This window comes from Pseudophryne corroboree, assembly GCF_028390025.1.
Source record: "Pseudophryne corroboree isolate aPseCor3 chromosome 3 unlocalized genomic scaffold, aPseCor3.hap2 SUPER_3_unloc_33, whole genome shotgun sequence".
NCBI classification, from domain to species: Eukaryota; Metazoa; Chordata; class Amphibia; order Anura; family Myobatrachidae; genus Pseudophryne; species Pseudophryne corroboree.
Window position 1 is genome coordinate 174786 of NW_026967523.1, and position 576716 is coordinate 751501.

The 576716-nt window shown below is 47.3% G+C and overlaps 7 protein-coding genes, 1 non-coding gene and 1 pseudogene across 11 annotated transcripts in view; 4 read left to right on the forward strand and 5 right to left on the reverse strand.

Annotated features, from left to right (window-relative positions):
• Positions 1–451: 451 nt before the first annotated feature.
• On the reverse strand, positions 452–42709 carry LOC134984063 (oocyte zinc finger protein XlCOF6-like). The gene is made up of 4 exons (XM_063949703.1): positions 42670–42709; positions 42416–42450; positions 17065–17503; positions 452–3628 (listed from the first exon to the last, which is right to left on the reverse strand). The coding sequence occupies exons 1-4, from the start codon at positions 42707–42709 to the stop codon at positions 1968–1970; spliced, it is 2175 nt and encodes a 724-aa protein (XP_063805773.1). The 3' UTR covers positions 452–1967.
• Positions 42710–43499: 790 nt separating this feature from the next.
• Positions 43500–163486, forward strand: LOC134984065 (zinc finger protein 850-like). Its single transcript, XM_063949704.1, has 7 exons — positions 43500–43695; positions 51610–51801; positions 52902–52980; positions 53099–53196; positions 53294–54224; positions 75741–77569; positions 160027–163486. The coding sequence occupies exons 1-7, from the start codon at positions 43693–43695 to the stop codon at positions 161848–161850; spliced, it is 4956 nt and encodes a 1651-aa protein (XP_063805774.1). The 5' UTR covers positions 43500–43692; the 3' UTR covers positions 161851–163486.
• On the reverse strand, positions 119260–129097 carry LOC134984057 (oocyte zinc finger protein XlCOF7.1-like). 3 transcript variants are annotated; one of them, XM_063949698.1, is made up of 4 exons: positions 128952–129097; positions 127443–127634; positions 126673–127171; positions 119260–120390 (listed from the first exon to the last, which is right to left on the reverse strand). In XM_063949698.1, the coding sequence occupies exons 1-4, from the start codon at positions 129027–129029 to the stop codon at positions 119312–119314; spliced, it is 1848 nt and encodes a 615-aa protein (XP_063805768.1). In that variant the 5' UTR covers positions 129030–129097; the 3' UTR covers positions 119260–119311. The 3 variants fall into 3 exon arrangements, with proteins under 3 accessions (XP_063805768.1, XP_063805767.1, XP_063805769.1); XM_063949697.1 differs by having other exon boundaries at positions 119260–120393; XM_063949699.1 differs by lacking the exon at positions 127443–127634 and having other exon boundaries at positions 119260–120393.
• Positions 163487–213350: 49864 nt separating the features above from the next.
• LOC134984066 (gastrula zinc finger protein XlCGF17.1-like) lies at positions 213351–224570 on the reverse strand. Its single transcript, XM_063949705.1, has 2 exons — positions 224420–224570; positions 213351–214073 (listed from the first exon to the last, which is right to left on the reverse strand). The coding sequence occupies exons 1-2, from the start codon at positions 224568–224570 to the stop codon at positions 213361–213363; spliced, it is 864 nt and encodes a 287-aa protein (XP_063805775.1). The 3' UTR covers positions 213351–213360.
• A 3022-nt stretch (positions 224571–227592) lies between these two features.
• On the reverse strand, positions 227593–339780 carry LOC134984055 (zinc finger protein 260-like). 2 transcript variants are annotated; one of them, XM_063949694.1, is made up of 4 exons: positions 254023–254098; positions 253804–253901; positions 247178–247481; positions 227593–230289 (listed from the first exon to the last, which is right to left on the reverse strand). In XM_063949694.1, exons 1-4 carry the CDS (start codon positions 254054–254056, stop codon positions 228551–228553), a joined length of 2175 nt encoding a protein of 724 aa, XP_063805764.1. In that variant the 5' UTR covers positions 254057–254098; the 3' UTR covers positions 227593–228550. The 2 variants fall into 2 exon arrangements, with proteins under 2 accessions (XP_063805764.1, XP_063805765.1); XM_063949695.1 differs by lacking the exons at positions 247178–247481; positions 253804–253901; positions 254023–254098 and adding an exon at positions 338230–339780 and having other exon boundaries at positions 227593–229830.
• On the forward strand, positions 267390–443488 carry LOC134984061 (zinc finger protein 585A-like). Its single transcript, XM_063949702.1, has 8 exons — positions 267390–267495; positions 275638–275826; positions 276414–276492; positions 276612–276709; positions 276850–277726; positions 305845–307899; positions 307984–308067; positions 439372–443488. The coding sequence occupies exons 3-8, from the start codon at positions 276459–276461 to the stop codon at positions 440226–440228; spliced, it is 4005 nt and encodes a 1334-aa protein (XP_063805772.1). The 5' UTR covers positions 267390–267495; positions 275638–275826; positions 276414–276458; the 3' UTR covers positions 440229–443488.
• Positions 443489–446958: 3470 nt separating this feature from the next.
• Positions 446959–447077, forward strand: LOC134984072 (5S ribosomal RNA; annotated as a pseudogene).
• Positions 447078–463834: 16757 nt separating this feature from the next.
• LOC134984067 (zinc finger protein 271-like) overlaps positions 463835–576716 on the reverse strand; it is a 113114-nt gene continuing 232 nt past the window's right edge. The window contains exons 2-5 of the mRNA XM_063949706.1: positions 557747–558963; positions 483309–483513; positions 481715–481770; positions 463835–465920 (exon numbers count right to left, since the gene is read on the reverse strand). Of these exons, the coding sequence (XP_063805776.1) occupies positions 464409–465920; positions 481715–481770; positions 483309–483513; positions 557747–558922 (2949 nt within the window). The 5' untranslated portion in view covers positions 558923–558963 and the 3' untranslated portion in view covers positions 463835–464408. The remainder of the gene's footprint in view (positions 465921–481714; positions 481771–483308; positions 483514–557746; positions 558964–576716) is intronic.
• LOC134984071 (5S ribosomal RNA) lies at positions 575207–575325 on the forward strand. Its single transcript, XR_010191708.1, has one exon. It is a non-coding gene; the product is annotated as a 5S ribosomal RNA (ribosomal RNA).

Consider the following 576716-nt stretch of genomic DNA (forward strand, 5'->3'; position numbering starts at 1 on the left):
CTACTGTCACTTTCCCTGTCTACCCCTCTACTGCCACCACCCTGTCTCCTTCCACTACTGCCACCCGCTGTTTCCCTGACACCGTAGCACTTTTTTGGGACATGATTACCCACATAGACACTGCCTCCAGTAGCCCCTGGTACAGCACTGCAGCCATCCGCCCTGTTTCCCCTGACACCTCAGTGCTGCTTGGAGACAATATTACCTATGTACACACTGCACTACACAAAATGGAAAGCTGCTCAATCAGATTGTAATATCACTCAGGTGCTAAAAGGGAGGGGTAATTCTGTGTAGGAAAAAACTGTTCCCTAATGCACACCGAGTGAAAGATATTACTACATAATATTCAGATAATACGGAGATCTTAGTTGCGTATATCTGCAACCCTACGCAACTAAGATCTCCGTATTATCTGTCTATTATATAGTAATATTTTTCACTCGGTGTGCATTAGGGAACAGTTTTTTCCTACACAGAATTACCCCTCCCTTTTAGCACCTGAGTGATATTACAATCTGATTGAGCAGCTTTCCATTTTGTGTATTGTATTTAGAGAGGCATAGATGGGTCAGCATTAGGAGGGATTGCTGACTCCATAGTGCCATAGGGGAAGCCAGGGGTATCCCCAGGTAAGCTGGCTCTCAGATGCTGTAGGAGCCATTACCATGTGGCCTTACACTGGGAATTTAACCCAGACATATTTGTAATTATTTATGGGGTGGGTGTGGGGTGTGGTGGCCCCTGTGTCGGTATGGCTGGGCTGCTTCAGGTCGGCACACCCTAACACTTTATTAACACTTATTATTTTCCCTATCACTTTGTATATATTATTTTAATCACACCACTTACATAGCACTTATGTGCTTCTTATTAATTCTCACCTGTGTGCTGACCTGGGGTGGCCGACCTGTGCCGACATTGTGGGGTCCTGCACCCCGGACCCATACCTAGTATTAGGGACCCCCAGTGATGGAGAAGCCTTGTCGATCGGCCTGGGGGCTTAACCCTATATCTGCAGATATACGCAACTAAGATCTCCGTATTATCTGACTATTATGTAGTAATATTTTTCACTCAGTGTGCATTAGAGAACACAGTTTTTCCAACACAGAATTACCCCTCCCTTTTAGCACCTGAGCAGCTTTCCATTATGTACACACTGCTCTGGCAGCCCCCGCTACTGCAAAGGTACCGCCTACCCTGTGTCACCCGACATCTTAGCACTGCTTGGGGAATTATGATACTGCTGGTTACAGTCCTTTATCTGCAGATGGAACCAAACAGAGCGCTGCTTCTGGTACCTTGGACCCGGATCATGTAGGGCTGGGAGAATCAGTAAGCAGATTATGTAGTCACCATCTTACAAGCAGCTGGTGAAGGGAGCAGAGAATGGGTGTTATGTGGCAGGAACGGGCTGGTTAGGTAACAGCCTGGCTGCTGCAGTCTGTACAAGCTACAACCGGGGCAATTCTTTTGCTGGGAGACCAAGGTAGAGGACATTGCAGTAGTCTATTTGTGATGATACAAATACATGTATGACTGTAGGTAGATCTTCTGAGGGAAATAAGTGCTGGTATCTGGCTGTCTTGCTATTGGCAACATCCCATCTTAAATAGAACTCACATCTTAGTAAATTTACCCCCAAGATTCCGCACATGATCAGCATTTTGTTACTCTGAACCTCCAAGCTTAAGTCTGGTTGGTTTGCAAAGCTGAGCTGTAGCCCTGCCCTTTGTTGGTGAGCTTCTATCAGAAGGACCTGTTGCATGTATATTACAAAAAGCCTAAGAGATAGGACAGAATCTTGAGGAACATTACATGGCAATGATAAGTATACTCCAGAAGATTAAAATGGTTTCTCACCTGCGTGGTCTATTGTGTGCAACAAAAGCTTATTTCTCAGAGTATGGAAATGCCTGTGTGACTTAACAAGATGTGATTTCTGTGTAAAACATTTCCCGCACTCAGAGCAAGAAAATGGATTCACACCTGTGTGACTTGTTATGTCTAACCAGATCTGATTTGTGTGCAAAACATTTCCCACACTCAAAACATGGAAATGGCTTCTCACCTTTGTGACTTCTCTGATGTATAACAAGAACTGATTTCCGTGCAAAACATTTGCCACACTCAAAACATGGAAATGGCTTCTCACCTTTGTGACTTCTCTGATGTATAAAGAGAACTGATTTCCGTGCAAAACATTTGCCACACTCAAAACATGGAAATGGCTTCTCACCTGTGTGACTTTGCTGATGTCTAACAAGATGTGATTTCTGTGTAAAAAATTTCCCGCACTCAGAGCAAGAAAATGGCTTCTCACCTGTGTGAATTCTCTGATGATTAACAAGATATGATTTCCGTGTAAAACATTTCCCACACTCACAGCAAGAAAATGGCTTCACACCTGTGTGACTTCGCTGATGTGTAAAAAGTTGTGATTTCTGTGTAAAACATTTCCCACACTCAGAGCAAGAAAATAGCTTCTCACCTGTGTGACTTCTCTGATGTGTAACAAGATGTGATTTCTGTGTAAAACATTTCCCACACTCAGAGCAAGAAAATAGCTTCTCACCTGTGTGATTTCTCTGATGTGTAACAAGATCTGGTTTGTGTGCAAAACATTTCCCACACTCAGAACATGGAAATGGCTTCTCACCTGTGTGACTTCTTTCATGTTTAGTAAGATTTGATTTGTGTGCAAAACATTTCCCACACTCAGAACATGGATACGGTTTCTCACCTGTATGACTTCTCTGATGTTTAACAAGATCTGATTTCCGTGTAAAACATTTCCCACACTCGGAGCATGAAAATGTCTTCTCATCTGTGTGACTTCTTTCATGTTTAGTAAGATTTGATTTGTGTGCAAAACATTTCCCACACTCAGAACATGGAAATGGCTTCTCACCAGTGTGACTTCGCTGATGTGTAATAAGATCTGATTTCCGTGTAAAACATTTCGTACACTCAGAGCAAGAAAATGGCTTCTCACCTGTGTGAATTTGCTGATGTGTAACAAGTTGTGATTTCTGTGTAAAACATTTCCCACACTCAGAGCAAGAAAATGGCTTCACACATGTGTGTCTCTTCTGATGTCTAACAAGATACAGTTTGTGTGCAAAACATTTCCCACACTCAGAACATGGAAACGGCTTCTCACCTGTGTGACTTCGCTGATGTGTAATAATATATGATTTCCGTGTAAAATATTTAGAACACTCAGAGCAAGAAAATGGCTTCTCACCTGTGTGACTCCTCTGATGTACAACAAGATGTGATTTGTATGTAAAACATTTCCCACACTCAGAACATGGAAATGGCCTCTCACCTGCCTTACCTGTCTGTGGGTTAATAGGCTTTGTGTTCTGTGTAAAACATTTGGCATCTATAGAACAGGGAAACACTGTATCTACGGTCAGAGCTGTAACAGATGCACCAATATCAGAGTGATCAGGAGAACATTTTCCAGGATCACAGGGATCAGCTGATAGAGCTGGATGTATCATTGGGGTAATGGGGTTATCTCCTGGAGAATCCTGTCTACTGTCATTATCTTTTATGTCACAATCCGGGGATAACATTAGATGTCCTTCTGTGATATTCCTGCTTGTGTGTCCATCTGCTGGAAATAAAATACATTATGGAAATGTGACATTTTTTGTAACAATATTAATCTTGTAAACAATAGGATAAGACGACTCTCTGGGACACTTAATTGTAAATGTGTGGGTATAATAAAACATAACTTTTAATGAAGGCTTTATAATATTGTGTCTCAGACTATCATTGTGTCCACCCTCCTGAGAACACTCACAATAACAAATGTAATATTATAATAAGACTTAGATATATCTCTCTCATGTACTGGTAACTAACCATGAAGTATAAATGGAGATGTAGTCACTTGCCAAGTCCTATGTCAGCACCAATGTAAAACAATAGATGGGGAACATACCGTAAGACTCTAGATGAACAATAACATCAGTCATATGAGCTGATAGATCAGAGAAATGTATCCTAACGTTACTCCTGGAAGCATTGGTAAGGTAACATTCCTTTATGTGTGTGCTCATATGCTGGTAAGCCTGTACATGTGTTACTCACCCTTATATAAGGTATATTGCTACAGCAGAGTAGGTGTGTGGAACAAGGTATTTTACATGCAATATACCATATAATACACTGTAATCATCATCATCTGATAGGTTATAATACACTGTTACACCCCATCATCAGTGTCTTAACTCTATACTCTCAATAGTAATAAGGATGATGTGTGTACGGTAAGTATGATACAGAGAATTACATATCAGGATCTATACAGCTGACGCCATACTTCTGCTTCTCATACGTGTGCTACTGGCAGCAGTGAACATCTGAGTGAGAGTGCAGGGAAGACAGCAGAGTCTGATGAGAAAGATATTGGATCTGCCTTTGCAGGGATGTACCACACCTGTCACCCCTGTTAGTATATAAAATAATAAAAAAGAGGGGTGTGGTCCATCCAGACGTGCTTTCTGGAGCTCTCCTCACTAAGTGGCTTCTTATCTACCCTACCTGATAGCTCTCAGCCGCCGCTGCGACCAAGACCCAATCTATTAAGTCCACCACTCCTACTGCCCTAAAGCCGCTCCCTCCAGGCACCGTTCACTGCCGCAGCCTAGTGATGCCGCTGATGCCACAGGCTGTATTCTGGGGCTAAGTGTGCCCAAGTTTTCCTGCACGCTCCTGACACCTGACTTGGAGGCGCTTTTCGCTCAGTCGGGATCACTTGCTCTCCCACTCACATGGGTGCACAGTTTCCGCTACTGATGGGGACAGAATGGGCTGCCCACAGTCACCGGAGCCCGGCGTTGGTATTGGGAAGTAAGATGGCTGCCATTTTGGATCCTGGTACCCGGCCATCGCATGCTTTGCCTTCTGCCTTCAATAAGGTGTAAAATTGATATAAGCTGCTAAATAAGTGTCCTGACGGCTGGACCGGGGTCACTACACTAAATTGAGGCATTTGCCTGGAGGTGAAACTACCTTTTATTTATATGGTACCACTATAATCTACTTCCTCTCAGTCTACATGCAGAGCCCAGTATCAAGTATCGTCTGAGTACAGCTCATTACACTCTGATTACAACCTCGCAGTATATTATTTTGTGGATTTACTGACTGAATATATATCGTCATTTGTGTCTCTCTGTGCTGAGTACTTCACGTCTGTGATCACGCTGACCTCTAGTGGAATTTCTCGGTCATTACTGTGTTATTTGAGTTGCATTACCTCATGTTTACTTGAAATTTTGGCTCGGCTACCCCGTCATCCCGACTAAATGTCATTTTGAATGGAGTCATCTTGATGTAACCTCCTAACAGCGTACTCCTTTTATTTATAGATCGTTTGTATTTTCCTATCTCTGAGAGGTCCGTCTCTTTGTAGCCGGCTTAACATGCCTCCAAAAAAGGTTTCTCTGAATTTCTATTACCAGATAGGTTCAGGTATGGTTACAGGTAATTTTTTAGTTTGCTGAAGGAAAATGTAGGGGTGGGATTTGCAATCCCCCCTCTCTGTCTGTTTGTCTGTGACCCCTGCCCCTTTCCAGTACCTGATACATAATTATCTCCAGGTTACAAGATAGTTTCTAATATATGTGTATATCTTGTAACCAAAACACGACAATGTCATTATGATGTTGATTCCTGTGTAGTGTGATGGTACTTCCTGGTTTCGAGCCGGCATGGAACGCAAATACAGAGCCTGTGGAACGCAGCGCCATTGTTAATGTCAAACCAGCGTGACACGATAGGTCCGCTCTGGACCTGTTGACGTGCAGATACCCGACGGGGAGTTCTGTGATGCGGCTGGGAGGAACGAGATGATGCAGATCACGTGGTCGGAACAAACAAGGAACTTAGAGTACTATCTAAAGAATGATAGACCATCTGAATCATGTGGTTCGGTGCGGTCACGTGACCAGGAAGTGCCAGCATGTATTGCACAGTAAACGTATATCAAACAGGTATTTAAAATACTCGTTTTTGGGTATAAATTCTTCACTATGTATATTATTTAATAGGATTGCCTTCTGGATAAAATTTGTATGATTTTAATGGGACGTTGTATAGATTGTATTATGAGATGAATCAGGTGGCCCTATTTTCAATTAATGAAGATAGTATATAAACCCCAAAGGGCAACCTGGGTGATACATGCTCCTGAGGAAGCTGGCAGACGCTAGACCAGCGAAACGCGTTGAGCTAAGGATACGGACCACCAACACTGGATCCATTTGATTCTTCCAGTACTGATTGGACTCTCTGCCTCTATTTGGACACTCTTTAACCCATTGGAACCTGGAATCACCCCTGCTGCTATTTGGATCTTCATCAGCGATACTGAGATCCATGGGGACATTTCCTTAAGGACTGGGTAAATACATACATCCAAAGTGAACCAAAAGTTATTGAGGTGCGAGCCCTAACTGGAAAAAGTTTATACCAGCTATCTTTACTGCGATCCAAGTGGCCCTAATCAAAATCACCCACCTTTTCCTGATTTAGGATTTATTAAGAAAGTGTGAATATGTGATGATTTTTTTAATATTTCTTTTTAATGTATATTAAAATCATGTGATTATTCTTTTTATAAATCTATCGTCCCTTATTGGTCTTACAGCCGGCGCCAGTTCACACCCCTTTTTTTAGTGTTTTAGTAATAGCCTTTATCATGAGGCCTACTGTAACAAATTATATGGCCCTATGTGGGCACTGCCATTATGTAGTGTTAGGACTGCTGACATCGAAGAAGCCGTGAAGTGACGCAGCAGCTTAAAACATGTGTAAACTTATTCTCTGAATTTCTATTACCAGATAGGTTCAGGTATGGTTACAGGTCATTTTTTTGTGTGCTGAAGGGAAATGTAGGGGTGGGATTTGCAACCCCCCCCCCCCCCCTCTCTGTCTGTCAGACGCACAGCCCAGCTGTAATGGCTGAAAACATCTTAAGACACACTAGATGGTCCTGTTACTCTATGCTCTATACATTCTGTGTTATCTACATTTAAGGACTGAAATAACCTCAGAACTTAACTCTAATATTCAAGCTTTGAGGTCCGGTATCAGTGAGATTGGCACTCGTACAGACTAAGATGAAAGAGATTGTTGCGTCTCACAAAGATCTGATTTCAGCACATGGCACCCTTCAGGAAGACCTGGCCTCTATTCGTGATAAAGTCATTGATTTAGAAGACAGGTCTCGGAGAAATAATATCAGAATAATGGGCATGACGGATTCTGTTACAAATTCTGAGCTTTATGATCATGCCACGGTCCTCTATTCAGAAGCTTCCACTGAAGACTCCCAAAGCCCAAACAGACCCCTATCCAAGCACCGAGGGACACTCTGCTCAGGGTCCACTTTCTTCATATAAAAGAACACATTCTAGTCTGCTTTGTCTTCCTCATCCACAGCCGAGTATCTGGATAATCTGCAGATATTTCCAGATATTTCTTCTGTGACGCTGGCCAAAAGACGTCTATTCCACCAAAGGAAATGTGCAATACAAATGGGGCTTTCCTACTAAGATTATTGTGATGCGAAATGGCACCTTCACAGTGATACCTTCACCCGAGGATGGCCCTGCTATTCTGAAAATGTGGGATTTTTCTGTTGACAGTCCTTCATGACACTTTACCTAAACCAATCCCGGATGAGTTGTCTTCCGTCTTGAAGCAATATGCTAAGTTGTAAGACTGCAAGAGACACTCAGAGTTTGTTTCCTACTGTAACATGTGCCAACTGGGACTAAGTTACTGGGCATAGATCTATTTTTGGGCCAGATTTATTTATTCTTATTATGGGTTAAAAACGTGTCTGTTTCTCTTTATTTCCTGTGCTATTTAATTGCTATATAGTATATGATCTGATATTCTTTCCACTCTTACGTTTCATAATACCTTTCTAGAATGTTTGGGTGTTCAGGCAAAGCATGACTGATTCGTCTAACATCCTGTTGCCCTTATAAAGGTGTTGGTAGAACCTAAATTGGATATCAGGCCATGTTCCTGGCCTTTACCTCCTTAGGATACATTGGTTACATTGAGATATGATATTTCTTTGTACAATTGTTACTATGATGACTAGATTTTGCCCTCTCGTATGGCTACTTGAGGTAGTCGGTGGATTTCCCTTTTAGGCCCGACCGCCACCTTTTTCTACCTTTCTGGCATGGTACCCTAGTGACGGAATCTCTAGCTCCTTTATGGACGCTATTTCTGTTTGTCTCCCATTTTTGTTCCCTATTTTATTTTTTCTGTTATGATAGTTTGAAATATGCACACACCCTACAGACTCTATTGGACTTTACACAGATGATCCTAGATGTTTCATACCATGATCTGATCTCTATCATGGTGACGTTTTTAAGTCTTAATGTAAAAGGTCTTAATTCTCCTCATAAGAGATGTCTTGCAATAAAATATTTTGCTGACCAGAAGGCGGCGGTGGTAGCCATTCAGGAATCACATGTTCCATTGCACTCTGCCCCTCAGTTTACCAATAACTTGCTATATCTCCTGTGGTGTAGCCATCCTTTCTCATAGATCCTGCCCATTTCACCTGGACAGCAAGTGGGTGGATTGCAATGGTAGATATTGAATTCTAGTTGGGAAAATCCATATAAATATGTCACCCTCACTTCTCTCTATGCCGCTAATGCCAGACAGCCCCGATTTCTTATATATTGTTTTTCAAAAGCTACAAGAAATTGCACTTCTCCTTATGGGAGATGTTACTCTTGCTCCAGACCCTCATCTTGATAGATCCTCCACTACTGATGAACAGACCAATAATGCCGCCCATTCCTCAGCTTCCTCATGCTCCCTTTATTAGCTGAATCTGACCTCTATAATACTCGGAGAATTAGACATCCAGGTGTGTGTGATTACATTTATTACTCTGCTGTACACAGGTCATATTAGAGAATAGACCTTCTTCTAGGTCATTACAATTGATCCCTTGCATTAATATATTTCATTATGGGGTGATAGTGTGACGACACAGCCGGCGCATTGTGTCGCACAGTGGTGAAATACACGCGGTTACTTTCCTAGCCCTGGTCCTAACCATGGACTCCACTAATCGCCATTATGTTATTAGTCATATGCTAGGCAATATTGTATTGTATTGTGTTATTATATTGTACAGTTATGTTTTATCTGTTATATTAGGAATATGCAGGTTATTTGGTTATACTGTGTGCAATGTGTGTGATTGTATGCCAGAGTGTTAGTAACATAGTATCAGATCATTGTAATGTAAGTCCCCTAGCTATACAATCAGATGTGATTAGGAGTAGGTTCAGTAGTAAACAGTTTCTGTATGGAGCTGCAGGTAATCTGATCCTATACACCCCATTGTGTACAGGAGCCCAGACACCTCGTCTCCAGTCCTCTGTGACCTCCTGACTGACCAGCTTGTGTGATGAAAAGACAGGGGAGGCAAGAGGAGTAGGCTCTTCTGAGGTGAGATCTGGCCAGAAGGTCAGAGAGTGTGGAGTTCTTGACCTGAGAGGAATGAGGTGTATTGCTTCTGATAGCTACTGGTAGGATAGCGCTTCCAGTGTGCTGAGGCCTAGAAGCATGGTTGTTATCCTCTCGTTTCAAAAAGGCTACTGGACGTGCACTGAGGACGAGGCTGCTAGTGTGCTGAGTGAGGATTGTCTGGACGCATTGTGGACACTGGATGACAAGCTTTTCCTGGGAGTGCAGACTTGGTGGCTCTGCTATATAGATACTCCCGCATACATCTGTAATCCTATACTATTGTGGGGATCTAGTGAGATACCATCCTGGCATGTGATAGTTACTGTTTTAGTGTACTGTGTGTGTATATTTACAATAAAGGGCATTTGCCACTTTACTAAACTGTTTACCTGAGTGATCTGAGAATCCATATCCTCACAATTACTTACTACTTTTTAGATGCCATTTTGTCCATGTGTAACTCCATTTTGTTTATGTATGTCCTCACTGCTCTATATATGTTCATTTTATTAGGATTAGTGGGAAGAATATACACAGCTTTTAGGCTGGCTGATTATAATAAATATATCTTCCTATCAGTATCTCAGATGGAAACTGTCTAGTAAGATGTTTGGAATATTGTATACATAAGTAGGTGAAGGGACAGTTGTCCAGGATAAGATAAATTATGTTATTAAAGGGGGACCCTGGGGGCGACTGAACTATATTGTTTAAACTACGTAATTGATGACCATCATCTGGGACAGATCATGAAACATCTGAGATAAGAGCTGAGTACTCTAATTTGTTCTTCCTATTATTGTAACTGAGTATAACTTGTTATTTCCAGGTTCTCATTGTTGTAACTTAGAGAAATAAATGCTTATCCTTTATGAAATGTCCTGTGTCAGTCTCCATATTTATCACATTGTATCCCAGAACCTGGTCACTTGAATTTTTCTACCACCAGTAATTTCATGGTCTGATCACACCCCTCTGATATAGTCCTGGTCGCCTTTTCCCGCTATTCCTCCTTTACCACCTTGGAGATTGCAGGATTATATATTAATGGATGCTGAAGGCACTAGAATTTTTGCAAGAGGCCCTGTCCTCCTACTTAGACGTGAACGCTCCTGAAGATACTTCCATTAGGAACCATTGGTGTGTCCTTAAGGCCATGGATCAGAAGGCCGTCATCCAAGTGCCAGGGGGCAGGTAATCAGCAGGGAATGTGCAGGACTCTGAATGCTGGTTCCCATACACAAGCTCAATAAATGTATTATATACCTAAGGCGGTGGTAGCAAGACTCAGATGCTGCCAACTCAGTAATAGGAGCCGTTCACTAGCCAATTCCCTGAGGCCGGCTGTTACAGGAGCATGTGGATACATGACAGGGGCTGCGCCAGATATTTCCTAACCATTGTGTCACGTGGCATGAGGAACCCTGAGCCTGTGCCCCAGCAAGCAGCCGCACCATGCCAGAAATATATGTAGTTATGGTAGACCTACTGTCGATAACGCTATTTCTTCTAATTCCACAGTATCCACATGATATACATTGGGATATGAGGTCAGCGGATTGGAACCAATGATCAAAAGCTTTTGGCCTCCCAGAATGCAACGGGCCAGTCCTCTATATCCCCGCCTCCTGGCTCAGGAAATTCAGTTGTTTTCCAAAGCTCAAGGCAGGAGCATCATAGAGAGCCCTAATCAGGCGAGAAGAAGACACATGCACACACTTCCGTACAAGAAGGAAGAGGTTAGTAAGTGTAAGGATCCTCAAATCAGGTGTGTCAGGGTGGGATCCCTGTGGATACAGTGGACCAAGGAGAAATAGAGTTATCGACAGTAAGTCTACCATAACTACATAATTCTCCTGTAGGGTCCACAGTAATATCCACAGAATATACATTGGGTGTCCCAAATCAATTTCATGGAGGGGGCGCTCCAGATTGGAAAGGAGAATCCTTTGCCCAAATGCAGCATCCTGAGAGGCAAAGGTATCAAAGGCATAATGTCTAATGAATGTGTTAATGGAAGACCATGTGGCTGCCTTACATATCTGTTCTGCTGAAGCACCACGTTGTGCTGCCCATGACAGACCTACCTTACGAGTAGAGTGAGCAGAGACACTAGCTGGATTAGGGATATCAGCTTGAGAATATGCTTCTGAATCGTCATCCGAAGCCACCTCGCCAGTGTTTGCTTGTCAGCAGCCAATCCTCTCGTGAAATCCGTAGAAAATGAAGAGTGTCTGTCTTTCTGATGGCACTGGTACGATCCACGTAGACCCTTAAAGCCCGGACTACGTCCAAAGATGCATCTCCCGCAGAAAGATCTGGCCCTTGGAAGGCTGGGACTACAATTTCTTCGTTAAGGTGGAATTTAGACACCAATTTAGGAAGATAACCAGATTTGGTTCTGAGAACCGCTCTGTCTGGGTGAAATATCAGAAAAAGAGGGCGACACAACAATGTCGCGAAATCTAAAACTCTTCTAGCTGAGGCAATAGCAGAGTAGAAAGAGAATCTTAGCTGTCAACCATTTAAGATCCACTTACGTCAGTGGTTCAAATGGAACAATTTGAAGCACCTTTAGAACTATACCTAGATCCCAAGGCGCTGTAGGAGGAACAAATGGAGGTTGGATGTGAAGCATTCCTTGGAAAAAAGTGCAAACATCCTGCAGGTTAGCATTTTTCTTTTGAAACCACACAGTCAATGCTGACTCCTGAACTCTCAAGGAAGCCACCTGTAGACCTTTATCTATTGCTGCCTGAAGGAATGCTAGGACTCTGGGAACTCTGAAAGACCTAGGGTCAAATTTCCTGGCACTGCACCATTGAATATAAGCATGCCATATTCGTTTGCATGAATGGCATGTCGACTGAGAAATTCCGCTTCCTAGTGCCACCGTAACGTGTGGCTCACCTCCTTCATTGCCTTTTGGCTGCGAGTTTCTGATGATTGAGGTACGCTACTGCCATTGCATTATCCGAGCGAATTTGAACTGGTTTCCCCCACAGAAAGTCCTTTGCCTGAATGAGTGCCATATATATGGCCCGAAGTTCCAATATATTTATTAGCAGGCAACTTTCTTCCTTGGTCCACTGCCCCTGGAAGCAACATTTTTCTGACACTGCTCCCCAGCCCTGAAGACTGGCATTCGTTGTCAGAACCTCCCAATCTGAGATCCGAAAGGGTCTTCCTTTGTCCAGATGGGATGTCTGTAGCCACCAGGCTAATGACCTCCGTACTTACAGAGGAAGGACCATAGTCTGAGTTTTTATTGTCTGATATAACCCATTCCACTTGGCATTTAGCATACTCCACCATGTCGAATGTCGACACCATTGATCCCATCACACGCATAGCTGCGTGAATGGATACCCTTTGACTCTGTAGCAGCTCCTGAATCCATGACTGTATTGTGGTAATTTTGTTCAGAGGTAAAAACACTCTCTGAAGACCAGAATTCAATACAGCCCCCAAGTGAGTCATACGTTGGAACCAGGGACAACTTTGCCCAATTTATGAGTCAACTGTGACACTGAAGCAATTCCTGAGACTGCACCAGGATTAATAGGTCGTAGAGGTATGGAAAACTCCTTATCCCTTGTCGACGGAGATAAGCCGCCATTACCATCATAATTTTGGTGAACACTCTGGGAGCTGTAGCCAGTCCAAATGGTAGGGCCTGAAACTGAAAGTGTTGCTGGAGGATAGCAAACAGTGCTATAGGAACATGCAGGTAATCATCCTGGATATCAAGGGATACCATAAAATCCTCCAGCTCCATGGCCAAAATAATGGAAGGTAAAGTCTCCATATGAAACAAAGGCACCCAAATGTACTTGTTCAGCACCTTGAGATTGAGTATGGGCCGGAATGACCAATTTGGCTTCTGAACTAGAAACATGTTGGAATAGAAACCTTGTCCTTGTTGCGCGCGCACAGGGAATTGGAATTATCCTCCCAGATTGAAGCAACTTCTGACCTGCCTGTTGTAAGGCCCTGGCCTTCGTTTCTACAGAAGATGGTCTGGTACAAAAGAACCTTTGTGGAGGGTGTTTCTTGTAGGCAAACGCATAACCATAAGAAACCGCTTCTTGCTCCCAGGCATCTGTGGTGGACTGCTGCCAGATCTGTGCAAAATGATGAAGTCTGCCTCCCACCCTCCTGGAGTCCCCCAGGTGAAGGACCACACCATCAAGCTGACGGTTTATCTTCTGGCTTGGAAGCAGGCCCTCTGCTAATTGCTTTTTAGTCTTACCAGACTTGTCAGATTGGGACTGTTTGCCATAACCCTTCCCTTTTGCTTTTCCCTGGGTCCGAAAGGGCCGAAAAGCTGGAAACCTAGGTTTGGATTTGTGGGTTGAAGGAAACTTCACATTCTTGGAGTCTGCCTCTGACTACAAAATACTGTTTAATTCTTTACCAAAAAGAATATCTCCAATAAAAGGTAAAGACTCTAGAACCTCCTTGGACTCGGAGTCAGCTCTCCATGTACGTAGCCAGACCGCTCTGTGAGCTGCTACTGCTGAGGCTGATGCTTGAGAGACAATAGTACTCATGTCCAAGGCTGCTTCTTCCATAAACATGTGCAATATGGGAGTTTTGCTCTCTAGATGCCAATGAGACATCATCCTCCAATGCATCAGCCGAGGCCGCCACTGCTTTTGCCATCCAGGCTGAAGCTATGGCTGGTCTTACAATTACCCCAGACAATGAGAAGATTGTTTTTAAAAAAACATCTATTTTTCTATCCGTAACAATCATATAATGATGTTGAAGGCAGAGGTAATCTAGATTTTCGAACCAATCGAATGACATGTGTATCTACTTTGGGAGCCACTCCCTTTTTAAACAGTCCCCAGCTGGAAGAGGATAATGGGAATTCCATTTCCATGAAATTCTAAACTTCTTACTGGGTGTGACCAAAGCCTCTTGCATAATCTCCGTCAGCTGTTCTAACCCCGGAAATTCAGTTCTGACTGTTTTGGGATGTTTAAACACAGGAGCATTGGATTTTAACAAAGGGCTCTGCTGCCTCCTATAAGGATAGAAAGGCTTTCACAGCACTAATTAGCTCAGGTATATCCACTGAGCTGGGACCTTCATCCTCGTCTCTGTATGCAGACCCAGAATGCGAGGAATCCTCATCCTCCGAAGTGTCCCCATCTGAAACATGTGTAGACTGTGAAGATGTAGTTTCATGTTACCTTCCACAGGCCTTTCAGTCCGTTTTAGTTGAAAGGCTGCAGATTCCTGGACTGGATGTGATAAAACCCAGGGGGAATGTTGCATGTAAGGGTTAACAGGGTAACCTATCATTGGTATAGGAGCTGGCATTATGCGCTCAGCTACACCAAATAATGTCTGTGCAAACGTAGCCCATGGGGGTTCCATCTGAACGTGTGCCTGCCTAGGATTATTCAGGAGGCTTTGGTGAAAGCTAAAACAATTTGCACATAATCCATTCTGCACCAGATCCTGAGAGGTTAACCCAGCTTTGCAGGACAAACATGAAATCAGTGTTGGTGCTGCTGTGGAGAGTGTATCCTCCTCACCCTTGCTGCTCTTAGACATGATAAACAAATCACACATTTGTATGGTGTTAACTACACAATTTGTGACTGAAATCAATTAATAGCTTGCTAAAGTGACATGCAATCCGATTCCTCCCTGCCTTGCACCAGCACTGAGGATCTGTATACATGACAGAAATAGTAAAGTCAGCAATCACACTAGCAATCAGTCACAAGTTATACATTAGTATAATAAGCAACATGAGCACATCACCAACTACAGATACATTTCAAGTATGTAGGAGAACCATATTACTGCATTACCTTATATAGGAAACTTAACGTATTCAGTCACACAGCGAAAGAAACGGCAATAGTTTACAGACTCATATGCATCAGGCACTTATCCAACTCCTCGTACCCAATACATTAGTGAATGCTGAGTGGATCCAGACGCAAATAGTGTACACAAACTCCAAGTGCACACAACAGTGAACATAGACGCCCAAGTGAAGACCAATGCACCAGTCACACAGGCGCCTATGCTGCGATTGGGTCCTTTAGAAACACAGCATCTCAGACGGAAGCAGCAAATCAGTTCATGGCAGGAAACTCGGAGGAAACTGGTCATGAACCGGGGGAGGGGTGACCAGGGGAGCGTCTTACTCCCCACTGCTGACTTAAACCCCAGGGACCCAGGCCTCACACTAATCCCTGGAACCTAGCACTGGTGTACCGAGGTGGCAGCCGCATCAGCAACTGTTCGGTAGTCTCCCCCCCCCCACGCTATGCGGAACTGACGCCTTACCTTCTTCCCGTGCTCCGGCCACAGCCTGTTAACGTCAGCTGGACTTGCTAGTACATCCAACACAGACTTCCGCTGAAACAGCACTGTACACGTGGGTTAGTGTTGTTGCGACCTGGCGGAGAGTTGTTGGAGTAACTCTTTCTGAGGTACGTGTAAGATGCTTTTCAGAAAACTCGCTTAAGAAATGTAAGACTATAAAAATAAATGAAATAAGCTTAGGGCTGCCAAAATCAGCAACCCAAAGATCGTTGTCCGGCTCCTGCCACACCAACAAAAAAACTGAATTGCCTAAGCCAGAAAGCAGGGATATAGGGGACTGGCCCGTTGCATTCTGGGAGGCGGAAAGCTTTTGATCATTGGTGCCAATATGCTGACGTTACCTCATATCCCAATGTATATCCTGTGGATACTGCTGTGAACCCTGCAGGAGAAAAGGAGTTTATATATAGACCGGCGTGTGCTAATAGTGATACTCTCAGGAAATACCTTGCATGTAATACCATAGGCATAGGTACTGCTAGCAAACAGTATGGCTGCTGGTGACACACAGTGACATGATGTGAAGGGCGAGCAGGAGTATAATAGGGGCTCATGGCTCCTGATGTATGAGACACACCAGAGAGAGTGTGGGGAGGAGACTGGTCAGATCTCTGGGCTGGTAACACACAGTGACATGATGTGAGGGGGAGAGCAGAAATATAATAGGGGCTGATGGCTCCTGATGTATAAGATACACCAGAGAGTGTGGGGAGGAGACTGGTCAGATCTCTGGGCTGGTAACACACAGTGACATGATGTGAGGGGAGAGCAGGAGGATAATAGAGGCTGATGGCTCCTGATGTATGAGATACACCAGAGTGTGGGGGGAGGAGACTGGTCAGATCTCTGGGCTGGTAACACACAGTGACATGATGTGAGGGGGAGAGCAGGAGTATAATAGGGGCTGATGCCTCCTGATGTATGAGATATACCAGAGAGTGTGGGGAGGAGACTTGTCAGATCTCTGGGCTGGTAACACACAGTGACATGATGTGAGGGGAGGAGAGCAGGAGTATAATAGGGGCTGATGGCTCCTGACTCCCCCACTGGGCAGATACATTTCCCTCATTAGTTTGTACTGACAGAGGAGGGTGTAGGATAAGAGATTGCTGTAGTGACTGAGAAAGGAGAATATGTGACTCTTTTCTGTAATAAGTGTTTATTACTCACCTGTGCTGATATCTGTAGGGATTTCCTCCTCCTTACACTGCTGATCACCCTTCAGATACGTCTGTTCTTCTCCCTCTATATCTTCTGCCTTTATATCAGTCACATACGTCTCTTCTTCTCCCTCTGTATCTTCTGCCTTTATATCAGTCACATACGTCTCGTCTTCTTCCTCTATATCTTCTGCCTTTATAACAGTCACATACGTCTCTTCTTCTCCCTCTATGTCTTCTGCCTTAATAACAGTCACATACGTCTCTTCTTCTCCCTCTATATCTTCTGCCTTCATATCAGTCACATACGTCTCTTCTTTTCCCTCTGTATCTTCTGCCTTTATATCAGTCACATACGTCTCTTCATCTCCCTCTATATCTTCTACCTTTATATCAGTCACTTCTTCTTCTTCTATGTCTTCTGTTTTAATATCAGACAGACGTTCTACCTAAAACACAAAAAAAAACCCCACTATAATGATATTTGCATACAGTCAGTTTAAACTGAGGTGAAAAAATAAGAATTTACTCACCGGTAATTCTGTTTCTCGTAGTCCGTAGTGGATGCTGGGTACTCCGTAAGGACCATGGGGTATAGACGGGCTCCGCAGGAGACTGGGCACTCTTAAAAGAAAGATTAGGTACTATATCTGGTGAGCACTGGCTCCTCCCTCTATGCCCCTCCTCCAGACCTCAGTTAGGGAAACTGTGCCCGGAAGAGCTAACATAATAAGGAAAGGATTTGGAATCCAGGGTAAGACTCATACCAGCCACACCAATCACACCGTACAACTTGTGATAACTATACCCAGTTAACAGTATGAAACAATAATGAGCCTCATTAACAGATGGCTCATAACAATAACCCTTTAGTTACGCAATAACTATATACATGTATTGCAGAGAGTCCGCACTTGGGACGGGCTCCCAGCATCCACTACGGACTACGAGAAATAGAATTACCGGTGAGTAAATTCTCATTTTCTCTGACGTCCTAGTGTATGCTGGGTACTCCGTAAGGACCATGGGGATTATACCAAAGCTCCCAAACGGGCGGGAGAGTGCGGATGACTCTGCAGCACCGAATGAGCAATTCAAGGTCCTCCTCAGCCAGGGTATCAAACTTGTAGAATTTTGCCAACGTGTTTGAACCCAACCAAGTAGCAGCTCGCAAAGTTGTAAAGCCGAGATCCCTCGGGCAGCCGCCCAAGAAGAGCCCCCTTCCTTGTGGAATGGGCTTTTACAGATTTAGGATGTGGCAGTCCAGCCACGGTATGTGCAAGTTGAATCGTGCTACAGATTCAACGAGCAATAGTCTGCTTCGAAGCAGGAGCACCCAGCTTGTTGGGTGCATGCAGGATAAATAGCGAGTCAGACTTTCCGACTCCAGCTATCCTGGAAACATAGATTTTCAGGGCCCTGACTACGTCCAGCAACTTGGAATCCTCCAAGTCCCTAGTAGCCGCAGGCACCACAATAGGGTGGTTCAAATGAAACGCTGATACCACCTTAGGGAGAAACTGGGGACGAGTCCCCAGATCTGCCCTGTCCATAGGGAAAATCAGATATGGGCTTTTAAACGACAAAGCCGCCAATTCTGACACCCGCCTGGCCAAAGCCAGGGCCAACAGCATGACCACCCTCCACGTGAGATATTTTAACTCCACGGTCTGAAGTGGCTCAAACCAATGTGATTTCAGGAAATCCAACACCACGTTGAGATCCCAAGGTGCCACACTGGAGGCACAAAAGGTGGCTGAATATGCAGCAAACCCTTAACAAACGTCTGAACTTCAGGCAGTGAAGCCAGTTCTTTCTGAAAGAAAATAGACAGGGCCGAAATCTGGACTTTTATGGACCCCAATTTTAGGCCCATAGTCACCCCTGCCTATAGAAAGTTCAGGAATCGACCCAGCTGGAATTCTTCCTCTCTTTTTTACTATCCTCAGTACCCTGGGTATGCGAGGAAGAGGAGGGAACACATAAACCGTCTGGTACACCCACGGTGTCGCCAGAGCGTCCCAGCTATCGCCTGAGGGTCCTTGACCTGGCGCAATATCTTTTTAGCCTTTTATTGAGGCGGGACGCCATCATGTCCACCTGTGGTTGTTCCCACCGGTGTACAATCAGCTTTAAGACTTCTGGATGAAGTCCCCACTCTTCCGGGTGGAGGTCGTGTCTGCTGAGAAAGTCTGCTTCCCAGTTTTCCACTCCCGGAATGAACACTGCTGACAACCGATGCATCTGAAGATGCGATCCGGACCACTTGTCCAATAGATCCCACTGGAAGATCCTCGCATGGAACCTGCCGAAGGGAATCGCTTCGTAAGAAGCTACCATCTTTCCCAGGATTCGCGTGCAGTGACGCACCGACACCTGTTTTGGTTTCAGGAGGTCCCTGACCAGAGATGATCATTCCTGGGCCTTCTCCTCCGGGACAAACACCTTCTTCTGTTCTGTGTCTAGAATCACACCCAGGAACAGCAGACGCGTCGCAGGAATCAGCTGCGACTTTGTGATATTCAGAATCCAGCCGTGCTTATGCAGCACTTCCTGAGATAGTGCTACGCTGACTAGCAACTGCTCCTTGGACCTCGCCTTTATCAGGAGATCGTCCAAGTACGGGATAATTATAACTCCCTTCTTTCGAAGGAGTATCATCATTTCAGCCATTACCTTGGTAAATACCCTCGGTGCCGTGGACAGACCAAACGGCAACGTCTGGAATTGGTAATGACAGTCCTGTACCACAAATCTGAGGTACTCCTGGTGAGGTGGGTAAATGGGGACATGCAGGTATGCATCCTTGATGTCCAATGACACCATAAAATCCCCCTCTTCCAGGCTTGCAATAACTGCCCTGAGCGATTCCATCTTGAACTTCCTTATATAAGTGTTCAAGGATTTTAAATTTAGGATGGGTCTCACCGAACCGTCTGGTTTCGGTAACACAAACATTGTGGAATAGTAACCCCGCCCCTGTTGAAGGGGGGGGGGGGGGGGTACCTTGATTATCACCTGCTGGAGGTACAGCTTGTGAATAGCGTCCAGTACTACCTCCCTTTCTTTGGGAGCAGCCGGGAAGGCAGATTTGAGGTAACGGCGAGGGGGAGTGAACTCGAACTCCAGCTTGTATCCCTGAGATACCACTTGCAGAACCCAGGGATCCACCTGTGAGCGAACCCACTGGTCTCTGAAGTTCCGGAGACGCGCCCTCACCGCACCTGGCTCCGCCTGTGGAGCCCCAGCGTCATGCGGTGGACTTAGAGGAAGCGGGGGAGGATTTTTGTTCCTGGGAACTGGCTGTCTGGTGCAGCTTTTTCCCTCTTCCCCTGCCTCTGGGCAAAAAGGAAGCGCCTCTGACAAGCTTGCCTTTTTGTGTCCGAAAGGACTGTACCTGATAATACGGTGCTTTCGTAGGCTGTGAGGAAACCTGAGGTAAAAATATCGACTTCCCAGCTGTCGCTGTGGATACTAGGTCCGAGAGACCATCCCCAAACAATTCCTCACGCCTTTTAGAATCAGCATCACCTGTCCACTGCCGAGTCCATAATACTCTTCTGGCAGAAATGGACATTGCATTAACTCTAGATGCCAGCCGGCAAATATCCCTCTGTGCATCTCTCATATATAAGACTACGTCTTTAATATGCTCTATGGTTAGCAAAATAGTATCCCTGTCTAGGGTATCAATATTATCTGACAGGGTATCGGACCAAGCTGCTGCAGCACTACACATCCATGCTGAAGCAATTGTAGGTCTCAGTATAGTACCTGAGTGTGTATATACAGACTTCAGGATAGCCTCCTGCTTTCTATCAGCAGGCTCCTTTAAGGCGGCCGTATCCTGAGACGGCAGTGCCACCTTTTTTGACAAGCGTGTGAGCACCTAATCCACCCTAGGGGATGTCTCCCAACGTAGCCTGTCCTCTGGCGGGAAAGGGTACGCCATCAGTAACTTTTTAGAAATCACTAGTTTCTTATCGGGGGAACCCCACGCTTCTTCACACACTTCATTCAACTCATCTGATGGGGGAAAAACCACTGGTTGCTTTTTCTCCCCAAACATAATACCCTTTTTAGTGGTACCTGGGTTAATGTCAGAAATGTGCAACACATTTTTCATTGCCGTAATCATGCAACGGATGGCCCTTGTGGATTGTACATTAGTCTCGTCCTCGTCGACACTGGAGTCAGACTCCGTGTCGACATCTGTGTCTGCCATCTGAGGTAGCGGGCGTTTTTGAGCCCCTGATGGCCTTTGAGACGCCTGGGCAGGCACGGGCTGAGAAGCTGTATTGTCATCGAACCTTTTATGCAAGGAGTTGACACTGTCGGTTAATACCTTCCACATATCCACCCACTCTGGTGTCGACCCCGCAGGGGGTGACATCACACTTATCGGCACCTGTTCCACCTCCACATAAGTTTCCTCATCAAACATGTCGACACAGCCGTAGAAAATGGCGCCGGTGTGCGGAGAAGCCCCGCCCCTTCATCGGCTGGCTTCTCCCGCGTTTTTTATGTATAATGGCGGGGGTTAATGCACATATACAGCTTATTAAAACTGTATTATGTGCGGTTTGCCATGTAAGGTACTCTAATTGCTGCCCAGGGCGCGCCCCCCCCCCAGCGCCCTGCACCCATCAGTGACCGGAGTGTGTGGTGTGCAGAGGTAGCAATGGCGCACAGCTGCAGTGCTGTGCGCTACCTTAATGAAGACCGGAGTCTTCAGCCGCCGATTTTCAACTTCGCATTCTGTCTTCTGGCTCTGCAAGGGGGACGGCGGCGCGGCTCCGGGACCGGACGACCGAGGCTGGGCCTGTGTTTGATCCCTCTGGAGCGAATGGTGTCCAGTAGCCTAAGAAGCCCAAGCTAGCTGCAAGCAGGTAGGTTCGCTTCTCTCCCCTCAGTCCCTCGTAGCAGTGAGTCTGTTGCCAGCAGATCTCACTGAAAATAAAAAACCTAACAAATACTTTATTTTCTAGGAAGCTCAGGAGAGCCCCTAGTGTGCATCCAACTCTGGCCGGGCACAGATACTAACTGAGGTCTGGAGGAGGGGCATAGAGGGAGGAGCAAGAGCACACCAGATAGTACCTAATCTTTCTTTTAAGAGTGCCCAGTCTCCTGCGGAGCCCGTCTATACCCCATGGTCATTACGGAGTACCCAGCATACACTAGGACGTCAGAGAAAACACTATAATGACATTTGCATACAGTCAGATTAAACGGAGGTGAAACAGTATAATATCAGTGTATAAGACACATAGCTCCTCTACAGATCATATAGTGACAGTCACTTTGGTATATTGGGGAGACCCTAAATCTCACCTACCTGTTCCTCCTGTGGGATCCTGTGATTCTCCTCTGTACAATCCTGGGAATACAGAGGACGGGGACATCTCTCTGGGGTATCTCTGTTACTGGGCCCATCTGTAGGAGACACACAGTGACTGAGTACAGTGTATATATGTGATTATCAGATGATGTGTGTATATAGGGGCCCCCATACCTGCTCTCCCCTGTACAATACATGACAGTCTCCTCTTACCCAGTGATGTGAGGGGCCGGTGATTCTCCATCATCACGTCCTTGTACAGACCCCTGTGTTCCTCTATATACTCCCCCTCCTGCATGGAGACATAGACAGTGACATCCTGACACCTTATAGGCACCTGACACACACAGTGATACAGTCATCACCCAGACACATCCCCTGGTGTTACTGTATAATGTCCCATTCCCAGCAGTCACCTCTCCAGTCATCACCCAGACACGTCCTCTGGTGTTACTGTATAATGTCCCATTCCCAGCAGTCACCTCTCCAGTCATCACCCAGACACGTCCCCTCGTGTTACTGTATAATGTCCCATTCCCAGCAGTCACCTCTCCATTCATCACCCAGACACATCCCCCGGTGTTACTGTATAATGTCCCATTCCCAGCAGTCACCTCTCCAGTCATCACCCAGACACGTTCCCTGGTGTTACTGTATAATGTACCATTCCCAGCAGTCACCTCTCCAGTCATAACCCAAACACGTCCCATGGTGTTACTGTATAATGTACCATTCCCAGCAGTCACCTCTCCCATCACCCAGACACATCCCCTGGTGTTACTGTATAATGTCCCATTCCCAGCAGTCACCTCTCCAGTCATCACCCAGACACATCCCCTGGTGTTACTGTATAATGCCCTATTCCCGACAGTCACCTCTCCAGTCATCACCCAGACACGTCCCCTGGTGTTACTGTATAATGCCCCATTCCCAGCAGTCACCTCTCCATTCATCACCCAGACACATCCCCTGGTGTTACTGTATAATATCCCATTCCCAGCAGTCACATCTCCAGTCATCACCCAGACACATTCCCTGGTGTTACTGTATAATGTCCCATTCCCAGCAGTCACATCTCCAGTCATCACCCAGACACATTCCCTGGTGTTACTGTATAATGCCCCATTCCCAGCAGTCACCTCTCCAGTCATCACCCAGACACATCCCCTGGTGTTACTGTATAATGTCCCATTCCCGACAGTCACCTCTCCAGTCATCACCCAGACACGTCCAACAGTGTTACTGTATAATGTCTCATTCCCGGCAGTCACCTCTCCAGTCATCACTCAGACACATCCCTTAGTGTTACTGTATAATGTCCCATTACCAGCAGTCACCTCTCCAGTCATCACCTAGACACGTCCCCTGGTGTCACTGTATAATGTCCCATTCCCAGCAGTCACCTCTCCAGTCAGCACCCAGACACATACACTGGTGTTACTGTATAATGTCCCAATCCCAGCAGTCACCTCTCCAGTGATCACCCAGACACATACCCTGGTGTTACTGTATAATGTCCCATTCCCAGCAGTCAACTCTCCAGCCATCACCCAGACACATCCCCTGGAGTTACTGTATAATGCCCCATTCCCAGAAGTCACTTCTCCAGTCATCACCCAGACACTTTCCCTAGTGTTACTGTATAATGTCCCATTCCCAGCAGTCCCCTCTCCAGTCATCACCCAGACACATCCCCTGGTGTTATTGTATAATGTCCCATTCCCAGCAGTCACCTCTCCAGTCATCACCCAGACACATCCCCTGGTGTTACTGTATAATGTCCCATTCCCAGCAGTCACCTCTCCAGTCATAACCCAAACACGTCCCATGGTGTTACTGTATATTGTACCATTCCCAGCAGTCACCTCTCCAGTCATCACCCAGACACATCCCCTGGTGTTACTGTATAATGCCCCATTCCCAGCAGTCACCTCTCCAGTCATCACCCAGACACATTCCCTGGTGTTACTGTATAATGCCCCATTCCCAGCAGTCACCTCTCCAGTCATCACCCAGACACGCCCCCTGGTGTTACTGTATAATGTCCTATTCCCAGCAGTCACCTCTCCAGTCATCACCAAGACACGTCCCACAGTGTTACTGTATAATGTCCCATTCCCAGCAGTCACCTCTCCAGTCATCACCCAGACACATCCCCTGGTGTTACTGTATAATGCCCCATTCCGAGCAGTCACCTCTCCAGTCATCACCCAGACACATCCCCTGGTGTTACTGTATAATGCCCCATTCCGAGCAGTCACCTCTCCAGTCATCACCCAGACACATCCCCTGGTGTTACTGTATAATACCCCATTCCCAGCAGTCACCTCTCCAGTCATCACCCAGACACGTCCCCCGGTGTTACTGTATAATGCCCCATTCCCAGCAGTCACCTCTCCAGTCATCACCCAGACACATCCCCAGGTGTTACTGTATAACGTCCCATTCCCAGCAGTCACCTCTCCAGTCATCACCAAGACACGTCCCACAGTGTTACTGTATAATGCCTCATTCCCGGCAGTCACCTCTCCAGTCATCACCCAGACACATCCCTTGGTATTACTGTACAATGTTCCATTTCCAGCAGTCACCTCTCCAGTCAGCAGTGGAATGATCTTGTTGGTGAGTTCCTGGATCTTCTGGTCACTGTGTCTCTCATGTATCAGTGAGTGAGGTGGAGGCACCATGATGGTGCTCTGGGACCTGCTCAGTCCTCCTGACACATGAGCATGGCTGCTGGGTGTCTCACGCTCACCAGATGTCTTCTTCACACCTCTGTGAAATGGGGGAGACATAAATATCACTGTAAATATCCCCTCACCTCCACAGTCATGTCCCTGTACTATTACCATAGATAATAAGAATTTACTTACCGATAATTCTATTTCTCGTAGTCCGTAGTGGATGCTGGGAACTCCGTAAGGACCATGGGGATTAGCGGCTCCGCAGGAGACTGGGCACAAAAGTAAAGCTTTAGGACTACCTGGTGTGCACTGGCTCCTCCCCCTATGACCCTCCTCCAAGCCTCAGTTAGGATACTGTGCCCGGACGAGCGTACACAATAAGGAAGGATTTATGAATCCCGGGTAAGACTCATACCAGCCACACCAATCACACCGTACAACTTGTGATCTGAACCCAGTTAACAGCATGATAACAGAGGAGCCTCTGGATAGATGGCTCACAACAACAATAACCCGATTTAGTTAACAATAACTATGTACAAGTATTGCAGACAATCCGCACTTGGGATGGGCGCCCAGCATCCACTACGGACTACGAGAAATAGAATTATCGGTAAGTAAATTCTTATTTTCTCTGACGTCCTAGTGGATGCTGGGAACTCCGTAAGGACCGTGGGGATTATACCAAAGCTCCCAAACGGGCGGGAGAGTTCGGATGACTCTGCAGCACCGAATGAGAGAACTCCAGGTTCTCCTCAGCCAGGGTATCAAATTTGTAGAATTTTGCAAACGTGTTTGCCCCTGACCAAGTAGCTGCTAGGCAAAGTTGCAAAGCCGAGACCCCTCGGGCAGCCGCCCAAGATGAGCCCACCTTCCTTGTGAAGTGGGCATTTACAGATTTTGGCTGTGGCAGGCCTGCCACAGAATGTGCAAGCTGAATTTTACTACAAATCCAACGAGCAATAGTCTGCTTAGAAGCAGGAGCACCCAGCTTGTTGGGTGCATACAGGATAAACAGCGAGTCAGATTTTCTGACTCCAGCCGTCCTGGAAACATATATTTTCAGGGCCCTGACAACGTCCAGCAACTTGGAGTCCTCCAAGTCCCTAGTAGCCGCAGGTACCACAATAGGCTGGTCCAGGTGAAACGCTGAAACCACCTTAGGGAGAAAGTGAGGAAGAGTCCTCAATTCTGCCCTGTCCGTATGAAAAATCAGGTAAGGGCTTTTATAAGATAAAGCCGCCAATTCTGACACGCGCCTGGCCGAAGCCAGGGCCAACAGCATGACCACTTTCCATGTGAGATATTTCAAATCCACAGATTTAAGCGGTGCAAACCAATGTGATTTCAGGAACCCCAAAACTACATTGAGATCCCAAGGTGCCACTGGAGGCACAAAAGGAGGCTGTATATGCAGCACTCCCTTGACAAACGTCTGAACTTCAGGAACTGAAGCCAGTTCTTTCTGGAAGAAAATCGACAGGGCCGAAATCTGAACCTTAATGGATCCTAATTTTAGGCCCATAGACACTCCTGTTTGCAGGAAATGCAGGAATCGACCCAGTTGAAATTCCTCCATTGGGGCCTTCCTGGCCTCGCACCACGCAACATATTTTCGCCAAATGCGGTGATAATGCTTTGCGGTCACATCCTTCCTGGCTTTGATCAGGGTAGGAATGACTTTTTCCGGAATGCCTTTTTCCTTCAGGATCCGGCGTTCAACCGCCATGCCGTCAAACGCAGCCGCGGTAAGTCTTGGAACAGACAGGGTCCTTGCTGGAGCAGGTCCCTTCTTAGAGGTAGAGGCCACGGGTCCTATGTGAGCATCTCTTGAAGTTCCGGGTACCAAATCCTTCTTGGCCAATCCGGAGCCACGAGTATAGTTCTTACTCCTCTCCGTCTTATAATTCTCAGTACCTTGGGTATGAGAGGCAGAGGAGGGAACACATACACTGACTGGCACACCCACGGTGTTACCAGAACGTCCACAGCTATTGCCTGAGGGTCCCTTGACCTGGCGCAATACCTGTCGAGTTTCTTGTTGAGGCGGGACGCCATCATGTCCACCTTTGGTTTTTCCCAACGGTTTACAATCATGTGGAAGACTTCTGGGTGAAGTCCCCACTCTCCCGGGTGGAGGTCGTGCCTGCTGAGGAAGTCTGCTTTCCAGTTGTCCACTCCCGGAATGAACACTGCTGACAGTGCTATCACATGATTTTCCGCCCAGCGAAGAATCCTTGCAGCTTCTGCCATTGCCCTCCTTCTTGTGCCGCCCTGTCTGTTCAAGTGGGCGACTGCCGTGATGTTGTCCGACTGGATCAGCACCGGCTGACCTTGAAGCAGAGGTCTTGCTTGGCTTAGGGCATTGTAAATGGCCCTTAGCTCCAGGATATTTATGTGAAGTGATGTCTCCAGGCTTGATCACAAGCCCTGGAAATTTCTTCCCTGTGTGACTGCTCCCCAGCCTCGCAGGCTGGCATCCGTGGTCACCAGGACCCAGTCCTGAATGCCGAATCTGCGGCCCTCTAGAAGATGAGCACTCTGCAACCACCACAGGAGAGACACCCTTGTCTTTGGTGACAGGGTTATCCGCTGATGCATCTGAAGATACGATCCGGACCATTTGTCCAGCAGGTCCCACTGGAAAGTTCTTGCGTGGAATCTGCCGAATGGGATTGCTTCGTAGGAAGCCACCATTTTTCCCAGGACCCTTGTGCATTGATGCACTGACACATGGCCTGGTTTTAGGAGGTTTCTGACTAGTTCGGATAACTCCCTGGCTTTCTCCTCTGGGAGAAACACCTTTTTCTGGACTGTGTCCAGGATCATCCCTAGGAATAGAAGACGTGTCGTCGGGATCAGCTGCGATTTTGGAATATTGAGAATCCAACCGTGCTGCCGCAACACTGCTTGAGATAGTGCTACCCCGACTACCAACTGTTCCCTGGATCTTGCCCTTATCAGGAGATCGTCCAAGTAAGGGATAACTAAAACTCCCTTCCTTCGAAGGAGTATCATCATTTCGGCCATTACTATGGTAAAGACCCGGGGTGCCGTGGACAAACCAAACGGTAGCGTCTGAAACTGATAGTGACAGTTCTGTACCACAAACCTGAGGTACCCTTGGTGAGAAGGGTAAATTGGGACATGGAGGTAAGCATCCTTGATGTCCAAAGACACCATATAATCCCCTTCTTCCAGGTTCGCAATCACCGCTCTGAGTGACTCCATCTTGAATTTGAACCTTTTGTATGTAAGTGTTCAAGGATTTCAGATTTAAAATAGGTCTCACCGAGCCGTCCGGCTTCGGTACCACAAACAGCGTGGAATAATACCCCTTTCCCTGTTGCAGGAGGGGTACCTTGATTATCACCTGCTGGGAATACAGCTTGTGAATGGCTTCCAATACCGCCTCCCTGTCGGAGGGAGACGTCGGTAAAGCAGACTTTAGGAAACAGCGAGGGGGAGACGTCTCGAATTCCAATTTGTACCCCTGAGATACCATTTGAAGGATCCAGGGGTCCACCTGTGAGTGAGCCCACTGCACGCTGAAATTCTTGAGACGGGCCCCCACCGTGCCTGAGTCCGCTAGTAAAGCCCCAGCGTCATGCTGAGGACTTGGCAGAAACGGGAGAGGGCTTCTGTTCCTGGGAACTGGCTGTTTGCTGCAGCCTTTTTCCTCTCCCTCTGCCACGGGGCAGAAATGAGGAGCCTTTTGCCCGCTTGCCCTTATGGGGCCGAAAGGACTGCGCCTGATAATACGGCGTCTTCTTATGTTGAGAGGCTACCTGGGGTAAAAATGTGGATTTCCCAGCAGTTGCTGTGGCCACCAGATCTGATAGACCTACCCCAAATAACTCCTCCCCTTTATAAGGCAATACTTCCATATGCCTTTTGGAATCAGCATCACCTGACCACTGCCTCGTCCATAACCCTCTTCTGGCAGAAATGGACAGCGCACTTACTCTTGATGCCAGTTGGCAAATATCCCTCTGTGCATCACGCATATATAGAAATGCATCTTTCAAATGCTCTATAGTCAGTAATATACTGTCCCTATCTAGGGTATCAATATTGTCAGTCAGGGAATCCGACCAAGCCACCCCAGCACTGCACATCCAGGCTGAGGCGATTGCTGGTCGCAGTATAACACCCGTGTGAGTGTATATACATTTTAGGATATTCTCCTGCTTTCTGTCAGCAGGTTCCTTAAGGGCGGCCGTATCAGGAGACGGTAGTGCCACCTGTTTAGACAAACGTGTGAGCGCTTTATCCACCCTAGGGGGTGTTTCCCAACGTGCCCTATCCTCTGGCGGGAAGGGGTATGATGCTAATAACCTTTTAGGAATTATCAGTTTTTCATCGGGGGAAACCCACGCTTCATCACACACTTCATTTAATTCCTCAGATGCAGAAAAAACTACAGGCAGTTTTTTCTCACCAAACATAATACCCTTTTTAGTGGTACTTGTATTATCAGAAATATGTAAAAAAAATTTCATAGCCTCAATAATGTAACGTGTGGCCCTACTGGAAGTCACATTCGTCTCTTCATCGTCGACACTGGAGTCAGTATCTGTGTCGGCGTCTGTATCTGCCATCTGAGGTAACGGGCGTTTTAGAGCCCCTGATGGCTTTTGAGACGCCTGGACAGGCACAAGCTGAGTAGCCGGCTGTCTCATGTAATCAACCGTCTTTTGTAAAGAGCTGACACTGTCGCGTAATTCCTTCCATAAGCTCAGCCACTCAGGTGTCGACTCCCTAGGGGGTGACATCTCCATTACAGGCAATTGCTCCGCCTCCACACCATTTTCCTCCTCATACATGTCGACACAATCGTACCGACACACAGCACACACACAGGGAATGCTCTGATAGAGGACAGGACCCCACTAGCCCTTTGGGGAGACAGAGGGAGAGTATGCCAGCACACACCAGAGCGCTATATATACAGGGAGAACCTTATAGAAGTGTTTTTCCCCTTATAGCTGCTGTTTATGAATACTGCGCCTAATTAGTGCCCCCCTCTCTTGTTTTACCCTTTTCTGTAGTGCAGGACTGCAGGGGAGAGTCAGGGAGACGTCCTTCCAGCGGAGCTGTGAGGGAAAATGGCGCCCGTGTGCTGAGGAGATAGGCTCCGCCCCCTTCTCGACGGACTTTTCTCCCGCTTTTTGCTGTATTCTGGCAGGGGTTAAAATACATCCATATAGCCCTGGGGGTTATATGTGATGTATTTTCGCCAGCCAAGGTGTTTTTATTGCTGCTCAGGGCGCCCCCCCCCCCCAGCGCCCTGCACCCTCAGTGACCGGAGTGTGAAGTGTGCCTGAGGAGCAATGGCGCACAGCTGCAGTGCTGTGCGCTACCTTGGTGAAGACTGATGTCTTCTGCCGCCGATTTTCCGGACCTCTTCTTGCTTCTGGCTCTGTAAGGGGGCCGGCGGCGCGGCTCTGGGACCGGACTCCGAGGCTGGGCCTGTCTTCGGTCCCTCTGGAGCTAATGGTGTCCAGTAGCCAAGAAGCCCAAGCTGGCTGCACGCAGGTGAGTTCGCTTCTTCTCCCCTTAGTCCCTCGATGCAGTGAGCCTGTTGCCAGCAGGTCTCACTGAAAATAAAAAACCTAAAACTAAACTTTTTCTAAGAAACTCAGGAGAGCTCCTAGAATGCACCCTTCTCGGCCGGGCACAAAAATCTAACTGAGGCTTGGAGGAGGGTCATAGGGGGAGGAGCCAGTGCACACCAGGTAGTCCTAAAGCTTTACTTTTGTGCCCAGTCTCCTGCGGAGCCGCTAATCCCCATGGTCCTTACGGAGTTCCCAGCATCCACTAGGACGTCAGAGAAAATAGGATTTTGGTACTTACCAGATAAATTATTTTCTTTGAATCCACAGGGGGCACTGGAGTTCTCTTGGGATATGGACGGTGCAATAGCAGGGATAGGCACATTTAAACATTTAAATGTGTAACCCTCCTTCCCCTTCCATACTCCCAAGATGCCTTATTGTTTTTTTGCTGAGCCAAATAGGAGCGACAGAGAGGATGAACAACGGAGAATTACATATAACATTATAACATAACGGACAACTATAAAGTTGACACAACATAACAGACAATTAGAAAGTTGACATGACAATAGATAACAATCACCTTAACATTTGAACAAGTCTGTGAAAATGTGTTACCATAAGAACTATTGAACTTACCACCAGCCAGGTGAAACTGCTCTGGGTGGGTGTCCAGTGCCCCTGTGGGTGCAACGAAAAGTATTTATCTGGTATCAAAATCCTGTTTTCTTTCTAAGCCACTAGGGGTCACTGGAGTACTCTTGGGACGTACCAAAGTTTCCCCCTTGGGTTGTCTGATGTTAAAGAAGATACTACTTGTGGTAGAAAAGCAGGATTTGTCCAAAGTTCCGCTCTGTCAGTATGACAACAAGAGTAGTGACACTCTGGCCCCTGGAGACAAGCGCACCATCTGATGAATTTGTAGATGAGAGCCAGATCACTGTGCGAGAAGATCCAGTTGAAAAGGACCTGAGTGAAATCTTCCGAACTGGAGTGTTTTGAAAGATGCTCCCATCTGTCTTACCAGTCGAATGCACAAATGCACCGAGACTGTCCGTGGTTTGAGCACTAGCAGTACTGGATGACGAATAGCATGTACTTTCTGTTATGGCAGGTAAATGCGTTGATCCACCGTAATCAGAATCATTCCTAAAACTGAATTCTTTGACAATCCAACCGTACTGAACTAGTACACTGTACAACAGTAACGCATGTTAAAGAATTTGTTGAGACGAAGCCTTGATGAGAAGGTCATCTAAGTACAGAACGATTATCACTCCCAGGGATCTGAGATGAACTATCATCACAGACATCACCTTTGTGAATACCCGAGGCGCTTGTCGTACTGCAAACTTAAGTACGCCTGATGCGGATGCGGTGGCCAAATTGGAATGTGTAAGTACGTATCCTTGAGATCCCGCAAAATCATGAATTGCTGTGGTTCTAAACCTGCAATCACTGACCGTAGGGATTCCATATTGACTGTGTAGTAAGTGACGTACCGATTGAACCCCTTTAGGTTCCATATTGGTTTGACTGAGCCATCCGGCTTTGATACTACAAAAAGATTGGAATAAAACCCTTGACCTTGTTGGTGTACTGGAACCTGAACCAAAACTGCTGAATGTACGAGAGACTGAACAGCGGTCTGCAGACCTGCTCACTTGTCTGCTGACACAGGCAGACCTGTCTTGAAAAACCGCATCGGTGATAGACAGTCAAACTCATTGAAACCTCTTAAAACAAAACTGCGGATCCCCCCATCTGTGATGTCTGAAACTACGCGAAGGGAAACTTCTGAAGGTGTGCTCCCACAACTGAAGAGCAGAGATGGGCTGGAAGCGCGTCATGCCACTGGCTTGAGTCCTGACGATGGTTAGTGGTTTGTTGAAAATCACGTCCCTCTGCATGGCGGCCTGTCAAGAACGCAACCACAGCAGCTGTTGGGCTGCAAGCCGAGAACAAACTTGTCCGACATCCAACGAAGCCGTACCTAAATACTCAACCAATTCACAAATGTGATCGGTAAGAAATATAAGCTGGTCTGAGGAAAAACCCCGTTGTAGGCCTAACCTGAGCTGTTTCACCCATGCAACTACAGCCTTGTTAACCCAAACTCCAAATTAAACAGGTGTAAGCATCACCCCTGTTGCTGTATACATGGACTTTAGCATGGCCTACAGCTTACTCTCCGAGGGGTCTTTAAGCGTAGCTGCACCTGGGACTGGAATAGTTAATTTTAGTGAAAGTTTAGAAACTGAAGACTCCACCGATGGCGATTTAGTTGTCATAGCCGGTGGGAAAAGATATTTAGACAGAAATCGCTTTGTCCCAGAAAAGTGTTTAACTGGATTTAGCCATGCTTCTATTAAATGCTTATTAAGAGATATGAATAAGAAAAACACACAGTCGCCAATAGTCTGCCAGCAATAAAACCTCATATGTTTCAGTGCAACCTAGCAGCTGGCGTACCGATCTAATGAGATCATCATAGCTCGGGCTATTAGTGACCTCACTATCTGACTCCTGACCCAATGCTGAGATATCAGATGTGGCATTGAATCGCCAGAATGTAATTATGAGACAAACGATGACCATTCTTAGAAACTGAACTATACATGGACTTTGTAACCCAGCAAAGTTCTAGAAACATCCTGAGCCCACACTGGCTGCTCACACGGTATTAATCATGAATCAGACTTAGCCGCCTCACGGTCTTTTTGTACAGCGGACAACTCTGACTGCAAATCACGCATTCTCTCAGTTATCACAGACAAGCTGCTGTTTCTCATATTGTCATGCAGACAGACAATAATACAGTGAGACAACGTCCGCACAACTCAGTGAAAATAACTGTAGTGTATATAATACCGCGTGCACCGCACTGTGTTATAGAGTAAATCTATGATGGTCACTGTGCCACCTACTAAACACCCCTGCCCCCTCCAGTAGCATTGTGTTGTAGGACTGACATATTGCTGTAGGAAGAAGCAGGAAGTAGGTGTGTAACCTTTGTGTGAAAACGGCGTCCCAGCATGTGCATCTGACTATAACCTATGTACCCCCAAAAGCACTCATAACCTAGGCTTAATAGCATGTTATGTCCCTTATAGCCCTGGCCACCATCCCTTATATTTAGGGGAACGGCTGAAGTACGGACCTCCATGATCTCCCACACCGCATAAAGCAGTGAGTTGCGGCTAGCTTGCAATGTATACCAAGCGCCGGCTCTGAGTGACGGCGCCTAGCAGCAGCTACCCACGTGGTCTTTGCACTAGTGGAAGCTGGAGAGCAGGGAGATGTGTGATGTGACGGGCGCCCAGCAGCGGCAGTGTGATCTGTCCGCTGCTGTGAGCAGCGCTGCCGGGAGCCGCTTCCCAGTTGTTTAGAGGGGCAGATTGTAGAGGTCAGCGGCAGCACTGTTTGGAGCTGCGCTGCCAAGTGCCGGGATGTCTCTTAGCTCCGTCCAACTCCTGCAGCCATGGCTGAATCAGCTAACGCTGATGAAGGTCTATGGGGGGGCATCTCTGTCTAAGCACAAACAAGCCTTCGCTGCACAACAGCAGCACACACTCCCGGACCCACGCTTCTTAATAAGCTGGGAAGGGAGTGTGACTGATAAAAGAAAAAAATCTTTTGAAAAATTAAAAGTAAACCCTGGAATAACTCCATGATGTGACCTTCCCTGGTGAAGGCACATAAAACACTGAGGCATCTTGGGAGTATGGAGGGGGGAGGAGGGTTACTCATTAAAATATTTAAATGTGCCTATCCCTGCTATCGCACCGCCCATATCCCAAGAGTACTCCAGTGCCCACTAGTGGATGAAAAATAAATAAGTGATGTCACTGTGACACTCCCAGATCCCCTAACCTCCCCAGTCATGTCCCTGTATTATTACTATAGATATAAGTGATGTCACTGTGACGCTCCCAGATCCTCTCACCTCCTACTCACGTCCCTGTATTATTACTATAGATATAAGTGACGTCACTGTGACACCCCAGATACCCTTACCTCCCCAGTCATGTCCCTGTATTATTACTATAAATATAAGTAATGTAAATGTGACGCTCCCCCATCCCCCTGACTTTCCCTAGTCATGTCCCTGTATTATTTCTAGAGATATAAGTGATAACACTGTGACATTCCCACATCCCTTCACCTCCCCAGTCATGTCCCTGTATTATTACTGTAGATATAAGTAAAATAACTGTTATGCCAACATCCCCTCACCAGTCATGTCTCTGTATTATTACTATAGATAAAAGTGATGTCACTGTGACTACACCACCACTCCCAATGTATTATAGTAATAATAATAATAATAATAACAACACCAGGACACTACAAGCTGCTGTCCATGTATAATAATAACCATGCACAAAAACCTGCTACCCCAGTATTATATTAAAAACAACAGGACACCCCATTCTGCTCTCCCTTTATAGTAATAATAAAATGACACCACAAGCTGCTCCCTCTGCAAAAAAATAATAATAATAGGACACAACAAGTTGTTCCCAATGTATTATAGTAGTAATAATAATAATAATAATAACAATAATAATAACCCCAGGACTCGACAAGCTGCTGTCCATGCATAATAATAACCATACACAAAAATCTGCTACCCCTGTATTATACTAATAACAACAGGACACCCCATTCAGCTCTCACTTTATAGTAATAATAAAATTACACCACAGGCTGCCCCCTCTACAAAAAAATAATAATAGGATACAACAAGCTGTTCCCAATGTATAATAATAATAATAATAATAACAACAGGACACCACAGGCTGCTTCCCCTGAATAATAATAATGACAGGACGCCACAGTCTGCTCCCCCTGTATATTAATAATAAGCGGACACCACTAGCTACTCCTTCTTTATAATATTAATATTAAGACAACAAAGGCTGCTCCTCCTGTATAATAACAACAACAACAACAGGACACCACAGGCTTCTCAACCTGTATAATAATAATAACTGGATGCCACAGGCTGCTCCTCCTGTATAATTAAAGGACACCACACGCTGCTCCTACTGTATAATAATAATAATAACAACAACAACAGTACAACATAGGCTGCTCCCCCTGTACAATAATAATAACAGGACACCACAGGCCACTCCCCTGTATAATAATAATAACAGGACACCACAGGCTGCTCCCCCTGTATAATAATAATAGGATACCACAGGCTGCTCACCTGTATAATAATAATAACAACGGGACACCACAGGCTGATCCTCCTGTATAATAACAACAACAGGACACCACAGGCTGATCCTCTGTATAATAATAATAACAACAGGACACCAGAGGCTGCTCCCCCTGTAGAGTACGATGCCACAGGCTGCTCTTCCTGTCTATTATGACAACACAGGATGCTACCCCTGTATATTATTGCAACACAGGCCACTTCCCCTGTATATTATGACAGCACAGGTTGCTCCTCCTGTAAACTACACAACACAGGCCGCTCCCCCTGTACAGCACAATGCCACAAGATACAACACCTGTAATGGCGGGGTCTGCATTGAATTACTGTAACGGCGGGGTCTGCGCCACCTGTATTACGGTAAGGGCGGGGTATGTGCCACCTGTATTATGGTAACGGCGGGGTCTTGCGCCACTTGTATTACGGAAAACGTCGGGGTCTTGCGCCCCCTGTATTACTGTAACGGCGGGGTCTGCGGCACCTGTATTATGGTAACGGCGGGGTTCGCACCACCTGCATTACGGTAACGGCAGTGTGTGCACCATCTGTATTACGGTAACGGCGGAGTGTGCGCCACCTGTATTACGGTAACGACGGGTTCTACGCCCCCTGTATTACGTAATGCAAAAGAAAAAATAAGATTTTACTTACCGATAAATCTATTTCTCGTAGTCCGTAGTGGATGCTGGGACTCCGTAAGGACCATGGGGAATAGCGGCTCCGCAGGAGACAGGGCACAATACTAAAAGCTTTAGGATCAGGTGGTGTGTACTGGCTCCTCCCCCTATGACCCTCCTCCAAGCCTCAGTTAGGATACTGTGCCCGGACGAGCGTGCATAATAAGGAAGGATATTGAATCCCGGGTAAGACTCATACCAGCCACACCAATCACACCGTACAACCTGTGATCTGAACCCAGTTAACAGTATGATAACAACGAAGGAGCCTCTGAAAGGATGGCTCACAACAAGAATAACCCAATTTTTGTAACAATAACTATGTACAAGTATTGCAGACAATCCGCACTTGGGATGGGCGCCCAGCATCCACTACGGACTACGAGAAATAGATTTATCGGTAAGTAAAATCTTATTTTCTCTGACGTCCTAGTGGATGCTGGGACTCCGTAAGGACCATGGGGATTATACCAAAGCTCCCAAACGGGCGGGAGAATGCGGATGACTCTGCAGCACCGAATGAGAGAATTCCAGGTCCTCCTCAGCCAGGGTATCAAATTTGTAGAATTTAGCAAACGTGTTTGCCCCTGACCAAGTAACTGCTCGGCAAAGTTGCAAAGCCGAGACCCCTCGGGCAGCCGCCCAAGATGAGCCCACTTCCTTGTGGAATGGGCTCTAACAGATTTTGGCTGTGGCAGGCCTGCCACAGAATGTGTAAGCTGAATTGTATTACAAATCCAGCGAGTAATCGTCTGCTTAGAAGCAGGAGCACCCCTCTTGTTGGGTGCATACAGGCTAAACAGCGAGTCAGATTTTTTGACTCCCGTCGTCCTGGAAACATATATTTTCAGGGCCCTGACAACGTCAAGTAACTTGGAGTCCTCCAAGTCCCTAGTAGCCGCAGGTACCACAATAGGTTGGTTCATGTGAAAAACAGAAAACACCTTAAGGAGAAATTGAGGACGAGTCCTCAATTCTGCCCTGTCAGAATGAAAAAATTAAGTAAGGGCTTTTATATGATAAAGCCGCCAATTCTGACACACGCCTGGCTGAAGCCAGGGCTAACAACATCGTCACCTTCCATGTGAGATATTTTAAGTCCACAGTGGTGAGTGGTTCAAACCACTGTGACTTTAGGAAACTCAAAACAACATTGAGATCCCAAGGTGCCACTGGAGGCACAAAAGGAGGCTGTATATGCAGTACCCCTTTTACAAACGTCTGAACTTCAGGCACTAAAGCCAGTTCTTTCTGGAAGAAATTCGACAGGGCCGAATTTTGAACCTTAATGGACCCTAATTTTAGGCCCATAGACAGTCCTGTTTGCAGGAAATGTAGGAAACGACCCAGTTGGAATTCCTCTGTAGGGGCCTTCTTGGCCTCGCACCACGCAACATATTTTCGCCAAATGCGGTGAAAATGTTTTGCGGTTACATCCTTCCTGGCTTCGACCAGGGTAGGGATGACTTCATCTGGAATTCCTTTTTCCTTCAGGATCCGGCGTTCAACCGCCATGCCGTCAAACGCAGCCGCGGTAAGTCTTGGAACAGACAAGGCCCCTGCTGGAGCAGGTCCTTTCTTAGAGGTAGAGGCCACGGGTCTTCCGTGAGCATCTCTTGAAGTTCCGGGCACCAAGTCCCTCTTGGCCAATCCGGAACCACGAGTATCGTTCTTACTCCTCTCCTTCTTATGATTCTCAGTACTTTTGGTATGAGAGGCATAGGAGGGAACACATACACTGACTGGTACACCCACGGTGTTACCAGAGCGTCCACCGCTATTGCCTGAGGGTCCCTTGACCTGGCGCAATATCTGTCTAATTTTGTTCAGGCGGGACGCCATCATGTCCACCTTGGATTGTCCACGGCACCCCGGGTCTTTACCAAGGTAATGGCCGAAATGATGATTCTTCTTAAAAGAAATATGGACGATTTCCTGATAATGCTCTATAGTCAATAAAATACTGTCCCTGTCAAGGGTATCAATATTTTCAGTCAGGGAATCCGACCAAGCCCCCCCAGCGCTGCACATCCAGGCTGAGGCGATTGCTGGTCGCAGTATAACACCAGTATGTGTGTATATACGTTTAAGGATATTTTTCAGCCTTCTATCAGCTGGCTCCTTGAGGGCGGCCGTATCTGGAGACGGTAACGCCACTTGTTTTGATAAGCGTGTGAGCGCCTTATCCACCCTAAGGTGTGTTTCCCAACTCGCCCTAACTTCTGGCGGGAAAAGGTATACCGCCAATAATTTTCTATCGGAGGAAACCCACGTATCATCACACACTTCATTTAATTTATCTGATTCAGGAAAAACTACAGGTAGTTTCTTCACACAATACCCTTATTTGTGGTACTTGTAGTATCAGAAATATGTAACACCTCCTTCATTGCCCTTAACATGTAACGTGTGGCCCCAAAGGAAAATAAGTTTGTTTCTTCACCGTCGACACTGGAGTCAGTGTCCGTGTCTGTGTCGACCGACTGAGGTAAATGGGCGTTTTAAAGCCCCTGACGGTGTCTGAGACGCCTGGACAGGTACTAATTTGTTTGCCGGCCGTCTCATGTCGTCAACCGACCTTGCAGCGTGTTGACATTATCACGTAATTCCTAAATAAGCCATCCATTCCGGTGTCGACTCCCTAGAGAGTGACATCCCCAATACAGGCAATTGCTCCGCCTCCTCACCAACATCGTCCTCCTACATGTCGACACACACGTACCGACACACAGCACACACACAGGGAATGCTCTGATAGAGGACAGGACCCCACTAGCCCTTTGGGGAGACAGAGGGAGAGTTTGCCAGCACACACCAAAAACGCTATAATTATACAGGGACAACCCCTTATACAAGTGTTTTCCCTTATAGCATTTTCACATATGTAATTATATCGCCAAAAAAGTGCCCCCCCTCTCTGTTTTAACCCTGTTTCTGTAGTGCAGTGCAGGGGAGAGCCTGGGAGCCTTCCCACCAGCATTTCTGTGAGGGAAAATGGCGCTGTGTGCTGAGGAGAATAGGCCCCGCCCCTTTTTCGGCTGGCTTCTTCTCCCGTTTTTCTGACATCCTGGCAGGGGTTAAATACATCCATATAGCCCCAGAGGCTATATGTGATGTATTTTAGCCAGTAAAGGTATTTTCATTGCTGCCCAGGGCGCCCCCCCAGCGCCCTGCACCCTCAGTGACCGCTGGTGTGAAGTGTGCTGACAACAATGGCGCACAGCTGCAGTGCTGTGCGCTACCTCATGAAGACTGAAAAGTCTTCTGCCGCCGATTTCTGGACCTCTGGACCTTCTTTCTTCAGCATCTGCAAGGGGGCCGGCGGCGCGGCTCCGGGACCGGACTCCATGGCTGGGCCTGTGTTCGATCCCTCTGGAGCTAATGGTGTCCAGTAGCCTAAGAAGCAAATCCATCCTGCACGCAGGTGAGTTCACTTCTTCTCCCCTAAGTCCCTCGTAGCAGTGAGCCTGTTGCCAGCAGGACTCACTGAAAATAAAAAACCTAAATTAAACTTTTATTCTAAGCAGCTCAGGAGAGCCACCTAGATTGCATCCTTCCCGGCCGGGCACAAAAATCTAACTGAGGCTTGGAGGAGGGTCATAGGGGGAGGAGCCAGTACACACCACCTGATCCTAAAGCTTTTAGTATTGTGCCCTGTCTCCTGCGGAGCCGCTATTCCCCATGGTCCTTACGGAGTCCCAGCATCCACTAGGACGTCAGAGAAAGAGGGGTGTTCCCCCCTGTATTACGGTAACAGGGTCTGTGTCACCTGTATCACAGTAATGCCAGGTGCTGCGCCATCTGTATCACGGTAACAGCGGGGTCTGCGCCCCCTGTATTACGGTAACGGTGGGGTCTGCGCCACATGTATTACGGTAACGGCGGGGGCTGATCCTCCTGTATAATAATAATAACAACAGGACACCAGAGGTTGCTCCTCCTGTAAACTACGACAACACAGGCCGCTCCCCCTGTACAGCACAATGCCACAGGACACAACACCTGTAATGGCGGGGTCTGCATTGAATTACTGTAACGGCGGGGTCTGCGCCACCTGTATTACGGTAAGGGCGGGGTATGTGCCACCTGTATTATGGTAACGGCGGGGTCTTGCGCCACTTGTATTACGGAAAACGTTGGGGTCTTGCGCCCCCTGTATTACTGTAACGGCGGGGTCTGCGGCACCTGTATTATGGTAACGGCGGGGTTCGCACCACCTGCATTACGGTAACGGCAGTGTGTGCACCATCTGTATTACGGTAACGGCGGAGTGTGCGCCACCTGTATTACGGTAACGACGGGTTCTGCGCCCCCTGTATTACGTAATGCAAAAGAAAAAGAGGGGTGTTCCCCCCTGTATTACGGTAACAACTGGGTCTGCGCCACCTGTATTACGGTAACTGCGGGGTCTACGCCACCTGTAATACGGTAACGGCGGGGTCTGCGCCCCCTGTATTACGGTAATGGAGAGGACTGTGCCCCCTGTATTACGGTAACGGCAGGGTCTGTGCCTCCTGTATTACGGTAACGGCGGGGTCTGCCTGCGCAACCAGTATCACGGTAACGACGGGGTCTGCGCCACCTGTATCACGGTAACGGCGGGGTCTGCGCCACCTGTATCACAGTAACGGCGGGGTCTGCGCCACCTGTATTACAGTAACGGCGAGGCCTGCGCCACATGTATTACGGTAAATGCGGGATCTACGCCACCTGTATTACGGTAACTGCGGGGTCTGCGCCACCTGTATCACGGTAACGGCGGGTTCTGCACCCCCTGTATTACGGTAACGGCGGGTCCTGCGCCACCTGTATTACGGTAACGGCGCTGTCTACGCCACCTGTAATACGGTATCGGCGGGGTATGCGCCACCTGTAATACGGTAACGGCGGGGTCTGCGCCCCCTGTATTACGGTAATGGAGGGGACTGCGCCCCCTGTATTACGGTAACGGCAGGGTCTGTGCCTCCTGTATTACGGTAACGGCGGGGTCTGCGCAACCTGTATCACGGTAACGACGGGGTCTGCGCCACCTGTATCACGGTAACGGCGGGGTCTGCGCCACCTGTATCACAGTAACGGCGGGGTCTGCGCCACCTGTATTACGGTAATGGCGGGGCCTGCGCCACCTGTATTACAGTAACGGCGAGGCCTGCGCCACATGTATTACGGTAAATGCGGGGTCTACGCCACCTGTATTAGGGTAACTGCGGGGTCTGCGCCACCTGTATCACGGTAACGGCGGGGTCTGCACCCCCTGTATTACGGTAACGGCGGGTCCTGCGCCACCTGTATTACGGTAACGGCGCTGTCTACGCCACCTGTAATACGGTATCGGCGGGGTAAGCGCCACCTGTAATACGGTAACGGCGGGGTCTGCGCCCCCTGTATTACGGTAATGGAGGGGACTGCGCCCCCTGTATTACGGTAACGGCAGGGTCTGCGCCACCTGTATTACGGTAACGGCGGGTTCTGCGCCACCTGTATTACGGTAACAGCAAGTCCTGCGCCACCTGTAATACGGTAACGGCAGGGTCTGCGCCCCCTGTATTACGGTAACGGAGGGATCTGAGCCACCTGTATTACGGTAACGGCGGGGTCTGCGCCACCTGCATTACGGTAACGGCGGGGTCTGCTCCACCTGTATTACGGTAACGGCGGGGTGTGCGCCACCTGTATTACGGTAACGGCGGGGTCTGCGCCACCTGTATTACAGTAATAGGACACTAGAGTGTCAGCCACCTGTACAGGGATAATGCAGCACCAGAGGCTGCTCCAGCTGCACTATAACAAGGCACCAGAGGCTACTCCCCCTGTAGTACAGAACCTGACACCAGAGCTGCTCAGCCTATAGAATAATAATAATAATATCATTACCTGCTGCCAGACACAGCAATGGCTGCTCTCTGCTCCTGCTGCCTTGTGGGAATGATAGAAGGAAGGCGGAGCTCAGACCAGGGGAAAATGGCCGCCGCTCCTGACGTCATTACACGGCCAGGGAACCTATTGCTGCTGCCGGACTGGTCTACAGGAAAATGGCCGCCGGCCTCCTGCACTAAGGACATGTATGGTATTAATCTTTACAGAGGGCAGGGCTGTGGGTTGGGTGTAGGAGGGGAGGGGCCAGTAACCAGGTAGCAGTCGTTGCCAATCAAACCCTACTTCCGGCATGTGCGTTCCACCTTACTTCCGGACCGTGCGTTTCACATACAGGAAGTGAGTTTAAATTGACTGCTGCAGCCTCCCAGTGTCCGTGGAGATCAGGTAATGGCGTCTTACTATACAGGGGGAGCAGCCTGTGGTGTCCAGATATTATTATACAGGGGGAGTAGGCTGTTGTGTACTGTTATTATTATTATTATACAGGGGGAGCAGCCTGTGGTGTCCTGATATTATTATTATACAGGAGGAGCAGCCTGTGGTGTCCTGTCATTATTATTATTATTATTATTATTATTATTATTATTATTATGTCAGCTGCAGAGCATTACTACACCACTGGCAGTGTGACAGCTGCAGGCTGAGCCGCCCCATCCCCCCCCCCCCCCCCCCCCCCCCCCCTCCCCCCAGCAGTCACGTCACTATAATGGTGTAACATGTGACATTCCCGCTAGGAGGGCGCCACACGTATAACGACGGCCATCTGCTGTAGAGACACCGGGCTGTATTATATAATGCCAGTATCAGAAGAGACTGACGTCACGTATGTAACAAGAGTTTCTGCAGCAGCTGTGCCTGGCGTTTACTATTATTCTATAGGGAACCTATTATTTTGTATACGTGCCGGCAGCCGGCCTGTTACTGAGCCCCGTGCTGTGTGCAAATGTGGGAATACCAGGTAGCGCTCTATCCAAATGATGCAACCAAAACATAAAAACAATATAAACAGTAATATAGACCAAAACATATACTAATGGGTGTTACCCTGAGGTATATGATATCTCTGGTATACATGATATACACAATGAGTATACACAAAGGTATCACTGATAAAATCAATGTAAAAGGAAAACGCTGATCCTTCTACATAGGAGACTCTCAGAGGATTTGTCGGTCTCTTATAGTAAATGAGCAGCGCACAGTGTGAGTGAGAAGAAATCCTCCAGCTGATATGGTTCATACAGGAATGTGCCCTGAACCAGAATGACCTTTATATGGTAATTGTCCATCCGCTTAGTTCCGGTGTAACAACAAAGTGAGTTACATGTGTATAGATGTGATGGTGGTTAGTAGTCACTGCACCAGTGTTGGTAGTCCTTGCGGCACAAAGTTGATAATGCAGACCGGCTCTTGTGTGTAATAAACAGTGTTTCTCTGACGTCCTTGTGGATGCTGGGACTCCGTCAGGACCATGGGGAATAGCAGCTCCGCAGGAGACTGGGCACAAAAGTAAAAGCTTTAGGACTAGGTGGTGTGCACTGGCTCCTCCCCCTATGACCCTACTCCAAGCCTCAGTTAGATTTTTGTGCCCGAACGAGAAGGATGCACACTAGGGGCTCTCCTGAGCTGCTTAGTGAAAAGTTTAGTGTTAGGTTTTTTATTTTCAGTGAGACCTGCTGGCAACAGGCTCACTGTATCGAGGGACTAAGGGGAGAAGAAGCGAACTCACCTGCGTGCAGAGTGGATTGGGCTTCTTAGGCTACTGGACGTTAGCTCCAGAGGGATCGATCACAGGCCCAGCCATGGATGGGTCCCAGAGCCGCGCCGCCGGCCCCCTTACAGAGCCAGAAGACAGAAGAGGTCCGGAAAATCGGCGGCAGAAGACGTCCTGTCTTCAACAAGGTAGCGCACAGCACTGCAGCTGTGCGCCATTGCTCTAAGCACACTTCACACTCCGGTCACTGAGGGTGCAGGGCGCTGGGGGGGCGCCCTGAGATGCAATAAAAACACCTTGGATGGCGAAAAATGCATCACATATAGCTCCTGGGCTATATGGATGAATTTAACCCCTGCCAGAATACACAGAAAAACGGGAGATAAGGCCGCCGAGAAGGGGGCGGAGCCTATCTCCTCAGAACACTGGCGCCATTTTCCCTCACAGCTCCGTTGGAGGGAAGCTCCCTGGCTCTCCCCTGCAGTCACTACACTACAGAAAGGGTTAAAAAAAGAGTGGGGGGGGCACTAATTAGGCGCAGTATTAACAATATAGCAGCTATAAGGGGAAAAACACTTATATAAGGTTATCCCTGTATATAAATAGCGCTCTGGTGTGTGCTGGCAATCTCTCCCTCTGTCTCCCCAAAGGGCTAGTGGGGTCCTGTCCTCTATCAGAGCATTCCCTGTGTGTGTGCTGTGTGTCGGTACGTTTGTGTCGACATGTATGAGGAGAAAAATGATGTGGAGACGGAGCAGATTGCCTGTAATAGTGATGTCACCCCCTAGGGGGTCGACACCTGAGTGGATGAACTGTTGGAAGGAATTGCGTGACAGTGTCAGCTCTGTATAAAAGACAGTGGTTGACATGAGACAGCCGGCTACTCAGGTTGTGCCTGTCCAGACGTCTCATAGGCCGTCAGGGGCTCTAAAGCGGCCGTTACCTCAGATGGCAGATACACACGCCGACACGGATACTGACTCCAGTGTCGACAGTGAAGAGACAAATGTGACTTCCAGTAGGGCCACACGATACATGATTGAGGCAATGAAAAATGTTTTACACATTTCTGATAATACGAGTACCACCAAAAAGGGGTATTATGTTCGGTGAGGAAAAACTATCTGTAGTTTTCCTGAATCTGAGAAATTAAATGAGGTGTGTGATGTAGCGTGGGTTTCCCCCGATAAAAAGTTATTGGCATTATATCCTTTCCCGCCAGAGGTTAGGGTGCGTTGGGAAACACCCCCTAGGGTGGATAAAGCGCTCACACGCTTGTCAAAACAAGGGCTCTACCCTCTCCTGAGATGGCCGCCCTTAAGGATCCTGCTGATAGAAAAGCAGGAGGGTATCCTAAAATGTATTTACACACATACTGGTGTTATACTGCGACCAGCAATCGCCTCAGCCTGGATGTGCAGTGCTGGGTTAGCGTGGTCGGATTCCCTGACTGAAAAGATGGATACCCTAGATAGGGACAGTATATTATTGCCTATAGAGCATTTAAAAGATGCATTTCTATATATGCGTGATGCACAGCGGAATATTTGCCGACTGGCATTAAGAGTAAGTGCGTTGTCCATTTCTGCCAGAAGAGGGTTATGGACACGACAGTGGTCAGGTGATGCGGATTCCAAACGGCATATGGAAGTATTGCCTTATTAAGGGAAGGAGTTATTTGGGGTCGGTCTTTCAGACCTGGTGGCCACGGCAACAGCTGGGAATTCCACGTTTTTACCCCAGGTCGCCGCTCAACATAAGTTCAGGCGCAGTCCTTTCGTTCCCATAAGGGCAAGCGGGCAAAAGGTTCCTCACTTCTGCCCCGTGACAGAGGGAGAGGAAAAAGGCTGCAGAAATCAGCCAGTTCCCAGGAACAGAAGCCCTCTCCCGCTTTTGCTAAGCCCTCAGGACGCCGGGGCTTTACAAGCGGACTCAGGCACGGTGGGGGCCCGTCTCAAGAATTTCAGCGCGCAGTGGGCTCACTCGCAAGTAGACCCCTGGATCCTTCAGGTGGTATCTCAGGGGTACAAATTGGAATTTGAGACGTCTCCCCCTCGCCGTTTCCTAAAGTCGGCTTTACCGACGTCTCCCTCCGACAGGGAGGCAGTTTTGGAAGCCATTCACAAGCTGTATTCCCAGCAGGTGATAATCAAGGTACCCCTCCTGCAACAGGGAAAGGGGTATTATTATTCCACACTGTTGTGGTACCGAAGCCGGACGGCTCGATGAGACCGATTTTAAATCTAAAATCTTTGAACACTTACATACAGAAGTTCAAATTCAAGATGGAGTCACTCAGAGCAGTGACTGCGAACCTGGAAGAAGGGGACTACATGGTCTCTGGACATCAAGGATGCTTACCTTCATGTCCCATTTTACCCTTCTCACCAAGGGTACCTCAGGTTTGTGGTACAGAACTGTCACTATCAGTTTCAGATGCTGCCGTTTGGATGGTCCACGGCACCCCGGGTCTTTACCAAGGTAATGGCCGAAATGATAATACTCCTTTGAAGGAAGGGAGTTTTAGTTATCCCTTACTTGGACGATCTCCTGATAAGGGTAAGATCCAGAGAACAGTTGGAGGTCGAAGTAGCACTATCTCAGGTAGTGTTGCGACAGCACGGTTGGATTCTCAATATTCCAAAATCGCAGCTGGTTCCGACGACTCGTCTTCTGTTCCTAGGGATGATCCTGGACACAGTCCAGAAAAAGGTGTTTCTTCCGGAGGAGAAAGCCAGGGAGTTATCCGAGCTAGTCAGGAACCTCCTAAAACCGAGCCAAGAGTGTATCAATGCACAAGGGTTCTGGGAAAAATGGTGGCTTCCTACGAAGCAATCCCATTCGGCAGTTTCCACGCAAGAACTTTCCAGTGGGACCTGCTGGACAATTGGTCCGGGTTGCATCTTCAGATGCATCAGCGGATAACCCTGTCACCAAGGACAAGGGTGTCCCTCCTGTGGTGGTTGCAGAGTGCTCATCTTCTAGAGGGCCGCAGATTCGGCATTCAGGACTGGGTCCTGGTGACCACGGATGCCAGCCTGCGAGGCTGGGGAGCAGTCACACAGGGAAGAAATTTCCAGGGCTTATGGTCAAGCCTGGAGACAGCACTTCACATAAATATCCTGAAGCTAAGGGCCATTTACAATGCTCTAAGCTTAGCAAGACCTCTGCTTCAAGGTCAGCGGTGTTGATCCAGTCGGACAACATCACGGCAGTCACCCACGTAAACAAGGGTGGCACAAGAAGCAGGAGGGCAATGGCAGTGATAGCACTGTCAGCAGTATTCATTCCGGGAGTGGACAACTGTGAAGCAGATTTCCTCAGCAGACACGACCTCCACCCAGGAGAGTGGGGACTTTACCCAGAAGTCTTCCACATGATTATAAACCGTTGGGAAAAACTCGACAGGTATTGCGCCAGGTCAAGGGACCCTCAGGCAATAGCTGTAGACGCTCTGGTAACACTGTGGGTGTACCAGTCAGTGTATGTGTTCCCTCCTCTGCCTCTCATACCCAAGGTACTGAGAATTATAAGACGGAGAGGAGTAAGCACTATATTCGTGGCTCCGGATTGGCCAAGGAGGACTTGGTAACCGGAACTTCAAGAGATGCTCACGGAGGATCCGTGGCCTCTACCTCTAAGAAGGGACCTGCTTCAGCAAGGACCCTGTCTGTTCTAAGACTTACCGCGGCTGCGTTTGATGGCATGGCGGTTGAACGCCGGATCCTAGCAGAAAAAGGCATTCCGGATAAGTCATCCCTATCCTGATCAAAGCCAGGAAGGATGTAACCGCAAAACATTATCTCAGCATTTGGCGAAAATATGTTGCGTGGTGCGGGGCCAGTAAGGCCCGACGGAGGAATTTCGACTGGGTCGATTCCTACATTTCCTGCAAACAGGACTGTCTATGGGCCTGAAATTGGGGTCCATTAAGGTTCAAATTTCGGTCCTGTCAATTTTCTTCCAAAAAGAACTAGCTTCAGTCCCTGAAGTTCAGACGTTGTAAAAGGGGTACTGTATATACAGCCTCCTTTTGTGCTTCTAGTGGCACCTTGGGATCTCAATGTAGTTTGGGTTCCAAAAGTCACATTGGTTTGAACCACTTAAATCTGTGGAGTTAAAATATCTCACATGGAAAGTGGTCATGCTGTTGGCCCTGGCCTGGGCCAGGTGCGTGTCAGAATTGGCGGCTTTATCCTGTAAAAGCCTTATTTGATTTTCCATTCGGACAGGGCGGAATTGAGGACTCGTCCTCAGTTTCTCCTTAAGGTGGTTTTCAGCGTTTCACCTGAACCAACCTATTGTGGTGCCTGCGGCTACTAGGGACTTGGAGGACTCCAAGTTGCTAGACGTTGTCAGGGCCCTGAATATATATATTCCAGGACGGCTGGAGTCAGAAAATCTGACTCGCTGTTTATCCTGTATGCACCCAACAAGCTGGGTGCCCCTGCTTCTAAGCAGACTATTGCTCGTTGGATTTGTAGTACAATTCAGCTTGCACATTCTGTGGCAGGCCTGCCACAGCCAAAAATCTGTCAATGCCCACTCCACGAGGAAGGTGGGCTCATCTTGGGCGGCTGCCCGAGGGGTCTCGGCTTTACAACTTTGCCGAGCAGCTACTTGGTCAGGAGCAAATAAGTTTGTAAAATTCTACAAATTTGATACCCTGGCTGAGGAGGACCTGGAGTACTCTCATTGGTGCTGCAGAGTCATCCGCACTCTCCCGCCCATTTGGGAGCTTTGGTATAATCCCCTTGGTCCTTACGGAGTCCCCAGCATCCACTAGGACGTCAGAGAAAATAAGAATTTACTTAACGATAATTCTATTTCTCGTAGTCCGTAGTGGATGCTGGGCGCCCATCCCAAGTGCGGATTGTCTGCAATACTGGTACATAGTTATTGTTACCAAAAATCGGGTTATTGCTGTAGTGAGCCATCTTTTCTAGAGGCTCCTCTGTTATCATGCTGTTAACTGGGTTTAGATCACAAGTTATACGGTGTGATTGGTGTGGCTGGTATGAGTCTTACCCGGGATTCAAAATCCTTCCTTATTGTGTACGCTCGTCCGGGCACAGTATCCTAACTGAGGCTTGGAGGAGGGTCATAGGGGGAGGAGCCAGTGCACACCAGGTTGTCCTAAAGCTTTACTTTTGTGCCCAGTCTCCTGCGGAGCCGCTGATCCCCATGGTCCTTACGGAGTCCCCAGCATCCACTACGGACTACGAGAAATGGAATTATCGGTAAGTAAATTCTTATTATCTATAGTAATAAAACAGGGACATGACTGTAGACGTGAGGGGTACTGGGTGTGTCAAAGGGACATCACTTAAATCTATAGTAATAAAACAGGGACATGACTGGGGAGATGAGGAGATCTGGGAGTGTCACAGTAACATCACTTATATCTATAGTAATAATACAGGGACATGACTGGGGATGTTAGGGGATCTGGAAGTGTCACAGTGAGATCATATATCTCTAGTAATAATACAGGGACATGACTGGATCTGGAAGTGTCACAGTGACATCACATTTATCTCTAGTAATAATACAGGGACATGGCTGTGGACGTGAGGGGTACTGGGAGTGTCACAGTGACATCACTTAAATCTATAGTAATAAAACAGAGACATGACTGTGGAGGTGAGGGGGATCTGGGAGCGTCACAGTGATGTCACTGTTATCTATAGTAATAATACAGGTATATGACTGGGGAGGTGAGGGGATCTGGGAATGTCACAGTGACATCACTTATATCTATTGTAATAATAAAGGGACATGACTGTGGAGGTGAGTGAATCTGGGAGCGCCACTGTGACCTTATATCTATATTAATAATACGTATATGACTTGAGAGGTGAGGGGATCTGGGAGTGTCACAGTGACATCACTAATATCTATAGCAATACAGGGACATGACTGGGGAGGTGAGGGGATCTAGGAGAGGCACAGTGACGTCGCTTATATATAGTAATAATACAGGGACATGACTGGGGAGGTGAGGGGATCTGGGAGCATCACAGAGACATCACTTATATCTATAGTAATAATACAGGGACATGACTGGGGAGGTGAGGTGATCTGGGAGCGTCACAGTGACATCACATATCTATCGTACTAATACAGAGACATGACTGGGGGAGGGGATCTGGGACTGTCACAGTAACATCACTTATATGTATAGTAATATAGGTATATGACGGGGAGGTGAGGGAATCTGGGAGTGTCACAGTAACATCACTTACATCTATAGTAATAATACTGGGAATGTTAGGGAATCTGGAAGTGTCACAGTGACATCACATATATCTCCTGTAATAATACAGGGACATGCCTGGGGAGTTGAGGGGATCTGTAAGTGTCACAGTGACATCATATATCTCTAGTAATAATACAGGGACATGACTGGATCTGGAAGTGTCACAGTGACATCACATATATCTCTAGTAATAATACAGGGACATGACTGGGGAGGTGAGGGGATCTGGGAGCGTCACAGTGACATCACTAATATCTATAGTCATAATAGAGGGACATGACTGGGGAGGTAAGGGGATCTGGGAGCGTCACAGTGACATCACTAATATCTATAGTCATAATAGAGGGACATGACTGGGGAGGTGAGAGGATATGGGAGCATCATTATGATCTGATATCTATAGTAATAATACAGGGACATGACTGGGGAGGTGAGGGGATCTGGGAGCATCACTGTGACATCACTTTTATCTTTAGTAATAAAACAGGGACATGACTGGGGAGATGAGGAGATCTGGGAACGTCACAGTGACATCACTTATATCTATAGTAATAATAAAGGGACATAACTGGAGGCGAGTGAATCTGGGAGTGTCACAGAGACATCACATATATCTAGTAATAATACAGGGACATGACTGGGGAGGTGAGGTGATCTGGGAGCGTCACAGTGACATCACATATCTATCGTACTAATACAGGGACATGACTGGGGGTGGTGAGGGGATCTGGGACTGGCACAGTAACATCACTTATATCTATAGTAATAATACAGGTATATGACTGGGGAGGTGAGGGGATCTGGGAGTGTCACATTAACAACACTTATATCTATAGTAATAATTCAGGGACCTGAATTGGGAGGTGAGGGGATCTGGCAGCCTCACTGTGACATCGCTTATATCTATAGTACTAATACAGGTATATTACTGGGGAGGTGAGGGAATCTCGGAGCATCACAGTGACATCACTTATCTATAGTAATAATACAGGGACATGACTGGGGAGGTGAGGGGATCTGGGAGTGTCACAGTGACAACACATATATCTATAGTAATAATACAGGGAGGTGAGGGGATATGGAAGTCACTGTGATGTAACTTATGTCTATAGTAATAATACTATAATAATAATAATAATACAGGGACAGGACTGGGGAGGTGATGGGGGGGGTCTGGGAGTGTATATATTGATATTTGATGTCTCCTCCATTACACAGGATTACACAGTAGTGAAGAAGACATCCAGTGAGTGTGAGATACTCAACAGCCATCCCCGTGTGTCAGGAGGACTGAGTAGAACCCAAAGCCCAATCACGGTGCCTACACCTCACTCACTGATACATGAGAGACACAATGACCAGAAGATCCTGGAACTCACCAACAAGATCATTCAGTTGCTGACTGGAGAGGTGGCTGCTGGGAATGGGACATTATACAGTAACACCAGGGGATGTGTCTGGGTGATGACTGGAGAAGTGACTGCTGGGAATGGGACATTATACAGTAACACCAGGGGACGTGTCTGGGTGATGACTGGAGAGGTGGCTGCTGGGAATGGGACATTATACAGTAACACCAGGGGATGTGTCTGGGTGATGACTGGAGAGGTGACTGCTGGGAATGGGGCATTATACAGTAACACCAGGGTATGTGTCTGGGTGGTGACTGGAGAGGTGACTGCTGGGAATGGGACATTATACAGTAACACCAGGGGATGTGTCTGGGTGATGACTGGAGAGGTGACGGCTGGGAATGGGGCATTATACAGTAACACAGGGGGATGTGTCTGGGTGATGACTGGAGAGGTGACTGCTGGGAATGGGACATTATACAGTAACACCAGGGGATGTGTCTGGGTGATGACTGGAGAGGTGACTGCTGGGAATGGGACATTATACAGTAACACCAGGGGATGTGTCTGGATGGTGACTGCTGGGAATGGGGCATTATACAGTAACACCAGGGGGCGTGTCTGGGTGATGACTGGAGAGGTGACTGTTGGGAATGGGGCATTATACAGTAACACCAGAGGAAGTTTCTGGGTGACGACTGGAGAGGTGACCGCTGGGAATGGGACATTATACAGTAACACCAGGGGATGTGTCTGAGCGATGACTGGAGAGGCGACTGCTGGGAATGGGACATTATACAGTAACACCAGGGCATCTGTCTGGGTGATGACTAGAGAGGTGACTGCTGGGAATGGGACATTATACAGTAACACCGGGGGATGTGTCTGGGTGATGACTGGAGAGGTGACTGCTGGGAATGGGACATTATACAGTAACACCAGGGGACGTGTCTGGGTGATGACTGGAGAGATGACTGCAGAGAATGGGACATTATACAGTAACATCAGGGGACGTGTCTGGTTGATGACTGGAGAGGTGACGGCTGGGAATGGGGCATTATACAGTAACACCAGGGGATGTGTCTGGGTGATGACTGTATCACTCTGTGTCAGGTTCCTATAAGGTGTCATGATATCACTGTCTATGTCTCCATGCAGGAGGGGGAGTATATAGAGGAACACAGGGGTCTGTACAAGGACTTGATGATGGAGAATCACCGGCCCCTCACATCACTGGGTAAGAGGAGACTGTCATGTTTTGTACAAGGGAGAGCAGGTATGGGGGCCCCTATATACACACATCATCTGATAATCACATATATACACTGTACTCAGTCACTATGTGTCTCCTACAGAAGGACCCAGTAACAGAGATACCCCAGAGAGATGTCCCCGTCCTCTGTATTCCCAGGATTGTACAGAGGAGAATCACAGGATCCCACAGGAGGATCAGGTAGGTGGGATTTAGGGTCTCCCCAATAAATCAAAGTGACTGTCACTATATTTGTGTAGAGGAGCTGTGTGTCATTATATTTGTCTTGTTTACATAGGATGAAGCCCAATTAAATAATATTAATATCAAAGATACAGAGGGAGAAAAAGAGACATATGTGACTGATACAAAGGCAGAAGATATAGAGGGAGAAGAAGAGACATATGTGACTGATATGAAGGCAGAAGATACAGAGGGAGAAGAAGAGACGTATGTGACTGATATAAAGGCAGAAGATATAGATGGAGAAGAAGAGACGTATGTGACTGATATGAAGGCAGAAGATACAGAGGGAGAAGAAGAGACGTATGTGACTGATATAAAGGCAGAAGATATAGATGGAGAAGAAGAGACGTATGTGACTGATATAAAGGCAGAAGATATAGAGGGAGAAGAAGAGACGTATGTGACTGATATAAAGGCAGAAGATATAGATGGAGAAGAAGAGACGTATGTGACTGATATAAAGGCAGAAGATATAGAGGGAGAAGAAGAGACGTATGTGACTGATATAAAGGCAGAAGATATAGATGGAGAAGAAGAGAGGTATGTGACTGATATGAAGGCAGAAGATACAGAGGGAGAAGAAGAGACGTATGTGACTGATATAAAGGCAGAAGATATAGAAGGAGAAGAAGAGACGTATGTGACTGATATAAAGGCAGAAGATATAGAAGGAGAAGAAGAGACGTATGTGACTGATATAAAGGCAGAAGATACAGAGGGAGAAGAAGAGACGTATGTGACTGATATAAAGGCAGAAGATACAGAGGGAGAAGAAGAGACGTATGTGACTGATATAAAGGCAGAAGATACAGAGGGAGAAGAAGAGACGTATGTGACTGATATAACGGCAGAAGATACAGAGGGAGAAGAGGAGACGTATGTTACTGATATAAAGGTAGAAGATACAGAGGGAGAAGAAGAGACGTATGTGAGGGGTGATCAGCAGTCTAAGGAGGAGGAAATCCCTACAGATATCAGCACAGGTGAGTAATAAACACTTATTACAGGAAAGTGTCACATATTCTCCTTCCTCAGTCACTACAGCAATCTCTTATCCTACACCCTCCTCTGTCAGTAAAAACTAATGAGGAATTTGTTTTTTCCCAGTGTGGAGTCAGGAGCCATCACCTCTATTAAACTCCTGCTCTCCCCTCACATCATGTCACTGTGTGTTACCAGCCCAGAGATCTGACCAGTCTCCTCCCCACACTCTCTGGTGTATCTCATACATCAGGAGCCATCAGCCTCTATTATACTCCTGCTCTCCCCCTCACATCATGTCACTGTGTGTTACGAGCCCAGAGATCTGACCAGTCTCCTCCCCACACTCTCTGGTGTATCTCATACATCAGGAGATATCAGCCTCTATTATACTCCTGCTCTCCTCCTCACATCATGTCACTGTGTGTTACCAGCCCAGAGATGTGACCAGTCTCCTTCCCACACTCTCTGGTGTATCTTATACATCAGGAGACATCAGCCCCTATTATACTCCTGCTCTCACCCTCACATGATGTCACCTTGTGTTACCAGCCCAGAGATCTGACCAGTCTCCTCCCCACACTCTCTGGTGTATCTCATACATCAGGAACCATCAGCCCCTATTATACTCCTGCTCTCCTCCTCACATCATGTCACTGTGTGTTACCAGCCCAGATATCTGACCAGTCTCCTCCCCACACTCTCTGGGGTGTATTGTACATCAGTGGCCATCAGCCCCTATTATACTCCTGCTCTCCTCCTCACATCATGTCACTGTGTGTTACCAGCCCAGAGATCTGACCAGTCTCCTCCCCACACTCTCTGGTGTATCTCATACATCAGAAGACTTAAGCCCCTATTATACTCCTGCTCTCCCCTTCACATCATGTCACTGTGTTACCAGCCCAGAGATCTGAACAGTCTCCTCCCCACACTCTTTGGTGTATCTCATACATCAGGAGCCTTCAACCCCTATTATACTCCTGCTCTCCCCCTCACATCATGTCACTGTATGTTACCAGCCCAGAGATCTGACCAGTCTCCTCCCCACACTCTCTGGTGTATCTCATACATCAGGAGCCATCAGCCCCTATTATACTCCTGCTCCTCCCTCACATCATGTCACTGTGTGTTACCAGCCCAGAGATCTGACCAGTCTCCTCCTCACACTCTCTGGTGTATCTCATACATCAGCCATCAGCCCCTATTATACTCCTGCTCTCCCCCTCACATCATGTCACTGTGTGTTACCAGACCAGAGATCTGACCAGTCTCCTCCCCACACTCTCTGGTGTATCTCATACATCAGGAGACATCAGCCCCTATTATACTCCTGCTCTCCCCCCTCACATCATGTCACTGTGTGTTACCAGCCCAGAGATCTGACCAGTCTCCTCCCCACACTCTCTGGTGTATCTCATACATCAGGAGCCATCAGCCCCTATTATACTCCTACTCTCCCCTTCACATAATGTCACTGTGTTACCAGCCCAGAGATCTGACCAATCTCCTCCCCACACTCTCTGGCATATCTCATACATCAGGAGCCATCAGCCCCTATTATACTCCTGCTCTCTCCCTCACATCATGTCACTGTGTTACCAGCCCAGAGATCTGACCAGTCTCCTCCCCACACTCTCTCATACATCAGGAGCCATCAGCCCCTATTATACTCCTGCTCTCCCCCTTCACATCATGTCACTGTGTGTTACCAGCCCAGAGATCTGACCAGTCTCCTCCCCACACTCTCTGGTATATCTCATACATCAGGAGCCATCAGCCCCTATTATACTCCTGCTCTCCTCCTCACATCATGTCACTGTGTGTTACTAGCCCAGAGATCTGACCAGTCTCCTCCCCACACTCTCTGGTATATCTCATACATCAGGAGCCATCAGCACATATTAATCCCATAGTCTTCGTATCATGTCACTGAGGTCAGGTAGGATTTGTTTTCTGTAACTAACATGGTGTTGAGTCTCGGCAATAAGAAGGCAAGCTGAGAACTGAGCTCTCTGCCCTAGAACGCCAGTCTCCTTTTTCGAGTAGGCCGTGACATTGGTCTTCAGCACACGGATGAGTAATGCATAATAGGAGGTCACTGGATTCAGTGGACCATGCTTTAATTAAGAATTGGAACCTCTTAATAGTTCTTATTTTCTAAAGCAGAGTAATGGGAAGTGTATGTGACAGGATGGTCTTCATTCCTTAATATAGGTACTTCATTGCTAGTATGTCTGCAAGTAGAGACCTCATAGATAGAAAAGTTCATCCTTCATGAGCAAACAGATTGATTATGGGGAGTGATATTCTGTACAGATGTCCTGGAGAAGGTATCTAGACAATCCCTGTTATACAGAGTTGAGATCATGTAGAGAGGGATAGACACCTTGATAGAAGAATGGTCTGGTTACGCCCCTTGGCTAGAGGATCGGTCCTGTTACGTCCCTTGGCTAGAGGATCAGTCCTGTTACGTCCCTTGGCTAGAGGATCGGTCCGGTTTTGCCCCTGGGCTAGAGGATCGTTCCGGTTTTGCCCCTGGGCTAGAGCATCGGTCCGGTTTTGCCCCTGGCTAGAGGAACGGTCCTGTTTTGCCCCTGGCTAGAGGAACGGTCCTGTTTTGCCCCTGGCTAGAGGATCGTTCCGGTTTTGCCTCTGGGCTAGAGCATGGGGTCCGGTTTTGCCCCTGGCAGGAGGAACGATCCGGTCAGGCCCCTGGGCAGCAGGTGATCACTAAAAAAGCCTAGTTAATCTCCCATTTATAGCGGATCTTTCGTCTGGAGAAAAATTAAATGATACTAAAATTCTCTGGTGAAAATGTCTGTGTATTTTCATTCTCTATAACGTCCGCAATTTAAAGATCTAAGAAACTGTAGGTTAGTATGACTGTACAATAGGAGATTACGTAGAAAGCCCTTTCGAAACAAGTGTGTCGATCCATCAGTACATTCGGTTGTTGGGGAAAATGGTGGCGGCCTACGAGGCCATACAGTTTGGCAGGTTCCATGTCAGAGTTTTCCAGTAGGACCTGTTGGACAAATGGTCGGGTTCCCACCTACACATGAACCGAAAGATAATCCTGTCGTCAAAAGCTAGGATTTCACTCCTGTGGTGATTACACAGCTCTCACCTACTGGAGGTACGCAGATTCGGGATTCAGGACTGGCTCCTGGTGACCACGGATGCAAGTCTCCGAGGCTGGGGAGCTGTCGCTCAGGGAGGAAGCTTCCAAGGGAAATGGTCTAGTCAGGAAGCCTGCCTTCACATAAACGTGCTGGAATTGAGAGCCATTTACAACGGCTTTCAACAAGCGGTACATCTTCAAGATCATCCCATGCAGATCCAGTCGGACAATGTAACAGCAGTCGCGTACATAAACAGGCAGGGTGTAACGAAAAGCAGAGCGGCAATGGCAGAGGTGACGAAGATTCTCCTCTGGGCATCTAAAAGCTCTGTCAGCAATTTTCATTCCGGGAGTAGACAACTGGGAAGCAGACTTCCTCAGCAGACATGATCTCCATCCAGGAGAGTGGGGCCTCCACCAAGAAGTCTTCGCAGAGGTGACAAGTCTTTGGGGAGTTTCTCAAGTAGACATGATGGCATCTCGTCTCAACAAGAAGCTTCAGAGATATTGTTCCAGGTCGAGAGAACCTCAAGCATTAGCGGTGGATGCGCTAGTGGCCCAGTGGGTTTTCCGGTCAGTGTATGTCTTTCCTCCACTTCCGCTGATCCCAAAAGGGCTCAGGATCATTAGAAGAACAGGAGTTCGAGCAATCTTCATTGCCCCAGACTGGCCAAGGAGGGCTTGGTGCCCAGATCTTCAGGAGTAGCTCATAGAAGATCCTCTTCCTCTTCGCGAGGACCTGTTACAGCAGGGGCCGTGTGTGTATAAAGACTTACCGCAGCTACGTTTGACGGCATGGTTGTTGAGCGGCGAATCCTAGCCCGAAAGGGTATTCCCAAGGAAGTCGTCCCCACTCTTATTCAGGCCAGGAAAGGAGTAACGTTGAAACATTACCACCGTATTTGCAGAAAATATGTATCTTGGTGTGAATCCAAGAAGGCTCCTACGGAAGAGTTTCAGTTGGGACGTTTTCTCCATTTTCTGCAGGCTGATGTGGAGGCGGGCCTCCGAATGCGATCAATCGAGGTCCAGATTTTGGTCTTGTCAGTGTTCTTCCAAAAACAATTGGCCTCTCTTCCAGAGGTTCAGACCTTCGTGAAAGGGGTTCTGCACATCCAGCCTCCATTTGTGCCTCCAGTGGCACCATGGGACCTTACTCTGGTATTGCAGTTCCTTCAATCGGATTGGTTTGAGCCTCTACAAGAGATAGAGTAGAAGTTTCTCATTTGGAAAGTGGTGATGCTTTTGGCATTGGCATCCGCACGGCGGGTGTCTGAATTGGGGGCCTTATCTCACAAGAGCCCTTACCTGATCTTCCATGAAGATAGGGCAGAGTTGAGAACTCGTCAACATTTTCTTCCAAAGGGGGTTTCATCTTTCCACATAAACCAACCTATTGTGGTGCCAGTAATTCCTGACACATTCACTGAGTCAAAGTATCTAGATGTGGTTAGGGCTTTGAAGATTTATGTCGCTAGAACAGCTAGAATACGGAAAACAGAGTCTTTGTTTGTCCTGTATGCTCCCAACAAAATTGGGTGTCCTGCTTCCAAGCAGACTATTGCACGCTGGATCAGAGGTACGATTCAGCAAGCTCATTCTATGGCTGGATTGCCGTTACCGAAGTCAGTGAAGGCCCATTCTACTAGGAAGGTGGGCTCCTCCTTGGCGGCTGCCCGGGGGGTCTCGGCATTGCAACTTTGTCGAGCAGCTACTTGGTCAGGGTGAAACACATTTGCTAAATTCTACAAGTTTGACACCTTGGCCGATGAAGACCTCAAGTTTGGACAATCGGTGCTGCAGGGTCATCCGCACTCTCCCTCCCGCCCGTACTGGAGCTTTGGTATAAACCCCATGGTCATGAAGTGGACCCCAGCATCCTCTAGGATGTATGAGAAAACAGGATTTCAGCTGCGGGGTACACTGGGCTCCACAAGGATTGGACAATGGGGTGTAGAGTAGGCTCTTGATCCGAGGCACCAACAGGCTCAAAGCTTTGACTGTTCCCAGAATGCACAGCCCCGCCTCCTCTATAACCCCGCCCCTCCGCACAGGAGCTCAGTTTTGTAAGTTGGTGCTGCAGTAAGCAGGCAGTTAACAGAGGGGCTGCTCCAAGCAGCCCTGAGAAAAGCTTTTTATGAAGTAAAAAGTGAAGACTTCAATGGCAGCAGCGGTGGTAAATGTAATTCTCTGCTGCAGCTCCTGCTCTCCCCAGCGCTGCTGTACACTCCCGAGCCCTGGTTGCCGGGTACCTACAGCGGAGGCTCCAGGTTTCTTCACGTTAGACACACACGGCTGGGGCTCTCCAGGATCGCGTGGCCGCGCTTCGGGAGGTGGTATGTGGGTCCCGCTTGCGGGACCCTGTCTTTATCGCGATCCGTCGTGGTCAGTGGGAGGCGGGCCGTGCACGCTGGCGGTGGACACTTCGGCAGTACAGGCAATCCCACTAGATCACCAGGGCATGGGCGCAGGTCAGGTTTTCTCTCTAAACCAGTTTTTATATCGCCCACACTACCCGGTGGTTTTGCCAGCAGAGGGGATAAGGCTTAGACCTGAAGCCCCTCCCCCAGCCCCAGGGCGCCATTTCCAGCAAGTATTCCCACCCTGGAGCTGCATCTCTGTCTTTCCCTCACTCCCTGTCAGTGTCTGCGGGGCCATTATCCCTCAGCTCACTGTTCCTGGGACTGCTTGGGCAAATCCTCCTATGTAAAGCCGCCTGGTTGTCAGCGCTGTGACTTTACATGACACTTAAGTATTCTACCTGCCTATTAGTCAGTGTTAGTAAGAAAGAGTGCATTTAGTCAGGGTTTTATAGTACAATTACCCTGTGATATACATCCAGTTCTTACTGTGTAGTGTTATATCTATTGACTATTTAGCAATATAAACTAGTCCAGTGCAGTATTATTGTCAGTAATAACCTCTGCATTGTACAAACTGTGACTTTCTCTGGCTGGGTCCACAGGATAACATTGGGATATGGTTGAGGGACAGCGGAAATGGCACCAACATGGTCACAATCTTTCTGGCCTCCCAGGATGCATCAGGGCCTTCACCATATAGTCCCACCCACTGACTCAGTCAGATCAGTTTTTTGCTTGGTGCGGCAGGAAGCCGCATGGTCTCAGAGCTGCTGTGAGAATAGCCTCAAGCTTTTATTATTTCATTTTTATAGACTTACTATGTTTTTTTGAGCGACTTTTGTTAATAGCGTCTTAAACGCATGCTAGAAAGAGTCGCTCCAACAACTCCTCACCGGGTCGCAACAACGCTTACCTTCGGGTATTAGTGCTGTCTCGACGGGCGTCTGTGTCGGATGTTCTAGCAGGTCCAGCAGACGTAATCAGGCTGTGGCCGGAGCATGGGGAGATGGTGAGTCTATGGACTTTCTCTTACTAGCGGGGTCAGGACACAGCTACGCTGTCTTTGGTGGAGACTACAAACAGTGTGTTGATGCGCCGAACACTCTCTGGGGCAACAGCGCTACGCTCCGGGGATCATAGGCGCCAGGACTAGGTAGAGGCCACGATCCTTAGGGTTTAAGTCAGCAGGGGGATTCAGACGCTCTCCTGGCCGCCCCTCCTCCGAGTTCATGACCAGTTTCCACGTGTGTCTCTCGTTTCATGAACTGAATGACCTCACTTCCGGCTCAGATGCTACCACGAGGGTACTCGGTCGCAACTTATACGCTGCGGTTGTGTACACTAGAGATCCCGCCCAGACCTAGTCGCAGGCCTTAGCGTCTGCATACACGTGGAAGTCGCTGAGCGTCCGTGTCCGCAGGAGCAACTGTGTCAGTTATCATGAGCGGTAGTGTACATCAGTAGCGTCTGAATCCACTCAGCGTCTTACGAGAGTATGTGCTTGGATATGGAAGTGTGGTGAGTCTCCTTGTATCCCGCTCTCTGAAGGCAGGGTATACAGTACTAAAAATTCCTTCTACTTCTTAGTTTGAATTGTTAATTTTTAGTACCTATTGCATATGAGACCTGTATATTACTGTGTTTTCTGCATGTTATGTTGGAAAAGAACCAGTTAGAAACAGAAGTACAATTTTCCTACTAATGTATAAGTTGTTATGATGGTGATTGTAGTCTCATATGACAATGTCTAATGCTTTAACATGTGACTGACTGCTAGTATGTGTGCTGACTTTTCTGTGTAATGTCAGTCCTGTTCTGACCCTCTGTAGTCATTAACAGATTATTACCATGTCTGTGAGCGGCAAAAGTGATGAGGAGAATTTATCAGGCACTCCTACATCCCTAACATGCTTATCTTATAAGACAGGGTTAATTGATGTGGATCAATTGGTCACTTATGAGGGGTTGTGTGCAAACTGTTTCGCTTTTCAGCGAAGTAAAAAACAGGAGTTAGTTCAACCACCAACAGAGCCACCATGGAATATGGTCGCAAAGACTCTATCTTCAATAGCGGACAGGTTAGCTCCGGTAGCACCACCTCAAGGGTTAGGTTACACTATGAACCCATACATGCAGCTCCCTTCCTACGGCTTGGTTCCAGTAGCCTCTACAAGCAACCAAGGGACAGGTAAGACTAAGACAGATGCGTCTATGTGGCAGACTACATAAGATGATACAACAGATGATGATACAGTATATTCAAATACACCGTATGATGATCAGTCGCAGAGCTTTAGTTCAGAGGATGTAGCTGAACTTACTGATGCTGTGAAGGCTGTTCTCTCTTTGGAAGAGCCAGCTAAAACAGTGATAAAATCTAAAGCACCTGTGTTTAAACGAACAAAATCAGTGAAAACTGAATTCCCAGCGTCAAACGAACTGACAGAAATGATGGATGAGTCTTGGGCGACGCCCAGTAAGAAATATAAGATTCCGAAAAGATGGAATTCTTATTATCCATTTCCAGCTGCGGATTGTTCGTAAAGAGAAGTTCCTCCAAAAGTAGATGCACATGTTCTGCGATTGTGCATAAATCTGCTTTACCACTGTCATCTACCTCGCTAAATGATGTCACAGACAGAAGGGTAGATAGTTTTTGGAAACATTTATTTTCTCTAGTAGGAGCAGTGGTAAGACCTGCTATGGCTTCGGCCTGGGTAGCAAAGGCAATGGGCGAATGGATAGAGGAACTAGAAATGACATCTCTTCTCCTACTTCGGAGCAAGAGTACCTTTTAAGCTGTTTGAGACAATCTGCCCAATACTTAGAACAAGCAGCAATTGATATGGGTACAGTTGCTTCTAAAGCTTCAACCTTGACAGTAGCCGCTCGCAGAACAGTTTGGCTACGTACCTGGAAAGCAGATGCGGAATCCAAGAAAGAATTGGAAGCATTGCCTTTCGTTGGTAATATATTGTTTGGGAAACCATTTTCTGATATCCTAAAATCAGAGGCTGAATCAAAGAAGGTCAGATTTCCGGCTATTTATAACCCTAAGTCCAAGGGTTTAAAGTTTTGCTCATTTCGTTGGCAAAGTAAAGCGAAAGCTAAAGAGGAGTCTAAGCAACCCCAGTTCAAAACCAGGGGTAGGAAACAGTGGGCTAGCAAAAAGCCAGCTTCCAAGCCTGAACAGAAACCATCAGCCTGAAGAGACAGGCCTCCGCCTAGAGGATTCCAGGGTTGGGGGCCGACTCCTTCATTTTGCACACATATGGCAACAGTCAACAACAGATGCTTGGGTGCAGAAGGTGGTATCTCAGGGGAATGGGTTCCCATTCAGGAGGCAGCCTCCTCAAATATTTTTTTGCACCAGCCCGTCTCGTATAGAGTCGAAGGCCAATGCCCTGCAAGAAGCAGTCCAAAAATTACTGCAGTCTGGTGTGATTGTCCCTGTACCTCCATCACAAAGGGGACAGGGGTTTTACTCCAATCTATTTCTGATCCAGAAGCCAAGTGGGTCATATCGACCAATTCTCAATCTAAAAATGTTAAACAAATACATTTGGATCCCGAAGTTCCACATGGAGACGTTGCGCTCCATAATGTTGGCCATGGAACCGGGAGATTACATGGTATCTCTGGGTGTACGGGATGCTTACCTACATGTGCCTATAGCACTGTCTCATCAGTGTTACCTCAGGTTTGCCATCCTCCAGGAACATTTTCAGTTCCAAGCTCTGCCCTTCAGGCTAGCAACAGCACCCAGGGTGTTTACCAAGATCATGGTGGTTATGGCAGCTTGTCTGCGCAAACAGGGGATAAGAATATTCCCATACCTCAACGACCTGTTAATCTTAGCACATTTGCAAAATTTACTTTTGAGCCATCTTCAACAGACAATAGTTTGTCTACAGAGACTTGGGTGGCTCATAAATTGGGAAAAGTAGTCTCTGAATCCATTACAGCGGATGGTTCATTTGGGGGCCATATTGGATTCAGACCTACAGAGAGTTTTCTTACCAGAGAAAAAGATGGTCAAGGTGCAGGTCATGACTCAGGAAGCGTTGCACACCCAGACAATATCAGTCCATGCATCAATGCGACTGTTGGGTCTGATGGTATCAACCTTCGACATGGTGGAATATGTGCAATTCCACTCCAGACCATTACAGCACCTTATTCTGACCAAATGGAACGGAAATCATCAGACGATAAAAAAGCAGATGATAAAGTTTCCAGTAAATGTAAAAAGGTCTCTAGCGTGGTGGCTACAGACAGACCATTTAAACAAGGGGAGACCCTTTTTAGATAAAAGAGTGGCAAGTCCTGACAACAGATGCCAGACAATGCGACAGCAGTTGCGTACCTCAATCATCAAGGAGGAACTCACAGCAAAAGATTGATGGAGGAAGTAACTCCCATTCTAAGATGAGCAGAACTCAATCTCCCAGCATTGTCAGCGGTGTTTTGTCCCAGGTGTTCTGAACTGGGAAGCGGATTTTCTCAGTCGACACATCATTCAGGAAACCGAATGGGCATTACACCCAGAAGTGTTTCAGACAATAGCGAACAGATGGGGTCTACCAGAGATAGACCTCATGGCGTCTCGTCTAAACAACAAAGTTCTGAAGTACGGATCAAGAACCAAGGATCCCGGAGCGGTCCTTGTAGATGCACTGTCAGTAGAATGGAAATTTAATCTGGCATATCTGTTCCCTCCAATATCTCTGTTACCCAGAGTAGTGAGAAAAATAAAGCAAGCAAAGGGAGCAATAAATTCTAATAGCTCCAGCTTGGCTAAGAAGTAATTGGTACACAGATCTACTGAGAATGTCCGTGGAAGCACCAATACTGCTCCCTCAACGTCCAGATCTGCTAATGCAGGGTCCTTGTTGTCACATTCATCTGGATCGTCTATCTTTGACGGCGTGGCTGTTGAAACCTCTATCCTAAAAGCTAGAGGATTTTTTAAACAAGTAATCCAAACTATGCTCCGAGCAAGAAAGCCTTCTTCAGCTCGTGTATATTAGAATATGGCAAGCCTATATTCATTGGTGTACTGAAAAAAGTTTGAATCCGAGATCTTTTAAAGTATCCAGGATTTTGGATTTCCTTCAAGCAGGATTGGAAAAAGGTTTGAAAGTAGCTTCCTTGAGAGTTCAAGTATCAGCATTAACTGTATGGTTTCAGCGAAAGATTGATGATTTACAGGATGTACATACTTTCTTTCAGGGAGTGGTACATATTCAACCTTCATTTGTTCCTCCTGCAGCTCCCTGGGATTTGAATTTAGTTCTTGAATTCCTCCAGGGACCTCCGTTTGAACCACTTAAGAGAGCAGATCTTAAATGGTTAACAGCTAAAGTACTTTTTCTACTGGCAATGGCGTCAGCCAGAAGAGAGTCAGATTTAGAAGCATTATCATGTAAGTCTCCTTTCCTAAGTTTTTTTACAGACAGAGCAGTTCTCAGAACTAGATCTGGTTATCTTCCGAAGGTGGTGTCAAAGTTTCACCTTAATAAAGAGATTGTAGTCCCAGCTTTTCAGGTATCGGGACTTTCTGCGGGAGAAGCGTCGCTGGATGTAGTCCGAGCTTTAAGAATCTACATAGATCGTACTAGTGCCATCAGAAAAACAGATTCTCTCTTCATCCTCTACGGATTTCATAGAAGAGGATGGCCTGCTAGTAAACCGTAGTGATGAGCGGGTTCGGTTTTACTCGGTTTTACTCGGTTCTTAAAACGGCATCTTATTGGCTATCCAAAACACGTGACATCGGTGAGCCAATAAGATGCCGTTTTGAGAACCGAGTAAAACCGAACCCGCTCATCACTAGTAAACAGACGCTCGCAAGATGGGTCCGAATGGTAATATCAGAAGCTTATTCTCATGCAGATCTCCCTACTCCGGTTAATGTCTCTGCTCACTCTACACGTAAGGTAGGTCCTTCATGGGCAGCACAACAGGGTGCTTCAGCAGAACAGATTTGTAAGGCAGCCACATGGTCTTCCATAAACACATTCATCAGACATTATGCCTTGGATACTTTTGACTCTCATGATGCAGACTTCGGGCGAAAGGTCCTCCTGTGTAATCAGGAGTGTCCCAACCACTAAAACTGGCTTTGGGAATACCAATGTTATCCTGTGGATAACCTGTGGACCCAGCCTGAGTAATAGACATTATGGTAAGAACTTACCGTGGATAACGTAATTTCTTTTATATCAACAGGTATCCACAGGGATCCCACCCTGACGCACCTGATTTGAGGATCTTAACAATCATTAAACCTCTTCCCTCTTGTATGGAAGGGTGTGCATGTGTGTTCTTATCGCCTAAATAGGTTTCTACCTGATGCTCCTGCCTAATCGCTGTGGAAAGAACTGATTTGACTGAGTGAGTGGGCGGGATTATACGGTGAAGCCCTGATGCATCCTGGGAGGCCAGAAAGCTTGTGACTGTTTGGTGCCATTTCCGCTGTCGCTCCGGCATATCCCAATGTTATCCTGTGGATACCTGTGGACATAAGAGAAATTACGTTATCAACGGTAAGTTCTTACCATAACGTCTATTTCTCATACGTCCTAGAGGATGCTGGGGTCATCATAGAAACATGGGGTTATACCAAAGCTCTAGAACGGGCGGGAGAGTGCGGATGACTCTGCAGCACCGATTGAACAACTGAAGGTCTTCATCGGCCAAGGTGTCAAACTTGTAGAACTTTGCAAATGTGTTTGACTCAGACCAAGTAGCTGCTCGGCAAAGTTGCAATGTCGAGACCCCCCGGGCAGCCACCCAGGACGAGCCCATCTTTCTAGTAGAATGGGCTTTCACCGATTCCGGTAACGGCAATCCAGCCGTGGAATGAGCATGCTGAATCGTGTTACAGATCCAGCGTGCAATGGTCTGCTTGGAAGCAGGACACCCAACCTTGTTGGGAGCATACAGGACAAACAGAGCCTCTGTTTTCCTAATCTGAGCCGTTCTGGCGAAATAAATCTTCAAAGCTCTGACCACATCCAGAGATTTTGACTCAGCGAAAGGCGTCCGTAGCCACAAGCACCACAATAGGTTAGTTCATGTGGAAAGAGGAAACCACTTTCGGTAGAAATTGTTGACGTGTCCTCAATTCAGCTCTATTTTCATGGAAGATCATATAAGGGCCCTTGTGAGACAAGGCCGCTAACTCAGACACCCGCCTTGCAGATGCCAAGGCCAACAGGATGACCACTTTCCAAGTGAGGAATTTCAACTCCACCTTCCGTAAAGGTTCAAATCAATGTGATTGAAGGACCTGCAACACCACATTAAGATCCCATGGTGCCACTGGAGGCACAAATGGAGGTTGGATGTGCAACATTCCTTTTACGAAAGTCTGAACTTCTGGAAGGGAGGCCAATTGTTTCTGAAATAAAACCGATAAGGCCGAAATCTGTTCCTTAATTGAGCCCTATTTTAGGCCCGCATCCACACCTGCTTGTAGAAAATGGGGAAAATGTCCTAGTCGAAACTCTTCCGTAGGAGCCCCCTTGGATTCACACCAAGAAACATATTTTCTCCAAATACGGTGGTAATGTTTAGACGTTACCTTTTCTGGCCTGAATAAGTGTGGGAATGACTTCACTGGGAATACCCTTACGGGCTAGGATTTTGCGCTCAACCGCCATGCCGTCAAACGTAGCCGCGGTAAGTCCTGATACACGCACGGCCCCTGTTGTAACAGGCCCTTAACTCCAGAATATTTATGTGGAAACAAGTTTCCTGACTTGACCATCTTCCTTGGAAGTTTTCTCCCATTGTGACTGCCCCCTAGCCTCGGAGGCTTGCAACCGTGGTCACTAGGATTCAGTCCTGTATCCCGAACCTGCGCCCCTCTAGGAGGTTAGAGCTGTGCAGCCACCACAGGAGTGATATCCTGGTCTTGGAAGACAGGATTATCCTCCGGTGTAGGTGGGACCTGGACCACTTGTCCAACAGGTCCCACTGGAACACTCTGCATGGAACCTGCCAAACTGAATGGCCTCTTAGGCTGCAACCATCTTCCCCAGCAACCGAATGCATTAATGGATTGACATTCTTGCTGGTTTCAGAATTAGTTTGACCAGACTCTGAAGTTCCAGAGCCTTGTCCACTGGAAGAAATACTCTCTGTAGTTCTGTGTCCAATATTCCCAAAAACGACAACTGCGTCATCGGAATCAACTGTGATTTTGGCAAATTTAGGAGCCAACCATGTTGCTGAAGAACTGTCAGGGAGAGTGCAACGTTTTGCACCAACTGGTCCCTGGATCTCGCCTTTATCAGGAGATCGTCTAAGTATGGGGTAATCGTGACTCCTTGCTTGCGAAGGAGAACCATCATCACCGCCATCACTTTCGTGAAAATCCTCGGAGCCGTGGACAGACCAAACGGCAACGTCTGAAATTGGTAATGACAATCCTGTATTGCAAACCTCAGGTAAGCCTGATGCGGAGGATAAATGGGAACATGTAAGTAGGCATGTTTTATGTCCACCGACACCATAAAATCCCCTTCCTCCAGACTGGAGATCACTGCTCGGAGAGACTCCATCTTCAATTTGAATTTCTTTAGGTAGAAATTTAGGGATTTCAGGTTTAGGATTGGTCTGACCAAACCGTCCGGCTTCGGGACCACAAACAGGCTCGAATAAAAGCCTTCTCCCTTTTGTGACAGGGGAACCCTGACGATAACTTGATTTTGACACAACTTTTGTATTGCGTCGCAAACTACCTCCCTGTCCGGAAGAGAAGCTGGTAAGGCCGATTTGAAAAAACGGCGAGGGGAAACGTCTTGAAACTCCAGCTTCTACCCTTGGGATACTATTTGTAAAACCCATGGGTCTAGGTCTGAACGAACCCAAAACTGACTGAAGAGTTTGAGACGTGCCCCCACCGGTGCGGACTCCCGCATATGAGCCCCAACGTCATGCGGTTGAATTAGCAGAAGCCTGGGAGGACTTCTGCTCCTGGGAGCCTGACAAGGCTGGTGATCATTTACCTCTTCCCCTTCCTCTAGTAGCAAGGAAGGAAGAACCTCGGCCCTTCCTGTATTTATTGGGCCGAAAGGACTGCATCTGATAGTGATGCTTTTTCTTTTGTTGTGGAGGAACATAAGGTAAAAAGCATGACTTACCCGCGGTAAATTATCAAGGCCGTCACCAAATAAAGCCTTACCTTTATATGGTAGAGATTCCATACTTTTCTTGGAATCGGCATCAGCATTCCATTGGTGTATCCACAACACTCGTCTAGCTAAGACTGCCGTGGCATTGGCCTTAGATCCCAAAAGACCAATATCTCTCGCAGCTTCCTTAAGGTAGGCTGCAGAGTCCTTGATATAACCCAGCATCATGAGTATCTACATCAGAAGACAAGTTGTCTGCCCACTTTTCGATAGCACTACTTACCCACGCAGACGCAATGACAGGTCTGAGTAGCGTACCTGTGGTCGCATAAATGGACTTTAACGTAGTTTCTTGTTTACGAACCGCAGGATCCTTAAGGGCCGCCGTGGCAGGTGACGGAAGAGCCACCTTTTTAGACAAATGTGACAGGGCCTTGTCCACGGTGGGGGGTGACTCCCACTTTTCCCTATCCGCCGAGGGAAACGGATAAGCTACCGTAATTCTTTTTGGAATCTCAAACTTTTTGTCAGGAGCTTCACAGAGGTTTTCAAATAGCGTGTTCAGTTCATGAGAGGGAGGAAACGTTACATCAGGTTTCCTTTCCTTATACATACAGACCCTTTTATCAGAGACAGCCGGTCCTCGGTGATATGTAATACCCCTTTAACAGCCACAATTATGTACTGAATGCTTTATGCCAATTTTGGGTCTAATCTGGAATCGCTATAGTCGACACTGGAATCAGTGTCTGTGTCGATATCAGTGTCTGCCAATTGGGCCAGTGTACGTTTCTGTGACCCTGAGGGGACCTGACTTTGCAGTAACATATCTTCTGCAGATTTCTTCCATGCCTGTGTCTGAGACTCAGACTTATCTAGCCTCTTGCTAATAAGAGCCACATTAGCATTCAAGGTGTTCAACACATTTATCCAATCCGACGTCGCCGGTGCCGACAGGGTCACCGCTGCAGCCGTTTGTGTCCCTAATACAGCCTCCTCCTGGGAAGAGCCTTCATCCTCAGACATGTCGACACACGTGCACCAAACACCCACAGACACACCGGGCATATAGGGGACAGACCCACAGTAAAGCCTGTCAGAGAGACACAGAGGGGATTTGCCAGTTCACACCCCAGCGTCCAATCAGCAGTTCTGAAGCGCCCAATAAACGCCAAATAAGCGCTTTTTATATAAAGTATATTGCTCCAAATTTAGCCAGTGACCCCCCCCCCCTGTTTTGCGCCCTGATACCTGTCAGTGTGAAGGAAGGACCAGCGTCTCTGCAGCCTGATGGAGAGAAAATGGCGCCGAGTGAGCTGTGAGGACGAAGCTTCGCCCCCTTAATGGGGCGCTTCAGTACCGCTTCTTGTATGATTATAATGGCGGGGGTTTTGGGACAGTACCTCTGCACTAATGTCCCCTCTTTCCAGATGTCCACTGAGGATTTATTAGCTGCCCAGGATGCCCCCCCCCCCCCCCGCACACCCTGCACCCTGTAGTGCTACATGTATGTGGGAGCTTGGCGCGCAGCGTCCGCACGCTGCAGTACCTCAGATAAATGCCGTCACTGAAGTCTTCTTTTCTTCATCTACTCACCTGTCTTCTGACTTCTGGCTCTGAAAGGGGGTGACGGCGGGCTGCGGGTGTGAGCATCTAGGCATACCCAGCGATCAGCACCCTCAGGAGCTAATGGTGTCCTGTAGCCAGAAGCAGAGCCCTTGAGCTCACTGGAAGTGGGTGATACTCCTCTCCCCTAAGTCCCACGAAGCAGGGAGTCTGTTGCCAGCAGCCTCCCTGAACATAAAAAACCTAACATAAGTCTTGTCAGAGAAACTCTGTAGAGCTCCCTGCAGTGCGTCCAGTCTCACTGGGCACAATTATAAAACGAGTCTGGAGGAGGGGCATAGAGGGAGGAGCCAGTTCACACCCTTTCAAAGTCTTAAAGTTCCCATGTCTCCTGCGGATCCCGTCTATACCCCATGGTTCTATGATGACCCTAGCATCCTCTAGGACGTATGAGAAAATATATTTTCCATACCTCGTTGATCTTTTAATCCTGACACAGATGCAGGAGTTGCTCTTATGTAATCTGCGACAGACAATAACATGTCTGCAGAACCATGGGTGGCTCATAAATTGGGAAAAATTGTTTCTGGTTCCGTCACAACAGATGACTCATTTGGGGCTGGTACTGGATTCAGGTCTTCAGAGAGTAAGTTTAAATCTGAACAAGATATCCAAGGTTCACTCAAGGATTCAGGACTTGTTACACAGTGAAATGGTATCCATTCACGCAGCAATGCGGGTGATGGGTTTGATGGTATCAACGTTCGACATGGTGGAGTATTCACAATTCCACTCAAGGCCTCTGCAGCTTCTGATTCTTGCCAAATGGCATGGGTTGCATCAGACAATAAAAACACAGACCCTGTCTCTTACAATAGAAGTAAGAAGGTCATTAGCCCGGTGGCTACAGACATCCCATCTGGACAAGGGTAGACCCCTTTGGATATCAGATTGGGAAATTCTGATGATAGATTCCAGTCTTCAGGGCTGGGGAGCAGTGTCAGAAATGTGTTTTCAGGGGCAATGGACCAGGGAAGAAAGTTGCCTGCCAATAAACATATTGGAACTTTGGGCCATATATATGGCACTGATTCAGGCAAAGGACATTTTTCGGAGAAAACTAGTCCAGATCTGCTCAGGCAATGCAACGGCAGTAGCGTACCTCAACCATCAGGGAGGAACTCGAAGCCGGAAAGCGATGGAGGAGGTAAGTCACATACTAAAGTGGGCAGAACTTCATCATCCAGCCTTGTCCACAGTGTTCGTACTGGGAGTCCTAAACTGGGAAGCGGACTTTCTCAGTCGACACGCCATTCAGGAAAATGAATGGTCTCTACACCCGGAGGTCTTCCAGACGCTAGTGGACAAGTGGGGGTTTCCAGAGATAGATCTCATTGCATCCCATCTGAACAACAAAGTTTTTGCTTATGGGGCAAGAACAAAGGATCCCAGAGCGATCTTTGTGGATGCCCTGTCGGTCCCATGGGACTTTCATCTGGTTTATGTGTTTCCTTCAATCACCCTATTACCCATGGTGGTGAGAAAGATAAAGCAAGGGAAAAGTGCCGTGATACTAATAGCTCCGGCTTGACCCAGAAGACATTGATACACAGATCTGCTGAGTATGTCGATGGGTGTTCCACTTCTGTTCCCTCAACATCCAGATCTACTGATGCAGGGTCCTTGTTATCACAGACATCTGGATCGACTGTCTTTGATGGCGTGGCTCTTGAAACATCTATCCAGAAGTCAAGAGGATTCTCACAACAGGTAATTCAGACTATGCTCAGAGCAAGGAAACCTTCCTCAGCTTGCATTTATCACCGAATATGGAAAACCTATATTCATTGGTGCAGTGAATTGAAAATGTACCCTAAGGCTTTCAGAGTTTCCAGGGTCTTAGCATTCCTTCAGGCTGTAATGGATAAAGGTTTGAAGGTGGCTTCCTTGAGAGTGCAAGTGTTGGCATTGACTGTATGGTTCCAAAAGAAAATTGCCAATTTACAGGATGTGCGTACTTTTTTCCAGGGAATGCTGCACATTCAACTTTTTTTGTTCCTCCTACAGTGCCTTGGGACTTAAGTCTAGTCCTGAAAGCCCTTCAAGTTGCCTCATTTGAACCACTTAATAAAGTGGATCTTAAATGGTTGACAGCTAACGTTCTCTTTCTACTTGCTATTGCCTCAGCTAGAAGAGATTCAGATTTAGGGGCATTGTTATGTCGCTCTCCTTTTCTGATATTTCATCCAGATAGAACGGTTCTCAGAACTAAATCTGGATATCTTGCTAAGGTGGTGACTAAATTCCGCCTTAAGGAAGAAATTGTTGTACCAACTTTTCAAAGGCCAGGTCTTTCTGTGGGAGATGCATCTTTGGATGTAGTCAGGGCTTTAAGGATCAACGTGGATCGTACCAGTGCCATCAGAAAGACAGATTTTCTCTTTGTTTTCTACGGATTTCACAAGAGAGGATGGCCTGCTGACAAGCAAACACTAGCGAGGTGGCTTAGAATGACGATTTCAGAAGCATATTCTCAAGCTGATCTCCCTAATCCAGCTAGTGTCTCTGCTCACTCTACTCGTAAGGTAGGTCCGTCGTGGGCAGCACAATGTGGTGCTTCAGCGGAACACATATGTAAGGCAGCCACACGGTCTTCCATTAACACATTCATTAGACATTATGCCTTTGATACCTTTGCCTCAGGATGCTGCATTCGGGCGAAGGATTCTCCTTTCCAGTCTGGAGCGTCCCCTTCACTAAATTGCTTTGGGAAATCCCATTGTTATCCTGTGGATAACTGTGGACCCTGCCAGAGAAATATACGTTATGGTAAGTCCACAGGATCCATAGGGATCCCACCCTGACTCACCTGATCTGAGGATCCTTTTACTCACTGGCCTCTTCCTTCTTGTACGGAAGGGTGTGCATGTGTGTTCTTATCGCCTGATTAAGGCTCTCTATGATGCTCCTGCCTTGAGCATTGGAATACAACTGATTTGCCTGAGCAAGGAGGCGGGGATATATGGACGGGACCCGTTGCAAGCTGGGAGGCTGTCGCTTCATCATATCCCATTGTTATTTTGTGGATCCTGTGGACTTAGGAAGAATACTGATATCAACGGTAAGTTCTTACCATAACGTATATTCCCTTGGGTGGAATAGACGCCTTTTGGCCAGCGTCACAGGAGAAATATCCGGAAATAGCTGCATATTATCCAGGCACTCAGCTGTGGATGAGGAAGACAAAGCAGCCTGTAGGATACGTTCTTTAATATGAAGAAAGTGGACCCTGAGCAGAGTGTCCCTCGGTGCTTGGATAGGGGCCTGTTTGGACTTTGGGAGCCTATGGATCTTATCAATAAGAAGGTCCGCAGCAGAAGCCTTCGGTGAAAGTTTCTGACAAGAGGACCGTGGCATAATCATAAAGCTCAGCATTTGTAGCAGAATCCGGAACGCCCATTATTCTGATATTATTTCTCCGAGACCTGTCTTCTAAATCAATGACTTTATCACAAATAGACCGGGTCTTCCTGAAGAGTGTCATGAGCTGAGATCAGATCTTTGTGAGACACAACAATCTCTTTCATCTTAGTCTGTACGAGTGCCAATCTCACTGATACCGGACCTCAAAGCTTAAACATGATGTAATGCAACGCAAATAACACAGTAATGACCGATAAATTCCACTAGAGGTCAGCGTGATACAGACGTGAAGCTCTCGACACAGAGAGACACAAATGGCAAAATATATTCAGTGGCTAAATCCACAAAATAATATACTGTGAGGTTGTAATCAGAGTGTAATGAGCTGTACTCAGACGATACGTGATACTGGGCTCTGCATGTAGACTGAGAGGAAGTAGATGATAGTGGTACCATATAAATAGAAGGTAGTTTCACCTCCAGGCAAATGCTTCAATTTAGTGTAGTGACCCCGGTCCAACCGTCAGGACACTTATTTAGCAGTTTATATCAATTTTACACATTATTGAAGGCAGAAGGCAAAGCATGCGATGGCTGGGTACCAGGATCCAAAATGGCAGCCACCTCACCTCCCAATATCACCGCAGGGCTCCGGTGACTGTGGGCAGACCCTTCTGTCCTCAGTAGTAACGGGAGCTGCGCACCTGTGTTAGCAGGAGAGTAAGTGCTCCCGCCTGAGCCAAAAGCGCCTCCAAGTCAGGTGGCCGGAGCGTGCAGGAAAGACTAGGCACACTTAGCCCCAGAATACAGCCCGTGGCTTCAGCGGCGTCACTAGGCTGCGGTAATGAACAGTGCGCGGAGCGAGCAGCTTTAGGGCAGTAGGAGTGGTGGAATTAATAGATTGGGTCTTGGTCCCAGCGGCGGCTGAGAGCTATCAGGTAGGGTAGATAAGAAGCCACTTAGTGAGGAGAGCTCCAGAAAGCACGTCTGGATGGACTCAGGCCACGCCCCTCTTATTTATTATTTTATATACTAACAGGGGTGACAGGTGTGGTACAGCCCTGCAAAGGCAGATCCAATCTCTTTCTCATAAGACTCTGCTGTCTTCCCTGCACTCTCACTCAGATGTTCACTGCTGCCAGTAGCACACGTATGAGAAGCAGAAGTATGGCGGCAGCTGTATAGATTCTGATATGTAATTCTCTGTATCATACTTACTGTGCACACCATCATCCTTATTACTATTGAGAGTATAGAGGTAAGACACTGATGATAGGGGTGTAACAGGGTATTATAACCTAGCAGATGATGATGATGATGATGATGATTGCAGTGTATTATATGGTGTATTGCATGTAAAATTCCTTGTTCCACACCTACTCTGCTATAGCAATATACCTTATATAAGGGTGAGTAACACATGTACAGGCTTACCAGTGTATGAGCACACACATAAAGGAATGCTACCTTACCAATGCTTCCAGGAGTAACGTTAGGAGACATTTCTCTGATCCATCAGCTCATATGACTGATGTTATTGTTCATCTAGAATCTCCAATTCATACGATATGTTTCCCATCCATTGTTTTACATTGGTGCTGACATAGGACTTGCCGAGGGACTACGTCTCCATTTATACTTCATGGTTCGTTACCAGTACAAGAGAGAGCTATATCTAAGTCTTATTATAATATTACATTTGTTATTGTGAGTGTTCTCACGAGGGTGGACACAATGATAATCTGAGACACAATATTATAAAGCCTTCATTAAAAGTTATGTTTTATTATACACACACATTTACAATTAAGTGTCCCAGAGAGTCGTCTTCTCCTATTGTTTACAAGATTAATATTGTTACAGAAAATGTCACATTTCCATAATGTATTTTATTTCCAGCAGGTGGACACACAAGCAGGAATATCTCAGAAGGACATCTAATGTTATCCCCGGATTGTGACATAAAAGATAATGACAGTAGACAGGATTCTCCAGGAGATAACCCCATTACCCCAATTATACATCCAGCTCTATCAGCTGATCCCTCTGATACTGGGAAATGTTCTCCTGATCACCCTGATATTGGTGCATCTGTTACAGCTCTGACAGTAGATACAGAGTTTCCGTGTTCTATAGATGCCAAATGTTTTACACAGAACACAAAGCCTATTAACCCACACACAGGTAAGGTAGGTGAAAGGCCACTGATATGTTCTGAGTGTGGGAAATGTTTTACATACAAATCACAGCTTGTTATACATCAGAAAAGTCACACAGGTGAGAGGCCATTTTCTTGCTCTGAGTGTGGGAAATGTTTTGCACGGAAATCACATCTTGTTATACATCAGAAAAGTCACACAGGCGAGAGGGCATTTTCTTGCTCTGAGCGTGGGAAATGTTTTGCACAGAAATCACATCTTATTAATCATGAGAGAAGTCACACAGGTGAGAAGCCATTTTCTTGCTCTGAGTGTGGGAAATGTTTTGCACAGAAATCACATCTTATTAATCATGAGAGAAGTCACACAGGTGAGAGGCCATTTTCTTGCTCTGAGTGTGGGAAATGTTTTGCATGGAAATCACATCTTGTTATACATCAGACAAGTCACACAGGCGAGAGGCCATTTTCTTGCTCTGAGTGTGGGAAATGTTTTGCACGGAAATCACATCTTGTTATACATCAGAAAAGTCACACAGGCGAGAGGGCATTTTCTTGCTCTGAGTGTGGGAAATGTTTTGCACAGAAATCACATCTTATTAATCATGAGAGAAGTCACACAGGTGAGAAGCCATTTTCTTGCTCTGAGTGTGGGAAATGTTTTGCACTCAAATCAGATCTTGTTAGACATCAGAGAAGTCACACAGGTGAGAAGCCGTTTTCTTGCTCTGAGTGTGGGAAATGTTTTGCACTCAAATCAGAACTTGTTAGACATCAGAGAAGTCACACAGGTGAGAAGCCATTTTCTTGCTCTGAGTGTGGGAAATGTTTTGCACAGAAATCACATCTTATTAATCATGAGAGAAGTCACACAGGTGAGAAGCCATTTTCTTGCTCTGAGTGTGGGAAATGTTTTGCACTCAAATCAGATCTTGTTAGACATCAGAGAAGTCACACAGGTGAGAAGCCATTTTCTTGCTCGGAGTGTGGGAAATGTTTTGCACAGAAATCACATCTTATTAATCATGAGAGAAGTCACACAGGTGAGAAGCCATTTTCTTGCTCGGAGTGTGGGAAATGTTTTGCACAGAAATCACATCTTATTAATCATGAGAGAAGTCACACAGGTGAGAGGCCATTTTCTTGCTCTGAGTGTGGGAAATGTTTTGCACTCAAATCAGATCTTGTTAGACATCAGAGAAGTCACACAGGTGAGAAGCCATTTTTTTGCTCTGAGTGTGGGAAATGTTTTGCACTCAAATCAGAACTTGTTAGACATCAGAGAAGTCACACAGGTGAGAAGCCATTTTCTTGCTCGGAGTGTGGGAAATGTTTTGCACAGAAATCACATCTTATTAATCATGAGAGAAGTCACACAGGTGAGAGGCCATTTTCTTGCTCTGAGTGTGGGAAATGTTTTGCACTCAAATCAAATCTTCTTATACATCTCAGAAGTCACACAGGTAAGAATCCATTTTCTTGCTCTGAGTGTGGGAAATGTTGTCTAACAAGATGTGATTTACTTACACATCACAGAAGTCACACAGGTGAGAAGCCATTTCTATACTCTGAGAAATAAATCATCTCTTGTTGCACACAATAGGCATCACTCAGGTGAGGAACCATTTTAATCTTCTGGAGTATACTTATCATTGCCATGCGTTGTTCTTCAAGGTTCTTTACCTATCCTATGCTTTTTGCAATATACATGCTACTGGTGGGTGAAATAATCTTCACACCACGTGCAGCAATATATGCTTTATGGCAGGCATGTCCAAACTGCGGCCCTCCAGCTGTTGAGAAACTACACATCCCAGCATGCCCTGACACAGCTGTAGCATTCTCTGACAGCAAATCTGTGTCAGGGCATGCTGGGATATGTAGTTTCACAACAGCTGGAGGGCCGCAGTTTGGATATGCCTGCTTTATGGGGTGCTAGGCTGTGTGCACATAGCATATGAGCAGCAACCACAATTTGGGACAGCACCTTTAAGCGTATTTTCTTCTAAAACACACTTATGAAAGATCTATTTCTGGAAATAGTTATCATGGTAACACATGCCAGGTGATTTTTAATGGTTGTTGAAATTAGGAAAAATGTTAGATGACATGTATACGTGAATTTTACATAGTGAAAGTAGTTTGTTGTTAAAAAATAATAATATTTTGTCTTGAATAAAACCAGATGGTTATTTATTATACAGGCGTCTTCATTCATATATGCGCCATCTAGTATTATAGCGCCAGTAGTCATCTTTTCTTTCTGAAATAACCAGATGTCATGCCCTCATCTACCACTGCTATGCAGATGACCTGTTCTTTGCTCCGGGTACTGAGTACCCAGTACCAATCCTAAATGGTTGTCTAGCTGAGCTCCAGGTGTGGGTGATGCCAGTTGGCTGTGACTCAGTCCTGGTGAAACAGGTCCATATGGTACAAGTTCACCAACAAAGGGCAGGCTACAGCTCAGCTTTACCTACCAACCAGACTTACCACATAACACCCATTCTCTGTTCCTTTCACCGGCTGCCTATAAGATGGTGACTATTACATAATCTTACTGACTCTCCCAGCCCTACATGACCAGGGTCCATGTACCAGAAGCAGCTTCTGCCTCCTTACTGACTTACTGTAGGGCCCTATTACATAATCTTACTGACTCTCCCAGCCCTACATGACCAGGGTCCATGTACCAGAAGCAGCTTCTGCCTCCTTACTGACTTACTGTAGTCCCCTATTACATAATCTTACTGACTCTCCCAGCCCTACATGACCAGGGTCCATGTACCAGAAGCAGCTTCTGCCTCCTTACTGACTTACTGTAGTCCCCTATTACATAATCTTACTGACTCTCCCAGCCCTACATGACCAGGGTCCATGTACCAGAAGCATCTTCTGCCTCCTTACTGACTTAATGTAGGCCCCTATTACACACTCTTACTGACTCTCCCAGCCCTACATGACCAGGGTCCATGTACCAGAAGCAGCTTCTGCCTCCTTACTGACTTACTGTAGGCACCTATTACATGATCTTACTGACTCTCCCAGCCCTACATGACCAGGGTCCATGTACCAGAAGCAGCTTCTGCCTCCTTACTGACTTACTGTAGTCCCCTATTACATAATCTTACTGACTCTCCCAGCCCTACATGACCAGGGTCCATGTACCAGAAGCATCTTCTGCCTCCTTACTGATTTAATGTAGGCCCCTATTACACACTCTTACTGACTCTCCCAGCCCTACATGACCAGGGTCCATGTACCAGAAGCAGCTTCTGCCTCCTTACTGACTTACTGTAGTCCCCTATTACATAATCTTACTGACTCTCCCAGCCCTACATGACCAAGGTCCATGTACCAGAAGCAGCTTCTGCCTCCTTACTGACTTACTGTAGTCCCCTATTACATAATCTTACTGACTCTCCCAGCCCTACATGACCAGGGTCCATGTACCAGAAGCATCTTCTGCCTCCTTACTGACATAATGTAGGCCCATATTACACACTCTTACTGACTCTCCCAGCCCTACATGACCAGGGTCCATGTACCAGAAGCAGCTTCTGCCTCCTTACTGACATACTGTAGGCCCCTATAATACAATCTTACTGACTCTCCCAGCCCTACATGACCAGGGTCCATGTACCAGAAGCATCTTCTGCCTCCTTACTGACTTAATGTAGGCCCCTATTACACAATCTTACTGACTCTCCCAGCCCTACATGACCAGGGTCCATGTACCAGAAGCAGCTTCTGCCTCCTTACTGACTTACTGTAGGCACCTATTACATAATCTTACTGACTCCCAGCCCTACATGACCAGGGTCCATGTACCAGAAGCAGTTTCTGCCTCCTTACTGACTTACTGTAGGCCCCTATTACATAATCTTACTGACTCTCCCAGCCCTACATGACCAGGGTCCATGTACCAGAAGCAGCTTCTGCCTCCTTACTGACTTACTGTAGGCCCCTATTACACACTCTTACTGACTCTCCCAGCCCTACATGACCAGGGTCCATGTACCAGAAGCAGCTTCTGCCTCCTTACTGACTTACTGTAGGCCCCTATTACATAATGTAACTGACTCTCCCAGCCCTACATGACCAGGGTCCATGTACCAGAAGCAGCTTCTGCCTCCTTACTGACTTACTGTAGGCCCCTATTACATAATCTTACTGACTCTCCCAGCCCTACATGACCAGGGTCCATGTACCAGAAGCAGCTTCTGCCTCTTTACTGACTTACTGTAGGCCCCTATTACATAATCTTACTGACTCTCCCAGCCCTACATGACCAGGGTCCATGTACCAGAAGCAGCTTCTGCCTCCTTACTGACTTACTGTAGGCCCCTATTACACAATCTTACTGACTCTCCCAGCCCTACATGACCAGGGTCCATGTACCAGAAGCAGCTTCTGCCTCCTTACTGACTTACTGTAGGCCCCTATTACATAATCTTACTGACTCTCTCAGCCCTACATGACCAGGGTCCATGTACCAGAAGCAGCTTCTGTCTCCTTACTGACTTACTGTAGACCCCTATTACACAATCTTACTGACTCTCCCAGCCCTACATGACCAGGGTCCATGTACCAGAAGCAGCTTCTGCCTCCTTACTGACTTACTGTAGTTCCCTATTACAGAATCTTACTGACTCTCCCAGCCCTACATGACCAGGGTCCATGTACCAGAAGCAGCTTCTTCCTCCTTACTGACTTACTGTAGGCCCCTATTACAGAATCTTACTGACTCTCCCAGCCCTACATGACCAGGGTCCATGTACCAGAAGCAGCTTCTGCCTCCTTACTGACTTACTGTAGGCCCCTATTACACAATCTTACTGACTCTCCCAGCCCTACATGACCAGGATCCATGTACCAGAAGCAGCTTCTGCCTCCTTACTGACTTACTGTAGACCCCTATTACATAATCTTACTGACTCTCCCAGCCCTACATGACCAGGGTCCATGTACCAGAAGCAGCTTCTGCCTCCTTACTGACTTACTGTAGTCACCTATTACATAATATTACTGACTCTCCCAGCCCTACATGACCAGGGTCCATGTACCAGAAGCAGCTTCTGCCTCCTTACTGACTTACTGTAGTCACCTATTACATAATATTACTGACTCTCCCAGCCCTACATGACCAGGGTCCATGTACCAGAAGCAGCTTCTGTCTCCTTACTGACTTACTGTAGGCCCCTATTACATAATCTTACTGACTCTCCCAGCCCTACATGACCAGGGTCCATGTACCAGAAGCAGCTTCTGTCTCCTTACTGACTTACTGTAGACCCCTATTACATAATCTTACTGACTCTCCCAGCCCTACATGACCAGGGTCCATGTACCAGAAGCAGCTTCTGCCTCCTTACTGACTTACTGTAGTCACCTATTACATAATATTACTGACTCTCCCAGCCCTACATGACCAGGGTCCATGTACCAGAAGCAGCTTCTGCCTCCTTACTGACTTACTGTAGGCCCCTATTACATAATCTTACTGACTCTCCCAGCCCTACATGACCAGGGTCCATGTACCAGAAGCAGTTTCTGCCTCCTTACTGACTTACTGTAGGCCCCTATTACATAATCTTACTGACTCTCCCAGCCCTACATGACCAGGGTCCATGTACCAGAAGCAGCTTCTGCCTCCTTACTGACTTACTGTAGGCCCCTATTACATAATCTTACTGACTCTCCCAGCCCTACATGACCAGGGTCCATGTACCAGAAGCAGCTTCTGCCTCCTTACTGACTTACTGTAGTCACCTATTACATAATATTACTGACTCTCCCAGCCCTACATGACCAGGGTCCATGTACCAGAAGCAGCTTCTGCCTCCTTACTGACTTACTGTAGGCCCCTATTACACAATCTTACTGACTCTCCCAGTCCTACATGACCAGGGTCCATGTACCAGAAGCAGCTTCTGTCTCCTTACTGACTTACTGTAGACCCCTATTACACAATCTTACTGACTCTCCCAGCCCTACATGACCAGGGTCCATGTACCAGAAGCAGCTTCTGCCTCCTTACTGACTTACTGTAGGCCCCTATTACATGATCTTACTGACTCTCCAAGCCCTACATGACCAGGGTCCATGTACCAGAAGCATCTTCTGCCTCCTTACTGATTTAATGTAGGCCCCTATTACACACTCTTACTGACTCTCCCAGCCCTACATGACCAGGGTCCATGTACCAGAAGCAGCTTCTGCCTCCTTACTGACTTACTGTAGTCCCCTATTACATAATCTTACTGACTCTCCCAGCCCTACATGACCAAGGTCCATGTACCAGAAGCAGCTTCTGCCTCCTTACTGACTTACTGTAGTCCCCTATTACATAATCTTACTGACTCTCCCAGCCCTACATGACCAGGGTCCATGTACCAGAAGCATCTTCTGCCTCCTTACTGACTTAATGTAGGCCCCTATTACACACTCTTACTGACTCTCCCAGCCCTACATGACCAGGGTCCATGTACCAGAAGCAGCTTCTGCCTCCTTACTGACATACTGTAGGCCCCTATAATACAATCTTACTGACTCTCCCAGCCCTACATGACCAGGGTCCATGTACCAGAAGCATCTTCTGCCTCCTTACTGACTTAATGTAGGCCCCTATTACACAATCTTACTGACTCTCCCAGCCCTACATGACCAGGGTCCATGTACCAGAAGCAGCTTCTGCCTCCTTACTGACTTACTGTAGGCACCTATTACATAATCTTACTGACTCCCAGCCCTACATGACCAGGGTCCATGTACCAGAAGCAGTTTCTGCCTCCTTACTGACTTACTGTAGGCCCCTATTACATAATCTTACTGACTCTCCCAGCCCTACATGACCAGGGTCCATGTACCAGAAGCAGCTTCTGCCTCCTTACTGACTTACTGTAGGCCCCTATTACACACTCTTACTGACTCTCCCAGCCCTACATGACCAGGGTCCATGTACCAGAAGCAGCTTCTGCCTCCTTACTGACTTACTGTAGGCCCCTATTACATAATGTAACTGACTCTCCCAGCCCTACATGACCAGGGTCCATGTACCAGAAGCAGCTTCTGCCTCCTTACTGACTTACTGTAGGCCCCTATTACATAATCTTACTGACTCTCCCAGCCCTACATGACCAGGGTCCATGTACCAGAAGCAGCTTCTGCCTCCTTACTGACTTACTGTAGGCCCCTATTACATAATCTTACTGACTCTCCCAGCCCTACATGACCAGGGTCCATGTACCAGAAGCAGCTTCTGCCTCCTTACTGACTTACTGTAGGCCCCTATTACACAATCTTACTGACTCTCCCAGCCCTACATGACCAGGGTCCATGTACCAGAAGCAGCTTCTGCCTCCTTACTGACTTACTGTAGGCCCCTATTACATAATCTTACTGACTCTCTCAGCCCTACATGACCAGGGTCTATGTACCAGAAGCAGCTTCTGTCTCCTTACTGACTTACTGTAGACCCCTATTACACAATCTTACTGACTCTCCCAGCCCTACATGACCAGGGTCCATGTACCAGAAGCAGCTTCTGCCTCCTTACTGACTTACTGTAGTTCCCTATTACAGAATCTTACTGACTCTCCCAGCCCTACATGACCAGGGTCCATGTACCAGAAGCAGCTTCTTCCTCCTTACTGACTTACTGTAGGCCCCTATTACAGAATCTTACTGACTCTCCCAGCCCTACATGACCAGGGTCCATGTACCAGAAGCAGCTTCTGCCTCCTTACTGACTTACTGTAGGCCCCTATTACACAATCTTACTGACTCTCCCAGCCCTACATGACCAGGATCCATGTACCAGAAGCAGCTTCTGCCTCCTTACTGACTTACTGTAGGCCCCTATTACATAATCTTACTGACTCTCCCAGCCCTACATGACCAGGGTCCATGTACCAGAAGCAGCTTCTGTCTCCTTACTGACTTACTGTAGGCCCCTATTACATAATCTTACTGACTCTCCCAGCCCTACATGACCAGGGTCCATGTACCAGAAGCAGCTTCTGTCTCCTTACTGACTTACTGTAGACCCCTATTACATAATCTTACTGACTCTCCCAGCCCTACATGACCAGGGTCCATGTACCAGAAGCAGCTTCTGCCTCCTTACTGACTTACTGTAGTCACCTATTACATAATATTACTGACTCTCCCAGCCCTACATGACCAGGGTCCATGTACCAGAAGCAGCTTCTGCCTCCTTACTGACTTACTGTAGTCACCTATTACATAATATTACTGACTCTCCCAGCCCTACATGACCAGGGTCCATGTACCAGAAGCAGCTTCTGCCTCCTTACTGACTTACTGTAGGCCCCTATTACACAATCTTACTGACTCTCCCAGTCCTACATGACCAGGGTCCATGTACCAGAAGCAGCTTCTGTCTCCTTACTGACTTACTGTAGACCCCTATTACACAATCTTACTGACTCTCCCAGCCCTACATGACCAGGGTCCATGTACCAGAAGCAGCTTCTGCCTCCTTACTGACTTACTGTAGGCCCCTATTACATGATCTTACTGACTCTCCAAGCCCTACATGACCAGGGCCCATGTACCAGAAGCAGCTTCTGCCTCCTTACTGACTTACTGTAGTTCCCTATTACATAATCTTACTGACTCTCCCAGCCCTACATGACCAGGGTCCATGTACCAGAAGCAGCTTCTGTCTCCTTACTGACTTACTGTAGACCCCTATTACATAATCTTACTGACTCTCCCAGCCCTACATGACCAGGGTCCATGTACCAGAAGCAGCTTCTGCCTCCTTACTGGCTTACTGTAGGCCCCTATTACATAATCTTACTGACTCTCCCAGCCCTACATGACCAGGGTCCATGTACCAGAAGCAGCTTCTGTCTCCTTACTGACTTACTGTAGTTCCCTATTACATAATCTTACTGACTCTCCCAGCCCTACATGACCAGGGTCCATGTACCAGAAGCAGCTTCTGCCTCCTTACTGACTTACTGTAGGCCCCTATTACACAATCTTACTGACTCTCCCAGCCCTACATGACCAGGGTCCATGTACCAGAAGCAGCTTCTGCCTCCTTACTGACTTACTGTAGTCCCCTATTACATAATCTTACTGACTCTCCCAGCCCTACATGACCAGGGTCCATGTACCAGAAGCAGCTTCTGCCTCCTTACTGACTTACTGTAGTCCCCTATTACATAATCTTACTGACTCTCCCAGCCCTACATGACCAGGGGCCATGTACCAGAAGCAGCTTCTGCCTCCTTACTGACTTACTGTAGTTCCCTATTACAGAATCTTACTGACTCTCCCAGCCCTACATGACCAGGGTCCATGTACCAGAAGCAGCTTCTGCCTCCTTACTGACTTACTGTAGGCCCCTATTACATAATCTTACTGACTCTCCCAGCCCTACATGACCAGGGTCCATGTACCAGAAGCAGCTTCTGCCTCCTTACTGACTTACTGTAGGCCCCTATTACATAATCTTACTGACTCTCCCAGCCCTACATGACCAGGGTCCATGTACCAGAAGCAGCTTCTATCTCCTTACTGACTTACTGTAGTTCCCTATTACATAATCTTACTGACTCTCCCAGCCCTACATGACCAGGGTCCACGTACCAGAAGCAGCTTCTGCCTCCGTACTGACTTACTGTAGGCCCCTATTACATGATCTTACTGACTCTCCCAGCCCTACATGACCAGGGTCCATGTACCAGAAGCAGCTTCTGCCTCCTTACTGACTTACTGTAGGGCCCTATTACAGAATCTTTCTGACTCACCCAGCCCTACATGACCAGGGTCCATGTACCAGAAGCAGCTTCTGCCTCCTTACTGACTTACTGTAGGCCCCTATTACATAATCTTACTGACTCTCCCAGCCCTACATGACCAGGGTCCATGTACCAGAAGCAGCTTCTGTCTCCTTACTGACTTACTGTAGGCCCCTATTACATAATCTTACTGACTCTCCCAGCCCTACATGACCAGGGTCCATGTACCAGAAGCAGCTTCTGCCTCCTTACTGACTTACTGTAGGCCCCTATTACATAATCTTACTGACTCTCCCAGCCCTACATGACCAGGGTCCATGTACCAGAAGCAGCTTCTGCCTCCTTACTGACTTACTGTAGTCACCTATTACATAATCTTACTGACTCTCCCAGCCCTACATGACCAGGGTCCATGTACCAGAAGCAGCTTCTGCCTCCTTACTGACTTACTGTAGGCCCCTATTACATAATCTTACTGACTCTCCCAGCCCTACATGACCAGGGTCCATGTACCAGAAGCAGCTTCTGCCTCCTTACTGACTTACTATAGGCCCCTATTACATAATCGTACTGACTCTCCCAGCCCTACATGACCAGGGTCCATGTACCAGAAGCAGCTTCTGCCTCCTTACTCACTTACTGTAGTCCCCTATTACATAATCTTACTGACTCTCCCAGCCCTACATGACCAGGGTCCATGTACCAGAAGCAGCTTCTGCCTCCTTACTGACTTAGAATTTGTCGGCAGATAAGAACCACTTGGCCCATCTAGTCTGCCCCTTTTTTTTTTTTTTATATATTATTTTTTTTTATCACTAACCTTATTTGATCCTTATTTCTTTGTAAGGATATCCTTATGTCTATCCCATGCATGTTTAAATTGCTCTACTGTCTTAGCCTCTACCACCTCTGATGGGAGGCTATTCCACTTGTCCACTACCCTTTCTGTGAAATAATTTTTCCGCAAATTTCCCCTGAACCTCCCCCCCTCCAGTCTCAGTGCATGTCCTCGTGTCCTATTGCTTCTCTTCATTTGGAGAATGTTTCCCTCCTGGACTTTGTTAAAACCCTTCATATATTTGAAAGTTTCTATCATGTCGCCCCTTTCTCTTCTCTGCTCCAAACTATACATATTGAGATTTCTTAGTCTTTCTGGGTATGTTTTGTGATGTAGGCCATGCACCATTTTAGTTGCCCTCCTTTGTACAGTTTCTAATGTATTAATATCCTTTTGAAGATATGGCCTCCAGAACTGAATACAGTATTCTAGATGAGGCCGTACCAATGACCTATACAGTGGCATTATTACTTCTTTCTTTCTGCTGCTGATTCCTCTCCCAATGCAGCCAAGCATCTGACTAGCCTTCCTCATTGCCTTGTTACATTGCTTACCTGCCTTTAAGTCATCTGAAATAGTGACTCCTAGATCCCTTTCCTCCTCAGTAGTTTCCAGTATAGTGCCATTAATACTGTATTTAGCTTTAGGATTTTTGAGACCCAAGTGCATGATTTTGCATTTTTTGGCATTAAACTGTAATTGCCAGACTCTTGACCATTCCTCTAGTCTACCTAGATCCTCAATCATTTGTTTTACCCCACCTGGTGTGTCTACCCTGTTGCATACCTTTGTGTCATCTGCAAAAAGGCATACTTTCCCTCTAATCCCATTTGCAATGTCACCAATAAAGATATTGAAAAGCACTGGTCCAAGTACAGATCCCTGGGGTACTCCACTGGTAACATTTCCCTCCTGTGAATGCACTCCATTTACCACAACTCTCTGTTTTCTATCCTTCAACCAAGATCTTATCCATTCAATAATCCTAATATCCAATCCCAAACTTTCAAGTTTATTTAGCAGTCTGCGATGTGGAACTGTGTCAAAAGCCTTACTAAAGTCAAGATAAGCTATATCCATGGCTCCACCTTTATCCATCACTTTAGTCACACAATCAAAAAAGTCAATAAGATTTGTTTGACATGATCTTCCCCCAGTGAATCCATGCTGTTTGGGATCCAGTAAATTGCCGGATTTGAGATGATCTACAACTCTTTCTTTTAAGAGTGTTTCCATCAATTTCCCTACTACTGATGTAAGACTCACTGGTCTGTAGTTGTTTGCCTCTTCCTTGCTTCCACTTTTGTGCAGTGGGACTACGTTTGCTCTTTTCCAGTCCCCTGGAATTTCTCCTGTAGCTAATGACTGGTTGAATAATTCTGTCAATGGTGCTACCAGCACCTCTTTAAGTTCTTTTAGTATCCTTGGATGTATCCCATCTGGCTCCATAGATTTGTCCACTTTCAGCTTTGAGAGTTCTGTTAGGACCTTCTCCTCTGTAAATGTACTTGTTTCATTTTCCTGAATATCCCTGCAACTTAACTGTGGCCCCTTCCCCTCTCTTTCAGTAGTAAATACTGAGCAAAAATAATCATTAAGATGATCTGCTATTAAATTGTCTCCCTCAACAAGATTCCCAGTGTCCGTCTTTAGTTTTATAATTCCGCCTTTTGTTTTTCTTTTTTCGCTTATATACCTAAAAAAAGTTTTGCCTCCTTTACCCACTGACTGGGCCATTTTCTCCTCAGCTTGTGCCTTTGCACATCTGATTACCTTCTTTGTCTCCTTCTGTCTAACAAGATATATCTTTTTGTCTTCATTATTTTGTGTCTGCTTATATTTCCTAAAAGCCATCTTTTTTGCTCTCACAATATTTGCTACTTCTTTTGCAAACCACACTGGCTTCCTTTTCCTTGTGTTTTTCCTAACAGTTTTGATACAAAGGTCTGTTGCCTTCAATATTGCACATTTGAATGTTTTCCACCTCTCCTGCACTGTTTCCAAGTTCCTCCACTCTGCCAAAGAATCGCTTACACATTTTCCCATCCCTACAAAATCAGCCTTCCTAAAATCCAACACCTTTGTTTTTGTATGGGACGAGTCAGTCTCTGTCTTAATGCTGAACCATACTGCTTGATGATCACTGGATCCGAGGTTTTCACCCACTTTTACGTCTGATAATCTGTCTCCATTTGTAAGTATTAAGTCTAATATTGCGTCTTTCCGAGTGGGCTCCCTCACCAATTGGTGGAGGGATGCTCCCTGAAGGGAATTTAAAATGTTCCTACTTCTAGTGGAACTAGCAACAGACACCTCCCAGTTTACATCAGGAAGATTAAAGTCTCCCATGATTATTACCTCTCCTTTTAATGCCATTTTAGTTATGTCCTGCAATAGGTTCTTGTCAAGTTCCTCTTCCTGACCTGGTGGCCTGTATATCACGCCAATACGAATAATCAACTTTTCCCCTGTTTCTATGGTCACCCAAAGGGCCTCAGTTTTTTCTTCAATACTTTGTATTAATGTAGTATTTATGGCATTTTTTACATACATTGCTACCCCTCCCCCGATTTTTCCAATTCTGTCCTTCCTAAACAAAGTATATCCCGGTATAGCTATGTCCCAGTCATGATTTTCATTGTACCATGACTCTGTAATTGCCACAATGTCTAGATCATCCCTTGTCATTATTGCAGTTAGTTCTGGGATTTTATTTCCTAAGCTCCTAGCATTTGCACACATAGCTTTTAGAGTTTTGTTTGTGCTTTTTCTGTTCCTAGCTATGTTCTTCTCTCTGCCTATTTTTATTTGGTTTTGTTCTGAATTATCTTCTGTTGCTGTGGATATGCTTCCTATTCCCTTTGCCTGCAGAAACAATACCTCTGTGTTGGGGGAGCAGATTTCTTTATTCCTATTTGGTTCACTGCCCCCCTTTGTTAGTTTAAATAGCTCTTGATGAAGCATCCAAACTTACTGTAGGCATCCTATTACACAATCTTACTGACTCTCCCAGCCCTACATGACCAGGGTCCATGTACCAGAAGCATCTTCTGCCTCCTTACTGACTTAATGTAGGCCCCTATTACATAATCTTACTGACTCTCCCAGCCCTACATGACCAGGGTCCATGTACCAGAAGCAGCTTCTGCCTCCTTACTGACTTACTGTAGGCCCCCTATTACATAATCTTACTGACTCTCCCAGCCCTACATGACCAGGGTCCATGTACCAGAAACAGCTTCTGCCTCCTTACTGACTTACTGTAGGCATCTATTACATAATCTTACTGACTCTCCCACCCCTACATGACCAGGGTCCATGTACCAGAAGCAGCTTCTGCCTCCTTACTGACTTACTGTAGGCCCCTATTGTCACAACTGAGGGCCTGAGCTGACGGGAGGCAGCCTCAGTTGTAGAGGCTGAGTTGTAGTGAAACCTGGAAGGTTGTATCAGACCCCTGGACATGTAAGTTACATGTAGGAAGATTGCCCGAAGGCGTGACCACGACAATTAAGATAAAAGTCAATGATGTTTATTAACAAACTCCATGCAACACAGCAGTAATAAAAGAAATACGTAAGATCAGCAATAACATATCACAGTTCCTGGGTACTACAGGGTGGCCACAGGGCTCTGGTAGTATGGGTACAGTTCTTATTGTCCTCTAGATGGAAAGTCCTTACCAGGCCCGACTGTAGTAGTGGGAATAACCCAGGATCGTACCAGCTGATGTTCTTCGGGAAGCTGGACTGCTGAAGATGAAGTGGCTGCTGTGGGTACTGGTTGGAACCAGTCAGATGTAGACACGGAGTGAGTGCTGGGTGGAACCAGCTAAATGATATATGAAGCTTGAGAGCGATGAAATACAAATGAAATATGAAGCTTGAGAGCGATAAAATAATAATACTGGTGCTTTAAGGGAAGCTGATCTCTGCTGGAAGCTGAGTGCTGGAAGCAGGTGAATCTGTAGCTGGAAATGAAGTAGTCACAGAGGACTGCAGAGTCAGGCTGCACCGCAGGTGGTAGGCTGGAGTGGGTCTCTTTAGTAGAAGCTTGGAGACAAGAGCTGGAAACCTGGAAAACAACCACAGGAGAGAGACTGGAGCTAGGTTTGACAACCAAAGCACTGACGCCTTCCTTGCTCAGGCACAGGATACTTATACCTGCAGCAAGGAAGGGATTGGCTAAGCAATTATGCAGATTCCAGGGGAACACCGGATTGGTAGAGATTGAACATGTGACAGAAACCAACATGGCTGCGCCCATGTTGGTACTTGGAGGGAAAGTTGGTTTGGAAATCCATGTGAAAACTTAGCAGCAATGGCGGCGCCGGCCGCAGAGGACAGGAGACGCCAGATTGACAACTGCATACTGGAACCACGCGGACAACAGCGGAGGCCGCGGCTGGCATGAGACGCCACTCTGACAACCTGTATACTGGAACACAGGAATGGCGGCGGAGGCCGCGGAGGATGGCAGACGCCATTCAGATGGTAACCATGGCGCCGCTGTGACAGCGTCTCAGAGTGACAGGATAGGGATGCAGAATGTGGACATCAGTATTACAGATGAAATCCGGCCCTGGAACGCTGAGCCAGCTTCAGGAGGCATCTAAACGGCAGGTAATGGCGCCCAGATACCCGGATCGTGACAGCACCCCCCCCTTTTAGGAGTGGCCCCAGGACACTTCTTAGGCTTCTGAGGAAACTTAGAGTGGAAATTCCGGACCAAAGCAGGAGCATGGACATCTGAAGCATTGGTCCAAGAGTGTTCTTCAGGACCATAGCCCTTCCAGTCAATAAGATACTGTAATTGACCGTAACGGAAACGTGAATCCAGAATCTTGGCAACTTCATACTCAACTCCCCGTTGAATCTGGACTTTCGGAGCCAGAGGAAGTGCAGAATGAAACGGATTCAGAATCAGCGGTTTCAAAAGGGAAACATGGAATGTCCTAGGTATTTTCAAGAAGGGAGGTAACTGGAGTCTGTAAGCAACAGGATTGATGACTTGTTCAATTTTAAAAGGACCAATGTAACGAGGTGCAAACTTCATGCTGGGAACTCTTAACCTCAAATTCTTTGTGGACAACTACACACGATCACCCACCTTGAGAGCAGGAACCGCTCTACGCTTCTTATCTGCAAACTTCCTGTACCTGAGCGATGCTTTGAGCAGAGCCGCTCGTACATTCTTCCAGTTGTTTGCAAACTGACGCAAGGTGACATCCACTGCTGGAACAGAAGTTGCTGGAAGCGGCTGGAATTCTGGAACTTTAGGGTGGAATCCATAGTTGATGAAGAATGGTGTAGAAGAAGATGAGGAATGGTATTGGTTGTTATGGCTGAACTCGGCCCAGGGAAGGAGTTGAACCCAGTCATCTTGAGAGGAAGACACATAAATGCGGAGGAAGGCCTCCAAGTCCTGATTCACCATCTCAGTTTGACCATTGGTCTGAGGATGGTAAGCTGTAGAAAACTTCAACTTGACTTGGAGGACTTGACACAAACTTCGCCAGAATTTGGCTACAAATTGTACTCCTCGATCTGAGATAATCTCTTCAGGAAGACCGTGGAGTCGGAAGATCTCTTGAATGAACACTTGAGCCAACTTGGAAGCTGACGGAAGACCGGTGAGAGGAATGAAATGTTCCATCTTGTTGAACCGGTCAACTACCACCCAGATGGTATTAAACTTGTTGCACGTAGGCAGGTCTGTAACAAAGTCCATCGACAAATGGGTCCACGGTCGACGGGGAACAGATAATGGAACCAGTTGCCCCGCAAGCGACTGGCGGGATACTTTGTGTTGGGCACACTTTGGGCAAGATGCAATAAACTCTATGACATCCTTCTTCAGAGTTGGCCACCAATAGGACCTAGAGATTAACTCAAGGGTTTTCTGAATGCCTGTAAGTCCGGCAAAACGGGAAGCATGGGCCCAATGCATGAGCTTCTTCCTTAACACCGGCTTCACAAAACTTTTACCTGGTGGGGGCATAGAGTCCATCCCTACTGTGGAGAATGCCAATGGATTAATAATAGGATGCTTGTCTGAAGACTCCGATTCATTTTCTTGCTCCCAAGAGCGGGAAAGGGCATCGGCCTTGCGATTCTGAGAGCCCGGACAGAACTGGAGTTTAAAGTCGAACCTGGAAAAGAAAAGTGCCCATCTGGCCTGACGAGGATTAAGACATTGTGCGCTTTTCAGATATAAAAGATTCTTGTGGTCGGTAAGTATAGTGAGTGAATGTGAAACTCCCTCCAACAGATCTCTCCACTCCTCTAGAGCGAGCTTGATGGCTAGCAACTCCTGGTCGCCAATGGCATAGTTGCGCTCAGCTGGGTAGAACTTCCAGGAGAAGAAACTGCAAGGATGTAGATGACCATCTTTAGCCCTCTGGGATAACACCGCTCCTACTCCAACGGAGGAGGCATCCACCTCAAGGATGAAAGGAGAGTCGATGTCGGGCTGTTTCAGAACCGGTGCAGAGATGAACCGTTGTTTTAATAGATGAAAAGCTTGCGTAGCGTCTTCAGACCACTTGGACGGATTAGCACCCTTCTTGGTCAACGCAGTGATAGGCGCCACAATGGTGGAAAAGTCTCGTATAAACTTTCTGTAGTAATTGGCGAACCCTAAGAACCTCTGGACCCCTTTGAGGGTTAAGGGTATCGGCCAATTCCGGATTGCTTGTAGTTTCTCAGGATCCATCTCTAGTCCGGAACCGGACACAATGTAACCTAGAAACGGAATGGATTTGACTTCAAAAACACATTTCTCTAATTTGCAGTAGAGATGATTGACACGGAGACGGGACAGAACCTCCTTTACCCAGTAACGATGTTCCTCTAGATTATTGGCAAAGATAAGGATATCATCTAGATAAACCACGACATGGCGGTATAAGATGTCTCTGAAGATCTCATTCACTAAATGCTGGAAGACAGCTGGAGCGTTTCTCAATCCGAAGGGCATGACGAGGTACTCATAATGTCCATCACGGGTGTTAAAGGCGGTCTTCCACTCGTCACCCTCACGGATCCGGATGAGATTGTAGGCACCCCTCAAATCCAACTTTGAAAAGATGGTTGCTCCGCTAACTCCTATCGAAGAGCTCTGTAATCAAGGGTAAAAGATATCGGTTCTTGACGGTAATGTCATTCAAACCTCTGTAGTTGATGCACGGCCGCAGGTCACCGTCTTTCTTCTTTACAAAAAAGAAGCCTGCGCCAGCTGGAGAAGAAGAAGGTCGAATAAAACCCTTCGCCAGATTCTCTTTGATGTACTCCTCCATGGAATGCGTCTCTGGTAAGGACAATGGATAAATTCGGCCTCGAGGTGGAACCTTCCCTGGGATGAGATCAATTGGACAGTCCCATTCCCTAGGAGGAGGAAGGATATCAGCAGAAGCTTTACTGAATACGTCCGTGTAGTCTTGATATGGAGGAGGTGGAACATCAGACGACCTGGAGGAGGAAGAACAAACAGGAAGTACTTTGGACAAACAGGTCTCAGCACAGGAGGGACCCCATGCCAGTATTTGCATAGTTGTCCAGTCAATCGATGGATTGTGGAGACGGAGCCATGGAAGGCCCAAAACCACTGGATGTGTGGCTCTTGGAATCACTAGAAAATAAATAAATTCTGAATGAAGAACTCCTACTCTCAGATGAACTGGTAGAGTCCTTAGAGAAATAACTGCGTCAAAAATATTGCTACCATCCACGGCAGTCAAGGAAATGGACGAGGAAAGTCTCTCGGTGGGTAGGGACCGCCGTTTAACATATGCTTCCGTTATGAAATTCCCAGCTGCTCCGGAATCTAGGAGGGTAATAACGTTCCTATAACTTTGAGCAATTTGAAGCGAGACTGGGAGATTACAATCATGAGGAGATGGAGAGGAGATCATTACTCCTAGCCGGCCCTCTCCTTGGCAAGCTAGGATTTGAAGTTTCCCGGACGTTTGGGACAGGTATTGATGGTGTGAGACGGAGCTGCACAGTAGAGACAGAGAGACTCAGAAAGACGTCTTCGGCGCTCAGCGGGAGATAGACGGGAACGACCAATTTGCATGGGCTCATCTTTGGATGGAGACGGTTGACGAGGAGGAGGAGCAGAAGATTTTGGAGCAGATAATCTTCCTCGCTCAGTTGCTCTTTCTCTGAACCGCAGATCAACTTTAGTGCATAGAAAAATTAGCTCATCCAACTTAGAGGGCAAGTCTCTGGTAGCTAATTCATCCTTGATGCATTCTGGTAAGCCATGCCAGAATGCAGCATACAGGGCCTCGTCGTTCCATGCCAGTTCGGATGCCAGGATCTTGAACTGTATAAGATACTGTCCCACAGTACGTGTTCCCTGGCGTAAACGGAGAATCTCAGAAGAAGCTGAAGTTACCCGGCCTGGCTCGTCGAAGATGCACCTGAATGTTGTTACAAAGTCAGTATAGGAGGACAGCAGGGTATCGGACTTCTCCCATAAAGGTGATGCCCAGTCAAGGGCTGAGCCACTGAGAAGGGAAATAATATAGACAATTTTAGTACGATCACTGGGGAAACTGCCGGGTTGTAGCTCAAAGTGAATTTCACACTGGTTGAGAAATCCCCTGCAGAATCTTGGAGATCCGTCAAATTTTGCTGGCGTTGGAAGATGAAGTTGTGGAGTAGAAATGGGTAAGGTGGGTGGGGTTACAACTGGTGTCGCTGTGGTGGACGCACCGGACGCGCCAGATCCACGAAGGGTCATTTGGATCCCATCCAGCCGAGTAGAGAGATCCTGGAGACAGTGGATAATATGGCCTTGTGCAGCCTCCTGATGTTCGGGTCTGGCTGCCAGTTCTTGCATCGGCCTGGTCGCTTGATCCTGATCTCCGGCTGGATTCATATGGTCAGCGCTTACTGTCACAACTGAGGGCCTGAGCTGACGGGAGGCAGCCTCAGTTGTAGGGGCTGAGATGTAACGGAACCTGGGAGGTTGTATCAGACCCCTAGACATGTAAGTAACATGTAGAATAACTGCCCGAAGGCGTGACCACGACAACCAGGATAAAAGTCAATGATGTTTATTAACAAACTCCATGCAACACAGCAGTAATAAAAGAAATACGTAAGATCAGCAATAACATATCACAGTTCCTGGGTACTACAGGGTGGCCACAGGGCTCTGGTTGTATGGGTACAGTTCTTATTGTCCTAGATGGAAAGTCCTTACCAGGCCCGACTGTAGTAGTGGGAATAACCCAGGATCGTACCAGCTGATGTTCTTCGGGAAGCTGGACTGCTGAAGATGAAGTGGCTGCTGTGGGTACTGGTTGGAACCAGTCAGATGTAGACACGGAGTGAGTGCTGGATGGAAGCAGCCAAATGATATATGAAGCTTGAGAGCGATGAAATACAAATGAAATATGAAGCTTGAGAGCGATGAAATAATAATACCGGTGCTTTAAGGGAAGCTGATCTCTGCTGGAAGCTTGAGTGCTGGAAGCAGGTGAATCTGTAACTGGAAATGGAGGAGTCACAGAGGACTGGAGAGTCAGGCTGCACCGCAGGTGATAGACTGGAGCGGGTCTCTTTAGTGGAAGCTTGGAGACAGGAACTGAAACCTGGAAAACAACCACAGGAGAGAGACTGGAACTAGGTTTGACAACCAAAGCACTGACGCCTTCCCTGCTCAGGCACAGGATACTTATACCTGCAGCAAGGAAGGAATTGGCTAGGCAATTATGCAGATTTCAGTGGAGCAGCGAATTGGTGGAAACTGAACATGTGAAGGAATCCAACATGGCTGCGTCCATGTTGGTACTTGGAGGGAAAGTTGGTTTGGTAATCCATGTGGAAACTTAGCAGCAATGGCGGCGCCGGCCGCAGAGGACAGGAGACGCCAGACTGATGACTGCCCACCAGAACCACGCGGACGACAGCGGAGGCTGCGGCAGGCATGAGGCGCCACTCTGATAACCTGTATACTGGAACACAGGAACGGCGGCGGAGGGCGCGGAGGACGGGAGACGCCATTCAGAAAGTAAACATGGCACCGCTGTGACAGCGTCTCAGGGTGACAAGAGAGGGATGCAGAATGTGGACCTCAGTATTACAGATGAAATCCGGCCCTGGAACGCTGAGCCAGCTTCAGGAGACATCTAAAAGGCAAGTAATGGCGTCCAGATACCCGGTTCGTGACAATTGCTTGCGAAGGAGAACCATCATTTTCACCATTACCTTGGTGAGAATTCTCGGAGCCGTGGATAGACCAAACGGCAACTTCTGAAATTGGTAATGACAATCCTGAATTGCAAATCTCAGGCAATCCTTAGAGGATAAATGTGAACATGTAAGTAGGCATCCATTATGTCTATCCAGACTAGAGATTACTGCCTACAGAGATTCCATCCTGAATTTGAATTACTTCAGGTAGAAAATGAAACATTTTCGATTTAGGATCGGTCTGACTGAGGCGTCCAGGTTTGGAGCCACAAAGAGGCTTGAATAAAAAAAACCACTCCCAGGGGTAAATTTACTAAGGTGGGAGTTTTTTTAGAACTGGTGATGTTGTCCATGGCAACCAATCAGATTCTACTTAACATTTGTCAAGCTGTTTCTAGAAGATAATAGATACAATCTGATTGGTTGCTATGGGCAACATCACCAGTTCTAAAAATCTCTCACCTTAGTAAATTTACCCCCCTGTTGGAACAAGGGAATCAGGGTAATGACCTGATCCTGACTCAATTTTGAATGGCTGCGCTTACTACCTCCCTGTCAGGGAGAGAAACTGGTAAGGCCGATTTAAAATCGGTGTGGAGAAACGCCTTGAACTCCAGTTCGCATCTGTGGGACACTATTTGTAAAACCCACGGGTCCAGGCCAGAATGAACCCAGAACTGACTGAAAAATGTCAGGCACTCCCCCACTGGGGCGGACCCTCGCAAAGGAGTCCCAGCGTCATGCAGTAGATTTGGCAGAAGCAGGAGATGATTTCTGCTCCTGTGATCCTGAAGAGGTGGACCTCTTCCTCTTCCCCTACCTCTATATGCAAAGAAAGGGAAACTTTTTACTTCTTTCGTACCACATGGGCTGATTTTGTATTTTTTTTATTTTGTGGAGGGACAAAGGGCAGAAAAAACAACTCCCCTGTGGCAGCTGCCCACCAAATCATCCAGGACGCTACCAAACAAGGTCTCCCCTCGAGTACGGGAGAGACTCCATAATCTATTTTGGAAGCAGGAAGCGCCTTCCACTGGGGAATTCTCTGTCATGGCTCCACGCATGGATGTCGTAGCATACTATATATGATCTAACGTTAGGAGAATCTCAACCATAGCTAGCGTCAATACTGGATGATAAAATTATCAGAGCACTTTGCAATAGCCCTACTCATTCACGCACATGCAATGTAGTCCTGAGTAAAGTCTCATGGGTTGTATAAGTAAATATTAATGTATACACCAACGTGCGGTCTGTCGGCTCGTTAAGGACAGATGTCCCAGTTACAGGCAGAGTCACTTTCTTATTAACCGTGAGAGGACCCTTCTTAAAATGGGGGGTGACTCCCCCTGTCTACCGCTGGGAATGGCTAACCTGAATTCCCTTGTGAAGCACGAGAGGAAGGAAAAGGTTTCCTTTTCTTTCTTTATATAGGTAAACCTTCTTCTGTTGGTACAGGAGGGTACTCCGTATTGTCTTATAGCTACAATCATGTACTGAATATTTCTAGTTAATGTCGGAATCATTCTGGAAAACGAGTGTCGACACAGGATTCAGAGTCTGTGTCGGTATCAGTGTGCATTACAGAGACAATGTTAGGAGACCCCGAGGGGTCTGGTGTGGATGAAAAAGAAAACTTTGGAAAAACACCTCTTCCACAGACTGTCTCCAGGATGTGCCTGAGACTCAGACATATTATCACTCAATGTTTTCACCCATACACGTTTTTAGTGGTGTCGGACGGTCCACCACATTATACATATACACACATTTACACACATATATATATATATATATATATATATCTATCTGTGTCCCTACTAAAATTTCCTCAGGGGAAGACCACCCTGTCAGACATGCTACATACATGTGCAAACACCCCACAGACACTCCGGGGCTTATACGGGACAGATCCATTAATCAGAGGAGTAATGTGCCGAGTGGTAACAGAGGGACTGCACATGTCGCACAGCCGTGTGAACTCTCATCATGTAAACTCTGTCAAGGGACACAGAGAGGATTTTGTCAGCTCACAACCCTGCGTTAGTAGCAGAGAACTGTACAACAAAGAGACCTGCAGCCAGCGGCGGATTGGCACGCCGAGACACTGGACCAGATTCCGTTTGGTTGGTCCGTATGTCCCCTCCGTGGCTGCCGTCATCCCCCATGCTGGCCGGCTGCCGTGATCGGAGCTTAGCTCCGCTCGCGGCAGCCAGGCCCGGCGCTACCTGCACACCAAGGGCCGCGGACTTGTGGATGACTGTCTGCTGCGGCTCAGGAGAGAGGGCAGTGGGTGGGAGAGTTAGCTGCTAAATCCCGCCCATTTGATTAGTGATGCCTTTCGGAGCTCCGCCCTTCACCGGCAGCTTTCTGTGCTCCCAGAGGAGGGGGGCGGGGCCAACCTGGGCGGTTCTGACAGTACTATAACAGCAAACCCGGGGCAGCCGTGGTGCTAGCGGAGCCCGCCTTCCAGCACTGGAATCGGCCCGTTCGGAGGCTACGAGACCCCAGGGACAATTCGGCTCTGGAGCCAGCAGCTGAATGTAGGTAATGAGCAGCAGATGGCAGTAGTGCGGGCGCTGTGGTGTAATCCTGCTATCCCTCTTGTGTGGTGTCACACCTCTCTGTAGTTACAGTGAGTCTCCTGTCTGGCTGTCAGCTTGTACAGTATGTCCCAGACTGCAGGACAGGTCCTACCTCACTCCTCTAGTCCCAGTCTTACACTCCCCTCTCCCTGCTCACTCTGCCCCTCCCTGCCTCCCTCTCTCCTCCTCATACCCCAGTCATTGCTGGCTGCTTAACCCCCCACTTCCCGACCACCTATAACCCATCTTCCGATTGCTCTGTGGCATCATGTTGTAGCAAATGTACATGATATGTCAGGCACCCTGCTGCTACAGCCAGTAGCGGATCTTGCCACGGGCAAGCAGGACTTTTGCCCGGGGCGCCGCCTTCCAGGGGGCGCCGGCACCATTTGGAGGGCGCCACACCATGGCAAGATCCGCTACTCTGTGCCCCCCGCTGCCCGATGTGTCCCCCGCTGGTCCCGCTGTCCCCCGCTGTGAAGGGAAACTAGATGCTACGCGTCTAGTCTCCCTTCATGTAGAGAACCTTTGCTGTGCAGTGCGCGATGACGTCATCACGCACCGCACAGCATTGTGGGAGTGACAGACGCTAGGGGTCATAATTGACCTCTAGTGTCTATCATCCGAGGAAAGGAGCGGCGCCGTCGGAGATCTGCAGCGGTCGGAAACGGGGATAGTAAGTATTTGGGTTTTTTTTTCAGCGGCGCTACTCCACTGTACAGGGGGCGTAACTGACCACGCCCCCTGTATGAAGCCACGCCCCCACTTTCCACCCGGGGCGCCGAACGGTCTAGAACCGGCCCTGGCTACAGCAATACTTCTGCGTCAAACCAACACACTGGAGCCAGCAACAGTGATTCCAGCACTTTATAAAGGTCAGGAGTGAAGTGAGTGTATCCAGCTCCATTCACAGTACAATTGTCAGTCACAGACATATTATATAACTATACTGTATACAGGATGGTGCCACTATGTGCTGTGTGGTGACATTGGGCACCGGTGCTGCCCGCCGGGGGATGCTAGTGCTGCCATGCTCATGTGTATGATATGGGCACGCTGCTGCTGCATGATAGTGACACACGCAGGCTGACAGGCTACATACATGCTGATGATGATGATGATGATACGAGCAGGGTCATGTGATACAGCATCACTGGCATGTCGTGCTGTAGAAGAGATGGGGATCATTAGGGATGAATGGAGGATCAGATTCTGGATTTGGTTGAAGCCTCAGGATTTTCAAGTGAGATTTGAGTTCAGTGAAATCATGAATTGGCACGATTATGTGGCCACGCCCCTTCCCCACGAAGCCACACCCGTAAAATTTTGCGCCGCGCACTTTCTGTCCCAGCGCTTTATCAGGCCCTTTGAGCAGTAATTCCGCCCACTTGACAGACTACATCCCCTCAACAGACACCACCCCTATTAGGGCTGCTTCCATAAATTTCCCAGGCTGGTTTCCGGTCCCAATCCGCCCCTGCCTGCAGCACCCTTTTATTCATATAACAGTATATACAGAAATATACACAGCACTAATTTAATGTTGCACCCTGATACAGTGGTGAAGGAAGGATCAGCGTCCTTGCATGGAAGGAGGGAAAAATGGCGCTGAGTAGTGTGCTGGCTGACTGAGGAAGAAGTCCCGTCCTCGCAATGGCGCGCTTCTCCTCAGTGTGGGTTACTACATTTTTATACTGGCGGGGGTTAGGACAGTGCCACCGCACTATTGCCCTCATTCCGAGTTGTTCGCTCGCAAGCTGCTTTTAGCAGCTTTGCACACGCTAAGCCGCCGCCTACTGGGAGTGAATCTTAGCTTATCAAAATTGCGACCGACGGATTCGCAATATTGCGATTAGACCTCTCTTAGCAGTTTCTGAGTAGCTCCAGACTTACTCGGCATCTGCGATCAGTTCAGTGCTTGTCGTCCCTGGTTTGACGTCACAAACACACCCAGCGTTCGCCCAGACACTCCCCCGTTTCTCCGGCCACTCCTGCGTTTTTCCCAGAAACTGTAGCGTTTTTTCCCACATGCCCATAAAACGGCCCGTTTCTGCCCAGTAACACCCACTTCCTGTCAATCACATTACGATCACCAGAACAAAGAAAAAACCTCGTAATGCCGTAAATAAAATACCTAACTGCATAGCAAATTTACTTGGTGCAGTCGCAGTGCGAACATTGCGCATGCGCAGTTAGCGGAAAATCGCTGCGATGCAAAGAAAAATACAGAGCGAACAACTCGGAATGACCACCTATATGCCCTTATGTGCCAGTGTTAAAGGAGGATTTTATGCCCTGCACCCTGCAGTGCCTGTTATGTGTGGGAGCATGGCGCGCAGCGTTCCGTTTGCTGCGTGGTACCTCAGAAAGCCATCACTGTAGAAGTCTTCTGATTTTCTGCTACTCACCTGTCTTCTGGCTCTGTAAGGGGGGTGACGGCCGGCTGAGGGAGTGAGCATCTAGGCGTACCCAGCTATCAGCACCCTCAGGAGCTAATGGTGTCCTGTAGCCAGAAGCAGAGCCCTGGAACTCACTAGAAGTGGTTCCTACTTTCCCCTAAGTCCCATGAAGCAGGGAGACTGTTACCAGCAGATCTCCCTGAAAATAAAAAACCTAACAAAAGTCTTTTCAGAGAAACTCAGTAGAGCTCCCCTGTAGTGCATCCAGTCTGCCTGGGCACAATTCTAAAACTGGAGTCTGCAGGAGGGGCATAGAGGGAGGAGCCAGTTCACACCCTTTGAAAGTCTTAAAGTGCACATGTCTCCTGCAGATCCCGTCTATACCCCATGGTTCTAATGGTGACCCCAGCATCCTCTAGGACGTATGAGAAAATTTATATACCAGCACTACCTATGTATGGGTATATGGGTAGAGTAATAACTGATATAAGCAAGTGAAATATAAAATGGATTTAAACACGTTTTATTTATCAAATTTATGAGATCCTTTCACAACGGGATTGTGATCTCAGAAAAAAAAAACGGTTTACAGCTGCTCCCTGCAGAGCGTTACTACTGCATACAACCTAAGTGCTCCCTGCAGAGCGTTACTACTGCATACAATCTAAGTGCTCCCTGCAGAGCGTTACTACTGCATACAACCTAAGTGCTCCCTGCAGAGCGTTACTACTGCATACAATCTAAGTGCTCCCTGCAGAGCGTTACTACTGCATACAACCTAAGTTCCAGACATATATATTGGTAGATGCTCAATTAGCTAAGTGATATCATTCAGGTGTTCGAAAGGGAGCACCTGAATGATATCACTAAGCTAATTGAGCATCTACCATTATATATGTCTGTTGTGAGAGGCAGAGAGGTTCCTGCATTAGGAGGAGGTGCAGGCCCTGACATGCCACATGGAGCATTATGGGGTTGCTCCAAGGTAGGTAGCTCTTAGCTTAGACATATTGTAGTAAGGAGCCATTATCATGTGGCTCCTTGCTGGTTAATATTAGACCCAGATTGGGGTAATGGAGGTGTGAGGTGTGGTGCCTCTGGACTGGCTGAGCTGGATGGCCTTAGTGTGGCATACCTTTACATTCTATTAACACTTTTCACTTATTAATTTTTTAACACTATTTCTCTATTACATTTCATGTTTGTATCACCCTCTCTATAGCTTCGGCTTCCTAAATACTAATTTATTAACACTATAATTTTTTCACTGGTATGCTACGCTGGGCTTTCTTGCTCATTCTGGTGTTTTGGGGTGCCACACCCTGCACCTAGATATAGCGCTAGGGACCCCAAATATACAGAGACGCCTTGATGCGGCTTTGGGGCTTAACCACACATTTGTGCAAATATGTGTAACGAAGATCTCTGAATTCTATTATGTGGGATTTATATCTGGTTACTGTTATCATTCAGGGTGCTGGGGGAAACCAAATGCCTTTTTTTCTTCCAACCTAAGTTCCCCCTGCAGAGCGTTACTACTGCATACAACCTAAGTGCTCCCTGCAGAGCGTTACTACTGCTTACAACCTACTGTAAGTGCTCCCTGCAGAGCGTTACTACTGCATACAACCTAAGTGGCCTTTTCTGGTAACCACTATGTCTTACAATGACCACTTTGTTACTACCCGTAGCGTATCACACGTTAGGACAGTATTACTACCTATAATGTATAACAGTGGGATTGTTCTCAAGGGCACAAAGAAACATATATGTTCAATTCAGCACATATTTTGCCATTTGTCTGTCTGTGCTGAGTACTTCACGTCTGTGATCACGCTGACCTCTATTGGAATTTCTCGGTCATTACTGTGTTATTTGAGTTGCATTACATCATGTTTACTTGAAATTTTGGCTCGGATTAGAATGTCATTTTGAACGGAGTCATCTTGATGTAACCTCCTGACAGCGTGCTACTGCTCCTTTTATTTATAGATTGTTTGTATTTTCCTATCTCTGAGAGGTGAGTCTCTTTGTAGCCGGCTTACCATGCCTCCAAAAAAGGTTAAAAGGTATCAAATCGGCCCCACCTGCCCATCTCTTTGGTACCTCGAATTCAGGTGGTCCTTCTGAGACCACTACATCATCTGCTTCTTGTCAGATGCACAGCCCAGCTGTAATGGCTGAAGACGTCTTAGGATACTCTAGATGGTCCTGTTACTCTACGCTCTATATATTCTATGTTATCTACATTTAAGGACTGAAATACCTCAGAACTTAACTTTAATATTCAAGCTTTGAGGGCTAATATCAGTGAGATTGGCACTCGTACAGACTAAGATGAAAGAGATTGTTGCATCTCACAAAGATCTGATTTCAGCACATGACACCCTTCAGGAAGACACGGTCTCTATTCGTGATAAAGTCATTGATTTAGAAAACAGGTCTCGGAGAAATAATATCAGAATAATGGACGTTCCGGATTCTTCTACAAATGCTGAGCTTTATGATTATGCCACGGTCTTCTTTTCAGAAACTTTCACTGAAGGCTTCTTCCGCGGACCTTCTTATTGATAGGATCCATAGACTCCCAAAGTCCAAACAGGCCCCTATCCAAGCACCGAGGGACACTCTGCTCAGGGTCCACTTTTTTCATATTAAAGAACGAATTCTATGGCCTGCTTTGTCTTTCTCATCCTCAACTGAGTGCCTGGATAATCTGCAGCTATTTCTGGATATTTCTCCTGTGATGCTGTCCAAAAGACGTCTATTCCACCCAAGGAAATGTGCAATACAAATGGGGCTTTCCTACTAAGCTTATTGTAATGCAAAACGGAGCCTTCACAGTGATATTCTGAAAAAGTGGGACACTCCTGTTGAAAGCCCTTCATGACACTTTACCTAAACCAATCCCGGAGGAGTTGTCTTCCGTCTCGAAGTAATATGCTAAAGGAGTAAGACTGCTGCAGACACTCAGAGTTTGTTTCCTACTTTAACATGTGCCAACTGGGACTAAGTTACTGGGCATGGATCTATTTTTGGGCCAGATTTATTTGCTCTTGTTATGGGTATAAAACGTAACTTTTTTTTCTGCTGCGGGGTACACTGGACTCCACAAGGATAGACATTGGGGTGTAGAGAAAGATCTTGATCCGAGGCACCAACAGGCTCAAAAGCTTTGACTGTTCCCAGAATGCATAGCGCCGCCTCCTCTATAACCCCGCCTCCCTGCACAGGAGCTCAGTTTTGTAGTCGGTGCTTGCAATAGCAGGCACGTTACAGGGGGGCTGCTCCAGCAGCCCTAAGAAAAAAGCTTTTTTGCTGAAAAAAGAAGTCTACAAGGGCTGCAGCAGAGGTTAGATGTCAGGAGACATTTCCTGCTGCAGCTTCATCTCTCCCCCAGTGGCGCTGTACACTCCCACGCCCTGGTTGCCGAGTACCTACAGCGGAGGATCCCGTTTTCTTCTGGTCAGTCACAAATGGACGAAACTCTCCTGGATCGTGTGGCCGCACTTTGGGAGGAGGTAAGTGGGTACTGCTCGCGGGACCCACACTTTATCATGATCCGGCGCTGCCAGTGGGAGGCGGGCCGCGCATGCTGGCATGGACACTGTGGCAGTACAGGGACCCCACTAGACCACCAGGGCAAGGGCACAGGTCAGTTTCTCTCAAAAAACATTTTTATGCAGCCCACAGTACCAGTGGTGAAGTCCAGCAGAGGGATAAGGCTTGGACCTGTAGCCCCTCCCCCAGGGCGCCACTTAGAGTAAATGTTCCCGCCCTGGAGCTGCATCTCTCTCTCTCTCTCTCTCACTCCCAGTCAGTATTTGGACGCCATTACACACAGCAACACTGTTCCTGGGACTGTTTGGGCAAATCCTCCTCTGTAAAGCCGCCTGCATGTCAGCGCTGTGTTTTTTACAGGACACTTAAGTATTCTACATGTCTGCTGACAGTGTTAGTTAAGAAAAAGTGCATTTAGTCAGGGTTATTTAGTACAAGTACCCTGTGATATACATCCAGTCTTTACTGTGCATTGATATATCTATTATCTGTATAGCTATATCTCATTGTATGGCTAGTCCAGTGCCGTATTATTGCCTGTCATAACTTCTTCATTGTACAACTGTGACTATATGTGTGTGCATCTGGCTGCTGTGTGACCTCCATTTTGTGTTTCTCACTCAGCTTGCTATCCCTATATTCTATAACCTGTGGGGGCTAGGTGCGTTAGGTTTATTATTAATATAGGTTGTTCACAAGATATACTTAGTGTGTATTTTTCTCTGTGATTTTAGTCACCATATCTCTCCTGAATTCCTGTTTGTGCTGAATACACTGCACGGTTCAGGTATTGTGCTGCTGATATTATACTGTGTTACCTTATATTGCGATTTATAACATGTCCGCTACTGAGGGTAACGGTTTGACAATGTCTATAATATTTGTCCTATTAAAAACACGTTAAAGGTTAAAGAACACAGTACGCCATTGGCGCAAAAAGTACCGCAAGGGTACTCCCTTAACTATACCTTAAGGAATGTACTTATACTGTAAACATTTGTGCAGTGACAATGTGTAGATGTAATGCAGTGTAACCTTGTTAGCTCAAAAGCTGTATGTGCGACTATGACGCTCTGAGAAACCTTTATGCATTTATAATAACCAATCAAATACCGGTCTAAGGTTCTAACGCCTTTAGTAAGAGAATGAACGTTCAAAAAGAATAATACAATACAAGCTATACACTACCAATATAACATAGACTAACTAACCAGATAACTACACATGAAATACAATAATGGTACAATAATACTTTAAGAGGAAAAGAGAGAGAAAAGGGGAGAAGAGAGAGAGAGAGAGAGAGAGATATGGCTCACAATAACAATAAAGACAATATGATTATATGGCTGCAGAGGAACTTACACATGTGAGGAACAATCGCTGCGCAGTTAGTCAATGCTGAGAATCTTTGTGGAGAAAATACTTGAGCTTACCCAGGCTGCCTGTCCCTATATACACAACACCCAGCAACACAATTGTCCCTACAATGCCACATGGGGCAGAAGCTAGACTCCATTTTGGGAATAACCTCCCATGATTCCAAAGACTGCACCACATGGTTGAAAGCCATTTTAGATTTGCAGGTCCAAACACATGGCACTCTCTGCTACACCACAATCACATAGCAGAAGACACAAGACTCAATTTTATTCCAAAATGTCCAAGCCTCAAAACAATGCATATGTTATGATTTTACAATTCCAAACCATCTAAATCACCTTTCACAATTTCAAGCAAACACAGTATCTCAATAACCAGAGCATATGAGCTATCACAAGACCAGACCACCAGGTACCCACAAGTATCAGCCTGCCATTGCTACAAGCACATATTCAAAAGTAACTGCATGGTGGTATTCATGATTAACAAGATATATTATAACAAACCAGCACAATCTATTTTAAATCACCATAGGCAAACAAATACCACAAATGCTATGCTACAGGTTGTCTAATGTCCCAGCTACCATCACAGATTCCCAGATCTATCACACAAACAAGTTACAATATCCTATTTAAACCAGCCCAATTGACCTTAAAGCAATCTGTCTATATTTCCTTATCTAGCCATGTGAATTCTATACTTAGCCTTCCGCTTGGAGGTCAGCCCTAGGGATGAAGCAGCCATGCTGCTGGGTGCCAGGTAGCTGTGTGAGTGAGTGAGCCCTGTGATTTCCAGTGGATAATATCATACCTGCATTCCAGCTGTGGGGGTGTGTCAACCACAGGAAGTGTGTCTTTCACAGTATGTGGGCTGTCTTGTATCAGTGGCCTTGGTTATGCAAAACAATGGGTGATGACTAACACATTCCTGTCTTGTGGGAAGCTATTGTTTGGCGAATACAAAACAAAACCCTGTCTTTGGGTTTTGTTCGATATTCATGATGTCCACTTTCAGTTGAGACAATGACATCTCAGCAATCATTCTTCTGGAGACAAATCCAGCCCCATTTTGTAAACACAGGTGTTGGCCCTCCTCATTGAGTCTCAAAGCTCAGTGTAATTAAAGGCTATTGTACTCCGTCTGCGGGAAAGACACTGATTCGGAATACAATTAATCTTCAATTACTATTCCTGTGCTTAACTATGCATATGAAGATGTGAAGCCCTCCCAACATGCAAACTATTGTTTGGGGAATCTCTAAGGTCAAAGAGCCATTTGAGACCCACTGATACCTGCTGGACTCAGGGGAATATTAACTTATAAAATACATTATATGGTTAAATTATGTAACGATTCAGTCGCACGCTGGGCACACAGAAACTCTACCGTAAATGCGCATACAGTGCGCCTGCGGGTGCACGTAACAGCAGGTATGCGCACGCACGGGAGAGCGCACGCATGCGCAGCGCAGACATGTATGAGGTGCAAATATGGCAGTGTGCATAGTGATATTTTTCTGACTTTGACAGGTTCTGTGGCTGATCCCACCGGGAGTGGTGATGAAGCTGCAGACACATTTGAGGAAAACGTAGTAGCTGAGGGTTCTGGGGGTTCCTTGCCCCCCAGTGGGACGGTAGCAACGGGGGTTCAGAATGACCCACTGTGGACTACCTTCTCCACGCTACTGACTATGCAAGTTACCAGACTAACGCCCCCTATGGGACCTCCTGTGTCGGAGCAACAGTTCATGGTCCCCGCAGTTAATCCGTCGTGGGCAGATCAATTGTCCACTCAGTTATAGCAATTGAGCCATTCCCTGACTACTAAGAAGTCTAACCCTCGGCCGCATAAGACCAAGAGGTCATCCAAGCGGGTCATTACTTCCTCACAATCCACTGCTGTCCCTGACAGCTCGTCTGATGAAGATAGCGTTTATACTGATCCCACAGATACCGATCTGGATGCTCCTGATGGGGATGGTGTTTCACAAGTGGATGTTCCTGATTTATTGGAGGCTATCAAGATCATTCTTCAAATTACGGATGACCCGGAGCCGTCCGTTCCTCCTAAGAAACCGGACAGGTTTAAGCGTCAGAAGGTGGCTAAACAAGTTTTACCTCCTTCTGATCATCTTGTTGATAAACATCAGGAATCCTGGGAAAATCCAGGAAAGACGTTCAAGCCTCACAAGAAGCTGCTTGCTCACTATCCCCTCACGCCGTAGCTGAGTAAAAATTGAGAAACGCCTCCGCCAGTGGATTCACATGCGGCAAGGATAGTGGTCTCATCAGCACTACCGTCACGTCTCTAAAAGAGCCTACGGATAAGTGTGTGGAGGGTAGTCATTGTCTAAAGGCGATTTACACTCTAGTGGGTGCTGCGCATAGGCCCACTATTGCAGCAACATGGGCTGCAGAAGCTATTGAAGCGTGGGCCCAGGAGTTGGAAGCTGAAATCTCTTCTGACCATGCTCGGCAATGCTTATAGTATATAGTCACAGCTTCTCACTATATTAAGGAGGCGGCTTCTGATACCGGTATCCTGGCAGCCAAGGCTTCTACTACGTCCGTTCTGTCCTGCCGGATTTTATGGCTGCGGTCCTGGTCTGTGGATCTGGTCTCTAAGAAAACCCTGGAGGTACTACCTTTTATGGGAGATATCCTTTTCGGAGAGGACCTTAATAAGAGAGTGGCTGATTTGGCATCTGCTAAAACAGCCTGTCTGCCAAGTACTCAAGCAGCATTCATGGATGCGCTGGTGGTTCCATGGACCTTTTGGCTGCCGTACGTGTTCCCTCCGGTGTTACTTCTGCCCAGGGTAATCCGGAAGTTCAAGCAGGAAGGAGGAAGCCTGCTTCTCATAGCTCCAGCGTGGCCCAGACGGCACTGGTTCTCAGACCTCCAGGGCCTCTCGCTAGAGCATCCCATTCTACTTCCACAACGACCAGATCTCCTTGTTTAGGGCCCCTGTGTCTACTAGGGCTTGGCGGCATGGCTCTTGAAGCTTCTGTCTTGAGGGCTAAAGGATTTTCTGAGGCGGTCATTCAGACTATGTTGTGGGCCCGGAAACCGGCTTCTGCTTGGATTTACCATAGGGTCTGACATTCTTACTTTGTTTGGTGCGCATCTAACAATCATGACGCTTCCAAGTTTAGTACAGCCAAGCTTTTGGCTTTCCTTCAGCAGGGCCTAGACTTAGGCCTGCATCTGGCTTCCATCAAGGTTCATATTTCTGCCTTGTTGGTTTGGTTCCAGAGAAAAATTGCAACCTTACCTGATGTACATACCTTCACTCAGGGTGTTTTGCGGATTCAACCTCCCTATGTCCCGCCTGTGGCTCCTTAGGATTTGTCGGTGGTTTTGGAGGCATTACAAGAGTCTCCCTTTGAACCACTTGAATTGGTGCACTTTAAGTGGCTTTCTCTTAAGGTCTTGTTTCTACTGGCTATTGCCTCTTCTAGACGAGTGTCGCATTTGGGTGCCTTGTCTTGTAGTTCCCCAATCTGATTTTTCACCATGACCGGGCGGTTCTTAGGACTTGTCCCGGGTATTTACATAAGGTGGTCTCATTGTTCCACCTTAATCAGGAGATCGTGGTTCCGGCCTTTGCCTATCCTGATTTGTCTTCCAAAGAGCGGTCTTTGGATGTGGTACAGGCTCTCCGTATCTATGTGAAGAGGACAGCTTCCATAAGGAAGTCTGATTCCCTCTTTGTTCCGTTTGGTTTTCACAAACATGGCTGGCCTGCTCACAAGCAGACCCTGGCCTGTTGGATTAGAATGGTGATTGCACATGCTTATGTTCGGGCTGGCATTCCGGCTCCTGCTAACATTAAGGCCCATTCTACTCGGCTTGTTGGACCTTATTGGGCGACCCGCCGTGGTGCGACCCTTGAACAGTTGAGCAAGGCGGCTACGTGGTCCTCAGTGAACATGTTCATAAGTTTCTATGCCTTCAATACTGCCGCTTCCCAGGATGCTTCCTTTGAAAGCCGGGTTCTACAGTGTGTCCCCTCCCATAAGGAACTGCTTTAGGACATCCCCAATGTCTATCCTTGTGGAGCCCAGTGTACCCCGCAGCAGAAAATGAGATTTATGGTAAGAACTTACCTTTATTAAATCTCTTTCTGCGAGGTACATTGGGCTCCACAAGGCGCCCACCCTGACGCACCTAGCTTTTTTTGGGTTGGTATGGCATTAGCCGCTGACACTTTCTCCTGTCGTGAGAGTGTGGTGTATGTGGCTACTAACTGTTGTCATCTCTTTTACCTGCTACTGCATTGGGCTGGTTAACTAAAAACTGAGCTCCTGTGCAGGGAGGTGGGGTTATAGAGGAGGCGGCGCTATGCATTCTGGAAACAATCAAAACTTTTGAGCCTGTTGGTGCCTTGGATCAAGATCCTACTCTACACCCCAATGTCTATCCTTGTGGAGCCCATTGTATCTCGCAGAAAGAGATTTAACAAAGGTAAGTTCTTACCATAAATCTCGTTATCTTAATTTCCTGTGCTATTTAATTGCTATATAGTATATGGTCTGATAATCTTTCCACTGTTACGTTTCATAATACCTTTTTAGAATGTTTGGGTGTTCAGGCAAAGCATGACTGATTCATCTAACATCCTGTTGCCCTTATAACGGTGTTGGTAGAACCTACATTGGATATCAGGCCATGTTCTTGGCCTTTACCTCCTTTGGATACATTGGTTACATTGAGATTTGGTATTTCTTTGTACAATTGTTACTATGATTACTAGATTTTGCCTCTCGTATGGCTACTTGGGGTAGTCTGTGGGTTTCCCTTTCAGGCCCGACCGCCACCTTTTTCTACTTTTCTGTCACGGTAGCCTGGTGACGGAATCTCTAGCTCCTTTATGAACGCTATTTCTTTTTGTCTCCCATTTTTGTTCCCTATTTTATATTTTCTGTCTGATAGATTTTAAGTATGCACACGCCCTACACTCTACTGGACTTTACACAGATGATCTTAGATGTTTCATTCCATGATCTGATCTCTCTCTATCATGGTGAAGTTTTTAAGTCTTAATGTAAGAGGTCTTAATTCACCTCATAAGAGACGTCTTTCACTAAAATATTTCGCTGACCAGAAGGCGGCGGTGGTAGCCATTCAGGACTCACATGTTCCATTGCACTCTCCCCCTCAGTTTACCAATAACTACCCAGCATGCTATATCTCCTGTGGTGTAGCCATCCTTTCCCATAGATCCTGCCCCTTTCACCTGGACAGCAAGTCGGTGGATTGCAATGGTAGATATTGGATTCTAGTTGGGAAAATCCATTATAAATATGTCACCCTCACTTCTCTCTATGCCCCTCATCCCAGACAGCCCCGATTTCTTACATATTTTTTTTTCAAAAGCTACAAGAAATTGCACTTCTCCTTATGGGAGATGTTACTCTTGCTCCTGTCCTCATCTTGATAGATCCTCCACTACTGATGAACAGACCATTAATGCCGCACGTTCCTCAGCTTCCTCATGCTCCCTTTATTAGCTGAATATGACCTCTATGATGAAGTCTTGGAGAATTAGACATCCAGGTGTGTGTGATAATTTGTTCTTGCTATTACTGTAACTGAGTATAACTTGTTATTTGCAGGTTCTCATTGTTGTAACTTAGAGAAATAAATGCTTAACCTTTATGAAATGTCCTGTGTCAGTCTCCATATTTATCACATTGTGTCCCAGAACCTGGTCGCTTGAATTATTCTACCGACAGTAATTTCATGGTCTGATCACACCCCTCTGATAGGGTCCTGGTCGCCTTTTCCCACTACTCCTCCTTTACCACCGTGGAGATTGCAGGATTATATATTAATGGATGCTGAAGGCACCAGAATTTTGCAAGAGGCCCTGTCCTCCTCCTTAAATGTGAACGCTCCTGAAGATACTTCCATTACGAATCATTGGTGTGCCCTTAAGGCCATGGATCAGAAGCCAGAGAAGGCCGTCATCCAAGTGCCAGGGGACAGGTAATCAGCAGGGAAGGTGCAGGATTCTGAATGCTGGTTCCCATACACAAGCTCAATAAATGTATTATATACCTAAGACGACGGTAGCAAGACTCAGATGCTGCCAACTCAGTAACAGGAGCCGGTCATTAGCCAATTCCCTGAGGCCAGCTGTACAAGGAGCATGTGGATACATGACAGGTTCTGCACCAGATATATCCTAAGCATTGTGTCACGTGGCATGAGGAGCCTCAAGCCTGTGCCCCAGCAAGCAGCCACACCATGCCAGAAATATATGTAGTTATGGCAGACTTACCGTCGACAATTCTAATTCTCCTAAGTCCACAGTATCCACAGGATATACATTTGGGATATGAGGTAGCATCAGTGCATTGGTACCAACGATCAAAGGCTTTCGTACTTCCAGAATGCAATGGGCCAGTCCCCTAAATCCCCGCCTCCTGGCTCAGGCAATTCAGTTCTTTTCCAAAGCTCAAGGCAGGAGCATCATAGAAAGCCCAAATCAGGTGAGAAGAACACACATGCACACCCTTCTGTACAAGAAGGAAGATGTTAGTAGGTGAAAGGATCCTCAAATCAGGTGCATCAGGGTGGGATCCCTGTGGATACTGTGGACTAAGGAGAAATAGAGTTATCAACGGTAAGTCTACCATAACTATTATTTCTCATGCAGTGTCCACAGGTTATCCACAGGATAACATTGGGATATCCTAAAGCAAATTTAGTGGTGGGGAGGCTCCTGATTGGACAGGAGAATCCTTCGCCTGAATTCAGCGTTCTGAGGTATCAAAGGCATAATGTATAATGAATGTGTTAATGGAAGACCATGTGGCTGCCTTACATATCTGTTTAGCTGAAGCACTACGTTGTGCTGCCCATGATGTACCTACCTTACGTGTAGGGTGAACAGAGATATTAGCCGGAATAGGGAGTTCAGCTTGAGAATATGCTTCTGAAATCGTCATCTGAAGCCACCTCGCCAGTGTCTGCTTGTAAGCAGTCCATCCTCTCTTGTAAAATCCATAGAGAACAGAGAGTGTCTGTCTTTCTGATGGCACTGATATGATCCACGTAAATCATATAGGCACGAACTATGTCCAATGATACATCTTCCACAGAAAGGTCCGGCCCTTGGAAGGCCGGGACAACAATTTCTTCGTTAAGGTGGAATTTAGACTCTACCTTAGGAAGATAACAAGATTTGGTTCTAAGAACCGCTTATCTGGATGAAAAATCAGAAAAGGAGCGTCATAATAATGCCCCTCAATCTGACACTCTTCTAGCTGAAGCAACAACCAGTAGAAAGAGAGCTTTAGCTGTCCACCATTTATGATCCACCTGCTTTAGTGGTTCAAATGGAGCAACTTGAAGTGCCTTTAGGACTAAACTTATATCCCAAGGCACTGCAGGGTGGTTGGATGTGAAGCGTTTCCTGGAAGAAAGTGCACACATCCTGTAGGTTAGCAATTTTCTTTTGGAACCATACAGACAATGCTGACACCTGAACTCTCAAGGAAGCCACCCGTAGACCTTTATCCATTCCTGCCTAAAGGAATGTTAGGACTCTGGAAACTCTGAAAGACCTAGGGTCAAATTTCCGGTCACTGCACCATTGAATATAGGCTTGCCATATTCGGTGATAAATGCGAGTGGAGGATGGTTTCCTTGCTTTAAGCATTGTTTGAATTAGCAGTTGTGAGAATCCTCTTGCTTTCAGAATGGAAGTCTCAAGAGCCACGCCGTCAAAGACAGTTGATCCAGGTGCTTGTAATAGCAAGGACCCTGAGACAGTAGATCTGGATGTTGAGGAAGTAGAAATGGAGCATCCATCGATATCCTCAGCAGATCTGTGTACCAATGTCTTCTGTGCCAAGCCGGAGCTATTAGTATCACGGCGCCCTTTCCCTGTTTTACATCACCCTGGGAAACAGGGCGATCAGTGGAAACACATAGGCCAGATGAAATTCCCATCTCACTGACAGGGCATCCACAAAGGTTGTCCTGGGATCCTTTGTTCTTGACCCGTACGCGTGAACTTTGTTGTTCTGACGGGACGGCATGGCATGAGATCTATCTTCAGTAACTCCCACTTGTCTACCAGAGTGTGGAAGAACTCGGGGTGTAAAGCCCATTCAAAAGAAGGGAATAGTTTACACCTGCGCTGGACAATGAAGGCAGCAATCAAGAATCTCTTCCAGTGTTATGAAGACTGGAAACAACAGGGAATACAATGCAAAAGAGGGGGATACTTTCATGCGCCAAACAAAGAAGGGTACCAGATACTTATAATACGAAATGTCCTTGTATGATGTTCACGGTTTCCGTTTCTTATTTCTTTATAATTCACGAATATACAGTCTCTTCCCAATGGATGACCATATGTGAATAGAAAACATAGAAAGAAAATCCAATGTGTCAAATTAATAATGGGGAATGGAGATAAATCCAGCAGAAATCTTTTACTTTGTGAACATGAAATGGATATTACGGGACCACCAGAAACGTGAGACGGTCAGAGAAGATTGATGCTCACTCATAAGCTTACATCAGACAGCAAATTCCATGCTTATAAAGGTATCGTTGCTTCATATATTCAAAATCTCTCACACTTAAAAGATCAGGAGAATATCACGCTTACACGTGTGCTTACTTGAGACAAGTTGTATATGGTCATGTAGCAGTTTCTTTATCTCCCCCACACGGTCAAGGATATTCCCACAGGTCAACGTCGATGAATTTAAAAAAATAAATAAAAAATACCAATGTGTAGTATTTCTTTATAAAATATAGTATAAGATGTGGGTGCAGGTGAGACAGAACCCCCACTCCGTGAGCAGTGTGTGTAACAGGACCTCCCGAGGTTGCAAAGGATATCATTCTATAAATGCCCACTCTCAAGTTTATACAGCCATATCTCTCAGGCTTTACAAAAGATTAGTTCTTTATAGGCTGATAAGGTAACTAGCCAGGCTTACACATAAGCTTACTTGAAACTGATGTTGTAAATTCCCGTAGCGGTTTCTTTTCCACAGAGGTAACGTAGCTCCCAAAAAAAACAACCATATAGTGATAAAAACGGTATTTAATGGGTATAAATATATAAAACACACAGGCACACCAAAATGGCCTGACTTGGGTCAATGGAAACAAAATCACAGCTGAGCGGATAAATAACAAAAAGGGCCCATCTATTCTCACCACTCTGCTGGATGCCACAAGTACAGGTCTGGGTGTCCAAACAACCACCCCACCAACGCGTTTCGACTGCTTTAGTCTTTCTCAGGGTGATGGTGTGTGTCAGATCCCAGAGCCATCTATTTAAACTCTTTATAGTCCCGCCCACTCCTAATTCAATTAGGCAGATACATATATTACTTTGGAAAATGAGGATAATCCATAAACTAAATGTACATTTTGACCATTGAAGCTTGGTACAGTCACCATTTGATATGTAATAAACAGTCACATTGTACAATTTCCATGGCATTAATGATGTTTACTTCTGTTTTTTCGGGTTGTCATGGCAACCATAACCACTGGCCAATGAATGTCAGAGGATTTAAGCCTATGACCAGGGCCAATGTGTCCGCTCCAAAGATATCTAAATGGGACGTGCTTTCAATTAAATAACTAAGCCAATGAGATTCGGCCCACCAGGTGACGCACTTCCCTTCCCATGCGTTCCACTATTGCCCGTATGTTACGTTTTTACGTTTCAAACATCAAAATGGGATCGCCTGTGATTCGCATCTCCTTAATATGCGTTCCACCGGCTCAAAGGAATACGGCTGTGCGTTCCAAAACGTTGGAATATTTTACAATAGTGAATAATAAGGATTACCCCTAATTGTTATAGACCATTTTTTCTTAGATGATTTTATATACCTACCGGTAAATACTTGTCTCGTAGTCCGTAGAGGATGCTGGGGTCCATATTAGTACCATGGGGTATAGACAGGTCCACCAGGAACCATTGGCACTTTAAGAGTTTAACACTGTGGGCTGGCTCCTCCCACTAGATTTTACTAAAAGAGCTCTGTAGAGCTCCCCTAGCTGTGACCGGCTCCTCTGGGCTCATTTTCTAAACGGATTATGGTAGGAGGGGCATACAGGCACGTGGAGGCCACACACACTACTGAGCCTCATTTTGACTTGTTTTAAGGACATTACATCAAAGTTGGATCAGCCTGTAGTGTGTTTTTCCACTTTAATTTTGAGTGTGACTCCAAATCCAGACCTCCATGGGTTAATTAATTTGATTTCCATTGATCATTTTTGTGTGATTTTGTTGTCAGCACATTCAACTATGTAAAGAACAAAGTATTTAATAAGAATATTTCATTCATTCAGAGCTAGGATGTTGTTGTTTTTTTAGTGTTCCCTTTATTTTTTTGGAGCAGTATACTTTACTCTGCACAACATGGATAAATATCCTTTAAAGCACAGAAACAATTCAAGTTACATTATAGTATTGCAGGTAAGTAAAACAGATACATATCAGGAGAGCCAAAACCCTATGGGGGCCATTCAGACCCAGCCGCAATAGCTGCCCGCAGCAGTTTGCTGATGGTGGCAATATGCACATGCGCAGCGGCTGCGCAGACACACTCATTGTGGCCGCATCCCTGCGACGTGAACGCGGGCGGGCCAGGACCATTTTCCAAGGGGTTGCGTGATGTCACATATGCATTCATCTCTGATTAACCCCCTATAAGCTTCCAGAGTGCACCTCATATCTCATCTTTTCCAAGTTACTACAAATGATACGAGATCGGTAGCAGCACTACTTTCAGGATTATTACACAGAACACACATAAAGGCTGACACAGCAAATAACAGTGACACATACAAGGGATTAATTAGAAATAAGGAAGCATAATAATCAAGTCTAATTATCAACTGGTTCTGTGCAGGACCCATACACCTCGTTACTGCCTCCAGCAGCCCCTGGTACTGTACTGCGGCCATCCGCCCAGTCTCCCCCCACTACTGCCTCCCACCCTGTCCCCCCAACTTCTTTCCCCCACTACTGCCACCGCCCTGTCTCCTTCCACTACTGCCACCCACCCTGTCTCCCCCCACTACTGCCACCCGCCCTGTCTCCCTCTACTACCTCCAACCCTGTCTCCCTCCACTACTGCCACCTGCCCTGTCTCCTTCCACTACTGCCACCACCCCATCTCCCCACATAACTGCCACCCGGCCCGTCTCCCCCACTACCACCGTCTCCTTCCACTACTGCCATCGCCCTGTCTCCCATCACTACTGCCACCCACCCTGACTCCTCCCCACTACTGCCATTGCCCTGTCTCCCTGACACCTTAGCGCTGCGTGGGGACAATATTACCCACAGACAGTGCCTCCGGCAGCCCCCGCTACAGCACTACTGCCACCGCCCTGTCTCCCCCCACTACTGCCACCCACCCTGACTCCTCCCCACTACTGCCACCACCCCATCTCCCCCCACTACTACCACCCTGTCTCCTATCACTGTCACCGCCTCATTTCCCCCTACTGCCACCGCCCTGTCTCCCCAAATGCCACCTTCCCCTCCAGCTACTGCCACCCACCCGCCTCCCCCCACTACTTCCATTGCCCTGTCTCCACTCTGACACCTTAGCGCTGCTTGGGGACAATATTACCTATAGACACTGCCTCCGGCAGCCCCCGCTACAGCACTAGTGCCACCACCCTGTCTTCCCCCTGACCTCTCAGCATTGCTTGGGGATTCTTTGTACTGCTGGTAACAGTCCTTCATCTGCAGGTGGAAGAAAGCAGGGCAGTAAGGAGGCAGAAGCTGCTTCTGGTACCACGGACCCTGGTCATGTAGGGCTGGGAGAGTCAGTAAGATTATGTAATAGTCACCATCTTACAGGCAGCCGGTGAATGGAGCAGAGAATGGGTGTTATGTGGCAGGAACGGGCTGGTTAGGTAACAGCCTGGCTGCTGCATTCTGTACAAGCCACAAGTGGTGCAATTCTTTTGCTGGGAGACCCAGGTAGAGGACATTGCTGTAGTCTATGTGTGATGATACAAGTACATGTATGACTGTAGGTAGATCTTCTGAGGGAAATAAAGTGCTGGAGTCTGGCTATGTTCTTCAGATGAGGATCTGATTGTGGCTGATACCTGATGTCTAAGTGTCACTCCACCATCCAGGACACCAAGATTCCGCACAGGATCTGAATTCTGTATCTCTGAACCCCCAAGCGGTTGGTTGGTTGGTTTGCAAAGCTGAGCTGTAGCCCTGTCCTTTGTTGGTGAGCTTCTATCATAAGGACCTGTTTCACCAGGATTGAGTCACAGCCAACTGGCAACACCCACACCTGGAGCTCAGCTAGACAACCATTCAGGATTGGTACTGGGTACTCAGTACCTGGAGCAAAGACAGGTCATCGGCGTAGCAGTTGTAGATGAGGACATGACATCTGATTATTTCACCCAGTGGTAACATGTATATTGCAAAAAGCATAGGAGACAGGATAAGAACAACACATGGCAATGATAAGTATACTCCAGAAGATTAAAATGGTTCCTCACCTGAGTGATGTTTATTGTGTGCAACAAGAGATGATTTATTTCTCAGAATATAGAAATGGCCTCTCACCTGTGTGAGTTCTCTGATGTCTAACAAGATGTGATTTCCGTGTAAAACATTTCTCACACTCAGAACACGGAAATGCCTTCTCACCTGTGTGACTTTGCTGATGTGTAACAAGTTGGGATTTCCGTGTAAAACATTTCCCGCACTCAGAGCAAGAAAATGGCTTCGCACCTGTGTGACTTCTCTGATGTGTAAGAAGATGTGATTTCTTTGTAAAACATTTCCAACACTCAGAGCAAGAAAATGGCTTCTCACCTGTGTGACTTCTGTGATGTATAACAAGATCTGATTTGTGTGCAAAACATTTCCCACACTCAGAACATGGAAATGGCTTCTCACCTGTGTGACTTCTGTGATGTTTAACAAGATCTAATTTCCGTGCAAAACATTTCCCACACTCAGAACATGGAAATGCCTTCTCACCTGTGTGACTTCTGTGATGTATAACAAGATCTGATTTCCGTGTAAAACATTTCCTACACTCAGAGCAAGAAAATGGTTTCTCACCTGTGTGACTTCTGTGATGTATAACAAGATCTGATTTCCGTGTAAAACATTTCCTACACTCAGAGCAAGAAAATGGTTTCTCACCTGTGTGACTTCTGCGATGTCTAACAAGATTTAATTTCCGTGCAAAACATTTCCCACACTCAGAACATGGAAATGGCTTCTCACCTGTGTGACTTTGCTGATGTGTAACAAGTTGTGATTTTTGTGTAAAACATTTCCCGCACTCTGAACATATCAGTGGCCTCTCACCTGCCTTACCTGTGTGTGCGTTAATAGGCTTTGTGTTCTGTGTAAAACATTTGGCATCTATAGAACAGGGAAACACTGTATCTACTGTCAGAGCTGTAACAGATGCACCAATATCAGAGTGATCAGGAGAACACTTCCCAGGATCAGAGGGATCAGCTGATAGAGCTGGATGTATAATAGGTGTAATGGGGTGATCTCCTGGAGAATCCTGTCTACTGTCATTATCTTTTATGTCACAATCCGGGGATAACATTAGATGTCCTTCTGAGATATTCCTGCTTGTGTGTCCATCTGCTGGAAATAAAACACATTATGAAATTAGACATTTTCTGTAACAATATTAATCTTGTAAACAATAGGAGAAGACGACTTTCTGGGACACTTAATTGTAAATGTGAAGCCTTTATAATATTGTGTCTCAGACTATCATTGTGTCCACCCTCCTGAGAACACTCACAATAACAAATGTAATATTATAATAAGACTTAGATATATCTCTCTCTTACCCTGGTAACTAACCATGAAGTATAAATGGAGATGTAGTCACTCGCCAAGTCCTATGTCAGCACCAATGTAAAACAATGGATGGGGAACATATCGTATGAATTGGAGATTCTAGATTAATAATAACATCAGTCATATGAGCTGATGGATCAGAGAAATGTCTCCTAACGTTACTCCTGGAAACATTGGTAAGGTAGCATTCCTTTATGTGTGTGCTCATACGCTGGTAAGCCTGTACAAGTGTTACTCACCCTTATATAACGTATATTGCTACAGCAGAGTAGGTGTGGAACAAGGTACTTTACATGCAATACACCATATAATACCCTGTAATCATCATCATATGCTAGGTTATAATCTACATTCTCTTACGTCCTAGAGGATGCTGGGGTCCATTTAGTACCATGGGGTATAGACAGGTCCTTTGGAAACCACTGGCACTTTAAGAGTTTAATAGTGTGGGCTGGCTTCTCCCTCTATGCCCCTCCTACCAGACTCAGTTTAGAAAATGTGCACGGAGGAGCCGGTCACAGCTAGGGGAGCTCCTAGGAGTTTTTTTAGTTGTTTTTATTTTATATAGAGTTAGGTTACAAGAAGCCTCCCTGCTTTGTGGGACTTGGGGGGGGGGGGGGAGGGGAGGGGAATCAGGAATATGAACCAACTTCCTGAAGAGTTAATGGTTCTCTACTCCGCTGACAGGACACTGAGCTCCTGAGGGTGCTGATCACAAGCCCACGAGGTGACTGCTCACTTCTGCAGCACAGCCGCCACCCCCTAACAAAGCCTGAAGAAAGAAAAGTGGTGAGTACAGCGCCAGCGTCTCGGTTAGCGGCAGGGTATGGCGGCACAAGGGTGGGAGCGCAGCTCTGACAGGCTACGCTACAGGAAGGCTCAGCAACACACAGTGTAGGCGCTTTGAGGGCGTCCTGAGCCAGCGCGGATAAACCTACACTGGTCACGCAGATAACAGGGGCTAATCCTCCTGTTATCACTAAAATCCTCAGGCCAGTATAAACAATTAGTGCGGGAAGCCGCGCGCCATTACAAGGGGCGGGGCTTCCTCTCAGAGCGGATTCAGCACTCACCAGCGCCATTTTCTCCCGGCAGATCATAGGAACTAGGACACTGACAGGGAGCGCTGCCCTCCCTATTAAAGTCAGTCAGCACCGGGCTTTTATCATAATAACTGCCTACAGGGGCGCTGTGTGGCTGGCTCCTTATACTCTGTGACTCTCTGAAGGTACTCTGGGGGAAACTGTGTCTGACATTTTCCTGTGTGTGTGTGTGTGTGTGTGTGTGTGTGTGTGTGTGTGTGTATATCCATATTACCAAGTCTAAGGACTCTGTGTCCTGTGCTGCAGAGTGTGTATCTTCTCCTGTGGAGTCTATTCCATGTACTCAGTACTGCAATGTGCTGTCTCAGCCTTCTGAATCCAAACCCCCATGGGTGGATTCTTTAAGAGGAATGATATCCCAGATTTCAACAAGGATGTCACATAATGAGAAAGAGACGCAGGTTTTGAGACAATCTGTGGTGGGTTTGAAGTATTCAGCTCCCACTACTTCATCTAAAACCCCACCTACATACCCAAAAAACATACACTTGCCCAGATAATGAAAGCTGACACTGATACCGACTCTGATACAGGGGACGGTGATGGGGATATGCAGGGGGGGGGGGGGGGGCTTCATCCCTTGCTAAAGGGGTGCAGCGAATGATAGAAGCCATTAGGGATGTTTTGCATATTTCTGTGAAGGTTCCAGAACAAGAAGAGGAATCTTATATTACAGTAAATAAGAAATCCTCCCTCACCTTCCCTGCTTCTAAGGAGTAAAACTCCTTGTTTGAAAAATCCTGGGAAACCCCAGAGAAAAAATTCCAGATCCCTAAAAGAAATCTCATTGCTTTCCCTTTCCCTGAAGAGGATAGGAAGAAGTGGGAAAACCCACCTATAGTAGACGCTTCTGTATCTAGGCTGTCTAAAAAGGTGGTTTTACCTGTCCCTGGTTCAACCGCCATAAAGGAGCTGGCTGACCGCAAGATTGAGACTATGGTGGTCATTTCGATTTGTTCGCTTGCAAGCTGCTTTTAGCAGCTTTGCACACGCTAAGCCGAAGCCTACTGGGAGTGAATCTTAGCTTATCAAAATTGCGAACGAAAGATTAGCAAAATTGCGAAGACAATTCTTAGCAGTTTCTGAGTAGCTCCACACTTACTCGGCATCTGCGATCAGTTCAGTGCTTGTCGTTCCTGGTTTGACGTTACAAACACACCCAGCGTTCGCCCAGACACTCCTCCATTTCTTCAGCCACTCCCGTGTTTTTTCCAGAAACCGTAGTGTTTTTTTGCACACACCCATAAAACGGCCAGTTTCCGCCCAGAAACACCCACTTCCTGTCAATCACATTACGATCACCAGAACGAAGAAAAAACCTTGTAATGCCATGAGTAAAATACCTAACTGCATAGCAAATTTACTTGGCGCAGTCGCACTGCGGACATTGCGCATGCGCATTAGCGACTAATCGCTCCGTTGCGAGAAGAAAATACTGAGCTAACAACTCGGAATGACCACCTATGCTCAAATCACTATACACTGCTACAGGCGTGGCTTTAAGGCCCACTATTGCTTGTGCGTGGATCTCTAAAGCCATAGAAAAGTGGTCAGGCACCTTACTAGAGGACTTATATATTATGGATAGGAGTAACATTGACTTGTTTTTGCGTCACATACAGGTTTCTTCAGGTTTCATGGTGGAGGCCATGAAGGACATTGGCCTGCTACTTCCATGGCTGTCTCAGCACGCAGAGGACTCTGGATACGCCAATGGACTGCGGATGCAAAGTCCAAGAAAAGTGTGGAGAACCTGCCATTCACAGGTCAGCCACTATTTGGGGACGCATTGGATGCGTGGATTTCCACGGCGACTGCGGGTAAGTCGACATTTCTTCCCTCTGCAGCAGCCCCAGCTAGGAAATCTTATCCTACACCTACACTGCATTCCTTTTGGACCGCAAAATAAAAAAAAATCCAAACCCCCTCCCATCTTCTTTAGAGGAGGTCGGGGAAGATCCAAAAAACCTGCACCAACAGGTTCCCAGGAACAGAAATCAGGTTCTGCTTCCTCTAAATATTCAGCATGATGGTGGACCTCTCAGCCTGGAGATCAGACAGGTGGAAGTGAGACTAAAAGCTTTCAGTCACGTCTGGGCGTCATCATGCCTAACCCCTGGGTGACGGATATTGATACCCAGGGGTACAGACTGGAGTTTCAGGAACTCCCACCTCACAGAGTCTTCAAATCAGGCTTACCAGCTTCTTTGACAGAAAGTGCTATCCTACAGGAAGCCGTTCAAAAATTGGTACGAACATATGTCATTGTTCCAGTTTCACCTCACCCAAAAACCAAGGGTTATTACTCAATCCTGTTTGTGGTACCAAAACCGGGCGGTTCGGTAAGGCCTATATTGAACCTGAAGGCGTTGAACCCCTACTTGAGGGTTTTCCAATTCAAGATGGAGTCTCTGAGAGCGGTAATCTCAGGTCTGGAGGAGGGGGAATTCCTAGTATCCCTGGATATCAAGGATGCGTACCTTCACATTCCGATCTGGCCGCCTCACCAGGCCTATCTACGGTTAACACTTATTTTCATATTTACTTTCATCCCTATCGTGTGTTTTGTTTCAATGTAATTCATTTCCTACCTTCACTTTTCACTACTTTACCTCTCACTACTTTATCTCCCCCTTCATTACCTCTCACTAATTTACCCCTGCTGTTTTCAGCAGCCTCTCTCACTAACCTATTTTCACTTTTTCACTATATATTTTTTTCACTTTTGTGTTGCCCTGGGGTCACTCAGCTGCTTCATTTTGGGGGGTCCCGCACCCTAGATTTGTACCCCCCAAAATGTTAGGGACTTGCCCGACTAATGAGGTCACCTGGATGCGGTGGGCAAGCCGTTACTTATGGCCATAACTATCCACGACCTCTTCATCTCCCACTCTTTTAACCTTCTCGCCATCACTGAAACCTGGCTCTCCTCCTTTGACACCCCCTCCCCTGCTGCACTCTCCTACGGAGGCCTCTCCTTCACCCACACGGTCAGACCTGATGGCCGCTAGGGTGGAGGCGTGGGCATCCTTCTCTCCCCAAACTGCACCTTTTGTGTCATCCCACCTGAGCCCTCCCTCACCTTCTCCACCTTTGAGGTCCACACTATCTGCCTCTTTTACCCCATTCACCTCCATGTGGCAGTGATCTACCGCCCCCCTGGCTGCTGTTCACCTTTCCTTGACAACTTTGCTGCCTGGCTTCCCCACTTTCTCTCCTCCGACCTCCCCTCTATCATCCTTGTTGACTTTAACATCCCTATCAACATCACTAATGCAGCTTCCACTAATCTTCTTGCACTTTCCACCACCTTTGGATTTTCTCAATGGTCCTCCACCCCTACTCACAATCTCGGCAACTCCCTTGACCATGTCTTCACCCACCGATCTGATCTCTGATTTCCCTAACTCTTCCTTCATTCTCTCTGACCACTATCTACTTTCACCCTCTCATCATCCCCTCTCCTCTCCACGCCCAGACCCAACATCACCAGACGCAATCTCGGGGCTTTCAACCCCGCTACCCTGTCCTCCCTCGAGACTTTCCTCTCTCCTCTTTCCACCATGACCTGTCCCAACCAGGTAGCCACCTTCTGTCCCAGCCCTGGCACACCAAACTAACATGATTCCTACAAAAATGTTCACGCTCCGCAGAACGCTCCTGGAGGAGATCTCACTCTTGGCGGACTTCCTCCATTTCAAGTTTATTCTCTCCTCCTGCCGCTCTGCTCTTTCTCTCGACAAGCAATCCTTTTTCCAAACACTCATCGCTTCTCAGTCCTCCAGTCCACACCGACTCTTTAAAACTTTAAAAATTCTCCTTCGACCCCCTCCTCCTGCCTCACTGTCACTGACTTTGCCTCCATCTTCATCTCCAAAATTGTGGCTATCCAAATTGACATCTACTCCCGTCAACCCTCTGCTGCCCCCATCATCCCTCCCCTCCATCTATCCCACCCTGTCCTGCTTCCGTCCCACCTCAGACAAGGAAGTCCACTCCCTCATCTTATCCCCCCTCAACTTGCCCCTTGGAACCCCTCCCCTCCCGTCTTCTCCGCTCCCTCTCCCCACTGCCTGCTCCCACATTGCTCACCTCTTTAACCTATCGCTCTCTACCGGCATCTTTCCCTCACCATTCAAACATGCTCTGGTGTCCTCTAGTCTCGAAAAAAACAACCTGAACCATTCATCACTCACTAGCTACCGCCCCATCTCTCTTCTCCCATTCGCCTCCAAACTACTTGAACGACTGGTCTACAGCCATCTCACAAGCTACCTCTCTGACAACTCCATCCTTGATCCACTACAATCTGGCTTTTGCCCACTCCACTCCACCGAGACTTTTTATTTTTATCTTTATTTCCTGTGATATGTATGAGATACACCAGAGAGTGTGGGGAGGTGACTGGTAAGATCTCTGGGCTGGTAACACACAGTGACATGATGTGAGGAGGAGAGCAGGATTATAATAGGGGCTGATGGCTCCTGATGTATGAGATACACCAGAGAGTGTGGGGAGGAGACTGGTCATATCTCTGGGCTGGTAACACAGAGTGACATGATGTGAGGGGAGAGCAGGAGTAGAATAGGGGCTGATGGCTCCTGATGTATGAGATACACCAGAGAGAGTGTGGGGAGGAGACTGGTCAGATCTCTGGGCTGGTAACACACAGTGACATGATGTGAGGGGAGAGCAGGAGTATAATAGGGACTGATGGCTCCTGATGTATGAAATACACCAGAGAGTGGTCAGATATCTGGGCTGGTAACACAGTGACATGATGTGAGGGGGAGAGCAGGAGTATAATAGGGGCTGATGGCTCCTGACTCCTCTACTGGGCAAATACAGTTCCCTAATTTGTACTGATAGAGGAGGGTGAAGGATAAGAGATTGCTGTAGTGACTGAGCAAGGAGAATATATGACTCTTTTCTGTAATAAGTGTTTATTACTCACCTGTGCTGGTATCTGTAGGGATTTCCTCCTCCTTACACTGCTGATAACCCCTCACATACGTCTCTTCTTCTCCCTCTATATCTTCTGCCTTTATATCAGTCACATACGTCTCTTCTTCTCCCTCTGTAGCTTCTGCCTTCATATCAGTCACATACGTCTCTTCTTCTTCCTCTATATCTTCTGCCTTCATATCAGTCACATAAGTCTCTTCTTCTCCCTCTATATCTTCTGCCTTCATATCAGTGACATACGTCTCTTCTTCTCCCTCTATATCTTCTGCCTTTATATCAGTCACATACATCTCTTCTTCTCCCTCTATATCTTCTGCCTTCATATCAGTCACATACGTCTCTTCTTCTCCCTCTATATCTTCTGCTTTCATATCAGTCACATAAGTCTCTTCTTCTCCCTCTATATCTTCTGCCTTCATATCAGTCACATACGTCTCTTCTTCTCCCTCTGTATCTTTGACTTTAATATTATTTAATTGGGCTTCAGCCTATATAAACCATCAATAAAAGAAGACTGTAATAATTGTTGATTTCAGTAATAGATTAAACAATACAAATATAATGACACACACAGCTGTAGACACGTTACCTGGTGTTACTATATAATGCCCCATTCCCAGCAGTCACCTCTCCAGTCATCACACAGACACGTTCCCCGGTGTTAGTGTATAATACCCCATTTCCAGAAGTCACCTCTCCAGTCATCACCCAGACACGTTCCCCGGTGTTACTGTATAATGCCCCATTCCCGGCAGTCACCTCTCCAGTCAGCAACTGAATAATCTTCTTGGTGAGTTCCAGGATCTTCTGATCATTGTGTCTCTCATGTGTCAGTGAGTGAGGTGGAGGCACCGTGATGGGGCTCTGGGTTCTACTCAATCCTCCTGATACAGGGGGATGGCTGCTGGGTGTCTCATACTCATTGGATGTCTTCTTCACTATTGTGTAAACCTGTATAATGGTGGAGACATCAAATATCAATATATACACTCCCAGATCCCCTCACCTCCCCAGTCATGTCCCTGCATTATTACTATAGATATGTGATGTCACTGTGACACTCCCAGATCCCCTCACCTCCTCAGTCATGTCCCTGTATTATTACTATAGATATAAGTAATTTTTCTGTGACGCTCCCAGATACCCCAAAATCCCCAGTCATGTCACTGTATTATTACTATAGATATAAGTGATGTCACTGTGACTCTCCCAGACCCCTTCAATTCCCCAGTCACGTCCCTGTATTATTGATATAGATATAAGTGACGTCACTGTGCCGCTTCCAGATTCCCTCACCTCCCCAGTCATGTCCCTGTATTATTACTATAGATATTAGTGAGGCCACTGTGACTCTCCCAGATCCCCTCCCCTCCCCAGTCATGTCCTTGTATTATTACTATAGATAAAAGTAATTTCACTGTATAGCTCCAAGAGCCACACACCTCATTAGTCATGTCCCTGTATTATTACCATAGATATAAGTGACATTACTGTGACGCTCCCAGATCTGCCCCACCTCCCCAGTCATGTCCTTGTCTTATTAATTTAGATAAAAGTGATGCCACAGTGATGCTTCCAGTTCACCTCGCCTCTCCAGTCATATCCCTGTTTTATTACTATAGATAAAAGTGAGGTCTACAGTGACACTCCCAGATTCCCTCACCTCCCCAGTCATGTCCCTGTATTATTAGTATAGATATATGGTCATTGTTACGCTCCCAGATCCACTCACCTCCCCAGTCATGTCCCTGTATTATTACTATAGATATATGGTCACAGTGATGCTCCCAGATCCTATCACCTCCCCAGTCATGTCCCTGTATTATTACTATAGATATAAGTGATGTCACTGTGACACTCCTGAATCTTCTCACATCCCCAGTCATGTCCCTGTATTATTACTATAGATATAAGGTCACTGTTACGCTCCCAGATCCCCTCACCTCCCCAGTCATGTCCGTTTTATTAGTATAGATATAAGGTCACTGTGATGCTCCCAGATCCTCTCATCTCCCCAGTTATGTCCCTGTATTATTACTATAGATATAAGGTCCCTGTGACACTCCCAGATCCCCTCACCTCCCCAGTCATATCCCTGTATTATTACTGTAGATATTAGTGAGGTCACTGTGACACTCCCAGATAAACTCTTGATTACTATAGATATAAGGTCACTGTGACGCTCCCAGATCCCCTCACCTCCCCAGTCATGTTCCTGTATTGTTACTATAGATATAAGGTCACTGTGACGCTCCCAGATCCACTCACCTCCCCAGTCAGCAGGTAGATGATTTCCAGGGCGATATTTATTATCCTCTCAGTCCTGTGACTCATGTCTTTGTCCATCCTCGGTGAATCAGAGAGAATACAGAACGTGTGATGTGTAATAAAGACTCCGTTCCCCACAGCTGGAGTTCCTGGAATAAATAGAATACATAAAACATACTGCACATGTAACATAGTAAATGTAGAATAGAGTGGTCATTAAGTCTCCTATTTCCCCACAGCCATAGAGTCCTGGTCATTGTCTCCGAGGTTCCCGTGACCCAGCACCATAAGGCTGTACTGCATAGTGGGCCTGATCTCGATAGTAGCGCTATTGTGGGTGGAGTCACAATGAGCTGATGTTCGGTACACCGCTCATGTGCACGACCCGTACGGAGCATGTGCTCTAGGTGTCCTGAGTTGTCAGACGAGTATGGCTGCAGCCATGAAGTGGTGTAAGGGTGAGAATTGGTTGTGAAGGGACAGGGTCTCCTGAGGGAAATTTCATGGACTCATTCATGGAGCTGCGGCGTACAGTCTCCGTGACCTCAGGTTTCACACATCCAGCCGATGGTGTAGCAAAGGTGGCAGGAGACAGGCAGTGGAAAGGCGGAAGGAGACAGGCAGGGGAAAGGCGGCAGGAGACAGGCAGGGGAAAGGCGGCAGGAGACAGGCAGGGGAAAGGCTGCAGGAGACAGGCAGGGGAAAGGCGGCAGGAGACAGGCAGGGGAAAGGCGGCAGGAGACAGGCAGGAGACAGGCTGGGGAAAGGTGGCTGGAGACAGGCTGGGGAAAGGTGGCTGGAGACAGGCAGGTGAAAGGTGGCCGGAGACAGGCAGGGGAAAGGCGGCAGGAGACAGGCGGCAGGAGACAGGCAGGGGAAAGGCGGCAGGAGACAGGCAGGGGAAAGGCAGCAGGAGACAGGCTGGGGAAAGGTGGCTGGAGACAGGCAGGTGAAAGGTGGCCGGAGACAGGCAGGGGAAAGGCGGCAGGAGACAGGCTGCAGGAGACAGGCAGGGTAAAGGCGGCAGGAGACAGGCTGGGGAAAGGTGGCTGGAGACAGGCTGGGGAAAGGTGGCAGGAGACAGGCAGGGGAAAGGCGGCAGGAGACAGGCATGGGAAAGGCTGCAGGAGACAGACAGGGTAAAGGTGGCAGGAGACAGGCAGGGGTAAGGCGGCAGGAGACAGGCAGGGTAAAGGCGGCAGGAGACAGGCTGGGGAAAGGTGGCTGGAGACAGGCTGGGGAAAGGTGGCAGGAGACAGGCAGGGGAAAGGCTGCGGCGTACAGTCTCCGTGACCTCAGGTTTCACACATCCAGCCGATGGTGTAGCAAAGGTGGCAGGAGACAGGCAGTGGAAAGGCGGAAGGAGACAGGCAGGGGAAAGGCGGCAGGAGACAGGCAGGGGAAAGGCTGCAGGAGACAGGCAGGGGAAAGGCTGCAGGAGACAGGCAGGGGAAAGGCTGCAGGAGACAGGCAGGGGAAAGGTGGCTGGAGACAGGCAGGGGGGAGGCAGCAGGAGACAGGCAGGGGAAAGGCTACAGGAGACAGACAGGGGGGAGGCGGCAAGAAACAATGTGGTTGAAGTGATAAACCAGTGATAAATGCAAGGTGATAAACACACCAACCAATCAGTTCCAATATGTAAATTAACAGTTAGGAGGTGATTGGCTTTGCGTGTATCACCTTTAATTTTTCACTGGTTTACCACTTCCTTATGCCATCTCCAGGTTAATACATCTGCCCCATTATTTGTTCTCAGGAGATTGAATAAATTCTTTTTTTTTTTTTAACTGAAGAAATTTTATTAGAGAAGATTTTCAATACAGATCATACACAACGCTTTGAATACAAATAAAGCCAAGAGCACAGTGGTAGTACGTCTGTAAACCATAATACAGGGAAGTAAAGTAATAATACTAAAAAACGTGAAAATCAGAAACAAAAAGAGAGTAAAGGAAAGGAGGAAATTCCAGGGAAAATGTAGAGAACCTGCTGTCAGGAATCGACTTACCAGGCTGACATCCGTCCGCCGCTGCGGACTCCGTCCTGGCTCCCTGCGGTCACCTGTCACCTATGCCCCTGCCATGGGACATCATCAAGGGCCTGGGAACACTCCTGAGACAGCGGGCGTGTAGCGCGCCGCGTCCCCGCTAGGCCGCGGCGTGGGCGCCGCCATGACAGTCTGCAAACAGCCAGTATACTGCGGCCAATCCGGTGCTTGGCCGCACCCACTTTTCCTTCACTCACCCAATCCCTGTGCACCATGGGGTACATAAGAGGCTGCAGGTTCAGTCTGCAGGCATCCTGGACTTTGTGTCTCTCCAGCGACCTATGTGAAAGGATCGGTTCCTGTTTCTCCTGAGTTCCTGGTTCTCTGCTAAGAACTTGTACTCCTGGTTACTCTGCACTCTTCCGTGGAACTTCAAGGCCCAGCAATACCTGCAACCTGCTATAAGGCTTCACACTCATCACCACCTTGTGTGCTTCAGCCTGCAGTTGAAGACTGACTCCAGGTGTGTTCATTCCTCCACCTGTGACACAGCTTGCTGCTGCCAGTGCCTCATCACCTGCACTGTGAAGTCAGACTCCTGCCTCTGCTCAGGTTTGCCATTTCCATCTACTGCCTAAGTTTCCTGTTTTAAAACCCTGCACTGGTTTCCAAACCAGAACCATTTCATAAACATTTGTCCTTCTGCTTATATATTACCGGATATTATTTTTCAAGTCATCTGTCATCCATTGCCATAGACTTTCAGTTATCATACTGAGTGATTGACTTTTCTCATCTGTTATTATTGTTTCTGCTTCAATACTGTTTAATATCATCTGCTTAATAAAATACCATTGCGCTCATGCGCAGGAACGTTATCCAACCTCCTCGTTTCCTTCCTTCTACCTCCACTGACCCACTAGCGCCCCCTCCGGGGACACAGACCAAACACAACCTGACAGTAAGTCCAGGATCGATGGACTCGGATGGTGGACGGAGTGTGGGGTCAGAGGCCTTGCAAGATCTGGTCTCCCGTCTGGATGGTCAAGAGGTTGCGCAGCAGCAGATGCTTCACTTCCTGCAAGGGATGTCCTCCCGATTGGATACACTGCAGCAATCCCTGCCTAGTGTACTCTCTCCTACTGTTCCTGTTATTCCAGCACCTGCCAGTGCTGTAAGTTCTTCTATGTCGGCTGCATCAGCTCCAGTGTCACGTCTGCACCTGCCCGTGCCGAGCAAATATGATGGCAGTCCTAAATTATGTCGCGGGTTTCTCAATCAGTGTGAAATACAGTTTGAGTTATTGCCACATAACTTTCCCACGCCAAGGTCCAAGGTTGCCTACATCATTTCCTTGCTCTCTGGATCTGCTCTGAGTTGGGTGTCTCCTCTGTGGGAACGTGCTGACCCTCTGATCAACAACTACTCAGACTTCGTGTCAACCTTTAGACGGATCTTTGACGAGCCTGGTCGTGCAACATCAGCTTCGGCAGACCTGATCCAACTTCGTCAAGGTACCCGAAGCATGGGACAATATGTCATCCAGTTCCAGACGTTGGCTGCAGAGATTCAGTGGAACAACCAAGCTCTGGTAGCAGCCTTCTGGCACGGACTTTCGGATCGGATCAAGGACGAACTGGCAACCCGTGACATTCCTGTTCAACTGTCTGATTTGATCTCCCTGTGCATTAAGTTGGACTCTCGCATCCGCGAACGCATTAATGAACGCGCTCGGAGTGAGCCTCGCAGATCAAGGTTCATACCTTCTGTACAGTTCCAGTCTCCCTCTTCTGACGAGCCTATGCAGATAAATAGGTCCCGCCTAACTCCTGAAGAGCGGGCAAGAAGAATACGTGAGAGACTCTGCCTATACTGTGCTGCTGCGGGCCATCAAATTAACTCCTGCACGATGCGTTCGGGAAACGCCAGATCCTGACTTGTAAGGGAGGAGTCAAGTTAGGATCTTTCAGTCAAGCTCCTTCTCAACAAGATCTCATTCTTCCAGTGACGCTAGAGACTTCCGTTGGGCTCCAGTCTGCGTCAGCATTAGTGGACTGCGGTGCTGCAGGAAACTTTATCACCCAAGCTGCGGTAAATAAATTTTGCCTATCTACCTGTGAACTTTCTTGTCCAGTGTACATTACTGCTGTGGATGGTAGTAGAATCTCCAAGGGGAACATTTCACATCAAACTGCCCCAGTGGTTCTGGGAGTTGGATTTCTCCATTCAGAACTGATCAAGTTCCTGGTCATCCCTCAAGCCACCCAGGAGATTGTCTTGGGCATGCCTTGGCTCCAGCTACATAACCCACAGATTGACTGGACAACGTTGCAGCTTACCTCATGGGGTTCACACTGTCATCAATCCTGCTTAGCCCAAGTGTGTCCCATTAAGTCTACCGAAGTTAAGACACAGTTAAGTCTCCCAGCAGCTTATCAAGACTTCGCAGACGTCTTCTGTGAAAAGGCTGCTGATATTCTGCCGCCCCATAGGGAATGGGATTGTCCCATCGATCTCCTTCCTGGCAAGAAGCCACCTAGGGGGCGCACCTACCCTTTGTCTGTTCCTGAAACTGAGGCGATGAGTAATTACATCAGAGAGAATCTTCAGAAAGGATTCATCCGTCCGTCATCATCACCCGCTGGTGCAGGTTTCTTCTTTGTCAAAAAGAAGGATGGAGGACTGCGTCCATGCATTGACTATCGGGGTCTCAATGACATTACCATCAAGAATAGTTATCCTTTACCACTCATTACCGAACTATTTGATAGAGTTAAGGGGGCCCGCATCTTCACCAAGTTAGATCTCCGCGGTGCCTATAATCTCATCAGAATCCGGAGTGGTGACGAGTGGAAGACAGCTTTCAACACTCGAGATGGCCATTATGAATATCTGGTAATGCCATTTGGGTTGAGTAATGCTCCAGCGGTATTCCAACATTTTGTGAACGAAATTTTTCGTGATGTCCTGTATAAGTACCTCGTTGTTTACTTAGATGATATTCTTATCTTTTCCCAAGACCTTCCATCTCATCGCCTACAAGTCTGTGAAGTTCTCCGACGTCTTCGTGAGAACCGTCTCTACGGGAAACTATCTAAATGCACCTTTGAAGTTCCCTCTATACCCTTCCTGGGTTATATAATTTCCGGATCGGATCTTCAGATGGACCCGACAAAATTGGAAGCTATTGCCAATTGGTCCATTCCAAATTCCCTCAAGTCTATCCAGCGGTTCCTGGGTTTCGCCAACTACTATAGAAAATTTATTCGAGGATTCTCCACTCTCATCGCTCCTATTACCAACCTGACTCGGAAAGGGGCAGATCATTCCAACTGGTCAGAAGAAGCCTTGGCAGCCTTCCGGAAGATCAAGTTAGCCTTTATGTCTGCTCCAGTGCTGTCGCAGCCAGATGTCAACAGACCGTTCGAGTTGGAGGTAGATGCCTCTACAGTTGGGGTTGGAGCTGTTCTCTCCCAGAAGGGATCTGATGGGAAAGTCCACCCTTGTGGATTCTATTCTCGCAAGTTTCTTCCTGCAGAAGCTAACTACTCCGTGGGAGATCAAGAGTTACTGGCGATCAAGCTGGCTCTCGAGGAATGGAGATATCTCCTAGAAGGGGCCAAACATCCGTTTAACATCTTCACGGATCATAAAAACCTGCTATATTTAAAAGCAGCTCAGTGCCTTAACCCTCGCCAGTCCAGGTGGGCTATGTTTTTCTCACGTTTTAATTTTAAGCTTCATTTCCGCCCAGGTTCACAGAATGTGAAAGCCGACGCATTATCCCGATCCATGGAATCTGAAGAGGGAACATCTGACTCTGTGCCACATTCCATCCTGAGTCCCGTGGTTTTCGCTGCCTCTCAAGTCTCCCCAGCTCCTCCTCCTGGTAAGACTTTTGTTTCCCCAGAACTCCGTCCCAAGTTGCTATCTTGGGCCCATCAATCCAAGTTCACTGGTCATCCTGGTGTCCTGAAGACATTCAAGTTCCTTTCTGCGTCATATTGGTGGCCAAAGATGAAAATGGACATCCAGGATTTCGTGGCATCCTGTCCTAAATGTGTGCAGCACAAGACTCCTCGTCAGTCTCCAGCAGGTCAGTTACAACCCTTGTCTGTCCCTAGTCGTCCTTGGTCTCACCTGTCCATGGATTTTATCACTGACCTTCCTCCTTCTCAGGGACATAATACCATTTGGGTTGTAGTGGACAGATTCACCAAGATGGCTCATTTTGTTCCTCTCCAGGGTCTCCCTTCTGCCCCGAAACTTGCCCAAATCTTCCTACGGGAGATTTTCCGCTTACATGGTTTACCCTCTGAAATAATATCTGATCGGGGGGTACAGTTTGTAGCGAGGTTTTGGAGGGCCCTCTGTTCTGCCATGCAGGTTAAATTGAAATTTTCGTCATCATACCATCCTCAGACGAATGGGCAGACAGAGAGAGTCAATCAAGAACTTGAGACTTTTTTAAGATTATATGTGTCATCTTCCCAGGATGATTGGTTCAATCTGCTTCCATGGGCCGAGTTTGCCCATAACTTTCGATACCATACTGCTACTGAAACGACACCATTCTTTGCAGTATATGGGCAACATCCCCGTGTACCTGAATTCCAAGAACTCCCTCATATGGATGTTCCTGCTGCCACTACTGCTCTGACTCAGTTTTCATCCATTTGGAAAAAAATTCATGTTTCCCTCAAAAAGGCCTCCAGTCGATACAAGGTCTTTGCCGACCGCAAGAGACGTGCGGTTCCCCATTTGAAACCTGGGGACAAGGTTTGGTTATCAACCCGCAACCTTCGTCTCAGGGTCCCATCCATGAAGTTTGCACCACGCTTCATTGGTCCTTACCCTATCGAGAGTGTCATCAACCCAGTGGCTTACAAGTTGAAATTACCATCTTCCCTTCGTATACCTAACGCTTTTCACATTTCTCTCCTCAGACCTCTAGTCCTAAACCGCTTTCAGAATACTCTTCCAGTAGGTCCCAAGGTTCGAACTCAGCGGGGCGTGGAATTCGAGATCAACAAGATTCTGGACTCCCGTTGCCGGTATGGACGTCTCCAGTACCTGGTCGATTGGTTCGGTTATGGCCCAGAGGAGAGAAGCTGGGTGAATTCATCTGATGTCCATGCTCCTAGGTTGGTCCGTGTCTTCCACAGCACTCATCCCTCCAAGCCACGTGGGTGTTCGGTGTCCACCCCTAAAGGAGGGGGTACTGTCAGGAATCGACTTACCAGGCTGACATCCGTCCGCCGCTGCGGACTCCGTCCTGGCTCCCTGCGGTCACCTGTCACCTATGCCCCTGCCATGGGACATCATCAAGGGCCTGGGAACACTCCTGAGACAGCGGGCGTGTAGCGCGCCGCGTCCCCGCTAGGCCGCGGCGTGGGCGCCGCCATGACAGTCTGCAAACAGCCAGTATACTGCGGCCAATCCGGTGCTTGGCCGCACCCACTTTTCCTTCACTCACCCAATCCCTGTGCACCATGGGGTACATAAGAGGCTGCAGGTTCAGTCTGCAGGCATCCTGGACTTTGTGTCTCTCCAGCGACCTATGTGAAAGGATCGGTTCCTGTTTCTCCTGAGTTCCTGGTTCTCTGCTAAGAACTTGTACTCCTGGTTACTCTGCACTCTTCCGTGGAACTTCAAGGCCCAGCAATACCTGCAACCTGCTATAAGGCTTCACACTCATCACCACCTTGTGTGCTTCAGCCTGCAGTTGAAGACTGACTCCAGGTGTGTTCATTCCTCCACCTGTGACACAGCTTGCTGCTGCCAGTGCCTCATCACCTGCACTGTGAAGTCAGACTCCTGCCTCTGCTCAGGTTTGCCATTTCCATCTACTGCCTAAGTTTCCTGTTTTAAAACCCTGCACTGGTTTCCAAACCAGAACCATTTCATAAACATTTGTCCTTCTGCTTATATATTACCGGATATTATTTTTCAAGTCATCTGTCATCCATTGCCATAGACTTTCAGTTATCATACTGAGTGATTGACTTTTCTCATCTGTTATTATTGTTTCTGCTTCAATACTGTTTAATATCATCTGCTTAATAAAATACCATTGCGCTCATGCGCAGGAACGTTATCCAACCTCCTCGTTTCCTTCCTTCTACCTCCACTGACCCACTAGCGCCCCCTCCGGGGACACAGACCAAACACAACCTGACACCTGCGCATAAACATATACATTCTGAACTAAATAGTAGGCAGATACTTAGGGAAAACGTACAAGGCTCATGTGTATAGTCTATCCTTCGACCGTTAGCCCTACTCGGGATATGTCAGGAGGGCTCGGTCTCAGCATTTCACTCGTTCTTAACAACAGAGAAGTTAAACAGTTACATATTACGGGACACGTCAATTCGGGGGGCAACACAGGAGGAATAATAATCAAACCAAGGCAACCATTTCAGTAAAGGGGATTGTGGAGCTAAGGAATATTTAACGCTCATAGTTTCCATTTCAAAATTGCGCTGTATGGACGCTATAATTTTGGACAAGCGCGGTGGATCTGTTCTTTTCCAATATTGTGCAATGGCGGCTCTAGTGGCTATGAAAATATGGCCTATAACATAAGAGTGTTCAGAAGGTACGTAGGGAGGGAAATAATGCAAAAGAACAATCTCAGGACGGTGGGGGAGGATTACCTTTGTGACCTTTTCAATTAGTCCAAAAACCTCCGTCCAAAGCGGCCTAGTAACCGGGCATGACCAGAATACATGTATTAAAGTACCCTCTATCCCACAATGTCTCCAACAGAATTTAGAGGAATCTGGCCAAATCCTATGGAGTTTATCTGGTGTGTGATAAAGGCCATGGATTAGTTTAAACATCATTTCAGTGTGGTTGATGCACCGAGACATTTTAAAAATATTCATGAAAATATTTTCCCATTCCTGTTCTGTCAGAGGGATATTAAATTCTGTCTCCCATCGCTCCTGAATATGTAATTTCATATCGTTGTACGGAGAGAGGAGAGTAACATACCACTGAGATATACTGCCTTTGTGATGTATGGAGGAGAGGTTACTCAAGATATGTGGAGGGGGAGTAGGGGAGGAGAGAGGATTAGATATATTCGCCATTATCCAATGTCGTATCCGTAGATACTTATAAAAGTCCTTTGACGGTATCGAATGTTGGGATTGTAACTGCTGGAAAGTTTTAAGCCCTGCGTCATCGTATAAATCCCTGACCAGCCGAATGCCAAGCTCCCGCCAGTTCCGCAAAGGAAGGTCTGGGAGCAGTTTAGAAATCGCTAAAATGGATAGGTGTGAGGAGGGCAGCGGGCAGTCACCCAGATTAGTAACTAGTCTGTCCCAAACTTTAAGAGAACTAGTTACACTTCTCATAAGTTTAGTAGAAGGGGGTCTATGCGAAGGTTTGACCCAGATTAGGTCTGAAATAGGAAAATCAGAGCACATATGTCTTTCAATATCTACCCAAGGTTTTTTACGGACTCTGTCCGGAGCCAGTTCCTCATCTGATCCAGGAGACATGCATGCTGGTAAAGTTCAAGGTTAGGGAAAGCAAGACCTCCGCTACCTTTGGATCTAAACAAACGGGTTCTAGCTATCCTAGGTTTTTTACCCTTCCAAATAAAAGTAGACATAACAGTATAGAATTTATTAAGGAGAGCAAGCAAGACTAAGTAAGGTATGGCTCTAAACAGGTAAAGAATTTTAGGGAGGAGCATCATTTTAATTGATAAAAGTCGTCCTAACCAAGAAATTTTGTAATTCGTCCACTGTTTAGTGAGGGTTTTGAAATGGTCTAAGAGAGGGAGGTAGTTACAGTCCACCGCGGAATGGGATCTGGAGGGGATCCTGATCCCAAGGTATTGAAGGGAAGAGTCTTGCCAGGTGTAGGAATATGTAGATTGTAGGGATTGGAGTGGGATCGGTTCGATGTCAAAAGCTAATGCCTCTGTTTTAGCTGTATTCAATTTATAGTAGGAGACGTTGGAGTAAGCCTGAAGTATATCTTGGATAGCTGGGAGAGAGGATTCAGGTTTAGTTACAAATAACAGGACGTCATCTGCAAACAGGCAGATCTTGTGTTCTGTGGGACCTATATGAACTCCGCTAACAAGGGTAGACAACCTAACTTTCTCTGCCAGAGGTTCTATTGCTAGGATGAAAATTAATGGTGACAGCGGGCATCCCTGGCGAGTGCCGTTGGTGATGGGGAAAGGATCGGATAAAAACCCGTTACTAAAAACGCGCGCTGACGGATGTGTGTATAGGCGTAGGACATTTTGTAAGAATTGTCCCCCAAACCCAAATCTGGCAAGAACTTCGGACATGTATAACCAATGAATCCTATGGAAAGCTTTCTCTGCGTCAAGAGAGAGCAGTAGTAAGGGCTCCCGAAGTGTGGAGTGAGCTTCTAGAAGGGAGAAGACTCTCCGGGTGTTATCAGGGGCTTGGCGACCGATAGTGAAACCCACTTGATCTTGATGTATCAAAGTGGGGATCAAAGGATTCAATCTATTTGCAAGCAGTTTGGCATACAACTTAATATCTGTATTCAAAAGTGCTATGGGTCTATAATTTGCGCAGAGAGAGACGGGTTCTTGCCAGGTTTGAGAATCGTTATCACCTGTGCCTCCAACATTTCTCCAGGGAAAGGGTTAGAGGAGGCGTCAATGTACAAATCGAGAAGAAGTGGGGAGAGTGAATCTTGAAAGGTAATGTAAAAGAGATTAATAAACCCATCTGGGCCGGGGGCCTTGTCCTTTTTGAGGGCTTTCAGAGCGGTCTGGATTTCTCTCAGTCCAGGGCGTGCAGAGTGTGGAAGCATCCTTGGGGGAAATGGAAGGCAGATTAATGGAATCTAGGAAAGACCGTATAAGCTGCAAGGAAGGTTGTGGGGTGAGGGAGTCATGTTTGAGGTTGTACAGTTTCCTATAGTAAGAAGCAAATTGGTTTGCAATATCTTTAGGGTTCAGGGACTGCGATCCGTCTGGGTTAGTCAAATATTTAATTCTATTGATAAGATTTTTCCCTCTGAGTTTCCGAGCCAATAGTTTACCAGCCCTATTGCCTAATGTATAATATTTTTGGTTTAGGTTGGAGACTGCTCTTAATATTTTTGGTTTAGGTTGGAGACTGCTCTTTGTACGTGCAAAAGGTACAGATTGTTCAGTTTTCTCTTCGCTTCAGTCAGAGACGCGAGAGTGAGATCGTCGGCAGGGGATTGTTTATGTTTAGTTTCTAACGTCGTCACCTCTAACTCATAGGCCAACTGAACTTCCCGGTCCCGGCGCGCTATATGAGCTGAAGCATGGATAGCTGCACCTCTCAGGACTGCCTTAAGGGCACACCAGTGATTAGAAATAGAGGTATCAGCGGGGTTATTAGTGGCCAGATAAGAAGACAAGGCCTCTCGTAATATAGAGACTCCGTCCTCATCTTTCAAGATGTAATCCCGCAACCTCCAAGAGCGTGGAGGGGGGGTAGACGGTTTGTATGACCAAGACCAAATTAGAGGTGCATGGTCTGACCATGAAATCGGCAAAATTTTAACGGTAGGGACCGATTGTAATGTCCATTTATCCGTCAGAAGCAAATCGATCCTAGAATAGGATCTGTGTACTGCCGAATAAAATGTATAGTCTCTGGCACCAATATTCCTGACCCTCCAAGCGTCATATAGATCGAATTCAGTTAGTAATTGTGAGAAGGAGGAGGCTAGGGATTTAGCCGCGTTGGAAGATTGTTTATCAAGTTCGAGGATTTGTCTAGATTAGGGTCCGGAGCCAAATTAAAGTCACCCATAAGAAAAGTCGCACCTTTCCTAACATTATACAACTTTTGAAAAAAGGATCTCAGAAACCGGGGTTGGTTGGAATTAGGGGCATAGAGGGAAACCAGAGTAACATATCTATTCCGCAGTTTCCCCACTAGAATCAGACAGAGTGATACATAGCACAGCGAAAAGCATCAGTAAGAATCGGGTCAAATTGTAATACATATCAGCATAGCCCTCTAAGAGAAAAGAAGCAAAGTCGGCATTCATAGAGAAAAGAAAATAGAAAGAGAAAACAAAACAAAAAATAAAACAGGGGAGTAAAACAGAAATAGCATCCATAAAGGATCTAGAGGTCCCGTCACATGGGTACCATGACGGGTAGATACGGGTGGGTGGCGTGTCGGCCAAATATACCCACCGTCGCTTCCAAACCAGAGCATAAGTAGCAGGTAATTATCAATTGCAGAAATAAAACAAGATAAGCAAGGTCATCCTAAAATAAGAATAAATGGACATTCGCTATCTAATCAAAACTAGAACAGTTCTACCTCAACCTAGGATTAACGAAGACACTGGAACATCAGGCGAATAACATAGCCTATAGTATAATAAACACAGATAAACCTGTAAAGAAAGAAGATTAAATACTAGTTATCTTATGGTTAAACCCAGGTAGGTCTCAGCCCGGAGCCAATGTCCAGTCTTGGGCAATTCGTTTTGGTGATGTAGCGGGGGGGACAGGTGGTATGTCGAGAAGGATGTCCCATTTTTTCAGGATTTTAGGCCCATCCTCGGGGGTGTTGATGACAGTGGTAATACCATTACGTAGCACCATTAGCTTAGTAGGAAATCCCCACTTATATTGGACAGTAGCTTTCCGTAAGGCTGACGTAATAGCGGAGAACGAACGCCTTTTAGCCATAGTCGCTGGGGACAGGTCCTAGAAAAGTTAAAGAGAATCCAGACAAGTCGCCGTAGGTGAAGAGGGCATTGCTGCACGCAAGATCTTTTCCTTAATGTGGAAGTAGTGAACCCTGAGAAGTGTGTCCCGGGAGGCCTGAGCAGGTGCTTGCCTAGATTTTGGGAGTCTATGGATCCTGTCGATCAAAAGATCAGGTAGCAGGGCATCAGGTATTAATTTATGGAAAAGATCGGTGGCGTAGCCATATAAATCTGCATTAGAAGCATCGTCTGGGATGCCTCTTATTTTGATATTATTCCTACTTGATCAGTCCTCCAAATCCGTAGTTTTGTTGCGGATGTAGGAGACTTCCTCTAGGAGAGAGTCGTGTGCGGTGATCAGATCATTGTGTGATGCGACCAGCTCCTCCATCTTATGCTCAATGTGGTCCGTCCTGTCACCAATTTCAGAGCTATCGGAGCGAAGAGCTTGTATGTTAGATCTAAGCTCGGTCGAAATGTCAGACTTGAAAGAGGCTAACAAGGAATGGATAGAACGTAGCGTGACCGGACCATCTAGAGAATCCATATCAGCTTGTGCTGCGTTAGCCGGGTTGCATAGCTTTAATAAGGTTGTTTGAGATGATTGAGCCAGAGTCGGCGAGGAAAGGGATGTGCGGGGCTTGTTACCGGAGGAGGAGGACCCGAAGAAATTCACTTGCGGAGCAGATTTAGACCCCTTCCACTTCTTTGGAGGCATGTCGAGATGTCCCAAAGGTGGATTAGTAGATTATACAGGTAAAGAGAGGATGACCGTAGCAAATGGTTATTCCGGCAGGAAGCGACAGTGAGGTAGACATGATGTTAGAAGGACATATCCTCACGGTGTAGTCGCACCATATGTACTGTAGTTGTTAGCAATTGGTGCAAGACTGCGTGATTTTGGAGAATCAGATTATATGTACGAGAGAACAAAGCTGGGGCACGGGTCATATGCTCCCTCCCCAGCTCCGCACCTGAAAAGTTCCCAGCCTGGACCAGCCAGCAGCCAGGGTCTGCAGTGTATGGGTTTTCAAACAGCTGGGGAGACACTGTGGAGTAACTCAGCTGGTGTACAAGAGGTGTAAGTAGCAGCAGCAGCAGCAGCTCTATGTAGCCAGCTCTCCTCTTCCACCTCCAATATCGCCGCCGCTATTGAGCTCCTGGTATATGTGGAGTTAACTCAGGGGTCCCCACCTCTGGGGGACGTTATTGACCCCCCAAGCCACACCACAGTCTTCTTAACGCCGTTTGTGGGCGAAGTGGCCTCCCGCAGCAGCGCTGCGTCTGTGCGCCCGTCGTTGCCCCTACCAAGATGGCCGCCGGCACCGGACACTCGCGGGTGCCTCCGCGGTCTTACTCGGCTCCCAGCGCCCGGTCTCAAGAACACGGCCACTGCCGTTCGGCTCCCGTCAGCGGCGTGCAGGGGATGTAAGTGGGAGCGGGGGCCGTTCGTGTCCACACGGCTCCCGGAGGCTCCGGATGTCCGGCCGGGGGGCGACCAAATCTAGGTCCCGGCTTCAGATTTAGAGGTAGGCTGCAACCTGCAAGAGCAGGTTAAACCTGCTCCCCGGCTCCGCAGCTTTTCCCCTACAATATAAAAGGCGCAGTGTAAGATTGATGAGCCTCTGGGTGGTTGGATACTTCGGGTGGGTTGCCAATAAAAGGATTATAATGGACACAGCAGCACGAGCTCCCCTGAGACACAACCAGTCAGCTCGACAGCTAGCCACCCCCCCCCCCCCCCTCTCTGCTGCTTTTGACACTGTTGACCACTCTCTTCTCATACAAACACTACAATCCCTAGGTCTTCAGGACACGGTTCTCTCCTGGTTCTCATCCTACCTATCTAATCACTCTTTCAGTGTTCACTTCTCTGATTCTACCTCTTCTTCTCTACCTCTATCAGTTGGAGTACCGCAAGGCTCAGTCTTGGGTCCTCTGCTGTTCTCAATCTATACCTCATCTCATCGCTGGGTGATCATATCATACAACCCATTAAGAACCTAGCAAGCTGGTGGACCATTATGCAACAGGTAGCATCTATCCTTGTGCATCAATGCCTATTCCCCCATAGATTGTAAGCTTGCGAGCAGGGCCTTCCTACCTCTATGTCTGTCTATTTTTACCCAGTTTTGTTCTATTACTGCTGTTCTAATTGTAAAGCGCAACAGAATATGCTGTGCTATATAAGAAACTGCTAATAAATACAACACAGGCCGCTCCCCCTGTATACTATGACAGCACATGAAGCTACCGCTGTATATTATGACAATACGGGCCGCTGCCCCTGTATACTATGACAGTACAGGAAGCTACTACCCCTGTATATTATGACAAGACAGGCCGCTGCCCCTGTATATTATGACAACACAGGAAGCTACCCCTGTATACTATGACAGCACAGGAAGCTACCCCTGTATATTATGACAACACAGGCCACTCCCCCTGTATACTATGACAGCACAGGATGCTACCCCTGTATATTATGACAACACAGCCCGCTCCCCCTGTATACTATGATAGCACAGGACGACAACACAGGCCACTCCCCCTGTATACTATGACAGCATAGGATGCTACCCCTGTATATTATTACAACACAGCGCGCTCCCCCTGTATACTATGACAGCACAGGATGCTACCCCTGTATATTATGACAACACAGCCCGCTCCCCCTGTATACCATGACAGCACAGGATGACAACACAGGCCACTCCTCCTGTATACTATGACAGCACAGGATGCTACCCTGTATATTATTACAACACAGCCCGCTCCCCCTGTATACTATGACAGCACAGGATGCTACCCCTGTATATTATGACAACACAGGCCACTCCTTCTGTATAGAAAGACAATACATGCCGCTCACCCTATATAATAATAGTAACAAGACACCACAGGCCCCTCCGCCTGTATATTATAACAACACATGCCACTCCCCTGTATACTATGACGGCACGGAATGCTACCCCTGTATATTATGACAACGCAGGCCACTCCTTCTGTATAGAAAGACTATACATGCCGCTTACCCTATATAATAGGTGGTCTTTTGTATGCCGAATGTCGGGATCCGGGCGCACAGTATACCAGCGCCGGAATCCCGACACCCGGCATAACGACAACTATTCTCCCTGGAGGGAGAATAAAATAGTGTGGGGCACGTAGCGAGCGCCGGCATACCATACTACACCCCTATATAATAATAGTAACAAGACATCACAGGCACCTCCACCTGTATAAAAGGGCAACACAGGTCGCTCCCCCTGTAGAGTAGGACAACACATAGCGCTCCTCTGTATAATACAATGCCATTATATGTATAGAATAACGGTAACGGCGGGGTCTGTGCCACCTGTATTACGGTAACGGCGGGGTCTGCACCATCTGTATTACGGTAACGGCGGGGTCTGCGCGACATGTATTACAGTAACGGTGGGGTCTGCGCCACCTGTATTACAGTAACGGCGGGGTCTGCGCCACCTGTATTACGGTAACGGCGGGGTCTGCGCCACCTTTATTACGGTAACGGCGGGGTCTGCGCCACCTGTATTACGGTAACGGCGGGGTCTGCGCCACCTGTATTACGGTAATGGCGGGATGTGCGCCCTCTGTATTACGGTAACGGCGGGGTCTGCTCCACCTGTATTACGGTAGCGGCGGGGTCTGCGCCACCTGTATTACGGTAATAGGACACTAGAGTGTCAGCCACCTGTACAGGGATAATGCAGCACCAGAGGCTGCTCCAGCTGCACTATAACAAGGCACCAGAGGCTGCTCCCCCTGTAGTACAGAACCTGACACCAGAGCTGCTCAGCCTATAGAATAATAATAATAATATCATTACCTGCTGCCAGACACAGCAATGGCTGCTCTCTGCTCCTGCTGCCTTGTGGGAATGATAGAAGGAAGGCGGAACTCAGACCAGGGGAAAATGGCCGCCGCTCCTGACGTCACTACACGGCCAGGGAACCTATTGCTGCTGCCGGACTGGTCTACAAGAAAATGGCCGCCGGCCTCCTGCACTGAGGACATGTATGGCAATCGTAATAAGAGAGGGCAGGATGACGGAGGGGAAGGGCCAGTAACCAGGAAGCAGCCTGTGCCAATCATGCCCTACTTCCTGCCTGTGCGTTCCACCTTACTTCCGGACTGTGCGTTCCACATACAGGAAGTGAGTTTTCATCGACTGCTGCAGCCTCGCAGTGTCCGTGGAGATCAGGTAATGGCGTCTTACTATACAGGGGGAGCAGCCTGTGGTGTCCTGTTATTATTATTATACAGGGGGAGCAGCCTGTGGTGTCCTGTTATTATTACTATACAGGGGGAGCAGCCTTTGGTGTCCTGATATTATTATTATACAGGGGGAGGAGCCTGTGGTGTCCTGTTATTATTACTATACAGGGGGAGGAGCCTGTGGTGTCCTGTTATTATTACTATACAGGGGGAGCAGCGTGTGGTGTCCTGCTATTATTATTAAAAATGGGGAGCATCATGTGGTGTCCTGTTTTTATTATTATGCAGGGGGAGCAGCCTGTGGTGTCCTGTTGTTATTATTATGCAGGGGGAGCAGCCTGTAGTGTCCTGTTGTTATTATTATGCAGGGGGAGCAGCCTGTGGTGTCCTGTTGTTATTATTATACAGGGGGAGCGGCCTGTGGTGTCCAATTATTATTATTATTATTATTATAATTATACAGAGGGAGCAGCCTGTGGTTTCCTGTTGTTGTTGTTGTTGTAATTATTATTATTATACAGGGGGAGCGGCCAGTGGTGTCCTGTTATTATTATTATTATTATTATTATTATACAGGTGAAGTGGCCTATGGTGTCTTATTGCTGTTGTTATACAGATGGAGAGGCCTGTGGAGTCCTGTTGTTATTAGTGTTATACAGGGGGAGCAGGTTATTGTGTACTGTTATTATTATACAGGGACAGCATCTTGTGGTGTCCTGGTATTATTACTATACATTGGGAGTGTTGGTGATGTCCTACAATACTGGAGGAATGGTCTGAGGTGTCCTGCTTTTAAAGACATCTGTTTTTATTTTTATACTGGGGTGCAGCCTTTAGTGTTGTTGTTGTTGTTGTTATTAATAATTGTATTATATGTAGTTGTGGGGATTGAAAATATTGCTCAGTATGAAGCAAATGTATATCACACATCTGGGAGTGTCACTGTGGCATCACATATCTATAGTAATACAGAGACATGACTGGGGAGGTGAGGGGATCTGGGAGTGTCACAGTGACATCACTTATATCTATAGTCATAGTACAGGGACATGACTGGGGAGGTGAGGGGATCTGGGAGTGTCACAGTGACATCACTTATATCTATAGTAATAATGCCGGGACATGACTGGGGAGGCGAGGAGATCTGGGAGCATCACAGTGACATCACTTATATCTATAGTAATAATACAGGGACATGACTGGGGAGGTGAGGGGATCTGGGAGTGTCACAGTGACATCACATATCTATAGTAATGTAACCCCTCTTTTACATGGGGGTACAGTGTATATGTGCAATATGCCTCCACCAAAACTATTTAGAGCCCAATATTCTAATCGCTTAAGAAATACCCTACCACTGTAGTAGTCGCCTATAACATTAGTATGTGATGTAACCAGATAGGACTATGCACATTTACCTATCGTACCTTTCCTTTGTGATTTTAGGCTCTTCTACAGATACGGAGATAGTTCCACCGGTAAGTATACTAGTTTTATATGTAAGAAGTTATAGGCCACCTTATACAGTTATATCATATAATACTCAAACCATGAACCGTTCTAATAATATACCCCACCTATACAAAATAATATACCCCACCTATACATAATAATATACCCCACCTATACATAATAATATACCCCACCTATACATAATAATATACCCCACCTATACATAATAATATACCCCACCTATACATAATAATATACCCCACCTATACATAATAATATACCCCACCTATACATAATAATATACCCCGCCTATACATAATAATATACCCCACCTATACATAATAATATACCCCACCTATACATAATAATATACTCCACCTATACATAAAAATATAACCCACCTATACATAATAATATACCCCACCTATACATAATAATATACCCCACCTATACATAATAATATATCCCGCCTATACATAAGGTAACGCATGCAATACAGAAAATGTGATTCCACAAGAAAGTTGTGGGGCTGCATTTGAAAAACCACCCGGGTTCTCTTACTATAATCGTGCATGGTTGGGGCCCTTTCGTGTCTGTGTATAAGAAGTACTCTGGGTTATATGGGTCTCCACTTGGAGCAATTGTCCTCACGATTGTTGAGCAATCCCTACTTCACGGCAATGAATAGCATGGTTTCCATGGAAGATCTAATTGTAGCGCTCCTAGACAACCTGAAACAGGAAGGTAGTACGTGGAGCTCTCCACCCTGGAATCCCTGACACCCGTGGTCTACTCGTTACATATAGTGGGGTGATGATCTGTGTTACCTGTCCCAGTATAAGCATAGCCCCACTGTAGATCCGTGCGGGTGGCTCCAGAACATACAGAAGTCCCGGTTATTGGCACCTGTCTCTGATAGGTGAGGGGTGCTTAGTCTCCCTAGTGTATCATTTCCAAGTTTAGGTGACCCTGCGCCCTCTCCGAGCTGCTTTCATCATTATACACCACCGCACTCTATGACTGCTACCCTGCTGGTCATTATCTAATGGATATGAAGTCTCTAGAGGTGATATTTATACTCCTCAGATCCACCGATGCTGCTGGTCCCTGTGCTACTGTGCTAGGTGTGGTACTTTAATAGTAAAGGATGATAGGGGAGTATGCAGATTAGCAGGATTTATATGGGGGCATCCTGCACTTACAATGATAGTGTGCCCGGTCTGGACCTCCCTCCGACTCCGCCTCCTCCAGCAACTGGGCTCTTCCTGCAGGTTGGATGGGATGAGGGGCACAGCTCTGCCTCGAGGGGTAAACTGTCTGCTACTGCTGGACTCCTGGTATCTGCTGCCTGCACTGCGGTCTCCTCCCATGTACTAGCCTGCCCCGCCAGCACTCTACCTCCCAGCACTCTCCATGACATCCAGCCACCGGGACGTCCCTGCTCGGCGTCCACCAGGGGAAATTAACACAGCGCTTCTCACCCGCAGCGGAAGACATCCAATTCCTTTCCCCCACAGGGGCTCTCTCACTCGCAGGGAACCGCCTTCCTGTAAGCTCCCTCGTCTCAGCCGCCAGCCTTTTTCTCTCCCCTTAGTCAGCCCACCAACAAAACCGCCACTACACGCGCCCAGCCACCTCTCTCAGCACACGGGACCTCTGGAAGCTTCTCCGTGATCTCCCCCCGCGCACTGCGCGCTTACCAGAGTCCCCTCACCTTCAGCAGGCACAGAATAATAACATGGATAAACACTATACATTATTGGATCACTAGAAAGATCCAAGTTATTATCACATATATGGTATACATCAGTTGGCAGCATCTCTATTACCTTATAGAGCTACACATTCATTCATTGATTTGCCCCGTCATAGTGTCCAAAGGCCTTCAGATCACTAGGGTACTACAGTAATAATACAGGGACATGACTGGGGAGGTGAGGGGATCTGGGAGCGTCACAATAACGTCACTTATATCTATAGTAATAATGCAGGGACATGACTGGGGTCTGAGGAGACTTGGGAGTACAGTAACACCGGGGGATGTGTCTGGGTGATGACTGGAGAGGTGACTGCTGGGAATGGGACATTATACAGTAACACCAGGGGACGTGTCTGGGTGATGACTGGAGAGGTGACTGCTGGGAATGGGACATTATACAGTAACACCAGGGAATGTGTCTGGGTGATGACTGGAGAGGTGACTGCTGGGAATGGGACATTATACAGTAACACCAGGGGACGTGTCTGGGTGATGACTGTATCACTGTGTGTCAGGTGTCTATAAGGTGTCAGGATGTCACTGTCTATGTCTCCATGCAGGAGGGGGAGTATATAGAAGAGCACAGGGGTCTGTACAAGGACGTGATGATGGAGAATCACCGCCCCCTCACATCACTGGGTAAGACTGTCATGTATTGTACAGGGGAGAGCAGGTATGGGGGCCCCTATATACACACATCATCTGATAATCACATATATACACTGTTCTCAGTCACTGTGTGTCTCCTACAGATGGGCCCAGCAACAGAGATACCCCAGAGAGATGTCCCCGTCCTCTGTATTCCCAGGATTGTACAGAGGAGAATCACAGGACCCCACAGGAGGATCAGGTAGGTGGGATTTAGGGTCTCATCCAATACACCAAAGTGACTGTCACTATATGATGTTCAGAGAAGCTGTGTGCGTATAGTACATTAATATTATACTGTTTCACCTCAATTTAATCAAACAATATGCAAATGCCATTGTATTTTTTGGGTTATTTAGGTAGAACATCTTTCTCGTATAAAGGCAGAAGCTATAAGGAGAGAAGAAGAGACGTATGTGACTGATATAAAGGCTGAAGATATAGAGGAAGAAGAGGAGACGTATGTGACTGATATAAAGGCAGAAGATGTAGATGGAGAAGAAGAGACGTATGTGACTGATATAAAGGCAGAATATATAGATGGAGAAGAAGAGACGTATGTGACTGATATAAAGGCAGAAGATCTAGAGGGAGAAGAAGAGACGTATGTGACTGATATAAAGGCAGAAGATACAGAGGGAGAAGAAGAGACGTATGTGACTGATATAAAGGCAGAAGATATAGAGAGAGAAGAAGAGACGTATGTGACTGATATGAAGGCAGAAGATATAGAGGGAGAAGAAGAGACGTATGTGTCTGATATAAAGGCAGAAGATATAGAGGGAGAAGAAGAGACGTATGTGACTGATATAAAGGCAGAAGATACAGAGGGAGGAGAAGAGACGTATGTGACTGATATGAAGGCAGAAGATACAGAGGGAGAAGAAGAGACGTATGTGACTGATATGAAGGCAGAAGATATAGAGGGAGAAGAAGAGACGTATGTGACTGATATAAAGGCAGAAGATATAGAGGGAGAAGATGAGACGTATGTGACTGATATAAAGGCAGAAGATATAGAGGGAGAAGAAGAGACGTATGTGAGGGGTGATCAGCAGTGTAAGGAGGAGGAGATCCCTACAGATATCAGCACAGGTGAGTAATAAACACTTAATACAGAAGTCACATATTCTTATTGCTCAGTCACTACAGCAATCTCTTATCCTACACCCTCCTCTGCCATCAGCCCTGTTCTCAGTGGGTGTTTCTAACACAAGGCTATCCATGACAAATATCACATGTAGAGAGTTATTACACACGACACTATAATGTTATTAAAAGTAACAATCTGAAGTTTATTATTAGTGATTATATATAAATGTGTATGTATGTATGTATATAATATAATTAGTAATGTTTTTTGTGGAGTGCCTAATATATATGCATTTTGTTAGATGATGCAGGTATGAAATATTTCCTGCTATACAGTAGACCTGAGCTCACCAAATACAATTCGTATAAGATTCAGAAATAAAATAAAATTTGAATCTAGAACTTCAAGTAAAACAGAGTAAAAGCTTATCACAAGTACATATCTGTATAATCATAAGACAAGCGTTTTGCACTTGTAGTCACCCTTGCATGGGCGGGCTTATTCTTATCCACTCCAATTCACTCTAAACCCAAATTGCGTGTCAACCAATGCATTTCGGCAATAGTGACTTCTTCAGGGGAGTTTTCTGTTAAAGGCTTTATCCTTAAATATCAGTTGTGTAGACCTGAAATAATTGTGTAACCTTCAGACAGTAATTGTGGACTTGTTCATGATGAACACATTCCTAATTACTTGTGAATAATAGTTCCTGCTCTGTGCAGTTCTGAGGTTATGACTTTTGGGAATGTAATGGCAAGATCCAATATTGCTCAATCTAAGGTCTCCCAGTAGCCTTACTACATACATAAATGTGTCTTGCACTCACTATATTAACTAACAATAATAAACAGTGGAGTTTTAGTTCATGTATTGCTCAGTGCATTTAAGCCTGCAGCCCCCGACAAGGGACCCCACTATACTGCAGGTCCTACTCTATTGCCCAAAATAATTACAGGTTGAGTATCCCTCATCCAAAATTCAAAATCCCACATTTTTGGTTCCCCTACTGAGATAATTACATATATATTATTATTTATATAGATATATAAAATAATATACATATATATGTGTCATTATCTCAGTAGGGGAACCAAAAATATGTGATTTTCAATTTTGGATAAGGGATACTCAACCTGTAACATACAAACAGCTATCACATTAGTGTTAAACTTTAGGTATGCTCCCAGCGGTGGAACAGTGGCTGAAAGGCTTGGATTGGTTTTCAGAGCACCAGTCTGACGTGCCACCACATCTCACGTGGCCCTCCAATTCACCAGATCTGGGACTGTGGGACTGTTTGGCTGGGTCCGGCATTGTACTGTTGGTGCAGTTCCTGATGCGTTTGGAACAATTGATGGTTGCTAGGCGCCCTAAATGCCTGTGGTCCCGATTTGTCATAATCTACTTTCACGACCACTGTTCCGCCGCTGAGATTCTTGGTGTCCATGCTTCTTTCACTGTAGATGGATACTACTCACTGTCTACAAGGCATCACCAACAAACAAATGCCGGTCTCGGCCAAAACCAATGGCTCCCTTTTGCCAGTCGCATCACGTGCACGACCCATGGTTCCATCTGAAAAAGAAACAATATCTCAACAAATTTGCATTGTATCAATACCTCAGACATTGACAATGATCATCCAGTAGTTTTAGTGTCGCCATCTACACGCATGTGCAAGTCCCGTGTCGTTGAACTTTTTATATATATATATATATATATATATATATATATAAAAAATATTTTATTTTATTTTTTTTGTGGGTAAAGCAGCACTCCTCAAGAAGACCTGAAGTAAATATTAAAGAATCAATAGTCGGTGCCCTCCAAACCAGGCTGCATCAGTTGGTGCAACGTAATGTAGAATCCATACAAGGCGGCAGTCAGAATAAATAGACCAGGCAGGTTTAGTGCACCAACGTTTCAATGCTCTGTTCGCTGCATTTTCATCAGGGTGCAGAACAAAAGAGACATACAGCCACTCACCTAATATACCCGGTGGAACCATCCATGTCGCCGTCCGTCGCGCGCTCCAGCGCATCAAAGTGACGTCATCTGACACGCTACTTCTGGGGACACGGAGAGAACCTCATCGACGTGACCTAACAACACCGATCAAATTCTATCCTCTTAGATATATATATCTTTCTCCGGCAGGGTCCACAGGTTATCCACAGGATAACATTGAGATATGATGACGTGACAGTGGATTTGCACCAAACGGTCAAAGCTTTCGGCCTCCCAGCATGCAACGTGCCTGTCCATATATCCCCGCCTCCTGGCTCAGGCAAATCAGTCTTTCGTTTGCAGCCGAACCATGGTCAGAGGGCTGTTGTTTTTTAGTAACCATAAGCTTTCTTATTTAATTTTTTTAGAATTACTGGGTTTTTTTGAGTGATCTTTCTAAAAAGCGTCTTATATGCACCTCAGAGTCACTCCAACAACTCCCTGCTGGGTCGCGACAACGCTTACTCACGTGTACAGTGTAGTTTCAGTGGGCGTCTGTGTAGGATGTACTAGCAAGCAGCGAGGCAGGCACAGGTTCTGGTGAACCTTCATGGGCTACTTTGCACAGACATTATCTAATGTAGCTCAGCAGTTTATACCAGCTCCTATACCAGTGATAGGTTTCCCTATTAACCCTTACATGCAACATTCCTTCTGAAGTTTATACACCTAGGGAATTGTCAGCCTCTCAAAAAAGCAGGCTGAAACGCTAGTGGTAAGTAAATCACATAGACATGATACAACATCTTCACAGTCTACACATGTTTTAGATGAGGATTCGTTGGAGGATGAGGACTCATTGCACTTCAGAAGGTCTCAGCTCAGTGGACATACCTGAGCTAGTTAGTGCTATGTAAGCCATTCTGTCCTTAGAAGAGGCAGCAGAGTAGGTGTTAAAAACTAAGGCAACTGTGTTTAAACATCCCAAAACAGCTGATGGAAATTTTGGGTTACGCCCAGTAGGAAGTTAGAATTCCAAGAAATGGAATTCCAATTATCCTCGTCCAGCTGGGGACTGTTTTAAAAAAAAAGGGAGGTGGCTCCCAAAGTAGATGAAAAAGGTCTTAGATTGGTACAAAAATCTACATTACTTTTGTTTTCAACATCAATAAATGATGTCATGGGGTGTGTGGCCTGACTGGAAAGGCAGCAGGAAGTAGGATAAAGGAGCTCCTGCTTATATAGGTCCTTTCTGCCTTTTACAGCTGTCCTATGGGCTCTTTCTGGTACCTCTGTTTGTTTTGACACTCCGGTGTGTAGGCTGCGGACACGGGGAGCCATTCATTTGGCTTTTGCAAGTTACGGCCTACACCCAGATCCGAATCTGCGTACTGAAGTTGTGCAGAGATACCACCGTGGACCAGATCTCAGCGAGGTAGCGCTGCTACTCACCGAGGGCTGTGCGCCCTGTCCACTCTTGTGCCTAGCCGTGCTGTTGGAGTCATGTGGAGTGGCTGACTGGGGATCAGCGGTGACCGCGGCGGGAGACACGGAGCGGAGCTGCTATCCCGGCATCTGATGCAGTGCATACTACGGGGATTGGTGGCCCCAGCAGGGATGCATTGGGTTAGTCAGCTCACTCGCCCGCAGCCTGCCTTCTACTGTCAGGCCGTTGGAACCCTGAGTCATGGCAGTGGGGAATACACGGAGCGCTTGCCTATCATCACTCCAGCACTGTCCCAGCATCTCCTCATCTCCTCCTAACACATGGTGCTATGGGGGAATCTGGCGGAGCTGTGAATTATAGAGGACATACATGTGGGTTTCCTATGCAGCCAGATACGCTACCCTGTGCCACTGCATCCTAATTCACCTGACCTGGTTCACCCGCCATAGCCGGCCAGTTTTTTCTGATCTGGGCTTCCCTGCCAGAAGTGCCTTCTTGAAAACTGGCAATATAGCCACATGCCCTCCTGAAACCAGCCGCTTCTCTGGGAGCTACAGACACTGCCAGCCCATGATCAGTGCCCTTCAGCCTCAGTGATTTCTGTCAGGGACTTCTGCTGCTGCGACCCTACTTGGGCAGTAAGTGGTCGCCTGAACTGCTATTATTATTATTATTGCCTGGCCTCCACTCCTGCTCTGTCGACTCCCTCTGATAGCTATTGTGCGACAATACCCCCAATTCTGACACACATCTGGCAGAAGCCAAGGCCAATAACGTGACCGCCTTTCAAGTAAGAAACTTTACGTCCACCTCCTGTAAAGGTTCGTACCAATCCGATTGCAGGAACTGCAGCACCACATTAAGATCCCATGGTGCCATAGGAGGCAAAAAGGGTGGTTGGATGTGCAGAACTTTCAAGAAAGTCTGAACCTCAGGGATAGCAGCCAATTGTTGCTGGAAGAAAATAGACAAGGCCGAAATCTGGACCTTGATGGAGCCCAAGCATAGGCCAACATTCACACCTGCTTGCATAAAGAGGAGAAAATGTCCCAGTTGAAACTCCACCGTAGGAAACTTCTTGGATTTACACCAAGACACATACTTTTTCCAAATCCGATGGTAATGCTTAGACATTACCCCCTTCCTAGCTTGGATCAGAGTAGGAATAACCTTATTCGGAATGCCCTTTCGAGCTAAGATCTGGCGTTCAACCTCCATGCCGTCAAATGTAGCCTTGGTAAGTCTTGATAGGCAAACGGCCCTTGCAGTAGAAGGTCCTCGCAAAGAGGAAGAGGCCTCTGATCCTCCAGCAGTAATGCCAGAAGATCTGCGTACCAAGGACGTCTTGGCCAGTCCAGAGCGATGAGGATCGCCGGAACTCTTGATCTTTTTATTAGTTTGAGAATCCTTGGGATGAGTGGAAGTGGAGGGAATACATACACTTACTGGAACACCCACGGAGTCACCAGGGCGTCCACCGCCACTGCCTGTGGGTCTCGTGACCTGGAACAGTACATCTGAAGCTTTTTGTTGAGGTGAGGCAGTCATGTCTATCTTATAGAACATCCCATCGGCGTGTTACCTCTGTGAATACCTCCGTGTGGAGGCCCCATTCTCCTGGATGGAGATCGTGTCTGCTGAGGAAGTACGCTTCCCAGTTGTTCACTCCCAGAATGAAAATCGCTGACAACACCAGCGCATGTCTTTCTGTCCAGAGGAGGATTCTTGTTACCTTTGATATTGCAGCCCTGCTCTTCGTTCCACCCTGCTTGTTTATGTAGGACACCGTTGTGACGTTGTCCGACTAAACCTGAATGGCTCGATCTTGCAGAAGATGAGCCGCTTGTAGAAGGCCATTGTATATGGCCCTTAGTTCCAGAATGTTTATTGGAAGGACCGATTCCTGGCTTGACCACTTTCCTTGGAAGGATTCCCCCTGGGTGACTACTCCCCAACCTTTGAGGCTTGCATCCGTGGTTAGAAGAATCCAATTCTGAATCCCGAACCTGTGGCCCTCGAGCAGGTGAGAAGTTTGCAGCCACCAGAGTAGTGAAATTCTGGCTTTCGGTGACAGGCATATCCGCCGGTGCAAGTGAAGATGCGATCCCGAACACTTGTCCAGGAGATCCAGCTGGAAGAACCGTGCATGGAATCTTCTGTATTGTAGAGCCTTGTAGGAGGCTACCATCTTCCCCAGAAGGCGAATGTACTGATGAACCGATACCCTGGGGGTGGTTCAAGACATCCCGGACCATTGATTGGATCACAATGCTTTTTCCTCTGGTAGAAACACCCTTTGCACTTCCGTGTCGAGTATCATCCCCAGGAGGGGCAGTCTCCTTGTTGGTTCCAAATGTGACTTTGGAAGGTTCAGAATCCACCCATGATCCCAGAGTACTTGAGTTGAAGTGCAATACTCTGCAACAGCTTCTCCTTGAAAGATGCCTCTATCAGCAGATCATCCAGATATGGAATTATGTTAACTCCTTGTTTGCGTAGGAGGAGCATCATATCCTCCTTGACCTTGGTGAACACCCTCGGTTCTGTGGAGAGGCCAAATGGCAACATCTGGAACTGATAGTGACAGTCCTGTAGTGCAAACCGTAGATAGGCCTGGTGAGGTGGCCAGATCGGAATGTGAAGGTACGCATCCTTGATATCCAGGGACACTAGGAATTTCCCCTCCTCTAGACCTGAGATCACCGCTCTCAGACACTCCATCTTGAATAGCAAAACCCTCAAGTAGGGGTTCAATGACTTCAGATTCAATATAGGCCTAACCGATCTGTCCGGTTTTTGGTACCAGAAACAGGTTTGAGTAATAACCCTTGGTTTTTGGGTGAGGTGGAACTGGAACAATGACATTTGTTCTTACCAATTTTTTAATGACTTCCTGTAGGATAGAACTTTGTCAGCGAGGCTGGTAAGCCTGATTTGAAGAATCTGTGAGGTGGGAGTTCCTGAAACTCCAGTCTGTACCCCTGGGTAACAATATCCGTCACCCAGGGGTCTAGGCATGATGATGCCCAGACGTAACTGAAATCTTTTAGTCTCGCTCCCACCTGCCTGATCTTCAGGCTGAGAGGTCCATATAATTATTTGGAGGAAGCAGAACCTGGTTTCTGTTCCTGGGAACCTGATGGTGCAGGTTTTTTAGATCTTCCCCGACCTCCTCTAAAGAAGGTGGGAGGGGGTTTGGATTTTTTCAATTTTGCGGTCCAAAAGGACTGTAGTGTAGGTGTAGGATAAGATTTCCTAGCTGGGGCTGCTGTGGAGGGAAGAAATGTTGACTTACCCGCAGTCGCCGTGGAAATCCACGCATCCAATGCGTCCCCAAATAGTGCCTGACCTGTGAATGGCAGGTTCTCCACACTTTTCTTGGATACTGCATCCGCAGTCCATTGGCGTATCCGGAGTCCTCTGCATGCCGAGACAGCCATGGAAGTAGCAGGCCAATGTCCTTCATGGCCTCCACCATGAAACCTGCAGAATCCTGTATGTGACGTAAAAACAAGTCAATGTCACTCCTATCCATAGTATCTAAGTCCTCTAGTAAGGTGCCTGACCACTTTACTATGGCTTTAGAAATCCACGCACAAGCAATAGTGGGCCTTAAAGCCACGCCTGTAGCTGTGTATAGTGATTTGAGCGTGGTCTCAATCTTGCGATCAGCCGGCTCCTTTAAGGCGGTTGAACCAGGGACAGGTAAAACCACCTTTTTAGACAGCCTAGATACAGAAGCATCTACTATGGGTGGGCTTTTCCATTTCTTCCTATCCTCTTCAGGGAAAGGGAAAGCAATGAGAATTCTTTTAGGGATCTGGAATTTTTTTTCTGGGTTTTCCCAGGATTTTTCAAACAAGGAGTTTAACTCCTTAGAAGCAGGGAAGGTAAGCGAGGATTTATTTACTGTAAAATAAGATTCCTCTACTTGTTCCGGAACCTTCTCAGAAATATGCAAAACATCGCTAATGGCTTCAATCATTAGCTGCACCCCTTTAGCAGGGGATGCATCCCCCCCCCCCCCCCCCCCGCATGTCCCCATCACCGTCCCCTGTATCAGTCTGTATCAGTGTCAGCTTGCATTATCTGGGCAAGTGTATGTTTTTTTGGGGTATGTAGGTGGGGTTTTAGATGAAGTAGTGGGAGCTGAATACTTCAAACCCACTACCGATTGTCTCTAAACTGCGTCTCTTTCTCAGTATGTGACATCCTTGTTGAAATCTGGGATATCATTCCCCTTAAAGAATCCACCCATGGGGGTTCGGATTCAGAAGGCTGAGACAGCACATTGCAGTCCTGAGTACATGGAATAGACTCCTCAGGAGAAGATACACACTCTGCAGCACAGGACACAGAGTCCTTAGACATGGCAACGTGGATATACACACACACACACACACACACACACAGGAAAATGTCAGACACAGTTTCCCACAGAGTACCTTCAGAGAGTCTCAGAGTATAAGGAGCCAGCCACACAGCGCCCCTGTAGGCAGTTATTATGATAAAAGCCCGGCGCTGACTAACTAACCTTAATAGGGAGGGCAGCGCTCCCTGTCAGTGTCCTAGTTCCTATGATCTGCAGGGAGAAAATGGCGCTGGTGAGTGCTGGATCCGCTCTGAGAGGAAGCCCCGCCCCTTCTAATGTCGGGCGGCTTCTGCACTAATTGTTTATACTGGCCTGAGGATTTTAGTGATAACCGGGGGATTAGCGCCTGTTAGCTGCGTGACTGCGTGTGTTGCTGAGCCTTCCTGGAGCGCAGCCTGTCACAGCTGTGCTCCCACCCTTGTGCCGCCATACCCGCCAGCGACCCGCTAACCGGGCCGCCGGCGCTGTACTCGCCACTTTTCTTGTGGCTTTGTTAGGGGGTTGCGGCCATGTTGCGGGAGTGAGCAGTCGCCTCATGGGCTTGCGATCAGCAGGGAGGCTGTTGCCAGCAGCCTTCCTGTAACCTAACTAACTCTAGAAAATAAAAAAATGAGGAAAAATCCTAGGAGCTCCCCTAGCTGTGACCGGCTCCTCCGGGCACATTTTCTAAACTAAGTCTGGTAGGAGCGGCATGGAGGGAGGGGCCAGCCCACACTATTAAACTCTTAAAGTGCCAGTGGCTCCCAAAGGACCCATCTATACCCCATGGTACTAAATGGACCCCAGCATCCTCTAGGACGTAATAAATAGTAGATTATAACTAAGCAGATGATGATGATGATGATGATTACAGGGTATCATATGGTGTATTGCATGTAAAGTACCTTGTTCCACACCTACTCTGCTGTAGGAATATACCTTATATAAGGGTGAGTAACACATGTACAGGCTTACCAGTGTATGAGCACACACATAAAGGAATGCTACCTTACCAATGCTTCCAGGAGTAACGTTAGGAGACATTTCTCTGATCCATCAGCTCATATGACTGATGTTATTGTTCATCTAGAATCTCCAATTCATACGATATGTTCCCCATCCATTGTTTTACATTGGTGCTGACATAGGACTTGGCGAGTGACTACATGTCCATTTATACTTCATGGTTAGTTACCAGTACAAGAGAGAGATACATCTAAGTCTTATTATAATATTACATTTGTTATTGTGAGTGTTCTCAGGAGGGTGGACACAATGATAGTCTGAGACACAATATTATAAAGCCTTCATTAAAAGTTATGTTTTATTATACACACACATTTACAATTAAGTGTCCCAGAGAGTCGTCTTCTCCTATTGTTTACAAGATTAATATTGTTACAGAAAATGTCACATTTCCATAATGTATTTTATTTCCAGCAGATGGACACACAAGCAGGAATATCTCAGAAGGACATCTAATGTTATCCCCGGATTGTGACATAACAGATAATGACAGTAGACAGGATTCTCCAGGAGATAACCCCATTACCCCAATTATACATCCAGCTCTATCAGCTGATCCCTCTGATCCTGGGAAATGTTCTCCTGATCACTCTGATATTGGTGCATCTGTTACAGCTCTGACAGTAGATACAGTGTTTCCGTGTTCTATAGATGCCAAATGTTTTACACAGAACACAAAGCCACAGACAGGTAAGGCAGGTGAAAGGCCACTGATATGTTCTGAGTGTGGGAAATGTTTTACATGCAAATCAGATCTTGTTATACATCAGCAAAGTCACACAGGTGAGAAGCCATTTTCTTGCTCTGAGTGTGGGAAATCTTATTATTCTAAATCACATCTTGTTAGACATAACAGAAGTCACACAGGTGAGAAGCCATTTTCTTGCTCTGAGTGTGGGAAATGTTTTACACAGAAATCAAGTCTTGTTGAACATCACGTAAGTCACACAGGTGAGAAGTCATTTCCATGTTCTGAGTGTGGAAAATGTTTTGCACTTAAATCACATCTTGTTAGACATCAGAGAAGTCACACAGGTGAGAAGCCATTTTCTTGCTCTGAGTGCGGGAAATGTTTTACACAAAAATCACATCTTGTTACCCATCAGCAAAGTCACACAGGTGAGAAGGCATTTCCATGTTCTGAGTGTGTGAAATGTTTTACCTGGAAATCACAACTTGTTATACATCAGAGAAGTCACACAGGTGAGAAGCCATTTTCTTGCTCTGAGTGCGGGAAATGTTTTACACAAAAATCACAACTTGTTACCCATCAGCAAAGTCACACAAGTGAGAAGGCATTCCCATGTTCTGAGTGTGTGAAATGTTTTACATGGAAATCACAACTTGTTACACATCAGCAAAGTCACACAGGTGAGAAGGCATTCCCATGTTCTGAGTGTGGGAAATGTTTTGCACACAAATCAAATCTTGTTATACATCACAGAAGTCACACAGGTGAGAAGCTGTTTTCTTGCTCTGAGTGTGGGAAATGTTGTGTAAGTAAATCACAACTTGTTGCACATCTGCGCAGTCACACAGGTGAAAAGCCTTTTCCATGTTCTGAGTGTAGGAAATGTTTTGCATGGAAATCAGATCTTGTTATACATCACAGAAGTCACACAGGTGAGAAGCCATTTTCTTGCTCTGAGTGCGGGAAATGTTTTACACAGAAATCACAACTTGTTATCCATCAGCAAAGTCACACAGGTGAGAAGGCATTTCCATGTTCTGAGTGTGGGAAATGTTTTGCACACAAATCAGTTCTTGTTACACATCAGAGAAGTCACACAGGTGAGAAGCCATTTCCATGTTCTGAGTGTGGGAAATGTTTTGCACACAAATCAGTTCTTGTTAGACATAACAGAAGTCACACAGGTGAGAAACCATTTTCTTGCTCTGAGTGTGGGAAATGTTTTACACAGAAATCAAGTCTTGTTGAACATCACGTAAGTCACACAGGTGAGAAGTCATTTCCATGTTCTGAGTGTGGAAAATGTTTTGCACTTAAATCACATCTTGTTAGACATCAGAGAAATCACACAGGTGAGAAGCCATTTTCTTGCTCTGAGTGCGGGAAATGTTTTACACAGAAATCACAACTTGTTATCCATCAGCAAAGTCACACAGGTGAGAAGCCATTTCCATGTTCTGAGTGTGGGAAATGTTTTGCACACAAATCAGTTCTTGTTAGACATCAGCGAAGTCACACAGGTGAGAAGCCATTTCTATACTCTGAGAAATAAATCATCAGAATCAGCTTTATTGGCCAGGTGTACTCACGTACACTAGGAATTGTTTGTGGTACAATGCATCACCAAGCAGCAACATGAAAGGGGAATGCATAGCATAAGAAGGGGGAAAAACATAGCATACATTACACATATGAGTTCATACTGCACATTGCAACTGTACAATAGACTCGACATATTATACATGTAAGACTAAAAACGAAGGCTGCTTGGCAGAGCAGCACTGAGGCGCCAACTAGAACTCAAACAATGCACATAATACAGAAGAATTAAGTATTACACATCAAAAGATAAACCACACAGACAAAAATAAAAAAATATACATTTTGGGTAATAACTACCATGGGCTGTGTATTCCACCCTCACAGGGTACCAGGTGCGGCGCACTGTGTAGGATTACCCTCGGTGGACTAGTCCATCCTTGAGGGGTAGGCCTGTAAGGTACTACTGATGTTCACTGCCAGAGGGTTAGTGGGCATAGTCCTGGTAATTTCGTTTTCGAGGTTTGATGAGTCCACATAATGTTTTGGATTTCTTTCTTGATGTTCATCAATGTTTGTTCAACTGTTTTTTTAACTGTTAATTTTCAAAACGCTTAGAGATAAGAACGCTTTAAGTATTTTAACGCACAGCTGTGCATGGCTGAAGCTACAGATATATTATGGTAAATTGACACAACTACAGCTGAGACAAATGTCTCACTAATCAAAGGAGCTAAATTACCCAGTGTTTGACTAAGCAGACACCAGCCCAGTCTGCCTTGATTAAATATGCGGCACTGACCAGACTTTGAAACACAGGTATTTTAAATTACAAAGAAAACCAGAAATCACAAAACTATCTAACATGAGATTTGAACATACATTTAGAATAGATGTTTTGCTGAGGTTTAGATTGAGAACCCAGTACCAATCCTAAATGGTTGTCTAGCTGAGCTCCAGGTGTGGGTGATGCCAGTTGGCTGTGACTCAGTCCTGGTGAAACAGGTCCTTATGATAGACGCTCACCAACAAAGGGCAGGGCTACAGCTCAGCTTTACTACCAACCAGACATACGCTTGGGGGTTCAGAGTTACAAAATGCTGATCATGTGCGGAATCTTGGTGTCCTGGATCGTGGATGGTGGAGTGACACTTAGACATCGGTATCTGCCATAATCAGATCCTCATCTGAGGAACATAACCAGACTCCAGCACTTATTTCCCTCAGAAGATCTTCCTACAGTCATACATGCACTTGTATCATCACACATAGATTACTGCAATGTCCTCTACCTGGGTCTCCCAGCAAAAGAATTGCACCACTTGTAGCTTGTACAGAATGCAGCAGCCAGGCTGTTACCTAACCAGCCCGTTCCTGCCACATAACACCCATTCTCTGCTCCCTGCACTGGCTGCCTGTAAGATGGTGACTCTATTACATAATCTTACTGACTCTCCCAGTCCTACATGACCAGGGTCCATGGTACCAGAACCAGCTTCTGCCTCCTTACTGCCCTGCTTTCTTACTTCCACCTGCACATGAAGGACTGTTACCACCAGCACCAAGAATCCCCAAGCAATGCTGAGAGGTCAGGGGGAAGACAGGGTGGTGGCACTAGTGCTGTAGCGGGGGCTGCCGGAGGCACTGTCAGTGGGTAATATTGTCCCCAAGCAGCACTGAGGTGTGGGGGGAGGCAGGGCGGGTGGCAGTTGGGGGAGATGGGGCAGTAGCGGGGGGAGATGGGGGGTGGCAATAGTGGGGGAGATAGCGGTGGTAGTAGTGGGGGGAGACGGTGACAGTAGTGGGGAGAGGCAGGGCGGGTTGCAGTAGTGGGAGGAGACAGGGCGGGTTGCAGTAGTGGGAGGAGACAGGGCAGGTGACATGAGTGGGGGTAGACAGGGCGGATGGCCGCAGTGCAGTACCAGGGGCTGCTGGAGGCAGTAAAGAGGTGTATGATTCCCGCACAGAACCAGTTGATAATTAGACTCAATGATTATTATGCTTATTTCTAATTAATCCCTTGTATGTGTTACTGTTATTTGCTGTGTCAGCCTTTGTGTGTTCTGTGTAATATTCCTGAAAGTAGTGCTGCTACCGATCTCATCATTTGTAGTGTAAAGAGACAGGGTGGGTGGCAGTACTGGAAGAAGACAGCTGGGGGCAGTAGGGGGAGACAGGGTGGTGGCAATAGTGGGGGAAAGAGGTTGGGGGAACAGGGTGGGAGGCAGTAGTGGGGGGAGGCAGGGTGGGTGGCAGTAGTGGGGGAGACAGGATGGGTGGCAGTAGTGGGGGGAGACAGGGTGGGTGGCAGTAGTGGGGGAGGCAGGGTGGGTGGCAGTAGTGGGGGGAGACAGGATGGGTGGCAGTAGTGGGGGGAGACAGGGTGGGTGGCAGTAGTGGAAGGAGACAGGGCGGTGGCAGTAGTGGGGGAAAGAGGTTGGGGGGACAGGGTGGGAGGCAGTAGTGGGGGGAGACTGGGCGGATGGCCACAGTACAGTACCAGGGGCTGCTGGAGGCAGTAAAGAGGTGTATGGGTCCCGCACAGAACCAGTTGATAATTAGACCTAATGATGATTCTGCTTCCTTTTCTCCTACGTCCTAGAGGATGCTGGGGACTCCAAAAGGACCATGGGGTATAGACGGATCCGCAGGAGCTTGGGCACACTATAAAGACTCAAAACTGGGTGTGAACTGGCTCCTCCCTCTATGCCCCTCCTCCAGACCTCAGTTAGACTTTGTGCCCAGAAGTGATGGGTCACACACTAGGGGAGCTCTACTGAGTTTCTCTGAAAGACTTTTGTTAGGTTTTTTATTTTCAGGCAGACCTGCTGGCTACAGGCTCCCTGCAGCGTGGGAGTGAGGGGAGAGAAGCAGGACCTACTTCTGTGAGTTTCAAGGCTCTGCTTCTCGGCTACTGCACACCATTAGCTGCAGAGGGTTCGATCACTTGGTGCGCCTAGCTGCTTGTTCCCGGAGCCACACCGTCATTCCCCTCACAGAAGCCAGAAGAAAGAAGTCGGGTGAGTATGAGAAGAAAAGAAGACATCAGGACGGCAGAAGACTTCAGTAACTGAGGTAACACGTCGTGCTACACTCCATGCTCCCACACACCAACGCACTCTCAGGGTGCAGGGCGCTGGGGGGGGAGCGCCCTGGGCAGCAGGTTACTGGGGTTTTCTGGGGTCTGACATTGAAAGTGGATCAGTGCCTGGGCATTGTAGTTCCTAACCCCCGTCAGCATGAAGCACCCCTCTCCCCCCTCCCTCAGTGGTCAGCCCCCCCCAGGGGGCCAGTGTATAATTATACATATTTGTTTATATATATTTATTTATATATATTTTTAATTTTTGTGCTTTATACCAGGTACGGCCGGGGCTCCGGATCCCCGTGCCCCGGCAACGTACTGTAGCGCTTTACGCGCCTTTTTATACCGCCGCTGATTCTTACTGATGCAGGGCGCTGGGGAGGGGAGCGCCCTCGGACATCTTATTTTACATAAAGTCCGGCGGGGCCGGGGCCCGGTGCCCAAGGACCCCGCCAGCGTGTAACTGCACTCTGCACACCAGTAGGGCAGAGCGCCGAGAGGGACAAACAGAGCGGCTCTCTGGCGGTGCCGGGGCTCCGTGTCCCGGACGCCCGCCAACAGAGAGCACTGTGCAGCATGATTATTTATGCTGGCGGGGCCGAGGCTCCGTGTCCCCGGACCCCCGCCAGTGTTTAATAGCGCACTGCGCGCCATTTTCTCCCCGCCGCCGGCTCCATGGGTGCAGGGCGCTGGGGGGGAGTGCCCTGGGCAGCGTTTGTTAAAAATCCCGGGCGGGGGAACATACCCGGTCACCGGGTGTTTTCACCCCGCCAGGGCACCATAACACAGCAGGACGCTGCGCTCTGTCGCTCCCACGCACCAACGCTTTCCGAGGTTCGGGGCACGGGGGGAGCTGTATTGTGGTGCATAAAAGGGTACATACAGGGGGTTTATCCCAGTATATAGCCCCCTGCTCAGTTTAAAGCCTTATATGTATGTATACATATATATTTCTCTGACGTCCTAAGTATATGCTGGGGACTCCGTCAGGACCATGGGGAATAGCGGGCTCCGCAGGAGACAGGGCACAAAAGTAAAAGCTTTAGGATCAGGTGGTGTGCACTGGCTCCTCCCCCTATGACCCTCCTCCAAGCCTCAGTTAGGTTTTTGTGCCCGGCCGAGAAGGGTGCAATCTAGGTGGCTCTCCTAAAGAGCTGCTTAGAGTAAAAGTTTTGTTAGGTTTTTTATTTTCAGTGAGTCCTGCTGGCAACAGGCTCACTGCTACGAGGGACTTAGGGGAGAAGAAGTGAACTCACCTGCGTGCAGGATGGATTGGCTTCTTAGGCTACTGGACACCATTAGCTCCAGAGGGATCGAACACAGGCCCAGCCATGGAGTCCGGTCCCAGAGCCGCGCCGCCGACCCCCTTGCAGATGCCGAAGAGTGAAGAGGTCCAGAAACCGGCGGCAGAAGACTTTTCAGTCTTCATGAGGTAGCGCACAGCACTGCAGCTGTGCGCCATTGTTGTCAGCACACTTCACACCAACGGTCACTGAGGGTGCAGGGCGCTGGGGGGGGGGGGCGCCCTGGGCAGCAATGAAAGTACCTATACTGGCTAAAAATACATCACATATATCCTCTGGGGCTATATGGATGTATTTAACCCCTGCCAGGTTGTCAGAAAAACGGGAGAAGCCCGTTGAAAAGGGGGCGGGGCCTATTCTCCTCAGCACACAGCGCCATTTTCCCTCACAGAAATGCTGGTGGGAAGGCTCCCAGGCTCTCCCCTGCACTGCACTACAGAAACAGGGTTAAAACAGAGAGGGGGGGGGCACTTATTTGGCGATATAATTATATATATTAAGATGCTATAAGGGAAAACACTTATATAAAGGTTGTCCCTGTATAATTATAGCGTTTTGGTGTGTGCTGGCAAACTCTCCCTCTGTCTCCCCAAAGGGCTAGTGGGGTCCTGTCCTCTATCAGAGCATTCCCTGTGTGTGTGCTGTGTGTCGGTACGTGTGTGTCGACATGTATGAGGACGATGTTGGTGAGGAGGCGGAGCAATTGCCTGTATTGGTGATGTCACTCTCTAGGGAGTCGACACCAGAATGGATGGCTTATTTAGGAATTACGTGATAATGTCAACACGCTGCAAGGTCGGTTGACGACATGAGACGGCCGGCAAACAAATTAGTACCTGTCCAGGCGTCTCAGACACCGTCAGGGGCTTTAAAACGCCCATTTACCTCAGTCGGTCGACACAGACACGGACACTGACTCCAGTGTCGACGGTGAAGAAACAAACGTATTTTCCTTTGGGGCCACACGTTACATGTTAAGGGCAATGAAGGAGGTGTTACATATTTCTGATACTACAAGTACCACAAAAAAGGGTATTATGTGGGGTGTGAAAAAACTACCTGTAGTTTTCCTGAATCAGAAAAATTAAATGAAGTGTGTAATGATGCGTGGGTTTCCTCCGATAGAAAATTATTGGCGGTATACCCTTTCCCGCCAGAAGTTAGGGCGAGTTGGGAAACACCCCTTAGGGTGGATAAGGCGCTCACACGCTTATCAAAACAAGTGGCGTTACCGTCTCCAGATACGGCCGCCCTTAAGGAGCCAGCTGATAGGAGGCTGGAAAATATCCTTAAACGTATATATACACATACTGGTGTTATACTGCGACCAGCAATCGCCTCAGCCTTGATGTGCAGCGCTGGGGGGGCTTGGTCGGATTCCCTGACTGAAAATATTGATACCCTTGACAGGGACACTATTTTATTGACTATAGAGCATTTAAAGGATGCATTTCTATATATGCGAGATGCACAGAGGGATATTTGCATTCTGGCATCAAGAGTAAGTGCGATGTCCATATCTGCCAGAAGATGTTTATGGACACAACAGTGGTCAGGTGATGCAGATTCCAGACGGCACATGGAAGTATTGCCGTATAAAGGGGCGGTCCATCGGACCTGGTGGCCATGGCAACAGCTGGAAAATCCACCTTTTTTACCCCAAGTCACATCTCAGCAGAAAAAGACACAGTCTTTTCAGCCTCAGTCCTTTCGTCCCCATAAGGGCAAGCGGGCAAAAGGCCAGTCATATCTGCCCAGGGATAGAGGAAAGGGAAGAAGACTGCAGCAGGCAGCCCATTCCCAGGAACAGAAGCCCTCCACCGCTTCTGCCAAGTCCGCAGCATGACGCTGGGGCCGTACAAGCGGACTCAGGTGCGGTGGGGGGTCGTCTCAAGAGTTTCAGCACGCAGTGGGCTCACTCGCAAGTGGACCCCTGGATCCTACAAGTAGTATCCCAGGGGTACAGATTGGAAATTCGAGACGTCTCCCCCTCGCAGGTTCCTGAAGTCTGCTTTACCAACGTCTCCCTCGGACAGGGAGGCAGTATTGGAAACAATTCACATGCTGCATACCCAGCAGGTGATAATCAAAGTACCCCTCCTACAACAAGGAAAGGGGTATTATTCCACACTATATTGTGGTACTGAAGCCAGACGGCTCGGTGAGACCTATTCTAAATCTGAAATATTTGAACACTTACATACAAAGGTTCAAATCAAGATGGAGTCACTCAGAGCAGTGATAGCGAACCAGGAAGAAGGGGATGATATGGTGTCACTGGACATCAGGGATGCTTACCTACATGTCCCAATTTGCACTTCTCACCAAGGGTACCTCAGGTTCGTGATACAGAACTGTCACTATCGGTTCAGACGCTGCCGTTTGGATTGTCCACGGCACCCCGGGTCTTTACCAAGGTAATGGCCGAAATGATGATTCTTCTTAAAAGAAAATGGACGCTTTCCTGATAAGGGCAAGGTCCAGAGAACAGTTGGAGGTCGGAGTAGCACTATCTAAAGTAGTTCTACGACAGCACGGGTGGATTCTAAATATTCCAAAATCGCAGCTTTTTCCGACGACACGTCTACTGTTCCTAGGGATGATTCTGGACACAGTCCAGAAAAGGGCGTTTCTCCCGGAGAAGAAAGCCAGGGAGTTATCTGAGCTAGTCAGGAACCTCCTAAAACCAGGAAAAGTGTCAGTGCATCATTGCACAAGGGTCCTGGGAAAAATGGTGGCTTCTTACGAAGCGATTCCATTCGGTAGATTTCACGCAAGAACCTTTCAGTGGGATCTGCTGGAAAAATGGTCCGGATCGCATCTTCAGATGCATCAGCGGATAACCCTGTCTCCAAGGACAAGGGTGTTTCTTCTGCGGTGGTTGCAGAGTGCTAATCTTCTAGAGGGCCGCAGATTCGGCATTCAGGACTGGGTCCTGGTGACCACGGATGCCAGCCTTCGAGGCTGGGGAGCAGTCACACAGGGAAGAAATTTCCAGGGAGTGTGGTCAAGCCTAGAGACTTCACTTCACATAAATATACTGGAGCTAAGGGCAATTTACAATGCTCTAAGCTTAGCAAGACCTCTGCTTCAAGGTCAGCCGGTATTGATCCAGTGGGACAACATCACGGCAGTCGCCCACGTAAACAGACAGGGCGGCACAAGAAGCAGGAGGGCAATGGCAGAAACTGCAAGGATTCTTCGCTGGGCGGAAAATCATGTGATAGCACTGTCAGCAGTGTTCATTCCGGGAGTGGAAAACTGTGAAGCAGACTTCCTCAGCAGGCACGACCTCCACCCGGGAGAGTGGGGACTTCATCGGGAAGTCTTCCACATGATTGTGAACCATTGGGAAAGACCAAAGGTGGACATGATGGCGTCCCGCCTGAACAAAAAACTGGACAGGTATTGCGCCAGGTCAAGAGACCCTCAGGCAATAGCTGTGGACGTTCTGGTAACACCGTGGGTGTACCAGTCGGTGTATGTGTTCCCTCCTCTGCTTCTCATACCCAAGGTACTGAGAATTATAAGACGTAGAGGAGTAAGAACTATACTCGTGGCTCTGGATTGGCCAAGAAGAACTTGGTAACCGGAACTTCAAGAAATGCTCACAGAGGACTCATGGCCTCTGCCGCTAAGAAGGGACTTGCTTCAGCAAGTACCATGTCTGTTTCATGACTTACCGCGGCTGCGTTTGACGGCATGGCGGTGGAACGCCGGATCCTAAGGGAAAAAGGCATTCCGGAAGAGGTCATTCCTACCCTGGTCAAAGCCAGGAAGGAGGTGACCGCACAACATTATCACCACATGTGGCGAAAATATGTTGCGTGGTGGGAGGCCAGGAAGGCCCCACGAAGAAATTTCAACTCGGTCGATTCCTGCATTTCCTGCAAACAGGAGTGTCTATGGGCCTCAAATTGGGGTCCATTAAGGTTCAAATTGCGGCCCTGTCAATTTTCTTCCAGAAAAAAGTTGGCTTCAGTTCCTGAAGTCCAGAAGTTTGTCAAGGGAGTACTACATATACAACCCCCTTTTGTGCCTCCAGTGGCACTGTGGGATCTCAACGTAGTTCTGGGATTCCTCAAATCACATTGGTTTAAACCGCTCAAATCTGTGGATTTGAAATATCTCACATGAAAAGTGACCATGCTGTTGGCCCTGGCCTCGGCCAGGCGAGTGTCAGAATTGGCGGCTTTGTCTCACAAAGCCCATATCTGATTGTCCATTCGGACAGGGCAGAGCTGCGGACTCGTCCCCAGTTTCTCCTTAAGGTGGTGTCAGCGTTTCACCTGCACCAGTTTATTGTGGTACCTGCGGCTGCTAGGGACTTGGGGGACTCCAAGTTGCTAGATGTTGTCAGGGCCCTGAAAATATAGGTTTCCAGGACGGTTGGAGTCAGGAAAACTGACTTGCTGTTATCCTGTAGGCACCCAAAGAACTGGGTGCTCTTGCTTCTAAGCAGACGATTGCTAGTTGGATGTGTAGTACAATTCAGCTTGCACATTCTGTGGCAGGCCTGCCACAGCCAAAAATATGTAAATGCCCACTCCACAAGGAAGGTGGGCTCATCTTGGGCGGCTGCCCGAGGGGTCTCGGCTTTACAACTTTGCCGAGCTGCTACTTGGTCAGGGGCACACCCTGGCTGAGGAGGACCTGGAGTTCTCTCTTTCGGTGCTGCAGAGTCATCCGCACTCTCCCGCCCGTTTGGGAGCTTTGGTATAATCCCCATGGTCCTGACGGAGTCCCCAGCATCCACTTAGGACGTCAGAGAAAATAAGAATTTACTTACCGATAATTCTATTTCTCGTAGTCCGTAGTGGATGCTGGGCGCCCATCCCAAGTGCGGATTGTCTGCAATACGTGTACATAGTTATTGTTACAAAAATCGGGTTATTATTGTTGTGAGCCATCTTTTCAGAGGCTCCGCTGTTATCATGCTGTTAACTGGGTTCAGATCACAGGTTGTACAGTGTGATTGGTGTGGCTGGTATGAGTCTTACCCGGGATTCAAAATCCTTCCTTATTGTGTACGCTCGTCCGGGCACAGTATCCTAACTGAGGCTTGGAGGAGGGTCATGGGGGGAGGAGCCAGTGCACACCACCTGATCCTAAAGCTTTTACTTTTGTGCCCTGTCTCCTGCGGAGCCCGCTATTCCCCATGGTCCTGACGGAGTCCCCAGCATCCACTACGGACTACGAGAAATAGAATTATCGGTAAGTAAATTCTTATTATTGTTCGGAGGCTAAACATGCCGGGAAGGGGCGGAGCTTAGCCCTCATAAAATCAGCGCCATTTCCCCGAGATCCCGCCAGGCGGGAGGAGGGGGGGGGACTGGGTTTTAATGCTATGTGATTCTCATATAGCATTAGGTTTTATAATGGACGCGTAGTCAAATTTTTATATTACATAAATTCCCTGTTCCCGTTTGTAACCCACTATCGATTAGTCGACATACGTCGGCAGGTGTGAGGCCTTTCTCATAGGCTGCTGTAGGGAAAAATGGCGGTACTTGATTCAAAAATAAATAAATAAATGGAAATTAAGTATTAGCAAGCGGGTGTTTGTGTATAAACACGATAGGGCAGATGCATTTGAGTATGGATGCCCAGTTCTGGCCTCGTACCGGTATATAAGTAGGTCTATATATACGTATATGTATATGAGGGGGGAGTGTCCTCAAATTTGGAATTGTAGGCTTCCCTCAGACCACTCGGTGTTCCGGATTAATTTTTACCCACTTACTATTCATCGATGTCGACATTTTACTAAGTCCTGTCGACCATAACGTTCCTGGTAGATTCATTTCGGGGACATATCAGCACAGATTATTATCACTAGGGACCTGACGGGTCTAGACTAACCACTTGCGTATGGGTTATATCTATATGTGTATATATGTAGATATAGGTTATATATGCATGGTTGGGATATACGTGTTTTATTGTGTATTACTTGATGTATATCCATGAATGCTGAATTAATGGTATTCTTAGTATGTGCTGGTCGCCCTGTTGGTTAAGCTCTAGATTGGCCGTGACGAGTTGGCTTCGTTTCTCTCAAGGAGTCCGAATACTATTCTCTGCACAACGCGGAGAGAAAATTATGACAGTCAACTCCTGGTCGACGCAGAGCCCGGTCGCAAAGGATCATACACAGGCAGCTAAGTGAAAATTTTATTTTTATACTTTGACCTTATTTGCAATGTATGCACTTGAGGGTGTGTTGTAGTCGGGTAAGCATCCGATAGAATATCCTACCCAGAGTGGGTAGGCTTGCCTATATATATATATATATATATATATATATATATATATATATTTATTTTGTTCTTATAACATTACAGCAGGCTGCCACGTGACAGCAGGTGGTGCGACCGGGGGGGGAAAGATATTGCGGAGGAGATCTCCGGGTGATCCTGGTGGGAGGTATACAACTGGTTGGGGTGACCTCTCTTCAGTCAATCTCGGCGGTATCCGCTGGTAAGTGTAAATTAGTGAGTTAATCCCCTTCACAACGGTTGGCGACGCATTCTTTTGTGGGATGCAGTCGGTTTCACCGGTTCGATACACAGTGGAAGGTGAAAAGGTAAGTGTTCTGCAGCTTTGTTAGGCTCGCAGACGTGGAAGTGGTTTTCTGTTTCCACTACATACACCACTTGTCGCTGAGTCTATATGACTGGTCCCCACTCCAGTGACCACTTGTCTACTAATTTTCAGTTAGTCCAGAAATAGACAAGGACCGGTGAGTTATTTATAGAAGCCAAAGGGGTAAATTCTGAGTTACGGTTGTTTCTCCTTGCTATTTTTTCTAATGGATCTGGCATACAGAGGTGCGCCACGTTCAGGAGATTGTCTGGTTACCCCTGTAAAAAGGTGCATATCGTTGCTTATCTCTGATTGTTCTTCGGCGCAGGGATTGGCCTGGTGTTCCCAACGACGCAGATGTCTGAATTGGTTTTCAGAGTTGATACTGACCGGTTAAGGTTCAGTGGTTTTCCTGTGGAAAGAGATCTGAGGATCCAGAGTGGGATCGGATTTGAGAGGACACCTCATCAATAGGTTCCATTAATAGGACAGATGGAGGCGGCATAAGAAACCTTTTGCGGTGAGCAGGTTTAATACCAGAGCGGTTTTCATGGGACCAGGTAGAAGTATGGTCCGGGTCTCACCTGCGCATCCACCGGAATATAATCAGAACGGCCAGGACTTCGCTCCTGTGCTGTCTGCTCGGTTCTTTCCCTCTAGAGGAATGACGGTTAGGGATCCAGGTTTAGATCTTGCTGTCCGTGCATACAGATCTCCGAAGCTGGAGAGCAGTCCTTTCCAGGGGACGTATTTTCAGAGGATGTGATCAAGTTGGGAAACTTGTCTGCTGTAACCTTTCTTGATTTTAGATGAACATACTCTTCGTGTTCTGCCGTGTTAATTTTGCCAGACGACTTGTCAGCAATGGCGTAAGTAAGCCGCTAGAGCGGAATAAGGAAAAAGCTGTAATGACAGAAGATGCACAGTTGCAGTTGAGTGGGTAGTCTGGTAAATGATATGTTAGCAGTCTTCTTTCCGGAGGCAAACGACGCGGAAATAGATTTCCTCTGCGGACACGATATCCAGCCGTGAAAGATTCTGTCATTATCGAGATGATTTCCCAGATGTGACAAGGTTTTGCGGAATGTCGCAATTGGACATGTTGGCGTCTCTCCTCAACGGGAGGCCTCGAGGAGATTGTTCCAGGTTAAAGGACACTCAATATATAGCAGTAGACATCCTCGTGACACCGTGGGTGTTTTTAGTCGGTCTAGGTGGCCTCTCCGTTTTCACCTTTCTGACAGTGGTAAGCGTAAGATGATCTGAGGCTCTGATGATCCACTTAAAATATGGTCTAGCCAGCGAGGGTTTGCTATCCACTTTTTCATAGTTTAATAATAGAAAATTACTACCTCTTCCTTTACGTGAAGTAAGGTTGCAACAAGATTAGGGCGTGTATTAGGACGTACCGCGGCTGCGTCTGATGACGGGACGGTAGAATGTCAGGTCCTAAGCCGAAAGGTGAAGTAGCCTCTTCAAATCTTTAGGCTACGAAAGACCTGATGGCACAACGTTTCCACCGTTGGGGGAGTAGTTATGTGTCTCGGTGTGTATCCAGGGTGGACTTTCAGCTAGCTCGTCCTTAGCTATACAAGCCGATGTGGAGACAAGCCTAATAAGTTCCTGTACGAAATTTCTCTCTTGAAGAGTGATCAGGCTATGGACTTCGCCGTCCGCAAGGCGGGTGTCGGAAGTGGTGGTTTTTGCTCACAAGAGCTTTGTTTGAGTTTTCAGGTGGATAGAGAGGAATTGAGTTCCCGGTTGATACTTCTACCAAGAGTGGTTTCTGGTTTTCACTGAAATCAGCCCACGCTGATGCCGGGGGTTACTTAGGCATTAGCTGGTTCAAATTCCCTTGGTCTAGTCTGGGATTTTAGTATGTAGGTCATCAATTTGGCTCAGTTTGGAAAAACAGAGGCCCTGTGGGTCTGGTATGTTCCCATCTTGATTGGGGAGACTTTTATACAGTCAGTTACATGCGGAATCTGTGTTGAAGTTTTGCATGTTCGTTCTACGGCTGTTTTGCCGTCACCGAAGTCGGTGGAGGTTTCTTCTTTTGGGAAGATGGGTTTCTTCTTGGGCGGATGGCCGAGGAGTCTCGGTGGTTCAGCTTTGCCGAGCGAATTCTTGTTCGGGGTCAGACGCTTCTACTATGCTTACAAGTTGATACCCTGATTTTGGGGACCTTATGTTGCTCACTCGGTGCTGCAGAGTCATCCGCACTCTCCCGCCCGTTTTGGAGCTTTGGTATAATCCCCATGGTCCTTTTGGAGTCCCCAGCATCCTCTAGGACGTAGGAGAAAATAGGATTTTGGTACCTACCGGTAAATCCTTTTCTCTTAGTCCGTAGAGGATGCTGGGCGCCCGGCCCAGTGCGTACTGTGTCTGCAGTGGTTGCTTTTGGCTACACCTGGGTGGTGTATATCCGTTACCAGGCGGTTGCTACCGTTGTTCATGCCATGGCATGAGGGTTTTTTTTAATTTCGCTTATGTGGACACACGATTTGTGTTACATTTTTTTTTTTTCCCAGCATGTGGCTGTGTTTTGTTCATGCCGTTGCCTGGCATTCTACTGAATGTCACGTTCTACGGTGTGTTGGAGGTGTGAGCTGGTATGACACTCACTGTGTTTGTAACAATAAAATTCTTTCCTCGAAATGTCCATCTCTTCTGGGCACAGTTTTCTAACTGAGGTCTGGAGGAGGGGCATAGAGGGAGGAGCCAGTTCACACCCAGTTTTGAGTCTTTATAGTGTGCCCAAGCTCCTGCGGATCCGTCTATACCCCATGGTCCTTTTGGAGTCCCCAGCATCCTCTACGGACTAAGAGAAAAGGATTTACCGGTAGGTACCAAAATCCTATTATTTCTAATTAATCCCTTGTATGTGTCACTGTTATTTGCTGTGTCAGCCTTTATGTGTGTTCTTTGTAATAATCCTGAAAGTAGTGCTGCTACCGATCTCATATCATTTGTAGTAACTTGGAAAAGATGAGATATGAGGTGCACTCTGGAAGCTTATTGGGGGTTAATCAGAGATGAACACAGATGTGACATCATGCAGCCCCTGGAAAATAGTCCCGGCCCGCCCGCATTCACCCCTCAGGGATGCGACCACAATGTGTGTGTCTGCGCGGCCGCTGTGCATGTGCATTTTGTTACCACCAGTAAACTGCTGTGGACCGCTATTGCGGCTGGGTCTGAATGACCCCCATAGGGTTTTGGCTCTCCTGATCTGTTTTACTTACCTGCAATACTATAATGTAACCTGAATTGTTTCTGTGCTTTAAGGATATTTTATCCATGTTGTGCAGAGTAAAGTATTTTTTAAGTTTAAAATATAGAGAAAAATCTGTGTATTAAAGATATCAAATAAAGTTGTTTAAAAACAAAAGATTTCCATTGAGTCTTTTTATGTGTCTGTGTATTATCTTATTTCCAGATAATTGTCGCTATGGTGACAGAAACAATTTCCTGTTAATGTGTCACTTGTATTGTTACTTTTGTGTCCAGCGGGTGGGCTCGGAAATGTTATCCTTTTCCTCGCAGTCCCAGTTGCTGGAGAAAATGAAGGAGGAGCTGTTGGCGGGTCACGTTCCGCTTGAGCTGACAATTTTCTCACCAGCAGGTCTTTCCACCTCTACAGACTTGTGTCCGGAAAAAGAGATACAACGTAGGCTTTAAACCTAGGATCGAGCACAGTGGCCAAAATGTAGTGCTCTGATTTCAACAGATAGACCACCCTTGAATCCTGGCAAAGCGAATGAAGGGCTCCATCCACAAGTATTTCCAGGGAAGACGTTAAGACCGAGGGACTATGCACAGGCCCAAATGATAATTGTTTTATGATCCTTCTATGTATGAACCAACCGATAGAGGGAATAATCCGAAAGTGTTAATACCAAAGATTAGCTAATCTGGTTGGAGGTGCGCCATTAAGCAAATTGCAATGACTGGTTAGGGGGTTTAGAAAAAAACGCTAGTGGGCTTATATCTAAAGAAGCCTTGATGTGTGGCGCACTCTTTTTTCTTTGTTTCATGAATAAATTAAAACATAACTTTTATTTTTATTTAAGATAGATTTTTCAATAGGCATGAAATAAGTACCAACCAAGTATATCATTGTAAAACCCTGTACCAGAGCAGAATCCTCAATCACATGTGTTACCCATTCGGTACATATATAAATTGATAATTGACCACATCACAAAGATCTGCACATTGAATAAAACAATATTGTTGGTAATAAAAGATGTTCTCCTGTGACTGAGCATATCATGTGTAACCCTGTAACAGAGCACAGTTCTCTAAGGCATGCATATCCAATTCTACACATTTGTATCACTTCTGTGACAATGGCCCTCATTCCGAGTTGTTCGCTCGGTATTTTTCATCGCATCGCAGTGAAAATCCGCTTAGTACGCATGCGCAATGTTCGCACTGCGACTGCGCCAAGTAACTTTACTATGAAGAAAGTAATTTTACTCACGGCTTTTTCTTCGCTCCGGCGATCGTAATGTGATTGACAGGAAATGGGTGTTACTGGGCGGAAACACGGCGTTTCAGGGGCGTGTGGCTGAAAACGCTACCGTTTCCGGAAAAAACGCAGGAGTGGCCGGGGAAACGGTGGGAGTGCCTGGGCGAACGCTGGGTGTGTTTGTGACGTCAACCAGGAACGACAAGCACTGAAATGATCGCACAGGCAGAGTAAGTCTGGAGCTACTCTGAAACTGCTAAGTAGTTAGTAATCGCAATATTGCGAATACATCGGTCGCAATTTTAAGAAGCTAAGATTCACTCCCAGTAGGCGGCGGCTTAGCGTGAGCAACTCTGCTAAATTCGCCTTGCGACCGATCAACTCGGAATGAGGGCCAATATTGTTATTGAGAAGGGATATTCCCTGTAACAAGGTATACAATATGAAACCCTGTCACAGAGTGAGGTATACATTATATTATTCCAAGGTTAGTACATAGATAATATCCAGCTTTCTGCCTGTTTCGTTCCAAAGGCCTGCTAAGTTGTCCCAACATGTATCTACACAATACTATTGCCAATCACTGAGTGACGCCTGATATAAATATAAATCAGTCAGATAACGAGTAGTAACCAGTGACTAGTAATGACGTCTGTATGTAATGAGTCCACAAATCAGGAGAACCACCTTTCTGTATCTCCAGCACCCGCTACAGAAATATAACATCTGAAGAATGAATGAGGTTGGGGAGAGAGTAGCAGCCTGTAATAATGATAATATATGCTGTTATATAAACAGTGCTATAACCATGCTTCTGGTAGAGATCCTTCCTCTGATAGATATAAAGAATCTCTGGTGTATATACGCTGAATCCCCCTTCTACTTATGTTCCATGTGCCGTGGGGCAGTGACTGGGAACAATGAGAGCAGGGAAAGCACCAGCACCAGCACCAGAAGGAAAGATAAAGTGCGAGCAGCTTCTGTCCCCGGGATCAGTCGCTCCTGATAATGTCTATTTATCATAAAAGAATTAGGGAGTCTCCGTTGTGATGATATTCGTCATATAGAATTTATTATCAAATAAGAGGTCACGCCCATTATTCTGCGCAGAGGAGCGTGACCCAAGACAGACTTCATCAATGATACCTGTGTCTTCAGGACATTTAGGCTTACATATATATATATATATATATATATATATAGTACATGATTATACAATAATTCATAACTGATCAATCAATGGGGTGTGCATCTAGATATCATGGGGAACATGGATTGGCTGATGGTGAATAACCGGAAGTGCCAAAGATGGTCAGTTGAGCTAATTGCACGGCCGATCTACTCCTGAAGATGGCAGACTGGCTCCATAAGTCTTGGATCTCCTAGTCACATCAGTTGGACTTCTCAGTAGGCCTTGTCAGCATAAAGGTCATTCTTGTTCATCATGGCATGTTGTTTGTCCAAAGCGAAGGTCCATCAGATATTCATTATCATGACCTCTTTCTCCTGACATAAAAACCTCATAAAATGTCATTAAGTTCTGGTTATCTAAATACAAGGGTCTCTATTGATAGATACGAAGTCTCTGTCAGGTGATAGAACACAAAGGTCGAGAAGAAAACATTACTGTCAGGAGAATTACCTCTATATGAGAATTGAGATATTTATTACCGATGCTAAAATGCTATATGTATAAAAGCACAATTTCTGAGGCAATACAGATGTATATTTGATTTTTCTTCATCATTCCTGCCTTTTGTTTAATCTCTAAACACAACATATAATGAATCAAATATTCATCGTATTCAACTTAATTTTCCCCAAATGAGTGTAGTAGTGTGAGATATGAGATAGGAAAAGGAAAACCCGTTCTCTGGATGCAATCGCCGGCACAAGTCCATTGAGTATCGATGTGAAAAGTCTCAACTCTCCAGAAAACTTGGACAGATAAGGGAAATGAAAGAGGTAGCGACAGAATGTGTTCTATTCTTCTACAACCTGGCTATAAGTTGTGGTTCCTTCTCACTACGTGTGTGTATATGGAGCATGTAAGCACCTATTAAGAGTATATTTCTGATAATTTACCTATGTGTGATAATACTACTATATTGCTATGTGTGATAATACTACTATATTGCTATGTGTGATAATACTACTATATTGCTATGTGTGATAATACTACTATATTACTATGTGTGATAATACTACTATATTGCTATGTGTGATAATACTACTATATTACTATGTGTGATAATACTACTATATTGCTATGTGTCATAATACTACTATATTACTATGTGTGATAATACTACTATATTGCTATGTGTGATAATACTACTATATTGCTATGTGTGATAATACTACTATATTGCTATGTGTGATAATACTACTATATTACTATGTGTGATAATACTACTATATTGCTATGTGTGATAATACTACTATATTGCTATGTGTGATAATACTACTATATTGCTATGTGTGATAATACTACTATATTACCTATGTGTGATAATACTACTATATTGCTATGTGTGATAATACTACTATATTGCTATGTGTGATAATACTACTATATTGCTATGTGTGATAATACTACTATATTGCTATCCTGTGTGATAATACTACTATATTACTATGTGTGATGATAATACTACTATATTACTATGTGTGATGATAATACTACTATATTGCTATGTGTGATAATACTACTATATTGCTATGTGTGATAATACTACTATATTGCTATGTGTGGGGTACTGCAGTGTAGGTAACTGGGGTCATTACCATAAGCTTGCTCCGTGGCTTCTTTTCAGGCCGTGAGTATTTTTTCACACGAGCGTCCAAGGACAGGCAAGCATTTGATTGTTATATAAATGATAAAGATTATAAGAATTATTATCATAACAGTGTAATATTTGGTAAAGTAAATTTTTGAAATTCTGGCTTCCATCCATTGGAAGGGGTCCCAACCAGCCGATTGGGTCATATGTTCTTGTATATCCTGCAACAACTTAACCTTTTGTTCAATGGGATTATAATTATCTGAGATGTTAAAACAACACATTCCTTTAAATTGTTCACAACCACTTCCTGCTTTAAGTAACAGGTAGTCAGTGGCTACTCTATTTGTATCATACCATCTCTTACTTCTCTGAGTTCTTCATTTATAAGAGCAATAGCCGTACTGGTGGCATTTATGGTTTTAGCCAATCCACAAGCTATGCTATTTATCACCCTTGTGTTATACAGGCTGAGTCCTGGGACTCCTATGAGTGAAAAGGCTAATGCTGAGTATTGTGCCTCGCTAAGTAATGGTAAGTCAGATCGGCAATCAGGATCTAAAGACCTTTTTTCTTTACTGTGAGAGTCCAAAGTAGTTATGTTTGCATGAGCTGCTACAAAAGTGAGTCTCCCTAAATAACAAATATCCATGTGATCTGCTGGGTAATAAGAATATGCAATATCCCCACATACTAATAATAAGCCCCTGGGCATGTATATATCAATTCTAGGGCTGCTTATTGTTACCAAGGAAGTACACTTTGGGGTAACCCCTAAAGACTCAAACTGTGGCTTACCAACAACAATATCCCAACAGTTCTTTTCAGATATACTAGGCTGGATCTCCAGCTTATAGCTAGAGGTGAGATACCGCCCGATTTTATCTTCCGGGTTGTTGGTCCCTAATGTTTCCATGTTAATGTCTATAAAGGTGATGTTTTTCCTGGTAGCAATTCTATCTTCTGCATTTCTTCTATTGTTATTGGAATACATATGAAGCAGGTCTTATAAGCTTCTCCCACATGTTTGGGTGGTACTACACAGAAAGCATTACTATGGGCGGCAGCTGGGGCCAGTTCTACAAAGGTGTTCCTCTCATATACTCTAGCTTTTCTCACTGGGCCATCATAGGGGCTTTCATCTGTCTTTGTGTTTTTATTCTTATTTTCCCTTTCCTCGGGGAGCCATTCCTGATCATTCCTGATTCCCCCATGGATTGTATGGTGTGTGTCTGAGTGTTGTGTCTGATTCCTCTCCTCACCTTCATAACACCATACTATGCAATCATTCTATGGGATCCTTCCACAGTGTACGCAGATACATCTATACACATTTACCATCTTGTGGCACTCGGTCTGTTCTATGGGGGCTCTGACTGTGCGTGCACCTCCAAAAAGCAATGGATCATCGTGGCACCAATCTATACATCTTTGCTCAGCGTTCCGTCTGCAATATTTACAAATACATCTGGCTATTGGGGGTAGCTGCTGACATCTATTTGGGTATACCTCTTTAGCCTCTTTTATCTTCCTCTCGTTTCTAGTGTCTAGAGGTGTGATGAGAGCTACATAACTAGGATAAGGATGTATTACCTCCTCAAAGGTCATCAGAGACTGACCCTTCCCTGGGCCCTCAGTCATCCTTGTCAATAAGTAGTAAGTCAATAATCCCCCCATCCATATAATTATTCCCAGATTTACAACCGATACTCCAATCTCGATGGCCCGTCTGGATCTTTTCTTCACCTGATTGGGGTTTAGCAACACTGACTGTCCCACATCATTCTCAACATACATCGTACCCAACTAGGCCATTTTTATTACCTCTTAGTCTCTGGTTACTGGGGTTCCAGCCTGCAAGTTCAGCGCTTCTGCAGCTTCTTCCTCTGGAGGGTTTTTCTGGGACTCTGCTCTTCCCGTCCTCAGTCACTTTCTTGCAATGCAATGCATGTATCCAAGCCGATTTCTCTGCCACCTTTACTGCCGTGGGCATGGTCAACAGTACTTGGTAGGGTCCCTCCCACCTGTCTACAAATGAACCAGAGCATAAGAAATTTCTAACCATCACAAATTCTCCTGGTTTCACATCATGGCATTTCAAGTCACTTTGATTAGCACCTTTAGAGAGAATGAGTTCTTTGTGTATTTGTTTGAATTGTTCATGCAAGTCTAGGACATATTTTGTGGTTAGATCATGTAGGGTGGAGTGGCTTTCTTCTGGGCCTATCATCCAGTTGGGATGTTTTCCGAATAACACTTCGTAATGGGACAGACTGAGAGGAGGTTTGGGAGTCACTCTAATACTGTGTAGTACGATGGGCAGTGCCTCTACCCAGTTTAGGCTTGTCTCTTCTATGACCTTGGAAAGTTTATTCTTTATGGTATAATTAGCTCTCTCCACGAGTCCAGCTGCCTGGGGTCCATAAGGACAATGGAGTTTGGACTCTATACCCATGATCCTACACATCACTTGGAAAACCTTACTTGTGAAGTGTGTGCCTTGATCTGACTCAATGATCTCTGGAATACCATATCTAGATACAAACTCCTGTACTAGTTTCTTAGCTGTGAAATGTGCTGTGCAGGCTACCGCTGGGTAGGCCTCAGGCCAACCACTGAAGACGTCAACACAAACAAGTACATATTTGACATTTCTACAGGGTGGTAATTGGATGAAGTCTATCTGTATTGCCTGGAAAGGTCCTCAGGTATTTGGGATATGGGCAATTGGTGCTGGGACAGTCTTACCTGGGTTCTTTCTTAGACAGATAAGGCATGATTGAGCTTTCTTACCTGCATAGGATGAGAAACCAGGGGCAGACCAGTAGGCCCTGAGGGTCTTTACCATACCTCCCTTTCCCAGATGAGTGAGCCCGTGGGCTGCCTCAGCCAGGCTTGGTAGAATGGCTTTTGGTGCTACCGGTCTTCCTGTTGTGTCCCTCCAGATACCAGCGGAGTCTGGATTACACCCTTTGAGCTTCCACGAGGATATTTCCTGCTTTGAACAAGATTGGTACAAATGCATTAATTTTCCAGTGTTACAGGTGAGAATATTTGTAACGAGATGAGACTCCGTATCTCTGGCACGGAGCCATGATTGTTTATTGCCACTGAGTCTGCTGCTTTCACTGTTTCATCAGCATAGGTATTTCCTTACTACACCGGGTCTGAGTGGCTTGTGTGAGCTTGACATCTGATGACTGCTACCTCTTTTGGTAGCAATACCACTTCCATGAGGTACTTAGCTATCTCTGCGTGAGAGATCGGTGTTACATTTGATGTAAAAAAATGGCTACGTTTCTAAATAGCGGAAAAATTGTGCAGAAAGGCAAATGCATATTGTGAGTCAGTATAAATGTTAACAATTCTGATTCGCGCCAAGTAACATGCCCTCCCCAATGCTATGAGTTCTGATTTTTGAGCAGAGTGTGGTGGTGGAAGCGGGAGTGCTTCAATGACGTGTATCGTCCACTATGGTGTATCCAGATGTCAGAATGCCCATTAAATTTTGGCGGAGGCAGCTACCATCAACATACAGATTTAGGTCTATCTGAGTGTCTCTAATGTCTGGTCTTGAAGTGCATAAAGTCTGGGTCACCTTTTCACAATCATGATCATCTACCTTCTCCCCACTTTGTGACTGTCCAGTCACACCTGGGAGGAAAGTTGCTGGATTCAAAGTTGTGCAGCGCTGCAATATTATGTTAGGAGGCTTAAGAAGCACAAGTTCCCATTTGGTTATCCTGGAAGCTGTGATGTGCTTTGTGGTGGAACCGTTTAGTAAAGCAGCAACTGCGTGCGGGACATTCAGGTAGAGTGTGTGCTAGAACTATGTCTGCTGTCTTGTCAACAAGTGTAGCTGCTGCAGCCACCGTGCACAAGCATTGCGGCAGCCCCCTAGCTACTGTATCCAGCTGTGTGCTGTAATATCCCACTGGGCAGTGCCAGTCCCCATTTTTCTGAGTTAGTACTCCAGCAGCACAGCCGTCGAGCTCTGTACAAAAGAGGAAAAATGGTTTAGTGTAACATGGGAAGCCTAGGGCTGGGGTGGCAGTGAGGGCTTCCTTCTACTGATGAAACGCTAGTAGTGTGGTGTCATCATGTATGACCTGATCAGGCTTTTTTATGGCTACCAGTTCCTGGAGAGGTAGTGCTATAGCAGCATATCCTGGTATCCAATGTCTACAGAAAGAGGTCATCCCTAGAAAGGTGCGTATTTGCTTTTGGGTGACTGGCAGAGACATATTCTGTATGGCCTGGATGCGTGATGGTAAGAGGTGACGCTGTCCTTGGGAGAGGCAGTGACCTAGGTACTGCACTTTCTGCTGGGACAGCTGTAGTTTGGCTTTGTTGGCCTTCAACCCAACTAAGGCGAGGAAAGTCAACAGGGACACTGAGTCTTCCCACGATTCCTCCTCTGTCTGTGAACACAATAACAAATCATCAAGATATTGAATAAGCACTGAGTTATGTGTTGGGGACCAATTCTGCAATATATCATGGAGCGCTTGGCTAAAATAAGTAGGAGCATTCCGTTGCCCCTGGGGCATACGAGTCCAGGTATGCTGTTGACCCTTAAATGTAAACGCAAACAGGTACTGACAGTCTGGATGTAATGGAATGGAGAAAAAAGCTGAGTATAGGTCAATAACTGTGAACAACAACGCATCCGACGGGACCTGCGTAAGGATCGTAGCGGGGTTGGGCACCACAGGGTGGCAAGCTTGTATGACTGCATTAAGCACACACAAGTCCTGCACAATACGGTAAGTTAGCACAGGGCCCGGTTTTTGAACTGGAAAGATCGGAGAATTTGCAACACTGACGCATTTGCGCAAGACCCCCTGGTGCAGAAGTGAGCGGATGGATGGTTATGCCACTTCCTCCACTCCCGGTTTCAGCGGGTACTGCGTGATGCATGGTGGGGACTTTCCTGGCTGCAGCTTTACCATAATAGGGTCCACATCTTGAAGTAAGCCTACCTCATCCTTATACTGTGCCCATAAGCAGCTGGGAACTGCTTGCAGTATGTCTTCACACATATGGGGGTTGGTTTGCTCAAGGTGCAATGACAGGAGTGGGACTGGTGTGTCTACCAGCACTTGTGCATTGCTTTCTAGTGATTTGGGAATGTCTAAGTAAATACCATCCGCTGTGCAGTAAATGGTGCCTTTGAGTTTACATAGTAGGTCACGGCTAAGCAAGTTTGCTGGTGCATTGGATGCTAGTAAGAAAGCGTGTGTATCATTCAATGGTCCCATCTGTATATTACTATCAGCTAGTATTGGTAAGTGCTGTAATTGTCCTGAGACTCCGACCGCTAGGACCGTGTGCCCTGAAAACGTCTGTGAAGGTAGTGCAGTGGTAAGTAGTGACTTAGCCGCTCCAGTGTCTAGTAAAAAAGAAATAGGTTCATTATTTCCATGCACAGTAACCGAGGGTTCCTCAATGTGTTGGCATTGCACGCTGCATAATGAAGACACTGGATGGATTAAACATCAGTATGATTGCTGCTGCCAGCGTGACAACTGATTGTGGGGACCATTGTGTGGGGCATGAGTGCCCATCTGGGGTCCTTGATTATAATGGTGGTAGGGGGTTGTGTAGGGCCGCTGGGTGTTCCTCATTTCCATGTGGGTACATCCTGTTCTGAGAAGATACTTGACTTCTGCAATATCTAGCTCTATGGCCATACTTACAACGTATGAAGCATGCCATTGGGTCTGGGTGTCTAGGACCTTGGTATGTTGGTCCTGTGTTTCTATTTGTGGTGTACTTACCTCCTTGTTGTCCCTGCCACGAATTTCTCTTTTGCTGGCTATGCCTTGGCTGTCTGGGGTCCCAAAGGTTTTGCACAAGTGGTCCCTGACTGTTTTGGACTCTCTGGGGATTTGTTATATTTGTCTGTTGCTGGGGTTGTGTAGGAGCAATCTGATCTACAACAAGAACTGGAGTGGGTTTGACAAGATTAAGTTCATGAGATCTTGCTTCTCCCACTAGTGTTTATTAGGGCATCTCTCCATGCTAGTTTAACTATCACTTCTCCAGCAGTAAATGTGGGCACCATTAACTTAAATCTACCAAAATAATTATCTACTGTTTCAGTGTCTGCCTGTTTGATTGTGAACAAATCGTCCCATTTGGGGACTGGTGGGCATAGGTCACGCAGGTTAGCATTAAGTGCATCTATTTTTCCTTTAGTTGGGTCACCATAATCAATTGCAGAGAGATCAATACTGGTTGTGAGGGATTCTGCTAAATCTTCAGGTAAACAAGTATCTCCTTCACCTTTCACTTCTGCCCTACCTGGTAATTTCATTGTGCGCATAGGGTTCAGTGCTAAGGTCTCACTGTCAGTATCTATGATGGCTTGGTCTGTAGGCACTTGTATGGTGTATGCTGCAAGCTTACCTTGACTGTCTGTCTCTTGTCCCTATGCGGTGGAATACACGCTGTCCTGTGTTATTTAGTATTCTGTAATTAAACCTGGGTCCATCTCTGAGTGACTTATGGACTGTGTAATATGTCCTGGTATACTGGTGACATTGAGACATGCTTGATTACCACTTATATATACAGGAGAGGTCACTGGTGGAGTAGCAAAGGAAAGCTTAGGTAGCAGAAGCTGATAGAAATCAGGGGAGTTAGCAGATGGATGGGAGACAGGAGAAGCAGAAGAGTCATCAGAGATTATAGAGACAAGGTGTAAGATTTTCCTGTAATATGTCAATGTCATGTTCTGTGTCACCATCTTGTTCTTGGTGTGGGCTTCTTTGGTCAGAGCCATGTGCCGTAGGTGGACTATGTGTTGTGTACTTGTGTATATTACAGGAGGGGCAGAGCCCTGGGCGTCCTGTGCTGGTGGAGGTATGTAAGAAGGCTGTACAGCAGGAGGAACTGCACTGTGATAAGCTGGAAACTGGATGAATGCTGCGTCATCCTCTAGGCTGGATATGTCATTAGGTGTATTCTGTAGTGACTGTAATTCTCTTACTGGATATAGAGATGCTGGTGATGCTGTGACATTGTTGTATGGTGGAGGATTACTGTGAGGGTTTGGTGTCAGTACATGTGTCAATACAGAGGTTAATCTTAACATTATCTGCAGTCCAGTTACACATTTCCTTTTTCCATAAATCTAAAACTTGCAAATGTTTAATGCGCTCATTAGGTTTTTGTTATGCACACCAGTGCCTGCAGGAAAGTACTGGTGTCAGAACTGTTATGCACTCCAGTGCCTGCAGGAATGTACTGGTGTTTGAACTGTTATGCAAAACAAATGGACTTACAGACAGACTGGGGAATATGACATAACGTACACAGAAGGTGATAGGGTAACAAAATACACACAAAGTGAACAGAGAAGCCCAGAGGCTAAGGAACTGGGTATCTCCCTTGTATTAGAACTGCTCAGATGGGAAAAGCAAGATGTTGTGTTTTAATACGTAGAGAACCCGAAATGCTGTTGCTAAGGGCAACAGCAAAACCCTAAAGGGTTACCAACGGGTGTGGCAGTAAACTCCTTGGTCAGAGATGGAATGATAGACACAAGGAGAATCTCCACAATCCTAATTCTCACTTGCAGTGCACAGGTTCAGCTTACTGCCACTAAACCGACCCCTGACACCTAGCACAGTGAGACAGGATTAGACAGGCAAGTCTTAGAATACAGCCGCAAACTTGCTAAGTTCACAGAGTAGTAACAGAACCCCAGCAAGCTAAACGACTGACTCCAGTCTTACTGCTAGGTCTGGATTGGCAGAGTGTAATACCAAATCCCCAGGCCTATTTGCAGTAAGCAACAAACAAATACAAAGCTACACAGTACTGGCTAACTTTCAGAAACTGACTAACCAACAAAGATTCAGCAGCATCTGCTTACCCTGAGAAGAGGCCTTATAAAGCAGGTGCTGTCCACGCCCCACTCAGACCTCACAGACTGTGAGCACAAAAACCAGCACCGGATCCCCTGCCATGCACAGAGCCTATAACCACTGCACAGCAAAAGACCCGAACCGGAGTATCAGCTGCGCTCAGGTCACTCCGCTAGCACTTGTCTCCCGGTTGCCATGACGACGTGGCAGCACAGGGCAGGAGACCCTAACAGTACCCACCCTCTGACGAGGGGTCAAAGAACCCCTACCACCGGGTTTATCGGGGAACTGCGAGAAGAAAGAGCGTATCAGTCTGGGGGCATGAAGATCACAACTGCGCACCCACGACCGCTCCTCCAGGCCATACCCCTTCCAGTGCACCAAAAATGACAGCCGACCCCGAACCATCTTGGAGTCAAGAATCCTTTCAACAACAAACTCCCTCTGACCCCGTATCAGAAGAGGGGAAGGTCTTCCACTGGAAGAAGGATTACTAATCGCCCGTTTTAAAAGGGAACAATGAAAGGTTTTATTGATACCCAAAGAACGGGGCAGATCTAACTGAAATGCCACCGGATTGATAACCCTGGTGATCTTATAAGGGCCGATGAACTGGGGGCCTAACTTATGAGATGGCTGTCTCAACTTCAAATTCTTGGTAGACAACCAGACGAAGTCTCCTAATTTGAAGCTGCAGGGTCTTTTCCGCTTATCAAAAACCCTTTTGGTCACTAATGACACAGACACAAGGGCTTTCTTCACTTTCCGCCAAATACCTCTAAGGACCGAAACCACAGAGGAACCACCAGGCGTGGAGTCCAGGGGGTCAAAAGAATTGGCCTTAGGATGATGCCCATACACACAAAGGAATGGAGAGATCCCTGTAGCAGAGTGAGCCGCGTTGTTATAGGCAAACTCCGCCATGGACAGATGAGCAACCCAGTCAGTCTGACACTTGGAGACATAACACCTGAGGAACTGCTCCAAGGACTGGTTCACCCTTTCATTCTGCCCATTAGACTGCGGATGGTAGCCCGACGACAAGCTGACAGAAATCTGGAGATCGGAACAAAATGCCCTCCAGAATTTGGCCACAAACTGGGATCCGCGGTCAGAGACCACATCAAGTGGCAACCCATGGAGAGGCACAACATGCAGCATAAATAATTCAGACAGGCGTCTGGCCGATGGCAGCCCAACCAGTGGAACGAAGTGCGCCATCTCCGAAAGCCTGTCAACGACAACCCAGATGGCTGTCATCCCCGAGGATTTGGGCAAGTCCACCACAAAATCCATTGAAATGTGGGTCCATGGCTTAGATGGGATAGAGAGTGGATGTAATGGGCCAACCGGAACCCCTCTAGGAGTCTTATTTCGGGCACAGATGTCACATGCCCGAACCCACTGATCCACATCCTTAGCCACCGAGGGCCACCACACCGCCCTAGATAGCAACTCCCGAGTTCTGGCAATACCCGGGTGACCTGCAGACTTCTTGGCATGGAATTCCAGGAACACTCGCTGTCTTAACCTAGGAGGCACAAACAAAAGACCTACCGGAAGGTCTGGAGGAGCCTGCTCCTGTGCTCTAAGGACTAATGATAAGAGGTCCTGGGTAATGCCCACTTTAATACATGATGGGGAAACAATGGGCAACGGCTCCTCGGTGGTCTCCTGGATTGGAGCAAAACTCTGCGAGAGCGCATCAGCCTTGATGTTTTTTTGACCCAGGGCGATATGTTATCAAAAAATTAAAGCGAGCAAAAAACAAAGCCCATCGTGCCTGCCTGGCATTGAGACGCTTCGCTGACTCTAAATATGCCAGATTCTTATGGTGAGTGAGAATTGAGACCACAAACTTAGCCCCCTCAAGCCAGTGTCTCCACTCCTCGAGTGCATCCTTAATAGCCAACAATTCCCGGTTACCCACGTCATAATTCATCTCGGCAGGCGAAAATTTACGGGAAAAGTAGGCACAGGGATGAAGGCGATTATCAAACACTCCCATCTGAGAAAGCACTGCCCCAATACCCATCTCAGAGGCATCCACCTCCACCACAAAAGGACGCTCTGGATCTGGGTGTCGCAGCACCTTGGCCGAAACAAATGCCCTTTTGAGACGGGCAAAAGCCGCTGTAGCCTCACAAGACCAGTGAGCAACATCTGCCCCTTTCTTAGTGAGTGCCACCAAGGGCGCCACTATAGACGAAAATCCAGCGATAAATCGTCTATAAAAATTTGCAAAGCCCAGGAAACGCTGAAGCGCCTTCAAACTAGTGGGCTGCACCCAATCCAGGACTGCCTGTACCTTGGAACCCTCCATTTGGAAACCTTCTGGGGAGATAATATATCCTAGAAATGCGATTTGCTGAACTACAAATTCGCACTTCTCCAGCTTCGCCCCAAGCCGGTGGTCGCTGAGTTTCTGGAGGACTAAGCGTACATGCTTCCGATGTTCCTCCAGGGAATGGGAGAAGATTAGGATGTCATCTAAGTATACAACTAAGAATCTATCCAAATATTCCCTGAGCACATCATTCATGAAATCCTGGAAGACTGCCGGGGCATTACAGAGGCCAAAAGGCATCACCAAATATTCATAATGCCCTGAGTGGGTATTAAAGGCAGTCTTCCATTCATCCCCTTCTCTTATTCGGATTAGATTGTACGCACCGCTTAGGTCAATCTTAGAAAAAATGGTGGCAGTACGAAGCTGGTCAAACAAGACCGAAATGAGAGGCAGTGGGTATGAGTTTTTAATCGTGATACGGTTCAATTCCCTGAAGTCGATGCAGGGTCGCAACGAACCGTCCTTTTTACCCACGAAGAAGAACCCCGAACCAACTGGAGACTGTGAAGGTCTGATAAATCCCTTAGCCAAGTTCTCCTGAATGTACTCTGCCGTAGCCTGAGTCTCAGGACGTGACAGGGAGTACAACCTGCTCTTGGGAAGCTTAGCATTTGGCAACAAATCAATGGCACAGTCATAGGGGCGATGGGGAGGTAGTACCTCTGCAACTTTTTTGGAGAACACGTCCGCAAAATCTGCATAACACCCTGGCAATCCTGGCAAACTTAGCTGCGAGAGCCTGACTGGAAGGCTCAAGCAACTCCTGAAACAATCAGTACCCCAACTAAGAATCTCCCCAGAGACCCAGTCAAATTGAGGATTGTGGGCCCTTAATCAGGGTAACCCCAACACCAATGGGGCAAAAGTACAGACAGTCACATAAAAGGACAATTTTTCAGAGTGTGTGGCTCCAATAAACAAAAATATCTGGCTAGTGCAAGAGGTAATTTTACCTTGGGATAATGGTTCCCCGTTTAACCCACAAATCTCAATTTCCGATGCCAAGGGTACTAAGGGAACAGAGTGTTTCAGGGCGAATTGGCGGTCCATAAAAACCCCGTCGGCCCCACTGTCCACAAAGGCCTCAGTCTTGACAGTTTGACCGAGGATCTTCAAGGTCACCGGAATGATAAAAGTCTTCTTAGGAAATTCTGACTTCTGGCCTGACAGGATATTTCCCATCACCCTCAGGCCCTGAAGTTTTCCGGCTTTTCTGGGCATGATACTACCACATGACCTTTATTCCCACAGTACAAACACAACCCCTGCTGTCTCCTCCGCGTCTTCTCACGCGAGGAGAGGCGGGTAGCCCCAATCTGCATAGGCTCCTCTGAAAATTCCTCAGAGTCTGAGGTTCCCTTGGGAAGGAAGGAAATCTCAGTCTCCCTTTCAAGCCTACGCTCTCTCAGCCGTCTATCCACCCGGATGGATAACTGCATGAGCTGATCCAAGCTATCAGGCAAGGGATATTGTACCAGTTGGTCCTTTATCTGGTTAGAAAGACCTCTTCGGTACTGGTGTCTCAGGGCTGGGTCATTCCACTGGGTATCATGGGCCAACCTCCGAAACTCCGTACAGTAAACCTCAACTGGCCTTCGCCCTTGCTTAAGGATCAAAATCTGAGCCTCGGCTGAGGCCGTCTTGTCAGGGTCATCATACAACATGCCCAGTGCCGTAAAAAAAGCATCAACACTTTTAAGCGACGGACAGTCAGGCTGCAACCCATATGCCCAGACCTGTGGGTCTCCTTGTAGCAAGGAAATCACTATGCCCACCCGCTGAATCTCCGACCCAGAAGACTGAGGCCTAAGCCGGAAGTATAGCTTGCAGCTCTCCTTGAAACAAAAGAACTGCGAGCGATCTCCAGAAAAACGATCCGGGAGATTTACTTTCGGCTCCTTAACCCCAGCAACCTGGGAGGTGTGCATTTTAATGGACAAATCATTAAATTGTCGAGTCAGGACCTGGACAAATCATTAAATTGTCGAGTCAGGACCTGCACCTGATCGACCACCTGTTGCAACGTATTTTGAGGGGTATGCTCCATATTCCCACAAAATTTCAACAGGAGTATTAGGCTGCTGAATATGTTATGCACACCAGTGCCTGCAGGAAAGTACTGGTGTCAGGACTGTTATGCAAAACAAATGGACTTACAGACAGACTGGGGAATATGACATAACGTACACAGAAGGTGATAGGGTAACAAAATACACACAAAGTGAACAGAGAAGCCCAGAGGCTAAGGAACTGGGTATCTCCCTTGTATTAGAACTGCTCAGATGGGAAAAGCAAGATGTTGTGTTTTAATACGTAGAGAACCCGAAATGCTGTTGCTAAGGGCAACAGCAACCCTAAAGGGTTACCAACGGGTGTGGCAGTAAACTCCTTGGTCAGAGATGGAATGATAGACACAAGGAGAGTCTCCACAATCCTAATTCTCACTTGCAGTGCACAGGTTCAGCTTACTGCCACTAAACTGACCCCTGACACCTAGCACAGTGAGACAGGATTAGACAGGCAAGTCTTAGAATACAGCCGCAAACTTGCTAAGTTCACAGAGTAGTAACAGAACCCCAGCAAGCTAAACGACTGACTCCAGTCTTACTGCTAGGTCTGGATTGGCAGAGTGTAATACCAAATCCCCAGGCCTATTTGCAGTAAGCAACAAACAAATACAAAGCTACACAGTACTGGCTAACTTTCAGAAACTGACTTACCAACAAAGATTCAGCAGCATCTGCTTACCCTGAGAAGAGGCCTTATAAAGCAGGTGCTGTCCACGCCCCTTAGACCTCACAGACTGTGAGCACAAAAACCAGCACCGGATCCCCTGCCATGCACAGAGCCTATAACCACTGCACAGCAAAAGACCCGAACCGGAGTATCAGCTGCGCTCAGGTCACTCCGCTAGCACTTGTCTCCCGGTTGCCATGACGACGTGGCAGCACAGGGCAGGAGACCCTAACAGTTTTATAACTGACTTTACCCGTTTCTCAAGGCATTGAAGTACTACAGGGTCAAAACTGCCCGGTTTAGGAAATGGTACAGTCTCATCCTGTGTGATGTCAGTAGATAAAGACAACCTTTCTGTCAAACTGACAGGTGGCAACACCCCCTTTCTCCTAGGCTCCACCCCCTTTAATATTAAATGATAGTATTTTGATATCGCTTTTATATAAAATTTTATATAAAATTTTCTATTAAATTTAGTGTTCGATATTAAACAGTATTAAAAGATAATGACTTTGAAAAGAGTGTCACGTAACACCAGTCGCAGAATGCACAATAAAGCTGTATCACAAACCAGCTTGTGATTAAAAAATTCACTATTTTGACTAGTCAGTGCACTTACATTACTTTGTTATAGTTCACACATTCCAACAATTTAAACATTACGCTTGGTACACATGGTACAGTTTTAAAAAGCATAATGACTAATGACCATGTCCATTTTCTTAGATGTACGGAAGCATCACACATGGCACTAATTTAAAAACATATTGATTTTAATGACCATGCGTGATAAATGATAACAGCACAATTTAAAAATCCACAGATCTACGGACTACCGTGACAAAACAAATTCAAAAGGCTTAGTACTACAGAATACAAAACTTGTAATGATGACACCGGGTTATTAAACCAGCTTATTATCTCTGTAGAAGAACATTAGCACCACCTACAGGGCTATGTGTTGACTCAAATGACAGTGCTTTTAAATAAATATATATATATATCCCTTATCCAAAATGTTTGGGACCAGAGGTATTTTGGATATCGGATTTTTCCGTATTTTGGATTAATTAGATACCATAATGAGATATCATGGTGATGGGGCCTAAATCTAAGCACAGAATGCATTTATGTTACATGTACACCTTATACACACAGCCTGAAAGTAATTTTAGCTACAAATCAGTAATCCAGATTTAAAAGATAATGACTTTGAAAAGAGTGTCACGTAACAACAGTCGCAGAATGTCACGCAACGCAGCGCGTCAAATCAGGCGGATGAAAGATGCATATTACACAGTGTTAAAACCAGGTAGTTTTAGCAGCATTGATAAATATTATGGGTCGGTTAAAAATAAATTTAAAAGATCCGACGTAAGAAAGTGGTTACAAGAACAAGATGCCTACACGCTGCACAAGCCAGCGAGAAAAAAACTATAAAAGGAACATGATTTGTGTATCGGGTATAAACCAACAGTGGCAATGCGATTTGGTCTCGCTGATAGATTTGTCAAAATACAACGATGGCGATAAATACATATTAACAATCATCAATATATTCAGTAAGAAGGTGTAGGGTGAAAGTCTGACCGCTAAGAATGCAGCAACGGTCGCTAATGCTTTTGAAAAAATATTCCAGCGCGGCGATGTGCCGATGAAGCTACAAACCGATAATGGTAAAGAGTTTCTAAACAGAAACCTAAAAAAGGTGTTAGAAAAATACGGTATAAATAATTTCACGACCAATAACGATGTGAAAGCGTCTGTTATAGAGCGCTTCAATAGGACTTTAAAAACACGCATGTGGCGCTATTTCACGGCAAAGAATACCTACAGATATATAAACATTTTACAAGACTTCATACGCAGCTATAATAACACATACCATAGAACGATTAAGTGCGCTCCAAATGATGTGAATGACTCTAACGCATTGAGTGTCTTCAAAACGACCTACGGTGATTACTTTAGAAGTAAGAAAGCCCCCGTTTGTTTAGGAATCGGTGACCACGTCCGTATTTCTAAATATAAGGACATATTTCAGAAAGGTTACGAACAGAGCTTTTCTGAGGAGATTTTTGTTGTACATAGTGTGAACACTAAAGGGCTTAAACCGCTTTATAAGTTGGCAGATCTGTACGGTGAAGTTATAAACAGGTAGTTTTTACCCAGAAGAGCTTCAAAGCATACCAAAAAACTATGACAGTTTACAAAGTGGAAAAGATTTTAAAAAATAAGACGGTCTGAGGCCGTAAATACGAGTTAGTCAAGTGGCGCGGGTACCCCGCAAAATTTAACAGTTGGGTCGCAGCATCGGTGATAAAAGACATATAAATCTCATCACTATCTAAACAAGACGAGCGATGGATGACAAGGCATTCTACATAACCTTACCCAGCAACACATCGGCTGTTACTTTCCCGCAAAATAAGATTTCTAACTATACGACAAAGTTGGCTAAACCGATAGACTTAAATCGCGAATAAAAAGTAGCACTTGCTGAGATACAATACCCGCATACGTGGAATATATTGGATTTACAAGATTGTAGACTGCAATTATCATGGGATGGAACGGCGGACCAGCCGGTGGCGAGAGTCGCGAGTTTGTGCATTAAACCCGGCTTTTATGAAACAATTGAATCGACTGAACGTAATCAACGCTGAAATTGTACAACTGAAACTGGACGTTGGACTAAGACTAACGTATGATCCATTTGCACGCGTCGTAACATGCGACAGTAAACTGTTGTATCAAATCCACGCCGGTTCTAAGCTGACATGGATACTGGGTTTACAACCTAAAACTAATATTTCTAAACCATGCGCCAACATCAAAGGCGGCCAATATACGATGTACGTGTACACAGACATTATCGAACACCAACGGGTCGGGGATAGTTATGTGCCGCTACTTTGCACTGTTGAAATGAAGGGTTATAACAATGAGGTTGTCACAATACAATATGAGAAGCCCGATTACGTACCATTGTGCAAAACACATTTTGACACGATAGCCATAGAGATAAAGAACGACCAAAACGAGAACATGGCATTTAAGTTTGGGAAAGCGATCGTGAAGCTACACTTCAGACGCCGCAAAACTGAATTTTATTAACTAAGCAGAATGGTCGCTGTTAAAAATTATGGCGATCCGGGCCTCTATGCGCAATATTATAAAACTCAAGCCGGTAATGGATTACCAGGTTTTTACGGCAGCGCATACATGTACGGCTGCGGTTTAGGCGGTATTTTTTTAAGTCTTTTCAGAAAAGTCGTTCCTCTTTTCCGGAGAGGTTTAGAGTTGGCTAAACCGCATATGAAGACAGCGGTACGTAATATAGCGAAAGATGTTATCGGGCAAGCCACAACGGCTGTGGTGAATAAGATACACAAGGCGAACCAAGCAAAGCAAGACGGTTCAGGACTAATATATACAAGAAAAGGCGTGTCTAAAAGAAAACGGAAGCGTATGATAGCGCTTCCGCCTTGGGACATAACCTTTTTAAATAAAAAACAGAGAGGACGCAACTCAAAAGAAGAAGTGAAAGCCGAAGAGCGCCGTTGGTGATATTTTTTAAACATGTCTTTCATACACCACGAATCCGTTGAATGTGCAAAAACAGAGCTGGATCTTTTTGACGTACCCCCGACACAAACTAGCATAGAGAAAAGTCTATACGTCGAAGCTCAACCTTTAGCGGCGTTATCCGACACAGCTCCGCTTGAATTTTATATAGCAGCCAGCGGTGAACACTACTACGATCTGAACAACACGCTGTTGTATGTGACATGCAAGATCGTACGAACCGATAACACACCGATACCGCAAGGTGCGCGGGTCGCACTTATTAATTACCCAATAGTGACTTTATTCAACCAAGTGGATGTAACTTTGGGCGACAGGCTCATATCACAATCCAACAATCTTTACGCATACCGTGCGTACATTGAGACTATATTGAATTACAGCTCGGATGCATTGTCAACAAAACACACAACAGGATTATTTTACAAAGATGCGGCTGGTGAATTTAACAACACGGCGCTGGACGGGCCGAATACGGGGTTCAAAAAACGAGCAGGAGCAACAGAGCAGAGTCGCACGGTTGAACTGCTAGGACCACTTCACTGCGACCTTTTCCATCAACATAAACTCATTTTAAACGCCGTTGATCTGAAGATTAAACTAACCAGAAACAAAGACGCATTCTGCTTAATGTCGTCTGAGGCGGATGCCTTTAAAATACAGATCACAGCGGTAACGCGAAATATGCGATTGACCGCGTTGGGATGAAAATCTACAGCGTACCAACAGGCAGTAGAGTTTTTAATCTAGAAAATCTATTTTTAGGACAAGTGCCAAAAACAGTTATAGCCGGTTTTGTGGATAACGAATCATTTTCAGGAATCCATAACCGGAACCCCCTTTGCTTTGAACATAAAAATGTAAGTTTTGCGTCCCTTTATCTGGATGGAACGCCGCACCCCGCCAAGCCATTTCAACCCGACTTTGAACGCGGTAATGCTGTAAGAGAGTATATGTCACTCATACAGATCACAAATAAGCAGAAATCTGACAATGGTATACTGATTGACCGCGAAGAGTACCTCAGGGGCTACACGCTATTTGCTTTTGACCTTTCACCAGAACAGGAGTGTGGAGAACACCTTTTCCTGATAAGTACAGGCAATCTACGTGCCGAATTCCGCTTTGCAGAAGCGTTGGACCGGATAGTCAATGTGATAATATACGCTCTATTTGATAACATCATCGAGATTAATCAAAGGCGCGATGTGCTGTACGATTATCTATAAATGAAATAAACTAACACTACGCTGCTGAAAAAATTAACACATTACAGATAAACTGTATTCTGAACACCGTGCAAAGCACAAGGCATATTTTTAAAGGAACGTATCCGTGCGATATGTTACCGATCAGTAAACTGTCGCAATACCCCTGCGCGTTTGTAATCAATACGCATAGCAGCGGGCAGCCGGGTGAGCACTGGTTGGCCGCTTATTTTAACGAACAGCGTGAATGTTACTTTTTTTATTCTTACGGGTTAGCCCCTGACAGCCCCCTATTCCCAAAAGCAATAATACATTTTTTAAACTTGAATTCAAAAAGTGTTTATCACCAAAATAAGCAGTTGCAAAATTTTAACAGCACCGTTTGCGGTCAATATTGCATATACTTTATATTTTACATGTGTAAAAAATACAAATATGTGGATGTACTGGCCTGTTTTAGTGATGACACAAAACGTAATAATTGTTTTGTTTCAAATTTTGTAAGACGACTCCCAAGAGTCATTATGCATATAGATATATACAGAATTGTGTAACTTGTAACCAACACTGTGTGTGAAGCGTTTTATGTACAACGCGTCATAACTATGGCACGTTGTACATAAAACGTTTCACACACAACGTTGTGTGTGAAGCGTGTTACGCTCAACGTTGTATTGTTTTTGTAACTTGTAATCAACATTCTGTTTGATACGTTTTATGTACAACGCATCACATCTATGATGTTTTTCTAATAAACAACATTGTTTATTAAACTTTATATTGCGTGCTTGAAATTTCTTCCGTTTACAGCAATAGAAACAAAGAACAAAAAGTTGTTTTATAAAGCATAAGCATATTTTATTGATATATATATATATATATATATATATATATATCACGGTAAAGAAGCATTTAAAACATTACATAAAATATTATTGACATAAGTTAAACATTGTGGCGCAAAATGCCAACACAAAATACAGTGTATAAAAATATTATAAATTAGTTATATGTTATAGTTTCAGCCACTGTGAATCCTGAAATAGATTTACGGATCTTTTCCTAGGCAGTAAGTAACCGTGCGGTGTTGTTAAACCTGGGGGACTTAAAACATTTATTCGACCCATGTTAAGGGTTTGTAACGACATGGGCGATGTCACAGCACTATCAGAGGCCACCTGCTTCTCAGCTTTTAAGCGTTCTAAGCACATTCTATTTGCAGCATTGGCTATGACGGTTGAGGGAATATTTAATTCAGACATTGCCCGCATAAATTCAGGCCACCCGTTCGGTATATTACGGATCGACACACCGTGGCTTTGCGTGATGCTTCTTATTAAATCTAACATGTTGGAACCAGGCACAGCGATGCCTTTGTACAGAAACTCCCCTTTACTGTTCCAGTCTGTGATGTGTTTAGAGCGTGTCATTTTACTCAATAGTATGTCACAGTTTTTCTTATACCGGGCATTAACACCGCTCAAAAGCTCATGATAAACAGCATCGGGCGCAACAGGTTGTGTCGTGTTATTTGATTCATCAACAGATTTTGCAACGGGGGATAAAAGAGCTAAAAGTTGACATTTCACTATCAGCCTGTTTACTCAACACCAGGTATCTCTGCAACAACATTGTATATCGCTTTGCTTTTTCATATTCTGATAAATCATTATTCTGTAGTATTTTCACGATCTCTACATCTAGACCATGCGTTGCTGTTTTACATATGTCATTGCTGTTCGGTTTGTTATGTAAACGGTCTATCTGATTCTGAGGCACCAGATACATTTTCTCAGCGTACTCCATCAGCGATTAGACAATAGTCCTGTAATTAGAGGTATAGCAAAACCAAGCAGCGAACCGATAAAACTACCCGACTGTTTAACCAACCTCTTCTTTTTTCCAATGGCACATTTCTTATTACAAAGTGATTTTATAAGCTCTCGCTTCTTTTTAAGGTAGTTCAACTGTCGTTGAGACAGCGGTTTTTTACCTTTAAGCGTGTTGAGCGCTATCTCACAAATAGCCGTGACTAAATCGTTTGAAGCGTTTGATAAAATAGCGTTTCTTTGGGTTGGTGTTGCTTTAATTAACGTTTTTAAAAGCACCCAAATACGTCTTATCCATCCCGTCATGTTCACCGTTGTTAGAATGACAACAAATGACTAAAGGTTCTACGGTTACAGCTTTATAGAACCGCGCTTCTTAATGACAAAAGCGACAGGTGTGTCTGGTGGGAATAAGCCGCTTCGTAAACGATAATCGTCAAGAGCGTTGTTTCTTATATCAACCAGTAAATACCCATAAGGGGCAGCCGTTGCGGATTCATAGGATTCGAGAAAAAAACAATGTTTCGATGGGTACATTTGTCTAGCCAGAATGCCCACCTGCATTTTATCCCTGGGTTTTTTGGACAGGACCATATATTTTGTGTTTAAATGTATAGTTCTGCTCTTTTTACCTTGACAAAATATGTTTTGGACAAGGTACAGGATACTGAGATTACGATGGTGTACATACTTTGTGAAAGCTTTCCCAACCTCAGAATTATTACTTGCTGCGTCCATCAGATCATCAATCACTGTTAAATTAATCTTATCAGGGGGAAAAAGTTGATCATCACTAAAAGACTCTGGTAAACCCTCTATAAACCGCGTACTGGGGTAATCACACAGAAGTTGGTCGTATATAGGCTGCCAACAGGTGTAAAACCAAACAACATTATCAGGTACATGAGTCATATGCGTTGCAGCGTGCTGCAACAGCGTTTTCACAAAATAACTTTTACTCGAATTGGACAGACCCGCTAAAATACATGAGAAAGGGTGCTGAAATCTGGTGTCCATCTTAATAGCCGAACGGCAGTGTTGTGAAGTTGTCCGTAAGAAACTGTTTAGTATAAACATACCTTTGCTTCTTCTGCAAAGTACGCGTCTCTATCTGCCAGCACTTTTTCACACGTACTATACCGGGTTGACTTATCACAACCTTTTTCTGGTCGTCGCCTTCGGGGTTTAAAGGATAATCTAAGACCAGTTCTTTCAGGCTGTCAAAGTTAACGTGCTGCGCATTATCAACATTGAGCGTTATACCTTTAACTTTTAAACAGGCCTTTCCGTTGTTTAGTCGATAGCCGTATGACTTGGGACCGGCTGAGACAAATTCTGTTATATGGGTGCCTGTGGGTAGTTCGCTGGTCAACTCGCCTAAATAATCACCCAATGGCGGGCTCCAGTCACCGGGTCTACTGACAAAAATTACAGAATCTGTGTCGTGATAAAGACATCTATCTTGTAATCTATACAGTAGTTTGTACAGTTCAACACGTGCATAAGCCGTTGTGAAGATGGCTATAGTTACATTTGAAATTGCGCCCCTGGTGTAATGGTCTTTGGCATACTTCCAATTTACCATAACTGTATCATCGTCAACAAAGTCCAAAGCGGACACATCATAGTACGGTAAGAACGCGTATTCAAAAAGTTTGTCGGGATTGGTCACTAGACACGTATTGGGCATGTTGCTACGTTGACCAAATTTACCCCATAAGGAATTTAAAAACAATTTTGTCTTTTAGCGGGGTTGATTTCTATGTGATCGGGTCGTAAAGACATGCCTTCATTTTTTTGATAGGCGTCTATATACTCTTGGCGTTTCCCGGCGTCTGTACACCATTCGGGATAAGCAGAGGCCTCTTGTTTATCCCTGAGGTGCATTTTAATGTAACCTGAAAACAATTTGTCAGATCTCTCATCAAAATGCCACACCTCATAGATTTTACAGGCTGGTAAAATCAAAATAGTGAATTTTTAAATCACAACCTGTTTTGTGATACAGCTTTATGGCGTTTGTACGCCCGCCATAAAGAGCATCACGTGGCTCCAAGGGTTCGGGTAATTCCTTACCCGTCAGAAAAGCCTGTAGATCCACATCAGACTTTAGCATAGACTTCCATTCACAACCCCAGATTTCACGTATCTGAAATCCACATCGTTTAAGGTAGTGCAACTTTACCAGTGTCTTGTGGTGTAATTGACCGTAGGTCGTTTTAGTCAGTTTGTTTTTATCATCGGCGTTGTAACAAGCACCACAGCCATGATAAAAACAACCTTGGAATTCAAAAGCAGTGGGTGTGCCGTTAATCACGGCGTAACCATCAAGGCTGTATTTACCAACTTTCTTCTCGCCCCCTTGTAAAGCGTGTCTTATACACACACCTTCTTTGTGCTTTATGTACATTAACCACTGTATGGCTGGCGTTGAGTAACGCTTCTGAGTCTTGTGATAGTTATCACCCGGTACAAGGGCCAGTGTCTTTTCCTGTAAAAATTGACTAATTGAAAAGCCTTGATGTGACGTTTAACCACAACCTTTTTTTTCCCTTTGTTATTAGAAACTCCTGTTCTGTCATAGCTATAACAGCCGATCTGAAAGCATCACAAGCTTTTTGTAATATTTTCACATCGTCTTTACAATATCGTATGAGCTCTTTTTGAAAGTTAAACGGTTTGTGTACACACTGTTTATACCAGGCTGTAAACTCAGATAATTCATCAGGCATCATGTATTGTGGACCAAAATACTCTTTTGACGGCATAGCCCCTATGTAATTTTGCAACTATGTTAAAAAAAATGTGGGAAATAACCTTTGGTACCGTCAAACCCCATCGCCTTTGGTAACTTGCTAAGCCGCATGGGTAAAAAATTTTTAAGAGTCAATAAATCTTATCTTCAAATCTTTTACCGTGATGCACATTATGTTGCCGCCTCTAGATAATAATTCCATCTTTAATTTCTCCTTAATCAGCTGACGCAGCACAAAATACGCATCATAGCGACTTGCATTATGGGCTATGAATGTGTAATGCACACATTTTGGTTTCATGAACGTCTTTACAAAGTCTTCGATACACGCAACACCCTTAAACTCCCAGTCTTTCTCCCCCGTTAATGTTAAAGCGTAACAGTACTTTAGTATGTGCACACCCATCTCCTGCATACACTCAAAATCATAAAAGATGTATTTCTTTGTGGGCTCTTCTGGCTTGATGGTTTGTATATAGCACAAATGGTTCGAAAACCCATCAACGAACACCTTACAAATGGGACACTTTAGGCCTCGGCAGTTATGATCTGTTCGCCGGTAGAGACAACACCCGTCACAATATACATGTTCAAGACAGGATATTTTGTGATCAAGAGCTAAAGCTTTGTGTAGCTCTAAACATTCGTTTGATCGACAAAATACCCTACATACCGAACACCTTAACGCCGTCACACCGTCATCAATACAATCCGTCCTGTGACAAGCCTTACGAAAGAAAAGACAATCGTGATTATTTCTATGATGATAAGCGCTATGACAATGGATGCAATAATATCGGGCTCCAAGAAACGCTTTGATATCGAGTATCCCATAAAAGTGACAATCGTGATATAGCACAAACAGCATGTCTTTGTAACGGCTGCCCGTACAGTAATATTTCCAATCGCCTTGATAGTAATAGAGGTGATTGGTCGAAACATTTAAATAGTTGTCAAAAAATGCAACATCGCTAAAGTTGACCGCTTTATCAAGCGGCAGATTCAAAGCTTTATGTAGTTGGATCGCTCTCTCCTGTATTACATGGTCATTGGCATTGTTACCTTTATCCAGAAGTTTACAGACGCTAGCGGCCAAACACAGGTTATCACCGATATTACTGAAATCAGAGATGTCTTTTGCGTTTATGAATTATTAAACTATAGGGTAAGCGGTGTAAACTTCTACCGGTCAACCCCCTTTGCGCCCTGTTTCTAAAAATACTGATCACAAACCTTAAACCTGTGGATAATAAGAATTCAGCGTTACTTTGAAGCGCATTTGTAATCTGGTTAAAAAAACTGGTAGCGTCTAATGTTTCTTGCAGCTTACGATGCGAATAGATGGCGTTGTGTAACCCACCCCTCCAATCTATGCTGAACGCGGTCGGCAGGATCCACGCTCGCAAGGACGCCATCGAGCATGGCCTGTATAGCAGTATGAATGGCTCAAACTCCCTCTACAAATGATGTAACCCTGTCCAAATTAACAAACCGATAGTGATTGTGGTACTCAACGGCTCTGAAATGCGGTCGTTGTCGTTCATAACTGTTAATTGCTTCTAAGTATACATGTTGCCGACCTTCGTCATTACCGGGTGACTCAACAACGCGTGCATCATCATATATGGGGCTTGCAATGCGCTCAATATTGTCAGGCTGTGATTCGTCAATCCGTAATGCTTGGGTGGCGATTGATCAAAATCTACATACCTCGCACTCTGCTTCCCGCCTACCACATGTTCCCTGTGCCGCTTGCGCTTTCTCAATCTGGTTAATGTTGTTACAGCCTGTTTCACCTTTACACATCGGAATAACTGTGAGATCTTGTATGTTAAACAAGGTTTAATTTGTGGATTTTTTTTACAGGCATTTCAGTTTAAAACACGTTTCAAACCATTGCCTAACATGCCTAGTAACGGCTCAGTTTTATTTATTTCTGCAAAATGATGTATGTTGGCTTTAATAAATTCAGTTGTCTTAACTGACCGATCTATGTATTTTGACATGACATTCATATACGTCTCAACAACTTCTTTAACAATGTCTTGTTTACATTTCCCACCGTGGCTCACACCTTTAATGTATTTTAACAAATATCCGGCTTTTACACCCATGTTCTCAACATCTTCCCGTATCTTACCCAACAACGCGTAAAATTGTATTTCAGCGTCTTGACCTAATTGTTCTGTATTTTGACATCCATCAACTATGTCGGGCGCTATCCCGTGCGCCGGTGCACAAGCATCAGCCGATGCGTGTACCACGGCTGCCGTTGTAAAAATATTGGGCATTGATGTTACACAATCAACCGTTGTAGTATTACCAGAAATTCCTGCAACGGCTGATAATTCTTCATCAGAACTATTCTGCCGTTCTTGTGTCGTTGACTCTCCACAGTGTGTAATAAGCTCTTGCCCATTTATGTCATCAATATCTGATATCACAGGATTACCAGCTATGGGGTAAATTTACTAAGGTCCCGATTTTGACCGAGATGCCGTTTTTTCTTCAAAGTCATCTCGGTCATTTACTAAACTCAAATCACGGTAGAGATGAGGGCATTCGTATTTTTTTGCAAGTAGTTGTAAAAAAATACGAATGAATACACCATCGGTCAAAATACGACAGCAAATTAGTAGAACTCGGTCATTTACTAAAAAGTGCAAATCTCCAAAGAGGAAAACACTGCCGTGAAAAATTACAAATCGCAAAAAAGTGCTAAAAAAAAGCAGACCTGCTTTTTTGAGCCGTGATTGCATAGGCATGCAGGGATCCATGAGATCCGTGCATGTGTATCAGTGGGAAGGGGTGGGAAAGTGCTTATTTTCTCAAAAAAAATAATGCATGGGGTCCCCCCTCCTAAGCATGACCAGCCTCGGGCTCTTTGAGCCGATCCTGGTTGCAAAAATATGGGGGGAAAAATGACAGGGGTTCCCCCATATTTAAGCAACCAGCATCGGGCTCTGCGCCTGGTCCTGGTTCCAAAAATACGGGGGACAAAAAGAGTAGGGGTCCCCCGTATTTTTAAAACCAGCACCGGGCTGCACTAGCTGGACAGATAATGCCACAGCCGGGGGTCACTTTTATATAGTGCCCTGCGGCCGTGGCATCAAAAATCCAACTAGTCACCCCTGGCCGGGGTACCCTGGGGGAGTGGGGACCCCTTCAATCAAGGGGTCCCCCCCCCAGCCACCCAGGGGCCAGGGGTGAAGCCCGAGGCTGTCCCCCCCCATCCAATGGGCTGCGGATGGGGGGGCTGATAGCCTTTTGTGTAAATGAAAATATATTGTTTTTAGTAGCAGTACTACAAGTCCCAGCAAGCCTCCCCCGCATGCTGGTACTTGGAGAACCACAAGTACCAGCATGCAGCGGAAAAACGGGCCCGCTGGTACCTGTAGTACTATTACTAAAAAAATACCCACAAAAAGACAAGACACACACACCTTGAAAGTATAATTTTATTACATACATACACACAAACATACATACATACTTACCTTATGTTCACACGCAGGTCGGTCCTCTTCTCCAGTAGAATCCATGGTGTACCTGTTGAAAAAATTCTACTCACCAGATCCAAGGTCCCAGGGTCCTCGGGGCATCCATGTTTAATCCACGTACTTGAAAAAAAAAAAAAAACGCATACACGAGCCACGAACAGAAAGGGGCCCCATGTTTTCACATGGGACTCCTTTCCCCGAATGCCAGAAACCCACTCTGACTTCTGTCTAAGTGGGTTTCTTCAGCCAATCAGGGAGCGCTACGTTGTAGCACTCTCCTGATCAGCTGTGTGCTCCTGTCCTCACTGACAGGCGGCACACGGCAGTGTTACAATGTAGCGCCTATGCGCTACATTGTAACCAATGCTGGGAACTTTCTGCTCAGCGGTGACGTCACTTTAGGTCAACCGCAGGGCAGAAAGTTCCCAGCATTGGTTACAATGTAGCGCATAGGCGCTACATTGTAACACTGCCGTGTGCCGCCTGTCAGTGAGGACAGGAGCACACAGCTGATCAGGAGAGTGCTACAACGTAGCGCTCCCTGATTGGCTGAAGAAACCCACTTAGACAGAAGTCAGAGTGGGTTTCTGGCATTCGGGGAAAGGAGTCCCATGTGAAAACATGGGGGCCCTTTCTGTTCGTGGCTCGTGTATGCGTTATTTTTTTTTTTCAAGTACGTGGATTAAACATGGATGCCCCGAGGACCCTGGGACCTTGGATCTGGTGAGTAGAATTTTTTCAACAGGTACACCATGGATTCTACTGGACAAGAGGACCGACCTGCGTGTGATTATAAGGTAAGTATGTATGTATGTTTGTGTGTATGTATGTAATAAAATTATACTTTCAAGGTGTGTGTGTCTTGTCTTTTTTTTGGGTATTTTTTTAGTAGTAGTACTACAGGTACCAGCGGGCCCATTTTTCCGCCGCATGCTGGTACTTGTGGTTCTCCAAGTACCAGCATGCGGGGGAGGCTTGCTGGGACTTGTAGTACTGCTACTAAAAACAATATCTTTTCATTTACACAAAAGGCTATCAGCCACCCCATCCGCAGCCCATTGGATGGGGGGGGGGGGCAGCCTCGGGCTTCACCCCTGGCCCTTGGGTGGCTGGGGGGGGGGACGACCCCTTGATTGAAGGGGTCCCCACTCCCCCAGGGTACCCCGGCCAGGGGTGACTAGTTGGATTTTTGATGCCACGGCCGCAGGGCACTATATAAAAGTGACCCCCGGCTGTGGCATTATCTGTCCAGCTAGTGGAGCCCGGTGCTGGTTTTAAAAATACGGGGGACCCCTACTCTTTTTGTCCCCCGTATTTTTGGGACCAGGACCAGGCGCAGAGCCCGATGCTGGTGGCTTAAATATGGGGGAACCCCTGTCATTTTTTCCCCCATATTTTTGCAACCAGGATCGGCTCAAAGAGCCCGAGGCTGGTCATGCTTAGGAGGGGGGACCCCACGCAATTTTTTAAAATTTTTTACAGTGTTTAATTAAAAAAACAAAAAAAATGAACCCCAACACGGATCACACAGATCCGGCCGAGATTAATTGTAAAAAAGTCGGCAGTGTTTTGCTAATCACTGCCGTAAAAAAACAAAAAACAAAACGAATGACATCGACATCGGAACAAAAGAAAAACCCGAATACGACAGCTTAGTAAATTAGTCGTAATCAATTCAAAAAGTTGCAGTTTTACACTTTCGATGTCATTCGTGATTGAACTTTGACTTTTTCCCGAAAATTACGAATGTTAGTAAATTTACCCCTATGTGTCTTGTTTCTGTTTCAGAGCAATCCTGTGTATCAGGAATAGTCATTACATCGGATTGCGACAATTGCTTAACATTAGTTCTTGAGTCAACATTTGATAACACACCAATGCCTGCTATGTGTCTTGTTTCTGTTCCAGAGCAACCCTGTGTATCTGGAATTGTGATTACAGCTGATTGCGGCAATTGCTTAACATTACTTCTTGAGAGACGCGATGCCCTCTTAACCTTTACAGTCTTTGTATTACCAGCGACATCCCGGTCTGCAGTGTTAAATGCTGTGTGTTTTGATGTTACAGCAACATCGTTACTTACGCTTGATACAGTTTGTAACGCGATCCTTCCCCGTTGCGGCTTATCATTTTCGGAATACGACAATTTTCTTTTAAGATCGGTAAATGCTGAATTATGACTTCTCTCATTCGTTCTTGTTCGAGCCGGCCTTCGTTTGTTCGGATTGATACAACCGTTATGCACCACCATAACCGATGACCCAGCATGCTCCTTTAGGCTGTTATGTACAATTGACGGCATTGCAAATTGATGGTTCTCCGTTTCAGCGGCGGTTGTGCGTTTTGATGTTTTCCCGCTTGTACTAGGCCTGTGTATATGCGCGACTGTATCACTACCTACTGGTATCGTAGGATCATATCATCTTGCTACAACATCATCTGTAATACATATATTATAAAATAAATATAAACATCGATGCACGTAAATCAGCATTTAAATCCCTGCATAACAATATACCATATAACAGTGTTTGATTACACACCGGCTTTATATTCTGATGCCCGTAAATTAATATTTAAATTACTGCATAACAATATACCATATAACAGTGTTTGAATCCACACCTGGTTTATATTCGAATGTTTGAGCCCGGCCCCCGGTCGAGTGGGGAAAAAACGGTCGCTCATCAACAGCATTGCCGGTCTGTATAGCTGTGTTGTGACAATATTCAGGTTTGTTCAATATGTCCCGTAGAATACTGTCAGCCGTCGCATCATCCATTTTTGTGGAATCTTTAGCCGGTGAAAAAATGAAAAGTAAATATTACATACTGTATAAAATTAGAATAACATGAAAAAGAGTTGTATTATTGAGAATATAGTGTGTACAGTTGACAACAAATCAGCACAACTGTACAAGGCTTATTTTTAATTCTTTAGCCGGTGGGAAAAAAATAAAAATAAAAAATAAATAAAAATATCATGTTACTCACAGGCTGGAGCCAATTCCAAAATATTAGTAAAATCTGGTATAATGCTGAAATCTAAACCAAACGGGCTTTCTCCAACATCATCGAAATTCTCTGTGTTTGTGGTATCTGTCATTTATTTGTGAGAAATAAAAATGAGAAATTAATTTTTTAATTACTTATCAACGTTGTATCCAGACTGTTGTACGTTCATACTATTTAAACTTTTAAAAAGTAAAAATGAACAATTTGTAGACCTTGACTATAATTTCGTACTATTGAAACTTTTCAAAATAAATAAAAACGTGTCAATGGTATTTATAGACCTAGCTTACCATGGCGCATTTGATAACTTGGCAAATCATCATCATCTTCGGATTCGGATGTACAAATGACATTATCTTTGTTGTTGATGTTCTGCATTCTCTGTCGCTGAACCAATAATGAAAATGAGATATGATTAATATCAGACAAATTATTTACATGAAATACAGTGTCGGTGCATTCCCAAAATGATCCGCTAGATAGCACTATTACCACATATTTAAACAACCTTTAGTGAGCCACATTAATTCACAGCCATATTTGTAAAATAAAAAATATAACATTTGTATAAATATGAGATAGCCTATTGCATCTGCATGACCCCCACCTGCAACACGATAATGCGCCACTAGATGGCACTATTACCACATATTTAAACAACCTTCAGTCAGCCACATTAATTCACAGCCATATTTGTAAAATAAAAAATATAACATTTGTTTAAATATGAGATATCCTATTGCATCTGCATGACACACACCTGCAACACGATAATGCGCAGCTAGATGACACTATTACCAAATATTTAATCTGCAACCCTGCAGAATAATAATAATAACACTTACCATGATGCCTTTACGTGTGTGTATAGCGATGTAACTTTAGTTGAAATTCCTTCTCAGAGTGTGTCCCACTTCAGAGCTGTGTCCTATTCTTATAGTCATGGATGTGAGCCAAATGGCCCCACCAACCTGTGGTATGCCGTCCCACATTTCCAAGATGCTGGGCGGGGTTTCTAAACATATAAACTTTGGTTTATAAATTAGTAAATGTGATAATTCTTTTCAGTTACAATGAAGATATAATCTGTTAGCGGTGCCTTACACGTCGTACTCAGCACTTCAAAAATATACCAAATACTTATATATATATATATATTTATTTAAAAGCACAATAGTTTAAAAATAAAATGTCATTTTGAGTCAATACATAGTCCTGTAGACGACTCTAATGTTCTTTTGCAGTGATTAGCACGTTGATTTAATAACCAGATGTTTTTGTTACAAGCATGGCTAGGATTTTTTAAACATATAAACTTTGGTTTATAAATTAGTAATTGGGATAATTCTTTTCAGTTACAATGAAAATATAAAATCAAATACTTAAATATATATATATATATATATTTAAAAGCACGATAGTTTAAAAATAAAATGTCATTTTGAGTCAACACATAGTCCTGTAGGTGGTGCTAATGTTCTTCTACAGAGATTAACATGTTGATTTAATAACCAGATGTTTTTGTTACAAGCATGGTATTCTGTAATTCTAAAACTTTTGAATTTTTGTTGTCACGGTAGTCCGTAGATCTGTGGATTTTGAAATTGTGCTGTCATCATTAATCATGCATGGTCATTAAAATCAGTGTTTCTTAAATCATTGCCATGTGTGATGCTTCCGTGCATCTAAGAAAATGGACACGGTCATTAGTCATTGTGCTTTTTAAAGCTGTACCATGTGTACCAAGCGTGATGTTTAAATTGTTGGAATGTGTGAACTATAACATGTGCACTATAACACTGTAATGTTTTGAAAGTGTACAGCCTGGTAAAGTCAATTTTTTCATCACAAGCTGGTTTGTGATACAGCTTTATTGCGTATTCTGCGACTGGTGTTACGTGACACTCTTTTCAAAGCCATTATCTTTTAATACGGTTTAATATCGAACTCTATACATTTTATATCAAATTTTATATAAAGCGATATCAAACACTATCATTTAATATTAAAGGGGGCTGTACCCAGTAGAAAGGGGGTGGGGGTGTCAACTGTCACTTTGACAGAAAGGTGGTCTTTCTCTACTCCTGTCCATAGTCCCTCAGACTTAACATCTTCCTGGAAATACTTGTGGATGGAGCCCTTCATTCGCTTTGCCAGGATTCAAGGGTGGTCAATCTGTTGAAATCAGAGCACTACATTTTGGCCACCGTGCTCGATTCTAGGTTTAAAGCCTATGTTGTATCTCTCTTTTTGGACACAAGTCTGCAGAGGAGGGAAGACCTGCTGGTGAGAAAATTGTCAGCTCAAGCGGAACGTCACCCATCAACAGCTCCTCCTTCATTTTCTCCAGCAACTGGGGCTGCGAGGAAAAGGATAATATTTCTGAGCCCACCTACTGGACACAAAAGCAACAATACAAGTGACACATTAACAGGAAATTGTTTCTGTCACAATAGCGACAATTATCTGGAAATAAGATAATACACAAACATATAAAAAGACTCAACGGAAATCTTTTGTTTTTAAACAACTTTATTTCATATCTTTAATACACTTATTTTTCTCTATATTTTAAACTTAAAAAATACTTTACTCTGCACAACATGGATAAAATATCCTTAAAGCACAGACACAATTCAAGTTACATTATAGTATTGCAGGTAAGTAAAACAGATACATATCAGAAGAGCCAAAACCCTATGAGGGTCATTCAGGCCCAACTGCAGTAGTGGCCCACAGCAGTTTACTGGTGGTGACAAAATGCACGTGCGCACCGGCCATGCAGACACACATTGTGGCCGCATCCCTGAAGGGTGAACGCGGGCGGGCCAGGACCATTTTCCGGGGGGCTGCGTGATGTCACATCTGCGTTCATCTCTGATTACCCCCTATAAGCTTCCAGATTGCACCTCATATCATCTTTTCCAAGTTACTACAAATGATATGAGATCGGTAGCAGCACTACTTTCAGGATTATTACACAGAACACACATAAAGGCTGACACAACAAATAACAGTAATACACACAAGGGATTAATTAGAAAAAAGGAAGAATAATCATTAAATCTAATTATCAACTGGTTCTGTGCGGAACCCATACACCTCTTTACTGCCTCCAGCAGCCCCTGGTACTGTACTGTGACCATCCGCCCTGTCTCCTCCCAGTACTGACGCCACCCTGTCTCCCCCACTACTGCCACCCACCCTGTCTCCCCCTACTACTGCCACTCGCCCTGTCTCCCCCCACTACAGCCACTGCCGTCTCCTGCACTACTGCCACTGCCCCATCTCCCTCCACAAATGCCACCCACCCTGTCCTCCCCCACTACTGCCACAGAACTGTCTCCCCCCACTACTGCCACCCTCCCTGTCTCCCCCCACAACTGCCACCCACCATCTCCCCCCACTACTGCCACCCGCCCTGTACTCCCCCACTACTGCCACTGCCCCGTTTCCCCTCTGACACCTTAGTGCTGCTTGGGGACAATATTACCCACAGACAGTGCCTCAGGCAGCCCCCGCTACAGAACTAGTGCCACCACCCTTTCTCACCTCTGACATCTCAGAACTTCTTGGGGATTCTTGGTACTGCTGGTAACAGTTCTTCATCTGCAGGTAGAAGTAAGCAAGCTGGGCAGTAATGAGGCAGAAGCTGCTTCTGGTACCACGGACCCTGGTCATGTAGGGCTGGGAGAGTCAGTAAGATTATGTAATAGTCACCATCTTACAGGCAGCCAGTGAAGGGAGCAGATAATGGGTATTATGTGGCAGGAACGGGCCGGTTAGGTAACAGCCTGGCTGCTGCATTCTGTACAAGCTACAACCGGTGCAAGTCTTTTGCTGGGAGACCCAGGTAGAGGACATTGCAATAGTCTATGTGTGATGATACAAGTGCATGTATGACTGTAGGTAGATCTTTTGAGGGAATTATGTGCTGGAGTCTGGCTATGTTTCTCAGATGAGGATCTGATTGTGGCAGATACCGATGTCTAAGTGTCACTCCACAATCCAGGACACCAAGATTCCGCAAATGATCAGCATTTTGTAGCTCTGAATACCCAAGCATATGTCTCGTTGGTTTGCAAAGCTGAGCTGTAGCCCTGCCCTTTGTTGGTGAGCTTCTATCATAAGGACCTGTTTCACCAGGACTGAGTCACAGCCAACTGGCATCACCCACACCTGGAGCTCAGCTAGACAAGCATTTAGGATTGGTACTAGATTCTCAGTACCCAGAGCAAAGACAGGTCATATGTATAGCAGTGGTAGATGAGGACATGACATCTGATTATTTAACCCAGTGGTAGCATGTATATTGCAAAAAGCATAGGAGATAGGATAAGTACCTTGAAGAACAACACAGGGCAATGAGAAGTATACTCCAGAAGAGTAAAATGGTTCCTCACCTGAGTGATGACTATTGTGAGCTACAAAAGCTGATTTATTTCTCAGGGTATAGAAATGGCCTCTCACCTGTGTGACTTCTGTGATGTCTAACAAGAACTGATTTGTGTGCAAAACATTTCCCACACTCAGAGCAAGAAAATGGCTTCTCACCTGTGTGACTTCTGTAATGTATAACAAGATGTGATTTGTGTGCAAAACATTTCCCACACTCAGAACATGGAAATTGCTTCTCACCTGTGTGACTTATGTTATGTCTAACAAGAGCTGATTTGTGTGCAAAACATTTCCCACACTCAGAACATGGAAATGGCCTCTCAGATGTGTGACTTCTCTGATGTATAACAAGATGTGATTTTTGTGTAAAACATTTCCCACACTCAGAACATGGAAATGGCTTCTCACCTGTGTGACTTCTGTGGTGTATAACAAGATGTGATTTGTGTGCAAAACATTTCCCACACTCAGAACATGGAAATGCCTGCTCACCTGTGCGACTTCGCTGATGTGTAACAAGTTGTGATTTTTGTGTAAAACATTTCCCACACTCAGAACATGGAAATGGCTTCTCACCTGTGTGACTTCTGTAATGTATAACAAGATATGATTTGTGTGCAAAACATTTCCCACACTCAGAACATGGAAATGGCTTCTCACCTATGTGAGTTCGCTGATTTGTAATAAGGTCTGATTTCTGTGTAAAATATTTCTCACACTCTGAACATATCAGTGGCCTTTCACCTGCCTTACCTGTGTGTGGGTTAATAGGCTTTGTGTTCTGTGTAAAACACTTGGCATCTATAGAACATGGAAACACTGTATCTACTCTCAGAGCTGATGCACCAATATCAGAGTGATCAGTAGAACATTTCCCACGATCAGAGGGATCAGCTGATAGAGCTGGATATATAATTGGGGTAATGGGATTAGCTCCTGGAGAATCCTGTCTACTGTCATTATCTTTTATGTCACAATCCGGGGATAACATTAGATGTCCTTCTGAGATATTCCTGCTTGTGTGTCCATCTGCTGGAAATAAAATACATTATGGAAATGTGACATTTTCTGTAACAATATTAATCTTGCAAACAATAGGAGAAGACGACTCTCTGAGACACTTAATTGTAAATGTGTTTGTATAATAAAACATAACTTTTAGTGAAGGCTTTATAATATTGTGTCTCGTACTATCATTGTGTCCACCCTCCTGAGAACACTCACAATAACAAATGTAATATTATAATAAAACTTAGATATATCTCTTTCTTGTACTGGTAACTAACCATGAAGTATAAATGGAGATATAGTCACTCGCCAAGTCCTATGTCAGCACCAATGTAAAACAATGGATGGGGAACATATCGTATGAATTGGAGATTCTAGATGAACAATAACATCAGTCATATGAGCTGATGGATCAGAGAAATGTCTCCTAACGTTACTCCTGGAAGCATTGGTAAGGTAGCATTCCTTTATGTGTGTGCTCATACGCTGGTAAGTCTGTACAAGTGTTACCATTATAGAAGGTATATTGCTACAGCAGAGTAGGTGTGAAACAAGGTACTTTACATGCAATACACCATATAATACCCTGTAATCATCACCATCTTCTAGGTTATAATCTACTTTCTCTTACGTCCTAGAGGATGCTGGGGTCCATTTAGTACCATGGGGTATAGACGGGTCCTTTGGAAACCACTGGCACTTTAAGAGTTTAATAGTGTGGACTGGTCCCTCCCTCTATGCCCCCCCTACCAGACTCAGTTTAGAAAATGTGCCCAGAGGAGCCGCTCACAGCTAGGGGAGCTCCTAGGAGTTTTCTTAGTTGTTTTTGTTTTATCGAGTTAGTTAGGTTACAAGAAGCCTCTCTGCTTTGTGGGACATGGGGGGGGGGAATCAGGAATATGAACTAACTTCCTGAAGAGTTAATGGTTCTCTACTCCACTGACAGGATACTGAGCTCTTGAGGGTGCTGATCGCAAGCCCCCGAGGCGACTGCTCACTACTGCAGCACAGGCACCACCCCCTAACAAAGCCAGAAGAAAGAAAAGTGGTGAGTACAGCGCCAGCATCCCGGTTAGCGGCAGGGTATGGCAGCACAAGGGTGGGAGCGTGTGCTCTGACAGGCTGCGTGTGCTCTGACAGGCGCTCGAGGAAGGCTCAGCAACACACAGTGCATTTGATGGCATGGCGGTTGAGCGCTGGATCCTAGCAGAAAAAGGCATTCCGGATGAGGTCATTCCTATGCTGATAAAGGCTAGGAAGGACGTGACAGGGAAACATTATCACCATATATGGCGAAAATATGTTGCTTGGTGTGAGGCTAGGAAGGCCTCCACGGAATTCCGTCTGGCCCGTTTCCTTCACTTCCTGCAGTCAGGAGTGTATTTGGCCTGAAATTTGGGTTCCATTAAAGTCCAGTTTTCGGACCCTGTCTATTTTTCTTTAAAAAAGAACTGGCTTCTCTGCGTAAAGTTCAGACATTTGTAAAGGGAGTCCTGCATATTCAGCCACCTTTTGTGCCACCAGGGGCACCTTGGGATCTTAACATGGTATTGAGTTTCCGAAAGTCACATTGGTTTGAACCACTGAAAACCGTGGAGTTAAAATTTCTCACGTGGAAAGTGGTCATGCTGTTAGCCTTGGTTTCGGCTAGGTGTGTCAGAATAAGCAGCTTTGTCACATACAAGCCCCTATCTGGGTTTCCATATGGACAGGGCAGAATTGCGAACCCGTCCACAATTCCTGCCAATAGTGGTGTCATCTTTTCATATGACCAACCTATTGTGGTGCCTGCGGCTACTCGTGACTTGGAGGACTCCAAGTTTATGGACATAGTCCGGGCTTTGAGGATTTATGTTTCCAGAATGGCTGGAGTCAGGAAGACTAACTCGCTCTTTATACTGTATGCAGCCAACAAGCTGGGTGCACCTGCTTCAAAGCAAACCATTGCTCACTGGGTCTGTAACACGATTCAGCAGGCTCATTCTGCGGCAGAATTGCAGCATCCAAAATCGGTAAAAGCCCATTCCACAAGGAAGGTGGGCTCTTCTTGGGCGGCTGCCCGAGGGGTCTCGGCGTTACAACTTTGCCGAGCTGCTACTTGGTCGGGTTCAAACACTTTTACAAAATTCTACAAGTTTCATACCCTGGCTAAGAAGGACCTTGAGTTTGCCCATTTGGTGCTGCAGAGTCATCCGCACTCTCCCGCCCGTTTGGGAGCTTTGGTATAATCCCCATGGTCCTTACGGAGTCCCCAGCATCCACTAGGACGTTAGAGAAAATAAGAATTTACTTACCGGTAATTCTATTTCTCGTAGTCCGTAGTGGATGCTGGGTGCCCGTCCCAAGTGCGGACTTTCTGCAATACGTTATATTGTTATTGCCTAATACAGGGTTTTTGCTATGAGCCATCCGTTGTGTGAGGCTCAGTTTATGTTCATACTGTTAACTGGGTAAGTTTATCACAAGTTATACAGTGTGATTGGTGTGGCTGATATGAGTCTTACCCTGGGGTTCAAATCCTTTCCTTGTAATGTGAGCTCTTCCGGGCACAGTTTCCTTAACTGAGGTCTGGAGGAGGGGCATAGACGGAGGAGCCAGTGCACACCAGATAGTACCTAATCTTTCTTTTAGAGTGCCCAGTCTCCTGCGGAGCCCCGTCTATTCACCGTCTGGTCCCACAGCTAACAGGCGCTAATCCCCCTGTTATAACTAAAATCCTCAGGCCGGTATAAACAATTAGTGCGGGAAGCCGCTCAACAGTACAAGGGGTGGGGCTTCCTCTCAGAGCGGATCCAGCACTCACCAGCGCCATTTTCTCCCTGCAGATCATAGGAACTAGGACACTGACAGGGAGCGCTGCCCTCCCTATTAAGGTTAGTCAGCACCGGGCTTTTATCATAATAACTGCCTACAGGGGTGCTGTGTGGCTGCTCCTTATACTCTGTGACTCTCTGAAGGTACTCTGGGGGGGAACTGTGTCTGACATTTTCCTGTGTGTGTGTGTAAGTGTGTATATCCACATTACCATGTCTAAGGACTCTGTGTCCTGTGCTGCAGGGTGTTTATCTTCTCCTGAGGAGTCTATTCCATGTACTCAGGACTGCAATGTGCTGTCTCACCCTTCTGACTCCGAACCCCCATGGGTGGATTCTTTAAGGGGAATGATATCCCAGATTTCAACAAGGATGTCACATACTGAGAAAGAGACGCAGTTTTTGAGACAATCTGTAGTGAGTTTGAACTATTCAGCTCCCACTACTTCATCTAAAACCCACCTACATACCCCAAAAAACATATACTTGCCCAGATAATGCAAGCCGACACTGATACTGACTCTGATACAGGGGGCGGTGATAGGGATATGCAGGGGGGATGCATCCCTTGCTAAAGGGGTGCAGCTAATGATTGAAGCCATTAGGGGATGTTTTGCATATTTCTGAGAAGGTTCCGGAACAAGTAGAGGAATCTTATTTTACAGTAAATAAGAAATCCTCGCTTACCTTCCCTGTTTCTAATGAGTTAAACTCCTTGTTTGAAAAATCCTGGGAAAACCCAGAGAAAAAATTCCAGATCTCTAAAAGAATTCTCATTGCTTTCCCTTTCCCTGAAGAGGATAGGAAGAAGTGGGAAAACCCAACTATAGTAGATGCTTCTCAATCTAGGCTGTCTAAAAAGGTGGTTTTACCTGTCCCTGGTTCAACCGCCTTAAAGGAGCCGGCTGACCGCAAGATTGAGAATACGCTCAAATCACTATAGACTGCTACAGGCGTGGCTTTAGGGCCCACTATTGCTTGTGCGTGGATTTCTAAAGCCATAGTAAAGTGGTCAGGCAACTTACTAGAGGACTTAGACACTATAGATAGGAGTGACATTGACTTGTTTTTACGTCACATACAGGATTCTGCAGGTTTCATGGTGGAGGCAATGAAGGACATTGGCCTGCTACTTCCATGGCTGTCTCGGCACGCCGAGGACTCTGGCTACGTCAATGGACTGCGGATGCAGAATCCAAGGAAAGTGTGGAGAACCTGCCATTCACAGGTCAGCCACTATTTGAGGACGCATTGGATGTGTGGATATCCACGGTGACTGCGGGTAAGCAGACATTTCTTCCCTCCACAGCAGCCCTGGTTAAGAAATCTTATCCTACACCTACACTGCAGTCCTTTTGGACCGCAAAATTTAAAAAATCCAAACCCCCCTTCCACCATCTTTAGAGGAGATCGGGAAAGATAAAAAAAACCCCTCACCAACAGGTTCCCAGGAACAGAAACCAGGTTTTGCTTCCTTCAAATCTTCAGCATGACGGTGGACCTCCCAGCGTGGAGATCAGGCAGGTGGGAGCAAGACTAAAAGATTTCAGTCACGTCTGGGCGTCATCATGCCTATACCCCTGGGTAAAAGATATTGTTGCCATGGGGTACAGACTGGAGTTTCAGGAACTCCTACCTCACAGATTCTTCAAATCAGGCTTACCAGCATCGTTGACAGAAAGTGCTATCCTACAGGAAGCCATTCAAAAATTGGTACGAACAAATGTCATTGTTCCAGTTCCACCTCACCCAAAAACCAAGGGTTATTACTCAAACCTGTTTGTGGTACTGAAACCGGACAGTTCGGTAAGGCCTATATTGAACCTGAAGTTGTTGAACCCCTACTTGAGGGTTTTCCAATTCAAGATGGAGTCTCTGAGAGCGGTGATCTCAGGTCTGGAGGATATCAAGGATGCGTACCTTCACATTCCGACCTGGCCACCTCACCAGGCCTATCTACGGTTTGCACTACAGGACTGTCACTATCAGTTCCAGACGTTGCCATACGGCCTCTCCACATCACTGAGGGTGTTCACCAAGGTCATGGCGGAGATGATGCTCCTCCTACGCAAACAGGGAGTGAACATAATTCTATATCTGGATGATCTGCTGATAGAGGCATCTTCCAAGGAGAAGCTGTTGCAGAGTATTGCACTCTCACCTCAACTACTCTGGGATCATAGTAACATTGTAACATAGTATCTGAGGTTGAAAAAAGACAATTGTCCATCGAGTTCAACCTATTTGTGGTGTCCTATGCATGATGATTTCACTAAAATTTCTGACTGATGCTGCTGTCAGCCATTGCATTTTATCCCTATTTATAGTAACTATAATGCATGACTATGCACCATACCCCTGGATATCCTTTTCCAATAGGAATTTATCTAACCCATTCTTAAAGGTGTTGACAGATTCCAACTCCCTCGGGCAGGGAATTCCATTACAACTCCCTCGGGCAGGGAATTCCAAACACGTATTGTCCTTACCGTGAAAAAGCCTTTACGCCGTATTGTGCGGAATCTCCTCTCCTCTAACCTGAGCGAGTGTCCACGAGTCCTCTGTGTTGATCTAACCAAAAACAGGTCCCGCGCAAGCTCTGTGTATTGTCCCCTTATATATTTGTAGATGTTGATCATATCCCCTCTTAGTCTCCGCTTTTCCAATGTAAACATGCCTAGTCTTTCAAGCCTTTCCTTGTATTCCATCGTCTCCATGCCCTTAATTAGTTTGGTTGCCCTCCTCTGTACCTTTTCAAGCTCCAGGATATCCTTTTTGTAGTACGGTGCCCAGAACTTTACACAGTATTCAAGGTGTGGCCTCACTAGTGATTTATATAACGGGAGTATAATACTCTCGTCCCTAGCATCAATACCCCGTTTTATGCATGCTAATATCTTATTAGCCTTCTTTGCTGCAGTCCTACTTTGGATACTACTTCTTAGCTTGCTATCTATGAGGACACCTAAGTCCTTTTCCAGTACAGAATCCCCTAATTTTACCCTATTTAGTAGGTAGGTGTAATTTTTGTTCTTGTTACCACAGTTCATTACCTTACACTTGTCTGTGTTGAAGCGCATTCTCCATTTGGCTGCCCATGCTTCTAATTTAACTAAGTCGTTCTGAAGAGACTCGGCATCCTCCTCTGTATTTATAGCCTTACACAATTTGGTATCATCTGCAAAAATTGACACCATGCTCTCTAGACCTTCTGTTAGGTCGTTAATGAAAATATTGAACAATAGCGGTCCTAATACTGAGCCTTGCGGCACACCACTTAGCACTTCAGTCCAAGTTGAAAAAGATCCATTAACCACAATGCGCTGCTTCCTATTATCTAACCAGTTTTTGACCCAAGTGCATATTGTGCTTCCTAGCCCTGATTCTTGTAGCTTGTATATAAGTCTCATGTGTGGTACAGTATCGAACGCTTTGGCAAAGTCTAAAAAGATTACATCCACGTCTTTACCCTGATCTAGGTTTGCGCTTACTGTTTCATAAAAGCCAAGCAAGTTGGTTTGACAGGATCTGTCCTTCATAAACCCATGTTGATTCCTTTTAATGACCTTATTGGTTTCAAGGAACTTCTGAATACTATCTCTTAGAATACCTTCCAATACTTTCCCCACTATAGATGTAAGACTAACTAGTCTATAATTACCTGGTTCAGCTTTACTTCCCTTTTTGAATATAGGCACTACTTCCGCTATACGCCAATCTTTGGGAACCATACCTGATATAACTGAATCCTTAAAGATCAAAAATAGCGGTTTTGCCAGTTCAGTGTGAAGCTCCATTAGAACCCTTGGGTGAATACCATCGGGTCCTGGTGATTTATTAATCTTTAAATGTTTTAATCGGTCACAGACTACTTCCTCGCTTAAATAAGGACCTATCAGGGGAATATTCTCATTATTGAGATTGTGTGTCAGTCCCTGAATTGGGTCCTCTCTAATGAATACTGTTGAAAAAAACTCATTTAGTGTGTCCGCTATGTCATTATCATTTTTGCTTAAGACTCCCAACTTGTCTATTAAAGGGTCTATACTCTCCTTCTTTAATCTCTTGCTATTAATGTATTTAAAGATTTTTTTGGGATTTGCTTTGCTTTCCTTTGCTACTAGTTTTTCAGTTTCTACTTTAGCTGCTCTTATTTCCTTTTTGCAAATTTTGTTACATTCCTTACAGTGCTGAAATGACTCTGCTTCCCCGTCAGATTTGTATTTTTTAAATAGTCGCCTTTTCTTGCCCATAAGTTCCTTAATCTTTTTGTTAAGCCACATCGGTTTATGATTTTTTTTTTTTGCTGCTCATAGGAATAAATTTGAGTGTATTTTTAGCTAGCAGGAATTTTAGTACCTCCCATTTCGCCATAGTATTTTTTCCTAAAAACAAACTTCCCATTCAATATCCCTGAAAAATACCCTCATCTTTTCAAAATTTGCTTTGCTAAAGTTTAGAGTAGTTGAATGGGGCTCTGGACGCTGCAGCCAAAGTGAAGTAAAATGAAAATAAAGTCATTAAACACCACACCAGGTGGTGGGACCTAGAAGGGATTAGTGAGGGTAGGGACTCTCAAGGAAAATTGGAGTGGGATCCCACAGGTACCAAACTGGGTAAAGAGCAGCTTTTAGGAAGGAAATAGGTAAGCCAGACCCTGTGGTTGACCCTTCTTTGCCTCATGTGGGGTGGATCCTTGGACTCTCCAGTTCCTGGCGAGTCTGTGGATTCTTCTTGTCCACTACCTGGTGGTTCTGTTGTCATCTCAGGCCATGAATCTCTCAGATGCCAGGCCTCCAGATAAACATGAAATGGTCATGCAGGTGGTCCTGGGCTCTGTGAAGGAGGAGGTGGAACAAGCAAAGGAAAGTTGTGTCCCTTCTGAAGGGGCAATGGTGGACATGGTGAAGGGAAGGTTTTGTGGGCGAAGAGGGAGTTATGCCATATATCTCAGAAGTATGGGTCCTCAGACTATATGATGTGCCACCATTAATGTGGCTTCTGTCTTGTCCGACCAAGCTTGATTTATGGGCTTTGTCATTTATTTTAAGCAGGATTAAGGCTGATTTTTTTATTTATTTCTGCAGTAGACTAGAATAAGTCCAGACAGTCCCACTTCCATTATACCACTGAAATGTGACAGTGACCACCGTGCCATCACTTACCTGTATGCTTACATGAAACAGAATGAATGAACACATACAAGGTTTCTTTACATCTTCTGGTGTCCACTCCGAGATGAAACATTATGGCGTAATTACTCAGACGGTAATATAAAACAGAATAAAAAAATAAGATTTTAAACCTACCGGTAAATCTTTTTCTTCTAGTCCGTAGAGGATGCTGGGGACTCCGTAAGGACCATGGGGTATAGACGGGCTCTGCAGCAGATATGGGCACTCTAAAGAACTTTTAGTATGGGTGTGCACTGGCTCCTTCCTCTATGCCACTCCTCCAGACCTCAGTTAGAGAAACTGTGCCCAGAGGAGATGGACAATACGAGAAAAGGATTTTGTAAATCTAAGGGCAAGATTCACACCAATCATACCATATAACTTAGAATATACGCAACCAGTTAACAGTATGAACGAAAAAAACAGTATGTCAAAGACCGATTCCAACTGTAACATAACCCTTATGTAAGCAACCACTATATACAAGTCTTGCAGATTCAGTCCGCACTGGGACGGGCGCCCAGCATCCTCTACGGACTAGGAGAAAATGATTTACCGGTAGGTTTAAAATCTTATTTTCTCTTACGTCCTAGAGGATGCTGGGGTCTCCGTAAGGACCATGGGGTTTATACCAAAGCTCCAAACCGGGCAGTAGCGTGCGGACGACTCTGCAGCACCGATTGAGCAAACACTAGGTCCTCATCAGCCAGGGTATCAAACTTGTAGAATTTAGCAAAAGTGTTTGAACCCGACCAAGTAGCAGCTCGGCACAACTGCAATGCCGAGACGCCTTGGGCAGCCGCCCAAGAAGAGCCCACCTTCGTAGTAGAATGGGCCTTTACCAAATTAGTTACCGGCAATCCAGCCGTAGAATGAGCCTGCTGAATCGTGTTATAGATCCTGCGAGCAATAGTCTGCTTAGAAGCAGGCACGCCAATCTTGTTGGCTGCATACAGGACAAACAGAGCCTCTGTTTTCCTAACCCTAGCCATCCTGGCTATATAAATTTTCAAGGCCCTGACCACATCCAGGGACTTGGAGTCCTCCAAGTCAGGCGTAGCCACAGGCACCACAATAGGTTGGTTCAAATGAAACGAAGACACCACCTTAGGCAGAAATTGAGGACGAGTCCTCAACTCTGCCCTATCCACATGAAAAATCAAGTAGGGGCTCTTGTGAGACAAGGCCGCCAACTCCGACACCCGCCTTGCAGATGCCAAGGCTAATAACATAACCACCTTCCAAGTGAGAAATTTTAATTCCACCATTTGAAGAGGTTCAAACCAGTGCGACTTAAGGAACTGTAACACCACGTTAAGGTCCCATGGCGCCACTGGTGGCACAAAAGGAGGCTGGATGTGCAGCACTCCCTCCACGAAAGTTTGGACTTCTGGGAGAGAAGCCAATTCTTTTTGAAAAAATACAGATAGGGCCGAAATCTGCACCTTAATGGAGCCTAATTTTAAGTCCAAATCCACTCCCGTCTGTAGGAAGTGGAGAAAACGGCCCAGATGGAAATCTTCCGTAGGAGCATTCTTTGTTTAACATCAAGATACATACTTTCTCCAGATACGGTGATAATGGTTTGCCGTTACCTCCTTCCTAGCCTTTATCAGAGTAGGGATAACTTCCATGCCGTCAAACGCAACCGCGGTAAGTCTTGGAACATGCAAGGCCCCTGTTGTAACAGGTCTTCCCTGAGAGGAAGAGGCCACGGATCTTCCGTGAGCATTTCCTGAAGATCCGAATACCAGGCCCTTCGAGGCCAATCTGGAACCACGAGTATTGCTTGCACTCTGATTCTCAACACTTTTGAGATAAGAGGAAGAGGAGAGAACACATAGACCGACTGAAACACCCATGGTGTCACTAGGGCTTCTACCGCTACTGCCTGAGGGTCCCTTGACCTGGTACAATACCTCCGAAGCTTTTTGTTGAGGCGTGACGCCATCATATCTGTTTGTGGAAGTCCCCAAAGACTTGCAATCTCTGCAAAGACCTCTTGATGAAGTCCCCACTCTCCCGGATGGAGATCGTGTCTGCTGAGGAAGTCTGCTTCCCAGTTGTCCACTTCCGGTATGAAGACTGCTGACAGAACACTTACATGGTTTTCTGCCCAGTGCAAAATTCTTGTGGCTTCCTCCATTGCCGCTCTGCTCCTTGTCCCGCCTTGGCGGTTTAGATGAGCCACTGCTGTGATGTTGTCTGATTGAATCAGAACCGGTAGGTCGAGAAGAAGACACTTTGCTTGTCATAGGCCATTGTATATGGTCCTTTATTCTGTAGATGGGACCCCGACCATTTGTCGAGATGGTCCCACTGAAACGTCCTCGTATGGAACCTGCTGAAGGGAATGGCCTTGTAGGCTGCCACCATCTTTCCCAGAACTCGAGTGCATTGAGGCACCGACACTCTTTTTGATCTTAGCAGGTCCCTGACCATGTTCTGGATGTACTGAGCTTTTTCTATTGGTAGAAAAACCCTTTTCTGTTCCGTGTCCAGAATCATGCCTAGGAAGGATAGTAGAGTTGTTGGAAGCAACTGTGACTTTGGCAGATTGAGAATCCAACTGTGTTGATGTAACACTCTCAGGGAGAGGGACACGTTTTTCAGCAATTGATCCCTTGATCTCACCTTTATCAGGAAATCGTCCAAGTACGGGATAATTGTGACACCCTGCTTGCGCAGGAGCACCATCATTTCTGCCATTACCTTGGTGAAAATCCTCGGGGCCGTGGAAAGCCCAAACGGCAACGTCTGAAACTGGTAATGACAGTCCTGTACTACGAAACGTAGGTATTCTTGATGAAGAGGAAATATGGGGACATGAAGGTAGGCATCCTTCACGTCCAGCGACACCATAAAATCCATTGCTTCCAGACTGGATATCACCGTCCGGAGTGATTCCATCTTGAATTTGAACTTTTTCAAGTATAGGTTTAGTGACTTTAGATTAAAAATTGGTCTCATCAAACTGTCCGGCTTCGGGACCACAAACATTGTTGATGTGTAGACAAGCCTCCTGGCTTGACCATATCCCCTGAAAATTTCTTCCTTTTATGACTGCTCCCCATCCTCGGAGGCTCGCGTCCGTGGTCACCAGAACCCAGTCTTGAACGCCGAATGTGCGACCCTCTAGAACAGGCATGTCCAAACTGCGGCCGAAAGGACTGCATCTGATATTGTGAAGTTTTCTTGTGCTGTGGGGGAACAAAAGGCAAAAATGTAGATTTACCCACGGTAGCTGTGGAAACCAGGTCCACTAGACCATTCCCAAACAAAACCTCACCCTTGCAAGGTAAAACCTCCATATGCTTTTTTGAGTCGGCATCACCCGACCATTGGCGGGTCCACAGAGCTCGCCTTGCCAAAATTGCCATGGCGTTGGCCCTGGAACCAAGCAGCCCCACGTCTCTTTGAGCATCTCTCATATACAAGACTGCATCCTTAATGTGGCCGAAAGTCAGGACAACAGTATCCTTGTACAGGGTATCCATGTCAGCCAACAAGATATCTGTCCATGCTGCAACAGCGCTACAGACCCATGCCGATGCTATTGCCAGCCTGAGTAAAGCCCCTGTATGTGCATAAATAGATTTTAAGGTAGTCTCCTGTCTACGATCAGCAGGATCCTAAAGGGCCGCGGTGTCTGGAGATGGTAGCGCCACTTTCCTAGACTTACGCGTTAATGCCTTGTCCACCCTGGGCGAGGATTCCCAACGTACCCTGTCCTTTGCAGGGAAAGGATACGCCATAAGGATCCTCTTGGGAATCTGCAGTTTCTTGTCTGGAGTTTCCCAAGCTTTTTCAAATAATTTGTTCAGTTCATGAGATGGAGGAAACGTTACCTCAGGTTTCTTCCCCTTAAACATGTGCACCCTTGTGTCAGGAACAGAGGGGTCATCTGTAATATGCAAAATATCTTTTATTGCCACAATCATATAATGAATACTCTTGGTCACCTTAGGGTGAAACCTTGCCTCATCATAGTAAACACTGGAATCAGAATCCATGTCGGTATCAGTGTCTACTATTTGTGATAAGGGACGCTTTTGAGACCCTGACGGGCCCTGTGACTCAGCCAAATCTGCGGATTGACTCCCTGCTGTTTCCTTGGACTTCTCTTATGTAATAAGGTCACATTAGCATTTAAAATATTCCACATATCATACCAATCATGTGTCGGCATTGCCGACGGAGACACCACAATCATCTGCTCCACCTCCTCCTTGGATGAGCCTTCCTCTTCAGACATGTCGACACACGTGTACCGACACTCACACACACAGGGATCTATCTATAAGAGGACAGGTCCCCAACAAGGCCCTTTGGAGAGACAGAGAGAGAGTATGCCAGCACACACCCAGCGCCAACTGACACTGGAAACAATTCCCAGATATAGCGCTTTTATATTATGTCAATCGTGTAATACACTCACTGCGCCAAAATGTGCCCCCCCCCCCCTTTTTCAGCCATGTATCACCGTTCTGCAGGGGAGACAGGTTCTCTTCAGCACACTGTGGAGAAAATGGCGCTGGTTAGTGCTGTGCGACCAAGCTCCACCCCCTCTAGTGGCAGGATCCGGTCCACTCAAATTTACAATTAATGGCGGGGGATAAACATATTCACCGACTCCGCAGCCTATATGTGACTAATATGCCAAAAAAAGAAGTATATATTGCTGCCCAGGGCGCCATGCACCCATCAGTGCCGGCCGTGTGTGTAACATGTGGGAGCAATGGCACGCAGCGCTACCGCTGCACGCTTACCTCAGTGAAGATCAGAAGGTCTTCTGCCGCCTGAGAAGTCTTCTTTTTTCTTATACTCACCCGGCTTCTATCTTCCGGCTCTGCGAGGACGGCGGTGCGGCTCTGAGATGAACGGCAGGGGGAGACCTGCGTTCCGATCCCTCTGGAGCTAATGGTGTCCAGTAGCCTAAGAAACAGAGCCTATCATTTAAGTAGGTCTGCTTCTCTCTCCTAAGTCCCACGATGCAGGGAGCCTGCTGCCAGCAGTGCTGCCTGAAAATAAAAAGTCTTTTATCAGAGAAACTCAGTGGAGCTCCTGTAATGCACCAATTCTCCCTGGGCACAGAATCTAACTGAGGTCTGGAGGAGGGGCATAGAGGGAGAAGCCAGTGCACACCCATACTAAAAGTTCTTTATAGTGCCCATATCTCCTGCGGAGCCCGTCTAAACCCCATGGTCCTTACGGAGTCCCCAGTATCCTCTAGGACGTAAGAGAAATAAAAGCTATACAGCAATAATTAGATGCAAACAAAAGCTTTTATTATGAAATCATACAGGGGAGTATCCGCACCATATAGATGTAACATACAACAAACCACCGCAGATGAAACCCGGGTGACTATAATGCACATGATAATGTACAGGGTATATATGGATAGGATCTTGTATCAGAAAACACTGGACACTCCTTATCAAGATGAGTGTCAGGAACAAGTTAGGCAAACTAGAATTGAAAACACGTTCCAATGGGCGCCATATTGTTGTGCAGCAATACAGATTGTGCAAACTGGTATTAGACATTCACATTTACACAAAGCACAAGATACAAAATAAAACAGCAGAAAAAAGACCTAAGCATTTGGGATGTATTATTTAGGAAGTAAATAGAGGTACATTAATGAAAAGCGTGAATAAGTCATCAGCCTGTTTGTGAAAGTCGTAGAGTGGAGGTCTCTTGGACTGTGCAAGGCAGTGAGTTCCATGGTCAGGCCTGCAAAGCTAAACGTTCAACCCTTAAATGAATGACAGAAGATTCTTGGTACTGCTGGTAACAGTCCTTCATCTGTAGAAGCCAGCAGGGCAGTAAGGAGGCAGAAGCTGCTTCTAGTACCTTGGACCATGTAATGCTGGGCTGGCATCATTCACCCGTGGTGCTCAGCTAGACAACCATTTATTGGTATTAGGTTCTCAGTACATGGAGCAAAAAGCAGGTCATCTGCATAGCAGTGGCAGACCAGGCCATGATGTCTGATTATATCACCTAGTGGTAGCATGTATATTTTATAAAGCATAGGAGATAGGATTGACCCTTGAGGAGCATTGCACGACAGTGATGATTATACTCCAGAAGATTTAAATGGTCCCGTACTTCGGTAATGTCTAATATGTTCAACAAGAGCGGATTTATTTATCTCTCAGCATGAAAATGGCTTCTCACCTGTGAAATCGCTGATGTTTAACAAGAACTGATTTCCATGCAAAACATTTCAGAAGTACGGCTTCTCACCTGTGTGACTTCTCTGATGTGTAACAAGATCTGATTTCTGTGTAAAACATTTCCTACACTCAGAACAGGAATATGGCTTCTCACCTGTGTGACTTCTCTGATGTGTAACAAGATTTGATTTATATGCAAAACATTTCCCACACTCAGAACAGGAATATGGCTTCTCACCTGTGTGACTTTTCTGATGTGTAACAAGAATTGATTTCAATGCAAAACATTTTCCACACTCAGTACAGGAATACGGCTTCTCACCTGTGTGACTTCTCTGATGTGTAACAAGAACTGATTTCAATGCAAAACATTTCCCACACTCAGTACACGAATATGGCTTCTCACCTGTGTGACTTCTCTGATGTATAACAAGATATGATTTAAATGTAAAGCATTTCCCACACTCAGAACAGGAAAATGTCTTCTCACCTGTGTGACTCCTCTGATGTGTAACAAGATTTGATTTATATGCAAAACATTTCCCACACTCAGAACAGGAATATGGCTTCTCACCTGTGTGACTTTTCTGATGTGTAACAAGATATGATTTTGATGCAAAACATTTCCCACACTGAGAACAGGAATATGGCTTCTCACCTGTGTGACTCCTCTTATGTGTATCAAGATTTGATTTCCATGCAAAACATTTCCCACACTCAGAACAGACGTACGGCTTCTCACCTGTGTGACTTCTCTGATGTATAACAAGATCTGATTTCCGTGAAAAACATTTCCTACACTCAGCACAGGTATATGGCTTCTCACCTGTGTGACTTCTCTGATGTGTAACAAAAGCTGATGTCTGTGCAAAACATTTCCCACACTCAGAACAGGAATATGGCTTCTCACCTGTGTGACTTCTCTGATGTGTAACAAGTTCTGATTTCCGTGGAAAACATTTCCTACACTCAGAACAGGAATATGGCTTCTCACCTGTGTGACTTCTCTGATGTGTAACAAGTTCTGATTTCCGTGGAAAACATTTCCTACACTCAGAACAGGAATATGGCTTCTCACCTGTGTGACTTCTCTGATGTGTAACAAGATCTGATTTCTGTGTAAAACATTTCCCACACTCAGAACAGGAATATGGCTTCTCACCTGTGTGACTTCTCTGATGTATAACAAGATTTGATTTATATGCACAACATTTCCCACACTGAGAACAGGAATATGGCTTCTCACCTGTGTGACTTTTCTGATGTGTAACAAAAGCGGATGTCTGTGCAAAACATTTCCCACACTCAGAACAGGAATATGGCTTCTCACCTGTGTGACTTCTCTGATGTGTAACAAGTTCTGATTTCCGTGGAAAACATTTCCTACACTCAGAACAGGAAAATGGCTTTTCACCTGTGTGACTTCTCTGATGTATATCAAGAGCTGATTTGTGTGTAAAACATTTCCCACACTCAGAACATATCAGTGGCCTCTCACTTGCCTTAGCTGGATGATGGGTAATAAGCTTTGTGTTCTGTGTAAAACATTTGGCATCTATAGAACAGGGAAACACTGTATCTACTCTCAGAGCTGTAACAGATGCACCAATATCAGAGTGATCAGGAGAACATTTCCCATGATCAGGGGGATCAGCTGATAGAGCTGGATGTATAATTGGGGTAATGGGGTTATCTCCTGGAGAATCAGGTCTACTGTCATTATCTTTTATGTCACAATCCGGGGATACCATTAGATGTCCTTCTGTGATATTCCTGCTTGTGTGTCCATCTGATGGAAATAAAAATACATTAAAATATAAAATGGGTAGACAAGACCCAGGGTGTTTCAGGTCACAATATATAATTCTACAACTGACATTTTTTTACCTGTAATCATTAAAAAACAAAAAAGCTAGGATACTTAGGCTGGAGCTTGATCATTTGGGATTACTAGGAGGTGACACGGACGCTTGCGTTGGATTACTAGAAGTGACACGGACGCTCGTGTGGGATGACTAGAGGTGACATGGACGCTCATGTGGGATTACTAGAGGTGACATGGACGCTCATGTGGGATGACTAGAGGTGACATAGACGCTCATGTGGGATGACTAGAGGTGACATGGACGCTCATGTGGGATGACTAGAGGTGACATGGACGCTCATGTGGGATGACTAGAGGTGACATGGACGCTCATGTGGGATGACTAGAGGTGACATGGACGCTCATGTGGGATGACTAGAGGTGACATGGACGCTCATGTGGGATTACTAGAGGTGACATGGACGCTCATGTGGGATTACTAGAGGTGACATGGACTGTCATGTGGGATTACTAGAGGTGACATGGACTGTCATGTGGGATTACTAGAGGTGACATAGACGCTCATGTGGGATGACTAGAGGTGACATGGACGCTCATGTGGGATGACTAGAGGTGACATGGACGCTCATGTGGGATGACTAGAGGTGACATGGACGCTCATGTGGGATGACTAGAGGTGACATGGACGCTCATGTGGGATTACTAGAGGTGACATGGACGCTCATGTGGGATTACTAGAGGTGACATGGACGCTCATGTGGGATTACTAGAGGTGACATGGACTGTCATGTGGGATTACTAGAGGTGACATGGACTGTCATGTGGGATTACTAGAGGTGACATGGACTGTCATGTGGGATTACTAGAGGTGACATGGACAGTCATGTGGGAATACTAGAGGTGACATGGACGCTCATGTGGGATTACTAGAGGTGACACGGACAATCATGTGGGATTACTAGAGGTGACATGGACAATCACGTGGGATTACTAGAGGTGACATGGACAGTCATGTGGGATTACAAGAGGTGACACGGACAATCATGTGGGATTACAAGAGGTGACATGGAGAGTCATGTGGGAATACTAGAGGTGACATGGACGCTCATGTGGGATTACTAGAGGTGACACGGACAATCATGTGGGATTACTAGAGGTGACATGGACAATCACGTGGGATTACTAGAGGTGACATGGACAGTCATGTGGGATTACAAGAGGTGACACGGACAATCATGCGGGATTACTAGAGGTGACACGGACGCTCATGTTGGATTACTAGAGGTGAAATGGACGCTCATGTGGGATTACTAGAGGTGACATGGACGCTCATGTGGGATTACTAGAGGTGACATGGACGTTCATGTGGGATTACTAGAGGTGACATGGACGTTCATGTGGGATTACTAGAGGTGACATGGACGCTCATGTGGGATTACTAGAGGTGACATGGGCTTTGCAATAATAAAACAGCAAAGAAGAGAAAGTGCTGTCCTGTTTGCGCACTAATAAATAATATATAACCTTTATTAAGTACAGTAAAGTATGTAAGATAAATCAGTGATATATAAAACACAAAGGTAAATGTATAAAAGTGAATAAAGTAATTAAAAAACAAGTGTATTTGTAGTTAAACAGCGGCATGTATATTATATTGGGTGTTAATTGATTCAGTGCTGGTAATCCTGTTCAGTAAGAATATATTAATATATTACACCCATACGAGGACGGGCTAAATTACATTCAATTATATTGTGGCAGAGTTTCCTCCAGCGGTAATCTCAATGTAACATCATACTGTATGTATAAAAACTTTATGGGGGGGATTCAGTTCATTGCAAAAAATTCCCTATCCATTTAGCCGCAAATAGTGGTGAAAATCCTCCATAGGTTTTACTGCAAGTTTTTTTATTTTGCGCACAAATGTCTGCGCACTGAGCAGTTGTGCGGTGTTCGGAGGAACTCGTATAAAAAGGCTTTTTAAAGGTTTCCTACTGTATTGTGTTTCTGACCTATAGTTTCTTACTATATTGTCGTATTGACCTAGTTTCCTAATGTATTATCTTACTGACCTATAGTTTCCTTCCATATTGTCTTACTTACCTAGAGTTTCCTTCTGTATTCTTTTACTGACCTAGTTTCCTACTGTATTTTCCTACTGACCTATAGTTTCCTACTGTATTGTCTTACTGACCTATACTTTCCTACTGTATTGTCTTACTGACCTTCAGTTTCCTACTATTGTCTTACTGACCATCAGTTTGCTACTGTATTGTCTTACTGACCTTCAGATTCCTACTGTATTGTCTTACTGACCTATAGTTTCTTACTGTATTGTCTTACTTACCTAGTTTCCTTTTGTATTCTTTTACTGACCTAGTTTCCTACTGTATTGTCTTACTGGTCTATAGTTTCCTACTGTCTTGTCTTACTGACCTATACTTTCCTACTGTATTGTCTTACTGACCTTCAGTTTCCTACTGTATTGTCTTACTGACCTATAGTTTCCTACTGTATCGCCTTACTGACCTTCAGTTTCCTACTGTATTGTCTTACTGACCTATAGTTTCTTACTGTATTGTCTTACTTACCTAGTTTCCTTTTGTATTCTTTTACTGACCTAGTTTCCTACTGTATTGTCTTACTGACCTATAGTTTCCTACTGTATTGAATTACTGACCTATAGTTTCCTACTGTATTGTCTTACTGACCTATAGTTTCCTTTTGTATTGTCTTACTGACCTATAGTTTTCAGGAGAAAAAAGAAGAAAGAATTCGAAATGCCCTATGGTGGTGCACACAATCTTATATATATTTTTTTTTTAAATCTTTTTTTATTGCGGCAACAAAGAAGTGATACAAACATACCACAATAGTTACAATGTTGATTTGATACGTCCAGTTGCAAAATGTGGACAGAGCAGATATCGTACATTGATGCAAATTCTCGTTATAGTGGAAACAGTCAGTCATACAAATAAGTAAATCTGAGTATAACATTAAATGTTCAAGGTGTACATCTCTTGGTGTCGAGGAAAGCGTATTGTATATCAGTATAAATCAGGAATCGTCAACAGCAATGTCCCAAAAATAATTTCTGAACATACAAACACAAATAATACTGCGAGTCCTGAACCTCAACAACGGCCAATATGCAAGAGTAGGTGTCCCCCTCCCCCTCCCTACGCCAAGGCTATCGGAGGATCATGGGTTATCAGCCTGGTAAGATACCATGTGGTGTCCTTAAGACTATAATGAATCTGATTTCTAGTGGTAAGTGGGAGCGTGTCTATGTACGACTCCCAGAGTGAAAAAAAACGCTCCACTTCCCTTTCAATATGCAGGAGTGTCTCCATCCAGTCCATTCGAAACAGAAAGTATAGTTTATTAAAAAAACAATGGCAACTGAGGGGGTGAATTATCAAGCCAACTCTGCAATATAGTTTTTTTTTTACCCGCTGCGCTTATGGCCAGTAGTAATTTCTTACTACCCGGGGTTATTCGAAGCATAGGATTACCCATTCCAAAAATTGCCCACTCCGGGGTAAATGGGACATAATTTGTAAATTTTAATTCAGCATATCTGCGTATTAAGTGCCAGAAATATTTTATGATAGGGCAAGCCCACAGGCATGGGTAGTTATCCGCCCCCTCCCGATGACACCTGGGACAGTTATGAGTCGCACAGGTTCCTATATGAAATCCACGTAGCGGGGAAAGATATGCATTATGGAATATGTTTAAGAATAGCTCAGTATACATGCTAGAAGGGAGAGTTCTGCGAGAATACAGAAGGGCCTTTTCCAAATCTTGGATTGTTAGTTCAGGGAAGTGGGACAACCACCCCGACACTCCTCCCGACACTTTAGTATGATCCATAATATCTGAGAAAAGTATAATGGATCGGGATAGCTTTACGTTGAGGGACTGTATTTTTCAAGAGGACGTCTAGGGGGCTATCCCAATCTTTGTCAGAAAAATGCTGTAGGACGTGGCTTACATAAAAGCGTGTCTGCAGGAAGGCCAGAGGATATGGCCTAACCATGGCATATTTAGTAGACAGTTCTGTAAAGGTGAGAGGGCGTTTCTCCCCCGACACTAGAGACCCAATATTCTCTATTCCCGCGAGTCTCCATAGGGTGAAGGGATGAGCAGCCATGCCGTCTAGGAATTGAGGATTTTTGACCAGGGGCAGATGTAAAGAATAGAAACCATTGAGTCCAGCCTTGTGACGCAGGATGTGCCAAAGCCTCCGCGTTGTCCAAAGCAAAGGATTCAATTTGATATGTTCCTCCACTTCCTGATCATGTTGATGTAACAACCTTATTAATGCAGTGTCCCTCAAAAATTCCTGTTCCAGAGAGACATCAGTATAAATCGATGTCCCCTGTAGCCAGTCTCTTAAATGTCGCAAGAGAGCTGAGTGATTATACCCAGTGACATAAGGGAAGTTGATGCCGCCATTCGTTTTTGGTTGATATAACTTCCGTAAGGCTATGTGTGCGCGCCCTCCCTTCCATATAAAATTTTCTAATCAAAGCGTTCAAGTGAACCGTATCTGCTTTAGTCAAAAGTACTGGAAGGTTTTGTAGTGGGTATAATATTCTAGGTATTGCTACCATTTTTAAGAGATCTGCTCGCCCCAGGAAAGAGGGTGGCAGGCGTTCCCAACGTCTCACATCTTCCATAAGTGTATGTATTACCTTTTTAATATTAAATTGGTATAAATTGACCGGATTTCGGGGTAAAATTATTCCCAAGTAAGGGATAAATGTTCTGGGCCATTGCAGAGACAAATGGGAGGCCCAGCGAGGTTGAGTTAGTGTACCCCTAAGGAGCATTGCCACAGACTTGTCCATGTTAAGTTGCAGGCCGGATATGGAACTATATAAATGAATTGTGTGTAATATTTGATATAGGGAGTTGTGAGGATATTGGGTTCAAAATCACTCAGTCACGGTGGTAGATGAAAAACCAACAGTGGTTTATTAACAGAATAGGTTATAACACAGCTCAGCACACTTCTGTGATCCAATTCTTCACGACAATTCCCTCCTGGAGCGCCTGACAGAACATTACTTCTTAGTCAGTCTCCTGCCACTCTCTCACCTTCTGTCTCAGATCTCTCTCACCGCCCCTGTTTGCTATTATCAAAACCCTTTGTCTTTTCTACAATAAGGCGACACCCACAGAACTACTTTCACATGCCCAGGCATGTCCCCTAGGCCACAATAGATGTTAACTAAAGTAACCTTACTTAATCTGATTGTGTGGCCTGGAATCCATTGTGTGGGGAAGAATGAGGGGGGTGTATGGCCTGACATCTGAGACTGGCTGTATCTACACAACAGCAAATACACAGGTTATCTGATCGTCACATGGGGAAACATTATTTTACAAACTATAGCAGAATAACCAATACATTCATATATATACATTGAAAACATAACAGTACCCTTGTAACAATAATATCATACAATATAATACAATATTGCCTAACATATAACTAATAACATATTGGCAATTGGTGAAGTCCATGTGTAGGACCAGGGCTAGGAAAGTAACCACGTGTCTTTTACCACTGAGCGACACGACGCGCCAGCTGTGTCATCACATGTCGTCACAGGAGTGTTCCGGGTTGGATACATACAACAAAATATTGTCTGCAAATGCAGAGATCTTTATTTCTCTGCACCCAACTCTAATACCCTGAAAGGCGTGCCATTGCTGAAGAGTGCGTAGTAAGGGATCCAGTGCTATGTTGAATAGGAGGGGTGATAATGGGCAACCTTGACGGGTGCCTCTTTCTAGTGTAAAGCTTGGGCTTAAAAGGCCGTTAACCAGTAGGGAAGTATTCGGATCGTGGTAGATATATTTTATAAAATTTACAAAACTATCATCAAAGCCTCTTTTTTCTAACACAGTATAGAGGTGCGGCCAGAGTATAGAGTCAAAGGCCCTATGGATGTCTAAGCTGACCAATATATTTTGAGTGGGTGCCAGGCGTTGAGCCGCCACAACAGCCGCTATTGCCGTACTAATGGCTCTAACTGCATGACGTCCCTGTACGAATCCCATTTGATGGTCCGAGAGGATTGATGGCAGTATAGCCTGAAGGCGCGTTGCCATGATTTTGGCCACCAATTTGTAATCGACATTTAACAGGCTTATAGGTCTGTAAGACGTCAACAAACTCAGATCCTTGTCTGGCTTAGGGAGTAGGGTCATTAAAGCATCATTGAAAGAGGAGTAGGGAGCTCCCTTTTCGTGTATAGACCTAAATAATTCTAGCAAGGTCGGGGCAATGTGGGCTTGTAAAATTCAGTAATAGTCGCCCGACAGACCATCATGTCCCGGAGACTTTCCATGAGGAAGGTTAGATATGGTTTTATTGATTTCATCCATAGTTATTGGGCCAGCAAGTGCTTCTCTCTGATCAGACGTCAATTTAGGAAGCACTGATTTCGAAAGGATAGTCATCTGGTCGGCCAAATTAATAGGGGTTGAGCGAAAATAAGATTTTACTTACCGGTAAATCTATTTCTCGTAGTCCGTAGTGGATGCTGGGGACTCCGTAAGGACCATGGGGAAGACGGGCTCCGCAGGAGACATGGGCACCTCAAGAAAGAATTTAGATTCTGGTGTGCTCTGGCTCCTCCCTCTATGCCCCTCCTCCAGACCTCAGTTAGAGAAACTGAGAAACTGTGCCCGGAAGAGCTGATAGTACAAGGAAAGGATTTTGGGAATGCAGGGTAAGACTCATACCTGCCACACCAATCACACCGTATAACTTGTGATAACTTTACCCAGTTAACAGTATGAACAATCACAGAGCATCAGATAAACTCTGATGCAACTATAACATAACCCTTATTTAAGTAATAAATATATGCAAGCATTGCAGAAGAAGTCCGCACTTGGGATGGGTGCCCAGGATCCACTACGGACTACGAGAAATAGATTTACCGGTAAGTAAAATCTTATTTTCTCTAACATCCTGGTGGATGCTGGGGACTCCGTAAGGACCATGGGGATTATACTAAAGCTCCCAAACGGGCGGGAGAGTGCGGATGACTCTGCAGCACAGAATGAGCAAACACAGGGTCCTCCTCAGCCCGGGGATCAAACTTGTAGAATTTTGCAAAGGTGTTTGAACCTGACCAAGTAGCCACTCGGCAAAGCTGTAATGCCGGGACTCCTCGGGCAGCCGCCCAAGAATGGGCCTTAACTGATTTAGGCAGCGGCAACCCAGCCGCAGAATGAGCCTGCTGAATCGTGTTACAGATCCAGCGAGAAATAGTTTGCTTTGAAGCAGGCGCCCCAAGCTTGTTGGAAGCATACAGGATAAACAAAGATTCTGTTTTCCTGACCTTAGCTGTTCTGGCTACATAAACCTTTAAAGCCCTGACCACATCTAGTGACTCAGAATCCTCCAAGTCAGTAGTAGCCACAGGCACCACAATAGGTTGGTTAATATGAAAGGATGAAACCACTTTCGGCAGGAAATTGTGGGCGGGTCTGCAATTCTGCTCTATCCGCATGGAAAACCAGATAAGGGCTTTTATGTGACAAAGCCGCCAATTCTGACACACGCCTAGCCGAAGCCAAGGCTAATAGCATGACCACCTTCCACGTGAGATATTTTACATCCACCGTTTTGAGTGGTTCAAGCCAGTGTGATTTCAGGAAACTCAACACCACGTTAAGATCCCAAGGTGCCACTGGAGGCACAAAAGGGGGCTGAATATGCAGCACTCCCTTTACAAATGTCTGAACTTCAGGCAGAGAAGCCAGTTCTTTTTGAAAGAAAATGGATAAGGCCGTAATCTGAACCTTAATGGAACCCAATTTAAGGCCCAAAGTCACTCCCGACTGTAGGAAGTGAAGGAAACGGCCCAGCTGGAATTCCTCCGTAGTGGCATTCCTGGCCTCACACCAAGCCACATATTTTCGCCATATACGGTGATAATGTTGAGCAGTCACATCCTTCCTAGCCTCTATCAGCGTAGGAATGACCTCATCCAGAATGCCTTTTTCTGCTAGGATCCGGCGTTCAACCGCCATGCCGTCAAACGCAGCCGTGGTAAGTCTTGGAACAGCAGTTTCCCTACTGACCGCATTAAGGTGGCATACCTAATTTCTCTACTCAGTGGTGCCGCTCTAGACTGGGCCTCACCTATATGGGAAAGGTCTGATACCCTGTTGTCATCCTATGCTAACTTCGTGGCAACGTTCAGACGAATTTTCAATGAGCCAGGTCGAGTGACATCAGCTTCTTCAGAGATCCTTCGACTGCGTCAGGGGACGCGAACTGTCAGTCAGTATTTGGTGTAATTCCAGACCTTGGCATCTGAGGTCTCCTGGAATGATGACGCTCTTTATGCAGCCTTCTGGGGAGGGCAATCAGAGCGTATCAAAGATGAGCTCGCTGCTAGAGACTTGCCTTTAACATTAAACAAGCTAATTTCCCTCTGCACTAAGGTCGATTTACGATTCCGTGAAAGGGCTGTTGAACGAGGAAGATCCACATTTCCCAGGATTCCTACTGTTTCCATTCCTCGTCAGCCATCTCCGTCTAGGGAGGAACCTATGCAGATAGGTCGCTCTCGTTTATCTCAGGCAGAGCGTAGTAGACGTCTTGCTGAGCGTCTCCGTTTGTATTGTGCTGAATCTTCTCATGTTATCAAGTCCTGTCCCAAGCGTCCGGGACAACCTCAAGTCCTAGCCCACCAAAGAGAAGACCAGCTAGGAGTGACGAATTTCTCTCCATTTCCAAGTAACTGCAATCTCTCCGTTTCTCTGCAGGTGGCTCAGCGTACTAAGAATCTTACTGCCTTATTGGATTCTGGAGCAGCCGGACACTTTATTACAGAGAGGTTCGTTAAGCAGTGGTCTCTACCCACTGAAAGACTGTCATCACCGATATCTCTAACTGCCGTGGACGGCAGTAGGATTCCTGATGCGGTGATTACCTCCAAGACTCTACCTATCCGTCTGAAGGTAGGGGATCAGCATACAGAATTGATTTCTTTCCAGGTTATCCCCAGGGCCACCCATCCTGTGGTCCTAGGCCTTCCATGGCTACGTCTGCATAATCCTCAAGTGGATTGGAAGTCGACCCGTATCCTGGCATGGGGTCCTTCCTGCTCAGAGACCTGTCTCCAAAAAGAGGTTCCAGTTCGCATATCCTCCTACAAGTCTTCTGATGTCCCATCTCCTTCGTGCCAAGTCTCCAAACTACAGTTTTGTCCAGGGTCACCGAATCACAAGGCTGATGCCATTTCCTGCTTCCCGGGAGCAAGAAAATGAGTCTGAGTCTACTGTCAAGCATTGTATTGTTGATCCAGTGGCGTTCTCCGCAGTGAGGATGGACTCTATGGCCCCACCAGGGAAAAATTTAGTGAAGCCGGCTTTCAGGAGGAAGCTCTTGCATCGTGCACATTCCTCTCGCTTTGCCGGACACGCGGGCATACGCAAGACCTTAAAATTCGTTTCCAGGTCAAATTGGTGGCCGACCCTAAAAAAGGACATTGCTGAACTTGGGGCCTCCTGCCCAAAATCTGCCCAGCACAAAGTATCCCGCCAGTCACCCACTAGGCAACTGGTTTCCTTGTCTGTTCCTCATCGTCCGTGGGTTCATTCCTCAATGGATTCTGTCATGGATTCCCCACTTCCAAGTTGGCACAAGTATTCATCCAGAAGTTCCATTCCAGATGGCCAGGTAAATTTAAGAAGTGTCCTGGGGCCACTCCTAAAAGGGGGGGTACTGTCACGATCCGAGTACTGAGATACTATCTCCCTTCTGCTTGTACGCCCTCCGCCGCCATTACTACTATGTTTCCACATTGTGTTCCAAACCAGGTTTTCCATCTTACTTCCAGCATGGGCGCAGCCATGTTGAATGCAATCACATGTTCCAGTTCCTCCAATCTACTGGCTCTGAAATCTGCATAATTGCCCAGCCAATGCCTGCATAGCTGCAGGTATAAGTATCCTGTGTCTGGACCAGATAGATGTCAGTGCTTCCATTGTCATCAGTGATTCCAGCCTGCAAGCTTCACTACAGACTTTCTCCTGCAAATCCATTCTGTGGTTCAGCCTGACTCCCCTGGTGATTACACTCTGCAGTGTAACCCGACACTCCAGTGTTAACCCTCTACAGTCTCCTTTGATTCCTGTGTTTGAACTTTGGCTTTTCGGCAACCATCCTTCATTCCCCAGTTACCAGCGCACTCCAGCTTCATTTACCATCTTCCAGCGAACCCCAGCTTCATTTATTGTTTACAGGACTTTTCTCCATATTCCAGGTTACTGGTCTCCACCAATTGTGCACCTAAGTATCTTTCTAATATTCTTTTGCACATTACTTGACTTTATATTTAATAAAAGCACTTAAGGAATTCCCAGTTGTCGTGCTCACGCCCTTGGGCATTCTTTGCTACTGTCAATATGCATGTCCAGGAGTCACATAGCTCCTCCTAAATTTAAGTTCCCGTCAGCCCCTACAACTGAGGCTCCCAGTCACGTTCTCCAGGCCTCAGTTGTGACACTGTGGTGGCGTTGTTCGACTGTACTTGAACAGGGCGGTTCTGAATTAAATGCTGGGCCAGGTTCAACGCATTGAAGACCGCCCACAATTCCAGAATGTTGATCGAGAGGAGAGATTCCTCCTTGGTCCACCGACCCTGAAGGGAGTGTTGCTCCAGCACCGCGCCCCAACCTCTTAGACTGGCATCTGTCGTCAACAAGACCCAGTTGGATATCCAGAAGGGACGACCCCTGCACAATTGTTGGTCCCGGAGCCACCAGTGTAGCGACAGACGGACCTTCGGAGTCAAGAGGATCATTTGAGATCTGATCCGGTGAGCCAGGCCGTCCCACTTGGCCAGAATCAGCCTCTGGAGGGGGCGAGAATGAAATGGAGCATACTCCACCATGTCGAATGCTGATACCATTAGGCACAGCACCTGCATTGCTGACGAGAAAGGAAGCAACGAATCCCGTCCTGAATCTTCAGGACTTTCTCCTGAGACAACAACCACCTCTGGTTGTGAGTGTCCAACAATGCTACCAGGTGCACCATGCTCTGAGCAGGGACTAGGGAGGATTTCGTACAGTTGATGAGCCACCCGTGCGCTTGTAGAAACCGGACCGTCATTGTTAGGCGCCGGGGGCCGCTCGTCGGTGCGGCCCGGCACCTAGCAACCAGGGACGCCGTGCGCGTACAGCCGCCGGGTCCCTGGCAACGCTAGACGCCGGGCGCACGGAGCCGCACGGACCCTAGCAACAGGGACGCCACTGGCGGACCGCGTTCCCCGTTGCTGGGTCCATGTAAATTAGTAGGGCACATGTTTCCTGGCCGTGCAGCAAGGCAGCTGCACGGCATTTAGTCCAATCAGCCTCTTAACAGCTGATTGGAGGACTCCCTGTTTAATACACTCCCAGGGCTTCTCACAGACGCCGGTAATAGCTTCCTGCATGCTGTATCTGTTTGCTGAGAGTGTTTCCAGTCCTGCTGTACCCGGTCGTTCCTGTCCTCAGTTGTCCTGTACTCGGAAGTCGTCATCTGTTCCTGGAGTCCTGACTGAGCACCTTTAAACATCCAGTGGTGTTCGTGAGTCGCGGCGTAGCAGTGTGTTGCGGCTTGGCCGCTTTATTACTTATTATTTGTGTTTCGGAGCTTTTGCGGAGGATTCCGCTCCCACAGATCCACTCTGGTATCCAGCGGTGCTGGGTAGGAGTAACGGACTAGTGGATTTTGGTTGTCCTTTTATTTGGCGGTTTTTCCGCGCATACTTCTGGTTTGGTTATTTAGCTTGTTGCCCCTGGCCTGTTGTCAGTCAGAGGTCCTCTTGTCATCATCCTGCCTCGGATTTCCCTTTGTCTCTCACTAAGACCGGGGGGCACCGGAGTTGGGCAGACATAAATCCGCCTTTCAAACGTGGCTGCCGGGGGCTCAAGAAACCATAGTCTCGCAAGGGATTTCCGATAGCACGGGTGAGACAATAGAGTTAGGGCGCCAGGGGCAACTAGTCTTTCCAGCTCCCGTAACCAGCATTCCCTTCCAGTACTCTGGCCATTGCCATGAGATCTCCTCCGGTCAGGAGTACTGGAATCATAACATTATTACCGGCCCTACCAAAACTTAAAATTAAACAGGGTTTAATTTTTTCCTTATTCAGTTTTGTAACAGTTATCGGCCTCATGAATCCCACAGGTTTAGGGCCAAATCCTGGTCAGCTCCTAGTTAGCCAGATTCAAGAACTTACTCAGATGGTTCAGGATCTTTCCCTTCGGGTGAAGTCGCAGGAAGATCTTTTACGAACTTCCTCGAGGGTAGTCCCTGAACCAAAAATGCACTTGCCTGACCGTTTTTCTGGTGATAGGAAGGAGTTTTTTAATTTTAAAGAATCCCGTAAACTTTATTTTCGTTTAAGACCGATCTCTTCAGGTACTGAATCTCAGCGGGTCGGAATTATTATTTATTTGCTCCAGGGGGATCCTCAGACCTGGGCATTCGGTTTAAAAGCAGAGGATCCGGCGTTGTTGTCAGTAGACGCCTTTTTTGGGTCTTTAGGATTTGTATGATGACCCTGATAGAGAGGCATCCGCTGAGAGTCAGTTACGCGCTCTCAGACAGGGTAGAAATCCTGCAGAGGTTTTTTGTACAGAGTTTCGCCGTTGGTCGAACGACTGTGGCTGGAATGACCCAGCCCTGCGCAGTCAGTTTCGCCTCGGCTTATCAGAGTCTATAAAAGACAGTCTCCTTCAGTATCCCGCTCCTGAGTTTCTCGATAAACTCATGGAGCTTTCTATTAAGATTGATCGTCGTCTCAGAGAGCGGAGGGCTGAAAAAGGAGCACCTGTCAGGTCTACTCCATGTGTATTTTCCATTCCTGAGGACGTAGAGGAGCCCATGCAGATGGGTCTCTCCCGGCTGTCTCCAGAAGAAAGAGCCAGAAGGCAAAACTCTGGTCTTTGTTTGTACTGTGGGGGTAAGGGACATTTTGCCCGTAATTGTCCGAACAAGTCAGGAAAACGCCTCGACCAAGCGAATTGTGAGGGGGTTCACTTTGGTCTGCAGCTTATCTCCTCGAATAACTCCCTTTTAGTCCCAGCTAAAGTTTCCTTTGGCAGCCTCAGTTCTTCGGTGTCGGCTTTTGTTGACAGTGGAGCTGCAGGGAACTTTATGGACTTAACGTGGGCCAAGGCCTTAGGTATTCCTCAGTTAGCCTTGGGTAGGTGTATCACCATGCATGGTTTAGATGGGAGTCCCTTGTCCAATGGGGTTAATTTCCCTCTGTACACCCCCTGTACTACTTACGGTAGGAGCTCTTCATTCCGAAAAGATTGAGTTTTTCCTTACCCATTGCCCAGCATTTCCAGTGGTTCTGGGTCACCCTTGGCTGGCCTTTCATAATCCCATCATTGATTGGCAGTCGGGGGAGATTTCACAATGGGGTACCATCTGTAATAAGGAATGTATTACGTTTCCCGTCAGAATAGCTGCTGCCATTCCCGAATTCATTCCCGTGGAATACCAGGACTTTGTTGATGTGTTTTCCAAGGGCAATGCGGACATTCTGCCTCCCCATCGGCCTTATGATTGTGCTATTGAGCTAATTCCTGGTGCCACATTGCCAAAGGGAAGGTTATATGCATTATCCGGGCCAGAAACTGCGGCCATGAATGAGTATGTTAAGGAGAGCCTAGGGAAAGGATTTATCAGGCCATCTAAATCCCCTTTAAGTGCAGGCTTCTTCTTTGTGGAGAAAAAAGATGGATCACTCAGACCTTGCATTGACTGTAGAGCCCTGAATAAGATCTCAGTTAAAAATACGTATCCTCTGCCGCTGATTTCTGTCCTCTTTGATCAGCTGCGTTCGGCTGTGATTTTTTCTAAAATTGACCTGAGGGGAGCGTATAACCTCATCCGAATCAAGTCTGGAGATGAGTGGAAGACGGCTTTCAGTACTCAGTCGGGTCACTACGAGTATCTGGTGATGCTGTTCGGCTTGTCTAATGCTCCGGCAGTTTTCCAGGATCTCATTAACGATGTGCTCCGTGATTTTCTAGGAAGATTCGTGGTCGTTTACTTAGACGACATCCTGATCTATTCTGACTCAATTGAACAACATGTTACCCAGGTGCGTCAGGTTCTTCAAAAATTACGTGAAAATCATCTATATGCCAAGCTGGAGAAGTGTGAGTTTCATGTCACGGAGGTATCCTTTTTAGTGTACATTATTTCCCATCGGGGATTCTGCATGGAACCTAAGAAGCTCCAAGCCATCCTTAGTTGGGCGCAACCCACCAACTTAAAAGCAATTCAGCGCTTTTTAGGGTTTGCGAATTATTATAGAAGATTTATTCATTCTTTTTCCGACCTGGTTGCTCCCATTGTGGCACTGACTAAGAAGGGAGCGGATCCTACCAACTGGTCACGTGAAGCTGAGTTATCCTTTCAGGCCTTGAAACAAGCTTTTGTCTCAGCTCCAGTCCTCAGACATCCCAACCCAGAATTGCCCTTCATTGTTGAGGTTGATGCCTCGGAGGTTGGAGTGGGGGCTATCCTATCTCAGAAGGATCCGGACTCTCTGGAACTACATCCTTGTGCCTTTATGTCCAGGAAATTCTCATCCGCTGAATCCAACTACGATGTTGGTAACCGGGAGTTACTGGCTATTAAATGGGCTTTCGAGGAGTGGAGGCATTGGCTTGAGGGAGCAACACATACCATTTCAGTATTGACTGACCACAAAAATCTTCAGTACATCGAATCAGCTAAGCGGCTGAATGTCCGGCAGGCTCGTTGGGCTTTATTTTTTACTCGTTTCAAGTTTATTATCACTTTTAGGCCAGGTTCCAAGAATACCAAGGCGGATGCCATGTCACGCAGTTTTCTTCCAGTTCATAATAACAGTCCTGTTACTCCCATACTTCCGTCTTCAGTCATTTGGGCAGGCCTCACACAAGATTTATTTACCCAGTTAAAGCAGCTTCAACATCAAGCTCCTGGAAATACTCCTGCTGGTCGTCTTTACGTCCCTGAGTTTTTGAGAGCTACTGTTTTGACTGAGTTTCATGATAGCAAAGTTGCCGGGCAGCCGGGGATCTCTAAAACTTTGGAATTAGTCTCCCGCTCAGTATGGTGGCCTGGTCTTTCTAAAGACATTAAGGAGTTTGTTTTTTCTTGTCAGGTCTGTGCACAGCATAAGGTTCCCCGTTCCTTGCCTATCGGGCAACTTATGCCCTTAAATGTTCCTCTCAGGCCATGGTCTCATATTTCCATGGATTTTGTGGTAGACCTCCCTCTGTCAGCCGGACTCCGAGTCATATGGGTGGTGGTGGTGGACCATTTTAGCAAGATGGCCCATTTCATTGCTCTTCCCCGACTGCCATCTGCCCAGGGATTGGTTGTTTTGTTTCTCCGCCATGTTTTCAGACTTCATGGGTTGCCCACTGATATTGTTTCTGATCGGGGTCCACAATTCATTGCACAATTCTGGAAGTCTTTTTGTGCCTCATTAAAGATGAAATTGTCTTTAACATCCGGCTACCATCCCCAATCCAACGGGCAGACCGAGCGAGTTAATCAATCATTAAAACAGTATTTGCGTTTGTACTCAGCCAAACTCCAGAATGATTGGTCCGAGTTTCTTCCTTTGGCGGAGTTTGCATACAATATTTCTTGTCATTCCTCCACTAATGTGTCTCCATTTTTTTCAGTTTTTGGTTTTCACCCCAGAGCTAATTCTTTTTTTCAACATTCTTCTGTTTCCTCGCTAACCTTAACCTCTCATCTCAGAGTCATTTGGAAAAAAGTGCACCTTGCTCTCAGAAAAGCGGCATTTCGAGAGAAAAAAAATTCTGACAGGCTCCGACGTACTTGCACTTTTAAGGTGGGAGACAGGGTATGGTTGTCGACTCGTAACATTAGACTTCGACAAACCTCAGCTAGATTGGGACCCAAATTTATTGGACCATTCCGGTCAGGAGTACTGGAATCATAGCACTATACTCCACTGTTTATTATTGTTAGTTAATATAGTGAGTGCAAGACACATTTATGTATGTAGTAAGGCTACTGGGAGACCTTAGATGGAGCAATATTGGATCTGGCCATTACATTCCCTAAAGTCATAACCTCAGAACTGCACAGAGCAGGAACTATTATTCACAAGTAATTAGGAATGTGTTCATCATGAATAAGTCCACAATTACTGTCTGAAGGTTACACAATTATTTCAGGTCTACACAACTGATATTTGAGGATAAAGCCTTTAACAGAAAACACCCCTGAAGAAGTCACTATTGAAGAAACGCGTTGGGTGATTTAGAGTGAATTGGAGTGGATAAGAACAAGCCCGCCCATGCAAGGGTAACAACAAGTGCAAAATGCTTGTCTTATGATTAAACAGATATGTACTTGTGATAAGCTTTTAATCTGTTTTACTTGAAGTTCTAGATTCAAATTTCATTTTATTTCTGAATCTTATACGAATTGTATTTGGTGAGCTCAGGTCTACTGTATAGCAGGAAATATTTCATACCTGCATAATCTAACAAAATGCACATAAATTAGGCACTCCACAAAAAACAATACTAATTATATTATATACACACATTTATATATAATCACTAATAATAAACTTCTGCTTGTTACTTTTCATAACATTATAGTGTTGTGTGTAATAACTCTCTACATGTGATATTTGTCATGGATAGCCTTGTGTTAGAGTCTCCCAACTGAGAACAGGGCTGATGGCGGAGGAGGGTGTAGGATAAGAGATTGCTGTAGTGACTGAGCAAGGAGAATATGTGACTTCTGTAATAAGTGTTTATTACTCACATGTGCTGATATCTGTAGGGATCTCCTCCTCCTTACACTGCTGATTACCCCTCACATACGTCTCTTCTTCTCCCTCTATATCTTCTGCCTTCATATCAGTCACATACGTCTCATCTTCTCCCTCTGTATCTTCTGCCTTCATATCAGTCATATACGTCTCTTCTTCTCCCTCTATATCTTCTGCCTTTTTATCAGTCACATACGTCTCTTCTTCTCCCTCTATATCTTCTGCCTTTATATCAGTCACATACGTCTCTTCTTCTCCCTCTATATCTTCTGCCTTTATATCAGACAGACGTTCTTCCTAAATTACCCACAAAATAGGATTTTAATACCCACCGGTAAATCCTTTTCTCTTAGTCCGTAGAGGATGCTGGGGTCACATCAAGAACCATGGGGTATAGATGGGATCCACAGGAGACATGGGCACTTTAAGACTTTCAAAGGGGTGTGAACGGACTCCTCTCTCTATGCCCCTCCTCCAGACTCCAGTTATAGGAACTGTGCCCAGAGAGACGGACATTTCAAGCAAAAGGATTTATTGTTAAACTAAGGTGAGATACATACCAGCTCACACCTCAAGCACGCCGTGCAACATGGCATTTAACACAACGCAAGTCAACGGCATGAACATCATCAGCAACAGACCGACTATAAACGTAACACAACATGTGTGTAACCACAACTAAAAACTGCAGATACAGTACGCACTGGGACGGGCGCCCAGCATCCTCTACGGACTAAGAGAAAAGGATTTACCGGTAGGTATTAAAATCCTATTTTCTCATACGTCCTAGAGGATGCTGGGGTCACATCAAGAACCATGGGGTTATACCAAAGCACTAGAACGGGCGGGAGAGTGCGGATGACTCTGCAGCACCGAATGACCAAACATGAGGTCCTCATTAGCCAGGGTATCAAACTTGTAGAACTTCGCAAAGGTGTTTGAACCTGACCAAGTAGCTGCTCAGCAAAGTTGCAATGCCGAGACCCCCCGGGCAGCAGCCCAGGACGAGCCCACCTTTCTGGTAGAATGGGCCTTTACCGATTTCGGTAACGGCAATCCAGCCATAGAATGAGCCTGCTGAATCGTAGGTCAGATCCAGCGCGCAATAGTCTGCTTGGAAGCAGGAGCCCCAATTTTATTGTGAGCATACAGGACAAACAGAGCCTCCGTTTTTCTAAACTGAGCCATTCTGGCGACATAAATTTTCAAATCTCTTACTACATCGAGAAACTTTAATTCCAGCAAGGCGTCAGTAGCCACTGGCACCAAAATAGGTTGGTTCAAGTGTAACGTCGAAACCACTTTCGGCAGAAACTGCTGACGAGTCCTCAATTCTGCTCTATCTTCATGAAAGATCAAATAAGGGGTCTTGTGAGACAAGGCTGCCAATTCAGACACCCACCTTGCGGATGCCAAGGCCAACAGCATGACCAGTTTCCAAGTAAGAAATTTTAACTCTACCTTCTGCAAAGGTTCAAACCAATGAGATTGCAGGAATTGCAACACCACGTTAAGATCCCACGGTGCCACAGGGGGCACAAAGGGAGGTTGGATGTGCAACACTCCTTTCACGAAGGTCTGAACTTCTGGAAGAGAGGCCAATTGTTTGGTATCCGGACTCCAGGTCGACAGCACAAAGGTCGACACACTTTAGGTCGACGCCAATTGGTCGACACACCTTAGGTCGACATGGGCAAAAGGTCGACATGGCCAAAAGGTCGACAGGAACAAGGTCGACATGGAAAAAGGTCGACATGAGTTTTTCACGATTTTTTTCATTTTTTTTAACCTTTTCATACTTAACGATCCACGTGGACTACGATTGGAACGGTAAAGTGTGCCGAGCGAAGCGGTAGCGGAGCGAAGGCACCATGCCCGAAGCATGGCGAGCGAAGCGAGCCATGCGAGGGGACGCGGTGCACTAATTGGGGTTCCTGGTCACTCTACGAAGAAAACGACACCAAAAAAACAACATTAAAAACTCATGTCGACCTTTTTCCATGTCGACCTTGTTCCTGTCGACCTTTTGGCCATGTCGACCTATTGTCCATGTCGACCTAAGGTGTGTCGACCAATTGGCGTCGACCTAAAGTGTGTCGACCTTTGTGCTGTCGACCCTGAGTCCCAGACCCCAATTGTTTTTGGAAGAAAACCGATAAGGCTGAAATTTGAACTTTAATTGAGCACACTTAAGGCCGCATCCATACCGACTTGTAGAAAATGGAGAAAACGTACTAGCTGAAAGTCTTCCGTAGGAACCTTCCTGGATTCACACCAAGACACGTATTTTCTCCAAATACGGTGGTCATGTTTAGACGTCACTCCCTTCCTGGCCTGAATAAGAGTGGGGATAAGTTCCTCTGGAATACCCTTCCGGGCTAGTATCCGGCGTTCAACCTCCAAGCCGTCAAACGGAGTCGCGGTAAGTCTTGGAACACGTACCTGCTGTAACTGATCCTCCCCCAGAGGAAGAGGCCAGGGATCTCCTACGAGTAATTCCAGAAGATCCGGATACCAAACCCTTCTTGGCCAGTCTGGAACAATGAGGATCGCTCGAACCTTTGTTCTTCTTATGCTCTTTATCACTTTTGGAATGAGTGGAAGCGGAAGAAACACGTACACCAACTGAAACACCCACGGTGTCACTAGGGCATCCACTGCTATTGCTTGAGGGTCTCTTGACCTGGAACAATATCTCTGAAGTTTCTTGTTGAGGCGAGACGCCATCATGTCTATTTGAGGAATTCCCTTAAAGACTTGTCACTTCTGCAAAGACCTCTTGATGAAGACCCCACTCTCCCGGATGGAGATTGTGTCTGCTGAGGAAGTCTGCTTCCCAGTTGTCCACTCCTGGAATGAAGATCGCTGACAGAGCGCTTGTATGCCTTTCCGCCCAACGGAGCACCTTTGTGGCCTCTGCTATTGCTGCTCTGCACTTTGTTCCGTCCTGGCGGTTTATGTACGCTACTGCTGTTATGTTGTCCGACTGAATCAAGACGGGCCGATTACGAAGATGTTCGCTTGCAGAAGGCCATTGTGAATGGCCCTTAACTCCAGAACGTTTATGTGTAGACACATTTCCTGGCTTGACCATCTTCCCTGGAAGCTTTCCCCCTGCGTGACTGCTCCCCAGCCTCGGAGACTCTCATCCGTGGTCACTAAGATCCAGTCCTGGATCCCGAACCTGAGTACCTCTAGGGGGTGAGAGCTGTGCAGCCACCACAGGAGTGAGATTCTGGTCTTGGAAGACAGGGTTATCCTTCAGTGCATGTGCAGATGGGACCCGGACCACTTGTCCAACAGGTCCCACTGTAACACTCTGGCATGGAATCTGCCAAACTGAATGGCCTCGTAGGCTGCCACCATCTTTCCCAGCAACCGAGTGCATCGATACTCTTGCTGGTTTCAGCAATTGTTTGACCAGACATTGAAGTTCCAGAGTCTTTTCCACTGGAAGAAAGATTTTCTGTAATTCTGTGTCCAGAATCATTCCCAAAAACGACAGCCGTCTCGTCGGAACCAACTGTGATTTTGGCACGTTTAGGAGCCAACCATGTTGCTGCAGAATTGTCAGGGAGAGCATAATGTTCTGCATCAATTGGTCCCTGGATCTCGCCTTTATCAGGAGATCGTCCAAGTACGGGATAATCTTGACTCCTTGTTTGCGTAGGAGAACCATCATTTCGGCCATTACTTTGGTAAAAACCCTCGGAGCCGTGGACAGACCAAATGGCAACGTCTGAAATTGGTAATGACAATCCCGAACTGCGAACCTCAGGTAAGCCTGATGTGGGAAATAAATGGGAACATGCAAGTAGGCATCCTTTATGTCTACTGACACCATAAAATCCCCCTCCTCCAGACTGGATATCACTGCCCGGAGAGATTCCATCTTGAATTTGAATTTTTTTAGGTAGAAATTGAGGGATTTGAGGTTCAGGATTGGGCTGACTGAGCCATCTGGCTTAGGGACCACGAACAGGCTCGAATAAAAGCCTTCTCTCTGTTGCGACGGAGGAACCCTGACTATGACTTAATTGTGACACAATTTTTGTATTGCGGCGCATACCACCTCCCTGTCTAGAAGAGAAGCTGGTAAGGCTGATTTGAAAAATCGGTGAGGGGGGACGTCTTGAAACTCCAGTTTGTACCACATGCACACTATTTCCAAAACCCATGAGCCCAGAACTGACTGAAGAGCCTGAGACATGCTTCCACTGGTGCAGACTTCCGCAGAGTAGTCCCAGCGTCATGTGGTGGACTTTGCAGAAGCCAGGGAGGACTTCTGCTCCTGGGAACCGGCCACGGCCGGTGATCGTTTACCTTTTTCCTTTCCTCTAGTAGCAAGGAAGGAAGACCCTCTGCCTTTTCTGTATTTATTGGGCCGAAAGGACTGCATCTGATAGTGGTGTTTTCTTTTGTTATGCAGGAACATAAGGTAAAAATTATGATTTACCCGTGGTAGCCGTAGATACCAAATCAGCGAAGCCGTCACCAAACAACACACCACCATTATACGGTGGAGACTCCATAGCTTTCTTAGAGTCAGCATCAGCATTCCATTGATGAATCCACAATGCTCTCCTAGCTGAGACTGCCATGGCATTGGCTTGTGATCCCAAGAGGCCAATATCTCTCGCAGCTTCTTTTAGGTAGACTGCAGCGTCCCTGATATGACCTAGTGTCAAAAGAATGCTATTCCTATCTAGGGTATCCAATTCAGACGACAGGTTATCTGCCCATTTTTCGATAGCACTGCTCACCCACGCAGATGCAATGGCTGGTCTGAGTAGCGTACCCGTGGTGACATAAATGGATTTCAATGTATTTTCCTGCCTACGATCCGCAGGATCCTTTAGGGCTGCCGTGTCAGGGGACGGGAGAGCCACCTTTTTGGACAGCCGTGACAGAGCTTTGTCCACAATGGGGGGTGACTCCCATTTTTCCCTATCCCCAGAGGGAAACGGATACGCCATTACAATCCTTTTGGGAATCTGAAACTTTCTGTCAGGACTTTTCCAAACCTTTTCACAAAGCGTGTTCAGTTCATGAGAGGGAGGAAATGTTACCTCAGGTTTCTTTCCTTTATACATACAGACCCTAGTATCAGGAACAGTAGGGTCCTCTGTGATATGTAACACGTCTTTTATTGCCACAATCATGTACTGAATGCTCTTTGCCAGTTTTGGTTCTAATCTGGCATCACTATAGTCGACACTTGAGTCAGTGTCCGTGTCGGTATCCCTGTCTGTCAGCTGGGCAAATTAACGTTTTTGTGACCCCGAGGGGGTCTGGACTTGAAACAACACATCCTCTACGGATTTCTTCCAAGCCTGGTTCTGGGACTCAGATTTATCCAATCTTTTATTTATCATTTAAAGCACTCAAAACATTCACCCAATCAGGTGTCGGCGGTGCCGATAGGGTCACTCCCACAGCCGTTTGTGTCCCTGACATAGTCTCCTCCTGGGAAGAGCACTCCGCCTCAGACATACCGACACACGTGCACCCACCACCCACAGACGCATATAGGGGACAGACCCACAGTAAAGCCTGTCAGAGAGACACAGAGGGAGATATTGCCAACTCACACCCCAGCGCCCAAACCCGGTCTGAAAATACTACAGAAAATGTCACAGACCTGCAGCGCTTTTATAAATTACATACAATGCATCAAAATCACTGTGCCACCCCCTCCCCGTTTTGCACCGTTACTTGTACAGCAGTGTGAGGAAGGACCAACGTCTCTGCAGCCTGTGTAGAGAAAATGGCGCTGGGCTGTGTGCTGTGAGGGCTAAGCCCCGCCCCCGTAATGGCCCGCTTCAGACCCGCTCTTTTTTAAACTTTTTTATACTGGCGGGGGTCCGGACAGTGCCCTGGCACTATGTCTGCTCCTGCCAGTCAGTTATTTTGTGGTTAAATTGCTGCCCCCCCCCCCCCCCACCACCTTCCCCGCGCCCTGCAGTGCCTCTGAGTGTGGGAGCATGGCGCGCAGCGCGGCCACTGTGCGCTACCTCAAAGCCGTCACTGAAGTCTTCTGATCTTCTTCTACTCGCCTGTCTTCTGACTTCTGGCTCTGCAAGGGGGGTGACGGCGGGCTCTGGGAACGAGCATCTAGGCGTACCTAGCGATCAGACCCTCAGGAGCTAATGGCGTCCTGTAGCCAAAGAAGCAGAGCCTTTAAACTCACAGAAGTAGATCTGACTTCTCTCCCCTCAGTCCCACGAAGCAAGGAGCCTGTTGCCAGCAGATCTCCCTGAAAATACAAAACCTAACATAAAGTCTTTTCCGAGAAACTCAGTAGAGCTCCTCAGTGTGCATCCAGTCTGCCTGGGCACATATTCTAAACTGGAGTCTGGAGGACGGGCATAGAAGGAGGAGCCAGTTCACACACCTTTGAAAGTCTTAAAGTGCCCATGTTTCCTGTGGATCCCGTCTATACCCCAAGGTTCTTGATGTGACCCCAGCATCCTCTAGGACGTATGAGAAAATAATACAATGGCATTTGCATAGTGTTAGCTTAAACTAAGGGTGAAACAGTATAATACACACAGCTCCTCTACAGATCATATAGTGACAGTCACTTTGGTATATTGGGGAGACCCTAAATCCCACCTACCTGATCCTCCTGTGGGGTCCTGTGATTCTCCTCTGTACAGTCCTGGGAATACAGAGGACGGGGACATCTCTCTGGGGTATCTCTGTTACTGGGTCCATCTGTAGGAGACACTCAGTGACTGAGTACAGTGTATATATGTGATTATCAGGTGATGTGTGTATATATAGGGGGTCCCCATACCTGCTCTCCCCTGTACAATACATGACAGTCTCCTCTTACCCAGTGATGTGAGGGGCAGGTGATTCTCCATCATCACGTCCTTGTACAGACCCCTGTGTTCCTCTATATACTCCCCCTCCTGCATGGAGACATAGACAGTGACATCCTGACACCTTATAGGAACCTGACACACACAGTGATACAGTCATCACCCAGACACATCCCCTGGTGTTACTGTATAATGTCCCATTCCCAGCAGTCACCTCTCCAGTCATCACCCAGACACATCCCCTGGTATTACTGTATAATGTCCCATTCCCAGCAGTCACCTCTCCAGTCATCACCCAGACACATCCCCCGGTGTTACTGTATAATGCCCCATTCCCAGCAGTCACCTCTCCAGTCATCACCCAGACACGTCCCCTGGTGTTACTGTATAATGTCCCATTCCCAGCAGTCACCTCTCCAGTCATCACCCAGACACATCCCCTGGTGTTACTGTATAATGCCCCATTCCCAGCAGTCACCTCTCCAGTCATCGCCCAGACACATCCCCCGGTGTTACTGTATAATGTCCCATTCCCAACAGTCACCTCTCCAGTCATCACCCAGACACATCCCCTGGTGTTACTGTATAATGTCCCATTCCCAGCAGTCACCTCTCCAGTCATCACCCAGACACATCCCCTGGTGTTACTGTATAATGTCCCATTCCCAGCAGTCACCTCTCCAGTCATCACCCAGACACATCCCCTGGTGTTACTGTATAATGCCCCATTCCCAGCAGTCACCTCTCCAGTCATCACCCAGACACATCCCCTGGTGTTACTGTATAATGCCCCATTTCCAGCAGTCACCTCTCCAGTCATCACCCAGACACATCCCCTGATGTTAATGTATAATGACCCATTCCCAGCAGTCACCTCTCCAGTCATCACCCAGACACGTCCCCTGGTGTTACTGTATAATGCCCCATTTCCAGCAGTCACCTCTCCAGTCATCACCCAGACACGACCCCGGTGTTACTGTATAATGTCCCATTCCCAGCAGGCACCTCTCCAGTCATCACCTAGACACATCCCCTGGTGTTACTGTATAATGTCCCATTCCCAGCAGTCACCTCTCCAGTCATCACCCAGACACGTCCCCTGGTGTTACTGTATAATGCCCCATTTCCAGCAGTCACCTCTCCAGTCATCACCCAGACACGACCCCGGTGTTACTGTATAATGCCCCATTCCCAGCAGTCATCACCCAGACACATCCCCTGGTGTCACTGTGTAATGTCAAGGGGTCAGCTTTCTGGGGGTAGCTTGCGTGGAATTTAATAAGTGTGGAATTAAGAAGTGTGTTATCCGAACAGTTAAATAAACAGTTGAACAAACATTGAGCACCATTAAGGAAAGGTAATTTACTTAAAGAACTTTTATCTCACAAACGACCACAGCATGTTCATCAAACTTCTGTTTCTTATTTCAATTCATGGAAATCTCACCAAATGTAACACATGCTACACTCACCCTAAAACTCACCCCTCTGTGCACATTACAGCTTCTATTCTCCACTCCCCTCTTCTAACCACTCATGAGCTTTATACTTACTTCTCTACAAGTACTTTGACAACCACAATTGGCCACCAGAATAAACACTCACAAACATCCACCAATATTTATCTCACTCTTCTGCTTTTATTAGCTGGTGCCATATCACCAAATCCAGGCCCCAAACCACCTGTCCCTCTCACACTCAGCTATCTCAAAACAACATAGAAATCCATCTAACCTCATAAATATCACGTGTATTCCATCCCCCTCCAAGTCACTAAAATGTGGCTTATGGAACGCACGCTCTGTTTGTAACAAATTGCCATCCATCCATGACCTCTTTATCTCTCACAACTTTAATCTGCTGGCTATAACAGAAACATGGCTCACACAATCAGACACAGCCTCCCCTGCAGCACTGTCACACGGTGGTTTCCACTTCACACACACCCCCCCAGGCCTGGTAATAGTAAAGGTGGTGGGGTTGGAACTTACTGTTCCAATTTTTCACATACACTGTTCTACCTCAGGTTCCATCACTCGCACTCACATCATTTGAAGTTCACTCTATCAGGATTTTCACCTCTTTTCTCTGCATTTTGCAGCTATCTATTGCCCTCCTGGGCAACTCGAACAACAATTTCTAGAAGATTTTTCTGCCTGGCTTCTACGCATCTTATCCTCTGACATCTCCACCATCATTATGGGCGATTTCAATATAGCTCTTGACAGTCCACAATCTGTTCATGCCTCCAAACTCTTCTCTCTAACCTCCTCTCTTGGCCTCACCCAATGGTCTGACTCCTCTACTCACCAGGAGGGCCACTACCTTGATGTGTTCACCAGGCTCTGCCCAGTTTCTGAATTCATTAACACTCCTTTCCCTCTCTCTGATCACAACCTGATCACCTTCACAATCTCTTCTATTACTCTAAATTCTATGACACTATAACCTAGCAAGCCTCTTCTAACCCGCAGAAATACTAACAATATACATTTTCACCAACTTTCCATTTCTCTGCAACAACTGCTCTCACCAATCCCTACATTTACACACCTGACACTGCTGTATCCCACCTGCACAAGACCCTAGAGAGGCTCCAGCTACCCATCATACTCTTGATGAAGTGGCTCCAGCTACCCATCACACTCTACATAGGCTTAGATGCCAACCATGGAACTCTAAATCAGCAAGACACCTACAAAAACTGTCATGTAAAGTAGAACGTCAGTGGCGTAAATCTCAGAATCCTCAGATACAAGACCACCTACCACTCCTATCATCAGGCCCTGGACACTGCCAAACATATTTCCAGTCTCTCATCTCTTCTCATGCCACCAACCCCAAGCAACTTTTTAATACATTTAAATCACTTCTTTACCCTCCCACACCTCCCCCACTAGCTACTATCAGTGCCTACAACAGCACAAACCAGTCCAGGTGGTTACTCCATATACCGGCCCTGTTTGAATGTTACCGATCAATCCATCTCAAGCCCTGCATGGGAGTCAGGAAGCTAATCCCCCTGCAGCTTATATCATCCACCACGGGACTCTCACCATACGCCTTATACAGCGGTTCACATGCTGACATTACCAACAGCGCCCATATCCCAGGGCCAATTAGCCCAACGATAAAGCTGTAGCGGCAGCACAAACAAGGTACGAGTCACCTCAAGTCCCATATAAGAGACGGGAATCCAAACTGCCCCCAGTCTGAAAAATTTACTATGGTTTATATATCCACCACGAGATCTTCACTATTTAGCGGCAATTCCATCCCCGCTGTGGACACAGTCCACACGCCGCTTCTATCAACAGTGTTAACATCTTGGGACCGTTACCCATACAATACAGCTATAGTGGAAGAGGTGATGTAATCCTGGAGGAGAATATACATCAAGCGCATAACGGATTTTCCACCAATGGACTTGACGGTACTCTTCTCATCAGTTCCGGGCCGGCACCCACCTGGGCTTGGCATATAAACGTGTTTTTATCTTCCAGCAGTTGTTTTTAAGCCACAACTAATATTTTCTTTCCGGGGACGCCCGGTTGGATATATTGGTCATATTACCACTGAACAATTACATTAATATATGTATTTGGTTTCTAGCTGCTTTTTATATGACTCTGTAAGTACTGTTAATTAATTATACAAGTGTTATGAAATTGCTACACAATTGTACAAGAATAGTTAATATTTAATAGCAATATATACAGATACAAAAGTATTTGTTATTTATAATAAAGTCATTTTAATAACTATTGGGACTCCATGGCTGTTATCTTGTTGGGTACAGTGTTTTGATATATGAGCGCCCCTATCATATTTCTTTCATGTAGTTATTCCTAATTGGAGCAATACACAACTCCTATATATTGGTGAACGTATACCAAGCATTGTCCCCACCAATTAATTTTTTTAAATATTTTTTCTGATTTTATTTAATTGATGCAGGCGCTGCAAATAATAGTGTCTTGTGTATCAGTGCACAAGAACTTGCCTCCTACTTCAAGGATAAGGTTGATAAAATCTGAGATGAAATGGTACGCTCTTCCTTAGCCAGTGACCTGCTCAATTCCCTACCTGAACCCTCTGGCACTTTCTCTTCATTTGATCCCACAAGTGAAGATGAAGTATCAACATTCTCCTCTTGATCCTATACCCTCACAGGTCAGTAAAACTTTGTCTCCTGTGCTTATCCCAACCTTAACTAAAATCTGTAATCTCTCTCTCTACTGGTATCTTTCCTTCTCTGTTTAAGCATGCACTGATTACTCCCATTCTAAAAAAAACACAACTCTGACCCAAACACACTCTCTAACTACCGTCCCATTTCTCAGCTACCATATCCCTCCAAGCTACTTGAGAGACTTGCCTACACTCGCCTAACACACTTTCTTAACTCCCACAACTTATTGGACCCACTTCAGTCAGGCTTTCATGCCCAACACTCCACAGAGACGGCGCTGACCATAGTAGTGAATGATCTAGTCACTGCTAGATCTAAAGGCCATTACACACTACTCATTCTTCTAGATCTCTCTGCTGCTTATGACACTGTTGACCACTCTCTTCTCAATTACTACAATCTTTAGGTCTTCAGGACACAGCCCTCTCCTGGTTCTCATCCTACCTATCTAATCGCTCTTTCAGTGTTCACTTCTCTGATTCTATCTCTTCTTCTCTACCTCTATCAGTTGGAGTACCGCAAGTCTCAGTCTTGGGTCCTCTGTTGTTCTCAGTCTATACCTCATCTCATTGCTGGGTGATCATATCATACAACCCATTAAGAAACTGGCAAGCTGGTGGACCATTATGCAACAGGTAGCATCTATCCTTGTGTATCAATGCCTATTTCCCTATAGATTGTAAGCTTGCGAGCAGGACCTTCCTACCTCTATGTTTGTCTGTTTTTACCCAGTTTTGTTCTATTACTGCTGTTCTAATTGTAAAGCGCAACAGAATATGCTGCACTATATAAGAAACTGCTAATAAATATAACACAGGTCGCTCCCCCTGTATACTATGACAGCACAGGAAGCTACCCCTGTATACTATGACAACACAGGCCGCAGCCCCTGTATACTATGACAGCACAGATAGCTACCCCTGTATATTATGACAACACAGGCCGCTGCCCCTGTATATTATGACAACACATGCCGCTGCCCCTGTATATTATGACAACACATGCCGCTCCCCCTGTATACTATGACAGCACAGGATGCTACCCCTGTATATTATGACAACACAGGCCGCTGCCCTTGTATATTATGACAACACAGGCCACGCATTCTGTATAGAAAGAAAATAGGATTTTGGTACTCACCGTTAAATCCTTTTCTCCTAGTCCGTAGAGGATGCTGGGGACTCCAAAAGGACCATGGGGTATAGACGGGCTCCGCAGGAAATCAGGCACACTAAAAGACTTTAGACTGGGTGTGAACTGGCTCCTCCCTCTATGCCCCTCCCCCAGACTCCAGTTATAGGAACTGTGCCCAGGAGAGATGGACAGTACATGGAAAGATTTTTGTTTAACTAAGGGCTAACCAAACTACCAGCCCACACCAAAGACATTCCGCACAACCGGAATAACTCCAAAACCGTAAAACATTTAACTGTAAACCTTCAGCAACCAGCTGTAACAACCAACGTTGCGTAAAACAACTCAACCGTAAGATGATCTCATAAAGTAAGAAATAGTCCGCACTGGGACGGGCGCCCAGCATCCTCTACGGACTAGGAGAAAAGGATTTAACGGTGAGTACCAAAATCCTATTTTCTCTTACGTCCTAGAGGATGCTGGGGACTCCAAAAGGACCATGGGGATTATACCAAAGCTCCAGAACGGGCGGGAGAGTGCGGACGACTCTGCAGCACCGACTGAGCAAACGCCAGGTCCTCCTCGGCCAGTGTATCGAACTTATAGAATTTAGCAAACGTGTTCGAACCCGACCAAGTAGCCGCTCGGCATAGCTGAAGTGCCGAGACCCATCTGGCAGCCGCCCAAGAGGAACCCACCTTCCTAGTGGAATGGGCTTTCACCACCTTCGGTACCGGTAACCCCACCGATGAGTAAGCCTGTTGAATCGTATTACAAATCCAGCGAGCAATCGTTTGTTTCGACGCTGGATATCCAAGCTTGTTTGCTGCATATAACACAAACAACGCTTCAGTCTTCCTAGCAACGGCTGTCCTGGAGACGTAAACCTTTAACGCTCTTACCACATCTAGCGACTTTGGAACCGCCCCAACCTCCGAAGCTACCGGAACGACAATAGGCTGGTTAATGTGGAAAGACGAAACCACCTTTGGTAGAAATTGTGGCCGAGTCCTCAATTCCGCTCTATCCGCATGAAATATCAAATACGGACTCTTATGCGATAAAGCTGCCAACTCCGAAACTCGTCTGGCAGATGCCAGTGCCAACAGCATAACCACCTTCCAAGTGAGAAATCTTAAATCAACCTTCCGCAAAGGTTCAAACCAGGAAGACATAAGGAATCGCAGGACAACCTCAAGGTCCCATGGAGCTACAGGCGGTACAAACGGTGGATTGATATGCATCACGCCTTTGACAAAAGTCTGCACCTCTGGAATGGTGGCTAATTCTCGTTGAAAGAAAATTGACAGAGCTGAAATCTGCACCTTAATGGAGCCCAACTTCAGGCCTGCATCTACCCCCGCCTGTAAGAAATGGAGAAAACGACCCAAGTGAAACTTCTCCACCGGGGCCTTTTTAACCTCACACCAGGAAATGTATTTCCTCCAAATACGGTGGTAATGTTTCGCCGTAACCTCCTTCCTAGCCTTAATGAGAGTTGGGATGACCTCTCTGGGAATACCCTTGCGAGCTAAGATCTGGCGCTCAACCTCCATGCCATCAAACGTAGCCGCGGTAAGTCTGGAAACACACACGGATCCTGCATCAACAGATCCTCTCTTAGAGGAAGCGGCCAAGGATCGTCCACTACCAAGTTCTGAAGATCCGGGTACCAGGCCCTTCTCGGCCAGTCTGGTGCGACCAGAATTGCCTGAACCCCTGTTCGACGAATGATTGCCAGCACCCTTGGAATGAGAGGAAGAGGAGGGAACACATACACAGATCGGAAGATCCACGGCGATACCAGGGCGTCCACTGCCGTGGCCTGTGGGTCCCTTGCTCTGGAACAGTATCTCGGGAGCTTCTTGTTGAGTCGAGACGCCATCATGTCTATCATTGGAATTCCCCAGCGATCTGTCACTTCTGCAAAAACCTCTTGGTGCAGAGCCCACTCTCCCGGATGAAGATCGTGTCTGCTGAGAAAATCAGCTTCCCAGTTGTCCACCCCTGGTAGGAAGACCGCTGACAATGCGCTGAGGTGTTGTTCCGCCCAGCGAAGTATCTTTGTCGACTCCACCATCGCCGCTCTGCTCTTCGTTCCGCCTTGGCGGTTTACATGGGCCACTGCTGTGATGTTGTCTGACTGTACCAGAACCGGATGACCCTGGAGAAGACTTCTTGCTTGGAGCAGGCCGTTGTAAATGGCTCTTAATTCTAGAACATTTATGTGGAGACAGGCTTCTTGGGTCGACCATTTTCCCTGGAAATTTCTTCCTCGGGTGACCGCGCCCCAGCCCCGGAGACTTGCGTCCGTTGTCAGAAGTACCCACTCTTGGATCCCGAAGCGGCGTCCCTCCAGGAGGTGATCCACTGTTAGCCACCATAGTAGGGAGATTCTGGTTCTGGGGGACAGGCTGATCTTCTGGTGAATGTGTAGATGGGACCCTGACCATTTGCTCAGTAAGTCCCACTGAAATACCCGGGCGTGAAACCTGCCATAAGGAATGGCTTCGTACGTCGCGACCATCTTCCCCAGAACCCGGGTACAATGATGTACTGACACCCGTGGCGGTTTCAGAAGGTCCCTGACCATCGTCTGCAACCCCGAGCCTTTTCTTCTGGAAGGAATACCTTCTGCACCCCTGTATCAAGAATCATGCCCAGAAACGGAAGACGCGTGGTCGGAATCAACTGTGACTTTGGTAAATTTAGGACCCAACCATGTTGTCTCAGAACCGACAGGGACAACTCCACATTCTTTAGCAACCGTTCCTTGGACCGCGCCTTTATCAGGAGATCGTCCAAGTACGGGATAATGGAAACCCCCTGTTTGCGAAGCAGCACCATCATTTCCGCCATGACCTTGGTGAAAATTCTTGGAGCCGTGGAAAGACCAAACGGCAACGTCTGAAATTGGTAATGAGAGTCCTGTATCGCAAACCTGAGGAAAGCCTGATGCGAAGGGTATATTGGGACGTGTAAGTAGGCATCTTTTATGTCGACTGACACCATATACTCCCCCCCCCCCCCTCCAGACTGGAAATGACAGCACGAAGGGATTCCATCTTGAACTTGAACACTTTCAAGTATGGATTGAGAGATTTTAAATTTAGAATTGGTCTGACCGAACCGTCCGGTTTCGGCACTACGAAGAGGCTCGAGTAGAACCCTTCCCCCCTCTGAGAAGAGGGGACGGGAACAATGACCCTCTGCAAACATAGTTTTTGAATTGCTGCTAGCACTACCTCCCTGTCCGGAAGACAAACCGGTAATGCCGAAATGAAGAACCGATGAGGGGGTATCTCCTGAAATTCCAGTTTGTAACCCTGGGACACGATCTCTAGTATCCAGGGATCCAGGTCTGATTGAAACCAGACCTGACTGAAACTTCGAAGCCGGCCCCCCACCGGTTCGGACTCACCCAGGGAAGCCCCAGCGTCATGCGGCGGGCTTGGCAGGAGCAAGGGAGGACTTTTGGTCCTGCGCGTTTGACCCTGCAGCAGATTTTCGTCCCCTCCCTCTACCCTTGGAGGCGAGAAAGGCTGAACCTTTTCCACGTCTGTATTTGTTGTGACGAAAGGACTGCATCTGTGGATGTGGTGCCTTTTTCTGTTGTGTGGGAACATAAGGAAGAAACGAGGCCTTACCCGCGGTCGCGGTTGAGACCAGGTCAGCCAAGCCGTCACCGAATAGGACAGTACCTTTGAATGGTAGTGCTTCCATATTCTTCTTGGAGTCGGCATCCGCATTCCATTGATGGATCCACAGGGCTCTCCATGCAGATATGGACATGGCGTTGGTTCTGGAAGCCAAGAGACAGATGTCCCTTGCCGCATCCTTCATATAATCTGCTGCGTCCTTAATATAACCAAGAGTTAGTAGTACATTATCTCTATCCAGAGTCTCTACTTCATTTGCTAAACTTTCAGCCCATTTAGCAATGGCACTACTCACCCATACGGACGCCACAGCGGGTCTGAGCAACGCCCCAGAATTAGCGAAAATGGACTTCAAAGACGTCTCCAGCTTGCGATCCGCCGGATCCTTTAGAGTTGCAGTGTCGGGAGACGGAAGCGCCACTTTCTTAGACAAACAAGATAAAGCCTTGTCAACAGTTGGAGATGTTTCCCATTTTTCCCTGTCGTCTGAGGGAAAAGGATACGCCATGTAAATTCTCTTAGGAATCTGCCATTTCTTATCCGGCGACTCCCAAGCCTTTTCACAAAGAGCATTCATTTCATGAGAGGGAGGAAATTTCTCCTCAGGTTTTTTACCCTTGAACAAGCAAATCCTTGTTTCCTGTACTGCAGGTTCGTCAGAAATGTTCAAAACTTCTTTTATAGCTACAATCATGTAATGAATGCTTTTAAGTAAACGGGGATGTACCGCTGCTTCCGTGAAATCGACATCGGAATCAGAATCCGTGTCGGTATCAGTATCAGCCACCTGATTAAAGGGCCTCTTTTGTGACCCAGATGGGGTCTGGACCTGGGACAAAGCCTCTTCCATGGATCGTCTCCATACCTGTGTCTGCTCCTCAGACAATTCTAATCTTTTTGACAAAGAAGTGACACTGGAATTCAGTGTACTTAGCAACGTCACCAAGTCAGGAGCCGGCTGCGTCGACATTCCTAAGTCGAGCCCTGCATCCACTCCCCCATCCTCCGGGGAAGAAGCCTCAGCCATGTCGACACCAAGTACCGACACTACTCACAACCGACACAACTCTGCAGGTCACAGGCCTACAACAGAAGCTAGGTAAGGGACACAGAGGGAGTATGCCAGCCCACACCCCGGCGCCTATATATCGCTATACACGATATATATATATATATATACATAAGCGCCTTAACACTTCATGGATCACCCGACTGTGGCCCCACCAGTAAGGATTGCCCCTTAATACTTGCTATTAGGAGCCCGGAGGTCCACCGCAGCGTCTCCTCTCTGCCCTCGTGGAGAGAAAATGGCGCCGGTGATCTCCGGACCGAAGCTCCGCCCCTTCCCGGCGGGCTCCGGCCCGCCAAATTTAAACATGCTAAAAATGAATTTTTATGGCGGCGGGGGTCTGTGGAGAGTACCGCAGCCCTCCCCATCGCTATGCCGCCTTTTGACCACAGAGACATGCTGCCCAGGGCACCCCCCCCCCAGCGCCCTGCACCCAAGTGAAATGCCGTTGGTGTGACGAGTGGGAGCATGGAGCACCGCGTTACGCTGTGCTGTTACCTTCTGATCTCTGAAGTCTTCTGCCGTCCTGATGTCTTCTGTACTTCTCATACTCACCCGACTTCTTTCTTCTGGCTTTGTGAGGGGGTGACGGCGTGGCTCCGGGAACAAGCAGCTAGGCGCACCAAGTGATCGAACCCTCTGCAGCTAATGGTGTCCAGTAGCCGAGAAGCAGAGCCTTGAAACTCACAGAAGTAGGTCCTGCTTCTCTCCCCTCACTCCCACGCTGCAGGGAGCCTGTAGCCAGCAGGTCCCTGAAAATAATAAACCTAACAAAAAGTCTTTTCTAGAGAAACTTAGTAGAGCTCCCCTAGTGTGTGACCCATCACTCCTGGGCACAAAGTCTAACTGAGGTCTGGAGGAGGGGCATAGAGGGAGGAGCCAGTTCACACCCAGTCTAAAGTCTTTTAGTGTGCCTGATTTCCTGCGGAGCCCGTCTATACCCCATGGTCCTTTTGGAGTCCCCAGCATCCTCTAGGACGTAAGAGAAAATACATTCCGCCCACCCTATATAATAATAGTAACAAGACACCACAGGTCCCTCCACTTGTATATTATGACAACACAGGCCGCTCCATCTGTATACTATGACAGTACAGGATGCTACCCCTGTAATATGACAATACAGGCCACTCCCCCTGTATACTATGACAGTACAGGATGCTACCCCTGTAATATGACAACACAGGCCACTCCTTCTGTACAATACATGTCGCTCACCCTATATAATAAAAGTAACAAGACACCACAGGCCACTTACCCTGTATAAAAGGGCAACACAGGCTGCTCCACCCTGTATAGTAGGAAGTCATAATCCACTACCCCGTATAGGAGGATGCCCCAGGTCGCTCCCCCTGTACAGTAGGACAACACATGCCACTCCCCTGTATTTTAATACAGCTCCACTGAATATTAATACAACATATGCCGCTCCACCTGTATAGTACAATGCCACAGGACACAACACCTGTAATGTCCCGTTTATGGAATTACAGTAACGGCGGGTTCTGTGCTACCTGAATCACTGTAAAGGTGGGATGTGCGCCATCTGTATTACGGTAACAGTGGGGACTGCGCCACCTGTATTACGGTAACGGTGCGGTCTTGCGCCACCTGTATTACGGTAACGACGGGGTCTGCGCCACCTGTATTACAGTAACGGCGGGGTCTGCGCCACCTGTATTACGGTAACGGTGGGGGCTGTGTCACCTGTATTACGGTAACGGTGGGGTCTGCGCCACCTGTATTACGGTAACGGCGGGGTCTGGTAATGGCGGGGTCTGCGACACCTGTATTACGGTAACGGCGGGGTCTGCGCCACCTGTATTACGGTAACGGCGGGGTCTGCGCCACCTGTATTACGGTAACGGTGGGGTCTGCGCCACCTGTATTACGGTAACGGCGGGGTCTGGTAATGGCGGGGTCTGCGACACCTGTATTACGGTAACGGCGCGGTCTGCGCCACTTGTATTTTGGTAACCGCAGTGTCTTGTGCCTGCTGTATTACAGTAATGGCGGGGTCTGCGCCACCTGTATTATGGTAATGGCGGGATCTATGCCACCTGTATTACGGTAACGGCGGGGTCTGCACCACCTGTATTACGGTAACGGCGGGGTCTGTGTCACCTGTATTACGGTAATGGCGGGGTCTGTGCCACCTGTATTACGGTAACGGCGGGGTCTGCGCCACCTGTATTACAGTAATGGCGGGGTCTGCGCCACCTGTATTACGGTAACGGCGGGATCTATGCCACCTGTATTACGGTAACGGCGGGGTCTGTGTCACCTGTATTACGGTAATGGCGGGGTCTGTGCCACCTGTATTACGGTAACGGCGGGGTCTGCGCCACCTGTATTACGGTAACGGCGGGGTCTGCACCACCTGTATTACGGTAAAGGCAGGGTCTGCGTCACCTGTATTACGGTAACGGCGGGGTCTGCGCCACCTGTATTACAGTAATAGGACACTAGAGTGTCAGCCACCTGTACAGGGATAATGCAGCACCAGAGGCTGCTCCAGCTGCACTATAACAAGGCACCAGAGGCTGCTCCCCCTGTAGTACAGAACCTGACACCAGAGCTGCTCAGCCTATAGAATAATAATAACATACCCTCCAACATTTTACACACACAAATCGGTACAAATTAGAAAAAGGGGTGTGGCCACGCCCCTTTTCCTATACTTTCAATGGAAGTTTGGAGAGCCAAAAATAGGTACAGACCATAAAAAAAAGGTACTGTACCTATTAAAAAGGTACAGTTGGAGGGTATGTAATAATAATAATATCATTACCTGCTGCCAGACACAGCAATGGCTGCTCTCTGCTCCTGCTGCCTTGTGGGAATGAGTCTGAGCTCTGATAATGACGTAACAGGGAGCCGGGGACAGAGAGTAGGCGGGGCTAATGATGGCTGAGTGACGGGCAACTGCGTGCTGTGGGCGGAGCTGGAGATAGTTGAGTGACGGGGCATTGCGACCTATGAGAGGGAGAGAGGGCGGGGCTGGGTGTAACTGACTGGAAGCTGCGATTTATGAGCCGCAGAGTGGGCGTGGCCGCGGCCAATGTACAGCAGGAGAGTGATAGGATACGGCGGCCAATGGGCGGGAGAGTGGGCGGGCAGGGAGAGGTTGTTGTGTGAAGAGAAGCTGCATCCAATGGGCAATGAGTGGGCGGGGCTGGAGGTAAATGAGTGACAGAGCATTGCGGCCTATGAGAGGGAGTAAGGGCGGGGCTGAGTGTGATAGTGACTTGAAGCTGCGACCTATAAGTAGTGAGTGGGCGGGGCTGCTCCTGGTTGCTGAGTTACCGTGGTAGTCACTACCCATAATCCCATGCGTTATGCTGACGATCCCACGGAAATGCCATCCCGCCCACTTCCTGTACACATTCCTCCGTCCAGGCCAGTGTGTGAGCTGCTGCCTTATCCTCCAGGTAATGTCCCCTCATCCCTCCTGTCTCCTGCCCCATCCTCTCCTAATACCCCCTCTCCTGCCCCAACCTCTCCTAATACCCCTCTCCTGCCCCCACCTCTCCTATTACCGCCTCTCCTGCCCCCACCTCTCCTAATACCCCCTCTCCTGCCCCCATCCTCTCCTAATACCCCCTCTCCTGCCCCCATCCTCACCTAATACCCCCTCTCCTGCCCCCATCCTCTCCTAATAACCCCTCTCCTGCCCCCATCCTCTCCTAATACCCCCTCTCCTGCCCCATTCTCTCCTAATACCCCCTCTCCTGCCCCCACCTCTCCTAATACCCCCTCTACTGCCCCCACCTCTCCTAATACCCCCACCTCTCCTAATACCCCCTCTCCTGCCCCCACCTCTCCTAATACCCCCTCTCCTGCCCCCACCTCTCCTAATACCCCCTCTCCTGCCCCCACCTCTCCTAATACCCCCTCTCCTGCCCCAACCTCTCCTAATACCCTAATACCCCCTCTCCTGCCCCCACCTCTCCTAATACCCCCTCTCCTGCCCCCACCTCCTAATACCCCCTCTCCTGCCCCCACCTCTCCTAATACCCCCTCTCCTGCCCCCACCTCTCCTAATACCCCCTCTCCTGCCCCCACCTCTCCTAATACCCCCTCTCCTGCCCCCACCTCTCCTAATACCCCCTCTCCTGCCCCCACCTCTCCTAATACCCCCTCTCCTGCCCCCACCTCTCCTAATACCCCCTCTCCTGCCCCCACCTCTCCTAATACCCCCTCTCCTGCCCCCACCTCTCCTAATACCCCCTCTCCTGCCCCCACCTCTCCTAATACCCCCTCTCCTGCCCCATCCTCTCCTAATACCCCCTCTCCTGCCCCATCCTCTCCTAATACCCCCTCTCCTGCCCCAATCTCTCCTAATACCCCCTCTCCTGCCCCAATCTCTCCTAATACCCCCTCTCCTGCCCCAACCTCTCCTAATACCCCTCTCCTGCCCCAACCTCTCCTAATACCCCCTCTCCTGCCCCAACCTCTCCTAATACCCCCTCTCCTGCCCCAACCTCTCCTAATACCCCCTCTCCTGCCCCAACCTCTCCTAATACCCCCTCTCCTGCCCCAACCTCTCCTAATACCCCCTCTCCTGCCCCAACCTCTCCTAATACCCCTCTCCTGCCCCAACCTCTCCTAATACCCCCTCTCCTGCCCCAACCTCTCCTAATACCCCCTCTCCTGCCCCAACCTCTCCTAATACCCCCTCTCCTGCCCCAACCTCTCCTAATACCCCCTCTCCTGCCCCCATCCTCTCCTAATACCCCTTCTCCTGCCCCATCCTCTCCTAATACCCCCTCTCCTGCCCCCATCCTCTCCTCTAATACCCCCTCTCCTGCCCCCATCCTCTCCTCTAATACCCCCTCTCCTGCCCCCATCCTCTCCTCTAATACCCCCTCTCCTGCCCCCATCCTCTCCCAATACCCCCTCCCCTGCCCCCATCCTCTCCCAATACCCCCTCCCCTGCCCCCAACCTATCCTAATACCCCCTCTCCTTCCCCTGACATTCTACTAATGCCCCCTCACCTAATGCCCTTCTATTGCCCTCTCTCCTGCCACTGACATTCTCCTAATACCCCCTCACCTGCATTCCCTACAATCACTTAATGCCCCCTCACCTGCTGCCGCTGACATTGTCCTAATGGCCCCACACCTTCTGCCCCTGACATTGTCCTAATGCCCTCTCACCTGCTGCCCCTGACATTGTCCTAATGCCCTCTCACCTGCTGCCCCTGACATTGTCCTAATGCCCTTTCACCTGCTGCTCCTGACATTGCCCTAATGCCCTCTCACCTGCTGCTCCTGACATTGCCCTAATGCCCCCTCACCTGCGGCCCCTGACATTGTCCTAATGCCCCCTCACCTGCGGCCCCTGACATTGTCCTAATGCCCCCTCACCTGCGGCCCCTGACATTGTCCTAATGCCCCCTCACCTGCGGCCCCTGACATTGTCCTAATGCCCCCTCACCTGCGGCCCCTGACATTGTCCTAATGCCCCCTCACCTGCGGCCCCTGACATTGTCCTAATGCCCCCTCACCTGCGGCCCCTGACATTGTCCTAATGCCCCCTCACCTGCGGCCCCTGACATTGTCCTAATGCCCCCTCACCTGCGGCCCCTGACATTGTCCTAATGCCCCCTCACCTGCGGCCCCTGACATTGTCCTAATGCCCCCTCACCTGCGGCCCCTGACATTGTCCTAATGCCCCCTCACCTGCGGCCCCTGACATTGTCCTAATGCCCCCTCACCTGCGGCCCCTGACATTGTCCTAATGCCCCCTCACCTGCGGCCCCTGACATTGTCCTAATGCCCCCTCACCTGAGGCCCCTGACATTCTCCTAATGCCCCCTCACCTGCGGCCCCTATGTTTTCCTAATACCCCCTCACCTGCCCCTATATTCTCCTAATGCCCCTATATTCTCCTAATACCCCCTCACCTGCTGCCCCTATATTTTCCTAATACCCCCTCACCTGCCCCTATATTCTCCTAATAGCCTCCCACCTGCCCCTATATTCTCCTAATACCCCCTCACTTGCTGCCCCTGACATTATCCTAATACCCCCTCACTTGCTGCCCCTGACATTATCCTAATACCCCCTCACTTGCTGCCCCTGACATTATCCTAATACCCCCTCACTTGCTGCCCCTGACATTATCCTAATACCCCCTCACTTGCTGCCCCTGACATTATCCTAATACCCCCTCACTTGCTGCCCCTGACATTATCCTAATGCCCCCTCACTTGCTGCCCCTGACATTCTCCTAATGCCCCCTCACCTGCTGCCCCTGACATTCTCCTAATGCCCCCTCACCTGCTGCCCCTGACATTCTCCTAATGCCCCTGACATTCTCCTAATGCCCCTGACATTCTCCTAATGCCCCTGACATTCTCCTAATGCCCCTGACATTCTCCTAATGCCCCTGACATTCTCCTAATGCCCCCTCACCTGCTGCCCCTGACATTCTCCTAATGCCCCCTCACCTGCTGCCCCTGACATTCTCCTAATGCCCCCTCACCTGCTGCCCCTGACATTCTCCTAATGCCCCCTCACCTGCTGCCCCTGACATTCTCCTAATGCCCCCTCACCTGCTGCCCCTGACATTCTCCTAAAGCCCCCTCACCTGCTGCCCCTGACATTCTCCTAAAGCCCCCTCACCTGCTGCCCCTGACATTCTCCTAAAGCCCCCTCACCTGCTGCCCCTGACATTCTCCTAATTAATGCCCCCTCTCCTGCCCCTGACATTGTCCTAATGCCCCATCACCTGCTGCCCCTGACACTCTCCGAATGCCTCCTCACCTGCTGCCCCCTGCCTGTCACCTGCTACCCCCTGCCTGTACCTTACCACCCTGCCTGTCATCTGTTACTCCCTGTATGTCACCCGCCTCTGCTGACGCCCCTGCCTGTCACCCACCTCTTATGCCATCCCCTACATGTTATCTGCCTCCCCCTGCCACTCGCTGCCTGTCACCCACCACTCCTGTCACCCACCTTTCCTTCCACCTCCTGCCTGTACCCTGCCACCCACTGCCTGTCACTCACCACTCCTGCCACCCCCTGCCTGTACCCAACCACCTGCCTCTCCTGCCGCCCCCAGTCTATACCCTACCACCCTGTCCTGTACCTTACCACCCCCTGTCTGTCATCCACTTCTCATGCCATCCACTGCTTTTCATCTGCCCCTCCCTGTCTGTCACCCACCTCTCCTGCCACCCCCTGCATGTCACCCACCTCTTATGCCATCCCTTGCATGTCATCTGCCACTCCCTGTTTGTCACCCGCCTTTACCTGCCACCCCCTGCCTGTACCCTTCTGTACCCTGCCACCCACCGCTCCTTCCACCCCCTGCCTGTACCCTACCACCCCATCTGTCACCCGTCTCTCTTGCCACCACCTGCCGTCCTCAGTCTATACCCTACCACCCTGTCCTGTACCCTGCCAGTCGTCTGCAGACGCTTGCCAGTTGCCTGACACTCCTGCTGCCCCCTGCCTCTCCTAACACCCCCTGTCTGTCACCTGCCACCACCTACCTCTCCTACCACCCCCCTGCCCATCACCTGCCACTTTCCTGCCTGTAACCTGCCTCTACTACCACCCGCTGTCTTTCACCTGCCACCGCCTGTCTTACCTGTGCCTCTCTGCCTGTACCTTTCCTCCATTGCCCCTTCTACCACCCCCTGCCCGTCATCTTCCACCACCTGCATCTCCTGCCACCCACATGTCCGTCACCTGGCTCTCCTGCTTGTACCCTGCTGCCTCACCTGCAGCCCCCTACTCATCACCTGCCTCTCCTCCATCTGCCTGGCTGTACCCTGACGCATCTTCCTCTCCTGCCACCCCCTTTTCATCACCTGCCGTCCCCCCTGACTGTCACTTCGCGTTCCCCCCCCCCCCATGGCCGTCACCTGTCGTTCCCCCACCCCTGATCGTCACCTGTCGTCGTTCTCCCCCGCCCCCCTGGCCGTCAGCTGTCGTTTCAAACCCACCGCGTCACCTGTCTTTTCCTCGCCTCCCCCGGCCGTCACCTGTGTCCCCCCTCCCCCCCCCCCCCCCGGCCGTCACCTGTCGTTCCCGCCCCCCTCTCCCCCTGGCCGTCACCTGTCGGTGTGACTGGTGGCTGCATGGGGGAGGAGTTGCGTGACCGGTGGCTGCATGAGGGAGGAGTTGTGTGACCTTGTGGCTGCATGGGGGTGAGGTTGCATGACCGGTGGCTGCATTGGGGGTATAACCAGCAGGCACAGCATAGTGAGGGTGGGATGTGTGATTGTAGCTGCATGGGGGTGGGGTGTGTGACCAGTAGGCACATCAGTGAGGGTAGGATGCGCACACATCACAGTTAGGTTGTGGTGGGAGAAGTGTGCACATCAGTGAGGGTAGGATGCGCACACATCACAGTTAGGTTGTGGTGGGAGAAGTGTGCACAGCAGAAGTGAGGGTAGAACGCTCCGCAGACATGGGGTCGGGTGTACCTGTGTATCAGTGACGTGCGGGGAGACGGAGCTTTTCCTGTCATACTAACATATACGCCCCAGTTTAGACTGTATACAGTATATAAAAAATACAAAGAACATATAAATATCTTTGTATTATTCTAATAATTTCTGTAGTCAAAAGTCTGAAGTAAAAATTCTATTGTAGGTGAGGCAGTGCCCCCCCCCCCCCTCCACCTACCTTACCCGCACTCAACAAATTTATACTACTCCTCCTGTGTATAATGCCCCTGCTGCACCTGTGTATAATGTCCACATGTATATACCGCTGCACCTGTGTATAGTGCCCAAATGTGTATATACTGCTGCACCTGTGTATAATGCCCAAATGTGTATATACTGCTGCACCTGTATATAATGCCCAAATGTATATACCTCTGCACCTGTGTATAATGCCCACATGTATATACCACTGCACCTGTGTCTAATGCCCACATTTATATACCACTGCACCTGTGTCTAATGCCCACGTGTGTATACCTCTGCACCTGTGTATAATGCCCACGTGTGTATACCTCTGCACCTGTGTATAGTGCCCACGTGTGTATATCTCTGCACCTGTGTATAATGCCCACATGTATATACCACTGCACCTGTGTATAATGCCCACGTGTGTATATACCACTGCACCTGTGTCTAATGCCCACGTGTGTATACCTCTGCACCTGTGTATAATGCCCACGTGAGTATACTACTGCACCTGTGTATATAGCCCACGTGTGTATACCTCTGCACCTGTGTATATAGCCCACGTGTGTATACCTCTGCACCTGTGTATATAGCCCACGTGTGTATACCTCTGCACCTGTGTCTAATGCCCACGTGTGTATACCTCTGCACCTGTGTACAATGCCCACGTGTGTATACCTCTGCACCTGTGTATAATGCCCACGTGTATATACCTCTGCACCTGTGTATAATGCCCACGTGTGTATACCTCTGCACCTGTGTATAATGCCCACGTGTGTATACCTCTGCCCCTGTCTAATGCCCACGTGTGTATACCTCTGCACCTGTGTATAATGCCCACGTGTGTATACCTCTGCACCTGTGTATAATGCCCACGTGTGTATACCTCTGCCCCTGTGTCTAATGCCCACGTGTGTATACCTCTGCACCAGTGTATAATGCCCACGTGTGTATACCTCTGCACCTGTGTATAATGCCCACGTGTATATACCTCTGCACCTGTGTATAATGCCCACGTGTATATACCCTGCACCTGTGTATAATGCCCACGTGTGTATACCTCTGCACCTGTGTATAATGCCCACGTGTGTATACCTCTGCACCTGTGTATAATGCCCACGTGTATATACCTCTGCACCTGTGTATAATGCCCACGTGTATATACCCTGCACCTGTGTATAATGCCCACGTGTGTATACCTCTGCACCTGTGTTTAATGCCCACGTGTGTATACCTCTGCACCTGTGTATAATGCCCACGTGTATATACCGCTGCACCTGTGTCTAATGCCCACGTGTGTATACCTCTGCACCTGTGTATAATGCCCACGTGTGTATACCTCTGCACCTGTGTATAATGCCCACGTGTGTATACCTCTGCACCTGTGTATATAGCCCACGTGTGTATACCTCTGCACCTGTGTATAATGCCCACGTGTGTATACCTCTGCACCTGTGTCTAATGCCCACGTGTGTATACTACTGCACCTGTGTATAATGCCCACGTGTGTATACCTCTGCACCTGTGTATAATGCCCACGTGTGTATACCTCTGCACCTGTGTATAATGCCCACGTGTGTATACCTCTGCACCTGTGTATAATGCTCACGTGTGTATACCTCTGCACCTGTGTCTAATGCCCACGTGTGTATACTACTGCACCTGTGTATAATGCCCACGTGTGTATACCTCTGCACCTGTGTATAATGCCCACGTGTGTATACCTCTGCACCTGTGTATAATGCCCACGTGTATATACCTCTGCACCTGTGTATATAGCCCATGTGTGTATATACCACTGCACCTGTGTCTAATGCCCACATTTATATACCACTGCACCTGTGTCTAATGCCCACGTGTGTATACTACTGCACCTGTGTATAATGCCCACGTGTGTATACCGCTGCACCTGTGTATAATGCCCACGTGTATATACCTCTGCACCTGTGTATAATGCCCACGTGAGTATACCACTGCACCTGTGTATATAGCCCACGTGTGTATAGCTCTGCACCTGTGTATATAGCCCACGTGTGTATACCTCTGCACCTGTGTATAATGCCCATGTGTGTATACCTCTGCACCTGTGTATATAGCCCACGTGTGTATACCGCTGCACCTGTGTATATAGCCCACGTGTGTATACCGCTGCACCAGTGTATATAGCCCACGTGTGTATAGCGCTGCACCTGTGTATAATGCCCACGTGTGTATAGCGCTGCACCTGTGTATAATGCCCACGTGTGTATAGCGCTGCACCTGTGTATAATGCCCACGTGTGTATAGCGCTGCACCTGTGTATAATGCCCACGTGTGTATAGCGCTGCACCTGTGTATAATGCCCACGTGTGTATAGCGCTGCACCTGTGTATAATGCCCACGTGTGTATAATGCCCACGTGTGTATACCGCTGCACCTGTGTATAATGCCCACGTGTGTATACCGCTGCACCTGTGTATAATGCCCACGTGTGTATACCGCTGCACCTATGTGTAATCCTTGGGCTCATATATTGTGTGTAAATCTGGCTCTTGTACTAGCCAGTGCCTCCTGATAAATGTACCTCACCGCACGTCCCTGGTGTGTATGTCTGGTAGGTACATTGATTAGAAAGGAGGTAATCATAATGCAGAGGTAAGTGTGCCCGTTACAGGACAGGTGCACTGTGTGGGTTGGGATGAGTGTGTCTATTGGCACAGTAGTAATAATACAGGGACATGACTGGGGACGTGAGGGGATCTGGGAGTGTCACAGTGACATCACTTATATCTATAGTAATAATACAGGGACATGACTGGGGACGTGAGGGGAACTGGGAGCGTCACAGTGACATCACATATCTATATTAATAATACAGGGACATGACTGGGGAGGTGAGGGGATCCGTGTGTATTTACAGTGATGTCTCCCCCCATTTCGCAGGGTTACACAGTAGTGAAGAAGACATCCGGTGAGTGTGAGACACAGAGCAGCCATCCCCGTGTGTCAGGAGGACTGCGCAGGACCCAGAGCCCCATCACGGTGCCTCCACCTCACTCACTGACACATGAGACACATTGACCAGAAGATCCTGGAACACCCTACAAGATAATTCAGCTGCTGACTGGAGAGGTGACTGCTGGGAATGGGATATTATACAGTAACACCAGGGAATGTGTCTGGTGATGACTGGAGAGGTAACTGCTGGGAATGGGACATTATACGGTAACACCAGGGGATGTGTCTGGGTGATGACTGGAGAGATGACTGCTGGGAATGGGACATTATACTGTAACACCAGGGGATGTGTCTGGGTGATGACTGGAAAAGGTGACTGCTGGGAATGGGACATTATACAGTAACACCAGGGGATGTGTCTGGGTGATGACTGGAGAGGTGACTGCTGGGAATGGGACATTATACAGTAACACCAGGGGATGTGTCTGGGTGATGACTGGAAAAGGTGACTGCTGGGAATGGGACATTATATAGTAACACCAGGGGACGTGTCTGGGTGATTACTGGAGAGGTGACTGATGGGAATCGGGCATTATACTGTAACACCAGGGGACGTGTCTGGGTGATGACTGGAGAGGTGACTGCTGGGAATGGGACATTATACAGTAACACCAGGGGATGTGTCTGGGTGATGACTGTATCACTGTGGGTGTCAGGTTCCTATAAGGTGTCAGGATGTCACTGTCTATGTCTCCATGCAGGAGGGGGAGTATATAGAGGAACACAGGGGTCTGTACAAGGACGTGATGATGGAGAATCACCGTCCCCTCACATCACTGGGTAAGAGGAGACTGTCATGTATTGTACAGGGGAGAGCAGGTATGGGGGGCCCCTATATACACACATCATCTGATAATCACATATATACACTGTACTCAGTCACTGTGTGTCTCCTACAGATGGGCCCAGTAACAGAGATACCCCAGAGAGATGTCCCCGTCCTCTGTATTCCCAGGATTGTACAGAGGAGAATCACAGGATCCCACAGGAGGATCAGGTAGGTGGGATTTAGGGTCTCTCCAATATACCTCAGTGACTGTCACTATATGATCTGTAGAGGAGCTGTGTGTCTTATACACTGATATTATACTGTTTCACCTCAGTTAAGTCTGACTGTGCAAATTTTTGTGTTTTTAGGTAGAACGTCTGTCTGATATTAAAACAGAATATATAGAGGGAAAAGAAGAGACGTATGTGAGTGATATAAAGGCAGAAGATACAGAGGGAGAAGAAGAGACGTATGTGACTGATATAAAGACTGAAGATATAGAGGGAGAAGAAGAGACATATATGACTGATATAAAGACTGAAGATATAGAGGGAGAAGAGACGTATGTGACTGATATAAAGGCAGAAGATATAGAGGGAGAAGAAGAGACGTATGTGACTGATATAAAGGCAGAAGATACAGAGGGAGAAGAAGAGACGTATGTGACTGATATAAAGGCAGAAGATATAGAGGGAGAAGAAGAGACGTATGTGACTGATATGAATGCAGAAGATATAGAGGGAGAAGAAGAGACGTATGTGACTGATATGAAGGTAGAAGATACAGAGGGAGAAGAAGAGACGTATGTGACTGATATAAAGGCAGAAGATATAGAGGGAGAAGAAGAGACGTATATGACTGATATAAAGGCAGAAGATATAGAGGGAGAAGAAGAGACGTATGTGACTGATATGAATGCAGAAGATATAGAGGGAGAAGAAGAGACGTATGTGACTGATATGAAGGTAGAAGATACAGAGGGAGAAGAAGAGACGTATGTGACTGATATAAAGGCAGAAGATATAGAGGGAGAAGAAGAGACGTATATGACTGATATAAAGGCAGAAGATATAGAGGGAGAAGAAGAGACGTATGTGACTGATATGAAGACAGAAGATATAGAGGGAGAAGTAGAGACGTATGTCACTGATATAAAGGTAGAAGATATAGAGGGAGAAGAAGACACGTATGTGAGGGGTGATCAGCAGTGTAAGGAGGAGGAGATCCCTACAGATATCAGCACAGGTGAGTAATAAACACTTATTCTCCTTACTCAGTGACTACAGCAATCTCTTATCCTACACCCTCCTCTGTCAGGACAAACTAATGAATGTGTATTTTTCCAGTGGGTGAGTCAGGAGCCATCAGCACTGTGACCTGACGGTTCCGTAAGAGGGCCCTCACCACCTCGAGTCCCGCCTCCAGTCACAAAATGGATGTTTAGGTGACACAGTACCTGGCCAGATAGGGGATTCCCACTTACCGTCAGTAATCGCATGTTACCGACTATGATGCCACCACCAGACTCCTACCCTGCCGTGGTGCCTGGAACCACGGTTCTGCTCTGTATGCGTCGACACATTGTCTTACCACACCTGTGTGGTGCTGACTATTCCACACTTGTCGCTTGTCTAGACCTCTGCACGGTAGCTGGCGGAAGGCGGAGTTTGGGGACACTGAGTGTACCCCGGACAGCCGGAAAACTGAGCTAGGTTTCGCCTAGCTCTGCAGGTCGCAAGATGAAGCGGTCATCTTGAGGCAGAAGATGTTTATTTGCCCAAAATAGTCTTAAAAAAGACTCTGCAATACTGCAGATGTTTACAGCAGAACGCAAATGGTATAACACACTCTGGAGGCTCGCAGGCCTCCTTTTTATGTCCATGTTCCACACAGTACCACAGGGGGTAACCAATCACTATTTACTCATGAGCTGTGCAAACCTTGGCCACATGCACAGCTTCCATTGTCCTCTATGGACAGTGGGGAGTGGTCACTCTTCTTTGACCGTCCCATCCTGGAGGGTTGGGATCCACGCTGGTGATGATCAGTCTGGGCTGGGGGAAAGTTTTCCTGCTGAAACTTACTTCCAGGAATCTGCCCGGGACCTAGCTCACCAGCTGCTTCCTGAATTCGGGCTCCAGAGATGGGCAGCCTAGATCCTCTGTCAGGGTTTTCTGTTCACCGAGGGTGATCTCTATGGAGCTCAAGAAAACCACTCGGCTTGTTGGGAAGCTGAGCTTTTCCTCTCTCACCCATGCTACTTTTATGTTAGAGGCTAGAGAGGAAGGGATTACGTTTTTGGGGAAAAGGTCTGGAGGAATCCATCAGCCTGCACAGTAATGGATTCCCCCCTCCTGGGACACACCACCAAGTAAGTGCATTTCACTTAAAATACAACTCAAATACACTATACACACTGTTGCCTATATGTACACTGAGCCAGTGCCCTGCACAGGCTCCACATACCCAGGCACTGCAGTGCCTCACCATACTATATATATTAAATACATTTCAATACATTATTAGGTTTGTTTGTACTGTGCCCAGCGCTCAGCTGCCCTAGCTCTGCAGCCTGACTGCTAGGCCTCTCCCCAGGGGTCGGCAGGGTGCACTGAGTGGGGGGCTAGCTGTAGCAGGGGCTAACTGTTACCTGCCCCCCACCACCACCCAGTGTGGCCAAAATCTGTTGCCTCGCCGCAGCACCCAGATCTGAGGCTGCGGCGAATCCCCCTATCTGATAGCCCGGCGGCTCTGTGCCTCTGTAGCTCCCATACCTCAGTGCATATCGCTCTATGTGCCCCCCGCCGCTAAGGAGCCGGCTAGCCCGGTCCCCTGTGAGTGGCGCACCCATGGCGTCAGTGTCTGCTCCCTCCTGGAGCCCGGCAGCCCATGACGCTCGTTCTGGCCGCCGCGGCCCTGTACCTGTGCAATGTTGAGGCGCAGGGAGCCCAGCTCCTGGACCTCAGCACCTGTCTCCTCCCGCCGCAGAGGGAGCCGGCTAGCCTGGTCCCCCATCTGTGGCGCAATCTGGTCATCTGTGGCTCCTTTCTCCGGCGCATACACCGGGAGCCGGAGGTCCTGGTCTCCCAGCTGCGGCGCCTTGCAGCACTCTCTCCTCTGGCGCTGGTGTGTGTACGCGCCGGGGGTTTACCATTTCGCTGCCACTGGAGAGGATCCGGGCCGCAGCAGCGCGCCATCGATGATGATTTTTTTACATTTCAATACCTGGTGCCTAGCATCAGTGCATTTTAAAAGTGGCGCCAAGAGCCTATTGTCCTGTAAATGGCGCCGGACACTTAGTGTTAACCCCTTCAGTGCCACGGCTGCTATTAACCATGTGGCCGCCAGGGTCTCCGGCAGCAAGCACCAATTATACTCCTGCTCTCCCCCTCACATCATGTCACAGTTTCCAGCCCAGAGATCTGATCAGTCTCCTCCCCACACTATCTGGTGTATCTCATACATCAGGAGCCATCAGCCACAATTATACTCCTGCTCTCCCCCTCACATCATGTCACTGTGTGTTACCAGCCCAGAGATCTGACCAGTCTCCTCCCCACACTCTCTGGTGTATCTCATACATCAGGAGCCATCAGCCCCTATTATACTCCTGTTCTCCACTCACATCATGTCACTGTGTGTTACCAGCCCAGAGATCTGACCAGTCTCCTCCCCACTCTCTCTGGTGTATCTCATACATCAGGAGACATCAGCCCCTATTATACTCCTGCTCTCCTCCTCACATCATGTCACTGTGTGTTACCAGCCCAGAGATCTGACCAGTCTCCTCTCCACACTCTCTGGTGGATCTCATACATCAGGAGACATCAGCCCCTATTATACTCCTGCTCTCCTCCTCACATCATGTCACTGTGTGTTACCAGCCCAGAGATCTGACCAGTCTCCTCTCCACACTCTCTGGTGTATCTCATACATCAGGAGCCATCAGCCCCTATTATACTCCTGCTCCTCCCTCACATCATGTCACTGTGTGTTACCAGACCAGAGATCTGACCATTCTCCTCCCCACACTCTCTGGTGTATCTCATACATCAGGAGCCATCAGCCCCTATTATACTCCTGCTCTCCCCTCACATCATGTCACTGTGTGTTACCAGCCCAGAGATCTGACCAGTCTCCTCCCCACACTCTCTGGTGTATCTCATACATCAGGAGTCATCAGCCCCTATTATACTCCTGCTCTCCTCCTCACATCATGTCACTGTGTGTTACCAGCCCAGAGATCTGACCAGTCTCCTCCCCACACTCTCTGGTGTATCTCATACATCAGGAGCCATCAGCCCCTATTATACTCCTGCTCCTCCCTCACATCATGTCACTGTGTGTTACCAGACCAGAGATCTGACCAGTCTCCTCCCCACACTCTCTGGTGTATCTCATACATCAGGAGCCATCAGCCCCTATTATACTCCTGCTCTCCCCTCACATCATGTCACTGTGTGTTACCAGCCCAGAGATCTGACCAGTCTCCTCTCCACACTCTCTGGTGGATCTCATACATCAGGAGACATCAGCCCCTATTATACTCCTGCTCTCCTCCTCACATCATGTCACTGTGTGTTACCAGCCCAGAGATCTGACCAGTCTCCTCTCCACACTCTCTGGTGTATCTCATACATCAGGAGCCATCAGCCCCTATTATACTCCTGCTCCTCCCTCACATCATGTCACTGTGTGTTACCAGACCAGAGATCTGACCAGTCTCCTCCCCACACTCTCTGGTGTATCTCATACATCAGGAGCCATCAGCCCCTATTATACTCCTGCTCTCCCCTCACATCATGTCACTGTGTGTTACCAGCCCAGAGATCTGACCAGTCTCCTCCCCACACTCTCTGGTGTATCTCATACATCAGGAGTCATCAGCCCCTATTATACTCCTGCTCTCCTCCTCACATCATGTCACTGTGTGTTACCAGCCCAGAGATCTGACCAGTCTCCTCCCCACACTCTCTGGTGTATCTCATACATCAGGAGCCATCAACCCCTATTATACTCCTGCTCTCCCCTTCACATCATGTCACTGTGTGTTACCAGCCCAGAGACCTGACCAGTCTCCTCCCCACACTCTCTGGTGTATCTCATACATCAGGAGCCATCAGCCCCTATTATACTCCTGCTCTCCCCTCACATCATGTCACTGTGTGTTACCAGCCCAGAGATCTGACCAGTCTCCTCTCCACACTCTCTGGTGGATCTCATACATCAGGAGCCATCAGCCCCTATTATACTCCTGCTCTCCCCTCACATCATGTCACTGTGTGTTACCAGCCCAGAGATATGACCAGTCTCCTCCTCACACTCTCTGGTGTATCTCATACATCAGGAGACATCAGCCCCTATTATACTCCTGCTCTCCCCCTCACATCATGTCACTTTCACCAGCAGCCATACTGTGTGCTAGCAGTACCTCAGCCTATGGTATTAGATGCCCTGAGTGTCTCTATTAGCACACGCCGGTCTATACATAAACCATATAGACCGGCGTGTGCTAATAGATATATTAATATATCTATAATATATAAGCCAGTTTAGTAAAATGTGCCCTCCGGAGAGGATGCCACTCTGGAGCTCCAGAGGATTTTTTCTTCAGTTTATTTTAAACTTTGTTATTGTCGGTATACTGTTGCCCATACAGCATAACCGTAGACCTGCACGGGGGGGGGGGGGGGGGGGTTATCGGTCTCTTCAGGCATCAGAGCCGCTTCCCCGCTGCAGGATCACCGTTGTTGGTACCGCAGGGCACTGCACCTTACCAAACGCAATCACAGCAAGCCGCACACACCTAGCAATGCCGGGAGGTGAGACGAGTGGTGAGTACAAACCAGAGGACCCCCAAGGGGTCCTCCCGGCTCTTGGTGCGGCACGATTACAGGGGACGCTCCACGGAGGAATCCGCTATAATTCCCTGTGTAGACTGGCAGCGGTGGTAGAAACAGGCATTCATGTTACGTTTTACACCTGTTAGGAGACCATTGCCAGTATAAATATATGCTTATCTCTGGCGCCATTATAGGGGGCGGAGCTACCTAAAGCGGGTGCAGCGGCGTTTTGGCGCCTTCCTCTGCTTGCAGCTGCAGCAGCAAGGACAGACGGGTCTTCCAGACACTCGGGACACACAGGAAACTGGTACAGGGGTGTAAATATGGGGGAGAGCCGCTATTATACACACTATAGTGTCCTAAAAAGGACAAGACTCCGGTGTTATACTGAGTCTGACAGGTTTGGGTGTGCTGTTCTTCTCTCTCTGTGTCTCCTTCTCACATACAGTAAGGGCAGGCTTGCTATATATACACGTGTGTGTACTGTAAACATGGTAAAACACCAATTATGCAGTGTATGTCACACCAGATTCTCCCTCTGCGGATGGTTCCCTCTCATGTGAACAATGCAGCCAATCCTTCCAAGTTAGTGAGGAGGCTGGGGAAGGGGGGGAGGGTCAGGAGCATCCTGGCTCAGTGCCATAAAAACCATGATGGCAGCCATGTCATCCCAGCTCACTGCTAATAATCAAAAGACACAACAACTGCAGCAGGCTGTAGCAGACCTAGCTGGAAGGGCAGATGATAAACAGCCCCCCCTCCCTAGTTCAGGGCCACATAAGCGTGGGCTGCCTGATTTACCGAGGTACAGGAGGAATTGAATCCTATTACAGAGGATTAACCACCTGCACAGAGTATCAAGCCCCTCATACTTGCTATCAGGGATGTGATAAAAGTCCCTTTGGAAGACGCTGCAGTACAGCAGTCGTTTTTCTTAGTACAGAAAAAAAAGTGTCCCTTTCCCTGATTCCAATGCTGGGTACACACTGGCAGATATATTGGCCAATCAGTTGGTTGTCCAATATATCTTTTGCTGATCTGCAGGTGTGTACAAGCAATATGTCTGTGAAAGACACAGCAGCTGCAATATATCTGCAGATATATTAGTGCATCTTTCAGTGTGTATGAACAATCCCCATCTGCATATATAGTTGCAGATCGATTGGACAGCAGATATATCTGCCAGTGTGTACCCAGCTTAAGGAACTAGATGACATGTTTTAGTTAACCTGGAAAAATCCTGATAAAAAAAATACCAGGTGACAAATCGGTTTCTGCACACTTTCCCATTTACTCCAGAAGGCAGGAAACACTGGGGAGAGACCCGGCAGTAGACGTATCAGTCTCTCGCCTATCAAAGAAAGTGCTATTACCAGTCCCTGGCTCCTCTGCATTAAAGGACCCTGGGGATAGGAAAATAGAGACTACATTAAAGTCTATTTACACAGCGGCTGGTTTATCACAAAGACCTGTGATAGCGGGTTGCCGGATGACACATGCCATGCCATTCATACATGGGCGGCCCAAATTCAAGAAAGCCTTGTGGGAGATACGTCCCTGGTGACTCCTATAAAGCACATTCAGGACACTGCACGCCTCCTGAGTGACTCTCTCAAGGGGAAAGGCGCTATTAACGCTAGGTCTACTGCTATGGCAGTGTCGGTGCGCAGAACTTTGTGGCTGCGTCAGTGGATAGCGGTCGCAGATTCCAAGCGCAGAGTGTGGAGTATCTTCCTTCCTCAGGGGAGTGGCTATTCGGGGTTGAGTTGGATACATGGATTTCAAAGGTTACTGCAGGTAAATCCACGTTTCTCCCCTCTGGGGCCCAGCTGGCTAGGCGTTCCTACCCAAGGAGGTCTACCCAGTCCTTCCGGACTACCAGGTTCAGATTAAGAGCCAGAGGCACCTGAAATGCGGCGAGAGGCACCAGAGACAAGATAAGAAAACCGCCACCACAGGTTCTCGGGAACAAAGCACCAGTTCAGCTTCCACTAGGGCCTTGGCAAGATGGTGCCTCCCCACCCTGAGGGAATCTCAAGGTGGTATCTCGGCTGCGTGGTCACGATCGGTGTAGATTGGCAATCGAGCTTGGGCTGGGAGGACAGCTGACTGTGTAGGAAGTAGACGAGGAGGTTGAATGTAGTTCTTCCTCATGAGATGGAGGACTAGTAGGTGTTAGAGTTGGCTGGAGGGCATAAAAAGAATGAGAACTCTGTAGATGGATAACTGTTTTTAATGAAGAAACAACTGTACACCGATACTTGAGGAATTGAAAGACACGGAATAATGAACTGAAGTCTGTGATTAAACGAGGTGAAGAATGGAGCTGAAGATCACCGGTATTTGAGGAACTGAAAGACTGTGGTTTGTGGTTGGTAGACAAGGCTGAAGGAGACTGGGTTTTTCAAGAACTGAAAGTCTGGCTTGTGACTGGTAGACGAGGCTGAGAAACTGACTTTGAAGAAATGAAGACTGTGGCTTGGGCTTGCGAGACGCTCGCAGGAACCACTGTTTACCACCAGAAGCCCCTTAACGACCGGGATCCCCGTGAGCGCCTCCATGAGTGGCGACGGGATAAGTGACAGGACTGCAGCAGTGATAGGTCATGGACAGATAATAGCAACCGAAACTGGGGAACCAGGAGCAGCCTGGGAGCATAGAGCTGGAGCACCTTTCACAGGAAAGTAACTTGAAGCACTGGCATTCTCTCTCCCTGAGCCAGCCTCCCTTTTATAAGGGAAGACTACACTGGATTGGCTGGATACAGAGTGTGGATTTCATTGGCAGATCTCAGGTCTCCAACATGGCCACCCCCAGCACTGGGGACATTCTCAGCTGCAGCACTTTAGCTAACCCAGCTCCGGCCCCGACTTCCTGAGACTGAGTCACCGATACAGGGCTCTGCTGCAGCAACTACCCACCGCAGCACCCGGCCCCCGACCTCCGGAAGCCACACATGCGCCCAAGGACCCACTGAAAGCAGCTCCCCGCCGCCGCAGCTAAAGTAAGCCCAGTCCCAAGTCATTGTTCCAGTGCCACTACAACAACAGGGAAAGGGTTACTACTCCATCCTGTTTGTGGTACCAAAACCAGACGGTTCTGTAAAACCCATTTTGAAACTAAAATCCTTGAATCCTTTAAGGAAAGGTTTTCAAGTTCAAGATGGAATCCTTGTGAGCAGTGATTGCGGGTCTGGAAGAACGGGAGTTCATGGTCTTGCTGGATATAAAGGATGATCATCTCCATATCCCGATTTGGCCACCCCATCAGGCCTACCTGCGGTTTTTTCCTAAAATCCTTTTTCATTAAGGTTTTTTAAATATTTTATTCATCATATATTGTTACTCCATATAGATGTTATATTGATTTTATTAAGTATTAAATATGTTGTTTGATATACTTATCTCATCTATGACCCACTAGCGCTATTTATTTTTATTACCTAACTGCGGTTTGCCCTGCTGAACGATCCCAACCAGTTCCAGGCGCTACCCTTCGGCCTGGCCACAGCTCCAAGGGTCTTCACAAAGGTGATGGCAGAGATAATGTTCCAGCTCCGAGTCCAGGGGATCAATATTGTCCCTTACCTAGGCGAGCTCTTGATAAAGGTGAGATCCAGGGAGTTTCTATTGCTCAATATAGGCCGCACTATTCAGCTTCTGTCACATCATAGGTGGATCCTCAATTTACAGAAGTCCCTACTTCTGAGGAACATTCCCAGGAACAGGAGCCTACTCAGTGGCTGTTTCTGGATACAGTGGCTCAGAGAGTGTTCCTCCCAGAGGACAAGGCAAGGACGCTCCAGGATGTGGTCCGAGTGGTTTTACGACCAGGCGCTCTAGTACAGAAGGTTCCATGCCAGAACATTTCAATTGGATCTCCTGAGGTAGTGGTCTGTTTCACATCTTCAGATGCACCGGATCATACATTACCGTTCAAAAGTTTGTGGTCACTTAGAAATTTCCTTTTTTTTTTTTTTTTTTACTTTTTTTTTTTTTTTTTACTTTACATTTTATTTTTTTGAAGGAAAAGCACTGTTTTTTTCAATGAAGGTAACATTAAATTTAATCAGAAATACTCTATACATTGTTAATGTGGTAAATGACTATATTAGCTGCAAACGTCTGGTTTTTAATGGAATATCTACAGAGTTGTATAGAGGCCCATTTCCAGCAACCATCTCTCCAGTGTTCTAATGGTACATTGTGTTTTCTAATCGCGGTAGAAGACTAATGGATGTTTAGAAAATCCTTTAAAACCCTTGTGCAATCATGTTAGCACAGCTGAAAACGGGTTTGCTCGTTAGAGAAGCTATAACACTGGCCTTCATTTAAGCTAGTTGAGTATCTGGAACATCACATTTGTGGGTTTGATAATACTCTCAAAATAGCAAGAAAAAGACAACTTTCATGTGAAACTCGACAGTCTATTATTGTTCTTAGAAATGAAGACTACTTCTATGCAAGAAATTGCCAAGAAACTGAACATTTCCTACAACGGTCTGTACTACTCCCTTCTGTTAGGTTCCTGGTGCTCAGAACAAGGGAGATATTGCGTAGTGAGTCCTGAGCACCAGAACGTGACGTTGAAATAAGGTGTGGTGTGGAAATAGCCCCTAGCACCCTACATCCGTTGTTTTACCCGTGTGGTCAGTTCACACCTGAGTGACTATGGTTTCTTGGGCCCACGGCAGCCGCGTTTGAAGGGCGGATTATGTCTGCCCAACTCCGATGCCCCCAGGTCTTAGTGTGAGACAAGGCGTGAACCGACACAGGATAATAACAAGGGGACCTCTAACTAAAACAACAGAAAGCTAGGGGCTACTAACTACCCTAAAACTAAATATATGTGCGGCACGCCGCCAAAGGAAAAGAACAACAAAGGAAATGTTCTCCACACGACGACACAATACTTTTGCGTACTGGCGGTGACAGCATAAGCAGAACCCTCTGCAAAACACCAGTAACTAAATTTCTCTGACGTCCTAAGTGGATGCTGGGAACTCTGTAAGGACCATGGGGAATAGCGGCTCTGCAGGAGACTGGGCACAAAAGTAAAGCTTTAGAACTAGCTGGTGTGCACTGGCTCCTCCCCCTATGACCCTCCTCCAAGCCTCAGTTAGATTTTTGTGCCCGAACGAGAAGGGTGCACACTAGGTGGCTCTCCTGAGCTGCTTAGTGAAAAGTTTAGTTTTTAGGTTTTTTATTTTCAGTGAGACCTGCTGGCAACAGGCTCACTGCATCGAGGGACTAAGGGGAGAAGAAGCGAACTCACCTGCGTGCAGAGTGGATTGGGCTTCTTAGGCTACTGGACACCATTAGCTCCAGAGGGATCGAACACAGGCCCAGCCATGGAGTCCGGTCCCAGAGCCGCGCCGCCGGCCCCCTTACAGAGCCAGAAGCAAGAAGAGGTCCGGAAAATCGGCGGCAGAAGACATCCTGTCTTCACCAAGGTAGCGCACAGCACTGCAGCTGTGCGCCATTGCTCCTCAGCACACTTCGGTCACTGAGGGTGCAGGGCGCTAGGGGGGGGGCGCCCTGAGCAGCAATAAAAACACCTTGGCTGGCGAAAATACATCACATATAGCCCCCAGGGCTATATGGATGAATTTTAACCCCTGCCAGATTCCTCATAAAAGCGGGAGAAAAGGCAGCCGAGAAGGGGGCGGAGCCTATCTCCTCAGCACACAGGCGCCATTTTCCCTCACAGCTCCGCTGGAAGGACGTCTCCCTGACTCTCCCCTGCAGTCCTGCACTACAGAAACAGGGTAAAAAAGAGAGGGGGGCACTAATTGGCGATATTTGAACATATAGCAGCTATATAAGGGAAAAACACTTATATAAGGTTATCACTGTATATTAATATAGCGCTCTGGTGTGTGCTGGCATACTCTCCCTCTGTCTCCCCAAAGGGCTAGTGGGGTCCTGTCCTCTGTCAGAGCATTCCCTGTGTGTGTGCTGTGTGTCGGTACGGTGTGTCGACATGTATGAGGAGGAAAATGATGTGGAGGCGGGGCAATTGCCTATAATAGAGATGTCACCTCCTAGAGAGTCGACACCTGAGTGGATGAGATGCTGGAAGGAATTACGTGACAGTGTCAGTTCTTTACAAAAGACAGTTGACGACATGAGACAGCCGGCTACTCAGCTTGTGCCTGTCCAGGCGTCTCAAAAGCCATCAGGGGCTCTAAAACGCCCATTACCTCAGATGGTAGATACAGACGTCGACACGGATACTGACTCCAGTGTCGACGGTGAAGAGACGAATGTGACTTCCAGTAGGGCCACACGTTATGATTGAGGCAATGAAAAATGTTTTACATATTTCTGATAATACCACTAAAAGGGGTATTATGTTCGGTGAGAAAAAACTACCTATAGTTTTTCCCGAATCTGAGGAATTAAATGAAGTGTGTGATGAAGCGTGGGTTTCCCCCGATAAAAAACGGATAATTTCTAAAAAATTATTGGCATCATATCCTTTCCCGCCAGAGGTTAGGGTACGTTGGGAAACACCCCCTAGGGTGGATAAAGCGCTCACACGCTTATCAAAACAGGTGGCTCTACCCTCTCCTGAGACGGCCGCCCTTAAGGATCCTGCTGATAGAAAGCAGGAGGGTATCCTAAAATGTATTTACACACATACGGGTGTTATACTGCGACCAGCGATTGCCTCAGCCTGGATGTGCAGTGCTGGGGTAGCGTGGTCGGATTCCCTGACTGAAAATATTGACACCCTAGACAGGGACAGTATTTTACCGACTATAGAATATTTAAAAGATGCATTTCTATATATGCGTGATGCACAGCGGGATATTTGCCGACTGGCATCAAGAATTAGTGCGCTGTCCATTTCTGCCAGAAGAGGGTTATGGACACGACAGTGGTCAGGTGATGCAGATTCCAAACGACATATGGAAGTGCTGCCTTATAAAGGGGAGGAGTTATTTGGGGTAGGTCTTTCAGACTCTGTGGCAACGGCTGGAAAATCCAAATTTTTACCCCAGGTCGCCCCTCAAAATAAGAAGACGCCGTATTATCAGGCGCAGTCCTTTCGTTCCAATAAAGGAAAGCGAGCGAAAGGCTCCTCATTTCTGCCCCGGGGCATAGGGAGGGGAAAAAGACTGCAGCAAGCAGCCAGTTCCCAGGATCAGAAGCCCTCTTCCGCTTCTGTATCAATGAGAAGACCCTTTTCTCCTCTGCTTCTGGTACAAGAGGATTAGGCCTTTTAACTGCCCTGCATACATTTGTTACGGCTTGTGCGGGCGGCGTTAACCTGATGAGAACGTGTTCCATCGTCTTTGAGAATCCTGCAGCCTTTGATTGTTGCGTGCGGGAGTCCGCCATCTCATTGGAGATTTTATCTGCAAGGTTATTTTTCCATGACCTAGCCGGAGCACTGCTCTCAGGTGGAATGTCCTTGTCTAAGCAGGAATCGCACACCTCGGAGCTGCCATCCGCATGCTCATTCCGTTACATGCAAACATAAAAGGTCTTGGATGTCTTGGTTGGTGTTTTAGACATGTTGACCAAACCCCTTACCAGACCGCGTCGCAGCGCTTTCACCCTTTAAACTAGGAAGAGAAAGACTGTGATATGTGACGGAAGCAAAAGGTATTGAGTTGCCTGGCTGGAAATATCTCTATATTGTAGAGAAGAAAATATAAATAAAAAATAAATTAAAAATATTTAATTTCTTTTGTCTTTACACCAGCCGACTTGCAACCGCCTCACACCCAACTGTACGTCAGCTACGGTGTTAGAGTTGGCTTCACTTGCTTCTACGTATTTTCTGTAGGCTCTTTGTAATAGAGTTCCTTGGAAAAGACCTCATAATCCCATTATATTCTTCAGGAGATTCTCATATAACATTTCACCAGCAGGGTGCGCTGTGTTACTATTAATCTATAATAGGGGGAGGTGCACTCCATGCTTGCATGATTTTTAAGATGGCCGACAATTAAAAATTTTGGACACTTTATTTAGAAGGGGGATCTTCCACTGGTGAGCCCCCCTGCTTACACTCTATGGCCGTGTCTTCACGCGGCTGAGGAATTCTCCTCAGCTTCGTGCTCGCTGTAGCGTCTCCTCCCCGCCTCCGGCGGCTGAGGTTAAGTGCTCCACAGCGCTGTAATACAAATCTCCCGCTGGTCGTCGCGCGCCGGGACCGCTCTCACAGCTCCCGTAGCGGCGTCTTTCTCTGCTGGCAGGGAAGACTTAAAGTGCGCTATCTACTGTGCGCTCCCCGCTGGCCTCCCCCACACGCGACTGAAGGATCTCAACCGCGCGGCACTATGTTTTAGACGGCATGCACCGGGAACGCTCTCCTCCTCCTCTCCCCGGGCCCCGTAGCGGCACCTGCTGACAGGGGATCCCGCCCCACACTGACCGCTGTCCGGCGCGCCTGCAATAAAACAACCAGTACTCACAGTTGTATGTTGAGAGAGATGCAGACCCCTTTAGAAGGAATCCTTGTCTCTCAATCCTGAACCTTGTCCTCCTTTTATTAGGGGGACGCAGCTTTCACTTCTGGTAAAGCCTGCACCCCCTTTCATTTAGGTGGGATAGGGCATTTACCATCTTGTCTTTTAAGACCTGCACCCTCCCTTTAGTTAGGAGGGATTGGGCCAGTCATAAAGGATTAAAAATAAATAAATACATAAACAAAACTTCATGGAGCAGGAGCTCTCTTCAGTGCCTGTTACCACCTCGGCACAATTTTCTAAACTGAGGGAGGAGGGATGTGAAGGGGGAGGAACCGGCTGTGCAGGCAATGCTAATTTTAGATTGTACCACACCTCCGGTTGCAAGCTTCACACCCCTATTGTATAGGACTCCAGTGTCCCCTAGTGGATGAAAGAGAAATTTATTTTTCTTTTTTACCCTGTGCTTGCTTGGCGACACCAGGAAAGGAAGAAATCTCTGGCTCATAACATTCTTCAAAACATATAGGTCGAGCAATCAGATGCTTCTTCCGTCTCCTACCAGAGTGCCCCGGCATATAAGAAACCTTATCAGTTTCGGAATCTGAGAGCAGACCATAGATTGGTTGCATTCCCCTAGGTACCGAAACTTTAGAAGATGACAGAAAAGCACATCCTGTAGTCAAAGCAATGGGCTGAGACTCTTTCTGAACCCCACCCGGGGCAGTGACTTTCTGAACCCCACCCGGGGCAGTGACTTTCTGAACCCCACCCGGGGCAGTGACTTTCTGAACCCCACCCGGGGCAGTGGCCTTCGGGAACCCCGCTGGGGCAGTGGCCTTCGGGAACCCCGCTGGGGCAGTGGCCTTCGGGAACCCCGCTGGGGCAGTGGCCTTCGGGAACCCCGCTGGGGCAGTGGCCTTCGGGAACCCCGCTGGGGCAGTGGCCTTCGGGAACCCCGCTGGGGCAGTGGCCTTCGGGAACCCCGCTGCTGTCAGCACCTCGGATTCTTTTACTGGGACCGGGCCGTCGGTTCCAGTAAAAACTTCTCTCGGGACTATGACTTCCGGGACTTTTGCTGAAGCTATAACCTTCAGAACCTCCACTAACGCTATGCCTCTTAAGTGCTTTCCTGGGGAAGCGACCTCTAGACCCTTCTTAGGGGCTGCGTCTCTCGAGACCCCACTTGGGGATATTACTTCAAAGATCCCTTCTGGAGTTTTGCTTCTCGAGTTCCCTTCTGGAACTATATGGTTTTAGATACCCTTTCTGGGGTTGCTCTTTTCAAGTCCTTACCTGGGGTAACAGCTTCTGAGACCCCTTCTGGTATTGACACCTGAGCTATAATATTCGATGTCCCTCTATAACCTAGAGCACCCGGTACTCTGGGCACCGGTCACGGCTCCAGGACTCTGGGCACCGGTCACGGCTCCAGGACTCTGGGCACCGGTCACGGCTCCAGGACTCTGGGCACCGGTCACGGCTCCAGGACTCTGGGCACCGGTCACGGCTCCAGGACTCTGGGCACCGGTCACGGCTCCAGGACTCTGGGCACCGGGCACGGCTCCAGGACTCTGGGCACCGGGCACGGCTCCAGGACTCTGGGCACGGCTCCAGGACTCTGGGCACCGGGCACGGCTCCAGGACTCTGGGCACCGGGCACGGCTCCAGGACTCGGCACCGGGCACGACTCTGGGCACCGGGCACGGCTCCAGGACTCTGGGCACCGGGCACGGCTCCAGGACTCTGGGCATTGGGCACGGCTCCAGGACTCTGGGCATCGGGCCCGGCTCCAGGGGTTTGCAACTCTGCTTCCACAGGAAAATCAAGAGAGGAGAGGAACATTCTCCTTTGGTTCCTGAATCTATAATGGGGCTCCCTAGCCCAAAAACCCCAATTATAGGACAGAGAGCTTTTTAGTGTGGGTTGTGTGACAAGCACCTCTGCCACAGTTGACAGGAGTAGGTCATGTATCCTGACTCAACTTGGCCAGAGGGCATGACTTGTCGCCACACTTTGGCTTGCTCAACTCACAGGTCTGCAAATAGTGGCCTAAACCCCCACAATATAGGCATAAATCTAAGATTCTGCGATGCAGACGCTCCTATTCTGAGAGCCTGGGCCGCTGAAAACTTTTAAACCTTTTCTCTTTAACTAAACCTGATGATTCACTTGTCACCATACTGTGAGCAAGAGTCTCTTTATAGGATGAACTCTCAACAACTTCTGGCAAAGTAAGCAAAATTTTGGTCAGATGGTTTTGCAGTTGCCTTAAGGATTGCTGCAAAACTTCCAGCCGCTCAGGTTTCAAAGCACTGAAAGCAGAGTTCAGGACTGAGAGAGATGCTTGCAGGGCTTGCATAGTAGGCATAGGAGGATTTCAAAAAAGACAAGACTAGACACGATTGTTGTTAGACACGATTGTTGTTAGACACGACAAGACTAGACTTTTAAACTAGACAAGACTGGATTTTTAAACAGCGGACTGGATTCTGCACACTGAGTTTTAGACAGGGCTGGATTCTAGACTAGCCTGGGCCGTGGAAAACTTTTAAACCTTTTCTCTTTAATTAAACCTGAGGATTCACTTGTCACCATACTGTGAGCAAGAGTCTCTTTATAGGATGAACTCTCAACAACTTCTGGCAAAATAAGCAAAAATTTGGTCAGAAGGTTTGCAGTTGCCTTAAGGATTGCTGCAAAACTTCCAGCCACTCAGGTTTCAAAGCACTGAAAGCAGAGTTCAGGGCTGAGAGATGCTTGCAGGGCTTGCATAGGAGGATTTCAAACTAGACAAGACAAGATTGTAAGACAAGATTAGACTGGACTTTTAAACAAGACAAGACTGGGCTGGATTTTTAAACACCGGACTGGATTCTGCACACTGAGTTTTAGACAGGACTGGATTCTAAACACCGGACTGGATTCTGCACAGAGTTTTAGACAGGACTGGATTCTAAACACCGGACTGGATTCTGCACAGAGTTTTAGACAGGACTGGATTCTAAACACCGGACTGGATTCTGCACACTGAGTTTTAGACAGGACTGGATTTTTGACAAGACTGGATTCTAGACTAGACACTGGACTGGGCCAAAAAAAGTTTTGTTTTTTTTTCTTTTTTGTGGTATGGCTGGTGATAATGTTAGGTTCCTGGTGCTCAGAACAAGGGAGATGTTGCGTAGTGAGTCCTGAGCACCAGAACGTGACGTTGAAATAAGGTGTGGTGTGGAAATAGCCACTAGCACCCTACCTCCGTTGTTTTACCCTTGTGGTCAGTTCACGCCTGAGTAACTATGGGTTCTTGGGCCCATGGCAGCCGCATTTGAAGGGCGAATTATGTCTGCCCAACTCCGATGCCCCCAGGTCTTGGTGTGAAACAAGGCGTGAATAGAGACAGGATAATAAAAAGCGGACCTCTAACTAAAACAGAAAGCTAGGGGCTACTAACTACCCTAAAACTAAATATATGTGCGGCACGCCGCCAAAGGAAAAGAACAACAAAGGAAATGTTGTCCACACGACGACACAATACTTTTGCATACCGGCGGTGACAGCATAAGCAGAACCCTCTGCAAAACACCAGTAACTAAATATAACTAAAGAATACTGCGGCCTAGGCCGACGGATGCAGCAAAGCCGCTACTCACGGAACCGGTACAAATACTGGCAAACGGACAGGAACCCCCAATGTAGCCGACACAGACTCTCAGAACTGGAGAACAGGCAGAGTCCCAAACGACAGACTGGTGGACAACAAGAAGCCAGATATTCGACCAGGCACAGACAAAGCCACAGGACTTCTGGACAGGAATGCTTCATGGCAGGACACGGAATCAGACACAGGAACTGACACTCAGGAACTGACACTGGAAGCAGCTAGACAGACACTGCTAGACAGGAGCTCAGGAACTGGCAGGGACTAGCTCAGAACTCTGGAACCCTGGAAATATCACCAGCGTCTGTGAATTGCACTGAGCCAAAATATAACAGAGTCTTAATTAATTATGTCGTGCAGCTGCCCTGCTGCACAACTGAGAGGTGCAATCAACAGACAGGTGAGGCTGAACACATGGGAACGAGCTGCAATTACACAGACTCACCACTGGCAGCAAACAAGAATCTTCTTAAACCAGAGCAACGGGAAATCCTGGCCTGCAAGACAACTATAAACATAAAATACGGTAAACAGGAATGAACCACTACCTGTGGTTCATAACCCCTTCAGAGAACAGCACAAACAGGCTCTAACCAGAGCAGAAGGAGAAGTGGGAGGCCCTGGTGCACAACTGAGCAAGAAGACAAGTACATTAGAGTCTCTAGTTTGAGAAATAGATGCCTCACAGGTCCTCAACTGGCAGCTTCATTAAATGGTACCCGCAAAACGCCAGTGTCAACGTCTACAGTGAAGAGGCGACTCCGGGATGCTGGCCGCCTAGGCAGAGTGGCAAAGAAAACGCCAATAAAAGGAAAAGATTCATATGGGCCAAATAACACAGACATTGGACAGAGGATGATTGGAGAAAAGTGTTATGGACAGATGAATCGAAGTTTGAGGTGTTTGGATCACACAGAAGAACATTTGTGAGACTCGGAACAAGTGAAAAGATGCTGGAAGAGTGCCTGACGTCATCTGTCAAGCATGGTGGAGGTAATGTGATGGTCTGGAGCTGCTTTGGTGCTGGTAAAGTGGGAGATTTGTACAAGGTAAAAGGGATTTCCTCCTACAACAGGACAATGACCCAAAGCACACCTCCAAATTATACAAGACCTATTTATGGAAGAAGCCGGCAACTGGTATTCTGTCTGTAACGGAGTGGCCAGCGCAGTCACCAGATCTCAACCCCACTGAGCTGTTGTGGGAGCAGCTTGAGCGTATGGTACGCAAGAAGTGCCCATCAAGCCAATCCAACTTGTGGGAGGAGCTTCAGGAAGCGTGGGGTGATATTTCTTCAGATACCTCAACAAATGAACAGCTAGAATGCCAAAGGTCTGCAATGCTGTAATTGCTGCAGAGGGAGCATTCTTTGACGAACGCAAAGTCTGAAGGAGAAAATTATTATTTCAAATAAAAATCATTATTTCTAACCTTGGCAATGTCCTGATTATATGTTCTATTCATTGTGCAACTCATTTGATAAATAGCTGAGTTTTCATGGAAAACACGAAATTGTCTTGGTGGCCCCAAACTTTTGAACGGTGGTGTATACTGGCGCTAGGTGACATCTTTAAAATGTATGGACCTCTCCGGCTACCGCGGCAGTGAGGGAACCCCCCCCCCGGTGTGCTGGGGAAGAGCGGAACCACTGCAGCCAGGAGATCAGCTCCTGTGGCAGCGCTGTGTGTGCCGTTGTGAGCGGAGCACTACAGAGGTGGCAAGCCGCGGCAGCCGGTACGAGCGCCCCAAGCTGCAGGATCGTGCGCCACTCACGGGGGATCGTAGGGCGCTGGGGTCTGGGAGCTATGCTCCCGGCACCTCAGCACTCCAGGGAGTGATCGCGATGATCCCAAAAAAAAGTGGGTCCCAGGGACCCCTCACTTTTCAAAATTGGGTCCTACCTGTGCTTTTCTGGGTTCCATCGGAATTAAGGTTCTTATTAATGATTTAAATATAAAAACTCAGCCTTGATTTGGACACTACAAAAGTGCTGCGAGGGGGGAGGGAGGGGGATGTGGGGGGGGGGGGGTGACAGTGCTGCTGGGCTGTGTAGCTATACCGGACACTCTGCACCAGAGATGGAACTAGACAATTTGTCAGAAAGTGCATTGGTGCTCCCCCTCCCATATTGTAAAGCAAAGTCGGTGTGCGCCCATCAAAAATGTAGGGGCATCGCTTTGTGGAGAAGGGGCGTGGCCACATCATAGTACCAATTCACATTGCACCACTGCGTTCCAACGGCGGGGGACCCAGACAGGCAGGGTGGTGGATACGATCATCGGGGGGAGGGGGTGGGGGGGGGCGGTGGTGGAGATCACAGGTGCGGCAGGTAAGCACCAGTAGGTGTGCTTAAATAGAGCACACAAGTGAGCTTGGTTTTGGCACTTTATACAGGCATTTTTTGCACAAGGCACTATGGCACTTTTGATGACTGTTCCCCTGATGATGGATTAAGTCCGAAAACAGCTGTTCGGGAGGTCTATTGTGTTTCCCTGTGCTTGCTAACGATGAGTATATGCTGAGCCATGTATCTTTATTCACACATATGGAGTAAATACTGCATTTTGACTAGACTACAGTGTGCTGGTCCTGTCTATACTAGTGACTTTGTTGCGGGATGGACATGTGATGCTATATATATATATATATATATATATATATATATATATATATAGTAAATAAATGAGTCTGCGGCACTCAAGGTCTTATCAAAAAGCTGATTGTTATTGAAACATCAAACATCCCTGTTTTGATGTTTCAATAACAATCAGCTTTTTGATAAGACCTTGAGTGCCGCAGACTCCTTTATTTACTATTGATTTCCACACTGGAGGCACCGGGGCTAAATCTGGACTACAAACAGAGTGCCGGGCTTATCTTTCAACATATATATATATATATATAGGTCCAAACGTGGAAAAAAAGGCACTCCAGAGGCACATGAAATAAGCAAACTTGTATTGAAAGTGTGACGTTTCGGGGATAACCCCTTCCTCAAGATATATGGTTATGTCTTGAGGAAGGGGTTATCCCCGAAACGTCACACTTTCAATACAAGTTTGCTTATTTCATGTGCCTCTGGAGTGCCTTTTTTTCCACGTTTGGACCTATATGCATTTATTTGGACTACGGCACCGGGGCAAGCTGCTTAATAGACGAGTGAGTGCCGGCTGATTTGTACCTCTATATATATCTATCTATATATCTATCTATCTATATATCTATCTATATATCTATCTATCTATCTATTCATCTATCTATCTATTCATCTATCTATCTATTCATCTATCTATTCATCTATCTATCTATCTCATCTATCTATCTCATCTATCTATCTATCTCATCTATCTATCTATCTATCTCATCTATCTCATCTATCTATCTATCTCATCTATCTATCTCATCTATCTATCTATCCCATCTATCTAGCTCTCTATCCCATCTATCTAGCTCTCTATCCCATCTATCTAGCTCTCTATCCCATCTATCTAGCTCTCTATCCCATCTATCTAGCTCTCTATCCCATCTATCTAGCTCTCTATCCATCTATCTAGCTATCTATCTAGCTCTCTATCCCATCTATCTAGCTCTCTATCCCATCTATCTAGTTCTCTATCTCTCTATCCCATCTATCTAGCTCTCTATCCCATCTATCTAGCTCTCTATCCCATCTATCTAGCTCTCTATCCCATCTATCTAGCTCTCTATCCCATCTATCTATCTATCTATCTATCTCTCTATCCCATCTATCTATCCCATCTATCTATCTCTCTATCCCATCTATCTATCTCTCTATCCCATCTATCTATCCCATCTATCTATCTCTCTATCCCATCTATCTATCTATCCCATCTATCTATCTCTCTATCCCATCTATCCCATCTATCTATCTATCTCTCTATCCCATCTATCTATCTAGCTCTCTATCCCATCTATCTATCTATCTATCTAGCTCTCTATCCCATCTATCTATCTATCTAGCTCTCTATCCCATCTATCTATCTATCTAGCTCTCTATCCCATCTATCTATCTATCTATCTAGCTCTCTATCCCATCTATCTATCTATCTAGCTCTCTATCCCATCTATCTATCTATCTAGCTCTCTATCCCATCTATCTATCTATCTAGCTCTCTATCCCATCTATCTATCTATCTAGCTCTCTATCCCATCTATCTATCTATCTAGCTCTCTATCCCATCTATCTATCTATCTATCTAGCTCTCTATCCCATCTATCTATCTATCTAGCTCTCTATCCCATCTATCTATCTATCTAGCTCTCTATCCCATCTATCTATCTATCTAGCTCTCTATCCCATCTATCTATCTATCTAGCTCTCTATCCCATCTATCTATCTATCTATCTAGCTCTCTATCCCATCTATCTATCTATCTAGCTCTCTATCCCATCTATCTATCTATCTAGCTCTCTATCCCATCTATCTATCTATCTAGCTCTCTATCCCATCTATCTATCTATCTAGCTCTCTATCCCATCTATCTATCTATCTATCTAGCTCTCTATCCCATCTATCTATCTATCTAGCTCTCTATCCCATCTATCTATCTATCTAGCTCTCTATCCCATCTATCTATCTATCTAGCTCTCTATCCCATCTATCTATCTATCTAGCTCTCTATCCCATCTATCTATCTAGCTCTCTATCCCATCTATCTATCTAGCTCTCTATCCCATCTATCTATCTATCTAGCTCTCTATCCCATCTATCTATCTATCTAGCTCTCTATCCCATCTATCTATCTATCTATCTAGCTCTCTATCCCATCTATCTATCTATCTATCTCTCTATCCCATCTATCTATCTAGCTCTCTATCCCATCTATCTATCTATCTAGCTCTCTATCCCATCTATCTATCTATCTAGCTCTCTATCCCATCTATCTATCTATCTAGCTCTCTATCCCATCTATCTATCTAGCTCTCTATCCCATCTATCTATCTATCTATCTATCTAGCTCTCTATCCCATCTATCTATCTATCTAGCTCTCTATCCCATCTATCTATCTATCTAGCTCTCTATCCCATCTATCTATCTATCTAGCTCTCTATCCCATCTATCTATCTATCTAGCTCTCTATCCCATCTATCTATCTATCTAGCTCTCTATCCCATCTATCTATCTATCTAGCTCTCTATCCCATCTATCTATCTATCTAGCTCTCTATCCCATCTATCTATCTATCTAGCTCTCTATCCCATCTATCTATCTATCTAGCTCTCTATCCCATCTATCTATCTATCTAGCTCTCTATCCCATCTATCTATCTATCTAGCTCTCTATCCCATCTATCTATCTATCTAGCTCTCTATCCCATCTATCTATCTATCTAGCTCTCTATCCCATCTATCTATCTATCTAGCTCTCTATCCCATCTATCTATCTATCTAGCTCTCTATCCCATCTATCTATCTATCTAGCTCTCTATCCCATCTATCTATCTATCTAGCTCTCTATCCCATCTATCTATCTATCTAGCTCTCTATCCCATCTATCTATCTATCTAGCTCTCTATCCCATCTATCTATCTATCAAGCTCTCTATCCCATCTATCTATCTATCTAGCTCTCTATCCCATCTATCTATCTATCTAGCTCTCTATCCCATCTATCTATCTATCTAGCTCTCTATCCCATCTATCTATCTATCTATCTAGCTCTCTATCCCATCTATCTATCTATCTATCTAGCTCTCTATCCCATCTATCTATCTATCTATCTATCTATCTATCTAGCTCTCTATCCCATCTATCTATCTATCTATCTATCTATCTAGCTCTCTATCCCATCTATCTATCTATCTATCTAGCTCTCTATCCCATCTATCTATCTATCTATCTAGCTCTCTATCCCATCTATCTATCTATCTATCTAGCTCTCTATCCCATCTATCTATCTATCTATCTAGCTCTCTGTCCCATCTATCTATCTATCTATCTAGCTCTCTGTCCCATCTATCTATCTATCTATCTAGCTCTCTGTCCCATCTATCTATCTATCTATCTAGCTCTCTGTCCCATCTATCTATCTATCTATCTAGCTCTCTGTCCCATCTATCTATCTATCTATCTAGCTCTCTGTCCCATCTATCTATCTATCTATCTAGCTCTCTGTCCCATCTATCTATCTATCTATCTAGCTCTCTGTCCCATCTATCTATCTATCTATCTAGCTCTCTGTCCCATCTATCTATCTATCTATCTAGCTCTCTGTCCCATCTATCTATCTATCTATCTATCTAGCTCTCTGTCCCATCTATCTATCTATCTATCTAGCTCTCTGTCCCATCTATCTATCTATCTATCTAGCTCTCTGTCCCATCTATCTATCTATCTATCTATCTAGCTCTCTGTCCCATCTATCTATCTATCTATCTAGCTCTCTGTCCCATCTATCTATCTATCTATCTAGCTCTCTGTCCCATCTATCTATCTATCTATCTAGCTCTCTGTCCCATCTATCTATCTATCTATCTAGCTCTCTGTCCCATCTATCTATCTATCTATCTAGCTCTCTGTCCCATCTATCTATCTATCTATCTAGCTCTCTGTCCCATCTATCTATCTATCTATCTAGCTCTCTGTCCCATCTATCTATCTATCTATCTAGCTCTCTGTCCCATCTATCTATCTATCTATCTAGCTCTCTGTCCCATCTATCTATCTATCTATCTAGCTCTCTGTCCCATCTATCTATCTATCTATCTAGCTCTCTGTCCCATCTATCTATCTATCTATCTAGCTCTCTGTCCCATCTATCTATCTATCTATCTAGCTCTCTGTCCCATCTATCTATCTATCTATCTAGCTCTCTGTCCCATCTATCTATCTATCTAGCTCTCTGTCCCATCTATCTATCTATCTATCTAGCTCTCTGTCCCATCTATCTATCTATCTATCTAGCTCTCTGTCCCATCTATCTATCTATCTATCTAGCTCTCTGTCCCATCTATCTATCTATCTATCTAGCTCTCTGTCCCATCTATCTATCTATCTATCTATCTAGCTCTCTGTCCCATCTATCTATCTATCTATCTATCTATCTAGCTCTCTGTCCCATCTATCTATCTATCTATCTATCTAGCTCTCTGTCCCATCTATCTATCTATCTATCTAGCTCTCTGTCCCATCTATCTATCTATCTATCTATCTAGCTCTCTGTCCCATCTATCTATCTATCTATCTATCTAGCTCTCTGTCCCATCTATCTATCTATCTATCTATCTAGCTCTCTGTCCCATCTATCTATCTATCTATCTATCTAGCTCTCTGTCCCATCTATCTATCTATCTATCTAGCTCTCTGTCCCATCTATCTATCTATCTATCTAGCTCTCTGTCCCATCTATCTATCTATCTATCTAGCTCTCTGTCCCATCTATCTATCTATCTATCTAGCTCTCTGTCCCATCTATCTATCTATCTATCTATCTAGCTCTCTGTCCCATCTATCTATCTATCTATCTATCTATCTAGCTCTCTGTCCCATCTATCTATCTATCTATCTATCTAGCTCTCTGTCCCATCTATCTATCTATCTATCTATCTAGCTCTCTGTCCCATCTATCTATCTATCTATCTATCTAGCTCTCTGTCCCATCTATCTATCTATCTATCTATCTATCTAGCTCTCTGTCCCATCTATCTATCTATCTATCTAGCTCTCTGTCCCATCTATCTATCTATCTATCTATCTAGCTCTCTGTCCCATCTATCTATCTATCTATCTATCTAGCTCTCTGTCCCATCTATCTATCTATCTATCTATCTATCTAGCTCTCTGTCCCATCTATCTATCTATCTATCTAGCTCTCTGTCCCATCTATCTATCTATCTATCTATCTAGCTCTCTGTCCCATCTATCTATCTATCTATCTAGCTCTCTGTCCCATCTATCTATCTATCTATCTAGCTCTCTGTCCCATCTATCTATCTATCTATCTATCTAGCTCTCTGTCCCATCTATCTATCTATCTATCTAGCTCTCTGTCCCATCTATCTATCTATCTATCTAGCTCTCTGTCCCATCTATCTATCTAGCTCTCTGTCCCATCTATCTATCTATCTATCTAGCTCTCTGTCCCATCTATCTATCTATCTATCTATCTAGCTCTCTGTCCCATCTATCTATCTATCTATCTATCTAGCTCTCTGTCCCATCTATCTATCTATCTATCTAGCTCTCTGTCCCATCTATCTATCTATCTATCTATCTATCTAGCTCTCTGTCCCATCTATCTATCTATCTATCTAGCTCTCTGTCCCATCTATCTATCTATCTATCTATCTAGCTCTCTGTCCCATCTATCTATCTATCTATCTAGCTCTCTGTCCCATCTATCTATCTATCTATCTAGCTCTCTGTCCCATCTATCTATCTATCTATCTATCTAGCTCTCTGTCCCATCTATCTATCTATCTATCTAGCTCTCTGTCCCATCTATCTATCTATCTATCTAGCTCTCTGTCCCATCTATCTATCTAGCTCTCTGTCCCATCTATCTATCTATCTATCTAGCTCTCTGTCCCATCTATCTATCTATCTATCTATCTAGCTCTCTGTCCCATCTATCTATCTATCTATCTAGCTCTCTGTCCCATCTATCTATCTATCTATCTATCTAGCTCTCTGTCCCATCTATCTATCTATCTATCTATCTAGCTCTCTGTCCCATCTATCTATCTATCGATCTAGCTCTCTGTCCCATCTATCTATCTATCTATCGATCTAGCTCTCTGTCCCATCGATCTAGCTCTCTGTCCCATCGATCTAGCTCTCTGTCCCATCGATCTAGCTCTCTGTCCCATCGATCTAGCTCTCTGTCCCATCGATCGGCCTACAAACTGCTGCCCTCCAGCTGTTGAGAAACTACATATCCCAGCATGCCCTGACACAGCTTTAGAATTCTCTGACCGCAAAACTGTGTCAGGGCATGCTGGGATATGTAGTTTCACAGCAGCTGGAGGGCAGCAGTTTGGACATGCCTGGTGTAGGCTGTTGGATTCCCCCAGTACTTTCCCCCCAAAATGGAATGCCTTCCTCTCTAGCCTCCCACATGGAAGTATCATGGGGAGAAAGAGGAGCAGCTCAGCTTTAAAACAAGCTGAGTGGTTTTCTGGAGCTCCATAGGGATCACCGTCGGTGGGCAGGAAACCCTGACCGGGGTTCTAGGCTGCCCATCTCTGGAGCCCAATTTTAGGCTGGAGATGGTGAGCTGGGTACCCGGGCAGATTCCTGGAAGTAGTTTAGATGGGAAAACTTCCCCCAGCCTAGACTGAGCGTCACCAGGGCGGATACTAACCCTCCAGGATGGGACGGTCAAAGGAGAGTGACTACTCCCCACCGTCCATAGAGGACAATGGTAGCTGTGCATGTGGCCAAGGCATGCACATCACATGGATAAACAATGGTTGAGAATAGCATGGTGGACTTACCCCCTGTGGTATGTATATTAGAGTAAGATAAAAAGAGGAGGCCTATGAGCATCCAGAGGTATTATACCATTTTCACTCTGCTGTAAACATCTTGCTGTATTCTTGTTGCCCCTAGCAATAGGGAAGTCTTTTTTAAGACTGGGTGAATAAACATCTGCCTCAAGACGACTGCTTCATCTTGTGATCTGCAGAGCTATACCAAACATAGTTCTGTTTTCTGGCTGTCCAGGGTGCACTCAGCGTCTCCAAGCTCTGCCTCCCGCCAGCTACCGTGCAGAGTCCTAGTCCAGCCACTAGTGATTCGTCAACACCACACAGGTGTGGTTAGCGTGTCGATGCATACAGAGCAGTACCATGGTTCCAGACTCCATGGCAACAAGGAGTCTAGTGGTAACAGTGTAGTACCCGCCCACTGCGCAGTGGGTGGTGTCAGTAGTAGGCGGTTACCGACAGTAAGTGGGAATCCCCTAATTGGCCAGATCCCCTGTGACCTAAACATCCATTCTGTGACTGGGGCGGGACGCGAGGTAGGGCGAGGGTTTTCATAGAGAACCATCCGGTCACAGAAATTGCTAGCATAGCGGTGGGATAATCCTAGGTGGCTTTTCGGTCACCTGATTGGAGAAGCCAAGTTAATAGAGGAGTAACTGCAGCGCAGGAGAAAGCACAAGATGGTGGATTTCAGCGGAATGTCTAAGGACGATCTGTAGATCGTGTATCAGGAGAAGGGTGTGGATATCCCTTTCAACGCATCCAGAAGCATCATGAGGGCGGCACTTGTGAGCTTGGAGATGTCCCTCTGGGCGGAGGTAGAGTGCTAAGGGCGTTGGCATTGAAGATGGTGGCCTACCAGTAGACATTCGTACAGAACCGGTGAGCCCCACAAGCCCCACCCTCTCTCCTAGCAGCAGCTATGTTTCATACCTAGCAGGGTCAGAGGTCCAACGTCTCCGGGGTAGGGGGTTCGACACGGATATCTTAGCAGATCGGCTACTGGAATTTGGAGAAAGAGCAACGGACCAAGAGTGCTTGATCATCACCTCACTTTCCAATACACTGCCGGGCTCCGGTGACTGTGCGCAGCCCGTTCTGCCCCCAGCAGTAGCGGAAGAGCCAGTGCTCCCACCTGAGGCAAAAGCGCCTCCAAGTCAGGTCTCCGGAGCGTGCAGGAAAGACTGGGCACACGTAGTCCCAGAATACAGCCCGTGGCTTCAGCTGCGTCACTAGGCTGCAGCAGTGAACGGTGCCCAGACTGAGCGGAGTGAGCGGCTTTAGGGCAGGAGGAGTGGGGGACTTAATAGATTGGGTCTTGGTCCCAGCGGTGGCTGAGAGCTTTTAGGTAGGGTAGATAAGAAGCCACTTAGTGAGGAGAGCTCCAGAAAGCACGTCTGGATAGTCCACGCCCCTCTTATTTATTATATATAATAACCGGGGTGACAGGTGTGGTACATCCCTGCAAAGGCAGATCCAATCTCTTTCTCATCAGACTCTGCTGTCTTCCCTGCACTCTCACTCAGATGTTCACTGCTGCCAGTAGCACACATATGAGAAGCAGAAGTATGGCGGCAGCTGTATAGATTCTGATATGTTATTATCTATATCATACCGTACACACATCTTCCTTATTACTATTGAGAGTAGAGGTACAGTAAGACACTGATGATGGGGGTGTAACAATGGATTATAACCTAGCAGATGATGATTGCAGTGTATTATATGGTGTATTGCATGTAAAATACCTTGTTCCACACCTACTCTGCTGTAGCAATATACCTTATATAAGGGTGAGTAACACATGTACAGGTTTACCAATGCTTCCAGGAGTAACGTTAGGAGACATTATTATAAAGCCTTCATTAAATGTTATGTTTTAATACACACATTTACTATTAAGTGTCCCAAAATGTAATTTTCTCCTATTGTTTACAAGATTAATATTGTTACAGAAAATGTCACATTCCCATAATGTATTTTATTTCCAGCAGATGGACCCACAAGCAGGAATATCTCAGAAGGACATCTAATGTTATCCCCGGATTGTGACATAAAAGATAATGACAGCAGACAGGATTCTCCAGGAGATAATCCCATTACCCCAATTATACATCCAGCTCTATCAGCTGATCCCTCTGATCCTGGGAAATGTTCTCCTGATCACTCTGATATTGGTGCATCTGTTACAGCTCTGAGAGTAGATACAGTGTTTCCCTGTTCTATAGATGCCAAATGTTTTACACAGAACACAAAGCTTATTACCCATCTGGCAGCTAAGGCAGGTGAGAAGCCACTGATATGTTCTGAGTGTGGGAAATGTTTTACCTGCAAATCACAACTTGTTTCACATCAGTGCAGTCACAAAGGTCAGAAGCCATTTCCATGTTCTGAGTGTGGGAAATGTTTTACAGAGAAATCACATCTTGTTACACATCAGAGACGTCACACAGGTGAGAACCTATTACCATGTTCTGAGTGTGGGAAATGTTTTGCCCGGAAATCAGAACTTGTTAGACATCAGCGAAGTCACACAGGTGAGAAGCCATTTTCTTGCTCGGAGTGTGGGAAATGTTTTGCCCAGAAATCAAAACTTGTTATACATCAGCGAAGTCACACAGGTGAGAAGCCATTTTCTTGCTCGGAGTGTGGGAAATGTTTTGCCCAGAAATCAAAACTTGTTATACATCAGCGAAGTCACACGGGTGAGAATCCAATTTCTTGCACTGAGTGTGGGAAATGTTTTACACGGAAATCACAACTTGTTAAACATCAGAGAAGTCACACAGGTGAGAAGCCATTTGCATGTTCTGAGTGTGGGAAATGTTTTACAGAGAAATCACATCTTGTTACACATCAGAGACGTCACACAGGTGAGAACCTATTACCATGTTCTGAGTGTGGGAAATGTTTTACACTGAAATCACATCTTGTTACACATCAGCGAAATCACACTGGTGAAAAGCCATTTCCATGTTCTGAGTGCGGGAAATGTTTCACCCGGAAATCACAACTTGTTAAACATCAGCGAAGTCACACAGGTGAGACTCCATTTCCATGTTCTGAGTGTGGGAAATGTTTTACATACAAATCACTTCTTGTAATACATAAGAGAATACATACAGGTGAGAAACCATATTCCTGTTCTGAGTGTGGGAAATGTTTTACATACAAATCAACTCTTGATGCACATAAGAGAAGTCACACAGGTATATCACCATTTCCATGTTCTGAGTGTGGGAAATATTTTGCACAGAAATCACAACTTGCTAGACATCAAAGAATTCACACAGGTGAGAGGCCATTTCCATGTTCTGACTGTGGAAAATGTTTTGCACAGAAATCACATCTTTTTGCACATCAGCAAAGTCACACAGCTGAGAAGCCATTTCCATGTCATGAGTGTGGGAAATGTTTTACACACAAATCAGATCTGGTTAGTCATAACAAAAGTCACACAGATGAGAAGGCATTTTCTTGCTCTGAGTGTGGGAAATGTTTTGCCCGGAAATCAGAACTTGTTAGACAACAGCGAAGTCACACAGGTGAGAAGCCATTTCCATGTCATGAGTGTGGGAAATGTTTTACACACAAATCAGATCTGGTTAGTCATAACAAAAGTCACACAGGTGAGAAGGCATTTTCTTGCTCGGAGTGTGGGAAATGTTTTGCCCAGAAATCAAAACTTGTTATACATCAGCGAAGTCACACAGGTGAGAGGCCATTTCCATGTCCTGAGTGTGGGAAATGTTTTGCACACAAATCAGATCTTGTTAGTCATAACCGAAGTCACACGGGTGAGAATCCAATTTCTTGCACTGAGTGTGGGAAATGTTTTACACGGAAATCACAACTTGTTAAACATCAGAGAAGTCACACAGGTGAGAAGCCATTTGCATGTTCTGAGTGTGAGAAATGTTTTGCACACAAATCAGATCTTGTTATACATCATAGAAGTCACACAGGTGAGAAGCCATTTTTTTGCTCTGAGTGTGGGAAATGTTTTACACAGAAATCACATCTTGTTAGACATCAGCAAAGTCACACAGGTGAGAATCCATTTCCATGCTCTGAGTGTGGGAAAGGTTTTGCACACAAATCAGCTCTTGTTATACATCACAGAAATCACACAGGTGAGAAGCCATTTCAATGTTCTGAGTGTGGGAAATGTTTTACACAGAAATCACAACTTGTTACACACCAGAGAAGACACACAGGTGAGAAGCCATTTTAATCTTCTGGAGTATACTTATCATTGCCATGTGTTGTTCTTCAAGGTTCTTATCATCTCCTATACTTTTTGCAATACACATGTTACCACAGTGTGAAATAATCAGGTGTCATGCCCTCATCTACCACTGCTATGCAGATGACCTGTCTTTTGCTCTGGGTACTGAGAACCCAGCACCAATCCTAAATGTCTAGCTGAGCTCCAGGTGTGGGTGATGCCAGTTCGCTGTGACTCAGTCCTGGTGAAACAGGTCCTTATGATAGAAGCTCACCAACAAAGGGCAGGGCTACAGCTCAGCTTTGCTACCAGCCAGACTTACGCTTGGGGGTTCAGAATTACAAAATGCTGGTCATGTGCAGAATATTAGTGTCCTGGATGGTGGAGTGACACCATTAGACATCCGGTATCAGCCAGAATCAGATCCTCATATGTGGACCATAGCCAGACTCCAGCACTTTATTCCCTCAGAAGATCTACCTGATGTCGTACATGCACTTGTATCATCTCATATAGACTACTGCAATGTCATCTACCTGGGTCTCCCAGCAGAAGAATTGCACCAGTTGTAGCATGTACAGAATGCAGCAGCCAGGCTGTTACCTAACTAGCCCGTTCCTGCCACATAACACCCATTCTCTGGTCCCTGCATCGGCTGCCTGTAAGATGGTGACTGGGCCTAATTCAGGTTGGATCGCAGTGTGTGATCCAAATGGAATTCTGAAAAAGTTGCGGGCGCATCCACTGCACCCATCCTGTGCATGCGCCCGCATTTTCTGCGGAGGGGCCACAGAAAATGTGATTGCCTGTCAGGCAGAGGCGGTCACGAGGGTTGGTGGGCAATGCTCCATTTCCAGGGAGGTGCGAATCGGTGCGGGGGCAGTGTAGCGCGAACAGAGGGCAAAGGCGGACAAACGGACATCATCATGGTGGCTTTGTGACATGCAGCCGCTGTATTCGAGAAGAATGTGTCGGGCCTCCTGCGGGCGCAACTGAGCTGCAGCAGGAGGCTTCACTAACTTCTACGATGAAGCAGAAATTGTGAGGCAATCGCATTTTCTGCTTCATCAGGGGGGAGGCGGCGGTCAGCATGCTGGGTGGCCTTGCCCTGTGATGGGCGGCCCCTAGCGCGCTAGGAAAAGGATTGCTAATTCTACTAAATAGCAGCATCTGCAATCCTTACTGAATTAGACCAGCTATTAAATAATCTTACTGACTCTCCCAGCCTTGCATGACCACGGTACCAGAAGCAGCTTCTGCCTCCGTACTGCCCAAGCTTCTTCCATCTGTTGATGAAGGACTTAGCAGTACCATAGATTCCCAAGCAGTGCTTAGATGTCGGGGAGACAGGGTGGGTGGCAGTAGTGCAGTAGCGGGGGCTGCTGTAGGCAGTGTCTATGTGAGTAAACGTCCCCAAGCAGCGCTGAGGTGTCAGAGCAGGGAGACAGGGTGGGTGGTAGTGGAGTCATGGGGTGGATGGCAGTAGTGGGGGGAGACAAGGGGTGAATGGCAGTAGTGGGGGTAGACACGGGGTGAATGGCAGTAGTGGGGGGAGACGGTAGGTGTCAGTGGTGGGGGAGACGGGGTGGATGGCAGTAGGGGGGAGACAGGATGGGTGGCAGTAGGTAGGGAGACAAGGTGGGTAGCAGTAGTGGGGGGAGACAGGGTGGGTGGCAGTGGTGGGGGAGACACAGGGTGGATGGCAGTACTGGGGGGAGACAAGGTGGGTAGCAGTAGTGGGGGGGAGACAGGACAGTGGCAGTAGTGGGTGGTAGACAGGGCAGGTGGCTGCAGTGTAGTACTAGGGGCTGCTGGAGACAGTAAAGAGGTGTATTGGTCCCACACAGAACCATTTGATAATTAGACTTAATGATGATCATGCTTCCTTATTTCTAGTTAATCCCTTATATGTGTTACTGTTATTTGCTGTGTCAGCCTCTGCGTTCTGTGTAATAATCCTGAAAGTAGTGCTGCTACCGATCTCATATTTGTAGTAACTTGGAAAAGATGAGATATGAGGTGCACTCTAGAAGCTTATAGGGGGTTAATCAGAGATGAACACAGATGTGACATCACGCAGCCCCCCCAGAAAATCGTCCCACCCTGCCCGCGTTCACCCCTCAGGGATGCGACCACAATGTGTGTGTCTGTGTGGCCGCTGTGCATGTGCATTTTGCCACCACCGGGTAAACTGCTGCGGGCCACTATTGCGGCTGGGTCTGAATGACCCCCATAGGCTGTTGTGCAGAGTAAAGTATTTTTTAAGTTTAAAATATAGACAAAAATATGTGTATTAAAGATATGAAATAAAGTTGTTTAAAAGCAAAATATTTCCAGTTTAATTTTGGCTATATCTGATTTTGACAGCTCATTTGAATAGTTGGATGATATTACGGGGGAAGGGGGGGGGTCTCTCTGTGTAATTAAATAGTTTTATCATTTGTTGGTTTTAAATAAATTATGTCTATTCAAATGTTCTGTTGTTTTTTAACTTTGTGATAAACTGTTTTTAAAATAAACCGATGGACGATAAGTCAGTTGCGCAGTTTCTCAATGTTACGCTACGTGTAGCGCCACTTAGCGTACCTTTTGAGCGGTGTGATGCTCTCGTAACACCTTGGTGAATATATATGGCTCCAGCAATATAACATACTTAAACCTTAGTATAGTGTCGGAAGTGTCCCTGACACTTCGCCAGATTTACAAAATAACTTAGTCGAGACAGATGGGTAAATTAGGATTAGAGGTCCAACCCAATAACCATATATATTAGTCCCTAGCGGACACAAAGGGATAACAATGCTGCACTGTAGCAACACAATACAATTCAAGAATACAGTAATACGTACAATAATATACAACAGACGGGAAATAAATGCGAGTACAATTAGCAATACAACTATAACAATACAATAGGATCAGTTACCTTCATACATACGCTGCGCCACCAGATTCCAGGCCTCAGTCGTCTTACAAGATGACCTCTGAGAAAGGTGACTGAAACCTGGGTCAGGTGCGTCCTTTTATACAATGTTCCAATAACAGTACAATGGGGAATGTAAGGTCTTCCATTGGTCCAGGGGCGGGACATATTCAGTACACCGTGGGTCATTGGTCAGCTGGAACACTGAGCGACACCTAATCTTGTGATGTGATTACAGGTTACTTCTGGGCTCCCACCTAAAGACCAGTTCACACCGACCAAAGTATCATACAGTAATATACATGAATCCGGTATCGCTAATAACTTGTTGACGTAATATGTGACAATATCCTCGCAACCACCGAATTATTACTTATGTGACCCTGAACAATTTCATCCCATACACGATGTCCTTACACGGTGTCCTTAATATTTAATGGAACAATACCTATATATATATATATATATATATATATATATATATATAGGATGGTGATGAAGGCGGCACTCAAGCAGGCATAAACAGCGGTAAAGTATATGTCAGTTTATTCCAACATGTTTCGGGGTAAAGTCCCCCGTCCTCAGGGTCATCATAACAAAACTGAACAAAACACCATACATATATACCCCCCATTGCAATTACCATTAGGGCTCAAATCCTACTCACCTGTCACACGCCGCTCTGACCCGCCGGCCGCTCAGCAGCACTTCCTGGTTGCTCAGCAGTGACGTCATTGGGACGCGCCCCCGTCCTGTAACCATGGGGACCGCCGGGCACGATCTCTGTACACTGGTGATGCGGCTGGGAACTCCACGCTGCCGGCCCGTGACGCTGTCAGGCAACAATGATACAGGGAGGTGTCTAGGCAACAACAGAAACAAAACAAACAAAACAACGTTAACACATATAGTGCTATACCACAACCAAAAAAAAAATTATTATCCCACCCCCACCTGTCAGAGGTTAAATAGCGCATCAATAACATTGCTGTATACTTGAAAAGAGCAAAATTGCAGAATAACCAGAGAATAGAAACATAATCTCCAACAGAGCTCATAGCTACGTTACTGATCAATCTAAAGGATTGCCATATGGTTACTATATAACATTATAGTGCCTCACTTAAAGCAGTTTAATCCCAGATTTTCATTGAGGCCACGCGGTGATAGCGTATCTAGTTTAAAAATCCACCTAGATTCTCTTTGTAGTAGGATTCTATCACGGTCACCCCCTCTGAGGTTTCTGGGAACATGGTCAATCAACATTGCCCTAATACTAGGTATCCCATGTTTGTGCAGCAGACAATGTCGTGCAAACGGTTGGTCACTATTGCCCTTTTCAAAATCTTTTTTTATAGCACTTCTATGTAGTGCCATTCGCTCACGAAACTGGCGAATGGTTTTACCTACATAGGCTAAGCCACATGGGCATATTAATAGATACACTACATGTGTGGATGTGCAAGTTAGGCAATGGCGAATAGGCAGCTTCTTGCCAGTATGGGGATGGTTAAAGGTACTACCTGTCATAAGGGTGTTACATGTGGCACACCCCAAACATCTGAAACACCCTAGTTTAGTTCTCAGGAAATGTGTTTCTCTAACGTCCTAGTGGATGCTGGGGACTCCGTCAGGACCATGGGGAATAGCGGGCTCCGCAGGAGACAGGGCACATCTAAAAAGCCTTTTAGGTCACATGGTGTGTACTGGCTCCTCCCCCTATGACCCTCCTCCAAGCTTCAGTTAGGTTTCTGTGCCCGTCCGAGTAGGGTGCAACCTGGATGGCTCTCTTATAGAGCTGTTTAGAAAAGTCTTTTTTAGGTTTAAACTAATCAGTGATTCCTGCTGGCGACAGGATCACTGCAACGTGGGACTTAGGGGAGAGACTTGCAACTCACCTGCGTGCAGGAGGATTGAAGTCTTAGGCTACTGGACACTGAGCTCCAGAGGGAGTCGGAACACAGGTCAGCCTGGGGTTCGTCCCGGAGCCGCGCCGCCGATCCCCCTTACAGACGCTGAAGACGGCGGAGACGGAGGTCCGGTGACAGGCGGCAGAAGGCTTCTCAGTCTTCATAGAGGTAGCGCACAGCACTGCAGCTGTGCGCCATTGTTGTCTCACAGGCTCACTGACACGGTCACGGAGGGTGCAGGGCGCTGCTGGGGGCGCCCTGGGCAGCAATATAAATACCTAATTTGGCAAAAGAAATACACCACATATAGCCATTAAGGCTATATGTATATATTTTAACCCAGGCCAGTATTAAAGAAACCGGGAGGAAAAGCCCGCCGAGAAAGGGGCGGAGCTTATTCTCCTCAGCACACAGGCGCCATTTTCCTGCCCAGCTCCGCTGGTGAGGAAGGCTCCCACTCTCCCCTGCACTGCACTACAGAAACAGGGTTAAAGAGAAGGGGGGCATAAATTGGCGATATATATATATATATTAAGAGCGCATATATAGAAACAACACCTTCTAGGGTTGTTATATACATTATAGCGCTTTTGGTGTGTGCTGGCAAACTCTCCCTCTGTCTCCCCAAAGGGCTAGTGGGTCCTGTCCTCTATCAGAGCATTCCCTGTGTGTGTGCTGTAGGTCGGTACGTGTGTGTCGACATGTATGAGGAAAATGTTGGTGAGGAGACGGAGCAAATTGCCTGTAATGGTGATGTCACTCTCTAGGGAGTCGACACCGGAATGGATGGCTTACTTATGGAATTACGTCATAATGTCAACACGCTGCAAGCCGGTTGACGACATGAGACAGCCGGCGGACAAATTAGTATCGGTCCAGGCGTCTCAGACACCGTCAGGGGCTTGTAAAAACGCCCAATTACCTCAGTCGGTCGACAGACACTGACACGGACACTGACCCCAGTGTCGACGGTGAAGAAACAAACGTATTTTTCCTTTAGGGCCACAAGTTACATGTTAAGGGCAATGAAGGAGGTGTTACATATTTCTGATACCACAAGTACCACAAATAAGGGTATTTTGTAGGGTGGGAATAAACTACTTGTAGTTTTGCCTGAATCAGATAAATTAAATGAAGTGTGTGATGATACGTGGGGTTCCTCCGATAGAAAGTTATGGGCGGTATACCCTTTCCCGCCAAAAGTAAGGGCGAGTTGGAAAACACACCTTAGGGTGGATAAGGCGCTCACACGCTTATAAAAACATGGCGTTACCGTTTCCAGATACGGCCGCCCTCAAGGAGCCAGCTGATAGGAAGCTGGAAAAATATCATAACAGTATATACACACATACTGGTGTTATACTACGACCAGCAATCGCCTCAGCCTGGATGTGCAGCGCTGAGGGGGCTTGGTCGGATTTCCTGACTGAAAATTTTGATACCCTTGACAGGGACAAGATTTTATTGACTATAGAGCATTTTAAGGATGCATTTCTATATATGCGTGATGCGCAGAGGCATATTTGCATTCTGGCATCAAGAGTAAATGTGATGTCCATATCTGCCAGACGAAGACACGATAGTGGTCAGGTGAGGCAGATTACAGACGGCATATGGAAGTATTGCCGTATAAAGGGGCGGTCCATTGGACCTGGTGGCCATGGCAACAGCTGAAAAATCCACCTTTTGTTACCCCGAGTCACATATCGGTAGAAAAGGACACAGTCTTTTCAGTCTCAGTCCTTTCGTCCCCATACGGGCAGGCGGGCAAAGGCCAGTCATATCTGCCCAGGGGTAGAGGAAAGGGAAGAAGACTGCAGCAGGCAGCCCATTCCCAGGAACAGAAGCCCTCCACCGCTTCTGCCAAGTCCGCAGCATAACGCTGGGGCCGTACAAGCGGACTCAGGTGCGGTAGGGGGTCATCTCAAGAGTTTCAGAATCACTCGCAAGGGAACTCCGGGATCCTACATGTAGTGTTAGGCGCCGGGGTCCGCGCGGCCGTGCGGCCCGGCGCCTAGCAACCAGAGACGCCGGGCGCACGGAGCCGCTCAGATCCTAGCAACAGGAACGCCACGGTCAGACTGCATTCCCTGTTGCTGGGTCTTAATTAATCAGTGCCTGTGTGTTCTGGCCATGCAGCATGCAGCTGCACGGCATCATCATGTAATTACCCTGTCTGGATCAGGATTGGAGGGCTCTCAAATATAAGCACTCCCAGGACTTCTCTCAGACGCCGGTGATAGCTTCCTGTTTGCCTGTGTCTGCTGCAGAGAAAGTTCCCAGTCCCGGTCTATCCGTTTGTTCCTGTTATCAGTGATCCTGTACTCGGAAGTTACCATCTATTCCTGGAGTCTGACCGAGCACCTTTAACATCTGGTGGTGTTCGTGAGTCGCGGCGCAGCCGTGTGTTGCGGCCTGTCCGCTATAATTTATTATTTTGTTTATATTGTGTTCTGGAGCTTTGCGGAGGATTCCGCTTCCACAAGATCCACTCTGGTGTCCAGCGGTGCCGGATAGGAGTGTCGGATCAGTGGATCTTTGGTTGTCCTTTTCCCTGGCGGCTAGTCCGCACATACCTTTTGATTTAGTTAAGTTAGCTTGTAACCCCTGGCTTGGTTGCTTAGTCAGAGGGCCCCTTGTTATCACCCTGTCTCGGACTTCCCCTTGTCTCCCATTGTCGGGGTTGGGCAGACATAATCCGCCCTTCGAACGCGGCTGCCATGGGCTCAAGCAACCATAGTCTCGCAGGGGATTTCTGATAACACGGGCGAGACAACGGAGTTAGGGCGCCAGGGGTTACTAGGCTCTCCAGCTCCCACAACCTGTATATGGTTCCTGTACTCAGATCCCTGCCATAAGATCTTCTCCAGTCTGGAGTACAGGAATCGTAACATTATCACCGGCCAAACAAAAGAAAAAAATTTCAACAGGAGTTAATTTTTTCACTTATCCAGTTGGGAGAATTTTGTTGGCCTCATGAATCCCACCGGTGTTGGGCCAAATCCTGGCCAGTTTCTGGTGAGTCAGATTCAGGAACTTACCCAGATGGTTCAGGATCTGTCCCTCCGGGTGAGCTCACAGGAAGATCTGTTACGGACTTCCCCGAGGGTCATCCCTGAACCAAAAATGCATCTGCCTGACCGTTTTTCTGGGGATAGAAAACAGTTTTTTAATTTTAAAGAGTCTTGTAAACTGTATTTTCGTTTAAGACCAGTCTCCTCAGGTTCGGAGGCTCAGCGGGTTGGAATTATAATTTCTCTGCTTCAGGGGGATCCTCAGACCTGGGCTTTTGGTTTAAAGACAGACGATCCGGCCTTATCGTCTGTAGACGCCTTTTTAAAATCATTAGGGCTATTGTATGACGACCCTGATAGAGAGGCGTCCGCAGAAAGTCAGTTGCGTGCTCTAAGACAGGGTAGGAATCCTGCAGAGAATTATTGTACGGAGTTTCGCCGTTGGTCGAACGACTGTGGCTGGAATGACCCTGCCCTGCGCAGTCAGTTTCGCCTCGGCTTATCTGAATCTATAAAAGACAGCCTCCTTCAGTATCCCGCTCCTGAGACCCTTGATAAACTCATGGAGCTCTCTATTAAAATAGATCGTCGGCTCAGAGAGCGGAGGACTGAAAAAGGGGCATCTGTAGTTTCTTTTCCCTGTGTTCCTTCCGTTCCTGTAGACATGGGGGAGCCTATGCAGATTGGTCTCTCCAAATTGTCTCCGGAAGAAAGAACCAGGAGGCAAAATTCTGGTCTGTGTTTGTACTGCGGAGGTAAGGGACATTTTGCCCGTAGTTGCCCAAACAAGTCGGGAAACTTCCTGACCAAGTGAATAGTGAGGGGGTTCACTTTGGTCTACAGCTCATCTCCTCAAATAATTCACTGTTGGTTCCTGCTAAAGTTTCTTATGACAGCCTCTGTTCCTCGGTCTCTGCTTTTGTGGACAGTGGAGCTGCAGGAAACTTTATGGACTTAACATGGGCCAAGGCCTTAGGTATTCCTCAGCTAACCTTAGGTAGGTGTATCACCATGCATGGTTTAGATGGGAGTCCCTTATCCAATGGGGTTATTGCTCTATGTACACCTCCAGTTTTGCTCTCGGTGGGAGCTCTACATTCTGAAAAGATTGAGTTTTTTCTTACCCATTGTCCAGCAGTTCCTGTGGTTCTGGGTCACCCTTGGCTGGCCTTTCATAATCCCATCATTGATTGGCAGTCTGGGGAGATCCTACAATGGGGTACCATCTGTGATAAAGAATGTATTACACTTCCCATTCGAGTAGCTGCTGCCAGCTCCGCACATATTCCTGGAGAATACCAGGATTTTTTGGATGTGTTTTCCAAGGGCAATGCTGATATTTTGCCTCCCCATAGGCCTTATGATTGTACCATTGAGTTAATTCCTGGTGCCACGTTGCCTAAGGGAAGGTTATATGCGTTGTCTGGTCCTGAAACGGTGGCCATGAATGAGTATGTGAAAGAAAGTCTTGAGAAAGGGTTTATCAGGCCATCTAAATCCCCTTTAAGTGCAGGTTTCTTCTTCGTAGAGAAGAAGGATGGTTCCCTCAGACCCTGCATTGACTTTCGAGCCTTGAATAAGATCTCAGTAAAAAATACTTACCCCCTGCCGCTGATCTCTGTCCTCTTTGATCAGCTACGTTCGGCTGTTATTTTTTCTAAGATTGACCTGAGAGGAGCATATAATCTCATTAGAATCAGGTCAGGGGATGAGTGGAAAACGGCATTCAGTACTCAATCAGGCCACTATGAGTATCTGGTCATGCCATTCGGCCTATCTAACGCTCCGGCAGTCTTTCAGGATCTCATTAATGATGTGCTCCGTGAGTTTCTGGGAAGATTCGTCGTGGTCTATTTAGACGACATTTTGATATATTCTGACTCTGTAGAACAACATGTTACCCAGGTGCGTCAGGTGCTTAAGAAATTACGTGAAAATCACTTGTATGCCAAACCGGAGAAGTGTGAATTTCACGTCACGGAGGTATCCTTTTTAGGGTACATTATTTCCCCTCGGGGATTCCGAATGGAACCTAAGAAGCTCCAAGCCATCCTGAGTTGGGCGCAACCCACTAACTTAAAAGCAATTCAGCGCTTTTTAGGGTTTGCAAACTACTATAGAAGGTTTATTCACTCTTTCTCTGACCTAGTTGCTCCCATTGTGGCGCTCACTAAGAAGGGAGCGGATCCTACCAATTGGTCATGTGAAGCTAAAGCATCTTTTCAGGCCTTGAAACAAGCCTTTGTCTCAGCCCCTGTCCTTAGACATCCCAACCCAGAATTGCCTTTCATCGTTGAGGTAGATGCCTCGGAGGTTGGTGTAGGGGCTATCCTTTCTCAGAAGGATCCAGATTCCCTTGAGTTACATCCTTGTGCCTTTATGTCCAGGAAATTCTCGTCTGCTGAATCCAACTACGATGTTGGTAATCGGGAGTTGCTGGCTATTAAATGGGCTTTTGAGGAGTGGAGACATTGGCTTGAAGGAGCGACCCATACCATTTCAGTTTTGACGGATCACAAAAATCTTCAATACATTGAATCAGCTAAGCGACTGAATGCCCGACAGGCTCGTTGGGCTTTATTTTTTACTCGTTTCAAATTCATTATCACCTTCAGACCTGGTTCCAAGAATACCAAGGCAGATGCCCTCTCACGCAGTTTTCTTCCCGTTCAAGACAACAGTCCTGTTACTCCCATACTTCCGCCTTCAGTCATTCAGGCAGGTCTCACACAGGATGTTTTCTCTCAATTGAAGCTGCTTCAACATCAAGCTCCGGGAAATACTCCTGCTGGTCGTCTTTTTGTTCCTGAGTTTTTGAGAGCAACTGTTTTGAAGGAATTTCATGATAGCAAAGTTGCAGGGCATCTGGGAGTCGCTAAAACTTTGGAATTGGTATCCCGCTCAGTGTGGTGGCCTGGTCTTTCTAAAGACATTAAAGAATTTGTTTTTTCGTGTCAGGTCTGTGCACAGCATAAAGTTCCTCGCTCTTTACCTATTGGTCAACTTATGCCATTGAATGTTCCTCTTAGACCATGGTCGCATATCTCCATGGATTTTGTGGTGGATCTCCCTCTGTCAGCTGGATGCACAGTCATATGGGTGGTAGTGGACCGTTTTAGTAAGATGGCTCATTTTGTTGGTCTTCCCCGATTGCCATCTGCCCAGGGATTGGCAGTCTTGTTCCTCCGTCATGTTTTCAGACTCCATGGGTTACCCACTGATATTGTTTCTGACAGGGGTCCACAATTCATTGCACAATTTTGGAAGTCTTTTTGTGCTTCGTTAAAGATGAAATTATCATTAACCTCCGGTTATCATCCACAATCAAATGGACAGACTGAGCGAGTGAACCAATCCCTAAAACAATATTTACGTTTGTACTCGGCCAAACTCCAAAATGACTGGTCTGAGTTTCTTCCATTGGCAGAGTTTGCTTATAATAATGCCTGTCATTCCTCCACCAATGTATCTCCATTTTTTGCAGTTTTTGGTTTCCACCCCAGAGCTAATTCATTTTTCCAACATTCCTCTGTCTCCTCTCTGGCCCTGACCTCTCATCTTAAACTTATTTGGAAAAGAGTGCACATTGCTCTCAGAAAAGCAGCTTTCAGGGAAAAAAAAATTTCTGACAGGCTCCGGCGGCCGTGCACTTTTAAAGTAGGAGACAGGGTGTGGCTGTCGACTCGCAATATCAAACTTCGACAAACCTCAGCCAGATTGGGTCCTAGATTTATTGGACCATTTCTCATTATCAAAAGAGTCAATCCAGTTGCTTTCCGGTTACAGCTACCAAAAACTTTACGGATCGGAAATACCTTCCATTGCTCTTTGCTCAAACCATATGTTTCATCTAGCAGATTTCCTCGTAAAAAACCTCAGGGGAGATCACCAGTTAATGTACAGGGTCAGCAGGAGTTCGTGGTTGAGAAGGTTCTCGATTCCAAGTTGTCCCGGGGTCGGCTCTATTTTTTGGTGCATTGGAGAGGTTATGGTCCTGAGGAAAGGTCGTGGGTCCTAGATGAGGACCTTCATGCCCCAAGACTCAAAAGGGCATTTTTTCAAGAATTTCCTCAGAAACCCGGATTTAGGGGTTCCTTGACCCCTCCTCAAGGGGGGGGTACTGTTAGGCGCCGGGGTCCGCGCGGCCGTGCGGCCCGGCGCCTAGCAACCAGAGACGCCGGGCGCACGGAGCCGCTCAGATCCTAGCAACAGGAACGCCACAGTCAGACTGCATTCCCTGTTGCTGGGTCTTAATTAATCAGTGCCTGTGTGTTCTGGCCATGCAGCATGCAGCTGCACGGCATCATCATGTAATTACCCTGTCTGGATCAGGATTGGAGGGCTCTCAAATATAAGCACTCCCAGGACTTCTCACAGACGCCGGTGATAGCTTCCTGTTTGCCTGTGTCTGCTGCAGAGAAAGTTCCCAGTCCCGGTCTATCCGTTTGTTCCTGTTATCAGTGATCCTGTACTCGGAAGTTACCATCTATTCCTGGAGTCTGACCGAGCACCTTTAACATCTGGTGGTGTTCGTGAGTCGCGGCGCAGCCGTGTGTTGCGGCCTGTCCGCTATAATTTATTATTTTGTTTATATTGTGTTCTGGAGCTTTGCGGAGGATTCCGCTTCCACAAGATCCACTCTGGTGTCCAGCGGTGCCGGATAGGAGTGTCGGATCAGTGGATCTTTGGTTGTCCTTTTCCCTGGCGGCTAGTCCGCACATACCTTTTGATTTAGTTAAGTTAGCTTGTAACCCCTGGCTTGGTTGCTTAGTCAGAGGGCCCCTTGTTATCACCCTGTCTCGGACTTCCCCTTGTCTCCCATTAAGACCTGCGGGGGCATCGGGGTTGGGCAGACATAATCCGCCCTTCGAACGCGGCTGCCATGGGCTCAAGCAACCATAGTCTCGCAGGGGATTTCTGATAACACGGGCGAGACAACGGAGTTAGGGCGCCAGGGGTTACTAGGCTCTCCAGCTCCCACAACCTGTATATGGTTCCTGTACTCAGATCCCTGCCATAAGATCTTCTCCAGTCTGGAGTACAGGAATCGTAACAGTAGTATCCCAGGTGTACATTGGAAATTCGAGACGTCTCCCCCTCACACAATTCACAGGCTGTATTCCCAGCAGGTGATAATCAAAGTACCCCTCTTACAACAAGGAAGGGGGTAGTATTCCACACTATATTGTGGTACTGAAGCCAACCGGCTCGGTGAGATCTGAAATATTTGAACACTTACATACAAGCGTTCAAATCAAGATGGAGTCACTCGGAGCAGTGATAGCGAACCAGGAAGAAGGGGACGATATGGTGTCACTGGATATCAGGGACGCTTACATACAGGTCCAAATTTGCCCTTCTCACCAAGGGTACTTCAGGTTCCTGGTACAGAACTGTCACTATCAGTTCAGACGCTGCCGTTTGGATTGTCCACGGCGCCCCGGGTCTTTACCAAGGTAATGGCCGGAATGATGATTTTTCTTAAAAGAAACATGGACGCTTTCCTGATAAGGGCAAGGTCCAGAGAACAGTTGGAGGTCGGAGTAGCACTATCTTAAGTAGTTCTACGACAGCACGAATGGATTCTAAATATTCCAAAATCGCAGCTTTTTCCGACGACACGTCTACTGTTCCTAGGGATGATTCTGGACACAGTCCAGAAAAACGTATTTCTCCCAGTGGAGAAAGCCAGGGAGTTATCCGAGCTAATCGGGATCCTCCTAAAACCAGGAAAAGTGTCAGTGCATCATTGCACAAGAGTCCTGGTAAAAATGGTGGCTTATTACGAAGCAATTCCATTCGGCAGATTTCCCGCAAGAACACTTCAGTGGGATCTGCTGGACAAATGGTCCGGATCGCATCCTCAGATGCATCAGCGGATAACCCTATATCCAAGGACAAGGGTGTCTCTCCTGTGGTGATTACAGAGTGCTCATCGTCTAGAGGGCCGCAGATTCGGCATTCAGGATTGGATGCCGGTGACCACGGAGGCCAGCCTGAGAGGCTGGGGAACAGTCACACAGAAAAAAAAAAAAAAAAAAATTTCCAAGGAAGTGTGATTAAGTCTGGAGAATTCTCTCCGCATAAATAAGCTTAGAGCAAATTTATAATGCTCTAAACTTAGCAAGACCTCTGCTTCAAGGTCAGCCGGTATTGATCCAGTGGGATAACATCACGGCAGTCGCCCACGTAAACAGAAAGGGCGGCACAAAAAGCAGGAGGGCAGTGACAAAACTGCAAGGATTTTTCGCTAGGCGGAAAATCATGTGATAGCACTGTCAGCAGTGTTCTTTCCGGGAGTGGACGACTGGGAAGCAGACTTCCTCAGCAGGCATTACCTCCACCCGGGAGAGTGGAAACTTCATAGGGAAGTTTTTCAGCATGATTGTGGACCGTTGGCAAAGACCAAAGGTGGACATGATGGCGTCCCGCCCGAACAAAAAACGGGACAGGTATTCCGCCAGGTCTTGAGACCTTCAGGCGATAGCTGTGGATGTTCGGGTAACACCGTGGGTGTACCAGTCAGTGTATGTGTTCCCTCCTCTGTTTCTCATAACCAAGGTATTGAGAATTATAAGACATAGAGGAGTATGAACTATACTAGTGGCTCCGGATTGGCCAAGAGGGACTTGGTACCCGGAACTTCAAGAGATGCTCACAGAGGACTAAGGGCCTGGGGAGCTAAGAAGGGACTTGCTTCAGCAAGTACCATGTATATTCCAAGACTTACCGCGGCTGCGTGTGACGGCATGGCGGTTGAATGCCGGATCCTGAAGGGAAAAGGCATTCCATAAGAGGTCATACCTACCCTGGTCAAAGCCAGGAAGGAGGTGACCGCACAACGTCATCACCACATGTGGTGAAAATATGTTGCGTGGGTGAGGCCAGGAAGGCTCCACGAAGGAAATTCAACTAGGTCGATTTCTACACTTCCTGAAAACAGGAGTGTTTTGAGCATCAAATTGGGGTTCATTAAGATTTAAATTTCGGCCCTGTAGATTTTCTTCCAGAAAGAATTGACTTCAGTTCCTGAAGTCCAGATTGTAAAGGGTGTATTGCATATACAGCTCTTTTGTGCCTCTAGGGGCACCGTGAGATCTCAACATAGTGTTGGGATTCCTTATATTCATATTGGTTTGAACCGCTCAAATCTGTGGATTTGAAATATCTCACATGGAAAGTGACCATGCTGTTGACCAATATCTCACATGGAAAGTGACCATGTTGTTAGTCCTGGCCTCGGCCAGGCGATTGTCAGAATGGGCGGCTTTGTCTTACAAAAGCCCATATTAAAAATTTTCCATTTGAACAGGGCAGAACTGGGTCTCGTCTCCAGTTTCTTCCTAAAGGGGTGTCAGCGTTTTCACCTGAAACAACCTATTGTGGTGCCTGCGGCTACTAGGGACTTGGAGGACTCCAAATTACTAGACGTTGTCAGGGCCCTAAAATATATATATATATATATATATATATATATATATATAGTTAGGACGGCTGGTGTCAGAAAGTCTGACTTGCTGTTTATATTGTATGCACCCAACAAGCTGGGTGCTCCTGCTTAAGCAGTCTATTGCACGCTAGATTTGTAGTACAATTCAGCTTGCACATTCTGTGGCAGGCCTGCCACAGCTGAAATATGTAGATGCCCATTCCACAAGGAAGGTGGCCTCATCCTGGGCGGCTGCCCGAGGAGTCTCGGCATTATAACTTTGCCGAGCAGCTACGTGGTCAGGGGAGAACACGTTTGTAAAATTTTACAAATTTGATACTCTGGCTAAAGAGGACCTGGAGTTCTCTCATTCGGTGCTGCAGAGTCATCCGCACTCTCCCGCCCGTTTGGGAGCTTTGGTATAATCCCCATGGTCCTGACGGAGTCCCCAGCATCCACTAGGACGTTAGAGAAAATAAGATTTTACTTACCGATAAATCTATTTCTCGTAGTCCGTAGTGGATGCTGGGCGCCCATCCCAAGTGCGGATTGTCTGCAATGTTTGTACATAGTTATTGTTACAAAAATCGGGTTATTACTATTGTTGTGAGCCATCTTTTTAGAGGCTACTTCGTGTTTTGTTATCATACTGTTAACTGGGTTCAGATCACAAGTTGTACGGTGTGATTGGTGTGGCTGGTATGAGTCTTACCCGGGATTCAAGATCCTTCCTTATTGTGTACGCTCGTCCGGGCACAGTACCTAACTGAAGCTTGGAGGAGGGTCATAGGGGGAGGAGCCAGTACACACCATGTGACCTAAAAGGCTTTTTAGATGTGCCCTGTCTCCTGCGGAGCCCGCTATTCCCCATGGTCCTGACGGAGTCCCCAGCATCCACTACGGACTACGAGAAATAGATTTATCGGTAAGTAAAATCTTATTTTCCTGTATACCTGTCATTTTAGAGACATCCAGTTTGACTATGTGATCCCCTATATTACGTCCTCTGGTATGACTAGGTAAAAGTGACGTGTTAGCCAAAGATGATAATGATCCCTCAGTCTGAATAATAGGCCACAATGACTTAGCCCTACGTACCCTCCTAGTACTGGCTACCGTATATCTGTTAACCCAAGGAAGTTTGGGGCCACGATTAGAGTGGCTACGGCTCGAGGGACTAAGGGCCTCTGCTCTAGGGATACTAAGGGCCTTTGACCTAGCCTGTTGTAAAATACCATGCGGGTAACCCCGTTCAATAAATTTAGCCTGCATGGCATCCATGGCTAACTCAGTTTCTTGGGGGTCTGACGTGATGCGTCTTACACGCATAAATTGTGAAAATGGTAAACCCTTACGCAATGGGGCCGGGTGAAAACTAGAATGCTCTAACAACATATTCCTGTCAGTTTTCTTGACATACATGGAGGTAGACAACTGTCCCTCCTTGACAGTGATCAATACATCAAGGTAGTTAATGACACAACCGTCTATTGTATACGTAAACTGCACAGGGTGTTTAGTGGCATTATGGTCCTCCCACAGGGCAATCAGATCTTCTCGAGTCCCCAGCCATATAACCAGAAGGTCATCTATATATCTTCTATAGTATAGTACTTGAGACATAATGGCAGGATCAAGGTAAAACATACGTTTCTCCAGCTGGTACATGAAAGCGTTCGCGTACGACGGGGCCACAGCGGACCCCATCGCACACCCCGCTAATTGGAGCAAAAAACGGCCATTAAAGACAAAGTAATTACGGGTAAGTACCTTTTCTAATAGATTTAGAAAAAACTAAATCTCTGGCCCTTGGTAGGAATCATTATCCTCAAGTAAACTCCTATCCGCTTCGATACCTGCTTCATGAGGGATACACGTATACAAGCTGGTAACGTCAGAACTGCATAATGACGTACCCTCAGGTATATTCCCCAGGAGTTGAAGCTCACGTAGTAAGGACGTAGTGTCCTGAAGGTAAGAAGGAAGGGATTGAATGCATGGATTTAAGTATGCGTCAAGGTACACCGACACTGGATGATAGAGCGACCCCCTGGCAGACACAATGGGCCTGCCTGGAGGGTCAACCAGTGTCTTGTGGACCTTGGGCACAGTATAAAATAATGGGGCCTTGGGGTGCTCAATGGTAAGAGCTCGAACCACTTCACTGGAGATGGTACCGGCTATGCTAGCCTGATGTAAAATAGAGTCAAGCTCTGTTTTATAATCTTTGGTGGGGTCCCTAGTGAGTTTTCTATAGACCTTACTGTCATTCAGCTGCCGATCACATTCTCTGACATAATCTTCAAAATTCAGCACAACGATAGCCCCGCCCTTATCCGCCTTACGTATAATAATGTCGGTGCGGGCCGACAAAGCTTTTAAAGTGACCAGTTCGGTTTTAGGTAAATTGGGATAAACCCCATTCGACGAGGGAGTAAGTTCCTCTGCTTCAAGCATACGTAAGAATGTCCGTATAGAAGGATTAAGGCTTGGGGGGTCAAAGTGAGACCGAGGGGCTATTCGTCGCAACTGGGCTGGAACCTCTGGATGCAAATTGTCTACTGTATGGGTGTTAAAATATTCTTGTCGCCTAAGAGATCGTCCCAGACGGTGTACTTCAACTTTCCATTCCAGGGGATCCGCTGGAACTGTGGGGACAAAGGAGAGGCCCTTCGCTAACAGTCGATATTCTTGATCAGAAAGAGGGACTGAAGACAGGTTAAACACCAGCTCTTTTAAACTCTGGGTGGTTTTGGTGCGGGCAATTCTTTGATTCTGCCGCGACCTCCGCGTCCTCTCCCTCTTCTTGCGTGGGGGGTGCGGTTGGATCGAGTCCGCACACCCGATGGGCCTTGGCCTAAAGGGAAATTGCCATCTGATTGAGATAAGGACCCAGAGGCTCCTTCTGAGTCGCTGGCTGAGGTACTAGCCCCAAGTTGTTGTTCACGCCTCCTCCGGGGGTTAGACCGCCACTGTTGTTGGTCCCTGGTCGTCCTGGACCCACCCAGCCAAGGGTATACCTCACGTTGCTGATAATCCCTTTGAACAGTGGCTAGTTTCTCTTTCTTGAATCGCACTAGCTCCTGGCGGTATTGCTCTATTTGTGTAGTGAGCTTGGTTACCCATTCATTCTGAGTGTCCAGCTGTAGCGTGGGTTTATGTATTGCCTCAAATTGCTGAATTTGCTCCCGGACCAAGTTGAGCTCCCGTGTCGACTCCTCAACCACTAGTAACAATAGATCCATGGAGCATTTGTTGAGGATTGCTACCCAACGTCTACAGAAGGTAGTGTTGAACCGACCTATAGTGGGGGAGTTGCGGATCCTAAATCCCCTAGGGATTAGATTAGATCGATAATAGTCAGATAAAGAAATGCCGTGGTAGAGAAAATCTACCTCCCTTTGTTTCATTTTCAGCCATTTTCTGTAAAGTTCCTCATTGGTATTGATAATAGGATTGTCATCTAGCCTTTGTCCCACCAGTATGGAGTTGGCTTCAACATCGGAGAAGCTAAGACGTTCACTAGCATCACGCTGGATCAGGTCCAAAGTTGCCTCGCTGGAGATGGTAACTTCCATGGCAAAAGTCTCTGTCGGTACCTGAATTGATGCCCAATTTAACCAACTGGCAGCTGGATGCAGAAGTGGGACGTGCTCAAAAACACCATAAATGGAAGGCTAGCAGAAAGTGGGACTGCAGCCCAGAATGAGAGTCCTGTGTGGTCTGTAAATACGTTGCTGGTGCCTTAGCATGAGAAGACTAGACGAGAACACTGGCACTGACAATGCACCAGCAACTGTCAGTCTGTCTCAAATGTAGATTGCTGTGTACTCGGCACTCACGCATAAGGTAAAAGGTGCTGCGGTGCCCTCCTGGAGGCGAAGACCTCTGGCAATAGGATGGTGATGAAGGCGGCACTCAAGCAGGCATAAACAGCGGTAAAGTATATGTCCGTTTATTCCAACATGTTTCGGGGTAAAGTCCCCCGTCCTCAGGGTCATCATAACAAAACTGAACAAAACACCATACATATATACCCCCCATTGCAATTACCATTAGGGCTCAAATCCTACTCACCTGTCACACGCCGCTCTGACCCGCCGGCCGCTCAGCAGCACTTCCTGGTTGCTCAGCAGTGACGTCATTGGGACGCGCCCCCGTCCTGTAACCATGGGGACCGCCGGGCACGATCTCTGTACACTGGTGATGCGGCTGGGAACTCCACGCTGCCGGCCCGTGACGCTGTCAGGCAACAATGATACAGGGAGGTGTCTAGGCAACAACAGAAACAAAACAAACAAAACAACGTTAACACATATAGTGCTATACCACAACCAAAAAAAAAAATATCCCACCCCCACCTGTCAGAGGTTAAATAGCGCATCAATAACATTGCTGTATACTTGAAAAGAGCAAAATTGCAGAATAACCAGAGAATAGAAACATAATCTCCAACAGAGCTCATAGCTACGTTACTGATCAATCTAAAGGATTGCCATATGGTTACTATATAACATTATAGTGCCTCACATAAAGCAGTTTAATCCCAGATTTTCATTGAGGCCACGCGGTGATAGCGTATCTAGTTTAAAAATCCACCTAGATTCTCTTTGTAGTAGGATTCTATCACGGTCACCCCCTCTGAGGTTTCTGGGAACATGGTCAATCAACATTGCCCTAATACTAGGTATCCCATGTTTGTGCAGCAGACAATGTCGTGCAAACGGTTGGTCACTATTGCCCTTTTCAAAAGCTTTTTTTATAGCACTTCTATGTAGTGCCATTCGCTCACGAAACTGGCGAATGGTTTTACCTACATAGGCTAAGCCACATGGGCATATTAATAGATACACTACATGTGTGGATGTGCAAGTTAGGCGATGGCGAATAGGCAGCTTCTTGCCAGTATGGGGATGGTTAAAGGTACTACCTGTCATAAGGGTGTTACATGTGGCACACCCCAAACATCTGAAACACCCTAGTTTAGTTCTCAGGAAATGTGTTTCCTGTATACCTGTCATTTTAGAGACATCCAGTTTGACTATGTGATCCCCTATATTACGTCCTCTGGTATGACTAGGTAAAAGTGACGTGTTAGCCAAAGATGATAATGACCCCCTCAGTCTGAATAATAGGCCACAATGACTTAGCCCTACGTACCCTCCTAGTACTGGCTACCGTATATCTGTTAACCCAAGGAAGTTTGGGGCCACGATTAGAGTGGCTACGGCTCGAGGGACTAAGGGCCTCTGCTCTAGGGATACTAAGGGCCTTTGACCTAGCCTGTTGTAAAATACCATGCGGGTAACCCCGTTCAATAAATTTAGCCTGCATGGCATCCATGGCTAACTCAGTTTCTTGGGGGTCTGACGTGATGCGTCTTACACGCATAAATTGTGAAAATGGTAAACCCTTACGCAATGGGGCCGGGTGAAAACTAGAATGCTCTAACAACATATTCCTGTCAGTTTTCTTGACATACATGGAGGTAGACAACTGTCCCTCCTTGACAGTGATCAATACATCAAGGTAGTTAATGACACAACCGTCTATTGTATACGTAAACTGCACAGGGTGTTTAGTGGCATTATGGTCCTCCCACAGGGCAATCAGATCTTCTCGAGTCCCCAGCAATATAACCAGAAGGTCATCTATATATCTTCTATAGTATAGTACTTGAGACATAATGGCAGGATCAAGGTAAAACATACGTTTCTCCAGCTGGTACATGAAAGCGTTCGCGTACGACGGGGCCACAGCGGACCCCATCGCACACCCCGCTAATTGGAGCAAAAAACGGCCATTAAAGACAAAGTAATTACGGGTAAGTACCTTTTCTAATAGATTTAGAAAAAACGAAATCTCTGGCCCTTGGTAGGAATCATTATCCTCAAGTAAACTCCTAACCGCTTCGATACCTGCTTCATGAGGGATACACGTATACAAGCTGGTAACGTCAGAACTGCATAATGACGTACCCTCAGGTATATTCCCCAGGAGTTGAAGCTCACGTAGTAAGGACGTAGTGTCCTGAAGGTAAGAAGGAAGGGATTGAATGCATGGATTTAAGTATGCGTCAAGGTACACCGACACTGGATGATAGAGCGACCCCCTGGCAGACACAATGGGCCTGCCTGGAGGGTCAACCAGTGTCTTGTGGACCTTGGGCACAGTATAAAATAATGGGGCCTTGGGGTGCTCAATGGTAAGAGCTCGAACCACTTCACTGGAGATGGTACCGGCTATGCTAGCCTGATGTAAAATAGAGTCAAGCTCTGTTTTATATTCTTTGGTGGGGTCCCTAGTGAGTTTTCTATAGACCTTACTGTCATTCAGCTGCCGATCACATTCTCTGACATAATCTTCAAAATTCAGCACAACGATAGCCCCGCCCTTATCCGCCTTACGTATAATAATGTCGGTGCGGGCCGACAAAGCTTTTAAAGTGACCAGTTCGGTTTTAGGTAAATTGGGATAAACCCCATCCGACGAGGGAGTAAGTTCCTCTGCTTCAAGCATACGTAAGAATGTCCGTATAGAAGGATTAAGGCTTGGGGGGTCAAAGTGAGACCGAGGGGCTATTCGTCGCAACTGGGCTGGAACCTCTGGATGCAAATTGTCTACTGTATGGGTGTTAAAATATTCTTGTCGCCTAAGAGATCGTCCCAGACGGTGTACTTCAACTTTCCATTCCAGGGGATCCGCTGGAACTGTGGGGACAAAGGAGAGGCCCTTCGCTAACAGTCGATATTCTTGATCAGAAAGAGGGACTGAAGACAGGTTAAACACCAGCTCTTTTAAACTCTGGGTGGTTTTGGTGCGGGCAATTCTTTGATTCTGCCGCGACCTCCGCGTCCTCTCCCTCTTCTTGCGTGGGGGGTGCGGTTGGATCGAGTCCGCACACCCGATGGGCCTTGGCCTAAAGGGAAATTGCCATCTGATTGAGATAAGGACCCAGAGGCTCCTTCTGAGTCGCTGGCTGAGGTACTAGCCCCAAGTTGTTGTTCACGCCTCCTCCGGGGGTTAGACCGCCACTGTTGTTGGTCCCTGGTCGTCCTGGACCCACCCAGCCAAGGGTATACCTCACGTTGCTGATAATCCCTTTGAACAGTGGCTAGTTTCTCTTTCTTGAATCGCACTAGCTCCTGGCGGTATTGCTCTATTTGTGTAGTGAGCTTGGTTACCCATTCATTCTGAGTGTCCAGCTGTAGCGTGGGTTTATGTATTGCCTCAAATTGCTGAATTTGCTCCCGGACCAGGTTGAGCTCCCGTGTCGACTCCTCAACCACTAGTAACAATAGATCCATGGAGCATTTGTTGAGGATTGCTACCCAACGTCTACAGAAGGTAGTGTTGAACCGACCTATAGTGGGGGAGTTGCGGATCCTAAATCCCCTAGGGATTAGATTAGATCGATAATAGTCAGATAAAGAAATGCCGTGGTAGAGAAAATCTACCTCCCTTTGTTTCATTTTCAGCCATTTTCTGTAAAGTTCCTCATTGGTATTGATAATAGGATTGTCATCTAGCCTTTGTCCCACCAGTATGGAGTTGGCTTCAACATCGGAGAAGCTAAGACGTTCACTAGCATCACGCTGGATCAGGTCCAAAGTTGCCTCGCTGGAGATGGTAACTTCCATGGCAAAAGTCTCTGTCGGTACCTGAATTGATGCCCAATTTAACCAACTGGCAGCTGGATGCAGAAGTGGGACGTGCTCAAAAACACCATAAATGGAAGGCTAGCAGAAAGTGGGACTGCAGCCCAGAATGAGAGTCCTGTGTGGTCTGTAAATACGTTGCTGGTGCCTTAGCATGAGAAGACTAGACGAGAACACTGGCACTGACAATGCACCAGCAACTGTCAGTCTGTCTCAAATGTAGATTGCTGTGTACTCGGCACTCACGCATAAGGTAAAAGGTGCTGCGGTGCCCTCCTGGAGGCGAAGACCTCTGGCAATAGGATGGTGATGAAGGCGGCACTCAAGCAGGCATAAACAGCGGTAAAGTATATGTCAGTTTATTCCAACATGTTTCGGGGTAAAGTCCCCCGTCCTCAGGGTCATCATAACAAAACTGAACAAAACACCATACATATATACCCCCCATTGCAATTACCATTAGGGCTCAAATCCTACTCACCTGTCACACGCCGCTCTGACCCGCCGGCCGCTCAGCAGCACTTCCTGGTTGCTCAGCAGTGACGTCATTGGGACGCGCCCCCGTCCTGTAACCATGGGGACCGCCGGGCACGATCTCTGTACACTGGTGATGCGGCTGGGAACTCCACGCTGCCGGCCCGTGACGCTGTCAGGCAACAATGATACAGGGAGGTGTCTAGGCAACAACAGAAACAAAACAAACAAAACAACGTTAACACATATAGTGCTATACCACAACCAAAAAAAAAATTATTATCCCACCCCCACCTGTCAGAGGTTAAATAGCGCATCAATAACATTGCTGTATACTTGAAAAGAGCAAAATTGCAGAATAACCAGAGAATAGAAACATAACCTCCAACAGAGCTCATAGCTACGTTACTGATCAATCTAAAGGATTGCCATATGGTTACTATATAACATTATAGTGCCTCACATAAAGCAGTTTAATCCCAGATTTTCATTGAGGCCACGCGGTGATAGCGTATCTAGTTTAAAAATCCACCTAGATTCTCTTTGTAGTAGGATTCTATCACGGTCACCCCCTCTGAGGTTTCTGGGAACATGGTCAATCAACATTGCCCTAATACTAGGTATCCCATGTTTGTGCAGCAGACAATGTCGTGCAAACGGTTGGTCACTATTGCCCTTTTCAAAATCTTTTTTTATAGCACTTCTATGTAGTGCCATTCGCTCACGAAACTGGCGAATGGTTTTACCTACATAGGCTAAGCCACATGGGCATATTAATAGATACACTACATGTGTGGATGTGCAAGTTAGGCGATGGCGAATAGGCAGCTTCTTGCCAGTATGGGGATGGTTAAAGGTACTACCTGTCATAAGGGTGTTACATGTGGCACACCCCAAACATCTGAAACACCCTAGTTTAGTTCTCAGGAAATGTGTTTCCTGTATACCTGTCATTTTAGAGACATCCAGTTTGACTATGTGATCCCCTATATTACGTCCTCTGGTATGACTAGGTAAAAGTGACGTGTTAGCCAAAGATGATAATGACCCCTCAGTCTGAATAATAGGCCACAATGACTTAGCCCTACGTACCCTCCTAGTACTGGCTACCGTATATCTGTTAACCCAAGGAAGTTTGGTGCCACGATTAGAGTGGCTACGGCTCGAGGGACTAAGGGCCTCTGCTCTAGGGATACTAAGGGCCTTTGACCTAGCCTGTTGTAAAATACCATGCGGGTAACCCCGTTCAATAAATTTAGCCTGCATGGCATCCATGGCTAACTCAGTTTCTTGGGGGTCTGACGTGATGCGTCTTACACGCATAAATTGTGAAAATGGTAAACCCTTACGCAATGGGGCCGGGTGAAAACTAGAATGCTCTAACAACATATTCCTGTCAGTTTTCTTGACATACATGGAGGTAGACAACTGTCCCTCCTTGACAGTGATCAATACATCAAGGTAGTTAATGACACAACCGTCTATTGTATACGTAAACTGCACAGGGTGTTTAGTGGCATTATGGTCCTCCCACAGGGCAATCAGATCTTCTCGAGTCCCCAGCCATATAACCAGAAGGTCATCTATATATCTTCTATAGTATAGTACTTGAGACATAATGGCAGGATCAAGGTAAAACATACGTTTCTCCAGCTGGTACATGAAAGCGTTCGCGTACGACGGGGCCACAGCGGACCCCATCGCACACCCCGCTAATTGGAGCAAAAAACGGCCATTAAAGACAAAGTAATTACGGGTAAGTACCTTTTCTAATAGATTTAGAAAAAACTAAATCTCTGGCCCTTGGTAGGAATCATTATCCTCAAGTAAACTCCTAACCGCTTCGATACCTGCTTCATGAGGGATACACGTATACAAGCTGGTAACGTCAGAACTGCATAATGACGTACCCTCAGGTATATTCCCCAGGAGTTGAAGCTCACGTAGTAAGGACGTAGTGTCCTGAAGGTAAGAAGGAAGGGATTGAATGCATGGATTTAAGTATGCGTCAAGGTACACCGACACTGGATGATAGAGCGACCCCCTGGCAGACACAATGGGCCTGCCTGGAGGGTCAACCAGTGTCTTGTGGACCTTGGGCACAGTATAAAATAATGGGGCCTTGGGGTGCTCAATGGTAAGAGCTCGAACCACTTCACTGGAGATGGTACCGGCTATGCTAGCCTGATGTAAAATAGAGTCAAGCTCTGTTTTATATTCTTTGGTGGGGTCCCTAGTGAGTTTTCTATAGACCTTACTGTCATTCAGCTGCCGATCACATTCTCTGACATAATCTTCAAAATTCAGCACAACGATAGCCCCGCCCTTATCCGCCTTACGTATAATAATGTCGGTGCGGGCCGACAAAGCTTTTAAAGTGACCAGTTCGGTTTTAGGTAAATTGGGATAAACCCCATCCGACGAGGGAGTAAGTTCCTCTGCTTCAAGCATACGTAAGAATGTCCGTATAGAAGGATTAAGGCTTGGGGGGTCAAAGTGAGACCGAGGGGCTATTCGTCGCAACTGGGCTGGAACCTCTGGATGCAAATTGTCTACTGTATGGGTGTTAAAATATTCTTGTCGCCTAAGAGATCGTCCCAGACGGTGTACTTCAACTTTCCATTCCAGGGGATCCGCTGGAACTGTGGGGACAAAGGAGAGGCCCTTCGCTAACAGTCGATATTCTTGATCAGAAAGAGGGACTGAAGACAGGTTAAACACCAGCTCTTTTAAACTCTGGGTGGTTTTGGTGCGGGCAATTCTTTGATTCTGCCGCGACCTCCGCGTCCTCTCCCTCTTCTTGCGTGGGGGGTGCGGTTGGATCGAGTCCGCACACCCGATGGGCCTTGGCCTAAAGGGAAATTGCCATCTGATTGAGATAAGGACCCAGAGGCTCCTTCTGAGTCGCTGGCTGAGGTACTAGCCACAAGTTGTTGTTCACGCCTCCTCCGGGGGTTAGACCGCCACTGTTGTTGGTCCCTGGTCGTCCTGGACCCACCCAGCCAAGGGTATACCTCACGTTGCTGATAATCCCTTTGAACAGTGGCTAGTTTCTCTTTCTTGAATCGCACTAGCTCCTGGCGGTATTGCTCTATTTGTGTAGTGAGCTTGGTTACCCATTCATTCTGAGTGTCCAGCTGTAGCGTGGGTTTATGTATTGCCTCAAATTGCTGAATTTGCTCCCGGACCAGGTTGAGCTCCCGTGTCGACTCCTCAACCACTAGTAACAATAGATCCATGGAGCATTTGTTGAGGATTGCTACCCAACGTCTACAGAAGGTAGTGTTGAACCGACCTATAGTGTGTGGGATCAAATTGTTCAGGGTCACATAAGTAATAATTCGGTGGTTGCGAGGATATTGTCACATATTACGGCAACAAGTTATTAGCAATACCAGATTCATGTATATTACTGTATGATACTGTGGTCGGTTTGAACTGGTCTTTAGGTGGGAGCCCAGAAGTAACCTGTAATCACATCACAAGATTAGGTGTCGCTCAGTGTTCCAGCTGACCAATGACCCACGGTGTACTGAATATGTCCCGCCCCTGGACCAATGGAAGATCTTACATTCCCCATTGTACTGTTATTGGAACATTGTATAAAAGGACGCACCTGGGCCAGGTTTCAGTCACCTTTCTCAGAGGTCATCTTGTAAGACGACGGAGGCCTGGAATCTGGTGGCGCAGCGTATGTATGAAGGTAACTGTTACTATTGTATTGGTATAGTTGCATTGCTAATTGTACTTGCATTTATTTCCCGTCTGTTGTATATTATTGTACGTATTACTGTATCTTTGAATTGTATTGTGTTGCTACAGTGCAGCATTGTTATCCCTTTGTGTCCGCTAGGGACTAATATATATAGTTATTGGGTTGGACCTCTAATCCTAATTTACCCATCTGTCTCCACTAAATTATGTTAATCTGGCGAAGCGTCAGGGACACTTCTGACACTATACTAAGGTCTAAGTGTGTTATATTGCTGTAGCCATATATATTCACGAAGGTGTTATGAGAGCGTCACACCGCTCAAAAGGTACGCTAAGTGGTGCTACACGTAGCGTAACATTGAGGAAACTGCACAACTGACTTATCGTCCATCGGTTTATTTTAAAAACAGTTTATCACAAAGTTAAAAAAAACAACAGAACATTTGAATAGACATAATTTATTTAAAACCAACAAATGATAAAACTATTTAATTACACAGAGAGACCCCTCCCCTTCCCCCGTAATATCATCCAACTATTCAAATGAGCTGTCAAAATCAGACATAGCCAAAATTAAACTGGAAATATTTTGCTTTTAAACAACTTTATTTCATATCTTTAACACACATATTTTTGTCTATATTTTAAACTTAAAAAATACTTTACTCTGCACAACAGCCTATGGGGGTCATTCAGACCCAGCCGCAATAGTGGCCCGCAGCAGTTTACCCGGTGGTGGCAAAATGCACATGCACAGTGGCCACACAGACACACACATTGTGGTCGCATCCCTGAGGGGTGAACGCGGGCAGGGTGGGACTATTTTCTGGGGGGGCTGCGTGATGTCACATCTGTGTTCATCTCTGATTAACCCCCTATAAGCTTCTAGAGTGTACCTCATATCTCATCTTTTCCAAGTTACTACAAATGATATGAGATCGGTAGCAGCACTACTTTCAGGATTATTACACAGAACACACAGAGGCTGACACAGCAAATAACAGTAACACATATAAGGGATTAACTAGAAATAAGGAAGCATGATCATCATTAAGTCTAATTATCAACTGGTTCTGTGTGGGACCCATACACCTCTTTACTGTCTCCAGCAGCCCCTAGTACTACACTGCAGCCACCTGCCCTGTCTACCACCCACTACTGCCACTATCCTGTCTCCCCCCCCACTACTGCTACCCACCTTGTCTCCCCCCAGTACTGCCATCCACCCTGTGTCTCCCCCACCACTGCCACCCACCCTGTCTCCCCCCACTACTGCTACCCACCTTGTCTCCCTACCTACTGCCACCCATCCTGTCTCCCCCCTACTGCCATCCACCCCGTGTCTCCCCCCACTACTGCCATCCACCCCGTGTCTACCCCCACTACTGCCATTCACCCCTTGTCTCCCCCCCACTACTGCCATTCACCCCTTGTCTCCCCCCCACTACTGCCATCCACCCCATGACTCCACTACGACCCACCCTGTCTCCCTGCTCTGACACCTCAGCGCTGCTTGGGGACGTTTACTCACATAGACACTGCCTACAGCAGCCCCCGCTACTGCACTACTGCCACCCACCCTGTCTCCCCGACATCTAAGCACTGCTTGGGAATCTATGGTACTGCTAACAGTCCTTCATCAACAGATGGAAGAAGCTTGGGCAGTACGGAGGCAGAAGCTGCTTCTGGTACCGTGGTCATGCAAGGCTGGGAGAGTCAGTAAGATTATTTAATAGCGGGTCTAATTCAGTAAGGATTGCAGATGCTGCTATTTAGCAGAATTAGCAATCCTTTTCCTAGCGCGCTAGGGGCCGCCCATCACAGGGCAAGGCCACCCAGCATGCTGACCGCCGCCTCCCCCCTGATGAAGCAGAAAATGCGATTGCCTCACAATTTCTGCTTCATCGTAGAAGTTAGTGAAGCCTCCTGCTGCAGCTCAGTTGCGCCCGCAGGAGGCCCGACGCATTCTTCTCGAATACAGCGGCTGCATGTCACAAAGCCACCATGATGATGTCCGTTTGTCCGTCTTTGCCCTCTGTTCGCGCTACACTGCCCCCGCACCGATTCGCACCTCTCTGGAAATGGAGCATTGCCCACCAACCCTCGTGACCGCCTCTGCCTGACAGGCAATCACATTTTCTGTGGCCCCTCCGCAGAAAATGCGGGCGCATGCACAGGATGGGTGCAGTGGATGCGCCCGCAACTTTTTCAGAATTCCATTTGGATCACACACTGCGATCCAACCTGAATTAGGCCCAGTCACCATCTTACAGGCAGCCGGTGCAGGGACCAGAGAATGGGTGTTATGTGGCAGGAACGGGCTAGTTAGGTAACAGCCTGGCTGCTGCATTCTGTACATGCTACAACTGGTGCAATTCTTCTGCTGGGAGACCCAGGTAGATGACATTGCAGTAGTCTATATGAGATGATACAAGTGCATGTACGACATCAGGTAGATCTTCTGAGGGAATTAAGTGCTGGAGTCTGGCTATGGTCCACATATGAGGATCTGATTCTGGCTGATACCGGATGTCTAATGGTGTCACTCCACCATCCAGGACACTAATATTCTGCACATGACCAGCATTTTGTAATTCTGAACCCCCAAGCGTAAGTCTGGCTGGTAGCAAAGCTGAGCTGTAGCCCTGCCCTTTGTTGGTGAGCTTCTATCATAAGGACCTGTTTCACCAGCACTGAGTCACAGCGAACTGGCATCACCCACACCTGGAGCTCAGCTAGACATTTAGGATTGGTACTGGGTTCTCAGTACCCAGAGCAAAAGACAGGTCATCTGCATAGCAGTGGTAGATGAGGGCATGACACCTGATTATTTCACACTGTGGTAACATGTACATTGCAAAAAGTATAGGAGAGATGATAAGAACCTTGAAGAACAACACATGGCAATGATAAGTATACTCGAGAAGATTAAAATGGCTTCTCACCTGTGTGTCTTCTCTGGTGTGTAACAAGTTGTGATTTCTGTGTAAAACATTTCTCACACTCAGAACATTGAAATGGCTTCTCACCTGTGTGATTTCTGTGATGTATAACGAGAGCTGAGTTGTCTGCAAAACATTTCCCACACTCAGAACATGGAAATGGCTTCTCACCTGTGTGACTTCTGTGATGTATAACAAGATATGATTTCTGTGTAAAACATTTCCCACACTCAGAGCAAAAATATGGCTTCTCACCTGTGTGACTTTGCTGATGTCTAACAAGATCTGATTTGTGTGCAAAACATTTCCCACACTCAGGACATGGAAATGGCCTCTCACCTGTGTGACTTCGCTGATGTCTAACAAGTTCTGATTTCTGGGCAAAACATTTCCCACACTCAGAGCAAGAAAATGGCTTCTCACCTGTGTGACTTCGCTGATGTCTAACAAGGTCTGATTTCCGGGCAAAACATTTCCCACACTCAGAGCAAGAAAATGCCTTCTCACCTGTGTGACTTTTGTTATGACTAACCAGATCTGATTTGTGTGTAAAACATTTCCCACACTTATGACATGGAAATGGCTTCTCAGCTGTGTGACTTCTGTTATGACTAACAAGATCTGATTTGTGTGCAAAACATTTCCCACACTCAAGACATGGAAATGGTTTCTCACCTGTGTGACTTCTCTGATGTGCAACAAGAACTGATTTCTGTACAAAACATTTTCCACAGTCAGAACATGGAAATGGCCTCTCACCTGTGTGAATTCTTTGATGTCTAGCAAGTTGTGATTTCTGTGCAAAATATTTCCCACACTCAGAACATGGAAATGGTGATGTACCTGTGTGACTTCTCTTATGTGCATCAAGAGTTGATTTGTATGTAAAACATTTCCCACACTCAGAACAGGAATATGGTTTCTCACCTGTATGTATTCTCTTATGTATTACAAGAAGTGATTTGTATGTAAAACATTTCCCACACTCAGAACATGGAAATGGAGTCTCACCTGTGTGACTTCGCTGATGTTTAACAAGTTGGGATTTCCGGGTGAAACATTTCCCGCACTCAGAACATGGAAATGGCTTTTCACCAGTGTGATTTCGCTGATGTGTAACAAGATGTGATTTCAGTGTAAAACATTTCCCACACTCAGAACATGGTAATAGGTTCTCACCTGTGTGACGTCTCTGATGTGTAACAAGATGTGATTTCTCTGTAAAACATTTCCCACACTCAGAACATGGAAATGGCTTCTGACCTTTGTGTCTGCACTGATGTGAAACAAGTTGTGATTTGCAGGTAAAACATTTCCCACAGTCAGAACATATCAGTGGCCTCTCACCTGCCTTAGCTGCCTGATGGGTAATAAGCTTTGTGTTCTGTGTAAAACATGTGGTATCTATAGAACAGGGAAACTCTGTATTTACTGTCAGAGCTGTAACAGATGCACCAATATCAGAGTGATCAGGAGAACATTTCCCAGGATCAGAGGGACCAGCTGATAGAGCTGGATGTATAATTGAGGTAATGGGGTTATCTCCTGGAGAATCCTGTCTACTGTCATAATCTTTTATTTCACAATCCGGGGATAACATTAGATGTCCTTCTGAGATATTCCTGCTTGTGTGTCCACCTGCTGGAAATAAAATACATTATGGAAATGTGAAATTTTCTGTAACAATATTAATCTTGTAAACAATAGGAGAAAATTACATTCTGGGACACTTAATAGTAAATGTGTGTATTAAAACACAACATTTAATGAAGGCTTTATAATAATGTCTCCTAACGTTACTCCTGGAAGCATTGGTAAGGTAGCATTCCTTTATGTGTGTGCTCATACGCTGGTAAACCTGTACATGTGTTACTCACCCTTATATAAGGTATATTGCTACAGCAGAGTAGGTGTGGAACAAGGTATTTTACATGCAATACACCATATAATACACTGCAATCATCATCTGCTAGGTTATAATCCATTGTTACACCCCCATCATCAGTGTCTTACTGTACCTCTACTCTCAATAGTAATAAGGATGATGTGTGTACAGTAAGTATGATACAGAGAATTACATATCAGAATCTATACAGCTGCCGCCATACTTCTGCTTCTCATACGTGTGCTACTGGCAGCAGTGAACATCTGAGTGAGAGTGCAGGGAAGACAGCCGAGTCTGATGAGAAAGAGATTGGATCTGCCTTTGCAGGGATGTACCACACCTGTCACCCCTGTTATTATATAAAATAATAAATAAGAGGGGCGTGGACTATCCAGACGTGCTTTCTGGAGCTCTCCTCACTAAGTGGTTTCTTATCTACCCTACCTAATAGCTCTCAGCCGCCGCTGGGACCAAGACCCAATCTATCAAGTCCCCCACTCCTCCTGCCCTAAAGCCGCTCACTCGGCTCAGTCTGGGCATCGTTCACTGCTGCAGCCTAGTGACGCAGCTGAAGCCACGGGCTGTATTCTGGGGCTACGTGTGCCCAGTCTTTCCTGCACGCTCCGGAGACCTGACTTGGAGGCGCTTTTGCCTCAGGTGGGAGCACTTGCTCTTCTGCTACTGCTGGGGACAGAACGGGCTGCGCACAGTCACCGGAGCCCGGCAGTGTATTGGAAAGTGAGGTGATGATCAAGCACTCTTGCTCTTTCTCCAAATTCCACTAGCCGATCTGCTAAGATATCCGTGTCGAACCCCCTACCCCGGAGACGTTGGACCTCTGACCCTGCTAGGTATGAAACATAGCTGCTGCTAGGAGAGAGGGTGGGGCTTGTGGGGCTCACCGGTTCTGTACGAATGTCCACTGGTAGGCCACCATCTTCAATGCCAACGCCCTTAGCACTCTACCTCCGCCCAGAGGGACATCTCCAAGCTCACAAGTGCCGCCCTCATGATGCTTCTGGATGCGTTGAAAGGGATATCCACACCCTTCTCCTGATACACGATCTACAGATCGTCCTTAGACATTCCGCTGAAATCCACCATCTTGTGCTTTCTCCTGCGCTGCAGTTACTCCTATATTAACTTGGCTTCTCCAATCAGGTGACCGAAAAGCCACCTAGGATTATCCCACCGCTATGCTAGCAATTTCTGTGACCGGATGGTTCTCTATGAAAGCCCTCGCCCTGCATCGCGTCCCGCCCCAGTCACAGAATGGATGTTTAGGTCACAGAGGATCTGGCCAATTAGGGGATTCCCACTTACTGTCAGTAACCGCCTACTACTGACACCACCCACTGCGCAGTGGGCGGGTAATACACTGTTACCACTAGACTCCTTGTTGCCAGGGAGTCTGGAACCATGGTACTGCTCTGTATGCATCGACACGCTAACCACACCTGTGTGGTGTTGACGAATCACTAGTGGCTGGTCTAGGACTCTGCACGGTAGCTGGCGGGAGGCGGAGCTTGGAGACGCTGAGTGCACCCTGGACAGCCAGAAAACAGAACTATGTTCGGCATAGCTCTGCAGATCACAAGATGAAGCGGTCGTCTTGAGGCAGATGTTTATTCACCCAGTCTTAAAAAAGACTTCCCTATTGCTAGGGGCAACAAGAATACAGCAAGATGTTTACAGCAGAGTGAAAATTGTATAATACCTCTGGATGCTCATAGGCCTCCTCTTTTTATCTTACTCTAATATACATACCACAGGGGGTAAGTCCACCATGCTATTCTCAACCATTGTTTATCCATGTGATGTGCATGCCTTGGCCACATGCACAGCTACCATTGTCCTCTATGGACGGTGGGGAGTAGTCACTCTCCTTTGACCGTCCCATCCTGGAGGGTTAGTATCCGCCCTGGTGACGCTCAGTCTAGGCTGGGGGAAGTTTTCCCATCTAAACTACTTCCAGGAATCTGCCCAGGTACCCAGCTCACCATCTCCAGCCTAAAATTGGGCTCCAGAGATGGGCAGCCTAGATCCCCGGTCAGGGTTTCCTGCCCACCGAGGGTGATCGCTATGGAGCTCCAGAAAACCACTCAGCTTGTTTTAAAGCTGAGCTGCTCCTCTCTCTCCCCATGATACTTCCATGTGGGAGGCTAGAGAGGAAAGCATTCCATTTTGGGGGGAAAGTACTGGGGGAATCCAACAGCCTACACCAGGCATGTCCAAACTGCTGCCCTCCAGCTGCTGTGAAACTACATATCCCAGCATGCCCTGACAGTTTTGCTGTCAAAGAATTCTAAAGCTGTGTCAGGGCATGCTGGGATGTGTAGTTTCTCAACAGCTGGAGGGCAGCAGTTTGGACATGCCTGGCCTACACAGTTATGGATTCCCCCCTCCTGGAACACACAACCAAGTGCATTTCACTTTAAATACAATTCAAATACACTATACACATTGTTGCTTAAATATACATTGAGCCTGTGCCCTACACAGGCTCCACATACCCAGTCACTGCAGTGCCTCACCATACTAACTATATATATATATATATATATATATATATATAGCGCATCACATGTCCATCCCGCAGCAAAGTCACTAGTATAGACAGGACCAGCACACTGTAGTCTAGTCAAAATGCAGTATTTACTCCATATGTGTGAATAAAGATACATGGCTCAGCATATACTCATCGTTAGCAAGCACAGGGAAACACAATAGACCTCCCGAACAGCCGTTTTCGGACTTAATCCATCATCAGGGGAACAGTCATCAAAAGTGCCATAGTGCCTTGTGCAAAAAATGCCTGTATAAAGTGCCAAAACCAAGCTCACTTGTGTGCTCTATTTAAGCACACCTAATGGCGCTCTTACCTGCCGCACCTGTGATCTCCACCACCGCCCCCCCCTCCCCCCGATGATCGTATCCACCACCCTGCCTGTCTGGTTCCCCCGCCGTTGGAACGCAGTGGTGCAATGTGAATTGGTACTATGATGTGGCCACGCCCCTTCTCCACAAAGCGATGCCCCTAAATTTTTGATGGGCGCCTTCGGCGCACACTGACTTTGCTTTACAATATGGGAGGGGGAGCACCAATGCACTTTCTGCCAAAATGTCTAGTTCCATCTCTGGTGCAGTGTCCGGTATAGCTACACAGCCCAGCAGCACTGTCACCCCCTCCCTCCCCCTTGCAGCACTGTCACCCCCACCCTCTCCCTTGCAGCACTGTCACCCCCCCCTCCCTCCCCCTTGCAGCACTTTTGTAGTGTCCAAATCAAGTCTGAGTTTTTATATTTAAATCATTAATAAGAACCTTAATTCCGATGGAACCCAGAAAAGCACAGGTAGGACCCCAATTTTGAAAAGTGAGGGGTCCCTGGGACCCACTTTTTTTTGGGATCATCGCGATCACTCCCTGGAGTGCTGAGGTGCCGGGAGCATAGCTCCCAGACCCCAGCGCCCTACGATCCCCCGTGAGTGGCGCACGCTCCTGCAGCTTGGGGCGCTCGTACCGGCTGCCGCGGCTTGCCACCTCTGTAGTGCTCCGCTCACAACGGCACACACAGCGCTGCCGCAGGATCTGATCTCCTGGCTGCAGTGGTTCCGCTCTTCCCCAGCACACCGGGGGGGGGTTCCCTCACTGCCGCGGTAGCCGGAGAGGTCCATACATTTTAAAGATGTCACCTAGCGCCAGTATACACCACCGTTCAAAAGTTTGGGGCCACCAAGACAATTTCGTGTTTTCCATGAAAACTCAGCTATTTATCAAATGAGTTGCACAATGAACAGAACATATAGTCAGGACATTGCCAAGGCTAGAAATAATGATTTTTATTTGAAATAATAATTTTCTCCTTCAGACTTTGCATTCATCAAAGAATGCTCCCTCTGCAGCAATTACAGCATTGCAGACCTTTGGCGTTCTAGCTGTTCATTTGTTGAGGTATCTGAAGAAAGTTCACCCCACGCTTCCTGAAGCTCCTCCCACAAGTTGGATTGGCTTGATGGGCACTTCTTGCGTATCATACGGTCAAGCTGCTCCCACAACAGCTCAGTGGGGTTGAGATCTGGTGACTGCGCTGGCCACTCCGTTACAGACAGAATACCAGCTGCCGGCTTCTTCCATAAATAGGTCTTGTATAAATTTGGAGGTGTGCTTTGGGTCATTGTCCTGTTGTAGGAGGAATTCCCTTTTACCTTGTACAAATCTCCCACTTTACCAGCACCAAAGCAGCTCCAGACCATCACATTACCTCCACCATGCTTAACAGATGACGTCAGGCACTCTTCCAGCATCTTTTCACTTGTTCCGAGTCTCACAAATGTTCTTCAGTGTGATCCAAACACCTCAAACTTCGATTCATCTGTCCATAACACTTTTCTCCAATCATCCTCTGTCCAAGGTCAGTGTTATTTGTCCCATATGAATCTTTTCCTTTTTTTGGCGTTTTCTTTGCCACTCTGCCTAGAAGGCCAGCATCCCGGAGTCGCCTCTTCACTGTAGACGTTGACACTGGCGTTTTGCGGGTACCATTTAATGAAGCTGCCAGTTGAGGACCTGTGAGGCATCTATTTCTCAAACTAGAGACTCTAGTGTACTTGTCTTCTTGCTCAGTTGTGCACCAGGGCCTCCCACTTCTCTTTCTGCTCTGGTTAGAGCCTGTTTGTGCTGTTCTCTGAAGGTGTTATGAACCACAGGTAGTGGTTCATTCCTGTTTTCCGTATTTTATGTTTATAGTTGTCTTGCAGGCCAGGATTTCCCATTGCTCTGGTTTAAGAAGATTCTTGTTTGCTGCCAGTGGTGAGTCTGTGTAATTGCAGCTCGTTCCCATGTGTTCAGCCTCACCTGTCTGTTGATTGCACCTCTCAGTTGTGCAGCAGGGCAGCTGCACGACATAATTAATTAAGACTCTCAGTTATATTCTGGCTCAGTGCAATTCACAGACACTGGTGATATTTCCAGGGTTCCAGAGTTCTGAGCTAGTCCCTGCCAGTTCCTGAGCTCCTGTCTAGCAGTGTCTGTCTAGCTGCTTCCAGTGCCAGTTCCTGAGTGTCAGTTCCTGTGTCTGATTCCGTGTACTACCATGAAGCATTCCTGTCCAGAAGTCCTGTGGCTTTGTCTGTGCCTGGTCGAATATCTAGCTTCTTGGTGTCCACAGGTCTGTCGTTTGGGACTCTGCCTGTCCTCCAGTTCTGAGAGTCTGTGTCGGCTACATTGGGGGTTCCTGTCCGTTTGCCAGTATTTGTACCGGTTCCGTGAGTAGCATCCGTCGGCCTAGGCCGCAGTATTCTTTGGTTATATTTAGTTACTGGTGTTTTGCAGAGGGTTCTGCTTATGCTGTCACCGTCGGTACGCAAAAGTATTGTGTCGTCGTGTGGAGAACATTTCCTTTGTTGTTCTTTTCCTTTGGCGGCGTGCCGCACATATATTTAGTTTTAGGGTAGTTAGTAGCCCCTAGCTTTCTGTTGTTTTAGTTAGAGGTCCCCTTGTTATTATCCTGTCTCGGTTCACGCCTTGTCTCACGCTAAGACCTGGGGGCATCGGAGTTGGGCAGACATAATCCGCCCTTCAAACGCAGCTGCCGTGGGCCCAAGAACCCATAGTTACTCAGGCGTGAACTGACCACACGGGTAAAACAACGGAGGTAGGGTGCTAGGGGCTATTTCCACACCACACCTTATTTCAACGTCACGTTCTGCTGCTCGGGACTCACTACGCAACATCTCCCTTGTTCTGAGCACCAGGAACCTAACATTATCACCAGCCATACCACAAAAAAAACAAAACTTTTTTTGGCCCAGTCCAGTGTCTAGTCTAGAATCCAGTCCTGTCAAAAATCCAGTCCTGTCTAAAACTCAGTGTGCAGAGCAGAATCCAGTCCGGTGTTTAGAATCCAGTCCTGTCTAAAACTCAGTGTGCAGAATCCAGTCCGGTGTTTAAAAATCCAGCCCAGTCTTGTCTTGTCTAGTTTAAAAGTCCAGTCTAATCTTGTCTTACAATCTTGTCTTACAATCTTGTCTTACAATCTTGTCTTGTCTAGTTTGAAATCCTCCTATGCAAGCCCTGCAAGCATCTCTCAGCCCTGAACTCTGCTTTCAGTGCTTTGAAACCTGAGTGGCTGGAAGTTTTGCAGCAATCCTTAAGGCAACTGCAAAACCTTCTGACCAAAATTTTGCTTCTTTTGCCAGAAGTTGTTGAGAGTTCATCCTATAAAGAGACTCTTGCTCACAGTATGGTGACAAGTGAATCCTCAGGTTTAATTAAAGAGAAAAGATTTAAAAGTTTTCTGCGGCCCAGGCTCTCAGAAGAGGAGCGTCTGTGTCGCAGAAACTTAGATTTATGCCTATATTGTGGTGGTTTAGGCCACTATTTGCAGACCTGTGAGTTGCGCAAGCCAAAGTGTGGCGACAAGTCTTGCCCTCTGGCCAAGTTGAGTCAGGATACTAGACCTACTCCTGTCTCTACTGTGGCAGAGGTGCTTGTCACACAACCCACACTAAAAAGCACCCTGTCCTATAATTGGGGTCCTTGGGCTAGGGAGCCCCATTATAAATTCAGGAACCAAAGGAGAATGTTTCTCTGCTCTCTTGATTTTCCTGTGGAAGCAGAGTTGCAAACCCCTGGAGTGGTGCCCGATGCCCGGGGTCCTGGAGCGGTTCCCGGTGCCCAGAGTCCTGGAGCGGTTCCCGGTGCCCAGAGTCCTGGAGCGGTACCCAGAGTCCTGGAGCGGTACCCGGTGCCCAGAGTCCTGGAGCGGTACCCGGTGCCCAGAGTCCTGGAGCGGTACCCGGTGCCCAGAGTCCTGGAGCGGTACCCGGTGCCCAGAGTCCTGGAGCGGTACCCGGTGCCCAGAGTACCCGATGCTCTAGGTTATAGAGGGACATCAAATATTATAGCTCAGGTGTCAATACCAGAAGGGGTCTCAGAAGCTGTTACCCCAGGTAAGGACTTGAAAAGCGCAACCCCAGAAAGGGTATCTAAAGCCATAGTTCCAGAAGGGAACTCGAAAAGCAAAACTCCAGAAGGGATCTTTGAAGTAATATCCCCAAGTGGGGTCTCGAGAAACGCAGCCCCTAAGAAGGGTCTAGAGGTCGCTTCCCCAGGAAAAGACTTAAGAGGCATAGCGTTAGTGGAGGTTCTGAAGGTTATAGCTTCAGCAAAAGTCCCGGAAGTCATAGTCCCGGGAGAAGTTTCGATAATTATCAACTCAGAGAGGGAGGCAGACGGCCCGGTCCCAGTAAAAGAATCCGAGGTGCTGACCGCAGCGGGGTTCCCGAAGGCCACTGCCCCGGGTGGGGTTCCCAAAGGCCACTGCCCCGGGTGGGGTTCCCAAAGGCCACTGCCCCGGGTGGGGTTCCCAAAGGCCACTGCCCCGGGTGGGGTTCCCAAAGGCCACTGCCCCGGGTGGGGTTCCCAAAGGCCACTGCCCCGGGTGGGGTTCCCAAAGGCCACTGCCCCGGGTGGGGTTCCCAAAGGCCACTGCCCCGGGTGGGGTTCCCAAAGGCCACTGCCCCGGGTGGGGTGCCCAAAGGCCACTGCCCCGGGTGGGGTTCCCAAAGGCCACTGCCCCGGGTGGGGTTCAGAAAGTGTCTCAGCCCATTGCTTTGACTACAGGATGTGCTTTTCTGTCATCTTCTAAAGTTTCGGTACCTAGGGGAATGCAACCAATCTATGGTCTGTTCTCAGATTCCGAAACTGATGAAGTTTCTTATATGCCGGGGCACTCTGGTAGGAGACGGAAGAAGCATCTGATTGCTCGACCTATATGTTTTGAAGAATGTTTTGAGCCAGAGATTTCTTCCTTTCCTGGTGTCGCCAAGCAAGCACAGGGTAAAAAGAAAAAGAAATATTGTTGACTCTTGCCTTGCGGTGTATATAAAAAAAAAGATTTTTTTTTCCTTGTCTTGTGTCCAGTGGCCACTGTCAAGAGGGGGGCACTGTTACAAGCTGTTGCCACAGCTTGGGGTAAATTTACTAAGTTGGGAGATTTTTAGAACTGGTGATGTTGCCCATGGCAACCAATCAAATTCTATTTACCATTTATCAAGCTGCTTCTAGCAGATAGTAGATATAACCTGATTGGTTGCTATAGGCAACATCACCAGTTGGTAAAATCTCCCACCTTAGTAAATTGACCCCCTTGTTTCTGTTTCTTGTCTTTGTCTGTTTGTTCCAGTATCAGGTTTATTAATGTATACCTTGTTTTAGAAAGTGAATTTTGGGGTCCTTTGACCCCTCCTCAAGGGGGGGGGGGTAATGTTATGAGCCACGGCTGTGGCTCATTCCTGTTTTGCATTTTGGATATGTATTTTATGTTATACTTCTGTTTATGTTCCCCGTGGGTGTCATGGGGTGTTCGGAGCTCACCCTTAAGGAGAGGGTACTGTTATGAACCACAGGTAGTGGTTCATTCCTGTTTTCCGTATTTTATGTTTGTCTTGCAGGCCAGGATTTCCCGTTGCTCTGGTTTAAGAAGATTCTTGTTTGCTGCCAGTGGTGAGTGTGTGTAATTGCAGCTTGTTCCCATGTGTTCAGCCTCACCTGTCTGTTGATTGCACCTCTCAGTTGTGCAGCAAGGCAGCTACATGACAATTAAGACTCTCTGTTATATTCTGGATCAGTGCAATTCACAGACGCTGGTGATATTTCCAGGGTTACAGAGTTCTTGAGTTCTGAGCTAGTCCCTGCCAGTTCCTGAGCTCCTGTCTAGCAGTGTCTGTCTAGCTGCTTCCAGTGCCAGTTCCTGAGTGTCAGTTCCTGTGTCGGTTCCTGTGTCTGATTCCGTGTACTACCATGAAGCATTCCTGTCCAGAAGTCCTGTGGCTTTGTCTGTGCCTGGTCGAATATCTGGCTTCTTGGTGTCCACCGGTCTGTCATTTGGGACTCTGCCTGTCCTCCAGTTCTGAGAATCTGTGTTGGCTACATTGGGGGTTCCTGTCCGTTTGCCAGTATTTGTACCGGTTCCGTGAGTAGCGGCTTTGCCGCATCCATTGGCCTAGGCCGCAGTATTCTTTGGTTATATTTAGTTACTGGTGTTTTGCAGAGGGTTCTGCTTATACTGTCACCGCCGGTACGCAAAAGTATTGTGTCGGCGTGTGGACAGCATTTCCTTTGTTGTTCTTTTCCTTTGGCGGCGTGCCGCACATATATTTAGTTTTAGGGTAGTTAGTAGCCCCTAGCTTTCTGTTTTAGTTAGAGGTCCCCTTGTTATTATCCTGTCTCGGTTCACGCCTTGTCTCACACTAAGACCTGGGGGCATCGGAGTTGGGCAGACATAATCCGCCCTTCAAACGCGGCTGCCGTGGGCCAAAGAAACCATAGTCACTCAGGCGTGAACTGACCACACGGGTAAAACAATGGATGTAGGGTGCTAGGGGCTATTTCCACACCACACCTTATTTCAACGTCACGTTCTGGTGCTCAGGACTCACTACGCAACATCTCCCTTGTTCTGAGCACCAGGAACCTAACAGAAGGGAGTAGTACACACCATTGTAGGAAATGTTCAGTTTCTTGGCAATTTCTTGCATTGAAATAATCTTCATTTCTAAGAACAATAATAGACTGTCGAGTTTCACATGAAAGTTGTCTTTTTCTTGCTATTTTGAGAGTATAATCAAACCCACGAATGTGATGTTCCAGATACTCAACTAGCTTAAAGGAAGGCCAGTGTTATAGCTTCTCTAACGAGCAAACCCATTTTCAGCTGTGCTAACATGATTGCACAAGGGTTTTAAAGGATTTTCTAAACATCCATTAGTCTTCTACCGCGATTAGAAAACACAATGTAACATTTGAACACTGGAGAGATGGTTGCTGGAAATGTGCCTCTATACAACTCTGTAGATATTCCATTAAAAACCAGACGTTTGCAGCTAATATAGTCATTTAACACATTAACAATGTATAGAGTGTATTTCTGATTAAATTTAATGTTACCTTCATTGAAAAAAAAAGTGCCTTTCCTTCAAAAAAATAAAATAAAAATAAAATAAAAAATAAAAAAAAAGGAAATTTCGAAGTGACCACAAACTTTTGAACGGTAGTGTATGATCCGGTGCATCTGAAGATGTGAACCGGACCACTACCTCAGGAGATCCAATTGAAATGTTCTGGCATGGAACCTTCCGTACTAGAGCACCTGGTCGTAAAACCACTCGGACCACATCCTGGAGCGTCCTTGCCTTGTCCTCTGGGAGGAACACTTTCTGAGCCACTGTATCCAGAAACAGCCACTGAGTAGGCTCCTGTTCCTGGGAATGTTCCTCAGAAGTAGGGACTTCTGTACATTGAGGATCCACCCATGATGTGACAGAAGCTGAATAGTGCGGCCTATATTGAGCAATAGGATCTCTCTGGATCTCACCTTTATCAAGAGCTCGCCTAGGTAAGGGACAATATTGATCACCTGGACTCGGAGCTGGAACATCACCTTTGTGAAGACCCTTGGAGCTGTGGCCAGGCCGAAGGGTAGCGCCTGGAACTGGTCGTGATCGTTCAGCAGGGCAAATCGCAGGTAGGCCTGATGGGGTGGCCAAATCGGGATATGGAGATGATCATCCTTTATATCAAGTAAGACCATGAACTCGCGTTCTTCCAGACCCGCAATCACTGCTCACAAGGATTCCATCTTGAACCCTTTCCCTGTTGTTGTAGTGGCACTGGAACAATGACTTGGGACTGGGCCTACTTTAGTTGCGGCGGCTGGGAGCTGCTTTCAGTGGGTCCTTGGGCGTGTGTGGCTTCCGGAGGTCGGGGGCCGGGTGCTGTGGTGGGTAGTTGCTGCAGCAGAGCCCTCTGGCGGTGACTCAGTCTCAGGAAGTCGGGGGCGGAGCTGGGTTAGCTAAAGTGCTGCAGCTGAGAATGGCCCCAGTGCTGGGGGTGGCCATGTTGGAGACCTGAGATCTGCCAATGAAATCCACACTCTGTATCCAGCCAATCCAGTGTAGTCTTCCCTTATAAAAGGGAGGCTGGCTCAGGGAGAGAGAATGCCAGTGCTTCAAGTTACTTTCCTGTGAAAGGTGCTCCAGCTCTGTGCTCCCAGGCTGCTCCTGGTTCCCCAGTTTCGGTTGCTATCATCTGTCCATGACCTATCACTGCTGCAGTCCTGTCACTTAACCCGTCGCCACTCATGGAGGCGATCACGGGGATCCCGGTCGTTAAGGGGCTTAGGGTGCTAAACAGTGGTTCCTGTGAGCGTCTCGCAAGCTCAAACCACAGTCTTCACTTCTTCCAGATCAGAGTTTTTCTGCATCACTTTCCAAGCCCAAGCCAGAGTCTCCATTTCTTCAAAGTCAGAGTTTATCAGCCTCATCTACAAGCCACAGTCTTTCAGTTCTTGAAAAACCAAGTCCTCTTCAGCCTCGTTTACCAGTCACAAGCCATAGTCTTTCAGTTCTTCAAAAACCTAGTCTCCTTCAGCCTTGTCTACCAACCACAAACCACAGTCTTTCAGTTCCGCAATACCGGTGATCTTCAGCTCCATTCTTCACCTCGTTTAATCAGACTTCAGTTCGTTATTCCATGTCTTTCAATTCCTCAAGTATCGGTGTACAGTTGTTTCTTCATTAGAAACACAGTTATCCTTCTACAGAGTTCTCATTCTTTTTATGCCCTCCAGTCAACTCTAAACACCCACTAGGCCTCCACCTCATGAGGAAGAACTACATTCAACCTCCTCGTCTACTTCCTACACAGTCAGCTGTCCTCCCAGCCCAAGCTCGATTGTCGGAACCCCAATCTCCACCGAGCATGACAATGCAGTTGAGATCACCTCAGGGGGGGGGGGGGGGGGGTGGCACCATCATGCTGAGGCCCTAGTGGAAGCTGAACTGGTGCTTTGTTACCAAGAACCTGTGGCGGCTGGTCTTGTCTCTGGTGCCTCTCACCGCGTTTGAGGTGCCTCCGGGTAAGACCTCCCGGGGTGGGAACGCCTGGCCAGTGGGGCCCCAGAGGGGAGAAGCGTGGATTTACCCGGAGTAACCTTTGAAATCCATGTATCCAACTCATCCCCAAATAGCCATTCCCCTGAGAAAGGAAGAGACTCCACACTCTGCGCTTGGAATCTGCGTCCGCTATCCACTGACGCAGCCACAAAGTTCTGCACGCCGACACTGCCATGGCAGTAGTCCTAGCGTTAATAGCGCCTATCCCCTTGAGAGAGTCACTCAGGAGGCGTGCAGAGTCCTGAATGTGTTTTATAAGAGTCACCAGGGACGTATCTCCAGCAAGGCTTTCTTGAATGTGACTTGCCCATGTATGAATGGCATGTGTCATCCGGCAACCCGCTATCACAGGTCTTTGTGATACACCAGCCGCTGTGTAAATAGACTTTAATGTAGTCTCTATTTTCCTATCCCCAGGGTCCTTTAATGCAGAGGAGCCAGGGACTGGTAATAGCACTTTCTTTGATAGGCGAGAGACTGATACGTCTACTGCCGGGGGCTCTCCCAGTGTTTCCTGCCTTCTGGAGTAAATGGGAAAGTGTGCAGAAACCGATTTGTCACCTGGTATTTTTTATCAGAATTTTTCCAGGTTACCTTAAACATGTCATCTAGTTCCTTAGAATCAGGGAAAGTGACACTAATTTCTTTTCTCTAACTTACTAGAGGATGCTGGGGACTCCATAAGGACCATGGGGAATAGACGAGCTTCGCAGGAGACATGGGCACTTTAAGAAAGAATTTAGTTCTGGGTGTGCACTGGCTCCTCCCTCTATGCCCCTCCTCCAGACCTCAGTTTATTACAGTGCCCAGTGGAGCTGGGTGCTTTTCAGTGAGCTCTCCTGAGTTTCCTGTCAAAGTATTTTGTTAGGTTTTTAATTTTCAGGGAGCACTGCTGGCAACAGACTCCCTGCATCGAGGGACTGAGGGGAGAGAAGCAGCCCTACTCTCTGAGTACAGGTCCTGCTTTTTAGGCTACTGGACACCATTAGCTCCAGAGGGATCGGTATGCAGGATCTTACCTAGCCGTCCGTCCCAGAGCCGCGCCGCCGTCCCCCTCGCAGAGCCGGAATATAGAAGCCGGGTGAGTATTGAGGAAAAGAATCGTCAGAGGCGGAATAAGACTCCTTGATCTTCATGAGAGGTAACGCACAGCACTGCAGCTGTGCGCCATTGCCCCCATACACCACACACACTTCGGTCACTGTAAGGGTGCAGGGCGCAGGGGGGGGATGGGCAGCAATATTAACCTTGTTTGGCATAAAATGAACATATATACAGCTGGGCACTGTATATATGTATGATCCCCCGCCAAGTTTACAATTTTAGCGGGACAGAAGCCTGCCGCCGAGGGGGCGGGGCTTCTCCCTCAGCACTCATCAGCACCATTTTTTCTCCACAGCACCGCTGAGAGGAAGCTCCCCGGACTCTCCCCTGCTTACAAGACAAGTGGGTTCAAAAGAGAGGGGGGGGGGGGCACATATTTCGGCGCAATTACATACAGCGCTACTGGGTAAACATTAAATTACTTTGTGATTCCTGGGTTATATAGCGCTGGGGTGTGTGCTGGCATACTCTCTCTCTGTCTCTCCAAAGGGCCTTGTGGGGGAACTATCTCCAGAAAGAGCATTCCCTGTGTGTGTGTGGTGTGTCGGTACGCGTGTCGACATGTCTGAGGGAGAAGGCTATATTAGAGAGGTGCGGGAGCAAATGAATGTGGTGTGTCCGCCGACAGCGCCGACACCTGACTGGATGGATATGTGGAATGTTTTAAATGCAAGTGTAAACTCATTGCACAAAAGATTACACAAAGCTGAAGCTTTGGGACAGTCAGGGTCTCAGCCCATGTCTGATCCTATGTCGCAGGGACCGGCGGAGTCCCAAAAGCGCCCACTATCCCAAATAGTTGACACAGATACCGACACAGATTCTGACTCCAGTGTCGATTACGATGATGCAAAGTTACAGCCAAAATTGGCTAAATCCATTAGATATATGATTATGGCAATAAAAGATGTTTTGCACATCACAGAGGAACCCCCTGTCCCTGACATGAGGGTACACATGTATAAGGGAAAGAAACCTGAGGTAACCTTTCCCCCCTCACACGAGCTGAATAAATAATGTGAAAAAGCTTGGGAATCTCCAGATAAAAGACTGCAGATTTCCAAAAGAATTCTTATGGCGTATCCTTTCCCGCCAATGGACAGATTACCCTGGGAATCCTCCCCTAGGGTGGACAAAGCATTAACACGTTTATCCAAGAAGGTAGGGCTGCCGTCCCAGGATACAGCTACCCTCAAAGATGCTGCTGATCGCAAGCAGGAGGTTACCCTAAAGTCCTTTTATACACATTCGGGTACCTTGCTCAGACCGGCTATCGCGTCGGCCTGGGTTTGTAGCGCTGTAGCAGCATGGACAGGTACCTCATCTGCGGAGATTGAGACCCTAGATAAGGATTCTATGTTATTGACCCTAGGGCATATAAAAGATGCTGTCCTATATGAGAGATGCTCAAAGAGACATTAGTCTTCTGGGTTCTAGAATAAACGCTATGTCGATTTCTGCCAGAAGAGTCCTATGGACACGGCAATGGACAGGTGATGCCGACTCAAAGAGGCATATGGAGGTTTTACCTTACAGGGGTGAGGAATTGTTTGGGGAAGGTATCTCGGACCTTGTCTCCACAGCTACAGCTGGAAAGTCAATTTTTTTGCCTTAAATTCTCTCACAGCCTAAGAGAGCACCACATTATCAAAGGCAGTCCTTTCGATCGCAGAAAAACAAGAAAGTCCGAGGTGCGTCCTTTCTTGCCAGAGGCAGGGGCAGAGGGAGGAAGCTGCACAACACAGCTAGTTCCCAGGAACAGAAGTCCTCCCCGGCCTCTACAAAATCCACCGCATGACGCTGGGGCTCCACTGGTGGAGTCCGCCCCAGTGGGGTCACGTCTTCTGGGTTTCAGCCACATCTGGGTTCACTCCCACGTGGATCCCTGGGCAATAGAAATTGTTTCTCAGGGTTACAAGCTGGAATTCAAGGACGTGCCCCCTCGCCGATTCTTCAAATCGGCCCTACCAACTTCTCCCCAGGAAAGGGAGATAGTATTACAGGCAATACAAAAATTGTATCATCAACAGGTGGTGGTCACGGTTCCCCTCCTTCAACAAGAAAGGGGATATTACTCGACCCTGTTTGCAGTCCCGAAACGGGACGGTTCGGTCAGACCCATATTAAATTTAAAATCCCTGAATCAATACTTGAAAAGGTTCAAGTTCAAGATGGAATCGCTCAGAGCGGTCATCGCAAACCTGGAAGGGGGGGATTTTATGGTGTCTCTGGACATAAAGGATGCATACCTTCATGTCCCCATTTATCCACCTCATAAGGCCTACCTCAGATTTGCGGTACAGGATTGTCATTACCAATTTCAGACGTTGCCGTTTGGTCTCTCCACGGCCCCGAGGGTTTTCACCAAGGTAATGGCGGAAATGATGGTGCTCCTGCGGAAGCAAGGTGTCCCAATTATACCATACTTGGACAATCTCCTCATAAAAGCGAGATCAATAGAGCAGTTGCTGAACAGCGTATCACTTTCACTGGAAGTGTTACAGCAACACGGATGGATTTTCAATATTCCAAAGTCGCAGTTGGATCCTACGACTCGTCTGCCTTTCTTGGGCATGATTCTGGACACGGACCAGAAGAGGGTTTATCTCCCGATAGAGAAGGCCCAGGAACTCATGGTCAGGAACCTGTTGAAACCAAAACAGGTGTCAGTGCATCACTGCACTCAAGTCCTGGGAAAGATGGTGGCATCATACAAGGCCATTCCCTTCGGAAGGTTCCATGCGAGGGCTTTCCAATGGGACCTACTGGGCAAGTGGTCCGGGTCACATCTACAGATGCATCGGTTGATCACCCTGTCCCCAAGGGCCAGGATGTCACTCCTGTGCTGGCTGCAGAGTGCTCACCTTCTCGAGGGCGGCAGATTCGGCATTCAGGACTGGATCCTGGTGACCACGGACGCAAGCCTCCGAGGTTGGGGAGTAGTCACACAGGGAAGAAATTTCCAAGGTCTTTGGTCAAGTCAAGAGACTTGTCTTCACATCAACATCCTGGAGCTAAGGGCCATATACAACGCCCTGCGTCAAGTGAAGGTATTTCTTTGCGACCAACCGGTTCTGATAAAGTCAGACAACATCACCGCAGTGGCGCATGTAAGCCGCCAAGGCGGCACGAGGAGCAGAGTGGCGATGGCGGAAGCCACCAGAATTCTTCGCTGGGTGGAGAATCATGTAAGCGCACTGTCAGCAGTGTTCATTCCGGGAGTGGACAACTGGGAAGCAGACTTCCTCAGCAGACACGACCTACACCCGGGAGAGTGGGGACTTCATCAGGAAGTCTTCGCACAGATTGCAAGTCGGTGGGGACTGCCACAGGTAGACATGATAGCGTCTCGCCTCAACAAAAAGCTACAGAGGTATTGCGCCGGGTCAAGAGACCCTCAGGCAGTAGCGGTAGACGCCCTAGTGACACCGTGGGTGTTCCGATCAGTCTATGTATTTCCTCCTCTTCCCCTCATACCCAATGTGTTGGGGATAATAAGAAGAAAAGGAGTGAGGACAATCCTCATTGTTCCAGATTGGCCACGACGGACCTGGTATCCAGATCTGCAGGAAATGCTCACAGAAGATCCGTGGCCTCTTCCTCTAAGACAGGACCTGTTGGAACAGACAGGGCCCCTGTTGCAAGACTTACTGCGGCTGCGTTTGACAGCATGGCGGTTGAACGCTGGATCCTAGCAGAAAAAGGCATTCCGGTTGAGGTTATTCCTACGCTGATAAAGTAACAGCAAAACATTATCACCGTATATGGCAAAAATATGTTTCTTGGTGTGAGACCAGGAATGCTCCTACGGAAGAATTCCATATGGCCGTTTCCTTCACTTCCTACAAACTGGAGTGAATTTGGGCCTTAAATTAGGCTCCATTAAGGTCCAGATTTCGGCCCTATCCATTTTCTTTCAAAAAGAATTGGCTTCTCTCCCAGAAGTTCAGACTTTTGTAAAGGGAGTGCTGCATATTCAGCCTCCTTTTGTACCTCCTTTGGCACCTTGGGACCTTAACATGGTGTTAAGTTTCCTAAAGTCAAGTGGTTTGAACCACTTAAAACGGTAGAGTTGAAATATCTCACGTGGAAGGTGGTCATGTTATTAGCCCTAGCTTCGGCTAGGCGAGTGTCAGAATTAGCAGCTTATCTGGTTTTCCACAATTTCTGCCAAGGGTGGTATCATCTTTTCATATGAACCAACCTATTGTGGTGTCTGTGGCTACACGTGACTTGGAGGATTCCGAGTCCCTTGATGTGGTCAGGGCTTTGAAAATGTATGTAGCCAGAACGGCTAAAGTCCGGAAAACAGAAGAAGCACTGTTTGTCCTGTATGCAGCCAACAAGCTTGGTGCCCCTGCTTCAAAGCAGACTATTGCTCGCTGGATCTGTAACACAATCAGCAGGCGCATTCTACGGCAGGATTGCCGTTACCTAAATCGGTCAGGGCCCATTCCACTAGGAAAGTGGGCTCTTCTTGGGCGGCTGTCCGAGGGGTCTCGGCACTACAGCTGTGTTGAGCTGCTACTTGGTCGGGTTCAAACACCTTTGCAAAATTCTGTAAGTTTGATACCCTGGCTGAGGAGGACCTTGTGTTTGCTCAATCGGTGCTGCAGAGTCATCCGCACTCTCCCGCCCGTTTGGGAGCTTTGGTATAATCCCCATGGTCCTTACAGAGTCCCCAGCATCCTCTAGGACGTTAGAGAAAATAAGATTTTAAACCTACCGGTAAATCTTTTTCTCGTAGTCCGTAGAGGATGCTGGGCGCCCGTCCCAAGTGCGGACTACTTCTGCAATACTTGTATATAGTTATTACTTCAATAAGGGTTATGTTATAGTTGCATCGGTCCTGGACTGATGCTATGTTGTTTTTCATACTGTTAACTGGATTGTTGTCACAAGTGATACGGTATGATTGGTGTGGCCGGTATGAATCTTGCCCTGGATTAACAAAATCCTTTCCTCGTACTGTCCGTCTCCTCTGGGCACAGTTTCTCTAACTGAGGTCTGGAGGAGGGGCACTTTCTTAAAGTGCCCATGTCTCCTGCAGAACCCATCTATTCCCCATAAAAAAGATTTAACGGTATGTTTAAAATCTTATTTTTCTGTGCTAAGAAAAATGACTGCTGTACGGCAGCGTCTTCCAAAGGGACTTTTAACACATCCCTGATAGCAGGTATAAGGGGCTCAATACCCTGTGCAGAATGTGAATCCTCTAATATAGGATCCCATTCCTCCCACTCCTCCTGTACTGCAGAGTGGCATCCTCTCCTGAGGGCACATTTTTCTAAACTGGCTGCGGGAGGGGGCATAGAGGGGAGGAGTCAGCACACTCAGTGGAAAATATTTAAAGTGCACCGGCTCCTTTGGACTCCATCTATACCCCATTGCAATAAGTCCCCAATATCCGTTATAGATGTTAGATAAAAAATAAATAAAGAGTGCTTTATATATAGACCGGCGTGTGCTAATAGAGACACTCTAAGGGCATGTAATACCATAGGCTGAGGTACTGCTAGCACACAGTATGGCTGATGGTGACACACAGTGACATGATGTGAGGAGGAGAGCAGGAGTATAATAGGGGCTGATGTCTCCTGATGTATGAGATACACCGGAGAGAGTGGGGAGGAGACTGGTCAGATCTCTGGGCTGGTAACACGCAGTGACACGATGTGAGGGGGGAGCAGGAGTATAATAGGGGCTGATAGCTCCTGATGTATGAGATACACCAGAGAGTGTGGGGAAGAGACTGGTCAGATCTCTGGGCTGGTAACACACAGTGACACGATGTGAGGGGGAGAGCAGGAGTATAATAGGGGCTGATGGCTCCTGATGTATGAGATACACCAGAGAGTGTGGGGAGGAGGCTGGTCAGATCTCTATGCTGGTAACACAGTGACATGATGTGAAGGGGAGAGCAGGAGTATAATAAGGGCTGATGTCTCCTGATGTATGAGATACACCAGAGAGTGTGGGAGGAGACTGGTCAGATCTCTATGCTGGTAACACAGTGACATGATGTGAGGGGGAGAGCAGGAGTATAATAGGGGCTGATGCCTCCTGATGTATGAGATACACCACAGAGTGTGGTGAGGAGACTGGTCAGGTCTCTGGGCTGGTAACACACAGTGACATGATGTGAGGGGGGAGCAGGAGTATAATAGGGGCTGATGGCTCCTGATGTATGAGATACACCTGAGAGTGTGGGGAGGAGACTGGTCAGATCTCTGGGCTGGTAACACACAGTGACATGATGTGAGGGGGAGAGCAGGAGTATAATAGGGGCTGATGGCTCCTGATGTATGAGATACACCAGAGAGTGTGGGGAGGAGACTGGTCAGATCTCTGGGCTGGTAACACACAGTGACATGATGTGAGGGGGAGAGCAGGAGTATAATAGGGGCTGAGGTCCCCTGATGTATGAGATACACCAGAGAGTGTGAGGAGGAGACTGGTCAGATCTCTGGGCTAGTAACACAGTGACATGATGTGAAGGGGAGAGCAGGAGTATAATAAGGGCTGATGTCTCCTGATGTATGAGATACACCATAGAGTGTGGGAGGAGACTGGTCAGATCTCTATGCTGGTAACACAGTGACATGATGTGAGGGGGAGAGCAGGAGTATAATAGGGGCTGATGGCTCCTGATGTATGAACACACCAGAGAGTGTGGGGAGGAGACTGGTCAGATCTCTGGGCTGGTAACACACAGTGACATGATGTGAGGGGGAGAGCAGGAGTATAATAGGAGCTGATGGCTCCTGATGTATGAGATACACCAGAGAGTGTGGGGAGGAGACTGGTCAGATCTCTGGGCTGGTAACACGCAGTGACATGATGTGAGGGGGGAGCAGGAGTATAATAGGGGCTGATAGCTCCTGATGTATGAGATACACCAGAGAGTGTGGGGAGAAGACTGGTCAGATCTCTGGCCTGGTAACACACAGTGACATGATGTGAGGAGAAGAGCAGGAGTATAATAGGGGCTGATGCCTCCTGATGTACAAGATACACCAGAGAGTGTGGGGAGGAGACTGGTCAGATCTCTAGGCTGGTAACACACAGTGACATGATGTGAGGAGAAGAGCAGGAGTATAATAGGGGCTGATGGCTCCGGATGTATGAGATACACCAGAGAGTGTGGGGAGGAGACTGGTCAGATCTTTGGCCTGGTAACACACAGTGACATGATGTGAGGGGGAGAGCAGGAGTATAATAGGGTCTGATGCCTCCTGACTCCTCCACTGGGAAAATACATTCTACCTTAGTTTGTACTGACAGAGGAGGGTGTAGGATAAGAGATTGCTGTAGTGACTGAGGAAGGAGAATATGTGACTCTTTTCTGTAATATGTGATTATTACTCACCTGTGCTGATATCTGTAGGGATCTCCTCCTCCTTACACTGCTGATCACCCCTCACATACGTCTCTTCTTCTCCCTCTATATCTTCTGCCTTTATATCAGTCACATACGTATCTTCTTCTCTCTCTATATCTTCTGCTTTTATATCAGTCACATATGTCTCTTCTTCTACCTCTATATCTTCTGCCTTTATATCAGACACATATGTCTCTTCTTCTACCTCTATATCTTCTACCTTTATATCAGACACATAAGTCTCTTCTTCTTCCTCTGTATCTTCTACCTTTATATCGGTCACATACGTCTCTTCTTCTCTCTCTATATCTTCTGCTTTTATATCAGTCACATACGTCTCTTCTTCTACCTCTATATCTTCTGCCTTTATATCAGACACATATGTCTCTTCTTCTCCCTCTAGATCTTCTGCCTTTATATCAGTCACATACGTCTCTTCTTCTTCCTCTATATCTTCTGCCTTTATAACAGTCACATACTTTTCTTCTTCCTCTATATCTTCTGTTTTAATATCAGACAGACGTTCTACCTAAAAAAAGCAAAAAAAACAAGATTTTACTGTTGTTAAATCTTTCTGCGAGGTACACTGGGTTCCACAGGGAATAACATCGGGGCGTAGAGTAGGATCTTGATCCGAGCCACAAACAGGCTAAAAGCTTTGACTGTTCCCAGAATGCATAGCGCCGCCTCCTCTATAACCCCGCCTCCGTGCACAGGAGTTCAGTTTTTGTTAACCAGTCCAATGCAGTAGCAGGTAAAAGAGATGACAATCATTAGTAGCCACATACACCACATTTTCACATTCATACCAACCCAAAGAAGCCAAGTGCGTCAGGGTGGGCGCCCTGTAGAACCCAGTGTACCTTGCAGAAAGATTTAACAACTGTAAGTTCTTACCATAAATCTCGTTTTCTGCTGCGGGGTACACTGGATTCCACCGGGAGTAACATCGGGGATGTCCTAAAGCAGTTCCTCATGGGAGGGGATGCACTGTAGTGGGCACAAGAACCCGACGTCCAAAGGAAGCATCCAGGGAGGCGGAAGTATCAAAGGCATATAACCTTATGAACGAGTTCACTGAGGACCAAGTAGCCACCTTGCACAATTGTTCAAGTGTCGCACCACGGCGGGCCGCCCAAGAAGGTCCAACAGGCCGAGTAGAATGGGCGATAGTCGCAGGAGCTGGACGACCAGCCTGTACATAAGCATTTGCAATCACCATTCTAATCCATCTGGCCAAGGTCCGCTTGTGAGCAGGACAGCCACATTTGTGAAAACCAAACAGTACAAAGAGAGAATCAGACTTCCGAATGGAGGCAGGTCTCTTCACATAGATACGTACCACATCCAAAGACCGCTCTTTGGAAGACAATTCAGGAGAGGCAAAGGCCGGAACCACAATCTCCTGATTAAGGTGGAACGAAGACACCACCTTAGGTAGGTACCCGGGACGTGTTCTAAGAACCGCCCGTTCACGGTGAAAAATCAGATATGGGGACCTACAAGACAAGGCACCCAAATCCGACACCCGTCTAGCAGAGGCAATAGCCAGCAAAAACAATACCTTAAGAGAAAGCCACTAAAGGTCTGCAGATTCAAGAGGCTCAAACGGAGACCCTTCTAACGCCTCCAGAACCACCAAGTCCCAAGGAGCCACAGGCAGAACGTAAGGAGGTTGAATCTGCAACACACCCTGAGTGAATGTATGATCAGGTAGAGTCGCAATTTTCCTCTGCAACCAAACCGACAAGGCAGAAATATGAACCTTGATGGAGGCCAGACGAAGGCCAAAGTCCAAGCCCTGTTGCAGAAAGGCCAAAAGTTTGGCCGTACTAAATTTGTAAGCATCATGATTGTTAGTGGTGCACCAAGCAAAGTAAGAATTCCAGACCCTATGATAAACCAGAGCAGAAGCCGGTTTCCAGGCCATCAACATGGTTTGAATGCCCGCCTAAGAAAATCCTTTGGCCTTCGAAAGGAAGCTCCAAGTGCCACGCCGTCAAAGCTAACCGGGCCAAATCCTGATATACACAGGGGCCCTGAACGAGCAGATCTGGGCGCTGCGGAAGTAGAAGAGGACACTCTATCAATAGACCCTGAAGGTCTGAGAACCAATGCCATCTGGACCACGCTGGAGTGATCAGAAGTAGGATTCCTCCTTCTTGCTTGAACTTCCTTATTACTCTGGGCAGGAGTGACAATGGAGGGAACACGTATGGCAGCTGAAAGTTCCATGGAACTGCCAATGCGTCCACGAGTGCTGCTTGAGTATCCCTTGTCCCGAAGACCAGAAAATTGTGATTGTGTCAAGACGCCATCAGGTCCACATCTGGGAGGCACCATTTGTCCACGAGGAGTTGAAATACTTTTGGATGGAGGCTCCACTCTCCGGCGTGTACATCTTGATGACTGAGGAAGTCCGCTTCCCAGTTTAGGACCCCCTGAATGAACATTGCCAATATAGCTGGCAGATGGCGTTCCGCCCACTGAAGAATCATTGATACTTCCCTCATTGCCATGCGGCTTCGAGTGCCACCATGACGATTTATGTACGCCACCGTGGTGGCATTGTCAGACTGTACTTGAATAGGTCAGTTCTGTATCAACTGCTGGGTCAAGTTCAGTGCATTGAACACCGCCTGCAGTTCCAGAATGTTTATCGGGAGGAGAGACTCCTCCTTGGTCCACCGACCCTGAAGGAAGTGTTGCTCCAACACCACGCCCCAACCTCTCAGACTGGCATCCATCGTCAGAAGGACCCAGTAGGAGATCCAGAAGGGACGACACCTGCTCAAATCGATGGTCCTGCAGCCACCAGCTTAGTGACAGACGGACCTCCGGAGTCAAGGAGATCATATGAGACCTGATCCGGTGAGGCAGGCCATCCCACTTGGCAAGTATCAATTTCTGTAGGGGGCGGAAATGGAATTGAGCGTACTCCACCATGTCGAATGAAGACACCATGAGACCTAGCACTTGCATCGCCGAATGTATCGACACTTGCGGACGAGATAGAAAGCATTGAATCCTGTCCTGAAGCTTCAGAACATTCTCCTGAGACAAGAACAACCGCTGGTTGTGAGTGTCCATCAACGCCCCCAGGTGCACCATGCTCTGAGCAGGGACCAGGGAAGATTTCTTCCAGTTGATAAGCCACCTGTGGGCTTGCAGAAACTGTAGCGTCATATCTATGTGGCGTAGGAGAATTTCTGGGGAATTCGCCAGGATCAACAAGTTGACCAGATACGGTAGGATCCTGACCCCTTGACGGCGGAGTACAGCCGTCATTACCACTATGACCTTGGTGAAGACTCGCGGGGCCGTGGTCAAACCAAAAGGTAACGCCCAAAATTGGTAATGGAGGTTGCCAACAGCAAACCTCAGGTACTGCTGATGCGACATTACGATAGGAATATGCAGGTAAGCATCCTTTATGTCCAGGGAGACCATATAATCCCCGGACTCCAAGGCCAGAACAATAGAGCGGAGAGTTTCCATACAAAACTTGGAGACTCTCACATATTTGTTTAAGGACTTGATGTTGAGAATGGGCCGAGAGGACCCATTCAGTTTCGGGACTAGGAACAACGGTGAATAGTACCCCTTGCCTCTCTGAACCAGAGGCACCTGTCCAGGAGGGACTGTACCACCGAAAGAAGAGTTTTTGCCTTCACCTTATCCGAAGGTACGTCTGTCAGGCAAAATAGATGAGGGGGATGACTTTTGAAGGTATACGGCGTAACCTCGAGTGACGACTTCCTGTATCAAGGCAACGAAAGTGGTCTTCAACCATTCCTGGGTAAACCCTAGAAGTCGGCCCCCCACTCTGGGATCCCCCAGGGGGTGGCCCACCCCGTCATGCAGCTGGCTTGTCAGTTTTGGAAGCAGGCTGACGGGCAGCCCAGGCCCATTAAGGTTTGGGCTTAGTGGGTTTGGAAGTGCGAGCCTGTTTCGAGTATGCCTGACCTTTTGCTTTCCCTGAAGGACGAAAGGAAGTACTCTTAGCCTTCGGTACCAATGGAGCAGTACTAGGTAGACACGCTGTTTTAGCAGAAGCTAAGTCAGCCACTATCTTGTTGAGGTCCCTTAAAAGGGAGCACATCCAGGGTTTTCTTAGAATCCAGATCCACAGACCAGGATCGTAATCAAATAATTCGGTGAGCCAAAATGGACGCAGTAGAAGCCTTGGCCGCCAGAATACCGGCATCAGAAGCCGCCCCCTTAATGTAATGAGAAGCTGTGACAATATACGATAGACATTGTCTAGCATTATCAGAAAAGTTGGAAGGCAGCTCCGCATCCACCTCCTGAGCCCACGCTTCAATAGCCTCTCCAGCCCATGTCGCTGCAAGAGTGGGCCGATACACAGTTGCTGCTAGGGCAGGAATGGGGAACCTTTGGCCCTCCAGCTGTTGTTGAACTACACAACCCAGCATGCCTTGCAATAGTTTTAGCATGGCCAAATAGCAAAACTGTAGCAGGGTATGCTGGGATGTGTAGTTCAACAGCAGCTGGAAGGCCGAAGGTTCCCCACCTTTGTGCTAGGGTGTAAATCGTCTTTAAACAACCCTCCACACGCTTATCCGTCGGTTCTTTCAGAGACGTTACGGTAGTCACAGGCAGAGCTGAGGATACCAACAGCCGAGCCAGATGCGAATCCACCGGCGGGGGTGTTTCCCAATTCTTACTTAGCTCCGCAGCGAGGGGATAGCGAGCCAGCATCTTCTTGTGAGGGGTGAATTTCTTTCCTGGATTTTCCCAGGATTCCTGACGTATGTCAACTAAATGGTCAGAATGAGGTAAAACTTGTTCAACAACTTTCTGACGTTTAAATCTGTCCGGTTTCTTAGGGGCCGCGTCAGGCTCTGGGTCATCAGTAATTTGAAGAATGAGCCTGATAGCCTCCAATAAGTCAGGAACATCCACCTGTGAGACAGATTCCCCATCAGAATTATCTGGATCAGCGTCTGTGGGGTCAGTATAGACGCCATCCTCATCAGACGAGGTGTCTGGGACGTGGGTGGATTGTGTGGAAGTAATGGCCCGCTTTGAGGACCCCTTGGTCTTAGGCGGGCGAGGATTAGATTTCTGTTTAGTCAGTGATTGGTTCAATTGCTATAACTGAGTAACTGAGACAGGTGATCTGCCCACGGCGGATTAACCGCAGGGACCATAAGCGGTTGCACCGGCACAGGAGGTCCCATAGGGGGTGCAAGTCTAGTTACCAGCGTACTTAATAACGTGGAGAAAGTAGCCCAAGGTGGGTCATTTTGAACCCCCGTTGCTACGGTCCCAATGGGGGGGGTAAGGAACCCCCAGAACCTGAACCCTCTGCTGCTATGTTTTTCTCTAACGTGTCTGCAGCGTCACCACCACGCACTGTGGGATCAGCCGCAGCACCATTGCCCTCTGTAGCTGACATATCTGAAAGCTCAATGCAAGGCAACACAGTACAATATCAGCAGCACAATACCTGACAAGAACCCCCTGTGCAGTGTATCAGCACAACCAGGGGATTCAAGAGATATATGGTGAATAAAAATCACACAGAAAAATACCCAATAAGCATATCCTGTGAACTGCATATATTAAACAATAACCCTGACGCACTTAGCCTCCTCAGGGTACAGAATATAGGGATAGCAGTAGGAGTGAGATACACAGAGTAGAGATCACACAGCAGCTACATGCACACACAGAGTCACATTGTACAATGCAGAAATTATAACATGCAATAAAACTGCACTGGACTAGCAATACAAAGCAACACTAAGTATAGCTATACACTCAATAGATATAACAATGCACAGTAAAGACTGGGGGGGTAATTCCAAGTTGATCGCAGCAGGAATTTAGTTAGCAATTGGGCAAAACCATGTGCACTGCAGGGGAGGCAGATTTAACATGTGCAAAGAGAGTTAGATTTGGGTGGGGTGTGTTCAATCTGCAATCTAATTTGCAGTGTAAAAATAAAGCAGCCAGTATTTACCCTGCACAGAAACAAAATAACCCACCCAAATCTAACTCTCTCTGCACATGTTAAATCTGCCTCCCCTGCAGTGCACATGGTTTTGCCCAATTGCTAACTAAATTCCTGCTGCGATCAACTTGGAATTACCCCCTGGATGTATATCACAGGGTACTTGTACTATATAACAACAACTAAATGCAATCTTTCTTAACTAAGGGTGTGTACACATGGTGAGATTCAGGCTATGCCCGATTCTCACTGTGCGACAGGGAACGGGTCGGCACATAGTCAGTATCGCAAGCACATAATGAGTGTGCCTGCAATACTGGCTATGGCCCTCATTCAAAGTTGTTCGCTCGTTATTTTTTTTTTGCAACGGAGCGATTAGTCGCTAATGCGCAATGTTCGCAGTGCGTCTGCGCCAAGTAAATTTGCTAATAAGTTTGGTATTTTACTCACGGCATTACGAGGATTTTCCTTCGTTCTGGTGATCGGAGTGTGATTGACAGGAAGTGGGTGTTTCTGGGCAGAAACTGGCCGTTTTATGGGTGTGTGTGAAAAAACGCTGCCGTTTTGGGAAAAACGCGGGAGTGGCTGAAGAAATGGGGCAGTGGTTGGGTGAACGCTGGGTGTGTTTGTGACGTCAAACCAGGAACGACACTGACTGAACTGATAGCAAGTGGCAGAGTAAGTGTCGCGCTACTCAGAAACTGCTAAGAAATTTCAATTCGCAATTTTGCGAATATTTCGTTCGCAATTCTGCTAAGCTAAGATACACTCCCAGAGGGCGGCGGCTTAGCGTGTGCAATGCTGCTAAAAGCAGCTAGCAAGCGAACAACTCGGAATGAGGGCCTATGTGCGATTTTGGCTAAATGTCAATTTTGATTCTCTCTTCTATGCACAGTCTCTTTTCTTTCGATGCCGACCGCGCATCAGGATCGTCACCTTGCGATCTGCACTAACTTTTCTTACGATTCTGACTAATATATATATATATATATATATATATATATATATTAGTAAGAATCGTAAGAAAAAAATCTCACCGTGTGTACACACCCTGTAGATCACTTATGTGTCCTGTAAAATGCACAGCGCTGACATGCAGGCGGCTTTACAGAGGAGGATTTACCCAAACAGTCCCAGGATCAGCTCAGCTTGCTAGAAATGGTGACCAAATGCTGACAGGCAGAGAGAGAGAGAGAGGGAGAGAAAGAGAGAGTGGGAAAGAGAGAGTGGGAAAGAGAGGGAGAGGGGGAAAGAGAGAGAGGGGGAGAGAGAGAGGAGGGGAGAGAGAGGGAAAGAGAGAGAGGGAGAGAGAGAGGGGGGGAGGGGGAGAGAAAGAGAGGGGGGGAGAGAGAGGGGGGAGGGGGAGAGCGAGAGAGAGAGAGAGGGGGGGGAGCGAGAGAGAGGGGGGGGGCGAGAGAGAGTGGGGAGAGCGAGAGAGAGGGGGGAGGGAGAGAGAGAGGGGGAGAGAGCGAGAGAGAGAGCGAGAGAGAGGGGGAGAAAGCGAGAGAGAGGGGGAGAAAGCGAGAGAGAGGGTGGGAGAGAGGGGGGGAGAGAGAGAGGGGGAGAGAGAGAGGAGGGGAGAGAGAGGGAAAGAGAGAGGGGGGAGGGGGAGAGAGAGAGAGGGGAGAGAGAGAGGGGGAGAGAGAGGGGGGAGGGGGAGAGAGAGAGAGAGAGAGAGAGAGAGAGGGGGGGAGAGCGAGAGAGAGGGGGGGAGAGCGAGAGAGAGGGGGGGAGGGGGGAGGGAGAGAGGGAAAGAGAGAGAGGGAAAGAGAGGGAGAGGGAATGCAGCTCCAGGGCGGGAACATTCACTCTAAATGGCGCCCTGGGGCTGGGGGAGGGGCTACAGGTCAATGTCTTCTCCCCTTGCTGGACTTCACCACCGGGTACTGCGGGACATGTAGCAAACAGTTTTTAGTAAAACCAACCTGTGCCCTTGCCCTGGTGGTCTAGTGGGGTCCCTGTACTACCACAGTGTCCACGGGATCCGGTCTGAAGATCGACAGTGCCTAGGTCGACAATGTTTAGGTCGACAGTCACTAGGTCGACATGGATGGAATGTCGACAGGGTTTCTAGGTCGACATGTGCTAGGTCGACAGGTCTAAAGGTCGACATGAGTTTTTTAAATTTATTTTATTTTTTTAATTTTTTCATACTTAACGATCCATGTGGACTACGATTGGAACGGTAAAGTGTGCCGAGCAAAGCGGAAGCGGAGCGAAGGCACCATGCGAGGGGACGCGGTGCGCTAATTTGGGATCCCGGTCACTTTACGAAGAAAACGACACCCAAAAAAAAAAAAAAATCCTCATGTTGACCTTTACACCTGTCGACCTAGCACATGTCGACCTAGAAACCCTGTCGACCTTCCATCCATGTCGACCTAGTGACTGTCGACCTATAGTGGTCGACCTAAACATTGTCGACCTAGGCACTGTTGATAAAACGAACCACACCCAGTGTCCACGCCAGCACGCGCGGCCCGCCTCCCACGCTGGATCGCAGTTTCCAGCGGCTCCAGCCTGGGGGACCCTCTTACCTCCTCCCTGAGTGCGGCCATGCGATCCTGGAGAGCTGCAGCGGGGTGTGTGACTGACTGAAGGAAACCGGAGCCTCCGCTGTAGATACCCGGCAACCAGGGCGCGGGAGTGTACAGCGCCGCTGGGGGAGGTGATGGAGCGGCAGCAGGAGATGTCTAACGGACATCTGACAGTGTCTCTGCTGCAGCCGTTGAAGTCTTAATTTTTCACTTGAAAAAGCTCTTCTGAGGGAGGGAGCAGCCCGCCTGTTGTATACCTGCACTGCATGGCACCAACTACAGAACTGAGCTCCTGTGCACAGAGGCGGGGTTATAGCGGAGGCGGGGTTATAGAGGAGGCGGTGCTATGCATTCTGGGAACAGTCACAGCTTTTAGCCTAGTGGTGCCTCGGATCAAGATCCTACTCTACACCCCGATGTTATTCCCTGTGTAACCCAGTGTACCCTGCAGCAGGAAAAAAAAAAAAAAAAACACTATAATGACATTTGCATACAATCTAATTAAACTGAGGTGAAACAGTATAATATCAGTGTATAATACACACAGCTCCTCTACAGATCATATAGTGACAGTCACTTTGGTATATTGGGGAGACCCTAAATCCCACCTACCTGATCCTCCTGTGGGATCCTGTGATTCTCCTCTGTACAATCCTGGGAATACAGAGGACGGGGACATCTCTCTGGGGTATCTCTGTTACTGGGCCCATCTGTAGGAGACACACAGTGACTGAGTATAGTGTATATATGTGATTATCAGATGATGTGTGTATATAAGGGGCCCCCATACCTGCTCTCCCCTGTACAATACATGACAGTCTCCTCTTACACAGTGATGTGAGGGGCCGGTGATTCTCCATCATCACGTCCTTGTACAGACCCCTGTGTTCCTCTATATACTCCCCCTCCTGCATGGAGACATAGACAGTGATATCCTGACATCTTATAGGAACCTGACACACACAGTGATACAGTCATCACCCAGACACGTCCCCTGGTGTTACTATATAATGCCCCATTCCCGGCAGTCACCTCTCCAGTTATCACCCAGACACATCCCCCGGTGTTACTGTATAATGTACCATTCCCAGCAGTCACCTCTCCAGTCATCACCCAGACACATCCCCTGCTGTTACTGTATAATGTCCCATTCCCAGCAGTCACCCCTCCAGTCATCACCCAGACACATCCCCTGGTGTTACTGTATAATGTCCCATTCCCGGCAGTCACCTCTCCAGTTATCACCCAGACACATCCCCCGGTGTTACTGTATAATGTACCATTCCCAGCAGTCACCTCTCCAGTCATCACCCAGACACGTCCCCTGGTGTTACTGTATAATGCCCCATTCCCAGCAGTCACCTCTCCAGTCATCACCCAGACACATCCCCTGGTGTTACTGTATAATGTCCCATTCCCAGCAGTCACCTCTCCAGTCATCACCCAGACACATCCCCTGGTGTTACTGTATAATGCCCCATTCCCAGCAGTCACCTCTCCAGTCATCACCCAGACACATCCCCTGGTGTTACTGTATAATGCCCCATTCCCAGCAGTCACCTCTCCAGTCATCACCCGGACACATCCCCTGGTGTTACTGTATAATGTCCCATTCCCAGCAGTCACCTCTCCAGTCATCACCCAGACACATCCCCTGGTGTTACTGTATAATGCCCCATTCCCAGCAGTCACCTCTCCAGTCATCACCCAGACACATCCCCTGGTGTTACTGTATAATGTCCCATTCCCAGCAGTCACCTCTCCAGTCATCGCCAAGACACGTCCTCTGATGTTACTGTATAATGTCCTATTCCCAGCAGTCACCTCTCCAGTCATCATCCAGACACATCCCCTGGTGTTACTGTATAATGTCCCATTCCCAGCAGTCACCTCTCCAGTCATCACCCAGACACATCCCCTGGTGTTATTGTATAATGCCCCATTCCCAGCAGTCACCTCTCCAGTCATCACCCAGACACATCCCCCGGTGTTACTGTATAATGTCCCATTCCCAGCAGTCACCTCTCCAGTCATCACCCAGACACATCCCCTGGTGTTACTGTATAATGCCCCATTCCCAGCAGTCACCTCTCCAGTCATCACCCAGACACGTTCCCTGGTGTTACTGTATAATGTCCCATTCCCAGCAGTCACCTCTCCAGTCATCTCCCAGACACATCCCCCGGTGTTACTGTATAATGCCCCATTCCCAGCAGTCACCTCTCCAGTCATCACCCAGACACGTTCCCCTGGTGTTACTGTATAATGTCCCATTCCCAGCAGTCACCTCTCCAGTCATCACCCAGACACATCCCCCGGTGTTACTGTATAATGCCCCATTCCCAGCAGTCACCTCTCCAGTCATCACCCAGACACGTCCCATGGTGTTACTGTATAATGTCCCATTCCCAGCAGTCACCTCTCCAGTCATCACCCAGACACGTCCCCTGGTGTTACTGTATAATGTCCCATTCCCGGCAGTCACCTCTCCTGTCATCACCCAGACACATCCCCCGGTGTTACTGTATAATGCCCCATTCCCGGCAGTCACCTCTCCAGTCATCACCCAGACACATCCCCCGATGTTACTGTATAATGTCCCATTACCGGCAGTCACCTCTCCAGTCATCACCCAGACACATCCCCTGGTGTTACTGTATAATGCCCCATTCCCAGCAGTCACCTCTCCAGTCATCACCCAGACACATCCCCCGGTGTTACTGTATAATGTCCCATTCCCAGCAGCCACCTCTCCAGTCATCACACAGACACGTTCCCTGGTGTTACTGTATAATGTCCCATTCCCAGCAGTCACCTCTCCAGTCATCACCCAGACACATCCCCTGATGTTACTGTATAATGCCCCATTCCCAGCAGTCACCTCTCCAGTCATCACCCAGACACAGCCCCTGGTGTTACTGTATAATGTCCCATTCCCAGCAGTCACAGTGACATCAGTTATATCTATAGTAATAATAAAGGGACATGACTGGGGAGGTGAGGAGTTCTGGAAGCGTCACAGTGACGTCACTTTTATCTTTGGTAATTGGTAATTACACACACAGACATTGATATGCCCCTTTTACCACAGCAGGTGACAAACAGAAAGGCAGGGGGCAGCAGGGGAGTGGGGTATGGGAGGCCAGGGGCAGCAGGAGAGGGGGGTATGGCAGGCAGGGAGCAGCAGGGCAGGAGAGGGGGTATGGGAGGTAGGCAGGGGGCAGAGGGGTATGAGAGGCAGGCAGGGGGCAGCAGGGGAGGGGGGTATTGGAGGCAGGGGGTAGCAGGAGAGGGGGTATGGGAGGCAGGGGGCAGCAGGAGAGGGGGGTATGGGAGGCAGGGGGCAGCAGGGCATGGGGTATAGGGGGCAGCAGGGCAGGGGGTATGGGAGGCAGGGGAGGGGGTATGGCAGGCAGGGAGCAGCAGGGCAGGGGGGTATGGAAGGCAGGGAGCAGCAGAGGAGGGGGTATGGCAGGCAGGGAGCAGCAGGGCAAGGGGTATGGGAGGCAGGCAGGGCAGGGGGTATGGGAGGCAGGGGGCAGCAGGGCAGAGGGGTATGGGAGGCAGGCAGGGCGGTAAGGGAGCAGCAGGGGAGGGGGGGTATGGGAGGCAGGGAGCAGCAGGGGAGGGGGGTATGGAAGGCAGGGGGCAGCAGGGCAGGGGGGTATGGGAGGCAGGCAGGGCAGGGGGGTATGGAAGGCAGGCAAGGGGGTATGGGAGGCAGCAGGGCAGGGGGGTATGGCAGGCAGGGGGCAGCAGGGGAGGGGGTATAGGAGGCAGGGGGCAGCAGGAGTGTGTGGTATGGGAGGCCGGGGGCAGCAGGGTATAGGGGGCAGCAGGGGAGGGGGTATGACAGGCAGGGAGCAGCAGGGCAGGTTGTATAGGGGGCACAGGGGAGGGAGGTATGGCAGGCAGGGAGCAGCAGGGCAGGTTGTATAGAGGGCAGCAGGGTAGGGAGGTATGGGAGGCTGGGGCAACAAGGGAGGCAGGGAGCAGCAGGGTGGTATGGGAGGCAGGGAGCAGCAGGGGAGGGGGTATGGGAGGCAGGCAGAGAGACAGGAGCAGCAGGAGAGTGGGGTATGGGAGACGGGGCAGCAGGAGAGGAGAGTATGGGAGGCAGGGGCAGCAGGGCAGGGGGGTATAGGGGGCAGCAGCGGAGGGGCTATGGGAGGCAGGGGGCAGCAGGGTATAGGGGGAAGCAGGTTAGGGGGATATGGCAGGCAGGGAGCAGCAGGGGAGGGGGGTATGGAAGGCAGGGAGCAGCAGAGGAGGGGGTATGGCAGGCAGGGAGCAGCAGGGCAAGGGGGTATGGGAGGCAGGCAGGGCAGGGGGGTATGGGAGGCAGGGGGCAGCAGGGCAGAGGGTTATGGGAGGCAGGCAGGGCGGTATGGGAGCAGGGAGCAGCAGGGGAGGGGGGGTATGGGAGGCAGGGAGCAGCAGGGGAGGGGGGTATGGAAGGCAGGGGGCAGCAGGGCAGGGGGGTATGGAAGGCAGGCAAGGGGGTATGGGAGGCAGCAGGGCAGGGGGGTATGGCAGGCAGGGGGCAGCAGGGGAGGGGGTATAGGAGGCAGGGGGCAGCAGGAGTGTGTGGTATGGGAGGCCGGGGGCAGCAGGGTATAGGGGCAGCAGGGGAGGGGGTATGACAGGCAGGGAGCAGCAGGGCAGGTTGTATAGGGGGCAGCAGGGTAGGGAGGTATGGGAGGCTGGGGCAACAAGGGAGGCAGGGAGCAGCAGGGTGGTATGGGAGGCAGGGAGCAGCAGGGGAGGGGGTATGGGAGGCAGGCAGGGAGACAGGAGCAGCAGGAGAGTGGTGTATGGGAGACGGGGCAGCAGGAGAGGAGAGTATGGGAGGCAGGGGCAGCAGGGCAGGGGGGTATAGGGGGCAGCAGCGGAGGGGCTATGGGAGGCAGGGGGCAGCAGGGTATAGGGGGAAGCAGGGTAGGGGGATATGGCAGGCAGGGAGCAGCAGGGCAGGGGGGTATGGGAGGCAGGCGAGGGGGTATGGGAGGCAGGGGGCAGTAGGGGAGGGGGGTATGGCAGGCAGGGGGCAGCAGGAGAGGGGGTATGGGAGGCAGGGGGCAGCAGGGCATGGGAGGCCGGGGAAGCAGGAGTGTGTGGTATGGGAGGCTGGGGCAGCAGGGTATAGGTGACAGCAGGGGAGGGGGGTATGGTAAACAGGAAGCAGCAGGGCAGGGGGTATAGGGGGCAGCAGGGGAGGGAGGTATGGGAGGCTGGGGCAACAGGGGAGGTAGGGAGCAGCAGGGCGGTATGAGAGGCAGGGAGCAGCAGGGGAGGGGTATGGGAGGCAGGCAGGGGAGCGAGGTATGGGAGGCAGGGGCAGCAGGAGAGCGGGGTATGGGAGGCAGGGGACAGCAGGAGAGGGGGGTATGGGAGGCAGGGGGCAGCAGGAGAGGGGGGTATGGGAGACGGGGCAGCAGAAGAGGAGAGTATGGAAGGCAGGGGCAGCAGGGCAGGGTGGTATAGGGGGCAGCAGCGGAGGGGCTATGGGAGGCAGGGGGCAGCAGGGTATAGGGGGAAGCAGGGTAGGGGGATATGGCAGGCAGGGAGCAGCAGGGCAGGGGGGTATGGGAGGCAGGCGAGGGGGTATGGGAGGCAGGGGGCAGTAGGGGAGGGGGGTATAGCAGGCAGGGGGCAGCAGGAGAGGGGGTATGGGAGGCAGGGGGTAGCAGGGCATGGGAGGCCGGGGAAGCAGGAGTGTGTGGTATGGGAGGCCGGGGCAGCAGGGTATAGGTGACAGCAGGGGAGGGGGGTATGGTAAACAGGAAGCAGCAGGGCAGGGGGTATAGGGGGCAGCAGGGGAGGGAGGTATGGGAAGCTGGGGCAACAGGGGAGGTAGGGAGCAGCAGGGCGGTATGAGAGGCAGGGAGCAGCAGGGGAGGGGTATGGGAGGCAGGCAGGGGAGCGAGGTATGGGAGGCAGGGGCAGCAGGAGAGCGGGGTATGGGAGGCAGGGGGCAGCAGGAGAGGGGGGTATGGGAGGCAGGGGGCAGCAGGAGAGGGGGAATAGGGGGCAGCAGGGCAGGGGGTATGGGAGGCAGGGGGCAGAAGGGTAGGAGGATATGGCAGGCAGGGAGCAGCAGGGCAGGGGGGTATGGGAGTGTAGGGCAACTGTGGCGAAAGGGAGCAGCAGGGCAGGGGGGTATGTGATGCCGGAGCAGCAGGACAGGGGGCAGCATTAGTGGTATGGGAGGCCGGAGCAGCAGGGGAGGTGGGTATGGGAGGCAGGGGGCAGCAGGAGAGGGGGTATGGGAGACAGGGGGCAGCAGGAGAGGAGGTATGGGAGGCAGGGGGCAGCAGGGTATAGTGGGCAGCAGGGGAGGGTGGTATGAAAGGCAGGGGGCAGCAGGGTATAGGGGTAAGCAGGGTAGGGGGTATGGAAGGCAGGGGGCAGCAGGGGAGGGGGTATGGGAGGCAGGCAGGGGGAAGCAGGGTAGGGGGGTATGGGAGGCAAGCAGGGGAGGGGGTATGGGAGGCAGGCAGGGGGAAACAGGGTAGGGGGGTATGGGAGGCAGGGGGCAGCAGGAGAGGGGGGTATGGGAGGCAGGGGGCAGCAGGGCAGTGGGTATGGGAGGCAGGGGGCAGCAGGGTATAGAGGGCAGCGGGACAGGGGGTATGGGAGGCTAGGGCAACTGTGGCGAAAGGGAGCAGCAGGGCAGGGGGGTATGGGAGGCCGGAGCAGCAGGGGAGGCAGCAGGGGAGGTGGGTATGGGAGCAGGCAGGGGGCAACAGGGCAGGGTGGTATGGGAGGCCGGGAGCAGCAGGGGAGGGGGGTATGGGAGGCATGGGGCAGCAGGGGAGGGGGGTATGGGAGGCAGGGAGCAGCAGGGGAGGGGGTATGGGAGGCAGGCAGGGGAGCGGGGTATGGGAGACAGGAGCAGCAGGAGAGGGGGTATGGGAGGCAGGGGGCAGCAGGAGAGGGGGTATGGGAGGCAGGGGGTAGCAGGGCATGGGAGGCCGGGGAAGCAGGAGTATGTGGTATGGGAGGCCGGGGCAGCAGGGTATAGGGGACAGCAGGGGAGGGGGGTATGGTAAGCAGGAAGCAGCAGGGCAGGGGGTATAGGGGGCAGCAGGGGAGGGAGGTATGGGAGGCTGGGGCAACAGAGGAGGTAGGGAGCAGCAGGGCGGTATGAGAGGCAGGGAGCAGCAGGGGAGGGGTATGGGAGGCAGGCAGGGGAGCGAGGTATGGGAGGCAGGGGCAGCAGGAGAGCGGGGTATGGGAGGCAGGGGGCAGCAGGAGAGGGGGGTATAGGGGGCAGCAGGGCAGGGGGTATGGGAGGCAGAAGGGTAGGAGGATATGGCAGGCAGGGAGCAGCAGGGCAGGGGGGTATGGGAGTGTAGGGCAACTGTGGCGAAAGGGAGCAGCAGGGCAGGGGGGTATGGGAGGCCGGAGCAGCAGGACAGGGGGCAGCATGGGTGGTATGGGAGGCCGGAGCAGCAGGGGAGGTGGGTATGGGAGGCAGGGGGCAGCAGGAGAGGGGGTATGGGAGGCAGGGGGCAGCAGGGTATAGTGGGCAGCAGGGGAGGGTGGTATGAAAGGCAGGGGGCAGCAGGGTATAGGGGGAAGCAGGGTAGGGGGTATGGAAGGCAGGGGGCAGCAGGGGAGGGGGTATGGGAGGCAGGGAGCAGCAGAGGAGGGGGTATGGCAGGCAGGGAGCAGCAGGGCAAGGGGTATGGGAGGCAGGCAGGGCAGGGGGTATGGGAGGCAGGGGGCAGCAGGGCAGAGGGGTATGGGAGGCAGGCAGGGCGGTAAGGGAGCAGCAGGGGAGGGGGGGTATGGGAGGCAGGGAGCAGCAGGGGAGGGGGGTATGGAAGGCAGGGGGCAGCAGGGCAGGGGGGTATGGGAGGCAGGCAGGGCAGGGGGGTATGGAAGGCAGGCAAGGGGGTATGGGAGGCAGCAGGGCAGGGGGGTATGGCAGGCAGGGGGCAGCAGGGGAGGGGGTATAGGAGGCAGGGGGCAGCAGGAGTGTGTGGTATGGGAGGCCGGGGGCAGCAGGGTATAGGGGGCAGCAGGGGAGGGGGTATGACAGGCAGGGAGCAGCAGGGCAGGTTGTATAGGGGGCACAGGGGAGGGAGGTATGGCAGGCAGGGAGCAGCAGGGCAGGTTGTATAGAGGGCAGCAGGGTAGGGAGGTATGGGAGGCTGGGGCAACAAGGGAGGCAGGGAGCAGCAGGGTGGTATGGGAGGCAGGGAGCAGCAGGGGAGGGGGTATGGGAGGCAGGCAGAGAGACAGGAGCAGCAGGAGAGTGGGGTATGGGAGACGGGGCAGCAGGAGAGGAGAGTATGGGAGGCAGGGGCAGCAGGGCAGGGGGGTATAGGGGGCAGCAGCGGAGGGGCTATGGGAGGCAGGGGGCAGCAGGGTATAGGGGGAAGCAGGTTAGGGGGATATGGCAGGCAGGGAGCAGCAGGGGAGGGGGGTATGGAAGGCAGGGAGCAGCAGAGGAGGGGGTATGGCAGGCAGGGAGCAGCAGGGCAAGGGGGTATGGGAGGCAGGCAGGGCAGGGGGGTATGGGAGGCAGGGGGCAGCAGGGCAGAGGGTTATGGGAGGCAGGCAGGGCGGTATGGGAGCAGGGAGCAGCAGGGGAGGGGGGGTATGGGAGGCAGGGAGCAGCAGGGGAGGGGGGTATGGAAGGCAGGGGGCAGCAGGGCAGGGGGGTATGGAAGGCAGGCAAGGGGGTATGGGAGGCAGCAGGGCAGGGGGGTATGGCAGGCAGGGGGCAGCAGGGGAGGGGGTATAGGAGGCAGCAGGAGTGTGTGGTATGGGAGGCCGGGGGCAGCAGGGTATAGGGGGCAGCAGGGGAGGGGGTATGACAGGCAGGGAGCAGCAGGGCAGGTTGTATAGGGGGCAGCAGGGTAGGGAGGTATGGGAGGCTGGGGCAACAAGGGAGGCAGGGAGCAGCAGGGTGGTATGGGAGGCAGGGAGCAGCAGGGGAGGGGGTATGGGAGGCAGGCAGGGAGACAGGAGCAGCAGGAGAGTGGTGTATGGGAGACGGGGCAGCAGGAGAGGAGAGTATGGGAGGCAGGGGCAGCAGGGCAGGGGGGTATAGGGGGCAGCAGCGGAGGGGCTATGGGAGGCAGGGGGCAGCAGGGTATAGGGGGAAGCAGGGTAGGGGGATATGGCAGGCAGGGAGCAGCAGGGCAGGGGGGTATGGGAGGCAGGCGAGGGGGTATGGGAGGCAGGGGGCAGTAGGGGAGGGGGGTATGGCAGGCAGGGGGCAGCAGGAGAGGGGGTATGGGAGGCAGGGGGCAGCAGGGCATGGGAGGCCGGGGAAGCAGGAGTGTGTGGTATGGGAGGCTGGGGCAGCAGGGTATAGGTGACAGCAGGGGAGGGGGGTATGGTAAACAGGAAGCAGCAGGGCAGGGGGTATAGGGGGCAGCAGGGGAGGGAGGTATGGGAGGCTGGGGCAACAGGGGAGGTAGGGAGCAGCAGGGCGGTATGAGAGGCAGGGAGCAGCAGGGGAGGGGTATGGGAGGCAGGCAGGGGAGCGAGGTATGGGAGGCAGGGGCAGCAGGAGAGCGGGGTATGGGAGGCAGGGGACAGCAGGAGAGGGGGGTATGGGAGGCAGGGGGCAGCAGGAGAGGGGGGTATGGGAGACGGGGCAGCAGGAGAGGAGAGTATGGAAGGCAGGGGCAGCAGGGCAGGGTGGTATAGGGGGCAGCAGCGGAGGGGCTATGGGAGGCAGGGGGCAGCAGGGTATAGGGGGAAGCAGGGTAGGGGGATATGGCAGGCAGGGAGCAGCAGGGCAGGGGGGTATGGGAGGCAGGCGAGGGGGTATGGGAGGCAGGGGGCAGTAGGGGAGGGGGGTATAGCAGGCAGGGGGCAGCAGGAGAGGGGGTATGGGAGGCAGGGGGTAGCAGGGCATGGGAGGCCGGGGAAGCAGGAGTGTGTGGTATGGGAGGCCGGGGCAGCAGGGTATAGGTGACAGCAGGGGAGGAGGGTATGGTAAACAGGAAGCAGCAGGGCAGGGGGTATAGGGGGCAGCAGGGGAGGGAGGTATGGGAAGCTGGGGCAACAGGGGAGGTAGGGAGCAGCAGGGCGGTATGAGAGGCAGGGAGCAGCAGGGGAGGGGTATGGGAGGCAGGCAGGGGAGCGAGGTATGGGAGGCAGGGGCAGCAGGAGAGCGGGGTATGGGAGGCAGGGGGCAGCAGGAGAGGGGGGTATGGGAGGCAGGGGGCAGCAGGAGAGGGGGAATAGGGGGCAGCAGGGCAGGGGGTATGGGAGGCAGGGGGCAGAAGGGTAGGAGGATATGGCAGGCAGGGAGCAGCAGGGCAGGGGGGTATGGGAGTGTAGGGCAACTGTGGCGAAAGGGAGCAGCAGGGCAGGGGGGTATGTGATGCCGGAGCAGCAGGACAGGGGGCAGCATTAGTGGTATGGGAGGCCGGAGCAGCAGGGGAGGTGGGTATGGGAGGCAGGGGGCAGCAGGAGAGGGGGTATGGGAGACAGGGGGCAGCAGGAGAGGAGGTATGGGAGGCAGGGGGCAGCAGGGTATAGTGGGCAGCAGGGGAGGGTGGTATGAAAGGCAGGGGGCAGCAGGGTATAGGGGTAAGCAGGGTAGGGGGTATGGAAGGCAGGGGGCAGCAGGGGAGGGGGTATGGGAGGCAGGCAGGGGGAAGCAGGGTAGGGGGGTATGGGAGGCAAGCAGGGGAGGGGGTATGGGAGGCAGGCAGGGGGAAACAGGGTAGGGGGGTATGGGAGGCAGGGGGCAGCAGGAGAGGGGGGTATGGGAGGCAGGGGGCAGCAGGGCAGTGGGTATGGGAGGCAGGGGGCAGCAGGGTATAGAGGGCAGCAGGACAGGGGGTATGGGAGGCTAGGGCAACTGTGGCGAAAGGGAGCAGCAGGGCAGGGGGGTATGGGAGGCCGGAGCAGCAGGGGAGGCAGCAGGGGAGGTGGGTATGGGAGCAGGCAGGGGGCAACAGGGCAGGGTGGTATGGGAGGCCGGGAGCAGCAGGGGAGGGGGGTATGGGAGGCATGGGGCAGCAGGGGAGGGGGGTATGGGAGGCAGGGAGCAGCAGGGGAGGGGGTATGGGAGGCAGGCAGGGGAGCGGGGTAAGGGAGACAGGAGCAGCAGGAGAGGGGGTATGGGAGGCAGGGGGCAGCAGGAGAGGGGGTATGGGAGGCAGGGGGTAGCAGGGCATGGGAGGCCGGGGAAGCAGGAGTATGTGGTATGGGAGGCCGGGGCAGCAGGGTATAGGGGACAGCAGGGGAGGGGGGTATGGTAAGCAGGAAGCAGCAGGGCAGGGGGTATAGGGGGCAGCAGGGGAGGGAGGTATGGGAGGCTGGGGCAACAGAGGAGGTAGGGAGCAGCAGGGCGGTATGAGAGGCAGGGAGCAGCAGGGGAGGGGTATGGGAGGCAGGCAGGGGAGCGAGGTATGGGAGGCAGGGGCAGCAGGAGAGCGGGGTATGGGAGGCAGGGGGCAGCAGGAGAGGGGGGTATAGGGGGCAGCAGGGCAGGGGGTATGGGAGGCAGGGGGCAGAAGGGTAGGAGGATATGGCAGGCAGGGAGCAGCAGGGCAGGGGGGTATGGGAGTGTAGGGCAACTGTGGCGAAAGGGAGCAGCAGGGCAGGGGGGTATGGGAGGCCGGAGCAGCAGGACAGGGGGCAGCATGGGTGGTATGGGAGGCCGGAGCAGCAGGGGAGGTGGGTATGGGAGGCAGGGGGCAGCAGGAGAGGGGGTATGGGAGGCAGGGGGCAGCAGGGTATAGTGGGCAGCAGGGGAGGGTGGTATGAAAGGCAGGGGGCAGCAGGGTATAGGGGGAAGCAGGGGAGGGGGGTTTGGAAGGCAGGGGGCAGCAGGGGAGGGGGTATGGGAGGCAGGCAGGGGGAAACAGGGTAGGGTGGTATGGGAGGCAAGCAGGAGAGGGGGGTATGGGAGGCAGGGGGCAGCAGGAGAGGGGGGTATGGGAAGCAGGGGGCAGCAGGGCAGGGGGTATGGGAGGCAGGGGCAGCAGGGTATAGAGGGCAGCAGGACAGGGGGGTATGGGAGGCTAGGGCAACTGTGGCGAAAGGGAGCAGCAGGGCAGGGGGGTATGGGAGGCCGGAGCAGCAGGGGAGGCAGCAGGGGAGGGGGGTATGGGAGGCAGGGGGCAGCAGGGGAGGGGGTTATGGGAGGCAGGGGGCAGCAGGGGAGGGGGTATGGGAGGCAGGGGGCAGCAGGGTAGGGAGGTATGGGAGGCAGGGGGTAGCAGGGTAGGGGGGTATGGGAGGCAGGGGGTAGCAGGGGAGGGGGTATGGGAGGCAGGGGGCAGCAGGGGAGGGGGGTATGGGAGACAGGGGGCAGCAGGGTATAGTGGGCAGCAGGGGAGGGTGGTATGAAAGGCAGGGGGCAGCAGGGTATAGGGGGAAGCAGGGGAGGGGGGTATGGGAGGCAGGGGGCAGCAGGGGAGGGGGGTATGGGGGGCAGGGGGAGAAGAGACAGGAGAGGGGGGGGCAGGAGATGTTACCAGGGACAGTATTTCGGGGTCAGCATCTAACTCATCGCACGGGATCAGCCACCAGCCCCGCCCACTCTCTCATAGGCTGCAGCACCCGTCACTCAGCCAGCCCCGCCCCTGCCTCTAGCTATTGGTCGCAAGGTCCAATCACTCATTTACCTTTCTCCCGCCCATTGCTCCCAGCCCCGCCCCCACTCCCTCCCATACACGTCACGATGAGTGACGGGACTCTCCAACCAATGGCGGGTAGAGTGGGCGGGGATTTATGTTGAGGGACGGGACGCAGCGGCCTATGAGCGGGAGGGTGGGCGGTGCTGACTGACTGCGCTATACAGACGGTGACCCGGAAACAGAGCCCCGCCCCTTCCTGTACACAGAGCTCCGCCCCCGGTCTCCTCCAGGTAATGGCCGCAGCCCCCTCTCCTGCCGGGCAGGGTGTATGTGCTGCAGTGTGTGGTGCATGGAGAGTATATTACCCGTGTCATACACACACACAGCGCTGCTCACACTCATCTCACTGCTCATACAGGGTGTTACACATAGGAGGCGTGTCTCCCAGTGTCCGTGGAGATCAGGTAATGGCGTCTTACTTTACTACTAGCCTGTGGTGTCCTGTTATTATTATTATTATTACACAGGGGGAGCAGCCTGTGGTGTCCTGTTATTATTATTACACAGGGGGAGCAGCCTGTGGTGTCCTGTTATTATTACTATACAGGGGGAGCAGCCTGTAGTGTCCTCTTATTGTTATTATACAGGGGGAGCAGCCTGTGGTGTCTTGTTGTTATTATAATACAGAGGGAGCGGCCTGTGGTGTCCTGTCATTATTATTATTATTATTATTATTATGTCAGCTGCAGAGCATTACTCCACCACTGGCAGTGTGACAGCTGCAGAGCATTACTCCACCACTGGCAGTGTGACAGCTGCAGAGCATTACTACACCACTGGCAGTGTGACAGCTGCAGAGCATTACTACACCACTGGCGGTGTGACAGCTGCAGAGCATTACTACACCACTGGCAGTGTGACAGCTGCAGGCTGAGCCCCCTCATTGCCGCGCCCCCCCCCCCCCCCAGCAGTCACGTCACGCCGGCTGTTACTGTGCCCCATGCTGTGTGCAAATGTGGGGAATACCAGGTAGGCGCTCTATCCAAATGATGCAGCCAAAACATAAAAACAATATAAACCGTAATATAGAGCAAAACATATACTAATGGGTGTTACCCTGAGGTGTATGATATCTCTGGTATACATGATATACACAATGAGTATACACAAAGGTATCACTGATAAAATCAATGTAAAAGGAAAACGCTGATCCTTCTACATAGGAGACTCTCAGAGGTTTTGTCAGTCTCTTATAGTAAATTAGCAGCGCACAGTGTGAGTGAGAAGAAATCCTCCAGCTCTTGAAAAAGCTGCCCGGTGTGCGGAGAAACGCGTTGAGGGCACAGAGAGAGGGATTGCTGATACCTGTAGTGCCCACAGAAGAAGATACAACCTCCAATAGCTGATGGTTCACCAATTGCCGGAAAATGTGAAATGAACATCGTGGAGAGACTGCACCATGTGTTCCTCCCTATTCCGGGTAAGTCCAGACACTGTGCTGCTGATACAAACCTTACCCGTGCTGGGAGTACGAGACAGCGGCTCTGCGCATCCACATTGCACCGCACGACAGGGAACAGCTTATAGCAGACCGCGCCGCCCACAGCTTCTTCACCCGGGCAAAGGGTGATACGGAGCGGGTCTGCAGTATCAACTTTGTGCCGCAAGCATAGGCGTGCGCAGGGGGGGTTCCTGGTGCGCACAGGCACCCCCTAATGTTCAGCACCCCGATCTCACATGCCTGATGCAGCGATCACCGAGCAGGCTGATTACTGTCCCCTCTGCGCTGCACCCTGTCAGGACTGCATTACTGACTGGACGCCTGGGTTAATCAAGGGTGCCACTGCCACCGGCTTTCAAACTCCCGGCTCCACCTCCATGTACCATACCCTCCAACATTTTACACATAAAAATTGGTACAAATTAGAAAAGGGGGCGTAGCTACGGGTAAAGGGGACGTGGCTACATCCCTTTTCCTATACTTTCAATGGAAGTTTGGAGAGCCAAAAATTGGTACAGACCTTTAAAAAAGCTACTGTACCTATTAAAAAGGTCCACCTGGGGGGGTGTGGCCTGGCCAGCAAGCTGAACAGAAGGGTTTTTCAGGAGCTCCTGCTAACCCTCTTCATAGAGACCCCTAGAAACCTGTTGATTAGGCCCACCATCGGCCTCATAGCACTCTGTGGCTCTTCCTGGACCCACCTGCTCGAGGGGTAGCGACTGCGGAGCCGGGGGACCCTTTTAAGGGTCACTGCGGGTTGCGGCCTACCCCTCCCTGTGAAGCCGGGGACTGGAGTAGAAATTCCCCCCTCCCGGACCCGACACTCGGCCGAGTGTTTTGTCCTCACCTGGGAGCTTGAAAACGGAGACTACGCCTACCTAGGGCGGGAGACAGCGGGGCACGGAGGAGATAGTGACGGGACGCGGAGACGGCGACCCCTCAGACCTGCACTCCTGAGACGCGACGACGGAGACGGAGGCCCTGGGTACCCGCGGACCAGACGGAGGCGACGGCTGGTAAGCTTTGAATAGCCTGCTAGTCCCTCGCTGTCCGGCGGCCCTGCGGCGCCCGAGGCACCTCTCTCACTTCCACCCGCTGACGCTCAGCCACCACAGCCCATAGCGCAGGCCCAACTACCAAGGCCTCCGCTCCCCACACATACAGACAGGGGACTAAAGTTTTGAGGAGGCCCAGCCACAAGTTCCGGGACCGGAACGAGGACACGGCGGGCCCAGAAGACAAACCCTCAGAAGCCTCCTTTATCCACCTGTGGCTGGCCTAATACAGGGCATATTTTATCAATTAACACTTGGGGATGCAGCTCCAGAGCTCCAGATAAAAAGAGCTTACCAGGCTGACTTCCTCCTAACCCCTTCAGCCGACATCACCCCATCTGGCGCTACCCACTACCGTGGACAGCATACTGAGCTCGGGGACCCTGGCGAGTGGCTCCTGCTATACCTATGCTTGCGACCAGTGACCCGTTCTGATACCGGAACGTCAAATTTAGAGTCTCCCCGGAAGTGCGCTCCGGGACCGGAGCGCGACCGTCCCGGGACGAGTAGCGGCTTTTCCTCTCCCCTGGGCTCGCTTACTCACCAGCCCTTGACTGCCCCGGACCCTCCGGAAATATTGTGTGGCTGCGGATACCTCCACCTGCCATCCAGAGCTGCAGCCACAGTCTCCCTTCCCCAGGGGGTGAACATCTTGCATCGCACAGATTACACAGAGTCTCCCTGGATATTTCTGAACCTCTGCACGGAAGACCTTGACCGCTGGCTGTCCCAGGTTGGGAACCAGGAATTACGGGACCAGGGAAGAAGCATACGACCCATGGCCCTGCTTTGCTCCCCAGTGTATACCACTTGATTCTTCAGGAGCACGCAGCCCTACACCCGTCACTAACCACTACAATATATAGGGTGCGAACCCCCCTGTGAAGACATGCCCTTCTAACATCATGACTATCTCACCGTCGATTCCTGCCTGAATAACCACTCACTACGGTCATCCTCTTTTTACCTGTATGATCTACTAACCCCTCCCGGGACATCTCGACATGCCTCCAAAGAAATCGAAGGGGTCTAAATCTGCTTCACAAGTGAATTTCTTTGGGTCCTCCTCCTCCGGTAAGAAGACTCATACACCACTTTCCTCGCCGAATCTGGCTCAATCATCTCAAGCAACTTCATCAATAATAAGCAACACGGCCCACGCCGCACAAGCTGATATGGACTCTTTAGATGGCCCGGTCACGCTACGCTCAATCCATTCCTTGCTAGCCTCTTTCAAGTCAGACATTACATCTGAGCTTAGATCCAATATACAAGCCCTCCGCTCTGATATTTCTGAAATCGGTGACAGGACAGACCACATTGAACACAAGATGGAGGAGCTAGTAACATCACATAATGATTTGATCTCCGCGCACGACGCTCTCCTGGACGAGGTCGCTAACATCCGAGACAAAACTACAGATTTGGAGGACCGCTCACGTAGGAATAATATAAAAATAAGAGGCATTCCTGATGATGTTTCAAATGCTGACTTGTATGGATACGCCACAGATCTTTTCCACAAATTGATACCTGATGTCCCGCTACCTGACCTCCTGATTGACAGGATCCATAGACTCCCGAAGTCTAGACAAGCACCTGCTCAGGCCTCCCGGGACACACTTCTCAGGGTTCATTTTTTTCACACTAAGGAAAAGATCCTACGTGCAGCACTGCCCTCTTCACCTACGGCGACTTGTCTGGACTCTCTTCAACTTTTCCAGGACCTGTCTCCAGCGACCATGGCCAAAAGGCGATCATTCTCTAACATCACATCAGCCCTACGGAAAGCTACAGTTCAATATAAGTGGGGATTCCCCACTAAGCTGATTGTGCTACGTAATGGCATAACCACCGTCATCACCACACCCGAGGATGGATCTAAAATTCTGAAAAAATGGGACATTCTTCTCGACATGCAACCTGTCCCCCCGGCTACATCACCGAAACGGATAGCCCAAGACTGGACACTGGCTCCGGGCTGAGAAACACTTGGGAATAACCATACGATAACCATACGATAATTACTATTCAGCTTTCGTTTTTTTCCCATGCAGGCTCATCTGTAGCTATATTTCATTATACTATAGTCAATGCTTTGCGTCGGATGTTTCAATGTTTCGTTTAAACTTAGATAGAAGTAGATCTGTTTATGTTTCAATTAGACAGCAAACGCCCATTTACTATTATCTTAGGATGACCTACGTTTGTTTAGTTTTTTCTATTTACCTTATCTATCATTGTGATTGATGATTATGTGTTAAGCATGTTCTGGTTTGGAGGCGACGGTGGGAAAAGTTGGCTGGTATGCCACCCACCCACACCTGTCCGTCAGGATACCCATGTGACGGGATCTCTGGCTCCTTTATGGATGCTATTTCTGTTTTTTTTCCATGTTTTATTTCTTGTTCTGTCTTCTACCCTCATATTCTTCTCTCTACTGATGTTGACTATACTTCTGTCCTAGAGGACTGTGCTGTTATGTATTATAACTGGATGCAAGTGTTACTGATGCTTTTCGCCATGCTATGTATCACCCCCTCATACCCTCCCACATGGCCACCTTTTTAAGTCTTAATGTTAAAGGGCTTAACTCACCTAATAAGAGGCGCCTGGCCCTAAAATACTTTACAGATCAAAAGGCGGACGTAGTAGCTATACAGGAATCCCACTTCCCACTACACTCCCTCCCTCAGTTCTCCAATACCAACTACCCGGTTCACTATATCTCCTGTGGGCCGTTCAAGAGAAACGGTGTCGCTATCCTTTTCCATAAATCGTGCTCTTTCCAACTGGAGAGTAAGTGGGTAGATGGCAATGGCAGATACCTGATTCTAGTGGGGAAACTGCGAACCAAATATGTAACTTTGGTCTCCCTCTATGCCCCTAATTCTAATCAACCCCGATTTCTGAAATCCTTCTTTCAAAAGCTGTATAGTGTCAAGAAAGGCGCGGTTTTCCTGATGGGTGATTTTAACTTAGCCCCTGACCCTAATCTAGACAAATCCTCGAAACTCGACAAACAGTCCGCTAATGCAGCCAAAGCACTGGCCTCCTCTTTCTCACACCTACTAGCCGAATTTGACTTATATGATGCTTGGAGAATCAGGAATATAGGGGCCAGAGACTATACATTTTATTCGGCAGTGCACAGATCCTATTCTAGGATCGATTTGCTCCTGACGGATAAATGGACATTACAATCAATTCCTAACGTCAAAATATTGCCGATATCGTGGTCAGACCACGCGCCATTACTTTGGACTTGGTCATACAAAACGCATATCCCCGCAACACGCCCCTGGAGACTACGGGACTACATTTTGAAAGATGAGGACGGAGTCTCTATATTACGAGAGGCCTTGTCTTCTTATTTGGACACAAACAGCCCCGTTGATACCTCTATCTCCAATCATTGGTGTGCTCTTAAAGCAGTCCTGAGAGGTGCAGCTATCCATGCTTCAGCTCATATAGCGCGCCGAGACCGGGAAGTCCAGTTGGCTTATGAGTTGGAGGTGACGACGCTAGAAACTAAACATAAACAATCCCCTGCCGATGATCTCACCCTCGCGTCCCTGACTGAAGCAAAGAGGAAACTGAACAGTCTCTACCTTTTGCACGTACAAAGAGCTGTCTCTAACCTAAAGCAAAAATACTATACATTAGGTAATAGGGCGGGTAAATTACTGGCGCGGAAACTCAGAGGGAAAAATCTTATCAATAGAATTAAATACTTGGCAAACCCAGACGGACCGCCGTCACTGAACCCTAAAGACATTGCAAACCAATTTGCCTCTTATTATAGAAAGCTATACAACCTCAAACAGGACCCCCTAACCCCGGAACCTTCCTTGCAGCTTATACGGTCTTTTCTAGATTCCATTAATCTGCCTTCCATTTCCCCCGAGGATGCTTCCACACTTTGTACACCCTGGACTGAGAGAGAAATTCAGACTTCCCTGAAAGCCCTCAAAAAAGACAAAGCCCCTGGGCCGGACGGGTTTATTAATCTCTTTTACATTACCTTTCAGGACTCACTCTCCCCACTCCTCCTTAATCTGTACAATGACGCTTCCTCTAACCCTTTTCCTAGAGAAATGTTGGAAGCACAGGTGATAACGATTCTCAAACCGGGCAGGAACCCATCCCTCTGCGCAAATTATAGACCCATAGCACTTTTGAATACAGATATAAAGTTGTATGCCAAACTGCTTGCAAATAGACTGAACCCGCTGATCCCCACATTGGTCCATCAAGATCAAGTGGGCTTCACTATCGGTCGCCAAGCCTCTGACAATACCAGGAGAGTCTTCTCCCTTCTGGAGGCCCGATCCGCGTCGCGGGAGCCCTTATTGTTGCTCTCCCTTGACGCGGAGAAAGCTTTCGACAGGATTCACTGGTTATACATGTCAGAAGTTCTTGCCAGGTTTGGGTTCACGGGACAATTTTTACAGAATGTCCTACGCCTATATACGCATCCCTCAGCACACGTCTTTAGTAATGGGTTTCTATCTGATTCTTTCCCCATCACCAACGGCACTCGTCAGGGATGTCCATTGTCACCATTAATTTTCATTTTAGCGATAGAACCCCTGGCAGAGAAAATTAGAGCGTCTACCCTAGTTAGCGGAGTTTACATAGGTCCCACACAACATAAGATTTGCCTGTTTGCAGATGACGTCCTGCTGTTTGTAACTAAGCCTGAAATTTCTCTCCCAGTCATCCACGATATCCTGCAGGACTACTCCAAAATCTCCTACTATAAATTGAATACGGCTAAAACTGAGGCATTGGCATTTGACATTGAACCGATCCCACTCCAATCCCTACAATCTACATATCCCTACGCCTGGCAGGACTCTTCCATCCAATACCTTGGGATTAAGATTCCTTCCAGCTCCCATTCCACGGTGGAGTGTAACTACCTTCCTCTCTTGGGCCACTTCCGTACCCTTACCAAACAGTGGACGAACTATGAAATCTCATGGTTGGGGCGCCTTTCATCAATTAAAATGATGCTCCTCCCTAAAATTCGTTACCTATTTAGAGCCATACCTTATTTAGTACCGCTTGCTCTCCTTAACAAATTTTATTCTGTCATGTCTACTTTTATTTGGAAGGGTAAAAAACCCAGGATAGCTAGAAACCGTCTGTTTAGATCCAAAGGTAAAGGGGGTCTTGCATTTCCTAACCTTGAACTATATCAACATGCATGTCTCCTTGATCAGTTGAAGGACTGGCTCCAGACTGACTCCGTAAAACCCTGGGTAGATATTGAAAGTCATATGTGCACAGGATTCCCTCTCCCAGATTTAATCTGGGTCAAACCATTACATAGACCCCCCTCTACCAAACTTATAAGGAGTATAACTAACTCTCTTAAGGTCTGGGACAGATTAGTCAATAATCTGGGCGACTGCCCACTTCCCTCTACGCACCTATCCATTTTGTCGATTTCCAAAATACTCCCAGACCTACCACTGCGGAACTGGCGGGAGCTAGGGGTTCGACAGATCAAGGACTTGTATGACAAATCAGAGCTTAAAACCTTCCAACAACTACAAACCCAATATCTGATACCATCAAAGGATTTTTATAAATACTTACGTATCAGACACTGGATTAGGGCAAATATGCCTGACCCTCTCACCTCCCCTACCCCGCCACCATATATTTTAAGTAACTTTTCCTCCATACAGCACAAAGGTGGTATATCTCAGTGGTATATCACGCTCCTCTCTCCACTCAATGATATGAAACTACATGTTCAAACACGGTGGGAATCAGAATTTAATATCCTTCTGACTGAACAGGATTGGGAAAATATTTTTATGAACATCTTTAAAATGTCTCGGTGCATCAACCACACTGAAATGATGTTCAAATTGATTCATGGTCTATATCACACACCTGATAAACTCCATAAGATCTGGCCAGACTCCTCTAAATTCTGTTGGCGGCAATGTGGATCAGAAGGTACTTTAATTCACATATTTTGGATATGCCCAGTTATCAGGCCATTGTGGATAGAGATTTTTGGGCTAATTGAAAAGATCACAAAGGTGACCCTCCCCCACCGCCCTGAGATTGTTTTTTTACATTATTTTCCTCCTCATATACCTTCTGAATACTCTTATGTGATAGGCCATATCCTCATAGCTACCAGGGCCGCAATTGCGCAATATTGGAAAAGAACAGACCCCCCACGCTTGTCCAAAATTATAACGTCAATACAGCGCAATTTTGAAATGGAAACTATGAGCATTAAATATTCCTTAGCTCCCCAATCCCCTCTACTGAAATGGCTACCGTGGTTTGATTACTACCCTTCCGGCACTACCCCCCGGAACGCCTTGGCTGGTAATAGATGATGTTTAACCCCTTTTTTTATTTAGGTTTATACACTGTTTAACCAAAATGCACAGAAATATGCGCAGGTCCTCTGCAGTTTCCCCGAACGACTGATGGTCAACATCCCCCCTATTCTGCACTACACTCTTTCTCTATCTCTTCTCTTACTTATTTTCCTCACTTCTTCTCTATTTCCAACTTTTAAGACTTTTAGTTTTAGTATTACTACTCTACAACTATATATTATGATTTTCAGACATGCTGCTACTGTATTATTGGCTTTATTTTTGTTTACATAACGTTATGTATGTTCTGTAATGTAAAATCTTCTTTAATAAAATTTCTTCAGTAAAAAAAAAAAGGTCCACCTGGAGGGTATGATGTACAAAAACAGTGTGATGTGACGTGATGACGTCATGCTGCTTGCAAGCCCACCCATCACACGCCCACCTCTCTCCTTCTATTCTATGCCAACACCAGCCACTGATGAGCAGCATGCAGCCAGTGTTCAATACTGGCAGGTGGTTGGCAGCAGCATTAACACGTCACGTTTTTTCCAGCAGCAGCAGTACTAGTGTGCGACTGTCAGTGTCAGCTTGCAGGGGAAAGCGAGGAGGAGCCAGACCAGGCTGAGGAAGGAGCATTGTAATTGCAGTGAGTGCCATCAGGGGTGTTTGTTTGGTGCACATCACAACATCTGACAATGTATCTGCATTATTAGGATTGGTACAAGGGTGGATATTTTATATTGCGTTGACCGTCAATAGATGATGCTAGACACACCCAAAAGGCGGTGCTAGACACACCCCTCCAACAGTGCACCCCCTAATAAAATGTGCTGTGCACGCCTATGGTCGCAAGGACTACCAACACTGGTGCAGTGACTACTAACTACCAACACATCTATACACATGTAACTCACTTTGTTGTTACACCGGAACTAAGAGGATGGACAATTACCATATAAAGGTCATTCTGGTTCAGGACACATTCCTGTATGAACCATATCAGCTGGAGGATTTCTTCTCACTCACACTGTGCGCTGCTCATTTACTATAAGAGACTGACAAAACCTCTGAGAGTCTCCTATGTAGAAGGATCAGCGTTTTCCTTTTACATTGATTTTATCAGTGATACCTTTGTGTATACTCATTGTGTATATTATATATACCAGAGATATCATATACCTCATGGTAACACCCATTAGTATATGTTTTGGTCTATATTACGGTTTATATTGTTTTTATTTTCTTGTGTGTAATAAACAGTGGTTTAATTATTTTTTGTTGCATCATTTGGATAGAGCGCCTACCTGGTATTCCCCACATTTGTCTCTGTATGAGGAGGCCGGCTACCCCTCTCCAGGTGGCTGCTAATCCTAAGGTGTATACCATCACAGACATGCCCAGCGCCAACAGACCTTGTGTTTTCATGCTGTGTGCGCTGCCAACATCTGCACCCATGCAGCAAGTAGGGGAGGGCAGCATCTAGAAGCAGGCACAGAGAGAGCGGCACTTACTCCTCCAGGGGGCTTCCTCGCTCATCCACCTCAGGGGGCTCCCAGCAGCTCATCCTTCCTAGGCTGCAGAGGGTGTGGGTAGGAGGCAGGAGGCTGCGGGTCTAGCATGGCAGGAGCCTTTGGTATGGGAGGGCCGGGTTATAGCCTGCAGGCAGCGGGCACTGTACCCCGCTCGTGGCTGCTGCTGGTGACCCCGTCCGAGCCCCATCTCATGTTACTCCATGCAGCTGTCTCCAGCCGCCTTTCCCCTGCCTGTCTCCTGCCGCCTTTCCCCTGCCTGTCTCCTGCCGCCTTTCTCCTGCCTGTCTCCTGCCTCCTTTCCCCTGCCTGTCTCCTTTCCCCTGCCTGTCTCCTGCCACCTTTTTCCTGTCTGTCTCCTGCCACCTTTTTCCTGTCTGTCTCCTGCCGCCTTTCCCCTGCCTGTCTCCTGCCGCCTTTCCCCTGCCTGTCTCCTGCCGCCTTTCCCCTGCCTGTCTCCTGCCGCCTTTCCCCTGCCTGTCTCCAGCCTCCTTCCCCTGCCTGTCTCCTGCCGCCTTTCCCCTGCCTGTCTCCTGCCGCCTTTCCCCTGCCTGTCTCCTTTCCCCTGCCTGTCTCCTGCCGCCTTTCCCCTGCCTGTCTCCTGCCGCCTTTCCCCTGCCTGTCTCCTGCCGCCTTTCCCCTGCCTGTCTCCAGCCTCCTTCCCCTGCCTGTCTCCTGCCGCCTTTCCCCTGCCTGTCTCCTGCCGCCTTTCCCCTGCCTGTCTCCTGCCGCCTTTCCCCTGCCTGTCTCCTGCCGCCTTTCCCCTGCCTGTCTCCTGCCGCCTTTCCCCTGCCTGTCTCCTGCTACCTTTCCCCTGCCTGTCTCCTGCTGCCTTTCCCCTGCCTGTCTCTGGCCGCCTTTCCCCTGCCTGTCTCTGGCCGCCTTTCCCCTGCCTGTCTCCAGCCACCTTTCCCCTGTATGTCTCTGCCACCTTTCCCCTGTCTGTCTCCTGCCACCTTTCCCCTGTCTGTCTCCAGCTGCCTTTCCCCTGTCTGTCTCCAGCTGCCTTTCCCCTGCCTGTCTCTGGCCGCCTTTCCCTTGCCTGTCTCCTGCCGCCTTTGCCCTGCCTGTCTCCTGCCGCCTTTGCCCTGCCTGTCTCCTGCCGCCTTTCCCCTGCCTGTCTCCAGCCACCTCTCCCCTGCCTGTCTCCAGCCGCCTCTCCCCTGCCTGTCTCCTGCCGCCTTCCCCCTGCCTGTCTCCAGCCGCCTTTCCCCTGCCTGTCTCCTGACTCCTGCCGCCTTTCCCCTGTCTGTCTCCTGCCGCCTTTCCCCTGTCTGTCTCCTGCCGCCTTTCCCCTGTCTGTCTCCTGCCGCCTTTCCCCTGTCTGTCTCCTGCCGCCTTTCCCCTGTCTGTCTCCTGCCGCCTTTCCCCTGTCTGTCTCCTGCCGCCTTTCCCCTGTCTGTCTCCAGCCGCCTTTCCTTGCCTTCCTGTCTCCTGCCACCACCCACCCTACAGCCTCATTCCAGCTCCATGAATGAGGCCATGAAATTTCCCTCAGGAGACCCTGTCCCTTCACAACCAATTCTCACCCTTACACCACTTCATGGCTGCAGCCATACTTGTCTGACAAATCAGGACACATAGCGCACATGCTCCGTATGGGTCGTGCACATGAGCGGTGTACCGAACATCAGCTCATTGTGACTCCACCCACAATAGCGCTACATTCTAGATCAGGCCCACTATGCAGTACAGCCTTATGGGGCTGGGTCACAGGAACCTCTGAGACACTGACCAGGACTCTATGGCTGTGGGGAAATAGGATACTTAATGACCACTCTATTCCATATTTACTATGTTACATGTGCAATATGTTTTATGTATTATATTTATTCCAAATAACACGTTCTGTATTCTCTCTGACTCACCGAGGATGGACAAGGACAGGAGTCACAGGTCTGAGAGGATAATAAAAATCACCCTGGAGATCATCTACCTGCTACCTGGGGAGGTGAGTGGATCAGGGAGCGTCACAGTGACCTTATATCTATAGTAATAATACAGGGACATGACTAGGGAGGTGAGAGGATCTGGGAGTGTCAAAGTGACATCACTTATATCTATAGTAATAATACAGGGACATGACTGGGGAGGTGAGAGGATCTGGGAGCATCCCTGTGACCTTATATTTCTAGTAATAATACCGGGACATGACTGTGTAGGTGAGAGGATCTGGGAGCATCATTGTGACCTTATATCTATAGTAATAATACAGGGACATGACTGGGGAGGTGAGGGGATCTGGGAGCATCACTGTGACATCACTTATCTATAGTAATAAAACAGGGACATGACTGGGGACGTGAGAGGTACTGGGAGTGTCACATTGACATCACTTATATCTATAGTAATAATACAGGGACATGACTGTGGAGGAGAGTGAATCTGAGAGCGCCACTGTGACCTTATATCTATATTAATAATACGTATATGACTGGAGAGGTGAGGGGATCTGGGAGTTTCACACTGACATTACATATATCGCTAGTAATAATACAGGGACATGACTGGGGAGGTGAAAGGATATGGGAGCGTCACAGTGACATCACTAATATCTATAGTCATAATAGAGGGACATGACATGGTAGGTGAGGGAATCTGGGAGGGTCACAGTGACCTAACATATCTATAGTAATAATACAGAGACGTGACTGGGGAGGTGATGGAATCTGGGAGCATCACTTTGACATATCTATAGTAATAATACAGAGACGTGACTGGGGAGGTGATGGAATCTGGGAGCGTCACAGTAACCTAACATATCTATAATAATACGGGGACATGACTGGGGAGGTGAGGGGATATGAAAGCGTCATTGTGATGTCACATATATCTATAGTAATGATTCAGGGACATGACTGGGGAGGTGAGGGTATCTGGGAGTGTTACAGTGACATCACATATCTATAGTAATAATACAGGGACATGACTGGGGAGGTGAGGGGTTCTGGGAGCACTACAGTGACTTCACTTATATCTATTTTAATAATAATAATACAGGGACATGACCGGGGAGGTGAAGGGATCTGGGAGCATCACAGTGACTTCTCTTATATCTATAATAATAATGCAGGGACATGACTGGGGAGGTGAGAGGATCTGGGAGCATCACAGTGACTTCACTTGTATCTATAATAATAATTCAGGGACATGACTGGGGAGGTGAGGGGATCTAGGAGTGTCACAGTGACATCACTTATATCTGTAGTAATAATGCAGGAACATGAATGGGGAGGTGAGGGAATATGGTAGCGTAACTAACATCACTTATTTTTTGTAATAATACAGGGACATGACTGGGCAGGGTGAGGGGATCTGGGAGTGTCACAGTGACATCACTTATATCTATTGTAACAATACGAGAACATGACTGGGGAGGTGAGGGGATCTGGGAGTTTCACAGTGACGTCACTTATATCTATAGTAATAATACAGAGACGTGACTGGGGAGGTGAGGGGATCTGGGAGTGTCACAGTGACGTCAGTCATATCTATAGTAATAATACAGGGACATGACTAGGGAGGTGAGGGGATATAGAAGCGTCACTGTGAAGTCACATTTCTATAGTAATAATACAAGGACATGACTGGGGAGGTGAGGGGATCTGGGAGCATCACAATGACCTCACTTATATCTGTAGCAATAATACAGAGACATGACTGGGTGGGTTTAGGGGATCTGGGAGTGTCACAGTAATGTCACTTTTATGTACAGTAATAATACAGAGATATGACTGGGGAGGGTGAGGGCATCTGGGAGTGTCACAGTGACATCACATATCTATTGTAATAATACGAGAACATGACTGGGAAGGTGAGGGGATCTGGGAGGGTCACTGTGACTCACATCTATAGTAATAATACAGGGACATGACTGGGGAGTTGAGGGGATCTGGGATTGTCACTGTGACATCACTTATATCTATTGTAATAATACGAGAACATGACTGGGGAGGTGAGGGGATCTGGGAGAGGTGCAATGATGTCACATATCTATAGTAATAATACAAGGACATGACTGGGGAGGTGAGGGGATCTGGGAGCATCACAATGACCTCACTTATATCTGTAGCAATAATACAGAGACATGACTGGGTGGGGTGAGGGGATCTGGGAGCGTCACAGTTATGTCACTTTTATCTATAGTAATAATACAGGGATATGACTGGGGAGGTGAGGGAATCTGGGAGTGTCACAGTGACATCACTTATATCAATAGTAATAATACAGGGACATGACTGGGGAGGTGAGGGGATCTGGGAGCGTCACAGTGACATCACATATCTATAGTAATAATACAGGGACATGACTGGGGAGGTGAAAGGATTTTAGAGCTTCATAGTGACGTCACTCATATCTGTAAAAATAATACAGGGACATGACTGGGGAGGTGAGATGATTTAGAAGCGTCACTGTGAAGTCACTTATATCTATAGTAATAATAAAGTGACATGACTGGGGAGGTGAGGGGGGATCTGGAAGAGTATATATTGATATTTGATGTCTCCTCCATTACTCAGGATTACACAGTAGTGAAGAAGACATCCAATGAGTGTGAGATACTCAACAGCCATCCCCGTGTGTCAGGAGGAATGAGTAGAACCCAGAGCCCCATCCCAGTGCCTCCACCTCTCTCACTAATACATGAGAGACACAATGACCAAAAGATCCTGGAACTCACCAACAAGATCATTCAGCTGCTGACTGGAGAGGTGACTGCTGTGAATGGGGCATTATACAGTAACACCAGGGGACGTGTACAGGTGATGACTGGAGAGGTGACTGCTGGGAATGGGGCATTATACAGTAACACCAGGAGACGTGTCTGGGTGATGACTGGAGAGATGATTGCTGGGAATGGGACATTATACAGTAACACCAGGGGATGTGTCTGGTGATGACTGGAGAGGTGACTGCCGGGAATGGGACATTATACAGTAACACCGGGGTATGTGTCTGGGTGATGACTGGAGAGGTGACTGCAGGGAATGGGGCATTATACAGTAACACCGGGGTATGTGTCTCAGTGATGACTGGAGAGGTGAATGCTGGGAATGTGGCATTATAAAGTAACACCAGGAGGCGTGTCTGGATGATGACTGGAGAGGTGACTGCTGGGAATGAGGCATTATACAGTAACACCAGGGGATGTGTCTGGTGATGACTGGAGAGGTGACTGCTGGGAATGGGACGTTATACAGTAACACCAGGTGACGTGTCTGGGTGAAGACTGGAGAGGTGACTGCTGGGAATGGGACATTATACAGTAACACCAGGGGATGTGTCTGGGCGATGACTGGAGAGGTGACTGCTGTGAATGGGACATTATACAGTAACACCAAGGGTTGTGTCTGGGTGATGACTGGAGAGGTGACTGCTGGGATTGGGGCATTATACAGTAACACCAGGGGATGTGTCTGGGTGATGACTGGAGAGGTGACTGCTGGAAATGGGGCATTATACAGTAACACCAGAGGAAGTGTCTGGGTGATGACTGGAGAGGTGACTGCTGGGAATGGGACATTATACAGTAACACCAGGAGATGTGTCTGGTGATAACTGGAGAGGTGACTGCTGGGAATGGGGCATTATACAGTAACACCAGGGGATGTGTCTGGGTGATGATTGGAGAGGTGACTGCTGGGAATGGGGCATTATACAGTAACACCAGGGGACGTGTCTGGGTGATGACTGTATCACTGTGTGTGTGTCAGGTTCCTATAAGGTGTCAGGATGTCACTGTCTATGTCTCCATGCAGGAGGAGGAGTATATAGAGGAACACAGGGGTCTGTACAAGGACGTGATGATGGAGAATAACCGGCCCCTCACATCACTGGGTAAGAGGAGACTGTCATGTATTGTACAGGGGAGAGCAGGTATGGGGCCCCCTATATACACACATCATCTGATAATCACATATATACACTGTATTCAGTCACTGTGTGTCTCCTACAGATGGGCCCAGTAACAGAGATACCCCAGAGAGATGTCCCCGTCCTCTGTATTCCCAGGACTGTACAGAGGAGAATCACAGGATCCCACAGGAGGATCAGGTAGGTGGGATTTAGGGTCTCACCAATATACCAAAGTCACTGTCACTATATGATCTGTAGAGAAGCTGTGTGTTTTATACACTGATATTACACTATCTGAAATCAGACATTATTAATGTATATTGTTTTGTGGGCTATTTAGGATGACTGTCTGACTGATATAAAGGCAGAAGATATAGAGGGAGAAGAAGAGACGTGTCTGACTGATATGAAGGCAGAAGATATAGAGGGAGAAGAAGAGACGTATGTGACTGATATGAAGGCAGAAGATATAGAGGGAGAAGAAGAGACGTATGTGACTGATATGAAGGGAGAAGAAGAGACGTATGTGACTGATATAAAGGCAGAAGATATAGATGGAGAAGAAGAGACGTATGTGACTGATATGAAGGCAGAAGATATAGAGGAAGAAGAGGAGACGTATGTGACTGATATAAAGGCAGAAGATATAGAGGGAGAAGAAGAGACGTATGTGACTGATATAAAGGCAGAAGATATAGAGGGAGAAGAAGAGATGTATGTGACTGATATAAAGGCAGAAGATATAGATGGAGAAGAAGAGACGCATGTGAGGAGTTATCAGCAGTGTAAGGAGGAGGAGATCCCTACAGATATCAGCACAGGTGAGTAATAAACACTTATTACAGAAGTCACATATTCTCATTGCTCAGTCACTACAGCAATCTCTTATACTACACCCTCCTCTGTCAGTACAGACTAATGATGGAAATGTATCTGCCCAGTGGTGTAGTCTAGGACCATCAGCCCTGTTCTCAGTTGGGTGTTTATAACACAAGGGGCGATATTCAATTGTAATATCGCGCCCGATCTCACGTCTACAGTGACAGGAGTTTGCGGGGCAATATTGAATTGTCCCCCATTTTTGGTCATATCGCGCCCATAGCAGCCTGGATTAGCTTTGTAAAGCTACTTAACCCAACTAACATCATGGGCGCAATCACAAAAAGTTTTGCGCATTTCAGCTCACCTCCCCCGGGGGTGGTGATCTGAAATGCTAATATTGCGTCTGTCGGCGGCAACATTTGTATCGGGTGTTTTCTGTTAAAGGCGTTTTCTTCTTTAGGGTCCATAGTGATCCACAGTTCTTACATCGGGGTGTAGGTGGTAGGAGACGACCGGGCATCACACAGTTAAGCTTTTATTTCCCAGGATGCTCCTGACCTCCTCCCCATGTACCCCGCCCCTGGCCAGTGGGCAGTTTTAGTGTTGGTGCTGGCAGAAGCCGGAGCACCGGTCACACAACGGAGAGGAATGAATGAGCAGCGCTGGGAGTCTCTCTGAGCACCGCCGCTGCTGCTCCAACAATCCCCCGCTGGTGCCGCAACGTTAGTGAGGCTAAGAGACTGATGATTCCGGCGTGGTTACTTCCTGATCGCCACGCTAGTGCAGCATCCAGGGCCCCGGACTGCACCCGGAGGACAGGTAAGGCATTCTCCGGCTCGTGGGACCCACAATACATGCAGTCCGTGCTTCCGCAGGCTCTGATGTGATCCCTGGCTGCTGCTACGGGTTACACTAGACCACCAGGGCATGCATATAATACATATATAGGATAATGGAGGCCAGGGTACCTGGTGGGTGATGTCAGCCAGGGGAGGTAGGCCCTCTCCCAGAGCCTGATTCCACAGCTGGGATTACCTCTCGGCTGCCCCTCCCCCACATGCTTCCCTTATAAGAGTCTCTGAGTGACATTCCAGTGGGAATGAGTGTGATGCCAGGCTCTGGGAATGCTGGGTTCTGTCTCCAGAAGTGGCCAGGTTATACATGCACTAGTCCTACCTACCACTGTGGTGTGAGTAGATGACGTCAGTGCCCATTGTAATTGTTATGTACTTGTGTGTGACTGGTGCTAGCTCTGCTGTGTGACTGCATTGTATCTATCCCTTACATGTGAGTGCAGGTGTTCCGGGCTGTGTGACTGCATTGTATCTATCCCTTACATGTGAGTGCAGGTGTTCCGGGCTGTGTGACTGTATTGTATCTGTCCCTTACATGTGAGTACGGGTGTTCCGGCCTGTGTGACTGCATTGTATCTATCCCTTACATGTGAGTGCAGGTGTTCCGGGCTGTGTGACTGCATTGTATCTGTCCCTTACATGTGAGTACAGGTGTTCCGGGCTGTGTGACTGCATTGTATCTATCCCTTACATGTGAGTACAGGTGTTCCGGGCTGTGTGACTGCATTGTATCTATCCCTTACATGTGAGTACAGGTGTTCCGGGCTGTGTGACTGCATTGTATCTATCCCTTACATGTGAGTACAGGTGTTCCGGGCTGTGTGACTGCATTGTATCTATCCCTTACATGTGAGTACAGGTATTCCGGGCTGTGTGACTGCATTGTACCTATCCCTTACATGTGAGTGCAGGTGTTCCGGGCTGTGTGACTGCATTGTATCTATCCCTTACATGTGAGTACAGGTGTTCCGGGCTGTGTGACTGCATTGTATCTGTTTCTTACATGTGAGTACAGATGTTCCGGGCTGTGTGACTGCATTGTATCTATCCCTTACATGTGAGTACAGGTGTTCCGGGCTGTGTGACTGCATTGTATCTATCCCTTACATGTGAGTGCAGGTGTTCCGGGCTGTGTGACTGCATTGTATCTGTCCCTTACATGTGAGTGCAGGTGTTCCGGGCTGTGTGACTGCATTGTATCTATCCCTTACATGTGAGTACAGGTGTTCCGGGCTGTGTGACTGCATTGTATCTATCCCTTACATGTGAGTACAGGTGTTCCGGGCTGTGTGACTGCATTGTATCTATCCCTTACATGTGAGTGCAGGTGTTCCGGGCTGTGTGACTGCATTGTATCTATCCCTTACATGTGAGTGCAGGTGTTCCGGGCTGTGTGACTGCATTGTATCTATCCCTTACATGTGAGTACAGGTGTTCCGGGCTGTGTGACTGCATTGTATCTATCCCTTACATGTGAGTACGGGTGTTCCGGGCTGTGTGACTGCATTGTATCTATCCCTTACATGTGAGTACAGGTGTTCCGGGCTGTGTGACTGCATTGTATCTATCCCTTACATGTGAGTACAGGTGTTCCGGGCTGTGTGACTGCATTGTATCTATCCCTTACATGTGAGTGCAGGTGTTCCGGGCTGTGTGACTGCATTGTATCTGTTTCTTACATGTGAGTACAGGTGTTCCGGGCTGTGTGACTGCATTGTATCTATCCCTTACATGTGAGTACAGGTGTTCCGGGCTGTGTGACTGCATTGTATCTATCCCTTACATGTGAGTGCAGGCGTGTGACTGCATTGTATCTATCCCTTACATGTGAGTACGGGTGTTCCGGGCTGTGGTACTTCACAATGACTGTGTGATTTGTGAAGGCAGTCACATTTGCAGTTGCTAGAGCTGGACATTGTGTGTGCTTAGCTTCTGGTCTTCCAAAGTGTAAGAAAGAGGATAATGCACCTGTGCTGGTTTCATGTAAGGCCTGTGCGGCAGCATTATCTCCACAGGACCTTGTGCAGGACCATTTGTGTGTTACATGCTATGTGCCAAACCTACAACGGCTGCTCCAACCAGGTCCTGCGCAGGAACCACCCTGGGGGGAGCTATTGGTGCCTCCTGCTTTGCTGCCTAATGTGGGGTTTCTGCAGCAATTGCCCCATGCATTGCATTCCCCGGGGTATCCTCCATGGATGAACTTATTGACCTACTCAGACAACACGTCGGCCACCTCTCAGCAGTTGTTGCAGCAGACCGTCCTCAGATGAGTATGGCACATAAGCGCTCTCTGTTATCCTTACAGTCTAGACAGTGGTCAGACTCTGGAGTCCTCAGAGGAAGAGTTGGACACCTCTCTCTCTCTCTCTCTCTCTCTCTCTCTCTCTCTCTCTCTCTCTCTCTGTTATCCTTACAGTCTACACAGTGGTCAGACTCTGGAGTCCTCAGAGGAAGAGTTGGACACCTCTCTCTCTCTCTGGCTCTCTGTTGGGTGAGGAGGATCATCTTTAAGCGTCAGAAGGTGGTTAAGGCTGAGTTCCCTCACTGAGTATCATGCTGAACTCCTTCAAGAATGCTCCTAGTACGAAGGTCCTGGTGCCTATGAGCATCTCGTTACCCTTTACCACAAGGAGAGTGTGCTAAATGGGATCTTGTGTGGATGTTCACGTGGCACGCCTGGTGCACTTCTCCACATTAATTAGGCTGATGCACTAAAGGACAGTCTGAAGTTAGATGGTTCCATAGACCAGCTGTCTCTTATTGCTAACATTAAGCAATCAGCCCGATATTTAGAAGAGGCATCCTGGGATACGAGTCTGTTGGCTTCCAGGGCCTCGACTACTTCAGTGGTAGCTCGCTGTGTGCAGAATTGGATAATATTGTGGCTACACTGCCAGCTTCTAAATCTGCTTTTTTGCCATCAGCATCTAACCCGAAGGCTGGGACGTCTTTCTTTTGGAATTTTCGGTTTTAAGGCAAAGTGAAAGGGCAGGCTTTTCCATGCAGGTTTTCTCCAGCAAGTCGGCTAAGTCGCAGACTAAGCAAACCTGGACGGCCAGATTCCCGACCCCCAAGCAGAGGGATAAGCCCTCCACCTGACGAGGCGGGCCTTCTCCTGTGGGACGCCAGGGTGGCAGGCAGACTTCTGCAATTTGCAGTCTCATAGCTCCAGTCAACTATAGACCCCTACCTACATGTTCCTATAGCACCTACTCATCAGAGATTCCTCCGCTTTGCTGTTCTGCAACAGTATTACCAGTTTCAGGCACTACCCTTTGGGCTGGGTACGGCTCCACGGGTATTTACCGAGCTGATGGCGGTGATTGGTGCTCAGCTGCGTCGTCAAGGTATCAGTGTGCTCCCATATTTGGACGACTTGTTGTTGCTCCTGGCACAATCTCAGGAAGTTTAAATAACCATTTCCTTTCTACAGACCCTTAGGTGGCTGATCAGTTGGGAAAAGCCCTTCCTTGTCCCTTCACAACAGATGTTGCATCTAGAGGCTCTCCTGGATTTGTGGGAACAGAGGCTCTTCCTGCCAGTGGACAAAGTTGACAAACTGCAGTCAGTTGTCCACATCTTACTGCACAATCTCCGGGTGTCCATACATTCCGCCATGCAGGTTAAGGGGTCCTTGGTCTCCACCTTCAATATGGTGGAGTATACCCAGCTTCACTCCAGGCCCCTACAACATATGATCCTTTCCAGGTGGAACAGGCAGTATCATTATCAGGGCTGAGAAGATGGTACTATCTCTGGAGGTACATCTGTCTTTCATAGAAGACCAAAACAAAAAACTGCAACAGACGAGCGCCTAATCATCAAATAAACATTAAAAGCCAATGCGTGTTACATAGAATTAAATTATCACAATTGTATGTTCCTGATAGTCTTCGCTTGCCGGAATACTATGTGTAGTATTGTGGTGATAGCATAGAAAAAGAACAAGCGGCTGCGCTGAATATCAGGAACGAAACATAATGTACAGAGAGCCAACGTAAAAAATAACAATGTTTATTAATAAAACATATAAAAAGATTAATTATCAAATAACCGGTGAATTATATATATATATATATATATATATATATTTATATATATATATAAGAACATTCACTAGACGTGAACTGGTGGTATGTTGTAATAACTCAGCTTTTTGGGGTGAAAAGTTCCGAGTTCCACTTGTTAGATAATTGATAGGTACCAGGTGTGCTGATGGAATCCTAATAGGTTACATGTCCCTCAGTTGAAATTGATATTCAATACCTTTCCAAAATGGGCTGGTAAGAGCCGAGCGTCCTCGGCTTCAATGTCCTGCAATGCCCATATACGCTGTGCAGCGGAAAGGAAGAGACCGTCTCTCTCACAACCCGGCCGTGGCGGCGTGTGCGCTGAAGCCGCTGATGTCGGATGCTGTAGACGGAGAGTGCAGCGGGGACCAAGGAGCACCTGGAAGATTTCACCTGAGCTGAGTGTGGATAGGGGCGGGTCCTGACGCGTTTCGTCATGTTCACGTGACTTTCTCAAAGGTAGATACCTGCCTCCTAGGTCATCCGGTATTTAAAGGCTGAGTTGATTAGTGTGGACAGGTGAATGTCATCAGCAATGTTAAAAACAATAAAGATGCAAGAAACGAAGGCTCTCATGTACTAACACATAACATTATATATAGTTGGCAGAAATGACTAAAAAAAGATACATTTATAATTGACTTGTTGATGTCAGAGAAAGGTGTAGGTTTAATATGGTTATACTTTATATTGTAGTAGATAGTAAGCCATTGAAAATAATGGTTTCAGTTCAGGTGTCATGACAGGTGTATTGATTCACAACAAATTAGATCACCTGCTAGCTTCACCTATAATGAATGGCAGACATTTATCACAAGGTTCACTGGACAAATATTGTTATCCGTATATGTACTAGTGGTGCCGTTTTAGGTTAAGAGAAGTTTAATCAAAGGGAAAAAAAGATATCTATTTATATAGATCACCTCTGCATAAAAAATCGTACTGAGAGGGAAAACTTTTAAATATTAGTATAGACATGATTTGAACTCTAGGATTCAAAACTAATGCTAGTCTGTCCTCTAACCTAATACGCCACTGAGTCTGAGGTTTATATAGAAGACAGACTGAGAGATAAAAAATCGGACCGAGAGGGAAAACTTTTAAATATTAGTATAGACATGATTCGAACTCTAGGATTCAAAACTAATGCTAGTCTGTCCTCTAACCTGATGCACCACTGAGTCTGAGGTTTATATAGAAGACAGACTGAGAGATAAAAAATCGGACCGAGAGGGAAGATATTTAAATATTAGTATAGACATGATTCGAACTCTAGGATTCAAAAAAAATCCCTAGAGGTCTGAGGATATTCAAAACGTTATCCTTTGTGGATGATCCCTTATTAAAAACCAAATGGGACTCCCTATTAGATGACTGTTCCTATTCATTAATGGAACTTCTGATTAATTATCGTAGAGAGAAGACCCTCATACTATCGCAGGAAATTGAGGAAACAAGGAAACGCTTAAGTATATATTCTGATCATCCTCAATTTCAACATAATGACTCCAAATTAAATCATAAAATTGAGTTATATGAGAAGGAGGTGATAGATGGGAAAAATAGGAAATGTACGAGAGACACTGAGGACTACAATCAGGATAAAGTCCGGAGTTTTAATAAGAGAACTCATTCTTTTATTAGGGGGAGATCCAGGAGCTTTTCAAACCAAAGATTGAAAAGAGACAGGAGTTATCATAATAACTCCAAAAATAATGCTAAGAAAGGGTCAAACCCAACTCAGCAGTATCAGACAGATAGATACTCATATTCTCTAAATATCAATAGACAGGATCCTGGACAGATCCCTTCTAGTAATACGTTCGGGACAGATCCCTCAGTGAGACCAAAGAACACTACACATATCAATCCCTCCTGTGAAACCAGTCTCCCTAACTCTAGTAATTTTTTAGAGAGGGATCAGAGGATTCTAAAACAAAAACTCCCATATCATATGCACAATCAATACGACATATTAAGAATAGACTCCCCAAAAAGACCAAGGGAAGAAGGCAGAGAGGATGCAGAGGAGGCAGGAGGTTACAAAGAAAAAAAGCGAGATATGAGACTATAAATCAGACCAATATCTATAATTTGTCCTCCACTCACATTTCTCCAGCAGAGTCTACACTTTTAGCTAAGGGCCTTAAATTTGCCCCTTCTAAACCACCCACATTTTTTAATTTATTCGTGGAACTCAATACCTATACACGTACTTTAGCACGCAAAAGGTACTTTGCAACTAAGAATTTGACTAAACGTAAACTTGATGGTACACCGATTCTGTTAGATGATCAAGATAGAGTAGGCATAGATATGCTGGAATCCCTACTTCTTGAAACAATACTGTAGATTCTGGGGTACAGATCTATAATCAAAGTCGTACCAATGAACGTAATCTTAAATTTAGAAATAAATCGCAATTCTATCCACTACATCATAGGAGCCCAGCCATTGATATATTCTACAAGAAAACACTGGATGACTTTAATAGTCTATGTAAGAAAGAATCAAAAAGATTCAAATATAGACATAATCTAACAGTTCAGGAGAGATTAGCTTTACAAAAACTTGCCAATGACCCCTCCCTTGTCATTAAGTCGGCAGACAAGGGAGGAGGCATTGTCATTCAAAACACTGAGGATTATTTGACAGAGGCTTTCAGACAACTAAATGATAGGAATACATATGTTAAATTATCCTCCAATCCTGCACATGATTTTCACAGATCACTAACTATTATAGTTAAAGATGCCTTGGATAAAGGCATTATATCCAAGGAAGAATTTAGATTCCCACACACCCTGTCACTCCTACTTATTATCATTTACCCAAAATTCACAAATCACTCACTGCACCCCCCGGTCGGCCAATTATCTCTGGTGTTTGGTCCCTCACTTCTAATTTATCACACTTTGTTGATTATTTTTTACAGCCACTTGCCTCTTCTTTACGTTCTCACATCAGGGATACTACATGTTTTCTAAATGATATCTCAAACATTAATTGGAAAAGTTCCTATTTCTTTATGACCTGCGATGTGCAGGCATTATACTCTAATATTCCGCATAAGAGAGGTCTATCTACTATAGCAGAATCTCTCTCCAAAACTAGTATGATTGATTCAGAGTTACAAAAATTCATACTGGACTCAATCAATTTTATATTATCTCACAATTTTTTTGTATTTAATAAGGAATATTATTTACAGATACTTGGGACGGCCATGGGGACGAGGTTTGCGCCAAGCTTCACTAACCTATACATGGGTGTCTTTGAGGAGGAGCATGTGTGGGGGCGGAGCTGTGGCGCGGACCTTGTCTACTATGGCCGTTACATAGATGACATGTTTTTTATCTTTGATGGTGATATATCTTCATCTTCTGATCTCATCACCTCTTTGAATAACAATAGTTATAATTTAATTTTCACTGGTACTGCGCACCAATCATCCATCACTTTTTTGGATATTTCACTTAATATTATTGAGGGCAATATATCCACAAAAACGTTTCGTAAGGAGGTAGACACTTTAAACTTTATTCACTACAGTAGTTCACACCACAAATCATGGTTGAACAATGTCCCTTATGGACAATTTAGACGCATAAAACGTAATTGCAGTAATAGAGTGGACTTCCAACTACAAGCGGATGAATTATCTAAATCCTTCTGTAATCGTGGCTATCCAGCAAGATTGATTGAAACAGCACGGGAGAGAACGGATGCTTTAGATAGAAGGGATCTTTTGAAAACAAAAACCCATATATGTAAATTTGCACAAGACCAGCCACATTTCATGTCACAGTTTAACTATGCTTCTTCTAAGATTAGAAACATCATCTACAATAATTACTCTATTCTCCTTACAGATCAGATCCTTCGATCTGAACTTAAAAATACCCCCTCAGTGATCTTTAGAAAATCAAATAATTTACAACAACAACTAGCCCCAAGCCTCTTTGTTGACAGAAGACTCACTAATGAGAATTCAACATCAGCTGGCAATATACAGTGGCTCCCGAAAATAGTAGGGTGTTTTAAATGTGGTGCTAAAAAATGTATCACATGTTCATATATTCAGAATAACACAAAAAGCTTTGGTCCCTCAGATTCATCTGAATTTGAGATATGTTCTCATATCAATTGCAATAGTTCCTTTGTTATTTATATATTGGTTTGTAAATGTAACCTAATGTATGTAGGTAGAACAACTCGCAAACTCAGGACGAGGTTCCTTGAGCATAGACGTAACATCCAAAAGGGCCTAATATTTCATAGTGTCTCCAGACATTTTTTAGAAAAGCATCATAAAGATCCGGATGACATCCAACTAGTGGATATAGAGCTCATCAAACCCACAATACGGGGGGGAGATAGATATAGAAAACTATGTCTTAGGGAAAATTATTGGATACATAAATTAAGAACACTTACACCGGAAGGGCTCAATGAAAGTATAGAATTTGATCTTTCATGAAAATCGATTTCGACTCTCCTTATATCACATTTGAGTAACATCTGTGCAGATAGTTTCTATACTTGAAATTATTGAACAATCTCCCCCCTCTTCCAACCCTACAGTGCATATCTATGTGAAATAAAACATCTGTATTATGAATACATACTTTGGTATCATTTGTCTGGTGATGATTCCCTGAAAGATCCAGAGTTTAATGAAGGAAGTCCATCTGCAATATATTATCATTCTTGTATGTAGGACTGTCCTTTTTTTCCCATTTTTTTGTTTATATTTTTTCTTATCTTTTGTTTATATTTATCCTTTATTTTTTAGTTACATTATTTATTCATTATAAATATAGCACAACAAAGAAGATATATTTATTATATTTGATAACGATGTTGCATACAAAGGATGTTTTAATCACTAATTAGATTCATCTATAGAATTTAGAATATGTCCTTCTATATGAGATATCCATTTGTTAGACTACCCTCACCTTTGTTATAATATATTGAAACAAGCAAATTACTGTGTTTATCTCTCAGTCTGTCTTCTACATAAACCTCAGACTCAGTGGCGCATCAGGTTAGAGGACAGACTAGCATTAGTTTTGAATCCTAGAGTTCGAATCATGTCTATACTAATATTTAAAAGTTTTCCCTCTCGGTCCGATTTTTTATGCAGAGGTGATCTATATAAATAGATATCTTTTTTCCCCTTTGATTAAACTTCTCTTAACCTAAAACGGCACCACTAGTACATATACGGATAACAATATTTGTCCAGTGAACCATGTGATAAATGTCTGCCATTCATTATAGGTGAAGCTAGCAGGTGATCTAATTTGTTGTGAATCTATACACCTGTCATGACACCTGAACTGAAACCATTATTTTCAATGGCTTACTATCTACTACAATATAAAGTATAACCATATTAAACCTACACCTTTCTCTGACATCAACAAGTCAATTATAAATGTATCTTTTTTTAGTCATTTCTGCCAACTATATATAATGTTATGTGTTAGTACATGAGAGCCTTCGTTTCTTGCATCTTTAATGTTTTTAACATTGCTGATGACATTCACCTGTCCACACTAATCAACTCAGCCTTTAAATACCGGATGACCTAGGAGGCAGGTATCTACCTTTGAGAAAGTCACGTGAACATGACGAAACGCGTCAGGACCCGCCCCTATCCACACTCAGCTCAGGTGAAATCTTCCAGGTGCTCCTTGGTCCCCGCTGCACTCTCCGTCTACAGCATCCGTCATCAGCGGCTTCAGCGCACACGCCGCCACGACCGGGTTGTGAGAGAGACGGTCGCTTCCTTTCCGCTGCACAGCGTATATGGGCATTGCAGGACATTGAAGCCGAGGACGCTCGGCTCTTACCAGCCCATTTTGGAAAGGTATTGAATATCAATTTCAACTGAGGGACATGTAACCTATTAGGATTCCATCAGCACACCTGGTACCTATCAATTATCTAACAAGTGGAACTCGGAACTTTTCACCCCAAAAAGCTGAGTTATTACAACATACCACCAGTTCACGTCTAGTGAATGTTCTTATATATATATATATATATATATATATATATATATATTATTCACCGGTTATTTGATAATTAATCTTTTTATATGTTTTATTAATAAACATTGTTATTTTTTACGTTGGCTCTCTGTACATTATGTTTCGTTCCTGATATTCAGCGCAGCCGCTTGTTCTTTTTCCACATCTGTCTTTCACCTGGTGGCTATAGATGTCACACTAGGACAAAAGACATCCTGTTTTGGATTCTGGATTGGGTGGTCCTCACATCTTCAAGGTCGGTGGACTCCAGACGAAAGTTACTTGCCAATCAACGTCCTGGAACTTCGGGCAGTCTACAGGTGCTTTCTTTCAGGCTCAGGATCTCCTCCAAGGCAGGCCTGTTCAGATTCAGTCCGACAATGTCACTGCAGTTGCCTATCTAAACCACCAAGGGGGCACTCTCAGCCATCTGGCTATGGCAAACGTGGAGTGCACGCTCCAGTGGGCCGAAACTCTCCTTCCAGCCATCTCAGCTGTGTTTCTGCCAGGAATCCTCAACTGGGGAGCAGATTCCTCAGTCGGCAGGATGTCCACAGCGGCGAATGGGCTCTGCACCCTGAAGTGTTCCAGAACCTGGTAAACAGATGGGGTCTGCCGGATGTAGACCTGATGGACTCGCGTCACAATCACAAGGTCCCAATCTATAGATCCGGGACCGGAGATCCGCAGGCAGCATTCGTGGACATTTTAGCAGTACGGTGGACCTTCCTTTAGGGATACCTGTTTTCTCCAGTATCGCTGTTACCCAGATTTCTTTGCAAGTTTAAACGGGAAGGAGGCTCCATTATACTGATTACTCCCATATGGCCCAGGCACCATTGGTCCACCGATCTGCAAAATCTATCCATAGACATGCCATTCCTACTGCCACAGCGAGCAGACTTGTTGTCTCGGGGTCCCTGTCTGCATCGGAACCTGGCTCGACTGTCTTTGACGGCTTTGCTCTTGAGTCATCAGTTTTTAGAGCGAAGGGGTTCTCGGATGCAGTGATGTAGACAATCTGCGTCTTCAACCCGCATCTATTATCAGATTTGACATGCTTATTTTCAGTGGTGTGCGCCTAGGCACTATGACCCTTCTACCTTTTAAGGGTCTCCCGGCTTCTGGCCTTTCTACAAGCAGGGTTAGACCTTGGTCTTTGCCTAGCATTCCTGAAAGTACAAGTTTCTGCACTATCAGTGTGGTTTCAATGACCGGTCGCTCCACTACAAGATGGGCGTACCTTTTTTCAAGGAATACTCCATATCCAGCCTCACTTTGTACATCCAGTAGCCCCTGGGATTTATCCCTTGTCCTGCAAGCTCTTAAGACTTCCCCATTTGAGCCTTTAGAGTCAGTGGACCTTAAGTGGTTGTCTGTAAAGGTGTTATATCTCCTGGCTATTGCCTCTACGAGAAGGGGGTCTGATTTAGGAGTGCTTTCCTGTCCTTCGTTTCTGATCTTCCATTAAGATAGGGCAGTTCTCCGGACCAAGGTGGGTCACCTTCCTAAGTTGGTGTCTAAGTTTCATCTAAATACAGAGATATTGGTTCCAGCCTTTTAGTCCTGTTATTGGTGAGGCCTTATTGGATGCGGTTCGTGCACTAAGTATTTACGTAGAACGTACCAGAGTGATCAGGAAAACCGATTCTCTGTTTGTCCTGTATGGATTCTATAAGCAAGGTTGGCCAGCTAGTAAACAAACGCTGTCCAGGTGGTTTGCATGACTATTGCAGAGGCTTACATTCGAGCTGATCTTCCTGTTCCGGTCTCTGCTCATTTGATATGTTCAGCAGGTCCCTCATGGGTGGCTCTCTGAGGTGCTACTGCTGAACAACTCTGCAAGGCAGCTACGTTGTCTTCGATTAACACGTTCCTGAGGTTTTTATGCCTTTTGATACCTTTACCTCTCAGGAAGCTTCCTTAGGGCGTTGGATTCTCCTGTCTACTCAGGAGCGTCCCCACCCTTAGGGGAAACTGCTTTAGGACATCACCAATGTAAGGACTGTGGATCACTATGGATCCTGATGAAGAAAACAAGAGTTATGTTAGACTTACCATGGTGAACTCTTTTTCTTTAAGGTCCATAGGATCCAGAGGGTGCCCACCAAGACACACCTGTCTTGGGGAAATACTTTTCTCTTACGTCCTAGAGGATGCTGGGGTCCACATTAGTACCATGGGGGTATAGATGGGTCCACTAGGAGCCATGGGCATTTTAAGAAATTAATAGTGTGGGCTGGCTCCTCCCTCTATGCCCCTCCTACCGGACTCAGTTTAGAAAATGTGCCTGGAGGAGCCGGTCACGCTTTGGAGAGCTCCTGAAGAGTTTTCCATTTTTTAATGTAATGTTTGTATTTCTCAGTCAGGTCTGTTTAGGCAGCAGACTGACTTCTTCGTGGCACTTAGGGGGGAAAACGGCCCAACTTCATAGAGAGTTAATGGTCCCGTTTCTCAGCTGACAGGACCCTGAGCTCCTGAGGGAGCCATTCGCAAGCCACACCACGGCACAGCGTACCCTCCCGCAGCACACCACCGCCACCCCCTAACAGAGCCTGAAGACAGAAGAGTGGTGAGTACAGCGCCGGCGTCCCGGGTTAGCAGGTCGCTGGTGGGAATGGCGGCACAAGGGTAGGAGCGCAGCTCTTCATGCAGGCTGTGCTCCAGGGAGGCTCAGAAGGACGCACGCTGCAGCGGGTCCCACTGAGAGGGCCGCACTGAGACTCCTATAATGTCCACACTGTGCTAACAGGGATTTAATCACTTGGTTAGACATTTAATTCCTCAGGCCAGTATAAAAAATGCGGGAAGCTGTCGCCATTACAGGGGGCGGGGCTTCACTCAGAGCGGATCCTACAGCTCTCCAGCACCATTTTCCCTCTGCAGCTCCTACAGGAAGCATTCACAGAGAAGCGCTGCTCCTCCACAAGGACTCCAGGTTTCCTCAGCGGTACCAGGGGGTCTTAGTGAAAGGGGGTGGGTGTAAATTTATAAAGCTCTACTAAAGTGCTTGTTATTGTGACCCAGCTCAGTTTAACTTTGCTAAAGGGGCGCTGTGTGGCTGGCTCTAATTTCTGAGGACCCTGCCTACATATACTGTGTTTCACCTGGTGTGTGTGTGTGTGTGTGTGTGTATCCCTTTCACAATCATGTCCATGGGCTGTGTCTCTTGTACTGCAGAATGTCTCATCCCCTGAGGACTCACTACCCTGCACCCAAGATAGTGCTCCCTCTCCAGCTAGTGGGGCTGAACCCGCGTGGTTGGCTTCCATTAAAGGGATGATTTCTAATATTTGCACTAAGCTATCTCATAGTGAAAGGGAGACACAATTCTTAAGGCAGTCTATGGATGACCTGATCAACAAAGACCACTCTTAAATCTATATACTTGTCTGCTGGGGTAGCCCAGAGACCCAATATTGCTTGCGCATGGATCTAGAGCAATTTCAAGATGGTCTGATAATCTAATTGAAGATTTAGATTCACTAACCAGGGATGACATTAACTCCTACAGCACATCCAAGATGCTGCTAACTTTATGGTGGAGGCCATAAAAGAAATTGGTTTACTCAACGCATGCACCACTGCCATGGTAGTGTCAGCATGCAGGGGCTTGTGGCTACGCTAGTGGACTGCGGATGCGGATTCCAGAAAAGGCGTGGAGAGCCTACCATTCACGGGCGAGGCTCTGTTTGGAGATGAACTAGATACTTGGATATCTAAGGCCACTGCGGGTAAGTCTACATACCTTCCTTCCTCAGTGACCCCTGCTAGCAAAACCTACTCTGCCCCGACTTGGCAGTCCTTTCGGACAGCTAAATTTAAAAACAAGTCCAAGGGTTCTTCTATAGCATTCAGAGGCGGTAAAGGTAAACCCAGAAAAGCCGCAGCTGCAGGTTCTCAGGAACAGACCTCTGGTTCTGCTTCCTCAAAGTCTTGAGCATGACAGTGGACCACACTTCCTGGAAGACAGGCAGGTGGGAGCCCGGATACGTTATTTCAGTCACATCTGGGCAACGTCATGCCTAGATGCCTAGGTGAAAGATCTTATCGCACAGGGATACAGACTGGAATTTTTCAAGAACTCCCACCTCCCAGATTCTTCATATCAGCTTCTCCAGAAGCAAGTTTGACCTTTACAGGCAGCAATTCAAAAACTGGTACAGGGGGGCGTGGCCTGACCTGCATCCTGAGTAGTTGTGCCCTGCATGAGCTCTTGCCGGCCCTGCTACTAAAGAGCATACACCTCAGACCCTCACCCCTGGTTTTCCCCTATGACGAGTGCCCAACACGCCCAGGGCTCGGGGAGGCTAGAGAGGTGCCCCCTGGCACTGTTTTAAGGTTGAGGCCTACGCTCCGTCCCGAAGCCGGGACCTCGAGTTTGGGGCCTTCCCCGGGCGCGTGCTCCAGGACCGGAGCGCAGCCGCACCGGAACCCCTGGCGTCTCCTATATACCTGCAACCTGGCTGATTCAGGGCCCCTCTCCTCCCCCAGACCATCGGGGACGGCGGCGAGGATCAAGCTCCCGCTCCCCGCCCTCCGGAACCGCGGCTGCGGCCTCCTTGTCCCTGCACCCAGCCCGGCGGCGGCCATCTTGCTACACCCGGCCCGCCGGCCGACTGCACTCCTCTGCCCCCACGGGCCTGACCTGCTCCCCCTGAGACCTCCTGCCACATAAATACCCCCTCGTGGGGAAAAAGGGGGGTCTGTTGCTCCTTTTGAAGCACCCGGGAGTTGAGGCCTACATCAGCATCGGGATTCGGGGCCTAAATTAACTACACACCCCCGCCTGCCGAGCCCTGCCAGTGTGGAGGCCTGTTAATAGCCACTTATCCCCCCTGCAGATGTGGATGGACTGGCTTCTTCTTTGTGCTCTCTCCTCATACCCCTCGACCCTGCACAGCACCGTGAGAATATCCCAGGAGGGGTGAGTGTTTGCCCTGGGGAGCACTGTCTGCCCGACCCCTGTGACACTGTGCTGCTGACTGTTGTCTGAGTATCTGGCTCCCTCTCTCCCTTGCTCGCCGGATACTTACCTTTGGGCTCTTCTGGAGGCTGACAGCCGGATGCCGGGCCCCTGGTGATGCCGTTCTTCTGATGTAGTCCAGACCCTTTACAAACCACCACCTTTGACCTCTATGATTACCTAACCTGTCACCATATATTCTCCGGGATCCATCGCTTCAGAATGCAGCTGAAAAAGGTTTTCGTCTCAGAAAGCGGCTCCTGCCCCTCCTACTGCACGGAAGTCCCCTATAGCCACCTCTGCGTCAGACCCTCCCTGCAGTCCTGCTTCTGTCCCGGGGTTCGACCCGGAATCCGACGCCCCTCTCACGGTCAAAACTCTGTACCAGGCTCTATCAGCGTTTAAAACAGAGCTGAATAAAGATCTCACAGCGGCTGTCCGAGAGGTTAAGACAGAATTGCATGCTATAGGGGAACGCACAGACCATCTGGAACGGAAAGTCGAGGAATTGGTCTCGTCTCACAACGACCTCATAGCGGCACATGATTAACAGATGAATGACCTGGAGGCGTTTAAACTCAAGATTGCGGATATCGAGGACAGATCTCGGCGCAATAATATCAAGATCCGAGGCATTCCCGACTCCGTGCAAAATTCCGAGCTGGAAGATTACGCCACCGCGTTATTTAGGAAGCTCTTGCCCAGGGCTGATCCCAGGGAGCTGCTTATAGACAGGATCCATAGACTACCTGAACCACGCTCGTTGCCCCCCTCGCTCCCGCGAGACACGCTCATGAGAGTGCACTTCTTCACGATGAAAGAACGCATCCTAAAGGCGGCAAGAGACTCCGACTCTGATGCGCTTGGTGGGTTACAACTCTTTCCGGATTTTTCGACTTTGGCTAAAAGACGATCGTTTATCCATGTTACACTAGCGCTTCGTGACCAAGAGATTAATTACCGATGGGGTTTTCCGATAAAGCTCATCTCATATGAAAATAAATCCTACACAGTTGCCTTATTGGAAGCAGGAGTCAAGCTGCTATCTGAGTGGGATATCCCTGTCACCATGCCGCCTGGATCCAAGAAACAGTCAACCCTTCAATCGGAGTGGCTCGTCGCCTGAAGTCGTCACTGTAAACCTGGACTTTGAATATGGACGTTACACTGTACCGTTCTAGCGGATAGGTCTTAACTATTCGTCTAGACGCGGCCACGTGAGTCACCCTCTTAGTAGTTGTAATGCTGGAGTGCCGGCTCCGTCCTCATTGTTTAGTTAATTAGTCCATGCGTATATGTTCTCTGTTGTCCTTACATGGTCGGTAGTCATATTTGTATTTGTATATGTTTTTTTTCCCTTTCTCCTTATTTAGGTCATAGGTGGTGGTGGCGTCAGGCCACATGTTCCCCCCCGCTAATGTACTGCTGCATTTTTTTGCTTCCCTTGCAGTAGTTATACCGACCCGATGCACTGGGTCGTTTTGGTTTGTTCTTACCCTATCTTCCCTTGTTATTTCCTCCCTCCCCTCCCCCCCCTTCGCAACACTCTAACTGTATGAGACAAAACCATTTCTTACATGTATACAGAAATATCTCACCACTCATGGCGTGCTTTAGACCGTCTCGATGCTCCAGGTGCTGTCCATGAACGCTAAGGGGTTAAATTCCCCTAATAAACGAAGGTTAGCATTGGACTATTTTGCTAGGCACAAGGCAGATGTTATTGCGCTGCAGGAGACGCCCTTTTCGTCCTTAGCGCCCCCTACGTTTAAAGACCACAGGTTCCCTATCGGTTATTTTGCAAACGGCCCTTTTAAGAGGAATGGTGTAGCCATATTGTTTAAAAACTCTGTCTCCTTCACTTTACACTCCCAGGTTGCCGATAAAAGTGGCCGCTATCTTATCTTGAGTGGCCTTTTAAATGACAAACCTGTTACCCTGGTTTCAGCTTATGCCCCTAACTCAAACCAAGTGGCCTTTTTACGTAAACTATGTTTAGTTATCCAGAGGAACCGTACAGGCTCGCTCCTACTCATGGGGGACTTCAATCTGGTCCTTGACCCTAGGTTGGACAGGTCTCCCAGGCCCTCCCATTCCCCATTAGCCTCCTCTAACGCCCCATGCTTAGCCTTCTGCAATCTCCTGGCTGAATTTGACATCTACGATATTTGGCGAGTGAAAAACCCTACGGGCCGTGAGTACACATACTATTCTCCCATTCACAACTCCTATTCCCGCATTGATTTTTTGTTTTCTGATAAATGGACCCTCCAATTTACTAGATCCGCGGATATCCTTCCAATAACCTGGTCAGATCATGCCCCACTGTTTCTTCAATGGGATCTTAATAGTCAGCATGCCCCGCCCCGACCTTGGCGACTCTCCCCTCACCTACTGGCCAACCCCGTCTCTAAAACAATTATAGTAGACCGCATCATATCCTACTTGTAATTTAATTCTCCTGCGGACACGTCCATTCTGAACTTCTGGTGCTCGCTGAAAGTCGTTGCTAGAGGGGCGGCGATGCATGCAGGAGCCCACCTTAAGAAACTACATCAGCAACGCTTGAATGATTTGGAGCGTAAATTAAAGGAACTGGAGGAGAAAAACCAAACTCGACCCTCGAGATCCCTCCAGAAAGAGTTAGCTGATATTAGGTTCTGTCAGACTGGTATTTGTTTGTGAATCCGGAGTCAGGAAATGTCTGTGCAAGTACTTGGAGGTGTATAAGTAAGCTGGCAAATACCATCCCCTGGCCAGGAATCGAACCCGGGTCTCGGCAAGAAAATGCCGGATCGTGACCACTAGACCACCAAGGGTTTTGGGGTTGGTGAATGGATGATGTATGAGAGAGTGTGATAGTAGTAACCAGGCTAACACTGGGATGAAACCGTAATGATGTACAACACTCTCCTTACTTGTAGCTGCAGTCCAGTATGGTGGAGTGGCTGACCTTAGCAGTGAGGTAACCGGCTGGATGGTCACTGTAGAACTGGATCAGGAAGCACTCTTGAGATGACTTGGACTGGATGCAAACTGAACACGGAACAGGATGGTAGTTTGTGAATAACCGGAGTGGATCCAGGGAACTGGAACAGGCTGAAATCTCAGGTGCTGGCTGGCACCAGCAGTCAGGAGCTTGATGAGATTACCTGTGCAGCCAAAGGAAAGGCCTGCACAGGTGTAGAGCTGGATAACAATACTGTGCAGCACTTAGGAAAGAAACTGCACCTGCAGGGAAACACAGTTAACTTCACTCAGCTAGAGCTGAGCTAGACAATGAACTAGCGAAGACTGAGAGCCAGTAACCGGAACATATACCCCTTGGCTAATTGGGATAGGCTGAGCAGAATCAGATGGTGCAGTGAGATCATACTGGCTAACGATTGGCTGAACCATGGTCAGGTGAGTGGGACTTGACACAGCAGTACTCTAGGTCAGGCTTTGATGTAGCTTGTGGCCTACCAGGCCGGGAAATACTGAAGCCTGTATGCCTGTAAGCCTGTAAGTGACAGCGGACACGGGTACTTTGTGATAGAGCGAATCTGCATGCGGCAGGAGGGGTAAGTGACCCATCGGCAGGGCAAACTGGACCGGGTTGTGACACTACCCCCCCCTTGAGGAGTGGCCTCAGGACATCTCCTTGGTTTTCGTGGGTATTTTGTATGAAAGTTGGAGATGAGACGAGGAGCATTAACATCTTCAGAATCTACCCAGGACCTCTCCTCAGGACCATATCCCTTCCAATGAATCAGATATTGGAGTTTCCCATAACGACAACGAGAGTCAATGATGTTTTCGACTTCAAATTCTACCCCTCGCTGAGTTTTAACAAGAGGAGCCTTGGGAGGAGAAGACTGAAACCTGTTGAGTATAAGCGGTTTGAGAAGCGACACATGAAAAGAGTTGGGAATTTGAAGTGATTGTGGAAGTTGTAAACGGTAAGCCACTGGATTGATGACCTTGATGATAGGAAAAGGACCGATAAAGCGAGGTGCAAATTTCATTGATGGTACCCGGAGCCTGATATTGCGTGTGGATAACCAAACTCGATCACCCACCTTGAGGTGAGGAATAGCCCTCCTCTTTCTATCGGCAAAAATCTTGTAACGTACCGAAGATTTTTTAAGTGTGGCATGAACCTCCTTCCAGATGTTTGCAAAATATTGGAGAGTTGCTTTGGCAGCTGGTACATCAAATACTGGGAGAGACTGGAACTCAGGAACACGAGGATGCCGTCCATACACAGTGTAGAAAGGAGTGGTCTCAGAGGAAGTATGGTAGGCGTGGTTATGCGCGAATTCAGCCCATGGCAGGAAATCCGTCCAGTCATCCTGCGAGGATGATATATACATACGGAGGAAAGTCTCTAAATCCTGATTGACCCTCTCGGTCTGCCCATTAGATTGCGGGTGATATGCCGTGGAGAACTTTAACTTACTCTGTAAAGATGAGCAGAGAGCTCGCCAGAAGCGGGCGACAAATTGGGATCCTCTGTCAGACACAATCTCTGTGGGCAATCCGTGAAGACGAAATATTTCAGAGATGAAAAGCTGAGAGAGGCGTGGAGCTGATGGCAGTCCAGTCAGAGGTACAAAGTGTGCCATTTTTGAAAAACGGTCAACTACAACCCAGATAGTGGTAAATCCCTTGGAGGATGGGAGATCAGTAATGAAATCCATTGAAATATGGGTCCAAGGTTGTAGGGGTATGGATAATGGTTGCAAGGGGCCAAGTGGAGACTGACGGGAGACCTTATGCTGAGCGCACTGAGGACAAGATGACACAAATTCCTGGACATCAGAACGTAAGGAAGGCCACCAATAGGATCTTTTAACAAATTCCAAAGTCTTTCTAACTCCCGCGTGGCCGGAGAACTTGGAGGCATGGGCCCATAGTAATAGTTGCCTGCGAAGGTCAGGAGTGACATATGTTTTACCAGGAGGAGGTGTGACCACATCAGTAGAAGCAAATACAGTAGGATTTAGCAGCGGATACTGTTCATCTCCATCTGATTCACCTTCTGGAACCATAGAACGGGATAAAGCATCGGCCTTACAGTTTCGGGATCCTGGACGGTATAAAATTTTAAAATCAAACCAAGAGAAAAATAGTGCCCACCGGGCTTGCCTGGGTGTGAGACACTGGGCAGTTCTGAGAAAAAGAAGATTCTTGTGGTCTGTGAATACCGAAATTGGAAAGCGAGCTCCCTCCAGCAGATAACGCCATTCCTCAAAGGCTAATTTAATGGCTAATAGTTCTTTCTCACCAATTGGGTAGTTCCTCTCGGCAGGCAGAAATTTCTTTGAAAAGAATCCACAGGGATGCAGTTTGTCCTCGAGTCTCTGTGAAAGAACTGCACCTACTCCTTCTGAGGATGCGTCCACCTCAAGGATGAAGGGTTGAGTAACATCCGGCTGGCTGAGTACCGGAGCTGAAATAAAGGACTGCTTCAGTAACTGAAATGCTGTTTTTGCTTCCAGAGACCACTGTGTTGGATTGGCCCCCTTTCGGGTCAAAGCAGAGATAGGAGCTACTAATGTAGAGAACCCCTTGATAAATTTTCGATAATAATTGGCAAAGCCCAGGAATCTCTGAATGGCTTTCAGGGAATTAGGCTCAGACCAGGAGAGTACCGCTTGAACTTTTTCAGGATCCATCTTGAGGCCGGCACCTGAAATGATGTATCCAAGAAAAGGAATATCTGGAACCTCAAAAATACATTTTTCAAGTTTACAGTACAAGTGATTTACACAAAGCCTTTGGAGAACCTCTTTTACCTGGTCACGATGTGAAACAAGGTCACTAGAGAATATGAGAATGTCATCTAAGTAGACAACAACAGAGTGGTACAGAAGGTCACGAAATATCTCATTCACAAAATGTTGAAACACTGCTGGGGCATTACTCAGACCAAAGGGCATGACCAGATATTCATAGTGCCCATCTCTCGTGTTAAATGCTGTTTTCCATTTATCACCCTGGCGAATGCGAATCAGATTGTAGGCACCCCTCAAGTCAAGTTTTGTGAAGATAGTAGACCCCTTCACTCTGTCGAAGAGCTCCGTGATTAAAGGCAGTGGATAGCGGTTTTTGACAGTGATCTCATTGAGCCCTCTGTAGTCAATACAGGGTCGGAGTCCGCCATCTTTTTTTTACAAAGAAAAACCCTGCACCGGCTGGAGATGATGAAGGACGGATGAACCCTTTCTTCAGGTTCTCTTGGATGTACTCGGACATGGACTTCGTCTCTGGTACAGATAATGGATATGTACGACCCCTGGGAGGTGATTTTCCAGGGACCAGGTCTATGGGGCAATCCCATTCTCTATGAGGAGGCAAAGTATCAGCCCCTTGTTTGCTGAAAACGTCAATGTATGAGTGGTACTGAGTTGGTAATTTCTCAGCAATGATAGTATCAGATGATCGAACAGGTACCACTTGTTTCAAACAGACACTGGAACAGTTCTTACCCCAAGACAAAATGTGCATGGTAGACCACTCAATTAGGGGATTATGTTTCTGAAGCCAGGGAAAACCAAGTACAATGGAATGAGTGGCTTTAGGGATGACCAGAAAAGATATTTCTTCAGAATGTAATGCCCCCACCTGGAGTTTAACTACTGAAGTACACTGGGTGATGGATCCATGTGGGATTAAACTGCCATCCACCGCTGACAGTGACACTGGATGAGCCAGTGTCACAGTGGGTATGTGATGCTTGGCAACATAACTTTGCGTTATGAAATTTCCAGCAGCACCAGAGTCCAGGAGAACAGACAGAAAGTTACGTTTGTTAGCCACAACAAGAGTCACTGAAATCACGGAGTCTGACTGTTTGGGAGAGGGATGTAATACTCCTAATCTCTTTCCTTCCTGAGGAATCTGGAGCGACCGTTTTCCCGGTCGTCTGGTACAAGAGGAGATCAAATGTCCAGCTTCACCACAGTACAAACACAGATTTGTTTGTCGTCGCCTCTGACGCTCCTCTGGAGGGAGGCGGGATCTGCCATGTTGCATGGATTTCTCAACAGCAGTGATTTTCTCAGGAAAAGATACTGATGGAACCTTTAATGTACTTTTCTCACAGGAACGTTCTCGGAGTCGTAAGTCCACTTTGGTGCACAGGGAAATGAGATCTGCCAACTTGGAAGGATGGTCACGAGTTGCCAAGACATCTTTGATTTCTTCTGATAGCCCATGCCAGAATGTAGCTATGAGGGCTTCTTCGTTCCACTGTAATTCCGATGCTATTGTCTGGAACTGTACCACATACTGACCCATGGTTTTAGTGCCCTGGCGCAGACGTAAGATGTCTTTAGATGCTGACGTAGATCTTCCGGGCTCGTCAAATATCTTACGGAAAGTGGCAATAAAGTCAGTATAGGCAAACAGCAATGGGTCAGATCTCTCCCACAAAGGTGATACCCACTCCAGGGCTGGACCGGATAGCAGGGAGACAATATATGCAACTTTGATTTTATCCGAAGGAAAGTTGGCAGGTTGTAGAGTGAAATGTACGTCACATTGGTTAAAAAAACCCCGGCATAGCTTGGGGTTTCCATCAAACTTATCAGGTGTAGGAAGGTGAAGTCTGGGCACAGAAGCAGCATATTGTACAGGATGGGTAAGAACTCCTGGTCCTGTAGCAGTAGTCAGAAATTGATCTTGGCGGGTAGAGATTCCTCGTATGCATCGTGCCAGCTGGTGATTTGTTACCTCCAGACCCTCCAGACAACCTGCAATATTATTCAGGAGGTCCGGTGACAGACAAATTCCTTCAGCCGGATCCATGAGGCTAGTTCATACTGTCAGACTGGTATTTGTTTGTAAATCCGGAGTCAGGAAATGTCTGTGCAAGTACTTGGAGGTGTATAAGTAAGCTGGCAAATACCATCCCCTGGCCGGGAATCGAACCCGGGTCTCGGCAAGAAAATGCGGGATCGTGACCACTAGACCACCAAGGGTTTTGGGGTTGGTGAATGGATGATGTATGAGAGAGTGTGATAGTAGTAACCAGGCTAACACTGGGATGAAACCATAATGATGTACAACACTCTCCTTACTTGTAGCTGCAGTCCAGTATGGTGGAGTGGCTGACCTTAGCAGTGAGGTAACCGGCTGGATGGTCACTGTAGAACTGGATCAGGAAGCACTCTTGAGATGACTTGGACTGGATGCAAACTGAACACGGAACAGGATGGTAGTTTGTGAATAACCGGAGTGGATCCAGGGAACTGAAACAGGCTGAAATCTCAGGTGCTGGCTGGCACCAGCAGTCAGGAGCTTGATGAGATTACCTGTGCAGCCAAAGGAAAGGCCTGCACAGGTGTAGAGCTGGATAACAATACTGTGCAGCACTTAGGAAAGAAACTGCACCTGCAGGGAAACACAGTTAACTTCACTCAGCTAGAGCTGAGCTAGACAATGAACTAGCGAAGACTGAGAGCCAGTAACCGGAACATATACCCCTTGGCTAATTGGGATAGGCTGAGCAGAATCAGATGGTGCAGTGAGATCATACTGGCTAACGATTGGCTGAACCATGGTCAGGTGAGTGGGACTTGACACAGCAGTACTCTAGGTCAGGCTTTGATGTAGCTTGTGGCCTACCAGGCCGGGAAATACTGAAGCCTGTATGTCTTGTAAGTGACAGCGGGCACGGGTACTTTGTGATGGAGCGAATCTGCATGCGGCAGGAGGGGTAAGTGACCCATCGGCAGGGCAAACTGGACCGGGTTGTGACAGGTTCCAGCTTCAGACGTTGCTTATGGTGCGTACCCAGGCCTCATTAAACAGGATGCGTCAGAAATTTTACCTGGCGGGGAATAGACCGGGAAAACTGCTTGCTCGTAAGCTTAGAGTGCAACAAGCTAGGAATAGAATTAAGCTTATTATATCCCCAACAGGCGCCAAAATATCTAACCCTTCGGAGATATCAAATCAGTTTGCTGACTTTTATTCCCAACTTTATAATCTCTCGACTGACCCTTCTACCCCGCAGCCCACTCTTCCCTCTATCAACTCCTTCCTCACTGACTTGAAACTTCCTTCCATTACCGATGACCAATTAGAAGTACTGAATGCTCCCTGGTTGACCACGGACACGTTAAGGGCGATTAAATCCCTCCCTAAAGATAAGGCCCCAGGCCCAGACGGCTTTATAAATGATTTTTATGCTTCACTCCAGGACCTCCTGGCTCCCTCCCTGGTAACAGTTTATAATGAAATCACTTCTCAGGGCACTCTCCCAACGGAGGTGCTGGAGGCTCGTATTGTCACGATCCCCAAACCAGGTAAGGACTTGACTTCTTGCCAAAACTACCATTGCGCTGTTAAACGGAGACATTAAAATATATGCTAAATTAATAGTTCACCAACTGAACGCCCTCCTTCCCTCCTTGATACACCCTGATCAAGTTGGATTCATCCCCGGTCGACAAGCGTCTGATAATACCCGTAGGGTATTTAACCTCGTAGACTCCATAGCCCGTGATCAGGGCCTCCTCCTGTTATCCTCAGATGCAGAGAAGGCTTTCGACCGCATAAACTGGACCTACATACAGGAAGTATTATTGAAATTTGGCTTCCGCGACCGTATCCTGTCATCTATGCTCGCCCTCGGCCCGGGCCTTTAGTAATGGTTTCCTGTCTTCCTCCTTCCCAATCTACAATGGCACGCATCAGGGCTGCCCCCTCTCCCCTCTCATTATTGTCCTGGCGATTGAACCCTTGGCTGCTAAGATTCGGGCGGACTCACAGTTCCCAGGATTCCATCTAGGCACCGTCCCCCATAAACTATGCTTATTTGCAGATGATGTTCTTTTATTTGTAACCGACCCCTGCACCTCACTCCCTCATTTACACAATATTATAGATAGGTACTCTGCAGCGTCCTACTACAAATTAAACACAACTAAAACTGACGCTCTGCCTATCAATCTCGCTCATTCCATGGCCCCTCTGTGTACTAAATACCCCTACAATTGGCAAACAACCTTGATAAAGTATTTGGGTATCCATATCCCCCCATCCTCCTCTTCTGTATTTAATGATAACCTCCCCCCTTTACTGACTGCGCTACAATTGTCCACCAAATTGTGGCTCAACTATGAGATATCATGGCTGGGACTCCTGGCCGCCTTTAAAATGTTGTTGCTTCCCAAATTAATGTTTCTGTTTCGCACAATCCCCTTTGTCTTCCCCAAGAAATATTTAGATAAGGTTACTACTATCCTCACCAATTATGTCTGGTCTTTGCGACCACCTAAATTGTCCCGTGCCAGGATGTCATTACCTAGGAGAGTAGGCGGCCTCGACATGCCAAACCTCCCTCTATACCAAGAAGCTTGCCTTTTGGCTCAGATTAAAGCTCTCACTAGTGATGTCCATTCGGAGTGGACGTGTTTGGAGGGACTAACCTGCCTTAGGTTCCCCTTTAGGGATCTTTTTTGGCTACCTAAATCTATGCGACCCTCGGATCTACGCCTTCTCCCCTCAACCCGAGCCACTTTACAGGTCTGGGATAAACTGACCATCGACTCATATTCTCCCCTTCATACCTTGCCTCGAATTTCCCTACGTACAGTAACCGCCCTAATCCCTAATCTTAATTTTGACAGGTTGGTGTTCTAGGGGGATCAGTCTACTAGGAGTTCTGCTCAACGGGCCCGTGCTCAGCTCCTACTCTACCATCCAAGAACGCTTTGCTTTACCTGAATCTGAGAGGCTCAGATACTATCAAATACAACATTGGTGGAACAGCCTACACCTTACCCCCTCCCCATTGCACCCTACTATGTCTCAAGTCGTGGGTCGTCTTCTTAAGGATGACTCTGCAGGTGAGATCTCCTTCTGGTACAAGACACTACTAGCATTAGTTCCCGTTCTTAAAACTAGAGCCTAAATCAGGTGGGAGGTTGATATTGGCTGTACCCTTACCGAACCCCAATGGCAACACATTTTTCTGTCATCCTTCACTATGTCCAAATGCCTAAACCATTCCGAGATGCACGTCAAGTTACTGCATAGGTTATATCTCACACCCGATAGGTTGCACACGATTTGGCCTGCATGCTCAAAGTTTTGCTGGCGTCTCAGCGGTGAGGTGGGCCATCTTTTTCATATTTTTTGGACCTGCCCCTCTATTAAGTCGTACTGGGTCGAGGTGTTTGGGTTGAATAATAAAGTACTGGGACTCACCCTGACCCCCACCCCACTCATCGCTTTACTAAATGTCTACCCGCGCACCGTAGGTGCTAATTTACAATATGGTTTGGGTCATATTTGCCTTGCAGCCCGAGCGGCCTTAACCCAGAACTGGAAACAATCCGTACCCCCCCCCCCCTAATGAAAGTCATACATAAAATTCAGAGGCAATTCTTGATGGAGACTGAGTATATGCCTTGCTCCCTCTCTGCCAAGTCCCCTCTAGTGCGTTGGAAGCCTTGGATGCTCTTTACCACGGAGGGTGAGGGAGCCAACTTAGTACGGCGATCGTCCTCCCCGGACATTCACCCTCACACCCTTCCCCTAGTTGGAGACGCCTCCCCTTCCTAGGCATGGGGCCGCTCGGTGCTCTTGGTTGCAGTTCTTGGAGTTATTGTGGACTCATTCATTTTTTATTTTATTTTTCCTTTATTATGTACCCCTCACTACATTATGTCCATTGTACTCCTTCTGATACACATGTTTGATCGATTTTGAAATGTATGTATAAGTATACAAAATGTCTCTCTTATGTATTTACTACTCCCCCTTCCCCCCCCTCTCCTTTTCTTTCTGTACCCCTGTTTTGCATAACAAAAAAAAAATCTGAATAAAAATTATTGATAAAAAAAAAAAAAAACCTGGTACAGACTCAGGTCATTGTGCCAGTTCCACCTCACCTACAAAACAAGTGTTATGATTCCAAACTGTTTGTAGTGCCAAAACCGGACGGTTCGGTATGACCCATTTTAATCCTAAAGTCTCTGAACCCATAATTAAAGGTGTTCAAATTCAAGATGGAATCTCTGAGAGCGGTGATCTCAGGTCTGGAGGATGGGGAATTCCTGATGTCTCTGGACATCAAGGATACATAACTCCATGTCCCGATTTGGCAGCCTCATCAGGCTTATCTCAGGTTTGTGTTACAGGACTGCCTCTACCAGTTCCAGGCCCTGCCATTTGGACTCACCACGGGTATTCACCAAGGTGATGGCAGAGTTGATGTTGCTCCTCCGCTTGCGGGGAGTGAACGGAGGCTTCCGTTCCTGGGAATGATACTGGATACGGAGGCGCGGAGGGTATTCCTCCCAATGCAAAAGGCATTGGTGATCCAGTCGAGGGTACAAGACATTCTAAGACCTACCCGGATTTCGGTGCACCTGTGCATTCGCCTCTTGGGGAAGATGGTGGCCTCTTACTGATCTCTGCAATATGAAATGTTTCACGCAAGGCCCTTCCAGCTGGATCTGTTGGACAAATGGTCCAGATCGCATCTCCACATGCACCAGAGGATACGTCTGTCGCCAAGAGCCAGGATTTCTCTTCTGCAGTGGCTTCCGACTTCTCACCTAGCCGAAGGTTCGGGATTAAAAATTGGATTCTGCTACCCACAGACGCAAGCCTCAGTTGTTGGGGAGCAGTCACCCAAGGGGAACAGTTCCAAGGAAAATGGTCAAGTCAAGAATCTATACTTCCGATCAACATTCTGGAACTCGGGGCGTATACAACGCCTCCCATCCCATATTCTTCAAGATCAGGCCATACAAGTTCAGTCGGACAATGTGACGGCAGTAGCATACATAAACCGACAAGGCGGAACGAAAAACAGAGCTGCAATGTCGGAGGTAAAAAGGATTCTCCTCTGGGCATAAAGACGTGGTGGCGTTGTTGGCAATCTTCATTCCGGTAGTGGACAACTGGGAAGCAAACTCCCTCTGCAGACACGACCTCCATCCAGGAGAGTGGGGCCTTCACCCGCAGGTGTTCGGGTCCCTGGCACGTCGGTGGGGACTTCCCCAAATCGACATGAGGGCCTCTCGTCTCAACAAGAAGCTTGTGATATTGTTCCAGGTCGAGAGACCCGCAATCAGTGGCGGCAGACTCTCTGGTGACTCCATGGGTCTACCAGATGGTCTACGTGTTTCCACCACTTCCGTTAATCCCAAGGATTCTCAAAAAAAATAAAAAGGGAAAAGGTTCAAGCAATTCTTATTGCTCTGGACTGGCCAAGAAGGGCCTGATACGCGGATCTACTGGAGTTGCTCCTGGAGGACCTGTGGCCTCCTCCTCTTTGAGAGGATCTTCTGCAACAGGGGCCGTTAGTCTATCAAGACTTACCGCGGCTAAGTTTGACGGCATGGAGGTTGAGCGTCAAATTCTAGCCCAGAAAGGGATTCCGGATAAGGTTATTCTAACCTTGATCCAAGCCAGAAAGGGGGTAATGTCTAAACATTACCACCGTATTTGGAAGAAATAAGTCTTAGTGTGAGAACAGGAAAATTCCTGCGACGGAATTTAAGCTGGGACAGTTTCTCCTTTTTCTGCAGGCAGGAGTGGATGTGGGCCTCCGTTTGGGCTCCTTGAAAGTCCAGATTTCGGCCTTGTCCATTTTCTTCCAGAAGCAATTGGCGTCTCTTCCTGAGGTTCATATTTTTTTGAAGGGTGTTCTGCACATCCAACTGCCCTTTGGGCCTCCTATGGCACCTTGGGATCTCAACGTGGTGTTGCAGTTCTTCCAATCGGATTGGTTTGAGCATTTACAGGCAGTGGACGTAAAGTTTCTTATGTGGCAGACAGTTACACTGTTGGCCCTGGCTTCAGCCAGGCGCGTGTCGGAACTGGGGTGCATTGTCTCACAAGGGCCCCTACTTGATTTTTCATGAGGATCACGCAGAGCTCAGAACGCGTCAGCAGTTTCTTCCTAAGGCGGTGTCTGCATTTCATATCAACCAACCTATTGTGGTTCCGGTGATTACCGACACCTCTGCTTCTTCAAAGTCCTTAGATGTTGTGAGGTTTTTGAAAATGTATGTGAAGCGGACGGCTTGTCACAGAAATCTGACTCACTGTTTGTTTTCTATGATCCCAATAAAATTGGGTGCCCGGCTTCAAAGCAGTCTATTGCTCGCTGGATCAGGCTTACTATCCAGCATGCTTATTCTACGGCAGGCATGCCGGTTCCAAAATCGGTTCAGGCCCACTCTACTCGGTTGGTGGTTTCTTCCTGGGCAGCTGCCCGGGGTGTCTCGACTTTACAGCTTTGCGAGCGGCTACTTGGTCAGGGTCGAACTCTAAGTTCTACAAGTTCGATACTTTGGCCGCTGAGGACCTTCAGTTTGATCAATCAGTTCTGCAGGAACCTCCGCACTCTCCCACCCGTTTTGGGAGCTTTGGTGCATCCCCATGGTACTAAATGGACCCCAGTATCCTCTAGGATGTAAGAGAAAATAGGATTTTAATTACCTACCGGTAAATCCTTTTCTCGTAGTGCGTAGAGGATGCTGGGCACCCGCCCGGTGCTTCGTTTTTCTGCACTGTTACTTGGTTAAGTATTATAGTTGGTTCAGCCATTGCTGTTCCTTTTCAAGTTTGGTTAGCATGGCTTTCCTCTTGGTTGTGTGTGCTGGTTCGAATCTCACTACTGTTCAGTTAAATCCTTCTCTTGAAGTATGTCCGTCTCCTCGGGCACAGTTTCTAGACTGAGTCTGGTAGACTGAGCATAGAGGGAGAAGCCAGCCCACATTATTAATTTCTTAAAGTGCCCATGCTCCTAGTGGACCTGTCTATTCCCTATGGAACTAATGTGGACCCAAGTATCCTCTACGGACTACGAGAAAAGGATTTACCGGCAGGTAATTAAAATCCAATTTCTTCCCCCCTTTGATTTTTTCTACTCTGCTTGATAGTGTGTCTTGTATGTTCAAGTCTTCCTTTTCTCCTGAAATCCGGCTCCTGCCTTTTGGCTTGTTAACAAAACTAGCTTCCCTAGGCTGGAGGTGGGGTATATGAGGAGGAGGTCCGGTGCATCATGGGAGCTAAAAGCTTAACTGTGTGGTGCCCAGTCAACTCCTACCACCTACACCCCAATACAAGGACTGTGGATCCTGTGGACCTCAAAGAAAAAGATGTCCTTCTATATATATTTTCACATCATTTGGGATATCCATCATTGATATTACATTGTTTGTACATCATTCACTGCATCATTTATGTATTGTATTGGATAGCGCGTATAGGTGGTAGTACCTGTTTTCTCAAAGAAAAAGAGTTAACCCTGGTAAGTCGACCGTAAGTCTTGTTATCTTCAAATATCAATTGTGTAGACTTCAAATAATTGTGTAAACTTTAAACGGTAATTGTGGATTTGTTCCTGATGAACAAATTCCTAATTACTTGTGAATAATAGTTCCTGCTCTGTGCAGTTCTGAGGTTATGACTTTAGAGAATGTAATGGCCAGATCCAATATTGCTCAATTTAAGGTCTCCCGGTAGCCTTACTACATACATAAATGTCTATCTCCTGGTGTGTGCAGATCTGCAGGTTACATAGGAGAATAAATATATATATATATATATGTGTGTGTGTATGTATGTATGTATATATGTGTGTATATATATATATATATATATATATATATATATATTCTTTTTGTTTATTAGATTAGTTTTTCATTAATCTTTTTGTGGTCACCTTCTCTCATGCACTCTGATTTAAGTTAATTATAGATTGTGTCCGCTGTTCTCCTGGGTGCTTTACATTAGGTGTGTAGGTAACGGTCTCACCTATATAAGGTAAGTTGCTGTGAGCTTTACACCAGGTAGCAGCATACCTAAAGTGTAACACTAATGTGATAGCTATTTTTATGGTAATTATTTTGAGCAATAGAGCAGAGCCTGCAGTATAGTGGGGTCCCTTGTCGGGGGCTGCAGGCTTAAATGCATTGGTCAATAGGTGAACTAAATCTCCACTGTTTATTATTGTTAGTTATTATAGTGAGTGCAGAGCCCCAGTGAGATAGATATAGGGCCATATGCAATTGCGGTCGAATTGCCGCAAATGCCGAAAAACGGGGCATTTTCGACAAAAAAAACTGATTCAACATTGCAATACAGTACTTTTCGACAAAAAAAAACGGCCGTTTCAGATTCGACTTTTTGCAATTCGACATTTGTCAAATTCGACATGTCTGCAATGGTTAAAATGCAGCTTTTCGACAAAAGTATATTCAATTGAAGAATGTCGATTCGACAACTGCTTTTCGACAGTCATTTCGTCAGTTTCAGTCCGCCTCATTTTGCTGGCGTGATCTAATAAAAAAAAATTAAAACATGTTTTTTTGGTGTTTTTTTTATTGGTAGTAGCATATCTATTTATATTAGAAGGGATTATCTACTTGGTTTGTCTATATAGGAGCCACAAGTATTATTTAATATAATTTTTTATATATATATTTTTTTTTACTGACTAAAATAATAAGGAGAGATCAGAGCATGTTTTTCTGGGGGAATGGGTTAAAAATCCTGAAAGAAAATGCGTGGGGTCCCCCCTCCTAAGCATAACCAGCCCCGGGCTCTTTGAGCCGGTCCTGGTTGTAAAAATACGGGGGGGGGGGGTGACAGGGGATTCCCCGTATTTTAACAACCAGCATCGGGCTCTGCGTCCAGTCCTGGTGCCAAAAATATGGGGGACAAAAGACGTAGGTCCCCCGTATTTCTCTAACGTCCTAGTGGATGCTGGGGACTCCGTAAGGACCATGGGGAATAGACAGGCTCCGCAGGAGACAGGGCACTTTAAGAAAGAATTTGGATACTAGTGTGCTCTGGCTCCTCCCTCTATGTCCCTCCTCCAGACCTCAGTTTGAATCTGTGCCCAGAGGAGCTGGGTGCTGTTTAGTGAGTTCTCCTGAGCTTGCTATAAGAAAGTATTTTGTTAGGTTTTTTTTTATTTTCAGGGAGATCTGCTGGCAACAGACTCTGCATCGTGGGACTGAGGGGAGAGAAGCAGCCCTACTCTCTGCAGATAGGTCTTGCTTCTTAGGCTACTGGACACCATTAGCTCCAGAGGGATCGTACACAGGATCTCACCCTTTGTCGTCCGATCCCGGAGCCGCACCGACGTCCCCTTCGCAGAGCCGGAAGACAGAAGCCGGGTGAAAGAAGCAAGAAGACTTCAAAATCGGCAGCAGAAGACTCCAGTCTTCAAACTGAGGTAGCGCACAGCACTGCAGCTCCCACACTACACCCACATACTCCGGTCATTGTAGGGTGCAGGGCACAGGGGGGGGCGCCCTGGGCAGCAATTAGGACCTCTTGGCAAAAGTTGGGCATATATACAGTTGGGCACTGTATATATGCATGAGCCCCCGCCATAATTGTGTACAGAAACGCGGGACAGAAGCCCGCCGCTGAGGGGGCGGGGCTTCTTCCTCAGCACTCACCAGCGCCATTTTCTCTCCACAGCTCCACTGAGAGGAAGCTCCCCAGGCTCTCCCCTGCAGATTCACGGTAGAAGAGGGTAAAAAGAGAGAGGGGGCACATAAATTAGGCGCACAAACATATTATACAGCAACTACTGGGTTAACACTAAGTTACTGTGTGATTCCTGGGACATATAGCGCTGGGGTGTGTGCTGGCATACTCTCTCTCTGTCTCTCCAAAGGGCCTTGTGGGGGAACTGTCTTCAAAAAGAGCATCCCGTGTGTATGTGGTGTCGGTACGCTTGTGTCGACATGTTTGACGAGGAAGGCTATGTGGAAGCAGAGCGGGAGCAAATGAATGTGGGGTTGCCGCCGACGGTGCCGACACCCGATTGGATGGATATGTGGAATGTTTTAAATGATGTTAATTCCTTTCATAAAAGGTTGGATAAAGCTGAAACCTTAGGACAGTCGGGGTCTCAGCCCATGCCTGATCCTATGTTGCAGAGGCCGTCAGGGTCTCAGAAGCGCCCACTATCCAAAATTGTTGACACAGATACCGACATGGATTCTGACTCCAGTGTCTATTGCGATGATGCAAAGTTACAGCCTAAATTGGCTAAAGCCATCCGTTATATGATTATAGCAATGAAGGATGTGTTGCACATCACAGAGGAAACCCCAGTCCCTGACAAGAGGGTTCATATGTATGGGGAAAAAAAACAGGTGGTGACCTTTCCCCCTTTACATGAGCTAAAAGAGTTATGTGAAAAGGCTTGGGAATCTCCAGATAAAAAAACTGCAGATTTCCAAACGGATGCTTACGGCGTATCCTTTCCCGACAACGGACAGGTTACGCTGGGAATCCTCCCTTAGGGTGGACAAAGCTCTAACACGCTTTTCCTAGAGGGTAGCCCTGCCGTCACAGGATACGGCCACCCTAAAAGATGCTGCAGATAGAAAACAAGAGGGTACCCTGAAGTCCATTTATACACATTCAGGTACCTTACTAAGACCGGCAATTGCGTCGGCCTGTGTGTGTAGTGCTGTAGCAGCATGGACGGATACCTTATCTGAGGAACATGATACCTTGGACAAGGATACTATATTAATGACCCTGAGGCATATAAAAGACGCTATCCTATATATGAGAGATGCTCAAAGAGACATTAGCCTTCTGGGCTGTAGAATAAATGCAATGTCGATTTCTGCCAGAAGGGTCCTGTGGACTCTGCAATGGACAGGCGATGCTGACTCAAAAAGGCACATGGAGGTTTTACCTTACAAGGGTGAGGAGTTGTTTGGGGAGGGTCTCAGACCTGGTCTCCACAGCTACTGCTGGAAAGTCAAACTTTTTGCCATATGTTCCCTCACAACCTAAGAAAGCACCGTATTACCAAATGCAGTCCTTTCGATCACAAAAACACAAACTCCGAGGTGCGTCTTTTCTTGCCAGAGGCAAGGGCAGAGGAAAGAAGCTGCACAACACAGCTAGTTCCCAGGAACAGAAGTCCTCTCGGCTTCCACTAAATCCACCGCATGACGCTGGGGCTCCACAGACGGAGCTAGGCCCGGTGGGGGTGCGTCTCCGAAATTTCAGCCACAAGTGGGTTTACTCCCAGGTGGATCCATGGGCAATAGAGATTGTGTCTCAGGGATACAAGCTGGATTTCGAAGAGATGCCCCCTCACCGATACCTCAAATCGGGCCCGGCCAGCTTCCCCCTTAGAGAGGGAAATAGTGTTAGCTGCAATTCACAAATTGTATCTTGGGCAGGTGGTGGTCAAGGTTCCCATCCTTCAACAAGGGATGGGTTATTATTCGACCACGTTTGTGGTACCGAAACCGGACGGTTCGGTCAGACCCATATTGAATTTAAAATCCCTGAACATATACCTGAAAAGGTTCAAGTTCAAAATGGAATCGCTCAGAGCGGTCATCGCAAGCCTGGAAGGGGGGATTTTATGGTGTGTCTGGACATAAAGGATGCATACCTTCATGTCCCCATTTATCCACCTCCATCAGGCGTACCTCAGATTTGTGGTACATGATTGTCATTACCAATTCCAGACGTTGCCGTTTGGTCTCTCCATGGCACCGAGAATATTTACCAAGGTGATGGCGGAAATGGTGGTGCCCCTGCGAAAGCAAGGGGTCACAATTATCCCATACTTGGACGATCTCCTTATAAAGGCGAGGTCCAGAGAGCAGTTGCTGATCAGCGTAGCACGCTCTCGGGAAGTGTTACAACAGCACGGCTGGATTCTAAATATTCCAAAGTCGCAGTTGATTCCTACGACTCGTCTTCCCTTCCTGGGCATGATTCTGGACACAGACCAGAAGAGGGTTTATCTCCCGATGGAGAAGGCTCAGGAGCTCATGACACTGGTCAGAGACCTATTAAAACCAAAACATGTGTCTGTGCATCACTGCACGCGAGTCCTGGGAAAGATGGTGGCATCATATGAGGCCATTCCCTTTGGCAGGTTCCATGCGAGGACCTTTCAATGGGATCTGTTGGACAAGTGGTCCCGATCACATCTACAGATGCATCGGCTGATCACCCTATCCCCCAGGGCCAGGGTGTCTCTCCTGTGGTGGCTGCAGAGTGCTCACCTTCTCGAGGGCCGCAGATTCGGCATTCAGGACTGTGTCCTGGTGACCATGGATGCAAGCCTCCGAGGGTGGGGGCCAGTCACACAGGCAATAAATTTCCAAGGTCTGTGGTCAAGTCAGGAGACTTGCCTTCACATCAATATCCTGGAACTAAGAGCCATATACAACGCCCTACGTCAAGCGGAGACTCAGCTTCGCGACCAATCGGTGCTGATTTAGTCGGACAACATCACCGCAGTGGCTCATGTAAACCGCCAAGGTGGCACAAGGCGCAGGGTGGCAATGGCGGAAGCCACCAGAATCCTTCGCTGGGCGGAGAATCACGTAAGAGCACTGTCAGCAGTGTTCATTCCGGGGGTGGACAACTGGGAAGCAGACTTCCTCAGCAGGCACGACCTCCACCCGGGAGAGTGGGGACTTCATCAAGAAGTCTTCACGCAGATTGCAAGTCGGTGGGAACTGCCACAGGTGGACATGATGGCATCCCGCCTCAACAAAAAGCTACAAAGGTATTGCGCCAGGTCAAGAGACCCTCAGGCAATAGCTGTAGATGCACTAGTGACAACGTGGGTGTTCCAGTTGGTTTATGTATTCCCTCCTCTTCCTCTCATACCCAAGGTGCTGAGAATCATAAGAAAAAAAAGGAGTGCGAACAATACTCATTGTTCCGGATTGGCCAAGAAGGACTTGGTATCCAGATCTGCAAAAAATGCTCTCAGAGGACCCATGGCCTCTGCCTCTAAGACAGGACTTGTTGCAACAGGGGCCCTGTCTGTTCCAAGACCTACTGCGGCTGCGTTTGACGGCATGGAGTTTGAACGCTGGATCCTAGCAGAAAAAGGCATTCCAGATGAGGTCATTCCTACGCTGATAAAGGCTAGGAAGGACGTGACTGCTAAACATTATCACCGTATATGGTGAAAATATGTTGCTTGGTGTGAGGCCAGGAATGCCCCCACGGAGGAATTCCAGCTGGGCCGTTTCCTTCACTTCCTACAGGAGGGAGTGACTTTGAGACTAAAATTGGGTTCCATTAAGGTCCAGTTTTCGGCCCTGTCTATTTTCTTTCAAAAAGAACTGGCTTCTCTGCCTGAAGTTCAGACGTTTGTAAAGGGGTGCTGCATATTCAGCCCCCTTTTGTGCCTCCATTGGCACCTTGGGATCTTAACGTGGTGTTGAGTTTCCTAAAGTCACACTGGTTTGAGCCACTTAAAACCGTGGAGTAAAAATTTCTCACGTGGATGGTGGTCATGCTATTAGCCTTAGCTTCAGCTAGGCGTGTGTCAGAATTAGCGGCCTTGTCATATAAAAGCCCCTATCTGGTTTTCTATATGGACAGGGCAGAATTGCGGACCCGTCCACAATTTCTGCCAAAAGTGGTGTCATCTTTTCATATAAACCAACCTATTGTGGTGCCTGTGGCTACTCGTGACTTGGAGGATTCCGAGTTACTAGATGTGGTCAGGGCTTTGAAGGTTTATGTAGCCAGAACGGCTAGAGTCAGGAAAACTGACTCGCTGTTTGTCCTGTATGCATCCAAAGAGCTGGATGCTCCTGCTTCAAAGCAAACTATTGCTCGCTGGATCTGTAACACGATTCAGCAGGCTCATTCTGCGGCTGGATTGCCGCTGCCAAAATCAGTAAAAGCCCACTCCACAAGGAAGGTGGGCTCTTCTTGGGCGGCTGCCCGAGTGGTCTCGGCATTTCAGCTTTGCCGAGCAGCTACTTGGTCAGGTTCAAACACTTTTGCAAAGTTTTACAATTTGATACTACAAGTCCCAACAAGCCTCCCCTGCAGGCTGGTACTTGGAGAACCTCAAGTACCAGCTTGTGGGGGGGGGGGGGGGGGGTAAACGGGCCCGCTTGTACCTGTAGTTCTACTACAAAAAAATACCCAAATAAACAGTACACACACACCGTGACAGTATAACTTTATTACATACATGCACACCGACACACACATACCTATGTTGACACGAAGCAGTCGGTCCTCTTCACCAGTAGAATCCACGGGGTACCTGTAAATAAAATTATACAACAATCCTGTGTAGATCGGTCCTCTTCTGAGCTTGTAATCCACGTACTTGGCAAAATAATAAAACGCAAAACACGATCCACGCACTGAAAGGGGTTCCATGTTTACACATGGGACCCCTTTCCCCGACTGGCGTGACCCCCCCCATGACTGCTGTCAAAGAGGGTCCCTTCAGCCAATCAGGGAGCGCTACGTCGTGGCACTCTCCTGATTGGCTGTGCGCGTCTGAGCTGACAGGCGGCGCATAGCACATAGGCGCTCCATTATATTCAGTGGTGGGAACTTTGCGGTCAGCGGTTGACCACGAGTAACCTCAACCGCTGACGCAAAGTTCCCACCATTGGATACAATGGAGCGCCTATGCGCTACATTGTATCTCGAGTGCGCCGCCTGACAACTCAGAAGCGCACAGCCAATCAGGAGAGTGCCACGACGTGGCGCTCACTGATTGGCTGAAGGGACCCTCTTTGACAGCAGTCACAGGGGGTCCCGGCAGTCGAGGAAAGGCAGGGCGTGGATCGTGTTTTGCGTTTTATTATTTTGCCAAGTACGTGGATTACAAACTCTGAAGAGGACCGATCTACACAGGATTGTTGTGAGTACAATTTTATTTACAGGTACCCCATGGATTCTACTGGTGAAGAGGACCGACTGCTTCATGTCAACATAGGTAAGTATTTGTGTGACGGTGTACATGTTAGTCACGGTGTGTGTGTACTGTTTTTATTTGGGTATTTTTTTTGCAGTAGAACTACAGGTACCAGCGCCCCCCCTGCATGCTGGTACTTGTGGTTCTCCAAGTACCAGCTTGCGGGGGAGGCTTGCTGGGACTTGTAGTTTTGCTACAAAAAATAATATTCTTTTCTCTTACATCCTAGAGGATGCTGGGGACTCTGTAAGGACCATGGGGTATAGACGGGCTCCGCAGGAGATAGGGCACTTTAAGAAAGAATTTGGATACTAGTGTGCTCTGGCTCCTCCCTCTATGTCCCTCCTCCAGACCTCAGTTTGAATCTGTGCCCAGACGAGCTGTCCATGTCACCTCTAGTAATCCCACATGAGCGTCCATGTCACCTCTAGTAATCCCACATGAGCGTCCATGTCACCTCTAGTAATCCCACATGAGCGCCCATGTCACCTCTAGTAATCCCAAATGAGCGTCCGTGTCACCTCTAATAATCCCCCATGAGCGTCCATGTCACCTCCTAGTAATCCCACATGAGCGTCCATGTCACCTCTAATAATCCCCCAAGAGCATCCATGTCACCTCTAGTAATCCCACATGAGCGTCCATGTCACCTCTAATAATCCCCCAAGAGCATCCATGTCACCTCTAGTAATCCCACATGAGCGCCCGTGACACCTCTAGTTATCCCACATGAGTGTCCATGTCACCTCTAGTAATCCCAAATGAGCGTCCATATCACCTCTAATAATCCCCCATGAGCGTCCATGTCACCTCCTAGTAATCTCACATGAGCGTCCATGTCACCTCTAATAATCCCCCAAGAGCATCCATGTCACCTCTAGTAACCCCACATGAGCGTCCATGTCACCTCTAGTAATCCCACATGAGCATCCATGTCACCTCTAGTAATCCCACTTGAGCGTCTGTGTCACCTCTAGTAATCCCACATGAGCGTCCATATCACCTCTAGTAATCCCACATGAGCGCCCATGTCACCTCTAATAATCCCCCATGAGCGCCCACGTCACCTCTAGTAATCCCACATGAGTGTCCATGTCACCTCTAATAATCCCCCAAGAGCATCCATGTCACCTCTAGTAACCCCACATGAGCGTCTGTGTCACCTCTAGTAATCCAACATGAGCGTTTGTGTCACCTCTAGTAATCCCACATGAGTGTCCATGTCACCTCTAGTAATCCCAAATGAGCATCCATGTCACCTCCTAGTAATCCCACATGAGCGCCCACGTCACCTCTAGTAATCCCACATGAGCGCCCATGTCACCTCTAATAATCCCACATGAGCACCCGTGTCACCTCTAGTTATCCCACATGAGCGTCCATGTCACCTCTAGTAATCCCATATGAGCACCCACGTCACCTCTAGTAATCCCACATGAGCGCCCACGTCACCTAGTAATCCCACATGAGCATCTGTGTCACCTCTAGTAATCCCACATAAGCGCCCATGTCACCTCTTATTATCCCCCATGAGCTTCCATGTCACCTCTAGTAATCCCATATGAGCGTCTGTGTCACCTCTAGTAATCCCACTTGAGCCTTCAGTGTTGATCAAGCTCCAGTCTAAGCATCCTATCTTTTGTTTTTTTAATAAACATAAAAGCACTGATTACAGGTAAAAAAAAATGGCAGTTATAGAATTATATATTGTGTCCTGTTACATCCTGGGTCTTGTCTGCTCATTTTATATATATTTTGTATTTTATTTCCAGCAGATGGACCCACAAGCAGGAATATCTCAGAAGTACATCTAATGTTATCCCTGGATTGTGACATAACAGATAATGACAGTAGACAGGATTCTCCAGGAGATAATCCCATTACCCCAATTATACATCCAGCTCTATCAACTAATCCCCCTGATCCTGGGAAATGTTCTCCTGATCACTCTGATATTGGTGCATCTATTACAGCTCTGAGATTAGATACAGAGTTTCCCTGTTCTACAGACGCCAAATGTTTTACACAGAACACAAACCGTATTACTCATCAGCCAGCTAAGGCAGGTGAGAGGCCATTTCCATGTTCTGAGTGTGGGAAATGTTTTACATATAAATCAAATCTTGTTACACATCAGAGAAGTCACACAGGTGAGAAGCCGTATTCCTGTTCTGAGTGTGGGAAATGTTTTACACAGAAATCAAATCTTGTTACACATCAGAGAAGTCACACAGGTGAGAAGCCGTATTCCTGTTCTGAGTGTGGGAAATGTTTTACACAGAAATCAGATCTTGTTACACATCAGAGAAGTCACACTGGTGAGAAGCCATTTCCATGTTCTGAGTGTGGGAATTTTTTTACATATAAATCAAATCTTGTTACACATCAGACAAGTCACACAGGTGAGAAGCCGTATTCCTGTTCTGAGTGTGGGAAATGTTTTGTAGAGAAATCAGGTCTTGTTATACATCAGAGAAGTCACACAGGTGAGAAGCCGTATTCCTGTTCTGAGTGTGGGAAATGTTTTGCATCTAAATCAAATCTTGTTACACATCAGAGAAGTCACACAGGTGAGAAGCCATTTTCCTGTTCTGAGTGTGGGAAATGTTTCACACAGAAATCAGCCCTTGTTACACATAAGAGAAGTCACACAGGTGAGAAGCCGTATTCCTGTTCTGAGTGTGGGAAATGTTTTGCATCTACATCAGATCTTGTTAAACATCAGAGAAGTCACACAGGTGAGAAGCCGTATTCCTGTTCTGAGTGTGGGAAATGTTTTGCATCTAAATCAAATCTTGTTAAACATCAGATAAGTCACACAGGTGAGAAGCCATTTTCATGCTGTGAGAGAAATAAATCCGCTCTTGTTGAACATATTAGACATTACCCAAGCACGGAACCATTTAAATCTTCTGGAGTATAATTATCACTGTCATGCAATGTTCCGCAAGGGTCAATCCTATCTCCTATGCGTCATGCAATATACAGTCTGGTCCATATATATTGGGACATCGACACAATTCTCATATTTTGGGCTCTATACACCACCACAATGGATTTGAAATTAGACAAACAAGATGTGCTTTAACTGCAGACTTTCCGCTTTAATTTGAGGGTATATACATCAAAATCAGGTGAACTGTCTAGGAATTAAAATGGTTTTTATATGTGCCTCCCACTTTTTAAGGGACCAAAAGTAATGGTACAAACTAAACAATCCTAAATCAAATATTGTAAATCAGATCAGTGCGATCGTCCAGATCAACAAAAAATACTTTACTACTTAATGTGGTCGCAGCCCGGATCAGTGTTTCGTGAATTGAGCTTTGACATATTTTCCAAGGGCGATCTGATTACCATCTCCTAGATGAAGATCTGGATACAATATCCATACTGATATGCAAATATTTATCTGGTACGCATATACATTTTGTGATAACTGAATTTAATCCCACATACGGAAATATACTACGCTATATAGCAATTCTTTGTGTCTCCTAGCAGCATTTAGATCCCAGTAGTAACCTGGACTAAAGAATGGGGGAATGATACGCCATGTGTCAAGCCGTAATCCGTACGCTATAATCTTGTGTGTGACAAAACTAGTGATGAGCGGATTCGGTTTTACTCTGTTCTCAAAACGGCATCTTATTGGCTTACAGATGTCATGTGTTTTGTATAGCCAATAAGATTCTGTTTTGAGATCCGAGTAAAACCGAATCCGCTCATCACTAGACAAAACTGATTGAAAAATACTACACCATAGTCGCTCTCTTGTTTCTTCCTTTGTTTCCAGAATCTTAAATCAAACTTTTACTTTTTAATATTTTGTTGCAAATCCTTTTGTCAGTTACAGCCTGAAGTCTGGAACGCATAGACATCACCAGACGCTGGGTTTCATCCCTGGTGATGCTATGCCAGGCCTCTACTGCAAATGTCTTCAGATCCTGCTTGTTCTTGGGGCATTTTCTCTTCCGTTTTGTCTTCATCAAGTAAAATGCATGCTCAATCGGATTCAGGTCAGGTGATTGATTTGGCCATTGCATAACATTCCACTTATTTGCCTTAAACGCTTTGGTTGCTTTCGCAGTATGCATCGGGTCATTGTCGATCTGCACTGTGAAGCGCCTTCCAGTGAGTTCCGAAGCATTTGACTGAATATGAGCAGATAAAATTGCCCAAAACACTTCAGCATTCATCCTGCTGCTTTTATCAGCAGTCACATTATCAATAAATACAAGGAAACCAGTTCCATTGGCATCCATACATGCCCACGCCATGACACTACCACCACCATGCTTCACTGATGAGCTGGTATGTTTTGGATCATGAGCAGTTCCTTTCCTTCTCCATACTCTTTTCTTCCCATCACTCTGGTACAAGTTGATATTTGTCTCATCTGTCCATAGGATGTTGTTCCAGAACTGTAAAGGCTTTTTTAGATGTTGTTTGCAAACTCTAATCTGGTCTTCCTGTTTTATTGCTCACCAATGGTTTACATCTTGTGGTGAACCCTCTATATTCACTCTTGTGAAGTCTTCTCTTGATTGTTGACTTTGACACATATACACCTATCTCCTGGAGAGTGTTCTTGATCTGGGCAACTGTTGTGATGGGGTTCATGCTATTTAGTACACTAGTAGTGTACTAAATAGCACGAACAGCTTGTAACGTAGAGTGGCAAGTTTAATCTTTCTATGTATAATGGAGAGAAATAAAAGCTTCTCCCTAAGTTCCTGGATGCCAAATCACTGTCCTTAGTATCTCTGTACAGTTTTTTCTATTAGAGTACTAATTAGCAGGAACAGCTTATAATGTACAACACAGATTCTCTAACGCCGACGATCTACAGTACTGTGTTGCTCGAACAGTTAGTTGCGTCAGAATACACTAATTTATATCTACTGTTATGTCTATACGTGCTCATTACCGCTGTGTATTTTAGATAGTGAATGAGTCACTCCTGCAGATTTACCCCGATTTGTGTGAAACCTGTGTGCACCCTTCTGTTGAATGTTTTACAATGGATTACACAGAAAAAATAATAAAGTGAATGTCACTGGAACACAAAAAAAATTGACACTTTGGGAATCGAACCCGGTACTCAGCGTGGCAGACCGGAGCCTTCATCGCTAGCCCACAGCACTGCATGGAAGATTCTCAAGTTCATGTGTAAAAGTACTGCAAAGAGCGATTCCTCCCCATTGGTGTTTGTTTATGCCGTTAGGGGACTCGGACACTCATTTTGTGCACTGTACATACTGTAAAGTCAATGAGCTACATTAGTTGTTTCTGCATACACAAGTGTTTTAACACGTTCATTTGCGTCTGTATAAACTATACATACAGGGATTTGGCATCCAGAAACTTAGGGAGGAGCTTCTATCTCTCCCCATTATACTTAATACTACGGGATTTGGACACTCGCATATCCCTAACATCAATAGACCATACTGTATCTGTAACACGTTCATTTGCATCTGTATATGCTGTACTATTTGCACCTGTACTGTATATACTGTTATAGACTTTATGACATACTGTAGCATAATGTAGCGTAATGAGACGCACCAGTAAAGTAGTTCTTACGCTGTAGTTCAGTATTGTATTTTAATGGAGACCACACGCTTGCGCATTGGTGATTTAAAAAAGCGACATCCGGTGGATGATCTTAGGTATTACACTCAAAGGTAACGCCAAACGCTCTGTGTGCCTTCCTACGACTAGGCGTGCCTCCTTGCGCCCAGGTACGCTGCGTATGCCTGATCGCGACTAACGCCTCAGCCAGCCAAGATAACGGAGGACCCGTCTGTATATTTAGTTCCTAAATAATACATCCCAAATGCTTAGGTCTTCTTTCTGCTGTTTATTTTGTATCTTGTGCTTTGTGTAAATGTGAATGTCTAATACCAGTTTCCACAATCTGTATTGCTGCACGACAATATGGCGGCCATTGGAACGTGTTTTCACTTCTAGTTTACCTAACTTGTTGCAGACACTCATCTTGATAAGGAGTGTCAGAGTGTTTTCAGATACAAGATCCTATCCATATATACCCTGTACATTACCATGTGCATTAGAGTCACCCAGGTTCCATCTGCGTTGGTTTGTTGTATGTTACATCTATATGGTGCGGATACTCCCCTGTATGATTTCATAATAAAAGCTTTTGTCTGCATCTAATTATTGCATTATAGCTTTTATTTTTATTCTGTTTTATATTCCTATCTGAGTAATTACGCCATAATGTCTAATCTCGGAGTGGATCCCAGAAGATGTAAAGAAACCGTGTAAGTGTTCCATCATTCTGTTACGTGTAAGCATACAGGTAAGTGATGGCACGGTGGTCACTGACCATCACATTCCGGTGGTATAATGGAAGTGGGACTGTCTGGGCTTATTCTAGTCTACTGCAGAAATAAAAAAATCAGCCTTTATCCTGCTTAAAAAAATTACAAAGCACATAAATCAAGCTTGGTAGGACAAGACAGAAGCCACATTAATGGTGGCACATCATATGGGCCCTCATTCCGAGTTGTTCGCTCGTTATTTTTTTTTTGCAACGGAGCGATTAGTCGCTAATGCGCATGCACAATGTTCGCAGTGCATCTGCGCCAAGTAAATTTGCTAATAAGTTTGGTATTTTACTCACGGCTTTATGAAGAAATTTCTTCGTTCTGGTGATCGGAGTGTGATTGACAGGAAGTGGGTGTTTCTGGGCGGAAACTGGACGTTTTACGTGTGTGTGCGAAAAAACGCTTGCGTTTCTGGGAAAAACGCGGGAGTGTCTGAAGAAATGGGGGAGTGTCTGGGTGAACACTGGGTGTGTTTGTGATGTCAAACCAGGAACGAAACTGACTGAACTGATCGCAGTGGCAGAGTAAGTCTCGAGCTACTCACAAACTGCAAAGAAATTTCTATACGCAAATCTGCTAATCTTGCGTTCGCAATTCTGCTAAGCTAAAATACACTCCCAGAGGGTGGCGGCTTAGCGTGTGCAAAGCTGCTAAAAGCAGCTAGCGAGCGAACAACTCGGAATGAGGGCCATAGGCTGAAGACCCATGCTTCTGGTATATATGGCATAACTCACTCTTTGCCCACAAAAACCTTCCTTTCACCATTCACAATGTCCACCATTGCCCCTTAAGAAGGGACACAACTTTCCTTTGCTTGTTCCACCTCCTCCTCTACAGAGCCCAGGACCACCTTCATGTTTATCTGGAGGCCTGACATCTGGGAGGTTTGTGGCCTGAGATGACCACAGAACCACCAGGTAGTGGGCAAGAAGAATCCACAGACTCCCCAGGACCTGGAGAGTCCAAAGAGCCACCCTGCATGAGGTAAAGAAGGGTCAACCACAGGGTCTGGCTTACCTATTTCCTTCCTAAAAGCTGCTCTTTACCCAGTTTGGTACCTGTGGGCTCCCACTCCCTCCCACTCCAATTCCCTTGACAGTCCTTACCCTATACCTTATACTATATATATATATATATATATATATAGTCAAAAAATGGAGAGCGCACTCTTGGTTATATAAGAAGTAACAACTTTTACTTTGTAGCATTTGATTACATACATTAAAAGTTAAAATTCATCAGCATGGTGTTTCCACCGCAACTTAGCCAGTATATCTCCCGAACCACAGCTCGTCTGGTCTCCGCCTCTGAATCCGGGGGATGACGTCACGGCGTCTACGTCACTTAGCCACGGCCAACGCGTTTCGTACGTCAGGTACTTCGTCAGGGGGTGTGGTTAATTAACAACTTGATCTCTTTATATACCCGTTGTAGGTATTGTTCTCAATTAATTACAACATGATTTCACTTAAAAATACAAATAGACATTTCATACAACTTATAAACCATTGGCATTCCACAATTACATCACAGAAGATAAGCTCAAATTATCCACATTTTCATTATCGATTATCCAAGACTAATAATAACCTTACACGATTTCACATCAATGAACCTATTAATTAACATTACAGCTGGAGTCCATCTCATACATGAATGAACAGCAAATTAGCTCATATGATCCATTCACACAAAGGTATATATCCTACCCTCTGTGTAATACTTTTGTATAATATTTTTCTCTAAAACATCCCAGTGGAAATTAATTAAAATCGTTCTGATCTTTAAAGCTAATGTGTCTATTCTCTTCAGTCATTTGCCGCGTACATGCTATTCGAGCACACCAGTCGGGACGTAGCCGCTGCCACTGGTACACTCTAACATACATGCACACAGTGTCAGCCTTCCAAGAATGGCACAATATCACAGCCTTCATTCAAACCATCTGGAGCCAGTGTATTTAGTGTGTAGATCCAAAAGGTTTCTCGCTTTGAAAGCAAATTGAGGATGTTACCTTTCCTCTCATCCAATTCTACCCGCTCAATAGCTTTAAATGAAAAACCTCGTAATTGTGAGTCACAGCAATTTTTTCCAAAATCCTCAATTTAAGCACTCGCTTAGTTTTGCCTACATAGCGTTTCCCACATTTACACTCTAAAAGATAAATCACATATGTACTAAGACAGCTTAATTTCCCCTTAATTTTCCATGATTTAGAATTATTGGAATTAAAAAATTGTTTATGATCCTTATTAACATATTGGCATACCTTACATTTAGTACATGCATAGAATCCCTCCAATCTATCAGCTCGTGGTACAGTAACATTCTTCAAATTACTAGGAGCTAATTTACTCTTAAGGGAACAGGATCTTCTAAATACTACCTGTGGGTGTGTTGGAATCACTTTCTGTAGTATCGGATCTAGATGTAAAACATCCCAATGTTTCTGTAAGATCTTTTTAATAACATTCCCTTTAGTATTGTACTTAGTTATAAATGGAATGGAGAATCTCTCCTGGTCATGTTCTCTTTGTTTGTACATCACTAGTTCAGATCTGTTTGTTTCTTTCTTTCGCCCTATTAAAGGCACCCTCAATATATATAGACAGGCTGTGAGGACCGGCACTCCCCCTCCTGGACTTAGTGCTTGGGTGCCATCTCAGATAAAACTGGATAGTAAACAACAAAGCAGGCGGCACTCCAAGTCTGTTTGAGATTCAAGTGTATTTCACACACAAGTGATCCGACGTTTGTCAAGGGGCGCTTGGACCCCGAAACGTCGGATCACTTGTGTATGAAATACACTTGAATCTCAAACAGACTTGGAGTGCCGCCTGCTTTGTTTGTTTACTATATATATATATATATATATATATATCTTTAGGATTGTTGAAGTATCTTCAATTTGTGATTTTGCTAAAATATGATATAACCACAGGATATCTGCTTTTGGGAACTAATGTTTATTGGAATTTTGTGTGCTAAATCATATACACCCAGAATTGTGGATTAATCCCTGTTAGACAATTATATATAATCTCCTGTGTGTTTCTCATTGCACTGAATTTTATGCATTATTGGGGATCAATCCCTGTTAGATTATCATACTCAGCTATTGTACTTACATCACTGCCTGATTTCTTTTGCTCTCATTAGTATAACAATCAGCACAAATGTTGCTTAATGCTCTGTTCTTATACCAACAATAATTCAGGCATTTATGATATGCTCAAAATAAACAATGTGTATGAGTATCCGCACACTGGAATTGACTGCACAGATTGGAGAATATCCACCTACGGTCAAACCGCACTGAGTATGCCCAATCTCGTCTGATCTTGGAAGCCATACACTGCAGGGTCTGGTCAGTACCCGGTTGGGAGACCACCAGGGAATACTAGGTACTGTAGGTATTTTATTCTCCAGTCATTTGTGTCCTTCCGATTTTCTGTGCAGATCCAGGTATTTCATTTCAACTTTAATTTAATTGTGCTAGTCTGACAGGCTACAGCTGAACCCAACGGAGTTACCCTATTCCCAATAAAAAAATTATCAATTAAGGAAATCTCTAGACCACTAAGGGAATAAAGATAAATTCGCTCATCTAAATCCTATCGCTCAAAATTGTAGCAATTATGCTTTGAAAAATTATTCATCTATATTTGCCTTCTCCCTCTCTTTTTAAGTATTAATTTTCTCATATTTCATCATCTTATTAATTAATTTTTTCATAAGTGTGCCCTGGAAAGATATATAGCTGGCTTTGTCTTTTTTCTCTTATAAAAGACCACACCCCATGTTATAGGATACTAGACATCACCTTCCAACCTTTATCTGACCCTTCCTATCATGCAACGGCGAATCCCTTAGTCCTGGAACTGTTTAAACTATTGATACTCGCTGATGTGGTGCAAGGGAGTTATATCTAAAATGTACACTATTTGGGTTAAATATGTAATGTTCTAATAAACCTCTACGCGCTCACAAACTCCGTCGTAAATACCCATATCACGCGCATGATCGCAGGAGCGATCCTACGCAAATTGCGGATATGTGCACGCACGGCGGACTGAGTGCACGCGCAGCGGGCATGTGCATGGGGTTAGTACAGGGCATATGCATTACAATATTTTTCGACTTTGACATTTGTTAATACCAGGTCTAAGATTGCATTGTACCTGGTGGGTTCCTCAATTAGTTGAACTAAGTAGTTATCATTAAGTGTGTTTAAGAACCTATTACCCCTAGCAGTATCACATGAATCGTTTTTCCAGTTTTTCTCTGGATATTTAAAATCTCCCATCACTACCATGTCTCCTACTCCTGCTGCTCTTTCAATTTGCTTCAGTAACAATTCCTCGTTAGATACATTAATACCAGGCGGCCTGTAGCATACCCCCAATACTACCTTTTTTATTCCCTTTTAGCCACATGCAATTTCTACCCCATAGCATCTCGACCGTATCTACAGTCTCCTCCTGCAAATCCTCCCATATATCAGTTTTTTAAAATGGTTTTACGTAAAGACACACCCCTCCACCCCTTTTATGTAGTCTGTCCTAAACAGTGAATAGCCTTCTAGTTTGACTGTCCAATCATGAGATTCGTCCCACCAAGTTTCAGTAATGCCTATAATATCATACTGTTTGCTTGCTGCAATTATTTCTAATTTGCCCTTTTTACCAGTAATGCTTCTGGCGTTTACATACATACAAATAAGATAAGTATTTCCCTTTGCGTTAGGGACATCTTTCACCTTATGTAGCAACGATGACCTGTAATTGTCATTAGTTAGTGCTTTGGTAAAACCTCTTTTAGTACCCATGTTGATAACTTTACCGGCTGCTCTTACCCTCCCCCCAAATTTTCCCCCATTTCATTTACTACTGCCATCCCCAATATTCTCACTGCATGCCCCGTAGTTTCTAGCTAAACCCTCCTAGTTTAAAATCTATAACCTTCTAACCATCCTTCCCCCCAGCACCGCTGCCCCCTCCTCATTCAGGTGCAATCCATCACGACAAAAAAGATGGTGCCTGACTGAGAAGTCCGCCCAGTGTTCCAAGAACACGAACCCTTCTTTCCTGCACCAGTCTCTAAGCCACACATTTACCTCCCTAATCTCCCTCTGCCTCCCCGGACTAGCGTGGGTAATATTTCAGAGAATATTACCTTAGATGTCCTTGCCTTAAGTTTCTTGCCTAATTCCCTATAGTCTTTCTTAAGGACATCCCACCTTCTGCTGACTTTGTCATTGGTGCCAACATGCACCAATACTGTCGGGTCTTTACCAGCCCCTCCCAACAATCTATCTACCCGGTCCGCGATGTGCCACACTAGAGCACCCGGGAGACAACAGACTGTACGGCGATCATGGTCCGGGTAGCAGATTGCTCTATCTGCCTTCCTGATGATAGAGTCCCCTACCACCACCATCTGACTAGGTACCTCACTATCTTTTGTCCCAACTGTGCCAGAGGGGCTGCTCCTCTGGATGCTAGAGGGAGCAGTCCCCTCCTCCACCGTCATTTCCGCAGTATCATCCTCCGAATCTTCGTCCAGCCGTGCAAATTTATTCGGTTTGATAATCCGAAGATGTCGAGGTCAACAAGTATCCAGCCAAGAGTCATTATCTTCACTATCTTTATGCACTACTTTCTCCGACTGATCCTCCCTGGTGAATACTGAGGAAAAAAATTGTTCAGTATTTCCGCTTTTATTTTATCATTGTTTATTAAAGCTCCCAATTCATCTTTTAATGGGCCTACGTTCTCCTTCTTTAACCTTTTACTGTTTATGTATTTATAAAACTTTTTAGGATTGCTTTTACTCTCTATAGCGATTTGCTTTTTGTTTACAACTTTTGCTGCGATTATTACTTTTTTGCATTTTTTTTTGCATTCCTTGTAATGCTGGAATGACTCCTCAAAGCACGCTTCTTTTTAGCCATTGCTTCTTTGACATCCTTATTAAGCCACATTGGTTTGTTTTTAGTACTCCTGCATTTACTGCTCATGGGAATGAATTTGTGAATATTGCTATCAAGCAACCCTTTTAAAGCATCCCACATTTCCGTTGTGTCTTTACCATGAAACAAAACTTCCCAATCAATCTCGTTTAGTGCCTGTCTCAGCATATTGAAATTAGCTTTTCTAAAGTTAAATGTATTAGTTGTTCCCTTATAGCTGTTTATTGAAACTGATGTCAAATGTGATCATATAGTGGTCAGTTTCCCAAAGTCTCCCCAACTTTAGTGTTTGATATAATGTCCACATTATTGGTAAAACTAGGTCCAGAATAGTTTTACCTCTAGTTGGGTCCTCGACTAATTGAGTTAAGTATTGATCCTTTAATGTATTTAAGAACCTGCTGCTCCTAGTTTTTACACATGAATCGTTACTGCAATTTATATCAGGATAAAATCCCCTAACACTAGGATGTCCTCCATTCCCGCAGCTTTTTCATTTTGGTGTAAGAGTTGTTCATCGTCATGTACACTAATATCCGGTTACTTGTAGCACGTGCCAATGACTTGTTTCTTCGCCTCTGTGCCCCCACTTGTGATCTCAGCCCATAGCGACTCCACGTTATCTCCAGCCTCCCTGAAAATACCCTCTATTAAGTTTGGTTTTAGAGATGGTGTAACAAAGAGACATACCCCTCCTCCCCTATTGGTAGCCCTATCCCTCCTGAAAAGAGAATATCCCTCCAAATTCGCAACCCAGTTGTGAGAGTCGTCCCACCATGTTTCCATAATACCTATAATATCATACTGAGACTTTGATACAAGCCATTCCAATTCCCCCATTTTACCCGATAGGCTTCTTGCGTTCACAAGCATACATCTTAGCTTAGCCTCTCCATTGCCTGTTTGTTTTAGTGGTATCTTATCTATATTTACAAGAGCCTTTCTAGACTTACCCTTACTGACTGTTATTCTCCTCCCTCCCTTTCCTCCCATCATGCTTAATACAGCTTTCCTCTCTACTATCTTTATCTGATCTATAAGACTTTCTAAACCCCCCTCCCTGATGTTAGTATCCTCCCTTATGCTATGCACATTACTTTCTATATACCGTATTGCTGAGCCATACTCGTCATTAGGTAATAAATTGGGAATATCTTGGCAATACCTGTGTCAGTATTTCCGGTGTCAATACCCATGCAAATACCCTTGCCATCTGATCTTACGCTTCCCCCTTTTCCACCCCCAAATTGTTCACTACCCCCATCCTTACTGCTCTCACTAATGAACCCGCAGCTTCTAGCTAAACCCTCCCCCCAGGCTCCTAGTTTAAAAGCTCCTCCAACCTTCTAATCCATCATGACAAAGATGCCGCCTGACTGAGAAGTCCACCCAGGTTTCCAGGAACACAAACCCCTCCTTCCTACACCAGCCTCTAATTCACACATTTACCTCCCTGATCTCCCTCTGCCTCCCTGGGCTAGTGCATGGCACTGGTAATATTTCGGAGAATATTACACTAGATGTCCTTGCCTTAAGTTTCTTGCCTAAGTCCCTATAGTCTTTCTTAAGGACATCCCACCTACCACTAACTTTGTCATTGGTGCCAACATGCACCAAGATCGCCGGGTCTTTACCAGCCCCTCCCAACAATCTACCCTGTCCGCGATTTGCCGTACCCGAGCACCCGGAAGACAACAGACTACGGCGATCATGGTCCCGGTAGCAGATTGCCCTGTCGGCCTGATAATAGAATCGCCTACCACCACAATCTGACTAGATACCTATCTTTTTTCCTCCGGTTCCATCATTTCCTCACTGCCATCCTCAGAACCTTCATCAAATTGGGCAAATTTATTGGGGTTTGGTGGATCAGAGATGTCCCGTCTTCCCCTCCCCCTCTTCTTCCTTCTAACCATGACCCAGCTACCTGATCTTCCTCATCTACCAATGATCCCCTCTGCAACTCCTCCACTGTTCTAGCTAAACTTTGCTTGAGATTGTGAATGCTCCTTAGTCGCGTAACCGTCCGCTCTAGATCAGTTACCTGGGCTTCCAGGGCGTCCGTACGCTCACATCTCGCACAGATGTACCCGCACTCGGACTGTTGTGCCAGGTGCGCATACATCATGCACGACATGCACTGAGTGAGATTCCCAATCTCAGCCACCCCCATTCTTTAATTAGTGCTAACTCCCTGTTTCCTTCAGAAAATCAAAAAGAGGGGGACAATCAATATACAAGAAATATATAAGGAACAATAAACAAATAAAAATAAGATTTTATTCACCTGTAAATCTATTTCTCGTAGTCCGTAGTGGATGCTGGGACTCCGTAAGGACCATGGGGAATAGCGGCTCTGCAGGAGACTGGGCACAACTAAAGAAAGCTTTAGGACTACCTGGTGTGCACTGGCTCCTCCCTCTATGACCCTCCTCCAGACCTCAGTTAGGATACTGTGCCCGGAAGAGCTGACACAATAGGGAAGGATTTTGAATCCCGGGTAAGACTCATACCAGCCACACCAATCACACCGTATAACTCGTGATATTATACCCAGTTAACAGTATGACAATAACGGAGCCTCTTAACAGATGGCTCTCACAATAACCCTTTTATTAAAAATAACTATGTACAAGTATTGCAGACAAACCGCACTTGGGATGGGCGCCCAGCATCCACTACGGATTTCGAGAAATAGATTTACCGGTGAGTAAAATATTATTTTCTCTGACGTCCTAAGTGGATGCTGGGGACTCCGTAAGGACCATGGGGATTATACCAAAGCTCCCAAACCGGCGGTAGAGTGCGGATGACTCTGCAGCACCGAATGAGCGAACTCCAGGTCCTCCTCAGAAAGGGTGTCAAACTTGTAAAATCTTGCAACTGTGTTTGACCCCGACCAAGTAGCAGCTCGGCAAAGTTGTAAAGCCGAGACCCCTCGGGCAGCCGTCCAAGAAGAGCCCACCTTCCTCGTGGAATGGGCTTTTACTGATCTAGGATGCGGCAGTCCAGCCGCAGAATGTGCAAGCTGAATCGTGCTACAGATCCAGCGAGCAATAGTCTGCTTTGAAGCAGGAGCCCCCATCTTGTTGGGTGCGTAGAGGATAAACAGCGAGTCAGTTTTCCTGACTCCAGCCGTTCTGGATACATAAATTTTCAGGGCCCTGACTACATCCAGCAACTTGGAATCCTCCAAGTCCCGAGTAGCCGCAGGCACCACAATAGGTTGGTTCAAATGAAACGCTGAAACCACCTTAGGCAGGAATTGGGGACGAGTCCTCAATTCCGCCCTATCCATATGGAAAATCAGATAAGGGATTTTACATGACAAAGCCTCCAACTCTGACACACGCCTGGCCAAAGCCAGGGCCAATAGCATGACCACTTTCCACGTGAGATATTTTAACGCCACGGTTTGAAGTGGCTCAAACCAATGCGATTTAAGGAAATCCAACACCACGTTGAGATCCCAAGGTGCCACTGGAGGCACAAAAGGAGGCTAAATATGCAGCACTCTTTTAACAAAAGTTCTTTTTGGAAGAAAATCGACAGAGCCGAAATCTGGACCTTAATGGACCCCAATTTGAGGCCCATATTCACCCCTGACTGTAGGAAGTGCAGGAATCGACCCAGTTGAAATTCCTCCGTTGGGGCCTTTCTGGCCTCACACCAAGCCACATATTTTCGCCATATGCGGTGATAATGTTTCGCGGTCACGTCATTCCTGGCTTTGATCAGCGTAGGAATTACTTCCTCCGGAATGCCCTTTTCCTTCAGGATCCGGTGTTTAACCGCCATGCCGTCAAACGCAGCCGCGGTAAGTCTTGGAAAAGACAGGGCCCCTGCAGCAGCAGGTCTTGTCTGAGCGGCAGAGGCCATGGGTCCTCTGAGATCATTTCTTGAAGTTCTGGGTACCAAGCTCTTCTTGGCCAATCCAGAACAATGAGTATAGTTCTTACTCTTCTCCTTATTATCCTCAGCACCCTTGGTATGAGAGGAAGAGGAGGGAACACATAAACCAACCGGTACACCCACGGTGTCACTAGAGCGTCCACCGCTATCGCCTGCAGGTCCCTTGACCTGGCGCAATAGTTTTCTAGCTTTTTGTTGAGGCGGGACGCCATCATGTCCACCTGTGGCCTTTCCCATCGGTTTGTAATCAGCCTGAAGACTTCTGAACACAGTACCTCGGAAGCTTTTTGTTTAGGCGTGACACCATCATGTCTGTTTGAGGAATTCTTAGGGGGAGTTTGTTAGTGTGGGTCACTAGTGGACCTAACACTAAAAGAGGTTTAGTGTGTGGCGCACTCTTTTGAAATGATTATTGTATATTAAAATATTTCAAACTTTTATTTCACAGATGTGATCAAGCTTTTTTGTGAAACGTACGTCATCCACTGAATAGCGGGACACGGACGTACACCTGACACGGCGGTACGGGAATCACCCGACCCGGCGTCCTTTTCCCTGCCGAGCTCCAAAGAGAGACGTTATTCACTGAATAGCGGGACACGGGCGTACACCTGACACGGCGGTACGGGAATCACCCGACCCGGCGTCCTTTTCCCCGCCGAGCTCCAAAGAGAGACGTTACCCGTAGCGGCAATAGGACACTGGGAACTTCTACCTTTGATGAATACTACACATGGGCGCACATGACACACCAGACATGGGGAGATCCTGATCTGATGTCCAGCTCCTGCAACACTCATAGAACAGCGGGACACTGATACACTATCACCTGACCCGGCGCCCATCTCTCATTGAGGCTGCTGAGCGGAGAGATCCTATTTGCAGTGGCATTAGAAGTGGTGAACGTGACATGGGTGTTTACTATACTCCGGGCAAACGCTGATCAGATACTCAGGGCTGCCCTCTCATCCATTGCATGGTATCTTGCCCCCCCTGCAATGCTCCCAAGTAACAGGGGTGGGGGACACTAAGCGTGGACAGTAGAAGCAGCCCGCACTGTTCTTTCCCTTCAGCCCCAGGTGGACGGCTCTTCCCCGCTCTCATTGTTCCCATTCACTGCCCAAAACGGCACATGGGAGAAAAGCAGAAAGGGAATCTGTTTCCACACACCTGGGACTCTTTTTTCATCTTTGGTGTCTGTACCCTGGTAAGGAAATGATAATAATATACTTACCGCAAATGATTACATATATAAATTATTACTTATGGATTTATTTGGAAACATTAGGGGAATAACATCAGGATATAGTGTGTCTAAATAATATATTTATCTCCTATGAGTGTAATTATTATGAGCACTTACAAATTGATAGTGCACCCCTGTGCCGATAATTAGCCTCCCCTGTGCCGACAATTAGCCTCAATTAAGATCCAGAGAAAGATCTCAATGAATTACAATATTGTTTAAATCTCTTATACTTAGTAGATATTTTCCAGTCTGTATATGAATTTGAATAATCATGTAAACAACCCCCTGTTTTCCTTTCTTTCTGAAGAGAAAGGACTAACAATTAATTATTAGAACAGGATATAATATGAATGTTTAATTCTCACTTGTGCCATAGTTCTTTTCTGTTCTTTCTCCAGACAAGTATACTTGAGACAGTGCAACTATTACCTGGTCTCCAGTACGATTTGTTTCATTTACTATACACTGTTGCAGAATGGTGAATGAATAAATTGTATCAAATGACATTAACACTATTACCCCAGTCCTGAACAGTAGACTGATGTAAAGAGTGCATATATGTTACAAAAACACTCATGTAAATCATCGTGCTTTCTCGATTTGTTACTTGGATTTTCTTTGATTGGTATTTGCACAAGTAATATTTTTCTTGGATAACCGTTACGGGCTAATTGGATAGGGATATACATTCATTTTTCCCTCTATTGAAGGGCGCGCTATTTACAGTCTCTCAAGAGAGCTCAGCAGTAGCTAAATTAGCACTGACTCATTTTTATTAATATTTCATAATGCTTACTTAATCACCTTTTTTTTCTCTCTTGTTCTGTCTGAACAATTAATTTATTGATAATTGGTATCAGTTTAATGATCTAATTCCATAGGCAGATAATATGAATCTTACGCTGACATAGAAAAAGAAAATAAATTAAAAAACTTCCTTTTTGCACTTTTCAGGCCATCAGATAGGATAGAACTCCTGTTCGAGATGCCAATCATTTTTTAGATATGGAAATAAAAGTCTGAAATATTTTAATATACAATAATCATTTCAAAAGAGTGCGCCACACACTAACCCTCTTTTAGTGGTAGGTCCACTAGTGACCCACACTAACAAACTCCCCCCCAAAAAATACCCCTGGGATACTACCTGAAGGATCCAGGGATCTACCTGTGAGCGAGCCCACTGTGTGCTGAAATTCTTGAGACGGGCCCCCACCGTACCCGAGTCCGCCTGTAGAGCCCCAGCGTCATGCTGAGGACTTGGCGGAAGCGGGGGAGGACTTCTGTTCCTGGGAACTGGCTGTTTGCTGCAGCTTTTTTCCTCTCCCTTTGCCACGTGGCAGAAAAGAGGAGCCTTTCGCTCGCTTGCCCTTATGGGGCCGAAAGGACTGCGTATGATAATATGGTGTCTTCTTTTGCTGAGAGGTAACCTGGGGTAAAAACGTTGATTTCCCAGCAGTTGCCGTGGAAACCAGGTCCAAAAGACCTACCCCAAATAACTCCTCCCCTTTATAAGGCAATACTTCCATATGCCTTTTAGAATCGGCATCACCTGACCACTGCCGAGTCCATAACCCTCTCCTGGCGGAAATGGACATAGCACTTACTCTTGATGCCAGCCGGCAAATATCCCTCTGTGCATCACGGATCACGCATGTATAAAAAAGCATCTTTTAAATGCTCTAAAGTCAGTAATATACTGTCCCTATCCAGGGTATCAATATTTTCTGTCAGGGAGTCTGTATAACACCAGTGTGTGTGTATATACACTTTAGTATAGTCTCCTGCTTTCTGTCAGCAGGTACCTTAAGGGCGGCCGTATCCGGAGACGGTAGTGCCAACTGTTTGGACAAGCGTGTGAGCGCCTTATCCACCCTAGGGGGTGTTTTCCAACGTGCCCTATCCTCTGGTGGGAAAGGGTACGCTGCCAATAATCTCTTAGGTATTATCAATTTCTTATCGGGAGAAAACCACGCTTCATCACACACTTCATTTAATTCCTCAGATGCAGGAAAAACTACCGGTAGTTTTTTCTCACCAAACATAATACCCTTTTTAGTGGTACCTGGGGTATTATCAGAAATGTGTAAAACATTTTTCATTGCCTCAATCATGTAACGTGTGGCCCTACTGGAAGTTACATTTGTCTCCTCGTCGACACTGGAGTCGTTATCCGTGTCAACGTCTGTATCTGCCATCTGAGGTAGCGGGCGTTTTAGAGCCCCTGACGGCCTTTGAGACGCCTGGACAGGCACAAGCTGAGTAGCCGGCTGTCCCATGTCATCAATCTTCTCATGTAAAGAGTTGACACTTTCACGTAATTCCTTCCATAAGCCCATCCACTCAGGTGTCGACCTCGTAGGGGGTGACATCACAACTACAGGCAATTGCTCCGCCTCCACATCTCTTTCCTCTTCATACATGTCGACACAGCCGTACCGACACACAGCACACACACCGGGAATGCTCTGATAGAGGACAGGACCCCACCTAGCCCTTTGGAGAGACAGAGGGAGAGTATGCCAGCACACACCAGAGCGCTATATATACACAGGGATATCACTATATAAAGTGTTTTCCCCTATAGCTGCTGATATAATGAGTACTGCGCCTAAATAGTGCCCCCCCCCTCTCTTTTTTACCCTTTTCTGTAGTGCAGGACTGCAGGGGAGAGTCAGGGAGACGTCCTTCCAGCAGAGCTGTGAGGGAAAATGGCGCCAGTGTGCTGAAGGAGATAGCTCCGCCCCCTTTTCGGCTGACTTTTCTCCCACTTTTATGGAAAATCTGGCAGGGGTTAATATACACCCATATAGCCCTGGGGGCTATATATGATGTATTTTTGCCAGCCAAGGTGTTAATATTGCTGCTCAGGGCACCCTCCCCCCCCTCCCCCAGCGCCCTGCACCCATCAGTGACCGCAGTGTGAGGTGTGTATGAGGAGCAATGGCGCACAGCTGCAGTGCTGTGTGCTACCTTGATGAAGACTGATGTCTTCTGCCGCCGATTTTCTGGACCTCTTCTTGCTTCTGGCTCTGTAAGGGGGCCGGCGGCGCGGCTCTGGGACCGGACTCCGAGGCTGGGCCTGTGTTCGATCCCTCTGGAGCTAATGGTGTGCAGTAGCCTAAGAAGCCCAAGCTGGCTGCAAGCAGGCAGGTTCGCTTCTTCTCCCCTTAGTCCCTCGTAGCAGTGAGCCTGTTGCCAGCAGGTCTCACTGAAAATAAAAAACCTAAATCTAACTTTCTTTCTAAGACGCTCAGGAGAGCCCCCTAGATTGCACCCAGCTCGGCCGGGCACAAAAATCTAACAGAGGCTTGGAGGAGGGTCATAGGGGGAGGAGCCAGTGCACACCAGGTAGTCCTAAAGCTTTCTATTTGTGCCCAGTCTCCTGCGGAGCCGCTATTCCCCATGGTCCTTACGGAGTCCCCAGCATCCACTTGGGCGTCAGAGAAATTAGATTTACCTGCCGTAGCAGTGGAGACCAGGTCCGAGAGACCTTCCCCAAACAATTCCTCACCCCTGTAAGGTATAACCTCCATATGCCTTTTTGAGTCGGCATCACCTGTCCATTGCCGAGTCTAAAGGACTCGTCTAGCAGAGATCGACATAGCGTTGATTCTAGTACCCAATAGACCAATGTCTCTTTGAGCATCTTTCATATATAAGACAGCATCTTTTATATGTCCTAGGGTCAATAGAATGGTATCCTTATCCAGGGTATCAATATCCGCTGATAAGGTATCTGTCCACGCTGCTACAGCGCTACACACCCAAGCCGACGCAATAGCTGGTCTGAGTAAGGTACCCGAATGTGTATAAATGGACTTCAAGGTAACCTCCTGCTTGCGATCCGCAGGATCCCTGAGGGTAGCCGTATCTTGGGAAGGCAGCGATACCTTTTTGGACAAGCGTGTCAAAGCTTTATCCACCCTAGGGGATGATTCCCACCGTATCCTGTCCGTTGGCGTGAAAGGATACGCCATAAGAATCCTTTTGGGAATCTGCAGTTCCTTATCTGGAGATTCCCAAGCTTTTTCACATAACTCGTTCAGCTCATGAGAAAGAGTAAAGGTTACGTCCGGTTTCTTTTCCCTATACATGTGTACCCACGTGTCAGGGACAGGGGGTTCCTCTGTGATATGCAAAACATCTTTTATTGCAATAATCATATATCGAATACTTTTAGCCACCTTTGGCTGTAATTTTGCATCATCATATTCGACACTGGAGTCAGACTCCGTGTCGGTATCCGTGTCAACTATTTGGGATAGTGGGTGCTTTTGGGACCCCGAAGGTCCCTGCGACATAGGTACAGGCATGGGTTGACTCCCTGACTGTTCCCTAGCTTCAGCTTTATCCAATCTTTTGTGCAATAAATTTACATTGGCCATTAAAACATTCCACATATCCATCCAGTCAGGTGTCGGCGCCGTCGGTAGCGAGACCACATTCATTTGCTCTTCCTCCTCCCTCAAAAAGTCTTCTACCTCAGACATGTCGACACACGTACCGACACACCACACACTCAGGGAACCCTCTTATCTGAGGACAGTTCCCCCACAAGGCCCTTAGGAGAGACAGAGAGTATGCCAGCATACACCCAGCGCTGTAATAACCCAGGACAAAAACACAATATGTATGTTTACCCAGATAGCGCTTTTATACTCAATGCGCCAATTATGTGCACCCCCCTCTACTTTAAAACCCTCTTGTCACCGTGATCTAAGCAGGGGAGAGTCTGGGGAGCTTCCTCTCAGTGGTGCTGTGGAGAAAAAACTGGCGCTGGTGAGTGCTGAGGGAGAAGCCCCGCCCCCTCGGCGGCGGGCTTCTGTCCCACTCTAAAATACAAAACTTTGGCGGGGGTTCGTAGGTATATACAGTGGCCAGCTGTATATACCCATCTTTTGCCAGGAGAGGTTAATTTGCTGCCCTGGGCGCCCCCCCCCCCCCCCTGCGCCCTGCACCCTTACAGTGACAAAGTATGTGAGGTGAATGGGAGCAATGGCGCACAGCTACACTGCTGTGCGTTACCTCAGTGAAGAACAGTGCAGTCTTCTGCTGCCTCTGATGTCTTCTAACTTCTCATACTCACGTGGCTTCTACCTTCAGGCTCTGTGAGGAGGACGGCGGCGCGGCTCCGGGACGGACGGTGAGGAAGACCTGCGTACCGATCCCTCTGGAGCTAATGGTGTCCAGTAGCCTAAGAAGCAGAGCCTTTCAAGTCACAGAAGTAGGGCTGCTTCTCTCCCCTGAGTCCCTCGATGCAGGGAGTCTGTTGCCAGCAGGATCCCTGAAAATAAAAAACCTAACAAAATACTTTCTGTCAGAAAACTCAGGAGAGCTCTCTGAAAAGCACCCAGTCTCCTCTGGGCACAGTAATCAACTGAGGTCTGGAGGAGGGGCATAGAGGGAGGAGCCAGTGCACACCCAAATCCTAAAGTCTATCTTAAAGTGCCCATGTCTCCTGCGGAGCCTGTCTATCCCCATGGTCCTTACGGAGTCCCCAGCATCCTCTAGGATGTAAGAGAAATTATCAATGGAAATCAAATTTATTAACCCATGGAGGTCTGGATCTGGAGTCACACAAAATTAAAGTGGAAAAACACACTACAGGCTGATCCAACTTTGATGTAATGTCCTTAAAACAAGTCAAAATGAGGCTCAGTAGTGTGTGTGGCCTCCACGTGCCTGTATGACCTCCCTACAACGCCTGGGCATGCTCCTGATGAGGTGGCGGATGGTCTCCTGAGGGATCTCCTCCCAGACCTGGACTAAAGCATCCGTCACTCCTGGACAGTCTGTGGTGCATCGTGGTGTCCCAGATGTGTTCAATTGGATTCAGGTCTGGGGAATGGGCGGGCCAGTCCATAGCATCAATGCCTTTGTCTTGCAAGAACTGCTAACACACTCCAGCCACATGAGGTCTAGCATTGCCTTGCATTAGGAGGAACCCAGGGCCAACCGCACCAGCATATGGTCTCACAAGGGGTCTGAGGATCTCATCTTGGTACCGAATGGCAGTCAGGCTACCTCTGGTGAGCACATGGAGGGCTGTGCGGCCCTCCAAAGAAATGCCACCCCACACCACCCACTGCCAAACCAGTCATGCTGGAGGATGCTGCAGGCAGCAGAACGTTCTCCTTGGCGTCTCCAGACTCTGTCACATGTGCTCAGTGAGAACCTGCTTTCATCTGTGAAGAGCACAGGGCCCAGTGGCAAATTTGCCAATCTTGGTGTTCTCTGGCAAATGCCAAACATCCTGCACGGTGTTGGGCTGTAACCACAACACCCACCTGTGGACATCGGGCCCTCATACCACCCTCATGGAATCTGTTTCTAATTGTTTGAGTAGACACATGCACATTTGTGGCTTGCTGGAGGTCATTTTGCAGGGCTCTGGCAGTGCTCCTCCTGTTCCTCCTTGCACAAAGGCGGAGGTAGCGGTCCTGCTGCTGGGTTGTTGCCCTCCTACGGCCTCCTCCACGTCTCCTGATGTACTGGCCTGTCTCCTGGAAGCGCCTCCATGCTCTGGACACTACGCTGACAGACACAGCAAACCTTCTTGCCACAGCTCGCATTGATGTGCCATCCTGGATGAGCTGCACCAGCTGAGCCAATTGTGTGGGTTATAGGGAGGTCATACAGGCACGTGGAGGCCACACACACGACAGACTCATTTTGACTTGTTTTAAGGACATTACATCAAAGTTGGATCAGCCTGTAGTGTGTTTTTCCACTTTAATTTTGAGTGTGACTCCAAATCCAGACCTTCATGGGTTAATAAATATGATTTCCATTGATAATTTTTGTGTGATTTTGTTGTCAACACATTCAACTATGTAAAGAACAAAGTATTTAATAAGAATATTTCATTCGTTCAGATCTAGGATGTGTTATTTGAGCAGTGTATATGGTTATTGGGTTGCACCTTTAATCCAAACAAGTTATTTTGTTAATCTGGCGAAGCGTCAGGGACGCTTCCGACACTATACTAAGGTTTAAGTGTGTATTGCTGTAGCCATATATATTCACCAAGGTGTTACGAGAGCATCACAACGCTCAAAAGGTACGCTAAGTGGCGCTACACGTAGCGTAACATTGAGGAAACTGCGCAACTGACTTATTGTCCATCGGTTTACTTTAAAAACAGTTTATCACAAAGTAAAAACAACAGAACATTTGAACAGACAATTTATTTAAAGCCAACAAATTATAAAACTATTTAATTACACAGAGACCCCTCCTTCCCCCGTAATATCATCCCACTATTCAAATGAGCTGTCAAAATCAGACATAGCCAAAATTGCACCGGAAATCTTTTGCTTTTAAACGACTTTATTTCACATCTTTAATACACATATTTTTGTCTATATTTTAAACTTAAAAAATACTTTACTCTGCACAACAGCCTATGGGGGTTATTCAGACCCAGCCGCAATAGTGGCCCGCAGCAGTTTACCCAGTGGTGGCAAAATGCACATGCGCAGCGGCCACGCAGACACACACATTGTGGCCGCATCCCTGAGGGGTAAATGCGGGCGGGGCAGGATAAGTTTCCTGCGGGGGCTGCGTGATGTCACATCTGCATTCATCTCTGATTACCCCCCTATAAGCTTCCAGAGTGCACCTCATATCTCATCTTTTCCAAGTTACTACAAATGATATGAGATCGGTAGCAGCACTACTTTCAGGATTATTACACAGAACACACATAAAGGCTGACACAGCAAATAACAGTAACACACACAAGGGATTAATTAGAAATAAGGAAACATAATCATCATTAGGTCTAATTATCAACTGGTTCTGTGCGGGACCCATACACCTCTTTACTGCCTCCAGCATCCCCTGGTACTGCACTGCGGCCATCTGCCCTATCTCCCCACACTACTGCCACCCACCCTGTCTCCCCACCACTACTGCCACCGCCTCCCTCCACTACTGCTACCCACCTTGTTTAGCCACCTACTGCCACCGTCCTGTCTCCCCCCACTACTGTTACCCATCTTGTTTAACCACATACTGCCACCGCCATCTCCCCCACTACTGCCACCTGCCCTGTCTCCCCGCTCTGACACCTCAGCACTGCTTGGGGACGTTTACCCACATAGACATTGCCTCCAGCAGCTACCACTACTACCCCCTGCCCTGTCTCCCTCCTCAGCGCTGCTTGGGGACAATATTACCACTTAGACACTGCCTCCAGCAGCCCCCGCTACTGCACTACTGCCACCCACCCTGTCTCCCCGACATCTAAGCACTGCTTGGGAATTTATGGTACTGCTAACAGTCCTTCATCAACAGATGGAAGCCCGGGCAGTACGGAGGCAGAAGCTGCTTCTGGTACCATGGTCATGCAAGGCTGGGAGAGTCTGTAAGATTATTTAATAGCGGGCCTAATTCAGTAAGGATTGCAGATGCTGCTAATCAGCAGAATTAGCAATCCTTTACCTAGCGCGCTGGGGGCCGCCCATCACAGGGCAAGGCCACCTAGCATGCTGACCGCCGCCTCACACCTGATGAAGCAGAAAATGCGATTGCCTCACAATTTCTGCTTCATCGTAGAAGTTAGTGAAGCCTCCTGCTGCCGCATCATAGCTGCACCTTCAGGAGGCCTGCCGCATTCTTCTCAATCATGGTGGCTGCATGTGATGTCACACAGCCACCGTGATCATGCCTGTTTGTCTGCCTCTGCCCTTCGTTCGCGCCACATGGATCAGTCTCCTTCCTGGAAATGGAGCATTGCCCGCCCACCCATGACTGCGTCTGCCTGACAGGCAATCGCATTTTCTGCGGCCCCTCGACAGAAAATGCAGGTGCATGCGCAGGATGAGCCCGCAACTTTTTCCTCAATAATTCCATTTGGATCGCACACTGCAATCCAACCTGAATTAGGCACAGAGTCACCATCTTACAGGCAGCCGGTGAAGGGAGCAGAGAATGGGTGTTATGTGGCAGGAACCGGCTGGTTAGGTAACAGCCTGGCTGCTGCATTCTGTACAAGCTACAAGCAGTGCAATTCTATTGCTGGGAGACCCAGGTAGAGCACATTGCAGTAGTCTATGTGTGATGATACAAGTGCATGTATGACTGTAGGTAGATCTTCTGAGGGAAATAAGTGCTGGAGTCTGGCTATGTTCCTCAGATGAGGATCTGATTGTGGCTGATAACTGATGTCTAAGTGTCACTCCGCCTTCCAGGACACCAATATTCCGCACATGATCAGCATTTTGTAACTCTGAACACACAAGCATAAGTCTGGTTGGTAACAAAGCTGAGCTGTAGCCCTGCCCTTTGTTGGTGAGCTTCTATCAGAAGGACATGTTTCACCAGAACTGAATCACAGCCAACTGGCATCACCCACACCTGGAGCTCAGCTACACAACCATTTAGGATTGGTACTGGGTTACCCGGAGCAAGAGACAGGTCATCTGCATAGCAGTGGTAGATGAGGACATGGCATCTGATTATTTCACCCTGCGGTAGCATGTATATTGCAAAAAGCATAGGAGATAGGATAAGAACCTTGAAGAACAATGCATGGCAATGATAACGATACTCCAGAAGATTAAAATGGCTCCTCACCTGAGTGGTCTATTGTGTGCAACAAGAGCTGATTTATTTCTCAGAGTAAAGAAATGGCCTCTCACCTGTGTGACTTTTGTGATGTCTAACAAGATGTGATTTGTGTGCAAAACATTTCCCACACTCAGTGCAAGAAAATGGCTTCTCACCTGTGTGACTTTGCTGATGTCTAACAAGAGTTGATTTGAGTGCAAAACATTTCTCACACTCAGAACATGGAAATGGCTTCTCACCTGTGTGACTTCTTTGATGTATAACAAGTTCTGATTTCCGTTTAAAACATTTCCCACACTCAGAGCAAGAAATTGGATACTCCCCTGTGTGACTTCTGTTATGTATAACAAGATCTGATTTGTGTGCAAAACATTTCTCACACTCAGAACATGGAAACGGCCTCTCACCTGTGTGACTTCTCATATGTATAATAAGATGTGATTTCCGAGTATAACATTTTGCGCACTCAGAGCAAGAAAAAGGCTTCTCACCTGTGTGACTTCTCTGATGTTTAACAAGATCTGATTTCTGTGCAAACAATTTCCCACACACAGAGCAAGAAATTGGATTCTCCCCTGTGTGACTTCTGTTATGTATAACAAGATCTGATTTCCGTGCAAAACATTTCCCACACTCAGGACATGGAAATGGCTTCTCACCTGTGTGACTTCTCTGATGTTTAACAAGACCTGATTTCTGTGCAAACCATTTCCCACACTCAGGACATGGAAATGGCTTCTGACCTGTGTGACTTTGCTGATGTGTAACAAGGTGTGATTTCCGTGCAAAACATTTTCCACAGTCAGAACATGGAAATGGCCTCTCACCTGTGTGACTTCTCTGATGTCTAGCAAGTTGTGATTTCTGTGCAAAATATTTCCCACACTCAGAACATGGAAATGGTGATGTACCTGTGTGACTTCTCTTATGTGCATCAAGAGTAGTTTTGTATGTAAACCATTTCCCACACTCAGAACAGGAATATGGTTTCTCACCAGTATGTATTCTCTTATGTTTTACAAGACATGATTTGATTGTAAAACATCTCCCACACTCAGAACATGGAAATAGATTCTCACCTGTGTGACTTCGCTGATGTGTAACAAGTTGTGATTTCCAGGTAAAACATTTCCCGCACTCAGAGCAAGAAAATGGCCTCTCACCTGTGTGCCTTCTCTGATGTATAACAAGATGTGATTTGTATGTAAAACATTTCCCACACTCAGAACATGGAAATGGATTCTCACCTGTGTGACTTCGCTGATGTTTAACAAGTTCTGATTTCCAGATAAAACATTTCCCACACTCAGAGCATGGAAATGGCCTATCACCTGTGTGTCTTCTCTGATGTGTAACAAGACCTGATTTCTGTGTAAAACATTTCCCACACTCAGAACATGGAAATGGCCTCTCACCTGCCTTAGCTGGCTGATGGGTAATAAGTTTTGTGTTCTGTGTAAAACATTTGGCATCAACAGAACAGGGAAACACTGTATCTACTCTCAGAGCTGTAACAGATGCACCAATATCAGAGTGATCAGGAGAACATTCTCCAGGATCAGAGGGATCAGCTGATAGAGCTGGATGTATAATTGGGGTAATGGGGTTATCTCCTGGAGAATCCTGTCTACTGTCATTATCTTTTATGTCCCAATCCGGGGATAACATTAGATGTCCTTCTGAGATATTCCTGCTTGTGTGTCCATCTGCTGGAAATAAAATACATTATGGAAATGTGACATTTTCTGTAACAATATTAATCTTGTAAACAATAGGAGAAGATGACTCTCTGGGACATTTAATTGTAAATGTGTGTGTATAATAAAACATAATTTTTAATGAAGGCTTTATAATATTGTGTCTCAGACTATCATTGTGTCCACCCTCCTGAGAACACTCACAATAACAAATGTAATATTATAATAAGACTTAGATATATCTCTACCTCTTGTACTGGTAACTAACCATGAAGTATAAATGGAGATATAGTCACTCGCCAAGTCCTATGTCAGCACCAATGTAAAACAATGGATGGGGAACATATCGTATGAATTGGAGATTCTAGATGAACAATAACGTCAGTCATATGAGCTGATGGATCAGAGAAATGTCTCCTAACGTTACTCCTGGAAGCATTGCTAAGGTAGCATTCCTTTATGTGTGTGTTCATACGCTGGTAAGCCTGTATATGTGTTACTCACCCTTATATAAGGTATATTGCTACAGCAGAGTAGGTGTGGTACAAGGTACTTTACATGCAATACACCATATAATACACTGCAATCATCATCATCTGCTGGGTCATAATCCACTGTTACACCCCCATCATCAGTGTCTTACCTCTATATTCTCACTAGTAATAAGGATGATGTGAGTACAGTAAGTACGATACAGAGAATTACATATCAGAATCTATACAGCTGCCGCCATACTTCTGCTTCTCATACGTGTGCTACTGACAGCAGTGAACATCTGAGTGAGAGAGCAGGGAAGACAGCAGAGTCTGATGAGAAAGAGATTGGGTCTGCCTTTGCAGGGATGTACCACACCCATCACACCTGTTTAAATAATAAATAAGAGGGGCCAGAGTCCATCCAGACATGCTTTCTGGAGCTTTCATTACTACGTGGCTTCATATCTACCCTACCTGATAGCTCGCAGCCGCCACTGGGACCAGACCCCCACTCCTTCTGCCCTAAAGCCGCTCACTCCACTCACTCTGGGCACCGTTCACTGCTGCAGCCTAGTGACGCAGCTGAAGCCACGGGCTGTATTCTGGGGCTAAGTGTGCCCAGTCTTTCCTGCACACTCCGGATAGCTGACTTGGAGGCGCTTTTGCCTCAGGTGGGAGCACTGGCTCTTCCGCTACTGCTGGGGACAGAATGGGCTGCGCAAAGTCACCGGAGCCTGGCAGTGATATTGGAAAGTGAGGTGATGATCACGCACTCTTGCTCCGTTGCCCTTTCTCCGAATTCCACTAGCCGATCTGCTAAGGTATCCGTGTCGCCCCACCTGGGACGTTTGACCTCTGGCCCTTCTAGGTATGAAACATGGCTGCAGCTAGTAGAGAGGGTGGCGCTTGTGGGTTTCACCGGTTCTGTATGAACGTCCACTGGTAGGCCGCCCTCTTCACTGCCAACGCCCTTAGCACTCTCTGCCTCCGCCCGGCGGGACTCCTCCAAGCTCACGAGTGCTGCCCTCGTGATGCTTCTGGACACGTTGAAAGGGATATCCACACCCTTTCTCCTGATACATGATCTTTAGATCGTCCTTGGACATTCCGCTGAAGTCCGCCATCTTGTGCGTTCTCCTGCGCTGCAGTTACTCCTCTCCTGAATAACCCAGCTTCTCTAATCAGGTGACCAAAAAGCCACCTAGGATTATCCCACCGCTATGCCAGCAATTTCTGTGACTGGACGGTTCTGTATGAAAGCCCTCGCCCTGCCTTGCGTCCCGCCCCAGTCACAGAATGGATGTTTAAGTCACACGGGATCTAGCCAATTAGGGGATTCCCACTTACTGTGAGTAACCGCCTACTACTGACACAACCCACAGCGCAGGTGGCGGATACTGCACTGCCACCACCAGACTCCTTGTTGCCATGGAGTCTGGAACCATGGTACTGCTCTGTATGCGTCGACACGCTGTCTAACCACTAGTCGCTGGACTAGGCCTCTGTACGGTAGCTGGCGGGAGGCGGAGCTTGCAGACGCTGAGTGCACCCTGGACAGTCGGAAAACGGAACTATGTTTGGCACAGCGCTGCAGGTCACAACATGAAGCGGTCATCTTGAGGCAGATGTTTATTCAGCCAGTCTTAAAAAAGACTCTTCCGTATTGCTAGGGGCAACAGCAATACAGCAAGATGTTTACAGCAGAGTGAAAATGGTATAATACCTCTGGAGGCTCACAGGCCTCCTCTTTTTATCTAACTCCATTACACATACCACAGGGGGTAAGTCCACCATGCTGTTCTCAACCAATTATTGTTTACCCATGTGATGTGCATGACCTTGGCCACATGCACAGCTAACACTGTCCTCTATGGATGGTGGGGAGTAGTCACTCTCCTTTGACAGTCCCATCCTGGAGGATTGGTATCTGCCCTGGTGACGCTCAGTCTAGGCTGGGGGAAGTTTTCCCATCTAAACTACTTCCAGGAATCTGCCCGGTTACTCAGCTCACCATCTCCAGCCTAAACTTGGGCTCCAGAGATGGGCAGCCTAGGTGATCCCTATGGAGCTCCAGAAAACCACTTGGCTTGTTTTAAAGCTGAGCTGTTCCTCTCTTGCTCCATGATACTTCCATGTGGGAGGCTAGAGAGGAAGGCATTCCATTCTGGGGGAAAAGTACTAGGTGAATCCAACAGCCTGCACAGTAATGGATTCCCCCCTCCTGGGACACACAACCAAGTAAGTGCATTTCACTTTAAATACAACTCAAATACACATTGTTGCTTAAATATAACACTGCAGTGCCTATATATATTTATACACACACACATACATACCGATATAGTTACACACACATACATACAGTGTTCGCAAATACGCGCTATAGCACATATTTTACCCAGATCAGAGGACGGAGACTCACTTTTAAAAAAACGTGTGGGTCCACGAGGACGCGCTCCGCTGCAGCCAATTCCTGGCTCTCAATCGACTGCGCTTCGTGCCTGTAAAGAGGAGGTGGAGCCTTACCACTACCAGTCCTCTGGCGGTGTCTCCCCCTTCTGGTCACATGCAGCCGCGGCTTCACTCGGGTGCCGGGCCGAGAGTGAAGACGGCTCTACGGCTGCTCTACGCTGTGCTGCGGGCGGGAGGTGAGTGCCGGTGACAGCGTAAGTGCTGTGGGGTAGGGTAAGTAGCCTTGGAGCGGGTGGCTGAACTTGGGTGGTGGCTTTCCTTGCATGCCTTGTGTGTCTTCTGGGAGTGTCATGGGCTTGTAGCCGACCTCAGTGGTTGTTTCAGGCATCCACTACAGTAAGTTTCCCTGATATTCCCAGCGCCATTCACAACTAGACCAAGCTAAGGATCTATGAGAATATAACATGAATCTAATGTGCAGGCACTGCTGCTACCTGTGGTGCACCCGCTACTTCTGGGATCATCCTGTCAAGTTGCCTAAAACGTCTGCTTCTGTCAAAAGCATTTATACAAGTGATTTGAGCCCGGGCTACATCATATAAGGCTAGAAATGAGAAAACACACCGGCATCCTAAATCGCAGCACTGCTGACGCCTAACCCTAACCTCACCCCAGCAGTGCCTAAACCTAACCCCCTTACCCACAGCCTAAACCTAACCTACCCCCAGCATGGCCCAAACTTACCCACAGCCTAACCCTAACCTCCCCCCAGCAGTGCCTAAACCTGACCTCCCTTACCCAGTCTAACCCTAACCTCCCCTCGGCAGTGCCAAAACCTAACCCCCTTACCCACAGTCTAACCCTAACCACCCCCTTACCCATAGCCTAATCCTAACCTCCCCCCAGCAGTGCCTAACCACCCCCCTTACCCACAGCCTAACCCTAACCTCCCCCCAGCAGTGCCTAAACCTAACCACACCCCTTACCCACGGCCTAAACCTACCCTCCCCCCAGCAGTGCCTAAACCTAACCCCCCTTACCCACAGCCTAATCCTAACCTCCCCCCAGCAGTGCCTAAACCTAACCCTCCCTTACCCACACCCTAACCCTAACCTCCCCCCAGCAGTGCCTAACCCTAACCCCCCCTTACCCACAGCCTAAACCTAACCTTCCACCAGCAGTGCCTAAACCTAACCACCCCCCCTTACCCACAGCCTAACCCTAACCTCCCCCCAGCAGTGCCTAACCACCCCCCTTACCCACAGCCTAAAATTAACCCCGTTACCCACAGCCTAACGCTAACCTTCACCCAGCAGTGCCTAAACCTAACCCCCCTTAACCACAGCCTAACCCTAACCTCCCCCTAGCAGTGCCTAAACCTAACCCCCCTTACCCACAGCCTAACCCTAACCTCCCCCCAGCAGTGCGTAACCCTAACCCCCCTTACCCACAGTCTAAACCTAACCCCCCTTACCCACAGCCTAACCCTAACCTCCCTTACCCACAGCCTAACCCTAACTTCCCCCAGCAGTGCTTAAACTTAACCCCCCTTACCCACAGCCTAACCTCCCCCCAGCAGTGCCTAAACCTAACCCCTTACCCACAGCCTAACCCTAACCTCCCCCCAGCAGTGCCTAAACCTAACCCCCCTTACCCACTGTCTAACCCTAACCTCCCCGCAGCAGTGCCTAAACCTAACCCCACTTACCCACAGCTTAACCCTAACCTCCCCCCAGCAGTGCCTAACCCTAACCTCCCCCCAGCAGTGCCTAACCACCCCCTTACCCACAGCCTAACCCTAACCCCCCCTTACCCACAACCTAAACCTAACCCCCCCTTACCTACAACCTAAACCTAACCCCCCCCCTTACCCACAGCCTAACTCTAACCTCCCCCCCTTAGCGCCTAACCTTATTCCCCATCTCTGCAGCCTAACCCTAACCTCCCCCACCCCATACCCTAACCCCCCCCCTGGGTGTGCCTAAACCTACCCCCCCTTCCGCACGCTAAACCTGTGGCAGCAGTGCCTACTTACCTTCAGGATCCTGACTGTCAGGATATCGTAGTCGATCTCCTTATCTCCTCGGGATGCCGGCATCGGTATTCTGGCGGCTGTCAGGATTCTGGCGTCGGTATTACGGCTGCCGGGATCCTGAATGCATACCTCCGGTATGATAACAGCCCAGCAGCATTGTCACCCTCTCGCTCCCCCTGTAACACTTTTGTAGCGTCTAAGGCCCTCATTCCGAGTTGATCGCACGCTAGCTATTTTTTGCAGTGCAGCGATCAGATAGTCGCTGCCTATAGGGGAGTGTATATTCACTTTGCAGTGTGCGATCGCTTGTGCGGCGGAGCGTTGCAAAAACATTTTGTGCTGTTTCTAAGCAGCTCTGGACTTACTCAGCCGCTGCGATCATTTCTGTCTTTTTGGAGCCGGAATGGACGTCAGACACCCGCCCTGCAAACGCCTGGACACCCCTGCGTTTTCCCAAACACACCCAGAAAACTGTCAATTGCCACCCACAAACGCCCTCTTCCTGTCAATCACCTTGCGACCGGCATTGCGAATGGATTCTTCGTTAAATCCATCGCTCAGCAACGATTCGCTTTGTACCTGTACGACCCGCCTGAGCATTGGGGTGCATACACATGCGCAGTAGTAATCTGTTCACTGTGCTGCGAAAAACTGCAGCGAGCAATCAACTCGGAATGACCCCTAAATCCAGTCTGGGGCTTCTATTATAGCAGCACCATAAACCCATTACATATATTAAATGTATTATTTACTAATGTGTTTAGAAGCATTTATTGTCCTGTTTTTTTAATCATATAAGTGCTCTACCTGGCGCAATGTGTATAACGCGCTCCGCCTGGCGCAATGTGTATAACGCGCTCTACCTGGCGCAATGTGTATAACGTGCTCTACCTGGTGTAATGTGTATAACGTTTTCTACCTGGTGCACTGTGTATAACGTGCTCTACCTGGTGCAATGTGTATAACGTGCTCTACCTGGTGCAATGTGTATAACGTGCTCTACCTGGCGCAATGTGTATAACGCGCTCTACCTGGCGCAATGTGTATAACGCGCTCTACCTGGCGCAATGTGTATAACTCGCTTTACCTGGCGCAATGTGTATAACGCGCTCTACCTGCTGCAATGTGTATAACGCGCTCTACCTGCTGCAATGTGTATAACGCGCTCTACCTGCTGCAATGTGTATAACGTGCTCTACCTGCTGCAATGTGTATAACGTGCTCTACCTGCTGCAATGTGTATAACGTGCTATACCTGCTGCAATGTGTATAACGTGCTATACCTGCTGCAATGTGTATAACGTGCTATACCTGGCGCAATGTGTAGAACGCGCTCTACCTGGCGCAATGTGTATAACGTGCTCTACCTGGTGCAATGTATATAACGCGCTCTACCTGCTGCAATGTGTATAACGCGCTCTACCTGGTGTAATGTGTATAACGTTTTCTACCTGGTGCACTGTGTATAACGCGCTCTACCTGCTGCAATGTGTATAACGTGCTCTACCTGCTGCAATGTGTATAACGCGCTCTACCTGCTGCAATGTGTATAACGTGCTCTACCTGCTGCAATGTGTATAACATGCTCTACCTGCTGCAATGTGTATAACGCGCTCTACCTGCTGCAATGTGTATAACGCGCTCTACCTGCTGCAATGTGTATAACGCGCTCTACCTGGTGCAATGTGTATAACGCGCTCTACCTGGTGCAATGTGTATAACGCGCTCTACCTGGTGCAATGTGTATAACGCGCTCTACCTGCTGCAATGTGTATAACGTGCTCTACCTGCTGCAATGTGTATAATGTGCTCTACCTGGTGCAATGTGTAGAACGTGCTCTACCTGCTGCAATGTGTATAACGTGCTCTACCTGCTGCAATGTGTATAACGTGCTCTACCTGGTGCAATGTGTATAACGCGCTCTACCTGCTGCAATGTGTATAACGCGCTCTACCTGCTGCAATGTGTATAACGCGCTCTACCTGGTGCAATGTATATAACGCGCTCTACCTGCTGCAATGTGTATAACGTGCTCTACCTGGTGCAATGTGTATAACGTTTTCTACCTGGTGCAATGTGTATAACGCGCTCTACCTGCTGCAATGTGTATAACGCGCTCTACCTGCTGCAATGTGTATAACGTGCTCTACCTGGTGCAATGTGTATAACGTGCTCTACCTGGTGCAATGTGTATAACGTGCTCTACCTGGTGCAATGTGTATGACGTGCTCTACCTGCTGCAATGTGTATAACGTACTTTACCTGGTGCAATGTGTATAATAACGTGCTCTACCTGCTGCAGTGTGTGTAACGTGCTCTACCTGCTGCAGTGTGTGTAACGTGATCTATCTGGTGCAGTGTGTATAACGTGCTCTACCAGGTGCAATGTGTATAACGTGCTCTACCTGCTGCAATGTGTATAACGTGCTCTACCTGCTGCAATGTGTGTAACGTGCTCTACCTGGTGCAGTGTGTATAACGTGCTCTACCTGGTGCAATGTGTATAACGTGCTCTACCTGCTGCAATGTGTATAACGTGCTCTACCTGGTGCAATGTGTATAACGTGCTCTACCTGGTGCAATGTGTATAACGTGCTCTACCTGCTGCAATGTGTATAACGTGCTCTACCTGCTGCAATGTGTATAACGTGCTCTACCTGCTGCAATTTGTATAACGTGCTCTACCTGGTGCAATGTGTATAACGTGCTTTACCTGCTGCAATGTGTATAATGCATTCTACCTGGTGCAATGTGTATAACGTGCTCTACCTGGTGCAATGTGTATAACGTGCTCTTCCTGCTGCAATGTGTATAACGCGCTCTACCTGCTGCAATGTGTATAACGCGCTCTACCTGCTGCAATGTGTATAACGTGCTCTACCTGGTGCAATGCGTAGAACGCGCTCTACCTGGCGCAATGTGTAGAACGCGCTCTACCTGGCGCAAAGTGCTTCCAAGCCTTTTCTTATATTACGTAGGTGTTCACCCATTCTAATCTTTAGAGCCTTACTGGTCCGACCTATATAAAATTTATCACAACTACACCTAATACAATAGATAATATTTACTTGAATGACAAGTAATGAAGTCCTTAATGGATACGTCCTTCGACAATTGGATAGAGATGCCGCTGACCTCCGGAACAAATGTCGGACACTGTTTCACCCAGTAAATTAGAACCTGTCCTTGCGGGTGGGAATGGAGACACTGGAATGGACTTTTTCGGACAGGATTTTCATTACTGGGTATGGGGTTCATAGAAAGTAGTAGGTCTTTGTCTGTCTGGTATTAGGTTTTACACAAGTTTACCAATTGGAGTTCATCAAGTGGGGTATAAATATTCCCACAGCACAACAACCTCCTACACCTTGAAAAAGAGCCTAGAGCTATCGAAACGCGTTGGTGGAGGAAACGGGAGGACACGTGGATCGCTCACTTGCCTGTATGACGGTTCCTGGGGACGCCTGGACCAGTTCATTACATGCCTTTGTCATTTTTATGTTGTCTTACAGTGATATCCAAGTAAACGGAATCGACATACGTAATGATTCATTTATAAAATTGAAGCACTCTGACTTGTATGGTAAAATTGCCTTTTTCCTTGTTGATTGACATGTTGGTGACACTTTATTACCAACAGGACACGGCTGCTAATAGCGCACAGTCTGTTACCACAAATATTTGTTTGTATATCTTCCATAAATAGGTCTTGCATTATTTGGAGGTGTGCTTTGGGTCATTGTCCTGTTGTAGGAGGAAACTGGCTCCAGTCAAGCGCTGTCCACAGGGTATGGCATGACATTGCAAAATGGAGTGATAGCCTTCCTTATTCATAATCCCTTTTACCTTGTACAAATCTCCCACTTTACCAGCACCAAAGCAGCTCCAGACCATCACATTACCTTCACCATGTTTGACAGATGGCGTCAGGCACTCTTCCAGCATCTTTTCACTTGTTCAGAGTCTCACAAATGTTCTTCTGTATGATCCAAACACCTCAAGCTTCAATTCATCTGTCCATAACACTTTTTCTCTTACGTCCTAGAGGATGCTGGGGACTCCGTAAGGACCATGGGATATAGACGAGCTCCACAGGAGACATAGGCACCTAAAAAGAACTTTTAGTATGGGTGTGCACTGGCTCCTCCCTCTATGCCCCTCCTCCAGACCTCAGTTAGATTCTGTGCCCAGAGGAGAATGGGTGCACTGCAGAGAGCTCTCCTGAGTTTTCTGTGGAAAAATAATTTTGTTAGGTTTTTTATTTTCAGGGAGTCCTGTTGGCAACAGGCTCCCTGCATCGTGGGACTGAGGAGAGAGAAGCAGACCTACTTAACTGATAGGCTCTGCTTCTTAGGCTACTGGACACCATTAGCTCCAGACGTAGTCGTAACACAAGTCTCACCCTGGGGTTCGTCCCAGAGCCGAGCCACCGTCCTCCTCACAGATGCCGGAAGATAGAAGCCGGGTGAGTATGAGAAACAAGAAGACATCTCAGGCAGTAGAAGATTTCAGATCTTCATGAGGTAAGGCACGCAGCGGTAAGCTGGGCGCCATTGCTCCCATACACAACACACAGAGGCAGCACTGATGGGTGCAGGGTGGTCGCCCTGGGCAGCAATAATCCTCGTTTTAGGTAATAAAGGGTCTAATTAGGCTGCGGAGGCAGCAAATAGACGATCCCCCGCCATTTTATGAAAATTGAACAGGGACCGAAGTCCACCGCTGGGGGGGGGGCAGAGCTTGATCCCTCAGCACTAACCAGCGCCATTTTCTCCACAGAGCTGCATGACACACACTGGCTCCCCGGACTCTCCCCTGCTGAACGCTTCAGAGGTTGGAAAAAGAAAGGAGGGGCACATTGGTAACGCCGTGAGTGGGAAATTGGATAGTTATAATATAGAAAAGCGCTGTCTGGTTTTTTCCAGTGTCATTTGGGCGCTGGCATACTCTCTCTCTGTTTCTCCTAAGGGCCTGGTTGGGGTTTTGTCCCCTTATAGGTATATCCCTGTGTGTGTGTGTGTGGGGGGGGTCTGTACGTGTGTGTCGACATGTCTGAAGCGGAAGGCTTCTCCAAGGAGGAGGTGGAGCAGATGAGTGGTGTGTCCCCGTCGGTTGTGCCGACTCAGGAATGGATGGACATGTGGCATATGTTGAATGCAAGTGTGGCATCTTTACATAAAAGGCTTGATAAGGCTGAATCAGGGGAGGCATCAGGGGGTCAATCCTCAAATTGGACCGACTCACAGGGCCCGTCAGGGTCTCAAAAGCGTCCCTTAGCACAAATTGTGGACACAACTACCGACACGGACTCTGATGAAGCTAAATTGCACCCTAAGGTGACAGAGCATTCAGTGTATGATTATAGCAATAAGAGATGTGTTGCATATTGCTGATAAACCCTATGTTCCTGACACGAGGGTACACATGTTTAAGGGAAAGAGACAGATTATAAATTTTCCCCCATCTCATAGACTTAATGAGTTTTTTGAAAAAGCTTGGGAGACCGCAGATCCCCAAAAGAATTAATATGGCATACCCCTTCCCTACACAGGACAGGGTACGTTGGGAATCCCCTCCCACTGTGGACAAGGCTTTAAACGCGTCTGTCACAGAAAGTGGCGCTACCGTCTCCAGACACAGCGGCCCTCAAGGATCCTGCGGATTGCAGGCAGGAGACTACTTTAAAGTCTATTTATTCGCATACTGGAGCTGTGCTAAGACCGACTATTGCGTCGGCATGGGTATGTAGCGCAATCTCAGCCTGGACAGATAATCTGACAGCTGACATTGATACCATGGATAGAGATACGGTTTTGTTAATTCTAGCCCATATCAAAGACGCAGTCTTGTATATGAGAGACGCTTAAAGGGACATTGGATTACTGGCTTCCAGAGCCAGCGAGAAGATCCTTATGGACCCGCCAATGGACAGGTGATGCGGATTCGAAAAAGCATATGGAGGTTCTACCCTATAAGGGTGACGTGTTGTTTGGGGATGGGCTGGCGGACCTGGTTTCCACAGCTACCGCAGGTAAATCTAATTTTTTACCGTTTATTCCCCAACAGCAGAAGAAAACACCACTATATCAGATGCAGTCCTTTCGGTCGCAAAAGTCCAGAAGAGGTCGGGGATCCTCCTACCTTGCCAGAGGTAAGGGCAGAGGGAAAAGAACACCTGCTTCGCCAGGTACCCAGGAACAGAAGTCCTCCCCGGCTTCTACAAAACCCACTGCATGACGCTGGGGCTCCCCTGCGGGAGTACGCACCGGTGGGGGCTCGTCTTCGACTGTTCAGCCAGGTCTGGGTCAGGTCAGACGTGAATCCTTGGGCGTTGGAAATAGTTTCCCAAGGCTACAAACTGTAATTCGAAGAGGTGCCCCCGCGCCGATTTTTCAAGTCGGCCTTACCAGCTTCTACCCCAAAACGGAAGGTAGTGTTAGCTGCAATTCAAACGCTGTGTCAACAGTAAGTAATTATCAGGGTTCCCTTGAACCAGCAGGGAAGAGGGTACTACTCAACCCTCTTTGTGGTCCCGAAACCAGATGGTTCAGTCAGACCTATTTTGAATCTAAATCCCTAAACCTGTACATGAAAAGATTCAAATTCAAGATGGAATCGCTCAGGGCGATAATAGCCAACATGGAGGAGGGGGAGTTTATGGTGTCACTGGACATAAAGGATGCTTACCTTCATGTCCCCATATATCCTTCCCATCAGGAGTACCCGAGATTCGCTGTACAGGATTGTCATTACCAATTTCAGATGTTGCCGTTTGGGCTTTCCACGGACCCAAGGATTTTCACCAAGATAATGGCGGAAATTATGGTGGTCCTGCGCAAGCAAGGAGTCACAATTATCCCATACTTGGACGATCTCCTGATAAAGGCGAGATCAAGAGAGAAATTGCTGAGCAATATTATCTAATATCCAATTAAGCTGGTGCGGGACTTCTTTGTTGTCTTTTCATCCTCTGTCCAACGTCTGTGTTCTTTTGCCCATATTAATCTTTTCCTTTTATTGGCGTTTTCTTTGCCACTCTGCCTAGAAGGCCAGCATCCCGGAGTCGCCTCTTCACTGTAAACATTGACAATGGCGTTTTGTGGGTACCATTTAATGAAGCTGCCAGTTGAGGACCTGTGAGCTGTCTATGTATCAAACTAGAGACTCTAATGTACTTGTCTTCTTGCTCAGTTGTGCACCGGGGCCTCCCACTTCTCTTTCTACTCTGGTTAGAGCCTGTTTGTGCTGTTCCCTGAAGGGAGTAGTACACACCGTTGTAGGAAATGTTCAGTTTCTCAGCAAGTTCTCGCATGGAATAGCCTTCATTTCTAAGAACAAGAAAAGACTGTCGAGTTTCACATGAAAGTTCTCTTTTTTTTGCCACTTTGAGAGTATAATCAAACCCACAAATGTGATGCTCCAGACACTCCACTAACTCAAAGATAGCCCAGTGTTATAGCTTCTCTAACGAGCAAACCCATTTTCAGCTGTGCTAACATAACTGCACAAGGGTTTTCTAATCATCCATTAGTCTTCTACCGCGATTAGCAAACACAATGTACCATTAGAACACTGGAGTGATGGTTGCTGGAAATGGGCCTCTATACACCTATGTAGATATTCCATTAAAAACCATACGTTTGCAGCTAGTACAGTCATTTACCATATCAACAATGTATAGTGTGTATTTCTGATTCATTTAATGTTATCTTCATTGAAAAAAACAGTGCTTTTCCTTAAAAAATAAATGTCTAAGTGACCCCAAACTTTTGAACGGTAGTGTATGATCTGGGGCATCTGAAGATGTGAACCGGACCACTAGCTCAGGAGATCCAATTGAAATGTTCTGGCATGGAACCTTCCGTACTGGATACCCTTGTATGAGGCTAACATCTTTCCCAACAATCTTATGCAAAGATGGATGGAGATCTGATTCGGTTGTAGAACCGCTCTGGCCACATCCTGGAGCGTCCTTGCCTTGTCTTCTGGGAGGAACACTTTCTGAGCCACTGTATCCAGAAACATTCCCAGGAACAGGAGCCACTGAGTAGGCTCCTGTTCCTGGGAATGTTTCTCAGAAGTAGGGACTTCTGTAAATTGAGGATCCACCCATGATGTGACAGAAGCTGAATAGTGCGGCCTATATTGAGCAATAGAAGCTCCCTGGATCTCACTTTTATCAAGAGCTCGTCTAGGTAAGGGACAATATTGATCCCCTGGACTCGGAGCTGGAACATCATCTCCGCCGTCACCTTTGTGAAGACCGTTGGAGCTGTGGCCAGGCCGAAGGGTAGCGCCTGGAACGGGTAGTGATCATTCAAGCAGGGCAAACCGTAGGTAAGCCTGGTGATGCAGCCAAATCGAGATATGGAGATAAGCATCCTTTATATCAAACAAAACCATGAACTCTTGTTCTTCCAGACCCGCAATCATTGCTCACAAGGATTCCATTGTGAACTTGAAAACCTTTAGTTAGGCCTACTTTAGTTCCAGCGGCGGGGAGCTGCTTTCAGTGGGTCCTTGGGCGCGTGTGCGGCTTCCGGAGGTCGGGGGCCGGGTGTTGCGGCGGGTAGTTGCTGCAGCAGAGCCCTCTGGCGGTGACTGTCTCAGGAAGGCAAGGCCGGAGCTGGGTTAGCTAAAGTGCTGCAGCTGAGAATATCCCCAGTGCTGGGGGTGGCCATGTTGGAGACCTGAGATTTGCCAATGAAATCCACACTCTGTATCCAGCCAATCCAGTGTAGTCTTCTCTTATAAAGGGGGGCTGGCTCAGGGAGAGTGCCAGTGTTTAAAGTTACTTTCCTGTGAAAGGTGCTCCAGCTCTGTGCTCCCAGGCTGCTCCTGGTTCCCCGGTTCCGGTTGCTATCATCTGTCCATGACCCATCACTGCTGCAGTCCTGTTGTTTAACCCGTCGCCACTCATGGAGGCTCTCACGGGGGTCCCGGTCGTTAAGGGGCTTCGGGTGCTAAACAGTGGTTCCTGCGAGCGTCTTGCAAGCTCAAGCCACAGTCTTCACTTCTTCCAGATCGGAGTTCTGTCTCACTTTCCAAGCCCAAGCCACAGTCTTCATTTCTTCAAAGTCAGAGTTTCTCAGCCTCGTCTACCAGTCACAAGCCAGTCTTTCAGTACTTCAAAAACCCAGTCTCCTTCAGCCTTGTGTACCAACCACAAACCACAGTCTTTCAGTTCCTCAACAACGGTGATCTTCAGCTCCATTCCTCACCTCATTTAATCACAGACTTCAGTTCATTATTCCGTGTCTTTCAATTCCTCAAGTATCGGTGTACAGTTGTTTTTTCATTAAAAACAGTTATCCATCTACAGAGTTCTCATTCTTTTTACGCCCTCCAGCCAACTCTAACACCCACTAGGCCTCCACCTCATGAGGAAGAACTACATTCAACCTACTCGTCTACTTCCTACACAGTCAGCTGTCCTCCCAGCCCAAGGTCGATTGTCGGAACCCCAATCTCCGCCGAGCATGACAACGCAGTCAAGATCCCCTCAGGGTTGGGGGGGCACCATCATGCTGAGGCCCTAGTGGAAGCTGAACTGGTGCTTTGTTACCGAGAACCTGTGGCGGCCGGTCTTGTCTCTGGTGCCTCTCGCCGCGTTTGAGGTGCCTCCGGCTCGTGATCTGAACCTGGTAGTCAGGAAGAATTTGGTAGACCTCCTTGGGTAGGAACGCCTAGCCAGCTGGGCCCCAGAGGGGAGAAACGTGGATTTACTCGCAGTAACCTTTGAAATTCATGTATCCAACTCACCCTCAAATAGCCACTCCCCTGAGAAAGGAAGATACTCCACACTCTGCACTTGGAATCTGCGTCCGCTATCCACTGACGCAGCCACAAAGTTCTGCGCGCCGACACTGCCATGGCAGTAGTCCTAGCGTTAATAGCGCCTATCCCCTTGAGAGAGTCACGCAGGAGGCGTGCAGTGTCCTGAATGTGCTTTATAAGAGTCACCAGGGACGTATCTCCCACAAGGCTTTCTTGAACTTGACTCACCCATGTATGAATGGCATGTGTCATCCGGCAACCCGCTATCACAGGTCTTTGTGATACACCAGCCGCTGTGTAAAAAGACTTTAAATGTAGTCTCTATTTTCCTATCCCCAGGGTCCTTTAATGCAGAGGAGCCAGGGACTGGTAATGGCACTTTCTTTGATAGGCGAGAGACTGATACGTCTGCTGCCGGGGGCTCTTCCCAGTGTTTCCTGCCTTCTGGAGTAAATGGGAAAGTGTGCAGAAACCGATTTGTCACCTGGCATTTTTTATCAGGATTTTTCCAGGTTAACTTAAACAGGTCATCTAGTTCCTTAGAATGAGGGAAAGTTACACTAATTTATTTTTCTGTGCAAATAAAAACGACTGCGGCACTGCAGCGTCTTCCAAAGGGACTTTTATCACATCCCTGATAGCAAGTATAAGGGGCTCAATACCCTGTGCAGAAGGTGAATCCTCTGTAATAGGATCCCATTCCTCCCCCTCCTCATGCACCTCATCCTCAGATTCTGAGAGTAAATCAGGCAGCCCACAATTATGTTGCCCTGAACTAGGGAGGGGGGGGGGGGGGCCTGTTTATCATCTGCCCTTGCAGCTAGGACTGCTACAGCCTGCTGCAGTTATTGTGTCTTTTGATTATTAGCAGTGAGCTGGGATGACATGTCCGCCATCATGATTTTTATGGCACTGAGCCAGGATGGCTCCTGACCCTCCTCACTAACTTGGGAGGACTGGCTGCATTGTTCACGAGAGGGAACCAGCCGCAGAGGGAGAGAATCTGGTGTGACATACACTGCATAATTAGTGTTTTACCATGTTTACAGTAGACAAACACACACACACACACACACACACACACACACACACACACACACACACACGTATATTGAATAGCAAGCCTGCCCAGACTGGTATGTGAGGAAAGACAGAGAGAGAGGAACAGCACACCCAAAAAGCCTGTCAGACTCCGTGAGACAGCAGGCTGTCTGTATCACAGTATAACACCAGAGTCTTGTCCTTTTCAGGACACTATAGTGTGTATAATAGCGGCTCTCCCCCTTATTTACACCCCTGTACCAGTTTCCTGTGTATCCTGAGTGTCTGGAGGGACTGTGTGTCCTTGCTGCTGCAGCTGTAAGCAGAGGAAAGTGCCAAAACGCCACTGGTCCCGCTCTGAGGAAGCTCCGCCCCCTGTAATGGCGCTGGAGCTCTACAGATATTTATACTGGCAAATGTCTCCTAACAGGTGTAAAATGTAACATGAATGCCTGTTTCCACCACCGCTGGCCAGTGTACACAGGGGGGCTATAGCGGATCCCTCCGTAAAGCGTCTGTATGCCGACCCTGTAATCGCGCCGCACCAAGAGCCGGGGGATCCCCTGGTTTGTACTCACCACTCTTCTTCCCTCCCGGCATTGTTAGGGGTGTGCGGCGTGCTGCGTTTGGTAAGGTGCAATGCCCTGCGGTACCAACAACCTCTCAGGACGGTGGTCCTGCAGCGGGGAAGCGGCTCTGACGCCTGAAGAGACCGGTAACCCCCCCCCCCCCCCCCCCAACTCCCTCAGTGCAGGTATACTGTTTCCCAAACAGCATACTGACAATAACGTTTAAAATAAACTAAAGAAAAACTTCTGGAGCTCCAGAGCGGCATCCTCTCCTGGGGCACATAGTTATAAACTGGATGTAGGAGGGGGCATAGAGGGGAGGAGCCAGCACACCCAATGGAAGAACTTTAAAGTGCACCGGCTCCTTTGGACCCATCTATACCCCATTGCAATAAGTCCCCAATATCCCTTGTGGATGTTAGAGAAAAAATAAATAAAGAGGAGTATAATAGGGGCTGATGGCACCTGATGTATGAGATACACCAGAGAGTGTGGGGAGGAGACTGGTCAGATCTCTGGGCTGGTAACACACAGTGACATGATGTGAGGGGGAGAGCAGGAGTATAATAGAGGCTGATGGCTCCTGATGTATGAGATACACCAGAGAGTGTGGGGAGGAGACTGGTCAGATCTCTGTGCTGGTAACACACAGTGACATGATGTGAGGGGAGAGCAGGAGTATAATAGGGGCTGATGTCTCCTGATGTATGAGATACACCAGAGAGTGTTGGGAGGAGACTGGTCAGATCTCTGGGCTGGTAACACAGTGACATTATGTGAGTGGGGAGCAGGAGTATAATAGGGGCTGATGGCTCCTGACTCCCCCACTGGGAAAATACATATTCCTCATTAGTCTGTACTGACAGAGGAGGGTGTAGGATAAGAGATTCCTGTAATCACTGAGTAAGGAGAATGTGTGTTTATTACTCACCTGTGGTGATATCTGTAGGGATCTCCTCCTCCTTACACTGCTGATCTCCCCTCACATACGTCTCTTCTTCTTCCTCTGTATCTTCTACCTTTATAACAGTTAGATACATCTCTTCTTCATCTGTATCTTCTGCCTTTATAACAGTTAGATACTTCTCTTCTTCTCCCTCTATATTTTCTGTTTTAATATCAGACAGACGTTCTACCTAAAAAAAAAAAAAAAAAAGCAAAAACCCGAGATTTTACTGTTAAATCTTTCTGCGAGGTACACTGGGTTCCACAGGGAATAACATTGGGGTGTAAAGTATGATCTTGATCCGAGCAACCAGCAGGCTAAAAGCTTTGACTGTTCCCAGAATGCATAGTGCTGCCTCCTCTATAACCCCGCCTCCATGCAGAGGAGTTCAGTTTTTGTTAACCAGTCCAATGCAGTAGCAGGTAAGAGAGACGACAATCATTAGTAGCCACATACACCACATTCTCACGACAGGAGAAGGTGTCAGCGGCTAATGCCATACCAACCAAAAGAAGCCAAGTGCGTCAGGGTGGGCGCCCTGTGGAACCCAGTGTACCTCGCAGAAAGAGACTTAACAACTGTAAGTTCTTACCATAAATCTTGTTTTCGGCTGCGGGATACACTGGGTTCCACAGGGAACAACATCGGGGATGTCCTAAAGCAGTTCCTCATGGGAGGGGATGCACTGTAGCGGGCACAAGAACCCGTCGTCCAAAGGAAGCATCCTGGGAGGCGGAAGTATCGAAGGCATAGAACCTTATGAACGTGTTCACTGAGGACCAAGTAGCCACCTTGCACAATTGTTCAAGGGTCGCACCACGGCGGGCCGCCCCAAGAAGGTCCAACAGACAGAGTAGAATGGGCATTGATAGTCGCAGGAGCTGGACGACCAGCCTGTACATAAGCATGCGCAATCACCATTCTAATCCATCTGGCCAAGGTCCGCTTGTGAGCAGGACAGCCACATTTGTGAAAACCAAACAGTACAAAGAGAGAATCAGACTTCCGAATGGAGGCAGTTCTCTTCACATAGATACGTACCAAATTCAAAGACCGCTCTTTGGAAGACAATTTAGGAGAGGCAAAGGCCGGAACCACAATCTCATGATTAAGTTGGAAAGAAGAAACCACCTTAGGTAGGTACCCGGGACGTGTTCTATGAACCGCCCGCTCACGGTGAAAAATCAGATATGGAGACCTACAAGACAAGGCACCCAAATCCGACACCCATCTAGCAGAGGCAATAGCCAGCAAAAAACAGAGACCCTTGTAATGCCTCCAGAACCACCGACAAGTCCCAAGAAGCCACAGGCGGGACGTAAGGAGGTTGAATCTGCAACACACCCTGAGTGAATGTATGACCAGGTAGAGTCGCAATTTTCCTCTGCAACCAAACCGACAAGGCAGAAATATGAACCTTGATGGAGGCCAGACGAAGGCCTAAGTCCAGGCCCTGTTGTAGAAAGGCCAAAAGTTTGGCCGTACTAAATTGGTAAGCATCATGATTGTTAGTGGTGCACCAAGCAAAGTAATTCCAGACCCTATGATAAACCAGAGCAGAAACCGGTTTCGAGGCCTTCAACATGGTTTGAATGATCGCCTCAGAAAATCCTTTAGCCCTCAGAATGGAAGCTCCAAGAGCCACGCAGTCAAAGCTAACTGGGCCAAATCATGATATACACAGGGGCCCTGAACGAGGAGATCTGGGCGCTGCGGAAGTAGAAGGGGACGCTCTATCAATAGACCCTGAAGGTCTGAGAACCAATGCCGTCTGGGCCACGCTGGAGCGATCAGAAGTAGGATTCCTCCTTCTTGCTTGAACTTCCTTATTACTCTGGGCAGGAGTGACCACGGAGGGAACACGTATGGCAGCTGAAAGTTCCATGGAACTGCCAATGTGTCCACGAACGCTGCTTGAGGATCCCTTGTCCCGAAGACCGGAAAATTGTGATTGTGTCAAGACGCCATCAGGTCCACATCTGGGAGGCCCTATTTTTCCACGAGGAGTTGAAATACTTCTGGATGGAGGCTCCACTCTCCGGCGTGTACATCTTGACGACTGAGGAAGTCTGCTTCCCAGTTTAGGACCCCCTGAATGAACACTATAGCTGGCAGATGGCGTTCCGCCCACTGAAGAATCATTGATACTTCCCTCATTGCCATGCGGCTTCGAGTGCCACCTTGACTATTTATGTACACCACCGTGGTGGCGTTGTCCGACTGTACTTGAACAGGTCTGTTCTGTATCAATTGCTGGGCCAAGTTCAGTGCATTGAACACCACACCGCCTGCAGTTCCAGAATGTTTATCGGGAGGAGAGACTCCTCCTTGGTTCACCGACCCTGAAGGAACTGATGCTCCAAAATCACGCCCCAACCTCTCAGACTGACATTCATCGTCAGAAGGACCCAGTTGGAGATCCAGAAGGGACGACCCCTGCTCGGGACGACCCCTGCTCAATCGTTGGTCCTGTAGCCACCAGCTTAGTGACAGACGGACCTCTGGAGACAAGGAGATCATATGAGACCTGATCCGGTGAGGCAGGCCATCCCACTTGGCAAGTATCAATTTCTGCAGAGTGCGGAAATGGAATTGAGCGTACTCCACCATGTCGAACGCAGACACCATGAGACCTAGCACTTGCATAGCCGAATGTATCGACACTTGCGGATGAGATAGAATGCATTGAATCCTGTCCTGAAGCTTCAGGACATTCTCCTGAGACAAGAACAACCGCTGGTTGTGAGTGTCCATCAACGCCCCCAGGTGCACCATGCTCTGAGCAGGGACCAGGGAAGATTTCTTCCAGTTGATGAGCCACCCGTGGGCTTGCAGAAACTGGAGCGTCATATCTATGTGGCGTAGGAGAATTTCTGCGGAATTCGCCAGGATCAACAAGTTGTCCAGATACAGTAGGATCCTGACCCCTTGACGGCGGAGTACAGCCGTCATTAGCGCCATGACCTTGGTGAAGACTCGCGGGGCCGTGGTCAAACCAAAAGGTAACGCCCGAAATTGGTAATGGAGGTTGCCAACAGCAAAACCTCAGGTACTGCTGATGCGACATTGCGATACGAATATGCAGGTAAGCATCCTGTATGTCCAGGGAGACCATATAATCCTCGGGCTCCAAGGCCAGAACAATAGAGCGGAGAGCTTCCATACGAAACTTGGAGAATCTCACATATTTGTTCAAGGACTTGATGTAGAGAATGGGCAGAGAGGACCCATTCGGTTTCGGGACTAGGAACAGCAGTGAATAGTACCTCTTGCCTCTCTGAACCAGAGCCACCTGTCCAGGAGGGACTGTACCACCGAAAGAAGAGTTTTTGCCTTCACCTGATCCGAAGGGACGTCTGTCAGGCAAAATAGACGAGGGGGACGACTTTTGAAGGATACGGCGTAACCTCGAGTGACGACTTCCTGTATCAAGGCATCGGAAGTGGTCTTCAACCATTCCTGGGTAAACCCTAGAAGTCGGCCCCCCACTGGGATCCCCCAGAGGGAGGCCCTCCCCGCCATGCAGCAGGCCGACGGGCAGCCCAAGCCCATTAAGGTTTGGGCTTAGTGGGTTTGGAAGTGCGAACCTGTTTCGGGTACGCCTGACTTTTTGCTTTCCCTGAAGGATGAAAGGAAGTACTCTTAGCCTTCGGTACCAAAGGAGCAGTACTAGGTAGACACGCTGTTTTAGCAGAAGCTAAGTCAGCCACTATCTTGTTGAGGTCTTCTCCAAAAAGAATGTCTCCCTTAAAAAGGGAGCACATCCAGAGTTTTCTTAGACTCCAGATCCACAGACCAGGATCGTAATCAAAGAATTCGGCGAGCCAAAATGGACGCAGTAGAAGCCCTGGCCGCCAGAATACCGGCATCAGAAGCCGCCCCCTTAATGTAATGAGAAGCTGTGACAATATACGATAGACATTGTCTAGCACTATCAGAAAAGTTGGAAGGCAGCTCCGCTTCCACCTACTGAGCCCACGCTTCAATAGCCTCTCCAGCCCATGTCGCTGCAAGAGTGGGCCGACACACAGCTCCTGCTAGGGTGTAAATTGCCTTTAAACAACCCTCCACACGCTTATCCGTCGGTTCTTTCAGAGACGTTACGGTAGTTACAGGCAGAGCCGAGGATACCACCAGCCGCACCACCTGTGAATCGACTGGTGGTGGTGTTTCCCAATTCTTACTTAGCTACGCAGCGAGGAGATAGCGAGCCAGCATCTTCTTGTGGGGGCGTGAGTTTATTTCCTGGATTTCCCCAGGATTCCTGAGGTATGTCAACTAAATGGGCAGAATGAGGTAAAACTTGTTTAACGACTTTCTGACGTTTAAATCTGTCCGGTCTCTTAGGGGCAGCGTCAGGCTCTGGGTCATCAGTAATTTGAAGAATTAGCCCGATAGCCTCCAATAAGTCAGGAACATCCACCTGTGTGACAGATTCCCCATCAGAATTATCTGGATCAGTGTGTCGGGTCAGTATAGACGCCATCCTCATCACACGAGGTGTCTGGGACGTGGGTGGATTGTGAGGAAGTAATGGCCCGCTTAGGGGACCCCTTGGTCTTAGGCGGGCGAGGATTAGATTTCTGTTTAGTCAGTGATTGGTTCAATTGCTATAACTGAGTGGACAGGTGATCTGCCCACGGCGGATTAACCGCAGGGACCATAAGCGGTTGTACCAGCACATGAGGTCCCATAGGTGGCGTAAATTTAGTTACCAGTGTACTTAACGTGGAAAAAGTAGCCCAAGGTGGGTCATTTTGAACCCCCGTTGCTACGGTCCCACTGGGGGGTAAGGAACCCCCAGAACCTGAACCCCCTGCTGCTATGTTTTCCTCTAACGTGTCTGCAGTGTCACCACCACACACTGTAGGATCAGCCCCAGCACCATTGCCCTCTGTAGCTGACATATCTGAAAGCTCAATGCAAGGCAACACAGTACAATAACAGCAGCTCAATACCGGACAAGAACCCCCTGTGCAGTGTATCAGCACAACCAGGGGATTCAAGAGGTATATGGTGAATAAAAATCACACAGAAAAAATAAGATTTTAAACCTACTGGTAAATCTTTTTCTCCTAGCCCGTAGAGGATGCTGGGGACTTCGTAAGGACCATGGGGTATAGACGGGCTCTGCAGGAGATATGGGCACTATAAAGAACTTTTAGTATGGGTGTGCACTGGCTCCTCCCTCTATGCCCCTCCTCCAGACATCAGTTAGAGAAACTGTGCCCAGAGGAGATGGACAATACGAGGAAAGGATTTTGTAAATCTAAGGGCAAGATTCATACCAGCCCACACCAACCACATCGTATAACCTGAAATACACGTAACCAGTTAACAGTATGAACGAAAAACAGTATCAGTCAAAGACCGATGTCAACTGTAACATAACCCTTATGTAAGCAAGTCTTGCAGATTTAGTCCGCACTGGGACAGGCGCCCAGCATCCTCTACGGACTAGGAGAAAAAGATTTACTGGTAGGTTTAAAATCTTATTTTCTCTTACGTCCTAAAGGATGCTGGGACTCCGTAAGGACCATGGTGATTATACCAAAGCTCCAAACCGGGCGGGAGAGTGCGGATGACTCTGCAGCACGATTGAGCAAACGTGAGGTCCTCATCAGCCAGGGTATCAAACGTGTTTGAACCCGACCAAGTAGCTGCTCGGCACAACTGTAATGCCGAGACGCCTCGGGAAGCCGCCCAAGAAGAGCCCACCTTTCTAGTGGAATGGGCCTTTACCGAATTTGGTACCGGCAAACCAGCCGTAGAATGAGCCTGCTGGATCGTGTTACAGATCCAGCGAGCAATAGTCTGTTTAGAAGCAGGCGTGCCAATCTTGTTGGCTGCATACAGGACAAACAGAGCCTCTGTTTTCCTAACCCTAGCCGTCCTGGCTACGTAAATTTTCAAGGCCCGGACCACATCCAGGATTTTAGAGTCCTCCAAGTCACCACAATAGGTAGGTTCAAATGAAAAGAAGAGACCACCTTAGGCAGAAATTGAGAACGAGTCCTCAACTCTGCTCTATCCACATGAAAAATCAAGTAGGGGCTCTTGTGAGACAAGGCCGCTAACTCCGAAACCCGCCGTGCAGATGCCAAGGCTAATATAACCACATTCCAGGTGAGGAATTTTAATTCCACCGTTTGAAGAGGTTCAAACAGTGTGATTTAAGGAACTGTAACACCACGTTAAGGTCCCATGGTGCCACTGTTGGCACAAAAGGAGGCTGGATGTGCAGCACTCCCTTTGCGAAAGTTTGGACTTCTGGGAGAGAAGCCAATTCCTTTTGAAAAAATAGATAGGGCCAAAATTTGTACCTTAATGGAGCCTAATTTTAGGCCCATAACCACTCCCGTCTGTAGGTAGTGGGGAAAACGGCCCAGATGGAAATCTTCCGTAGGAGCATTCTTGGTTTCACACCAAGATACGTACTTTCTCCAGATACGGTGATAATGCTTCGCCGTTACTTCCTTCCTCGCCTTTATCAGAGTAGGGATAACTTCCACCGGAATACCTATCTCTGCTAGGATTCGGGGTTCAACCGCCATGCCATCAAACGCAACCGCGGTAAGTCTTGGAACATGCAAGGCCCCTGCTGTAACAGGTCTTCCCTGAGAGGAAGAGGCCACGGATATTCTGTGAGCATTTCCTGAAGATCCGAATACCAGGTCCTTCGAGGCCAATCTGGAACCACGAGTATTGCTTGTACTCTGTTTCGTCTTATGATTCTCAACACTTTTGAGATGAGAGGTAGAGGAGGGAACACATAGACCGACTGAAACACCCATGGTGTCACTAGGGCGTCTACCGCTACTGCCTGAGGGTCCCTTGACCTGGCACAATACATCCAAAGCTTTTTGTTGAGGCGTGACGCCATCATGTCTATCTGAGGAAGTCACCAAAGACTTGCTATCTCTGCAAAGACCTCTTGATGAAGTCCCCACTCTCCTGGAGATCGTGTCTGCTGAGGAAGTCTGCTTCCCAGTTGTCCACTCCCGGTATGAAGACTGCTGACAGAACACTTACGTGATTTTCTGCCCAGCGCAGAATTCTTGTGGCTTCCGCCATTGCCACTCTGCTCCTTGTCCCGCCTTGGCGGTTTACATGAGCCACTGCTGTGATGTTGTCTGATTGAATCAGAACCGGTAGGTCGCGAAGAAGATTCTCCGCTTGTCGTAGGACGTTGTATATGGCCCTCAATTCCAGTACGTTGATGTGTAGACAAGCCTCCTGGCTTGACCATATCCCCTGAAAATTTCTTCCTTTTGTGACTGCTCCTCATCCTCGGAGGCTCGCGTCCGTAGTCACCAGAACCCAGTCTTGAACGCCGACCCTGCGACCCCCTAGAAGGTGAGCACTCTGCAGCCACCACAGGAGAGACACCCTGGCCCTGGGGACAGGCTTATCTTTTGATGAAGGTGTAGATGGGACCCCGACCATTTGTCGAGAAGGTCCCACTGAAAAGTCCTCGCATGGAACCTGCCAAAAGGAATGGCCTCATAGGCCGCCACAATTTTTCCCAGAACTCGAGTGCATTGATGCACCAACACTCTTTTTGGGTTTAGCAGGTCCCTGACCATGTTCTGGATGTCCTGGGCTTTTTCTATTGGTAGAAAAACCCTCTTCTGTTCCGTGTCCAGAATCATGCCTAGGAATGATAGTCGAGTCGTTGGAAGCAACTCTGACTTTGGCAGATTGAGAATCCAACCGTGTTGATGTACACTCTCAGGGAGAGTGACACGCTTTTCAGCAATTGATCCCTTGATATCGCCTTTATCAGGAGATCGTCCAAGTAGGGGATAATTATGACAACCTGCTTGCGCAGGAGCACCATCACCTTGGTGAAAATCCTTGGTGCAGTGGAAAGCCCAAACGGCAACGTCTGAAACTGGTAATGACAGTCCTGTACCACGAAACGCAGGTATTCTTGATGAAGAGGAAATATTGGGACATGAAGGTAGGCATCCTTCACATCCAGCGACACCATAAAATCCCCTGCATCCAGACTGGATATCACAGTCCTGAGTGATTCCATCTTGAATTTGAACTTTTTCAAGTATAGGTTTAGTGATTTTAGATTCAAAATTGATCTGACCGAACCATCCGGCTTCGGGACCACAAACATTGTTGAATAGTACCCTTTTCCCTGTTGGCCTAGGGGAACTTTGACAATCACTTGCTGTTGACACAGCTTTTGAATTGCATCTAATACCACTTCCCTCTCCGGGGAAGAGGTTGGCAAGGCCAACTTGAGAAATCGGCGAGGGAGCACCTCTTCGAACTCCAGTTTGAAACCTTGGGATACAATTTCCAACGCCCAAGGATCAACGCCCAATAGGACCCAGACCTGGCTGAAGAGTCAAAGACGTGCCCCCACCGGTGCGGACTCCCTCCGTGGAGCCCCAGCGTCATGCGGTGGATTTAGCAGAAGCCGGGGAGGACTTCTGCTACTGGGAACTAGCCGAAGCAGGTGTTCTCTTACCTCTACCTTTACCTCTGGCGAGGAAAGAGGAGCCCCGACCTCTTCTGGACTTATGTGACCGAAAAGACTGCATCTGATATTGTGAGGTTCTCTTTTGCTGTGGAGGAACAAAAGGCAAAAATGTAGATTTACCCGCGGTAGCTGTGGAAACCTGGTCCGCGAGACCATCCCCAAACAAAACTTCACCCTTGTAAGGTAAAACCTCCATATAAAAAAAAAATATACCATATAAATATATTACAAGGGAGCGCATATGTATATTTGATTAAAAATTGTAAATATTTTTTATTTGCTTAATAGACAATTTTCTTAATAATGCATAGCATAATATAATCTTAAAACACACCAATCTGCAGTGCAAACAAAGTCCAGAAACCGTGATTATTACCGTCCAGATAACCATATACCGCTGGAGCTCCAATGAGGATATTCTTTAAGCATACAAAATGCTATTTCTGTAACTCCCCGGTGAAGAGCTGGTTATTATTAATTGGATGTATGTTGTTTACTTTGTATCCACAAGCCAGAACATTAAGTTTTGTAGAGACTGCAAGTGTTCACAACGTGCCTGCCGCACAGCAGCTAGTGTTCCCTTTCTCTCCCCACCGCCAATGATTTTAGCTCACCACAGCCGTACGTTAGAGCCTCAGCACGGCTAGATCTTGAACGGTCAGTGCCGAAGTTGCTCCGGCGGGAGCGGCGGTGACAGCAGCGTCCACGGGGGAAGGGTGCACACTTCCAAGGTTGAATCGAGTATTCTTCCAAAGTATCCTCTGGCATAGAGGGATTCTGGACAGCCTGCCGGTGTTTAAAAATGGATCCTTAACGCGTTTCTCCGTGCTTCCAATCTCACGGTTTCATCAGAAGGTATTGAGGTGCATTTGATTGTCCATATTTAAATACCAGGTACCCAACTTTTACAGGTGCATTGATATTCTAAACCTGTCTTTCATCTCTCATTGTTTTACACATTAAATACTATAGCAAAAAGCAACAACCTAATTATACTCATTGCACAGATGTAAAAACTATTTTATTTATAATATGTACTACATATTATTTCTTTATTTATTTTAAACAAGAGACATAGGAGTTCATTCATTTTAAATCTTTTCACAGATGATAGATATATTTTCGTATAACCCAAACCAATATGAAGCCATGTGGCTCAAGAGGCTAAAGCCTCCACCTGCAACCCGGCAGACCCGGCTTCCAATCACCCTCTCAGCCCCGGAAAAAAGATTTTCTATTTGCTTCAAATTCATTAGATTTTTATTTTATTAATGTTTCTCATATTCATTGAATTTACTAAATTTATCAAAACCAGACGCAACTTGATTCTAAATGATCTTCTAGATACATACACTCTCTTAATAGGATTACATTCCAAATCTCATAAGGATGAAATGGTTTCAAATAATGCATGTAAAAATCTTTATACAAGCATAATTATCACATGACATCTAGACATATTATTCATAAAGGAGTACGACCTATCATACCATAACATGATCTTATAGGGTTAATATACCCCTGCTATATTAGTAGTATAGGCCCTTATATATTTTTAATCTAATCTAATATAAATATATATATATATATATATATATATATATATACACACACATATATCACACATCTATTTTATCTTTTCCATATGTTTGTATATATGTGTGTATGTATATACACATAAATAACTCACACTCTCATGCTCTTAGATATTATTTTTAATTCTGCAAAGAGTGTAGACCCGACAATATTCCCCAGGAGTCACTTATCTTTTCGCATTATGCAATCAAAAAGTCATATCACCTAGTGAGAAAACCTCCATATGCTTTTTTGAGTCGGCATCACCCGACCATTGGCGGGTCCAGAGAGCTCGCCTTGCCGAAACCGCCATGACGTTGACTCTGGAACCAAGCAGCCCTACGTCTCTTTGAGCGTCTCATATACAAGACTGCGTCCTTAATGTGGCCTAAAGTCAGGACAACAGTATCATTGTCCAGGGTATCCATGTCAGCCAACAAGCTATCTGTCCATGCTGCAACAGCGCTACAGACCCATGCTGATGCGATTGCCGGTCTGAGTAAAGCCCCTGTATGTACATAAACTTTAAGGTAGTCTCCTGTCTACAATCCGCAGGATCCTTAAGGGCCGCGGTGTCTGGAGACTGTAGCGCCACCTTTTTGGACAGACGCGTTAATGCCTTGTCCACCCTGGGCGAGGATTCCCAACGTACCCTGTCCTTTGCAGGGAAAGGATACGCCATAAGGATCCTCTTGGGAATCTGCAGTTTTTTGTCTGGAGATTCCCAAGCTTTTTCAAATAATTTGTTCAGTTCATGAGATGTAGAAAAATGTTACCTCAGGTTTCTTCCCCTTAAACATGTGTACCCTCGTGTCAGGGACAGAGGGGTCATCTGTGATATGCAAAACATCTTTTATAGCCATAATCGTATAACGAATACTTTGGGCGTAACCTTGCCTCATCATGGTCGACACTGAAGCCAGAATCCGTGTCGGTACCCGTGTCTACCATTTGTGATAAGGGACGCTTTTGAGACCCTGACGGGCCCGGTGACCCAGTCAAATCCGCGGATTGACTCCCTGCTGTTTCCCTGGACTCAGCTTTGTCCATTCTCTTATGTAATAAGGTCACATTAGCATTTAAAATATTCCACATATCATACCAATCATGAGTCGGCGTTGCCGATGGAGACACCACAATCATCTGCTCCACCTCCTCCTTGGATGAGCCCTCCGCTTCAGACATGTCGACACACGTGTACCGACACAGTCACACACACACAGGGATCTATCTGTAAGGGGACAGGTCCCCAACAAGGCCCTTTGGAGAGACAGACAGAGTATGCCAGCACACACCCAGTGCCAACTGACACTGGAACCAATTCCCAGATAAAGCGCTTTTATGTTAATTGTGTAATACACTCACTGCGCCAAAATGTGCCCCCCCCCCCCTTTTTTTTTCAGCCCTGTATCACCGTTCTGCAGGGGAGAGTCTGGGGAGACAGCTTCTCTTCAGCACACTGTGGAGAAAATGGCGCTGGTTAGTGCTGTGCGACCAAGCTCCGCCCCCTCTAGTGGCAGGCTTCGGTCCCACTCAAATTCACAATTAATGGCGGGGGATGAACATAGTCACTGACTCCGCAGTCCCTATATGTGTATTGTACCAAAAATAGAAGTATATATTGCTGCCCAAGGCGTCCCCCCTGCGACCTGCACCAATCAGTGCCTGCCGTCTTCTGCCGCCTTAGAAGTCTTCTTTCTTCTTATACTCACCCGGCTTCTATCTTCCGGCTCTGTGAGGAGGATGGCGGCGCGGCTCCGGGACGAACGGCAGGGGGAGACCTGCGTTCCGATCCCTCTGGAGCTAATGGTGTCCAGTAGCCTAAGAAGCAGAGCCTATCAGTTAAGTAGGTCTGCTTCTCTTTTCTCAGTCCGACGATGCAGGGAGCCTGTTGCCAGCAGAGCTCCCTGAAAATAGAAAAAACCTAACAAAATTATTTTTTCAGAGAAACTCAGTAGAGCTCCCCTGTAGTGCACCCATTCTCCTCTGGGCACAGAATCTAACTGAGGTCTGGAGGAGGGTCATAGAGGGAGGAGCCAGTGCACACCCATACTAAAAGTTCTTTAGAGTGCCCATATGTCCTGCGGAGCCCGTCTATACCCCCATGGTCCTTACGGAGTCCCCAGCATCCTCTAGGACGTAAGAGAAAATATACGTTATGGTAAGAACTTACCGTTGATAACGTGTTTTCTCTTATGTCCACGGGGATCCACAGGATAACATTGGGATATTGTCGAGCGACAGCTAAAATGGCACCAACACGGTCACAAACTTTCTGGTCTCCCAGGATGCATTGGGGCCTCCACTATATAGTCCCGCCCACTGACTCAGTCAGATCAGTTCTTTCCACAGCGTTTTTAGGCAGGAACATTAGGTAGAGACCTGTACAGGCGATAAAAACACACATGCACACCCTTCCATACAAGAAGGAAGAGGTTTTAGTGATTGTCTAGAACCTCAAATCAGATGCGTCCAGGTGGGATCCCTGTGGATACCTGTGGACATAGGAGAAATCACGTTATCAACGGTAAGTTCTTACCATAACGTATATTTCTCTGGCTGGGTCCACAGGATTATCCACAGGATAACGTTGGGATTTCCAAAGCCATTTTAGTGGTGGGGACGCTCCTGATTGCACAGGAGGACCTTTCGCCCGAAGTCTGCGTCATGAGAGGCAAAAGTATCCAAGGCATAATGTCTGATGAATGTGTTTATGGAAGACCATGTGGCTGCCCTACATATCTGTTCTGCTGAAGCACCATGTTGTGCTGCCCAAGAAGGACCTACCTTACGTGTAGAGTGTGCAGAGACATTAGCCGGAATAGGGAGATCTGCATGAGAATAAGCTTCTGATATTACCATTCAGAGCCATCTCGCCAGCGTCTGTTTACTAGCAGGCCATCCTCTTCTATGGAATCCGTAGAGGATGAAGAGGAAATCTGTTTTTCTGATGGCACTAGTACGATCTATGTAGATTTTTAAAGCCCGGACCACGTCCAGCGACGCTTCTCCCGCAGATAGTCCCGATACCTGAAAAGCTGGGACTACAATCTCTTCATTCAGGTGAAACTTTGATACCACCTTTGGAAGATAGCTAGATCTCGTTCTGAGAACTGCTCTGTCTGGATAAAAACTTAGGAAAGGAGACTTACATGATAATGCTCCTAAATCTGACACTCTTCTGGCTGACGCCATTGCCAGTAAAAAAAGAACTTTAACCATTAACCACTTAAGATCTGCTCTCTCAAAGTGGTTCAAACAGAGGACCCTGGAGAAATTTAAGAACTAGATTCAAATCCCAGGGAGCTGCAGGAGGAACAAATGGCGGTTGAATATGTACTACTCCTTGAAAAAACGTACATACAATCTTCTGCTGAAACCATACAGTTAACGATGATACTTGGATACTCAAGGAAGCAGCTTTCAAACCCTTATCCAAGCCTGCCTGAAGGAAATCCAATATCCTAGCTATTTTAAAAGATCTCGGATTGAAATTTTTTCCAGTACACCAATGAATATAGGCTTGCCATATTCTATGATATACACTGGCCGAAGAAGGCTTTCCTGCTCTAAGCATGGTTTGGATTACTTCCTTCGAAAATCCTTTAGCTTCTAAGATAGAGGTTTCAACAGCCACGCAGTCAAAGATAGGCGATCCAGATGACTGTGACAACAAGGACCCTGCATTAACAGATCTGGACGTTGAGGGAGCAGTATCGGTGCTTTCACAGACATTCTCAACAGATCTGTGTACCAATGCCTTCTTGGCCAAGCTGGAGCTATTAGAATGATTGCTCCTTTTGCCTGTTTTATCTTTCTCACTACTCTGGGTAACAGAGATATTGGAGGGAACAGATATGCCAGCTGAAACCTCCATTCTACTGACAGTGCGTCTATCAGGACCGCTCCTGGGTCTTGTTCTTGATCCGTACCTTGGAACTTTGTTGTTTAGTTGAGACGCCATCAGGTCTTTCTCCGGTAGACCCCATCTGTTCACCAGTGTCTGAAACACTTCTGGGTGTAATGCCCATTCGGTTTCCTAAATGGTGTGCCGACTGAGAAAATCCGCTTCCCAATTTAGTACACCCGGGACAAATACTGCAGACAGTGCCGGGAGATGGAGTTCTGCCCATTTTAGAATGGGAGTTACTTCATCCATCAGACTCTTGCTGCGAGTCCCTCCTTGATGATTTATGTATGCTACTGCCGTCGCATTGTCTGAGCGGATCTGGACTAGTCTTCCTAGTAGATTGTCCATTGCCTGAACTAGAGCCAAGTAAACGGCCCTTACCTCCAAGAGATTTATCAGCAGGCGACTTTCCCTTGCGGTCCATTTTCCCTGGAACCATAGCTTCCGAGTACCGCCCCCCAGCCTTGCAGGCTGGCATCTGTTGTCAGGACTTGCCACTCTTTTATACAAAAGGGTCTCCCCTTGTTTAAATGGTCTGTCTGTAGCCACCACGCTAGAGACCTTTTTACATTCACTGGAAACTTTATCATCTGCTTCTTTATCGTCTGATGATTTCCGTTCCATTTGGTCAGAATAAGGTGCTGCAATGGTCTGGAGTGGAATTGCGCATATTCCACCATGTCGAAGGTTGATACCATCAGACCCAACAGTCGCATTACTGCATGGACTGACAATGTCTGGGCTTGCAACGCTTCCTGAGCCATGACCTGCACCTTGACTATCTTTTTCTCTGGTAAGAGAACTTTCTGTAGGTCTGAATACAATATGGCCCCCAAATGAACCATCCGCTGTGACGGATTCAGGGATGACTTTTCACAATTTATGAACCATCCGTGTCTTTGTAAACAAACTATCGTCTGTTGAAGATGGCTCAACAGTAAATCTTGCGACTGTGCTAAGATTAACAGGTCGTCCAGGTATTGGAATATTCTTATCCCCTGTTTGCGCAGACAAGCTGCCATAACCACCATGATCTTGGTAAACACCCTGGGTGCTGTAGCTAGCACGAAAGGCAGAACTTGGAACTGGAAATGTTCCTGGGAGGATGGCAAACCTGAGGTAACACTGATGTGATAGTGCTATAGGCACATGAAGGCAAGCATCCTGTACATCCAGAGATACCATGTCATCTCCCGGTTCCATAGCCAACATTATGAAGCGCAACGTCTCCATGTGGAACTACATCTGTTGTTGACTGTTGCCATATGTGTGCAAAATGCAGGAGTCGGCCCCCAACCCTGGAAACCTCCAGGCGGAGGCCCGTCTCTTCAGGCTGATTGTTTCTGTTCAGGTTTGGAAGCTGGCTTTTTGCTAGCCCACTGCTTCCTACCCCTGGGTTTAAACTGGGGTTGCTTAGGCTCCTCTTTTGCCTTGGCTTTACTTTGTCAACGAAATGAGCGAAATTTTAAACCCTTGGATTTCGGGTTATAAGCAGCCGGAAATCTGACCTCTCTCGACTCAGCCTCTGATTCTAGGATATCCGATAAAGGTTTCCCAAATAATATATTACTGACAAAAGGCAATGCTTCCAATTTCTTCTTGGACTCCGCATCTGCCTTCCAGTTACGTAGCCAAACTGCTCTGCGAGCGACTACTGTCAAGGCTGAAGCTTTAGAAGCAACTGTACCTACATCAATTGCTGCTTCTTCCAAATACTGGGCAGATTGTCTTAAACGGTAAAAGCTATCCTCTTGTTCCCTAGTAGGGGAAGGGATGCTATTCTCTAGTTCCTCTATCCATTCGCCCATTGCCTTTGCTACCCAGGCCAAAGCCATAGCAGGTCTTACCACTGCTCCAACAAGAGAAAAAATATTTTTCAATAGGCTCTCTACCCTTCTGTCTGTGACATCATTCAAAGAGGTAGATGACAGTGGTAAAGCAGATTTATGCACAAGTCGCAGAACATGTGCATCTACTTTTGGAGGAACTTCTCTTTTCGAACAATCCACAGCTGGAAATGGATAATAAGAATCCCATCTTTTAGGGATCTTAAACTTTTTACTGGGCACCGCCCAAGACTCATCCATCATTTCCGTCAGCTCATCTGACGCTGGGAATTCAGCTTTCACTGACTTTGTTCGTTTAAATACAGGTGCTTTAGTTTTTAACACTGACTTGGCTGGCTCTTCCAAAGAGAGAACAGCCTTAACAGCATTAATCAGTTCAGATACATCATCTGAACTAAAACTCTGCGACTGATCATCATACGGAGTCGAATCTATTGTATCATCATCCGTTGTATCATCCTGTGTAGTCTGCCACATAGACTTATCTGTCTTTTTACCTGCCCCTTGGTTGCTTGTAGAGGCTACTGGAACCAAGCCATAGGAAGGGAGCTGCATGTATGGGTTCATAGTGTAACCTAACACTTGAGGTGGTGCTACTGGAGTTAACCTGTCCGCTATAGAAGATAGTCTTTGCGAACATATTCCATGGTGGCTCTGTTTGTGGCTGAACCAACTCCTGTTTTTTACTTCGCTGAAACGCGAAACAGTTTGCACACAAACCCTCATAAGTGACCAATTGATTCATATCAATTAACCCTGTCTTACAAGATAAGCATGTTAGGGATGTAGGAGTGCTTGACAAATTCTCCTCATCACTTTTGCCGCTCACAGACATGGTAATAATCTGTTAATGACTACACAATTTGTGACTGAAAGTCACCTATATATGAGTATACAAAAGTGAGATCAATCTGACCACAGTGCACCTGATTTGAGGGTCAGAACAGGACTGACATTACACATAAAAGTCAGCACACATACTAGCAGTCAGTCACATGTTAAAGCATTAGACATTGCCATATGAGAATACAACCTCCATAACAACTTAAAACATAAGTAGAAAAATTGTACTTCTGTCCTAACTGGTTCTTTTTCAACATAACATGCAGAAAACACAGTAATATACAGGTCTCATATGCAATAGGTACTAAAAATTAACAATGCATACTAAGAAGTAGAGAGAATTTTTAGTACTGTATACCCTGCCTCCAGAGAGTGGGATACAGGGAGACTCACCACACTTCCATATCCAAGCAAAGACGCTCGTAAGACGCTGAGTGGATTCAGACGCTACTGGTGTACACTATCGCTCTTGAAAACTGATAACGGACAAGGACGCTCACTGACGGACACGGACGCTGAGCGACTTCCACGTGTATGCAGACGCTAAGGCCTGCGACTCGGTCTGGGCGGGTTTATATCCAGTGTACACAACCGCAGCGTCTAAGCTGCGACCGAGTACCCTTGTGGTAGCGTCTGAGCCGGAAGTGAGGTCATTCAGTTCATGAAACGAGAGACACGCGGGAACTGGCCATGAACTCGGAGGAGGGGCGGCCAGGAGAGCGTCTGAATCCCCCTGTTGACTTAAACTCCCAGAATCGCTGCCTCTACCTAGTCCTGGCGCCTATAATCCTGGAGCATATCGCTGTCGCACTCAAATGTTCGGCGCATCAACACACTGTAGTCTCCACCAAATCAGTGTAGCTGTGTCCTGACCCCTCTAGTAAGAGGAAGTCTAGTGTTCACTCTAGGCTGTTTTAGCAGGGCGCCGGGCCCTGCCCGTTTTTTACCAGGCAAAACCCGCCCTGCCCCTTTTGCGGCGCCCTGCTAGAACAGCCGCCCGCTTCCTGCCCTCCCGGCGTGTATAGATGCCGTGCGCATGCGCATGCGCGCGGCATCCATTCACGCATTGGGAGAGGGCTGGGGGGAAGCCCAGCACCGACGGAGGTGCTGGGCACGACCCCAACAGTGACGTCGCCGGCCACAACCGCTCTATAGTAGTGTCTGTGGGCCGCACCGCCCCCTAAAATGACGTAGGCGTGGCCACACCCCCTAATTTGCATGGCCACGCCCCCATTTCACGCGCATGTGCCCCCGGATTCCGGCGCCCTGCCTCATTTCACTCCTAGAGTTAACACTAGAAGTCCATAGACTTACCGTCTCCCCATGCTCCGGCCACAGCCTGGTTAAGTCTGCTAGAACATCCGACACAGACGCCCGTCGAGACAGCACTGATACCCGAAGGTAAGCGTAGTTGCGACCCGGTGGGGAGTTGTTGGAGCGACTCTTTCTAGTATGCGTTTAAGACGCTGTTAAGAGAAATCGCTCAAAAAACATATAGTAAGTCTATAAAAATAAAGTAAAGTAAAAGCTTGAGGCTGCTCTCTCAGCAGCCCTGTGACCATGCGGCTCCTGCCGCACCAAGCAAAAAACTGATCTGACTGATGCAGTGGGCGGGACTATATAGTGGAGGCCCCAATGCATCCTGGGAGGTCAGAAAGCTTGTGGCCGTGTTGGTGCCATTTTCGCTGTCGCTCGACAATATCCCAATGTTATCCTGTGGATAACCCTGTGGACCCAGCCAGAGAAATACACAATAAGCATTTCCTGTGAACTACCTATATTAAACAATAACCCTGACGCACTTAGCCCCCTCAGGGTATAGAATATATGGATAGCAGGAGTGAGATACACGGAGTAGATATCACAGAGCAGTTACATGCGGGGTTATAGAGGAGGCGCTATGCATTCTGGGAACAGTCAAAGCTTTTAGCCTGTTGGTGGTTCAGATCAAGATCCTACTCTACACCCCGATGTTATTCCTTGTGGAACCCAGTGTACCCTGCAGCAGAAAAAAAACCACAACACTATAATGACATTTGCATACAGTCAGATGAAACAGTATAATATCAGTGTATAATACAGACAGCTCCTCTACACATCATATAGTGACAGTCACTTTGGTATATTGGGCAGACCCTAAATCCCACCTACCTGATCCTCCTGTGGGATCCTGTGATTCTCCTCTGTACAATCCTGGGAATACAGAGGACGGGGACATCTCTCTGGGGTATCTCTGTTACTGGGCCCATCTGTAGGAGACACACAGTGACTGAGTACAGTGTATATAATAAGAATTTACTCACCGGTAATTCTATTTCTCGTAGTCCGTAGTGGATGCTGGGTACTCCGTAAGGACCATGGGGAATAGCGGGCTCCGCAGGAGACTAGGCACTCCAAAAGAAAGATTAGGTACTATATCTGGTGTGCACTGGCTCCTCCCTCTATGCCCCTCCTCCAGACCCCAGTTAGGGAAACTGTGCCTGGAAGAGCTGACATTACTAGGAAAGGATTTGGAATCCAGGGTAAGACTCATACCAGCCACACCAATCACACCGTACAACTTGTGATAACTTTACCCAGTTAACAGTATGAACAAAAAACTGAGCCTCATTTAAGAGATGGCTCATAACAAAACCCTTTAGTTACGCAATAACTATATATATGTATTGCAGAGAAATAGAATTACCGGTGAGTAAATTCTTATTTTCTCTGACGTCCTAGTGGATGCTGGGGAATCCGTAAGGACCATGGGGATTATACCAAAGCTCCCAAACGGGCGGGAGAGTGCAGATGACTCTGCAGCACCGAATGAGCAAACTCAAGGTCCTCCTCAGCCAGGGTATCAAACTTGTAGAATTTTGCAAATGTGTTTGAACCCGACCAAGTAGCATCTCTGCAAAGTTGTAAAGCCGAGACCCCTCGGGCAGCTATCCAAGAAGAGCCCACCTTCCTCGTGGAATGGGCCTTCACAGATTTAGGATGCGGCAGTCCAGCCGCAGAATGTGCAAGCTGAATCGTGCTACAGATCTAGCGAGCAATAGTCTGCTTTTAAGCAGGAGCACCCAGCTTGTTGGGTGCATACAGGATAAATAGCAAGTCAGTTTTCCTGACTCTAGCCGTCCTGGAAACATAGATTTTCAGGGCCCTGACTACGTCGAGCAACTTGGCATCCTCCAAGTCCCGAGTAGCCGCAGGCACCACAATAGATTGGTTCAAATGAAAAGCTGATACCACCTTAGGAAGGAATTGGGAACGAGTCCTCAATTCTGCCCTGTCCATATGGAAAATCAGATAAGGGCTTTTACATGACAAAGCCGCCAATTCTGACACTCGCCTGGCCGAAGCCAAGGCCAACAGCATGACCACTTTCCACGTGAGATATTTTAACTCCACGGTTTTAAGTGGCGCAAACCAATGCGACTTTAGGAAATCCAACACCACGTTGAGATCCCAAGGTGCCACTGGAGGCACAAAAGGAGGCTGAATATGTAGCACTCCTTTAACAAAAGTCTGAACTTCAGGCAGTGAAGCCAGTTCTTTTTGGAAGAAAATCGACAGAGCCGAAATCTGGACCTTAATGGGACCCAATTTGAGGCCCATATTCACCCCTGACTGTAGGAAGTGCAGAAATCGACCCAGCTGAAATTCCTCCGTTGGGGCCTTCCTGGCCTCACACCAAGCAACATATTTCCGCCATATGCGGTGATAATATTTTGCGGTCACATCCTTCCTAGCTTTAATCAGCGTAGGAATGACTTCCTCCGGAATGCCCTTTTCCTTTAGGATCCGGTGTTCAACCGCCATGCCGTCAAACGCAGCCGCAGTAAGTCTTGGAACAGATAGGGCCCCTGCAGCAGCAGGTCCTGTCTGAGCGGCAGAGTCCATGAGTCCTCTGAGATCATTTCTTGAAGTTCTGAGTACCAAGCTCTTCTTGGCCAATCCGGAACAATGAGTATAGTTCTTACTCCTCTCCTTCTTATTATCCTCAGTACCTTGGGTATGAGAGGAAGAGAAAGGAACACATAACCGACTGGTACACCCACGGTGTCACTAGAGCGTCCACAGCTATCGCCTGAGGGTCCCTTGACCTGGCGCAATATCTTTTTAGCTTTTTGTTGAGGCGGGACGCCATCATGTCCACCTGTGGCCGTTCCCAACGGTTCACAATCATGTGGAAGACTTCTGGATGAAGTCCCCACTCTCCCGGGTGGAGGTCGTGCCTGCTGAGGAAGTCTGCTTCCCAGTTGTCCACTCCCGGAATGAACACTGCTGACAGTGCTATCACGTGATTCTCCGCCCATCGAAGAATCCTTGTGGCTTCTGCCATTGCCACCCTGCTTCTTGTGCCGCCCGGGCGGTTTACATGGGCGACCGCAGTGATGTTGTCTGACTGAATCAGAACCGATTGGTTTTGAAGCAGGGGTTCTGCTTGACTCAGGGCGTTGTAAATGGCCCTTAGTTCCAGAATATTTATGTGTAGGGAAGTTTCCTGACTCGACCAGTGTCCTTGGAAGTTTCTTCCCTGGGTGACTACCCCCCAACCTCGGAGGCTTGCATCCGTGGTCACCAGGACCCAGTCCTGTATGCCGAATCTGCGGCCTTCGAGCAGATGAGCACTCTGCAGCCACCACAGCAGAGACACCCTGGCCCTCGGGGACAGGGTGATTAACCGATGCATCTGGAGATGCGATCCGGACCACTAATCCAACAGATCCCACTGGAAGATCCTTGCATGGAATCTGCCAAAGGGAATTGCTTCGTAAAAAGCTACCATCTTTCCCAGGACTTGCGTGCAGTGATGCACAGACACCTGCTTTGGTTTCAGGAGGTCCCTGACCAGAGATGATAATTCCTGGGCCTTCTCCTCTGGGAGAAATATCTTGTCCAGAATCATGCCCAAGAACAGCAGACGCGACGCAGGAATCAGCTGCGACTTTGGGATATTCAGATTCCAGCCGTGCTGATGCAGCACTTCCTGAGATAGTGCTATGCTGACTAGCAACTGCTCTTAGGACCTCGCCTTTATAAGGAGATCGTCCAAGTACGGAATAATCATGACTCCCTTCTTTCGGAGGAGCATCCTCATTTCGGCCATTACCTTGGTAAATACCCGCGGTGCCGTGGAAAGACCAAACGGCAACGTCTGGAATTGGTAATGACATTCCTGTACCACAAACCTGAGGTACTCCTGGTGGGGTGGATAAATGGGGACATGCAGGTAAGCATCCTTGATGTCCAATGACACCATAAAATCCCCCTCTTCCAGGCTTGCAATGACCGCCCTGAGCGATTCCATCCTGAACTTGGACTTTTTTATATAAATGTTCAAGGATTTTAAATTTAGGATGGGTCTCACCGAACCGTCTGGTTTCGGTACCACAAACATTGTGGAATAGTAACCCCTTCCCTGTTGAAGGAGGGGGTACCTTGATTATCACCTGCTGAAGATACAGCTTGTGAATTGCCGCCAGTACTACCTCCCTTTCTCTGAGAGCAGCAGGCAAGGCTGATTTGAGGTAACGGCGAGGGGGAGTCGCCTCGAACTCCAGCTTGTATCCCTGTGATACTACTTGCAGAACCCAGGGATCCAACTGTGAGCGAGCCCACTGGTCGCTGAAGTTCCGGAGACGCGACCCCACCGCACCTGGCTCCGCCTGTGGAGCCCCAGCGTCATGCGGTGGACTTAGAGGAAGCGGGGGAAGATTTTTGATCCTGGGAACTGGCTGTCTGGTGCAGCTTTTTCCCTCTTCCCTTGCCTCTGGGCAGAAAGGAAGGGCCTTTGACCCGCTTGCTTTTCTGAGGCCGAAAGGACTGTACCTGATAATACGGTGCTTTCTTAGGCTGTGAGGGAATCTGAGGTAAAAACGTCGACTTCCCAGCTGTTGCTGTGGATACGAGGTCCGAGAGACCATCCCCAAACAATTCCTCACCCATATAAGGCAGAACCTCCATGTGCCTTTTAGAATCAGCATCACCTGTCCACTGCCGGGTCCCTAATACCCTCCTGGAAGAAATGGACATTGCATTAATTCTGGATGCCAGCCGACAAATATCCCTCTGTGCATCTCTCATATATAAGACGACGTCTTTAATATGCTCTATGGTTAGCAAATAGTATCCCTGTCGAGGGTATCAATATTATCTGACAGGGTATCAGACCACGCTGCAGCAGCACTACACATCCATGCTGAGGCAATTGCGGGTCTCAGTATAGTACCTGAGTGTGTATATACAGACTTCAGGATCGCCTCCTGCTTTCTATCAGCAGGCTCCTTCAAGGCGGCCGTATCCTGAGACGGCAGTGCCACCCTTTTTGACAAGCGTGTGAGCGCCTTATCCACCCTAGAGGATATCTCTCAACGTGACATATCCTCTGGCGGGAAAGGGTACGCCATTAGTAACTTTTTAGAAATTACCAGTTTCTTATCGGGGGAAGCCCACGCTTCTTCACACACTTCATTCAACTCATCTGATGGGGGAAAAACCACTGGTTGCTTTTTCTCCCCAAACATAATACCCTTTTTGGTGGTACTTGGGTTAATGTCAGAAATGTGTAACACATTTTTCACTGCCGTAATCATGCAACGGATGTCCCTAGTGGATTGTGTATATGTCTCATCGTCGTCGACACTGGAGTCAGACTCCGTGTCGACATCTGGGTCTGCCATCTGAGGTAGCGGGCGTTTTTGAGCCCCTGATGGCCTTTGAGACGCCTGGGCAGGCGCGTAATGAGAAGCCAGCTGTCCCACAGCTGTTACGTCATCCAGCCTTTTATGTAAGGAGTTGACACTGTCGTTTAATACCTTCCACATATCCACCCACTCTGGTGTCGGCCCCGCAGGGGGTGACATCACATTTATCGGCACCTGCTCAGTCTCCACATAAGCCTCCTCATCAAACATGTCGACACAGCCGTACCGACACACCGCACACACACAGGGAATGCTCTGACTGAGGACAGGACCCCACAAAGTCCTTAGGGGAGACAGAGAGAGAGTATGCCAGCACACACCACAGCGCTATTTAAGCAGGGATTTACACTAACAGAAAGTGATTTTCCCTATAGCTTTGATATACAGTTTTCACCTAAATTTAGTGCCCCCCCTCTCTGTTTAACCCTTTGAGCCTGGAAACTGCAGGGGAGAGCCTGGGGAGCTGTTTTCCAGCTGCACTGTGAAGAGAAAATGGCGCCTGTGTGCTGAGGGAGATAGCCCCGCCCCTTTTTCGGCTGACTTCTCCCGCTCTTATATTTATATTATGGCAGGGGATTTTTGCACATATATAGCTTATTAGGCTATATTATGTGCCATTTGCCAATGTAAGGTACTCTAAATGCAGCCCAGGGCGCCCCCCCCCAGCGCCCTGCACCCATCAGTGACCGGAGTATGTGGTGTGCATAGGGAGCAATGGCGCACAGCTACCATAATGAAGACCGAAGTCTTCAGCCGCCGATTTCCAGGATGCTCTTCTTGCTTCTGGCTCTGTAAGGGGGACGGCGGCGCGGCTCCGGGACCAGATGACCGAGGCTGGGCCTGTGTTCGATCCCTCTGGAGCTAATGGTGTCCAGTAGCCTAAGAAGCCCAAGCTAGCTGCAAGCAGGTAGGTTCGCTTCTTCTCCCCTTAGTCCCTCGTAGCAGTGAGTCTGTTGCCAGCAGATCTCACTGAAAATAAAAACCTAACAAATACTTTCTTTACTAGGAGCTCAGAAGAGCCCCTAGTGTGCAACCAGCTCGGGCTGGGCACAGATTCTAACTGAGGTCTGGAGGAGGGGCATAGAGGGAGGAGCCAGTGCACACCAGATAGAACCTAATCTTTCTTTTGGAGTGCCCAGTCTCCTGCGGAGCCCGCTATTCCCCATGGTCCTTACGGAGTACCCAGCATCCACTAGGACGTCAGAGAAAATAAGAATTTACTTACCGATAATTTTATTTCTCATAGTCCGTAGTGGATGCTGGGGACTCCGAAAGGACCATGGGGATTAGCGGCTCCGCAGGAGACTGGGCACAAAAGTAAAAGCTTTAGGACTACCTGGTGTGCACTGGCTCCTCCCCCTATGACCCTCCTCCAAGCCTCAGTTAGGATACTGTGCCCGGACGAGCGTACACAATAAGGAAGGATTTTGAATCCCGGGTAAGACTCATACCAGCCACACCAATCACACCGTACAACTTGTGATCTGAACCCAGTTAACAGCATGATAACAGAGGAGCCTCTGAAAAGATGGCTCACAACAATAATAACCCGATTTTTGTAACAATAACTATGTACAAGTATTGCAGACAATCCGCACTTGGGATGGGCGCCCAGCATCCACTACGGACTATGAGAAATAGAATTATCGGTAAGTAAATTCTTATTTTCTGACGTCCTAGTGGATGCTGGGGACTCCGAAAGGACCATGGGGATTATACCAAAGCTCCCAAACGGGCGGGAGAGTGCGGATGACTCTGCAGCACCGAATGAGAGAACTCCAGGTCCTCCTCAGCCAGGGTATCAAATTTGTAGAATTTAGCAAACGTGTTTGCCCCTGACCAAGTAGCTGCTCGGCAAAGTTGTAAAGCCGAGACCCCTCGGGCAGCCGCCCAAGATGAGCCCACTTTCCGTGTGGAATGGGCTTTTACAGATTTTGGCTGTGGCAGGCCTGCCACAGAATGTGCAAGCTGAATTGTACTACAAATCCAACGAGCAATAGTCTGCTTAGAAGCAGGAGCACCCAGCTTGTTGGGTGCATACAGGATAAACAGCGAGTCAGATTTTCTGACTCCGGCCGTCCTGGAAACATATTTTCAGGGCCCTGACTACGTCCAGCAACTTGGAATCCTCCAAGTCCCTAGTAGCCGCAGGTACCACAATAGGCTGGTTTAAGTGAAACGCTGAAACCACCTTAGGGAGAAATTGAGGACGAGTCCTCAATTCTGCCCTGTCCGTATGAAAAATTAGGTAAGGGCTTTTATAGGATAAAGCCGCCAATTCTGAGACACGCCTGGCTGAAGCCAGGGCTAACAGCATTACCACTTTCCATGTGAGATATTTTAAGTCCACAGTGGTGAGTTGTTCAAACCAATGTGATTTTAGGAACCCCAAAACTACATTGAGATCCCAAGGTGCCACTGGAGGCACAAAAGGAGGCTGTATATGCAGTACCCCCTTGACAAACGTCTGAACTTCAGGAACTGAAGCTAGTTCTTTTTGGAAGAATATCGACAGGGCCGAAATTTGAACCTTAATGGACCCTAATTTTAGGCCCATAGACTGTCCTGTTTGCAGGAAATGCAGGAAACGACCCAGTTGAAATTCCTCTGTAGGGGCCTTCCTGGCCTCACACCACGCAACATATTTACGCCAAATACGGTGATAATGTTGCACAGTTACATCCTTCCTGGCTTTGATCAGGGTAGGGATGACTTCATCCGGAATGCCTTTTTCCTTCAGGATCCGGCGTTCAACCGCCATGCCGTCAAACGCAGCCGCGGTAAGTCTTGGAACAGACAGGGTCCCTGCTGGAGCAGGTCCTTTCTTAGAGGTAGAGGCCACGGGTCTTCCGTGAGCATCTCTTGAAGTTCCGGGTACCAAGTCCTTCTTGGCCAATCCGGAGCCACGAGTATAGTCCTTACTTCTCTCCTTCTTATGATTCTCAGTACCTTGGGTATGAGAGGCAGAGGAGGGAACACATACACTGACTGGTACACCCACGGTGTTACCAGAGCGTCCACAGCTATTGCCCGAGGGTCCCTTGACCTGGCGCAATATCTGTCCAGTTTTTTGTTGAGGCGGGACGCCATCATGTCCACCTTTGGTTTTTCCCAACGGTTCACAATCATGTGGAAGACTTCTGGGTGAAGTCCCCACTCCCCCGGGTGGAGGTCGTGTCTGCTGAGGAAGTCTGCTTCCCAGTTGTCCACTCCCGGAATGAACACTGCTGACAGTGCTATCACATGATTTTCCGCCCAGCGAAGAATCCTTGCAACTTCCGTCATTGCCCTCCTGCTTCTTGTGCCGCCCTGTCTGTTTACCTGAAGCAGAGGCCTTGCCTGACGGATATGAGTGGCCTTTTGCCCGCTTGCCCTTATGGGGACGAAAGGACTGAGCCTGAAAAGACGGTGTCTTTTTCTGCTGAGAGGTGACCTGGGGTAAAAAGGTGGATTTCCCAGCCGTTGCCGTGGCCACCAGGTCCGATAGACCGACCCCAAATAACTCCTCCCCTTTATACGGCAATACTTCCATATGCCGTTTGGAATCCGCATCACCTGACCACTGTCGCGTCCATAACCCTCTTCTGGCAGAAATGGACAGCGCACTTACTCTTGATGCCAGAGTGCAAATATCCCTCTGTGCATCTCGCATATATAGAAATGCATCCTTTAAATGCTCTATAGTTAATAATATACTGTCCCTGTCCAGGGTATCAATATTTTCAGTCAGGGAATCCGACCAAGCCACCCCAGCACTGCACATCCAGGCTGAGGCAATTGCTGGTCGCAGTATAATACCAATATGTGTGTATATACTTTTTAGGATATTTTCCAGCTTCCTATCAGCTGGTTCCTTGAGGGCGGCCGTATCAGGAGACGGTAACGCCACTTGTTTTGAAAAGCGTGCGAGCGCCTTATCTACCCTAGGGGGTGTTTCCCAACGCGCCCTAACCTCTGGCGGGAAAGGGTATAATGCCAATAATTTTTTAGAAATTAGCAGTTTTTTATCGGGGGAAACCCACGCTTCATCACACACCTCATTTAATTCATCTGATTCAGGAAAAACTACGGGTAGTTTTTTCACACCCCACATAATACCCTTTTTTGTGGTACTTGTAGTATCAGAAATGTTCAAAACCTCCTTCATTGCCGTGATCATGTAACGTGTGGCCCTACTGGAAAATACGTTTGTTTCCTCACCGTCGACACTGGAGTCAGTGTCCGTGTCTGGGTCTGTGTCGACCATCTGAGGTAACGGGCGCTTTAGAGCCCCTGACGGTGTTTGAGACGCCTGTACAGGTAATAACTGATTTGCCGGCTGTCTCATGTCGTCAACAGTCTTTTGTAAAGTGCTGACACTATCACGTAATTCCTTCCATAAGACCATCCAGTCAGGTGTCGACTCCCTAGGGGGTGACATCACTATTACAGGCAATTGCTCCGCCTCCATACCATTTTCCTCCTCATACATGTCGACACAACGTACCGACACACAGCACACACACAGGGAATGCTCTGATAGAGGACAGGACCCCACTAGCCCTTTGGGGAGACAGAGGGAGAGTTTGCCAGCACACACCAGAGCGCTATATATATACAGGGATAACCTTATATACCGTATATACTCGAGTATAAGCCGACTTTTTCAGCACTTTTTTTTGTGCTGAAAAAGCCACCTCGGCTTATACTCGAGTCAGTGCAGGCAGAGGCAGAGCAGTGTGAAGGAGGGACATGGAGCGCACAGCGCGCGGCGCTCCTGTGTCCCTCCTGCATCTCCGGCGGCAGCAGCGGCGGTTCTATTACAGGAAATACCCGTTCGTGACCTCTGATCACGAACCGGCACTTCCTATAATAGACCCGCCGCGGCCGCCGAAGATGCAGGAGGGACACAGGAGAGCCGCGCACGCTGTGTGCTTCGTGTCCCTCCAGAAGACAGCGCGGGATCGACGGAGGGGTAAGTAACAGCACTGTGGGGCATACCTGGCACTTGGGGAGGGAACGTATCTGGCAGCACTGTGGGGGCATATCTGGCAGCACTGTGGGGGCATATCTGGCAGCACTGTGGGGGCATAACTGGCAGCACTGTGGGGGCATATCTGGCAGCACTGTGGGGGCATATCTGGCAGCACTGTGGGGGCATATCTGGCACTATGAGGGCATATCTGGCACTGAGGGCTGTGTACGGCTAGAGCTGCATTTCCCACCCTAGGCTTATACTCGAGTCAATAAGTTTTCCCAGGTTTTTGTGGTAGAATTAGGTGCCTCGGCTTATATTCGGGTCGACTTATACTCGAGTATATACGGTAAGTGTTTTTCCCTTATATAGCTGCTGTATAGATGTATCTGCCAAATTAGTGCCCCCCCTCTCTTGTTTTACCCTGTTTCTGTAGTGCAGGACTGCAGGGGAGAGTCAGGGAGCTTCCCTCCAACGGAGCTGAGAGGAAAAATGGCGCCAGTGTGCTGAGGAGATAGGCTCCGCCCCCTTCTCGGCGGCCTTTCTCCCGCTTTTTTAAGGAAAAATTGGCAGGGGTTAAATGCATCCATATAGCCCAGGAGCTATATGTGATGTATTTTTGCCATGTAAGGTGTTTTTATTGCGTCTCAGGGCGCCCCCCCCCAGCGCCCTGCACCCTCAGTGACCGGAGTGTGAAGTGTGCTGAGAGCAATGGCGCACAGCTGCGGTGCTGTGCGCTACCTTATTGAAGACAGGACGTCTTCTGCCGCCGATTTTCCGGACCTCTTCAGTCTTCTGGCTCTGTAAGGGGGCCGCCGGCGCGGCTCTGGGACCCATCCATGGCTGGGCCTGTGATCGTCCCTCTGGAGCTAATGTCCAGTAGCCTAAGAAGCCCAATCCACTCTGCACGCAGGTGAGTTCGCTTCTTCTCCCCTTAGTCCCTCGGTGCAGTGAACCTGTTGCCAGCAGGATTCACTGAAAATAAAAATAAGAATTTACTTACCGATAATTCTATTTCTCATAGTCCGTAGTGGATGCTGGGGACTCCGTAAGGACCATGGGGAATAGCGGCTCCGCAGGAGACTGGGCACATCTAAAGAAAGCTTTAGGACTATCTGGTGTGCACTGGCTCCTCCCCCTATGACCCTCCTCCAAGCCTCAGTTAGGATACTGTGCCCGGACGAGCGTACACAATAAGGAAGGATTTTGAATCCCGGGTAAGACTCATACCAGCCACACCAATCACACCGTATAACCTGTGATCTGAACCCAGTTAACAGCATGATAACAGAGGAGCCTCTGAAAGATGGCTCACAATAATAATAACCCGATTTTTGTAACAATAACTATGTACAAGTATTGCAGACAATCCGCACTTGGGATGGGCGCCCAGCATCCACTACGGACTATGAGAAATAGAATTATCGGTAAGTAAATTCTTATTTTCTCTAACGTCCTAAGTGGATGCTGGGGACTCCGTAAGGACCATGGGGATTATACCAAAGCTCCCAAACGGGCAGGAGAGTGCGGATGACTCTGCAGCACCAAATGAGAGAACTCCAGGTCCTCCTCAGCCAGGATATCAATTTTGTAGAATTTTACAAACGTATTTGCTCCTGACCAAGTAGCTGCTCGGCAAAGTTGTAAAGCCGAGACCCCTCGGGCAGCCGCCCAAGATGAGCCCACCTTCCTTGTGGAATGGGCTTTTACAGATTTTGGCTGTGGCAGGCCTGCCACAGAATGTGCAAGCTGAATTGTACTACAAATCCAACGAGCAATAGTCTGCTTAGAAGCAGGAGCACCCAGCTTGTTGGGTGCATACAGGATAAACAGCGAGTCAGATTTCCTGACTCCAGCCGTCCTGGAAACATATATTTTCAGGGCACTGACAACGTCTAGCAACTTGGAGTCCTCCAAGTCCCTAGTAGCCGCAGGCACCACAAATAGGTTGGTTCAGGTGAAACGCTGAAACCACCTTGGGGAGAAACTGAGGACGAGTCCTCAATTCCGCCCTGTCCGAATGGAAAATCAGATAAGGGCTTTTTCAGGATAAAGCCGCCAATTCTGACACGCGCCTGGCCCAGGCCAGGGCTAACAGCATGACCACTTTTCCAGGAGTTTTCATGTGAGATATTTTAACTCCACAGATTTAAGTGGTTCAAACCAATGTGACTTTTGGAACCCAAAACTACATTGAGATCCCAAAGTGCCACTGGAGGCACAAAAGGAGGCTGTATATGCAGTACCCCTTTTACAAACGTCTGAACTTCAGGGACTGAAGCTAGTTCTTTTTGGAAGAAAATTTACAGGGCCGAAATTTGAACCTTAATGGACCCCAATTTCAGGCCCATAGACACTCCTGTTTGCAGGAAATGTAGGAATCGACCCAGTTGAATTTCCTCCGTCGGGCCTTACTGGCCTCGCACCACGCAACATATTTTCGCCAATTGCGGTGATAATGTTTTTGCGGTTACATCCTTCCTGGCTTTGATCAGGATAGGGATGACTTTATCCGGAATGCCTTTTTTCCTTCAGGATCCGGCGTTCAACCGCCATGCCGTCAAACGCAGCCGCGGTAAGTCTTGGAACAGACAGGGTCCTTGCTGGAGCAGGTCCCTTCTTAGAAGTAGAGGCCACGGATCCTCCGTGAGCATCTCTTGAAGTTCCGGTTACCAAGTCCTTCTTGGCCAATCCGGAACCACGAATATAGTGCTTACTCCTCTCCATCTTATCAATCTCAGTACCTTGGGTATGAGAGGCAGAGGAGGGAACACATACACTGACTGGTACACCCACGGTGTTACCAGAGCATCTACAGCTATTGCCTGAGGGTCCCTGGACCTGTCGCAATACCTGTCGAGTTTTTAATCATGTGGAAGACTTCTGGGTGAAGTCCCCACTCTCCCGGATGGAGGTCGTGCTGAGGAAGTTTGCTTCCCAGTTGTCCACTCCCGGAATGAATACTGCTGACAGTGCTATCACATGATTTTCCGCCCAGCGAAGAATCCTTGCAGCTTCTGCCATTGCCCTCCTGCTTCTTGTGCCACCCTGTCTGTTTACGTGGGTGACTGCCTTGATGTTGTCCGACTGGATCAACACCGGCTGACCTTGAAGCAGAGGTCTTGCTAAGCTTAGAGCATTGTAAATGGCCCTTAGCTTCAGGATATTTATGTGAAGTGATGTCTCCAGGCTTGACCATAAGCCCTGGATATTCCTTCCCTGTGTGACTGCTCCCCAGCCTCGCAGGCTGGCATCCGTGGTCACCAGGACCCAGTCCTGAATGCCTAATCTGCGGCCCTCTAGAAGATGAGCACTCTGCAACCACCACAGGAGGGACACCCTTGTCCTTGGTGACCGGGTTATCCGCTGATGCATCTGAAGATGCGACCCGGACCATTTGTCCAGCAGGTCCCACTGGAAAGTTCTTGCGTGGAATCTGCCGAATGGGATTGCTTCGTAGGAAGCCACCATTTTACCCAGAACCCTTGTGCATTGATGCACTGAGACTTGGCTCGGTTTTAGGAGGTTCCTGACTAGCTCGGATAACTCCCTGGCTTTCTCCTCCGGGAGAAACACCTTTTTCTGGACTGTGTCCAGGATCATCCCTAGGAACAGAAGACACGTCGTCGGAACCAGGTGCGATTTTGGAATATTGAGAATCCAATCGTGCTGCCGCAACACTACCTGAGATAGTGCTACACCGACCTCCAACTGTTCCCTGGATCTTACTTGGACAATTCCCTGATAAGGGTAAGAGATAACTAAAATTCACTTCCTTCGAAGGAATATCATTTCGGCCATTACCTTGGTAAAGACCCGGGGTGCCGTGGACCATCCATACGGCAGCGTCTGAACTGATAGTGACAGTTCTGTACCATAAACCTGAGGTACCCTTGGTGAGAAGGGTAAATTTTGACAAGAAGGTAAGCATCCTTGATGTCCCGAGACATCATGTAGTCCCCTTCTTCCAGGTTCGCAATCACTGCTCTGAGTGACTCAATCTTGAATTTGAACCTCCGTATGCAAGTGTTCAAAGATTTTAGATTTAGAATCGGTCTCACCGAGCCGTCCGGCTTCGGTACCACAACCGTGTGGAATAATACCCCGTTCCCTGTTGCAGGAGGGGTATCTTGATTATCACCTGCTGGGAATACAGCTTGTGAATGGCTTCCAAAACTGTCTCCCTGTCAGAAGGAGACATCGGTAAAGCCGACTTTAGGAAACGGCGAGGGGGAGACGTCTCGAATTCTAATTTGTACCCCTGAGATATCACCTGAAGGATCCAGGGGTCTACTTGCGAGTGAGCCCACTGCGCGCTGAAATTCATTGAGACGGGCCCCCCCACCGTGCCTGATTCTGCTTGTAAAGCCCCAGCGTATACTGAGGGCTTGGCAGAGGCGGGAGAGGGTTTCTGTTCCTGGGAACTGGCTGATTTCTGCAGCCTTTTTCCTCTCCCTCTGTCACGGGGCAGAAATGAGGAACCTTTTGCCCGCTTGTCCACGAAAAGACTGCGCCTGATAATACGGCGTCTTCTCATGTTGAGAGGCGACCTGGGGTACAAACGTGGAATTCCCAGCTGTTGCCGTGGCCACCAGGTCTGAAAGACCGACCCCAAATAACTCCTCCCCTTAATAAAGCAATACTTCCAAATGCCGTTTGGAATCCACATCACCTGACCACTGACGTGTCCATAACCCTCTACTGGTAGAAATGGACAACGCGCTTAGACTTGATGCCAGTCGGCAAATATTCCGCTGTGCATCACGCATATATAGAAATGCATCTTTTAAATGCTCTATAGGCAAAAATATACTGTCCCTATCTAGGGTATCAATATTTTCAGTCAGGGAATCCGACCACGCCAACCCAGCACTGCACATCCAGGCTGAGGCGATTGCTGGTCGCAGTATAACACCAGTATGTGTGTAAATACCTTTTAGGATACCCTCCTGCTTTCTATCAGCAGGATCCTTAAGGGCGGCCATCTCAGGCGAAGGTAGAGCCCTTACAAGCGTGTGAGCTCTTTATCCACCCTAGGGGGTGTTTCCCAACGCACCCTAACCTCTGGCGGGAAAGGATATAATGCCAATAACATTTTAGAAATTATCAGTTGTTGTCGGGGGAAACCCACGCATCATCACACACCTCATTTAATTTCTCAGATTCAGGAAAACTACAGGTAGTTTTTCCTCACCGAACATAATACCCCTTTTTGGTGGTACTCGTATTATCAGAAATGTGTAAAACATTTTTCATTGCCTCAATCATGTAACGTGTGGCCCTACTGGAAGTCACATTCGTCTCTTCACCGTCGACACTGGAGTCAGTATCCGTGTCGGCGTCTATATCTGCCATCTGAGGTAACGGGCGCTTTAGAGCCCCTTACGGCCTATGAGACGTCTGGACAGGCCCAAGCTGAGTAGCCGGCTGTCTCATGTCAACCACTGTCTTTTATACAGAGCTGACACTGTCACGTAATTCCTTCCAACAGTTCATCCACTCAGGTGTCGACCCCCTAGGGGGCGACATCACTATTACAGGCAATCTGCTCCGTCTCCACATCATTTTTCTCCTCATACATGTCGACACAAAAGTACCGACATACAGCACACACACAGGGAATGCTCTGATAGAGGACAGGACCCCACTAGCCCTTTGGGGAGACAGAGGGAGAGTTTGCCAGCACACACCAGAGCGCTATATATATACAGGGATAACCTTATATAAGTGTTTTTCCCCTTATAGCTGCTGTATAGTTAATACTGCGCCTAATTAGTGCCCCCCTCTCTTTTTTAACCCTTTCTGTAGTGTAGTGACTGCAGGGGAGAGCCAGGGAGCTTCCCTCCAACGGAGCTGTGAGGGAAAATGGCGCCAGTGTGCTGAGGAGATAGGCTCCGCCCCCTTATCGGCGGCCTTATCCCCCGTTTTTCTATGTATTCTGGCAGGGGTTAAATGCATCCATATAGCCCAGGAGCTATATGTGATGCATTTTTTGCCATCCAAGGTGTTTTTATTGCGTCTCAGGGCGCCCCCCCCCAGCGCCCTGCACCCTCAGTGACCGAAGTGTGAAGTGTGCTGAGAGCAATGGCGCACAGCTGCAGTGCTCTGCGCTACCTTGTTGAAGACAGGACGTCTTCTGCCGCCGATTCTCCGGACCTCTTCTGCCTTCTGGCTCTGTAAGGGGGCCGGCGGCGCGGCTCTGGGACCCATCCAAGCTGGGCCTGTGATCGTCCCTCTGGAGCTAATGTCCAGTAGCCTAAGAAGCCCAATCCACTCTGCACGCAGGTGAGTTCGCTTCTTCTCCCCTTAGTCCCTCGATGCAGTGAGCCTGTTGCCAGCAGGTCTCACTGAAAATAAAAAACCTAAACTAAAACTTTCACTAAGAAGCTCAGGAGAGCCCCTAGTGTGCACCCTTCTCGTTCGGGCACAGAGATCTAACTGAGGTTTGGAGGAGGGTCATAGGGGGAGGAGCCAGTGCACACCAGATAGTCCTAAAGCTTTCTTTAGATGTGCCCAGTCTCCTGCGGAGCCGCTATTCCCCATGGTCCTTACGGAGTACCCAGCATCCACTTAGGACGTTAGAGAAAAACCTATACTTAAACTTTTTTACTAAGCAGCTCAGGAGAGCCACCTAGTGAGCACCCTTCTCGTTCGGGCACAAAAATCTAACTGAGGCTTGGAGGAGGCTCATAGGGGGAGGAGCCAGTGCACACCAGGTAGTCCTAAAGCTTTTACTTTTGTGCCCAGTCTCCTGCGGAGCCGCTAATCCCCATGGTCCTTTCGGAGTCCCCAGCATCCACTAGGACGTCAGAGAAATGTGATTATCAGATGATGTGTGTATATAGGGGGCCCCCATACCTGCTCTCACCTGTACAATACATGACAGTCTCCTCTTACCCAGTGATGTGAGGGGCCGGTGATTCTCCATCATCACGTCCTTGTACAGACCCCTGTGTTTCTCTATATACTCCCCTTCCTGCATGGAGACATAGACAGTGACATCCTGACACCTTATAGGAACCTGACACATACAGTGATACAGTCATCACCCAGACACATCCCCTGGTGTTACTGTATAATGCTCCATTCCCAGCAGTCACCTCTCCAGTCATCACCCGGACACATCCCCTGGTGTTACTGTATAATGTCCCATTCCCAGCAGTCACCTCTCCAGTCATCACTCAGACACGTCCTCCGGTGTTACTGTATAAAGTCCCATTCCCAGCAGTCACCTCTCCAGTCATCACCCAGACACGTCCCCCAGTGTTACTGTATAATGCCCAATTCCCAGCAGTCACATCCCCCGGTGTTACTGTATAATGTCCCATTCCCAGCAGTCACCTCTCCAGTCATCACCCAGACACATCCCCTGGTGTTACTGTATAATGTCTCATTCCCAGCAGTCACCTCTCCAGTCAGCAGCTGAATGATCTTGTTGGTGAGTTTCAGGATCTTCTGGTCATTGTCTCTCTCATGTATCAGTGAGTGAGGTGGAGGCACCGGGATGGGGCTCTGGGTCCTGCTATGTCCTCCTAGCTGGGCGTCTTCTTCACCACTGTATTCCTGTGAAATGCGGGAGACACCAAATATCATTGTATACACTCCTAGATCCCCTCACCTCCCCAGTCATGTCCCTGTATTATTACTATAGATATAAGTGATGTCACTGTGTCGCTCACAGATCCCCTCACCTCAGGAAGGAGGGTGGCAGAAGACAGGCTAGTGGAAGGTGAGGGGGCAGCAGGGGCAGACGGGGTGGCATGTTAAGGGTCGGCAGGAAACAGACTGGGCGCAGCAGGAAAGGTTGGTAGTAGAAGACAGGTGGCAGCAGGTGAGGTGGTAGGATGGGGGAGGCGGTAGGTGAGGAGGGGTTGCAGTAGAGATACAGTAATGACAGGCAGGGGGCTGCATGTGGGGGGGGGGGGACAATGGTCAGCAGGTGAGGGGGTCAACAGGAGACAGGTGGGGAGCGGCTGGAGACTGGGAAGGGGGGCAGCAGAAAGTGGTGGCAGGGGGCCACAAGGCAAGGGGGGTTGCAGGGTGAGATGGGATACGACAGCCATTACCTGGAGGATGAGGGCGGCAGGAAATGGAGGAGGGTGGGGATGCTGTTAGCGTCTGCCAGTCTTGTAAATGTCCCTCCAAAAATGGTCGCCATCTCCTCTAGCAACAGTCTGAAGTGTCTCCTCTGAGGCGGTGGCCATTTTGGGTGAGACACTTTCAACATTATTCCATGCGGAAAGCCAGACATGGAATACTGTCTCAAAGAGACCGCGGCCGCATGCGCCCCGTGTGATTGCACAGATCACCTAAACCTAGAAATGGCTCTGATGGCAGAAGACTGGGGTGCGGCAGGATATAGGTGAAGGGGCAACAGGAGAATGACAGGGAGCGGCAGGTTAGAAGGGCAGCAAGTGAGGGACAGACAGGAGGCAGCAGGTGAGGGGACATTAGGAGAATGTCAGGGGCAGCAGGTGAGGGGGCATTAGGAAAATGTCAGGGGCAGCAGGTGAGGGGGCATTAGGAAAATGTCAGGGGCAGCAAGTGAGGGGGCATTAGAAGAATATAAGGGCAGCAGGTGACTGACAGGGGGTAGCAAATGAGGGGGCATTAGGAGAATGTAGGGGCAGAAGGTGACAGACAGGGGGTAGTAAATGAGGGGGCATTAGGATGTCAGGGGCAGCAGATAACAGACAGACATCAGGTGAGTGGGCATTAGGCGAATGTCAGGGACATGAGAGGGGGTATTAGAAGTATAGAGGGGCAGGAGAGGGGGTATTAGGAGAGGTTGGGGGCAGGAGAGGGGGTACTAGGAGAGGTTGGGGGCAGGAGAGGGGGTACTAGGAGAGGTTGGGGGCAGGAGAGGGGGTACTAGGAGAGGTTGGGGGCAGGAGAGGGGGTACTAGGAGAGGTTGGGGGCAGGAGAGGGGGTACTAGGAGAGGTTGGGGGCAGGAGAGGGGGTACTAGGAGAGGTTGGGGGCAGGAGAGGGGGTACTAGGAGAGGTTGGGGGCAGGAGAGGGGGTACTAGGAGAGGTTGGGGGCAGGAGAGGGGATACTAGGAGAGGTTGGGGGCAGGAGAGGGGATACTAGGAGAGGTTGGGGGCAGGAGAGGGGGTACTAGGAGAGGTTGGGGGTATTAGGAGAGGTTGGGGGCAGGAGAGGGGGTATTAGGAGAGGTTGGGGGCAGGAGAGGGGGTATTAGGAGAGGTTGGGGGCAGGAGAGGGGGTATTAGGAGAGGTTGGGGGCAGGAGAGGAGGTATTAGGAGAGGTTGGGGGCAGGAGAGGGGGTATTAGGAGAGGTTGGGGGCAGGAGAGGGGGTATTAGGAGAGGTTGGGGGCAGGAGAGGGGGTATTAGGAGAGGTTGGGGGCAGGAGAGGGGGTATTAGGAGAGGTTGGGGGCAGGAGAGGGGGTATTAGGAGAGGTTGGGGGCAGGAGAGGGGGTATTAGGAGAGGTTGGGGGCAGGAGAGGGGGTATTAGGAGAGGTTGGGGGCAGGAGTGGGGGTATTAGGAGAGGTGGGGCAGGAGTGGGGGTATTAGGAGAGGTTGGGAGCAGGAGAGAGGGTATTAGGAGAGGTTGGGGCAGGAGAGGGGGTATTAGGAGAGGTTGGGGGCAGGAGACGGGGTATTAGGAGAGGTTGGGAGCAGGAGAGCATGGGGGCAGGAGAGGGGGTACAATGAGAGGATGGGGGCAGGAGAGGGGGTACTAGGAGAGGTTGGGGGCAGGAGAGGGGGTATTAGGAGAGCATGGGGGCAGGAGAGGGGGTACTACGAGAGGATGGGGGCAGGAGAGGTACTAGGAGAGGTTGGGGGCAGGAGAGGGGGTATTAGGAGAGGTTGGGGGCAGGAGAGGGGGTATTAGGAGAGGTTGGGGGCAGGAGATGGGGGTACTAGGAGAGGTTGGGGGCAGGAGAGGGGGTACTAGGAGAGGTTGGGGGCAGGAGAGGGGGTACTAGGAGAGGTTGGGGGCAGGAGAGGGGGTACTAGGAGAGGTTGGGGGCAGGAGAGGGGGTACTAGGAGAGGTTGGGGGCAGGAGAGGGGGTATTAGGAGAGGTTGGGGGCAGGAGAGGGGGTATTAGGAGAGGTTGGGGGCAGGAGAGGGGGTATTAGGAGAGGTTGGGGGCAGGAGAGGGGGTATTAGGAGAGGTTGGGGGCAGGAGAGGGGGTATTAGGAGAGGTTGGGGGCAGGAGAGGGGGTATTAGGAGAGGTTGGGGGCAGGAGAGGGGGTATTAGGAGAGGTTGGGGGCAGGAGAGGGGGTATTAGGAGAGGTTGGGGGCAGGAGAGGGGGTATTAGGAGAGGTTGGGGGCAGGAGAGGGGGTATTAGGAGAGGTTGGGGGCAGGAGAGGGGGTACTAGGAGAGGTTGGGGCAGGAGAGGGGGTATTAGGAGAGGTTGGGGGCAGGAGAGGGGGTATTAGGAGAGGTTGGGGGCAGGAGAGGGGGTATTAGGAGAGGTTGGGGGCAGGAGTGGGGGTATTAGGAGAGGTTGGGGGCAGGAGTGGGGGTATTAGGAGAGGTTGGGGGCAGGAGTGGGGGTATTAGGAGAGGTTGGGGGCAGGAGTGGGGGTATTAGGAGAGGTTGGGGGCAGGAGTGAGGGTATTAGGAGAGGTTGGGGCAGGAGTGGGGGTATTAGGAGAGGTTGGGAGCAAAAGAGAGGGTATTAGGAGAGGTTGGGGCAGGAGAGGGGGTATTAGGAGAGGTTGGGGGCAGGAGACGGGGTATTAGGAGAGGTTGGGAGCAGGAGAGGGAGTATTAGGAGAGGTTGGGAGCAGGAGAGGGGGTATTAGGAGAGGTTGGGGCAGGAGAGGGGGTATTAGGAGAGGTTGGGGGCAGGAGACGGGGTATTAGGAGAGGTTGGGAGCAGGAGAGGGGGTATTAGGAGAGGTTGGGGCAGGAGAGGGGGTATTAGGAGAGGTTGGGGGCAGGAGAGGGGGGTACTAGGAGAGGTTGGGAGCAGGAGAGGGGGTATTAGGAGAGGTTGGGGCAGGAGAGGGGGGTATTAGGAGAGGTTGGGGGCAGGAGACGGGGATTAGGAGAGGTTGGGAGCAGGAGAGGGGGTATTAGGAGAGGTTGGGGGCAGGAAACGGGGTATTAGGAGAGGTTGGGAGCAGGAGAGGGGGTATTAGGTGAGGTTGGGGGCAGGAGAGGGGGTATTAGGTGAGGTTGGGGGCAGGAGAGGGGGTATTAGGAGAGGTTGGGGCAGGAGAGGGGGTATTAGGAGAGGATGGGGGCAGGAGAGGGGGTATTAGGAGAGGTGGGGGCAGGAGAGGGGGTATTAGGAGAGGTTGGGGCAGGAGAGGGGGTATTAGGAGAGGTTGGGGGCAGGAGAGGGGGTATTAGGAGAGGTTGGGGGCAGGAGAGGGGGTATTAGGAGAGGATGGGGGCAGGAGAGGGGGTATTAGGAGAGGTTGGGGCAGGAGAGGGGGTATTAGGAGAGGTTGGGGCAGGAGAGGGGGTAGTAGGAGAGGTTGGGGGCAGGAGAGGGGGTATTAGGAGAGGTTGGGGGCAGGAGAGGGGGTATTAGGAGAGGTTGGGGGCAGGAGAGGTTGGGGGCATTAGGAGAGGATGGGGGCAGGAGAGGGGGGTATTAGGAGAGGTTGGGGGCAGGAGACAGGAGGGATGAGAGGACATTACCTGCAGGATGAGGCGGCAGGAGAGATCACACCGTGGACACAGACAGAGGGATGTGTACCGGAAGTGGGCGGGGCGGTATTTCCGAGTCATCGTCACCCTAGCGCATGGGATTATGGGTAGTGACTACCACGGTAACTCAGCAACCAGGAGCAGCCCCGCCCACTCACTGCCCATAGGTCGCAGCCTCCAGTCACTGCTACACCCAGCCCCGCCCTCCCTCTCATAGGCCGCATTGCCCCGTCACTCATTTACCTCCAGCCCCGCCCACTCACTGCCCTGCAGTTTCTCGTCTCGCAACAACCCCCACTGCCCCGCCCACCTAACACTCTCCAGCTCATAGGTCGCAGGTTACTGTCAGTTACAGCCAGCCCCGCCCTCTCTCGCTCTCATAGGCCACAACGCTCCGTCACTCATTTACCTCCAACCCCGCCCTCTCTCTGCCCATAGGACGCATCGTTCGTCACAGAATTACACTGCCCCGCCCACTATCCCGCCCATTGGCTGCCGAATCCTATCACTCTCCTGCCTATTCACCGAGGCCACGCCCACTCTCCTGCTCATAGGCCGCAGCTTTCAGTCACTGTTACACCCAGCCCCGCCCTCTCTCCTTCTCATATGCCGCAATGCTCCGTCACTAAATTACCTCAAGCCCCGCCCGCTCACTGCCCATAGGACGCAGTGTCTCGTGAGACAACCGCCTGCCCCGCCCATTATCCTGCCCATTGGCCGCCGTATTCTATCACTCTCCTGCCCTTTAGCTGCGGCCACGCCCACTCTCCTGCTCATAGGCCGTAGTTTCCAGTCACTGTCACACCCAGCCCCGCCCTCTCTCCGTCTCATAGGCCGCAATGCCCCGTCACTCAACTACCTCCAGCTCCGCCCACAGCACGGTGCCTCCCGTCACTCAGCCATCATTAGCCCCGCCTACTCTCTAGTCCCGGCTCCCTGTATACATCTTTATCTGCGCTAGCACAGACTAAGCCAACATGGCGGCGCCCATAGGGAGCCGGGAACATGGCGCCTGCCCCGTCCTGATGCTGTGATGTGTGTATAATAATAATGGGTGATGTGTGGTCACAGCTGCTGTGTTACTGACCGGGCTGCAGCCACCTAGGCTTCATATCCCAGCACACACAGTGCCAGCCATGGTGGAGAGCCAGTTTGGGACAGGGGGGTGATGGGCCCATGGGGGGAATGTAGTGACTGGGGCCCATGCGGGGAATGTAGTGACAGGGGCCCATGGGGGGGATGTATGACAGGGCCCATGTCAGCCATGGTGGAGAGCCAGTGTGGGACTGGGGGGTGATGGGCCCATGGGGGGAATGTAGTGACTGGGGCCCATGCGGGGAATGTAGTGACAGGGGCCCATGGGGGGGATGTATGACAGGGCCCATGTCAGCCATGGTGGAGAGCCAGTGTGGGACTGGGGGGTGATGGGCCCATGGGGGGAATGTAGTGATAGGGGCCCATGCGGGGAATGTAGTGACAGGGGCCCATGGGGGGAATGTAGTGACAGGGGCCCATGCGGGGAATGTAGTGACAGGGGCCCATGCGGGGGAATGTAGAGACAGAGGCCCATGGGGGGATGTAGTGACAGGGCCCCATGGGGGGAATGTAGTGACAGGGCCCATGGGGGGGATGTAGTGACAGGGGCCCATGGGGGGAATGTAGTGACAGGGGCCCATGGGGGGAATGTAGTGACTGGGCCCATGGGGGGAATGTAGTGACGGGCCAATGCAGGGAATGTAGTGACAGAGGCCCATGGGGGGGATGTAGTGACAGGACCCCATGGGGGGAATGTAGTGACTGGGCCCATGGGGGGGATGTAGTGACAGGACCCCATGGGGGGAATGTAGTGACTGGGCCCATGGGGGGGGTGTAGTGACAGGGGCCCATGGGGGGAATGTAGTGACAGGGGCCCATGCAGGGAATGTAGTGACAGGGGCCCATGTCAGCCATGGTGGAGAGGCAGTGTGGGACTGAGGGGTGATGGGCCCATGGGGGGATGTAGTGACAGGGGCCCATGGGGGGAATGTAGTGACAGGGGCCCATGGGGGGAATGTAGTGACAGGGGTCCATGGGGGGAATGTAGTGACAGGGGTCCATGGGGGGAATGTAGTGACAGGGGTCCATGGGGGGAATGTAGTGACAGGGGCCCATGGGGGGAATGTAGTGACAGGGGCCCATGCGGGGAATGTAGTGACAGGGGTCCATGGGGGGAATGTAGTGACAGGGGCCCATGCGGGGAATGTAGTGACAGGGGCCCATGGGGGGGATGTATGACAGGGCCCATGTCAGCCATGGTGGAGAGCCAGTGTGGGACTGGGGGGTGATGGGCCCATGGGGGGAATGTAGTGATAGGGGCCCATGCGGGGAATGTAGTGACAGGGGCCCATGGGGGGAATGTAGTGACAGGGGCCCATGCGGGGAAAGTAGTGACAGGGGCCCATGCGGGGGAATGTAGTAACAGAGGCCCCATGGGGGGAATGTAGTGACAGGGCCCATGGGGGGAATGTAGTGAAAGGGGCCCATGGGGGGAATGTAGTGACAGGGGCCCATGGGGGGAATGTAGTGACAGGGGCCCATGGGGGGAATGTAGTGACAGGGGCCCATGCGGGGAATGTAGTGACAGGGGCCTATGCGGGGGAATGTAGTGACAGAGGCCCATGGGGGGGATGTAGTGACAGGGCCCCATGGGGGGAATGTAGTGACAGGGCCCATGGGGGGGATGTAGTGACAGGGGCCCATGGGGGGAATGTAGTGACAGGGGCCCATGGGGGGAATGTAGTGACAGGCCAATGCGGGGAATGTAGTGACAGAGGCCCATGGGGGGGATGTAGTGACAGGGCCCCATGGGGGGAATGTAGTGACTGGGCCCATGGGGGGGGGATGTAGTGACAGGGGCCCATGGGGGGAATGTAGTGACAGGGGCCCATGCGGGGAATGTAGTGACAGGGGCCCATGCAGGGAATGTAGTGACAGGGGCCCATGTCAGCCATGGTGGAGAGGCAGTGTGGGACTGAGGGGTGATGGGCCCATGGGGAGATGTAGTGACAAGGGCCCATGGGGGGAATGTAGTGACAGGGGTCCATGGGGGGAATGTAGTGGCAGGGGTCCATGGGGGGAATGTAGTGACAGGGGCCCATGGGGGGAATGTAGTGACAGGGGCCCATGCGGGGAATGTAGTGACAGGGGTCCATGGGGGGAATGTAGTGACAGGGGTCCATGTGGGGAATGTAGTGACAGGGGCCCATGCGGGGAATGTAGTGACAGGGGCCCATGGGGGGATGTATGACAGGGCCCATGTCAGCCATGGTGGAGAGCCAGTGTGGGACTGGGGGGTGATGGGCCCATGGGGGGAATGTAGTGATAGGGGCCCATGCGGGGAATGTAGTGACAGGGGCCCATGGGGGGAATGTAGTGACAGGGGCCCATGCGGGGAAAGTAGTGACAGGGGCCCATGCGGGGGAATGTAGTAACAGAGGCCCCATGGGGGGAATGTAGTGACAGGGCCCATGGGGGGGATGTAGTGACAGGGGCCCATGGGGGGAATGTAGTGACAGGGGCCCATGGGGGGAATGTAGTGACAGGGGCCCATGGGGGGAATGTAGTGACGGGCCAATGCAGGGAATGTAGTGACAGGGGCCCATGCGGGGAATGTAGTGACAGGGCCCCATGGGGGGGAATATAGTGACTGGGCCCATGGGGGGGGATGTAGTGACAGGGGCCCATGGGGGGAATGTAGTGACAGGGGCTCATGCGGGGAATGTAGTGACAGGGGCCCATGCAGGGATTGTAGTGACAGGGGCCCATGTCAGCCATGGTGGAGAGGCAGTGTGGGACTGAGGGGTGATGGGCCCATGGGGGGAATGTAGTGATAGGGGCCCATGCGGGGAATGTAGTGACAGGGGCCCATGGGGGGAATGTAGTGACAGGGTCCCATGGGGGGAATGTAGTAACAGGGGCCCATGGGGGGAATGTAGTGACTGGGGCCCATGCGGGGAATGTAGTAACAGGGGCCCATGGGGGGAATGTAGTGACAGGGGCCCATGCGGGGAAAGTAGTGACAGGGGCCCATGCGGGGAATGTAGTGACGGGCCCATGTCAGCCATGGTGGTGAGCCAGTGTGGGACTGGGGGGTGATGGGCCCATGGGGGGAATGTAGCGATAGGGGCCCATGGGGGGGATGTAGTGACAGGGGCCCATGCAGGGAATGTAGTGGCAGGGGTCCATGGGGATGTAGTGACAGGGGCCCATGGGGGGAATGTAGTGACAGGGGCCCATGCAGGGAATGTAGTGGCAGGGGCCCATGGGGGGAATGTAGTGACAGGGGCCCATGGGGGGAATGTAGTGACAGGGGCCCATGCGGGGAATGTAGTGACAGGGGTCCATGGGGGGAATGTAGTGACAGGGGCCCATGGGGGGAATGTAGTGACAGGGGCCCATGCGGGGAATGTAGTGACAGGGGCCCATTGGGGGGATGTATGACAGGGCCCATGTCAGCCATGGTGGAGAGCCAGTGTGGGACTGGGGGGTGATGGGCCCATGGGGGGAATGTAGTGATAGGGGCCCATGCGGGGAATGTAGTGACAGGGTCCCATGGGGGGAATGTAGTGACAGGGGCCCATGGGGGGAATGTAGTGACAGGGGCCCATGCGGGGAATGTAGTGACAGAGGCCCATGGGGGGGATGTAGTGACAGGGCCCATGGGGGGGATGTAGGGACAGGGGCCCATGGGGAGAATGTAGCGACAGGGGCCCATGCGGGGAATGTAGCTGCAGGGGCCCATGGGGGGAATGTAGCGGCAGGGGCCCATGGGGGGAATGTAGCGGCAGGGGCCCATGGGGGAATGTAGCGGCAGGGGCCCATGGGGGGAATGTAGCGACAGGGGCCCACGGGGGGATGTAGTGACAGGGGCCCATGGGGGGAATGTAGCGACAGGGGCCCATGGGGGGAATGTAGCGACAGGGGCCCATGAGGGGAATGTAGCGACAGGGGCCCATGAGGGAATGTAGCGACAGGGGCCCATGGGGGGAATGTAGCGGCAGGGGCCCATGGGGGTAATGTAGCGACAGGGGCCCATGGGGGGGAATGTAGCGACAGGGGCCCATGCGGGAATGTAGCGACAGGGGTCCATGGGGGGAATGTAGCGACAGGGGCCCATGGGGGGTGTAGTGACAGGGGCCCATGTGGGGAATGTAGCTATAGGGGCCCATGGGGGGAATGTAGCGACAGGGGTCCATGGGGGGAATGTAGTGACAGGGGCCCATGGGGGGAATGTAGTGACAGGGGCCCATGCGGAGAATGTAGTGACAGGAGCACATGGGGGGAATGTAGTGACAGGGGCCCATGGGGGGAATGTAGTGACAGGGGCCCATGCTCAGTGCTGCGGTCGGCCACCACAGAGGCTTGGCTAGCTATGAGAGAGTGTATGATGTATATAGTAAATACTGTCAGTACATACAGGATAATGTAGCAGAGTTATAGCAGCAATGCCGCACTACTTTCTTCTTTAAGACAAGACTGAAGAATACTGCGCCTGTGTCTTTAAGACAAGACTGAAGAATACTGTGACTGTGTCTTTAAGAGGAGACTGAAGAATACTGCTGCTGTGTCTTTAAGAGGAGACTGAAGAATACTGCTGCTGTGTCTTTAAGAGGAGACTGAAGAATACTGCGCCTGTGTCTTTAAGACAAGACTGAAGAATACTGTGACTGTGTCTTTAAGAGGAGACTGAAGAATACTGCTGCTGTTTCTTTAAGAGAAGTATATTACGGGGAAGCTGGCACCCCACCACGGGACTCAGGATAGACCGGCAGTACCGCCCAGTTAACTGTACAACGTACCGGGGAGCTGGCGGGTATCAAAACAGCGAGGAATGGCTAGCCAACACAGGGAGCGGAGACAGGACCAGGACACTTGGATGGACACAGATAAATCTGCTGGAGCTCAGAGCTGGGATGCTGTCTAGTAACAACAAAGCACTGGAAGAGAGTGCCTAATGCTCAGCTTATTTATAGGAAGTGAAGCCACGGGATTGGCTAACCACTTACCTCAGTGGTACAGAATAAACTGGTCTCCAACATGGCCGCCTCCTGTGCTGCAAACACACAGAAGCACTGCAGCCTACCTGAACCTCAATCCTCCTGGTCTCCCAGAAGTCACAAAATCCTCACTGCTTACTGCCCCGCCCCCTCCCTGCAGCCACACTAGCACCATGGCAGCCATACTGACAGTGGCCGGACCCCGGACCTCACGGTGGTGAGTTCCTGCGCAATGTCCCCCTGCGGTCACACAGCAGCGCCAACAGCCGCAGCGGCCAGACCCCGGACTCGGCGGCAGTGAGTACTCACCTCATGACACATAACAACCAAACCGGGGTCTAGCTTTTATCCTCTAATACAGGCATTCCCAACCACGGTCCTCAAGGCACACTAACAGTCCTGGTTTTAGTGATATCCAGGCTTGAACACAGGTGACTTAATTAGTACCTCAGTTATTTTGATTTAACCATCTGTGCTGCAGCCTGGATATCACTAAAACCTGCACTGTTGGTGTGCCTTGAGGACCGTGGGAATGCCTGCTCTAATAGGTGCTAGATAAATGGTAAGTAGAATCTGAATGGTTGCTATGGGCAACATCTCTACTTCTAAAAAGCCGTACCTTAGTAAATATACCCCTTACTCATTACTCTGACAAGGTGAGACTACTTCTCTGACATCCTCCCATGAAGGTGCCAGTTGCAGTGAAACGCGTAACATGAGTCACACACTACACAGCTGCTGCATATATGAAATACACTTCCATTTTACCACTAAGATCTCTAAGCAACCACTTCTTGCACCCCGGTATCTGTGGTGTACTGACACCATACCTGTGCAAACTGCAGAAGTCTGCCTCCCACCCTGGGGTCTCACAGGTGGAGGCCCGCGCGGTCAGGTGGAGGGTATGTCTTCTGATTTGGAATTCAGATGTCTGGCTGCCCAGTCATGTAACGGTTTTGATTGAAACGGTTGATTGATACTGTCTGCAATAAGCTTGTCCTTTTGCTTTGACCTGGGTCTGAAAGGACCGGAAAGCAGAGGATTTCGGTTTAGAAGTTGATGTTGGGAGCAGAAACGCTGATTTAGAGGCTGCTAAGATGGCCACTATTTTCTCCAATTCCATTCCAAACAGAATATCTTCAGCAAAGGGAGGGATTCCAATGTCTTCTTGGATTCTGAATCCCTCTTCCAGGGCTGTAGCCACACTGCTCAGCAGGCTACTACTGAGGTAGCTAAAGCTTAAGAAGCTTGTAGGCCTGTATCTAAGGCTGCTTATTCCAACTATGCAGCTGCTTGCCTTATATTAGTTATATAGGATAGCTGTTCTCTTGTGGCGTTCACCGAGAGACTATCTTCTAAATGCATCCACCCAGCCTGAAACAGCCTTGGCCACCCATGCTGAGGCCATAGCTGGTCTTGTAATTGCCCCCGTAAGGGAAAAAATGGTTTTAAGACAGGTTTCAACTTTTCTGTCTGTCAGGTCTTTCAAAGAAGACTTTTGTGGTATAGGCGAGTGATGGGGAACCTTTGGCACTCCAGCTGTTGTTGAACTACACATCCCAGCATGCCTTGCTACAGTTTTGCTATTTGGCCATGCTAACACTGTAGTAGGGCATGTTGGGATGTGTAGTTCAACAACAGCTGGAGTGCCAAAGGTTCGCCATCACTGGTATAGAAATGTAGAAGTGCGCACTAGACGTGCCACATGAGCATCAACTCTGGGAGGTAATTCCCATTAAGCACATTCTACCGGTGGAAGAGGGTAAAAAGAAGCCATTTTCTTTGGCAGTGTAAACCTCTTATTTGGTGTACCCCATGCTTCCTGCATGATTTCAGTAAGCTGATCTGATTGCGGGTATTCAGCTAAGACTGGAGTCTTAGACTTTGATGGTGGCTCCTGTTCTTCTATTGTCAATATGGACTTTACCACGTGAATCAATGCGGGCACATCCACTGAGACAATCTTCTTCACCTGAGGGGGACTCAGGGAGAGAGGAGTCAGCCTCATCTTCTGATGACATCTCACATCCTGAAAGCTGTGTAGACTGAGGACGGTGTCAGACGTCTGCGTGCTTTCCCTTCCACAGACTTGTCAGCCTGTAACATCTGCTGAAAGGCCGCAGAGGTCTGAGCCAAATCCTGGACTGAATGTGAGGACACATCTCCCCATGGAGGCTGTGGAGGAAACCCTGTAGCCTGAGGTATAGCAGGTGTAGCCAAGTGATCCGCTATACGCGTCAAAACCTGCGCAAAAGAAGCCACCCAAGGGGGTTCTTTACTTGTGCTGGTTCTAGGCGAGAAGCAAGTTGGTCAGCTTGATTTAGTTTAGGAACATAACAATCCAAAGGTTTGAGAGGTGAAAGGGACAGAAAAGAGATATAATACGTATATATAACAAAATAGTATTAAAGTCAGACAGCAGAATTAAGCACAAGTCACAAACAATGCGATAAACGATACAACTGCAATGGGCACTTACTCAACTACTCAGCACCACAGGGGTAGGTAGGAGTCAGAGCTGTATAACCTGGCCCTTAGGAAAGGTATACAGGGAGGCTAAACCCAGCGTTCCTGAAGACATGCTGTAACAAATTTCACCCAGAGTATATTGTCGCCCAGTGACTATCTGCAACAGATGCGTCATCTGCATGTGACACCCATCACTGGTATAGAAATGTAGAAGTGCGCACTAGATGTGGGCAGGACGCATAATTATATACACGGGGCAGGACGCATAATTATATACACGGGGCAGGACGCATAATTATATACACGGGGCAGGACGCATAATTATATACACGGGGCAGGACACATCATTATATACACGGGGCAGGACACATAATTATATACACGGGGCATGACGCATAATTATATACACGGGGCAGGACGCATAATTATATACACGGGGCAGGACGCATAATTATATACACGGGGCAGGATGCATAATTATATACACGGGGCAGGACACATAATTATATACACGGGGCAGGACACATCATTATATACACGGGGCAGGACACATAATTATATACACGGGGCAGGACACATCATTATATACACGGGGCAGGACACATAATTATATACTCGGGGCAGGACACATAATTATATACACGGGGCAGGACACATAATTATATACTCGGGGCAGGACACATAATTATATACACGGGGCAGGGCACATAATTATATACACGGGGCAGGACACATAATTATATAGACGGGGCAGGACACATAATTATATACACGGGGCAGGACACATAGTTATATACACGGGGCAGGACACATAGTTATATACACGGGGCAGGACACATAATTATATACACGGGGCAGGACGCATAATTATATACACGGGGCAGGACACATAATTATATACACGGGGCAGGACGCATAATTATATACACGGGGCAGGACGCATAATTATATACACGGGGCAGGACACATAGTTATATACACGGGGCAGGACACATAATTATATACACGGGGCAGGACACATAATTATATACACGGGGCAGGACACATAGTTATATACACGGGGCAGGGCACATAATTATATACACGGGGCAGGACACATAATTATATACACGGGGCAGGACACATAGTTATATACACGGGGCAGGACACATAATTATATACACGGGGCAGGACACATAATTATATACACGGGGCAGGGCACATCATTATATACACGGGCAGTACACATAATTATATACACGGGGCAGGACACATAGTTATATACACGGGGCAGGACACATAATTATATACACGGGGCAGGACACATAATTATATACACGGGGCAGGACACATCATTATATACACGGGGCAGGACACATAATTATATACACAGGGCAGGACGCATAGTTATATACACGGGGCAGGACGCATAGTTATATACACGGGGCAGGACACATAATTATATACACGGGGCAGGACACATAGTTATATACACGGGGCAGGACGCATTAGTATATACACGGGGCAGGACACATAATTATATACACGGGGCAGGACACATAATTATATACACGGGGCAGGACACATAATTATATACACGGGGCAGGACACCTAGTTACATACGGCGTATAGGCCGGCCGTCACACACAGGGCAGATATATATATATATAATCTAGCAGATATGCGGCACTCAGGTATATGAAACTTCAAACAGCACCACTTGCAGGTATCAACGTTTCAATTTTATGAAAATTGTCGTCAGGATAATTGTCAAGGATAAACAGCCATAAAGAGAATGTGAACCCGCTTACCTAAATACCCCGGAGAAGCCCGCCAAGTGGACAAGAGCCTCCCGGAGCTCCGTCTCCAGAGCCCGGTTCTGGCGCGCACCCGTTCCAGAAATAGCTGCAAATATCCTCATGTATTCAAGGTTTATAGACGACCTCTTCATAATTTGGATGGGTCCGGAACACGACTTTCATAACATAATGGACAGTATCAATTCCAGAAACTCGCCTATTAAATATACATTCCATACTAGCTACACTTCTGTTAACTACCTGGACGTTAAAGTCACCATAAAAGACAACTGCATCACTACGGGACTGTCCACCAAACCCACCGACAAAAACACTTTTCTTAGATCAAACAGTCATCACCCCAGATCCCTCAAGAGAGGATTGACGCGATCATAGATGATCAGAGCTAACAGAATCATCAGCAATAGGTCAACAGTGGAACAGGCATTATACGACATGATCACGAAATTTGTGGCTAGGGGTTACAATCTTGACTTGTTACTTCAACAGAAAAATGAAGTCCTGGCAATGCCAAGAAGTAGCTTGTTGTCAACTCGGACCAAATCGGAGTAAGCGTTGATCCCGTTTGTAAGCAGACACAATACAGTCAGCACGGTACTACCCAGAGCAGTTAGGGCTTTATGTTCGGTGATATCCACTGATAAAACACTATGTGATTTAGCAAATAAACGCCCGCTTATGTGCTTTACCCGGGGGGAGGAGTATAAAGAACCAAGTATTTCATAAAGACATCACGGACTTTCGCCCAGGACCCAGGGAAACCGCCGGCTTTCTGAAAAGACCACCAGGATGTTACAGTGCCCTAAGTGCACGACGTGCTCACATATGATCACGGGCACTTCATTTAAACATCCCCATTCAGATCGATTGTACAAAATTAACCACATATTAACTTGTACTTCCACACATCATCATCATCATCATTATTTCTCTGACGTCCTAGTGGATGCTGGGAACTCCGTAAGGACCATGGGGAATAGCGGCTCCGCAGGAGACTGGGCACAAGAGAAAAGCTTTAGGACTACCTGGTGTGCACTGGCTCCTCCCCCTATGACCCTCCTCCAAGCCTCAGTTAAGATACTGTGCCCGACCGAGCTGGGTGCAATCTAGGGGGCTCTCCTGAGCTTCTTAGCAAAAGTTTAGTTTTAGGTTTTTTATTTTCAGTGAGACCTGCTGGCAACAGGCTCACTGCATCGAGGGACTAAGGGGAGAAGAAGCGAACCTGCCTGCTTGCATCCAGCTTGGGCTTCTTAGGCTACTGGACACCATTAGCTCCAGAGGGACCGAACACAGGCCCAGCCTCGGAGTCCGGTCCCAGAGCCGATTGGCTGAAGGGACCCTCTGAATTCGGGGAAAGGGGTCCCATGTGTAAACATTGGACCCCTTTCAGTGCGTGGTCCGGGTAAATGCGGTTTGTTTTTTTGCCAAGTACGTGGATTACAAAAAAGAAAAAGAAGAGGACAGATGCTTCACTGGATTTTGGTGAGTATAATTTTATTTTCAGGTACACCATGGATTCTACTTGGAGAAATGGACCGAGCCTCGTGTGAACATAGGTAAGTATGTGTGTGTCGGCATGTATTAATAAAGTTTTACTTTCACGGTGTGAGTGTACTGTTTTTATTTGGGTATTTTTTGTAGTAGAACTACAGGTACCAGCGGGCCCGTTTCCCCCCTGCATGCTGGTACTTGTGGTTCTCCAAGTACCAGCTTGCGGAGGAGGCTTGCTGGGACTTGTAGTTTTGCTACAAAAAACAATATTCTTTCTTTGTGTCAGTTGGCTATCAGCCTCCCATCCACAGCCCATGGCCTTTGGGTGGCTGGAGGTGGGACCCCTTGATTTAAGGGGTTCCCACTCCTCCAGGTACCCCGGCCAGGGGTGACTAGTTGGGGATTTAATGCCACGGCCACAGGGACCTATATAAAAGTGTCCCCCGGCTGTGGCATTATCTCTACAGCTAGTGGAGCCCGGTTCTGGTTCTAAAAATATGGGGGATCCCCTGTCAATTTCCCCCCTGTATTTTTACAACCAGGACCATCTCAAAGAGCCCGAAGCTGGTTATGCTTAGCTGGGGGGACCCCACACATTTTTTTCTTGATTTTAACCCATTCCCACCCCTTCCCACTGAAAACCATGCTCTCTCTATTTTAGTCAGTTAAAAAAAAAATATTATTTTAAAAAATATATAAATAATACTTGTGGCTCCTAATAGACAAAGCAGGTACATAATCCCTTCTAATATAAATAGATATGCTATTAGCAATAAAAACAAACAAAAAAAAACATGTTTTTAAATTTTTTATTAGATTCCGCCAGCAAAGTGAGGCGGAATGAAATTGACGAAATGACTGTCAAAAAGCACTGTTGTCGAATCGACATTCTTCAATTGAATATACTTTTCTCGATAAGCCGCATTTTTACCACTGCAGACATGTTGAATTTGACAACTGTCGAATTTCAAAAAGTCGAATCTGAAACGTCCGTTTTTTTGTCGAAAAGTACTGTATTGCATTGTCGAATTTAAAATGCCCCGTTTTTCGACATTTGCGGCAATTTGACCACAATTACATATACCCCATCATTACAGTACTGCCAGCAGGAGAACTGCATAGCAACACTGTAACAAATGTGTTACACCGCAGCCTGCTCTCCCTCTGTGAAGGGAAGGATTTAAGCCGTATCAGCTACAATCAATGTCAGAGTATGTAGCAATTGGATAAGCAACAATGTATAAATAAATCTGCTAGAGTGAGGTTCTTTTCAATCCACCTTTCAATACCAGGCTTTTACATGATACGTGCTTCTACTACTTCATTTATATTTAAACTATCTCACGATTTGAGTCATCCACAAATGAAATGATATGTTAAGAATGACTTATGAGCTGTTTATTTAAACAGTTCAGACAACCAATTAGGTTGAGAACCCCATAATGAGAAATGCTAATATACCCCAATATTAGGAGATTATAGATAACTCCTTGGCTGGATTAATCACTCAATACTGTAAAACACCATACATGAATGTGACTATCACCCCTTGGTATATATAAAAAAATGACCACAGGTGTACCACAAGGGACTAATGATATATTATAATCCAATCCTAAGGGAAGAGATATAACAGTAAATGTAATATTGTGACACATTCCACAATATTCTATTGAACATAGAACTGCATAGGTGGTACTACTTGTGTCAATTCATATATTAAGTGTGGGATTGTGGGATCATTACTCAAGGGGTTTGGACTTACAGTACATTAATACAACTAGAGGTTATATAACAATGATTACAGACATACTGTAAGGGATTTAGGACATATTGTGGGATCCGAATAACTTGCTCAATATTGTGATCTATCCCACAGTAATGTGTTGGACCTAGAATTGTATAGGTGGTATTACCTGAGATAGTTGATATACTACGATTGGGGATGATTAACATTAAAAGTTATATTTTATACAAATTAATAATTTTCTCTCTATCTTAGTGCGCCAACAAAGAGACAATCTTCTCTTTCTTACCTTTCCCTACACCATGGTCCATAATGGCTTAAGGAAAATAACATAAACATATAGTATGTTCCCCACACTGACCATGGCATATGAAGATATAATGACACTAGGAATATGTACAAAATGATGTTTTGATAAGATACTGATGAATATGTACTTGAGCAGAAGAAGAAATATATCACTTATCAATTCAGACACGCTTACCAAAAGTATCTATTTATATCTCGTGGTTATAGAGCTAAAATACTATGATTTACAATTAATTTACTATAAAAAATACCCTTACTGATATGTCTTTTGGCTTGCTATATAGACTTGTGATAGACCTAAGAAGTTTTACTTTTATGGACTAGCTAAAAATATAAAGGCTACAAGCACCTCTATAGGACTCATTAATGAAGAACTGAGAGACATTAGAGAAGGTATGATTCACAATCAAGTAGCCATCAATTAGTTACTGCTCAGAGAAGGTAGCGGTTGGGAACAATTTAAAGGAATGTGTTGTTTTAATATCTCCGATAATTACAATCCCATTAAACAGAAGGTTAAATTACTACAAGATTTACAGGAACACATGAACCAATCGGCTGATTGGGATCTTTTTGGATGGATGGGAGCTAGTATTTCTAAGTGGCTATCTCAAGTGTTACATTATGTCATGATGATAACTCTTATAATTTTCATACTCTATGTAAGCATCAAATGTCTGCCGGCCCTTGGTCGACAGTGTGGCAAAATACTAACAACCCAAAGAAAGCCAAAAACTAATCTTATGGTGATGACCCCGGTTACCTACACTGCGGTAGCCCACACATGATCACACTAACAGAAATATACACTTAATAGATGCTTACATGCTTTTGCTTCATACACATATACATAGCAAGAAGAACCTCAACCCATAGCCAGGGTAAAGAAACAACATGTTCTGTCGCTACCTCTTCCATTTCTCTTATCTATACAAGTTTTCGGGAGGGTTGAGACTTTTCGCATCGATACTCAGTGGACTAGTGCCAGCGATTGTATCCAGAGAACGGGTTTTCCTTTTTCTATCTCACATCTCACACTACTCCACTCTTCACCAGACAAATAATTTACACATGGTGAGTATTTGATTTATTATATGATAGTTGTTTAAAGATTAAACAAAATGGTGGAATGTTGAAGTTAAGTCAAATATCCTGTATTGTCTCATTAATTGTGCTATGATTCTTGATATTCTAATGTTCCCTTAAACAGTGTCTTCTTTTAGTATAGAGTTAATATGCACAGAGTAATATTCTCCCACAACCCTTGAGCATCATTTGATTAGGTGTTTATGTGGCTAGTAGCAAGGCCTTTGTGTAGATAATGAGTGCTCAATGATATTGTATGAGACTTTGTGGCAGAACAAGAAGGACATATTATAGAATATCTGATGGACCTTCACTTTAGACAACACGTTATTATGAACAAGAATGTCCTTTATGACAATGAAGCCTATTAGAAAACCTAACTGTTATGTATAGGAGATTCAAGCTCCATGGACAAGTCTGCCATCTTATGGATAAAACCACTCTCTTTAGTTAGCTAATCTGACCATATTTGGCATTTCCCCTTATTGTTCATCAACCAATGTATCTCCATGATTTAGTCTATATGTACGCCTTGTTTGTAAATAAGCTCTGAATAATTGTATAATGTTATGGTATAAATAATGTAAAGTCAGTGTTCTAAAGACACAGGCTCATTGATGAATTCTATCTTGGTCCACGCTCCTCTGTGCAGAACATTGGGAGCGGTTCCCTCTTTGATAATAAATTCTCTATGCTGAATATCATCACAACGGAGAACTCAATTATTATTATTATAATTCGGCTCTAACACCAGACTTGTTGTATTGGGACTGTTTGCCATCTCCTTATCTTTTTGTTTTCCCTTGAGACGGAAAGGGCTGAAAAGCCGGAACTTTAGACTTGAATTTGTATGTGGAAGGAAACTTCTGACTCCAAGATACTGGTTAAATATTTACCAAAAAGAATATCTCCAGTAAAAGGAAAAGACTCCAAAACCTTTTTGGATTCTGAATCAGCTTTCCATGTACGTAGCCAAATTGCACTGCGAGCGGCTACTGCTGAAGCTGATGCCTGAGAGGCAATTGTACCCATATTCAAGGCAGCTTCTTCAAAAAACATTGCAGCCTGTTTGATATGTGCTACATGAGATTTCTGCTCTCTAGATACAATGGAAAGATCCCCTTCCAATGCATCAGCCCAGGCAGCCACTGCTTTTGCCAGCCAGGCTGAAGCCATGACTGGTCTTCTGATTGCCCCAGATAGGGGGGGGGGGGGGGAATTTCCAAAAACCATCAACTCTCCTGTCCATGACATTTAATGATGTTGAAGGCAGAGGTAATGTAGATATTCCCAGTAACCGAATGACATGCGTATCTACTTTGGGGGCCACCTCCCTGTTTAAACAGTCCTCAGTCAGAAGAGGATAATTGGAATTCCATTTCCTTGGAATTCTAAATTTCTTACTGGGAATAGCCCACGCCTCTTCCATAATTTCCTTCAGCTGTTCTGACCCAGGAAACTCAGTCCTGACTGTTTTGGGACATTTAAACAAAGGTGACTTGGATTTTAACACAGGCTCTGCTGATTATTCTAAGGATAGAATGGCTTTCATTGCATTAACTCGGGTATGTCCACTGAGCCGAGACCTCCTTCCTCATCTTCGTATGCAGAACCGGAGTGTAATGAGTCTTCATTCTCCAACAAATCCTCATCTGAAGCATGTGTAGACTGTGAAGATGTTGTTTCATGTCTATGTGCTTTACTTACCACTGTCCTTTCAGCCTGTTTTTGTTGAGAGGCTGCTGCTTCCCCTGCTGGATATGATAAACACCAGGTGGAATGCTGCATGTAAGGGTTAATAGTGTAACCTATCCCTGGTGCAGAAGTTGGAATTATCCGCTGACCTATACTGGATAATGCCTGTACAAAAGTAGCCCATGGGGGTTCAACCTGCACCTGTGTCCTCCTTGTATTTTTCAAGACACTTTGGTGAAAGCTATAACTATTTTTCTGAACCAAATCCTGAGAGGTTAACCCAGCTTTGACAAACATGATATGAGTATTGGTGCTGCTGTGAGTGTATTTTCCTCACCCTTGCCGCTCTTAGACATGATAAATAATCACACACTTGCACAGTGTACTACACAATTTGTGACTGTAATCACTTAAAATTTTGTTAAAGGGACATAAAATCCGACCCTACCCTGCTTTGTACAAGCATTGAAGATCGGAATAGACATAAAAAACTGACAGAATTATAATAAATTCAGCAGTCACAGGTTATACATTAGTATAATAAGCAATATGAGCACATAATCAACTACAAATACATTTCAAGTATGTAGGAGAAACCTATTACTGAGATAGAGCATCGAGCGACTGGAACCGGAAGTGACGTTCGGCACGCACGCACAAGGGCGCACACGAGGACGGAGCGGCAAGGTGCTAGAGCCGCAAACCAGGGGAGCAAGAAGCCGGCAGCAAGGTGGAAGCCAGCAGCCAACGGTCGGGGAGAGCCAGCAGCCAGGAGGAAGCAGTGGCCGGAGGGAGCCAGCAGCTGGTGGGGAAGGGAGCCTGCAGCCGCGGAGAACAACTTCTGTGCACAGATCAGTCGAGCAGATAAGTATTAACTTTCCCTATTAGCTTTTCCCACTGTGTTGTATAACAGATTGTCTTACTTTGTCCATTACTGCATTTTATTGTTGATTCCCTGTCTTTGTACTAAATTTATCCTTATCCAATCCATTTATTTATTTATATATCTTTTTACTTATTAATTGTCCCTTATGCCTTTATTTATTGTTTATTATATATACCTTATATATTGATTTTGGTTTTATGAAGGTAACAGGGAGTTAGCACTAATGAAAAAATGGGGTGGCTGAGATTGGTAATCTCATGCATGTCATGCATGATGTATGAGCACCTGTCACGAGTCCGAGTGTGGGTACATCTGTGCGAGATGTGAGCGTACGACCGCCCTGGAAGCCCGGGCAACTGATCTAGAGCAGACCGTTACGTGACTAAGGAGCATTCACAATCTCGAGCAAAGTTTAGATAGAATGGTGGAGGAGTTGCAAGGGGATCACTGGTAGATGAGGAAGATCAGGTAGACAGCTGGGTCACAGTTAGAAGGAAGAAGAGGGGGAGGGGAAGACAGGACATCTCCGACCTGCCAAACCCCAATACATTCTCCTGATTGGATGAAGATTCTGAGGATGGAAGTGAGGAAATGACGGAACCGGAGGAGACAGTTTCCTCTAGCAACAAGAGGAGCGGTCCCTCCAGTGCAGATGGGAAAAAGATAGTGAGGTACCTAGTCAGATTGTGGTGGTAGGAGATTCTATTATCAGGAAGACAGGGCAATCTGCTACCGGGACCGTGATTGCCGTACAGTCTGTTGTCTTCTGGGTGCTCGGGTGCGGCACATTGTGGACCAGGTAGATTGTTGGGAGGGGCTGGTAAAGACCCAGCGTTCTTGGTGCATGTTGGCACCAATGACAAAGTTAGTGGTAGGTGGGATGTCCTTAAGAAAGACTATAGGGACTTAGGCAAGAAACTTAAGGCAAAGACATCTAGGGTAATATTCTCTGAAATATTACTAGTGCCATGCGCTAGCCCAGGGAGGCAGAGGGAGATAAGGGAGGTAAATGTTTGACTTAGAGACTGGTGTAAGAAGGAGGGATTTATGTTCCTGGAACACTGGGCGGACTTCTCAGTCAAACGCCATCTTTGTCACGATGGATTGCAACTGAATGAGGAGGGGGCTGCGGTGCTGGGGGGCAGGATGGTTAGAAGGCTGGAGCTTTTAAACTAGGAGCCTGGGGAGAGGGTTTAGCTAGAAGCTGTGGGTTAATCAGGAAGAGCAGTAAAGATGGGGGTAGTGAACAATTTGGGGGTGGAGAAGTAGGGAGCATAAGGTAGGATGGCAAGGGTATTTGCATGGGTATTGACACCGGAAATATTGACACAGGTATTGCCAAGATATTCCCAATTTATTACCTAATGATGTATATGGCTTAGTTATACGGTATATAGAAAATAATGTGCATAGCATCAGGGAGGGGGGATTAGAAAGTCTTAATAGGTCAGATAGAGATAGTAGTGAGGAAAGCTGTATTAAGCATGATGGGGTGGAAAGGGAGGGAGTAGAATAACAGTCAGTAAGGGTAAGTCTAGAAAGGCTCTTGTAAATATAGATAAGATACCACTAAAACAAACGGGCAATGGAGAGGCTAAGCTAAGATGTATGCTTGTGAACGCAAGAAGCCTATCGGGTAAAATGGGGGAATTGGAATGGCTTGTATCAAAGTCTCAGTATGATATTATAGGTATTACGGAAACATGGTGGGACAACTCTCACGACTGGGTTTTCGAATTTGGAGGGATATTCTCTTTTCAGGAGGGACAGGGCTACCAAAAGGGGTTTGTTAAACCATCTCTAAAACCAAACTTAATAGAGGGTATTTTCGGGGAGGCTGGAGATAACGTGGAGTCGCTATGGGCTGAGATCACAAGTGGGGGCACAGAGGCAAAGAAACTAGTCATTAGCACGTGCTACAAGCAACCAGATATTAGTGTACATGATGAGGAACAACTCTTACACCAAATTGAAAAAGCTGTGGGAATGGGGGACATCCTAGTGTTAGGGGATTTTAACTATCCTGATATAAATTGGAGTAAAGATTCATGTGTAAAAACTAGGAGCAGCAGGTTCTTAAATACATTAAAGGATCGATACTTGACTCAATTAGTCGAGGACCCAACTAGAGGTAAAACTATTCTGGTACTAGTTATTACCAATAATGTGGACATTATATCAAACACTAAAGTTGGGGAGACCTTGGGAAACAGTGACCACTATATGATCACATTCGACATCAGTTTCAAGAAACATAGCTATATAGCTATAAGGGAACAAGTAAAACATTTAACTTTAGAAAAGCTAATTTCAATATGCTGAGACAGGCACTAAACGAGATTGATTGGGAAGTTTTTTTCCATGGTAAAGACACAACGGAAATGTGGAATGCTTTAAAAGGGTTGCTTGACAGCAATTTTTGCAAATTCATTCCCATGAGCATATTCACAAATTCATTCCCATGAGCAGTAAACACAGGAGTACTAAATACAAACCAATGTGGCTTAATAAGGGGGTCAAAGAAGCAATGGCTAAAAAGAGGCGTGCTTTCAAAACATTTAAATCTAATGGAGGAGTCATTCCAGCACTACAAGCAATAAAAAATGCAAAAAAGTAATAATCGCTGCAAAAATTGTAAACGAAAAGCAAATCGCTATAGAGTAAAAGCAATCCTAAAAAGTTTTATAAATACATAAACAGTAAAAGGTTAAAGAAGGAGAACGTAGGCCCATTAAAAGAATTTGTAGCTTTGATAAACGATGATAAAAGCGGAAATACTGAACAATTTTTTTCCTCAGTATTCACTAGGGAGGATCAGTCGGAGAAAGTAGTGCATAAAGATAGTGAAGGTAATGACTCTTGGCTGGATACTTGTTGTCCTTGAGAGACTAAGCAAAATAAAGATTAATAAATCACCAGACCCAGATGGTTTTCATCCGAGGGTTATTACAGAGCTTAGGTCATAACTAGCAAAACCCCTATACTTGATTTTCCACAGTTCAATCAGATCAGGCAAGGTACCTAAGGATTGGCGCATAGCGGAGGTAGTGTCTTTATTTAAAAAGGGAACTAAAAATAATCCTGGTAACTATAGACCAGTTAGCTTAACCTCTATAGTGGGCAAATTATTTGAAGGTGTCTTGAGGGATAGCATAGAGGATTATCTGCAGGTTAATAAGATTATTAGCTAAAGTCAGCATGGGTTTGTAAGGGACAGATCATGTCCAACTAACAATTAGCTTCTACGAGGAAGTGAGCGAGAATCTTGATCAGGGAAAGGCAGTGGATGCGGTGTATTTAGATTTTGCAAAAACCTTCAAAACAGTGCCCCACAGGAGACTGATCATCAAATTAAGGGAACTTGGTCTAGTATATACTATTTGTACATGGATAGGTAATTGGCTGGATAACATAGCACAATGAGTAGTGGTCAACGGGATGTTCTCCAGCTGGGCACCAGTAGTTAGCGGAATACCACAAGGGTCCATACTTGGCCCGCTACTGTTCAATAAATTTATCAACAATCTAGGAATAGTCCTGGAAAGCACAGTGTCAATCTTTGTGGATGATTCTAAGCTGTGTAAGGTAATTAATTCAGACAGCGATGTGGAGTCTCCACAAAATGACTTATTTAGACTTGAAGCCTGTGCATCTAAATGGGGAATGAGGTTCAATATAGAAAAATGCAAAATTATGCATTTTGGGACAAAAAACACAATATTGTGTTAAATTTTGGGCACCATATTATAAAAATATATGAGAACTAGAAAGGGTTCAAAGGCAGGCTACTAAATTGATTAAAGGGTTAGAGTCTATGGAGTACGCAGCGACTAAGAGGTGACATTAATATCTTCAAATATGTAAAGGGTCAGCACAAGGAGCTAGCAGCATATTTGTGTATTAAAAGAACTCTTTATAGGACATGTGAGCTCTCACTGAGGCTAGAGGAGAGAAAATTCCATATACAACGTAGAAAAGGGTTCTGCACGGTAAGGGCAATAAAAATTTGGAACTATCTGCCAGAGAAGATAGTAATGGCAAGGTCTGTAAATGCATTTAAAAACCGATTAGACAAATTTCTAACTGGAAAGGGTATCCAGGGTTATAGCATTTAACACAGTGCAATTAAACTGAGAGTGGCAAGAATCATTGTTGTCAATTGTTACTAAGCCATTACATCAGCAGGTATATTATAATATGATCAGCTGATCACAGAATACAGGTTGAACCCGATGGGCATTTTTCCTCTTTTCAACATCTCTAATTATTTAACTATGTAACTATTACCTTATAAATGAGTTTAACCGTATTCAGACGCATAGCAAAAGAAACAGTAATAATTATTAGACTCATATGCATCCGGCACTTATCCAACTATTCATACTCAAAAGGTAGATAGAGACTTAGTGCTGTATTAGCCGGCTCAGTAGAGTGTTATACAAGGAGACTCACCCCGCTTCCAGGACTGATCAATACGTTAGCGAATGCTGAGTGGATCCAGACGCTAATAGTGTACACACTCGCACCGTGAACCTACAGTGAACACAGATGCCCAAGAGAACACTGACGCACCAGTCACACAGCCGCCTATGCTGTGACTGTGTCCTTTTAGATACACAGCGTCTCAGATGGTTGCCGGAAAACCGTTCATGGTGGGAGAATCGGAGGAAACTGGTCATGAACCGAGGGGAGGGGGGACCAGGGGAGAGTCTGACTCTCCACTACTGACCTCAATCCCAGGGATCGTGGCCTCATACTAACTCTGGAGCCTATGATCCCGAAGGCCTAGCACTGGTGCACCCTAGGTGGCAGCCATGTCAGTGACTGTTTGGTAGTCTCCCCCAAAACAGTGCAGCTGTGTCCGTGTTCCCTCTCTAAGCAGAACCGATGCCTTACCTTCTCCCCATGCTCCGGCCACAGCCGGGTAACTTCTGCTGGACTTGCTAGTATATCCGACACAGACTCCCGCCAAAAAGGCACTGTACACGTGGGTAAGCATTGTCATGACTCAGCGGGGAATTGTTGGAGCGACTCTTTCTAAGGTGCGTGTAAGACGCTTTTTAGAAAGATCACTCAAGAAAAAGACTATAAAAATAAAATAAGAATGCTTATGGCTGCTAAAAACCAGCAGCCCTCTTGACCATGGTCTCGCTCCTGTCACACCAGACAAAAAACTGATTTGCCTGAGCCAGGAGGTGGGGATATATGGACGGGCCCACTGCATGCTGGGAGGCCAAAAGCTTTGACCATTAGGTGCAAATCTGCTGTCGTGTCATCATATCCCAATGTTATCCTGTGGATAACCTGTGGACCCTACAGAAGAAAAATCTGTTGCAGCAGCTGGAAGAGATTTACATGAAATGAGGAGCTGGTGCAGCTGGTTAATAAGCTGGAGGAAATCACAGGAACTATACAGCAGCTGCAGCAAATAAAGAGTCAAAAGTTATCATAATGCTGATTCCATGGACCTGTGTGAGGCTGGCCGGGATGCTAATGCAAAGGAGATGAAAGCTGGTGGTGAAGGAAACCTGCAGAGTTCCAGCTTAGATGTGGAAAGGTGGCTGTCTAGGAGAAGGTAGATCTGATGGCGGGTAACAAAGTGCCAGATGTGGCAGCTTCTAGGTACACATTGTGGATCTGGTGGTGGCTGTGGTCACTCAGGGTCTGGTCTAGGATTGGCCATCAACCATTGATGATCAGGAATCTTTGATGGTCTATACCTGATAATAACTAGATTTACCATCAAAGGAAGAGAGCCAGGTAGTTACCCGCCATCGATAGTAGCTGTGAAGATACTGGGTTCCAAATTACTCAGGCACAGTGGTAGATGAAAAACCAACAGTGGTTATTGAACAGAATGTATTATAAACAGCTCAGCACACCTCTGTAATCCAATTCCACATGACAATTCCCACCACAAACTCCTGACACAACATCACTTTTTAGTCAAGGAGCTCTACTTATACCCCCAGAAGCTTCATATTACATGGGGTGAGTGTGACTTCTTTGTCTAAGGATCTTACAGCATTGGAATACAATACATATTCTAATCAAGGTGATTACATCAGCGAAAAAGCCACCATGTCTGGTCAGCTCACTGTTGGACAATAGGGAGTAAACAAAAAGGTACAATGGTACCTTATATGACTCACCCTTTGAGTGTCCACTATGGTGGTAGTAAACAATAGAAAACTAGGTCTAACATGAATACATTATCCAAAGGGTAAGAGATAACCTAACACAATTGCATATATTAACAATATTAAGGTTGATTTAAACACAATATTGGGTGAGCAGTAATGGACATGTTATGGAGAATGAGGAAACAGATGAATGTATAGGGATATGGGGATAAAAAGTACATATCTGACATGAGAAATGAGGCATAGCTATATTGTCACATACCTCTCATTTCCTCACAGTAGCCATGGGCCAGATGTTATTTCCCATCATTTACAGACTTCTGCCGCTGCACCGAGATGCTAGGCTGTCAGCCAGTAGCCCTGCTCCGCTCCGTCTCTTACATATAGTGTGCTGTTCCTGCTGGGAATGGGATGCCCCATCCACCTCACTGACTATCATAATTCTTATCATATAGAACTAAAGAATACTTCGATATAGTGGGCAATATAAACTGCCAGACAACATTTGTGGTTTATGTAATCTCCTGCATTTGCGGTTGCCAATATGTCGGTAGAACAATACGCTCTCTAGGTTTTTAGAACATAGAAGATTAATTCTTAAAAAGTCAACTAAACACAGTGTACCTAGACATGTTTGCTCACTCCATGGAGGTGATTGTGGGGTTCTGCCCATACAGGGAGTTGAACATTTAAAACAGACATTCCGAGGTGGGGGTAGATATAACCTCCTCTGTAAGAGGGAAGCATACTGGATATGTATGATAGATACTTTGTTCCCTCTAGGTCTCAACGAAAACATTGAGCTGAATAATATATGAATCAATATCTGTATGTTATTCTATTTTATCCTATAGCTTCCTTTTTTTTCTTCTTTCCTCCCCCCTTTTTTTCCATTGCTGTTTTCTTATCCTTCTGTTAAGAAACCTAGTCTATACATACATATATATCCTTTGAGATATCTATGGAGTATATTATACACATGGTACTTTGTATCTATCTCTGGATTATTCTTTGTCTAGTGTGATATGAGCAACAATAGACTCATATATATATATATATATATATATATACAGGTTGAGTATCCCTTATCCAAAATGCTTGGGACCAGAGGTATTTTGGATATGGGATTTTTCCGTATTTTGGAATAATTGCATACCATAATGAGATATCATGGCAATGGGACCTAAGTCTAAGCACAGAATGCATTTATGTGACATATACACCTTATACACACAGCCTGAAGGTAATTTTAGCCATTATTTTTAATAATTTTGTGCATTAAACAAAGTGTGTGTACATTCACAAAAATCATTTATGTTTCATATACACCTTACACACACAGCCTGAAGGACATTTAATACAATATTTTTAATAACTCTGTGTATTAAACAAAGATTGAGTACATTGAGCCATCAAAAAACAAAGGTTTCACTATCTCACTCTCACTCAAAAAATTCCGTATTTCGGAATATTCCGTATTTCGGAATATATGGATATGGGATACTCAACCTGTATATATATATATATTATATATATTTACCAATTTACACCGAATATGACTATGCACATGGCTAACTCAGATGGTCTCTGTCACGACGACTGATGATTCAGAAAAGATTTTTCTGTTTAATTATTATTATCTGTAAATCTTAGGAACATCTATTTGAATATTTTCTCTCCTACTATTTTGAATACAGTGGTTTGGTCCGATATGCTTTGGGTGGGTTATTACTTGTTTCTTGGAGCTTTCTAATTAAATTAATGGTTATACTCCTCAGAGATTCCTTTTTATATTGAATATATGTGTTTTCAGAAAGTGGTGGGAATTACTTGAAACACGAAACCCCTTCAAAGGAATAGAGAGGAGAATAAATATTCAAACTATATATAAAAATAATCTCTATAAAGCAAGACGTATTTAATGTCAAATTAATAAAGCGACATATTAGGTATCTGTATGTCCATTAGAAATTCTATCTGTATATACATATATATGGGGATTAGTGTGTTCTTTGTTTTACCACCACTATCTACTATAAGTACTAATTTTATTGTTTAAGATTGATATTATCTGTATAGTTCCTTTTTCTTTTTAACAAAAGAGCATCTGTATTAATTACATCATGTGGATCAACTCTATACAAATTAAGCAACACCGAGCATTCACTCAGGTGTGCATATTACCATTCAAAAGCCAATTGGATACAAACGGTTTAAATACCCATTTACTTCTTCATTGGGTATTCATATCTCCTGAGGAAACCGCCGTTTGCCTGTGGCGGAGAAACGCGTTGAGTGTTGTAGCTACTGTAGGTCCATTGAAGGATATTCATCCACTTTGTTTAACCCTGCTATAAACAATTTCATTAATCCTCACCGCTGTCACACGGGACAGAACGCTACTGCCTGCCGCTGTGCTGAGACACGCTGTCTGCAGACTGTTCATCGGAGCTTGTGGCATCTCCCTCTGGTCCATCTGTGAGGGATACCTGCAGCCACTTGTAGCTCACACTGCACTTTGCTATTGATGGGAACCAGCGGAGATTACCAACATTGGGTGAGAACACTGACCTAGAAGTGAGGATAATGAACTACTTAAATTATCCACTTTAATACCGTGGGATCCCTCTGGTATATACATAAATTGGAGTACTCCTACACTCTAATATGTTAATTAATGGACCACAGTACTGCACATATCAGCTGATTCAGCTGCATTTAAATACAATCCATCTAATGTGAGTGATTACAGCTGAATCTGTATACAGTTTATATACAATCAGAAATATTGTGGCTACATTTTATCTGGTTATTATTGGCATAACTGTTTTTATTGTGTTGAACTCTAATAAATATTAGAAACTAGGTGCTTCATCGCGCCCTATGGGCGCTCTTCACACCGTCGGAAGGGGCTACGCCCCCTTAACCCCTGCATGCCTTTCTGGGGTTCAATATATGGAGTATTACCTGCATTCCTAGTTTTGTTAGTGTTTGAATATTGCACAATGATAGGGCGTCCGATGGTGAAGGGGGCGTAGTCCCTTGCAACAGGAAGGGGTTTGGGGAGTGGGGACTGCAGATGGGGGAGGGGGTATGAAGGCGCTGTGGGTGGGGTAGGAGCAGGGGTGTCGCAGGTGGGGGATGGCAGCTGCAGGGCTGTTGCGGATGGAGGAGGGGTACCGAAGGCGCTGCAGATGGGGAAGGGGTGGGTGCGGGTGTGCAGTGGATGGGGGAGGTGTCCAGGGGGCGCGGTGGGTGGGGGAGGGGTGGATGCGGGGGTAACGTGGGTGGGGGAGTGGCGGGTGCGGTGCTGTTGCGAATGGTGTAGGCGATTCGGATTGGGAAGGGCCTGCTGCGTGGGTGGGGTAGGGGATCCAAAGGTGCGGGGGAGAGCCAGATGCGGGGTGTGGCGGATGGGGATGCTGCTGCAGATGGGGGAGGGGCTGCTGCAGATGGGGGAGGGGTTTGGAAGACACTGCGGGTGGGGTAGGGGGTCCGAAGGCGCAGTGGGTGGGGGTGCCACGGGTGGTGGAAGGGCAGGTGCGGGGGATGGGGAGGGGTCCAGGGGCGCTGCAGGTGGTGGAGGGGCAGATATCAGCGCACATAGTCTCTGTGGTAGTTAGTGAGGGTTGGTGATGGTGTGAGAGGGGTGAAGGCCAGTACACAGACAGGCAGTTAGAGAGCAGGATGAGGGTGACAGGGCATAGTGACGGGGAGTACTTAGCAGATATAGGGGTGGGCTACAGGTATGATGTCACAGTGTGTGTACCTTTGCTCTCATGTGTGAGGTATATGTGAGGTATATGTGAGGTATGTGTGAGGTAAGGATGTGCGGGTCGTGGTGGCCACTAACCTCCAGGCTGCTGCTGTGCGATGGTGACTGCAGAGGGAGGGAGTTCAGACCCAGCAGCAATGGGTCGTGGTCAGCATTCCTTCCTGGCCCCGTTCCGCCGCACACTGTCCGCCCCGTCTGACGGGCATCATTCCTCCATCCTGCCTGGCAGTGTCAGCTGCTGTGATCGCTGAGAATAGGTAAGCGTCCGGAGCCCTGTGGGCGGGCAGGCATGGTGTTTCCCTGGAGAGGTGCGGCGCGCGTCCTTAGGCTGCAGACGGAGGGAGCTCCGGCCCAGCAGCAATGTTGAGTAGTGCGTGTCCCGTCCTGGCGCTGTCCCGCTGCACATGCTCCGCACCGCTTGCCGCTGAGCATGGCAGCCCTTGTCTGTATGCTGCAGATGCTGATCTAGCGGTGCCTGAGCTAGCGCCCTCTCCCTGGGGTGTGGGTGTCAGGCGGCAGGTACGGTGTGTAGGTGGGAGAGGAGCTGCGGGCGGCGACTCGCTGCCTGCAAGTACCCTCCATATCAGCGCTGTTCCCCTCCCTGCAGATAGTGTCAGTGGCCGTGGTGTACTTTTGCTACTGGTGGCCAGGGCCGGTGCTAGGGTGTTCGGCGCCCCCCTGCAAACTATGAATTTTGCACCCTCCCATATTCCTTTGTTGTGCATCGGAGAAAGTGGTGTGGTCTCACAACTAAGGGGCATGGCCACACAATAGTACCCCCATTTAAAATTACGCCACAATGTAGCACAATCTTATTCATCTTATACGTAATGCCCCACCCGTAGTAGTAGCGTCCTTATATGTAATGCCCCACCCGTAGTAGTAGCGTCCATATACGTAATGCCCCCCCAATAGTAGTAGTGTCCTTATTCATAATGCCCCCCCAGTAGTAATAGCAGTTATATGTAATGCTCCCCAACAGTAATAGTAGCGTCCTTATACATAATGCCCCCCCAATAGTAGTAGCATCCTTATACATAATGGCCCCCAGTAGTAGTAGCATCCTTATACATAATGCCCCCCCCAGTAGTAGTAGCGTCCTAATACATAATGCCCCCCCAATAGTAGTAGTGTCCTTATACATAATGCCCCCCCAGTAGTAGTAGCAATTATATGTAATGCCCCACAACAGTAATAGTAGCATCCTTATACGTAATGCCCCACCCGTAGTAGTAGCGTCCTTATACGTAATGCCCCCCAGTAGTAGTAGCAGTTATATTTAATGCACCCCAACAGTAATAGTAGTGTCCTTATACGTAATGCCACCCCTGTAGTAGTAGCATCCTTATACATAATGTGCCCCCAGTAGTAGTACCGTCCTTATACATAATGCCCCCCCCAGTAGTAGTAGCATCCTTATACGTAATGCCCCACCCGTAGTAGTAGCGTCCATATACGTAATGCCCCCCCAATAGTAGTAGTGTCCTTATACATAATGCCCCCCCAGTAGTAATAGCAGTTATATATAATGCTCCCCAACAGTAATAGTAGCGTCCTTATACATAATGCCCCCCCAGTAGTAGTAGCATCCTTATACATAATGGCCCCCAGTAGTAGTAGCATCCTTATACATAATGCCCCCCCAGTAGTAGTAGCATCCTAATACATAATGCCCCCCAATAGTAGTAGTGTCCTTATACATAATGCCCCCCAGTAGTAGTAGCAGTTATATGTAATGCCCCACAACAGTAATAGTAGCATCCTTATACGTAATGCCCCACCCGTAGTAGTAGCGTCCTTATACGTAATGCCCCCTAGTAGTAGTAGCAGTTATATGTAATGCCCCCCAACAGTAATAGTAGCATCCTTATACGTAATGCCACCCCTGTAGTAGTAGCATCCTTATACATAATGTGCCCCCAGTAGTAGTACCGTCCTTATACATAATGCCCCCCCAGCAGTAGTAGCATCCTTACATGTAATGCCCTCCCAGTAGTAGTAGCACCATCCTTATACATAATGCCCCCCAGAAGTAATAGAGTCCTTATACATAATGCCCCCCCCCAGTAGTAGTGTCCTTATATGTAATGCCCCCCAGTATTAGTAGCCTCCTTATACGTAATGCCCCCCCATAGTAGTAGCGTCCTTATACGTAATGCCCCCCTATAGTAGTAGCGTCCTTATACGTAATGCCCCCCCATAGTAGTAGCGTCCTTATACGTAATGCCCCCCTATAGTAGTAGCGTCCTTATACGTAATGCCCCCCCTATAGTAGTAGCGTCCTTATATGTAATGCCCCCCTATATTAGTAGCGTCCTTGCATGTAATGGCCCCCCCAGCAGTGGCGTCCATAAAGTGCGCACACACAGACATACCTCACACACACACACACACACACACACACACACACACACACACACACACATATATACAAACACACACACACACTATATACACACATATACACACACCCCCCCACTATATACACACACACATTTCTCTCTCACCCTCCACTTACCAAGTCTGGCTGGCCGTCACTGCAATGCTGATTCCACCACTGTTCAGCTGTCTGGTCCCGTGTAGCTCCGCCCCTCTATTCAGTGTAGCTCCGCCCCCTTTTCGAGACCCGCACTGCACAGCACACAGCCCGCTGTCACAGGTGATTGGGGGGGGACAGGCACAGCAGCCGGCAGCTGGTGGCCATCCTCACCTCCTATACTGTAAGGTAGGGTCTTGCACCTGACTGCTGCTGGCGCTGGGTATGGGGTAGCTCCCTGCAGCAGATGCAGTTGACTCCGCCCAGCTCTGTGACTCCGCCCAGCATTACGAGCACAGAGTCACAGATTAAGGAAAATATATATAGGAGATATTTTATTTATATACCATCAGCGCTCTTTTATGTCTCTATTGAAACTTAATCTATATCGTCTAAGGCAGGCATTCCCAACCACGGTCCTCAAGGCACACCAACAGTGCAGGTTTTAGTGATATCCAGGCTGCAGCACAGATGGTTAAATCAAAATAACTGAGCTACTAATTAAGTCACCTGTGCTGAAGCCTGAATATCACTAAAACCTGCACTGTTAGTGTGCCTTGAGGACCGTGGTTGGGAATGCCTGGTCTAAGGCATCCCGTTGACGCATAGGAGCTATCTAATAATCAATATATTTGGTGCTCATTTAATACATGTAACATTGCATTAGCACCTGATTTAGCTAGGTAATTATATCTTGCATTTTGTCACCTCCCTGACGTGACAGGCTCAGCTGTCAGTGATGCAGCCCCACTGCGCCCACTCTCTCCGTACTCATACATACATGCCTTTCTGGGAGTGTCTCATCCTGGTTGTCAGTGAGACAGTGTCTCTGGCACAGCTGTGTAATCATGATGTGAGTGTGTGTGTGCTGAGTAGTGAGTAATGCTAGCAGCAAGTCTCACAGCTTAACTGCAGTGAAGCAGTGTGGTGGGGGTGGGGAGAAGGGGGTTGCTACACCAATGAGTCAAGGAATGGAGTAGTTGGATGTGACTCACACAGCAGGTGGTGAAAAGCTTAAAAATGAGGAGTGGTTGGAAGGGAAAGGAACTAGTAGGTTTAGAAGGGATTAGTAAGAGTAAGGACTCTCAAGGGAAATTGGAGTGGGAGCCCACAGGTTCTCTCTACTTATGTTTTGAATACCGGTCCTGCTGGGTTAGATCTCTAATTATCTAAATGATCGCTGCTCCACCTAAACATAACTCTTTATTTCCTGACTGTTTGGTTGGCGGAAGCGCCACATCCCCGACAGACTGGAGGGCGGAAGCGATGCTAACTCCGAGTCACGGGCATTGACGCAGTCACGTCTCTCCTACTACACGGACCAGGGCGGAAGAGCCGCCACGGCCCCTGGTTTATGTAACTAATTACGTCATCAGGTTGCCTAGCATCCATTCCTCTATCCTCCCGCACGGCGGAAACTTGTAATACAAAGCTCCGAACACGTGACATATAGGTCACGTGATCGGAACATTCACTGGGAAATACGTAATCCCAGCACCGCTCTCCATTATGTTCCCCCACCAATAATAAAAGCTCCCAATGTTATTTCCATGACAACATGATTAATAACAAACCTACCCATTGGTTACCGCTTTTTAATACACTTCCTGTTTGCTCTTATTTATTTATTTAACAAAAAAACCTTTAACTAACTTGGTTTTTACGAATAACTTACACATTTGTTGTTTATTACATCCCATCTGAAGTAGGTCTGTCTCAGCTTACTAGCTTGCTCTAATTTTATACATCCAGTTCTGAAGTGATTATGTAATTGTACAATCAGGTGCCTCTAGGGGCTAATTAGCCACCATATTAGAGGGGGTATATAAACCCCACATGTCTTAACTGTGGATACCTTTGATAAAGCTGCTAGCTGACTGCAGCGAAACGCGTCAGTTGATGTAGGGACCCTCGCCAGGAATAGATCTGAAGGAGGACCGAACCATTCCCCAAATTTTGTCCAGACGGCCTTTTCAAACTCTCGGACTTCATACAGCAAGCATTGCATAAAGGACTGTACCAACCGTAACGCATGAGGAGCTCTCCACTAAAGATTCCAGAGCACATTACCCTCTAACGGTAAATAGTCCATCCATTGGATCTTGCTTAACTCTGAGACTGCTATATATGCTGGACTATAACACTACAGAGGAAAAATAATTGGAACGGTCACCGCAAAAATCTCCACAACTCTACTCTTTCTACCTGGCGAATTGGGTAACCCTTTAGAATGTTTATTTGAAATTTAGAAACCATACTATCTGTTTCTGACATGTATCTACCTTATGAATTTAGTTTTTAATATATACCTATTGTACTATTTTTAGGAATAAAACTGTTTTATTTATTATATCAACATTGTTGTATTCATCAAATTTAGCGCAGCCTCATTACTCTTTTTCTGTATATTACTTATGGGAGTGACTTCCCCTTTCCTGAGACTGCAGCTTGGCGAAACATCTCCTACCTAAAGCGCCCGAGCACCCCTGGGTAACCAATCTTTCCAAACTGGGTAAAGAGCAGCTTTTAGGAAGGAAATTTGTGAGCGAGTCCTTGTGGTTGACTTTTCTCTACATCATGCGGGGTGGATCCTTGGACTCTCCAGTACCTCAGGAGGCTGTGGATTTTTTTTGCCCACTACCTGGTGGTTCTGTGGCTATCTCAGGCCACAAACCTCCCAGATGCCTGGCCTCCAGATAAACATGAAATGGTCATGGAGGTTGTCCTGGACTCTGTGAAGGAGGAGGTGGAAATTGTGAATGGTGAAGGGAAGGTTTTTGTGGCTGAAGAGTGAGTTATGCCATATATACCATAAGCATGGGTCCTCAGCCTATATGATGTGCCACCATTAATGTGGCTTCTTTCTTGTCCGGCCAAGCTTGATTTATGGACTTTGTCATTTTTTTAAGCAGGATAAAGGCTGAGTTTTTTATTTCTGCAGTGACCACCGTGCCATCACTTACCTGTATGCTTACACGAAACGGAATGATGGAAAACTTACACGGTTTCTTTACATCTTCTGGGGTCCACTCCGAGATTAGACATTATGGCGTAATTACTCAGACGGGAATATAAAACAGAATAAAAAAATAAAAGCTATAATGCAATAATTAGAAGCAAACAAAAGCTTTTATTATGAAATCATACAGAGAAGTATCAGTACCATATAGATGTAACATACAACAAACCACTGCAGATGGAACCCGGGTGACTAATGCACATGGTAATATACAGGGTATATATAGATAGGATCTTGTATCTGAAAACACTCAACACTCCTTATCAAGATGAGTGTCAGCAACAAGTTAGGCAAACTACAAGTGAAAACACGTTCCAATGGCCGCCATACTGTCGTGCAGCACTACAGACTGTGGAAACTGGTATTAGACATTCACATTTACACAAAGCACAAGATACAAAATAAACAGCAGAAAAAAGACCTAAGCATTTGGGATGTATTATTTAGGAACTAAATAGAGGTACATTAATGAAAAGCGTGAGTAACAGTCACCAGTCTGCTTGTGAAGGTCTCTAGAGTGGTGGTCTCTTGGACTGTGCAAAGCAGTGAGTTCCATGGTCAGGGCTGCAAAGCTAAACGTTCAACCCATAAATGAATGACAGGAGATTCTTGGTACTGCTGGTAACAGTCCTTCATCTGTAGAAGCAAGCAAGCAAGCAGGGCAGTAAGGAGGCTGAAGCTGCTTCTAGTACCTTGGACCATGTAATGTTAGGCTGGGAAGGTCAGTTAGCCAATTATAAAATAGATTTGTCATCTTACAGGCAGCCGGTGAAGGGAGCAGAGAATGGGTGTTATGTGGCAGGAACGGGCTGGTTAGGTAACAGCCTGGCTGCTGCATTCTGTACTAGCTGCAAGCTCTGTAACTCTTTTCTGGGTGACCCAGGTAGATGGCATTGCAGTAGTCTATGAACTTCTGAGGGAATCAAGTGCTTGATTCTGGCTATGGTCCACAGATGGAAGAATTAGGATTTGTATGTGGCGGATACCTGATGTCTGTGTCAGCCACAAACCAGGACATCACAAAGATTCAGCACATGTTCAGTATTTTGCAATTCTGAACACCAAAGCATAAATCCAGATGGTTGGTAAAGCTGTAGTCTTGTCCTTTGCTGGTGAGCTTCTATTATGTTTCACAAAGACTGAATCACAGCCAACTGGCATCATCCACCCCTGGCACTCAGCTAGACAACCATTTAGGATTGGTATTAGGTTCTCAGTACATGGAGCAAAAAGCAGGTCATCTGCATAGCAGTGGTAGACCAGGCCATGATGTCTGATTATATAACCCAGTGGTAGCATGTATATTTTATAAAGCATAAGAGATCGGATTCACCCTTGAGGAACATTGCATGACAGTGATAATTATACTCCAGAAGATTTAAATGCTTTCCGTACTTGGGTAATGTCTAATATGTTCAACAAGAGCGGATTTATTTCTCTCACAGCATAAAAATGACTTCTCACCTGTGAAATCGCTGATGTTTAACAAGAATTGATTTCCGTACAAAACATTTTCCACACTCAGAACAGGAATACGGCTTCTCACCTGTGTGACTTCTCTGATGTGGAACAAGATCCGATTTCTGTGCAAAACATTTCCCACACTCGGAACAGGAAAATGACTTCTCACCTGTGTGTCTTCTCTCATGTCTAACAAGAGCCGATTTCTGTGCAAAACATTGACCACACTCAGAACAGGAATACGGCTTCTCACCTGTGTGACTTCTCTGATGTGGAACAAGATCTGATTTCGATGCAAAACATTTCCCACAATCAGAACAGGAAAATGGCCTCTCACCTGTGTGAGCACGCTGATGAAAAACTAAAAGTGATTTGTATGCAAAACATTTCCCACACTCAGAACAGGAGTACGGCTTCTCACCTGTGTGACTTCTCTGATGTGTAACAAGAGCTGATGTCTGTGCGAAACATTTCCCACACTCAGAACAGGAATATGGCTTCTCACCTGTGTGACTTCTCTGATGTGTAACAAGAGCTGATGTCTGTGAGAAACATTTCCCACACTCAGAACAGGAATATGGCTTCTCACCTGTGTGACTTCTCTGATGTGTAACAAGACCTGATGTGTGTGCGAAACATTTCCCACACTCAGAACAGGAATATGGCTTCTCACCTGTGTGACTTCTCTGATGTGTAACAAGAGCTGATGTCTGTGAGAAACATTTCCCACACTCAGAACAGGAATATGGCTTCTCACCTGTGTGACTTCTCTGATGTGTAACAAGAGATGATGTGTGTGCGAAACATTTCCCACACTCAGAACAGGAATATGGCCTCTCACCTGTGTGACTTCTCTGATGTATAACAAGATGTGATTTGTATGCAAAACAGTTCCCACACTCAGAACATGGAAATGGCCTCTCACCTGCCTTAGCTGGCTGATGGGTAATAGGCTTTGTGTTCTGTGTAATACATTTTGCATCTATAGAACAGGGAAACTCTATATCTACTGTCAGAGCTGTAACAGATGCAACAATATCAGAGTGATCAGGAGAACATTTCCCAGGATCAGGGGGATCAGCTGATAGAGCTGGATGTATAATTCGGGTAATGGGGTTATCTCCTGGAGAATCCTGTATACTGTCATTATCTTTAATGTCACAATCCGGAGATAACATTAGATGTCCTTATGAGATATTCCTGCTTGTGTGTCCATCTGCTGGAAATAAAATACATTATGGAAATATAAAAGCAGACAAGACCCAGGGTGTTATAGGATACAATATATAATTCTATAACTGACATTTTTTTACCTGTAATCATTGCTTTTATGTTTATTACAAAACAAGGATGCTTAGACTGGAGCTTGATCAACACTGAACACTCATGTGGGATTACTAGAGGTGACACGGACGCTCACGTGGGATGACTAGAGGTGACACGGACGCTCACGTGGGATGACTAGAGGTGACACGGACGCTCACGTGGGATGACTAGAGGTGACATGGACGCTCACGTGGGATGACTAGAGGTGACAAACGCTCACGTGGGATGACTAGAGGTGACACGGACGCTCACGTGGGATGACTAGACGTGACACGGTCGCTCGTGTGCGATTACTAGAGGTGAAACGGACGCTCGTGGGATGACTAGAGGTGACACGGACGCTCACGTGGGATTACTAGAGGTGACAAGGACGCTCACGTGGGATTACTAGAGGTGACATGGACGCTCATGTGGGATTACCAGAGGTGACACGGGCGCTCATGTGGGATTACTAGAGGTGACATGGATGCTCATGTGGGATTACTAGAGGTGACATGGATGCTCATGTGGGATTACTAGAGGTGACATGGACGCTCATGTGGGATTACTAGAGGTGACAAGGACGCTCATGTGGGATTACTAGAGGTGACAAGGACGCTCACGTGGGATTACTAGAGGTGACATGGACGTTCACGTGGGATTACTAGAGGTGACATGGATGCTCATGTGGGATTACTAGAGGTGACAAGGACGCTCACGTGGGATTACTAGAGGTGACATGGGCGCTCATGTGGGATTACCAGAGGTGACACGGGCACTCACGTGGGATTACTAGAGGTGACATGGACGCTCATGTGGGATTACCAGAGGTGACATGGACGCTCATGTGGGATTACTAGAGGTGACATGGACGCTCATGTGGGATTACTAGAGGTGACATGGACACTCATGTGGGATTACTAGAGGTGACATGACGCTCATGTGGGATTACTAGAGGTGTCTTGGGCTTTGCAATAATAAAACAGCAAAGAAGAGACGCACTGTCCTGTTTGTGCACTAATAAATAATATATAACCTTTATTAAGTACAGTAAAGTATGTAAGATAAATCAGTGATATATTAAAGGTAAATGTATAAAGGTGAATAATGTAATAAAAAAACAAGTGTATTTGTTGTTACACGTCGGCATGTATATTATATTGGGTGATAACTGATTCAGTGCTGGTAATCCTGTTCAGTAAGAATAATATTAATATATTACACCCATACGAGAACGGGCTAAATTACATTCAATAATATTGTGGCAGAGTTTCCTCCAGCGGTAATCTCAATGTAACATCATACTGTATGTATAAACACTTTATGGGGGGGATTCAGTTCATCGCAAAAACTCCCTAACCAATTAGCAGCAAAAAGTTATTAGTACTAATTCTCCATAGGCTTTACTGCAAGATTTTAATTCAGCGCACAAATGTCTGCGCACTGAGCAGTTGTGCGGTGTTAGGAGGAACTATTTTAAAAAGGCTTTTTAGATGTTTCCTACTGTATTGTCTTACTGACCTATAGTTTCCTACTGTATTGTCTTACTGACCTACAGTTTCTTACTCTATTGTCTTACTGACCTATAGTTTCCTACTGTATTGTCTTACTGACCTATAGTTTCCTACTGTAATGTCTTACTGACCTATATAGTTTCTTACGGTATGGTCTTATTGACCTAGTTGCCTTCTTTATAGTCTTACGGTTTTCTTCTGTATTGTCTTACTGACCTATAGTTTCCTACTGTATTGTCTTACTGACCTATAGTTTCCTACTGTATTGTCTTACTGACCTATAGTTTCTTCTGTATTGTCTTACTGACCTATAGTTTCTTCTGTATTGTCTTACTGACCTATAGTTTCCTTCTGTATTGTCTTACTGACCTATAGTTTCCTTCTGTAATGTCTTACTGACCTATAGTTTCTTCTGTATTGTCTTACTGACCTATAGTTTCTTCTGTATTGTCTTACTGACCTATAGTTTCCTTCTGTATTGTCTTACTGACATATTTTCCTACTGTGTTGTCTTTTCTTACTGTATTGTGTAACTGACCTATAGTTTCCTTCTGTAATGTCTTACTGACCTTTAGTTTCCTTCTGTAATGTCTTACTGACCTTTAATTTCCTACTGTAATGTCTTACTGACCTTTAGTTTCCTACTGTAATGTCTTACTGACCTTTAGTTTCCTACTGTAATGTCTTACTGACCTATAGTTTCTTACTGTTTTGTCTTACTGACCTATAGTTTCTTCTGTATTGTTTTACTGACCTACAGTTTCTTAAGTCTTTAAATTGCTGATGTGATGGAGAATGACAGTAATTACACCAACACTTTTGCCAGAGAATTTAGTATCGTCTCATTTGTCTCCAGAAGCTATTATCCCTATAAATGGGATATTATCTAGGCATTTTATTTGACTGAGCATCTGCTGCCCAGGGACCGAACCAGACCCTTCCCCTGGCCCAGGGACCGAACCAGACCCTTCCCCTGGCCCAGGGACTGAACCAGACCCTTCCCCTGGCCCAGGGGCCTAACCAGACCCTTCCCTTGGCCCAGGGGCCTAACCAGACCCTTCCCCTGACCCAGGGTCCTAACTGGACCCTTTACCCTGGCCCAGGGGCCTAAAAAGACTGATCCCCTGGCCCAGTGTTCTAACCAGACTATATGTTTCTCTGCCCAGTGGCGTTTCCAGACCATTCCCCCTAGACCAGGGGCCTAACCAGACCGTTCCTCTGGCCCAGGGACCTAACCTGACTTCTGCTCAGTGTAATAACCAGATTGATCCTCTGCTCAGGGGGTGTGACCGGACTATTCCTCTAGCCTCTCCAGCTGATGGCGTAGACCTTTCCGAGATTACAAGGTGTCCAAAGAAGCCGCTTACAGGAATTCTATCCCTCCAAAAATGATCCCTACTCTGTAAAGAGGGAGTCTGGATACCTTCTCCAGAACATCCATACAGAATCCCCATAATCAATCTCCTCATGATTTACAAAGCAACTCTATGAGGTATATCTAATATAAGTATATCTATGAGGTCTCTACGCAACGCCAGTAGCTACCTTAGGGAACAATTTTGTATTTCTTCACCTTTAAACAGATACAACCTTAAAGGTATCCAGATGTCACACACAGTTCCCATTACTGTTTTAGAAACTGGGAACTACGCAGCCGTCTTGGGTCCTATCTACGGCATGGTCCCCTGAATCTAGCTACCTCCCATGATGCATTGCACACGCATGGGCAGAACACAGTTGGCGACATCCAGGCCTGTCATTACCTATAGGTATTCAGTGTGGGAAATCGTCCCTCTTGTTATATGGGTGTGCCTATCAGGGAATGAGGACTCTAAGGCGGATTTGTTCCTTACAGAATGTGTATGACCTGTTTATACATGAAGATATTGATTACTGTATTATAGGGTGTAATGTCCTGGTCACCATGGTGACTGCCCAGCCAGGTAAGCTATCCTGCATCTCTTTGGCAGTGTTGCTGTGTGACCTACAGGAAGACCCAAGGCTGACACCCCACACTGCCCCCTCTCTCACTGGAGGGTATGATCAGCTGAAGGGGCTCTGACATCACAAATGACTACAAGGGGTTAATAGCGACCAGTTTTATTGCCCCGAGATGCAAATCCCCCTGTCAATGTGATGGAGTGGGCTTTATTCTAACCTTGTCTTTGTCAGACAGCCAGGCACAAAAATCCGCAGGGGTAAGTGGGGGAAAATAAGATTTTAAACCTACCGGTAAATCTTTTTCTCCTAGTCCGTAGAGGATGCTGGGGACTCCGTAAGGACCATGGGGTATAGACGGGCTCCGCAGGAGACATGGGCACTATAAAGAACTTTAGAAGGGGTGTGCACTGGCTCCTCCCTCTATGCCCCTCCTCCAGACCTCAGTTAGAGAAACTGTGCCCAGAGGAGATGGACAGTACGAGGAAAGGATTTTGTTAATCCAAGGGCAAGATTCATACCAGCCCATACCATCCACACTGTATAACCTGGAATATACGAACCAGTCAACAGTATGAACAAAACAGCATCCTCTACGGACTACGAGAAAAAGATTTACCAGTAGGTTTAAAATCTTATTTTCTCTTACATCCTAGAGGATGCTGGGGACTCCGTAAGGACCATGGGGATTATACCAAAGCTCCAAAATGGGCGGGAGAGTTCAGATGACTCTGCAGCACTGATTGAGCAAACATGAGGTCCTCATCAGCCAGGGTATCAAACTTGTAGAATTTTGCAAAAGTGTTTGAACCCGACCAAGTCGCCGCTCGGTAAAGCTGTAATGCCGTGACGCCTCGGGCAGCCGCCCAAGAAGAGCCCACCTTCCTAGTGGAATGGGCCTTTACCGAATTAGGTAACGGCAATCCAGCCGTAGAATGAGCCTGCTGAATCGTGTTACAGATCCAGCAAGCAATAGTCTGCCTAGAAGCAGGGGCGCCAACCTTGTTGGCTACATACAGGACAAACAGTGCCTCTGTTTTCCTAACCCTAGCCATTCTGGCTACATAAATTTTCAATGCCCTGACCACATCAAGGGACTCGGAATCCTCCAAGTCCCGCGTAGCCACAGGCACCACAACAGGTTGGTTCATATGAAAAGAGGAAACCACCTTAGGCAAAAATTGAGGACGAGTCCGCAACTCAGCTCTATCCACATGGAAAATCATATAGGGGCTTTTGTGAGACAAAGCTGCCAACTCAGACACTCGCCTTGCAGATGCCAAGGCCAACAATATGACCACCTTCCAAGTGAGATACTTTAATTCCACCGTTTGAAGAGGTTCAAACCAGTGAGACTTAAGGAACTGTAACACCACTTTAAGGTCCCATGGTGCCACTGGAGGCACAAAAGGAGGCTGGATATGAGGCACTCCCTTCACGAAAGTCTGGACTTCTGGGAGAGAAGCCAATTCCTTCTGAAAGAAAATGGATAGGGCCGAAATCTGAACCTTAATGGAGCCTAATTTTAGGCCCATATTTACTCCAGTCTGCAGGAAGTGGAGAAAACGGCCCAGATGGAAACCTTCCTGAGGAGCATTCTTGGTTTCACACCAAGAGACATACTTCCTCCAGATACGGTGATAATGTTTCGCTGTCACCTCCTTTCTAACCTTTATCAGAGTAGGGATGACTTCGTCCGGAATGCCCTTCCCAGCTAGGATCCGACGTTCAACCACCATGACGTCAAACGCAGCCGCAGTAAGTCTTGGAACAGACAGGGCCCCTGTTGCAACAGGTCCTCTCTGAGAGGAAGAGGCCATGGATCTTCTGTGAGCATTTCCTGCAGATCCGGATACCAGGCCCTTCGAGGCCAATCTGGAACAATGAGAATTGTCTGTACTCCTTTTCGTCTTATGATTCTCAATATTTTTGAGATGAGAGGTACACATAGACCGACTGAAAAAAAAAACAGGCTGATCTTCTGATGAATATGTAGATGGGACCCGGACCACTTCTCCAGAAGGTCCCACTGAAAAGTCCTCGCATGGAACCTGCCGAAGGGAATGGCCTCGTAAGACGCCTCCATCTTTCCCAGAACTCGAGTGCATTGATGGACCGACACCCTTTTCGGTTTCAACAGGTCCCTGACCAAGTTCTGGAGTTCCAGGGCTTTTTCCATCGGGAGAAAAACCCTCTTTTGTTCCGTATCCAGAATCAGGCCTGAGAAAGTCAATCGGGTCGTTGGGACCAACTGTGACTTTGGCAGATTGAGAACCCAGCCGTGCTGCTGCAACACTCTCAGGGAGAGTGATACGCTTTTCAGCAACTGTTCTCTCGATCTCGCTTTTATCAGGAGATCGTCCAAGTACGGGATAATCGTGACTCCCTGCTTGCGCAGGAGCACCATCATTTCGGCCATTACCTTGGTGAAAATCCTCGGGGCCGTGGAAAGTCCAAATGGCAGCATCTGATATTGGTAATGACAATCCTGTACAGCAAATCTCAGGAACGCCTGATGAGGAGGATATATGGGGACATGAAGGTATGCATCCTTTATGTCCAGTGACACCATAAACCCCCCCCCCCTCCAGGCTGGCGATAACCGCTCTGAGCGATTCCATCTTGAATTTGAACCTTTTCAAGTATATGTTTAGGGATTTTAAATTCAGAATGGGTCTGACCGAACCATCCGGTTTCGGGACCACAAACAGGGTTGAGTAGTACCCCATCCCCTGTTGAAGCAGGGGAACTTTGATCACCACTTGTTGAAGACACAGTTTTCGAATTGCATCTAAAACTACCTCCCTTTCTGGGGAAGAAGCTGGTAGGGCCGATTTGAAAAAGCGGCGAGGACGCACATCTTCGAATTCCAGCTTGTAACCCTAGGATACAATTTCTATTGCCCAGGGATCCACCTCTGATTGAACCCAGATGTGGCTGAAAAGTCGAAGACGTGCCCCCACTGGGGCGGACTCCCTCAGCGGAGCCCCAGCGTCATGCAGTGGATTTAGTAGAAGCCGGGGAGGACTTCTGCTCCTGGGAACTAGCTGTAGCTGGCAGTTTTTTTCCTCTGCCCTTACCTCTGGCGAGAAAGGAAGATCCCCGACCTCTTTTGGATTTATGCGACCGAAAGGACTGCATCTGATAATGTGGCGTTTTCTTTGGCTGTGAGGAAACATAAGGTAAAAAAGTAGATTTACCTGCAGTAGCTATGGAAACCAGGTCCGTGAGAACTTCCTCAAATAAGTCATCACCCTTGTAAGGCAAAACCTCCATATGCCTCTTTGAGTTGGCATCACCCGTCCATTGTCGGGTCCACAGGCTCGCCTAGCAGAAATAGCCATGGCGTTGGCTCTTGAACCCAGTAGGCCAACATCCCTCTGAACATCTCTCATATATAGGACTGCCTCTTTAATATGACCCAAGGTCAATAAAATGGTATCCTTATCCAGGGTTTCAATTTCAGCTGACAAGGTATCTGTCCAAGCTGCTACAGTGCTACAAACCCAAGCCGACGCTATTGGTGGTCTGAGTAAGGTACCTGTATGTGTATAAATCGACTTCAAGGTAGTCTCCTGCCTGCGATCAGCAGGATCCTTGATGGCTGCGGTATTTTGAGATGGTAGCGCCACCTTTTTGGATAAGCGCGTTAACGCCTTGTCCACCCTGGAAGAGGATTCCCACCGTATCATGTCCTTAGCCGGGAAAGGATACGCCATAAGAATTCTCTTGGGAATCTGCAGTTTCTTGTCTGGAGTATCCCAAGCCCTTTCAAACAACTCATTTAGTTCATGAAAAGGGGGGAAAGTAACCTCAGGTTTCTTTTCTTTAAACATGTGGACCCTTGTGTCAGGGACAGAGGGGTCATCTGTGATATGCAATACTTCTTTTATTGCAATAATCATATAATGAATACTTTTTGCCAACTTTGGCTGCAATCTCGCATCATCGTAGTCGACACTGGAGTCAGAATCCGTGTCGGTATCAGTGCCTGCTACTTGGGATAGTGGGCGCTTCTGAGACCCAGAAGGGCCCTGTGACACAGTGAAAGCCATTGATTGACTCCCTGCATTTTCCCTGGACTCCGCTTTGTCCAACCTTTTGTGTAATAAATTCACATTTGCATTTAAAACATTCCACATCTCCAACCAATAAGGTGTCAGCGTTGCCGACGGAGACACCACACTCATTTGCTCCACCTCCTCCCTAGAAGAGCCTTCCGCTTCAGACATGCCGACACACACGTACCGACACCCCCACACAGCGTGCTGTGGAGAAATTGGCGCTGGTTAGTGCTGTGGGATCAAGCTCCGCCCCCTCTGCGGCAGGCTTTGGTCCCGCTCAAAAATACAATACTGGCGGGGGATTTGTATATATATATATATATATATATATACTGCCTTCGCAGCCTATATATACTATAATGCCAGCCTAGAGGTTTTTATTGCTGCCCAGGGCGCCCCCCCTGCGCCCTGCACCCATCCGTGCCTGCAGTGTGTGTTGTGTGTGGGAGCAATGGCGCGCAGCGTTACCTCAGTGAAGATCAGAAGTATTCTGCCGCCTTTGAAGTCTTCTTTCTTCTTATACTCACCCGGCCACTATCTTCCGGCTCTGCGAGGAGGACGGCGGCCGGGCTCCGGGCCGAACGGCGAGCATGAGACCTGCGTTCCGACCCTCTGGAGACAATGGTGTCCAGTAGCCTAAGAAGCAGAGCCTATCACTTAAGTAGGTCTGCTTCTCTCCCCTCAGTCCCACGATGCAGGGAGTCTGTTGCCAGCAGGGCTCCCTGAAAATAAAAAACCTAACAAAATTCTTTTTTCAGAGAAACTCAGGAGAGCTCCCCTGTAATGCACCCAGTCTCCTCTGGGCACAGGATCTAACTGAGGTCTGGAGGAGGGGCATAGAGGGAGGAGCCAGTGCACACCCATTCTAAAGTTCTTTATAGTGCCCATGTCTCCTGCGGAGCCCGTCTATACCCCATGGTCCTTACGGAGTCCCCAGCATCTTCTAGGACGTAAGAGAAAAACAGGCTGTTCTGTAGCCATTCCCTTCATTCACATCACCCACAGCTAGGCCTCAAGGGTGTCACCCCATCAGGTAAAAGCAGAGGTTTTATAATGGCAAACCGAGGACTTTATATGTTAGCTCAGATCACTTCCTGAAACCTGAGATACTGGAAATGTGGAGTCTTGGTTCCTGTCCAGGGGACTCCTCAGGCCAAAGTGGCTTGGACATGATAAGGTTCTCAGAGTGTGGTTAATACTGCTGGCCAATCCGTATGTAGTGTATATAGATTGTATTTACTGATGTTACATGTATATCCAGTGTGTGTAAAATAGAGGTATCATTTGTATCTTTGCTATTGTGTGTCCTGTGCAATCTGTAGGACTTGGAGAAGGAAGCAAGGTGTCAGTTTGGCACATACATAGACCTAGGACCTTCACATTTGGTGGCAAGCAGTGGGGATTGCACAACTACACCTTCCCATTTGCTGATATGGAAGATGGTCACCTATTAACCAGCTGGCAGGGGATCTATGAGGACTGTGTCCAAGAGGAGATAACCATGGATGGGGTATTATTGTCCTACTTCCTGACCACCAGTCGAGGGTGGCATCATGCCCCTGGCTGACCAGCATATTCAGCTGACAAGACAATTATGAATTATTGTTCCCACTTAGCAATTAAGAGAGTGAGGAGCTGAAATCTGAGTGCTGGTCTGTACCTTGTGGTTTAGAAAGGACACGTGTATCAGAGGCTGATAACCCAAGATCAGAGCAGGAACTAGATGGGGATATGTTGCGCTACTGTAAGCCCCATAAAAGTTTTGTGGACTGTAACTGTCAGCACTAGGAGACATCCAAGCAAATGCTGATACATTGGATGTTAGGAGACACTTGCAACCCAGTCTTCTCTGTGATGTAGAAGACTCAAGTCTAGCCAGCATAGCACAGAGGAGAGAAAGGGATAATGCACCTGGGGTCATGAAGGAGATGCCAGCAAGACTAAGAATAGCATTCAGCCAGGCCCTCAGCCGGTCAGGATGGGGGAGGTGAGCGATCTGGGGAAGATGGTGGATCCTCCAGGTGACATCCAGCAATAATCCACTGAGGGGGCAACAGTGATGTAAGGCCCAAAGGATGGGGTAGGGGCTGTTGAGGGGATAGCATAAGAAGATCTGCAGATACCCCCTGCAGACAACTTCTGTGCTGTTGGTAACTGCAGACTGAGGTCCTCAACCGTTGCCTACCACTGCCAGGTTCCTGGATACGGGCCTGCTGATGCAGATTACGCTCCTTAGAAAAGTGATTTATAGTAAAAGGACTGAGTTCTCTGCATTAGTTCCAGTGCTTGGAGGGTTATATTATTACCATATGTCTCCTGCTTCTGATGGATGATGGAACCATCAGTATATGGACTAGAGCGGCAGGGATGTAAGGAGCATGAAGAGAGTTCCCTTTGTAAATTCTCATTGCAATGGCTGACATGGAGGATGAAGAGGGAAAACACTGCTGTCTCCAAGGTTGCGGAAACCATTCCCAATATCCATATGCATGCCTGGCGAGGGTACAAAGGGGACCCCTGTACTGGGCATCAAAGTGCCAAGGGGCCTCAAGCAACAATATCACTAGACAAATTAAATTTGTAACACGCTGGCCGGCAAATCAAAAATATGAAAAAACAAACTTAAAAGTGACCCCCCCATAGTGCGCATGTGCAAAAGTAATCAAAGATGGCGCATGACGATGTGTGGCTCTTGCGTGTGATGTGCGGCGCTGGTGAGTCGGTATATGCCTTTCCTGGATTATGCAGTGGGCGCCTAGTAGAAGCCGACCCAGCTGAGGAAGCAGCACTTGATTCGCAGCAGGCGCAGCACATAAGCGGTAGGACAACATCTCTGTCCATTACTTTGCAGCACATACGTTACTTGCACTACACTCCCTCATTCATTGTGTGTGTCTAGTATCCACATTAACTCTTCTGCTGTCCAAACAATCGAGAGGTCATCAATAAATCTCAAATAAAGTGACACTTCAGACCCGAAATTATCTTTTCTATGATAATGGGTACTATTTACAAGTGCCAGGCTGTGCCATGGGGTCCTAAGTGGCCCCAGCATATGCCAATACTTTCATGGCATCTACAGAATTGGCTTTTTTTTTACCAAAATGGTCTTAGGTCTGAAGTGGCACACTACCTGATTTATACTGATGACCTCTTGATTGTAGTAGACTGCTGCCAGATCTGTGCAAACTGAAGAAGTCAGCCTCCCACCCCGGGTCCCCCCAGGAGGAGGCCTGCACCATCAGGCTGATGGCTTATCTTCAGATTTGAAAACCGGTCTGGTAGCCCAATACCTTTTAGTTTTTCCAGACCTGTTGGATTGGGACTGTTTGCCTTTACCCTTTCCTTTTCCTTGATTTGGAAAGGACCGGAAAGCTGGAAACTAGGTTTGAAATTTTGTGAAAGGAAACTTCACTTTCTTAGAGTCTGATTCTGACTCCAATATACTGTTAATGCCTTACAAAAAAAATATCTCCAGTAAGCAAAGATAAGACCCCAGAACCTTCCTGGATTCTGAGTCAGCTTACCATGTACATAGCCACAGTAAAACAATTTTGACGGGAAAAAATACTCGTATAAGCGTTGTCACCCATGTACATAGCCAACCCGCTGCTGTCTGGGAGGCCATTGTACCCATATCCAGGTCCACTTATCGCTGCCTGTTTGATGTGTGCAATATGGGATCTTTACTCTAGATGCCACTAAAATATCCTCCTTCGATGCATCAGCCCAAGCCATGGCTGGTCTAACGATTGTACAAGACAAAAGAAAAAATGGTCTTTAGAAAACCATCAACTCTTCTATCCATGACATCATTTATTGATGTTGAAAACAAAAGTAATGCAGATTTTCGCACCAATATAAGACTTGCGAATCTACTTTGGGAGCCACCTGCCTTTTTTTTTTCTTAAACAGTCCCCAGCTGGACGAGGATAATTGGAATTCCATTTCTTGGAATACTAACTTCCTACTGAGCGTAACCCAAAATTTCCATCAGCTGTTTTGGGATGTTTAAACACAGTTGCCTTAGTCTTTAACACAGGCTCTGCTGCCTCTTCTAAGGATAGAATGGCTTACATAGCACTAATTAGCTCAGGTATGTCCACTGAGCTGAGACCATCCGCAGTGCAATGAGTCCTCATCCTCCAACGAATCCTCATCTAAATCATGTGTAGACTGTGAAGATTTTGTATCATGTCTATGTGATTTACTTACCACCAGCCTTTCAGCCTGCTTTTTTGAGAGTGATAAAAAGTGGAAAGAGAGGCTTGGCGCTGAGGGTGAAATAAAAGATTGATACTTATCTAAATAACGGGGTGTGTTGACTTTATAGCGTCTCTGCTTTCCCCTTTATATTCTTAATGTTATTCCTCCAAAGAATTTCGGACAGTGCATGTAAAATAAGGATTGCAATGATTGTAGATTATATGTTGAACCCAATTACGGATGAATTATTCCTGTCTGGTTATTCTTATATGTAATTTATCTTAATAGATGTACCAAGCTTACACAATAAATGGTATAATGAAACCCATAGCAGTTTCTTTTCAGAAGATTTAGGAACCGCACATATTTCAATAGGGTAATCTCATGAGGTGGACGCGTACCTCAACTTACACAATGAAAATTGATAGCAGACTTATCAACGTATCTTTAAGACAAGACCACGCTCCAATAAAGTACAACAAAACAGTGCACACAATGGGTTCCTACAGTGTGTACCTAACTTACACTGGTTAGGTGTAATATCCTCATATAAAGGTATCTTTCAAGTACAAAAGGGCGTACCAGTACTCATAGGTGTTCTTATATATTGCAGTCACATCAAGGTATCTTTGTCTTCTTTTCAAGAAGATGGAGGCTCATTTAAAAAGTATAACAAATTTTAATAAAAAAATCTTATAAAAGAATTACAGAGAATAAGTAAAGCATCGAATGCCGGAAAGCACCGCCCGTGTTGGGGATTGGGAGGACCAATATTCAGTCTACAAGAACCGGCATCTATAGGCTAAATATAGTAAAAACAATGGCCGTACCTTTCTCCCAAAAACGAGCGGTGTATTGTCCAGCAGGCAATGGTCCTCATCCAACGCGTTTCGAGTTTACTACTCTTTATCAAGGCTGATGGAGGACTGTGAAGAGAATGTATTTATATTAAAAATCCGGAAATTGGAGCAGATGACATCACTATACATTCTCTTCACAGTCCTCCAAACGGCATCCTACTATAAATTACATATAAGAATAACCAAACAGGAATAATTCATCCGTAATTGGGTTCAACATATAATCTACAATCATTGCAATCCTTATTTTACATGCACTGTCCGAAATTCTTTGGAGGAATACCATTAAGAATATAAAGGGGAAAGAAGAGACGCCATAAAGTCAACACACCCCGTTATTTAGATAAGTATCAATCTTTTATTTCACCCTCAGCGCCAACCCTCTCGTTCCACTTTTTATCACTTTCCTGTATTTTCTCTGGATCTTCTGGGATAGATCCAAGTTAAAAGCGGGAGGCAGCAGAGATTTGAACAGGAGCGTCAACGAATTTCCCAAAAAATCCTTTTCTGCTTTTTTGAGAGGCTGACAATTCCCTAGGTGTATAAACCTCAGAATGAATGTTGCATGTAAGGGTTAATAGGGAAACCTGTCACTGGTATAGGAGCTGGAATAAACTGCTCAGCTACATTGGATAATGTCTGTACAAAGTAGCCCATGAAGGTTCACCAGAACCTGTGCCTGCCTCACTGTACACGTGGGTAAGCGTTGTCGTGACCCGGCGGGGAGATGTTGGAGCGACTCTAAGGTGCGTATAAGATGCTTTTTAGAAAAATCACTCAAAAAAAATAGTAATACTACAAAAATAAAATAAGAAAACTGATGGCTGCAAAAAAACAGCAGCCCTCTGACCATGGGTGGTCATTCCGAGTTGTTCGCTCGTTATTTTTTTCCCCGCAACGGAGCGATTAGTCGCTAATGCGCATGCGCAATGTCTGCAGTGCGACTGCGCCAAGTAAATTTGCTATGCAGTTAAGTATTTTAATCACGGCATTACAAGGTTTTTTTCTTCGTTCTGGTGATAGTAGTGTGATTGACAGGAAGTGGGTGTTTCTGGGCGGAAACTGGCCGTTTTATGGGTGTGTGCGAAAAAACGCTGCCGTTTCTGGGAAAAACGCGGGAGTGTCTTGGTGAACGCTGGGTGTGTTTGTGACGTCAAACCAGGAACGAAACTGACTGAACTGATCGCAGTGGCAGAGTAAGTCTCGAGCTACTCAGAAACTGCTAAGAAGTTTCTATTCGCAATTCTGCAAATCTTTCGTTCGCAATTTTACTATGCTAAGATTTACTCCCAGTAGGCGGCGGCTCCTGCCGCACCAAACAAAAAACTGATTTGCCTGAGCCAGGAGGCAGGGATATATGGACAGGCCCGTTGCATGCTGGGAGGCCGAAAGCTTTGACCATTTGTTGCAAATCCGCTGTCACTTCGTCATATCCCAATGTTATCTTGTGGATAACCTGTAGACCCTGTCAGAGAAATAGATATATATCTAAGAGGATAGAATTTGATCGGTGTTACACTGTTTTGTTGGCAGGTTACTTGATACTTTTGTCCTCATTGGTTACTATAGGTCACGTGGACGAGGTTCTCTCCGTGTCTCCGGACGTAGCATTTGTCAGATGAAGTCACTTTGATGCGCTGGAGTGCGACGGATGGCGACATGGACGGTTCCACCGGGTGTATTAGGAGAGTGGTTGTATGTCTCTTTTGTTCTGCACCCTGATGAAAATGCCGCGAATAGAGCATTGAAACGTTGGTACACTAAACCTGCCTGGTCTATTTATTCTGAGTGCCGCCTTGTATGGATTCTACATTACGTTACACCAACTGATGCAGCCTGGTTTGGAGGGCACCGGCTATTGATTTTTTAATATCAACTTCAGGTCTTCTTGAGGAGTGCCGCTTTACCAAAATATATATATGTATGTATATGTATATATATATATATATATACACACACACACACATATATATATATATATATATATAAGTACAATGACACAGGACGTGCACATGCGTGTAGATGGTGACACTAAAGTTACTGGATGATCATTGTGAATGTCTGAGGCATTGATACAATGCAAATTTGTTGAGATATTGTTTCTTTTTCAGATGGAACCATGGGTCTTGCACGTGATGCGATTGGCAAAAGGGAGCCATTGGTTTTGGCCGAGACCGGCATTTGTTTGTTGGTGATCCCTTGTAGACAGTGAGTAGTATCCATCTACAGTGGAAGAAGCATGGACACCAAGAATCTCAGCGGCGGAACAGTGGGCGAAAGTAGATCATGACAAATCGGGACCACAGGCATTTAGGGCGTCTAGCAACCACCAATCGTTCCAAACGCACCAGGAACTGCACCAACAGTACAATGCCGGACCCAGCCAAACAGTCCCACAGTCCCAGATCTGGTGAATTGGAGGGCCACGTGAGATGTGGTGGCACGTCAGACTGGTGCTCTTAAAACCAATCCAAGCCTTCGGTCACTGTTCCACCGCTGAGCGCATACCTAAAGGTTAACACTAATGCTATAGCTGTTTTTATGATAATTATTTTGGGCAATAGAGTAGGACCTGCAGTATAGTGGGGTCCCTTGTCGGGGGCTGCAGGCTTAAATGCATTGAGCAATACATGAACTAAAACGCCACTGTTTATTATTGTTAGTTAATATAGTGAGTGCAAGACACATTTATGTATGTAGGGTTTTTTTTGCAGAGAAGCAAAAAGAGACTGTTTAGATGTCTTTCTGGGGCACACTTTAAATAATTCAATTAGTAATGAAGATGAAGTGGTGTGAGATATAATTATAAAGATAAAACATAACTTTTATTTCATATCAGACGATAAAAGAGGGGGGAGAGACAAACAAAATAGATAAATGATGCACTGTACAAATTATGACAAATATGGACTTATGTGTGTAAAATAATTTTTTCCATGTAAATTGATCATTGATTATACTGTGGTTTTGTGCTTGTGTGCTGGATTTTATGGGTATCATTATGCTTTTCATGTGGTAACATATAATATTTTTGCAAAGCATTCAGCAATTTATTTATTTTGAATCTGTCCAAATCCAGACTGACAGACCTTTTCAATTACTAGAAGAACCCTCAACCGAGCATTTCTATTTGGATTAAGCATATATTTATATCTACCTTGTCATCTCTAGACTGATATAATTGGATGTGCATGCAAAATTTGTTTTGCCCTCTCCGAGGACTTTTTGCTTCATATACGTGTCTCTTTTCATGGTTTCTTATAAATTCCCACTACGGCTATATTTTGAATGCTACATTGTGGGCAATTAATTTGACAACATTCATATACTCGGCACCAGTGTCAACTTCAGGATACCGGCTGCCCTATGCTTCATTTTGATACTACACATATGTGAATATTCCCCTTGCACCCAGTTATATCTCTTTTTCACCCAAATTATTGGGATACAGTGCCTAGATACTTTTCAGTAACTGGGTTTCATTTTCTTTATACCATTTCCTGATACCTTCTTAGACCAGCCCAAACCTATTAAGCAATTGGCCTTTCCATACGCAGATAGGTATATACCTGACTATCTACAGTCATACCATGCTGGATATGCCCGATCTCGTCTGATCTTGGAAGCTAAGCAGCATTGGGCCTGGTCAGTACCAGAAAGGGTGACCCTCTGGGAATACCAGGTACTGTAGTATCAAGGAATACACCTTCCGTGTATATATCTTTAATTTACCAATATCCTTATTGCTATTGGTCTTTGCAGCATTAATATTTGTGTTACCTAATAAGGAGTCCAGAGTCGTTAAAGCCAGTTCTTCCTGTTTCTCTCATATGAATATACTTAAGTATAAAAATTCATAAATCCATAGAGAATACAGGATTTACCAACAAATTTTCGCTCTGATTCAATTCAAACATCAATACTCGCTTATTCCCAGTGGGTGTGCGGATAAACCCTCTGCCACCTACTTTACATTAAGAGAGTCACATATCGTCACATTGTGATTTAATACTTTTTTTATTCACCTTGCTGATATATACAGCATCATTTATCTATTTTGTTTGTCTCTCCCCCCTCTTTTATCGTCTGATTTGTAATAAAAGTTATGTTTTATCTTTATAATTATATCTCACACCACTTCATCTTCATTACTAATTGAATTATTTAAAGTGTGCCCCAGAAAGACATCTAAACAGTCTCTTTTTGCTTCTCTGCAAAAAAACCCCTACAAAGTTTGTTCTGAACTTATGTCCGGGAGCACCGCCAACCCTATACTACCCACAAAAGCCGGTCAGGCGAACTGGTAGTTTTATGTTGGTTATCAGTATGATTTCTGCCCCCTACGGCAGATAAAAATTTGTTTACTAACTGCTTTCACTTAATTACAATCTGAACCAGTGCGGATTCCAAAACCCCAACCCATTACTCACATTTATGTATGTAGTAAGGCTACTGGGAGACCTTAGATTGAGCAATATTGGATCTGGCCATTACATTCCCTAAAGTCATAACCTCAGAACTGCACAGAGTAGGAACTATTATTCACAAGTAATTAGGAATGTGTGAATCATGAACAAGTCCACAATTACTGTCTGAAGGTTACACAATTATTTCAGGTCTACACTGATATTTGAGGATAAAGCCTTTAACAGAAAACACCCCTGAAGAAGTCACTATTGAAGAAACGCGTTGGGTGATTTAGAGTGAATTGGAGTGGATAAGAACAAGCCCGCCCATGCAAGGGTGACAACATGTGCAAAATGCTTGTCTTATGATTATACAGATATGTACTTGTGATAAGCTTTTAATCTGTTTTACTTGAAGTTCTAGATTCAAATTTCATTTTATTTCTGAATCTTATACGAATTGTATTTGGTGAGCTCAGGTCTACAGTATAGCAGGAAATGTTTCATACCTGCATCATCTAACAAAATGCACATAAATTAGGCACTCCACAAAAAACAATACTAATTATATTATATACATACATACATATATACACATTTATATATAATCACTAATAATAAACTTCTGCTTGTTACTTTTCATAACATTATAGTGTTGTGTGTAATAACTCTCTACATG

What these genes read in the sequence shown, in the direction of transcription:
- LOC134984066 (XM_063949705.1), bottom strand. Translation starts at nt 224,570, where the DNA reads ATGACAAGCAAAGTGTCTTCTTCTCGACCTACCGGTTCTGATTCAATC. An exon ending in TGCACTGGGCAGAAAACCAT is followed by an intron (nt 214,074 to 224,419) that starts GTAAGTGTTCTG and finishes ACCCACACACAG; the next exon opens with GTAAGGCAGGTGAAAGGCCA.
- LOC134984061 (XM_063949702.1), top strand. Translation starts at nt 276,459, where the DNA reads ATGATGGAGAATCACCGTCCCCTCACATCACTGG. An exon ending in CCGTCCCCTCACATCACTGG is followed by an intron (nt 276,493 to 276,611) that starts GTAAGAGGAGAC and finishes TGTCTCCTACAG; the next exon opens with ATGGGCCCAGTAACAGAGAT. An exon ending in ACACCAGAGAAGACACACAG is followed by an intron (nt 308,068 to 439,371) that starts GTGAGAAGCCAT and finishes CAGCTAAGGCAG; the next exon opens with GTGAGAGGCCATTTCCATGT.
- LOC134984055 (XM_063949695.1), bottom strand. Translation starts at nt 339,742, where the DNA reads ATGTTATCCCCGGATTGTGAAATAAAAGATTATGACAGTAGACAGGAT. An exon ending in ACATCACAGAAATCACACAG is followed by an intron (nt 229,831 to 338,229) that starts GTGAGAAGCCAT and finishes GAAGTCACACAG; the next exon opens with GTGAGAAGCCATATTCCTGT.
- LOC134984065 (XM_063949704.1), top strand. An exon ending in CCGGCCCCTCACATCACTGG is followed by an intron (nt 52,981 to 53,098) that starts GTAAGAGGAGAC and finishes TGTCTCCTACAG; the next exon opens with AAGGACCCAGTAACAGAGAT. An exon ending in CCCTACAGATATCAGCACAG is followed by an intron (nt 54,225 to 75,740) that starts GTGAGTAATAAA and finishes TTTTATTTCCAG; the next exon opens with CAGGTGGACACACAAGCAGG.
- LOC134984057 (XM_063949697.1), bottom strand. Translation starts at nt 129,029, where the DNA reads ATGGACAAAGACATGAGTCACAGGACTGAGAGGATAATAAATATCGCC. An exon ending in TCTACCTGCTGACTGGGGAG is followed by an intron (nt 127,635 to 128,951) that starts GTGAGTGGATCT and finishes ACCATTATACAG; the next exon opens with GTTTACACAATAGTGAAGAA. An exon ending in CCCTACAGATACCAGCACAG is followed by an intron (nt 120,394 to 126,672) that starts GTGAGTAATAAA and finishes TTTTATTTCCAG; the next exon opens with CAGATGGACACACAAGCAGG.
- LOC134984063 (XM_063949703.1), bottom strand. Translation starts at nt 42,709, where the DNA reads ATGCCGGAAGTAGGGTTTGATTGGCAACGACTGCTACCTG. An exon ending in TTGGCAACGACTGCTACCTG is followed by an intron (nt 42,451 to 42,669) that starts GTTACTGGCCCC and finishes ACAAGGCAGCAG; the next exon opens with GAGCAGAGAGCAGCCATTGC. An exon ending in ATTGCTGTGTCTGGCAGCAG is followed by an intron (nt 17,504 to 42,415) that starts GTAATGATATTA and finishes TTTGTGTTTTAG; the next exon opens with GTAGAACGTCTGTCTGATAT.